This window comes from Pinus tabuliformis, chromosome 3_1 (genome assembly GCF_031772625.1).
Source record: "Pinus tabuliformis cultivar Carrire ecotype Pingquan chromosome 3_1, CPIR1, whole genome shotgun sequence".
Taxonomy (NCBI): Eukaryota; Viridiplantae; Streptophyta; class Pinopsida; order Pinales; family Pinaceae; genus Pinus; species Pinus tabuliformis.
The window spans coordinates 69,863,670-70,440,385 of NC_142301.1; positions in this window are offsets into that span (position 1 = coordinate 69,863,670).

The following is a 576,716-nucleotide window of genomic DNA, read 5'->3' on the forward strand; positions in this document are numbered from 1 at the left end:
GTAAATGGTTCCACGCTACAGTTCATTATTGACAGCGGGGGCCAAAAGAACAACATTTCAGTAGAGGTCGTGAAGCAGTTGGGCTGACTGAGCACAACACACCCACAACCATACATAATTGGGTGGCTTCATTAAGGACGAGATCTTTTCGTTAGCTAGCAGTGTCGCCTTCCATAGAGAATCAAGCCCTTCACGGATGAGGTATTATGTGACGTTTCTCCTCTTGATGTTTTTGATGTATTATTTGTCCAACCATACTTGTGGAAGAAACATGTTATGTATTAGTCAAGGCCTCGCGCTATTATTGTTACCTTCGAAAATAATTTGCACAAGATACCAAAGGTAGCACCTCCTACCACCATCTCTTTGGTTACTGTAAAATAATGCAGTAAGCTCATTTCCAAAAATAGGAAATTTGTTTCCCTGATGATACACCCTTAAGGAAAGAATAGAACGGTGGCCACAACATCCATACAAGGCCCCTCTACACAACAACAACATATGGACAATGTGGTGGAGGAGTACAATGACATCTTCACCTCCCCCGCAAGGGTGCCTCTGCACTATCAGGTCAAGCACAACATCGATCTGACCCTAAGTGCATCATTGCCCAATGGACCAATCTATCGGCACTCTATTTTCGAGAATGATGAAATCAAGAGGTATATTTAAGAGCTACAGTAGAAAGGTCACATCTGGCCAAGTTCATCAACCTGTGGGAGCCCAATCATGTTTGTACATAAGAAGGATGGGACTTGGAGGCTCTATATTGACTATCGGGCGTTGAACAAGATCACTATCTGGAATAGGTACTTAATCCCACAAATTGATGATCTTCTAGACCAACTCAAGGGGGGCGAATATTTCAACAAGATAGAATTGAAGTCTTGATATCACCAGGTACAAATCGAACCCTCTGATGTGTGGAAGACTACCTTCAAAAATACGAAGGACCTTTTCGAATGGTTGGTTATTCCTTTCAGGTTGACTAATTCTCCTGCAACCTTCATGAGGTTAATGGATGACATCTTGTGGCCATTTACCAACTCATTTTTAGTGTTATACTTGGATTAAATCTTTAACTTCAGTCAAAGTTGGGAAGATAACCTCCACCACATCCGACAGGTTCTCCAAACACTCCGGCAACCCAAGTTGTGTGCCAATTTGGAGAAATGCACTTTTTGCATGACCCAGGTTCAGTATCTGGGATATGTTATTGATGAAAAGGGGTGCATGTGGATCCATCCAAGATCCCAGTCATTTAAGATTGGCCAGTCCCCACTACTCTGATAGAGCTCTACATATTTCTGGGTCTTGCCAATTTCTATCGCAAGATCATGTTGGGGTTGTCTCACATCACTTGGCCCTTGATTCAAGTCACAAAGGAGGAGCAAAAGCAAAATTATTTTGGTTTGAATCTCAATAGAAGGCATTCTCAAAGTTGAAACATTGCCTTTTCTCTACACCAGTGCTTAGATTACGAGACTTGCAATAGCCATTTGAGATTGAGATAGATGCCTCTGACTATGCTATTTGGGTAGTCCTTACTCAACAGGGGCATCAGTGGCATATCACAGTGAGAAATTTTCAGAGACGGTCCAGAATTATCCCACTTATGAAAAAGAGATGTATTCCATTGTGCAAACCTACTGAAAATGGAAGCATTACGTTTTGGGTAAGGAAACAGTCATTGACACAGACCACTGACCCCTACAGTTCATACAAATGCAAGGGAAGTTAGAATGATCACCATCAAAAGTGGTCCACATACCTACAACAGTTCCATTTGAATATCAATTACAAGAAGGGAAACACCAATAATGTTGTAGACTGCCTTAGCTGACCACTGATCATGGCATTAACCACTGTGCTCAACTCTTGTGGACACGAGACTTCTGATTGGCCACTTCTCTACAAAAGTGAACCAGAATTCAGCCACACATACCAGACGCTCTTGGAGGGTTAGTAAGTTCCCTATTTTCACCTTGAGGATGCACTGTTATGCCACCTATGACACCTTAGTGTTCCTTCGAGTGAGCGTGCCAAGATGATTTTGGAAGCACGCTATATTCGGGTCGTTTGACATTACGTGGTCGAGAAAATAGTGGTAGTACTACAAAAGTATTTCTATTGGCCAAATCTTTGACAAGATGTTGGGAAGTACATTAGATCCTGCACTACCTGTGCCATTACCAAACCCACTATCTAGAAGCAAGGCATGCATACTATGCTGCCTAGCCCTATTCAACCTTAGGAATCCATCTCCATGGATTACATGTCAGGCCTTCCTTCTACTAAGCATGGAAATGACTGTGTTTTTGTGGTTGTCAACATATTTTCAAAGATGGCCATTATGGTGGCCTACAAGAAGAATATCACAACAGAAGTCACTGCTAAACTCTTCTTTGAACGAGTGTAAATACACTATGGGATCCCACAATCTATCATCTATCATATATTCCTCGGATATACCTTTCTAACGAGGTATTATGTGCGTCAAATGGAGATTGTATGCCAAAGTTACGACCCTAGGAAGTTGATGTACCAATTTACCCAAATAGGGCCCATAGTTTTGGCACTTCATCTTCTAGGGTTAGGTTTTTGGATGTTTACGACTTTCAATTATTTCTCAATAATAAATAAGGCTCTGAACCTCATTATAACACATTTCAGAGGCATGTATCTTCCACATATCTTCTCAGAGATAAGCTACCATCGCCCAAGCTAGTCTTATTTCCATTTTGTTTGTAAGCATATTTCAATATTTGATATTAATTAAATGAAGTGATATTTATGTTGCATATTTGTATTTAACGTTATATCTGTAATTTTTTGCATTCTTGTTTAAATCCGAATCAGTGGTATCAGAGCAGTCTTCTCTTTCTCTATTTTTCTTTGCATGTCCCCAACGAGGTCAGGATATAAGGAGTTAGGGCTCGATCTGGTTGAACCTTTGCAAGATCAGCCTCGCAAACCCCGAAAGCCACCCATGGGGGAAGAAAATAAAGATGAGGGAGTAGGAGTACCTACCAAAATATTACTAGAGGAGGGCCTTGGGAAAAAAAGGAATACGATGATGGACAACTTTTCCCAGATCCTTCAACAGTTGCCCACAGGCGGCGCATCCACATCTAGCAGCCACTCCGGAGGTGCCACTCCTTTTAAGGTACAAGTAAACTTTGATATTCCCTTGTTTAAGGGCCAAATAGATGCAGACGTCGTAGATAAATGGTTAAGTCTTCTAGAAGGATATTTTCCTTTTCATGATTTTTCCAAAAGGGAAAAGATTACTTTTGCTCTTCTCAAAGTTACACCCACTTGGAATTCATTCCAGGACGTCATCGAGGAGCAATGATCTCCCTGTTAGGAGCTATGAAGATAAATACATAAAGTGGACTATGCTACGGCAGGGAAGGGACCAAGACGTGTCAGAGTTTACCAATGTTTTTCATGCCCTTCGCACGAAGTTGGCTATCAAAGATTTTAAGAAACATTTGGTACTCAAGTACCGCAGCTACCTACATAGGTACATCCAGGATGAGATGGAGTTCCTGTACATCTCCTCATTCAGCCCCCAAACCGTAGAATAAAGGAAAAATCCAAGGTGGGGCAGCCCAAGAAAACTCACCAAAGCCGCAAGAAAGGAACAACACTATGAATCCAAAGAAGGACAAGTGAAAGTGGTGTGAGTTCCATAATAGCTCCACTCACAACACAAGTGAGTGTCGGGCCAAGCAGTCACTAGTGGCCGACCTTAAGGCCTCTGAATCAGATGCATGTTCTGACTCTAGGTCAAAACCTGAGAAAGGGAATGACAAAGGGAAGAAAATTATTAATGCAGAGCCTAATGACATTGTTTCCACCATGAAGATTTAGAAGGAGGAACTTGAAGATCCAAAGGAGGAGGAGCGCCTCTTCCACTCCCAAACGTGGGTAAAGGGTTCCCTGCTACAGTTCATTGTTGACAGTGGGAACCAAAAGAACCTCATTTTAGCATAGGTTGTCAAGCAGTTGGGCTTACTTATGACAGCACACCCACAATCATACAACATTGGGTGGCTTCACCAAGGATGGGATGTTCACGACAGCCATCAGTGTCACCTTCCATATAGCATCAAGTCCTTCACATATGAGGTATTATGTGACATTGCTCCTATTGATGTTTATGATGTATTATTAGGCCAACCATACTTGTGGAAGCGACATGTTGTGTATGAGTCAAGGCCTCACGTTGTTATTGTTACCTTGGGAACAATTTGTATAGGATATTGGAGGTAGCATCGCCTACTGCCATCTCTTTGGTTACTACAAGATAATGCAGTAAGTTCATTTCCAAAACTAGGAAATTTATTTTCTTGAAGATACGCCCTTAGGGAAAGAAGAAGACAGTGGCCACGACCTCAATATAGGGCCCCTCCACATGACAACAACAGATGGACAAGGTCATGGAGGAGTACGAGGACATATTCACCTCCCTCGCAGGGGTGCCTCTACACTATTAGGTCAAGCACTCCATCGATCTAACCCTAGGTGCATCATTGCCCAATGGATCAATATATCGGTGTTCTATTTTGGATAACGAAGAAATCAAGGGGCAAATCAGGATCTACTACAGAAAGGTCACATCAGGTCAAGTTCATCACCCTTTGGGAGCTCGTTCATGTTGGTACAGAAGAATGATGGGACTTGGAGACTCTATATTGACTATTGGGTGCTGAACAAGATCACTGTCTAGAATAGGTACCCGATCCCAGAGATTAATGACCTTCTGGATCAACTCAAGGGGGCCAAATATTTCAGCAAGATCGACTTGAAGTTTGGATATCACCAGGTACTAATCGAACCCTTTGATGTGTGGAAGACTGCCTTCAAAGCCAAGGAGGGCCATTTAGAATGGTTAGTTATTCCTTTCAGGTTGACAAATTCTCCTACAACCTTCATGAGGCTTATGGATGACATCTTGTGGCCATTCACCAACTCATTTGTAGTGGTATACTTGGCTGACATACTGATCTTCAGCCAGAGTTGGGAAGAGAACCTCCACCAAATCTGACAAGTTCTCCAAACACTGCGAGAGCACAAGTTGTGTTAAAGTTATGAGAAATACACTTTTGGCATGAGGTGGGTTCAATATCTTGGATACATTATTAATGAACTGGGGGTCCATGTGGATCCAGCCAAGATCCAAGTCATTCAGGATTGGCCATCCCCAACCACTCTGATAGAACTCCGTAACTTTCTGGGTCTTGCCAATTTCTATTGCAGGTTTGTGTTGGTGTTCTCTCATATCACATGGCCCTTGAGTCAAGTCACCAAGGGAGGAGTGAAAGAAAAAAATATTTTGGTCTGAATCTCAACAGAAGGCACTCGTAGAGTTGAAAAATTGTCTCTAATCTACACTAGTGCTCACACTACCATACTTGCAACAACCATTTGAGATTGAGACAGATGCCATTGACTATGATATTGGGGTAGTCCTTACTCAACAAGGGAATCCAATGGCATATCATATTGAGACACTTTTAGACACAGTCTAGAAATATCCCACTTATGACAAATAGATGTATTATATTGTGCGAGTCTGCTAACAATGGAAGCACTACATTTTGGGGAATGAAACGGTCATCCACACAAACCACCGACCCCTGTAGTTCATACAAATGCATACCCCTAGTCGACCTTGGGAATCCATCTCCATGGATTACATGTCAGGCCTTCCTTCTACTAAGAATGGAAATGACTTTGTTTTTGTGGTCATTGACAGATTCTTGAAGATGGCCATTATGGCGGCTTGCAAGAAGAATATCACAGCAGAAGCCACTGCTAAACTCTTCTTTGAATGAGTGTGAATATAAATTGGGATCCCATGGTCTATCATCTCATATCGAGATAGCAGGTTCCTCAGTACATTTTGGTGCAGTCTCTAGTCGATGTTGGACACCAATCTCACTAAGTCCATAACATTCCATCCCACAAACTGATGGCCAGACAGAGGTCCTCAATAGGATGATCATACACATTCTGCACATATACAACTCAAAGTAGCCATGCACATGGGATGAGAACCTCCCCTATTCCCAACACAGATATAATCAAGCTCTCCACAACTCAACTGGCCACGGTCCTTTCTAGGTGGGCTTGAGATTCTAGCCACTATGTCCCATTAATGTGGCCATACCATTCGCAACTACTCAGGGAGATTCAGCTCATGTCTAGTCCGAAGACAACAAGTAAAATAGCTTCATTGATCACATTAAGAACATTTTCCAATAGGTCCATGAAATATGGAAAATATCCAATGCTAATTACAAGCAACGGCATGATCAGCATCAGGTGCAAAACAAGTTCCAGGTGGGTGACAAAGTCTGGCTACATTTACAAGAGTACCTAGCTGGGCCCCACTACAAGCTTCGCCCACTCCGATATGGGCCAACACAATCACCAAGGCAGTATGGGAAATTTCCTTCGAGCTATGTATTCCACCATTCCTTGTTCTACACCTAATGTTCAATATGGACCGCCTTCAGCCCTACTTCCCACCATTGTTGGACACATCTGTCATTGGAGAACAACTCACACCAACAGAATTAAACCTAGACTGCATGAAACAAGGCACAACTGATCAGATCATGGACACACAGATAAACAACACTCGACCGAAAAGGATCCAACTATATCGATTTGCCAAAGCAGGCCAACTCCTTCACCAGGGCAAGTGGCTCACCAGGGACCAAGTTCAACAGAAGTTTCCTCATCTCATGGAGAAACTCAACGCAATGCAGACCATTTCTTCCTAAGGGGGGAGGAATGATCAAGGTGGATATTGGTGGCCACCCTCCTATTCCACTTAGACCCCCACCACAGTCTCTTTCATTTTTTCAGTTTCCTTAATTGTAGCACAATTTACTATTTTTGGCAGTTTTTCGAGTCCTGAACTTTCAGAGCCGTTTTGAGGCCCTAAACGATGTTTATTGATAAAATAGGTGACAACTGTGGTCATTGCCTAGTTTTGACTAGTCGTAAGTTGTATTTCTCGGATAGATTTATTGGGCATGGAATCCCCCTACAATAGGTTTTGGGGCTCAAAGCCCAAGTTTTGGTCAAAGGTTTTGTGAGACACCGCGAATTGCGGACGGGGAGCATGAAGTAGAGGATAAAGTCATAGGGCTATCCACCCTAAAGTAATTTAATGTAATGTAAAGTCATGTCGGCCTACCCATGGTCTGCGGACCATGGGATTATATAAATAGAGTGAGGCTCTAAGTTGTAAAGATAGTTGATGATAGAGAAAGTAGGAAAGGAATGGTTCAAACTTAGAGTAGGATTCTAAGTGTGTTGGGTCATAGTAGTAGGAAGAGGCTCTGCATCTGAGTGTGTAGAGGCCTAGTAGAGTTTGCAGCTGAGTGCGCGGACCCCTGCAGCTAAGTGTGCAGGACGGTGTCGAGTTTGTAAGCAAGATTGAAGATTAATAAAAGAGAAGTTAATTCCTATTTCTGTGTATTTGATGTGCATTATCTTCTTTATGTTTGTATTAGGTTATGTATCACGTGCACTGATATGATTTCTGAATATGCTATAATAACCATAACTATTAAACACACAAGTTAAGTAATCGGTTAAGTAGCAAGAGACTTGGGTAGTATATGGATCGCGCCCCGGGTAGGGCTACACGGAAGCCACACCACAAGTTGCGAAGGGATCGCAAGTGCACGTAGCTACAGGTCCAACTGCAGACCTCTAGAAGCCCCTCAGACATCCCAAGGGTGCGAAAACCTAGTTCTAGCACCCCCTCCCCATACTACTTCGGGTGAGACCTCAGTTCATGCTCCACGAACTGTTGCCGAAAGGGCCAATAGTACCGGTATTTGCTTGACTAAATCACTTCTGAACCTGGGTCAGACCCATACAAGCCAACAAATGGTTCTGTTGCCGAGACCGGGATCTACATAAAGGATGTCTGATGTCGTGCCACTGGAATCCTACAAAGAAAGAAATTGAAGAATGGTTGGACAAGAAGATTCACGAGTTCACAACGCAGGAAAACAGAAATCTGCGAGTATCTAAGGAATAATGGTTGGATCACTACTTGTACATTGAAATCCATGAAATTTTCTTTGCATGTTTTCCGTCTAAGCTGTATGAATGGATCGTGAAGTTAGCAGACAGCCAAGGAAGTTATAGGCTCGACAAACCAATAGTGTGGACTCCACTGGATCGACTGAATGATAGGAGGGTTTATCACTGAGTTCGTGGTAGACATGACTGTTAGCTACAGTGAGGAAGAACGACATTTTCTCAAGTGACCGTGAGGTAAGTATATTAAAGCTTTGAACGCTTGGATTAAGATGGTATTTTGTGAAAAGAGGGTTATGCGAATAAATTAATGTTTGGGACTACGCGAAATGGAAAGATCTACAAAAGCGGAAGTAGTGAGGAGTTGGAAAACAATCCCTTAATTTCACCCTCGTGGGAAAGCAAGGAGGAGCTTGTGAAAGTCTCTCCGAGAAGCATGTTCAGTTTGATAAGACAAAGAATTCCATGTTTACCATCCCCACCCACACCACCACTCGTTTCACCCTCCTCACCTCCATCTCCAACCACTCCACCTTCGCCACCATTGCAGCTCAGTTTGGAAAGTGCGATCAAACTGCCAGTGTTTAGAGGAGTAGGAAATGAAGATCCGAACCAATTCTGGTTCGTGGTAAGAGTAGTATGGGAAGCACAAGGCATCATGGATGATAATATTAAAAATGCTATGCTGGTGAGCGCATTGTAGGATCACACATTAATGTGGTATATCAAGCATTCTAATGACCACCCGAATTCCAGAATTACAGAGATCCAAACCGCGTTGAACATGGAATTTAGCAGGCCAAAATCAGAGACAATCAATCATCGAGTTTAAGGAGATCACAATGCTCCCAGGCGAGACCCCCTGGGATCTAGACCAAAGGCTGAAGAGTATGATCCACTAAGCCAATATGACATTAACAGATGCACATCATCGTGCATGGTTTGTGGCCTCACTTATGCCACACTTAAGGACGGCACTGTCACAGCAAAAACTTTCCACCCAGGCCGAAGCGTTGGAGATGGAAATGAGTTGCATGAGACCCCTATACAAGACCCTAGGTTGGGAGTCCAACAAATCCATGCACAACTGTAGAATCTGTGTCTAGAGATGCAAAATTTGAAACAGGAGAGGACAACTCAGTTGCAGGTGCACGAGGAAGTATGGTGCATAAAATGCAAAGGTGAGGGGCATGACAAGGACCACTGTCTAGTGTTCGCAAACTACTTGGTAGGGCGAGGACCAATTCCATTAGGACTAGAGGCACAGGTGAGGCCAAACATGACGTCTACATTATGGTGCATGATCTGCAAGATAGGAGGAAAAAATACCATGGATAATTGTCATCTATTACAGAAGTATACGCAAACATCCCAACAATTGTTTTGTAATTTATGCAGGTCAGTAGGCCATGACGAACGCACCTGCCGAAGCTATGAACTAGTGATGGATCAGACTCCTGCCTATAGGGTATAGATCGGAACGTGAACCCTCAACCCAAATGCATGGATGGTGCATGCTGGGTTTCAGGGGCGCGATCGGGGTCGAGGTGGAATGAGACCAGGAAGGGGTCACAGACAGATAATTTGTTACAATTGCTGAGGGCTAGGGCATTATGCCCGCGATTGTATGAAACAACTAGGATATCGTGTTGGTACTGTAATTAGATTGATCATGAGGCCTAAGATTTCCCTTTGCTGATAACGAAGATGCACGAAAAGGGGGTACTCCAGCCCCCTCCGACCCAGAATTTACAAATGATGACGTCTGAACCGCGCAAAAAAGACTCAAATGTAAACATGATGCTCAGGAGTGATATGGCCATGGGAGGTGATAAAGGGAAGCAGCCAGAAGACAGTGCGTGGGTTCATAAGGCTCCTACAAAGGAACCTGATTTTGACTTAGAACACGTGAAGGAGACATTCATGGAAGCTAAGAAGAGCTTCATGGAGGCCTCCACTTCAGGTAGTAAAGATCAACTAGAACCAGGGATGGATCCTTCAATGCTCACTACCTTTTTGGAGACATGCATGAAACTGTTGCATGACAATAAGGCAATCAAAGGGCTACAAGAACTTATCACTAGGTGCGCGGGGTCAAGAGAACCGCGTGTGGTCCAAAAACTTGGAAAGCATGCATTGCGCACAGGAAGGGAGATGAGGTTGACTACACAAATAGGTGAGTACGAAATGGATCAGGTAATCCTGGATCTGGGTTTGAATGTGAATGTACTACCAAAGAAAACATGGGAATGCATGGGTAGACCCGTGTTACAATGGTCCCCTATTCAGTTATGAATGGCGAACCAACAGAAGATTTTGCCCATGGGAAGATTGCAAGGGGTGATAGTCGATATTGAAGGCACGAGCGCGCAGGCAGATTTTGAAGTGATAGAGATTGTCGATGACAACAATCCCTATCCCACGCTACTAGGAATAGACTGGGCTACCGATATGAACGAAGTCATAAATCTAAAGAAGTGCAAAATTATCTTTAAGAAAAACTCACTACGCGTAGTAGTACCGCTAGATTCAACGAAAGGAGCGCAATACACTGAACCAGTGTGCGATGATGATCTCGACTGTATCTACAAGATAACTTCATAAGGAGAGGATTAGGTGAATCTGAATGTAGATGGAAGGATTTCATGGGAGCACAAAAGATCTTGCACTTTAGATTCAGACGAAGAGATAAAGCAATGGCAGAATCAACTGCACGAAGTAACAACACTGAACTACAACATGATGATCAGGTCATTGCGTTACGTAACAATAGAGGCAAGGGAGTTGCCAACATATGATGGATTATCAACGGTGGATGAATTTCTAAGCAAATTCAAAAGGGTAGTACTAGAATGGCATCGGTTCGATGTGCTAAAGTGGGCACTGCACGCAACACCTGCACGATGGTGGGGTATGCATAAGGGAAATTTTGAGGACTGGCGCGGATGCAGAAGGATGATGCGACTACGTTTTGGGAAACCAAAAATATGAGTAGTAGACAAATATGACGGACGAGATGATCCATGCATGCACCTCGTGAAATGGACCAAGGTTTATAGGGAAGAGCCCCAACCTAAATGGGTACATTTTTTTGACCATACCCTGGACGTCATACCCATGAATTGGTATACGGAGACGGAGCTCCGCCATGGTACGAGCGAATGTGATGTCTTGCACGAGGGATTCTTGTTAACATTCACATTTGAAGATCGTTGGTCAGATACTATTGACAATTCCCTACAAGTAGTAAAAGCCGCTATCTTTAAAATAATATAGGAGCCAGGGACTACTTCAGCCAAAATGGGCGACACAGTTAAACAATGCACTGGAGTGTTATAACATGAATGTTGAGGAGGATGATGAGGACCCACGGAACATTAAAATTTTAGAAACAGAAGGCCCTCACAAGAATCATGGACCATCACTTGAAGACCCCGACATCACTCCGCTGCTAAAGATGAAGCAGGTCAACATTGGAACAGAGGAAGAACCAAAATACGCAACGCTTAGGCACTATTGGGACGATGCCATGGTCGATAAGGTTGCTGAGTTACTCCATGAATTCCAAGACTTGTTCTCGACCAAAATTACGGACTTAAAAGGGATCATTTGCGATTTAGGGATGATGAATATCACCCTGAAACCCGACGCGAAGCCAGTTAAGCAGTGCCCTTACTGCTTGAACCCAAAGTATAAAGAAAAGGTCTGCGACGAATTAGACAAAATGCTCACAGCCGGAATTATTGAACTAGTGGAAGAATCCGGCTGGGTGATTCCTATGGTAGTACAGGAGAAAAAACATAAGGGTGAAATAAGAATATGCGTAGACCTCAGGAAGCTGAACGATGCTTTTGTACACGATCCATTCCCAACACCATTCATAGATGAAGTACTAGAGAATGTTGGTGGTTAGGAATCATACTCATTCACAGACAAGTTCTCAGGGTACCATCAAATCAAGATCGCGCTAGAAGATAGGATCAAGACGACCTTCACAACAGAATGGGGATGATTTCAATACACTGTGATGCCATTTGAATTAAGGAACGCGCCAGCTATATTTTCACGGATCGTGGTAGCCGCGTTCAAAGAATACATCCACAAGTTTTTGAAGGTCTACCTGGATGATTGGACTATTTGTGGATTAGTTAAGCACCATGTAGCGAGCTTACGTTTGATCTTGGATACTTGCCACTGACACCAGATTGTATTGAACCTAAAGAAGTGTACATTCCTCATTCCCTTTGGAAACTTGCTGGGACATGTGGTTTGCAAACAAGGACTGATGGTGGACCCTACAAAGATTGTCGTTATCCTCAATTTGGAAGCACTGTGAAGTGTTAAACAACTGCATGCTACCTTGGGATACACTGGATACTATAGGAAGTTCATCATAAGTTATGCCCAAATAACTGTATCGATGTAAAAGCTATTAAAAAAGGATGTTACATATTTATGGAATGATGATTGCATGAAGAGTTTGGATGTCCTGAAGGGGAAACAGGCCTTCGCGCCAATCCTGTTCTTCCCAAAATGGGATGTGGAATTCCATGTACATGTTGATGCTGTACTCACACAAGAAGGTGTGGAGGGTGTAGATCACCCGATCGCATTTGCAAATCGAAGATTGTCCATTGCAAAAAAGAACTACTGTACCATCGAGTGAGAGGGGTTGGCAATGGTGTACGCACTCCAAAAATACTGACACTATTTACTGGGAGGACATTTCAAGATGTATACCGACCATTCCATGTTGAAATACCTGGTGAAAAAGCCTGTGTTGGGGTGCGCATATGTAGATGGCTTTTATTGTTTCAAGAATATGATTTTGAGGTTATAGTCAAGCCGGGATGCTTAAACGTAGGACCAAACCACTTGTCACTAATTGAGATGGGTGAGGAACCAAAAAATTTGGAGGAGGGACTACCTAATGCACAGCTCTTTGCAATGCATGTCGCGGATGGACACTTCAAAGATATAATCCATTTTCTAACAACAGGGACTGCATCGAAGGAGTACTCAATTCAACAGAAGAAGGAATTGGTGGTGCGCGTGGCAGATGTTTTTGTCATTGCAGGGCACCTCTTCTGCAAATAGCAGTACTCACAGGTACATCCAGGTGAGCGCTGCTATTCGCTGAAGCTAAGAAACATTTGTTACTCAAGTACCACGGTTTCCTACACAGGTACATCCAGGTGGATTTTGGAGGTCACCCGCCTATTCCACTTGGACCCCCACCACTATCTCTTTGATTTTTTTAGTTTCCTTAATTGTAGAACAATTTACTATTTTTGGCAGTTTTCGGGTCTTGAATTTCCAGAGTCGTTTTGAGGCCCTAAACAATGTTTATTGAGAAAATAGGTGCCAATTGTGGTCTTTGCCTAGCTTTGGTTAGTCGCAAGTTTTATTTCTTGAATAGATCTTTCTAATGAGGTATTGTGCATGTCAAATGAAGATCTTATTCCAAAGTTATGACTACGGGAGGTTGATGTACCAATTTAACCAAATGGGGCCCATAGTTTTGGTGCTTCATCTCCTAGGATTAGGTTTTTTTATTTTTATGGTTTTCTATTATTTCTCAATAATAAATAGGCCTCTGAGCCTCATTGTAACACAATTTAGAGGCATGTAGCTGCCAAATCTCTTCATAGAGATAAGTTACTGTTACACAAAAATATCGTCACCATGATTATTTGCAGTCAGTATGGGTCTATCATCACTTGTACTGTCCTCCTAAGCAAGTCTAGGACCTCAGCTCTTCAAATCAAGCTTTGGAAGTGGGAGAAAGACATTAAAAATCAATGTAACTCTGGTTCCGCACTTTCTCTCATGGTCACCTGCGGTCCTGCACCTTCTGTGTACAAAAGCTGTGTACCTACCCGCTCTGTTCCTAACGGTGCAGGTGCGGACCCCTGTGAAAGTCAAAAGGCGCAATTTTTATCTTAAAAAACACACTTTGGGTTAATTCTAGAGTTTTCTAGAAGGAATTTTGACGTGGATTGTTTGCTCTGAGGTGGTTCATGCATCCCAAAAGAGAAGGAGCTAATCCCTTGACTAAAGGAGCTATCCCTTTGAAGGAGGGCTTTATCCCTTTGAAGGAGGACCTAGTAACTTCCCTCCATTGCACTATAAATACAGGCATTGGGGTGAGGACTAGGGAGGTTAGAAGCTGAACATTTTGAGGGTAAATGCTGGTGAAATCAAGACTCTTTGGTTGAGCTTGAGAGGAAAGATCACATACCTCTTGGTTCCATTGGAGAGTGAGTGAAGCTTGTCAAAGTAGAGGAGACATCTTGTTGGACCCTGGGAGGAGCTTGTACAGCGTCAAGGCAAAGGTTGTAAAGTTCTTCTTCTTTTGAATTAATACAATCAAACTCATTTTTCTCAACAAGTATCTTATGTTATTTGTTTCATGGACTCCTTGACTTTCATGTTAAATATGTTTCATGCAATTGGTTTTTCAGGTGCTATTTAATGTGTTTGCCTTATTTGTGTTTGCAGATTCGCGAAGAGGAGCTCATTTGGATCGAAAGAGCGAGGGCATCCACAAGCTTGCGTTGGACCAAAGGTAGGCCCTAAAAACCTTTGTTTGCTATTGTTTATTGAAGCATATTTAGAGAAAGATAGTGTCTGGTTGGTTTTCATGTTTTTAGGTCTTCTTTAGATTCTAGGAAGGTCTATCTTGTCCACAAGATCAACTCATTCCTCGCGACAGAATGGCGACTCCACTGGGGACTTGATTGTTTTCTTTGTCTATACTTTGACCTGAGAAACTGTATTTTCTGTTTCTGTTTTTTACTTGATGATTGTGGGATTGGGTGAATTTAGTTAATTTTGAGTTAGTTTTCATTTTTCATAGTTTTGGGAGAGGTACACACCCTCTGAGTTAAGCACAGTGCGTACTTGTACACACTTTTGCTTTGTGCACAGAGCGTAGACGCACCTGTGTAAACAAGTTGCCTGCGTACCCTGTCAAAAATTTGAAGAATTTCAAATTTTCCTCTTTTTTATCAGTTTAGAATTTGTTTATAAGTTTTAGCCATTGCCCAGACCTGCTTGTTCCCTGTCAAAAACTTTCCTTGGTTTAATTTCATTAGCATTAGGGTTTTAGGTGGAATTCCTAGGAATTTTGCTTGTTGGGTTTGTTTTTCGTTTTGGTTGTGTAGTGGCTCTGAGCTTAGAAGCCCTAGGGACCTCATATTACCTTGGTGTCTACTGGTCTTCTTGTGAGTCTGACCATTTATGAAATCTCCCCTTGTTGAGGAATTCGCTTTGAGTTTTCTCATTTCAAAATTTTGAAAAGCTTGTAGTTGAAAGTTTTGAATTTTCATTTTTACAAAAAGAAAACGAAAGATTGGTTGTTTTTTGACTAATTGTGATTCTGCATAAATTAGTCCTTAGCTCACATTTAGCTAAGTAAAACATCCTCAAAAAGACTTTTAGTAGGCTTTGACTTCAAGTAGCTTTTTATAGTTTGTAGCTCTCAAAGTTAGTCATTTTCATTAGTTTTGAGTGTCTTTTTTACAAAATATAAAAAACAAAATCTCTTTTGGAAAAGTTTGTCTTTTGTAGTGATTGAGTGCTTTGAAAAGAAAAGGGAAATTTGTGTGAAATAGCTAGTTGTCTCGTTTTGAGTGCTTTGGAAAGGAAAAGCTCTTCTTTTAATTTGTTTAATTGAGAAAGATTTGTGTTTACAAAGTAGTTGCATTTCTCAAACTCTTTCTTAGTTTAGAAGTTCATCGAAGAGAAAAGATTGTTTAAATCATCCTAGGTGCATCTTTTTAGTGATTTCGAGTCGAGTCTTTACACCACGAGTTTCATCTCCGCCACCTCTTGACTTAAACAACAACCACTAAAATTAACGCTTAAAGTAAAATTCACCTAGTAACATTTTATTTCTAGGGCTCTGATACACCAACTTAGCTTACGCTAGTGTCTTGGAGTAGGAGAGTAATTAACTCTCCAAGACAGTAAAAACAAACAAGTAGCTGTATCTTGTGGTAGGAAGAAATCCAATTGTTGCATTTATGCTTTGGGAAAGCTCCTCTTAAAGGAGAAGCACGAGATCGTGTCTGAACCAGTGTGGGAATCAATCCTTCCTCATTGGGAACGACGCCAGATATTCACGTATTAAAAATGGTAAACCTCAAATTAACCATTGTCGAGGAGCCTGGGGTCACTTGTTGGTAAACCTTGGATTATGTCAAGGAGACTTCAAGGGGATTGAGCTTGCTACTCTGCCCTTGCGTGCGTATCGGATCGTAGACTGTTCCCCCAGGTGTATTTTTCTCAGTTGGTAACCTTAGTGGCCATATTCTTTAGGATTCTTCCTAAGGTGACAGTGGTGGGAAGATCCCACTGTACCTGGAGCAGACGTCGTCTAGACTCACTTGGATTTTTTGGGGGGTTCACTTCACTCAAGACGGTTAAGTGGAGGAACTTGGTCCAGTCTATTCATTAAGCAGGTTGCCGGGGTAACTGTTCCAACCGCCATTTCTGTACTGAATTCTGCGACGTTGGATTTCATCACCAACTAGTGTTTTCGGTCCGGAAAGTTACTGTTTGTGTGTGTTTTGATCTCTAGATTCTTTAGGCGTGTGATTCAAATTTGTTTGGTTCTTTAGAGGCTTTAGGTGTTTTTCATTGAGATTTTACTTTGTTTGCGTGTGAAGTAGTTAAAAATTTTTAACTGTGGCTGAATTACCAAGACACTCCCGTAGACTTCGGCGCCAGTCTCGTGAGTTTGTAACCGTGGCTGATTTACTGAGGAAGTCCCGTAGACTTCGGGGCCAACCTCCTGAAGAAGTCCCGAGCCATCTTGAAGGCTTGAAAGTCCTCGTAACTCCTAGTGGCAGTAAAGTTGGTTCACCTGAAGAAGGAGAGTCTTCATTGGTTGTACATCCTGATTACCAAACTCTAGAAACAGGTTATAATCCTGAATCTATTTCAGTTTCCAAACTTGCTGGTAGCTTTTCATCTACTAGTGATATAGGTGAAGAACCTGAGATATCTGAACCTGTTACTCCAACATCGGGGTTTGTCTCTCCAACTTCTAGTGGTCCTAATTCACCTAGGTTAGAAAGAGTAATCATCGAAAATCTTCCTTCTAGTTTGATAGCTATTGAAGAACTTGCTCCGGAAGAAGAAGTAGGCATCCCTATCCCTGAAAATCAACCTGTTATTGATCTAAGGGAGCGTGAATCAATTTTTTACAGTCCACCTAGAAGTACTACTTGGTATCTTTCTTTGACTAATTATTTGGAAAACTCAGTGTTAAGTTTTTCACCACCTCGTACTCCTTATCATCCTAGAGGTTTTTATACTCCCGTAAATATGTCAGGTCAGTCATCCATGTTTACTCAATCACCTGAATCTTTTTTATACGGCGGTCCTTCTATTCCCGCTAGGTATCAGTCACTTTCTGGTACTTTTTCAGGAGCATCTCCTCAACCCATTGAACAAGGGTTATTCACTGGAAGCAATGGTACAAAGCCGTTGAGTGTAGAAGACATTCTTATGATGTCAGGTTCTATTCCCAATTCTCAACCTCAAGGTGGCCATTTACCGCCTGGGGGGCAGCCTCATTTAATGCCTAGGGGACAACCTCAAGGTACACAATTTGCATCTGGGGGCAACCTCAAGGACAGTACGTACCTACGGTACAATACATTCCTCAAGGTCAACCCCAGACTCAATATGTACTCCAAGGTCAACCCCAGTATCACTTTATACCTCAAGGCCAACCCCAGTATCAGTACGTGCCTCAGGGATATATACCCCAAGGTCAGTACTTGAACCAAGGTTTCCAACCACCCCAAGGTCAATCTTATGTTCAAGGGACGGGAAATGTACCTTTCAACTATCAAACCTACCCTCAACCCGGTTATGGTCCTCAATATTCTCAACCTATTATGGGTCAATACCCCAGAACGAACATAGTGTGGGATCCATCACAAACTCAACAGGTGTTGCAGCCAGGTGTACAGTTGTCATCTCAAACTGGACGACCCTTAGTTTCTGGTTCACCCCAGCAACTAGTCCAGTCTAACATTGAAACTTCTGTACCTTCGGTAGTTTCACAGTCTGGGCCTACTGTGCCTCGTACTCCATCTCAAATGACTGCTGCAACTGCCGCAACATCTGTTCCATCTACCCCACCTACTTCTGGAGTATCGACAGCTTCGGTTTCTACTGTTTATGTATCTACTCCTCTGACATCTTTACCACCGTCTGGATCTACCATTCAAACTACAGTTCAGATGCCTGTAGGACAACCTGGTTTAAGTACGGTTGTCACCAGTCAACCTCAATTCACCTATCAACTGTACCAAGGAAAATACCAATTTGGTCCTGCTGTCCAGCAGCCAGTTTATCAGTATCAACCGTATCCTGGGTACACTTATCAACAAACTCAACAACCCCAGTACGGTCCGGTTAATCCTGGTTTTCCAGGAGGATACAATATCCCAAACGCGATTCCTATTCCTAGTTATCCTGGATATCCTCCTCCTGGGGCTGGTCTCATGACCCAGAGTTTTAGGGATCCTAATCGGCAGTTACCATTTATCGCAACTTTGGACTTACCAGACTTGTCGCGCCTAACGAACGATCCGATTAATTATCTTCCGTTTTGGCTGCCAATGCCGAATAAGTTGCCCAGTGACATTCCCAAGTTCGAAGGTAAATCTGGAGAGGACCCGTCGAACCATGTGATGACTTACCACCTCTGGTGTGCGTCTAACTCCATCACAGATGATTCGATCCGTCTTAGACTTTTCCAGCGCACTTTAATTGGTCTCGCGGCCAAGTGGTACATTGAGTTATCGCGAGGCACTTTTTATAATTTTAGTTAGTTAGCTACCTCGTTTTTAACTCATTTCCAGTTGACAGTTCGATATGACAATGGCACGGAATTGTTAACTTCGCTAAAACAATCGACATCCACGTATATTTCAGATCATATTCATGAGTGGAGATGTTGACGACGTTTAGTGAAGGTATTCATTCCGGATCAAATCTTGGCTGAGTGGTTTGTAAAATCTTTGTTGCCAAGGATCACTGAAGATGTTGCTAAAGCCGGAGTTGTTACTGAGGAGCAAGTGATTGCTCAAGCACAATACCTTGACTTGGTCTATACTCAGTTAGGTACGTTACACGAAAAGATCCCCGATCTTCCCAAGTCAAATCAAATCACTGCAGCTCCTTCGGGATCTCATGCCGCTGACGGTATGATTGGTACGGTTAACACTAAAAGTAAGAAGAAGTCTTCCAAGAATTCTTCTCCTATCATAACCTTGCCTAATTCCCCGACAGGATATTCTTCTGCAGAGGTTTCCGCCGATGTTCATGTTGTAGAATCATCTACAGCTAAATCAAAATCCGGTGGGAAGAAGAAAGGAAAGAAGAAGAATAAAACGAACAAAAGTTCAAAGGAGAAACCTGAAAAGGCGGAATCCAATGATGAAAAGCGCAAACCTCGTTATCCGTGTCTCATTTGTGATGAAGAAAATTTCACAAGAGACTGCCCTCATCGAGCAGAGGTTGCGAAAATCGTCAAAGGTTCCTAAACTCCTGCTGTTTTGAAAGATCCATTTCCAAATCAAGATAGCAAGATGATAGGTTCTTCCTCGAGTGCCAATGAAGAACCCATATTGATGATGTCCCATGTAAGGATTGCGACTAGATCGCAAGATTATGGCAGTAAAAGTCCTGTTGATGGCAAAGAAGCAGAATCTTCTCATTCTAATCCATCAACCTCAGCTCCCGGTTCCGATCCACTACAGATCGAGAAACCTAATCCAGACTTAGTAATCAAACCGCCCGCCAAGGGTGTACTTCGAAGGTCAGCTTTCAATCCACATGCGAGAGTGGCTCAGAATTATAACATTGTTGAGGATTTAGTTGTTTCACCCTCAGAAATGCCGGCTTTGGAAGTGCTGCAATCATGCCCAACACAACGCAAATTACTTTTGTCGGCTATAGGAGCTGTTGATGTTCAGGACCCGAACCTAATAATCTTTGATCTAGAAAATAGTACACCGCATTTGCCTCATCAAATGGCTTTCTAGATTCCACTGATAGCCAAAAACAGGCCTATTCATCAGACTGTAATTGATGAGGGAGCTTCAACGTGTATTATGTCGATACAGTGTTGGAGATCGCTTGGTTCTCCTTCACTAAATCAATCCCCGATGATTCTTAAGGCCTTTGATGGCTGTGGGTTTCATCCTTTTGGCATTCTACAGGATTTGCCTATAGGGGTTGAAGGAAAAACCGTTAGTCTAGATGTGGAGGTGGTTGATGCCCCTCTAGACTACAACCTTCTCTTGGGTCGAAGTTGGTCTTACGCTATGACAGTGGTTGTTTCATCGGTCTTTAGAGTCATAAAGTTTCCACATAATGGAAAGATCGTAACAATAGACCAGCTGGCTTACTTTTCATCCGACCCAGCCTCTTTGGAGAGTATTCAGCACGTCGGTAAAACGACTATCCCATATAAGGATGTTGGAGTAGGATTAGTTAAAGATGCTAGTTTACTGGGAACTTTTCCTTTTCCTCCAATCAACGCATCATCTTCATTTGCAACTATTCATATGATTACATCAGACACTATTTTTTATGACGATCCTTGGATCGTTCCTTCTGAATCTGAAATAGACTCATTTGGTAATTCCATGCCTTTGAGTCCATATGAAATTGCCTATGAAGCTGTGCAGTCTTTTGCCGACCCGTGTTCAACCGAAAAAGACTTAATGAATGTGGTCCATGAGGAATCACTTTTCACATCAACCTCGGATTTAACTACGTTTTCTGAACTTGTTCACTCTGATGAGAAAATTCGTGAAATCCTATGTGTAGATGATTTACCATGGGAAGATCTCCATCACAGATCTTCGTTTTTACCTGAGGATGATCGTTTTGAAAATAATTTCTCATCAATCTTTACGACCGAATATGTCAAGGAACCTCAGAATCCAATGAAACATCCCGATTCAGAGTTAAATTTGGGAAACATCTCTCGAACTATTCCCATTGACATTTCGGTTAAGCCTAGAATTGTTGAGAACATTCATATAGGTGCCTCGTGTACAGATGACGAAATTCAATTATATAAGGCCCTATTTCAAGAATTCCGCAACGTGTTTGCCTGGTCCTATAAGGAAATGCCAGGAATTGATCCCGCAATTGTTGTTCATGAGATCAAAACTTACCCGGACGCTAAACCCGTCTGGCAATGTTTGCGTCAGATTCACCCACGAAAAGCTGCTGCAATTAAAGCAGAAGTTGAAAAACTGTTGAAAGCAAGTTTCATTTATCCGATCCCGCTAACGGATTGGGTATCGAATATTGTTCCAGTTAACAAAAAACAGGGGACAATAAGAATATGCATCGATCATAGGGACATTAATTGAGCCTATCCAAAGGACAATTACCCAACTCCCTATATCGATCAAATCATTGATGATTGTGTCGACAGCGAAATATTTTCCTTTATGGACGGTTTTTCCGGATACAATCAAATCAACATTCTACCTGTCGATCAACCAAAAACGACTTTTATTTGTCCATGGGGAATATTTGCTTATTGCAAATTACCTTTTGGGCTTAAGAATGCCGGAGCAACTTTTCAGAGGGCGATGTCTTATGCGTTTCATGACATCAAGCACATTGTGCAACCCTATCTCGATGACTTGCCTGCTCATTCACTACATCGAGCTGATCACCTCGTCCACTTACGAGCAATCTTTATGAGGTGTAGGCATTATCGTATTCGGTTGAACCCACACAAATGTGTCTTCTGTATAGAAACGGGTCGATTGCTAGGATTTGTAGTTTCGAAAGCCAGCATTCACGTTGATCCCTCGAAGGTCGAAGCTATTATCAATTTGCCTCCTCCTTCGAGTCTTCGCCAACTCCAAAGTTTGCAGGGGAAAGCAAACTTTTTACGACGATTCATTCCTAACTACGCCGAGGTTACAAAGGGTTTTACACGGTTGTTGAAACAAAATACTCAATTTTCTTGGGATGAGATAGCTCAGAAGTCTTTTGATGCACTCAAACACGCGTTAACCCATGCACCGTTGTTGCATCCTCCCAACTACAACCAGGATTACTTTTTGTATCTCGCCGCCTCCCATTCCACCATTGGAATGGTCTTAGTTCAGGAAGATGAATTCGGAATGGAACATGTGATATATTACCTTAGTCGCACGTTAAATCCAACTGAGCTAAAATACTCACATGTGGAGAAATTGGCATTGGCAGCCGTTCAAGCTGTCCAACGTTTTCGTCACTACATTTTACTACGTAAAACTACGGTAATTTCGGATTGCAACCCTATGATCTACATTTTGACCAAACAATTGCTAGGGGGCAAGTACTCTAAATGGATCGTTATCCTGCAAGAGTTCGACTTGGAGTTTGAGAAATCTAAGTCTAAGAAATCTTTAGTTTTTGCAGAGTTAATGTGTGACTTCCCGTATGCTGACACAGAAACTGTGGCAGAGGAGCCCATTGCGGACGAATGTTTGTTTCTAATCAGCACTTTAGATCCATGGTATGGGGATATCATCGTCTATCTCTAGACCCAATCCTTTCGGCCAGAAATTTCAAGGTCGGAACGTCGGAAAATTCGCTTCCAGTCCCAACAATTCAAAATTATTGGAGATACTCTTTATCGCCGTGGGGTGGACTCTATTTTTCAACGTTGCTTAACTCATGAAGAGGCTGAGAGAGTTCTAAATGACTGTCACTCTGGAGCATGTGGTGGTCATATGTCTGGGTATGCCACAGCCCAAAAGATATTGCGCGCTGGCTATTTCTGGCTGTCCTTGTTTAAAGATTGTATTACGGCGGTCCGAAAATGCCACAACTGCCAGATTTTTTATCGTAAGATGCGCGCTCCACCTGCTCCTCTCCACCCTATAATTGCCGTTGGTCCTTTTGTCAAATGGGGTATCGATTTTATTACATGTAACCCTCACTCGGCCGGGGGGCATGCGTATATCATCCTTGCAGTAGATTATTTTACTAAATGGGCCGAGGCGATGCCTACATTCGAGGCAGACGGCAAGACAGCTGCAATTTTCATGTTGAATCATATAATTGCTAGGTTTGGTGTCCCACAAGCGATAATCATTGATCATGGGCATCATTTTCGAAACGTTATGATGACCGAACTTACAGGCCAGCTTGGTTTACGTCACGATAGTTCAACCCCTTATTATCCACAAGCAAATGGTCTGGTTGAATCCATCAACAAAGTTTTAGTTATCATGATCTGACGAATCGTTGGGATTCATCGGTCGAATTGGCACAACATGCTATTTTCAGCGCTTTGGGCGTACCGAACTTCAGTAAAAACATCAACAGGGTTCACTCCTTTCCAACTAGTCTATGGTTTGGAAGTTGTGTTACCCATTGAGTGCGAAATGGCCATTGAGTTACTTCCAACTACTTCCGAAGAGGAAAAGCGTTTGTTATACTTAGCTCAATTAGATGAGAATCAACGTGATGCTGCATTGGCGATCGAGACTCACGCAAAACGTATGAAAGCTCAGTATGATCGGAATGTGACCCCTCGAAAATTTTCGGAAGGAGACCTAATGTTATTGTATGATCAAGCTAATGATAAAATAGGCATTGGGAAATTCGTTCCTATGTGACATGGTCCCCATATTGTTAAGCGAAAGCTAGCAAAAGGGGCCTATGAGTTGGTAGACTTTGATGGGGACTCTTTGGGTAAACCCAGAAATGGCCTTTACTTGAAGAGGTACTATGCTTAAAAGAATGGGGTATGGAGATTTTTATTTAGGATAGTTTTCTTTCTAGCTGGTGTGTTTTAGTTTAAAAACAAAAGTGTGCTTAGCTTAAAGAGTGTTTTTCGTCATTTTTCCTGCTTATCTTGGTTTTACTCTTGATATTGCAGATGTCGATGCCTCTCCAAACATACATTGGATTTGCTGATGGTGCTTGTCGTAATACACAGAACATCTCTTCCGCATCTTGGGTTATCTATTCGCCCTCTGACGAGTTAGTTTCTATGCATGGGGTAAGTCTCGGTCAAACAACAAACAACATTGCAGAATATAATGCAGTGATTTAGCTATTATCTGAATCTATTTCATTTGGGATTCGGAGTTTGATAGTGAGGTTGGATTCTGAACTCGTTGTATTACAGCTTAATAGAGTGTATGCCATTAGAAATCCAGTGTTATTAAGATTATTTTTGAGAGTGCGTCTCTTGGAACGTGAGTTTGATTACATTGAATATCAGCATATTCCAAGGTCTTTAAATACATTAGCAGATGCAATTGCTTCTCGAATGTTAAATAGACATTTGCAATAATCATACATGTAAATTTAAAACCATTCCATGATATGATTTACAAGATAAGCCGGTAATAGTGATATATATATATATCTATATATATATATCTATATATATATATATATATATATATATATATATATATATATATATATATATAGGAGTGTGTCAAAAAATACATCGTCTTCGATCATAGGTTGAAAAACACCTTATGATCGGCAAAAATGATAAGTACAAAAAACAAAAATGTCACATGTGCCCACAAAAGGTGATCATCCTATCACTGGTGATGATCTCTATAAGAAACCACTGCCCGAGCCACCTTGCAAAGGAACCTCTTAAAAGGTCCCGGGACTCCAATCACATTGCGCTGAAGTCGACGAGGAATGTCGTCGATAGTGGTCTCAGGAATGTCTCCTGTCAAGCGCTCAAGATGACTCTCCAACTCGGCCAAAACCTCTGCTGATTCGTCCTGTGGGGCTGGCGCGGGTGCAACTGGTTGCCTCCTCTCGAAAGGCCGGAGAGCGGTTGGTCGCTATGGACCCACATCTGCATTTGAAATTTTTACTATCAGTTTTGAGACGATGAAAAATATAAAAAAAAAATTAAATAGGGAAAGTTGAAAAGGATTTTACCTGACTCGTCCCACTGCTCTCCTGGTGGAAGAGCCATGTCTGGGTCACCACGGAAATCTATCCCAGCATAAGGGAAATCCTGAATGCAAAAGACCTGGTTTTCCAACCATTGGAAATACTCAGGTTTGAACCGAGCAACCTCTGTCCTCTCGTCCGGGTGACGGGCCATGACTGCGACCCATCGCATCAGTTTGGGCTCTCGAGGAAGCCCAGCTCCAATAGTAAGATGCTGTGGGATCAGCATAGGAACCCTCTCCAGGCCAAAACTCACGACCAAAGCCCCATAACCAAAGGTCTTTAGTCGTCCGCTCTTGGCCCTGGTCAGTTGGCCTTTCACATTGGCCAGCACAGCATTGCACCAGTTGAAGATGGTGCCTTGAAAGCAATCAACTGCCATACGCATCTGGAATCCGGTGGCAACATGTAATGCAGTAGCTCTGCAAAGTCTGGTGACAGTAAACGCAATCACCATGAGCTCAGGACGGGATATGGTCTTTATGTTTATCCCTTTGTCTTTAGCCTGGCTGTTGCAGTACTCTAGCCGGAGGCTATCGACACACTGGCCACCTGGCCTAGTCCCGAATAGAGTCAAGTCCTCGCCTCGCTTAGGCAAACCAGTCAAGAAATAAATGTCCTCCGGCTCGATTTCAAGCCAGTGTCCGCCAATGAAAAAGCACTGGTCCTGTACGCTCCACCTGTCAACCAGCCACTGTAAGAAATCTACCTGAGCCCTCATGCCAGCAATGGTCTAGAATTTGTACAGTCCGCATGCCCTCAAAGCATCAAGTGAAGGCTGATGATTCCATGTGGCTGTATCCACGTCCTCATGCTCCCGTTCTCGCCAATCTAGCATGATATATTCTCTGCATCAAGTATAAATATTAATTAGATTGCTAGAAAACATTTTGATTGGTCCATTTTTGAGGAATTTTAGGTTCAAAACCCTTGCTGTGGGGTACGCAGCCTCCACGTTAGACACAGTGCGTGGGTCCACACTTTGTCTACACAGAAGGTGCGGACCCCAAGCTTTTTCCCAATGGAGAAAAAGTCGGGGTCCGCGGGTCCGCAATGGTAAACCTGTGGACCCCAGCGCGCGGGTTTTGCGCCTAAAAACTCTCCCAAAAAACAAAATGAGGGGCTAAATCAAAAAACTAAACGGTTGAAAATGAAGAGTAGGATGATGTGGATTACCTGGAGAAGACGGCGCTTGATTCCGACGGTTGGATTTTCCACAATCTTCACGGGAAGTTTTCTAAGCAAAAGCACTATTTTCTCACCCAAACTCGAACGGTAAAAATGAATTGACAAAGGCCCTTTTTATAAGTTTTTTGAGTAAATAAATCACAAATTTGTTTATGTTTCACTTTGAAAAGGTATTTTGCAACGCTTTTATCCATTTCAAACAGGTATGAGTAATGTTTGTGTCTTTGTGCAGAATACAGGATTATTCAGGCGAAATCTATCATTTTCAACGAAAAAACAAGTAGAGTCATCTTTAAGCCCTTTTCTGACTCCTAAAACATGAAAATATCACCGAGCGTTTCTTTTACACTCGTTAAAACAGAATTAAAAGACGGTCCACTTACAGCTCTTTTCCGACCGTAAAAACATGAAAAGATTGCCGGATTTTTGTCGTTTCAAATTCGATATTGGTTATAAAACGACATGTCGTTGATCGCTTTTTTACTTTTTTGGGTCAGTGACACTAATAACGAAAAGTACTCCTTGGTCGTAAAAGATCAAGCGGTTCTCTCAAGTATTATTTTATACTTTTTCGGGCTTGGGAGACACAAATTTACGAAAAAGGTCAACCCTGGAGTCTTCTTAAGTTTTTTCAGACTCTCTAAAATTGAAAAACGCCGAGTTTCTCCTATACTGGACTCATTAAAATTTCACAGTAAAGGACCTGTTCAATTACAAATAGGAACGAACCACTCCTTCTTAGGGTTCGAATTTAAACTAAGTTGGACTCATCCGAAGGATGAGCTTATAATCAAGCAAATTTTATCCTCCTCAAGCTTGTCACAAATAAAGAGGTACTTGCCAGAAATGGTGGGGGAAAAGAGAGGAAAATGAGTATGTTTTTCATACTTTGTAACCACTCTTGAAAACGACACTTTTATTCACCTGGGTTGGTAAATCCTTTGCCTAACAGTTGATCAAACCACATTGAAAGTCTTCAGCCGGTTTCTGGGTATTAACTTTGGGTCAATTGTCACCAAGCCATCTGTCGTGTCATTATGTGTTCAAGAGGTCACTGCCAATAAGCCATTCATCTGCAAAATATCTGTCATCCATCTTGACCATCCCTGAGTTAGTCCTTGCAACTAAATTTCTTCAACTTGATCTATGATTTCATGTTGTGGGCTTGCCTACGACGGATTGCTTTCTATCGACATCAGCTCATTATCTAGAAAGATGATCTAGAAATCGTCAGTACCTTGAAATCTGCATGCCTCAATGGCAGGTTTCCCGCCTTTGACGACAGTTTACATCATTGATTTTCGATCGAAGGATTCCGTGATATGTTCGACATCAACACATTTATTCACATCTCATGGATTGTACTGGGTACTTTGAGAGCCATTGACATCGCTGGTGGTTTCTCTCACACTTGTTAACAGTTTACATCATTGACTGGTAATCAAGTGGTTTCTACCATGTTCGACATCAACACATTTATTTGCATGGATAGAATCATACTATTTCAGGAAGTAGAAATGAAAACCCTGGATCTAGTTTCCACCATCCAGGCTGCGAGGAATTTTGTACTCATTATGTTGTGGACTATTCATAAAATATGGCTGCGTCCATACTGTGTTCACATGAGTCTATACTTATGATGTTTTACAAGATCATTCCTATATCAGAGCAATAGATAGGTTTCTAGTTAGTTTTGATCTAAGTATGGGAATGCCTACCTCAGCGATGATATGATCTCATATATATATCTTGCATTGAATGTTTTTACAGGTTCCGACCGGGCTCTCCACAAGATAATCCTCGAAATGATAAAGTACTTCACTCTTCCTATATGATAAATGAAATCCTCATCTACTACAGACTTTGCACTTTAGGGGGAAATCTCTTACACAAAAATATCATCACCATGATTATTTGCAGTCAGTATGGGTCTATCATCACTTGTACTGTCCTCCTAAGCAAGTCTAGGACCTCAGCTCTTCAAATCAAGCTTTGGAAGTGGGAGAAAGACATTAAAAATCAATGTAACTCTGGTTCCACACTTTCTCTCATGGTCACCTGTGGTCTCGCACCTTCTGTGTACAAAAGCTGCGTACCTACCCGCTCTGTTCCTAACGGTGCAGGTGCGGACCCCTGTGAAAGTCAAAAGGCGCAATTTTTATCTTAAAAAACTCACTTTGGGTTAATTCTAGAGTTTTCTAGAAGGAATTTTGACGTGGATTGTTCGCTCTGAGGTGGTTCATGCATCCCAAAAGAGAAGGAGCTAATCCCTTGACTAAAGGAGCTATCCCTCTGAAGGAGGGCTTTATCCCTTTGAAGGAGGACCTAGTAACTTCCCTCCATTGCACTATAAATACAGGCATTGGGGTGAGGACTAGGGAGGTTAGAAGTTGAACATTTTGAGGGTAAATGCTGGTGAAATCAAGACTCTTTGGTTGAGCTTGAGAGGAAAGATCACATACCTCTTGGTTCCATTGGAGAGTGAGTGAAGCTTGTCAAAGTAGAGGAGACATCTTGTTGGACCCTGGGAGGAGCTTGTACAGCGTCAAGGCAAAGGTTGTAAAGTTCTTCTTCTTTTGAATTAATACAATCAAACTCAATTTTCTCAACAAGTGTCTTATGTTATTTGTTTCATGGACTCCTTGACTTTCATGTTAAATATGTTTCATGCAATTGGTTTTTTAGGTGCTATTTAATGTGTTTGCCTTGTTTGTGTTTGTAGATTCGCGAAGAGGAGCTCATTTGGATCAAAAGAGCGAGGGAATCCACAAGCTTGCGTTGGACCAAAGGTAGGCCCTAAAAACCTTTGTTTGCTATTGTTTATTGAAGCATATTTAGAGAAAGATAGTGTCTGGTTGGTTTTCTTGTTGTTAGGTCTTCTTTAGATTCTAGGAAGGTCTATCTTGTCCACAAGATTGACTCATTCCGCGTGACAGTTACCATCACCCAAGCTAGTCTTATTTCCATTATGTTTGTAGGCATATTTCAGTATTTGATGTTAATGAAATGAAGTGTTATTTCTGCTACATCTCTATATTTATGGTTATATCTGTTGGCCCTCGATTTTGGTCTTATTTTTGCTAAAGGAAACTTACTTAATCCATCTATTTTCCATCCATTTTCCACTTTATCCATCCCATTTTGATGTATTTAACGTTTACTCAGGTATTTAATTTTAATTTTTCAAATTCTAAAGTTCTTATGAAAATTTGGTTTCAAGTGCAAGTATTGACAGATTTAGAAATTCCCATAATAGCTATATGGTTGACATGTTTTCAGGACACTTGGGCACGAATTCGATGCATGGATGGATAGCTTGGGAACTAGGACTAAGCCATCTCTACTTGGTTCGAATAGAACAAGCTTTATTAGGCCCATTTAGTGCTGGTCAACCATGATTAGTCACTTAGAAATTCCATAGAAATAGAGCAATTTTGAGATTCTATGGGATTGACCATATCTCTTGGGATGGGATTGATGAATTCAACTTATATAGATGAGTATGAGTAGATATGTTTGTTAAAATGATTATAGATCAGTTTGTTTCATAATAATTATATTTAAAGCCAAGAATTTGATGGCTTATGTATTGACTTTTGTATAATCTCATGCTGAGACATTTCGGATTGGAGAGCTAATTTGAAGAACTTGTTCTACTACTATTTTTCTGTTCAATAATGTGGATGTGTGACTGAGTTTAAGCTTCTGATATCAATCTTCAAGTGTGCAAAGCAAGGGTGGAGGGCCCCCATTCCAAGCTAAGTACACTTCTTTGTTTAAACTAGTTTAATTTTCCATAATCTGGTTATTGTAGAACTAGTTTACATGATTTGTTTCAGATTGGTTTATGGTTAATGTATGGTGATTGATTTCATTAGATCTTAGTTTATTCATCATTTTAGTAAGTTGGAAAAACAAAGTGTTCAAGTTGAGCACTCCTACTATTAATTTGGTGAATTGTAACTAGTTTTCTTTGATTACATGCAAGCAGTTTTCCTATGTATTTTTGGCATTATGGTGAATGAATTATGATGAAACATATCAAAGGTCTCTTAAGTTAGGAGCCTCCTTTCATTAATGATTTTTCCATCTTAAGCTATTAGTTTCTGATTTCTGTTCATCAAGTAATAATTGAGGAAGAATTGGACCTCTTAAGTTAAGAGCCATTTCAGCTTTCCCTCTTTACAAAGTGAATTGGAATTGTAACATGCATTTCTTTAGTTTTTGAAAAACTTATCTTTCAAGTTTGATTACATCTGATATTCATATATAGTGGACTTGCCTTTAAGTATTACCAACCCAGATTGATAAGGAATATTTGTGTTAATTTGTGTGAATAAATTAGCTCAACATTTTGGCGCCGTTGCTGGGGAGGCAAATATCGGCATAGTCAATAGGAAGATAAGCAAGGAAACTTTAACAATTTTTCATAAAACAAAAAAAATAAAAAAATTAGTTACATTCCTTTTAGTTATGTTTCTTTATGCCTAGATATAGAGATCCTCAAGGTAGATTTATTAAAAACCCCCCACAAATAGAGATAGGACCATCAAAAACACCAGTTACTGGTAATCCAAAAATTGAGGAATTGGAAGAAAAACAAAGAACTGGACAAAGGTTAACTTTAATTGGGAGGCAAACTTTGTTAGCTTGGGAAGAAAAATAAAATAGCTATCAACTTTAGGAAAGCAAAAGGAAACTACTAAAGAAAAACAACCTGTCTTTGAACAACCTGAATCTTCAATTAACATTAAAACAACTAAACCAATGGTAGAAGAGGGACATGGATCTGTTATTCTTACCCCTGAACAATGACTTGAATATGAGAGACAACAGAGAGAATGGAGAAGACAAAGAGAGGAAGAGGCAAAACGAGAAAATGATAGAAATGCAAAAGAGCATAGGAAAAGACAAGAAGATGGTGGTGATTAGGAAACTAAATTTGGATTCCAATAGTAGATACAAGTGCAATATTAGGAGAAGAAGTGAAAATGAAAATTATTCCACCTTCTGTATTGCCAAATTTTTATGGAATGTCAACAGAAGATCCTGATTCTTTCATGTTTTAATTTGATATCCTATGTAGGACATATGGATACACTGATGACATACACAAACTTCGTCTCTTTCCTGCTACATTAAAAGTAGCAACTTTAAATTGGTTCATGGGTTTAGGAGAGCAAAAAATAGCTTCTTGATATGATATGAGATCCATCTTCCTTAAAAAATATCAAACCTATTGTAGGCCTAGGGACTCAAAGGAAGATGTTTTCAGAATGACACAACAAGAAGAAAAAAGTTTAGTACAATACTTAGAAAGATTTGCATATAATCTACAAAAATCTAAACAACACTCTCTAAATCAGGACACCATTCGAACAATCTTTCTCAAGGGTGTAAGAGTTGAATATCTTGACATTCTAAATGTGATGGGTAAGGGATATATTTCAAACTTTCCATTTAAATAAATTGTTGAACTATGTCAGAAATATTCTAGAGGTAGATCAAAATCTGGAAAGAGAGATGGGAGTTCAAAAGCAACAAAATCAGCAGCAGGGGGAGTAACAAGAGCAGAAATAGGAAGCCTCTTAGAAAACTTCAAAACTGACCTCCTAAGTACATTGGGAACTCAGGTAGATGTTCTAAAAGCAAATAAGAAGAAAGAAGAACAAGAACAAGCTTTAGCAATCTTTTGTTCCAACTGTAGAAAGAAACATCCATTAAGAGAATGTCCTTTGGATTAGTATTCAAGTATGTGGTCTTTGTATAGAAAATCATTCAATATAAAACGATCTAAGGTTGAAGGAATTGCAAATGAATCCAATGGGGTGCAAGGAACAGAAGGTTTCTATTCTGTGGCACCACGAAGACCATGGCAACCAAGGTTGCCTCAACAAAATCTGCAACAATTCCCTCAACAAAACTAGCCATATCCACCTCAAAATCCTTGGAATACTCCAATGCCATGGCAAGTTTAGCCTCTACAACAATATCCAAACCAACCTGCATAAGGATGGAGAGGATATGGTTATGGAAACCAACCACCTCAACAGTACCAACAACAATACCAGCAACAATATCAACAACCATTTCCATATCAACAATATCCACAGTCCATGCCATTTCTGCAACAAAATTCTGCATATCCGCAGTCCATGCCATTTCCACAGCAGAATCCACCACCATTGTTAACACAACCACAACAGCTACAGCTACCTTCAAACCAACCCATACCAACTCAATTACCAGCCCAACCAGTGGAAAATCCGAACAATAAGATGGATAAATCTGCATACATTGTAGAGGAAGCTGCATATTTTCCAACATATTCTATTCTTCCTATAAATGATGTCCATTTAAGGTCTGGAAAGGTGCTTACAAAGGATTCTCCACCAGTCATAGAAGAACCAGTTGAGCAAGGAGAACCACCTGAAACATCACAATATGAAACCCAAATTCAGAAAGGAAAAACTATTATAACTCAAACACCACCCTATCCTGAGAGGTTAGTAGAGCAACAAAAATAAATGAACCTTCCTGAATTTGATATTTTAGATGAATTGAAAAATGCTTATGTAAAAATTCCTTTATTGAAGGCAATTAAAGAGATACCAATATATGCTAAAACAATAAAGGAATTATGCATTAAGAAAACTGGTAAAAAGAAGAAGTATCCTACTACAATCCAAGTCATTGGCAAATTAGCAAGCCTCATGTCAACACAAACAATTGTAGAGAAATATATTGATCCTGGTATCCCTATGGTTACTATTTCAATAAATAATTTCTCAGTTCGAAATACATTAACAGATTTGGGAGCAGCTATAAATGTAATAACTATGGAGACAATGAAAAATCTGCATTTAAACAACATTAGATCAACTTCTACAATTCTAGAATTAGCAGACAGATCTAAAGTTGTTCCAGAAGGAATCCTAGAAGATATCATAGTCTCTTTGGATTCAAGGGAATATCCTGTTGACTTCGTTATCTTGCAGCCAAAAACAAATTTGGGAGGACATCCTCTAATCTTAGGCAGACCATGGCTAGCCACAGCTGATGCCTTTATAAGATGCAGATATGGAAGCATGATTATTTCACATGGAGATGAACGGAAACACATTACACTTTATTCACCTACATAATCATCTTCTTTAGAATCAATACTTGAAACTCAAGAACAGCAGCAAACTAAATCAGTTTTAAGTATAAATCAAGTCTTTGACCTTAGAGAAGAAGAAGAGAATGAAGATTTAATGGATCTTTTCATCTCAGAACCAAAGATTTCAGAGCAGCTTAGAGAGGTTCAATATGAAGCTGCAAGTAATCTCTTTAACCAATGTTTTCAGGAAACCTATATCGTTGAATCCTTGCGAAATTATTTTACAAAGATCTTTCCTGTAAACACAATTTCCAATTCAACAACAAAAACAATTGAGATATATCCTGGAAAACATTTGAACATTGAAAACCATTTGCAAACATCACAAGAACAAGAGGTAATTGTATTATTACAAAAATATTCCAAAGCTTTTGCCTGGGATTATACTGACATGCAAGGAATCCATCCCAATACATGTATCCACCACATCTATACGAATGATCAGATCAAACTAGTAAGGCAACCTCAAAGACGAATGAATCCCATGATGAAAGAAATAGTGAAAGAAGAACTGCAAAAATTACTTAAAGTTGGGTTCATCTATCCTATTTCAGATAGTCAATGGGTTTCTCCATTGGTAATAGTACCAAAGAAAAACGGAAAGTGGAGGGTATGTGTAGACTATCAGGAATTAAACAAAGAAACATTGAAAGATCATTTTCCGCTACCATTCATTGACCAGGTTCTAGACTCATTAGCTGGGAAGAAATTTTTATCCTTCCTAGATGGGTTTAGTGGGTACAATTAGATTAGAATACCAACAGAAGACCAAGACAAAACAACATTCACTTGCCCATGGGGAACCTATGCATATAATGTCTTACCATTCAGGTTATGCAATGCACCTGCAACTTTCCAAAGAGCAGTGCTTGCAATATTTGTTGATCTAATCCACGAATGTGTAGAAGTTTATATGGATGACTTCACGATTTATGGAAACACATACGATGATTGCCTAAACAATCTTGAGAAAGTTTTGAAGCGATGCATAGAAACAGATTTGTCATTGAGTAATGAAAAATGCTATATGATGTTGACGGAAAGCATAGTTTTGGGACACCATATTTCTGCTTCAGGAATTAAGGTGGATCTAGCAAAAATACAAGTCCTCGTGAATTTAATGCCACCTACAACAAAAAAGAGGTAAGGAGTTTCCTGGGTTATGCAGGCTACTATAGACGATTCATTGAAAACTTTAGTAAAATAGCCCAACCTCTATTTGAATTATTAGCAAAAGATGTTGAATTTCAATGGACAAATCACTGTCAAAATGCATTTCAAATATTGAAAGAGAAACTATCAATTGCACCCATTTTCCGTGGACCAAACTGGTCTCTGCCATTTCATATTTCAACTGATGCATCTGCTACCGCGATAGGTGCATCACTTGGGCAGAAAGAGAATCTGTTCACTTATGCAATATACTTCATAAGCAAGAACTTAACACCTGCAGAGTTGAACTATACAGTCACAGAAAAAGAAATGTTATCTGTAGCACACACAGTAAATAAATTCAGGCACTACATAATAGGATACCAAGTATTTATTCATACAGATCATTCAACAACAAAATATTTGATGAATAAATCTATCACCAATGGAAGAATAACAAGATGGTTATTGTTAATGCAATAATTTAACATCACAATTCAAGACCGACCAGGCAAAAAAAATCAAGTGGTTGACTTTCTGTCGAGCATACATTCACCCAATGATCCAAATCCAGTGACGGACAATTTTCTAGATGAACATTTGTTTGCAATAGTAGTAAAAACACCATGGTTTGCAGACACAGCAAATTATTTATCTTCTAGGAAATTTCCAACACAATTCTCCAAGAAACAAAAATGAAAAATTATTAAAGAAAGTTCTAGATATAGTTGGGTAAATGGTGATTTGTTTTACACTGGTTCAGATTTAATAATCAAAAAATGTGTGAGAGAGGATGAGATATTAGAAATCCTGAAAGCATGTCATGATGAACCATGTGGTGGTCATTTTGCAGACAAACGAACAGCCTATAAGGTGCTGCAACTAGGCTACTACTAGCCAGCAATCTAAAAAGACTCCAAGGCATATGTCAAGCAATGTGACAACTGCCAAAGAACAGGGAGACCAATAGTATCAGATGAGATGCCACTCAAACCACAAGTTCTAATAGAACCATTTGAGCAACGGGCTCTATATTTTGTGGGACCAATAAATCCACCATCAAATGGCAAGAGGTATATCTTAGTATGCATAAATTATGTCACCAAATGGGTGGAGGCAAAGGCAGTCACCATAGAAACAAAAAATACAGTGGTTACCTTTCTCTTTGAAGAAATCTTTGTAAGATACGAAGTACCAAGATATATTGTAACAGATCAGGGAGCACAGTTTACTTCAAAGCTTGTACGAGATCTTACAGAGAAATATAAGATAAAACACATGAAGTCTACACCATATCATCCTCAAGCAAACAGACAGGTGGAATCAACAAATAAAGTCCTAGAGAAAATAATGACCAAAACAGTATAGATGAACAGAAAATATTAGTAAAAAAAACTAAGGGATGCACTATGGGCATACAAAATCACATGGAAAAACACAACTGGATTCATCCCATACCAGTTAGTATATGGGAAAGAGGTCTTACTGCCCATAGAATTTTAGATACACACATACAAACTGGCAGCCGAACTAGGACTAGAATTGTCTAAAGCACAACAGCAGCGGGTAATGGAATTAAATTAACTAGATGAGCATCATCAGCAGGCAATAGAACATACAACATTGGTACAGCAGCAACGAATGAAGTGGCATGACAGATTCATCAAGAACAAGACATTCAACAAAGGAGACTGGGCACTACTGTTCGACTCAAAATTCAAAGATTTCAAGGCCAAATTCACAACACACTGGCTAGGGCGATATGAGATAGAAGAAATCTTTGACAATGGAGCAGTTAAAATCAAGACAATTGACCAGGAATCCACACCATTTTTGGTAAATGGACATAGGCTCAAAGTTTACAACAGGCCTATTGACAAAGAAGAATTTATGAAGCAACTAATAGAAGGAATAGAACTGGAAATAATGGCACAACAGACCTAGCGATCTTCCAGTGCTATAGAAGAATAAAGAAGAGTACTACTAAAAAAAAATTCAATAAAAATAAATAAATAAATATATATATAGATAGATATAGATATAGATATAGATATAGATATAGATATATATATATATATATATATATATATATATATATATATATATATATATATATATATATATATATATATATATATATAAATAAATAAAATAATATTAAAAAAAAAGAAAAATAAATTAAAATAAATAAATTGTTTGCTAGTGAAAACCAGGATACTGGCACAAAGCAAACACAAATTCATAGAGGAAAACCAACATGTTTTGGACTGTATGAATTCACTTTCTTATTCTATTCTTAACACAACTTTGATTTTCAGGATATCCTCCACATAAAACTAACTTGAGGACAAGTCAAAACTCAAGCAGGGGGGGTATTGCACAAGAACTTTAGTTGTGCAACTGAATTAATGATGGACCTTGCATTGTTCACAGCTGGGACTTGAACAACCATAGCAGAGGGGCAGAAACATGTACATATTACATAAACATGTGCATGACAGTTGAGACCTAAACAACCATAGCAGAGGGACCTGAAATATTAGCAGAACCATGTACATATTGCTCACACATGTGCATGACAGTCGGGACCTAAGTCTTGAAATCATTGCAGAGGGACCTGAATAACAACTAGCAATTCAAGAACCAGCACCAATGAAGCATGAAGAACAAGAAGCAGAAATAAATTCTACCTTTCAATCTAACTATGACATTTGATCAAACGATTTCATCCAGCTTGAAGGCATCATTACCAAGGAAGTATAAGTATAGTCATTTTTCTCTTGTAAATTCAATTTTTTTTTAGAAATTTTTAGTCTTTGTTAAGTTGAGATTAGTACCTGAAGACATATATATTTTCTATTATCCCCACCCATTCTCCTAAGTATCATATCCTATAACCCTTGTACATCCTATATCATTCCATATTCATGACCTTAACCCCTAAGTATTTTTCCTTAGAAGCAAAAAGGGATCAAAAGAGAACAACATGTTGAAACCTGCACAAACAATTAAAATATTAGATATTGAAATAATTTTAATATGACCTAGGTGGTCATTTTAAAATTATAAGAAGTATTTCAACAAGGTAATACATGTGAATCTAGGTGTGCACATAACCTTAGATTATGATCAATATGGAAAATATTTCTAATACATGCGCAAAGACAATAAGGGAGGCAAAAGTTTCATAAAGAAATATATGCGCGCTAAACACATTTGCATATGCGCTATATTGCAACATATTGAAAGGCACACCATTTAAAACATATGAATTTGCATGATGAAACAAGGAGATATAAGGTAGGCGGGTTTGTGGTCATATACGTAGTATAATCACATCATATGAAAACATAACGTAATATAATCACATGGTATGGTGGTATAGTTGGTGGTAGGTGGGGGTTATGATTTAAACGCACATCCAATCAAGCACACAAATCCAAACCAAGTGCATGAATCAAATAGGCCTTCAAATGAGTAGGTGGGTTGAATGACGTGGAACGAAGGTACATGCAAACTGTCATATGTTTGCGTGCTTGGTGCGTTCAACGATTCCACAGAAGGCACATTGGCAAGCTGTAAGTTGCATGGGAGGACAACCATGACCCGCATCTGCTGTGCATTTCAACACCGCTTTGCTGTGTTGGGATTTCAAAACTGCCTGTCATTTAACTATTAACATGCCTGTTCTTGCCACCAGTCAGCACAAAACAAAGATACATGGATATGGAGCGCCATTAAACAGTCCACAAGTCTCGCCATTAGCCAGGTAAATGCCGAAAAACTCACCATGATTCAGAAATGATAAATGTGAGGGTTAGATAAACAACAGTGAGCTAATGAAGAAAACAACTATGCATTAAAGAATAGATCTGTTCATAGTGTAATTGCATAAGTCAAGGATTCAAGTGAAGCACGTAAAACATGCAAAACGACCAGTAGATTACACCTGTCCGAACAATGCGGCATTTCAACCACATTTTGCATGCCAAATGCGTCATTAAAATAGAGTTTTTGGGACCATATTGTGTGTTTTGTAAAGCAAAGACCATGTATTGTAGAGACAAAATTTTTTGGGCTGTATTACGCATTACGTAGAGCAGGGGATGAATTCTTTTAGCGTTGTTTCATAAAGTAGAGGTATTGCAAACAAGTTTTTTTAATACTGTTACACAAGGTTATATTGCGTGTTGTTGCACAACAGGGACTGTAATGTGTAACAGAGAATGTATATTGTGTAAATAAATTAATTTTGAGTGCTACTGCAGGGGATTGTATTGTGTGTTATTGTCAAACAGGGTTTGTATCCTGTGAAAACAAGAAAAATTCTCTTTTAAGTGTTGTTGTAAGAAACTGAATCGCTTGAATCTCTGTAGAAATGAGTTGTTGTTTAGAGCTGTTGCAATGAGGTTGAAAACCATTTTAGTTCTCCTTTCATATAGCACTGAGTATTAGGCTTGTATGACAAATTATAAAAAAATTGCCTCAATAATACATTAAGAAAAACAAAATTATATCATGATTATTTTGTTTTCTTATGTATTTCTTTTCCAAAATAGAGTCTAGTGTTTTTACAGAGATATATAAGGTTGGGTGTTTGACTGTTTGGATACAACAGGAGATTAAAAAAAACTGTGTCACTGCAGAAAGAAACAAACAGAGGCCAAGTAGATTGAATTAAGTTTGTTGCATAAAGCAGGTAAGCTTCTCTGATTTCAAAATTTCATTTTGAAAAGAACAGTAGTTGTAAATTGTCATTGTTAAGATGAAGATAATGATAGCAGAGGCATACATTCAATGGTTTTCAGACACCATAGAGACCATAGAGAAGCTTTACCAAGCGGGACTGATAGGATTCTTGCAGAGGTTTAATGGCCACAGTGAGGAGATAAATAGGGAGTTCATAAACAATTATAGCCAAGACCAAACAAGGGTAGGAGATGTTATCATTCCTATGACTCAGGAATTCCTTTCCCAAGCTCTAGATCTCCCTATGATAGGAGAAAAGTATCATAAAGGCTTTCATTTCAAGGAGAAAGCATGGACTTTCTTCCTTGAAAAGAACCGAAAAGGAACCTTTGACAGAACCAAAGGAATACCAAGGGAATGGTTCAATGAACCATGGGGTGAGTTGGTTCTAGTTATACAGAAGTTTCTTACATGTGATAGGGGATATAGTGTTGCCCATCTATATCATATCTGACTCTTACAGCACATTAAGGGGGAAGACAAGATTAATCTGCCATAGTTTTCTTTAGAAGCCTCATGAGGATGATAGAGACAGTGAAACATGAACATAAGCCCAAAGAAGCACAAATTTATCACCAGGGGTTGATAAAAATCTTGGTTGAGTATCAAGTAAGGTCACAAGGAATAGTTTGGAGGGAGTTCATGACTAAAAACCAGTTTAATGAACAAATCAATGGAGGACAGAACAAAGTAGAGCAGGAGACCAGGGGACTGATGAGCTCACTCTTTTATCCCAAGAATAGATCTAAAAAGCAAAGTAATATAGCCATGAAAGAAAATGAAGTGTCTATCATGTCTATTCCTAGGAGATTTAGGAATAAAAGTCCAACTGAATTAAATAGCAGAGAAAAAGAAGTTCACTTAGTAGACACATGTTCCACAGGAAAACAGGTAGAGGATGACATTGCACAAGAGGCATTAGAGAGAGATTCTTCTTATGATGATGCAGCAGTAGCATCATTAATCAAAGCTACACAAGAGTTTGAAAAAGAAATAAACTTGGGCAAAATCAGGGAATTAACAGACCAACTAGAAATCAGTAAAATCATGGAAAAACATTTGCAAGAAGAAAACCAGGCAAGCAAAAAGGATAATGCTAGATTGGTCAAAGAAAATGAAATATTAAATGAATAAATAGGGAGATTGAAACGAAAGAATGATCTACTTTCTAAACAAGAATTTAAATGGCTAAAAGAAAAGAACATGTGGCAGGCTAAGTATGAGAAGCAAAAAGTTAAGGCTGCTTTGTACAAGGAACGACATGAGTCAGGTTTGGATTGTTTGATAAGAGCAGCACAGTAGGAAGCATCTACAGGAACTGCATCTACTACAGGGAACAGAAGATCAAAGAGGAATAAGCAAGCATGAGGACATGTTTGACAATTAGCAAGGGGAAGATGTTGGCCCTCGATTTTGGTCTTATTTTTGCTAAAGGAAACTTACTTAATCCATCTATTTTCCATCCATTTTCCACTTTATCCATCCCATTTTGATGTATTTCATGCTTACTCAGGTATTTAATTTTAATCTTTCAAATTCTAAAGTTTTTATGAAAATTTGGTTTCAAGTGCAAATATTGACAGATTCAGAAATTCCCGTAATAGCTCTATGGTTGACATGCTTGTGGGACACTTGGGCACGAATTTGATGCATGGATGGATAGCTTGGGAACTAGGACTAAGCCATATCTACTTGGTTCGAAAAAAACAAGCTTTATTAGGCCCATTTAGTGTTGGTCAACCATGACTAGTCACTTAGAAATTCCATAGAAATAGAGCAGTTTTGAGATTCTATGGGATTGAGCATATCTCTTGGGATGGGATTGATGAATTTGACTTAGATAGATGAGTATGAGTAGATATTTTTGTTAGAATGATTATAGATCAGTTTGTTTCATAAGACTTCTATTTAAAGCCAAGACTTTGATGGCTTATGTATTGACTTTTGTATAATCTCATGCTGAGACATTTTGGATTGGAGAGCTAATTTGAAGAACTTGTTCTACTACTATTTTTCTGTTCAATAATGTAGATGTGTGACTGAGTTTAAGCTTCTGATATCAATCTTCAAGTGTGCAAAGCAAGGGTGGAGGGCCCCCATTCCAATCTAAGTACACTTCTTTGTTTAAACTAGTTTAATTTTCCATAATCTGGTTATTGTAGAACTAGTTTACATGCTTTGTTTCAGATTGGTTTATGGTTAATATATGGTGATTGATTTCATTAGATCTTAGTTTATTCATCATTTTAGTAAGTTGGAAAAAAAAAGTGTTCAAGTTGAGCACTCCTACTGTTAATTTGGTGAATTGTAACTAGTTTCCTTTGATTACATGCAAGCAATTTTCCTATGTATTTTTGGCATTATGGTGAATGAATTATGATGAAACATATCAAAGGTCTCTTAAGTTAGGAACCTCCTTTCATTAATGATTTTTCCATCTTAAGATATTAGTTTATGATTTTTTTTCATCAAATAATAATTGAGGAAGAATTGGACCTTTTAAGTTAAGAGCCATTTCAGCTTTCCCTCTTTACAAAGTGAATTGGAATTGTAACATGCATTTCTTTAGTTTTTGAAAAAATTATCTTTCAAGTTTGATTACATCTGATATTCATATATAGTGGACTTGCCTTTAAGTATTACCAGCCCGAATTGATAAGGAATATTTGTGTTAATTTGTGTGAATAAATTATCTCAACAAAAAAAAAATCCTTTTTAAACGCATTTAACAGTTAAAACAAAATTTAAATGTTGAAAGGGACCTCTAAAGAAAAATTGAAACCATATATTTGATGTTCACTATTTTAAATTAGACATCATATTCCATAGTAATCATATTCATAATAATTCCATAGAGTCACGGACCATAATCTCCAGGGATAGTGTTGATCCACAGGTTTCAGAATGAGTTGTAAGTAACAGGCAAGGTGTAGAATGGTGGCCATAGCCATGGTGTTGTGAATCATCAACCATAATAATCATCAATCATGGGAATCCCATATCAGATGCGGAGATGTGAGTCAATTAATGATGATTGAACAATTTAATGGGAGGTGTTGGCCCCCACCGAATTATCGACGTGGTATCATGCTATTAGGTATCAGGCCTAGAAGAACACCCGTAAAAACCACCCCTCAATAGGTCTGATGTTTCTTATCAAAATTGGGGTATCTAGCTGGTTTTCCACTGACTTTCCATAGATTTTGGTTTGTGCACCAAGAGTGTAAGTGGAGCCCAAATCCTAGGCCCCATTCATCCAAATCAATCAACACCTTTGTTTCAAGGAGAGGAACTTGGCTATGATGAGAATAAAATGTAAATGGATCTTCAATCACTTGGAGTCTTAGACATTCAATCCTGAAATCTACTTATTAATTTCTACATGGAAATTTTACATATATGTTTTTGTATATTTACTACTTGGACTAGACATAATGCAACAAAAGTAATGAAATTTACAACTTTAGCTATCATGCAACATACATATTCATGGAATATGGTACTTCTATTATTGGAATCCATGCAATGGGATTGGATACCTATTTCTAAAAGTGATCTTATCCAATGCCCGATAGTCAATACAAATCCTCTAGGTTTCATCCTTCTTTTGTACCAACATGATTGAGCTTCCACATGATGAGGAACTTGGCATGATGTGCCCTTTCTACAATAGCTTCTGAATCTGCCTATTGATTTCATCGTTTTATAGAACAAAGCATCAGTATACTAGTCCATTGGGTAGCAGCATGCCCGGGGTCAGATCAATGGAGTGGTTGACCTAACAGTGTAGAGGTACCCTTATGGGTGAGGTGAATATGTCCCTGTACTGCTCCACGACCTTGTCCATCTGCTGATGTCGTGCGAAGGAGCCCTGTCTAGAGGTTGTGGATTTGACCACAATATTCCTCTTCCTCTAAGGCCAAATCATAAGGAAGACAAATTTCCTGGTCTGCGAAATGATGTTACTACATTTTTTAGCATAGATAAAAGAAAAGGTGGTATGCGAAGCTACCTCTGGTATCCTATATAATGTCTGGACCAATGTAATAATAATAGAATGATGTATGGATTCATATACAACATTACACTTCCATAGGTATGTCTGACCTAATAATACATCACATACTTTCAGAGGGGAAACACCGCACAATACCTCATCTGCAAAGGGCTTGATGCTATAAGGCAGGCAGAATTGTTGCCTGACACAGATATCTCACCCTTGGTGGAGCCACCCTATGGTGTACGGTTGTGGGTGTAGTGTTGTTGGCAACTCCAATCTCTTAAAAACATTAGTTTAGAGCGGGTTCTTTTGGCTCCCACTGTCAATGGTGAACTGCACTGGTGAACCCTTTACCCACATCTGCGAGTGGAAGAGTCACTCCCCCTAATATGGATCCTCTGGTTCTACCTTTTGGAGCTTTGTGGTGGCTACCATCGCAGTGAGTTCTGTGTTAATGATTTTATTTCCATTTTCAGGTTCTGATTCGTAATCATAACTTCAATTTGTCCGAGGGGGTCATGTCCTAGTTCTTCCCTTTGCTCAATGGCTTGGGGGCACCTTTTTTCTACTTTGGGTTTGTAGATCCAAAGTATCACTTCTTCTCCTTGAATTTTTGCTCAATCTTGGCAACAAATCAGTATGGTAGATCAAGCAAGGAGATGTCTAGGAACTCCATTTCCTCCTGAATGTATTTCTGTAAACAACTACGGTACTTGAGCACTAGATTTTTCTCAGCATATTTGACACCCAACTTTGTACGTAGGGTATGGAAAATATTTGCCATCTCATGCACATCTTGATCCCTTTTTTGCTACAGTGTATTCCATTGTATGTACTTATCTTCATAGCTCCCGATAGGATAATACTATTCTTTCATGGAATCTTGGAAAGAATTGCAAGTGGAGGAATCTGAAAATAATGAGGGTTCCCTCTCATCCCTCTACTCACAGTAGGTTTCCCACTAGTCCTTGACATGGAGGGTGGCTTTGAGGAGTGAAAAATTAATCTTCTCCCTATTTGAAAATTCATGAATCGAAAAATATCCTTCCAACAGATTTAACCATATATCTATGACATTTGCATCTATCTGACCTTCAAATATGGGAATTCCAAATTTGACTTGTACCTTAAAGGGAGTGGCGCCTCCAAGGTGGTTGTTGGATGAAGATGTGCCGCCTATGGGTATTCGTCGAAGGATATAGGCAAAGTTTCCCATCATCATGCTCCTTTTTCGTTTGAGAGCCTCTTCGAGAAATATTTTGAAAGGATCTCCTGCTCCCTCATCTTTCTTTTCTTCCGCCATGGGAGGTTGTCAGAATCGTCGAGGCTAATCTTGTAAAGGTTCAACCAGTTCAATCCCTAAATCCTTATAACCCAACCTCGTTGGGGGCATGCATAGAAGAATAGAGAAAGAGAAGACTACTCTAATACCATTGATCCAAACTTATGCAAGAATGAAACAAAATACAGATACAAACATAAACACACAGATGTAATAGAAATAAATCTTAATTTCATTAAATATAAAATAACTGAAAGATGCTTACATATAGAATGGAAATAAACTATCTCAGGTGATGGTAGCTTATCTTGAGAAGATATGTGGCAGCTACATGCCTATGAATTGTGCTACAATGAGGCTCAAGGGGCTTTTTATTATTGAACAAAAAAGGGAAACCCTAAACAACCAAAACCATAACCCTAGGAGATGGAACTCCAAGAGTTTGTGGGTCCCGTTGGGGTTAGTTGTATAGCCAACTTCCCTGGGTCGTAACTGTAACAACCCTTGTGAAACTCCCATGGAATAAAAGTAAATTAGGAAAAATAATAACCACGGATGATGGGACACTTATTCCAAGTTGGATGTTGGGCAGAATCCTAGTGATGGGAATCACTTGTGATTGCTTATGGCTAAACAAATTGGCAAAGGCAATGGCTAAGGCTTTGGAAAGAAAAAATAGCAATTTTGACAAATTATTTATGAAAATAATGGAAATTAGGAGAAAATGGAGTTGAAATGATACAGGTTTCATGTGAGGATGAAAATGAAGGAAAATAATGGAAAATGAAGAAAAAAGAGGCATCATTCATAAAAAGGCTTTTGAGGATCAGTTGGTAACCTTTTTTTAGTTCAGTGTTGGAGCTATCTCATTATTCTCTCTCTCCCTCTCTCTCTCTCTCATACTCTTGGAGACCTAGAGTTTTCTTGGAGCACTCTTGGTGGAGGTGGCATACTTGGATTCTTGGAGCAAGAGGGCAAAGGAAGAGTAGGAAAATGCAAGAAGGCGTCAGGATCAACGACTACATTAGATTTTTTTTGCAGGTACCTAGTTACATGTATGTTTCCTTCACTAGTTTTGGCATGCATGACACATGCATGTGGGTTGTTGGTTGGTGATCTGTCATTGGCATGGAGGATGGTCACGATTGACAGTGGATTGCCTAGCCTTGCCATTTCCTGGATAGCCATGGTGATTATGGGTTTATTTCCTTGTTGTGTGTTTGGTTGGTTCTCAGGTTTCCTTAGCTTGGGTTAAGTTATTAGTCTCGTAGCCTTGGTTGGACAAATGCTATGGAGCCCTAGAACAACCTGGATTGAGTTACTAGTTCCATGGCCTGGGTTGGACAAACTCACTAGAGCCCTTAGTGGGTTGAGTTACTAGTCCCGTAGCCTTGGTTGGACAAACGCTCTTGAGCCTAGTAAAAGCTATGGGTTGAGTTAATAGTCCCATAGTTGGGTTAGACAAATGCTCTGAAGCCCTGGATGGTTGGGATAGAGATTGATCTGATGATGGTTTTGTGATGTCTGGCCGTGAGGTGGAATCATTGTTTGATGGGTTGAGGTGGATGGAATCTGGAAGCCCTGGATGGTTTTTGATTGATGTGTTCTATGATATCCCATATTCATGCTTGGAATATGTCACTGGGGTGAATGGCTGAAGAGAGATTTGGCTCAGCCATTCTACAATCGGGTGGAATGTGGAAGTCCCTGTTGGCATTATAATACAAGTGCTGTCCTTGATGGCGACTTACTCAGATGACAGATCATAGTGCAGAAGGTCAATAGCAAAGAATTAATGATCAAAGAGAGGTATATACAAGTTCACCTTGACAAAGAATCGTATACACACAGGTTAATAGACCAAAAGGAGCGTATAACGTACACATGCACTTTCACAGAAGGAAAGGTGCGTATATCTTGGAAAACTAAGTTTTGGTCCAAGGTATTTGGTCCATGGTATTTTGATCCATGGTATTGGTCCAAGGTATCTGGTTTGAGGTATTGACCCCAGGTATTTGGTCCAAGGTATTGGTCCTAAGTGGTTTTGGTCCATGGTATTGAGAAAGGCCTAAAACTATAAAAGGAGGAGAAGATCATTAGGCCAAGGTGTGCAAGTATTGAATATCTGATGAAGTGTGAGATCCAGTATGCAGGTTATGGGTTTGTGATGTTTTGCTAGATCTGAACTAAGGATGCACCTATGTGGATGATGATGGATGATGGATCAGGATCTTAAGGCTTGGAATGTATTATCGTTATGTGGTTTAATCATGGATAAGACTAGATCTAAATACTGATTCATGTTTTATTCCGCAAATGTTATGATCTGGGTATGACTGAGTTTTGAAATAGCTATGAAGTTGTTAAGTTAGTATTTGCAGATCTGTGTGCAGGTTCGCTTTGGTAAAAACGCGTATACATTATGAAATATGATATCTGAATTTGCAGATGGTTCTAGTGGTTGTTACAGAGTTCTGGGTCCCGCTAACTATGTCATTCAGTTGTGGGTGATTCAGAGATTGATGATTTAGTATTTAATGATTGGTTAATGCACTGGTTGTATTGCATTGGTGATTGATTTTGAGCTTCATTGTTGTTGATGGGTCCAACATGAAAATTGGATGAAACGTGGCCGTCAAATTATGGTGTTGTGTTCTAGGAGTATCCAGTCTGAAAATTTATAAAACGTGATACCTGGAGGAACAGAGAAGGTCATAGCCTTCTATAGGCCGGTGCCTACGTACTGGTAAACATATCAGCCAGTACAAGAGCCAGGGGTTGTAGCTCCCTTCCAGTAACAGCTGGAAAACGAGTGAAGGTTGTAGCCTTCAGTAGGCTGGTGCCTACGTACTAGTAAATGGATCGGCAAGTACAAGAGCTAGGGGGTTGTAGCTCCCTTCGAGTAGTAGCTGGAGAATGAGAGAAGGTTGTAGCCTTTTGCAGGTGGGTGCTTACGTACTGGTATGAGTCTGTGCCTGTACAATATTGTATATAGGTTTTATTATATTAAAGGAAGATAGCAGTAGGTGTTTTTTGTCTCACATTCGGTTTCCACCTTATATCTTGGTGTTCATGTGTGTGATGATCTATTCTATTTTTACTACACTTGGTTACTGTTTATATGGTTAATGAAGTTCTGATGCACTAATTAAAGATGAACATATGATGAATTAACTGAATCATAAGTTTGCTGGATATACGCTAGTTGCATTACACACAGTTGCGTGTACACGCGAGTTCCCTTAATTGAAGTAGCATATATGAATCTGATTATGGAAATGAAAAAGTTATTGACTTGATAATACTGATTCACCCCCCCCACCTCTCAGTATTATTTCCAACAATTGGTATCAGAGCAGGTCCTTTGGTAGAAGCTTGATCACTTGAAGGAGATCCATAGAAACAATGGGAAAAAAGCTAAAGAAGAAAGCACCTCAGAAGAAGAACACAGCTCAAAGGAATGGTGATGGAAGGAGAGAGAGTTGGTCGTTAGATGGAAGCAAGGATTCAGATTCCAAATCACCTCATGATGAACAAGCAAGTGAAGCATCAAATAAAATCATAGATCAAAATGATCTATTTAACAAAAGGGAGTGTGCCCTCAAAGAAGAAGTTACCAGATTAAAATCTTAGCTGGAGTGTGCCTTCAAAGTACGTCAAATGCTGCAGGATGAAGTGATATCATTAAAAAAAAGCAGAATGAAGAACTACCTCAAGCAGATAAAGAACAAGAAAATGAGATTCTCAAATTAAGGAAACAAGTGGAAGAAGGAAGAAAGGCTGAAGAAATATTGAAGAAGCAATATCTGGAAAAGGAAGAACAACATCAGGTTGAGGTAAATATCTTAAAAAGTAAATTAGGAAAAAAAGATAAATTGTTACGATTTCAAGGCAATACTAATATTTTGGATGATATTCTTAGTAGTCAAAGGTCTCCTTCTATCAAAACTGGTCTTGGTTTTTATGAATCTGTTGAAGGTGAATCTAGCTCACAGGGTGAGGCAAGGAACTCTAATGCAAAACCTAAAATGATCAACAAGGAGATAAGAGGTCAACCCCGTCAACAACCAAGGAAAGAAACCCTTCAAAGAAAATCTTTTACTCCAAACTATAGAAGTAATAGACGATTATTTCCTCCGATGAATAATGTTGAATGTTTCATATGTCATAATTTTGGATATGTTGCAGCCGGATGCAGAAGTAGAATGGTTCAAGACCGTCACACAAAAAGATCATCATGTTCCAGGTACTTTAAGGGATATTGTTTTTCTTGCAATATGTTTGGTCACAAAGCCATTGACTGCTATAGAGGAATATGAAACATATGATATGTTATGCATGTAACAAGCTTGGACATATAGCAAAGGAATGTAGGAGAAGATTTTGGGCACCATACCAAAAGGAGGAAACATCATCACAGTCGAAGATATGGAAGAAGAAGGTAGTACAGCCAGAAAGATGTGGCATAGCAGAGTATACAGACATGACAGAATCAGAGGGAGCTGAAAGTGTGAAACTTCAATGTTCTAAATCACATATGAAAGTTTCATGAAGACAAGTCATGTGCATACGCGAGTTCAAAGCTACACAGTCGCGTATATGTTGGTGGGAGAGACTCAAGAAAAAGGGTCTAATATGGTTCAGTCAATTATTTGCTCTATTTGATGATGGTTACAATCTGTTGATGATGTGTTGGTACTCATAAGATGTTATTTAGAAGTTCTTATGATCCTCACAAGTTAATTTGATGTATATTTGATTGATGATGATGCCTTGATACTTCTTGCTGATATATGCATGATCAGATCTGACAGTGAACAAATGGAACAGGTTCAGGGGGAGCATATGCTTCGAATAATGCACTATTGAAATTATGGTTAGAAGTCTTGGGTGATGATGCTTATGATACATCTTGCTATCTCAGATAATACTTGGGTTCACATTGTTGGTATTCAGATCAGATTCATGGATGATCACTTAACTGGCATATTATTGTTGGTTGGCCAAGAGAATGGTATTGCAGATTGCAGGTCTGGATGCTATTGATCATATATGGTGTATGATAGTTGTTGATGACTATCATGGTCTTGTTTAGGTCTTTGGTCTAAATGTCATGTATATATGATGTAATTTGTACCTCCACTATGCATGGGAAGTATGATGTAATAATTTCTATTTCAGTCATGTATAAACATTTGGGATATCCCCAGTTGGATGGGTGGATGAGTCAAAAATGGTGTATCCCCACTTGGTTGGGAGATTGATGTATGTATGAGTAATTGGTGATAGGAAGGTCATACTCACTTAGTTGAGTTGTAGAGTCATGTTATTCTTATAGAAAATATTTTTGCAGACTCTACATGTGCTCAGGGGGAGCATGGACAGATTGGTACATCTTAGCATGTACAAAGGGGGAGCTCAATCAGAGACTTCAGCATGTACTCAGGGGGAGTATGGACAACATAATGTATATCAAGGGAAAGAATATCTTGGTCCACCCTTTGCCCTTGATGTTAAAGGGGGAGAGTGACTTGGTGTTGTTGTTTCCATCAAGTCCAAAGGGGGAGATTGTTGGTATTATGATACAGGTGTTGTCCTTGATGGCAACTTACTCAATTGACAGATCATAGTGCAGAAGGTCAATAGCAAAGAATTAATGATCAGAGAGAGGTATACGTAGGTTCGCCTTGACAAAGAAGTGTATACACGCGGGTTAATAGACCAAAAGGAGCGTATAATGTACACACACACCTTCACAGAAGGAAAGGCACGTATATCTTGGAAAACTAAGTTTTGGTCCAAGGTATTGGTCCTAAGTGGTTTTGGTCCATGGTATTGAGAAAGGTCTAAAACTATAAAAGGAGGAGAAGATCATTAGGCCAAGGTGTGCAAGTATTGAATATCTGATGAAGTGTGAAGATCTAGTATGCAGGTTATGGGTTTATGATGTTTTGATAGATCTGAACTAAGGATGCACCTATGTGGATGATGATGGATGATGGATCGGGATCTTAAGGCTTGGAATGTATTATCATTATGTGGTTTGATCATGGATAAGACTAGATCTGAATACTGACGCATGTTTTATTCTGCAAATGGTATGATCTGGGTATGACTGAGTTCTAAAATAGCTATGAAGTTGTTAAGTTAGTATTTTCAGATCTGTACGCAGGTTTGATTTGGTAAAAGCACATATACACGTTGGTTCAGTTCATCAGAGTAGCATATACATTATGAAATATGATATCTGAATTTGCAGATGGTTCTAGTGGTTGTTGCAGAGTTTTGAGTTTTGCTGACTGTGTGATTCAGTTGTGGGTGATTCAGAGATTGATGATTGAGTATTTAATGATTGGTTAATGCAATGGTTGTATTGCAGTGGTGATTGATTTTGAGCTTCAATGTTGTTGATGGGTCCAGTATGAAAATTGGGTGAAACGTGGCCTTCATATTATGGTGTTGTGTTCTAGGAGTGTCTAGTCTAAAAATGTATGAAACGTGGTCCCTGGAGGAAAAGAGAAGGCCATAGCCTTCTGTTGGTCGGTGCCTACGTACTATTAAACATATAAGCCAGTACAAGAGCCAGTGGGTTGTAGCTCCCTTTCAATAGTAGCTGGAAAACGAGTGAAGGTTGTAGCTTTCAGTAGGTCGGTTCCTACATACTAGAAAACGGATCGGCTAGTACAACAGCTAGGGGGTTGTAGCTCCATTCCAGTAGTATCTGGAGACAAGAGAAGGTTGTAACCTTCTGCAGGTGGGTGCTTGCGTACTAGTATGAGTCTGTGCCAATACAAGATTGTAAACAGGTTTTCCTTATATTAAAGGAAGACAGCAACAGGTGGTTTTTGTCCCGCATTGGGTTTCCACCTTATATCTTGGTGTTCATGTGTGTGATGATCTGTTTTGTTTTTACTGCACTTGGTTACTGTTTATATGGTTAATGAATTTCTGATGCACTAATTAAATATCAACATATGATGAATTAACTGAATCATAAGTTTGTTGGATATACATTAGTTGCATTACACACAGTTGCGTGTACACGCGAGTTCCCTTAACTGAAGTAGCGTATATGAATCTGATTATGGAAATGAAAAAGTTATTGATTTTCTAATATTGATTCACCCCTCCCCCCCCCCCCCAAGTATTATTTCCAACAATCCCATCCCAAGTTTGGATTTTGCATCATTAATGAAAGGTTATTTCTCCTTGTATTTCTATGAGAATTTTGATAGATTGTATGTTGTCTATATGGCAATACTTTCATGAGTATTTTTGTCCCTATTATGTTGGTTATGTATGTGTTTTATGATAGCATCCATGTATGTATTTCCTCATGTTTTTACTTGTAATTGAATAATCAATGTATCTATGACCTAATGGATGGAATGGAAATTAATGTGTTGAGGAATCAATGGTTCTTAGTGATTCTCAGCTAAGTATGAAACGCCTCTGCTCAAAACTATTAATTACAACTATAGATTACACATTTGCAATATGTTTGATGAAATTCTGTCATGGCTAGTAGGGGTCCAGTGAAGGCCTTGAACAAGTATTTGTTTTAGTATTGTCATCTCCATGTTATTTTACCGATCTGGAGAGATGGTTCATTTATGGGTAGTGACTTGGGCTTTGGGCCTAAAAAAGTAGCTCAAATCCTAGAGTCATTGGCAGAGCACTAATAGTTTTGGTCTCTGGTCGCTAGAAGGCAATCTTGTGAGAGCGAATTTGGGTTTCCAGTCGCACCCATGCCTATATCATGGGAGTGGCTGAGCCTTAAATTGTCCAAAAGCTCAGTGGGACCCCAAGGCAAGTTGTCTAAAGTATAAGATTAGTTCCTGAGGGTCATGTAGTTGATAACTAATGTATATATGGTGTGTTTCTATCGTTTCCACTTCCTTAATGTGTCTTAGGAGGTCAAATCATATGATAGTGGCCTCTCATCACATGTTTACCCCGACTGGCCGGTTGTTTTGGTAGATGTGGGAGGAGGGTGTTATAGAGTGGTATTAGAGCATGGTTCACCCCTCGGACTAGATGGGATATGTGTTGGCCACACATGCATGTCAATTGCATGTGTGTCTCTCACCCTTGCATTCCATGAGCTTGTTGCATTTGCATGATGTTGTTCATGGTTGTAGTGATGTTGTCATGTGAAATTTGATGTGTTATTGTGGAATGCATCAATGAGAGAGTATGACTAGTTACATGTTGATTTATGTCACTTACATGTATCATTGTAGTATACTTGGTTACATTCTTGCATGTTTGGTTACATTCTTGTATACTTGGTTGCATGAATTAGGGGAATTTTGAGGTATAAAATGGGCCCCCTAAGGAAATTATAAAATAATAGTGGAAATAGTAAAATAAGATTAGATTACATCAAATTTTAGAAGGAAAAAGAAAAAACTACTTTTCAACTCGTATTTTGAACTTATCTCTATGGGTTTACTCAAATTTTGAACGAGAACACTCGTTGGATGCATAATTTGATTCTTCGTCCAAGGAGTACCCATGTGGCATACTTTCGATGGACCCTTCTACACAAAAAATGAGAAATACATGAAATACGTTATTGCAATAAGTTTTTTTCATGTATTTATCATTTTTCATGTAGAAGGGTCCATTGAAAGTATGCAACATGGGTAATTCTTGAATGAGGAATCAAATTTTTCATCCAATGAGTACTCACACTTGAAATTTGAGTAAAACCTTAGGGAGATAAGTTTAAAATACAATTTGAAAAAGTATTTTTATTATTTTAGTATTTTTTAATATTTTTACTTTTTTACCCCAAAAATGGTGAATCATCCCCCATGGTTGGCATTGTCATATTGAATCCTATTAGTTATTATAAAGTTTATTTTGGTTGTACATTTTTCTTAGGAGGCCCATTTTAGACCTCAAAAGTTCTCTAATGTATCATTCTTACAGGTTTGATTTCAAGTATTGTTCATTCATGCTTCGTCACATGTGTTTATGCATACGTGTGGATGATTATGCATCACTTATGTTGTTCATGTTGCATGTGGTCAAGTGTATAGTGACGTAATGATGGTGGTTGTCATGCATGAGGTCATGGTGTGTGTTTTTGTTGAGTTCATGCATTGATGACTAGACCCTAGATGGAATGAAGGTTGCATGGTCATATGCTTATGTTTTATGCTTCTATATGCTATCATGATTATGTTATACATGTATCACATTGATTTGTTGATCTTGAAGACAATGTATCCTCCTCGAGCTATACCAAAGTACGTTGGTTTATTGTGATTTAGTTTAGATGACATGATACACCTTGTAGTAAGAAATATCAAATGGCTAGCAAGATGGTTGACTATAAAGACTCTCCCTATGAATCCAAAGAGCAGTATGGTGTTGGGAACTCTTCCGACTTGGTAGTGACACTGAGAAGCTTAAAGGAAGAGATAAGGAGTTGTAAGGTAGATAATGACATAATCATCTAGGCACAGGAAAAGTTAGGAGAGGTAAATGCAGTCATACTTCAGAGCTTTTCAGATTTGCAGCAACAAGGACCGCTTCAGATCAGCCATGAGAAGGAGGATAGAACTAATGGGGCATATGGTAGTATATTGCATGGTAATCACAGATCAGATAGAGATGAAACCATCATAGATGGTAGATTGTTGGACACTCCAGATAGGAGAAGGGATAGACACAAACATAACTCTAGTTCTGATTCAATAAGCACTATGATCGTCATCGGTATCATCCTTACAGGAGGAGTGATAAGGGGTATTTTCCAAATTCGTTTAAGAAAGAAAAGCCACCTAGTTTTGATGGAGAGGTAAAGAAATTGCAAGATGCAGAGGCATGGTTGCTAGGCATGAAGAAGTTCTTTAGATTGCATGACTATTCAAAGAACATGAAACCTAGAGTGGCTACATTCAGTCTCAAAGGAAAAGCAAACATTTGGTGGGAAGACGTGAAGAATGTCAGAGGCATAAATAAGGGAGACTTGACTTGGAGTGAGTTTGAGCGTTTATTCAAGAATAATTATTTGTCAGAAAGATATTTTGATGAAAGGATGAAAGAATTCTATGAGCTAAAGATGGGATCCATGACAGGTGATGAGTACACTGGCAGATTCTTGGAGTTGTTGAGGTATGTGCCTTACCTCAAGGAGGAGAAGGCTAAGATTCAGATATTCGTTAGTGGGTTACCAGTTGCATTCAAAGATATGATTGAGTTCGATGAGCCTAGATCATTGGAGGAGGCCATCCAAAAAATGAAGCATTGCTATGAAAAATCGAAGCGTCAAACTGAGATGAAGTCAAATTGGAGAGGTAATGCAAAGAACAAAGAAAAATCAGCAACCAGGGCAAAAATTCATGTGGGTCATCTTATTCATGGCTAATAATATTTTTATTAGATTCCTCTCGTCTAGAGGTGTAGGATTGATATAAATATCATCCAATTCCGATAAGTATTCATGGAGATATGAATTTATTTTGATTATGGAATTATTATCAAGCCGACCTACAACTCATGTAGGCTGAGAAGCCCAACAGTCGCATCTATTCACCCACCAACGTTGTGTATAAATATAATAGGACTTTTCCTCATTTGGACTCACTCATCTCATCACATCTCTCTCTCTCTCTACTGCGCAGATATGAGTCTCTTCTCTACTGTGCTGAAATGGGTCTCTCTCTCTCACACATGTGAAGTCGGAAGCTATTGAATTTGAAGCTGCAACTGCAGAAGTAAAGATTGACTTGCGTGGCCTAGAAGATCTCCTTTTTGGAACTGCACTGTAGGTTCATCTGAACCTCCTTTGAAAGCCGCAACTTTTGGTGGTGGAATGAAGTCAATCCGACGAACGGTTTGCAAGATATCGACTGCCCTAGTTTGAAGCTGGAAACTGCTGAAACTGAAGCTGCAACTGCAGAAGTAAAGATTGACTTGCGTGGCCTAGAATATCTCCTCATCTGAACTGCATTGTAGGTTCATCTGAACCTCCTCTAGAAGCCGAAACTTTTGGTGGTGGAATGAAGTCAATCCGACTGTCGTTTGTGAGATATGGTCTGCCCTAGTTTGATAATGAAGCCGCTAATGCTGATGCTGTTGATCTAGGGTTTGCTACTGCTAATATGAATCAGATTTATTGTACTATTTCTCTCTGCTGAATTATTGAAGATAAAGGAAGATTTTATCAAAGGGTTTCCCCACACATTGTGGGGTTTGTCCCTGGCTAGCCGCCACATCTTGTGTCTCTTGTCTTGGCTTGTTTTCTGTCGATCGTTTAATGTTCTATCTGCACTTTACTTTATGTATATGTGATTTCTAATCGGTGGAATATAATAAGAAAAAAGAAGTAAACTGTTATAAGCATAGAGCATACCATAACTTAACATGGTATCAGAACTGAGGTGAAGACAAAGCCCGAGCAAGAGCAAGAGCAATCATTGAAGAGAAGATTGGCAAGGCTATCCTAAAAGAACTATGGGGTCCTCAACACTCTTTCCTGCCGAAGACAAGCTCCGTGAGAAAGCTGACTATCACGGATGGAAGATGTCTATCGATCTAACCCTTGAAGATCAAGGAGTGCTGGACCATGTAACAGGTAATATTGTTGAGCCTTCATCAAATGCATATGTTGCTGCCTGGAACAAATGGAAAAATGGAGAAGTCAAAACAAAGAAGATCATCCGGGACTCTATCGACAAGCGCTTGGTGGCCTATATCTCTGATCTAGACACCTCCAAGGAAATCTACGACAGACTGGTGAGTTTATTTAAAGTTAATGATGCAAATCAAGTTTTGTTTCTTAGAAATAAGTTGAGGGAAATCAAGAAGGGTAAAGATGAAAGTATGCAAGTATACTTCTTAAGAATCACCGAGATCAAGAACGATCTCCTATCTATTGGGGAAACCATTACTGACAGAGAAATGGCACTCACAACTCTCGGAGGATTACCATCTGAATGGTATGTGTTCAGGACTACTCTTCTGAACAATAATGTAATTCCTAGTTTCGAGGAATTAATGGCTAGATGCATTCAAGAACAAACAAGGGTAGAAGAGCAGGAAATGCCCTTGCCTAAAGGTCCTCCTGCTGCTTTTTATTCTCATACTAAGAAAAGAAATAATTCTGGGTCTAAATCGAAAAGAAAGGCTGGATTTAAGGGTGGAATAAAAGGACGATGTTTCATTTGCAATAAAGCAAGTCACTATGCAAGGGAATGCCCTGATAGAAAGGACTCTCACCGTGACGATGATCAAAATCCCTCTCATGGTAATCGAAGGAATGGAAAATTCAACAACAAAGGAAAAAGGAATGTGGGAAATCAAGGAAGAGGGCAACCATTCAAGAAGGCTAGAAATTCCAGGTATGAATATAACACTGTTGACGATAAGCAGGCTGAATATTATCTACCAGCTGCCCTATCTACCTCCACTCCTTCGGACTCAATGGGAATTTGGCTCATTGATAGTGGTGCCTCAAGACACTTCACTGGTTACAAAGAAGTACTCTATAATCTGGTAGAGAAAGAAACTAACCTGGAAATTGTCCTTGGAGATGACATGAAATACCCAGTGAAAGGTGTAGGAAATGTTTCTCTTAAACTGAATCAAGGTAATACGATTCACTTACAAGATGTATTATATGTACCTGATCTCAAAAAGAACCTGGTATCCATCTCGGCAATGGAAGACAAAGGCTACAAGGTAACCTTCAACAATGGCAAGGTACGTATATGGAAAAATAATGTTAAATATGCCTTTACTCTTGGGTTTCATGTTGATTCATTATATCAGGTCGATGGAAGTCCGCTAGGTGTCATATCTGATGACACATCTCTTCAGTCCAAACATTGGCATCGGAGGTTTGCCCACCTTCATTACAAAGCTCTACCCGATGTAAGGCAGATGGTAACAGGGATGCCTAGATTCCAAGTAGAGAAAGAAGGTGTATGTCCGGGATGTGCCGAAGGAAAGCTCAAAAGTGGACCATTCCCCTCAAGCCAAAGAAAGACCTCCGATATATTACAATTGGTTTACTCATGCATACCTGAGGTTGGCATTAAGAGGGAGACTTCTACACCACATACTCCTAAGCAGAATGGTGTGGTGGGAAGGAAGAACCACACGATGATGGAAGCTGTCCGGGCCATGCTACATGATCAAAGACTTCTGAAGTTTCTATGGGCTGAAGCTGCAAACACTGCTGTATATGTACAAAATCGATGCCCTCATCAAGCATTGGGTTCCAAGACTCCTGAAGAAAAATTCACCTGTAAGAAACCTGATGTTTCTCATTTTAAAATTTTTGGAAGCCCTGTATACTTTCATGTGCCGAAAGAGAAAAGAAATAAATTGGGAGCATCTAGAAAGAAGGGAATTTTCGTGGGCTATGGTGAAAATACTAAAGGCTATAGAATCTATGTAGCCGGTCAAAGGGAAGTCATAATTAGTCATGATGTCACCTTTGACGAAGATATGGTTCCCAGCAAGGTGAACAATCTTCTGACTTTGAGGAGCTCTCAAGAAGCCGACACCAGGGAATCAAAAGAAAAAGATGATGAATCAATGCTTGATGTAGAAGAACCCATGGATCCGATTAATCCTCCTCCACATGAGCCTTCCTCTTCTAGGAAGAGGCCTTCATGGCTTAGGGGGATACTTGATGATGCTGAAGGACATGCTGCACCCCGAGGAACCTTCCATCAAAGTAAGAAACTTAACAGGTATCAGGGATACCTGACCATCATGAGCACGATCATACAAAATGAACCTTCATCATTCTCAGATGTCATCAAGCATTAACTATGGAAGGATGCTATGACCATAGAATATGAGTCTATTATGGAGAATGATGTCTGGAAAGTAGTTCCCAGACCCTGGACAAGACAATTGTTACTTCAAAATGGCTTTACAAGATAAAGCATGCAGCAAATGGAAGTATGGAAAAGTATAAGGTTCATTTTGTTGCTCATGGTTTATCCCAGAAGGGAGGTATAGACTATGATATTTGAACCTGTTGCCAGATATACGACCATCCGCTTGATCATAGCCCTTGTGGCTTCACAAGGATGGAACCTACATCAGATGGATGTTAAGACCACGTTCTTGCATGGTTCTAACAAAGAAGAGGTCTATGTGGAGCAACCTGAAGGATTTGAGATTTATGATTGAAAATCTCATGTATGCAGGTTGAAGAAGGCTCTCTATGGGCTGAAGCAAGCACCCCGAGCATGGTATGAGAGGATCGATAGCTACGTGATGAAGTTGGGATTCACTAGGAGTGAAGTTGATCCTAACCTTTATGTTAAGGTTGAAGATGACAAGCCTCTCATACTGGTGTTGTATGTGGATGACCTCTTTCTAATAGGTGCAAACCCTCTCATTCACAAATGTAAGAGGGAGATGGCTTCTGAATTTGAAATGAAGGACCAAGGACTTAAAGTGTGGCAGAAGCCAAGGGAAATTTTCCTATCTCAAGGAAAATATGTGGTAAAGATATTGGAAAGATCCGGTATGATGGACTTCAATCTTGTGACTACCTCGAGGATCTTAACTTTTAGAAGTTATATGGTAGTGATGTCGGACCAGATTTGGGAAATGCCTCTGAGTTTCATAAACTCATTCACATTGATGTTCTTGGTGAACCTTCATCCGAACATATGTTTTGCAGTTAGCATTGTGAGCTCATATTTGGTTGAGCCTCACTGGATTGATTCCATGAATCTTCTGAGATATCTTTGTGGTACAATGGGTTAAGATACACTGCCGGAGATATAAGACTACTTGGATATACTGATGTTGATTGGGCAGGTAGTGTGGTGGACTGTAAGAGCACTTCCGGGTGCTGTTTCACCTTGGGATCTGCTTCGATATCCTGGATGAGCAGGAAGCAGAAGTCGGTGGCTTTGAGCACCGCCGAAGCAGAATATATTGCTGCTAGCATGACCTCGTGTGAGGCAGTCTGGTTGTGAAAGCTCTTCAGTGAGTTGTTTGGATTTACATTGGATACCACTGTGATTCTCTGTAACAACCAGAGGTGGGATTCGATTATTAAGGAATCCCGTATTCGTCGATTGCTCCAGCAGATAGACATCATCTGGGATATGGTAAGTCGGTGAGCAAGGAAGCTCCATCACATTAAGATGATGTACAGGTTGATACACCTTGTCAAAGCCCTGAGGAAAGATCTAATCTGTGATTTTCCCAAACGACTTGGAGTCGGCAAGAAACCCTTGTACAAGGGTCTTGCATGTTGCATACATTGAGCTCTGCGAGCTTTGAGGGCTCGCGGTTCCTACTGGAGCAACATATGACCACAGGGTGACTCACCCTCCCCTGGTGGTGCACATTGGAACAAGATGATTCGCTCTCTTGTGGGACAAGATGATTCGCTCTCTTGTGGAACAGGATGATTCGCTTTCCTGTGTAGCAGGATGATTAGTTCTCCTGTGAGGCCTGGATTGATGTGTTCTCCATGGCAGCCTAGATTGAAGTGTTCTCCACGGAAATTGTAGCAGGATTGATGTGTTCTCCTGTGAGGCCTGGATTGATGTGTTCTCCTGTCGAGGCATCCTACCCATGTAGTCTGGGACTCATGGGAAGTACCTCTCATCTAATCAATGAGCAGGGAAATGAAGTTAGGGACCATAGTAGTACCAATGGACGCATCATTGTAACTACCGTACTCCCTACGTTAGGATGACTTCCATTGATCTGGGATCAATGATATTGGTCTGGGACTAGTGGTAGGAGTTGTACCATACTATGACACTAACTTCGGGTCGGTTGAGACTGGTCTGGGATCAGTGGTACATACTCTGAGACTGACTTTGAGTCAGTGGAGGATGATATTGGTCTGGGACCATTGGAGTTGTACTCACTATGACGCTGAATTTGGGTTGGTTGAGACTGGTCTGGGACTAGTGGTACATACTCTGAGACTGACTTTGAGTCAGTATGATACATCCTCGATCATTTCTTCTTCGTCATAATTCAGACAAAAGCAGAGTAGAACAGAACAATGCAAGAGCATAGCAGAACAGAACAAAATAGTACAGATCAACACAGGGCAGAACAAGACAAAGCAGAATAGGCAAAATAGAGCAAAGCAGGGCAAGGGTCAGGCTGTACAAGGCAGTGCATTTGATGGATGAATAGTAACGACCGATAGACAGATTGTAGATGAAGTTCTCCATGGTTGAGAGGGAGTGTTAAAATTGGAAACCAGGGAAAAAATTCATGTGGGTCATCTTATTCATGGCTAATAATATTTTTATTAGATTCCTCTCGTCGAGAGGTGTAGGATTAATATAAAGATCATCCAATTCCGATAAGTATTCATGGATATATGAATTTATTTTGATTATGGAATTATTATCAAGCCGACCTACAACTCATGTAGGCTGAGAAGCCCACCAACCAACGTTGTGTATAAATACAAGAGGACTTTTCCTCATTTGGACTCACTCATCTCATCGCATCTCTCTCTTTACTACGCAGATATGAGTCTCTTCTCTACTGTGTTGAAATGGGTCTCTCTCTCTCACACATGTGAAGCCGGAAGCTGTTGAATTTGAAGCTGCAACTGCAGAAGTAAAGATTGACTTGCGTGGCTTAGAAGATCTCCTTTTTGGAACTTTGTTGTAGGTTCATCTGAACCTCCTTTTAAAGCCGCAAATTTTGGTGGTGGAATGAAGTCAATCCGACGAACGGTTTGCAAGATATCGACTGCCCTAGTTTGAAGCCGGAAACTGCTGAAACTGAAGCTGCAACTGCAGAAGTAAAGATTGACTTGCGTGGCCTAGAAGATCTCCTCATCTGAACTGTGCTGTAGGTTCATCTGAACCTCCTCTGGAAGCCGAAACTTTTGTTGGTGGAATGAAGTCAATCCGACTGTCGGTTTGTGAGATATGGTCTGCCCTAGTTTGATAATGAAGCCGCTAATGCTGATGCTGCTGATCTAGGGTTTGCTACTACTGATATGAATCAGATTTATTGTACTATTTCTCTCTGCTGAATTATTGAAGATAAAAGAAGATTTGATCAAAGGGTTTCCCCACACATTGTGGGGTTTGTCCCTGGCTAGCCGCCACATCTTGTGTCTCTTGTCTTGGCTTGTTTTCTGTCAATCGTTTAATGTTCTATCTGCACTTTACTTTATGTATATGTGATTTCTAATCAGTGGAATATAATAAGAAAAAAGAGGTAAATTGTTATAAGCATAGAACATACCATAACTTAACACAGTTGAATTCAAAGATATGATTGAGTTTGATGAGCCTAGATCATTGGAGGAGGCCATTCAAAAAATGAAGCATTGCTATGAAAAATCGAAGCGTCAAACTGAGACGAAGTCAGATTGGAGAGGTAATGCAAAGAACAAAGAAAAATCAGATAAGAAGTGAGTAAGACCATAGGATTTGGGTAACAAGGAGAATGTTGCACCAATTAAGAGGTTCAATGCATCAGATATAGGATGGGGATATAGATCTAAGGAGCAAAATAAGGAGCCTGTGAAATGTTGGACTTGTGGAGGAGATCATCGTAGGTGGGATTGTCCATAGTAAAAAAGTGGTAGGCCTAAGGTATACAGTGCATAGGAGGCACAGATTTTTGGAGACATTGGTCAGAGTATTCCACGTATATATGCAACCTTGGATAACAACTAGGTAGAGAATCAGGAATCTATCATTGAGATGGGCGGTAATATTTGTGAACAAGTTATTTCTTTTTTGATTGACCCTAGATATAATTATAGCTATGTTAGTCCTAACTTGGTGGATAAGTGTGGTTTGAGTAAGGAATTGCATGTAGATTCTTGGTTAATGCAGTTGGCTATAGGTACCAAGAAATGAGTTCATCATTGGGTAAGAGCTTGTGAATTTGACTTGAATGGTAAGCCTACTGCAACATATTTGAATGTATTACCGTTGGGGTCATACAGTATGTTGATGGGCATGGATTGGTTGCATCTTAACAGAAACAAGGTAGACTGTTATGATAAAGCCATTGAGTGTGTTGATGACAATGGAGAACTAAGAGTCTTAAAGGGAAATAAGAAAGCCACATCAGTTACGATGGTGAAAGCTATGCAAGCAAAGCACAGTGGCACGAAATTTTGTATGTTATTTGCAGTACACATTTCTAGTGATAAGGGTAAGGAGGTCGAGGATGCAGATGTGTTGAGAAGATATCCATTTCTAAAATAGTTCACGAATGTGTTTCCTGAGTACATTATAGAGTTTCCACCTCACATGGAGGTATACGTTTTTATTGAGTTAGTGCTAGGGGTAGCTCCAACATCAAAAGCACCTTACAAGATGAACACACTTGAGTTGGTTGAGTTAAAGTTGCAGTTAAAGGAAACGATGGACAATGGATACATTAAGCCAAGTGTATCACCATGGGGCACACTGGTATTGTTTGTGAAGAAGAAAGATGGTACTCTTATATTATGCATTGACTACAAGCAGTTGAAGAAAGTGACCATCAAGAACATGTACCCTTTGTCGAGGATTGATGACTTGTTCGATTAGCTGAAGGAAGCAATAGTGTTCTTGAAGATTGATCTGAGATCTGGATACCATCAAGTATGCATCAAAGAGGAGGACATTTATAAGACTGCGTTCTAGACTAGGTATGGGCATTATGAGTTCATTGTTGTTCCATTTGGCTTAACTAATGCTCCAGCTACATTTATGTGTTTGATGAATAGTGTGTTGCGTCAATATTTGGATAAGTTTGTTATTGTGTTCATTGATGATATACTGGTATATTCTAAAAATGAGGAAGATCATGTCAAACATTTAGTAGCAGTGTTGAGGTTGTTGAGAGAACATCAGTTATATTCTAAGCTCAACAAGTGTAGTTTTTTTTAGATAGAGGTACATTACTTCGAGCATGTTGTCTCCAAGGAGGGAATTGTAGTATATCCAGAGAAGATAAAGGCCATCATGGAGTGGGTAGCTCCTAAGAGTGTGGATGAGGTGAGATCTTTCATGGGTTTGGCAGGCTACTATAGGAGGTTCATTAGGAACTTCTCATAGATTTCTTATCCTATCACATCATTCCAAAGGAAATGTAACAAATTCGAATGGACTAAGGATGTGAGGCTAGCTTTGAACAGCTTAAGCAACTTTTGACGCATGCACCGGTACTACAGATTACAGATCCAGACAAAGAGTTTGTGGTATGCACAGATGATTACAAGAGAGGGCTTGGTGGAGTCCTTATTTAGGATGGACATGTGGCATGTTTTGAGTCTCCAAAACTAAAGGAGGATGAGAAGAACTACCCAGCACATGATTTTGAGTTAATAGAGATTATTGTCACTCACTGCTTTACAAGTTATCAGTTGCCCAGAATGCATAAGAGAAGTGAAGTTTGAAGCCATTTCCTAAGCCACAGAAGCTCTTAGAGTTTAATCATTCCCTCTCCATTTCATAATGCTCGTGATAAGATTTCCAACGGTATATGGAAGTCCATAAATGGACTTCTAGATCAGAAGTTAGAGCAAATTGAAGATGGGGATTCTGTTGCTTTGAAATGAGATAGAAGATCATATTGGAGGGCTCTGAGCAAAACAAATTAGTGGTGGGCAAATCCTGCAGTCCCTCAATATCGGGCATCCTGCTATCCTGCATCATCGTAATCCTGGATATCAGCCATATTGCAGTACCGCATATCGTCCATATCGCAATCCTGCATATCGACCATATCGCATCCCACAATCTCACAGTCCCATGATCCTGTGATCCTACAATATCGTAGTCGTGCAGTCTTGCAATCCTGCAGTCCCGCAACCTCACAGTCTTGTGGTCCCGTAGCTTATCTTGTGATATCGCAGTCCTGCATCTCGTAGTCCCGTGATATCGGAAAATTAGTGATCGACAGGCCCAATGGAAAATTCTTAAGGAATTGTGGAGGGAAACACGTCGATAGCGTAAAATCGCCGAAAATTGGGCTTCAATGTTAAAGCATCGGGAGGGTGGAAAAAAAATTAACAAAGGAAATCAATTGAAAAACGAAGGGTGTATGGGCCCTTTTCTCTCTCTCCTCCAGGGGGCCATTTGGCATAATCCTATTGGTCCTAAGAATCCAGGGGGAAGCTAACAACAATGTGATGTGGCAGTACGAAGGACATGTGGCACACAGATTTGGCTTTTGCAGGGGTCCTATAGGGCCATTTCCAAGTGACACGTGTGACCACTCAGGAAGTGCCACGTGGCACTAATGATGTCATCAATCCCGCTTATCACCGATCAGAAAAAGTAAAGGGTCGCAACTCCAGTTACAAGGCTTGCGATTGTGATATGCGGGAGCTACTCGAATGCGATATTTTATAAGATATGGTTAAATAGGTTGTCGGGTTCATCCCCTATTTTCAAAGGCCACATATTCAAAAACCCCCAATCTCATAGATCATCTATCACAAGGGTCAAAGGGAGATCTCAAAGGCAAAGCATAGAGAATCATCTGTATACGGGATTCGAAGTAACAAGGGAAAGAGACCCTAGAGTGGAGCCTAAAGGCTGTAGTGCCTTAAGACTAAGCCTATGGTCATAACCCCTGTTCACATGAGAAAAAACATAGAGAGGGGAAAAACCAAAGGGGGCTAAGGGGCATCATAGCTCATGGTTTCATAATGTTTCAAAGGTAAAATCCTTGATTATAGCAAGGCCTCGAGAGCACGATATATGGGATTGAAGGCATACAGGTTTGTAGCTAGGACTTTAAATAGAAGTATGGGGCAGTGGCAGGGTGATATGGGTCAGTCATCCACAACAAGAAACCCAGGACAAAAATACCCTCATAAATGAATTTGATTGTTTGGTTGTACATTTTCTGAGAGTAAATGAAAGCATGGGGGGACTAAGGAAGACTTAATGGCTTTGCGTGGTGCTCCACTCCCATACATAGCAAAGGACTGTTGAGATATGCTCCATTTCTACTCTGTGACAGACACTCACAGTCGACCCACTCCCTCCTCTAGAGAATGAGCTATTCATTCAGGAATTTAAGGTGGAAGTGACAGGAACAGGCCGAGCGGCAGGAGAAGCACATCACAATTGAGACATGGCTTGACTAGAGGCCATTCACAGGAACATCAGAGAGGACACTTCCTCCATTAATTTTCCATTTCCCTCTTTCTTTTCATTATTTTGTAATTTCGGCTTATTTCCAAGAAGGGATAAAATCTCGATTTTAATAATTTTGGGCAACAAATCCTTACACGATGAGACAGCTGGGCTAGCAGACAACTAGAACTCTGGTGAATATATTTTGTAACTATAGCCCAAGCTCCCCCTATTCTTATAAATAGGGGGAAGAAACATTGATAAGAGGTTCTGTAATTTCTCACCTGCAGGGTCTAAATTCTAAGATGCCACTTTGTTTCTATTTTCTTATTCATGGAGGACTTGATTGATGTTGTGTTGAATGTATGGACTGGTTATTTGGACCCTCTAAGTATGAATGAAACTATCCTGGTGATTCCAAGCATGATCAATGTGCAGTATGTTTCTTCTTGTAAATCTCATTTCATTTGTGTTTTCCATTCTCTGAAATAGTATAATGAAGTTGTTGGTTTCTCTCTAATTCATGGATTTATCTTGGTTGTTAAATAGAGAATAGTACCTATGCATAATCCAAATTCACTTGTGTTATTCACTAGCATACAGTTTTGTAGAAATTACAGATTTACCGGTGTATTTTATTAACCTGCATTACTTGTGTTAGCTCAGACTTACTTATATTGTTGGCAGATAATGATACACATATTATATTTAGCCTGAAACCTTCTTTTGCGCTCCACTGTTTCTATCACTCCACCTCATTCCTCTTCCATATTTCTTCTAGAACATTGTTGCTGAGGATTTTGTTTACTGCATCCATAAGCATATATTTCCCTCCTTCCTCTCTTCCTCTCCACCATTACTACAACCTCAGTATTAAGTTGTCTCATTGTTGTGTTTCGGCCACTAGAAGAAGACATTTCTCTTTGAGATTGCCTCGATATACCCCCAACATTTGGATCCATCTATTGGCTTCAGTCCACCTTAATGAAGTCCTATTGAACCAATCCCCTTTTATTATCTTTTTATTACATAACACTTAGAGTGCAAAAGAAACCCCACTCATAATCTTCCATGCACTCATCTACTTAAGATGTCCTACGCACTGGTCTACAATCAACCCAGAGGTTGTCTCTACGAGGCTCTCTAGGCCCCCCTGAAGCACTCATGCTGCAAGTGGTGATAGAAAAAGCCACAACATCTTTCAAGCGTCATTATCGGGGAACGAATTAGAATATTTTTATCTAGGTACGAAAAAAATTACATTTCATTGGTTAGGTGAGCAAGGGAAGTGAGGGTTGAAGATCTCTCACCTTGGTGACTACACTATCTCAATTTTATAGTAAGCATCCTGGTGACTCCACTTTCCATATCTCTATTTGATCATCCTGACTTTCAAGTAGCTTCATACTCACTCTGATGCTATAGAAGCCGAAAAATTTCCCTACCTTTGAACCTACAATCACTCATATAGGGATGTTTTCAAGATGCCTATTCCTGCATTCCTAACAAACAAATTTTCCGCACTCGATTTTTCTTCTATCGTTGGTTATCCAAATCATGTCCCTTCATTTCATGAATGGTATACCTATTTTCCTAGATTGATTGGGAGCATAGATAGAAGGTGTGACCAACACCTCAAAGAATTTCATGAATGCATGGAACAACAAGGTATTTTGCTTGAAGATGTACAAATAAAGTTGTTCATGTACTCTTTAGAGGAGGATGCTAGAGTCTGGTACAAAACAATACCCCATGGCAGCATATCTTCCTTAAGAAGTTTTCATACAACATTCATTCACTGTTACAAAAGACTATATCCACCGAATGCTCTATTTGAATATTGTTACGCATATTTTAATGATGAAGACATTCCCGAGGTTGAAGACCCTACTAAAGATGTTTGTGGAGCTCCACTCCAAGAAAACATTCACTCGTATCAAGAAGCATCACCCAATGAGCAAGAAAGAGAGGAAGGAAACATCATCGAGCTACAAATAAGCCCTTAGAGGTCTGATTTGGCTAAATTGATGTTTGTCCTTATGATGTATATGACTCTGATGGATGGTCAAATGATGCAGAGCCACCACAATCCCAATCATGGGAAGTTGCACAAGAAGAGGAGGCCCACCAGGAGGTTAGCAAAGAGGCTCTAGTTTACAATGCACACCCTTCACCTGGAGAACGAGGTCAAGAAAATTCTCCCATTTATGATTCATATTATTTAGAGGAGGATGAGATAGCCATGGATGTTCAAAAGGAGTTGTTCACTAGCAAGTAGGGAGCCTACTCCCAACAACAAATTTTTCAAGAAGAGACCAAAGTTGAAGGACCAAGAAGTGTTTGTGATTATTTATCACAGAAATATTCCTAATGGGAATTCTCAAGGGTGGGCTCCAGTCTATGACTCTTACAGTTCAGAAGCTGAAGATTCCATTGCAGATTCCCAAGAGGGTTGGCCCTTTGAAGAATGGGTAGTAAAATATCAGCAGCAAGTTTTTCTTGGAAAATCTAAAGTTGAGGAGATAAATAGTATTTTTGGTTGCCCTGACCAAGAATACATTGGTAAGAAAACTATTTATAAAAAAGAGGCAGCTAAAAACTTTCCTTGTCATCTCCATGACCCTTCAGTTGATTACATGAGAATGTTCTTTGGTCAGCATTAGAGGTTGTTTCTGGAGTATGCATCAAATATTCTTATTTGCAGATTTTTCATGGTGCATGCTTGTTAAATTTCAGCAGCATGAAAGCATTAGGTCCAACACCCAAATGCTAGCCTAGCTCCATTGGAGGGTTGAAATCATTAGGTGAATTGAGCCATGTGCATACGTAGGAATGTATATAAATAAGCTCACTAGAAAATCATTTAATTTCTAGTTGTTAGAATTTTTATTTCTGCATTTCAGTTGGACGAGGAAGTGACTCCATGCCTAATGGTGAAGGATACTAGTCTGCAGGTTCTCAGCACCCTGTCAGTAAAGCACTATCCTCGGTTGGAGCCAATGTTGTCACTCACTGCTTTACACGTTATTAGTTTCCGAGAATGCATAAGAGAAGTGAATTTTGAAGCCATTTCCTAAGCCACATAATCTCTCAAAGTTTAATCAGTCCCTCTCCATTGCATAGTGCTCATGATAATCTTTCCAACAATATATGGAAGTCCAAAAATGGACATTTGGATCAGAAGTTAGAGCAAATTGAAGATGGAGATTCAATTGCTTTGAAATGAAGAGAATAGCATATTGGAGGGCCCTAGGCACAGCAAATCAACGGTGGATAGATCCTGTAGTCCCGTGATATCAGGCATCCCGATGTTCTACATCATTGTAATCCTGCATATTGTGTTGAAAATAGCAACAAGAAATGCTAAAAATAGAAGTGATAAAAATAGCACCGCTATAAATAGCATTTCGAGATACATTCCAATTTCAATAAGTCCCTGAACTAAAATTGAGAATTAAAATGCAAATTCGATCTTAGCAGCTGTTTGAAAAATAATTAATTATTTCATCTTGAGTTAATTAGTTGGAGAAAATCAAACATGAATTCTATGTGAAGACATGCAATAGTTATCCCTTTGATTGAGGAAGTTATCCCTTAATTAAGGAGATAAGGATGAGTTGTATTTGAGTTGTAATTAGTTAGCTTAGTTAACTAAGTTAAGTCCAGTTAAATTAGTTCCAAACAGTTGTAGGAACTGATTGTGAGTTCAATTATTTAATGCATGCATGCATGTAACTACTGCACTTCAGATAACTGAATATTCTCTCATAAATAACTCATACATGTCAGTTCAGTCAGAGACCCAGTTGAGATCAGATGATGGTATAATGTACTATCAGTTGCAGGAATATTCCATTGAGGATATCTCTTGCATGCAGAAGGAATTCATTCCTTAGAGATTGTGCAGTTACTTCTGATTTTTGATGAGTGTGTGATGTGGGAATTCACACAGGTGATAGCATTAGACCCTAGGAGAAACTGCGCAAGGAAATAGGAGGCTTGGAGGACTAAAGGAAGGCATATGTGTTACCTATTCTATCTATGAGCAGTATTGAGGGATTGTACTAAGAGCCGGATAGATTGTGAGCTAAAGCTTTGTGTAATCCAGACATATTTCCACTTGTATGATAATACAGAGATCGGGGTTTTTAGTTGAGGCTTTCCCCAAAGTATTCTTCTTTGTTCATGTGTGATTGCTTTCTCATTCTTTGTTATATTTGTTCTATTTGATCTTGCTCAAAATCAATTAAGCTTCCACAAGTTTTTTTGTAGAAGTAGATCAAGTATTTTTCCTTAGTATATTGCATTATCAGGTGATCTGCAGTGGGAAATTCTACATATCGGCCATATCGCAATCTAGCATATTGGCCATATCGCAATCCATCATATTGGCCATATCGCAATCCCGCATATCTTCCATATCGCAATCTTGCATATCGACCATATCGTAATCCCGCATATCAGCCATATCGCATCCCACAATCCGCAGTCTTGCAATCTCGCAGTCTCATGATCTCGCAACCCCGTGATCCCATGATATCGCAGTCCCGCAATCTCGCAGTCCCACAGCTTATCCCATGATATCATAGTCCCACATCCCGTAGTCCCCCGATATGAGAAAATCGACGATCAGTAGGCCCAATGGAAGATTCTTAAGGAATTGCACGGGGAAACAACCCGATAGCGCAAAATCGCCGAAAATTGGGCTTCAATGTTAAAGTGTTAGGAGAGCCGAAAAATAATTAACAAAGGAAATCAGTTGAAAAACCAGGGGTAGATGGGCCCTTTTCTCTCTCTCCTCCAGGGGGCCACATGGTAGAATCCTATTGGTCCTAAGAATCCATGGGGAATCTGACGACAGCGTGACACGGAAATATGGAGGACAATTGGCATGCAGATTCGACTTTTTCAGGGGTCATATGGGGCCATTTCTAGGTGACATGTGTCACCACTCAAGAAGTGCCATGTGGCACTGATGACATCATCAATCCCACTTATCTATGATTGGCGAAGGTAAAAGGTCGCAACTCTAGTTACAAGGCTTGCGATTGCGATATGTGAGAGCTCCCCAGATGCGATATTTTATAAGATAGGCTTTAAGAGGTTGTCGGGTCCATCCCTTATTTTTAAAGGCCACATATTCAAATGCCCCCAATCCCGTAGATTGACTATCATAAAGGTCAAAGGGAGATATCAAAGGCAAAGCATAGAAAATCATCAGTATGCGGGATTCAGAGTAACAAAGGAAAGAGACCTTGGAGGGGAGCCCAAAGGCTCTAGCGCCTTAGGACTAAGCACCTGGTCATAGCCCCCATTCACATGAGCAGAAACACAGAGAGGGGAAAAACGAAAGGGGGTAGAGGGGCATCATAGCTTGCGGTTTCATAATGTTTCAAAGGCAAAAGCCCTGATTACAGCAAGGCCCCGAGAGAAATATACAGGGCATTGAAGGCATATGGGATGGCAGTTGGGACTTTAAACAGAAGTATGGGACAATGGCAGGGTGATATGGGTTAGTCCTATAGCAGCCCCCACAACAAGAAACCCAGGACAAAAATACCCTCAGAAATGAATTCGACTATTTGGTTGTACGTTTTCTGAGAGTAAATGAAAGCATGGGGGGACTCAAGAAGACTTAATGGCTCGGTATGGTTCTCAACTCCTATACATAACAAAGGAATACCGAGAGGTGATCCATTTCTACTCTGTGACAAAGACTCACAGTCGACCCACTCCCTACTCCAAAGAATGATTTATTGAGGCAGTTAAGGTAGAAGTGGCAGGAACCGACCGAGCAGCAGGAGAAGCACACCACAACTGAGACATGGCTTGACTAGAGGCCATTCACAGGAATAGTAGAGGGAGCACTTCCTCCATTATCTTTCCATTTCCCTCTTTCTTTTCATTATTTTGTAATTTTGTCTTATTTCCAAGAAGGGATTTAATCCCGATTGTAATGATTTTGGGCAACAGATCCTTACATGCTGAGACAGCTAGTCTAGTAGATAGTTGGAACTCTGGTGAAGATATTTTGTAACTGTAATCAGATTTCCCTCTCTTCTTATAAATAGGGGGAAGAAAAACTGATAAGAGGTTCCAAAATTTCTCACCTACAGGGTCTGAATTCTGAGATGCCACTTTGGTTCCATTTACTTATTCGTGGGGGACTTGACTGATGTTGTATTGAATGTATGGACTGGTTATTTGGACCCTCTAGGAATGAATGAAATTATCCTGGTGATTCCAAGCATAATAAATGTACAGTGTTTTTCTTCTTGGTAAATCTCATTTAATTTGTGTTTTCCCTTCTCTAAAATAGTATGATGAAGATGTTGATTTTTCTCTTATTCATGGATTTATCTTCATTGTTAAATAGAGAACAGTAGTGCATAATCCATATTCACTTGTGTTATTCAGTAGCATAGAGTACCTGTAGAAATTACATATTTATTGGTGTATTTGATTATCTTGCAGTACCTCTGTTAGCTCATATTTACTTATGTTGTTGGCAGATAATGATACCCATATTATATTTGGCCTGAAACCTTCGTTTGCGCTCCACTATTTCTATCACTCCACCTCCTTCCTCTTCCATATTTCTACTGATGATTTTGTTTTCTACAACCCTAAGCATCTATTTCCTTCCTTCCTATCTTCCTCTCCACCATTACTACAACCTCAATATTAAGTTGTCTCAATGTTGTGTGTCAACCACTAGAAGAAGACATTTCTCTTTGAGATTGCCCTGATATACCCCCCGCATTCGGATTCGTCTATTGGCTTGAGTCCACCTTAATGAAGACCTATTGAACCAAGCCCCTTTTATTAGCTTTTTATTACATGAAAATTGGAGTGCAATAGAAACCCCACTCATAATCTTCCATGCACTCCTCTACTCAAGATTTCTAGCCACTGCTCTACAATCAACCCAAAGGTTGTCTCTAGGACGCTTTCTAGGCCCTCCTAAAGCACTCGTGTTGCAGGTGGTGCTAGAAAAAGCCACAACAGAGATCATACATACATTGAATATGTGGAGACATTATCTTCTAGGAAGGATATTTTTACTTATGAGTGATCGCATTGGGTTGAGGTATTTGTTTGACCAACTGAATTTGAATGCAAGGTAGGTGTTAGGCCCTTATACTACTAGTGTAACCCCTTATTGTTATTAGTAAAACCCACTTATTTTATTGATGTACCCATGTAGTGCCCATATTGTTACTAATGTACCCCATAGAAGCCCACTATTGTTATTATTGTGCCCTTACATTATTATTGTTATGTCGGCTCTCATTATGTTATGACCCCTTAGACTCCTATATATAGAAAGGAGGTCCTTTCATTTGTATCATCCAAGAATTGTTCATTTATGTAATGTAAAGGAGGTTGTCCCCTCGAAGAGGCTGAATTCTAAGGCGTTGATCTATCTTTTCTATCTTTTCTTGAGCTGGTTTCATAACATTTGGTATCAGAGCTTTGGATTCTAGGGTTTCGCTGCTCCAAACAGGTCATCGTGGCATTTTCGCTATAACTTTTTGTCTGTGACGTTTCAGAAGTCAAAAAAAAAACCCATTTGAGACGAAATCACGCTGAACCTTGGGTCTGAATTTCAGAGCTTTTTGCACGATATTTGCGGAGATATGATCTGAGGAATTTGGTATTTTTGCAGACTCTTGAATTACATTCAAAACAGGTGACCTAGGGAAAATCGTCATAACTTTCTCTCTGGGGATCGGATTGAAATTTAGTAAAAAGGTATAGAAAGAGGATGGACTATAGTTTCTTGTATCATTTTTCAGATCCAAAGGTCGAAACAGTGACTCGTGGCACATCGTACAAGTTCGCTCTACTGAACTAGTCTATAATCAAGTCACTGTGGGAGATTTCGCATAACTCTTCCTTGGAGAATCCAAATTGGGTCAGACTTGTGGCATTGGAAAGGGAACACAGAGGGCTACTGCAAGCCGCAATTTCAGAACTTAAAGATCTGAAAGTCTAGATTTATAGTCATTTCAAGATCGAGCTCCTAAAATCAAGAAAAAGCGAGATGAGGAAGTTTGATGGCAAGGATCCGATAAATTGGATACTACAGATGGAGAAATATTTCGATCTAGATGACGTGCAACTATTACAAAAGGTATGTATTGCATCTTCATATTTAGAACTGGATCAATTTTTATGGTATGAAGGGCTTTTTTCTCGTAAAAAACTTGTTACGTGGTCAATTTTCACGGAGGAAATGATAGCACATTATGAGGATACAAAGAGCAACACCTTCTTTAGAGCAACACCACAACAATGGGAAAGAGTAAAAGGGCTTTGTAACATAGTGGAAAGAAAAATTATGGAAACCAGGAAGCATACCCCTCACAACTATAAAGATGGAAGTGTTGTTTCTCCTTGCCTTTCACAACCTACAAGGGTTACACCACAACAATTGGAAGAAAAAAGAGAAAAAGGGCTTTGTTACAATTGTGATAGCAAATGCATTAAAGGTCATAAGTGTGCTGAGAAGAAATTATTTTACATAGAATATGAAGAGGAGGAAGAAAAGGATCAAGAAACATCAAAAGAAAAAGATATGTGCCAGGACCCCACCCCAGAGAAAGAAGAAATGAATCAGAACATATCTTGTAAACTATTGGCAAGAATGACCACTCCTCAAACTCTCAAGATCGAAGGACATATCAAGAAGAAAAAGGTGCAAGAAGTGAAAGATCACATCAAGAAAGAAGAAATGAATCCAGCCATATCTTGTAATTCACTGGTTGGAATTACCACTCCTCAAACTATCAAGATAGAAGGACATATCAAGAAGAAAAATGTTCAAGAAGTGAAAGATCACATCAAGCGTCAAGAAATGAATCCGACCATATCTTGTAAAGGATTGGAAGAAATTACCACTCCTCAAACTCTAAAGATAGAAGGACATATCAAGAAGAAAAAGGTTCAAGCAGTGAAAGATCACATTGAGCATCAACAACAAGTTCTCCAACTTTTAAAGGATAATGCCACTTCGGTGCAAAATCAAATGAAACAACAGGTAGATCAACATCATAGTGAAAAATGTTTTGATGTAGGCGATCGGGTATTTTTACTGCTACATCTAAAGCAAGCTATTTATGAGAAGGAAATGTTGGCAATACTACATGCACTTAAAAAATGGCGACCTTACCGAATGGGAAGACTCTTCAAGGATGAGGATGTGGAAGCATTGTTTTGTGCTATTTCTATTATCCAACCAGATTGGATAAATGAAGCAAGGGATCAATGGAAGAAGGACAAAGAAGTATGGCCACTTATTCAAAAGTTGCAAAAGATCCCAAATCAAACAATATTGCCAGATATTGAAAAGGAAGGAAAACCATATTGGAACCTGGAGCAGTCACAGAAACAAGAACCCGACAGCTACGAAATCGATCAATTTCAGAGTATCTCATCAAGTGGAAGAACTTACCCGCTGAATATTCCACATGGGAGGACAAGAATTTTATACAGAAGCATCAAGAACTACTCAAGTGTTGAGGACAACACTTTTTGAAGGAGAGGGGCATGTTAGGCCCTTATTCTACTAGTGTAACCCCTTATTGTTATTAGTAAAACCCACTTATTCTATTGATGTACCCATGTAGTGCCCATATTGTTACTAATGTACCCCATAGAAGCCCACTATTGTTATTATTGTGCCCTTACATTATTATTGTTATGTCAGCTCTGATTATGTTATGACCCCTTAGACTCCTATATATAGAAAGGAGGTCCTTTCATTTGTATCATCCAAGAATTGTTCATTTATGTAATGTAAAGGAGGTTTCCCCCTTGAAGAGGCTGAATTCTAAGGCGTTGATCTATCTTTTCTATCTTTTCTTGAGCTGGTTTCATAACAGTAGGCTAGATGGTTGGCCACAATCAGCAAGTTTGACTTTGAGATCAGGTACATCAAAGGTAAAGAGAACATGGTGGCAGATGCTCTTAGCAAATGGGTACAAGTAAATGACATGGCATCTATGAGATCCTATGGGACAGACTTATAGGATAGGATCTTACAGGTAGGTCAGTAGGATGTCAGGTATATGGAGATTGTGCACAGGTTACAACAGGATGTTGGTATAGGTACAGGTACAAGCATAGGTATAGGTACAGGTGCACAGGGTATGGATTATTGTCTTACATTATATGGATTGGTCAGGTTTCAAGACAGGATATATGTATCAGATAATAGTGAGCTCAAGAAGGTAATCTTGAGGGAGCTTCATGTGAAACCTTATTCAGGTCACCCAGGTTATCCAAAGACACTGAGAACAGTGAAGAGATATTATTATTGGACAAATTTGAATATGGATGTACCAAATTTTGTGGCGAGGTGTTTCAACTATTATGTTAGTGTCAATCTTTGAATCCTTCCTCCAGTGATCAAACATGCTCTTACAAAGTGATTTTAAGGTGTCAAGGTCAAATTTTGTCATTTCAGTGAGTCTTCAAGTAAAATTTGGTCACTAGGTATTAGGTCTAGGGTTTGTTTTCACTCCTTTCAAACTTGTCCAAATGTCGGTCCATGTCACCATTCAGCTGATTGTACCATCATTCAGGGTGTTTTCATCATCATGTTAGGTTCCAATGGGTCATTTTACACCTTGTTCATGCTTCAGTTGTGCCTAGGTAAGGTTCATTTCCCTCTCCTAGGGTTTTGAAGGTAATTTATCTTGGATAGTCAAATCATCAGAAAAACTTGTATCATGATGTTCATACACCTTCCTATATCCTAAATGTACCTTATTAAACACTTCCCATCACTGATATCCCTCAAATTCCTCATTTTCGCACAAACCCTAGTTTCTTGCTACAATTTGACAATTTTCTAGGCTAGGCCTGTGTTTTGCCCTTTTGGACCCCTTTCCCTCACTAAATATTTGAAATTCCACTTTCCCCTACTTCCTAAAATCCCTACCTACTTCCAAAAATTTTCTCAAGAATTTAGAAGTCCCTTATCCCCTTCATTTCACTTCATTTCGACAAATCCCCTGTTCCACACATCGGGATAGGTTTTACTCCAATGATGTTTCTGAGAAAGAAAAGATGAATTTGGGAAAACTGAGAGAGGTTTTTCGCCACAATATGCCACCGAAGAAAACATTCCTTCACGTTTTACACAGGTGTCATGGTTTTAGAGAAATGTCAAAAATACAGTTTCCTTAGGAGAATTGATGCACCTCTGAAGTGACCTTGGGAAAATCACGATTTTTCCTATCTTGGTTGGCCTTCTTGATGAGTCAAATGATAACTAGACACAAATATATTTCCAATGAGCTATCATGAGCTCAATTTGGGGTTGATGAAGACCTTTAAAAGTTGACTGCAACAACACTCTTCCTTTAGGTAGCCTCATTTTTCACGTTTTGACCAGTCTTGGGAGATTTGATTTTTGATAGGGAAAATGAACTCCAAATTGAAAAATTCAAGTTTTTCTGGAAATTAGACTCAATAATATTTCCAATGAGCTATCCTGTGCCCAATTTGGACACCAAGAAGGCCTCCAAAACTAGTCTACAAAAAGGTGCGGCGCACCTAGGTAGTGGCGTGGCACACCTGCCTACTTAGCCCAAATTCACTCCAACAACTTGCCCAAGCTCCAAATTTGTGAAATATTCATTCAAAAAGTAATTGAAGCATCCCAAAGTCCCTTTGTAAGATATTTTCATCCTCTTTGATGGTGTTTCAATAGGTGAAATACAAATCCTATTTTGTTGCACAGTTGCACTAAAAACTGCATAGGGTTTGCAAAGTTGCAATTTTTGCTGTTGTCCCCTGCACCTTTTCACATCCCCTTCACTACATTTCACTCATCTCATTTCCCATTCCCTATTTCGTTCACATTCATCTATTCCACTATCCCCAAAACTAAAAACCCTAATACCTAATCCCACTACTCCCAAACCCTGATTGGCATCTCTAAACCCTAATACCTAATTCCTACTATCCCCAAACCCTACAAGCCCTACTCACATCACCAAACCCTACACACTCTCCCTAAAAATGCTACAAGCCCTACTCACATCACCAAACCCTAGACACTCTCCCTAAAACCCTACACACTTATCCTACTCACTCCCTAAACCCTACTCACATCCCTAAACCCTGTTCACACATATATTTCCACACTCCCTTACCCATACACTCTGACCATTCCATTCCTCCATCTTATTCTATACTATTATCCACAAACCATTCATATATAATCACATTTTTTGTTATAGACATTTTTGGGCACTGCAACCCCAAGCATAAATGTCCATAAACTAAGGGCTCCTAAGTCCCTAAAGGTGTTGTTCCAACCCCTAGAAGAACAAGGTCAACTAATTACAGCATCTCCCAGAAGTTCTCCATGAAAAACTACTCAGAACTGGTCAAAACTGGACCATTTCACCTGCTCCATTGGCAAAGTGCGTTGCATCCCACCTAGATACACACAGTAGGTGCATTGCATGTCAAAAAGCCCTTCTATGGGGTGTGATGGGTGAGAAGGAACAAATGGCAGGCTCAATCCGCAAGGTGGAGAAGTATGGAATCTTCCAGAAACTTCTCCTGTGACACTTGCCTCTCTGAATTCGACCAGGGATGAGTAAGAGATCATCAATCTCCAAGTGGAATCAAGAAATATCAGAGGGAAGACACTAATCAAATCTCAAGCTGACTCACCTCCCTTGCAGACATCTATATATGGATCCCTCATCCTAGAGATCCAGAGGCTGGAATTTTGTATCTTGTAACGAAGTGTTGTTGGTTTCTTGGTGCAATATCATAGTGTTGGGTGATCTAAGCTTTTCATGAGGTGAAGAAGGGCTTACTTGCTGAGAGGATGATGCTGGGTCAGAACAATCGGTTGTAATTCTCTTGGCTCTTTCTTGATTATCAATAAAGCTATTCAATTTTTCCTCCATACACTTGTGTGATTGATGTTTTATGCATTTGTATGGTTAATATACATCTGATCCTATATTGCTTATGATAATATATCTATGTTCTCGTATAGTGTTATGCTGCTTTGATTCTACAGGTACTCTGTGAAGCTGGGTACACAAGAAAGCAAGTGGCAAAGGACTATCAAAAGAGAGAGGAATTGAGCAAGGAACCAAGCGCAAGACAGAGGTTGGTCTCCTTTATTCTTCTCTCATCTATCTCTCATAAAGGAAAACGAAAGTAGTTTTTAGTGTGTTTGTTTCTAAGGTAGCTACCAGCCTTAGTGGGATTAGCAGCTCTGCATAGACACTATTCCTGGTAACAAAATGGCGACTCCGCTGGGGAGCGAGTAGATTGTTTGTTCATCTACATTTGTTTACTTTATAAACTTACAGACCGAGCCTAAAGTCAAGCCAGCTAGCCTTCAAACTGCATTTGCTATGCAAGTGCAAAGTAGATCAACGTTGCTTCAGTCAATCTCCGGGTTTTGTTTATGAATTAAACAATTGATTTACAAGCTTTATAATTGCCCTCGTGGTGGCTCTAGTAACCTCCTTAGATCTACCCCTGTGATTGATTTACTGATTACCACTTGCTTGGCCTAAATCCCTGAAATGAACTGCAAACTGTGACCCGGAATCCAATCAAAGTCTCGTCCCTGGTCCAACACACTGTCTGTTCTGTGAACTTCAAATGCAGCACACTTCCCGAGTGTAGTAGGTGCGTTGCATTTCAGTTTCACTGTGTTACAGGTGCGCTGATCAAACAAGGCCTTGTTCCTAAATTTTGGTTTCTGTATTCACTCTTTTCAGCTCTATTCAGGAGTTTTGCTTCCTGTAGTCAGTACACCTCTGTTTGAAACCCCTTTCCTTTCTGTTATTCCGCCTCCATTGTGCAAAGAACTGTAAATTTTTTTATGTATTTTTGAGTCATTTTCAGTTCTCCTTTACAAAGAAGTAGCATAATTGTACTGTCGTTTCTTGATTTGAAAGTGTCGCAAGCGTCGTTTTCAGCCATAGAAGAGAATCTGATTGTTCTTGATAGTCAATTACACTTTTACTCTTGTATTTGATCTGAATTAGTAGTTTTTCTAGTGTCAAAATCAAGTTTTCAATTCCAAATCGCAAAGTGTTGTCATTGTCCTCATTTTGTTTTGAAAAGAAACTTGTTAGTAATTTTCGCTTTGGAAAATAATTCAGATTTGCGCTTAGATTTCTTTTTATCATTCACAAATTAAGAAGGTTGAAAACAAATACATGCATGTGCATTTGAATTTAGACTGTTTGTTGTTTTGATTTAGGACAGTGCACATAGTGTGTGCTCTATGCTCTTTGTTGAAAGAACGCCATCTCTCTTTCCTTAGTAGCTAGGATTTTCATTGCAGAAAGAAGATTAAACGATTGTTTATCATCTTAGATTGCATTTTAGGAATTGTACATATACATCACGCGGTGAACCTGAAAGGAAAATTTCTTAAGCAAGATCAACTATAAAATAAATTTAATGAATCTAAAAACGCTTTGGAACCTAACACACAACATCTAGAAGTCTAGGCTAGAGACGTATTCCGGCGTCGTAAAGCTTGGTAACTATTGTTTTCACTGTTGGTTGGGTGATTCCTCCACTTTGAGATGATAAGTGCCAGTACGGACTTGTGCTCCCACGTACCATCGAGTATATTTTGGGAGACCACAATAGGCTTTATCCTTTATCCATAGGAAGTCGTGTCTGCCGCCCTATCGATCGCAATGCACTGAACACAGCATTCGGGAAGATTGACTGCCATACCGTAAAAAGTATTCTGCAGTTTTGAGATTGGTTTGGTAATACCTCTGTCTAGATTTCCAGAGCAGTCCCTTTCGTTCCTTTTTAGACTCCTTAATGGAAAAGGTCCATCTGAGCACTTGTCACTTCAGGCTCATTAAAAATCGAAGGCGACTAGAGTCATCTTTTGTTTTTTCTCGACTCTTAAAAATTGAAAAAACAAGCTGTGTCAAAGCGTCTAAAATTCATCTAATTTGGAAACATACTTCCCCTTTGATTTTTAGTTGATCGAGTAATCCGCAACTGTGGAAGAAAGTCAATTGAAACCCCGTCATTCGCGGAGGCTTACGAGTCAAACGTCTTTGTCTCTAGAGTCGAAACTATTACGGACAAAGTGAACTCGTTTAACGAGTTCCAAATCCCCTGGTAAAGTTAGAACAAGTGCTCCAACACCATCGGAGACTCCGGTTACTCCAAACATTTCTGGTATCCCTGCCTTTACAGAAGAAGTTCAGCAGCCACCGAAGGACACTAACACTGATCCTAGTGTGAGGGTAAACACTTGTATTACTGAACTAGTTCCATCTACAGCTGATTCGGAGGGTGTTATTCCCGAAGCATCTGTCGTTGCGGATTCTATACCTTCTTCGGCACCTGAAATATTTTACGGACCAGACGGTCTACCTCTTCCACCTGGTTTGATTGTTATAGAAGAGATTATGGAGGATCCTCCATCTAGTACTCCATCGCAATTTGGAGTCGGGATCACTCTGTATCCTTCTTCATCAGAAATTAGTCTACCGCCATCGGAAGCTCCTGTAGAATCACTAGGCAATCTTTTGGATAGACTAGAAATGTTTGAACAACTGTCAACATCTAGGACTATGTCGTCCGACACAGCGACGGCAGAACTTCCTGCTGTCACTCCAACAATGTTCACCGATATACCATCTGTCCCAACTAGCTCTCAATCGCTACAAGGGGCCCACTCAGGGGCTATTTCGACAGTATGGTCCGTTCCTGTTTGTTCATCCGGAATAGTATCCAGAAACTCTTATGTTGAGTCTCAGCAAATTGATCCTTCAGGGTGTCAATTTGGGTAGTCCGGTCCTCAAGGGAAAACAATTCCTTTAAGTACCGGATTACCGCCGTATGGGGGGCAATATACCCTTTCATTGTCTCCTCCGGGAGGAAAACCATACGGGAGTTCACAACAAAATTCAGGTTATGCTAGAATTACATCTAGCGGTTGGGTGTCGATACTGCCTCAACAACCAAGAGTTGTATATTTGATGCAACAATGCTTACCTATGTCAAATATACTGACTACGCCAGCTATTGTGACGGTGTCTCAAGTACAAGCGCTGCCTGTTGTATGCCAACCTCAGGTTTCTCAGGTCGTAATGCAACAGCCTCTTGTCCCTACAGCTCAACCACAATTGCCAACTAGTGGAATGACACCGGCCCAAACGAGTACAATTACCCCTCATCTTGGTCAAACAGTCAGTATTGGACAATAACACATGGCTTCACAACCATGGGTGGTGCAATACCAACAACCGCAATTCCAACAAGTATACCAAGGATCTGAACAACAAATCTTTGCAAATAGTAGGCAACTGTATATTCAAAATGGTCAAAATCAACCATTCTACAATGGTTATGCCCATCAACCTTACCAAAGTTACCAGCATCAAATACAATATGCTGGTATGCAGAGACCAACTGCTCAGGCGATTCCATCTTATCCTGGGTATGCTTCGCCTAACCTGAATCAACAGTTACCCTTCGTGGCGACATTAAAGCTACTGGATCTAAATCGGTTAACAAATGATCCAATTGCTTACGCCCCTTGGTGGCTAGCGATTCTGCATAAACTTCCATCAGATATTCCTAAATTTAATGGAAATCTGGGTGAAGATTCGTCGAATCATGTGATGACCTTTCATCTGTGGTGTTCATCAAATGCCCTAAACGATGATTCGATTAGGCTTCGCCTTTTTCAGAGGATGTTAACAGGTCCAGCAACAAAATGGTATATCGAATTACCCAGAGCTTCGTTTGACAACTTCAGTACCCTAGCCACAACCTTTTTAACCCATTTTCAGTTACCAATAAGGTACGAAATGGGAACGGAACTTCTTACCAATTTCAAACAAACAACGGCCACTCACATATCTAATCATATTCATGAGTGGCGACGTCGTCGTAGAATGGTAAAAACATATGTTCCTGATCAGCTTTTAGTTGAATGGTTTATTAAGTATTTATTACCTTCCATTATAGAAGATGTGGAAAAAGGAGGAGTCGTCACTGAAGAGCAATTTTTTGCTCATGCGCAATATTTAGATTTGATTTATACTCAGTCCGGCACGCTCTACGATAAAATCCCTGACACTCCCAGACCGGAATTTTCCATCCCCCCTCCTCCTAAATAGAACAATGACTCTCATGCCGGCGATGGCGTGATTGGCACGACAGACACGAAATCGACAAAGGCTAAATCTAAAAAGGCCCGTAAGATTTCCAGTCAAAATGAAAAAGAAGAAATTCTTGCCTCGGAAGTAAATGTCGTCTCAACAGATAAAGGCAAAGAAACCAAGCAACCGGGAGGCAAGAAGAAAAACAAAGGGAAGAAGAAGAAACAAGAGGTATCATCACCTGAAAAATCTTCTGCAAACCATCCTAGAGATAGGAAACCAAAAAATCCATGCGTAATATGTGATGAGGATCATTGGACAAGAGATTGTCCACATGAGGTTGAGCTTAAAAGATTCATCAAGAATTCAAAAACCTCGGCAGTATTTACTGATCCATTTCCTAATCCAGGGACAAATCTCGTTGCTGGTGAAAATGCTTCCCCGTCCCAAGTACTGATGTTGGCGGTTTTGAAACAGCAAAATGATGCTTTGATATCGACAAGGAACAAAGATTACGGGAATCCACAGCTGTCGAACAACAAGGATAAAGATCAACCTAGTAGTTCGACAACAACTTCGATAGAAGTTGCGCCGCCCATCATTCCAGAACTGACAATAAAACCGCCAAAGGGAGTAGTACACAAGTTGACATTTAATCCTCATGCTAGAGCAGCACAACATTATAATATAGTGGAAGATCTGGCCCAATCGCCATCCACTATGTCGACACTTGAGGTATTGCAAAATTTCCCATCCCAAAAGTAGGCTTTATTATCAGCTATCGGTGGGATAGACCCAAAGGATTCTAATCGTGTGTCCTTTAATCATAAAGGATACGATCCTCAGTTACCAGCTCAACTAGCTTTCCTCATTCAAGTGAAAGCCCTCAACAAAACTGTTCATCGAACAATTATTGATGAGGGAGCATCTACATGTATTATGTCGATGAGTTGCTGGAAAACTTTAGGATCTCCAACCTTGTCGCGATCTTCGACAACATTAAAAGCATTTGATGGACGAACGTATACCCTATATGGTATTCTAAGTAACTTTCAAGTTGAGCTAGGAGGGAAAACAGTAGAAATAGATGTCGAAGTAATCGATGGAAACCTCGATTATAACATCCTACTGGGAAGACCATGGATATATGCTATGGATGTTGTTGTGTTGACCTATTTTAGGAAGATTGCATTTCCCTTTCAAGGAGGGATTACAATCGTCGATCAACAAACTTTCCTCCGCAATGGTTCCCAAGTTACAAGAAGCATTCCGATGATCCATGGAAGCCACCATTCGCTTCAAATTATCGGAGTAGGCCTACTAAAAGACCCTATATTAATGGGTACTTTTTCCCTCCCACCTCCAATCAACCTGGCGGAAGTGGCAGCGATAGAAACCTACAATATGATATCTTCTATTAACAAGATCTCAGAAAATGATATTAACATGGATCATCTATTGGTGTTGCCTCCAAGCCAAATGGACATATTGTAGCAATCAATGTTTCTAGCATGGGAGGCAAATCCAAATCAACGCTCATCAAGCTTTTGGATAGATAGGTCTAAGGAATATGGTACCCCTTCAGATCCTTGGTCGCAAGTGCATTACACCGACGAAGGAATTGTTGAATCAATGGTAATTGAAGGGGCACCATGGGAAGATTACCACCATCGTTCCCATCTTCTGACTTGTAAAGAAGATACTCCTGATGACCTTCATCATCCGTCAGTTTTTGATTTCCTATCAGATACTGTAAACACGGTGGATTCCGAGTGAAACTTGTCCAACATTGAAGAGACTATCGCCATAAATATCTTGACCAAAACAGATGTTGTAGTGAATATTTATGTTGGCAAATGTTGTTCTCCTTCAGAACTGGAAATATATAACGCTCTTTCTCACGAATTCAGAGATGTCTTTGCTTGGTCATATGATGAAATGCCAGACATTGACTCGAGTATAGTTGAACATGAAATAAATATGTATCCAGATGTCAAACCAATACGACAACGGCTATGACAGGTGCACCCCAAGAAAGCCGCTGCCATCAAGGCAGAAGTTGAAAAGCTTCTCCATGCTGGTTTCATTTACCTGGTTCCTCTAACCGATTGGGTATCGAACATTGTTCCTATTATGAAAAAACAAGGAACGATTAGAGTGTGCGTCGATTATAGGGATGTAAATCAAGCTTGTCCAAAAGACAACTACCCTACACCCTTTATTGACCAGATAATTGATGAATGCGCTGGATGTGAAATCTTTTCATTCATGGATGGATTCTCCGGGTATAATCAAATAAATATCCGCCCACAAGACCAGTCAAAGACTGCATTTATTTGTCCATGGGGCACATTCGCATATCGCAAATTACCCTTTCGTTTAAAGAACGCAGGGGCAACATTTCAGAGGGCAATGAATTATGCCTTCCATGACATCAAAAGCATTGTTCAACCATATCTCGATGACCTTTCAGCTCATTCGCGAAAGCGGATTGATCATCCGCAACATTTGAGAGCGATATTTCTACGTTGCCAACACTACAAGATACGACTCAATCCACACAAATGTGTGTTCTATGTTAGTTCTGGTCGTTTACTTGGCTTTTTAGTCTCAAAGGACAGGATTTTTCTCGACCCATGTAAGGTTCAGGCAATCATTAATTTGCCTCCACCTTCAAATTTGCTTCAGATTCAGAAACTCCAAGGGAAAGCAAACTTTATGAGGAGGTTCATTCCAAATTACGCAGAACTTGCTAAAGGTTATACACATCTGTTGAAAAAAGAAGTACCCTTTAACTGGGATCAGGTCGCACAAGCTTCCTTTGATGCTTTAAAAGAATCCTTGATGAAAGCATCATTAATGTACGCTCCTGATTATCAAAAAGACTTTAACCTGTATCTGGCTACAACAGATACAACCATCGCAATGGTTTTAGTTCAAGAAGACAATGGAATTGAACATCCTATATATTATTTGAGTAGGAAGTTAAGAGATATAGAAAGAAAATATTCTTATGTTGAAAAGCTAGCGCTCGCAGCTGTTCAAGCGATACAGAGATTTCGACAGTATGTCCTCTTTAGAAAAACTACAATTCTGTCATATAGAAACCCCATGACTTATATATTGTCGCGACAGTTGCTGGGGGGAAAATATTCAAAATGAATAGCAATTCTACAAGAGTTTGACATGGAATTTGTAAAATCCAAGTCAAAGAAAGCCTTGGTTTCGTAGAACTATTATGCGATCTCCCATCGTCGTCCAACGATGAAACATCCGAAGAAACAATCGTGGATGTATCTTTGTTTCTGATATCTTCAAGCAATCCGTGGTATGGGGATATAATCATCTATCTCCAAACCCAAAAATATAGGCCTAACACCTCCCGCTCCGAACAAAAATGTATTCGATACCAATCAAAAGACTACATGATTGTCGGTGACACGCTTTACCGTCGTGGTGTCGATACAGTTCTAAGGAGGTGCCTCACCCATGAGGAAGCTGAAAAAATCCTGAATGATTGCCATTCAGGCGCGTGTGGGGGGCATCAATCTGGTTACGCTATGGCACAAAATGTTTTACGAGCAGGATACTTCTGGCCAACAATGTTCAAAGCATAACCGCAGTCAGAAGTTGCCATGCCTGTCAAATTTTTGATAGAAAAACCAGAAGACCACCCGCACCTCTGCAGCCAATAGTTGTTGTTGGGCCATTCGCCAAATGGGGCATCGATTTCATGACATGTAACCCCACATCGACCGAGGGACATGGGTATATCATAGTCGCAGTGGACTATTTTACCAAGTGGGCCGAGGTGATGCCTACATTAGATAACACTGGTGAAACAGCTGCCCTTTTCTTTTTCAATCATGTAGTCACCAGATTCGGCATTCCACAGGCTATAGTCATAGATCATGGATCACATTTTCGCAATCACATGATGGCCGAATTAGTTGCCAAATTAGGGTTGTCTCATGACAGCTCTACTCCATACTACCCGCAGGCCAACGGACAAGTTGAAGCAATCAAAAAAGTCCTGAAGCACATGCTACAAAGGATGATTGGAGTCCACAAAAGGAGTTGGCACCTGATCCTATACTCAGCCTTGTGGGCATACCGAACATCGGTAAGGAATGAAACCGGGTTTACACCCTTCCAACTGGTGTATGGCCTAGAAGCAATCTTACCAGTTCAGTGTGAAATCTCGTCCCTCAAACTCGCAATCAACCTTCTCCCCGGAACTTCAGAAGAGGAGGCTCGTTTCTTGGAACTAATCCAATTGGATGAAACCCGTTGTGATGCCACTTTGGCTAACGAAGCCCATAAGAAGCGAGTCAAGGCATAGTTCAACAAGAATGTCAAACCCCGTGTCTTCTCAGAAGGTGACCTGGTCTTACTTTACGACCAAGAATCCGATAAATTGGGAGCACGTAAATTCAAGTCTTTATGGATGGGCCCCTATATTGTTAAACGTGTATTAGCAAAAGGATCCTACGAGTTAATGGACTACGACAGAATTCCACTGGCGCAACCCCGTAACGGGTTGTACCTTAAGCATTACTATGCATAATCAGTATGGTAACCTATATGCTTTTGTTACATTTTTGTTTTCGCTAAGGGTAGTCATTTTGGTCAAGTAAATCCACTTTTTACATTTGTCGCAGATGTTTGTTAGATGATCCACAATTTTATCATAGGTTATAAAATTAGAATAAAATAATTATTAATTTAAGATATTAAATTAATAATTATTATTCTAGAATGTTTAATTATTTAATGGAGACTTTTAGAATTAGCATATTGTTGTAACTAGATATGACTCTCCAAATGTGTCGTATCTTAGGCTCTATTTTAGGAGATTAGTTAGCTAGTTGGTTTGAATAGCATTTATTGTAAATGGATACTTGTTATTTAATAAGTGATCCATAATTAGAGGTAGTTAGGACATGGATCTTATAAATAGCTCATTGCAAGAGTGTTTGGTTGTTCGGGTGTAAAATCTTGCAAAATCAATTATGTAATTGTTTTTTTCTGATTAATAAAATTACGTGTCTGAGGACACTTCTGCCATTATTGTGGTATCAGAGCTCCAGTAATGCTGCAGTGGATTTGAGGAGATTCCAGCTCTACAAGTTCTTGGAAAACTCCATTGAATTGATCAACAAATGCTTGGTATGGAAATTATCCAGTTTTTTGTTTAAAAGAAAAGAAGAAAAATCTATTATTGATTTTAGATTTTTTAAATCTGAAAATATTTGTTATTATTATCAAATATTTGCCTCTGTTTTATTATTGAACTGGCGACCTCCCTTGCACTAATCTGATCTGTGGAAGGTTTCAGTAAGAAACGAGTTTGGTAAAAGACGCAGTAACTGGTCATTGATATATTTGCTGCGCTAATCTCTAATTGTTGAAATGAGGTCTCAATTGTTGAATAATGCGTAGGAAATGCTCAGATTTGTGAACCTTTGGTTTGTTAATTTTGCATATCACTGAATGTTTGATAAGATTGTGTATACATTGGAAAGGCTGGATGATACAGTCATCAATAAACAGATGGATCGATGACATAACAAATGTTTAAAAAGCCAGATGTTAAATCCAGTCAAGCAGAGACCGATTGGAAGTCACCACAGAAACTCTTCGGACTTCTGCTCCTTGATGCTGTATGTTATGGACGCACTGTGTCATAAAAGCTTCATAAATTTTGAATTTTGAGTATCCTGTAAATTCTAGAAATGCTATCTTGTGTTTACAACAGACGGACATGTTTTATCGACTGTGGGCACAAGCTTGTAAAATTTAGAGCCTTCTCAAAGATGATTATGAACAAGTGCTGGTTATATCGGAGTTTTGCCTTGTAAGCCGCGACCGTGTTTATACACTATTTAATCTCATTGATTGGAAGAAAAAAAAAATGAAAAGCCACACGGGAAGAGCATGTGATGTTTAACGTGTTCCCTGAAGGGGGGACTTTTTTAACCCATCTATTGCTAGATGCGTTGCACTGAGCCGGGTTCTCCTTTGCCACTTTATATTGAATGTGTTGAATTTCGTTTGTCCATGAGAAAGCCAGCAAACCCAACGTCAAGCCAGCGTGAACCAACTTGCCAGCAACAAGCCAGCGTGAGCCAGCCTGCCAGCAACAAGCCAACATGCCAGCAATTAGAAATATTTTTTAATTTTGTAAATATTTGGAGAAATAAGGATTTGTAAAGTTTTGGAGTAATAAGGAGATTTTACTTGTAATTTTTTAAAGAGGATAACTGTAACTCAAAGTAATTTTACTTTGAGGGGGGTAACTTTTTTTTACCAGATTGTGCAAAAGCACCATTGTAAAAGTCAAATTTTGAAAGTTGCCTTGTAAAAATTTGAGAAATTGACTAGAGCCAAGTGCAAAGCTCAGTCAATTTTCTCCTATTTTGACGACTATTCGAGGGTCAAGGCCAAGCCCCAATAGATCGTGTTTTTTGCGTGGTGTTTTGTGTTGACTATCTTGTCCTTTTTGTTCTGATTCTTGGTGCGACGCTTCAACGCTACAATGTCTAAGTTGATTAATTTGTTTTATGATTCCGACAAACTAGAAGGCACCAAATATTATAAAACGTGGCATCGTCTTATTGAAAGCACGCTCATTTACAATGAATTATGGCAGGGCATATGTGATGGAGATGTTAAGCCGAATAAACCCACAGATGCAGATGCACTGGCAAAATGGGAAATAAAGAATGCTAAAGCCTTAGCTCTTATTAAATCGTCCATGAATGATGAAATGTATGTCCATATAGAAAATGCCACAGATGCATGGACTGCCTTGAAAACTTTTAAAGACCTCTTTGATACTCAGCCTGAATCAAAGAAGGTTGATCTACAGTTAAAATTGTTGCAACAAAAATTAACTGAAGATGGTGATATTCTTGAATATCTCTCCAGACTTAAGATTATTAGGCAGGAAATTATTAATGCTGGTTTTCCCGCAATTGATGATAGCTTTATGGTCACAATTGTAATTGCTGGGCTTCCTTCTTCCTATACGCATTTTTTAGAGACTTTACAAGTAACTGGGAAATTAGAAAAACTAAAGTTTGATGAACTTTGTGAAATGTTAAGTCAACATGATAAAAGTTTTGGGAAGAAGAAGAAAGTTGGTGAAGATTTTTTTCTCACAGAAGCCAGCACCAGTAAGTCATCAGCAGATAGTTCTCGAGGAAGAGGCAGATGGAATCAGAATCAAATAGCACATAATCGAGGTCGAAGCCAAAGCAGAGGTAACAATTTTAACAGAGGAGGAAGAAATAATTTTCAAGGTAGAGGAAACAACCAAGGAAGAGGCAATTTTCAAGGACAACGATATAATACTCAAGGTAGAGGACAATCTCAAAATAGAGGTCAAAGCAGAGGCAGAGGACAATCTTCAGGAAGAGGAAGAGACTTAAGTCAAATTGCATGTCGAAGATGTAACAAAGTTGGCCATTATGTTGAATATTGTCGAACATCACTTAATAAAATTCCCAAGTTTCAGCAGCATTCAGCACAATTTGCAAATGATCAAGATGAAGATAACTCAGAATATGTTTTTACTTCCTCACCAGCATCACAACTTTCATCCCATCTTAGAAGTGACTATGAAGATGCCTGGATCTTGGATTCCGGGGCAACTCAGCACATGACTTGTCGACGTGATTTTTTCTGGAATTTTCAAGAATGCCAACTTAATTCAATTTTTCTTGCTGATGATACAAAACATACTCCTTATGGAAAAGGAGTAGTAAAAGTTTTTCTCCCTGACATTGGAGAAAAAATGATTTCCAATGTATGGTATGTACCCAGTTTCAAGAAAAATTTGCTCTCTTTAGTCACGATTCGACAAGCAGGACATCAGGTGATTATGGAAGATGGTTTAGTGAAGATTAATTCAGTGAAACAGAACATGAAAACAATCATGACAGGTTATGAAGATGGAAAACTGTTACGGATGAAAGGGACAGTTATTCCAAGGCATTCTGATTTTGCAGGGGTAGTGACTACAGGTATTTCACCTATGAGACTATGGCATGTAAGATATGGACATTTGAATTTTGACAGTCTTTCTCAATTGCAGAAACAAGGAATGGTTAAAGAACTTCCCACATTCAAAAGGGAAAATGCAAAATGTGAAGCTTGCATTTATGGGAAACAAAATCGAGAAAGTTTTCCAACAAGTTCATGGCATGCAAACAGGCGGCTACAACTAGTTCACAGTGATGTTTGTGGTCCACTACAAACTTCATTTGGTGGTTGCAAATATTTCTTACTATTCATTGATGATTTCAGCAAAATGACTTGGGTTTACTTCTTGAAGAACAAGTCAGAAGCATTTGATAAGTTTAAACTTTTTCGCCAACTTGTTGAAAATGAAGTCAAAGAAAAGATAGGTACTCTCAGGACGGATAATGGGGGAGAATTCACTTCAAATGAATTCAAAACTTATTGCAGTGAAAATGGCATAAGACGACATCTCACTAATGTTTACACTCCACAGCAAAATGGAGTAGTCGAAAGAATGAATCGCACTTTGTTAGGAATGGCGAGATCCATGTTAACATTTAAGAGGTTAAGTCCAACATATTGGGCGGAAGCAATACATACAGCTGTCTACTTAAGAAACAGATCTCCAACTGCTTCTTTAGACAGAATCACACCTTATGAAGCTTGGTTTGGTTTCAAACCTCGAGTTAAACATCTTAGAGTTTTTGGGTCAGTGTGTTATGCCTTAGTTCCGAAAGAAAAACGAACTAAGCTTGACTCAAGAAGTTTAAAATGCACAATGATTGGCTATTCTGATGAGAAGAAAGGGTATCATCTTTTGACCAATGGAAAATTCATTGTGAGTAGGGATGTCATTTTTGATGAAACAGAGAGTAAGAGTGCTGAAGAAATTGAAAATCTTCTTCACAAATTAGAAACTAAGGGAAGTAAAATAAATGGAAAAATGCAAAGTCAACCAACTCCACCAAATTGGTATGAACTTGATTTTCCTTCCTCTGAAGATGAGTCATCCAGTCCATCTACATCAACAATATCATCTGGGTCTTCTAGCAGTTCATCCGCATCTCCAAGCAGCAATGGTTCTTCTGACGGTGATTCTCCACATTCTTCACCTGAACGACGAACATCAATTTATATTAATCCTCTTTACAATGATGGGGACTTTACAAAAGCGCAAACAAGTGAGCACCAACTTCCGAAATGGGTAGTTCAACTTTTGAAAGATGTCAAGCCTGATGAACAGAATAAAATTGGCACCAGAAGGGCACATAGAAGTGAAGGCAATTTTGCCTTGATAGCAAATGATTTTACTGAACCTTCCACATACAAAGAGGCAGTAAAACATAAAGAATGGCAACAGGCTATGGTTGAAGAATATCAAGCAGTAATTGATAACAACACTTGGAAACTTGTTGATTGTCCAGCAAATGTTAAACCCATAGGGTGCAAATGGGTTTACAGAATTAAGTATAATCAGAAGGGTGAACTTGAAAAGTATAAAGCACGACTTGTCGCAAAGGTTTTTGCGCAGCAGGAAGGCATTGATTATGAAGAAACTTTTTCTCCTACAGCTAAATGGAACACCATTCGATTGACACTTGCATTGGCTGCTCAAAAAGGATGGAAAGTTCATCAAATGGATGTGAAAAGTGCTTTTCTCAACGGGGATTTACAGGAGGAAGTGTATATGACCCAACCACCAGGTTTTGAAGTTGACGGACAAGAACATAAAGTCTGCAAATTGATCAAGGCTTTATATGGGTTAAAACAAGCTCCCCGAGCTTGGTATGCAAAGATGGATGAATACCTTAAGAAAGTTGGTTTTCAACGAAGTGAATCTGATGATACTTTGTATGTGCGACAACAGGGAAAATATCTGGTAATTCTTGTTATGTATGTAGATGATTTGATCATCACTGGCAATCATGATGATCATATTGCTCAGGTAAAAAAGGAGTTACATGCAGGTTTTAAGATGACAGATTTGGGATTACTTCACTACTATCTTGGAGTTGAAGTCTTCCAACGTCCACATCATATTTTCATTTCTCAGAGTAAGTATGCCGCAGAGGTTCTTTAGCGATTTGGCATGCAAGATTGCAAGCCCGTTCTCACCCCCATGGAGCAAAACTTGAAACTTTCAAAATTTGAAGGGGGGGAAAGGTGGACAGTACAACTTACAGATAGTTGATTGGCAGCTTGATTTATTTGACAAATACTCGTCCTGATCTATCTTATGCAGTCAGTATTCTTTCACGTTTTATGCAGGAACCACGAGACAGCCACTGGAATGCAGCCAAAAGAGTTCTTCGATATATCCAAGGAACAAAAGATTTTGGTCTTCTTTACACAAAGACTAAAAATTTTGTACTTGGTGGATATTTTGATCGAGCATCAACATCAGGTTATTTAATGAATATGGGGTCAGCAACAGTATCTTGGAGTTGTAAAAAACAAGCTACAATGGCCACTTCTTCAGCAGAAGCAGAGTACATTTCAGCATGGGAAGCAGCATGTGAAATTGTTTGGTTGCGCCGAATTTTGCAGGACTTGGGCATTTCTCAGGGAGAAGCTACATCATTGTTCATTGATAGCCAGTCAGCCATCAAACTTGCCAAGAACCCAGTTTTTCATTCAAAGACAAAGCATGTGGACACCAAGTATCATCATATCAGGTCTCTCATTGCCAAAGATGTCCTCAAACCAGTTTATTGTCCTTCCGAAGATCAGATCTCCGACATTTTCATGAAATCGTTTGGCAGAATAAAATTTACTAAGTTCAGGGATGAACTTGGTATCTATTGTAATGTATCTTTGGATCATAGGGGGGAATGTTAGATGATCCAAAAATACAATTTTATCATAGATTATAAAATTAGAATAAAATAATTATTAATTTAAGATATTAAATTAATAATTATTATTCTAGAATGTTTAATTATTTAATGGAGACTTTTAGAATTAGCATATTGTTGTAACTAGATATGACTCTCCAAATGTGTCGTATCTTAGGCTCTATTGTAGGAGATTAGTTAGCTAGTTGGTTTGAATAGCATTTATTTTAAATGGATACTTGTTATTTAATAAGTGATCCATAATTAGAGGTAGTTAGGACATGGAGCTTATAAATAGCTCATTGAAAGAGTGTTTGGTTGTTCAGGTGTAAACTCTTGCAAAATCAATTATGTAATTGTTTTTTCTGATTAATAAAATTACGTGTCTGAGGAAACTTCTGCCATTAATGTCGAACCTATTGGAATCTTTTGTTGGATATGCCGACGGAGCAAGTCGTAGTTCGCGGAACCTATCTTTTGTGGCCTGGGCCATTTTTTATCCAAGCGGCGAGTTAGTAAGTTTCAAAGGGGTATGTATTGGTCGATCAACAAATAACATCGCTGAATATAGCACGTTGATAGAACTTCTCTCTGATGCCATCACACATGGCATACGCCGACTTGTCGTCAGGCTAGACTCACAGCTCGTCATACTACAACTCACTGGTATCTACTCTGTCCGAAATCCAGCTATCTATCGCATGTTCCTAAGGGTCAAGATTTTGGAAAGGCAATTTGATTTTATTCAATATCAGCTTAAACACATTAACTGACTCATTGGAAAATTATGTGTTAGATAGACATTTGCAACATTTATAAAAAGAAGCATTTCATCAATATTTGCATTCGAATTATGTAACTTAACCAAAATAAAACTCCAAAAATAAAAAATATATATATAACTGTTTATGGTTTACACATAATGTTCTGTAACCAAGAAAAAATTGGTCAAATGACTCAAAACTCAAAACGCTAGGGGGCACCCTAGTCTAATGATGCTCATGATAACAAGTCACCGCCTGTGCAATCATGCGTAAAAGCCTAGTCCATCGACTTTGCACGCCAGTGGTATGTCGCTGCAACCTCAGAGGCAGCTCGTCAGTCCTCACATCTGGAATACCGAGAGTGAGGCCCTCGACCTAATCCTATAATGCTGAAAGAGTCTCGGCCACATCAAGGTCGCCCTTCCCACAGCCTCTCCTGCTGGAGCGGCGGCTGGCACTCTCAGGCGTACTACTGGCCGGACGGGACCAATATCTACATGAGCACATGAGTTCTGATTAGTCTTGATAGAATAAAGCACAAGGACATTATAAAGAGAAATGATAAATAGAAAAATGGTCAAAGAATTTACCAATGGCACCCCACTGCTCGCCAGCCGGCAGTACCAAATCCGGGTCACCCCAGAAGTCCATACCAGCATATGGATACTCAGAAAAAACCATCTCTTGACGATCGAACCACCCGAAGAAGGTATCAGAAAAGGAAATCTGAGACTGACCAACATGTCTAGACATATGGTCGACCCATCTCTGCATCCATGGTTCAGTCGGTGTAGGTAAACCAAGTGAAATATATTGCGGCTGCATCAGCGAGATCTTTTCCAAGGCGAAGGCAGTCAAAATAGAACCATATCCATAGTTATTCAATCTTCCGTTTTTCACCTTGGTCAATTGTTCTTTCATCACAAAGAGTACTGCATTGCACCAGTTTAACACCTTCAATTCGAGACATTCTAAGGCATAATGCATATAAGACCGGTTGGCCACATGAAGAGCCGCACCACCAGCCATCCTACCAAAGGTGAACAAAATGGTCCTCAAAGACCTGTCAGTGACATCTCAGATGATGATCTTGCCATCTTTACTCGGTTGAGATCCCTCTTTGCAATACCTATGAATGTAATCTCTCACAGATTCGCCTCCACAAGCTGAACCTGATAAAGAGATAGGGACACCCCGCCTCGATAAGCCGGTCAAAAAATAGATGTCCACGACAGTCAAGGGGATGGATTTTCCCCTAATCTAGAACACCTGGCTGGTAGGGATCCAAAAATCAAGCAAATACTGTAGCAAGTTGATTTGCTGCCTTGTGCTAGAGATGCGAAAAAACTTCAGTAGGCCACAGTTCCGGAGTGCATTTACTGTAACCGAATCATGTAAAGCAAGCATGTCCTCTTCTTCATGCTAACGTTCTCGCCATGTAATAGGAATTTTTCTCCAATAAATCTCTAAAAACAAACAAGAGAAGAGTTAGATCCTGATTTGGTGAGAAACAAGAAAAAAATTTCCATTGAAAACTGTGCACAAATTTCCGTCCTTGCACCCATCGCAGCCCCAGCAGTGTTCTGGGTGTGTTGCATGCCAATTGTCTAGTGAGTAGGCCAACATGCAACGCACCTTTCGATATAGAAAGAGTGCGATGGAGCCAGAGTGAGTTTTTCAAACCCCAGGGGCTCAGAAAAAACAAAAATCATGCTCAGAATGCAAAATGGAAAGGATGAAATGAAAGAGCTCAGGTTTATCTCCTACCTGGTCCAGACAGTGCCAAAAATCGTCCACATAATCTCTCGGAATCAGCTGGTGAAAATCAAGGGGGAAAGCACCTCCAAATCTCCAACAAGCCAAAGTTCAAATGAAATGGTAAAATGAGGGGTAAAAGCACTTTTAAATTAATTTTTACGTAATTCAAGTAAAATATTAGTGTCTTAACTCATTTTCCAAACATGTATTGTTCATTTCTAACTAGTTTGATGAAGCAATTGAGCATGCAGCGCTGTTAACACCCAGGTTGTTCCCTTTGACTCCCAAGGGAATACGGCCGGGGTAACCACTAACCAGTCTTTGGATTACAGCTTCTAGCCAAACTGTAATCAGAGAGGGCTCTCTCTTTAAGGTTTGTCTCTGTTTTGTGAAGATTTTATGCTAGTTATGAGTTCAGGGTTTGGTTTATGTTTTGGTTGAGGGATATCTTTCTGTACCTAAGGTGGAAATCTTCAGATAGTTCTAATCCATTGGGCTATGGAGTCTGTGGCTACAGGTTGTTTGAAATATTGAGTTGAGTTGCTGAAACTACAGGGCCTTTTAAATACTTCATGAAACAAAATTTAAAGTGTGATTATGAGCTGTGATCAACCAGTGAAAAGCAATTAAGAATTCTCCACTAAGCTGGGGTGTAAGAATGAGATATATTGCGCAGGAGCATACTTGAATTCCTGAAACAACAATCACTGTGAAATATATAGTTTGGAGGTGCAACATTTAAGAATTACACCTTATGACTATAACTGAAAAAAAACATTTGTAATAGCATAGATTGAGTTCAGGGTAATCTGTGATTAAATCCTAGAACTATTCTTTTTCCTTGCCATTAACTGTGAAACACAGAACATGAATGAGCTATGAAAAGATGACAAAAACACATAACGAAGAGTTTTAAGAAAACTTATTGAACCATGAAATACGCAGGAATCCTGTAACATTCAGCAAAAACACCACAATGCCTCAGGTAACGCAGAGCTTTGGAAATTCCATCAGTTTTGTATTAATTCTCTGAAAATTTACAGCATGATAACTCTAGAAAAGAAATCAACAACCACCCCTGCAAGCTTATGCGAGGGGGGAATATATACAAGCGATGATACAAAATATCTGAAGCGTTGAGTCATCTGAGAAATAAATATGTTCACCAACTTGTACAGAACAACAGATAAGAAGTTATTTCAGCTTTGAATACAACATAAATGCTCTTTAATGCTGTCAGAAAACTTTTTGACCTTTGGAGGCCATTGAGTCGGTTGAACGCTCTGTTATAAATGATGAATGACGTGTCTTTGTAGCTCTGTCCTCCTGTAGCTTTTCGGCCCTGTCACCTGTGACTGTCACTGCTGCTTTGGTGGCCGAATAGTTTTGCTGAGTTGGCTCAGCCCATTCTTCTCCATGCATGCTGATTTTATCAAAATTTTCCTGTGCATGATAACTTATATTTTTTGATGAAAAACTTAGTGAATGGCTTCTTGTCTATAATATCATCTGTATCGCCTTAGTCCACCATTCCTGTGTGGGCAATTGATGTCTCAGAATTGCCTCTAAAGTCTCATCTGCCTCTATGTATTTGTAGAAGTTTGGAGGCACTTCAAACAGATGTTTAATTTCATTCATTATAAAGAATAAGTTCTCTACCCTGTTGTAGAGACTTTGTCCTGTTGCTGGTCCTGTTTCTTCTGAGGTACTGGGCCTTTCAGTGATCTGATTAGTAGCGAATGTATTGACCCTCTTGGCATAATGCTCATGTGAAAGTAGTCTGCCTGCGCTGTTCAGTAAGCTAGGAAGACCTTTGCCCTGTAGTGCTGTGAACTTGTCCATGAACTTATTTACCTCTGTCTGCATGTCCTGGCTTCTTCTTTCCAGCGTTTGTACCAGGATTCTCAGTGTAAGGACCCTCTTTATCAGCTGGATGGTCTCAGTTCTGCTTGTGATTCCCATTGTCGCCAGCTGAGCACTTGTTCTGTTATTGAGCACATTAATCATTCTGTTGGCAACCTTAGGCATATTGCCTAGAGATGCCCTTGCTCTCTGGATTTCCTTCTGTGCTTTCCCTATGAGCTCTATTTGCTCATGAATGGTCTCAATGTATTGCCATTGATCAGTTATGGATTGGCCAATGCTGGCCCATAGGACTGTCTTAAGCTCAGCTGTCACTTTTTCAAGTGTGAGCTCCTTCTCTAGCTCCTTTATCTTATCCTTAAGGGCCTTTATTTCCCTGCCCTTTTCTGCTACATTCTGCTTGGATTTACCATATCTTTCATTGAGCTTGGCTAGACTCTCCCTGGCCTCATTTAGCTCTGCCATTTGGGCTTCCAGGGCTTGGATTTCATTCTTGAGCTTCTGCATATCCAGGCTTGGAGCCTGCTCTGTTGTTGGTGCAGTTGCTGATGTAGATGGTGCTGTCTGTTCAGTAGGAGGAGCTGTAGTCTGAGGAGGTTCCTCCAGGTTAATTATTTCTGGAGGAGGCTGAGATGTTTGTCCTCCTTCTTTTTGTTGTAATCCTGCCTGTAGTGCAGCCTGTGCAGTCTCTGATTCTCCCAATTTTTCTTGTGTTTGGATCAGCTGTTTGTATAGGGACACCAGCATAGCTGATGCATCTTGGTCATGTCTCAGCTGGGCAACTTCTCCAGTTTGTGGGTGAATGGTTGCTGGGACTTTCACCATTTTTCTTAATGCTGCCAAATCTGCATCTCTCAATTTCAACAATGCCTGCACAACCTTGATGTCCTTGGGATCATGCCCAAGTTCTATGATTATCTCCTCCAAGGCTTTGATTCTGTTGTCCTTTGCTTGAGAGGATGCTCTCTCCAACTCAAGTTGGGCAGCTGTATTATTTAGGCTATTTTCTAGCCTGTAGTTCTCCAAGGTCTTATCTGCCAAGGAGGCATACACCATCTCACCCGTTTGCTTATGCAATTCGATTTTGTCCATTGGGTGGATGTCCTTGGCAAGGACCTCAAGGTTGGTCCTTATGTAATCTGCAGCTGACTGCGGCTGCAATACGGCTGGCATGAAGTGGCTCATGATCATCTTGCCCTCTTGGACATCAAATGCGGACATTAGTCTTTGCTGGTTAGTGGGAGCCATTTTCAACAAATGATTATATAGCTGTACTCTTATGGGCTCATTCCTCTTCTTTATGTCAATGAACTGCTGCTTGATGCCCACCTCAGCTCCTCTTTGCTGGCTTGAGGAGCTGACTTCTCCTCCCACTATCCTCTCTTGTTCCTGCTGGAAGGAACTTGCAGATGCCTCCATGCTAGGTGGGCCCATGCCCAAAGATTGCCCTATAGGCATTTCTTCCTCTGAGAGGGGATTCATTCTATGTCTTTTCTCCCCATGAGTTGTTGATGTTGTGAGGGGAGTCTCTCTGTCCCTCTTTCTGCTTATGTCTTCTTTTTGTGGGGTTTGGAGGACTGAGGCCTCCACTGTTGTCTCCTACCTAGGAGGCAGGGTGTCCTGAGCTTGCTGCCCGGTGGATTCTGGGGCCTGTGATGTTTGCTCTTGCCGCACTGGCTGTTCTTTTTCTTGCTGCCCCTCTTGTTGCTGCTGTACCTGTTCATGCTGCACCTCTTCATGAGGTGGCTGCTCTGGCTCCATTTCTTTCTCTTTGCCTTTGCTAGAGGTTTGATCAGTAGTTCTGGCTGCTTGCTGATGCGCTGTGGAGGATGAGGCAGCTGCTCCCACTAGAGTGCTTGGAAGAGCAAATACCTGTGAACAAAGCTCCAAGTCAGCCATCTTTTGGAGATTTTTAACTGCTCTTTGATTTAATTCTTCTTGTGTAGCAGCCTCCTCTAAGGTTCCTCTCCTCCACTTAATTTGATTTGCATACTTTTCTATGTGAGACAACCTTACATGGTCATAACCGAACAGCCTATATTTGACCCTTCTTAAAGTTATGAAGTGATTGGGGTCATAAGGTTTCCAAAGGAAACTGGTCTGTAGGACAAGGGATTCTAGCATTCTGTCTGCTTCTTGCCAACCTTCCTCCCTTTTGTTGTAAATGAAGTGGCCTAATTGGTTTCTTACCTTGAGCTGTGCCTTCTTGCCTTTCCCTGAAAAATGTAGTATATCAGCATTCCCAAACTGCCTGAAGTATTCAAGGGCAAATAATCTCATGGGCACATATCTGGGCAATCTGTATGGGGGAAACTCACACCCATATATTCTAATGACTGTGTGGTGTTGGTAATAGTACCAATCCCCAATGCTGTATGCCTTGGACAGCTGAAGAATCCTCTGCATCTCATCAGTTAGTCTAGGAGGAGGTGAGCTCATGAGCAGAGACATGGCTGGGTGGATGAAGAGGTCTATAAACTCACAATAAGTATATGGAGAGCAAGATCTGTAGTGGAAGGAAGAGGACCAATAAACCACTGACCTTAGATTTCCTTGTGCATCCACTCTCTTCATAGCAAAGTGAAACTTCTCATGTTGATAATGCAAAATTAAGTGATAGATGTAAGAGGTGTATCTGAACACCCTTTCTCTTGCCAAGTTCATTAGTTGCTCATGTATTTTGTCAGATATGTAGGTGGCGTAGTCATAGCAGATTGGAGACTTGCTAGGGGCAAACATGAGCATCATCACCAGCACAGTTTCGTCAACAAACTCAATAGAATTATAGCCCAGAATGGGACTGATCATATCTACAAGGTCCCTGCCCAATTGGTTGAGATAAACATGAGAAATGGGAGGGTACTTCACAGTGTCAGAGTCAATGTACAATTGATTTAGTTTGGTGACCTGGGCATCTGTCAATTTGGCTCCTTGCTTTATCAGATCAGCCAGTGATAAAGGGACTAATTTCTTCTTAGTTTTGAAGTGCAGCATCTCTCTGATGGCTTCAGGGGTGACATAGAAAACAATTGAGCCTGAAGGGTCAATCATAGCCCTCGGAGTGGCATCATAGCATTCAGCACATAGGTGGATTAGGTCAGGAAACTGGTTGACCCGAGGGAGCTTGAAGAGAGGGAGGAAAGAATCCCAAATGCCCAATACATCTATTCCAGTCTCATGTTTAATCTTCAATTCGTTTAACAGGTGGATGTGGTACTTGTTGTGCATTAGCATTTCTTCTGATATCTGATAATCCAGGTCTGCTAATGGTTGCCATTCCAATTCTCTCTGAGGGGCATTTAATGGAGCAATGTTCAAGGCTACAGGAGCTACTGGTGCATCCATGGTTACTTTAGGCTTCTGTTTATATGCACTGGTGTTACTATGCAGAGCAACACAGAGGAGTATTTCTTGGAAAGAGAGGTGATTTACTGAGGAACAGAGGAAAAAATGGCAATGGCAGCAATTGAAATGCTGCACAGAGGACTATTGAACCAATATCAGGACTGATTCAAGTGTCTCCACGGTGAATTTTTATAGTTTCAGGGTCTAAATCCACGAATGCGTGGACAGACTGCAGGTTTGGTGAAAATTTGGATAAACACGGCTTAGCAGTTGAATTTCGACCTTACAGTTGTAAATGGAGACTAGGCAGAGAGGATTTGCCGGTAAATTGTGTGTTTTTTCAGTGTTTTAAGTTATCCTTGGAGAATTATGGACAAACTTAGGCGCAGGGAGGATAATTCAGATAAATACCTGGTACACTGCGGCAATGGTGGCAAATGCAGGTGGGTTTGGCGTGCCAACGGTCTCCAGGTCGAATTCAGCAGGTTGGTGAGAGCTTGGACGTAAAATGCATGCAGAAGAAACAACAATCGTTTTTGCAAAAAGTGCAAAAAACACGGTTTTTTTGGCCAAAATATGGATTTTTGGAACATTGGCGCTTTTTTTGGATGACGTCAGCATGACATCATCAGGTGGGGTCAAGGTCGGATGACATCAGCATGACGTCATCAGGTGACGTGGCGGCTTAAGAGTGGTCCACGGGGATGATGAGGTGGCGGACAGGTGAAGCAAATGGTGAACGGGGGCGCTGACGCGGCGATGACGTAGCAGTGACGCTGGCCTAGCGGGTTAACGGAAACCGGAAGCGGTAAGCGGTTTGATATCGCACCGCCCTCTATACGGAAGCTGAATTGTCAGAGGGGGCTCCGATACGATGTGGGGGTGACGCGTGGCAGAGGCCTGACGTCACCCTCTGACAAATATCGGAAGCTAACCTACGGACGTCGGGGCCGCTCCGATATTCATGTGGGCCGTCCGATGAAAAAGGCTAGATCCCACGGTTGACGGATCGTTGAGATGCCAGGACAATACGACAGCGGGCGGAGAATATTTTAATATTTTCTTTGAAAGGTGTGCCCGGCGGGGACTTAGGACTTCGGCAAATTCATATGGTTTTCAATGTATTTTTCATAAAAATGCGCATAGCGCCCGAACTTTGGGTAAAATGAAAAAGTGGGTTTTTTCATATGTTTTTTCAAATGAAGCGGGTTAGGGGTGCAAATGGGGGTTTTTCACAAGGTTCTTTTACAAATGAAAGGTTTCATGGTTTAGAAAACTTCTGAAGGGGAAAGAGGGGTAAGGCTTTGGGTTTTTAAACTGACTGGATGTCAATTTAATCCTAGATAGTGAACATATGGCTATAATGCCAAGGGGAAGGGATATTTATAGAATGCTTGGGGTTTATACACCATAGTGTTTATAATAATAGGGAAAGGGTAACATAGGGGATTTAGATAATAAGAATTAGGGGTTAATATGAATGTAAGAGGTGAATGAAGAGTGAGATCACTAAGTTTATATAGAAACAACTTAGCTAAGGGAGTAGATCAAAATGAAAAGAATTTTAGACAAGAAATGTGGCTTTTTAAAGGAATAAGAACCAACATAAAACTTGGATTCTCTTTCATGAACACAACGGATGAAGGGATGTTAGTAATGAAAGTGAAAGGGGAGAAAAGGGAGTTAGTCATGCCCCTTTGCTTTGCTGCAACATGGTGGAGAAGAGGAGCTTCTCTATCCACTGATGTTCCTTTCTGCTAGACCAGCAGAACTCATTTGAGAGTAACAACATTTCTGCAACCCCATCTGCCTACCCATCTACTTGCCTAGCATTTTTTGTTTCTTCAAGGAGGGTGCACTTAGACTTGTAGACCCTTATGTGCCTTTTTCTTTTCTTTTGGATTTTTCTTTTGACTTTCTATCTAAAGCTACCCTTATTGCTTCCAAGGTCCCAGATTAAGCAGTTGGAAACCTTACTTTCTCTACCTAGCTACTGGTCTGCCAAGATTACACAGTTTGGACAGACTTCTTTCTCTATTCTACAACAACAAAAAATTGAAACATGGCATGATCCAGATTAGGTTGTTGGACCACCCATCAAAACTTAATCAACATGAAGCTATATACACACATTGTCTCCTTTTGGAAATATGGGATCTTTGTATCACCAAAGCAGAGCATATTTGGAACTTTCTTTGCCAATCATGAAATATGAAACCTATTGGTATAGGTAGCTAACAAGCGCAACCTTTGAAGGAACAAAGTCATTAATAATAAAGTCAAGAAATGACCATTATATCGAGCAGTTTTAACGTGGAATTCAAGATCATTAAAAAATAAACATAAGCAATGAGCAAGTGTTTCCCCCAGTGTTTAAGCTCATTAAAAATGAACCAATTTCTGGTAAATAACCATCGTGAATGTATTACTTCAGCCTTTGAAGCCTTGGTCGTGTTCTCATCATCACCTCCACTCTGTATTGGCCGATCATTCACCTCCACTTGATTGTTTACCCCTTTTGAGGAACATCTGCGAAGAGTGACCTTGTTAGCCATCCTTGTGACACTGCCGTGATTGGAAAATTCCAAACCTTACCTGGAATCAGCTGCTACCCGAATCTATCACTCGTTCCTCAAAAATCGAGTCTCCTTTAAGCTCTTTTCAACTGACTCGTAAAATATGAAAAGATTGCTGAGCTATTGGCCTCTCCAGCTCGTTAAAGTGACCGGAAGTGCTATCCCTCCTTTAGATTTTAATCTTTTTGGACCTGAGGGATTATTACACAAAAAGATCGAGCGCTTGTTTTGTTCGGCTCATTAAAAGTACCGAAAATTCATCCCTTCTGTATTATTTTATACTTTTTCGGACTTAAGGGATTAGATGATGAAAAAGGATTTTTGGAGTTTCCTTTACATTCCTTTTCAGACTCTCTAAAATTGAAAAGGACCGAGTTATCTTTGTCGTTAAACTCGTTAAAACCTAATAGCGACAAACTTGTCCATAACAGACAAGAACGAGTTTCACTTTCGCTAGGCTCGTTAAAACATAGTGTTTTTGGGAAAAGTATCTATTTAGAATGCCCCTATCCCACTCTAAGGTGTGACAGTGCCTTAGCAACAAACAAGGAAAACTACTTTCGTATTCTTCTTTATGAAATGTAAATGAAGAGGAAGGATAAACTAACCTGTGTCTTGCACTAGTTTGTTGATCCAATCGCTCTCCTCTTCGACAGCTTCCAGCTACCTGCTCCCTTATTGGCCCAGCTTCACCAAGCTCCTGCAAGATCACAGAAGAGAGAAACTACACAAAGACATAGATTTACATTCATAAATAGCTTAGGATCAGATTTAAGCTAAACATGAAAATATAACAAAACATCATTGATACACAAGCATGTAGGAGAAACTCAAATAGTTTTATTGATATAATAAGAAGATCCAAGAGGAGATACAACCAAGTGAGTCCCGATCCAGCATCTACCTCCCAGCAAAGGAATCCCTTCCTCACCTCCAACAAAGCATAAATCACCCAATGCACTAATCTCAATCTCAAAACCAACAGCAATTCTCTGCAAAGTACAAAATTCCAGCCTCTGGATCTCTGGGATGAGGGATCCATATATAGATGTAAGCAGAGAGGATGAGTCAGCTTATGTTTTGACTTGTGGCTTCTCTCTGTCAGTTCTTGCTTCCACTTGGAGACTGAGAGCCTCTTACTCATCACTGGTCGAATTCAGTGAGGCAAGTGTCATTGGAGAAGATTCTGGAAGCTTCCATTGTCTCTCCAACTCGTTGAATGACTCTGCCACTTGTAATTTCCCGCTCAACGCACCTGGGTAGTGCATTCAAGTGCGTTGCAACGCACCTAGCCAGTGTATTTGGGTGCTTTGCAACGCAGCCAGCTAGTGGAGCATCTGAATTGATCCTGATTTGACTAGTTCTGAGTAGTTTTTGGTGGAGAACTTCTGGGAGAAGCTGTCATTGGTTGACCTTGTTCCTCTAGGGGTAGGAAAAACACTTTTAGGGACTTTGGATCCCTTGTATTATGGACATTTCATGCTTAGAGCTGTAAGGCACAAAAATGTCTATAACAGCTGCCCCCTAAAGTATGAGGCCGTTTATCGGGTGAAATGCTTTATTAGGAGGATCCGAAGTTCTTTCAATGCTGGGAGGAGACCTGTAATAAGATACAATACAATACATTATTTTCATACTGTTTTCATGATCTAGCTGAGGCAGGCATTCCCATGCTCAGCTTTATAAATTCATTTTTATGTACACAGGACAGACAATCGTCTGATGGTAGACTGATGATTTTGATGAAGTCATCATCCTTTTGGTAGGATGATTATCTGTGTTGCAATGCTGTACATGTCAATGTCTTTATTTTTCCTGAATATATATCGCAGCCCGGATGGATGAAACTAGATCCGGGGTCTTCAATCTCATCCGATCTTCACTCGAAGTACAAGTCGATCCATGTGAAAAATGTTTTGAAGTCGAACATGGAAAGACATCGCTTGATTACCAGTAAATGATGTAAACTGTTAACAAGCGCGAGAGGAATCACCGATAAGGATGATGACCCTCAAGGTACTGCAGTACAATTCACGTGGTGTGAATAAAGGACTTGGCATCGAACACCACGCAAAATCTTTCGGTCGAAGGTCATTGATGTATACCTGTCGCCGGAAGTGAAAAACTTACCATTGAGGCATGCAAGCTTCAAAGTACTTAATGGGGTGTCCCTAGATCAACTTCTTGGATAATGAGCTGATGTCGACAAGAAGCGATCCGTCAAAGGAGGGCCTTGATGAATCCCACATCAATGACACGGAACGGAGCAAATGATTTTGATGGAGGTGAAAACAATCTGATGATATATGGTTCAGGGTGGCGGTCATGAAAGAATGAAGTATAATGTATGGCAGTGGATGGGACACAGGTGACTTCTCTGGATGACTTCTCTTGAACATGCCGGCAACACTTATGTGATGGATCGGTAGCATTTACCCCAAATGTGGATGGTATGGCGAGACCATGGTGATGTGACCGGTGAATGAAACAACCCAACCCGACTCAGGCACGGAGTGGAAGTGTCATGTTCAAGAGCGACTTGCTACCAATAAAGATTCTTTGAGTTTCTTCCCAATTTTTCCCCAGTCATTGCTGACCTGTACCTCTTTATTTTTGTCAAGCTTGAGGAGGATAACATATGCTTGTTCTATAATTTGCCCTTCGGGCAAACCCATCGCTATGTTTTAACGAGCCTAGCGATAGTGAAACTCGTTCTCGTCTAAAGACAAGTTTGTCGCTATTAATCTTTTTAACGAGTTTAATGACAAAGATAACTCGGTCCTTTTCATTTTTAAAGAGTCTGAAAAGGTACGTAAAGGTAACTCCAAAATTCCTTTTTCATCATCTAATCCCTTAAGTCCGAAAAAGTATAAAACAATACAGAAGGGATGAATTTTCGATAGTTTTAACGAGCCGAAAAAAACAAGCACTCGATCTTTTTGTGCAATAATCCCTCAGGTCCAAAAATATTAAAATCTAGAGGAGGGATAGCACTTCCGGTCGCTTTAACGAGCTGGAAGGCCAAAACTCGGCAATCTTTTCATGTTTTACGAGTCAGATGAAAAGAGCTTAAAGAAGACTCGTCTTTTGAGGAACGAGTGATAAAAATGGGTAGCAGCTGATTCCAGGTAAGGGTTGGAATTTTCCAAGCACAACAGTGTCACAAGGATGGCTAGTGAAATCACTCTTCGCAGCTGTTCCTCAAAATGGGTAAACAATCAAATGGAGGTGAATGATCGGCCAATGGAAAAGTGGAGGTGACGGTGCAAACACGACCAAGGCTTTAATGGCTGATAATGTTACATTCACGGTGGTTATTTACCGGAGGATAGTTCATTTTTTAATGAGCTTAAACGCGGATTGAAACACTTGCTCAGTCTTATGTTTATTTTTTAACGAGCATGAACTATGCGCTAAAACTGCTCGATTAATCCAGTCATATGATAAGAATGTCTCATATAAAACGACAACATTTAGATTTTTGCCCTACATCCTTTTTTTTATGCAAGTTAGGTAACGACTAATCCTACGAGTTTAAAGGGTTAGCCTACGGGTTTAAAAGGAGGACCTAAAAATTTAAAAAAATAAATAGCCGCCCCTTGCTTGCACTCCAAAAGGTTTGCATGCCCCCAGGTATAAAATACGATTTCAAGGTTACCCCTCAATTCGCAGACAAAAAGTTTGTTCTATCGAGAAAGGCCTACCTCTTTCAGGTTACCAAAGATTGTTTCATTTGCGTCACAAATGAAACACTTCTTCGGCGATGTCTACCGAGATAAACAAAGGTGAGTGACAACGAGTGCCACACACATAACTTTGACAAGAGAATCTTATTCTAGAATAACCCATATCTCAATCACGGACGGGGTACAGACTAGTCATTCTCCCGCGAAAACCTACCCTATACCTAAAGTTTTCCTGCCGAAGCAGACCATGACGCATGCCCCCTGGGTTCTAGTCATATCCCTCCGAATTACTCGCGCTCATCGAGAGGACGGACCATAGGTTGAGACATTTCTTGCGTGAAGAGACCATTTAGGGATGGTATATGACTATTTGCGATGCATGATCTGGGAAATGAAAGCTGGTCCACGAGCTTGACCACTCTTCCTTCGTGCGGAAAACACATTACTCTAAAGAGTGAGGAGACGATGGCTCCCATGCAATAAATATAGTCTCGTCCAAGGAGTAGGTTATAATCCAAGGGTCCTTGAACGACCATTACGTTCATTTGAACTGTCTTCCCTTTCAATGTTATGGGCACATTGGGGAGGATCCCTAAAGGTCGACTGGTTCCTTTATCAAAGCCTGTCAGATTTCTCATCTCAGGCAAAAGTGATGGCGAATCAAGTGCTTTCCAAGCAGTAGAGGAAAGGATACTCATAGAAGCCCCTTCATCTATGATGGTACCAGCCATGACCATTCTATATATTTGGACGATAATTCTGAATGGTATGCTTGCTGGTAAACGGGGTCTGCCTAGTTGATTCCAGTCGAAGGAGACAACTAGGTTGCTTGGAGGTGGGACCAAGTAGACAGCCGGGTACGGCTTTGACGAACTTCCTTCCCGCGATAAAGGAATGGGTAGGTTTCTCCCGTGTTCGTCGGAGTCTGTGTTGATGAAGAGAATTTGGACGGTGTCATCCTTGTTCTCTCCAGTGACTGTGTCATTCGAAGATAAAACCTCTGAAGGCAAGACCGGGTCAACTGCCGCCTCGACCTTTTAACTTTCGTCGGGTATGGATTCAGCTGGTTCATCTTCAATGACAGGCGCTTTAGCTGACCACTTGAGCGGGCCAGCTGGATTCTCAACTAACGAAGGACTTGGCAAGAGTTTTTTATATCCAGGAGGGAGTCGTAACGGTGAAACCGGACGATCATCCAAAACTCTTTTAGCTTCGTCCAAGAAGGGACAACGGTGGATGGTGTGATCGCCTTCGCACAGTTTACAGGGAGATCTAGCTCTCCCTTTTTGTCCTGGGACTTCACTTCCGCTAGTTGACGGTGTGCTTTCAACATGGCAATCAGAGGTTGATGACACCGGATTGTGCAAACGGGGAGACCAGTCCCTTAGTATCCGAGGGATGCAGGGACAATCTCTGTGAAAGTGGTCTCCCTTGCAAATGACACATGGCGATTTAGGCCTGGTCAGTGCAGTGTGTGGATTTTCGTTAGACGACACTCATTTGCCCCCATTCGCTTTTGGCTCCTTCTTCTTCTTCTCTTTCTTCTTCTTTTCCTTCTTCTCCTTAGGAACTTGACTTTTGGCTTTTCCAGCCCCATTAAGCGAAGAGGAAGGAGGAGAGGAAGAATTAGAGGAAGTAGAAGGTTGGTGGGTAACTATGGACTGGTCTAACTGCTGATTCGATTGTTCAGGAATATTGGTGTTCTGAACGACATTGGTTGAGAAGAGCCAGACTGGCAAGCCAATTGTCAGTCCTGGAAGCGACAATGTGGCCATATGGGGTGCACCAACATCTCCCCAAGAGGAGAAGGGACTAGGATTTCCACCAAGGGGAATTCCTTGGTTGGTAGACTCCATTTTCTCAACCTAAGATCAACGTAGGAAAAGGGTGCGAATATTCCGTTTAAAATAAATTTTACGACGCTTGGACACAACTTGTTTTTTCAATTTTAAAGAGTCGAGAAAAAACAAAAGATGACTCTAGTCTCCTTCGATTTTTAATGAGCCTGAAGTGACAAGTGCTCAGATGGACCTTTTCCGTTAAGGAGTCTAAAAAGGAACGAAAGGGACTGCTCTGGAGATCTAGGTAGAGGGTGTGCCAAACCAATCACAAAACTGCAGAATATGTTTTACGGTACGGCAGTCAATCTTCCCGAATGCTGTGTTCGGTGCATTGCGATCAGTAGGGCGGCCGACACGGTTTCCTATGGATAAAAGGTTTTAAGCCTATAGGGGTCTCCCAATATATACTCGACGGTACGTGGGAGCACAGTCCGTACTTGCACTTATCGTCTCACAGTGGAGGAATCACCCAACCATCAGTGAAGACAACAGTTACCAGGCTTTACGACGCCGGAACACGTCTCTAGCCTAGACCTCTATGTTGTGCGCTAAGTTCCAAAGCGTTGTTAGATTCATTCAATTTATTTTAAGTTGATCTTTCTTAGAAGTTTGCCTTTTTGGATCACCACGAGATGTAGATGTAATTCCTAAATGCAATCTAAAGATGATAAGCAAGCTTTTATCTCTTTTCAACAATGAAAATCCTAGCTACAAGGGGAAAAGAAAGACACAATCTTTTCTCAAAGAGAAAAGAGCACACTGTAAATGCACTTTTCCTAAATCAAACCATACAAACTATCAATATGCAAATGCACATATGCATGTATTTGTTTTCACTTTCTTAATATTGATTCCTAAAAAGAAAGTTGATGTACAAATTTGAATTTGCTTTCAAGTGAACAACACAAACAAGCTTCTTTTCCGAAATCAAAAGGGTAGAGAAGATTACGACACTTTATGATTCTAAAATAAACACTCGTTTCGACACTAGAAAGAGACAAATTCAAACCAAAGCAAAAGTAAAAGTATAATCAACTGTCAACAGTAAAGAAACTTTCTCCTAAGATCAAAAACGACACTTACGACAGATCTAAATCTAAGGACGACAGTATGACTATTTTACTTTTCAATGGAAAACTGTAAATGATGTAACAAATACACAAAGAACACCTACAGTATTTTTGTACAAAGGAGGCGGAATTAAGGCAAAGAAAAGGGGTTTTCAGAAAGGTACACACACTGATAACAGGCTGCAAAAATCAGAGATAAAACTGAACAAAATGAAGCAAAGAACCTCAGCTGCACAGGGCAAGGGCTGATCAGCGCACCTGTTGCACAGAGAAACTGAATTGCAGCGTAGGTAGCCCTCTCGGGACCTGCATTGAAATGCATAACCTCTTCACAGAGCCTGTGCTGGGGCAGAAACGAGACTTCTATCCAGGTTCTGGGTCACGGTTTGCAGTTTAATCTATGGATTTTGGCCGAGTAAAATCAATCAGTAAGGTACAATTAGAGGGATGATTTAAAGGAGGACTAAGAGCTATCACAAAGGGCAATTAGAGCATTTGTGGATCAGCTGTTCAAATCATAAACAAATCTAGTGGGTGGATTGAAGTAGCAGCTACTTTGCATTTGATAATGGCAAATGCAGTTCGATTGCTACTTCTGTGTTTATGAAGCAAACAACAAGAGAAACACAAACAAACTAACTTGACACGATCCCCAGTGGAGTCGCCATTTTTTTGTTGGGAAAAGTATCTATTCAGGACGCCCCTATCCCACTCTACGGTGTGACAGTGCCTTAGCAACAAACAAGGAAAACTACTTTCGTATTCTTCTTTATGAAATGTAAACGAAGAGCAAGGATAAACTAACCTGTGTCTTGCACTAGTTTGTTGATCCAATCGCTCTCCTATTCGACAGATTCCAGCTACCTGCTCCCTTACTGGCCCAGCTTCACCAAGTTCCTGCAAGATCACAGAAGAGAGAAACTACACAAAGACATAGATTTACATTCATAAATAGCTTAGGATCAGATTTAAGCTAAACATGCAAATATAACAAAACATCATTGTTACACAAGCATGTAGGAGAAACTCAAATAGTTTTATTGATATAATAAGAAGATCCAGGAGGAGATACAACCAAGTGAGTCCCGATCCAGCATCTACCTCCCAGCAAAGGAATCCCTTCCTCACCTCCAACAAAGCATAAATCACCCAATGCACTAATCTCAATCTCAAAACCAACAACAATTCTCTGCAAAGTACAAAATTCCAGCCTCTGGATCTCTGGGATGAGGGATCCATATATAGATGTAAGCAAAGAGGATGAGTCAACTTATGTTTTGACTTGTGGCTTCTCTCTATCAGTTCTTGCTTCCACTTGGAGACTGAGAGCCTCTTACTCATCACTGGTTGAATTCAGTGAGGCAAGTGTCATTGGAGAAGATTCTGGAAGCTTCCATTGTCTCTCCACCTCGTTGAATGACTCTTCCACTTGTCATTTCCCGCTCAACGCACCTGGGTAGTGGATTCAAGTGCGTTGCAACGCACCTAGCCAGTGTATTTGGGTGCTTTGCAACGCAGCCAACTAGTGGAGCATCTGAAGTGATCCTGATTTGACTAGTTCTAAGTAGTTTTTGGAGGAGAACTTCTGGGAGAAGCTGTCATTGGTTGACCTTGTTCCTCTAGGGGTAGGAATAACACTTTTAGGGACTTTGGATCCCTTGGATTATGGACATTTCATGCTTAGAGCTGTAAGGCACAAAAATGTCTATAACACATAGCGATGGGTTTGCCCGAAGGGAAAATTATAGAAAAAGCATATGTTATCCTCCTCAAGCTTGACAAAAATAAAGAGGTACTGGTCAACAATGACTGGGGAAAAATTGGGAAGAAAACTTGAAGAAACTTTGTTGGTAGCAAGTCGCTCTTGAACATGACACTTTCACTCCGCATCCAAGTCGGGTTGGGTTGTTCCATTCACTTGTCACATCACCATGGTTCCATCACACCATCCACATTTGGGGTTAATGCTACCAATCCATCATGTCAGTGTCACCGATATGTTCAAGAGAAGTCGTTCAGAGAATTTACCTATGTCTCACCCACTATAATACATTTTCGCTCCATTCTTTCATGACCGCCACCCTGAACCGTATATCACCAGATTGTTTTCACCTCCATTAAAATCATTTGCTCCATTTCGTGTCATTGATGTGGGATTCACTAAGGTCCTCCTATGACAGATTGCTTCTTGTTGACATCAGCTCATTATCCTAGAAGTCGATCTAGGAACAACCCTTTCAGTAATTTGAAGCTTGCATGCCTCAATGGCAATTTTCTCACTTCCGGCGACAGGTTTACATCAATGGCCTTCGACCGAAAGATTTTTCGTGGTTTTCGACACCAAGTCCCTTATTCACACCATGTGAATTGTACTGCAGTACCTTGAGGATCATTATCATTATCGTTGATTCCTCTCGCGCCTGTTAACAACTTACATCATTGGCTAGTAATTAGGCGATGTCTTTCCATGTTCGACTCCAGAACATCCCTCACATGGATCCACTTGTACTTTGAGTGAAGATCGAACGAGATTGAAGACCCCCAATCTAGTTTCATCCATCCGGGTTGTGATATATATTCAGAAAAATAAAGACATCAAATGTACATCATTGCTGCACAGATAATCATCCAATCTAAAGGATGATGGCTCTACCAGAATCATCAGTCTACACTCAGACGATTGTATGTCCTATGTACATGAAAATGAATTTATAAAGTTGAGCATGGGAATGCCCGCCTCAGCTAGATCATAAAAATAAAATGAAGATAATGTATTGTATTGTACCTTATTATAGGTCGCCTCCCAGCTCGAAAAAACTTTGGATCCTCATGATAAAGCATTTCACCCGACATCAAAAGATTAACGACCTCATGCTTTAGGGGACAACTGTTATAGAAATTTTTGGGCACTGCAACCCCAAGGAGAAGGAAATGTTGCAACACATGGCTTTTCATTATTTGGCAAGAAACAAAAGTTGCAAAGCAAGAATGAGGACTTTAAAGGCCAAGTTGAGTAAAACTTTAAGGAGGAAGAAAGAGCAAGAAAAGCTCAAGATCTTGGCTGAGGCTTCCTTAGCCCAACATAGCACTTTATGTAGGACACTCAGCCCAAATTTCAAGAAATTTTGGATACTTTTTGTCAATTTTGAATTTTTCGAGCAAAACACAAGTTTTTCTGCTTGGTGTGCCACGCCACCTGATGCACACTTTTGCTAGGGACCTCCTTTGGAATAAAACTCAGCATTTTTGGATTCCTTAGGCAAAAATATGAATTCCCACAAATGGCCAAGAAATTTTGTCAAGTTTTGAGCTTCCAAAAGGGTCAAAAACACCTCAAAAATGCCCTTTCTGCCCCTTTTTGGCCACGCAGGAAGCAGTGTTGGGAGAACTCATTTTTGGAAGGGAAAATAGACACCAAATTCCGAAATTCCACATGTTTTAGAAAATAGACAGACATACCTTTCCAGCAAGCCCACTTGGAGCAAATTTAGTGGACGGGAAGGCCTCCAAAATCAGCTACAAAAAGGCATGACGCACAGGGACAGAGGCACGACACACAAGATGGAAAATTGCCTTTTTTGCCAAAAAACTCTATTTTTTCGCCTAGTTTTTTCTCAGTTTGTCTTTTCTCTCTCATTGCCAAATGCATGATGTAATTTGATGTAAATTGATGGAATTTGATGTAGATATGTTAAAATTTCACTCATGGAGGTAGATACAACATGAAAAGGTAGTTTGAAACTGAATGAATCAGTTTCCTAGGTTTTAGAGGCAAGCTGTTCCACTACCTACTTTTCATTTCTTAGTTTAGATCTTGTTGAAATAGCTCCTAAACTCATGAATTCAACCCCTAAATCCTAGCATGATTTGTTTGTTGCCTATATCTAGTATTTTTTCACTCATTGGTAAAATTTGGACTCTTGTGAATGCTTTGAGCATTATTGTACATTCATCTCTTCAGTTTAGCAAAGGAATAGACCAAGGTTTGCAGTATTTTGTGGGATTCTTGTGGAAACTTGATTTGGTATTGTTTTTCCTTCTGTAATGCAAGTGTACATGTGTTTATGTATGCCATCATCTCTTTCTATTCAGCTTAACTAAATGAATCAAGGATAAAGGTAGAATTCATTGATGTTGCAGTGCTCTACCTAGGGTTTGTTTATTTATTTATGTTTTCAACTGTTTAAAGAGGATCCCTGAGACTTTCATGCCCTATCCAACTCCTCACCAATCTTAAGACTCCCCATCTCACTTATTTCAAAGTACTAAATCGTTTGCCTACCTCGCCCCACAGAAACCTTTGCAAGACTGTGTCCATTCCCCGGACCCAAATCTGCCTTTCACATTTGAGCCAGCAAACCAAAATTAAATTAAATCAAACTCCTATGAGTATATACCTAGCCTAAAATCAATCTTTATAACAGTCATATCAAACCTTATTGACCATATTCTTCTGGGATTTACAAGGAGAGAGCCCTCTCCCGACCTAGTAGGGCTAGCTACCAGGTTAAGCGTGGTTTGATGTTACCCTAGATCCTGCCTTTCTCAGCCTGAGGTAGATTTAGGCCCTAACATATTAGAGAGTGAAAGAAAAATTTAAGCATCCAGGTGGACTACTATGGCTGATCATGATTCCAGAGTGAAAATGGAAGGTCATTTCCATGGAGCTCATCACAGAGTTATCAAAGATAGTGAAACAACATGATTACATTATGGTCATTATGTTGGGTCCCTATAATACTAGTGATTACCCCATTACTATTATAGTTATACCCCTTATTTATATTGTTGTGCCCCTATTACCCCCATATTCTTATTTCTGTGCCCCATAGAATCCCTCTATTGTTATTTTTGTGGCTTTATATTATTATTGTTAGGTCGGCTGGATTATATTGTGACTCCTTAGACTCCTATATATAGAAAGGAGGTTTTGTCATTTGAATCATCAAAGAATTGTTCATTTATGTAATGTAAAGGAGGTTGCCCCCTCGAAGAGGCTGAATTCTAAGGCGTTGATCTATCTTTTCTATCTTTTCTTGAGCTGGTTTCATAACATTTGGTATCAGAGCTTTGGATTCTAGGGTTTCGCTGCTCCAAAAAGGTCATCGTGGTATTTTCGCTATAACTTTTTTTCTGTGACATTTCAGAAGTCGCAAAAAAAACCCATTTGAGAAGAAATCATGCTGAACCTTGGGTCTGAATTTCAGAGCTTTTTACACGATATTTTCGGAGATATGATCTGAGGAAGTTGGTCTTTTTGCAGACTCTTGAATTACATTCAAAACAGGTGACCTGGGGAAAATTGTCATAACTTTCTCTTTGGGAATCAGATTGAAATTTCGTAAGAAGGTACAAAAATAGGATGGACTTTAGTTTCTTGTATATCTTTTTCAGAACCAAATATCGAAAATTGTACACGTGGCACTTCATACAACTTCGCTCTTCTGGAAAGGTCTATAATCAGGTCATCTTGGGAGATTATGCATAACTCTTTCTTGGAGAATCCAATTTGGATCAGACTGGTGGCATTGGAAAGAGGACACAGAGAGCTACTACAAGTCACAAATTCAGAACTAGATGATTGGAAAGTACAGAGATACATCAGAGGCAATATCGAGCTCCTACAAAGTGAAAAAAGGTGTGTAGATTTTTTTAAATTTTTGCTTAAGCTTGGTTTGAAAATTTATTTTGAAGGAATTCAAAGGGCATAGTAGAGCATTATTATCGGTAACTGATGCCCCGAGGAAAGAAAATGCAAACACCTAGTAAGGAACCTGAAAGCTCTAGCATGACTCATGAAGAAGAGGAAGAAATGCTACATGATATATCAAAATTACAAGAACAAGTGCAACAAATGTCACGCTCACAAAAGTTAACAAATGCTAAGATAAATGGCGTGGAAGCTAAAATAAATGGTGTGGAAGCTAAGATGAATGGCATGGAAGCTAAGATGGACAATTTGAAGATAGATTTGAACACAAATTTGAAGATAGGCATGGCAGATTTGAAGACAAATTTGACAAATTTTCTACAAGAAATACTTACTAATGGTGAAAAGGTAGTAAAGGAAACTCATGATGAGAACAAAAGAAATGTTAATCATGATTCCATAGACGCTAATGTTGGATCGAAGAATCACCATATTCCAAAAATCGATATGAGGAAGTTTGATGGCAAGGATCCCGCCACATGGATATTACAGATGGAGCAATTCTTCGATCTCAATAATGTGCAAAACACACAAAAGGTACGTATGGCAACTGTATATTTGGAACCAAATCAGTTTGTATGGTATCAATGGCTTTGTTCTCGTAAACAATTTATCACTTGGGCAATTTTTACGGAAGAATTGATAGCACATTATGAGGATACAAAAAGCAACACTTTTTTTAGCCAATTGATAAGTCTCAAACAAAAGGGTTCAATAATGGAGCACATTGAGGAGTTCCAAAAATTGAACATAAGGGTAAAAGATATTCCAGAGGAGCATAGGATTGATGTGTTCATAGGGTCTTTAAAGGATAATATCCAACATGATGTTCGCCTTTGGGAACCTGATTCATTAGAGAAGGCATTCAGGTTAGCAAGAAAAATGGAAAGCAAAATTATGGCAACTAGGAAGCATACCACTCACAACTATAAAGATGGAAGTGTTGTTGCCCCTAGTCTTCCACAACCTACAAGGTTGACACCACAACAATTGGAAGAAAAAAGAGCAAAAGGGCTTTGTTACAATTGTGATAGCAAATACACAAAAGTCATAAGTGTGCTGAGAAGAAATTATTCTACATAGATTGTGAAGAGGAAGAAGAAAAGGAGCAAGAAAGGTCAAAAGAAGAGGATATATTCCAGGAACAAAGCCTAGATGAAGAACAAATAAATCCGACCATATCTTGTAATGCATTGGCGGGAATTACCACTCCTCAAACCATCAAGATAGAAGGACAAATCAAGAAGAAAAAGGTAATAGTGTTGATTGATTCAGGAAGCACCCACAATTTTATTCATTGTAGGGTAGCAAAAGAATTGAATTGCTTCCTATATCCAGCACCAGAGTGTCAAGTGATGATTGCAAATGGAGGAACAATAAATTTCTCTGGAAAGTGCCATAATATCAAGCTATCCATGGGAGAATATGTATTGACTAGCCCAATGCTTTCCATTCCAATGGGAGGTGCTGATGTTGTACTAGGAGTCCAATGGCTACAATCCTTGGGTACAATAGCTTTTAATTTTCAAGAACTTTTCATCAAATTTTCTACGGAAGGAAAGGAAGTTGAATTAAGGGGTATTGCAGGGAAACCAGGAAAGATAATCAGCTCTAATGGCATGACAAAGCTTCTAAAAAAGGAGCAAAGAGGTGTAATTGCACAATTATGTTCGCTAGATGTTTCCACATTGGAATCATCTATTTCTCCAGATCTCCAAAAAGTCTTGGACAATCATTCCAAGGTATTTGAGACTCCCAAAGGTCTCCCACCTATGCGTGATCATGATCATGCTATTCATCTGATTCCAGGAAGTGTTCCTCCAAACATCAGGCCGTACAGATATCCCTATGTCCAAAAAAGTGAAATTGAACGTATGGTTGCAGAAATGCTAGAGGCTGGTATAATTCAACCGAGTCAAAGTTCTTTCTCAGCTCCAGTAGTATTGGTGCACAAGAAGGATGGATCATGGCGCATGTGTCCGGATTATAGGGAGCTCAACAAGCTCACTATTAAAGATAAGTTCCCCATTCCTGTCATTGATGAATTACTGGATGAATTGCATGGATCAATTTACTTCACCAAGTTGGATCTTCGTTCAGGATATCATCAAATCAGAATGAAGATTGAAGACATTCCGAAAACGGCATTTAGAACTCATGAGGGTCATTATGAATTTTTGGTCATGCCTTTTGGCCTTACCAATGCACCTTCAACATTTCAAGGTTTGATGAATTCAATTTTCAAACCATTCCTTAGAAAATTTGTGTTAGTATTTTTTGATGATATACTAATCTACAGCAAGTCTTGGAAGGATCATGTTGAACATGTTGACAGGGTGCTACAACTATTGGAGGAGAAACAATTATATGCAAAAAGATCCAAATGTTTCTTTGGAGTCCAGGAGGTGGAATATTTGGGTCATATTGTATCTCATGAAGGAGTTAAGGTAGACCCTAGCAAAATTAAAGCCATTAAGGAATGGAAAATCCCCACATCCATAAAGCATCTGCGAGGATTTCTTGGGTTGACAGGGTATTATCGCAAGTTTGTTAAGAATTATGGGAGAATAGCAGCACCTCTAACAACATTATTGAAGAAAGATTCATTTTCATGGACTCCGGAAGCAACAAAGGCCTTTGAACATCTTAAAGAGGCAATGTGCCAAGCACCGGTCTTAGCTACACCGGACTTCACAAAAACCTTTATTGTGGAATGTGATGCTTCAGGAAATGGAATTGGTGCTTTCTAATGCAAGATGAAAGACCCATTGCTTTTGAAAGTCGTCCAATCAAGGGAAAGTTTTTAAGCAAAGCTATTTATGAGAAGGAAATGTTGGCAATACTCCATGCACTTAAGAAATGGCGACCCTACCTAATGGGAAGACACTTCAAGGTAAAAACGGATCATGATAGCCTTAAATACTTTTTAGAACAAAGATTATCCTCTGAAGAGCAACAAAAGTGGGTCACAAAGATGTTGGGTTATGACTTTGAAATCATCTACAAAAAAGGGAAGCAAAATGTGGTGGCAGATGCACTCTCAAGAAAGGATGAGGATGTGGAAGCATTGTTGTGTGCCATTTCTATTATCCAACCAGATTGGATAAACGAAGCAAGGGAGGAATGGAAGAATGACGAAGAAGTGTGGGCACTTATTCGAAAGCTACAACAAGATTCCAGTACTTCTGATACATTTAGCTGGAAAAATGATTCGTTATGGTACAAAGATCGGTTATACCTCTGTAAGAATTCCCAGCTAAAACAAAAGATTCTTATGGAATTGCACACTTCTCCCTTAGGAGGGCACTCAGGATTTTTAAAAACTTACCACAGGGTTAAGAAGGAATTTTTTTGGGATGGCCTTAAATCAGATATTCAAAAGTTTGTGGCAGAATGTTTGGTTTGCCAACAAAATAAAGTTGAAACAATTAAGACACCGGTCTATTACAACCTTTATCCATTCCAAGCCAACGTTGGGAGGAGGTTTCAATGGATTTTATCACAGGTTTACCCAAGTCTGAGGGAAAGAGTGTCATCATGGTGGTAGTTGACAGACTTACCAAGTATGCACACTTTTGTGCATTATCACATCCATTTAAAGCCAGTACAGTTTCTACTGCATTTATGGAAACAGTTCAAAAGCTACATGGAAACCCAAAGATTATTGTAAGTGACAGAGATCCCATTTTCACTGGAAATTTTTGGACAGAATTATTTTCTTGTCTTGGTACTCAGTTAGCTCATAGCTCATCTTATCATCCTCAATCTGATGGGCAAACTGAGATAGTAAACAAATGTTTGGAAGGATATCTTCGTTGCTTTGTATCTGATAAACAGACACAATGGGTCAAATGGTTGCCTCTGGCTGAATGGTGGTATAACACTTCCTTCCATACAGCAACAAAAATGACCCCATTTATGGCACTTTATGGGTATCAACCACCATCCATCACATCATATTTAAGAGAAAATTCTAAGGTTCAGGCAGTGGAACATCACATCGAACATCAACAACAAGTCCTCCAACTCTTAAAGGATAACCTCGTGTTGGCACAAAATAGAATGAAACAACAGGCAGATCAACATCGCAGTGAAAGAAGTTTTGATGTAGGTGATTGGGTATTCCTACGGCTACAACCATATAAGAAAATGTCCCTAAAGCAAGCTAAGAAGGATAATAAATTATCACCAAAGTATTATGGTCCGTACAAGGTGTTGCAAAAGATTGGTACTATGGCATACAAATTGGAGCTTCCTGCAGCTTCTCGATTGCACCCAGTTTTCCATGTTTCATGTTTAAAGAAGGTTATAGGTGACAAGCTCCCAATTCAAACAATATTGCCAGAACTTGACGAGGAAGGAAAAATTATATTGGAACCGGAAGCAGTCACAGAAACAAGAACTCGACAGCTACGAAATCGATCAATTTCAGAGTATCTTATCAAGTGGAAGAACTTATCCGCTGAAGATTCCACATGGGAGGATGAGAATTTTATGCAGAAGTATCCAGAACTACTCAAGCGTTGAGGACAACACTTTTTTGAAGGAGAGGGGCATGTTGGGTCCCTATAATACTAGTGATTACCCCATTACTATTGTAGTTATACCCCTTATTTATATTGTTGTGCCCCTATTACCCCCATATTGTTATTTCTGTGCCCCATAGAATCCCTCTATTGTTATTTTTGTGGCTTTATATTATTATTGTTAGGTCGGCTGGATTATATTGTGACTCCTTAGACTCCTATATATAGAAAGGAGGTTTTTTCATTTGAATCATCAAAGAATTGTTCATTTATGTAATGTAAAGGAGGTTGCCCCCTCGAAGAGGCTGAATTCTAAGGCGTTGATCTATCTTTTCTTGAGCTGGTTTCATAACAAATTATGGACAGATTAACAAAGGTTTCACATTTCATTCCAGTGAAGTCTACATTCTTAGCTAGTGATGTGGCATAGGTATTCATCAAAGATGTAGTTAGACTGCATGGTGTTCTAAAGAAGATTATGTTAGACAAGGATGTGAAGTTCACTTCTAAGTTCTGGAAGGAGTTATTTGCCAGTTTGGGCACATAGTTGGCCTTCAGCACAACTTATCATCCACAGACAGATGGACAGACAAAGAGGGTCAATAGGATATTGGAGGACATGTTGAGGAGATGTGTGATGCATCAACAATGGAAGTGGGAAGAGTATCTCCCTTTGGTAGAGTTCACATACAACAATGATTATCAAGAGTCATTGAGGATGAGACCTTTTGAGGCATTATATGGGCAAAGTTGTAACACTCCTATCAATTGGAGCAATTTGGTTAACAGGGTATTGATTGGACCAGATATATTGGCAGATATGGAACAGGAAATACATGTGATCAAGAAGAATCTAAAGGCAGCACAGGATAGGTAGAAAATCTATGCATATTAGAACAAGTTGTTCAAGAAGTTATAAGTTGGGGAACATGTGTACTTGCAAATCAAACCGAAGAAGATATCCTTGCGAATTAGATCATGTGTTCTGGACCCTTCAGTATCATTGAGAGGATTGGGCCAGTAGCCTATCAACTTACATTGCCTCCGACAATGAAAGTCCATGATGTTTTCCATGTATCTTTGCTTAAGAAGTATGCTAAGTATGTTGATCATGTGATTGACTGGTCTGTATTTCAGGTGGAACGGAATGGAGAATTCTAGTCGGAGCCTCAGTATATATTGCAGAAAAAATTGCTCATGCTCTAGAACTGATCAATCGAGCAAGTTAAGGTGTAGTGGAAGCACTTTGGACCCGATGAAGCTACATGGAAGATGTTGGATCAGACGTGGGCTATGTATCCTTCCCTGTTTCTCGATTGAGGCAAAGAAGCTTTGATATGGTGGTTTGGTATATGCTTTATGGTGGTCGGTATATGCTTTATGGTGGTTTGATATGTGCTTTATGGTGGTCTAGTATATGCTTTATGGTGGTTTGATATGTGCTTTATGGTGGTCTGGTATATGCTTTATGGTAGTTGATATATGCCTTATGATGGTTTGGTATATGTTATATAATGTTTTGATATATTCTTAGATATGGTGTTTAGTATATGTTTCGATATATGCTTTGGTATATGACTTGGTATATGTTTTGGTATATGTTGGCTTATGGGGGCCTGACCCAAGTTCAGAGTTAGTTGATATATGCCTTATGATGGTTTGGTATATGTTATATAATGTTTTGATATATGCTTAGATATGGTGTTTAGTATATGTTTCGATATATGCTTTGGTATATGACTTGGTATATGTTTTGGTATATGTTGGCTTATGGGGGCCTGACCCAAGTTCAGAGTTAGTTAGCTAAACAAATCCCTACACTACTAGCCCTTTCGACATCAGCCCATGGAGCATGGACTAAAGTCTCACCTGAAGCAGTATGGGGGGATGCTGGAACCAAGTTTCCACACCCTTGAGATGGTTGTGATGTTGGTTTATTCCAACTATGTTTGCCTTCGTGCAGGTTGCTTCGCACTTTGTTACACCCTTTAGTACCCTCGCGAAGTGTGACAATTGGCCTTCGTGTAGCCCTAACCAGGGGCTGAAGTCCTTTTGCGTTGCTAGGGCAGCGAACTACGCTATTTCCAAACTAGACTAAGTATCTTACTTATCCTATTGACAGATCTTAATTATCTTCACATAAATAGATATTCTTACTTGTGTTCACTTAATCAACACAATTATACACATTCGCGCATCATATAAGTATTAGAAGTGAAATTCATACCCAATATAACAAATACATAAACAGGAAATAAATATGTGGAATTAATAGAAACTTCTCTTTATTAATACTCCCAGATGATTACAAACTCGACTCTCCCTATGCACTCAACTACAGGGGTCCGCGCACTCATCTGCAGACTTCTAGGCATCTACACACTCAGCTACAGAGCCTCCACCTACGCTATGACCCAAAACTTAGACTTACACTTCAGATTTATATTTCATACATCTTCATTAGTCGATCTATGAATTATCCTTAACTGTTTTTTATCTACTTAGAGCTTCGCTCTATTTATACAATCACATGGTCCGCAGTCCATGGATCTTCTACAATCGACATTACATTATCAAAATAAGGGTGGACAACCCTATGACTCTTTAATAACTACACGCTCCGCGCCCATAAAATGTGGAGTCTTTACATTGGAATTACAAAATTGGACCAAAATCTGGGCTCTAAGCCCCAAAATTGCTGTTGGGGGATCCCGTGCTTAACAAGCCCCCAACACAAACATTGTGACTCACCCTTGAGTCACTCTATAGGTGCGGAGATCTTGGCGCACAAACCTCCCAGCTTTCTTTGGATCGCTACAAGTTCGACAATGCACTGAGCAGTTGCCTGCTGGACTTCCTCCACACGTTGTTCAGTGACCATTGTCATTGAATTGTTGCCCTAATTCCTTTCCTGAATTTCTTGCAGTTGCGCGAGCTTTGCTTCAATGGAGGCTATAATTTTATAATCCTCATCGATCCATGGATGAAGGTGCACTTTCAAGACTACCTCCTTATGCCGAGTGGCATCCACCTACTCCTTGAGTGCCTTTTCCTGCTGCATCCTTGCAAGCCTCTGCGTAAGGGCAACTGTCTGCATGGTCCCTTTGACCTCATCGTATTTTTATTGCAGCTCATGTACCTTTTTCTCTAGGCGCTCTATGTTTAGGTCCTCCTGTATGGTGGTGAGCACCTCGAATGATTGTTCAAATAGCTTCATGTAGTCTATCACTGCACTATCCACTACCACCATTGCTTCTATGACTACAGTGGTACATTGTTCTCTGACCTCTGACGGAGTTGAAGGTTGAGCCTTCAACTATAGTTCTGATATCTGAAGGTTCAACGCCAGCTGAACCCTAGCCATTTATGCTCTTGCATCGCGCACCCCTGTAGCTAAATTACGAACGTGCACCTCCACTGGTTCCTCTGCTTGAATGGCCAACTCTAGGACCATTTGGTAGGCTTCCTCCACAACCTACATGATTTTTTTGTTCTACTCCATAGCTTCATTGTGTGTAGGCTCAATTGCTCAATGTTGATGTGCTGCTTGCTCATTACCTGTAGAGCGTGACTCTCCCTTGTTCAAAATTCTGTGGTGACTCCATCCTACAAAAGATAGAGCGTCTCCTAAGGGAGCACAACCATGTTTAATCTGACCCCTTTTAAACTACTGACCATAGGCCTGTTGGCCTCATTCTCTCTAATGAGTGCTTGAAATAGTGGCACTATTATGTTGGTCACCTAGGCTCACAACATTTCTTCGGCAACTGAAGTGCCGACTACGAGGCTGGTGGACACTTTTCCAGCCTGCGAAGTGCACATCTGTAACTCTTGTATTTGTGTCCGAAGAGCCCCCAATACCAACTAGTGTTGTTCCTCAAATTGTTGGAGGGCCTCCGCGGTGACATTCCTCACTATTTCACCAATATCATGTAAGTCCCCTTCAGTGAGGGTGATAGGGTCGAAGGATTTCTTCAAACCCTTTGTCTTCTTTCGTGGCCCTACCTACTCTCATGGTCGCAAATGTTTTAGCTGGGTGGACATCGTCTGTAGGTCTACGCCACCTTGTTCTGTGTCCATCTCTGGTTTGAGCAAAGATGACTTCTATCCTTTGCACTCTTCTTCTATTCTTTTATACTGCTCCTTGGCCAACTGCTTCTTCTTTCCTGCACTTTTTTGCTAGCTATTACATCTAAATTTTTGTCTCTTCCTTCTTTTACTATGCGGCAGACTTCTCTCTTCCACCGCAGGGTCATTTGGAGCGTGCCACTCCGGCAGCCAGGACTCAAGGACTATGAATATCACATCATCAATCACCAAATATAGTAAATCACGCCACATCTTTGTAGGGTCCTTCCACACCCTGATGAAGACATGGTGGAAGTCTACTTTGACATTTTGTAGCACTTCCTCAATACCGTCAAACCCATCCTCAAAACTAAATGTCATCATGAACCCTTCACATAGGATGTCCCATTCACTTGTCCCATGGTGAAGCTCTGTTTCTACATACCAATTCATTGGAATAACATCCAAGGTATGACAGAATAGGTGAACCCACTCAGGTTGTGGCTTTTCTCTAGAAGCCTGTGTCCACTTGGCCAAATGTGCATGTGGATCATCCTATCCATTGTACTTATCTGTCAGTCACACCTTAGGCTTCTCAAATTGTACTCACATCATTCTCCTACATTTGCACCAATCATCAAAACTTCCTTTATGTGTACCCCACCATCTCACAGGCATAGTGCGCAGTACCCAATCCAAGGCCTGGAAGAATTGATTTTCTGGCACCTCCCTTTCAAATGCATCCAAGAAGGTATCTACCTCATTTATACCATCATATGTACGCAGATCTCTCACTTCTGTCGACACGTAGTGCAGCGACCTGGTCATCATATTGCAATTCAGCGTAGTTACCTCATGTAATCGATTCTTCCAACGTTCTATCCCTTCATCAGAGTCTGAAGTGTAGGAGCTCTCGCGCTCCCATGTGATCCATCCATTTGTGGTGGGATTCACCCAATCTTGGTCTCGCATTGTTATCTTATAGATACAGTCCAGATCATCATCACTTTCATACTCGCAGATTGGCTTCATATAACGCAATCCTTCAGCAGGGTCCAGGTGTATTATTATGCATAGTGATTTCTTTTAAAGATCATTTTTTACTTCTTCATATTAATTACCCCGTTCATTTAAGTGGCCCAGTCAATTCCCAAGAGCGCAGGGTAGGGATTGTTGTCATCAACAATCTCCATCACTTCAAAATTTTCCAATGCACTCGCTCTCTCAATATCCATAGTTCTTCCCTGCAATCATCCCATGGATATTATTTTCTACTGATTCACCATTCTTAGCTGAATTAGAGACCACTGTAGCGCAGTTTGCCCCATTCGTTCCCATGTCTGTTTCGGCAGAAAATTCACATCTGATCCCAAATCCAAGATGACTTGATCCATTTCGTATTCTCTGATCTGCCCTGTGAGTCTCATTTCTCGTCTCATTCTAGTCTTATGTTTTCCGATCTTGTGGACTACGTGCATTTCACCTGGCATGATCCCAGCACATCTGTTGATGAGCTCCTACAGCCCTTTCACAGCCTTGCTATTGCACAGTAACTTCACACAGGTTTCCAGGAAAGTTGTGAGCATGGATGAGTCCATTTCTGGCTCCGGTTTATCTTTGCTTCCTAAAGTGGAGGCCTCAGCGAAGCTCTTCTTAGCTTCCATGAATATTTCCCAAGTGCGCTCCAAATCAAACTAGGCCTCTTTCTTTGGGGCTTTGGCGAACCCATGTACTATCTTCTGACTATTTTCCTTTGTCATCTCCTATTGCAATTCCACTTCGAAGCACAATGTTTACGCTCAGATATTCCTCGCGCAGCTTAGACCTCATCATCTGTAGGTTCTAAGTCAGGGGAGGTGGTAGCATCCCTTTGTCGCGTATCCTAGTTATCAGCGTAGGACAATCTTTTGTCTCATGATCAAACAGTGTGCAATACTTGCACAATGGGCACATTGGATTAGTACAATCGCAGGCATAGTGTCCTAGTATTTCGCAATTATAGCAAATCAACTATTCACACCTCTACTAGGTCCTCCAAAATTGTAGAAAAGCAACTGTCCACGACCTCTTTCAGGTCCTCCTCCGCCTCAGCCTTGTCTGCGCCACTGAAATCATGTCTTCATCATTTCGACATTTTGGTTAAGGGGCCACGTTTTGGCCTATACCCTATAGGTCGGAGTTCTAGCCATCATTAATTCATAACTTCTGCAAGTACGCTTGCCATGTACCACCAACCTACAAACTTTGTACAACAACTGTTGCAAATTTTGCGTATAATTTTGTAACAAGTGGCAATTATCCATGGCATGTTTTCCTGCTATTTGATAGATAGTGCACCACAAAGCAGGTGTCGCGCTAGGTCCTGCTTGAGCTTCTGGCCTTAAAGGCATCATTCCTCCTCCTGCGTGGTAATTTTTAAAGACCAGGCAGTGGTCTTTGTCATGATCCCGACTCTTTCATTTCACACACCATACTTCTTCGCGCACTTCTGGTCGAACAATCATATCCTATTTCAAACTTTGCATCTCAAGGCACATATTCTTCAGCTACGTGTGGATCTGCTAAACTCCTAAGTTAGCATCTTGCATCGGGGTCTCATGTAGTCTCATGGAAATATCCAGAGCCTATGCCTGAGTCATTATCTTCTGTTTCGATAGCACACTCCTTAAATGTTGTAGTAGCGAAGCTACAAACCACTCGCAATGTTGTCCATTTGTCAGATTCATATTGGCTTCATGGATCATACATTTTAGCCTTTGATCTAGTTCACAAGGAGTCTCGCTTGGTAGCATCATGATCTCTTTAAATCCCACAATCAACTGCACTTCAAACTTAGGCCTGCGAAATTCTCTATTTAGTGTTGTTTGGATATCCGCGACTCTCGCATTCAGGTTATCGTTGGAGTACTTAATATACCAGGTCTGCGCGTGATCCTATAAGGCACTAACTAGTATCAATTTCTTTATATGGTCATCCATAACACCTTAGGCTTCCCATACAACCCTTACAACAAACTAGAATTGGTCCAGATCCTCATTTCCTAAACCTTTGAACACAAGAAACTTCACTGTGTTTTCCATGTTGAATTGTGGTGGTGGTGGAGTTGGTGCGGGTGAAGATGGGGGTGATGGCAGTGAAGCCAGTGGTAGTGTGGGCAGGGGTGGTATTCACAGAATTCTTTGTCTTATCAAATGAATAGCACTTTGTGGAGAGACCTTCATGAGCTCTTCCTCATCCCTCACGGAGGAAAAATCAAGGGGCTATTTTCTAGCCACTCTCTTTTTATAATCACGGGTTTCTGTTCTCCTATGCCACGAAATCATGAATTCTTCTGTCCAAACAGCCTTCGATTTCTTTCTTAGTTGGATTCCAATGATACGACATCACACATCTCTTATGCAGATTCTGGTCCTAGCAACGGAACCATTTGTTGGCTTATGGGGGCCTAACCCAAGTTCAGAGTTAGTTAGCCAAACAAATCCCTACACTATTCGCCCTTTCGGCATCAACCCACATAGAGCAGACTGATGTCTCACCTGAAGCAGTATGGGGGGATGCTGGAACCAAGTTTCTGCACCCTTGAGATGGTTGTGATGTCAGTTTATTCCAACTATTCCTACCTTCACGCAGGTTGCTTTGTGCTCTGTTACACCCTTCAGTACCCTCATGAAGTGTGACAATCAGCCTTTGCACAGCCCTAACCAATGGCTAAAGTCCTTTTGTGCTGCTAGGGTAGTGAACTGTGCTATTTCCCAAACTATACTAAGTATCTTACTTATCTTATTGACATATCTTAATTATCTTCGTGTAAACAGATATTCTTACTTATGTTCACTTAATCAACACAATTATACACATTCGCACATCATATAAGTATTAGAAGTGAAATTCATACCCAATATAATAGATGCATAAACAGGAAACAAAGACGCAGAATTAATGGAAACTTCTCTTTATTAATACTTCCAGATGATCACAGACTCGACTCGGCCTACGCACTCAGCTGCAGGGGTCCACACACTCAACTGCAGACTTCTAGGCCTCTACGTACTCAGCTACAAAGCCTCCACCTATGCTACGACCCTAAACTTAGACTTACACTTCAGAGTTATCTCGCATACATATTCATTATTCGATCTATGAATTATCCTTAACTAATTATTATCTACTTAGAGCTTCGCTCTATTTATACAATCCCATGGTCCACGGACCATGGGTAGATCTTCTACAGCCGACATTACAATATCAAAATAAGGTCAGACAACCCTATGACTCTTTAACAACTACGCGCTCCGCACCCACAAAATGCAGAGTCTTTACATTGGAATTACAAAATTGGACCAAAATCTGGGCTCTAAGCCCAAAACTGCCCTTGGGGGATCCCACGCCAGACAGTATATCTTTTGATGATGTTGTTATATGTACACATGTATATGGATGTAAATACTACCATGAGCTATGTTATAAATCTCCACTATGCAGTATGGGTGTCATGTTATTATGATTATGTTGTCATGTTACTATGCCATGATGTGGTTATGTTATCATGATGTTATGATGTCATGTGGATTAGCACTCAATAGGATGATCATTGTAAATATTGTAATGAGAAGTGTTGTAAAGCTCCATTATGCGTATGTTGTTATGATTTCATGTTAGTTGCTTCTCAGCAAGTTTATCATTATAAATATTGCATCGATCTAAGTTATAAAGCTCCACTCGCAGTATATTTTTCTTACAACAATTTTGTGGTTATGTGTGTCGTTAAACACCGAGGATGGTGTTCCCTCCAAGGGGGAGGGTTCTGTAACAGCCCTGGTGAAAATTCCATGTAATACAAGTAAATAAAGAAAAAATAATAACCACGGATGTTTGGACACTTATTCCGGGTTGGATGTTGGGTAGAATCCTAGTGATGGGGATCACTTGTGATTTTTTATGGCTAAGGAAATTGGCAAAGGAAATGGTTAAAGCTTTGGAAAGGAAAAATGGAAATTTTGGCACATTATTTATGAAAATAATGGAAATTAGGAGAAAAGAGAGGTGAATTGTCATAGGTTTCATGTGAGGAGGAAAATGAAGGAAAATAATGGAAAATGAAGAAAATAGAGGCCTCATTCATAAAAAGGCTTCTAAAGATCAGTTGGTAACCTTTTTTCAATTCAGTTTTGGAGCTCTCTCATTATTCTTTCTCTCTCTCTCATACTCTTGGACACTTAGAGTTTTCTTGGAGCACTCTTGGTGGGGGTGGCATGCTTGGATTCTTGGAGTAAGAAGGTAGAGGAAGAGTAGGAAAGCAGAAAAATACATCAGGATCAACAGCTACATCATATTTTTTGCAGGTAATGAGTTTCATGTGTGTTTCATTCATTAGTTTTGGCATGCATGGCACATGCATGTGGGTTATTGGTTATGATCTATCGTTGGCATTGAGGATGGCAGGATTGATAGTGGATTGCCTAGCCTTTCCATTTCCTAGATATCCATGGTTATTGTGGGTCTATTTCCTTGTTGTGTTTTTGGTTGGTTCTTAGGTTTCCTTAGCTTGGGTTGAGTTATTAGTCCTGTTGCCTTGATTGGAAAAACACTCTAGAGCCCTGAAACAACTTGGGTTAAGTTACTAGTCTCATAGCCTGGGTTGGACAAATGCTATGGAGTCCTTGGTGGGTTGAGTTACTAGTCTCATAGCCTTGGTTGGACAAATGCTCTTGATCTTGGTAAAAGTTGTGGGTTGACTTACTAGTCCCGTAGCTGAGTCGGACAAACTCTCTAGAGCCTTGGATGGCTAGGATAGAGGCTGATCTGATGATGGTTTTGTGATGTCTGACCACGAGGTGGAATCATTGTTTGATGGGTTGAGGTGGATGACCACTGGAAGCCCTGGATGGTTTTTTATTTATGTGTTCTAGGAGATCCCACATTCATGCTTGGTATATGGCACAGGGGTGAATGGCTAAAGAGATATTTGGCTCAGTCATTCTACGGTCGAGTGGAACATGGAAGTCCCATCCTAGGTTTGGATTTTGCATCATTAATTAAAGGTTATTTCTCCTTGTATTTATATTATCTTTTTGATGGATTCTATGTGGTCTATATGGTTGTACTTTCATGAGTATTTATGTCCCTATTAAGCTGGTTATGTATGTGTTTTATGACAGTAGCCATGTATGGCTTTCCTCATGCTTTTACTTGTAATTGGATGATCTATGTATCTATGACCTAATGGATGCAAGGAATTTGATGTGTTGAGGCATAAATGGTTCTTAGAGATTCTCAGCTAAGTATGAGACCCCTATGCTCAAAACTGTTAATTACACATGTAGATTACACATTTGCAATATGTTTGACGAAATACCCATCATGCCTAGTAGGTATCTAATCATGTCTTGAAAAAGTCTTTGCTTTAGTAATGTCATTTCCATGCTATTTTACTCATTTGAAGAGATGGTTCATTTTTGGGTAGTGACCTGGGCTCTAGGCTTGAAAAGGTGGCTCAAATCCCAGATTCGATTGCATAGCACTGACACTTTTTGTCTCTTGTCACTGGTAGGAAAGCCTATGAGAGCAAATTTGGGTTGTTGGTCACACTCATGCCTATAGCATAGGAGCGACTAAGCCTTAAATTTTCCAAAAGCTTAGTGGGACCCCAAGGCAGGTTGTCTAAAGTATTGGATTGGTTCCTGAGGGTCCTGTAGCTGATAATTAATGTTTGTATGGTATGTTTATGTCAATTCCACTTCCTTAATTTGGCTTAGGAGGTCGAATCATATCATAGTGGCCTCCCATCAGATGTTTACCCTCATTGGTCAGTTGCTTGGGTAGATGTGGGAGGAATGTATTATTGTACCTTTTTCATATGATCTTCATTTGGTGTGTACGATATCTTGTTATAAATATATCTTCATGTATGGGCCAACTATAGATGTCAAAAAAACATCGTTTAGGGGGTCAAAATAGCTTCGAAAATTCAGGACCCGAAAAACTGGTAAAAATAGTAAATTGTGCTATAATCAAGGAAACTGATGAAACCAACTGGATGTCCACGTGTAATAGGAGGGTGTCCACCAATATCCACCTAGATCAACACATTATCAAACAATTCCTTGAGTATTTTCTAAAGCCACACTGCTTCATTACTCACCAACCAAGCTACAATAAACTTTGCATATGCTTCCTTCTCATTCAAGAAATCGTAATAAAGCCCAAACTAAAGTGATATCCTCATCAACTATTTATGACTTCAACACTCTAAATCTGTAGTTGTTCTTATCAAATAATTCATGACCAACTATACCCTGTTGATACTCCAACACATGTTGAGCAACATATATTGGCTCAACCATAAATTGTTCTACTCCATTCACTAAAACATAGATGCTTTTAGGTCACCTAAACTATGTGTTCCCTCTTAGACTAAGACATATCCTTCTATATTTATTCAAACTGCTCCCTCTACCACTCTTTCCTTTCAATATATCATTTGTAAATGACAATCCATCATCTTGAACTCAGAGGTTAGCTCCCTCTGAATTTAAAATAGGGTTGCTAAGAAATTCTTGACTTATCTTTCAATGAGCTCTTCTACTCACAAGCTTGAGGTATCTCTTATGTAAACTTCTTCGTCCTCAATTATTAAGGAACACAATTTCTACATCAACCTGGTGCAATCTTTAAAACACTAATAATAGAAGTGTACCTCACAACTGGGACAAATGTCTTGTCATGATACTCTCCCTCCTATTGGGAGAACCTTCAATTATTATATATTTTAGACACCATGATCAAATCATACTTCAATCTTGTTGATCTAATTTCTCCCTCTAAGTTCACTTTTCATATTGCACAATATCCCTCAACACAAGTCATGATTCTAGGAAATTCCTCTTTCTTTTCTTCATTCTTGCACTTTTTCCATCTATTTTTCAAAGCCTTAGAATCCTTTATTATGTACCTGCAATCCTCACTAGGAGGCCATGGAATAATAATTACAACCAAGCAAATAACTCAAATACAAGTCGCTAACTAATAGTAAAATAATAACAATGGTAATAATCAAACAAGAGAGATATAAAACACTTTATTTTGAGGATTATAGTGGTATGTCATATCCCACTAGATCTCAGTTTCCTTTCATACATTTCCACCTTATCATCCACATCATTATCTCACATCATCCTTGGTAGGGTTACGATTTCTTCTTTCAGTGGAAACGTCCAATCCTAAGGTTTTTTCCACAAATCATAGGAATTTCTTATTCAAACCCTTGCTAGGGTTTACAAACCATAGACATTCCAATATCCAAAAACCATATAATATTTCATGGCCAAGACTTTCAGTCTTCCAAACCCTATATTTTCTTGCTAACCCAACGGTGTTTAACAAAAAAAATGTTCAAATGCCATAGAGTTTCAATCTCTCAGAAAAATAATTAAGGATATCAGATTGTGCCAAGACCAGAGATCTTCCAATGAGATATCTTTATTAAGGGAGACATATGATAGCCCCATTACATATTGCTGCAATATTTCTAGCAACACATTGATTTCGATTCTTTAATCCATAAGATCATATCAAGTTATTGAAATTACTTATTCTTATTAAGATGTCTTAGGTCTTTAATCTTAAAGAGGAGCTCAACCATTATTTGACAATAGAAATAGGTGTACCCCTTTTATCATGTCTCCGAAATAAGTATCTTGGAATAAAGAATTTCCTTCAACTTTATCGGCCAAACAATTTCCTTAGATTCCTTTGTTTTAGAAAGGAACTTTAACAACTACATACTTGTACCAAAGAGACATATTTTACATAGGTCCATACAAGACTCTAACTTAACTCATCTTTAGAATGCCAAGCATTCTTGGCACAAATTAAATTCATTCACTCTTCTTGTTCTTCCTTTTAAGCTTATCAATCTTGACCCATAATGAGAAAGTCATTTTTTTCTTTCACACAATGTCTTCAATGAATATTTTTATAAATATTCACAAGGATCTAAGATTTGACTATATTGTTTTGCCTTGAGATGCACTCACAAAATATAACACATACTTGTCATAAACTTGCTTATACTTGAGGTTGAGGGAAATACACTAAAACAACAAAACTTCTGAGATAATGCATACCTTGCAAAGAAATCAAATTTCATTGGCTTTGACTTTGACTCAACCAATTACCTTTCGATATTCCCTGGTTGTATATATTTTCCTATGAATACTTTTTCTATCCTTGTAAATAACTTCAACTTCTAAAAGGAATTCTTCCTTGGAAAATAACATTAGCAACTTCTATTTATACTTGATTGATCTCACTAGTGATGAGATATTCAAAATTGATATTTGATCTCAAGACATAACAATGCGGAGGCTTCATATAAAAAAAAAAAATGATATCAAAACAAGAATGTCTCTAGGTGACTTCAGCTAGGGTTTCCTTCTGTAAAGTCTTGGTCACCTTCTTAACATATTCAAGATCCTTCAGCCTCAGTCAAAAACACTTTTTATGTTCAAGACATCTCCTTATGAACAATATGACTTTTGAAATTTTGATCAATTCACAACAATATACTAAAAAGAGATGTATTGGTTGTGGATTTTCTAAGAAGTCATTTAGCCTTATGTTATAAGTGACTAAGGTATCACTAACTGAGGTTTTTCAGTCATCAAACTGAGGTTCGATCTAAGGAATTTTGACCTGTGTTATATTTCTGATATTTTTTTGTCCTAGTCATAGAACCTTCAACTTTCCTCACAAGTTTATGTCCTCAAAATAAGCTTTAATGATTAAAACAATGAACTAGGTGTAAAACATGAATTGTAGACCTCTTGAGGTAATAATTGGCCTTGTAGAGATAAAGTAAGGACTTTTGCCTTTCTTATCCTTTGAGATAATTTAGACCTTATCGACTTTGAGATCTTTGGCTTGAGCTTTTAGCACTTTGACCTTCTTAGACTTCTCCTGAGTTTGTTCTTAAACAAGTGCAATGGGTTCAAACTGAGGCTTAGATAAAGACGGACGAGGTTAGAAACTATTCAACAAAAAATTTGGCCCTCTCACAAATGCAAGAAATAATCATGAAACTTTGATCTTTGACCCTTCTACAAAGATTAGGTCTTCTTGTGGTACATATTAAGGCTTCTTTTTCATTACATCAGGGCTACTCTTCACCCATATCTTAGATACCATGTTGATCTTTTAGAGCTTCTTCTATATGGATAATTGCTTTCAATGATTTAGTTTTTCACATTCTTAGTCATAAATCCATCATTAAGTAATTGGACAAAAAACTTCAACAGTGTTACATTTATTATAGTAGTATCATCAATAGACAATGAAATAAAGAACGCAATAATTTACCCTAGTAAAACCCACATGGTAGAAAAACCTAACGACCTTCTTCTTAGAGAAATATTCAATTCAACAAGAGCTACATCAAAGTAAATCTCATGGTCAAACTAACCAACAAGATGCCACCTCACGATAACCACAAGATGCCAAGTCAAAAATACCACAATGATGTCTTCAACATGCTCCTCAATAGCATAGACTAGATATGTAATAGAGGCCAAAATTCAACCTACTCCTCTCCACAAAAAACTCAAACTATTCTACAGAATTCCCAAACTTTGACCTCAGGAATTTTTGGACATGTAGAAAGAGTCTCTTCACAGATGCAAGGGGAATATTCTTCTAGATATCTTGGTTGGATTATTCTCCTTGTTCTTGACCTTCCTTCTTGTTGTGACTCCTTCCCTTGCTCATATCAGAATATACTTTATGAGATGCAATGTGAATCTTCCTTGGAAGGAGATCAAGTGATCTCTATATATAAACATTGGAGGGGTTGAATAGGCTCCTTTAGGGTCAAGGCGGACATCATCATTGGGAGGACAACTTGGGCATCTTGTTGTGTCCAAACTTATATCTAAAATTTCATTTTTCCCACTTTTGATAAGATCATGAACAACATGTCTTATAATATTTTCTTTTGAATATAAAATCAATAAATTTTCTTTTCTTGAAAGCATGAAGAACATGTTTCAAAAAATTATATTTTATCATAGCTATGATTTATTTTTTATCATTACAAGTACAACTTGTACATTATGAAGAACGGCCATAGCTACAAAAATTCAACAATACCTCCAATCAATTTCTTTAGATATGCCTTAGAACAAAGCTCGAATTGTGATTTTAGTAGCTCATATATCCCTCAAAAACTCTGCCTCATAAAATATTGTTTATCTACCTCAAAAGGTAACTTGAATCTACTTCAAGACTTTTATAAGGATGCTAATCAGGGTCTGCTCTAAACTTCTACAATAATGACTTCAGTATCTGCTCCAAATGTCTACAAGAAAAACTTCAAGATCTACTCCAAAATTCTACAAGAATAAATTCAAGCTCTATTCCAAACTTATATAAGAATGATGCCAAAAATAACTTCAAATATTGTGCTAAAATCTTTTTTAAATGTGCTAAAAATCCTTCCATATATATCCTCCCCAATTTGGCCTCTCTTCACTTCTAGTTCATGAAATATGAACCCCAAAAACACTTATTTTCTTTGCTTCTTTCAATAGATCTGAATTTTAATTGAGAAAATTGCTAAAATGCCTCCTCCTCATGCCTATATATAGTGCATTTGGGGTCTAGACTGGGCCGACTTGTCCACTCGCTGGTTCGACTTTCCATTGGCTTGACTAGCATGTGCAATTGGAAGAATGTATAATGAATATTCAAAAAATCATATCTCCTCAATCGTAATGTGTTAAAGGGAGTTTCATATACTGTTGGAAAGGTATCATAATAAGATTTCCAACCATGCATGTTATACTTACAATTAATCTAGCCCAATGGAGTTAAAATTCATTCAAAGATAGGGTATCCAAATGGAGCATCAGAAAACCAAAAAATCATTTCTCTTCAACCGTGAGGAGTTACAGGGAGTGTCATATACCATTGGAAAGTTGTTAATGAGGGCTATGTGATGATATTTTCCTTCCATAAATTTTATTTGGCCTTGATCACCTTTCCTTGATTTTATTTTGACTTTCATTTTTTCTTTTGAGGGCTTAAACCCTTTTTCTCTTTTGGGCCTTGTTGTAGCGACTACAACCACCCTCCAAAATTTTGCCTACTCTTCGTTTTGGAGCCTCCATACAAAAACCCCAGTAGGTTATCTTACACTTCCAAGGTACTTGTTCTTTCATTGAGTTTATGATTTCACTTTACAGCTTGTGTTTCTTACTTGCTTTGTTTTCTAACCACAAGATGACCTCTTGACTTGGTTGCAGTCTAGTTCTAGCACTACCTTGGTAATCTATGTAGTCCTAGAGGGAAACTAGCCTTGCTCTCAGGAAATGCACAGTTCAATCTCGTAGTGAACTTCAACTCCAGAATTGTGTAGAGGTAGTTGGCAGTCTTTCTCCAGCTGGGAAACTGCACAGAGCATGAGAGGTGGCCAGATCCACTCAACCTAGGAATTACGCAGAAGAAATCCCTCTACAGCTGCCTGATGCTTGTGTCAGTGAGTTTCCCAGTTCTCCCCAGAACTATGCAATTTCTCCATGCATGCATGGAATCCTTTCTTGAAAAAGAAAAAAATAATAAAGCAAAAAAGAATCCCAAAAAATAGGGATCTATTTTTATCAATTGGAGTTACACTTGAATTATTTTTGGAAATTGTCGCCATGTGTCACCTTTTCCTAGATTTTTGACCTTCACGTAATAAACCCTAAATTGATCAAATATATTTAATGGACACTTCAGAGTTAATTTTCACATTTGATCTTAGATCTTTGGCATTCCCAAGGATATCTGGGAACCTTCAGCACAGTCGTTGCAACTTTTCCAGGTAAGTCTTTCTTTTCTAGCCTTTTGCTACTTTTTTTGTCACTTTTGTTTCCTTGGCTTGTGAGAGTGTTTTTTCTCTCGTTTTATTGAATTATTTTTGGAATTTTGATTTGTTTTAGTTTGTAGAAGTGTTATTTTAATTTTTTCATTGCCTTTCCTAAGTGTCGCATGCATAACCCAGTTTTTGCACTAGCAGTTGTCGTTGTAGAGACACTCTCCATGAGCTTCATTGTTATTTTGTTTGACCGATTCCTACATTTGTTTTGATTGCATGCATCATCATTCACTTAGATCTACACCAACCGTCTCTCACACATTCAGATCTGCTCATTTTCATGTTGCCCTTGGGAAAAATTGGGATTCCTTGGCCTAGATCTAGCTCTTCTCGGCAGGCACAGCACATTTCTAGATGTCAAGGCTCTGCCTTGGCTCTATAAATTATGCGGAGGCTGCTAATCACTGGCTCCAACTACACACTACACAGTTCCATGAGCCAATCCAAGAGTCTTGCCCACTGGGATTGTGCAATGCGCAGTCCCAACCAGCATCAAAGCCAGACTGAACTGTGCATTTTGCAGTTCCAATCATCAGTAAGCCACACTAGACTACGCATTACATTGTTCCAGTCATCATCACCTCCCACTGGCAGCTAGGACTGTGCAATGCGTAGATCCAAAAAACACTCCCTCACCTCTAAAACCTAGAATTGTGCAACTTTTCCCAGCAGTTGCCCAGATTTTGGCTTGGTCTATCTTTAACTGCTTTCAATTTCTATCTAACATTTGCATGTCATGAGTGTCCTCTCTATCTCCATTTATAGTAGTTGTTGAGAAGCTTTCAACAATACAAGTAACATGGTTTCCAAGAGAGTTGGATCAAAGGATATTGTCAAGAGCAGTACTGGAGATGTATTTAAACGGGTGCCAATGAACTTGCTAGTCTATTTAGACACATAGTTGTTCATCGAGAAGGACATGAAGATAACATGGCAAGAAATTAATCATATCTTCGTAGGCAACTTCAAGGAATATCTAGAAGATTGACACTAGGTCTATGTCAACATCCACAAGTCAAGCTTGTATAAGGTTGCATGCAGGTATCCCACCTTCCCATGTGCGGACATCATTCACTGGATTGTCTCACATACTAATCCTGAGACGATGACATTAAGCGGTGCCAGTGGAACACATATTGCTACCTTCAGGAGGGAAAACTATCATCAGATGTATCACTTACCACAACAGGTGAACCGCATGGATGCACTTTTCTATACCCCCAACAACAATGTGAACACTAGAGACATCATGAAGCATTGGGTAAAAGAGTCGTCGAAGTTCAAATCAATGCCCAATCAGGCCTACAATATTAAGTTACTCAAAAATTCATATGAACTCTTGATCATATTTGCATGTTGCTTGAATGGCCAAGACAACACGAAGATGTCTCCTCAAAATTGGGTGGTTGTGTTGAACTAGTTAGCAAATGAAGGAAGGCCATTCAACTAGTCAAATATGTTGGCTCTTTGTTAGGTCCCTATACTACTAGTGTAACCCCTTAGTGTTATTAATACAACCCCCTTATTATATTGTTGTGCCCATGTAGTCCCCATATTGTTATTATCAGCCCCATAGAAGCCCACTATTATTATTATTGTGCCCTTACATTATTATTGTTATGTCAGCTCTGATTATATTATGACCCCTTAGACTCCTATATATAGAAAGGAGGACTTGTCATTTGTGGCATCCAATAATTGTTCATTTGTGTAATGTAAAGGAGGTTTCCCCCTTGAAGAGGCTTATTTTGAAGGTGTTCATATACACTTTCTTCTATTTTGTGAGCTAGTTTCATAACATTTGGTATCAGAGCTTTGGATTCTAGGGTTTCACTACTACAAATAGATCATCGTGGAATTTTCACTATAACTTGTTTTCTATGGTGTTTCTGAAGATAAAAACAAACCCATTTGAGCTGAAATATTTCTAAACTTTGGGTCCGAATTTCAGAGATTGTATCACTATATTTTCGAATATATGATTTGAGGAAGTTAGGGTTTTTGTAAACTCCCGAATTACATTCCAAACAGGTGACCTGGCGAAAATCGTCATAACTTTTGTTCTAAGCATCAGATTGAAATTTCATAAGAAGTTTCAGAAAGAGGATAGCTTGTAGTTTTTGATATATCAATTTTAGTTACTAAGGTCGAAATAGTGACACATGTCACTTCATACAAGTTCGCTCTACTGAACTAGTCTATAATCATGTCACCGTGGGATATTTTGCATAGCTATTCCTTGGAGAATCCAATATTGATAAGACTTGCGGGGTTAGAAAGAGGACTCAAAGGGATACTACAGGACACAATTTCAGATATTCAAGATCCACAGTTACAGAGATACAATAGATTAAATATCGAGCTCATACAAAGTGAAAAAAAGGTGTGTAGTTTCTTTTTAAATTTTGCATAAGACTGGTTTGAAAAATTAGTTTGAAGGAATTCAAAGGGAATAGTGAAGAATTATTAGCATTAATTTATTCCCCGAAGAAAGAAAATGGAAACACCTAGTAAGCAACCTGAAAGCTCTAGCATGACTCATGAGGAAGAGGAAGAAATGTAACATGATATGTAAAAATTACAAGACCAAGTATAACAAATTTCACTCTCACAAAAGGTAACTAAAGCCAAGATGAATGGCATGAAAGCTAATATAAATGGTGTGCAAGTTAATGTGGATGGTGTGGAAGCTAAGATGGATGGCATGGAAGCTAAGATGAATGGCATGGATGCTAAGATGGAAGAATTGAAGATAAATTTGAATAAGTTGCTACAAGAAATGATTACTAATGGTGAAAGGGTAGTAAAGGAAACTCATGATAAGAACAAAAGAAATGTTAATCATGACTTCATAGACTCTAATGTTGGATTGAAGACCCACCATGTTCCAAAAACAGATATGAGGAAGTTTGATGGAAAGGATCCCGGAACATGGATACTATAGATGGAGCAATTTTTGATCTCCATAATGTGCAAAACACACAAAAGGTACATATTGCAACTTTATATTTGGAACCAAATCAGTTTGTATGGTATCGATGGCTTTTTTCTCATAAAAAAATTGCCACTTGGGAAATTTTTACAGAAGAAATGATAGCACATTATGAGTATACAAAACGCAACACCTTTTTTAGCCAATTGATAAATCTCAAATGAAAGGGTTCAATGATGGAGCACATTGAGGACTTCCAAAAATTGAACATAAGGGTAAAAGATATTCCAAAGGAGCATAGGATTGATGTGTTCATAGAGACTTTAAAGGATAATATCCAACGTGAGGTTCGCCTTTGGGAACCTGATTCATTGGAGAAGGCATTCAGGTTAGCAAGAAAAATGGAAAGCAAAATTATGGCAACCAGGAAGCCTACCACTCACAACTATAAAGATGGAAGTGTTGTTGCCCCTAGCCTTCCACAACCTACAAGGTTGACACCACAACAATTGAAATAAAAAAGATAAAAATGGCTTTGTTACAGTTGTGATAGCAAATGCACTAAAGCTCATAAGTGTGCTGAGAAGAAATTATTCTACATAGATTGTTGTTGCCTTGTATGGGCCTAACCCAGGTTCAGAGGTGATTTAGCCAAGAAAATTCTGGTACTACTAGCCCTTTTGGCAACAGTCCACGGAGCATAGACTGAGATCTCACCCGAAGTAGTATGGGAGGGTGGTAGAACTAGGTATCCACACCTTGGGGATGTCTGATGGGTTTCTGGGGGTCCGCGGTATGACCCATCGCTATGCGCACTTGCTATTTCTTCGCATCATGTGGTGTTGCTTCTGCATAGCCCTATTCGGGGCACAACCCGTAGAATACCCAAGTTCCTTGCTATTTAGTCTGTTATTATCTTATTAATTAACTTGTTTATGCAAGACTAAGGTTTATTACAGGATATCCATCAATCATATCAATGCGCACGATACATAAACCAATATAAACAGAAAGAATGCAATGTATAGCAAATACACAGAAATAAGAATCAACTTCTCTTTATTAATCTCCAATCCCGATTATAGACTTGACACCGCCCTGCATACTCAACTGTAGGGGTCCGCACACTTTTTAACGGACTCTACTAGGCCTATGCGCACTCAATTTCAGAGCCTCTTCCTACTACTATGACCCAATACACTTAGAATCCTACTCTAAGCTTGAACCATTCCTTCACTATTCCTTTCACTATTCACTATATTTACAACTTCAAGCCTCACTCTATTTATAAAATCCCATGGTCCGCGGACCATGGGTAGGCCGACATGACTTTACATTACATTACATTACTTTAGGGTGAACAGCCCTGTGACTTAACCTCTCCTTCGCACTCCACGCCCGCAATTCGCAGAGTCTTACAAAATCTTTGACCAAAAATTGGGCTTTGAGCCCCAAAACATGATATGGGGGGATTCCATGCCCAACAAGCCCCCAACACAATCATTGTGACTCATCCCGAGTCACTCTGTTGGTGCGGTGATCTTGGCACGGAGCCCCTCCAACTGTTCCCATACTGCTCGGAGGTCCGTGGCGCACTATTCTATGGTTTGCTGGACCTGTTGCATGTGTTCCTCTAATGCTTCTTTGTGAGGATCCGCTACCTGCCTTAGTGCATATATCTCATGCATCTGTGTGAGCTTTCCCTCAATCTCGGCCATAATGGTGAAGGCTTCATCAATCCAAGGCTAGACGTGCACTTTGAGAAGTGCCTCTTTCTATCTTGTAGCATTCACCTATTCCTTCAGTGCCCTTGCTTGCTGCATCTTTTCCAACTGTTGGGTGAGGATGACTGTCTATGCAATTCCCTTACATTGTCATACTGCTCCTATAGTTCATGCGCCTCTATTTCTAGGCATTGTATGTTTGGGTCCTCCTGCAAGGATGTGAGGACATCCAAAGCTTGATCCAACATACCGGTACAGTCCTACATTGCCTATCCAATTTCTTCCAGTCCTGTTTGAATCACGCTAATGCACTGTTCTTTGACTTCCAGAGGAGTGGAAGGTTGTGCCTTCATCCACAGCTCAGAAATATAGAGGTTCAGCTCCAGCTACACTCATGTTGTTTCCTTGCGCGCTTCAGACTCCACTTTCCAATTAGTGGATCCGCATCTCTATTGGTAGGTCTACAACGATGGATAATTTTGAAACGTGTCAGCACACTTCATCCACTGTTTGCACAATCTGATAATTCTGTGACACTAGCTCATCACATTACAGGTTGAGCTGTTTGATGTTGATCTTCTACTCACTCAATACCTAGATCGTGCGGCCTTCTCAGGTGCGTAGCTCTTCTGTTATGCCATCTTACAGCTAGTATAGTGTGTCTCGTAGGAGGGAAACTAAATTTAGGCCAAGTCCCTTGATCCTACCCACTGCGGCTCTGTCATCCTCATTCTCCCCTGTTAGTGCTCCTTCCGGTAGCACTATGATGTTAGCCATCTTTGCATGTAGAAGCTACTCTACTACTGATGTACCTACTACGTCGTAGGTGACTACTACTCCTTCCTGTGGGGGCCGCACCTGAAGTTCCTACAACTGCACCCTTAGGGCCCTCAATGCAATCTGTTGCTCCATCATGGCTTCCTGGAGCGCTTCCCTGGTGACCTCATGAACCATGTCACCGATGTTGTAGAGGTCGCCTTCTATCAGTGTAATCAGTTTACTGTCTAGTTTGGATGCCTTGACCATTTTCCATGGAACTGATCTCTCCATGATGTGCTATTGTTTCAGTTGGGTGAATGTTGTGCTCAATTATGCGCCTTCTGCTATGTTCTCTGCTCCCTATCTTGTAGACAAGTTTTGGCCCCCTTCCTCCTGCATTGTGTGGCCCCTATTGCCTACCCTGATATTGCTTTTTCGGTAGCCTTTGCTTGGTATATGACTACTTTCGCTACTTCGTGAGCAACCATTACCTTCGTGGTTGCTTGTTCGTTGCACCTCTACTGGGACAACTTTGTGACATGCAACTTGGTTGCATCCTTCTGCTTTTACGCTGTTGTTCTATCCTTCTTCGCCAGATCCAGGGTGCAACACTCAAGAGGCCATGATTCTAGCACTGAGAAGATCACATCATTAATGGAAATGAAGGGAATCTTGGTCCAGTTCTACATTGGATCTTTACATGCCTTGATATGCACATTCTGCATATCCACCTTGAAGTCTGCAAAGCTCCGCAGACTGTTGTACACTGTGGGGGACAGGCACGGCCTCTTGTTGATCCACATCCGGATGCTCACCTCCATGAGCACCTATAATATCTTTGTTCCGCGAATCTATGTGGCATCCTTAGTAGCCTAGAGTGACACGTACTTTGTGGCCTCTAGAAAGTCTTGTTCAATATTAAGGAACTGACTGTCCTCAGGCAGTTACCTTGTTACGAGTAAAATCGACAAGAGCAACCACGCGTAGTGGAAGGTCTTGTCCTACTCCTGGGATTCCTTGTAGCTAGTTAGGAAATCCTCGTAGAGGAACTTGGCCCAGTTGAATTGGACCCCCTCCACGCATTGTTTTACCAGTGCAACAACCAGTGCTGGTACCTCATCTCGGCGGCATTTTCACATTACCTTCTCAGCTAGGAGTTGGGTGGCTATGCGCACCCCTTTATCTTGAATGCCACTGATTGCGTAACCCCTGTTTTTCTTTTCTGGTTTGTATTTCTTCTCCATGGCTTCTATGAGCACCAAATCTCTGCTTTTTCCAGCTATGTCCGTGGGGTCCTTTCCCTTACAGGGGAGCCGGGAAATCCTGTGGATAAGATCCACTGTGATGGGAATAGGCTCCTCCAGCCATAAGCACCCATCGTGCACTAGGCACAGCAACTGCTTGATGATGAAAATTTTGATAGGCGCGTGGTGAAAGTGTCGAATCCATAGTTGAAGTAGTCTGGCCCTCTCCACACCGCGTAGCCATTTTTGCGGCTCTAGTGTCGTAACTGACCCCTCTATGCTCTGTTTCATGAGGTTCTCAGTCTCTAAATGTGGGAACTTATTGTTGGCTATGAGGTCAATATTCAAACTTCATTATGGGCACGCAGCCCAGGGCCAAACCCTCAAACACAATACCATCGAGGAGGAGCAGGATTTGGAGTGCACTCTTAGCAGCATCCAAATCCTTGGGTATCTTAACTTTCCCTTTCCGCGGAGGAACATACTCAGGAAATTTTGCTACAACACACACCGATTGGATGTCCTCTTCCATGTCTTCTGCTCCTTCTTTCTCATCTATGAGAGCCTGCAGGTCCTCCTCCTCATCATCTATCTCAATGGTGACAGCCTTGCCCTTTTCTTCCATGGATAGTTTAACGAACTGCAGATTCCACAAGGACATGCGGACTGGTCCCGCCGCCTGCTTATCTCTCTTGGGCCTCAGTGTCCGAGGTGATTTCGGGATTTACAACGTGACCCTAGTGTCCCTAGGAACATCATCCACTGTGGGGTTTTGCGCGGTCTCGTCAGCTGTTTCTTCTAAATAGCCCAAACCTCTCTTGGTAGCCGTCATCCTATTTGAGTTGTCTGTGGTCGTTCATGAACTTCGGGGTTCAAATATCGGTTGGTGCTTAACACTCTATGATCTACGTAATTTATCAAATCTCAAATGACCAAGTGTTGTCTTGTGGTTAGCCCTTGGAGTTTTATAGTGCCTTTTGAATTCAAATCCAATCGTTGCCCCCAATTCTGAGCCGTCAATGCTTTCTTGGTGGCAGATTGCCATAAATATAGCTCTTAATTCATGTCTTAAATGCCTGTTTCCCACTCCCTTTTTCCTTAAATTAGACATCTCATCATGAACAATGACACCAATAGTTACTTCCCAGCCTACCTGTGCAGCAGCGCAGCCCCACGAGCACGGGCGCAAAGCTTGTGTCTTGCGGATTCTGCACACACGTCCCTCATCGTGCAGCCCCCAAACGAACTCTTTTAGAGTCACGCGCTCTCTTTCAACTATCTATACCACTAATATTGTGCTCCCTATGGCTAGTCAGGTGGTCACACCACCTATGCAAGACTTCAACTCGCTTTCTAGCATAGTCCCAAAAACTCCTCAATTATCTGCGTGACCGCCAGCGCCACATGTTCCACTATATGTAGTGCACTCCCCTAGTTACTGTGTTTGGTGAGGTACAGTCGTAGTCATGGCAGCAGAGTCATGAATTCTCAGTGACACTCTTCTAATGCAGTGGTACGATCATCTATATCTTGCCTTGTCCTCCTTGGTTTGAGACAGTCCTGCATGATCTCGTTTTCCAGCCTCTTGATCTCATCATCCATCAAAAGGCTTTTCTTCCTCAATCATACCCAATCCTTTTCAAGTTCGCGAAGTTTAAGGTTCCCTTGCCGGATGGCTTCCTGAATCCTTATATGCTTGTCCTCATGTAGATGTGTGATTTATTTCTCCTTTCAATCGCGCACTTCCACCACTACAGGGTCTAGTATGTGCAGATTTATTTTTGTATTTTCTTCAGTAATTATGGTCTCCACCCTGTTCTACACCTGTGGAATCATCTCCACGTTCAGGGTTTTTAACATGACCCGGTAGGCCCATCGAACTACTGGCACGCACAAGTCCCAATCAGTTTGTTTCTCCTGGTCAACCTTGTTCAGTACCCTGCACACCTTATCAAATGCTTCAACATGGATACTTGGTAGCATGCGTCGCCTTTCTTGCTGCTGTGATTTGTTCCAATTCTCTATCATGGGGCTAGTGTGCACTTGTGCGAGTTTTATAGCATATGTATGTACCCATCGAGAAATATGGGCATGCAAGTTGTTCTACCCTTGTTGAATAACTTGCATTCGAAGCTGGGGTTTCCCAAAATGTAGGCGCATCATCCTTCTCCATCTGCACCAGTCCTCAAAATTTCCTTGATGCGTACCCCACCATCGTGCAGGTGTTGTGAGCAGTGCCCACTTCAGCACATCAAACAGCTATTGTTCTGGTATTGCGCTTTCAAATTTGCTCAGAAATTCATCCACCACTGACAATCCATCATATGTTGGTAGCTCCCTTGCCTCTGTTGTCATGCAGCATGGTGATATAACCATCATGTTGCAATTAAGCATTGTTACTTCGTGCATCCAATTCTACCATCACTCTATCTCTTCATTTGAATTCAAAGTGCAGGAGCTTTCGCACTCCCATGAGATCCTTCCATCTACAGTCAGATTCACCCAATCTTCTTCTCACTCAGTTATCTTGTAAATACAATTGAGTTCTTCATCACTATCATCATCGTGTACTGGTTCAGTGTATCATTCTCCTTCAGCTAGATCTAATGGTACTACCACACGTAGTGACTTTTTCTCAAAGTTCATTTTGCGCTTCTTCAGATTTATGACTCCATTCATCTTGGTGGCCCAGTCTATTCCTAGTAGCACAGGATAGGGATTTCTTTCATCGAAAATCTCTATCACTTCAAAATCCTCCTGCACACTCGCACCTTCAATATCAACTGTTACCCCTTGTAATCTTCCCATGGGAAATCTTCTGTTGGTTCACCATTCATCACTCAATAGGGGACCATTGTAGCACAGGTCTGCCCATGCATTCCCATGTTTTCTTTGGTAGTACATTCATGTCTGAACCCAGATCTAGGATTACCTGATCCATTTCATACTCACCAATCTGCGTAGTCAACCTCATTTCCCTTCTAGTGTGCAATGCATGCTTCCCAAGTTTCGGACCATGCACGGTTCTCCTGACCCCACACACCTAGTGATAAGTTCCTATAGTCCTTTGAGTTCCTTGTTGTCGTGCAGTAGTTTCATTCATGTCTCCAGAAAGGTAGTGAGCATTGAGGGATCCATCCCTGGTTCTAGTTGATCCTTACCACCTGAAGTGGAGGCCTCCATGAAGCTCTTCTTAGCTTCCATGAATGTCTCCTTCACGTGTTTCATCAATTTCGGTTTCCTTTGTAGGAGCCTTGTGAACCCACCCACTTTCTTTTGGCTGCTTCCCTTTATCATCTCCCGTGGTCATATCTCTCTTAAGAATCATGTTTACATTTGGGTCTTCTTCGCACGGCTCAAACCTCATCATTTGTAAATTCTGGGTCGGAGGGGGCTAGAGTACCCCATTTTTGCACATCCTCTCTATCAGCGAAGGGCAGTCTTCTACCTCGTGATCAAACTAAGTATAGTACCAACATTATATTCTTGTCATTTTTGTACAATTGTGGGCATAGTGCCCTGGCCCTACGTAATTGTAACAAATTATTTGTTTGTGACCCCTTCCTGGTCCCATTCAGCCTCAACCCCTACAGTGCCCCTAAAACCCAACTTTCACCATCCCTGCATTTGGGTCGAGGGCTCGCGTTTCGGTCTACACCTTGTAGGTAGGAGTTCTTTCCATCATTAGTTCATAGCTTCGGCAGGTGCATTTATCATGGCCTACCAACCTGGAGAAATTACAAAATAATTGTTGGGACGTCTACGTATACTTCTGCAACAGTTGACAACTATCTGTGGTGTGTTTTCCTCCTATCTGGCAGATTGTGCACCATAATGTAGATGCCATGCTCGGCCCTGCCTATGCCTCAAGTCTTAGTGGCATCAGCCCTCCTCCTGCCAAGTAGTTTGTGAACACTAGATAGTGGTCCTTGTCATGCCCTTGGCCTTTGCATTTTATGCACCATACTTCCTTGTGCACCTCCGACAGAGGTGTCCTGTCTTGTTTTAGACTTTTCATTTTTGGCCACAGATTCTACAATTGCGCATGGTTTTGTTGGACTCCCAACCCAGGGTCTTGTATAGGGGTCTCATGCAATCTCATTTCCATCTCCAATGCTTTGGCCTGGGTGGAAAGTTTTTTCTGTGACAACACCATCCTTAAGTGTGGCATTAGTGAGGCCACAAACCATGCGCGTTGTTGTGCATTGGGTAACATCATATTGGCTTTGTGGATCATGCTCTTCGGCCTTTGGTCCAAACCATAGGGGGCCCAGGAGCATCGCGATCTTCTTAAACCCGATGATTGATTGTGTTTCTGACTTTGGCCCACTAAATTCCCTATTCAGCATGACCTAGATCTCTATAATTCTTGCGTTTGGGTGGTCATTAGAATGCTTGATATACCACGTTAATGCATGATCCTACAGTGCACTCACCAGCGTATCCTTTTTAATTTTATCATCCACGATGCCTTGCACTTCTCATACTACTCTTATCACAAACCAAAATTGGTCCGGATCTTCATTTCCTACTCCTATGAACACCAGTAGTTTGATCGCACTCACCATCCTAAACTGTGGTGGTGGCGGAGGTGGAGTGGGTGGAGATGGAGGTGAGGGGGATGAAATGGGTGGCAATGTGGGTGGAGGTGGTAAACGCAGAATTCTCTGTCTTATCAAACTTACCGCACTTCTCAGAGAAGCTTTCATGAGCTCCTCCTTGCTTTCTCGTGAGGGTGAAAGTAAGGGACTATTTTCCAACTCTTCATTACTTTTGCTTTTGTAGATCTTCCCGCTTCGCATAGTACCAAACATTAATTTATTTGAATAACCCATTTTTCACACAATAGCATCTTAATCCAAGTGTTCAAGGATTTAATATACTTGCCTCGCAATCCCTTGAGAAAACATCACTCTGCCTCACTCTAGTTGACGGTCGTTTCTACCGTGAACTCAGTGATAAATCTTCCTATTATTCGGTCAAGCCAATGGTCCACAACTTGCACTATCTTATCTTCTTATGCTTCTGGTCTACACACTAATTCCGGAGTCCACGCTAATGGTTTGTTGAGCCTACAACTCCCCTAGTTGTCTGTTAACTTCGTGATCCACTCATACAGTTTAGATGGAAAGGATGCAAAGAAAATTTCATGGATTTCTATATACAAGTATCTCTCCAACCACTGTTCCTTAGATACTCATGGATTTTTGTTCTCCTACGCCGCAAACTCGTGAATCTTCTTGTCCAACTACTCATCAATTTCTTTTTTTGTTGGATTCCAGTGGCATGACATTAGACATCCTTAATGCAGATCCTAGTCCCGGCAATGGAACCATTTGTTGGCTTGTATGGGCCTGACCCAGGTTCAGAGGTGATTTAGCCAAGAAAATCCTAGTACTACTGGCCCTTTTGGCAACAATCCGCGAAGCGCGGACTGAGGTCTCACCCAAAGTAGTATGGGAGGGTGCTAGAACTAGGTTTTCGCACCCTAGGGATGTCTAATGGTTTTCTAGGGGTCCGCGATCTGACCCATCGCTACGTGCACTTGCTATTCATTCGTAGCCTATGGTGCTTGTTGTGGAGGTAAATCCTCTCAGCAGACAGAGACGATCCCTACTAGCCCAAACCGGGTCTAGCAACAATCACATAATGCTATCACACAAGTTCCTAATTGCAAATAAGAAGTATATGGTGAGAACCTACTTGGATTCCAACGCTAGTGTTCGTCGAAGAGATATCGCCTTTGTTCCTTTGCTTTGGCCGGTCACGATCCACACGATCTCCGTGATTAGATACCTGCACATGCAAAGAACAACACGAAAACAAGCATAAAATCTAGTAGATGCAATTATATATTAGTCAGAAAAGATATAACTCAACATCAAACATAGGACAATGAGAGTGGAACCATAATGATAGTCATCTATTATTAATGAGTAACAAAGAAGAATACAACCATTGTTCTGACGTCAAATCCTCCTTTGGCTGGGTAGTCAGCTACACAAGTCTTGCAAAGCTTGTTGGGATGAGGAACAAGCCTCTCTCTCTTTGGGTGACAAGAATCTCCTTACTTAGATTTGGCCTTATGGGTGAAAAGAAGGCTCTTGCAGCTTCAAACTATTGGCTCTTGACTATTGTGACTGTAATTATTGTAACTCTAACTAGCTTGCTCAAGGCATAAAGGCAAGCTTTTATAGATAGAGAGGAAAGAGATAGGATCAACCACATTATTCATGGGATTGGCTTTATCACTTGGAAACTTCCATGAAAGGTGGCAAACCACTTTCCCTTCTATGGAGATTCGAAGCCAAACCATCCTAGCTCAACATAGATTCAGTTGGTGAATGGGTTGAAGAGAACCTTCGGGAGTTTGGTGGTTGAAAACTTTACTCAATTCGGTTGGCGCGAGTGCGACTCTGAGACAGAGCGCCAATGGCGCGCCCTTTTTAGAGGACTTCCCTCATTGGCGCGGGCAGTGAATTGTGGACCTGCGCTAATGCAAAAAGAGTTGTTTTCATGGATATTTTGGAGGAGATGTCTTCAAGGCAAATGAAGCTCATACTCAGAGGAATATAATGCAAGTGGTTTCAGGTCATGTCACTTCTCACAGGTCCTGAAATGAGTCCTCCAATGTACAGGCGAGGGGTAACAGGGACGGTGACAAACGGTGACAAATTGCTGTGTAAAAAATGCCCCCTAAAGCATGAGGCTCGAGAGAGAGAGGGGTGAAATGCTTTACAAGAACATGCGTGACTGAAAACACGGCTGCCGGAGAACCTGCGTAAAGAAGTACAACTAATATCTCAAGTACATGATATATGTGTGGTATGGGGGCAGTCATCCATAATAGAGTACATAAGAATCTAGATCCGAGGCATGGACGCAGCCATCCAGAGAGGATCGAAAAATAGACTCAGGCATGGTCGCAGCCATCTAGTGAATGAGTCATATAATAATCATAATAAGCCACAAATCGCAGCCTGGATTCTCATAGACAAAATCCAGGGTCTTGCGCTCCATCTCGACCCGAACATAGTACAAGTTCAAGCATGCGAATGCATGAGTTGAAGTCGAACATGCATGAACATCGTCTGATTACCAGTCAATGATGAAAACTATTAACAGACGTGAGAGGTACCACCAATAATGACAATGGTCCTCAAGGTATTATAGGTACAATCTACGGCGTGTGAATCAATGAGCTGGCGTCGAACACCCGCAGAATCATTCGATCGGAGGCCAATGATGAAAACCTCTCGTCGAACACGAAGAACCTGCCATTGAGGCATGTAGGCTCCAAGGCACCGAAGGGAGTCTCTAGACCAGCTTCCTGGATAATGAGCTGAAGTCGACAAGAAGTGATCTTGATCAAAGGTGGGCCATGGTGTTTCCCACATCAGTGACACGAGACAGAGGAAGAATGTTGTGGTGATGCAAAATTATGTGAGGTATCAGAGGAGGTTGTATTGCTGCAGAGGTCAACTTCTCTTGAACATATTGGCGGCACGACAGTGGATGTCGCATTATTTGACATCAAATGAGCAGAGGTCATGGTGACAAGGTAGTGAGCAGATGAGAGGTCAAGTAGGATAACCCAAACCCATGGAGGCAAGTGTAAAACAAGATGAGATGTCCCCACCCGACACGAATGTAGACTAGTATGTTCAAGAGCGACATACTGCCGACACGATGACAATTAGGGATCCATTTTCCCCACCATTTCTGGCGAGTACCCCAGTTATTTTTAACAAGCTTGACGGGGATAGCATATGCTTGTGAGCGTCATTATGACGGAATCTGATGTCATTAAGTTTTAACGAGTCTGAAAAAGGAAGAACTCGGCGTCTTTTCATGTTTAGAGAGTTTGAAAAGACAGCAAAAAAGAAAACTCCAGGGGGGTCCTTTTTCGTAAAGTTGTGTCTCTCGAGCCCAAAAAAGTATAAAACAATGCTCGAAAGAACCGCCCGACCATTACGATCGAGGAGTACTTTTCATATGTAGTGATATCGATCTGAAAAGGTAAAAAGGCGATCAACATCACGTCGTTTTGTAACCATTAACGAACCTGAAACGACAAGGGTCCGATGATCTTTTTGTTTTTACACGGTCGGAAAAGGGTTTAAAGACAACCGCCTCTTATTTACTTTTAACGAGTCAAGAGGGGTAACTCGGCCATCTTTTCATTTTTAGCGAGTCAGAAAAGAGCTGAAGGATGACTCCATAGTGACTTTTTCGTGTATTTACCGAGTCCGAAAAAGTATAAAATACAACTCGTTTCACCATCGAAGTTGCAAAAAGGACCTGTCATAGCACCAAAAGCAAGCGTAAAAGCCATTTTCGACCAAAAGTATGTTAAAATATTCAAAAAAGAACTCTTTAACCCTAATGACAAGTCAAAAAGTCTATAAATATGGTGAAAATGTAAAAAATAAAATTACTTTTACTTTTTACCTCTTGCATAGTGGTAGTGGTCCATTTGGGGTGTAAACTTCGAGCAGCGATTACCGCCAATCCGGGCAACCATTTGAGATTCCGCCGGTTCCAAGTAAGAGGCGCTTCCTTTAGCTCCATTTCCATACTTGTTTTATGCATTTTGTTCCTTAATTGAGCCTCTGCAAGGGGGATTTTAAAATTTAGGGTTGCGCCCCATTGGCGCGGGTATCCGGCACGGGTCTGCGCCAATGGGGTGATTTACCCAAAGGTGCCGCGCCATTGGCGCGACTGTTTTAGAAACAGTCGCGCCAACCGCGCGACCTAATTTTTACTTAAATTTTCCAATCATTTCTGAAATTTGTCCAGTGTGTAAGCTTACCAGGGTTTCATTAATGATTTATCTATCCTTGTGGGTGCAGGAAACAAGCAAAAATGGTGGTGGAATGGAAAGAACGGGAGCATGATGTTGTAGATTCCTTGGCCATAGCGGATGAGGGATGTATGAATGCTCTGAGAGACTGTGGTCTCAAGAAATTCTTCCTCACCTCTTATCTGCGAGCTCAACCGGAGCTATTACAGTTCATAGTGGATGCTTGGGATGTCGATGACCAAGTATTTCGATTACGGGATCAGACCTTAGAGCTGGATGTATCGGATGTGTACTTCATTACTGGGCTGTCGCGGAGAGGGGCGAGCCCCATTTTGACCGGAAGCAGGCCTTCCGGAGAGAAGATAAGTGAGGTGAAGGCTCATGTGTGCCCAGAGGCACAATTTGGGAAAAACAGTGCTAAGGTGGATATCACCACCATCCATGATTTGGTTCTTAAAGTGGTACTGTTCACCATCACACGTGCAGCTGGGGTACAGGCGCCCCATGAGGCAAGAAAGAATCATCTATTACTGGCGACAGAATGTCTCAGCCCCACCATTTTTGACTAGGCTACAGCGATGACTACAAATATCAAAAGGCAGCTTACAAAATGTAAGCGCGAGGGAGTGAAACAGTTCGGGTATGGCTCGATTGTGGTGTCGCTCTTCTTGGAACGATTACCCTTATTCCAGTACCATGGAGCTGTGGTAGCGGATCCATTACCACGAGAGCCTAGATGGCGCGCTGGGCAGCATTGATGCCCAGAGGAGGAGGGGGCCAACAGATGTCATGGAGGCCCGAGTTCTTCATATGGCTTCGCCGCCAGCTGATCGTGGTAGAGGACTAGCCATACGCGGGAACCAACTTCATGGGGGACCCAGACCTCCCACTACCAGAGGGAGAGGAATGGGAAGAGGAGTTAGGTATGATCTTCTCTTTTTGGTGTTTTATGTATTTTCATTTTTTTTGTTAATACATGCATGTTCTGATGACAATTGTATGTATATGCAGATGTGGACCCAGAGCGACCAGCCGGCTTGTCTCCTATAGCGTGGAGGGACCAACCTGCAGCTGACCCTCAGGCAAGGGGAGCCGTGGGGGAAGAGCTGGTGCAAAATCTCAAGGGACTTACCCAAGGGATTCCAGGCTATGCTAGATTGGCGGACGTGCCGTTTGCATATCAGAGGCACACAGTGGGGGTGCCGACCCGCATCCATCGTCTGTTGAGACACTTGGTGTGCGTGGTGGCGTGCTATCATGAGCACCACCACGAGTAGACTCCTAGGTTTCTTTCATGCATATTTTTGAGGGACATGTTGTCCGAGGATGTATCAGGATGAACATGTATTATTTTTGGGTTTTGTAACGCATGCAGTGCAAACATTATGACACACATATATATATATACATATGCCTATGGTTTATTATTGTGCTTTTATGTGCTTGCTTGTATGATGTTTTGATTATAAATTACGCAAATGTCTATCTAATACATGATTGGCCAATGCATCAGATAATGTGTTTAATCGTCGTGGAATATGCTGATATGTGATAAAGTCAAAATTCCTTTCTAACAATTTAACACGTAAGTACAACCTTAAAATGTGACGGTCTCTGACGGAATATCACCCATTGAGCTGATGGACGACAAGCTGAGAGTCTAGGTTAACAAGCAATGTACGAATACCGAGATTAATTGCCTCGGCTAATAATTCAATAACAGCGCTATATTCAGCAACATTGTTTGTAGTACAGCCTAAACAGACACCTTGAAGGTCTATCAACTCACCGTGAGGATCGTAGATCACCCACGCCGTAGAGGACAAATTACGAGTACTGCGGCAGGCACCATCGGCAAAACCAATGTAAGGTGCACCCGACATCTGCACAAGAAGCAAAAAGACACAATAAGGGGAAATCATGCTTTCACACCAAACCGAAAACATGAAAACTCACACACACACACACATGCATGTACAAATCGAACCGCATGAATTATGCATAGTACTTTTTCAAGTACAACCCATTGCGGGGCTTATCAAGAGGATTACCTTCGTAGTCCACAAACTCGTAGGCCCCTTTTTGCAACACTCTCTTTACAATGTAAGGGCCTAGCCACATGGGCTCGAGTTTTCCTGCCCCCAGCTTGTCATTTGCTTGTTCGTATAGCAGGACGAGGTCTCCCTCAACAAAGGAATGAGGATGAATGGTATGGTCAAAATGAGTTTTGAATCTCTTCTTTTGAGCTTCGATAGCTAGAGAGGCTAAACGACGAGTCTCGTCTAACCGTTCTAGATAAAGAAGCCGTTCCTCTACTGGAGTGGTGTTGGGAAGTAACTCGACAACTATTTTCAACGAAGGAATTTCACATTCTATAGGAAGGGTAGCCTCCAGTCCATAAACTAGTTGAAATGGAGTGAAACCGGTGGCGTCCTTCACAGAGGTTCGGTAGGCCCACAAGGCAGGAAACAACATCAGATGCCAATTAGACTTATGCATGTCGACAGTACGTTGAAGCATCGTAACCAAAATATTGTTAACAGCTTCAACCTGGCCGTTAGATTGAGGATAGTATGGGGTTGAACTATCGTGCCGTAAGCCTAGTTGGGTTGTCAGCTCGGTCATCATGTGATTACGGAAATGCTTTCCGTGATCTGTGACGATGGCCTGTGGAACTCCGAACCGTGTAATAACATGATTGAACAGAAACTGCACCGCTGTATGACCGTCTTCATTCAATGTGGGCATCGCCTTGGCCCATTTTGTAAAGTAATCGACGGCAACGATAATAAACCCATGCCCCCCGGCCGAGCGAGGCTTACAGGTTGTATAATCAATGCCCCATTTTGCAAAAGGGCCTACGGTCACTACAGGGTGCAACGGGGCCGGTGGCGCACGCATCTTCCACTGGTATATCTGGCATGCATGACACGAGCAGACAACAAGAATGCAATCCTTAAAAATGGAGGGCCAGAAATAACCAGCGCGAAGGATTTTTTGAGCTGTGGCATATCCGGACATGTGGCCACCACAGGCGCCAGAGTGGCAGTCATTCAGGACTCTCTCAGCTTCCTCGAGGGTAAGACATCGGCGGAGAATGGAGTCAACGCCGAGGTGGTACAGGGTGTCCCCTATGATACGATAGGGTTGAGATTGATGGCGGATCCGCCGCCGAGCATCTTTGGATACAGCGGGGTGGAAAGAGGACATTTGTAAATAAATAATAATATCCCCGTACGAAGGATCAAGGATGCTGATCAGAAAAAGAGTTTTGTCCGGGATATGATCCCCTGAAAGAGAAGGTGCAGAAGGAGATGGTAGAGAACAGAGCAATTCAGCAAAGACCAGAGACTTCTTAGACTTGGCAGCAGTAAATTCCAAGTCAAACTCTTGGAGGATTACGATCAATTTTGAGTATTTTCCCGCTAGTAACTGACGCGACAAAATGTACGTCATCGGGTTGCAATCAGAAATCATGGTCGTGGTGCGCAACAGGATATAATGCCGGAAACGTTGGACGGTGCATACAGTGGCCAATGCCAATTTCTCAACGTGGGCGTAGTGAGTTTCCGTATCCAGGAGGTTGCGGCTGAGGTAATAGATAACGTGCTCATTGCCATCATCATCATCCTGCACTAGAACCATGCCGATAGTGGTATCAGCGGCGGCCAGATACAGAGTATAATCACAGTGGTAGTTCAGAGGTCGCAATAATGGAGCAGAGACAAGGAGACCCTTGAGTCGCTCGAAAGATTCCTGAGCGATAGCATCCCAATGGAAGGGTGTGTCTCGCTTCAACAACCGTGTGAAACCCTTAGCCACCTCGGCATAATTCGGAATGAATCGTCTAAGGAAATTTGCTTTGCCCTACAAGCTCTGCAACTGCTGCAAAGAAGCAGGGGGAGGAAGATTCAGAATGGCCTCGACTTTGAGGGGATCCAGATGGATGCCTTCTCGGGAGACGATAAACCCGAGTAGTCGGCCTGATTCAATGCAGAAGACACATTTATGAGGATTGAGCCTAATACGGTAGTGTCGACAGTGGAGAAAAATTTCGCGAAGATGGGAAGGATGGTCCTGACGCTTGACTGAATGAGCTGGAAGATCATCCAGGTATGGCTGTACAATGTGACGAATGTCATGAAAGGCATAGGAAATCACACGTTGGAAGGTAGTGCCGGCATTATTTAAACCGAAAGGGAGCTTCTTATAGGCAAAAGTGCTCCAAGGACATATAAAAGCCGTCTTATGTTGATCAGCGGGCGCGATGTTGATCTGGTTATATCCAGAAAAACCGTCAATAAATGAGTAAATTTCGCTTCCTGCACACTCATCAATAAGCTGATCGATGAAGGGTGTAGGGAAGTTATCCTTAGGACAGGCGCGATTGATATCACGGTAATCAACACAGACTCGAATAGTGCCCTACTTTTTGTTCACAGGGACGATATTAGAAACCCAATCCTTCAGTGGAATGGGGTAAATGAAACCAGCCTTGAGAAGCTTTTCGACTTCTGCTTTGATGGCCGCGGGCTTTCGGGGGTGCACAGGGCGTAGGCGCTGATGAACAGGCTTGGCACCTAGATACGTAGGTATCTCGTGCACCACTATACTAGGGTCGATGCCGGGCATCTCTTCGTAGGACCAAGCAAAAACATCACGAAATTCGCGAAATAGGTCAGTGTAGAGTTGAACTTCCTCTGGAGTGCAAGTGACTCCTATGTAAATGTGCTCGACAATCCCTGATTTCACAGAGATGTCGATGGGTTGGGTTTGCGTGATGTTTCCCATATTGCCCTCAGAAGATACTTGATAGATTTGAATAGGTGTTTGAAGGGGTGAGGATGGGATACACGAAGCAAACCGCTCGAGACATGCGATCATTTCCTGATGGGCAGGGAGAAACAAGGAGCGGTGGTGATGATCTGACCAAGGGGGCTCTTCAAGAGACATGGTCTCTATGATGGCTTCATCGGAAGGAAATATTTCCTTTAATGGATCCGAAGTAGCATCATCTCCAAGCCAAGGGAAATGAACATATGAATCGGGAACACCGCTTGGAAGAGCAGGTTCGGGAGGGGGAGCTGATACAGCAACGATTTCAACGTAATTGAGCTCGGCAGGACTCAACGGCATCATATCGCCCCAGGAATCTACCTGATTAGCGAGAGGAAGGACCCACGGATCAGAACGCACGGAAATCATGTTAATAGGGGCAAGATTCAGAGGTGGATGGGGAAAAACACCCATTAGAGCGGGATCTTTAAAGAGTTCGGCTCCCACACTCTCGAATGATTTAGAGGTATGCTCCACGAATGGCACATTTCCTTCGGAAGAAGAGGCGAAGAAGGAGAGTTGGTCCACCATGACAATCTTCCCTTGATGAGGGAAATGAATGACACAGAAAAGGGAGGAAGCCACGGCTTGCATGGCGTATGTCCAGCTACGTCCGAGGAGGAGGTTGTAGGTAAGATTAGCATCGACAACTTCGACCTCCACTTCTACTGTCTTCCCTTCCAAGGAGATGGGCAAGCATTGGAGGATACCGTAAGGACGGGACTCTCTTCCATCAAAGGCTTCTAACGTCGTAGGAGACTGGCTCAATGTTGGAGAACCAATAGCTTTCCAGCAAGCAACAGACATTATGCAAGTTGAGGCACCTTCATCAATGACTGTACGATGAATCGTTTTACCATTGATGATGACCTGTATAAGGAAAGTGATTTGTGAGGGGCAGCTCTAGAGGAATTCTAGAGCGGACATAGCAGACGGAGCCTGAGCTAAGTCCTCAACGATGCTGTAGTGCTGGGCAGTACGAGCATTAGGGTTGTAAGAAGACTTCTGGAGTACACCTTTTGGAGGGGGTCGAATAGTCGTCTCAATGCTAGGTCTTTCGATGTGGAGAGGACCAGAACTGGATGGAGGAGCGCTGGAGGGGACCTTCGGCTCTTTCCCAGCATGAGATGGATATTCTTTCGCTCGAGTAGTGACATGAATGGGAATCGTCCCAGCCATGAAGACTTGAGAGCCGAATGAAGAAGAGGGTTGCGATGGATCAGCCACCATTTGAGTTTGCTGCGAAGGGAAAGGTTCTTTAAGCACAGCAGGAGTCCCAGGAGCACCTTTCAATAATCGACTAACTTCGGACCACCTGGGGCAGTCTTTAGTGTAGTGATCCTCATCACAGATAAGACAAGGATACTTAGGTTTTCGTTTGGCTCCTTCCTCGGGTGGATTTTTAGGGGAGTCCTGTTTGGGCTGTTCGGTCTTATTCTTAGCTTTCCCTTTCTTTTTCCCTTTTGAGGATTTATCCGCCGCGGTGGACTGGACGGCGTTAACCTCAGAGGTAATTCCAGAATTAGATTGACCCTGAGAAGTGTTTCCATTAGAAGCGTTATGTTTTTGCTTCCCAGGGTTCGCGGTTGATTTCTTTGATGACGTGTTTATAGAGCCAATAACTCCGTCAACAGATGGTTTTGGCGGAGCTTTGGATGTTCCGGGTCTCGGGGCGTCTGGAAAATAATCATATAAAGTACCTGACTGAGAGTATACTAAGTCGAGGTACTGAGCACGCGCGATAGCTTGCTCTTCAGTTACACAAGCTCCCATGGCGATGTCTTGCGTGATCGCAGGGACAAAGGAAGTCGTGAACCAATCGGTCAGGAGCTGATCAGGAATCCAAAATTTGATCAAGCGACGACGCCGTCTCCATTCATGTATATGATCGGATATATGCGTGGCCGTGTCCTATTTGAGAGACGTAAGGAGATGTGTCCCTGTCTCATACCGAATGGGTAACTGAAAATGAGTTAGGAATGCCATAGCCAACGAGTTGAAATCTTGAAATGTTCCGCGATTCAACTCAATATACCACTTAGCGGCTGAGCCGGTGAGAGTCCTTTGGAAGAGGCGGAGCCGGATGGAGTCATCAAGCCACGAGTTGGATGAGCACCAAAGGTGATAGGTCATGACATGGGCTTGAGGATCTTCACCAGCTTTGCCATCGAATTTTGGGCAATCACCGGGTATTTTAGTTGGAACTGGTGGCCAATATGGATTATGAAGAATGGGATCATTTGTTAACTTGGACACATATGGAAGTTCCAACGTCACTAAGAAAGGCAACTGAGGATTAAAGGACATTTGTGGCTGTGGAAGAGCAGTAGTACCAGGGTTCCAACCAGGTGGTGGTTGCCCCCATGGACTTTGTCCGGATGGGCCTGGCCCGTAAGGGTTCTGCCCATAGGGATTTTGCCCATAGGGGTTCTGTCCATATGGATTTTGTCCATAAGGATTTTTTCCATAAGCAGACAATTGACCCTGGGTCTACCCCCCAGCACCCCATGGATTAGCAACTTGACCTGAAGGTGCAACGTACTGTTGCTGATAGTTTTGATAAGGAGTGACCTGCATTTGTTGATAATTTTGATAAGGGGTAAATTGAGCTTGCCCCTGGGGTTGCTGGTAGCCATACATTTGCTGAGCTCCATACTGAGCCTGATAAGAAGGCTGCGCTTGGTAGGAAAGTTGGGGTCGTGGCCCACCTTGCATTTGATAACCAAGTTGAGTCTGGGGCCCAGAAGGATGTCCTTGAACAGGTTGAGCTTGGACCATCTGGCTGGAAGGTTGGCCTGGTTGGGTTTGGGACGGACCTGTTTGCCCAGAAGGATGCGTTTGCTGGGTAGCGGGTTGTCCTTGAGCAACCGAGGGTTGTCCTTGTGGAACAGATGGTTGAGCGGGCTGGACGGCCGGTTGATCCTGAGGTTGGCCAGCCTGTCCAGAAGGATGACTAAGATGGGCAGTGGGTTGGCCTTGCTGTGAAGAAAGCTGACCCACCTGCCCAGAAGGATGACTAGGCTGAGCAGTGGGTTGGCCTTGTTGTAGGTAAGGCTGCCCCCCTTGCCCAGAAGGATACCCCTGTTGGACTACTGGTTGACCTTGTGGAATGTAAGTTTGTCCGGTTTGTCCAGAGGGATAACCCTGCTGGATACTAAGTTGACCTTGTTGGATATAAGGTTGTCCTGTATAACCAGAAGGTTGATTCAGATAAGTAAAAGATGGACCACCAGCAGCTGAAGGTTGTCCCTGATAGGGTTGTCCTTGTGGGCCCCCAGATTGTCCTAGGTAAGACTGGCCATAATATTGCTGCCCCTGGGGGTTTTGCACATAAGATGGCTGGCCTTGGTTAGGTGGCCCCTGAAGCTGTGCAGGCATTGCTTGGCCCCCATGGAAAGAGGTGGTACTAGGGTTCCAAGCAACGGATAATGGTACCGAAACCTCAACAACAGGTTGAGTAGGAAAGGGTTGAGAGAGTTGAAGGTATTTACCAGTAGAATCATAATAAAAGAATGGACCTTGCGCATTCGGATCCTGAACAGCTTGTCCAGAGGCATCATATGGTCCCCCTCCTGGAACGGGACTAGAAGAGGGTGGAGCACTTTGTGCAGGGTGGACAACTCTAGGCGAGAGTGTCGGCTGGCCATTACTCACTTGACCGTGAGGGGGACCAGCACCAGTGTTCAAGGCTGAAGACGCTGTTATGGCACTAACAACTGGAGTTGAATGCGCTACACAAACAGTTGGATTCGTCAGAACTGAAGTGACAGGTGTAGTGTGGACTTGTGAAACAAAAGATCTCGTGGTGGGAGTGACATGGGGGTCCCACATAGTCGAAGCAGGGATCTTGGCACTTACTCTATCCCTCAACAACTGATAGCGTGGGGGGAGTGGAGAAGTAGTTGGGATGGGAGTGTCGATATTTGACAACACAGGTGTCTCACTCACTCTAGGAGATGTCTCATCCATGTGAGAGGTAGACATTGGAGACGAAACACCAGGGGGGGTAAAAGGAATATCGTCCTCGTCAGGCTCCCAGATGGGGTTCCAATTAATTTCGTAACCTTCGTCATCCGGAGCGCGAGAGTTGATCAGTTGGATACTCGGGATAACAGGAAGAGTATCACTCACAACTGGTACCTCAGGAGCAGCGGAAGACGGAGAGCCTTTATCACTTGGAACAGGAGTCGACGGTCAAGCCAGGATAGCGAACTTCAAACAAACCTAAGGGAATCTAACGATAAAGGACCCTACTCAAAATAACGCACACAAGATCTAACCAGGTAATGTTTATCGTGGCCAAATGAATTTTAAGACGCAAGGACACAACTTGACCTTTTCATTTTTTAAGAGTCGAGAAAAGGGCAAAAAGGTGACTCTAGTTGCCTTCGAATGTTTTGTGAGCCCGAAGTGACAAACTGCTCAAGTGAGCCTTTTCTTTTAAGGAGTCTGAAAATGATCAAAAGTGACTACTCTGGAGAACTAGGCAAAAGGGTTTACCAAACAAATCCGTAAAACTGCATATACACCTTGGCAGTCATATGAAAACCAAGGACTTCCCGTACGGCAGTCAATCTTCCTGAATGCTGTGTTCGGTGCGTTACGGCTTGTAAGGCGGCAGACACGGCTTCCTGTGGATAAAGGATGATAACCTAGTGGGGTCTCCCCTATATACGTGACGGTACGTGGGAGCTCAAGTTCGTGCTAGACCACTATCAAGTCACAAAAGGAGGAATCACCCAACTGTAGTGTGAAACAACAGTGACTAGGTTTAACGACGCCGGAGCACGTCTCTAGCCTAGACCTCTAATTAGTGAGCGTTATGTTCCAATGTGTTTTTAAGTTCATTCAGTTCATTTTATGGTTGATCTTTAGTTAAGTTTCAGTTTCCAGGTCCTACCGTATGTAATCTCTCACAATTTCCCTAAATGCAAACTATATGCCAAAGAATATCATTTCGTTCGATGAATGCTAACTACGAGAGAGTTAAGGATTTTTCAAACAAAATGACCACAAACAAGCAAGAATCACTCTAATGCAGCTAATGACAAATAAACGAAACTTTTCTTTTGTTTTAAATCACTTAATCAATGAAAAGCTTCTAAGTTCAATTAACTAATACAACGCAAAAGAGATTATTCGTTTTCTTTTCAATGGAAAAGTGCACTAAACAAATTTTGAGAGACAGTAACACCGAGCAAAAGATCAATTTCACTCAATGAGAACACAATCGAATCCCCAAAACACCAAAAGAGTCCTTCAAACCAAGAAGAAAACAGAAAGACCTCTACGAGCCATGTGATCTAAGCCCAAACGAAGTCAAGCGAAAACCAAGCGAAAAAGAAACAAATCACTTGAAAAAAGCTTTGACAACTACCGAGCAAATGCAAAAGGTAATCACAAAGTCGACTGGATGATCAAAGAACCCAAGACTCCTACGAAAGGCTCGATGCACCAAGCCACTAGATGCCCTAGGGCTAAAAGGTGTAATCGATAGAAAGAGGCAAACACCCGAAGGATGAAGGTCTAAAACTAGTCAAACCAGGATCAAACACACTCTAGTAATTGAAAAAGACACAGCAAGATACAAATCCAAGCTCAGAGGGCTTAAGGACAAGCGAACTGAAAAGTTGACAGGCCTGGCGCGACTGTCAGGCCGCAACTCGCGCTTTTATAGGATTGGCGCAGGTTGTCTTTGAGCAACTTGCGCCAATAGCGCGACTGTAAGGCTAAAAAGCGCGTTAATCAAGTTTGCTAAGTCAAAAAAAAAAGCAAGCGACCCAGGGCTTGAAGACAGTATCTAAGCAAACCAGGAAGCAAGAAACAGTAAGAAATTCGACCTAGAAAGCTATCCAAGCAATCAAAGTAAGAAAAACCAAAGAGACAAGACAAACTCCAAGTTGTTCAGTCCGTAAACCAAACCGAAGATTGACTAAAGTGGCGTTAATCTACTTCGCTAATGCAAAGCAATAGCGTTTTGAAGGCTACCTGGCCGTACTTCAGGCTCCGTCTAAAGTTTACAAATCAAACAACAAGATCTCCCCAGCAGAGTCACCAAATTGTTGTGGAGGTAAATCCTCTCTGCGGACAGAGACGATCCCTACTAGCCCAAACCGGGTCTAGCAAAAATCACACAATGCTATCACACAAGTGCCTAATTGCAAATAAGAAGTAGATGGTGAGAACCTACTTGGATTCCAACGCTAGTGTTCGTCGAAGAGATATCGCCTTCGTTCCTTTGCTTTGGCCGGTCACGATCCACACGATCTCCGTGATTAGATACCTGCACATGCAAAGAACAACACGAAAACAAGCATAAAATCTAGTAGATGCAATTATATATCAGTCAGAAAAGATATAACTCAACATCAAACATAGGACAATGAGAGTGGAACCAAAATGATAGTCATCTATTATTAATGAGTAACAAAGAAGAATACAACCATTTTTCTGACGTCAAATCCTCCTTTGGCTGGGTAGTCAGCTACACAAGTCTTGCAAATCTTGTTGGGATGAGGAACAAGCCTCTCTCTCTTTGGGTGACAAGAATCTCCTTACTTAGATTTGGCCTTATGGGTGCAAAGAAGGCTCTTGCAGCTTCAAACTATTGGCTCTTGACTATTGTGACTGTAACTATTGTAACTCTAACTAGCTTGCTCAAGGCATAAAGGCAAGCTTTTATAGATAGAGAGGAAAGAGATAGGATCAACCACATTATTCATTGGATTGGCTTTATCACTTGGAAACTTCCATGAAAGGTGGCAAACCACTTTCCCTTATATGGAGATTCGAAGCCAAACCATCCTAGCTCAACATAGATTCAGTTGGTGAATGGGTTGAAGAGAACCTTCAGGAGTTTGGTGGTTGAAAACTTTACTCAATTCGGTTGGCGCGAGTGCGACTCTGAGACAGAGTGCCAATGGCGTGCCCTTTTTAGAGGATTTCCCTCATTGGCGCGGGCAGTGAATTGTGGATCTGCGCTAATGCAAAAAGAGTTGTTTTCATGGAGATTTTGCAGGAGATGTCTTCAGGGAAAATGAAGCTCATACTCAGAGGAATATAATGCAAGTGGTTTCAGGTCATGTCACTTCTCACAAGTCCTGGAATGAGTCCTCCAGTGTACAGGCGAGGAGTAATAGGGACGGTGACAAACGGTGACAAATTGTTGTGTAACAGTGCTGCTTCCGTGCAACCCTATTTATGGCACAACCTGTAGAATACCCATGTTCCTTGCTATTTATTCTGTTATTATCTGATTACTTAACTTGTTTATTCAAGACTAAGGTTTATTAAAACATATCCATCAATCATATCAGTCTACACGATACATAAACCAATATAAATAGAAAGAGTGCAATGTACAACAAATACATAGAAATAAGAATCAACTTCTCTTTATTAATCTTCAATCCCGATTATAGACTCGACACCACCCTACACACTCAGTCGCAGGGGTCCGCGCACTCAACTGCGGACTCTACTAGGCCTCTGTGCACTCAACTGTAGAGCCTCTTCCTACTACTACGACCCAATACACTTAGAATCCTACTCTAAGCTCGAATCATTCCTTCACTATTCCTTTCACTATTCACTATCTTTACAACTTAGAGCCTCACTCTATTTATACAATCCCATGGTCCGCAGACCATGGGTAGGTTGACATGACTTTACATTACATTACATTACTTTAGGGTGGACAACCCTATGACTTAACCTCCCCTTCGCGCTCTGCACCTGCAATTCACGGAGTCTTACAAAATATTTGACCAAAACTTGGGATTTGAGCCCCAAAACATGCTGTGGGGGGATTCCATGCCCAAAAATTGCGAAGAGGAGGAAGAAAAGGAATAAGAAATGTCAAAAGAAGAGCATATACTCCAGGAAAAAACCCTAGATAAAGAAATGAATATGACCATAGAAGGACATATCAAGAAGAAAAAGGTGATAGTGTTGATTGATTCAGGAAGTACCCATAATTTTATTCATTGTAAGATAGCCAAGGAATTGAATTGCTTCCTATATCCAACACCAGAGTGTCAAGTGATGGTTGTAAGTGGAGGAACCATAAATTGCTCTGAAAAGTTCCATAATATCAAGCTATCCATGGGAGAATATGTATTGAATAGCCAAAGCTTTCCATTCCAATGGGTGGTATTGATGTTGTACTAGGAGTCCAATTGCTACAATCCTTGGGTCCAATCAATTTTAATTTTCAATAACTTTTCATGAAATTTTGTGTGGAAGGAAATGAAGTTGAATTAATGGGCATTGTAGGGAAACCAAGAAAGATAATCAACTCTAACTATATGAAAAAGATTCTAAAGAAGGAACAATGAGGTGTAATTACACAAATATGTTCTCCAGAGGTTCCCACATTGAAATCATCTATTTATCCATATCTCCAAAAAGTATTGGACAATCATTCCAAAGTATTTGAGACTCCCAAATGCCTCCCACCTATTCATGATCATGATCATTCTATTCATTTGATTCCAGGAAGTGTTCCTCCAAACATCAGGTTGTACAGATATCCCTATGCCCAAAAGAGTGAAATTAAACGTATGGTTGTAGAAATGCTAGAGGTTGGTATAATTCAACCTAGTCAAATTTCTTTCTCTGCTCCAACAGTATTGGTGCACAAGAAGGATGGATCATGGCCATGTTTCTAGATTATAGGGAGATCAACAAGCTCACTATTAAAGATAAATTTCCCATTCCTGTCATTGATGAATTATCGGATGAATTGCATGGATCAATTTACTTCACCAAGTTGGATATTCATTTAGGATATCATCAAATCATAATGAAGACTGAGGACATTCTGAAAACAACATTTATAACTCATGAGGGTCATTATGAATTTTTGGTCATGCCTTTTGGCCTTACCAATGCACCTTCTACATTTCAAGGTGTTGTTCCTTAAGAAAAAAATTTCCTGGCTATAGAGAAATTGTGCTTAGGACATTAATAAATATTATTTACTGTCACTTCTTTGTCACTTTACTGTTTTTGTGTCCTCAAATGAAGGACTTGGAGAACTTGGTCTTTAACCCTTAATACATGTATGACCAAAACATCTCATAATTCCATTTGTTGCTAGATATATATGATGAATGAACAATTCTTGAAGGAGAAGTTAAACATAATATGCTCATCTTTCACATAAACTACTATCTGTAACTTAGAAGAATTATGAAACTGAGAACTGAATCATAGACAATATGTGGTTTAACACAGAAACTACTATCTGTGACTCTTGGATAAGTTAAAGATAATATGTTGGTCTTTCACAGAAACTATTATCTATAACTTAGAAAGGAAGGTAAAAACTTCAACTATATGAGCGCTCTTTTAAGGAATTTTAACTTTATCTACATAAGCAAATAAAGACCTGCAACTTCATTACCATACTTTAAAGAAGAAAACATAATATGACACATAATAGAGAGGGTTACAAAATTATACCCAACAATTCATGGAAACTTCTGATTCTTTCATTAATCAACAATTATATTAGGAATACAGTGGCCTAGTCTCCGGGTTCTCCAAAATTCCAACCCTTTCTTTGTAAATTTTCATCTTTTTATACATTGTGGAACAGTTGTTGATTTCTGAAACTGCCCAAATTATTTAACTGCTTCTCTAACTATATAAAGTAAAAACTATTATAGAATTTTACAGAGGGTAAAAGACACCTCAAAGAACATGAAATAACAAGAACATAACTGAATTCAAAAGAGGACGATAACTGTTGGCTTGCTCTATTAATCCGCTGCCGAGTTCCTCTGTATATGCCCTAATGATGTTTAATTCACTTTAGCCGTAATGAAATGTGTTGACTTGTGTAATCCTAGGCTTACATATGTATTGGATGTTTTGATTGGCCGAAATACAAAGAAAACATACCCGATTGTCTTCCTCTTTAGCTTCGGCTCTAAACCTGATTTTCCACTTTACGCAGCAAAATTAACGCGAACCTTTGATTAATACAAAACTCAAAAGAGTTAATCTTGCTTTATAAATCTATGAAATCCGCCCATTCAATGCTCCATTGACTTCCATCATAAATCAAAATCGACCCTTTCGTATGATATATCACCACAAAACTTAACTTTATGCACCCTTAAGCCGCATAGCTATGGTAATATTGGACTTATGCATAAATCCTTCATATTTTCACTTTTTCTATTATATACCTTTATAATAGAAATATGCCATAAAACATGCTTTTTCCGCTTCTAACATGAGCTTCGCACAAATATCTAGGCATACCTTTTCTGCCGATATAGAACTTGCATGATAGATCCCCACTGTAGATCTGTGCTTAGTGGATCAAACGATCTACAAATATTTCAGGTGGGACATAAGCTCGAAGAATACTTGCCTGAAATGGGCGGTCTTCTCTCTCCACCCAACTTCTACGTGTTAAACGATAAGTGGGATCAGGTGAGCTCCACTAAAAACCATGTACCATTTTTTCTCCCTGAATCCCATTTGTAACTTTAAATCCGCCTTTTCGTACACCTTGCAAACCCGCCGAAATTATAAAACACAATATATAGTTTTCGGGTCTGGATCATCGTTGCAAATCACAATCGACATACCATATACATATATATAAAGCATTATGCGATGATCGCAGACCCTCCAGGACTTTACAACATCGGGTCCGCCATCGCAAGTCGAAATCGGCGAACCCAACATCCATAGCTCTGTGGTGCGGCGGACCCGATAGGACTTTAAACCACGATGTATATACCTTTCAGGTTTGGCCCTTTAACACTTTAACACTTGTTTCTTTTGTGATTCTGCTATGAAATAAATAAATACTTCATGTCTTTTAGACTTTGCGGGGAGTAAAAAATATAAATAAGTTTCATTGAGGTGAACCCCCGATAGTGATATATCTAATAAATAAAGCTAAAAACACAACATAGGCTAGAACACAAGGTTTGATGAATTCCATTTTCAAACCCGTCCTTAGAAAATTTGTGTTAGTATTTTTTGATGATATACTAATCTACAACAAATCTTGGAAGGATCATGTTCAACATGTTGATAGGGTGCTCAAACTATTGGAGGAGAAAAAATTATATGCAAAAAGCTCCAAATGTTTCTTTGGAGTACAAGAGGTGGAATATCTGGGTCATATTGTAGCTCATGAAGGTGTTAAGGTAGACCCTAGCAAAATTAAAGCCATTAAGGAATGGAAAATCCCCACATCCATAAAGCATCCGCGAGGATTTCTTGGGTTGATAGGGCATTATCATAAATTTGTTAAGAATTATGGGAGAATAACAACACTTCTAACAACAATATTGAAGAAAGATGCATTTTCATGGACTCCAGAAGAAACAAAGGCCTTTGAACATATTAAAGAGGAAATGTGCCAAGCACCAGTCTTAGCTACGCTAGACTTCACAAAAACCTTTATTGTGGAATGTGATGTGTCAGGAAATGGAATTGGTGTTGTTTTAATGCAAGATGAAAGACCCATTTCTTTCGAAAGTCATCCAATCAAAGAAAAGTATTTACACAAAGCTATTTATGAGAAGGAAATGTTGGCAATACTACATGCACTTAAGAAATTGTGACCCTACCTAATGGGAAGACACTTCAAGGTAAAAACTGATCATGATAGTCTTAAATAATTTTTAGAACAAAGATTATCCTCTAAAGAGCAACAAAAATGGGTCACAAAGATGTTGGGTTTTGACTTGAAATCATCTACAAAAAAGTGAAGAAAAATGTTGTGGAAGATGCACTCTCAAGAAAGGATGAGGATGTGGAAGCATTGATGTGTGCCATTTCTATTATCCAACCAGATTGGATAAACGAAGCAAGGGATGAATGGAAGAAGGACAAAGAAGTGTGGCCACTCATTCAAAAGTTGCAAAAGATCCCAGTTCAAACAATATTTCCAAAACTTGACAAGGAAGGAAAAATCATATTGAAACCTAGAGCAGTCACAAAAACAAGAACCCAACAACTACGAAATCGATCAATTTCAAAGTATCTCATCATGTGGAAGGTCTTACCCACTGAATATTCCACATAGGAGGACAAGAATTTTATACAGAAGCATCTAGAACTACTCAAGCATTGACGACAACACATTTTGAAGGAGAGGGGCATGTTAGGTCCCTATACTACTAGTGTAACCCCTTATTGTTATTAGTACAACCCCATTATTATATTGTTGTGCCCATGTAGTACCCATATTGTTATTATTGTGCCCCATTGAAACCCATTATTGTTATTATTGTGCCCTTACATTATTATTATTATGTCAGCTCTGATTATATTATGACCCCTTAGACTCCTATATATATAAAGGAGGTCTTGTCATTTGTGGCATCCAAGAATTATTCATTTGTGTAATGTAAAGGAGGTTGCCCCCTCAAAGAGGCTTATTTTGAAGGCGTTCATCTATACTTTCTTCTATTTTGTGAGCTAGTTTCATAACACTCTTTAGCTGAAAGTGCATGTGACTAATGCCCAGAATCTGCCCAAGGATGAGCAAGCAAGATTCTATTTCGCATACCTACTTGATGAAATTTATGCCCAACATAAATTTCCTAGCATGGGTTGGACATGGACACCATCAAATAATGTTGTGAACATTTATTGCAAGTTTCTTTCTGAGTGCAGCTACTGAGGAGTCATTGCGAGGCCATTTGACCATTTCACCATCTCGGTTTACAAGTTTATCTTTGAGCACGATCCACCTTGCATGTCCCAAGAAGCGATGTAGGCATTACGTAACATTGCAGAGTGGTATGCCTCACCTAGAGGCACCTTCAATGGGATTTTTGGTGGAGAGAAGTCTTTGCATGTGCTAGCAAGATTTTCCACAGATAAGTTGGTCATGAAATAGGTTGCATATCACATTTCCACGAGGTTATTAGTAGGACTGCACAGGAGGAAGAAGGCACCATGGCTTACTCTTCCTTTGTGGATTGGATTGTATGCAATAAGGATATTGAAGGATGTGGATGTTGAGGCCAAGGACATAGAAAAATTTCAGTTCGTCACTAAGAAATGCAATCTATATGACCACCAACACATATGCAAGAACCATTGTGTGAAGGTGTAATATTCATGGATACACAGGACATTTCATTGGGCAGAGGAAGATCCTTGGAGGTATTGTTACAACTACTCTAGGCTCAATGAACCAGTCAGCATGGCTATAGAATGAAAAGATGCTCTGTAGGAAGCAACACCATAGGAAGTAGCAACAACAACAGCAGTGAGAAACAAACTAACGCAAGACAAAGGCAAGAGGAATATTTTCGAGAACCCAGAGGTTGAACAAAGCTACAAGTTTAGAGAAGATCCTCTTGTTGAGAAAGTAGCTTTGGAAGTGGAGGCAAACAGGCAATAGTGCATAAAGAGAGTAGAACAGAGGAAGAGAGAGAAGCAAAGGTTGGAAGATGCAGAGAGGAAGTTGTAGGAAACAGAGAAGAAACTAAAAGAAGAGCGGGAGCTAAGAAGGAGAGAGAGGGAAGATAAGTGGAAACAGGAATAGGAAGAAAGACAAGGCATAATGAAGGAGAAAATTGTGCCTATACAGGTAGAGGAGTCAGAGCAACTAGCAGATGAAGAAAAGGGTGAGCAGGTGTAGGTTCAGGAACTTGCTCAATAGATTGAGAAAATGGTTGAAGCAACAGACATGGATTTGGAACAGGAGCCACAAGAACAAGATACCAACCTCATGTCGAGAACATCTGAGGTCGCCCCTCAATCTCCACCACCTCCATAATTAGAACTAGTCTTGAACGAGCAAGGAGAGGTTGTTATGCTTGATGATGATCCAATGACAGATGTGTACAATGTGTCATTTGATGAGTCACAGCAAAGGACTGTACAGGTGCAAAGAAAGAATCTCCCAAATGATCACATGTCACCTAAACATATATAGGAAAGGGTGATTGTGTCAAATGTTAGAGTACATCCAACTACCATGGTTGATGCCTCTAAGGCTTATGCAGAAGCCACGAGCTCAACTGTCAACTTCTTGTTAGTAGAGAATGATCAGATGGAAAAGGACTTGTAAGAGGTCGGGTAGAGGACAGAATAGTACGTAGGATCTGCTATGGCAAAGATGAGAAAAGAAATACTTGCTAAAGTATCAACTCTTGAGACTGTTAACCTTGTTGGAATTTGGCCCAAAATAGTGAAAAAAGCAAAATCATCCCAGATCTAACGAGCTAAATCGCAATCAGCCAAGCTGAAGGGACAGTTAATCGATGAGTCACATCGGCAGTCGCGATGTTGGAGAGCATGATCTATAAAGCCCTGGTGTTGAGCGATCAGTGATTGAGATCATATCGCATCACTACATCGCAGTGGAACATTACAAAGGGCCAGGGGGCCCACATCACATCGCAGGTTCGCAATTAGCAGGAACATATGCCGTGTTATATGAAGATCGTTGGCTGGAGCAATATGTGATTGCGATCAGATCAAATCGGAGTATTGTGAAGGAGCAGGGCCTCTATACAGGTGGTAACACCGATTGCGATAAGTCACAGACCTGAAAGGGTTTGGGAATGAAATCCATAAGATTTGAAGTCCGGAGGGAGGCCAATTTTCATGTATTTCTCGTGTTTTTAAGTATTTCAAAATACAAGGGGAACAAAGGGACTAGGCTGGCTGCAATAGACGACAGTGACCTGGGGGCAGAACCAATGAGAGAATAGGCCATGTTTAAGGAATTTTGAGGTCCGAAAAGAACAGAGAAGGGCGGGACTTACACAGTTGCAGCGTTTTATGTATGAAATAGAAAACATTCATGGTTATCATTCGAAAGGGACTGTTGTAGCGATTTCATAGGCCCGATAGCCACTCCATTTTGCAAGATCAGGTGGCCAACCATCCTTAGAAGCATTGTGCAAAAATATTTACATGCCAGAAGAGGGATTTGGCCGAGATACAGCGGCCAACGAACAGATCCCAAAAAAGGAAAGAGAGGGGCCACAGCATGCTGCAACTCGAATCAAACGAGATCATGGAGCATCGATGGTCCTGCCAGTGTAGAAGCTGTCATAACAAACATGATGGGGCATCTCTGGCATGAGAGAGCTCCTAGACATCACAGCAGGCTGCCCAAAATATCTGAATATGGTTATTCCTCTATTAGAAGAGGAAAACCACCGATCCATGCCTTCCCATTGAGGGAATCAAACGGTTAAGGGATAGATCAGACAAGATTAAGACTTTGAGCCTTCTAGAGAGCTCAGGAGCATTATAAAGGGCCTATAAAAGGAAGAAAACTAGATGTAACAATGGTTCAACTTTTGGAGATCATTCCTCCTCTATTCCTTCAAGCTTCTCATATGCATTCTTTAGTAATACAAGCTTCTTTTGTTGTTACCTGTTCAATGTCCATTTCTCTTCTATTATATGCTTGCACTTGAACAATTTGTTTAGGCTTTCTTTGTGTTTAAGACCAAATAACTATCATCTTATCTCTACTTTGATATATTAGATTTGCAAGCTTCTTTGCTGCATGTAGCTAGCCATTTATATGTGTTATTATATATGCATCTGCCAACTATAGTCGGTAAGTTAATTTGCTGCCTGTAGCTAGCCATTCATATATGTTCATGTATGTAATCTGCTGGTATTGTCAGTATTCTCCGTCTATCCATTAAATCTACAAACTATTGAGCATTTGTGGTCTAAAGCCTTGTGTTATTAAGGGTGTTGATGCATGTCTTGAGTGAGAATAGATCTGAAATGGTTATCTAACTTGATCCAAACCATCATTTATTCCAATATTTCAGAGAACAATATTGAAGATGACATGTTGACAGGAATCTTCAATCTACAACCTAGGAGAGTTTCCTGGATAGATAACATAATTGGCGCCATTGCCGGGGAGAGGAAAATGAATCTCAGATTCCCTGGGAAATGACACAGACCCAGCTTTGATGATAGACAAAGTTTGGGCACATTTTTGGTTGTAATCATCTATTTGGCGACTCTACTTGAGGCCAAACCTCTTAGTGACTCCACTTCATAGTTCTGGCTCAGTTTGTGAGGCACACTCGGAGAAATCCTCAGAAATCATAAGCTGATCCAATACCTGACCCTAGAAAGACATTCAAAGAAAGAAAGACATTTCAGAAAGGAGCATCAGGTTCAGGTAAACCTAAACAATGTTCTATATCTCTTCAAGGAAATCCTACAATAGAACAAATACATGTTGAGAGTACAGATTCTAATACTAGCAGTGAAGAAAAACTCTCAGAAATTCATAAAGCTCCTTATTCTTTAGTTTTTCCTTTTGTTGTCAGCCCAAGGGGAACCTCACTTCCTTTCCATCATACTCCTTTGGTCTCATCAGTCACTCCTCAGCCTTCTGTCATTCAGACTTCTAGTACTCTTTTAGTCACCATAGCTATGGTAGGTCCACAAGCACCCACCAAAATGGAAAGAATCATAGCTGCTAGGTATGCACCTCTAATACTATGCACTCCTGTGAATGCTATGCCCACTGAAGGATATTAGAAGTATATGCCTAAGTTCACTGGGACTGAAGGTGTTACTGCTGAAGAAAATCTTGAGTCATTTTATAGCTATTCTGATAATCTGGACATCAGTGAAGATGATGTGTGGATGAGAGTCTTTGTCCAAAGCCTATATGGGGAGGCTAGAAAATGGTTCAGAGAACAAGCCCCAAGATATATAGCAGATATTGAAGCATCAGATGATGCATTCCTAAAACATTGGGGGGATAAGAAGGATCTCCTATACTACCACACTAAGTTTGGAAACTTGAAGAGGGAAAATGGGGAGCTGTTGTCTGATTTAAATAAGAGACTTAACCGCATTTACAACAAGATACCGGTGAAGGTAAAACCTACCACTACCTCTGCTAAATTCACCTATGCTAATTCTTTTGATTTTGACTTCTACCTACTATTGAGAGAGAGGTAATGTGCTACTTTGGTTGACATGCAGGATGCAGCCTTGGAAGTAGAATCAAACATCATGGCTATAGAAAAACTCAAGGGAAATGTTGATAGAAGAAGGTAGAGGAGCGAGTCTTCATCATCCTCTGATCCTAAGATAGATAAAATGACCAAAGTGATCGAGTCATTAGCCTCTGAAATTTCCAAATTAAAGGTTGAACAGCACCCTGGGAAAGGGAGAGTTCCCAAAACCTTTGCTCCTAGAAATCCAAATCCATATAGAAGAGCTAATGAACAGTTGCAGACATTGCAAAGAAGAAAAAATGCAAATGAAGACCAAAGGGTGAAGGCTCCTTTTCAGAATGCAGTCATGGAAGAATAGTAGTTCGAAGAAGATGATGAGATTCATTGTCGAGAAGACAAAGGCAATGCTTCCTTTTTTACCTCAGCTACATATGAAAAGTCATTATGCAATGACCAGATCAACAAGGAATGGAATGATGAAGCTATCCTACAAACTGAAGATCAACGCAGAAATAATCTACGATCAAATATAAATAATTCCAAGGAGACTCCTATTCAAAGAATTGTTGCCCCTACATTACAGCAATAACATAAGCAGAAACAGCCGGCAGTTGATCCCATCACCCTCAAAGCTCCAGCTCATGAAGTAAGAGGCCTTGACAAGTCTCCTTCCCCTTTCAATTTTCAATCAAAAATTCAAAAGCTAAGAATACCTATGCCTCTAATTGAATTAGTGAAAAATGAGTCCTTCAAAAGATCCATCCTCGAGGCTCTCGAGCCTAAAGCCATCCAAGCCTCCAATGATTGTGTAAATCTACAAGATGACAAGGCAGCTATTATCCTCAGCTCAGTGATTGAAAACTGTGAAGACAGCTCCCCATCATTCTATGTCTCTCTAACTATTCATGATAAAATCCTTCACAACTTCCTTTTGGACACTGGAGCTAGCCATAACCTAATGCCCAAGGTTATTATGGATGAGCTGGGTCTAGACATTACCAAGCCTTATCATGACCTGTTCTCTTTTGACTCTAGAAAAGTGAAATGTCTAGGATTAATCAAGGACCTGGCCATCACTTTGTCTCAGCTACCCATGAAAATCATGATGATGGATATTGTGGTAGCAGATGTACCACCCAAGTTTGGCATGTTACTTTCAGGAGGATGGATCAAGAGACTAGGTGGATCATTACAAAATGATATGTCCTATGCTACTGTCCCAGTTTTTAGAGGTGAAAGCAAGAGATTATACAGAGAGGCACAATTGGTTTATATCATCAGTGATGAGAAGAACCCTAAGAATCATCCCATCTATGTTGTGGACACTGATTTTGGAGTATGTATTCTTCACATCGAAGAATCTCAGTTGGCCTCCACACAGCTCAAGAAACCAGTTTGCCAGATCGCAGAGGATGGAAACCCACAGATTTGGGATATGTTCTTTGATGGGGCTTGCTCTAAAGAAGCTGCAGGGGCAGGTGTGGTCCTTATGTCCCCAACACAGGAATACATTCATTTGTCTTTCAAATTAACCTTTCAGGTCACAAACAACATAGCAAAGTATGAAGCTTTGATTCTGGGCTTAAGCGCCGCTAAAGAAATGGGTATCAAAGGCCTGCAAGTGTTTGGAGATGTAGACCTCATCATTCAGTAGGTAAATAAAATGTTCCAAGGAAAGCATCCAAGGCTGAAGGCATACTGAAATGAGGTATGGAGGCTTGAAGATTCTTTCAAAGATTTCATAATTTCTTATATTCCAAGAATGAAGAACCAACTTGCCAACTCCCTTGTTGTCTCTGCTAGCATGTTTGTTCCTGCTAGACAATGTCAAATATTGGATATTTTTTGAAGACGACGAGGAAATCAACAGGTTTATACAAGTCGTTGAGGAATTTGCTGAAACGCACATAAACCAAGAAAATGAAAATATGGAAGAATTTGGAAAGTACAAGATAAAAGTGAAATTGGCCGAGAAAGCATCGTCCAACTGCCCAATAATCACATACCAAATGGATTGGTGCCTCTAGAGAAGCTTTTCGATCATAATGACGTGCCCTATAAGCCGACCAAAATAGAGAAGGAGTCTGCTGTTTTACAACATAATATAGGGAGCCCAACCCATCCAAAATTCATCAATCTGTCTACTCATTTGTCTTCTACCAATAATTCCGAGTATTGCACTCTCATGAAGCAATTCACTGATATTTTTGCCTAGGAATACAACAATCTTAAAACCTATGACCCAGAAATTATTCAGCATAGGATCCTACTAGAAAAGAACACGACCCCTTTTAAGCAGAAATTAAGACCTGTCAACCCTCTCTTACTGCCTTTGATCGAGAAAGAAATCAAGAAGCTGTTGGATGCCAAAATCATAATTCCCCTAAGGTATTAGAAATGGATATCCAACCTTGTGGTGGTAAGGAAAAAAAATGGAGAAATCAGGCTTTGTGTCGATTTCAGAAATCTGAAAAAGTGCTCTAAAAAATACAACTACCCCCTGCCCAAGATGGAACACTTGCTGCAAAGAGTTTCAGGGGCTAGGGTCATGTCCTTCTTAGATGGATTTTCAAGTTACAATCAGATTGCTATACACCCTGAAGATTAGGAAAAGTCCGCCTTCACTACTCCTTGGGGCACTTTCATGTACTCCAAGATGCCTTTCGAACTAATGAATGTTGGCGCTACCTTTCAGAGGGCCATGGACATAGCCTTCGTGGGAGAGAAGGACAAATTTGTCCTTCTTTATCTGGATGACATAATAGTCTTCTCCAGCAGCCATAAAGACCATTTACAACATTTGAAGAAGGTCTTCCAAAAGTGCAGACAGTTCGAAATCTCAGTAAACCCAAAGAAGTCATAGTTTTCTCTAGAAGAAGGAAAAATTCTGGGACATATTGTTTCTACTGAAGGTGTGAAGATTGATCCAACAAGGGTTCAAGACATTCAGGCACTGTCCATCCCAAGGTTGAAAAGGGGCATCCAATCCTTCCTAGGTAAGATCAACTTTGTAAGGAGGTTCATTCCAAACTTTGCAGAGTTAGTAAAGCACATCACTTCCGTGTTGAAGAAAGGATCGGAGATAAAATGGACTGTTGCTTCAAGAAGCTCTTTTGAAGCCATCAAGCAAGCTATCATGGAAGCTCCCACTCTAATCAGCCTAGATTACACTAAGGAGTTTTGTATCTTCTCTTTTGCCTCTTATGATACGCTGGCAGCAGTTTTGTTGTAGAAAAATGATGAAGGCATAGAACACCCCGTCGCCTTTTTCAGCAAAACTCTAAGGGATGTTGAATTAAGGTATGACATTGTTGAGAAGCAAGCTTATGCTCTCATAAAATATTTGAAAGCATTCAGGATTTATATTCTGCATTCCAAAGTAATTACATATGTGCCCTCAACGCCAGTGAAAGATGTCTTAACTCAGCCAAATATTGATGGAAATAGGGCAAAATGGATTTAAAAATTCATAGAGTTTAACATATAGGTGAAGCCCACTAAGCTTGTCAAAGGCCAGGGCTTGGCTAAACTTATGGCTGAAGAAAATTGTAGCTTGTTAGATATAAATTCCATGGGTCTAAATTCATATTATGAGCAGGGAGAGGGAGAAACAGAAGAGCAAAAGTAGGATCAGTCTTTGGCTGAAAATCTAGTCACATGCAAATGGTATTATAGCACAGTTCGTTTTTTGCAAAAACTAGAAGTCCCTCTAGGACTTAGCTCAAGTCAAGCTCATGCCATTAAACTCAGATCAGCCAAGTTCTATATTAATAAAAATCTACTTTATTGGAAAGACCCATTAGGAATCATCTTGAGGTGTCTAGATAAAGAAAAATCTCTGGAGGTCATACACCAGTTTCATTCTAGAATCTGTGGAGGGCATCATTATTGGAAAACCACAGTTCACAAAATCTTGAGGGCTAGATATTATTGGCCTACTTTGTTCTCTGATGTGTTTTCTTTTGTAAAAGCTTGTGACAAATGTTAGAGATTTGCAGGAAGATAGCAACTAAAATCTCTGCCCTTAAAGCCAATACATGTCAATGGGGCTTGGACTTTATAGGTGAGATCAACCCACATTCCAGTGTCCAACACAAATGGTTCTTAGTAGCCACTGATTATTTCACCAAGTGGATTGAGGCTTTACCCACTAAGAATGCCAATCATCAAGTTGTCATAAAGTTGTTGAATGAGAATATTTTCCCTAGATTTGGTTGCCCAACCAAACTAGTCACTGATAATGCAGCAGTTGTTAAGGCAAAAGAATTGATGGACATGACTGAATCCATGGGCATTCAAGTGGTGCATTCTACCTCGTATTACCCTCAAGGAAATGGCCTTGCAGAATCATCGAACAAGAGTTTGGTAAGGATAATAAAAAAACTATTAGAAGACAACAAAAAGAGCTAGGATTCCAAGTTGAAGTTTGCACTATGGGCTGATAGAGTTTCCATCAAAAAGTCCATAGGGAACTCTCCATTTAAACTAGTTTATGGCATTGACGTTGTTTTCCCTATCCAACTGATCCTCCCTATGGCTAAGTTCTTGCAAGAAGAATAAGATGAAGAAAATGACATGGTAATAAGAATGAATAACCTAGTTGAATTACAACAGATCATAGAGCAGATGGTTGAGAAGTCACATGTCCATCAAAAGAAAATAAAAAAAACCTTTGACATGAAGGCAAAAGTGGACAAGTTCCAAGTTGGTGATTGGGTGCTCAAATGGGATGCATTGAAGGAAAAGAAAGGTAATCATGGTAATTTTGACTCCTTATGGACAGGTCCTTTTGTCATCGCTCAAGTTCAGCACAACAATACATTCATCCTACACAATCTAGCAGGAGGAGACACTTTTGGTAGCCCGGTAAATGGGTGGTTCCTGAAACTCTATTTCAATTAAGGCCTTAAAACCTTATTATTGTACATATGTTTTTCTTTGATTTTTTATGTTTATGCTAAAAAGACTCCATGCCCAATGGAACACTAGGGGAAAGATTTAATTTTATTTTACAGGAAAGGCATTTCTCTTTGATTCTTGAAACCTCACAGGGAGGATTTCATCCCCAGAAAGAGCCAGTGTTAGCCTTGTTGGCATTTGGCCCAAAAAATGGATCCAAAACACTCTTGAAGTCTTCAAGAGTTGATTAAGATCCTCCCAAGATCGAAACAATCATATGCCAAAAGCCCTCACAAGGGCTGAAAGACGCTATCAGGAGGCTAAAATACTCCAAAATAGTGAAAAAGCAGAATCATCCCAGATCTAACTGGCTAAATCACAATCGGCCAAGCTGAAGGGACAATTAATTGGCAAGTCACATCGGTAGTCGTGGTGGTGGAGAGCATGATCTATAAATCCCCGGCGTTGAGCGATCAGCGATTGTGATCGGATCGCATCGCTACATTGTAGTGAAACATTACCAAGGGTTAGGGGGACCACATCGCATCGCAGGTTTGCAATCAGCAAGAACATACGTCATGTTATAAATAGACCGTTGGCTAGAGCGATATGCGATTGCGATCAGATCACATCGGAGTATTGCGAAGGAGCAGGGCCTCTATACAGGTGGTAACACCGATTGCGATAAGTCCCAGACCCGAAAGGGTTTGGGAAAGAAATCCATAAGATTTTAAGTCCAGAGGGAGGCCAATTTTCATGTATTTCTCATGTTTTTAAGTATTTCAAAATACAAGGGGAACAAAGGGACCAAGCTGGCTGCAATAGATAGCAGTGACCCAGGGGACGGAACCAATGAGAGAATAGGCCATGTTTAAGGAATTTTGAGGTCCGAAAATAACAGAGAAAGGCAAGACTTACACAGTTGCAGAGTTTTATGTATGAAATAGAAAACATTCATGGTTATCATTCGAAAGGGACTGTTGCAGGGATTTCATAGGCCCGATAGCCACTCCATTTTCCAAGATCAGGTGGCCAACCATCCTTAGAAGCATTGTGTAGAAATGTTTGCATGCCAGAAGAGGGATTCGACCGGGATACAGCAGTTGATGAACAAATCCCAGAAAAGGAAAGAGAGGGGCCACAACACGCTACAACCTGAATAAAACGATATCATGGAGCATCGACGATCCTGCCACCGTAGTAGCCATCATAACAAACATGATGGGGCATCTCTGGCATGAGAGAGCTCCCAGGCATCACAGCAGGCTGCCCAAAATATCTTAATATGTTTATTCCTCTATCAGAAGAGGAAAACCACCGAGCCATGCCTGCCCATTAAGGGAATCAAGCAGTTAAGGGACAGATCAGACAAGATTAAGACTTCGAGCCTTCTAGAGAGATCAGGAGCATTATAAAGGGCCTATAAAAGGCAAAAAACTAGATGTAACAATAGTTCAACTTTTGGAGATCATTCCTCCTCTGTTCCTTCAAGCTTCTCATCTACATTCTTTAGTAATACAAGCTTCTTTTGTTGTTACATGTTCAATTTCCATTTCTCTTCTGTTCTATGCTTGCACTTGAACAATTTGTTCAGGTTTTCTTTGTCTTTAAGGCCAGATAATTGTCATCTTATCTCTGCTTTGATATATTAGATTTGCAAGCTTCTCTGCTGCTTGTAGCTAGCCATTTATATGTGTTATTATATATGCATCCACCAAGTATAGTCGGTAAGTTCATTTGCTACCTGTAGCTAGCCATTCATATATGTTCATGTATGCAATCTATTGGTATTGTCAATATTCTCCATCTATCCATTAAATCTACAAACTATTGAACATTTGTGGTCTAAATCCTTGTGTTATTAAGGGTGTTCATGCATGTCTTGAGTGAGAATAGAGCTGAAATGGTTATCTAACTTGATCCAAACCATCATTTATTCCAATAGTTCAGAGAACAATATTGAATATTACATGTTACCAGGCATCTCCGATCTACAACCTAGGAGAGTTTCCTGGAGAGATAACAAAGACCACCATGCAAAAACTGTATGACAGATATGTCACCATGCACAAGGAAGTTATCCATTTCTATGTTTTTCAATAGAAGCGCATGAAGGTTGTCCAAACTCTCAAAGACATACACGTTGCTATTGCACATGTATAGGAAAGTACAATGAGCTACAAGGGAGCCCCACTTTAATTGCAAAAGATAATGAAGCCACAGGCAGAGCTAGACAAAGCACAGATTTAGATGTTGATCTAGAATTATGAGCAGCTCCCTCTACTCATCACTAGCATTGAGGCTTCCTATGCATGGTTTTTCAAGAGTTTGGATGTCATAGTGAGGACACACAGGATCCCTTCAATCAGATCCCTCACTCAATCCATTAAGAAGAACCAAGTCCTGCTAGAGGTCGACAGGTACATGGAGCAGTTGATGCAAGAGGCCACCAATGATGACTTGCAGCTGAGCATAGAAAACATGTAGAAGTACATCGGTGGTCCAGCCACACTCAGGAAAATGTTGCACATGCTTCAAGATGAGTTGGACAAAGGTTCCAGAACCATATACCCAGAAGCCATGGAGGAAAGAGTCTATTTCCAGAAATACATCACCAAATAGTATGGGGACACCATAGTGCAGTACCAAGCTTGGTATTATTTCATCACCAAAGACCATCAAGAGGATGTTTCCAAGTTGGTCTTTCCCCAAGCTTCTGAGTGATGGTATTTTTCTTGTTAGGATGACTCAAGCCTATTTTGTCCCACATGGGTATATGTCAAAATTGTATTATTATTTGTAAATATATTGTAAGTGAAATTCCAAGTGTCATTAGTGGAATGTGAACAATCACTATGTAATCTAAATAAATATTTGTAAAGGAGTTTAAGAGTCATGAGGGTAGTCAAATAGTCAAAGGGGAATGTCAAGGGTCACACCACCCTTGTTATAGATAGAAGAACCTCATAACTCATAATAAAGGCTTTTGGGGAGCCAAGCGTTTGTTTAAGCATTGCTTAGAGAAGGCTTTGAGAGTATTGTGACGAGCCTTGGCTTCTCCATAACGTAGAGCAAGTACACTTCTTTGGAGGAGCATGTGGTGTTGACTGTAATGTTCCACTATTGGGGCTAGTGGATGTCAATGGTGTATGTATGGATGGAACTTTCACTTAATAATATAATTGAGCCAGCAAGTTTTCATGCATATTTTTTTATTGTAGTTGGACTATTCTTGTTCCTTTAGCAATGTATGTTGTTTAATTTACGCATTTGTGTATGGAATTGTATGTATCTTGTTGAAGGCATGTTTTTGGATTAACTCATCACTTTGGTTTGTGGACTATTCCGCTTCCAAATTGTGATGTCATTCTGCTCGTGTGTTCCTTTCAGGCTGCGTACTGTTGTTATAGCTCCAAATCTCACTCTTATGGTTTGTGATGCTGCACTTATGGCCTAGGGCAACCCCTCCTTCCAGACCTGGTCCAAAAATTTAAAAAACAGTGTTTTATTCCCTATACGCGACTTTGCCCTGTGTTAAACGCGTGTACACGCGGGTTTGTCATACCCAACCCGCGTGTATCTATTAAAACACTTAAAAAAATATAATTTCCTCTTTTTCGGGCGGTGATCGCGGGTTTACCTGCTGGATCACCTGTTAGTGCCCGTGGCCCAACTATTCCCAACCAACTCCTAACTAAAAACTACTTTGGAGAGGGTATAAAAAGACATCAAAGGGAAGGCCAAGGGGGGAGAGAAAGAAGAGCAAGATTATTATGCTGAGATTTTTCCCTTAGACCAGGTCTGAAGTCCTTGGTGCATTCTGCACTTCCCCCATTTTGCATAGGAAACCCTTGTTTCCATGTGTATTGGTGATCATTCATCCTTGACATCATCATTGAGTAAGACTTGGAGGGAGCTCTTGTTGGAGGCTGGAGGCTGGAACGAATCCGGGAGGAAGCTTGCTTGGAGCCTGCTGAAGGTGTTCAGGTGATATCTTTCCGATATATGTACTTTATTTTCCTTTATATATAAAGAAACACGTCTTTGTTCCCGAATAATCTTTCTTTATGCTTATGAGATTCTTGTGTTGAATTCTTATGAAAGTGGTTACTTAAAGATTTTTTATAACTAACTTTATAGCATAAAGATGATTTATACATAAACTTCTATACATGTACTGTTGTGTTCTTTGATTTGTTTGTCTTGCAGGTCAAAGAAAGAAGAAGGGAACTCCAAGAAGGGTTTGCACCCTAACGGTCTTCTCGAACGTAGGACCTTAGGTATGTACCCTAAACATTAGAATTTGCTTAAAAGTAAAAAAGATGGCTGTGTGTGTGTTTCTTTGAATAAGCAATTTTCAGTCTGGTAGAGTCTTAGCCCAAAGGACCCTAGGGGTACTTTCCCTTCAACCAGAATTGGCGACTCCACTGGGGACAACACTCTTGTTGTTCCTAGTTTGGGTAGTCCTCAAGCCAATCAAGGCTCAGTCCCTCTGTTTGTTGGTTCTGACTGTCTGGTATTTTCTTTAACTCCAAGCTTTTCCAGTTTTTCAGTTTTTTTTTTTTATTTTTCTTGAAACACTTCATATACGCACTTTTTCTGGATTACAGAAGCGTATATACGCAAGTTGCACTAAGTAAACCCGCGTATACACATGTTTCCTTAGTTACAGTCGCGTATACACGCATTCTGCAAATAATTGCAGGCGCGTATATCACATAATTTTCAAGATTTATAATTTTTCTTTTGCTGAATGTCTGTCTGGTGGTTTGGGTCAGTTTAAAACAGTCAATTTCCAGTGACAGCTCTCTGTTTAACAGGGGGCATCTTGTTTCGAACTCTCTCTAGTTATAAGGAGTGCTAGTCTTGTTTTTCGTTGATTGCAAGCGTCATTGATTTTTGACACACAAGATTTCTGTTTAAGAATCTTGATCGCTCTGTTTCGGCAGAGTGGGAAGATTGTCTTAAAATCTTTGTGTCCATTTTGTTTTCATGACATTTGTGTTTGCTTAACGAAATCATTTTTATGACCATTTACTCCTTTGTTTCGGGAAATTTGTTTGTTACCAGTTTCTTGAAACTTGTCTTTTGATATTTTGGACTTTCATTGCTGCTTTTGATTGTCAAAAGCGTTTTCGAACACATTTTATTTTTGTTGAGTTTTCATCATTTGAAAGGTGTCAATTCACGAAAGTGTTTGGTGGCTTGTTTATCAATCATTAGTGTCAGTATTTTTGAGAGTTTTCCTTTGTAAAAGACTTTTTGGTTTGATTGAAAGAAAATCTTTTGAAAGTTTTTGAGTTTCGCTTTCTTAAACTTGCTTCTCATTTGATTTCCTTTTTTGCGAAGTGAAAGTGCTTTGTTTTTTATCTTAAACTTGTTTTTATTGTTTGGACGAAATGATTAGTAACAAATCATCTTCTATCTAAGCATTTCAGTGGCAAGACAAAATTTGGTAAAGCAGCAACTTTCCTTCTTTGTTTTTAGAGTAGTCTTTGAATCGTGCATCCACATTTAGTTCTTGCATTAGGGTAAGATTTGCATCTCTTTTTAGGCATATTTAGTTTTGTTAGTTTTTGTGAGTGTGGAGTCTGAAAAGAAAAAGGAAAAAATTTTGTTTATATTACAAGTGCCTTCTGAACCTCATAGAAATTGCTATTCATCGAAAACAAAAGTGCATATGCATGTAGCTAGGTTTTATTAATTTCTTTTGCGTCCATAAAACACCACAAGTTTCACCTCCATTACCTTTGACTTAAAGAACAGCCTAATAAAATCAAGCGCTTAATTAAAATCCACTAGAACTTTTTGTTTTAGTCATTACACCAACAAGTTCAGGATTTTAGGGCCTTGGATTAGGCGAGTGGAGAGTTAACTCTCCAAGGCCACACAAAACGTCAAACATAAGAGTCTGATTAAAGAGAGTAAATCCAATAGCGTTAGGAAGACCAGGAAAGCTCCGGATCTGGGAGTTAAGCACGAGGGTCTGTGAAGACAGGAAAGAGAGATACCCCCTCTCCTACTTGTCCGAACTTACCTCACGACTGTTCCGCCTGGCTTCTGCGACGAGTTGGTACCCATAGTTGCCTCTCCTAGGGATCTGCATAGGTGGCTGCGGAGGGGAATCCCGTGGCACCTGAGGTCGACGTTGTATCACTCTCGACAGTACTTCCGGAGGGCACCCTTGCGAAGCTTGGGGGCTTTCACCGGCGCAGACTGTTGTTAGGAGGTCAGCGTAACTTCCTCTGATACCTTCGCTGATAGGACTGGGCCCTCATCATCCCAGACTATCCTCGGAAGGCCCTTTGATTCACTTTCTCGTATTTTGGTGTCCGGTCTCAATCACCCGGAGCGGAAATACTTGAAAGTTGTTTGACTGGCTGTATCTTTAGGAACTTTATACTGTGTGCTCTGTGCTCCTAGTCGGCTTAGCTTTTAATTTTTTGAGTCTTTAGTTAGATCTTAACAGAAAATTCAAAGTGGCTGACCGGTCTCCAAGACGGTCTCGAAGACTTCGTGGTCTCTCGCCACCTAGTTTAGAGCCTTCTCCTAGAAGGCGCAGAGGGAATACTACCGGTGGGGTCCGTCCTACGCCGGTTGACGCATCGGGGATTGATCCTCCTCTCGGGGATATTAGCGGCCAAGCAAGGCCTGGTACTTTTGAACAAGAGAGGGACGCTCCAGTCTTTTCTCAAGTTCGCTTTCAAGCGGAGGATAACGTAGAGATAGAAGAACTTTCAGAATCATTAGTGATTCCAAATTCTCCACTACCATCTAGTTACCCAGACGTATTGCAATACGTTGGGCCTCCATTATTTAGACCAGCGAGTCCAGGTTACGCTACGCGCTTACCATTTATGATCTCTACTGGAAGCATGGCTTCCACGAGTGCTGCGACTATGCAAACCCCAACATCGGTGCAAGGGGGAGGAACCATTTCCATCCCCTCCGCTTCCTTGTTCGGATCGTTTGCTAGCACATCTTTGGTTGGGTCTACCTCCATTCCGTCCACGAGTGGAAATGCCCAAACCAATGCTTTTAGTACTGGTTCCTTCCTTTTTGGCACCCAATCACAGGGTATTCCGTCAGTTCCGTTCAGTGCCGCTACGTCCATGATGGGCGGATCGGCTTCATTTCAGGGTTTTCCTTTTGGAAGTGGTCATATCCCACATTCCAACCCAACGGTAGGATCCATGCCTTTTTCTTCAATAGGACAAAGCAGCAATCCTTTCCAAGGTTGGAATAACCCTGGGGTTAGTAACGCAGGAACTGCGAATCCATTCATTGGCCAACAAGGAAGTAGGCCGTATTCCACGGTTAGCATGTTTCAAAGTATTCCTCCCCTCGCTTCGGCTTGGAACCCATATCAGGGGTTATCGACTCCTTACAATTCTTTAGGAGGAAACTTTGCAAGCTATGGAGCTTATACGGCAGGAGTTGGTCAAACTCCGAATTTTGCTGGACCACAAGGCTTGCCTTTTGGTTCAGCTGGTTCTACTGGTCACTTGGGGCAGCCTGGTGCCTCTCAAATCCCAGGACAATCTTTTCAGAACTTGGGGAGTTCTGCCCAGTCTGGGTGGAATCCCCTAGGTCCTCCTAGGCTTCCATTTCTGGCAACGTTAAACTTGCCAGATCTCACTAAGCTAACGAACGACCCTATCAGATACAATCCGGCCTGGCCTCCGGTCCCAACCAAACTCCCTTCGGACATCCCAAAATTCGAAGGGAAGAGTGGTGAAGATCCGGGCGATCATGTAACCACATTCCATTTGTGGTGCTCATCTAACTCCCTCATCGAAGATTCGGTTAGGTTGAGACTCTTTCAACGCACCTTGACTGGTAATGCGGCTAAATGGTACATAGAGTTGCCAGGGGGCAGCTTTACATCGTTCGCTGACTTAGCCAATATCTTCTTGAATCACTTCCAGTTGCCTGTCCGCTATGATGCCGGAACTGAACTTCTGGCTACCTTTCGTCAGGATAAGGCAACCCACATTTCTGATCACATACAGGAATGGAGACGGAGAAAAAGGCTCATTAAAGCCGAAATCCCTCCAGAGTACCGTCTAGAGTGGTTTTTGAAGTCTTTGCAACCTGAGATCTCCAAGGATGTCTCCATGTCTGGGGTCTATTCTGAGGAGCAAGCCATTTTCAGGGCCCAGCAGTTAGAACTGATTTACTCTCAGTCTGGGATCCTCCAAAAGTACTTGCCAGATGCTCCTGGATCTAAGGTTGATTTAGCTAAGCCAAAGCCAGGTCCGCACGCGGATGGTATCGTAGGGTCAGTAGACTCGACTACAGTGAACTTGTTGAATCAATTGCAGCAGTTGTCATTACAAACTACTTCTAACAACCAAGTCACAATGTCTAATCCTCAAGCTTCCCAAAATTCTTCCATTAATGCCGTCCAATCCGATAACCCCAAAGGAAATCAAAATTCCGATGGAAAAAAGAAAGGACGTGGTAAGAAGAAGAACCAGGATGGGAAGCCCGATGCAAATAAATCCGGCAACAACGCTGGTGGTGGTGGAAATGAGTCGAGAAAGAAAGTTAAGTTTCCTTGCAAGTTATGCAAAGGAGACCATCTAACTCATCTCTGCCCTAGAATTGAAGACGCTCAGCGCTTGTTAGGACAGCAAGGGACTTCTAGTTCGCAAGCTGTGTTAACTAACCCGTTTCCCCAAGGGCAGCAACTTCTTGCTGGCGCAAGTTCGAACCCTGGTACCTCTGCAGGGGGCAACCAGGAAGGGGACAAGTCATCAAATGTTTTCATGATGGGTGCTCACGCTAATGTGGCCACACGGTCACGCGATTATGGTGAAGGTGAAAATTCTAAGGGTAAATCAGTTCCCGAAACTAACAACCCACTTCATATTGAGCGACCTTCTGTTGAGACTATACCTCGGGTGCCGAAAGGTTCAGCTAAATGCGCGACTATCAACCCTAATATTAGGGCAGCCCAGAATTACTCCATTGTCGAGGATCTGGCTCAGAGTCCATGTGCTATGTCCGCGTTAGAGGTTCTCCAGACATGTCCTACTCAACGAAGTGCCTTGCTATTGGCAATGGGGGCAGTAGATCCAAGTAATTCCTTAGCTCTCTCTTTTGATATGAGTAATGTCAAAAAGAGACTTCCTCATCACATGGCTTTCCAGATAAAGTCTACCTACCAGAAAACGAATATTTTCCGGACGGTTGTAGATGAGGGAGCTTCCACGTGTGTCATGTCTATGTCATGCTGGAAGGCCATTGGATCACCGACGGTTGTTCCTTCACCCACCCTATTGACAGCATTTGATGGTCACTCTCATAGACCGTACGGGATTATCCCGGCTTTTCCTATATGTGTTGGAGGAAAGGTCGTTAATATTGAAGTAGAAGTCATAGACGCTAACCTAGATTATAATCTCCTATTAGGAAGGAACTGGGTATACGAGATGGAAGCCGTTGTTTCGACTCTATTTCGTGTCATTTGCTTTCCTTATGAGGGGAAAATCGTTAAGGTTGACCAATTGGACTATTGTCCAGCTGATCCTCAAGCAAACTCTGACTCTACCATTCCTTTAGTGGGTAACCCCCGTCCGCCTATCGAGAGTCTAGGAGTCGGGATCAGGGTTGGAATTTGACGGCCATTTTGCCCGTCAGAGGCCATTTTGCCCGTAAAAAACGTTGAAATTTTTTAAATGACCGTCGAGCATGACGTGTTTGGACGGGTGCAGAACGTATTTTTGACGGCCAAGTTATTTTTGAAAACGTTATTAATATTTTATATCGGCCAAGTTATTTTTGAAAACGTTATTAATATTTTATATAACAACTGACACCTTTCCACTTCAACCTGGAACAGACCCTCTAATAAGTCCATCATGATCTTATCAACCAATAAACTTTAATTTCGAATCTTGGCCTGGAGATTTCAAAATCTGAAAATATCTACTGCAAAACATTGGAATTCGAACCAAGTGCTACTACGACCGTTAATTTTGAAATACAAAAAGCTTTCCTTATCAGATGTGACTTGCATTGTAATTTTATCTTCTAAAGTATAGGAGCTCCTAGTTATTCAGTCTTGCCGTTATGCAACAATAATATTTGTAGAGTTGTATAATGCAGACAGCCAGAGGACTCTTAGTATGGAAGACAACTCTGTGAGTTTCGGCATAAGACCATGGCAACTTCCCGATCCTCGAATGGATTATAAGTCTCGACCCTGAAAAAAACATTTATATAGGACTGTTTCTATACTTTGAGCAGAGTTGCGTTTTATCTTCAGAGGATGTGATAATCTAACATTTGAATTTGAAGCCGAGCTTTTATGATAAATAAACTCTTCCAACGGTTTGAAGAGTAGACACCATTGTGACAAATTTCCATTTAAATCCATTAGTTTGCATTTTATGTAATTTAAACAACGCTTTTTTTAATGTATTTTGACTAATATTTATTAAAATAATTATTTTTTTTATTAATTTAAAATTGGAAAAAGTGTTATTTTTTATATTAATTTTATAAAAAGTTTAGTTTTGGTTTTAGTTTATTAATAGATATAGTTATTATTATTTTGTTTGGAAAATTTAAATTTAGAAAAGTGTTTATTATATATATATTATTAATTATTTTAGTTTTTTTTATTGGAATCAAGTATGGCATGTTTTAAAGAAATTGTAGTTTTGTATGGTTTAAATCATTATTTTGTTAATGTATAAACTAATTTGGTATGTTTAAAAATTTCTTCAACTTTAAATAATTAAAACTTAATAAATACAACTTTTTTAAAAAGTTTAGTGTTTTCTTTATGATGTTTTAGTTATTTACATTGGGGACAATTATCACTAGACGCTATCCATAATCCAGGGTGACTTATCATGGTTATTCAAGAAAAACTAAGCCTGAGTTTGGATTTCACTCTTACCAAATATGTCTTGGGCTATTAACCTATTTCCTTACATTCCATGAAATCAAACTCTTAGCCAAACAAAAGAAAGTTTAAGACATACTCTAGAACTAAAAAGAAAATTGTCAACAATTCCAATTTATAAACACAAGTATTTTATAAAATTTGTAAGAAATGTGTATATATTTAACTATTATTGTCGTTTATGTTTTACTCTATCTATCACCAACCAGGTGTGTTACTTAAACACATACTTGTAATAGTTTATGTGGCTTAAGCATTCAATAAACTGAAATCTAATTTGTTAATTGTATAATTTGGCCATCAAAATGAAATGAATCTAAAACATTACTAGAAACTATTTATTAACTTATTAAAATTAATAAATGTAGAAATGGTGTTGAAGAACTCAATTGTAAACATGAAAATAATGTAGATATAGATACTTACAACTTGCACAAAAACACCTATAGCCTAAGGAAAAACAACCATGGAAAATGGATATGAGACCATTCAACAAAGGTTATTACCTAGTTTCCTTAAATATATGTCTACAAAACTAAGTGATCAATAAGCATCTATTCTATAGAGACTTTATATCAAATAATGTCATTCATATATATATATATATATGCCCACAAAAAAACAAATTTGGCTTGGTTTAAAATGTCTTGTTCATGATGAGATCTCATCAGATGCTTAATCTAGTATGATTGAATTCTCATAGGTGTCACTTAGAAGGGACAAGGGGCATAAAACATATCTATTTCATACTCCTTAAAAGGAATGTCATTCAATAACTCACAATTCGTTCATTTGATCAGGGTAAGTTGGATTAGAATCCAAGTCCAATTAGTTGCCTTGAAATCCAATGAATATGCATCTATCTCTTATGCAAACAACATTAAAATTCCCACTTGAATGAAACAAACAATCAATCCATGAGTGTGCTAGTGCATATCGAACCTACTTAGCTAAAAGAAAAAAACCTCTTCCTTGTCATAATAAATTTGGACCATATTTCTTGTTGCCACTTGCTCTCCCTGAATGTAAATTCCCACTTGAATGAAACAAACAATCAATCCATGAGTGTGCTAGTGCATATCGAACCTACTTAGCTGAAAGAAAAAAACATCTTCATTGTCATAATAAATTTGGACCATATTTCTTGTTGCCACTTGCTCTCCCTGAGTGTATTGGCCACCCACCTTTATTGGATTATTTGGGCCAGAGGCTTGTCACAAGGGTCACTGACTCACCACTCACTTATGAAAGTTATCCTATGTCAGAATGTCATCTGTGGAATAGATGAAGTGTCACTTTGACTACAATCTACACCATATATTGAGTGTCTCAACATATCACTTAAAAGTCGTGAAAGATATGGCTCATGAAGAATAACACCTACCGCCACTTATGAAATATTAAAACACTTTAATACACTGTACTTTATTCACTACAAACTCTCTATGGTGGACCCCCACATTGATTCCACGTGATTATGATCGTGGAGAGGATGCAGAGGATAGTCCATCTTATAGTTTTACTTTGTTGGTCATCTTATACATCCCATAAGATCTCCTTAGTAATATTTCATATATACAAATGCTATGGCATGTATGAGTAAGGAACATTTGATTTCATAATTATGGAGATTTTATTGTCAGTGTTCCATACAATTTCCCAACAAAATTGAGAATTCAATAAGTCGTTTTTGTGTTATGGTCATTTTGTTTTTTTTTCTTATGATAGATATGTGTTTTTAATGAAACCTTTATTAGTGAAGGGTTAATTTATTATCAAAACATCACCCTTGAAGGGAAAAATTTTAAACATAACGTCTTTTGAAGGGCAACATAAAGACCTAAAACGTCAAAAAAAAATTGTATGATGGGTAAAGAGGAATCCAAATTCCAGCCCTGGTCGGGATGTATTCTTCATTGATGGGTACGTTTAACCTTCCCCCTCCTACAGCTGGTATAGATACAATTTCATCCTCCAGGGATCCTTTACAGAGAGAGTTTGTCCAAACTCTTTATTCTTCGAATCCTGGAACCTTAGCTTCATCTGTGACCACATCAGGTGACGACAAGGTGGGTGAAATAGAATCTCTTATGTCTGCAGTAGAACCTAGATGTGAATCTATCGATAACTCTGTAGATAACCATTCTACTATTTCCTCTGGGAAAGAAATAGATGGTGATGTGGCTCATTTTCGGACCCCTGATTCCACCTCTGCATCGGATTGCTCGGATATTGTTTTTCCATCGGATGAAGCGATATTCGAAGCAATGACGGCCGTAGATCGACCTTTGGAAGATTTCCATCGTCGGTTATACTTTCATTCCCCTATGCATGAAGTAGAATCTCGGTCCTCCAGTTCGACTAGTGATGTTTGTACGGTCCCTTTGGCTCCGACACATTTATTTGCCGAAGAGAGTATATTGATTGGTTCGATCGTCGTACCTATAAACATCCCTAGGAGTCAGTTGGCGGAGCCCCCTGACGGGCTCTACCTCAGGAAGTGCTTTGCTTAGCTTTGGCCAGGAAATGGCTTCTTTGTATTTTATGTATATATTTATACATATATTGTCGAGCGTTTTCTGATATCAGCACTTTTTGGTCTGCTTTGGCAGGTGTTGATGGATGATTTGGTTTATTTTGGATTCGCCGATGGTGCTAGTCGGCACACTCGGAATCTTGCTTCCGCAGCTTGGGTACTTTATTACCCAACTGGTCAGTTGATGACATCAAGAGGCGTGTGTATCGGTCCTGCTTCAAACAATATGGCCGAGTATACAGCTGTTATCAATTTATTATCCGAGGCAATCTCTTATGGGATCGACTCGTTGGTAGTGTATCTTGATTCTCAATTGATAGTGTCTCAGTTAAATAACATTTATCGGGTTAGAGATCCATCATTATATCCCCAATATTTAAGGGTGAGGTTGTTGCAAAGATCATTTATTTACATTAATTATTTGCACATTCCAAGATCTCAAAATTGGTTAGCTGATTCTATCGCTAATCAAGCATTAGACTGGCATATCAATCATTCATCATCATAAAATCATGCATCAAAAAGTCAAACTGTATATATATATATCGCAAAGCGTCTCGAGTGTACATATGTGTGTCCAAAATATACAAAATTGGGACTCAAATGCCCATAATCATGTCAGGCATATCTAATGCCTCGGCTCTGGATGAGCATCTAAATAACTAACTATAGCAGTGGCCACGCGCCGAAAGACGCGAACCCAGTCACGTGGCATCCCAACCACATGACGCTGCATATCTGGAGGAAGGTCCTCTATCTCGGCCATCGGTACTTGGTAGCTCAATCTCGCCAAGTGTCGCTGGACGTTGTTGAGCGTCCTTTCCGCATTCGCAGCCTCCTCTTCGGCTCCTCGGCCACGCCGTCCATGCCGTGGGAATCCATCTGGTCGCACGGGCCCAATGTCTGGAACATGATCATCATATCAGTCATTTGAATCTCATCAAAAAAAAAAAAATATTTTCAAAGTTCATCATTATGCTTGAAAAATCCTAAAAATCATAAAATCATAAAAATCAAAAAAATCTTACCGATCTCGCCCCATGCTGCGTCTGGTGGTAACACTAGGTCAGGATCTCCTCGGAAATCCAGTCCAGCATAGGGGTAGTCGTCTATGGCGATGATCTGTTGCTCCCACCAAGCAAAAAAGTCGTCGTCGAATGCATTCCTGGGCACTTCCCCACCCCCCAGACGTTTCATCAAGTCAGCCCACCGGCCCATGCGTGGATCACGTGGACTACTGATGGGAACTGCTACCCTGGGGCGGAGTGCGGGAACCTTCTCGAAGAAAAAAGTACATAAAATGGTTCCGTACCCAAAGTTCTTGGTCTGTCCCTTCCTGATAGAAGCAAGTTGCTCCTTCATGTTGGCAAGTAGAGGAGTACACCAGTCAAACACCGTGGTAAGACAGTCCACTGCTACGCTCATGTTTACCCGTGATGCCTGATGTAGCGAAGATGACCCGTTCACTCGAGCTATGGTGAACAGGATTATCCGCAGTGACAAACTCGCCACGTGTGGGATCGAGATCTGACTCCCGACCTTCCGATGACCTGGGCAGTAAAGTTGTACATAGTCGTCCACACTGAGACTATTCCGGGTCCTGCCCCGGGAGTGTACTACCTCTCCCCTTCGGGAAAGGCCCGTGATGAAATATATATCTTCCACTTCTATCCTGAGTGGCATCTGATCAATCATAAAAGCTTCTTCCTCGACATCCCAATAATCAATAAGTCTCTCGAGCAGATGCACATTTGCTTTCATATTCGGCAACTTGAAGAATTTTAACAATCCGCATCCCCGTAAGGCATCTAATGCCTCATCATTGTCCATAACTTCATTATCTACAGCTGAGTGCTCTCTTTCACGCCATGTGAGAGTCATCCTGGAAGAAAAAATCATTTTCATCCATTAGTTTTTTGTATAAAAAAATTTCGCTGCGCACACGCGGTTTACCCTTTACACAGTCGCGTGTAGGGCCGTCGTATACGCGATTTATATACATCCAACCCGCGTGTACGCCGCAGAGCAATTTTTTGCAAAAATCTAACGGTGAAACATTAATTAAACTTCCTAAAAACTATCACAATTGATTGCAAGACAAGTTTAGTGCTTACCTAGAAGTTTTCGGCAAGTTTGAACGGTTGAATAAGTCACGGGGAAAGTTTGCTCCTTTTGCTCCACAATTTGCTCTCCAAGTCAAACGGTGAAAATGGTAAGTCCAAAATTTCTTTTTATAAGTTTTGAAAATGCAAAATTTTTTCAAAATTTTATTTTGTTTGGTTTCATGTTACTTTTAACTTGGGAGCTTGGAATGTCGAGATTGAGTTGTTTTTCAGGACATTTTGGACATTTTTCGACGGTTCGAGACGGTTCCATGACTGCTGACCCGTCATGGCAGGTATCGTGTTCTCACTGGCATATAGGTTAGGGACACCATTTTTCCGTTGCATTATGCATACTAGCCTCCATTTGACCGATACATCTGCCGTAGGGTCGACCCCATCATGTTATGGTTCGCAAGCCATTTTCACTCGCCGATTCTTTAAATCATGACACGATGGTAGAGCCATCCTTTTACATGGGCATCCTAGTTAGCACCTCACTGACATTTGTTGCCCATGCTGCTTCGTTTTGAGTAGGCTCGGGAGTCCTCTGTAGTCCCGCCATGACTTATGCGTTGAAGACTCATTCTTCTTTGCTTCTTCGCTTCGTTCTGGCCTTATACCCTAGAGGCTCCTATGTGTGTTGAGTTGTACTTCTGCATTGCATGTTGACCATTTGCACCTTTTGGCCTATAGCCGGCTTCACTTGGACTCGTGTTTAAGCCCACTTTTGACCATGACGTCTGCAAAAATCAACCTTGCATACCCTTGACCTCTGCAGCTTGACATACCCAGATCCGTGGAAGGGACATACCTCTGAGTGTCACTGACCAGTTTTTCACCTCCCTGCATTGAGCATAGGAACGTTCCTTTCCCAGGAACTAGATCATCTGTTTCACCGACACTCGTTCTTTCCACTGTACCATAGCATTCTTTTATTCTTTTTCCGGCTTATCAGAAAAAGACAAAAAAATTAAATATTCCAAAAAGAGCGGGAACAGGGACATTATTTCCATTTATTGTTGGCAGCTAGAGTCAGTCGTGTCGCCCTTGAACAAAGCACTCAAAACAAAGTCTCCTCCACATGGGTGGGATTTAGTTTGACTTAGGTAAGCCATAACCTTGTTATCGAGTCAGTTCTCCCCCGATTGGTTATCTCTTCCAATCATATGGAGGGTTCGTTCGTGCCTCCTGCATGACGAACTTATACAGATTCATTATATGCTGCCACATAGTCACATTGAGTCGTGCTTTTGTTCAAGGGAAGTTAGCCTGAGTCGGCCTTTCTGCGGTGTCTCTTGACTCATTTTTCAGTCGGCCATCCCTGGTTGTCAGTGTCATGTCTATCATCACATCAGTTATATTGGTCCTTCACTCGTGCCGGTTTGAGAAGGTCCCCATTGACTTCTTGCTGGCGGGTCTTGTCCTTATCGACGACGACACATTGCTCTGAGGGCAGACCTAGAGACCGCACCCTGGCCCTATTTTCATTATTGATAGGTCACCTTGTGCTCAGCATCGATCAGTATCATGGGTCTTTGACTGAGTGGTTTCCCTTGTGTTCGACATCAGCATACATTATCACACATTGGGATTCGTGCAGTACCTTGGTTTCCATTTGACCCTATTGGTGGATACCTCGCCTCTGTGTCAGCTTTCATTATTGGTTGGTTCAGAGGGTTTCTGCCGTGCGCTAGCCACATCTTGTGTACGCCAGAAACGTACTTCGGTTGGGTTACTACATCTTTTTCATCCGATTCCTTCCACATTATTGGCCTACGGGTTACACTCGCACTAGATTGATGGAGGATGCCTTAATGCCTTCCTTCTAGCGGATCTTTCCCTATCGACTCCGACTCATTGCTCTGGGGCAAAGATCTAGAGTCCATTTGGCAGTACCTTGGGGTTTGCAGTCATTAGTGGCAGATTCCTCGCTATCGACAGTGGGAAACCATCATTGTCTCCTGATTGATAGATTCTTACAGGTGTTCGACTTCAGCTCATCTATTCACACTTGTTAGATTGTACTGGGTACCTTGACGCTCATTATCATTATCGGTGAGTAGTCTCGCGTTTGTTAACGGTATACATCAATGACCGGTAATCAAACGATTTCTCACATGGTCGACTTCAGATCATTTATTCCCATGGTGTAGAAATGTACCACGGCGGTCGGTGAAGACCTCAGGTTGTATCAGCATTCATTGGTTCACTTGACAGTTGCTCCTGTTGCTGCTAGTTGATACCACTCCACCTTATATGTTGCAGTCAGTCATGGCGACATTCTATATGCTGGCACCTGAGTTTGCAGTGTAGTACCATCCTATTCCATCATGTTCAGTTGGTACCTTATGGGATCAGTCTTTGATTTCAGTGATCCGTTGCATCTTTCAGCATCATTGACAGTTTTATATGTGATATTCAGACATGTACTTACTCATTATGATCAGATGATCCATTATGTATTTTACAGTCATTTATACTTGTATACTTAGTGGATCCGCTTGTACTTGATATGTGGACATGCTTTACTTTTCTTGAGCATGGGTATGCCCGCCTCAGACAGTGTTTCTTTCTGATCTCCTTTCGGTGGCTTGGCAGGCTGAATTCTGGTGAAGTCCTCCTCGGTTTTTCGGCAGAGTTCCTTTCCTTGTACTTACTTAATATATTTCGGCCATCATGTTCCCCTTCTGACCTCATACATTAGGGGGCATCTGTTATAGCTCCAAATCTCACTCTTATGGTTTGTGATGCTGCACTTATGGCCTAGGGCAACCCCTCCTTCCAGACCTAGTCCAAAAATTTAAAAAACAATGTTTTATTCCCTATACGCGACTTTGCCCTGTGTTAAACGCGTGTACACGCGGGTCTGTCATACCCAACCCGCGTGTATCTATTAAAACACTTAAAAAAATATAATTTCCTCTTTTTCGGGTAGTGATCGCGGGTTTACCTGCTGGATCACCTGTTAGTGCCCGTGGCCCAACTGTTCCCAACCAACTCCTAACTAAAAACTACTTTGGAGAGGGTATAAAAAGACATCAAAGGGAAGGCCAAGGGGGGAGAGAAAGAAGAGCAAGATTATTATGCTGAGATTTTTCCCTTAGACCAGGTCTGAAGTCCTTGGTGCATTCTGCACTTCCCCCATTTTGCATAGGAAACCCTTGTTTCCATGTGTATTGGTGATCATTCATCCTTGACATCATCATTGAGTAAGACTTGGAGGGAGCTCTTGTTGGAGGCTGGAGGCTGGAACGAATCCGGGAGGAAGCTTGCTTGGAGCCTGCTGAAGGTGTTCAGGTGATATCTTTCCGATATATGTACTTTATTTGCCTTTATATATAAAGAAACACGTCTTTGTTCCCGAATAATCTTTCTTTATGCTTATGAGATTCTTGTGTTGAATTCTTATGAAAGTGGTTACTTAAAGATTTTTTATAACTAACTTTATAGCATAAAGATGATTTATACATAAACTTCTATACATGTACTGTTGTGTTCTTTGATTTGTTTGTCTTGCAGGTCAAAGAAAGAAGAAGGGAACTCCAAGAAGGGTTTGCACCCTAACGGTCTTCTCGAACGTAGGACCTTAGGTATGTACCCTAAACATTAGAATTTGCTTAAAAGTAAAAAAGATGGCTGTGTGTGTGTTTCTTTGAATAAGCAATTTTCAGTCTGGTAGAGTCTTAGCCCAAAGGACCCTAGGGGTACTTTCCCTTCAACCAACTGTTACAGGATTTTAAGGGACACACTAATCCAGGTGGATATTGGTGGCCACCTACAAATTCCACTTGCACCCCCACCATTGCTTCTTTCAATTTTTCAATTTCCTTAATTGTAGCACAATTTACTATTTTTTGCAGTTTTTTGGGTCCTAAACTTCCAGAGCTGTTTTGAGGCCCTAAACTGTTGGAAATACTGAGAGGGGGGGTGAATCAGTATTTGTTTTCAATTGTTTTTTTTACCAGTTAAAACATTTATGTTCAGAACACGAGATGAACAACAAGAATAAATGTTTTTATTAATGTAATATTTGGAATAAAATAGATACAATAGATATATATATATATATATATGATTCCAACCTGTTGCCAAGCACCAACTTGGACTTTTGTGAGGCTCCAACCTCTAGAGCACCAACTTTGTTTTGTTAAGGCACCAACCTTGGACTTGGGAGCACCAACTCCCAAGACACCAATCCTTCCAGTTCTGAGGCACCAACCTCAAGGGCTCCAACCCTTTGCCGCAAACTGTCTGGATCTATTTTGTCAAGGCACCAACCTTGGATATAGGAGCACCAACTCCAAGGACACCAATCCTTCAAACTTCTAAGGCACCAACCCCAAGGGATCCAACCCTCTTGTCAAGGCATGTTTGATAGTAATGTTCTGCTCTCAGAACTCTTCTTTATCGAGTTCTGTCTGTTTATAGCTTCATTATAGTCTCCATGCTATAGCATCAATGTGTTGGGTGTGGAGCCTTATTATCTTCTATATTCAAAGTTATTGTCGCATTGGACACCAGTTCAAAATGGGGTGGCAACGCCGCCCATAAAATATTCGCTACAGGGGGGTCCGGGGGGGAGGCTGCAACCTTTTGGGAGCCCCCCCTGGTGGGGGGTTTTGAGGGTAGCGCCCCCGAAGCTAAGAATAGATGTAAAATTGCCTTGTAAAATTTTGTAATTTCGTAGTTAATCTGGGTTGTTCATTAGGCAGAGATCTGACAGTAGAAGTTCTGTTTAATTTAGGGTTTTTTCCCTTAGAAGGCAACCCCTCGCTATATATGATGGAATTGTCTTGCCTCTATGCATATCTATATTCTGAGTGAGGAAGAGAGAGGAGATTGAGAGCAAAGAGGGAGTTACAATGGATCTGTTTTAGGTTGTATCTCTTCAGTTTGCTGGATAATATAAAAAGAAGGACTGGTTGTTTCTCCGTAGACGTAGCCCAAACTGGGTGAACCATGTATATCTGTGTCTCTCTTGTTTTATGCATTTTCTATGTTTATATTTCTGCAATATTTTATGTGTTCCATTGCTTTGTAATATATAATTTTCTAACAACTAGTATCAGAGCCGGAGGTCTATTTGGCTGATAAACTCGCAGGAGAGAAGGGTTCCTGGTTCGAGTGGGACCAATGGCGAAAGATGGTAGGTTTAGGGTCGAAAGGTTAAACGACCAAAACTAGCAGTTGTGGAAGATGCAAATGGAAGATTATCTGTATCAGAGAGATATGTACCTACCATTGAGTGGAAAGACAAAGAAGCCGACGAGTATGACAGACATAGAATGGAATATTCTCGACAGAAAGGCACTTGGAACAATACGGTTGTGCCTAGCGGCATCGGTAGCGTTTAATATTTCAAAGGAAACGACAACAGAGGGTTTAATGTCGACATTAGCAAAACTATATGAAAAACCGTGGACCTCAAATAAGGTGTTTCTTATGAAGCGTTTATTTATTATGAAGATGTTAGAAGGTGGATCTGTTGCAGACCATTTAAATGATTTTAATACAGTTACAAGTCAGTTGAGTTCTGTAAGGGTAACTTTTGATGATGAAGTTAGGGCTCTGTTATTTCTGTGCTCATTTCCAGAAAGTTAGAATGGTTTAGTTATGGCCATTAGTAATTCTGTCTCTGGATCTAGTACTTTAAAGTTTGATGATGTTATCGGTGCAATCCTTAGCAAGGAAATGCGACGGAAAAGTTTCGGTGAGACATCAGGTAATTCTTTGACTGCAAAGACTAGGGGAAGAAAAATAGAAAGAGGAAAGAGCCCAGGATATCGCAGTAAGTCAAGAAAAGGCATATGCAAGTCCAAATCAGGGATAGTGTGTTGTAAATGCGGGAAGAAAGGACACCTGAAGAAAGACTGCAAGTCTCGGAAGGGAAAAGAAGGAGACGTGCAACAAGAAACTAATCATGAAGCGAATGTAACAGGTGATGTGTTGCAAGATGCTTTGATTCTTTCATTAGAAAATATTATTGATGCCTGGATGGTAGATTTAGGGGCCTCATTCCATGCCACACCTGATAGGAAACATTTTTATGGTTATGTTCAAGGAGATTTTGGACAGGTTTGATTGGGTGATGATAAACCCTGTAAAATCATTGGAATGGATACAGTTTTGATTAAATAGAAAAATGGAAATCAGTGGCTATCGAAGGAGGTAAGGCATGTACTAGATCTGGAGAAAAATTTAATTTCAACAGGGCAGTTGGGAGGTGAAGGTTGCGTAACTACTTTCATAGATAACCTGGAAGGTCACTAAAGGATCCCTAGTAATAGAAAAAGGAGGAAAGGTTGGTACATTGTATTTATGCAATTGTATTTCTAATTCTGTTAGTGCTTTAACCTCTACAAGAGAAGATACGACATTATGGCATCATAGGCTCGGGCACATGAGTGAGAAGGGAATGCAGATTCTTCACTCAAGAAATTTGTTGCCAGGTTTGAAGCATGTTGATTTAAAATTCTGTGAGAATTGTGTTTATGGAAAACAGAAGAGAGTCAGATTCCTTAGAGTTGGGAAAGAAAAGAAGAGTGAAAAATTAGAGCTTGTGCCTATAGATGTATGGGGACTTGCTCAGGTATCATCTCTTGGTGGCTCTCATTATTATGTTACTTTTATTGATGATGCAACCACAAAAAACTAGATTTATTATATTCGAAATAAATCTGATGTATTTGATACTTTCAAGAAATGGAAAGCTTTGGTTGAAAATGAGACAAGAAAAAGGTTGAAGTGTCTCAGATCAGACAATGGAGGTGAATATTGCAGAAAATAGTTTGATAGATAATGTTCAGAGAATGGAATTCGTAGAGATAAAATAGTTCTAGGAACACCACAAGAAAATGGCATGTCAGAATGGATGAACAGGGCAATCATGGAGCGTGCAAGGTGCATGAGATTGCATGAAGGATTTCCTTTACAACTTTGGGTAGATGTTGTAGATATTGTTGTTTATCTAATAAAAAAAGGGCCTTCAAGTTCCTTGGATGGTGGTATTCCAGAGGAGGCATGGACAGGTAAAAAGGTAAACTACTCTTTTTTAAAGACTTTTGGTTGTGAAGCCTTTATCCACATTAACAAAGAAAATAGAACAAAGCTTGAGGCAAAATCAAAGAAATGTACCTTTATTGGGTATGGTGTTAATGATTTTGGTTATCACTTTTATGATTATGAAAAACATAAAATCATTAGGAGAAGAGATGTCATATTCAATGAAAAGGTTTTGTATAAGGATCAGCTGCAGGAAAAATAAAACAGAGAATACACAGTGCTTGATGAGATCACAAAAAAAGTGATGGTGCTTGAAAATCATAATGATCAACAGCCAGAACAACAACCACAATAGCAACAAGCACTTCAAACACCTGAAAGTGGTGTTAGAAGATCTATCAGAATGAATAGACCCCCTGAACGATACTCTCCTTCATTATATTATGTATTTTTTACTGATTCTAGTGAATCAGAATGTTATGAAGAAGCAGTGCAGGTAGAAACCAAGAAAAGTGGGAGCAAGCCATGAAAGAAGAGATGTACTCCTTAGCACATAACCAGACTTGGGACTTAGTCAAGTTGCCTACAGGTAAAACAACATTGCAAAATAAATGAGTTTACAAGTTGAAGGAAGAGGATGGAGGTAGAAAAAGTATAAAGCTAGACTTGTGGTGAAAGGGTTTGCCCAGAAAAAGGGTATAGACTTTGATGAGATATTTTCTCCTGTTGTGAAAATGACTTCAATCAGAACTATTCTAAGTCTAGTAGCAGCGGAAGATTTTCATCTTGATCAGTTAGATGTAAAGACAACCTTTCTGCATGGGGATTTGGAGGAAGAGATATATATGTAGCAGCCACAAGGATATGAGGTAAAAGGGAAGGATAAACTAGTGTGCAGGTTGAAGAAGAGCTTGTATGGCTTAAAACAAGCTTCAAGGCAGTGGTCTCTAAAATTTGACAAGTTTATGTCTGAACAAGGTTATACTAGGTGTCACTCTAATCATTGTGTTTATCTCAAAAGGAAAAATGATGGCAGCTATATTATATTGTTATTGTATGTAGATTGCATGCTTGTTGTAGGTTCAAACATGCAGGAAATAAATGTGCTCAAAAGTAAATTGGCAAACTCATTTGCAACGAAGGATTTGGATGCTGCAAAACAAATCCTTGGTATGAGAATAACTAGAGACAAGAAGAATTGTAAATTAACATTGTCTCAAAGTGATTACATAGAAAAGGTGTTGAAAATGTTTAATATGCATAATGAAAAACCAATTAGTATACCTTTGGCTAGCCATTTCAAATTAAGAAAGGAGATGTGCCCAAAGACCCAAGAAGACATGGATTATATGTCTAAAGTTCCATATGCATCAGCAGTTGGAAGCTTAATGTATGCAATGGTCTGCACAAGGCCTGATATTGCACATGCAGTGGGAGTTGTAAGTAGGTACATGAACAATCCAGGAAAAGAACATTGGATGGCGGTGAAGTGGATTCTTAGGTATTTGAGAGGTACCAAAAATCAAGCATTATGCTTTGGTGGTTCAAACATTTCTCTACAGGGATATGTTGATGTAGATATGGCAGGTGACAGAGATAACAAGAGGAACACTACAGGATATGTATTTACTGTAGGTGGAACAGCTGTCAGTTGGGTTTCAAAACTGCAAAGTGTTTTTGCACTCTCAACAACAGAAGCAAAGTATGTTGCTGCTATAGAGGCTAGTAAAGAAATAATTTGGTTACAAAGGTTTCTGGATGAATTTGGTAAGAAGCAGGAGTTGGGTAGGTTATACAATGATAGCCAGAGTGCCATACAACTTGCAAAGAACTCTGCATTTCATTCCAAGACTAAGCATATACAGCCCAAGTACCATTTCATACGGTCAACATTGGAAGATGGACAGTTGAAGCTGGAAAAGATACACACTAGCTAGAATCCTGCAGATATGTTAACAAAAGTTATAACTAGGGAGAAACTCAGAATCTGCTTAGTTTCAATTGGTCTTCAAGTATGATGAAGAAGATGAGAAATAGCCAGGTCCAAAGTGGAGTCATTATCTAGCAAATGAAGCAACGGTGGAGTTGCTATAATCAGTCTCCAAGTGGGAGATTGTTGGGTGTGGAGCCTGATTATCTTTTGTATTCAAAGGTATTGCCGAATTGGACCCCAGTTCGAAATGGGGCACCAACGCTGCCCATAAAATATTCGCTACAAGGGGGGTCCGGGGGGGTGGCTGCGACCTTTTGGGAGGCCCCCCTAGCGGGGGGTTTCGGGGGCAGTAACCCCGAAGCTAAGAATAGATGTAAAATTGCCTTGTAAAATGTTGTAATTTCATAGTCAATCTGGGCCGTTCATTAGGCACAGATCTAACAATAGAAGTTATGTTTAATCTAGGGTTTTTTTCCCTAGACAACAACTCCTCGCTATATATGAGGGAATTGTATTGCCTCTATGTATATCTGTATTCTGAGTGAGGAAGAGAGAGGAGATTGAGAGCAAAGAGGGAGTTACAACAGATCTACTATAGGTTGTATCTCTTTAGTTTGCTAGATAATATAAAAATAAGGACTAGATGTTTCTCCGTGGACGTAGCCCAAACTGGGTGAACCACATATATCCATGTCTCTCTTGTTTTATGCATTTTCTGTGTTTATATTTCTGCAATATTTTATGTGTTCCATTGCTCTGTAATATATAATTTTCTAACACAATGGAAATCAATCTCCATATGAAGAATTCTATACAACTCTTCATACTGTCCACACAGAGTCTGCAATAGCCATCATGATCTCTGATAATGTCTCCACATAGCTTTAGTGAGTCTACTATTAGCTACACTAAGCTCTGATTAATTCATCACTGGTGTGAGCCTTTCACAGGTTAGCCCGATCAACAGAGTTGCTCGTCCATCGACTTCCTCCTGTCCTGCTTAACCTTCAGCTTCCTCTTGTCCTGCTGGACCTTTAGCTTCCTCCTGTCCTATTGGACCTACTGCTGCCTCTATTTCTTCCAGCTTTTCCAACTTCTAAACTTTTCTTGTTCTCTGTTTTATATGCCTGACCTTTTGCTTCCTCCTTGCTCTCTTGAACTTCGGCTTCCTCAACGCTCGCTCGACCTTTAGGCTTACCTCATTTAGTTGCTTTAGCTTCCTCTACACTCACTTGATTCTTTGGCTTCCCGGTCCATGGCTTCCTCTGTCTATTCAAGTGTTCCAATACTCACAGGACACGTAAATGCGAAAGAGAGGCCGTATTATAATAATATTTCATATTAAAGAAATAAATATATTAGAGAGGCCCTCATTTTTTGTCAATATTCATACAATGGACCCAAACCTATCAAAAGCATTTATTTGACTTTAAGCCTTGGGCAACACATTTATCAAAAACATAGGAATACATGGAAATACACCCTCTTAACACAAAAGGTCAGACTTAAAATGCATTACGCCTGCATCTATAACTTCATCAGGTCCGCTCCTCCACAACTTTATCGCAAACGGCAGATTTGCACATAACATAGCCAATTCCCTAATACCCAGATGTGATATTATTATAAACTATTTTTAATAACTCCATCGGGTCCATATATATATATATCACAATTGGTGCTTTCAATGTGGCAAGGCTTTAAGACTTTAAACCTAGGACCATACAACATGTCTTCCGACACAGAGGACGCGATATTAAAATAGGGTGCATTAAAATGGAGCAGTAGGTCTGTGGTATTATCGCAATCAAAGTTTTAACATGACAAGGCCTTAAACATTGCAATACATAACTCTCGATACAGCGGACACGATATACCATTAGGGCGCGATATAATAGGACCATCGGGTCTGCAATTGTATATCATAATTGGTTGTCTCAATGTGCCATCCCATTAAGACTTATAATATGATAATTCCAATGAGGTGGATGCGATATGATATTAAATGGTTGTTAATACATTCGTCAGGTCCACAGCGTATCGCATTCGACAGTTTTCCCTTGTTACCTCTCTTCAAGACTTGCGATTGCTACAGATGTGATATTACAATAGAGCATATTTTTATGGATCCGTAATACATATCACAGTCGAGGGATTCAATGTGAAACATAATAAAGTGATAAAGCCACCGATATTGATTTTTCACGGTATTCCTTAGCGATCCTCCACCATTGATCTGCTCATGATCCAACGATCAACACTTAACCTGATCAACCGAGAACCGTCCGTTGATTCTTTGCCATCGATCAACCTGCGCTGGATCCAACGGCCTGCATCAATTTCGAGTGAGCAATTTGCAAGGGAAATAACCACCCGAAAAAGTGGTTTTCTCTCTGATCTATATATATATATATATATATATATATATATATATATATATATATATATATATATATATATATATATATATATATAGATATATATATATATATATATATAGATATATCTATATATATATATATATATATATATATATGTATATATATATATAGATGTACTTTAACCCGATATATACTCCTCCATTCTTTTCTGGTCTGATATGACTTTGCGATGGCTTCCGATGCACTGCTCCAATAGCTCTTCTCTAATATTCCTCTGATATCGCATGATATGGCTCCTCTGTTAACTACTCTTCCACTGGCTTCTCCTCTAATGTGTGTTCCTCTTTGTTCCTTCTAATGAACAATATGGCTCCTCTGTTAACTACTCTCCCGCTTATGCACCTCCGATATGTGTTTCTCTTTGTTTCTCATGGCTTCCAATGACCTCTTCCTCTTTGTGGGGCTTCCTGGGCATATAATACATGTGATACTCCTGATATGGTTGTTTATGATCCTCCGCTATGTCTTCCTCTTTGTTTCTTAGTTCTTACCTTTTTTCGTTGTGTGTTCCTCCTTGCTTCTTTTGTTGAACTTCTTCCTCTGGATTTTCTTTGACTACTCCTGTTCTGAGCTTCCAATGAGCTCTTCCGATGGTTTCCCTTATGGCTCTGCTCCTTGGCTTCTTACTCCTATTTCTTCATGGATCTGCTCTGCTTCTCCTAGAATATTGCCATATTGACATCAATGACAATCCAGGTCAACAATCTCCCCCTTTGTTATTGATGGCAATATTCTTCTTCTCTCCCTCTTTGACATTAATGGCAAAGGAGTGCTTAGGGACTCCCCCTATCAAACTACTTCTATTCTTTATGAATAGTAGATCTTCATGAGTATGTTACTCCCCATGTAATAGTGCTCTTCTTTTTTTCTCAAGATAGAGGGATTGATGCTTTATCATCAATTAGCACATTATCCCCTCTCCATGTCTCAGAACTACTTTATCATGGCTTCAACAATGCTTAAGGATTCTCCATTTCAATACTTTCAAATAGATTGCAAATAGACACACACCAAATGATCAAGTCCAAGTTTTTATGCTTCAATCCATATTCTGTTGTCTCCACAGTCAGAATTAAGAGGCCTTCATAGTCTGAATCAAGAGAAAATTCCACTGAAATTGTCTCTCTTTCTATCTCTCTTTAGATCAGAGTTCCTTTGTATTTCTATGCTTCTCCTTAAGTTACTGATCTATATTCAACTACACAACATTCTCCTTTCTATAGTCTTTTGATGAGCCATCTTTTCTTTGTGTTCTTGAAAAAAAATATCTCCACAAGTTATCTCCACAAGTAGATTTTGATATCTAATCTGTGACTGTCTTTTAAATTCTTTTCATTGATTGGAATCTTTTTTCAATGCTTCAGTTTTGTTAGATGCTACCAACTTCTCTTATTTCATGCTTCATTCCCAGATGTATCTGTTTGTTTGGAGGTTGCCTCTATTTGTGTCCATAATCTACCTGTTCTCACATCAAATCCCTGAGTCGAAACATTAACATCTGTAATATTAGAACCATAGTTTTTTTCCCTATTTCTCTAGTATTAGATGACCTTCTCTGTTGCTCCAATTACTATTTAGTGATCAAGTGGAAAACATCTTCAACAACAGTTCAAAGAATAGTTAAGAGATCAATTCTTCAATGGCGTGCTCCTGAGAGATGATCTTTATCAAAGAATGATTGTTAATATAGCTCAATAAGGATTTCATAAGGACCCTTTCATGAATAGCTTCTTCATTAATGATCAAGAATCACGGGCTCCCCCTAACTGTATGCATCATCTCTTTTGGCAGAGTCTTCCCATCAAATGCTTAGATTGTCAAAAATCAGGGCAATAACATGTGTTGTTAGATGGAGATTTCAAGGGGCTTTCGGATTGTATTTTCTTCCTTCTCCATACTTGTGTAACTTTCTTCTTTTGCATGGTTCTAGCTTGTGTAAGATCCCAAGTTAATTTATAATCATGTGCCATATGACCAATGTTATGACACTTGAAGCATTCTACATTGTTAATGAATAAGAATTTGTGATTTCTTCCTGCAAAATTGTTCCTTGGAGATTGTTGGGGACCATAATATATATCTTTATGATATGGTTAGGGACCATAACATCTATCTTTATGATATGCTTTACAATCTTTTGCCATGTGACCAAAGTTTTTACAAGAATTTCAATAACCAAGAAATAAACTTTGGTACCTGGGGGATGGAGATTTCCTTGATGTACTTCTGAAGTCTTTCTATCTTGAGATCCTTTGATGATAACCATTTCTTCTAACATCCTTGACATTATCTACATTTCTTCTTAGAGCGGGATTTCTTCCATTGTTGCCTTGTTTTTTCTCCTTGCCTTTGTTGTAACTGGGAGCATCACCATTTCTCTCTGGCTTCTTCACATCCCTTTTGTTTGAAGCATTATCATTCTTGTCTAAGGATTCACCTACATACTCGAGACCTAATTTATCAAATGGACATCTTTGATGGCTGAGCATGTCATCCAAGGCTTGAGAGCTCTTCATGGTTTTGTTCATCCCTTGAACCTTTTTCCTAAGGAAGATAATCTCTTCTTCTAATATTTCACACTCATATTTCTTCTTAGCAAGTTGTTTCTCAGTTTCTTCCTTGATATGAGTAGCTTCATTTGCTTCTATTTTAAGGGAGATGATATCTGACTTCATTTTGAAGATTTCTTCATTTTCCTTTGCTAGACTTCTCTCCATTTCTTCCTTGATCCTTGTCGCTTTACATGTTTCGACCTTCAGAAGTTTGATGTTAGATTTTAATTTGAAGATTTCTTCATCCTTTGCTTTTAGTTGAAATATCATGGTGTTTCTCTCATTTTTTGCTTCATCGACTTGTTCTTCTATGATTTCTAATGCTTCCATTGTCTTCTCAACTCCTCGTGCTAACTTTCTTGCTTCTTGTAGTTGACTTGACAAGGTATATTCCTGTTTCTTTGCTTTATCCAATTGATTTGTCATGGATATGACTTCTTCATGATGCTTTCTTTTGTTTTGATGAAATTCCTTCTTAAGCTTGGCAAGCTCTTCATCCCCTTCCTATATTTGAAGCTAGAAAAGGTTAACTTTCTCCCTTGTTTGGTCTTGGTCACTAAGTAGTACTTTCTTCTTAAGTTCCTTGTTTTCCTTTTTCAAATTGAGAATCTCTTCCATGTCAACTGTAAGTTGAGCGAGGAGATTTTTGGGTCCCTATAATACTAGTGATTACCCCATTACTATTGTAGTTTCATCCCTTATTAATATTGTTGTGCCCATATTATTCCCATATTGTTATTATTGTGCCCCATAGAATCCCTCTATTGTTATTTTTGTGGCTTTATATTATTATTGTTAGGTTGGTTGGGTTATATTGTGACTCCTTAGACTCCTATATATAGAAAGGAGGTTTTGTCATTTGAATCATCCAAGAATTGTTCATTTATGTAATGTAAAGGAGGTTGCCCCCTCGAAGAGGCTGAATTCTAAGGCGTTGATCTATCTTTTCTATCTTTTCTTGAGCTGGTTTCATAACAGAGATCTTCTACAAAATATTTTTCCTTCTCTTCATCTTCTAGGTCTTCTTTAGCCTTGATGTCATCATTCTCATTTTCAACTTCTATGATGGGTTCTAGATTTTCTTCTTGATTTCCATCATCTTCTTGACTAATGGTCATGGTCAATGCTCCTTTTGAGTGAAGGTCATGAAGTTTGTCCCATATACCCTTTGTTGAGGAACATTTTCCTAAATTTTTCTTTATAGAATCGGGTATCCCATTCAAGATTGCCTTTATTGCTTTTGCATTGTACTCCATGGATTCTCCATCCATCATGCTATCAACAATCACTAATTTCCAGATTTCAATGCCTTGAGTCTTTAAGAAATTCCTCATTATTGCTTCCCATATATTAAAGTTTCCATTGAAACATGGAGCCTTCTCAAATTGATTGTCTTCTATTTCAGTGGTAGAGGGAGACACATCTTTAGGAGGATTGGAGACTTTCTTCCTTGACTTCGCCATTTGTGTTCTAAAGATCAACCTTAAAGTTGTTTAGGCTTTGAGTGAAGGTACTGGCTCTGATACCAATTTTTGGAAATACTAAGAGGGGGGGTGAATCAGTATTTCTTTTCAATTGTTATTTTTACTAGTTAAAACATTTATATTCAGAACACAAGATGAAAAACAAGAATAAATGCTTTTATTAATATAATCTTTGAAATAAAATATATACAATATATATATGATTCCAATTTGTTGCCAAGCACCAACTTGGACTTTTGTGAGGCTCCAACCTCCAAAGCACCAACTCTGCTTTGTCAAGGCACCAACCTTGGACTTAGGAGCATCAACTCCCAGGACACCAATCCTTCCAGTTCTGAGGCACCAACCTCAAGGGCTCCAACCCTTTGCTACAAACTATTTGGATCTGTTTTGTCAAGGCACCAAACTTGGATATAGGAGCACCAACTCCAAGGACACCAATCCTTCAAACTTCTGAGGCACCAACCCCAAGGGCTCCAACCCTCTTGTCAAGGCATGTTTAATAGTAATGTTCTACTCTTAGAACTCTTCTTTATTGAGTTCTATCTATTTACAACTTCACTGTAGTCTCCATGCTACAGCATCAATGGAAATCATTCTTCATATGAAGAAGTCTATACAACTCTTCATACTGTCCACACAGAGTCTGCAATAGCCATCATGATCTCTGATAATATCTCCACACAGCTTTAGTGAGTCTACTATTAGTTGCACTAAGCTCAGACTAATTCATCGCTAGACTGAGCCTTTCATAGGTTAGCATGATCAAAAAAGTTTCTTTTCCGTCAGCTTCCTACTATCCTCCTTTAATTTCAGCTTCGTCTTGTCCTGCTGGACCTTTAGGTTCCTCCTGTCCTATTGGACCTACCGTTGCCTCTGTTTCTTCTAGGTTTTCCAACCTCTAAACTTTCCTTGTTCTCTGTTTTATATGCCTGATACGCCTGACCTTTGGCTTCCTCCTTGCTCACTTGAGCTTCATCTTCCTCAACACTCACTCGACCTTTAGGCTTCCCTCCTTCGATCGCTTTAGCTTCCTCTGTGCTCGCTCATCCATCTATGCTCACTTGATTCTTCGGCTTCCCAGTTCATGGCTTCCTCTGTCTATTCGAGTGTTCCAATACTCATAGGACACTTAAATGTGGAAGAGAGGTCACATTATAATAATATTGCATATGAAAGAAATAAATATATCACAAATGCCCCCCTTTTTTTTAAATATTCATACAATGGACCTAAACCTATCAGAAGAATTTATTTGACTTTAAGCCCCAGGCAACACATTTATCGAAACCACAAGAATACACGGAAATACACCATCCGAACACATAAAACCAGACTTCAAATGCATTACGCCCACATCTATAACTTCATCGGGTCTGATCCTCCACAACTTTATCGCAATCAGCAGATTTACGCATAACATAGCCAATTCCCTGATACCCAGACACGATATTATTATAAACTGTTTTTAATAACTCCATCGGATCCATATATATATCGCAATCAGCGCTTTCAATGTGGCAAGGTTTTAAGCCTTTAAACCCGAGAACATACAACATGTCTTCCGACGCGGCAGACGCGATATTACAATAGGGCACATTACAGTGGAGCAGTGGATCTACGGTATTATCGCAATCAGAGTTTTAACATGACAAGGCCTTAAACACTGTGATACATAACTCTCGATACGATGGACACGATATACCATTAGGGCGCAATGTAATAGGACCATCAGGTCTGCAACTATATATCGCAATCGATTGTTTCAATGTGGCATCCCATTAAGACTTATGATATGATGATTCCAATGAGGCGGATGCGATATGATATTAAACAGTTGTTAATACATCCATCGAGTCCATAGCTTATCACATTCGGCAGTTTTCCCTTGTTACTCTCTTCAAGACTTGCGATTGATGCAGATGCGATATTACATTAGAGCATATTGTTATGGATCCGTAATACATATAGCAGTCGAGGGATTCAATGTGAAACATAATAAAGTGATAAAGCCACCGATATTGATTTTTCATGGTATTCCTTAGCGATCCTCCACCATTGATCTGCTCACGATCTGACGGTCAACACTTAACCCGATCAACCCAGAACCGTCCATTGATCCTTCGCCATCGATCAACCCGCACTGGATCCAATGCCCTGCATAAATTTTGAGTGAGCAATTTGCAAGGGAAATAACCACCCGAAAAAATTGGTTTTCTCTCTCCACACGAGTGCTACATGTTGCCCATTAAATCGAATCGGATGCTTTCCTCTAAATACCACTACCACTATTACAAATCTTCCTTTTCTGGTATGATATATATATATATATATATATATATATATATATATATATATATATATATACTTTAACCCGATATATACTCCTCCATTCTTTTATGGTCTGATATGACTCCACGATGGCTTCCGATGCACTACTCCAATAGCTCTTCTCTGATATTCCTCCGATATCGCATGATATGGCTCCTCTGTTAACTTCTCTTCCGCTAGCTTCTCCTCTGATGCGTGTTCAACTTTGTTCCTTCTAATGAACAATATGGCTTAACTTATCTTTCGCTTATGCACCTCTGATATGTGTTTCTCTTTGTTTCTCATGGCTTCCAATGACCTCTTCCTCTTTGTGGGGCTTCTTGGGCATATAATACATGTGATACTCTCGATATGGTTGTTTATGCTCCTCCACTACATGTTCCTCTTTTTTTCTTAGTTCTTACCTTTTTCAACTGTGTGTTCCTCTTTGCTTCTTTCGTAGAACTTCTTCCTATGTCTTTTCTTTGACTGCTCTTGTTTTGAGCTTCCAATGAGCTCTTCCAATGGTTTCCCTGATGGATTTGCTCCTTGGCTTCTTACTCTTGTTTCTTCATGGATCTACTTTTCTTCTCCTAGAATATTGCCATATTGACATCAATGAAAATCCAGGTCAACATAAACGACGTTTTTTTGGAAATCTACCCCCAGCGAGTTTCTGTCTAAAAGTGTCTTTTCTGTCATAGTCCTCGGAGAGATCTTTCCAACAGGCTATCATGCACGTCAAACAGAGATAATATAACCAAGTCGCGACCCTGGGAAGTTGGTTGTCCAACTCACCCCAACGAGGCCCATAAAATCTTGGTGTTACATCTCCTCGAGTTAGGTTTTTGGTTCTTTAGGGTTTGCTCATATTTTTCAATAATAAAAAGGCCCTTGAGCCTCATTGTAAGGCAGTTCAGCGGCATGTAGGTGCCACATATCTTCTCATAGATAAGCTACCATCGCCCTAGCTGGTTTATTTACATTCATGTTTAAATATGGATTAGTGGTATCATAGCGGTCAACTTTTTTTCTCTGTTTTTCTTTGCATGTCCCCAATGAGGTCAGGATATAAGGAGTTAGGGCTTGAACTGGTCAAACCTTTGCAAGACTAGCCTTGCAAATCCCAATAGTCTCCCATGGTGGATGAAAACAAAGACGAGGGGGCAGGAGATCCTATCAAAATATTGCTCGAAGAAGCCCTCGAGCGACAAAGGAACGTGATGATGGACAACATTGCATAGATCCTTCAGCAGCTACCCAGGGGCAACACATCGGCTTCCAACAGCTACTCTGGAAATGCCACACCATTTAAGGTACAAGTTAATTTCGAAATCCCCATATTCGAGGGTCACATAGACGCAGACATTGTCGATAAATGGTTAAATCTGATATAGGGTTATTTTTCTATTCATGATTTTTCCAGTCAGGAAAAGATTATTTTCGCTTTTCTCAAAGCAGACCCCCTTGTCAAGGATTGGTGGGAAACCTACTACGAGTAGAAAGATGAAAGTACAGGCTCACTATTTTCAGCCGCACCCACTTGGAATTCATTCTGGGATGCCATCAAGGAGCAATACTACCCTGTCAGAAGCTATGAGGATCAATACATAAAGTGGACCATGCTGCGGTAGGGAAGGGACCAAGACATGCCGGAGTTTACCAATATTTTCCATACCCTTCGCACAAATTTGGGTATCAAGGATACGGAGACACATCTGGTACTCAAATACCACGGCTGCCTGCACAAGTACATCCAGGAAGAAATAGAATTCCTAAACATCTCCTCGCTCGACACGGCATACCGATATGTCGTCAAGGTCGAGAAAAAGTTTAAACAAAAGAAGCGAGACTTTGTATCTGTGAATCCGAAGTAAGGGAAAGGTGCCCCCAAACTGCAGAACAAAGGACAAAGCCAAGGCGGGGCAGCCCAAGACAACCCACCAAAGCTGCAAGCAAAGAACAGTGCTGCGAAGCCGAAAAAGGACACGAGAAAGTGGTGTGAGTTCCATAAGAGCTCCACTCACAACACAAGTGAGTGTTGGGCCAAGCAATCATTGGTGGCCGAGATAAAGGTTTCAGAATCAAATGCATGTTATGACTCTGAGTCAGAACCTGACAAGGGGAATGACAAAGGGAAGAAAATTATCGATGCAAATCCCAACGCCATTGTTTCCACCACGAAGATCTAGAAGGAGTAACCTGAAGATCCAGGGGAGGAGGAGCGTCTCTTCCACTCCCAGATGTGGGTAAAGGGCTCCCCACTATAGTTTATTTGTCAACAGCAAGAGCCAAAAGAACCTCATTTCGGTAGAGGTTGTGAAGTGACTGGGCTTACTGACCACAGCACATCCACAACCGTACACCATCGAGTGGCTTCACCAAGGATGGGATCTTCACATGAGCCAACAGTGTTGCCTTCCATACAACATCAAGCCCTTCACAGATGAGGTATTGTGTGAAATTTCTCCCCCTGAAGTTTTTGATGTATTATTAGGACAACCATAATTGTGGAAGCGACATGTTGTGTATGAATCGAGGCCTTGTGATGTTATTGTTACTTTGGGAAATAAGTTGTACAAGATACCAGAGGTAGCACCACCTACTGCCATCTCTTTGGTTACTACAAAACAATGAAGTAAGCTCATTTCCAAAACCAGGAAATTTGTTTTCCTGATGATATGCCCTCAAGGAAAGAAGAAGATGGTGGCCATGACCTCTAAACAGGTCCCCTTCACACGACAACTACAAATGGACAAGGTCGTGGAGGAGTATGTGGACATCTTCACCTCCCTCGCAAGGGTTCCTCTGCACTGTCAGGTTAAGCACTCCACCGATCTGACCCCAGGTGTGCCACTACCCAATGGACCAATCTATCGGTGCTCTGTTCTAGAGAACAATGAAATCAAGAGGTAGATTCAGGAGCTAGTGCAAAAATGTCACATCCGTCCGAGTTCATCGCCCTATGGGAGCCCGATCATGTTGGTACAGAAGAAGGGTGGGACTTGGAGACTCTGTATTGACTATCGGGCACTGAACAAGATCATTTTCCGTAATAGGTACCCGATCCCATAGATTGATGACATCCTAGACCAACGAAAGGGAGAAAAAAATTAAGTCAGGATATCACCAGATACCAATCGAACCCTCCGATGTGTGCAAGACTGCCTTCAAAGCCAAGGAGGGCCTTTTCGAATGGTTGGTTATGCCTTTCGGATTGACAAATGCTCTTGCAACCTTCATGAGGCTAATGGATGACATATTGCGGCCATTCACCAACTCATTTATAGTGGTATACTTTGATGACATCCTGATCTTTAGCCAGAGTTGGGAAGAGCACCTCCACCACATCTGACAGGTTCTCCAAACACTGTGGCAACACAAGTTATGTGCCAATTTGGAGAAATGAACTTTTGGCATGACCCAGGTTTAGTATCTGGGATACATTATCCAAGATCTATATCATTCGAGATTGGCCATCTCTAACTACTCTAATAGAGCTTCGCAGCTTTCCAGGTCTTGCCAACTTCTACCGTAGGTTCGTGTTGGGATTTTCTCATATCACTTGGCCCTTGAATCAAGTCACCAAGGGAGGAGCGAGAGCAAAATTCTTTTGGTCTGAATCTCAACAGAAGGCATCCAGAGAGTTGAAAGATCGCCTCTGCTCAGCACCAGTGCTCACATTACCAGACTTGCAACAACCATTTGAGGTCGAGATAGATGCCTCTAACTATGCTATTGGGGCAGTCCTTACTCAACATGGGCATCTAGTGGCATATCACAGTGAGACACTTTCAGACATAGTCCAGAAGTATCCCACTTATGACAAAGAGATGTATTCCATTATGTAGGCCTGCCGACAATGGAAGCATTATATTTTGGGGAAGGAAATAGTCATCCACACAGAGCACTAACCCCTGCAGTTCATACAAACCCAAGGGAAATTATAGAATAATCACCATTAGAAGTGGTCCACATACCTACAACAGTTGTTGGGTAGCGAATCCCCCCTTAAGCAGATTTTTAGGGCTTAGAGCCCGAGTTTGGTCAATGTAATGTAAAGATCCCGCAAAATGCGGGCACGAAGCGCAAGAGTCTAGGGTTGTCCGCCCTAAAATATTGTAATTTAATATAGAGTGTGTCGGCCTAGCCATGGTCCACGGACCATGGGAATGTATAAATTGAGCGAGGCCCTAAGGGTAGAAGTCAACTTTTGTTAGTCATGATCTTAAGTGATATGGATTGTTGAATGCAATATTCACTCTGAGTCTGTAAGTCTGAGTTTGGGGTTGTAGGAGTAAAAAGAGGCTCTACATTTGTGTGTGCAGGGGCCTGGTAGAGTCTGTAGCTATGTGCGTGGACACCTACAGCTGAGTGCATAGGGTGGAATTGGATTGTACTGGAACCAGAGGTTAATAAAAGATAAGTTGATTTTGGAATATTGTGCATCTGATCTATGTGTTTATGTTTCAACTATATCCTTGCATTTTTTTACAGTTTATGTTTTCCCGTATTGGTTATGAATGTTAAATGAGTAAATAAGAACACTGGGCCCACAAAATTAAGTTAGATCTATAATAATAACACTGTACGGGTAAAGGATCTAGGCAGCGCCTCTTTGCGCTTTGTGTAGAGCTACACAAAGGTCAGACAGCTATGCGGAGCAGTACAAGCACAGAAGATTGGTTCGTGACCTTTCCAAACCTCATCAATACATCCTTAGGGTGCGAAAACCTGATTCCAATACCCTCCCATACTACCTTGGGTGAGACCTCAGTCCGTGCTCCGCAAACTATTGCCGAAAGGGCCGGTAGTTTCGGGATTTGTTTGTCTAAAACACTTCTGAACCTGGGTCAGGCCCCAACAAGCCAACAAATGGTTCTATTGCCGGGACCAGGATCTACCTAAGGGATGTCTGATGTCGGAACAATGGAATCCTATCAAGAAGGAAATTGAAGATTAGTTGGATCAGAAGCTTCACGAGTTCGTGACACAAGAAAATAAAACTCCACAGATATCCGAGAATAGGTGGCTGGATCGCTACGTATATACAGAAATCCATGAGATCTTCTTCACATCCTTCTCTTCAAAGTTGTATGATTGGATCGCGAGGTTAGCTGACAGCCAAGGAAGGTATAAGCTCAATAAACCAATAGTGTGGACTCCGGAGTTGGTGCGCAGGCTAGAGGCATCAGAAGATAAGATCACGCAGGCCGTAGACCATTGGCTTGACTGGATAATAGGAGGGTTTATCACTGAATTTGCAATAGACATGACTATAAGCTACAGTGAAGTAGAGAGACATTTTCTCAAGGGACCACGAGGTAAGTACATCAAATATTTGAATACCTAGATTAAGATGATGTTATGTGAAAAATGGGTAATGCGAATATATTAATGAGTGGAACAACACGGAGTGGAAAGGTCTACAAAGGTATTGAAGGGTTAGGAAACAGTACTTTAATTTCACCTCTGTGAGCGAGCGAGGGAGAGCGCGCTCGGGTCTCTCTGAGGAGTGTAGTCAATTTGATAAGGCAATGCATTCCGTAGTTACCATCCCCACTTACACCACCACTCATGTCACCTCCTTCTCCTCCATCTTTGCCCACACCACCTCCACCAAACTAGCAGTTCAGTATGGCGAGCGCGATCAAGCTACCCGTATTCAGAGGAGTAGGAAATGAGGACTCGGATCAGTTCTAGTTCGTGGTAAGAGCAGTGTGGGAAGCACAAGGGGTTATGGATGATAACATTAAGAAGGCTACATTGGTAAGTGCGCTATAAGATCGCACTTTGACATGGTATATCAAGCACTCAAATGATCACCCAAATGCAGGAATAGCGGAGATCCAGATTGTGTTGAACAGAGAATTTAGCCGGCCGAAATCAGAGACGCAGTCAATCATCGGATTTAAGGAGATCGCGATGCTTCCAAGCGAAACCCCCTGGGATCTAGATTAGAGACTGAAGAGTACAATATACGAGGCTAATATGATGCTAACGAATGCACAGCACTACGCGTGGTTTGTGGCGTCTTTGACACCGCACCCGAGGACAGCGTTGTCACAGTAGAAGCTTTCGACCCAAGCAGAAGCATTGGAAATGGCGATGAGGTTGGATGAAAAATTGATATAGGATCGGAGATTGGGTGCCTAATAGATCCACACACAACTGTAGAACCTATGCTTGGAGATGTAGAGTTTGAAGCAGGATAGGGCACCACAGCCAGAGGCGCGTGAAGAAGTGTGGTGTATAAAATGCAAAGGCCAGGGCTACGATAAGGATCACTGTCTAGTATTCATGAACCACTTGGCAAGAGGGGGACCAATGCCATTGAGACCAGACACATAGGCAGGGCCTAGTGCGGCACTGCACTCTGGTGCGCGATCTGTCAGGTGGGAGGAAAGCACACAACGGACAACTGCCATCTGTTGCAGAAGTATATCCAGACTCCGCAGTAGCTGTTTTGTAATTTATGTATATTAGTGGGCCACGATGAGCATACTTATCAAAGCTACGAGTTAATGATGGAGCGGACCCCAGCCTATAGAATACAGACAAAAATGCGAGGCCTTGACCCAGCCGTAGGGATGGCGCGTGGTGGATTTCAAGGGCGAGGTCGAGGACGAGGAGGAATCGGGCTAGGAAGGGGTCGAGGACAATTAATTTGTTACAATTGCGGAGGACCGAGACACTACGCTCGCCATTGTATCAACCCAATGAGAATATCTTGTTCGTACTATTCTTAGTTTGATCATGAAGTAGTAGATTGTCCTACGTTGATCACGCAAATGCGCGAGAAAAGGGTACTTTAGCCTACTTTTATGTAGAATATCTAAATGATGAGGTCTGAACCATGTGAATAAGACCCCAACATGAACATGGTGCTCAGAAGCGACGTGACCATAGGGGAAGATAAGGGGAAGCAGCCCAAGGAAGATATGTGGGTTTGCAAGGCTCCTACAAAGGAACCTGATTTTGACTTGGAACGCGCAAAGGAGACGTTTATGGAAGATAAGAAGAGCTTCACGGAGGCCTCTACTTCAGGTATTAAGGATCAAGTAGGGCTAGGAATGGATCCTTCTATGCTTACTAACTTTTTAGAGACATGCATGAAGCTGATGTGTGATAATAAGGCAGTGAAAGGACTACAAGAATTGATAACTAGGTGCACAGGATCAGGTGAACCGCACGTAGTCCAAAAACTAGGAAAGCATATACTACGCATCGGGAGGGAGATGAGATTAACGGCACAGATTGGTGAATATGAGATGGATCAGGTAATTTTGGACCTAGGTTCGGATGCGAATGTGTTACCAAAGCAGACATGGGAATGCATGGGCATGCCCGCATTATAATGGTCCCCTATTTAATTATGGATGGAAAACCAACAAAAGATCTTGCCCATGGGAAGGTTGCAAGGGGTAACAGTGGACATCAAAGGTGCGAGCACACAGACAGACTTCGAAGTAATAGAAATTGTTGATGACAGCAACCCTTACCCCACATTGCTAGGAATAGACTGGACCACCGATATGAATGGAGTCATCAACCTGAAGAAGCAGAAGATGATATTCAAGAAAAAGTCCCTGCGCATAGTAGTTTCACTAGATCCGGTCGAAGGTGCACACTACACTGAACCTGTGCGTGACGATGACAGTGACGATGAGTTGGATTGCATTTACTAGATAACAGCGCAAGACCAAGATTGGGTGAACCCAACTGAAGGTGGGAGAATCTCATGGGAACGTGACAGTCCCTGTACTTAGGATTCAGCTGAAGGAATAGAACCTTGGCAGAATCAATTGCATGAAGTGATGATGTTGAATTGTAACATGATGATTAGATCACTATAGTGCGTGACGACCGAAGCAAGGGAACTACCAACATATGATGGGATAACAGGAGTGGATGAATTCTTAGCAAAATTTGAAAGTGCAGTACTAGAATAGCAGCGGTATGATGCGCTGGAATGGGCGTTGCGTGCGACACCCGCACGATGGTGGAGTACACATCAGAAGACTATGGGGAATTGGTGCAACTATAGAAGATGGATACATGTACAGTTTGGAAGTTCCCAGCGTCAAATGTGAGCCAGGTAGCCAGGACGAAGAAGTTTGCGCTGCCACCTGTGTCTATGGGTGCAGACGCATGTTGTGCAACCACTTCCCAGACTAAGGATCAGAAATCAGAACCTGACGCGCCAGTGAAGGCGATGCACTCCACAAACAGTCTGTGATGGAGCATTAAAACGGATTTGCAGAGTCACGAACAGAGTTCACGTGACGAAATGAACCAACTGGGACCTGCGCGTACCAGCGGTTCGATGGGCTTATAGGACCATAACCAAAAACCGGAGCATGGAAATGACCCCAACATTGACAAGAAGAGATGCAACCAAGAGGATGGAGAAGAATCCTCAAACCACAGCTCCTGCAGTTGGTACAGGACACAAGGACCTGGGTAAAGGGATTAGGTAGTTGTAGGAAGCCATTCGGAAAGGGAGCTTGAAACTTCTCGAACTCGATGAAGAGTGGGCACAGCTGAGAGAGAAAAGCGTGACATTGGATGAAGAAATCAGCAAACTAGAAACCGAAGTCATGCAAGCGGGCTGCGAAAAGCTAAGCATGCTAAGACCAAGTCTATCCAACCCTACTACTGCATTAGAAAGAGTTGCAACCCTGCTATCATGGCTGTGACTACAGCTTACTAAATAGGGGAGCGTACCATACCAAGATCAACACGACGCACTACCGAACGCAAGGGTATTTGAAGGGTGCCCGCAACCTGAGCTAGCAGGGAAATTGAAGCCTCGCACCGAGGGTGTGACCCCCTGACTATCAGTAGGAAGCATAGTCTCAGCGCTCCAAGTAGTTGAAAGTAGGCGCAGGACTATAAATGAGTCTATAGGAGAGCTGCACGGGAAGGAGGTTCTGCGTAGGGCCAGTATGTCACAGGGACCGCGGTCACGCAGAAGGGACTATGTTGCTGTGTAGGTAGGCTGGGAGGTGACCGTTGATATCACTGTTCATGACAAGAGGTCTAATTTAAGGTAGAAAGGAGTGGGCAATGAGCCATTAAGACAGGAATTAAGAGCTAGATTTGGGATGATTTGTCCGAGACGGTATTAATGGCTCAGAAGTGGAGGGAATGGGCGAATTCAAATTCAAACGTTACTATAAAATCTCTTCGGGTGGCCTCAAGGCAACATTTGGTTGTTTGAGAGTTGAGCCAATACAGAGCATTGAGCACCAAGCTACCTTGCCACCCGTGAGTATGCGACCGAATGCACCCAGTGTGGAAACAATGTCGGTTGCAAGGACCAGAGTGTGATTTGTAGAAGTAACCCCAGAACCCCGTGTGACAGAGGAAAAGCCTGGAGAGGTAAAAATTTCACCAGAGGTTCCCAAGTCCCCACGGACACCGTGACCACAGAAAAACAAGCAACCCATAGTGTCAGTCCGGGTGTCACCACAGAACCCACAGTTTAGTCAATTGTTAATGACCGAGAAGGGTAAAGTTGTTGTCATTGAAACAGAGGAGGAGGAAGAAGATTTGCAAGCCTTGATCACCCAAATTGAAGCACAGGACGATGAGGCAGAGAATTTTCCCACATATTGTCGACGATAAAGTTACCCCCCTACATCCCCCCATGGAAAGGGAAATCCAAGATACCGAAGGACCTGGAGGCCACGAAGAGTGCACTCCAGACCCCGCTTCTTCCAGACAAAATAAGGTTTGACGATCCACCGCTGGGATGGGTACCTAATATAAAGTTCGAATATTGGGACCTTGCAGACAACAAGAAGTTCCCACAGCTAGCCACGAAGCAATTATTGCAGCAGAAATGGTTATGCGGTGTGGAGAAGGCCAGGTTACTACATCTGCGGTGCATACCCCACTACCATTGCATGTCTGTCACGATATTTTTCATTCGGTAGCTATTGTGTCTAGTACATGATGGGTATCTCTAGCTGGAGGAGTCAATTCCCTTCACAGCCAACTTAATTCACTGGATTTTTCGGCTACCCATCAAAGGAAACAATCCTGCAGCCATAACAGGAAAGAGCAGTGACTTGAGCCTCACAGAAGTGATGAAGGCCAAATATAAGTTGGTGAAGAGAAAGTGCAAGTATGTAATAGCAAGCATCAAGGACAAAGGGGTGCACATTGCCACCCAACTACTAGCTGGAAAGCTCATGAGGAAATGTTGCGCAGATGAGGTGCCAACATCTGTGATTGCGTTGGCGGAGCAGTGGGTAGAGGGGGTCCAGTTCAACTGGGTGCAATTTCTCTACGATGGATTTTTGATAAACTGTCAGGAGGCCCAGGAGCAGGGTAAGACCTTCCACTATGCATGGTTGTTGTTATCCATCCTGTTGATTGCAGGGGAGCTGCCGAAGGACAGCCAGTTTCCTACCATTTAGAAGAACCTACCTGAAGCCACAAGGTACACCTCGCTCTGGGCAACGAAAGACACGACAAGGGTTCACGAGATCAAAGTGTTTTGGATCTTCATGTATGCAAGAATCCGAAATTGGATCAACCACAGGCCGCAATTGTCCCTGATGGTATACAACAATTTGAAAAGCGCGATAGAATTTAAGGCAGATATGCATATATTAATCTATATATCCAGATGTGAAAGGATCTAGCCCGAACATGGGTGAAGCTTCCATTCATTGCAACGGATGATGCAATCATCGAGGTAATGATGGCATGATATCTAAAGTGGCACACTTAGAACTTGGCAGAACTAGAAAAGATCACAGCATAGCAGGGGAAGAGGGACACCAGGTTGTGCATCATGAGGCTAGCGGAAAGAAAACGCCAGGAACAGGAAGCGGCCACGCAGCGGAAGGCAGATGAGGCAGAAGCGACAACATAGATGGTAGAAACCATAATTGCACCCACCGAAGAGACCGAGAAAGGTCAGGATATGTCCATAGAGAAGGACATACAGGGGGAGGATAAGGAAGAGAAATGTACAACAATATCGACCCAACTCAAGAGGTCACACATCTAGGAGAAGCCAACAGCCCGAAAGAAGATGAAGACAATGAAGACCTCTAAGGGAGCCCTTCTTAACAGTGGCGAACCAGTTCGCGATGTCACTAAGGATACTCTGGAAGAGTTGATGACGGAGTAGCCCACTATGTTGGGGGTGCTCAGAGCACAGTTGCAAGCATTACAGGTGTGACACCCAAAAGTGATGACACCGCACTTTGTGGAAGGTGTAGCCGAAGCTAAGTTGATGTTACGCGCCCACACAATGTACACACTGGTGTTACCAGAAGGCACCATCTGAGCAGAAGCCGAAGGTGATATGAGGGGTTGGGGATTGAATTTGGCCGCCCTTCCCAGAGAAACCCTATATCAGCTACAGGATGGGGTAACCACTAAGCTTCGTGCGAGGGAGGGTCACGATCTCCAAGTATTGAGCAAGCAGATCGTAAATTTAGACCAACTCAGCGTACAGCATGACCACATGGTTGCCCAAAACCAAGGATTAGAACAGGCAATGGAGGAGGCCTGTAGCAGCATTCCAGAGTTGGCCATGCTGGCGGCACTCCCCACCATGGAAAAAATTCATCAACTGGCAGCAAGAGTCTGTAGGACTCAGGAGGAGGCCGCGAAGGTTCAGTTGGAGCTGAACTTGCAGATTGCATATTTGTGACTAAAGACACAGCCCTCTACACCCCCAGAAGTCTAAGAGTAGTTTCACCGCGCCATTCAATCGGGGTTGAAATAAATAGAGAATGTTGTGCAGGATTGCATAGGATTTTTGGACCAGTCCCTCTTCACGCTCACTTCACTATAGGAGAACCCAATGCTACAACAGTTAGAGATAAAAGCGAGGGAATTGCAGCAAGCATGTGACAATGTCCGTGGGACCGCGCAGACGGTCGCCCTTACTCAGTGATTGGCCAAGATGAGGGAGGCCTAGGATCTAAAGGAACAGGTGGATGTCGCACGCCAGAAGGAAGCAGGGCTTAAAGCACGCATCTAGCCTTGGCTCGAGGAAGCGTTCATGGTCACCGCCACGATCAAGGGGAAGCTGGCCCAAATGCAGGACACATATGTGCAAAGGAAAGAGGGTGCCTCTGACAATGATGCATCAGAGTATCGTGCACAATTGATACAACAGACGGCGAAGGAATGTGTGCCAGACGTCCGTGAAGTGCAGAAGCTACTGGATGGACTCCAAGAAAAGATCACCACACTAGCCAATTGACTCAGGACAAGTCACGTTGATTATGTTGGGGGCCTGTTGGCCAGCGGATCCCCCCATAAGCGGATTTTTGGGGCTTAGAGCCTGAGTTTGGTCAATGTAATGTAAAGATCCCACAAAATGTGGGCACCAAGCACAAGAGTCTAGGGTTGTCCGCCCTAAAATATTGTAATTTAATATAGAGTGTGTCAGCCTACCCATGGTCCGCTGACCATGGGAATGTATAAATAGAGCGAGGCCTAAGGGTAGAAGTTATCTTTTGTTAGTCTTGATCTCAAGTGATATGGATTGTTGAATGCGATATTCTCTCTGAGTCTATAAGTCTGAGTCTAGGGTTGTAGGAGTAATAAGAGGCTTTATAGTTGTGTGGGCAGAGGCTTGGTAGTGTCCGCAACTATGTGCGCAGACCCCTATAGCTGAGTGCGTAGGGTGGAATTGGATTGTACTGGAACAAAAGGTTAATAAAAGATAAGTCGATTTTGGAATATTGTGCATCTAATCTATGTGTTTATGTTTCGGCTATATCCTTTCAATTATTTACAGTTTATGTTTACGCGCATTGGTTATGCATGTTAAATGAGTAAATAAGAATATTGGGCCCACAAAATTAAGTCAGATGTATAATAATAACACCGTACGGGTAAAGGATCTAGGCAGCGCCTCTTTACGCTTTCTACAGAGCTACACGAAGGTCAAATATCTACGCAGAGTAGCGCAAGCACGTAGGATTGGTTCGCGACCTTTCCAGACCTCATCAAGACATCCCTAGGGTGTAGAAACCTAGTTCCAACACCCTCCCATACTACCTCGGGTGAGACCTCAGTTCACACTTCGTATACTGTTGCCGAAAGGGCCAGTAGTTTCGGGATTTATTTGGCTAAAACACTTCTGAACCTGGGTCAGGCCCCAACAAGCCAACAACAGTTCCATTTGAATATAAAGTATAAGAATGGCAGCACCAATATTGTTGTAGATTACTTTAGTTGACCACCGATCATGGCGTTAACGACCATTCTCAACTCTTGTGGGCACGGGACTTCTAATTAGCCACTTCTCTACAAAATCGACCCAAAATTCGGCCACACATACCAGACACTCTTGGAGGGTCAGCATGTTCTAGATTTTCACCTCCAGGATGCCCTGTTATGCCACCTGGATCACCTTTGTGTTCCTTCAAGTGAGCGTGCCAAGATGATTTGGGAAGCACACTACGGTTGGGCTACTAGGAATTTCGGGGTCGAGAAAACGGTGGCAGTACTGCAAAAGTATTTCTATTGGTTGAATTTGTGACAGGATGTCGGGAAGTACATTAGATCATGCACTACCTATGCCATTGCCAAACCGACCATCAAGAAGCGAGACCTCTATACCCTGCTGCCTACCCTTAGTTGACCTTTCGGAATCCATATCCATGGATTACATGTTAGGCCTTCCTTCCACTAAGCATGGAAATCACTACGTTTTTGTGGTCGTCGACAGGTTCTCGAATATGACCATTATGGCGACCTGAAAGAAGAATATCACAGTAGAAGCCACTGCTAAACTCTTCTTTTAACGAGTGTGGGTACACTCTGAGATCCCACAGTCTATCATCTCAAATCGGGACAGAAGGTTCCTCAATACATTTTTGTCCAGTCTCTGGTAAATGCTGGACACCAAACTCACTAGGTCCACAACCTTCCATCCTCAAACTGATGGCCAGACAGAGGTTGTTAGCGGGATGATCATACACATTCTGTGCATGTACAACTCAAAGTATCCACTCACATGGGACGAAATCCTCCCCTATGTTCAGCATAGATACAACCAGGCTCTCCACAGCTCGATTGGCCACAACCCTTTCTAGGTGGGCTTGGGATTCCAGCCACTATGTCCCATTGATGTGGCCATTCCATTTGCAACTAGTCACGCAGATTCACCTCATGTCCAGTCCGAAACAGATAAGACAAACAGCTTCATCGATCATAATGACGTGCCCTACAAGCCGGCCAAAATAGAGAAGGAGTCTGCTGTTTTACAACATAATATAGGGAGCCCAACCCATCCAAAATTCATCAATCTGTCTACTCATTTGTCTTCTACCAATAATTCCGAGTATTGCACTCTCATGAAGCAATTCACTGATATTTTTGCCTAGGAATACAACAATCGTAAAACCTATGACCCAGAAATTATTCAGCATAGGATCCTACTAGAAAAGAACACGACCCCTTTTAAGCAGAAATTAAGACCTTTCAACCCTCTCCTACTGCCTTTGATCGAGAAAGAAATCAAGAAGCTGTTGGATGCCAAAATCATAATTCCCCTAAGGTATTAGAAATGGATATCCAACCTTGTGGTGGTAAGGAAAAAAAATGGAGAAATCAGGCTTTGTGTCGATTTCAGAAATCTGAAAAAGTGCTCTAAAAAATACAACTACCCCCTGCCCAGGATGGAACACTTGCTGCAAAGAGTTTCAGGGGCTAGGGTCATGTCCTTCTTAGATGGATTTTCAAGTTACAATCAGATTGCTATACACCCTGAAGATCAGGAAAAGTCCGCCTTCACTACTCCTTGGGGCACTTTCATGTACTCCAAGATGCCTTTCGAACTAATGAATGTTGGCGCTACCTTTCAGAGGGCCATGGACATAGCCTTCGTGGGAGAGAAGGACAAATTTGTCTTTCTTTATCTGGATGACATAATAGTCTTCTCCAGCAGCCATAAAGACCATTTACAACATTTGAAGAAGGTCTTCCAAAAGTGCAGACAGTTCGAAATCTCAGTAAACCCAAAGAAGTCATAGTTTTCTCTAGAAGAAGGAAAAATTCTGGGACATATTGTTTCTACTGAAGGTGTGAAGATTGATCCAACAAGGGTTCAAGACATTCAGGCACTGTCCATCCCAAGGTTGAAAAGGGGCATCCAATCCTTCCTAGGTAAGATCAACTTTGTAAGGAGGTTCATTCCAAACTTTGCAGAGTTAGTAAAGCACATCACTTCCGTGTTGAAGAAAGGATCGGAGATAAAATGGCCTGTTGCTTCAAGAAGCTCTTTTGAAGCCATCAAGCAAGCTATCATGGAAGCTCCCACTCTAATCAGCCTAGATTACACTAAGGAGTTTTGTATCTTCTCTTTTGCCTCTTATGATACGCTGGCAGCAGTTTTGTTGTAGAAAAATGATGAAGGCATAGAACACCCCGTGGCCTTTTTCAGCAAAACTCTAAGGGATGTTGAATTAAGGTATGACCTTGTTGAGAAGCAAGCTTATGCTCTCATAAAATATTTGAAAGCATTCAGGATTTATATTCTGCATTCCAAAGTAATTACATATGTGCCCTCAACGTCAGTGAAAGATGTCTTAACTCAGCCAAATATTGATGGAAAGAGAGCAAAATGGATTTAAAAATTCATAGAGTTTAACATATAGGTGAAGCCCACTAAGCTTGTCAAAGGCCAGGGCTTGGCTAAACTTATGGCTGAAGAAAATTGTAGCTTGTTAGATATAAATTCCATGGGTCTAAATTCATATTATGAGCAGGGAGAGGGAGAAACAGAAGAGCAAAAGTAGGATCAGTCTTTGGCTGAAAATCTAGTCACATGCAAATGGTATTATAGCACAGTTCGTTTTTTGCAAAAACTAGAAGTCCCTCTAGGACTTAGCTCAAGTCAAGCTCATGCCATTAAACTCAGATCAGCCAAGTTCTATATTAATAAAAATCTACTTTATTGGAAAGACCCATTAGGAATCATCTTGAGGTGTCTAGATAAAGAAAAATCTCTGGAGGTCATACACCAGTTTCATTCTAGAATCTGTGGAGGGCATCATTATTGGAAAACCACAGTTCACAAAATCTTGAGGGCTAGATACTATTGGCCTACTTTGTTCTCTGATGTGTTTTCTTTTGTAAAAGCTTGTGACAAATGTTAGAGATTTGCAGGAAGATAGCAGCTAAAATCTCTGCCCTTAAAGCCAATACATGTCAATGGGGCTTGGACTTTATAGGTGAGATCAACCCACATTCCAGTGTCCAACACAAATGGTTCTTAGTAGCCACTGATTATTTCACCAAGTGGATTGAGGCTTTACCCACTAAGAATGCCAATCATCAAGTTGTCATAAAGTTGTTGAATGAGAATATTTTCCCTAGATTTGGTTGCCCAACCAAACTAGTCACTGATAATGCAGCAGTTGTTAAGGCAAAAGAATTGATGGACATGACTGAATCCATGGGCATTCAAGTGGTGCATTCTACCTCGTATTACCCTCAAGGAAATGGCCTTGCAGAATCATCGAACAAGAGTTTGGTAAGGATAATAAAAAAACTATTAGAAGACAACAAAAAGAGCTAGGATTCCAAGTTGAAGTTTGCACTATGGGCTGATAGAGTTTCCATCAAAAAGTCCATAGGGAACTCTCCATTTAAACTAGTTTATGGCATTGACGTTGTTTTCCCTATCCAACTGATCCTCCCTATGGCTAAGTTCTTGCAAGAAGAATAAGATGAAGAAAATGACATGGTAATAAGAATGAATAACCTAGTTGAATTACAACAGATCATAGAGCAGATGGTTGAGAAGTCACATGTCCATCAGAAGAAAATCAAAAAAACCTTTGACAAGAAGGAAAAAGTGGACAAGTTCCAAGTTGGTGATTGGGTGCTCAAATGGGATGCATTGAAGGAAAAGAAAGGTAATCATGGTAATTTTGACTCCTTATGGACAGGTCCTTTTGTCATCGCTCAAGTTCAGCACAACAATACATTCATCCTACACAATCTAGCAGGAGGAGACACTTTTGGTAGCCCGGTAAATGGGTGGTTCCTGAAACTCTATTTCAATTAAGGCCTTAAAACCTTATTATTGTACATATGTTTTTCTTTGATTTTTATGTTTATGCTAAAAAGACTCCATGCCCAATGGAACACTAGGGGAAAGATTTAATTTTATTTTACAGGAAAGGCATTGCTCTTTGATTCTTGAAACCTCACAGGGAGGATTTCATCCCCAGAAAGAGCCAGTGTTAGCCTTGTTGGCATTTGGCCCAAAAAATGGATCCAAAACACTCTTGAAGTCTTCAAGAGTTGATTAAGATCCTCCCAAGATCGAAACAATCATATGCCAAAAGCCCTCACAAGGGCGGAAAGACGCTATCAGGAGGCTAAAATATTCCAAAATAGTGAAAAAGCAGAATCATCCCAGATCTAACTGGCTAAATCACAATCGGCCAAGCTGAAGGGACAATTAATTGGCAAGTCACATCGGTAGTCGTGGTGGTGGAGAGCATGATCTATAAATCCCCGGCATTGAGCGATCAGCGATTGTGATCAGATCGCATCGCTACATTGTAGTGAAACATTACCAAGGGTTAGGGGGACCACATTGCATCGCAGGTTTGCAATCAGCAAGAACATACGTCATGTTATAAGTAGACCGTTGGCTAGAGCGATATGCGATTGCGATCAGATCACATCGGAGTATTGCGAAGGAGCAGGGCCTCTATACAGGTGGTAACACTGATTGCGATGAGTCCCAGACCCGAAAGGGTTTGGGAATGAAATCCATAAGATTTTAAGTCCAGAGGGAGGCCAATTTTCATGTATTTCTCATGTTTTTAAGTATTTCAAAATACAAGGGGAACAAAGGGACCAAGCTGGCTGCAATAGATAGCAGTGACCCAGGGGACGGAACCAATGAGAGAATAGGCCATGTTTAAGGAATTTTGAGGTCCGAAAATAACAGAGAAAGGCAAGACTTACACAGTTGCAGAGTTTTATGTATGAAATAGAAAACATTCATGGTTATCATTCGAAAGGGACTGTTGCAGGGATTTCATAGGCCCGATAGCCACTCCATTTTCCAAGATCAGGTGGCCAACCATCCTTAGAAGCATTGTGTAGAAATGTTTGCATGCCAGAAGAGGGATTCGACCGGGATACAGCAGTTGATGAACAAATCCCAGAAAAGGAAAGAGAGGGGCCACAACACGCTACAACCTGAATCAAACGATATCATGGAGCATCGACGATCCTGCCACCTTAGTAGCCATCATAACAAACATGATGGGGCATCTCTGGCATGAGAGAGCTCCCAGGCATCACAGCAGGCTGCCCAAAATATCTTAATATGTTTATTCCTCTATCAGAAGAGGAAAACCACCGAGCCATGCCTACCCATTAAGGGAATCAAGCAGTTAAGGGACAGATCAGACAAGATTAAGACTTCGAGCCTTCTAGAGAGATCAGGAGCATTATAAAGGGCCTATAAAAGGCAAAAAACTAGATGTAACAATAGTTCAACTTTTGGAGATCATTCCTCCTCTGTTCCTTCAAGCTTCTCATCTACATTCTTTAGTAATACAAGCTTATTTTGTTGTTACATGTTCAATTTCCATTTCTCTTCTGTTCTATGCTTGCACTTGAACAATTTGTTCAGGTTTTCTTTGTCTTTAAGGCCAGATAATTGTCATCTTATCTCTGCTTTGATATATTAGATTTGCAAGCTTCTCTGCTGCTTGTAGCTAGCCATTTATATGTGTTATTATATATGCATCCACCAAGTATAGTCGGTAAGTTCATTTGCTACCTGTAGCTAGCCATTCATATATGTTCATGTATGCAATCTATTGGTATTGTCAATATTCTCCATCTATCCATTAAATCTACAAACTATTGAACATTTTTGGTCTAAATCCTTGTGTTATTAAGGGTGTTCATGCATGTCTTGAGTGAGAATAGAGCTGAAATGGTTATCTAACTTGATCCAAACCATCATTTATTCCAATAGTTCAGAGAACAATATTGAATATTACATGTTACCAGGCATCTCCGATCTACAACCTAGGAGAGTTTCCTGGAGAGATAACAAAGACCACCATGCAGAAACTGTATGACAGATATGTCACCATGCACAAGGAAGTTATCCATTTGTATGTTTTTCAATAGAAGCGCATGAAGATTGTCCAAACTCTCAAAGACATACACGTTGCTATTGCACATGTATAGGAAAGTACAATGAGCTACAAGGGAGCCCCACTTTAATTGCAAAAGATAATGAAGCCAGAGGCAGAGCTAGACAAAGCACAGATTTAGATGTTTATCGAGAATTATGAGCAGCTCCCTCTACTCATCACTAGCATTAAGGCTTCCTATGCATGTTTTTTCAAGAGTTTGGATGTCATAGTGAGGACACACGGGATCCCTTCAATCAGATCCCTCACTCAATCCATTAAGAAGAACCAAGTCCTGCTAGAGGTCGACGATACATGAAGCAGTTGATGCAAGAGGCCACCAATGATGACTTGCAGCTGAGCATAGAAAACATGTAGAAGTACATCGGTGATCCAGCCACACTCAGGAAAATGTTGCACATGCTTCAAGATGAGTTGGACAAAGGTTCCAGAACCATATACCCAGAAGCCATGGAGGAAAGAGTCTATTTCCATAAATACATCACCAAATAGTATGGGGACACCATAGTGCAGTACCAAGCTTGGTATTATTTCATCACCAAAGACCACCAAGAGGATGTTTCCAAGTTGGTCTTTCCCCAAGCTTCTGAATGATGGTATTTTTCTTGGTAGGATGACTCAAGCCTATTTTGTCCCACATGGGTATATGTCAAAATTGTATTATTATTTGTAAATATATTGTAAGTGAAATTCCAAGTGTCATTAGTGGAATGTGAACAATCACTATGTAATCTAAATAAATATTTGTAAAGGAGTTTAAGAGTCATGAGGGTAGTCAAATAGTCAAAGGGGAATGTCAAGGGTCACACCACCCTTGTTATAGATAGAAGAACCTCATAACTCATAATAAAGGCTTTTGGGGAGCCAAGCGTTTGTTTAAGCATTGCTTAGAGAAGGCTTTGAGAGTATTGTGACGAGCCCTGGCTTCTCCATAACGTAGAGCAAGTACACTTCTTTGGAGGAGCATGTGGTGTTGACTGTAATGTTCCACTATTGGGGCTAGTGGATGTCAATGGTGTATGTATGGATGGAACTTTCACTTAATAATATAATTGAGCCAGCAAGTTTTCATGCATATTTTGTTATTGTAGTTGGACTATTCTTGTTCCTTTAGCAATGTATGTTGTTTAATTTACGCATTTGTGTATGGAATTGTATGTATCTTGTTGAAGGCATGTTTTTGGATTAACTCATCACTTTGGTTTGTGGACTATTCCGCTTCCAAATTGTGATGTCATTCTGCTCGTGTGTTCCTTTCAGGCTGCGTACTGTTACAGGATTTTAAGGGACACACTGATCCAGGTGGATATTGGTGGCCACCTACAAATTCCACTTGCACCCCCACCATTGCTTCTTTCAGTTTTTCAATTTCCTTAATTGTAGCACAATTTACTATTTTTCGCAGTTTTTTGGGTCCTAAACTTCCGGAGCTGTTTTGAGGCCCTAAACTGTTGGAAATACTGAGAGGGGGGGTGAATCAGTATTTGTTTTCAATTGTTATTTTTACCAGTTAAAACATTTATGTTCAGAACACGAGATGAACAACAAGAATAAATGTTTTTATTAATGTAATATTTGGAATAAAATAGATACAATAGATATATATATATATATATATATATATATATATATATATATATATATATATATATATATATATATATATATATATATATATATATATATATATATATATATATATATATATATATATATATATATATATATATATATATATATATATATATGATTCCAACCTGTTGCCAAGCACCAACTTGGACTTTTGTGAGGCTCCAACCTCTAGAGCACCAACTTTGTTTTGTTAAGGCACCAACCTTGGACTTGGGAGCACCAACTCCCAAGACACCAATCCTTCCAGTTCTGAGGCACCAACCTCAAGGGCTCCAACCCTTTGCCGCAAAATGTCTGGATCTATTTTGTCAAGGCACCAACCTTGGATATAGGAGCACCAACTCCAAGGACACCAATCCTTCAAACTTCTGAGGCACCAACCCCAAGGGATCCAACCCTCTTGTCAAGGCATGTTTGATAGTAATGTTCTGCTCTCAGAACTCTTCTTTATCGAGTTCTGTCTGTTTACAGCTTCATTATAGTCTTCATGCTATAGCATCAATGTGTTGGGTGTGGAGCCTTATTATCTTCTATATTCAAATTTATTGCCGCATTGGACACCAGTTCAAAATGGGGTGGCAACGCCGCCCGTAAAATATTCGCTACAGGGGGGTCCGGGGGGGAGGCTGCAACCTTTTGGGAGCCCCCCCTGGTGGGGGGTTTTGAGGGTAGCGCCCCCGAAGCTAAGAATAGATGTAAAATTGCCTTGTAAAATTTTGTAATTTCGTAGTTAATCTGGGTTGTTCATTAGGCAGAGATCTGACAGTAGAAGTTCTGTTTAATTTAGGGTTTTTCCCCCTAGAAGGCAACCCCTCGCTATATATGATGGAATTGTCTTGCCTCTATGCATATCTATATTCTGAGTGAGGAAGAGAGAGGAGATTGAGAGCAAAGAGGGAGTTACAATGGATCTGTTTTAGGTTGTATCTCTTCAGTTTGCTGGATAATATAAAAAGAAGGACTGGTTGTTTCTCCGTAGACGTAGCCCAAACTGGGTGAACCATGTATATCTGTGTCTCTCTTGTTTTATGCATTTTCTATGTTTATATTTCTGCAATATTTTATGTGTTCCATTGCTTTGTAATATATACTTTTCTAACAACTAGTATCAGAGCCGGAGGTCTATTTGGCTTATAAACTCGCAGGAGAGAAGGGTTCCTGGTTCGAGTGGGACCAATGGCGAAAGATGGTAGGTTTAGGGTCGAAAGGTTAAACGACCAAAACTAGCAGTTGTGGAAGATGCAAATGGAAGATTATCTGTATCAGAGAGATATGTACCTACCATTGAGTGGAAAGACAAAGAAGCCGACGAGTATGACAGACATAGAATGGAATATTTTCGACAGAAAGGCACTTGGAACAATACGGTTGTGCCTAGCGGCATCGGTAGCGTTTAATATTTCAAAGGAAACGACAACCGAGGGTTTAATGTCGACATTAGCGAAACTATATGAAAAACCGTGGACCTCAAATAAGGTGTTTCTTATGAAGCGTTTATTTATTATGAAGATGTTAGAAGGTGGATCTGTTGCAGACCATTTAAATGATTTTAATACAGTTACAAGTCAGTTGAGTTCTGTAAGGGTAACTTTTGATGATGAAGTTAGGGCTCTGTTATTTCTGTGCTCATTTCCAGAAAGTTAGAATGGTTTAGTTATGGCCATTAGTAATTCTGTCTCTGGATCTAGTACTTTAAAGTTTGATGATGTTATCGGTGCAATCCTTAGCGAGGAAATGCGACGGAAAAGTTTCGGTGAGACATTAGGTAATTCTTTGACTGCAAAGACTAGGGGAAGAAAAATAGAAAGAGGAAAGAGCCCAGGATATCGCAGTAAGTCAAGAAAAGGCATATGCAAGTCCAAATCAGGGATAGTGTGTTGTAAATGCGGGAAGAAAGGACACCTGAAGAAAGACTGCAAGTCTCGGAAGGGAAAAGAAGGAGATGTGCAATAAGAAACTAATCATGAAGCGAATGTAACAGGTGATGTGTTGCAAGATGCTTTGATTCTTTCATTAGAAAATATTATTGATGCCTGGATGGTAGATTTAGGGGCCTCATTCCATGCCACACCTGATAGGAAACATTTTTATGGTTATGTTCAAGGAGATTTTGGACAGGTTTGATTGGGTGATGATAAACCCTGTAAAATCATTGGAATGGGTACAATTTTGATTAAATAGAAAAATGGAAATCAGTGGCTATTGAAGGAGGTAAGGCATGTACTAGATCTGGAGAAAAATTTAATTTCAACAGGGCAGTTGGGAGGTGAAGGTTGCGTAACTACTTTCATAGATAACCTGGAAGGTCACTAAAGGATCCCTAGTAATAGAAAAAGGAGGAAAGGTTGGTACATTGTATTTATGCAATGGTATTTCTAATTCTGTTAGTGCTTTAACCTCTACAAGAGAAGATACGACATTGTGGCATCATAGCCTCGGGCACATGAGTGAGAAGGGAATGCAGATTCTTCACTCAAGAAATTTGTTGCCAGGTTTGAAGCATGTTGATTTAAAATTCTGTGAGAATTGTGTTTATGGAAAACAGAAGAGAGTCAGATTCCTTAGAGTTGGGAAAGAAAAGAAGAGTGAAAAATTAGAGCTTGTGCCTATAGATGTATGGGGACTTGCTCAGGTATCATCTCTTGGTGGCTCTCATTATTATGTTACTTTTATTGATGATGCAACCACAAAAAACTGGATTTATTATATTCTAAATAAATATGATGTATTTGATACTTTCAAGAAATGGAAAGCTTTGGTTGAAAATGAGACAAGAAAAAGGTTGAAGTGTCTCAGATCAGACAATGGAGGTGAATATTGCAGCAAATAGTTTGATAGATAATGTTCAGAGAATGGAATTCGTAGAGATAAAATAGTTCTAGGAACACCACAAGAAAATGGCATGTCAGAAAGGATGAACAGGGCAATCATGGAGCGTGCAAGGTGCATGAGATTGCATGCAGGATTTCCTTTACAATTTTGGGTAGATGTTGTAGATACTGTTGTTTATCTAATAAAAAAAGGGCCTTCAAGTTCCTTGGATGGTGGTATTCCAGAGGAGGCATGGACAGGTAAAAAGGTAAACTACTCTTTTTTAAAGACTTTTGGTTGTGAAGCCTTTGTCCACATTAACAAAGAAAATAGAACAAAGCTTGAGGAAAAATCAAAGAAATGTACCTTTATTGGGTATGGTGTTAATGATTTTGGTTATCACTTTTATGATTATGAAAAACATAAAATCATTAGGAGAAGAGATGTCATATTCAATGAAAAGGTTTTGTATAAGGATCAGCTGCAGGAAAAATAAAACAGAGAATACACAGTGCTTGATGAGATCACAAAAAAAGTGATGGTGCTTGAAAATCATAATGATCAACAGCCAGAACAACAACCACAATAGCAACAAGCACTTCAAACACCTGAAAGTGGTGTTAGAAGATCTATCAGAATGAATAGACCCCCTGAACGATACTCTCCTTCATTATATTATGTATTTTTTACTGATTCTAGTGAATCAGAATGTTATGAAGAAGCAGTGCAGGTAGAAACCAAGAAAAGTGGGAGCAAGCCATGAAAGAAGAGATGTACTCCTTAGCACATAACCAGACTTGGGACTTAGTCAAGTTGCCTACAGGTAAAACAACATTGCAAAATAAATGAGTTTACAAGTTGAAGGAAGAAGATGGAGGTAGAAAAAGTATAAAGCTAGACTTGTGGTGAAAGGGTTTGCCCAGAAAAAGGGTATAGACTTTGATGAGATATTTTCTCCTGTTGTGAAAATGACTTCAATCAGAACTATTCTAAGTCTAGTAGCAGCGGAAGATTTGCATCTTGATCAGTTAGATGTAAAGACAACCTTTCTGCATGGGGATTTGGAGGAAGAGATATATATGTAGCAGCCACAAGGATATGAGGTAAAAGGGAAGGATAAACTAGTGTGCAGGTTGAAGAAGAGCTTGTATGGCTTAAAACAAGCTTCAAGGCAGTGGTCTCTAAAATTTGACAGGTTTATGTCTGAACAAGGTTATACTAGGTGTCACTCTAATCATTGTGTTTATCTCAAAAGGCAAAATGATGGCAGCTATATTATATTGTTATTGTATGTAGATTGCATGCTTGTTGTAGGTTCAAACATGCAGGAAATAAATGTGCTCAAAAGTAAATTGGCAAACTCATTTGCAACGAAGGATTTGGATGCTGCAAAACAAATCCTTGGTATGAGAATAACTAGAGACAGGAAGAATTGTAAATTAACATTGTCTCAAAGTGATTACATAGAAAAGGTGTTGAAAATGTTTAATATGCATAATGAAAAACCAGTTAGTATACCTTTGGCTAGCCATTTCAAATTAAGAAAGGAGATGTGCCCAAAGACCCAAGAAGACATGGATTATATGTCTAAAGTTCCATATGCATCAGCAGTTGGAAGCTTAATGTATGCAATGGTCTGCACAAGGCTTGATATTGCACATGCAGTGGGAGTTGTAAGTAGGTACATGAACAATCCAGGAAAAGAACATTGGATGGCGGTGAAGTGGATTCTTAGGTATTTGAGAGGTACCAAAAATCAAGCATTATGCTTTGGTGGTTCAAACATTTCTCTACAGGGATATGTTGATGTAGATATGGCAGGTGACAGAGATAACAAGAGGAACACTATAGGATATGTATTTACTGTAGGTGGAACAGCTGTCAGTTGGGTTTCAAAACTGCAAAGTGTTTTTGCACTCTCAACAACAGAAGCAAAGTATGTTGCTGCTATAGAGGCTAGTAAAGAAATAATTTGGTTACAAAGGTTTCTGGATGAATTTGGTAAGAAGCAGGAGTTGGGTAGGTTATACAATGATAGCCAGAGTGCCATACAACTTGCAAAGAACTCTGCATTTCATTCCAAGACTAAGCATATACAACTCAAGTACCATTTCATACGGTCAACATTGGAAGATGGACAGTTGAAGCTGGAAAAGATACACACTAGCTAGAATCCTGCAGATATGTTAACAAAAGTTATAACTAGGGAGAAACTAAGAATCTGCTTAGTTTCAATTGGTCTTCAAGTATGATGAAGAAGATGAGAAATAGCCAGGTCCAAAGTGGAGTCATTATCTAGCAAATGAAGCAACGGTGGAGTTGCTATAATCAGTCTCCAAGTGGGAGATTGTTGGGTGTGGAGCCTGATTATCTTTTGTATTCAAAGGTATTGCCGAATTGGACCCCAGTTCGAAATGGGGCACCAACGCTGCCCATAAAATATTCGCTACAAGGGGGGTCCGGGGGGGTGGCTACGACCTTTTGGGAGCCCCCCCTAGCGGGGGGTTTCGGGGGCAGCACCCCCGAAGCTAAGAATAGATGTAAAATTGCCTTGTAAAATGTTGTAATTTCATAGTCAATCTGGGCCGTTCATTAGGCACAGATCTAACAATAGAAGTTATGTTTAATTTAGGGTTTTTTTCCCTAGACAACAACTCCTCGCTATATATGAGGGAATTGTATTGCCTCTATGTATATCTGTATTCTGAGTGAGGAAGAGAGAGGAGATTGAGAGCAAAGAGGGAGTTACAGCGGATCTACTATAGGTTGTATCTCTTTAGTTTGCTAGATAATATAAAAATAAGGACTAGATGTTTCTCCGTGGACGTAGCCCAAACTGGGTGAACCACATATATCCATGTCTCTCTTGTTTTATGCATTTTCTGTGTTTATATTTCTGCAATATTTTATGTGTTCCATTGCTCTGTAATATATAATTTTCTAACACAATGGAAATCAATCTCCATATGAAGAATTTTATACAACTCTTCATACTGTCCACACAGAGTCTGCAATAGCCATCATGATCTCTGATAATGTCTCCACATAGCTTTAGTGAGTCTACTATTAGCTACACTAAGCTCTGATTAATTCATCACTGGTGTGAGCCTTTCACAGGTTAGCCCGATCAACAGAGTTGCTCGTCCATCGACTTCCTCCTGTCCTGCTTAACCTTCAGCTTCCTCCTGTCCTATTGGACCTACTGCTGCCTCTATTTCTTCCAGTTTTTCCAACTTCTAAACTTTCCTTGTTCTCTGTTTTATATGCCTGACCTTTTGCTTCCTCCTTGCTCTCTTGAACTTCGGCTTCCTCAACGCTCGCTCGACCTTTAGCCTTACCTCATTTAGTTGCTTTAGCTTCCTCTACACTCACTTGATTCTTTGGCTTCCCGGTCCATGGCTTCCTCTGTCTATTCAAGTGTTCCAATACTCACAGGACACGTAAATGCGAAAGAGAGGCCGTATTATAATAATATTTCATATTAAAGAAATAAATAGATTAGAGAGGCCCTCATTTTTTGTCAATATTCATACAATGGACCCAAACCTATCAAAAGTATTTATTTGACTTTAAGCCTTGGGCAACACATTTATCAAAAACATAGGAATACATGGAAATACACCCTCTTAACACAAAAGGTCGGACTTAAAATGCATTACGCCTGCATCTATAACTTCATCAGGTCCGCTCCTCCACAACTTTATCGCAAACAGCAGATTTGCACATAACATAGCCAATTCCCTAATACCCAGATGTGATATTATTATAAACTATTTTTAATAACTCCATCGGGTCCATATCTATATATATAGATATAGATATATATATATATATAGATATATATATATATATATATATATATCACAATTGGTGCTTTCAATGTGGCAAGGCTTTAAGACTTTAAACCTAGGACCATACAACATGTCTTCCGACACGGAGGACGCGATATTAAAATAGGGTGCATTAAAATGGAGCAGTAGGTTTGCGGTATTATCGCAATCAAAGTTTCAACATGACAAGGCCTTAAACATTGCAATACATAACTCTCGATACAGCGGACACGATATACCATTAGGGCGTGATATAATAGGACCATCGGGTCTGCAATTGTATATCATAATTGGTTGTCTCAATGTGCCATCCCATTAAGACTTATAATATGATAATTCGAATGAGGTGGATGTGATATGATATTAAATGGTTGTTAATACATTCGTCAGGTCCACAGCGTATCGCATTCGGCAGTTTTCCCATGTTACCTCTCTTCAAGAATTGCGATTGCTACAGATGTGATATTACAATAGAGCATATTTTTATGGATCCGTAATACATATCACAGTCGAGGGATTCAATGTGAAACATAATAAAGTGATAAAGCCACCGATATTGATTTTTCACGGTATTCCTTAGCGATCCTCCACCATTGATCTGCTCATGATCCAACGATCAACACTTAACCTGATCAACCTAGAACCGTCCGTTGATTCTTTGCCATCGATCAACCTGCGCTGGATCCAACGGCCTGCATGAATTTCGGGTGAGCAATTTGCAAGGGAAATAACCACCCGAAAAAGTGGTTTTCTCTCTGATCTAGATATATATATATATATATATAGATATATATATATATATATATATATATATATATATATATATATATATATATATATATATATATATATATATATATATATATATATATATATATATATATATATATATATATATATATATATATGTATATATATATATAGATGTACTTTAACCCGATATATACTCCTCCATTCTTTTCTGGTCTGATATGACTCTGCGATGGCTTCCGATGCACTGCTCCAATAGCTCTTCTCTAATATTCCTCTGATATCGCATGATATGGCTCCTCTGTTAACTACTCTTCCACTGGCTTCTCCTCTAATGTGTGTTCCTCTTTGTTCCTTCTAATGAACAATATGGCTCCTCTGTTAACTACTCTCTCGCTTATGCACCTCCGATATGTGTTTCTCTTTGTTTCTCATGGCTTCCAATGACCTCTTCCTCTTTGTGGGGCTTCCTGGGCATATAATACATGTGATACTCCTGATATGGTTGTTTATGATCCTCCGCTATGTCTTCCTCTTTGTTTCTTAGTTCTTACCTTTTTTCGTTGTGTGTTCCTCCTTGCTTCTTTTGTTGAACTTCTTCCTCTGGATTTTCTTTGACTACTCCTGTTCTGAGCTTCCAATGAGCTCTTCCGATGGTTTCCCTTATGGCTCTGCTCCTTGGCTTCTTACTCCTATTTCTTCATGGATCTGCTCTGCTTCTCCTAGAATATTGCCATATTGACATCAATGACAATCCAGGTCAACAATCTCCCCCTTTGTTATTGATGGCAATATTCTTCTTCTCTCCCTCTTTGACATTAATGGCAAAGGAGTGCTTAGGGACTCCCCCTATCAAACTACTTCTGTTCTTTATGAATAGTAGATCTTCATGAGTATGTTACTCCCCATGTAATAGTGCTCTTCTTTTTTTCTCAAGATAGAGGGATTGATGCTTTATCATCAATTAGCACATTATCCCCTCTCCATGTCTCAGAACTACTTTATCATGGCTTCAACAATGCTTAAGGATTCTCCACTTCAATGCTTTCAAATAGATTGCAAATAGACACACACCAAATGATCAAGTCCAAGTTTTTATGCTTCAATCCATATTCTGTTGTCTCCACAGTCAGAATTAAGAGGCCTTCATAGTCTGAATCAAGAGAAAATTCCACTGAAATTGTCTCTCTTTCTATCTCTCTTTAGATCAGAGTTCCTTTGTATTTCTATGCTTCTCCTTAAGTTACTGAGCTATATTCAACTACACAACATTCTCCTTTCTATAGTCTTTTGATGAGCCATCTTTTCTTTGTGTTCTTGAAAAAAAAGATCTCCACAAGTTATCTCCACAAGTAGATTTTGATATCTAATCTGTGACTGTCTTTTAAATTCTTTTCATTGATTGGAATCTTTTTTCAATGCTTCAGTTTTGTTAGATGCTACCAACTTCTCTTGTTTCATGCTTCATTCCCAGATGTATCTGTTTGTTTGGAGGTTGCCTCTATTTGTGTCCATAATCTACCTGTTCTCACATCAAATCCCTGAGTCGAAACATTAACATCTGTAATATTAGAACCATAGTTTTTTCCCTATTTCTCTAGTATTAGATGACCTTCTCTGTTGCTCCAATTACTATTTAGTGATCAAGTGGAAAACATCTTCAACAACAGTTCAAAGAATAGTTAAGAGATCAATTCTTCAATGGCGTGCTCTTGAGAGATGATCTTTATCAAAGAATGATTGTTAATATAGCTCAATAAGGATTTCATAAGGACCCTTTCATGAATAGCTTCTTCATTAATGATCAAGAATCACGGGCTCCCCCTAACTGTATGCATCATCTCTTTTGGCAGAGTCTTCCCATCAAATGCTTAGATTGTCAAAAATCAGGGCAATAACATGTGTTGTTAGATGGAGATTTCAAGGGGCTTTCGGATTGTATTTGCTTCCTTCTCCATACTTGTGTAACTTTCTTCTTTTGCATGGTTCTAGCTTGTGTAAGAGCCCAAGTTAATTTATAATCATGTGCCATATGACCGATGTTATGACACTTGAAGCATTCTACATTGTTAATGAATAAGAATTCGTGATTTCTTCCTGCAAAATTATTCCTTGGAGATTGTTGGGGACCATAATATATATCTTTATGATATGGTTAGGGACCATAACATCTATCTTTATGATGTGCTTTACAATCTTTTGCCATGTGACCAAAGTTTTTACAAGAATTTCAATAACCAAGAAATAAACTTTGGTACCTGGGGGATGGAGATTTCCTTGATGTACTTCTGAAGTCTTTCTATCTTGAGATCCTTTGATGATAACCATTTCTTCTAACATCCTTGACATTATCTACATTTCTTCTTAGAGCGGGATTTCTTCCATTGTTGCCTTGATTTTTCTCCTTGCCTTTGTTGTAACTGGGAGCATCACCATTTCTCTTTGGCTTCTTCACATCCCTTTTGTTTGAAGCATTATCATTCTTGTCTAAGGATTCAACTACATACCCGAGACCTAATTTATCAAATGGACATCTTTGATGGTTGAGCATGTCATCCAAGGCTTGAGAGCTCTTCATGGTTTTGTTCATCCCTTGAACCTTTTTCCTAAGGAAGATAATCTCTTCTTCTAATATTTCACACTCATATTTCTTCTTAGCAAGTTGTTTCTCAGTTTCTTCCTTGATATGAGTAGCTTCATTTGCTTCTATTTTAAGGGAGATGATATCTGACTTCATTTTGAAGATTTCTTCATTTTCCTTTGCTAGACTTCTCTCCATTTCTTCCTTGATCCTTGTCGCTTTACATGTTTCGACCTTCAGAAGTTTGATGTTAGATTTTAATTTGAAGATTTCTTCATCCTTTGCTTTTAGTTGAAATATCATGGTGTTTCTCTCATTTTTTGCTTCATCGACCTGTTCTTCTATGATTTCTAATGCTTCCATTGTCTTCTCAACTCCTTTTGCTAACTTTCTTGCTTCTTGTAGTTGACTTGACAAGGTATATTCCTGTTTCTTTGCTTTATCCAATTGATTTGTCATGGATATGACTTCTTCATGATGCTTTCTTTTGTTTTGATGAAATTCCTTCTTAAGCTTGGCAAGCTCTTCATCCCCTTCCTATATTTGAAGCTAGACAAGGTTAACTTTCTCCCTTGTTTGGTCTTGGTCACTAAGTAGTACTTTCTTCTTAAGTTCCTTGTTTTCCTTTTTCAAATTGAGAATCTCTTCCATGTCAACTGTAAGTTGAGCGAGGAGATTGTTGGGTCCCTATAATACTAGTGATTACCCCATTACTATTGTAGTTTCATCCCTTATTAATATTGTTGTGCCCATATTATTCCCATATTGTTATTATTGTGCCCCATAGAATCCCTCTATTGTTATTTTTGTGGCTTTATATTATTATTGTTAGGTTGGTTGGGTTATATTGTGACTCCTTAGACTCCTATATATAGAAAGGAGGTTTTGTCATTTGAATCATCCAAGAATTGTTCATTTATGTAATGTAAAGGAGGTTGCCCCCTCGAAGAGGCTGAATTCTAAGGCGTTGATCTATCTTTTCTATCTTTTCTTGAGCTGGTTTCATAACAGAGATCTTCTACAAAATATTTTTCCTTCTCTTCATCTTCTAGGTCTTCTTTAGCCTTGATGTCATCATTCTCATTTTCAACTTCTATGATGGGTTCTAGATTTTCTTCTTGATTTCCATCATCTTCTTGACTAATGGTCATGGTCAATGCTCCTTTTGAGTGAAGGTCATGAAGTTTGTCCCATATACCCTTTGTTGAGGAACATTTTCCTAAATTGTTCTTTATAGAATCGGGTATCCCATTCAAGATTGCCTTTATTGCTTTTGCATTGTACTCCATGGATTCTCCATCCATCATGCTATCAACAATCACTAATTTCCAGATTTCAATGCCTTGAGTCTTTAAGAAATTCCTCATTCTTGCTTCCCATATATTAAAGTTTCCATTGAAACATGGAGCCTTCTCAAATTGATTGTCTTCTATTTCAGTGGTAGAGGGAGACACATCTTTAGGAGGATTGGAGACTTTCTTCCTTGACTTCGCCATTTGTGTTCTAAAGATCAACCTTCAAGTTGTTTAGGCTTTGAGTGAAGGTACTGGCTCTGATACCAATTGTTGGAAATACTAAGAGGGGGGGTGAATCAGTATTTCTTTTCAATTGTTATTTTTACTAGTTAAAACATTTATATTCAGAACACAAGATGAAAAACAAGAATAAATGCTTTTATTAATATAATCTTTGCAATAAAATATATACAATATATATATGATTCCAATTTGTTGCCAAGCACCAACTTGGACTTTTGTGAGGCTCCAACCTCCAAAGCACCAACTCTGCTTTGTCAAGGCACCAACCTTGGACTTAGGAGCACCAACTCCCAGGACACCAATCCTTCCAGTTCTGAGGCACCAACCTCAAGGGCTCCAACCCTTTGCTACAAACTATTTGGATCTGTTTTGTCAAGGCACCAACCTTGGATATAGGAGCACCAACTCCAAGGACACCAATCCTTCAAACTTCTGAGGCACCAACCCCAAGGGCTCCAACCCTCTTGTCAAGGCATGTTTAATAGTAATGTTCTACTCTTAGAACTCTTCTTTACTGAGTTCTATCTATTTACAACTTCACTGTAGTCTCCATGCTACAGCATCAATGGAAATCATTCTTCATATGAAGAAGTCTATACAACTCTTCATACTGTCCACACAGAGTCTGCAATAGCCATCATGATCTCTGATAATATCTCCACACAGCTTTAGTGAGTCTACTATTAGTTGCACTAAGCTCAGACTAATTCATCGCTAGACTGAGCCTTTCATAGGTTAGCATGATCAACAAAGTTTCTTTTCCGTCGGCTTCCTACTATCCTCCTTTAATTTCAGCTTCGTCTTGTCCTGCTGGACCTTTAGGTTCCTCCTGTCCTATTGGACCTACCGTTGCCTCTGTTTCTTCTAGGTTTTCCAACCTCTAAACTTTCCTTGTTCTCTGTTTTATATGCCTGATATGCCTGACCTTTGGCTTCCTCCTTGCTCACTTGAGCTTCAGCTTCCTCAACACTCACTCGACCTTTAGGCTTCCCTCCTTCGATCGCTTTAGCTTCCTCTGTGCTCGCTCATCCATCTATGCTCACTTGATTCTTCGGCTTCCCAGTTCATGGCTTCCTCTGTCTATTCGAGTGTTCCAATACTCATAGGACACTTAAATGTGGAAGAGAGGTCACATTATAATAATATTGCATATGAAAGAAATAAATATATCACAAATTCCCCCCTTTTTTTTTAAATATTCATACAATGGACCTAAACCTATCAGAAGCATTTATTTGACTTTAAGCCCCAGGCAACACATTTATCGAAACCACAAGAATACACGGAAATACACCATCCGAACACATAAAACCAGACTTCAAATGCATTACGCCCACATCTATAACTTCATCGGGTCTGATCCTCCACAACTTTATCGCAATCAGCAGATTTGCACATAACATAGCCAATTCCCTGATACCCAGACACGATATTATTATAAACTGTTTTTAATAACTCCATCGGATCCATATATATATCGCAATCAGCGCTTTCAATGTGGCAAGGTTTTAAGCCTTTAAACCCGAGACCATACAACATGTCTTCCGACGCGGCAGACGCGATATTACAATAGGGCACATTACAGTGGAGCAGTGGATCTGCGGTATTATCGCAATCAGAGTTTTAACATGACAAGGCCTTAAACACTGTGATATAACTCTCGATACGGTGGACACGATATACCATTAGGGCGCAATGTAATAGGACCATCAGGTCTGCAACTATATATCGCAATCGATTGTTTCAATGTGGCATCCCATTAAGACTTATGATATGATGATTCCGATGAGGCGGATGCGATATGATATTAAACAGTTGTTAATACATCCATCGAGTCCATAGCTTATCACATTCGGCAGTTTTCCCTTGTTACTCTCTTCAAGACTTGCGATTGATGCAGATGCGATATTACATTAGAGCATATTGTTATGGATCCGTAATACATATAGCAGTCGAGGGATTCAATGTGAAACATAATAAAGTGATAAAGCCACCGATATTGATTTTTCATGGTATTCCTTAGCGATCCTCCACCATTGATCTGCTCACGATCTGACGGTCAACACTTAACCCGATCAACCCAGAACCGTCCATTGATCCTTCGCCATCGATCAACCCGCACTGGATCCAATGCCCTGCATAAATTTTGAGTGAGCAATTTGCAAGGGAAATAACCACCCGAAAAAATTGGTTTTCTCTCTCCACACGAGTGCTACATGTCGCCCATTAAATCGAATCGGATGCTTTCCTCTAAATACCACTACCACTATTACAAATCTTCCTTTTCTGGTATGATATATATATATACTTTAACCCGATATATACTCCTCCATTCTTTTATGGTCTGATATGACTCCACGATGGCTTCCGATGCACTACTCCAATAGCTCTTCTCTGATATTCCTCCGATATCGCATGATATGGCTCCTCTGTTAACTTCTCTTCCGCTAGCTTCTCCTCTGATGCGTGTTCATCTTTGTTCCTTCTAATGAACAATATGGCTCCTCTGTTAACTTATCTTTCGCTTATGCACCTCTGATATGTGTTTCTCTTTGTTTCTCATGGCTTCCAATGACCTCTTCCTCTTTGTGGGGCTTCTTGGGCATATAATACATGTGATACTCTCGATATGGTTGTTTATGCTCCTCCACTACATGTTCCTCTTTTTTTCTTAGTTCTTACCTTTTTCAACTGTGTGTTCCTCTTTGCTTCTTTCGTAGAACTTCTTCCTATGTCTTTTCTTTGACTGCTCTTGTTTTGAGCTTCCAATGAGCTCTTCCAATGGTTTCCCTGATGGCTTTGCTCCTTGGCTTCTTACTCTTGTTTCTTCATGGATCTACTTTTCTTCTCCTAGAATATTGCCATATTGACATCAATGAAAATCCAGGTCAACATAAACGACGTTTTTTTGGAAATCTACCCCCAGCGAGTTTCTGTCTAAAAGTGTCTTTTCTGTCATAGTCCTCGGAGAGATCTTTCCAACAGGCTATCATGCACGTCAAACAGAGATAATATAACCAAGTCGCGACCCTGGGAAGTTGGTTGTCCAACTCACCCCAACGAGGCCCATAAAATCTTGGTTTTACATCTCCTCGGGTTAGGTTTTTGGTTCTTTAGGGTTTGCTCATATTTTTCAATAATAAAAAGGCCCTTGAGCCTCATTGTAAGGCAGTTCAGCGGCATGTAGGTGCCACATATCTTCTCATAGATAAGCTACCATCGCCCTAGCTGGTTTATTTACATTCATGTTTAAATATGGATTAGTGGTATCATAGCGGTCAACTTTTTTTCTCTGTTTTTCTTTGCATGTCCCCAATGAGGTCAGGATATAAGGAGTTAGGGCTTGAACTGGTCAAACCTTTGCAAGACTAGCCTTGCAAATCCCAATAGTCTCCCATGGTGGATGAAAACAAAGACGAGGGGGCAGGAGATCCTATCAAAATATTGCTCGAAGAAGCCCTCGAGCGACAAAGGAACGTGATGATGGACAACATTGCATAGATCCTTCAGCAGCTACCCAGGGGCAACACATCGGCTTCCAACAGCTACTCTGGAAATGCCACACCATTTAAGGTACAAGTTAATTTCGAAATCCCCATATTCGAGGGTCACATAGACGCAGACATTGTCGATAAATGGTTAAATCTGATATAGGGTTATTTTTCTATTCATGATTTTTCCAGTCAGGAAAAGATTATTTTCGCTTTTCTCAAAGCAGACCCCCTTGTCAAGGATTGGTGGGAAACCTACTGCGAGTAGAAAGATGAAAGTACAGGCTCACTATTTTCAGCCGCACCCACTTGGAATTCATTCTGGGATGCCATCAAGGAGCAATACTACCCTGTCAGAAGCTATGAGGATCAATACATAAAGTGGACCATGCTGCGGTAGGGAAGGGACCAAGACATGCCGGAGTTTACCAATATTTTCCATACCCTTCGCACAAATTTGGGTATCAAGGATACGGAGCAGCATCTGGTACTCAAATACCACGGCTGCCTGCACAAGTACATCCAGGAAGAAATAGAATTCCTAAACATCTCCTCGCTCGACACGGCATACCGATATGTCGTCAAGGTCGAGAAAAAGTTTAAACAAAAGAAGCGAGACTTTGGATCTGTGAATCCGAAGTAAGGGAAAGGTGCCCCCAAACTGCAGAACAAAGGACAAAGCCAAGGCGGGGCAGCCCAAGACAACCCACCAAAGCTGCAAGCAAAGAACAGTGCTGCGAAGCCGAAAAAGGACACGAGAAAGTGGTGTGAGTTCCATAAGAGCTCCACTCACAACACAAGTGAGTGTCGGGCCAAGCAATCATTGGTGGCCGAGATAAAGGTTTCAGAATCAAATGCATGTTATGACTCTGAGTCAGAACCTGACAAGGGGAATGACAAAGGGAAGAAAATTATCGATGCAAATCCCAACGCCATTGTTTCCACCACGAAGATCTAGAAGGAGTAACCTGAAGATCCAGGGGAGGAGGAGCGTCTCTTCCACTCCCAGATGTGGGTAAAGGGCTCCCCACTATAGTTTATTTGTCAACAGCAAGAGCCAAAAGAACCTCATTTCGGTAGAGGTCGTGAAGTGACTGGGCTTACTGACCACAGCACATCCACAACCGTACACCATCGGGTGGCTTCACCAAGGATGGGATCTTCACATGAGCCAACAGTGTTGCCTTCCATACAACATCAAGCCCTTCACAGATGAGGTATTGTGTGAAATTTCTCCCCTTGAAGTTTTTGATGTATTATTAGGACAACCATAATTGTGGAAGCGACATGTTGTGTATGAATCGAGGCCTTGTGATGTTATTGTTACTTTGGGAAATAAGTTGTACAAGATACCAGAGGTAGCACCACCTACTGCCATCTCTTTGGTTACTACAAAACAATGAAGTAAGCTCATTTCCAAAACCAGGAAATTTGTTTTCCTGATGATATGCCCTCAAGGAAAGAAGAAGATGGTGGCCATGACCTCTAAACAGGTCCCCTTCACACGACAACTACAAATGGACAAGGTCGTGGAGGAGTATGTGGACATCTTCACCTCCCTCGCAAGGGTTCCTCTGCACTGTCAGGTTAAGCACTCCACCGATCTGACCCCAGGTGTGCCACTACCCAATGGACCAATCTATCGGTGCTCTGTTTTAGAGAACAATGAAATCAAGAGGTAGATTCAGGAGCTAGTGCAAAAATGTCACATCCGTCCGAGTTCATCGCCCTATGGGAGCCCGATCATGTTGGTACAGAAGAAGGGTGGGACTTGGAGACTCTGTATTGACTATCGGGCACTGAACAAGATCATTTTCCGTAATAGGTACCCGATCCCATAGATTGATGACATCCTAGACCAACGAAAGGGAGAAAAAAATTTCAACAAGATCATTTTGAAGTCAGGATATCACCAGATACCAATCGAACCCTCCGATGTGTGCAAGACTGCCTTCAAAGCCAAGGAGGGCCTTTTCGAATGGTTGGTTATGCCTTTCGGATTGACAAATGCTCCTGCAACCTTCATGAGGCTAATGGATGACATATTGCAGCCATTCACCAACTCATTTATAGTGGTATACTTTGATGACATCCTGATCTTCAGCCAGAGTTGGGAAGAGCACCTCCACCACATCTGACAGGTTCTCCAAACACTGTGGCAACACAAGTTATGTGCCAATTTGGAGAAATGCACTTTTGGCATGACCCAGGTTTAGTATCTGGGATACATTATCCAAGATCTAGATCATTCGAGATTGGCCATCTCTAACCACTCTAATAGAGCTTCGCAGCTTTCCAGGTCTTGCCAACTTCTACCGTAGGTTCGTGTTGGGATTTTCTCATATCACTTGGCCCTTGAATCAAGTCACCAAGGGAGGAGCGAGAGCAAAATTCTTTTGGTCTGAATCTCAACAGAAGGCATCCAGAGAGTTGAAAGATCGCCTCTGCTCAGCACCAGTGCTCACATTACCAGACTTGCAACAACCATTTGAGGTCGAGATAGATGCCTCTAACTATGCTATTGGGGCAATCCTTACTCAACATGGGCATCTAGTGGCATATCACAGTGAGACACTTTCAGACATAGTCCAAAAGTATCCCACTTATGACAAAGAGATGTATTCCATTATGTAGGCCTGCCGACAATGGAAGCATTATATTTTGGGGAAGGAAATAGTCATCCACACAGAGCACTGACCCCTGCAGTTCATACAAACCCAAGGGAAATTATAGAATAATCACCATTAGAAGTGGTCCACATACCTACAACAGTTGTTGGGTAGCGAATCCCCCCTTAAGCAGATTTTTGGGGCTTAGAGCCCGAGTTTGGTCAATGTAATGTAAAGATCCCGCAAAATGCGGGCGCGAAGCGCAAGAGTCTAGGGTTGTCCGCCCTAAAATATTGTAATTTAATATAGAGTGTGTCGGCCTAGCCATGGTCCACGGACCATGGGAATGTATAAATTGAGCGAGGCCCTAAGGGTAGAAGTCAGCTTTTGTTAGTCATGATCTTAAGTGATATGGATTGTTGAATGCAATATTCACTCTGAGTCTGTAAGTCTGAGTTTGGGGTTGTAGGAGTAAAAAGAGGCTCTACATTTGTGTGTGCAGAGGCCTGGTAGAGTCTGTAGCTGTGTGCGTGGACACCTACAGCTGAGTGCATAGGGTGGAATTGGATTGTACTGGAACCAGAGGTTAATAAAAGATAAGTTGATTTTGGAATATTGTGCATCTGATCTATGTGTTTATGTTTCAACTATATCCTTGCATTTTTTTACAGTTTATGTTTTCCCGTATTGGTTATGAATGTTAAATGAGTAAATAAGAACACTGGGCCCACAAAATTAAGTTAGATCTATAATAATAACACTGTACGGGTAAAGGATCTAGGCAGCGCCTCTTTGCGCTTTGTGTAGAGCTACACAAAGGTCAGACAGCTATGCGGAGCAGTACAAGCACAGAAGATTGGTTCGTGACCTTTCCAAACCTCATCAATACATCCTTAGGGTGCGAAAACCTGATTCCAATACCCTCCCATACTACCTTGGGTGAGACCTCAGTCCGTGCTCCACAAACTGTTGCCGAAAGGGCTAAGGTTTCGGGATTTGTTTGTCTAAAACACTTCTGAACCTGGGTCAGGCCCCAACAAGCCAACAAATGGTTCTATTGCCGGGACCAGGATCTACCTAAGGGATGTCTGATGTCGGAACAATGGAATCCTATCAAGAAGGAAATTGAAGATTAGTTGGATCAGAAGCTTCACGAGTTCGTGACACAAGAAAATAAAACTCCACAGATATCCGAGAATAGGTGGCTGGATCGCTACGTATATAGAGAAATCCATGAGATCTTCTTCACATCCTTCTCTTCAAAGTTGTATGATTGGATCGCGAGGTTAGCTGACAGCCAAGGAAGGTATAAGCTCAATAAACCAATAGTGTGGACTCCGGAGTTGGTGCGCAGGCTAGAGGCATCAGAGGATAAGATCACGCAGGCCGTAGACCATTGGCTTGACTGGATAATAAGAGGGTTTATCACTGAATTTGCAATAGACATGACTATAAGCTACAGTGAAGTAGAGAGACGTTTTCTCAAGGGACCACGAGGTAAGTACATCAAATATTTGAATACCTAGATTAAGATGATGTTATGTGAAAAATGGGTAATGCGAATATATTAATGAGTGGAACAACACGGAGTGGAAAGGTCTACAAAGGTATTGAAGGGTTAGGAAACAGTACTTTAATTTCACCTCTGTGAGCGAGCGAGGAAGAGCGCGCTCGGGTCTCTCTGAGGAGTGTAGTCAATTTGATAAGGCAATGCATTCCGTAGTTACCATCCCCACTTACACCACCACTCATGTCACCTCCTTCTCCTCCATCTTTGCCCACACCACCTCCACCAAACTAGCAGTTCAGTATGGCGAGCGCGATCAAGCTACCCGTATTCAGAGGAGTAGGAAATGAGGACTCGGATCAGTTCGAGTTCATGGTAAGAGCAGTGTGGGAAGCACAAGGGGTTATGTACGATAACATTAAGAAGGCTACATTGGTAAGTGTGCTATAAGATCGCACTTTGACATGGTATATCAAGCACTCAAATGATCACCCAATTGCAGGAATAGCGGAGATCCAGATTGTGTTGAACAGAGAATTTAGCCGGCCGAAATCAGAGACGCAGTCAATCATCGGATTTAAGGAGATCGCGATGCTTCCAAGCGAGACCCCCTGGGATCTAGATTAGAGACTGAAGAGTACAATATACGAGGCTAATATGAGGCTAACGGATGCACATCACTACGCGTGGTTTGTGGCGTCTTTGACACCGCACCCGAGGACAGCGTTGTCACAGTAGAAGCTTTCGACCCAAGCAAAAGCATTGGAAATGACGATGAGGTTGCATGAAAAATTGATATAGGATCGGAGATTGGGTGCCCAATAGATCCACACACAACTGTAGAACCTATGCTTGGAGATGTAGAGTTTGAAGCAGGATAGGGCACCACAGCCAGAGGCGCATGAAGAAGTGTGGTGTATAAAATGCAAAGGCCAGGGCTACGATAAGGATCACTGTCCAGTATTCATGAACCACTTGGCAAGAGGGGGACCAATGCCATTGAGACCAGACACATAGGCAGGGCCTAGTGCGGCATTGCACTCTGGTGCGCGATCTGTCAGGTGGGAGGAAAGCACACAACGGACAACTGCCATCTGTTGCAGAAGTATATCCAGACTCCGCAGTAGCTGTTTTGTAATTTATGTATATTAGTGGGCCACGATGAGCATACTTATCGAAGCTACGAGTTAATGATGGAGCGGACCCCAGCCTATAGAATACAGACAAAAATGCGAGGCCTTGACCCAGCCGTAGGGATGGCGCGTGGTGGATTTCAAGGGCGAGGTCGAGGGCGAGGAGGAATCGGGCTAGGAAGGGGTCGAGGACAATTAATTTGTTACAATTGCGGAGGACCGAGACACTACGCTCGCCATTGTACCAACCCAATGAGAATATCTTGTTCATACTATTCTTAGTTTGATCATGAAGTAGTAGATTGTCCTACGTTGATCACGCAAATGCGCGAGAAAAGGGTACTTTAGCCTACTTTTATGTAGAATATCTAAATGATGAGGTCTGAACCATGTGAATAAGACCCCAACATGAACATGGTGCTCAGAAGCGACGTGACCATAGGGGAAGATAAGGGGAAGCAGCCCAAGGAAGATATGTGGGTTTGCAAGGCTCCTACAAAGGAACCTGATTTTGACTTGGAACGCGCAAAGGAGACGTTTATGGAAGATAAGAAGAGCTTCACGGAGGCCTCTACTTCAGGTATTAAGGATCAAGTAGGGCTAGGAATGGATCCTTCTATGCTTACTAACTTTTTAGAGACATGCATGAAGCTGATGTGTGATAATAAGGCAGTGAAAGGACTACAAGAATTGATAACTAGGTGCACAGGATCAGGTGAACCGCACGTAGTCCAAAAACTAGGAAAGCATATACTACGCATCGGGAGGGAGATGAGATTAACGGCACAGATTGGCGAATATGAGATGGATCAGGTAATTTTGGACCTAGGTTCGGATGCGAATGTGTTACCAAAGCAGACATGGGAATGCATGGGCATGCCCGCATTATAATGGTCCCCTATTTAATTATGGATGGAAAACCAACAAAAGATCTTGCCCATGGGAAGGTTGCAAGGGGTAACAGTGGACATCAAAGGTGCGAGCACACAGACAGACTTCGAAGTAATAGAAATTGTTGATGACAGCAACCCTTACCCCACATTGCTAGGAATAGACTGGACCACCGATATGAATGGAGTCATCAACCTGAAGAAGCAGAAGATGATATTCAAGAAAAAGTCCCTGCGCATAGTAGTTTCACTAGATCCGGTTGAAGGTGCGCACTACACTGAACCTGTGCGTGACGATGACAGTGACGATGAGTTGGATTGCATTTACTAGATAACAGCGCAAGACCAGGATTGGGTGAACCCAACTGAAGATGGGAGAATCTCATGGGAACGTGACAGTCCCTGTACTTAGGATTCAGCTGAAGGAATAGAACCTTGGCAGAATCAATTGCATGAAGTGATGATGTTGAATTGTAACATGATGATTAGATCACTATAGTGCATGACGACCGAAGCAAGGGAACTGCCAACATATGATGGGATAACAGGAGTGGATGAATTCTTAGCAAAATTTGAAAGTGCAGTACTAGAATAGCAGCGGTATGATGCGCTGGAATGGGCGTTGCGTGCGACACCCGCACGATGGTGGAGTACACATCAGAAGACTATGGGGAATTGGTGCAACTATAGAAGATGGATACATGTACAGTTTGGAAGTTCCTAGCGTCAAATGTGAGCCAGGCAGCCAGGACGAAGAAGTTTGCGCTGCCACCTGTGTCTATGGGTGCAGACGCATGTTGTGCAACCACTTCCCAGACTAAGGATCAGAAATCAGAACCTGACGCGCCAGTGAAGGCGATGCACTCCACAAACAGTCTGCGATGGAGCATTAAAACGGCTTTGCAGAGTCACGAACAGAGTTCACGTGACGAAATGAACCAACTGGGACCTGCGCGTACCAGCGGTTCGATGGGCTTATAGGACCATAACCAAAAACCGGAGCATGGAAATGACCCCAACATTGACAAGAAGAGATGCAACCAAGAGGATGGAGAAGAATCCTCAAACCACAGCTCCTGCAGTTGGTACGGGACACAAGGACCTGGGTAAAGGGATTAGGTAGTTGCAGGAAGCCATTCGGAAAGGGAGCTTGAAACTTCTCGAACTCGATGAAGAGTGGGCACAGCTGAGAGAGAAAAGCGTGACATTGGATGAAGAAATCAGCAAACTAGAAACCGAAGTCATGCAAGCGGGCTGCGAAAAGCTAAGCATGCTAAGACCAAGTCTATCCAGCCCTACTACTGCATTAGAAAGAGTTGCAACCCTGCTATCATGGCTGTGACTACAGCTTACTAAATAGGGGAGCGTACCATACCAAGATCAACACGACGCACTACCGAACGCAAGGGTATTTGAAGGGTGCCCGCAACCCGAGCTAGTAGGGAAATTGAAGCCTCGCACCGAGGGTGTGACCCCCTGACTATCAGTAGGAAGCATAGTCTCAGCGCTCCAAGTAGTTGAAAGTAGGCGCAGGACTATAAATGAGTCTATAGGAGAGCTGCACGGGAAGGAGGTTCTGCGTAGGGCCAGTATGTCACAGGGGCCGCGGTCACACAGAAGGGACTACGTTGCTGTGTAGGTAGGCTGGGAGGTGACCGTTGATATCACTGTTCATGACAAGAGGTCTAATTTAAGGTAGAAAGGAGTGGGCAATGAGCCATTAAGACAGGAATTAAGAGCTAGATTTGGGATGATTTGTCCGAGACGGTATTAATGGCTCAGAAGTGGAGGGAATGGGCGAATTCAAATTCAAACGTTACTATAAAATCTCTTCGGGTGGCCTCAAGGCAACATTTGGTTGTTTGAGAGTTGAGCCAATACAGAGCATTGAGCACCAAGCTACCTTGCCACCCGTGAGTATGCGACCGAATGCACCCAGTGTGGAAACAATGTCGGTTGCAAGGACCAGAGTGTGATTTGTAGAAGTAACCCCAGAACCCCGTGTGACAGAGGAAAAGTCTGGAGAGGTAAAAATTTCACCAGAGGTTCCCAAGTCCCCACGGACACCGTGACCACAGAAAAACAAGCAACCCATAGTGTCAGTCTGGGTGTCACCACAGAACCCACAGTTTAGTCAATTGTTAATGACCGAGAAGGGTAAAGTTGTTGTCATTGAAACAGAGGAGGAGGAAGAAGATTTGCAAGCCTTGATCACCCAAATTGAAGCACAGGATGATGAGGCAGAGAATTTTCCCACATATTGTCGACGATAAAGTTACCCCCCTACATCCCCCCATGGAAAGGGAAATCCAAGATACCGAAGGACCTGGAGGCCACGAAGAGTGCACTCCAGACCCCGCTTCTTCCAGACAAAATAAGGTTTGACGATCCATCGCTGGGATGGGTACCTAATATAAAGTTCGAATATTGGGACCTTGCAGACAACAAGAAGTTCCCACAGCTAGCCACGAAGCAATTATTGCAGCAGAAATGGTTATGCGGTGTGGAGAAGGCCAGGTTACTACATCTGCGGTGCATACCCCACTACCATTGCATGTCTGTCACGATATTTTTCATTCGGTAGCTATTGTGTCTAGTACATGATGGGTATCTCTAGCTGGAGGAGTCAATTCCCTTCACAGCCAACTTAATTCACTGGATTTTTCGGCTGCCCATCAAAGGAAACAATCCTGCAGCCATAACAGGAAAGAGCAGTGACTTGAGCCTCACAGAAGTGATGAAGGCCAAATATAAGTTGGTGAAGAGCAAGTGCAAGTATGTAATAGCAAGCATCAAGGACAAAGGGGTGCACATTGCCACCCAACTACTAGCTGGAAAGCTCATGAGGAAATGTTGCGCAGATGAGGTGCCAACATCTGTGATTGCGTTGGCGGAGCAGTGGGCAGAGGGGGTCCAGTTCAACTGGGTGCAGTTTCTCTACGATGGATTTTTGATAAACTGTCAGGAGGCCCAGGAGCAGGGTAAGACCTTCCACTATGCATGGTTGTTGTTATCCATCCTGTTGATTGCAGGGGAGTTGCCGAAGGACAGCCAGTTTCCTACCATTTAGAAGAACCTACCTGAAGCCACAAGGTACACCTCGCTCTGGGCAACGAAAGACACGACAAGGGTTCACGAGATCAAAGTGTTTTGGATCTTCATGGATGCAAGAATCCGAAATTGGATCAACCACAGGCCGCAATTGTCCCTGATGGTATACAACAATTTGAAAAGCGCGACAGAATTTAAGGCAGATATGCATATATTAATCTATATATCCAGATGCGAAAGGATCCAGCCCAAACGTGGGTGAAGCTTCCATTCATTGCAACGGACGATGCAATCATCGAGGTAATGATGGCATGATCTCTAAAGTGGCACGCTCAGAACTTGGCAGAACTAGAAAAGATCATAGCATAGCAGGGGAAGAGGGACACCAGGTTGTGCATCATGAGGCTAGCGGAAAGAAAACGCCAGGAACAGGAAGTGGCCACGCAGCGGAAGGCAGATGAGGTAGAAGCGACAACATAGATGGTAGAAACCATAATTGCACCCACCGAAGAGACCGAGAAAGGTCAGGATATGTCCATAGAGAAGGACATACAGGGGGAGGATAAGGAAGAGAAATGTACAACAATATCGACCCAACTCAAGAGGTCACGCATCTAGGAGAAGCCAACAGCCCGAAAGAAGATGAAGACAACGAAGACCTCTAAGGGAGCCCTTCTTAACAGTGGCGAACCAGTTCGCGATGTCACTAAGGATGCTCTGGAAGAGTTGATGACGGAGTAGCCCACTATGTTGGGGGTGCTCAGAGCACAGTTGCAAGCATTACAGGTGTGACACCCAAAAGTGATGACACCGCACTTTGTGGAAGGTGTAGCTAAAGCTAAGTTGATGTTACGCGCCCACACAATGTACACACTGGTGTTACCAGAAGGCACCATCTGAGCAGAAGCCGAAGGTGATATGAGGGGTTGGGGATTGAATTTGGCCGCCCTTCCCAGAGAAACCCTATATCAGCTACAGGATGGGGTAACCACTAAGCTTCGTGCGAGGGAGGGTCACGATCTCCAAGTATTGAGCAAGCAGAAGGTAAATTTAGACCAACTCAGCATACAGCATGACCACATGGTTGCCCAAAACCAAGGATTAGAACAGGCAATGGAGGAGGCCTGTAGCAGCATTCCAGAGTTGGCCATGCTGGCGGCACTCCCCACCATGGAAAAAATTCATCAACTGGCAGCAAGAGTCTGTAGGACTCAGGAGGAGGCCGCGAAGGTTCAGTTGGAGCTGAACTTGCAGATTGCATATTTGTGACTAAAGACACAGCCCTCTACACCCCCAGAAGTCTAAGAGTAGTTTCACCGCGCCATTCAATCGGGGTTGAAATAAATAGAGAATGTTGTGCAGGATTGCATAGGATTTTTGGACCAGTCCCTCTTCACGCTCACTTCACTATAGGAGAACCCAATGCTACAATAGTTAGAGATAAAAGCGAGGGAATTGCAGCAAGCATGTGACAATGTCCGTGGGACCGCGCAGACGGTCGCCCTTACTCAGTGATTGGCCAAGATGAGGGAGGCCTAGGATCTAAAGGAACAGGTGGATGTCGCACGCCAGAAGGAAGCAGGGCTTAAAGCACGCATCCAGCCTTGGCTCGAGGAAGCGTTCATGGTCACCGCCACGATCAAGGGGAAGCTGGCCCAAATGTAGGACACATATGTGCAAAGGAAAGAGTGTGGCTCTGACAATGATGCATCAGAGTATCGTGCACAATTGATACAGCAGACGACGAAGGAATGTGTGCCAGACGTCCGTGAAGTGCAGAAGCTACTGGATGGACTCCAAGAAAAGATCACCACACTAGCCAATTGACTCAGGACAAGTCACGTTGATTATGTTGGGGGCCTGTTGGCCAGCGGATCCCCCCATAAGTGGATTTTTGGGGCTTAGAGCCTGAGTTTGGTCAATGTAATGTAAAGATCCCACAAAATGTGGGCACCAAGCACAAGAGTCTAGGGTTGTCCGCCCTAAAATATTGTAATTTAATATAGAGTGTGTCGGCCTACCCATGGTCCGCTGACCATGGGAATGTATAAATAGAGCGAGGCCTAAGGGTAGAAGTTATCTTTTGTTAGTCTTGATCTCAAGTGATATGGATTGTTGAATGCGATATTCTCTCTGAGTCTATAAGTCTGAGTCTAGGGTTGTAGGAGTAATAAGAGGCTTTATAGTTGTGTGGGCAGAGGCTTGGTAGTGTCCGCAACTATGTGCGCAGACCCCTGTAGCTGAGTGCGCAGGGTGGAATTGGATTGTACTGGAACAAAAGGTTAATAAAAGATAAGTTGATTTTGGAATATTGTGCATCTAATCTATGTGTTTATGTTTCGGCTATATCCTTTCAATTATTTACAGTTTATGTTTACGCGCATTGGTTATGCATGTTAAATGAGTAAATAAGAATATTGGGCCCACAAAATTAAGTCAGATGTATAATAATAACACCGTACGGGTAAAGGATCTAGGCAGCGCCTCTTTACGCTTTCTACAGAGCTACACGAAGGTCAAATATCTACGCAGAGTAGCGCAAGCACGTAGGATTGGTTCGCGACCTTTCCAGACCTCATCAAGACATCCCTAGGGTGTAGAAACCTAGTTCCAACACCCTCCCATACTACCTCGGGTGAGACCTCAGTTCGCACTCCGTATACTGTTGCCGAAAGGGCCAGTAGTTTCGGGATTTATTTGGCTAAAACACTTCTGAACCTGGGTCAGGCCCCAACAAGCCAACAACAGTTCCATTTGAATATAAAGTATAAGAATGGCAGCACCAATATTGTTGTAGATTACTTTAGTTGACCACCGATCATGGCGTTAACGACCATTCTCAACTCTTGTGGGCACGGGACTTCTAATTAGCCACTTCTCTACAAAATCGACCCATAATTCGGCCACACATACCAGACACTCTTGGAGGGTCAGCATGTTCTAGATTTTCACCTCTAGGATGCCCTGTTATGCCACCTGGATCACCTTTGTGTTCCTTCAAGTGAGCGTGCCAAGATGATTTGGGAAGCACACTACGGTTGGGCTACTAGGAATTTCGGGGTCGAGAAAACGGTGGCAGTACTGCAAAAGTATTTCTATTGGTTGAATTTGTGACAGGATGTCGGGAAGTACATTAGATCATGCACTGCCTATGCCATTGCCAAACCGACCATCAAGAAGCAAGACCTCTATACCCTGCTGCCTACCCTTAGTTGACCTTGGGAATCCATATCCATGGATTACATGTTAGGCCTTCCTTCCACTAAGCATGGAAATCACTACGTTTTTGTGGTCGTCGACAGGTTCTCGAATATGGCCATTATGGCGACCTGAAAGAAGAATATCACAGTAGAAGCCACTGCTAAACTCTTCTTTTAACGAGTGTGGGTACACTCTGAGATCCCACAGTCTATCATCTCAAATCGGGACAGAAGGTTCCTCAATACATTTTTGTCCAGTCTCTGGTCAATGCTGGACACCAAACTCACTAAGTCCACAACCTTCCATCCTCAAACTGATGGCCAGACAGAGGTTGTTAGCAGGATGATCATACACATTCTGTGCATGTACAACTCAAAGTATCCACTCACATGGGACGAAATCCTCCCCTATGTTCAGCATAGATACAACCAGGCTCCCCACAGCTCGATTGGCCACAACCCTTTCTAGGTGGGCTTGGGATTCCAGCCACTATGTCCCATTGATGTGGCCATTCCATTTGCAACTAGTCACGCAGATTCACCTCATGTCTAGTCCGAAACAGATAAGACAAATAGCTTCATTGATCACATCCAACAAATTCACTAGCAGGTCTATGACATTTTGGAGAAATCAAATGCCAAGTATGCCAAGTACAAGTAGCAATATTATCAACATCAGGTGCCACATAAGTTTCAGGTGGGCGACAAAGTCTGGTTGCATTTGCAAAAGGAACACCTTAGCGAAGCCTATCAGAAACTTAGACCACTCTGATATGGTCCTTACATGATTACCAAGGTTGTGGGAGGCAATGCATTTGAGCTCAGCATTCCCCCATTCCTTGGCTTGCACCTAGTGTTCAATGTGGACTGCCTTAAACCATACTTTCCACCATTACTAGAAACATCCGACATTGTAGAACAACTCACACCCACAGAGTTAAAACAGATTGCATGGAACAAGCTACAACTAATCGAATCATGGACACATAGATCAAGCACACTTGCCAGCAGAATATCCAACTGTATCGAGTTGTCAAGGCAGGCTAACTCCTTCACCAGGGACCAAGTTCAGCAAAAGTTCCCTCATCTCATGGAGGAACTCAACGCAATGGGGACCATTGCTTCCTGAGGGGGGAGGAATGATCCAAGTGGATATTGGTAGTCACCTTCCAATTCCACTTGGACCCCCACCATTGCTTCTTTGAGTTTTTCAGTTTCCTTAATTGTAGCACAGTTTACTATTTTTAGCAGTTTTTTGGGTCTTAAACTTCCAGAGCCGTTTTGAGGCCCTAAACGACATTTTCTTGGAAATCTACCACCAATTATTTTCTACCCAAAATCATCTTTTCTATCATAGTCCTCGAAGAGATCTTTCTAACGAGCCATCATGCATTTCAAATGGAGATAATATGACCAAGTCAAGGCCCCCGGAAGTTGGCTATCCAACTCACCCCAACGGGGCCCATAAACTCTTGGTGTTACATCTCCTCGAGTTAGGGTTTTGGTTGTTTAAGGTTTTCTCTTATTTTTCAATAATAAAAAGGCCCTTGAGCCTCATTGTAATTCATTTTAGAGGCATGTAGATGCCACATCTCTTCTCATAGATAAGCTACCATCATCCTAGCTGGTTTATTTCCATTCCAGTTTAAATCCGGATCACACACTTCCTTTCCCCTTTGTGTGTTAGAGCCCCCATGCATCTCACTTGACTCACTGTAAGGTCACACACTTTCTTCTAACCAAAGCTATCATATTGAACTCTACGTGTTACTGCGTTCAAGGCAGTAGATTACCACCCATTATTGGGACTCCTACTCCAAACAGTTTGAGTTCTAGTTGGGACTTCTTACCAGGGAGATCCCCTTGACATGTTGTTGGGTCCAGCACTATTGGCTTATTGTGGCCTGACCCAAGTTCAGAGTTAATTAGTCAACCAAATCCCTACACTACTAGCCCTTTCAGCATCAGCCCGTGGAGCACGGAACGAAGTCTCACCCGAAGCAGTATGGGGGGATGTTGGAACCAAGTTTCCACACCCTTGAGATGTCTAAGGTGTCGATTTAGTCCAACAGTGCCTACCTTCGCGTAGGTCACTTCGCACATTGTCCTGACCTGTGAGACCTTTGCGATCTGTTAGGATCGCCTTTCACACATCCCTAACCAAGGGTTGAGATGCTTTCGTTCTGCTAGGGCAGAGATTTGTGCTATTTCCCCAAGTTACACCACGTATCTTACTTATCTTCTTACAATTTTCAGTTAACTTCACGTAAACAGATACTTTATCTCATATTCACTTAATCAACACAATCAGATATGTTCATCCACCGTATAAATAATAGAAATGAAATTTATACCCAATATATTCAATGCAAAATACATGAAATAATTACACAAAATTGATGCAAAAACTTCTCTTTATTAATGCTTCTGTGGTTACAGACTCGACTCACCCTACGCACTTAGCTGCAAGGGTCTACGCACTCATTTGTAGACTACTAGGCCTCTGTGTACTCAGCTACAGAGCCTTCTCCTACTCTACGACCCGAAGACTCGAATTACACTTCAGATAAGACTCAATTCTTCATCCATTTTTTTCACTTCTTTGTTGAAAAGTGTGCAACAAGAAATTCTTGTTGAGAGTGCAACAAGATGATGGAGCTTAGTGAAAAGAGTCTCCTTCACTAAGTGGGCCCGCAGGCTATTTTTGGCGCAAGTCTATTTTTAGACTATGTCTATTTTTAGACATATGGATCATGTCTATGGATTGCAGGTTGCTGTTTATGGATGATTGGTCAAGTTGGGAAAAAATAGATGGACTTCTATTTTTGATCAAAGTGTGAATGATCACAGTGTGAGTGATCAAAGTCTATTTTTAGACTGGCTGTCAAAAATAGAAAAGTCAAATATTATTGTCTCATAATAATATTTGGACTATAAACTTGATCGTATTCTCTTGGAGCACTTCAGGATGAGCTACGGATGTGGTACATGCAGATCCCAGAGGCAAATACGTGGTTACCTATGGGATAACTAATATTTGCATGCAGAACTTCAGTTAGAACTCAAGTGAGTTGAGTTTAGTGGACTGGAGGTGCAGTTGATGGAGTTGTGTTCAGTTTAGCTTTGTTAAACTGGTTGTATTTAGTCTAACTGATCAATAGACTAGAGATGAGTTGGGTGAATTAGTTATTAATTAATTCACAAGTTATTAACTCATAATACAACTATAGAATACATCAGTTAACTCAGTTGCATGTCAGTGCATGTTCAGTTCAGCAGGGACAAGTGTTAGAGAATCAGATTGCTATCAGTTGTGACTATAGTTGTGCACCAGATCTTGCACAATCAAGGGATTGAGTGTTCCAATGTGTTTGCTCACGTATTTTCCCAGTATTGTAGCCTTTGCTCACGTCAAACAAAGTTTGAGTGATTATTTTGAGGTGAAATATGATTTTGGGAAGCCATTCTCATCAGTTCTTGAGCAGGTATTGAGCAGTGGAGGCAGGCAAGCAGTGGAATAGATTTGGAGATCAAATCTTAGCTGTATTGTGTGTAACAGGTAGATCTGGTACTGGATTGCTTGTGATAAGAATTGTACTTTGTAATGTTACATGATTCAATCAATATAATATACATATAGTTGGGGTTTTTAGCGAGATGCTTTCCCCGGGAAAATACTGTGTTTATATGTTTGATTGATGCTTCTATGTGCACCTGTGAATGTTTCTGCTTCTGTATATTGATGATCAACGTAGAGGAGCTTATGTATTGTGTATGTATTCTGCAATAGTACATGATCAGGATAATCTTAGTTGAATATGTGTTAAATTATTCAAAATTTCTACATGGTATCAGAGCTGCTTGATTTGTAGAAGAGATTTTTACAGGATATCAAGTGTGTATTGATCATCAGATCTATTATTTAGAAAGTGTTTACATTTTATTTCTTCAGGCAGAGTCTGTGATCGGGCAAATAGCCTCTGGATTCATCCTTCTTTTGGAAGGTGAGATATCCGGTGAATGCCCATACAGTCGATCTATGTACAAGAAATACTTTGTTCTCACGAATTCTAGATCGGAACTGGTTGAGTTTTTGAGCTGGTGGAATTCGAATTTAATTCCAAAGCAAGAGATAAAACTCAGAAACATTAAATGTGAGAATGGAGACAGTATGCCCCAGTATCTCACAAAGTTCACCTGATGCCGGGATGAGCTTGGAAGTGTGGGGGTGACTGTCGGATGAGGATGGTGAGTCTAGCACTCCTTGACCTTCCTAAGAGTTGGCATAGCTACCAAGACTCAGTGAATGGAAGGGAGAAACTACCAAATTGGGAATGACCATGGTCGGATTTGATGTAGGAGGAGATCAGACGGAGCACCAGAGCCAGTTCTTCATCCATGCAGGATGAGGAGAACTGTGCCTTAGTGAGTAAGGCGAAGAAGGGGAAGGGGAAGGTTTCTCTTTTCGAATCCAGTTCTTCCAATGATGGGAAGAAGGTTGACAAGGCGAAGGTGAGATGCTTTCGTTGTCATGAGTTGGGTCATTATGCTACTAATTGCCCAAAGAAGAAGTCCAAGAAGGGATCCGGGGAAGGATCTGAAGGTGAGGCAGCCTCACTTGCTTCACAGTTTGAGTTGGACTTCACACTCTTCACATGCATGGTTTCATCCATGGTGGGAAGTGGTTGGTTTCTTGACAGTGGAGCTTCTTTCCACATGACCGGTGACAAAATTTTGTTCAGTACTTTGGAGGAGAAAGATCTCCAGATACTCATAGGGATGGGTAATGATGAGAAGTATAGTGTCTCAGGTGTAGGCACGGTTATTTTTCAGAGGGAGCATGGAGCTCGCCTTACCTTGACTGATGTCAAGTATGTACCAGGACTGAAGAGAAACTTGGTGTCGGTCGCGATGCTGGAAGACAGAGGCTATGATGTGGTCTTCAGTAAGGGAAAGGTTTTCCTTAGACACATCATCACTAGACAGGTGAAGCAGATTGGTTCACGGGTCAAGAACCTGTATGCTCTTGAGGTTCAAGATGCATGCAAAGCCTTGAGCAGCGAGGCAACTGATGTTGACTTGGTGGTTGAGAGGGAGCGTATATTACCTCTCAACATGCAGAGCCAGAAGAAGTCTCAGATGATTGTGGAGGAGCCACGATTGGTGCAACAGCTTCAGGAGGTTGTGGAGGAGCCACAACAGGGGAAGCTGAGAGGAGATCAAGTAGAGACATCTACTCATCCAGAGACCTCCAGTAGGGGGAAACTTCGAGCCAGATGGGCTGAAGGATCGCATGCAGGCATACCTCCAGGTAGGAGGTGGGGTGATGTGGATTGATTGTCCCAAGGAGGAGGGGCAGGATCCTTGAGGTACCCAACCTCTTGGATGAGACCTTGCTACGGGAGCCCCGATGTGTAGTAGCAGGAACTGACTGATTGGGTAGAGACAGATGCGGATGGAGCGGCAGAGAGAGCGACAGTGCAGGGAATCCCAGGACAGCGCATAGCTAGCAGGCTGTAGCAATGCGAGAGGCACAAGTGTTTTGCACAGTGCTAGGTGGCACAGAGAGGTGTGCAATGGTGCGAGATGCATGGAGATGTTGCAGTAGCACAGATGTCAGAGAGGGAGCACTTGTCAGCAGCAGGTAGAGCTTCATCATTAGAGGGTGTTTCTATCCCAACAGGGAGGTCAGTTGGGAGGTGCAGTGCGGATGCAATGCTAGGAGATAGAACCAGTAGCAGCACGGATGTAGTCAGAGATCAAAGTGACATAGGCTAGAGCAGTCAGATACTAAAGAGCACAGAGATGCAGAGTTTCAATCGACAGAGGCAATAGCAGTCAGAGGCTTTGATGACAGAGCAAGTGGACCGGCCAGATGTGTTGCATGGAGAACATTCCAGAGTTACAGGATCGGGTTTGAGAGGAAGCCTTTCTTGTTGAGAGGGATTGTTGAAAATTGTGCAACAAGAAATGCTTGTTGAGAGTGCAACAAGATGATGGAGCTTAGTGAAAAGAGTCGCCTTCACTAAGTGGGCCCGCAGGCTATTTTTGGCGCAAGTCTATTTTTAGACTATGTCTATTTTTAGAAATATGGATCATGTATATGGATTGCAGGTTGCTGTTTATGGATGATTGGTCAAGTATTGAAAAATAGATGGACTTCTATTTTTTATCAAAGTGTGAATGATCACAGTGTGAGTGATCAAAGTCTATTTTTAGACTGGCTGTCAAAAATAGAAAAGTCAAATATTATTGTCTCATAATAATATTTGGACTATAAACTTGATCTTATTCTCTTGGAGCACTTCAAGATGAGCTACGGATGTGGTACATGCAGATCCCAAAGGGAAATACGTGGTTACCTATGGGATGACTAATATTTGCATGTAGGACTTCAGTTAGAACTCAAGTGAGTTGAGTTTAGTGGACTGGAGGTGCAGTTGATGGAGTTGTGTTCAGTTTAGCTTTGTTAAGCTGGTTGTATTTAGTCTAACTGATCAATAGACTAGAGATGAGTTGGGTGAATTAGTTATTAATTAATTCACAAGTTATTAACTCATAATACAACTATATAATACATCAGTTAACTCAGTTGCATGTCAGTGCATGTTCAGTTTAGCAGGGACAGGTGTTAGAGAATCAGATTGCTATCAGTTGTGACTATAGTTGTGCACCAGATCTTGCACAATCAAGGGATTGAGTGTGCCAATGAGTTTTCTCACGTATTTTCCCAGTATTGTAGCCTTTGCTCGCGTCCAAAAAAGTGTGAGTGATTATTGTAAGGTGAAATACGAGTTTGGGAAGCCATTCTCATCAGTTCTTGAGCAGGTATTGAGCAGTGGAGGCAGGCAAGCAGTGGAATAGATTTGGAGATCAGATCTTAGCTGTATTGTGTGTAACAGGTGGAGCCGGTACTGGATTGCTTGTGATAAGCATTGTACTTTGTAATTTTACATGATTCAATCAATATAATATACAGATAATTGGGGTTTTTAGCGAGATGCTTTCCCCGGGAAAATACTGCGTTGATATGTTTGATTGATGCTTCTATGTGCGCGTGTGAATGTTTCTGCTTCTGTATATTGATGATCAACGTAGAGGAGCTTATGTATTGTGTATGTATTCCACAATAGTACATGATCAGGATAATCTCTGTTGAATATGTGTTAAATTATTCAAAATTTCTACATTCTTCCCTTCTTTTACAACTTAGAGCCTCACTCTATTTATACAATCCCATGGTCTGCGGACCATGGGTAGAACTCTAAAGCTGACATTAGATTACAAAATTGAGGGCAGAAAAGCTTATGACTAATTTACAACTTCGCGCTCGGCGCTCACAAAATGTGGAGTCTTTACATCGGATTTACAATTTTTAGCCAAAATCTGGGTTTTAAGCCCCAAAACATTCCTTGGGGGATCCCTCGCCCAACAGGCCCCAAACACAAGCATCGTGACTCACCCTCGAGTCACGTTGTTGGTGCAGAGATCTTTGCGCGGAGACCTCCCAACTCTACCTAGACTGCTGCAAGATCAGCAGCACACTAAGCGGCTGCCTGTTGCACTTCCTAGACGCGTTGTTCAGAGACCATGGTAGCTAATTAGCTGCCCTGCATCTGTTCCTATGTTCCTTGCATCTGTGCGAGCTTTCTTTAATCGAGGCGGTAATGATGAATGCCTCATCAATCCATGGTTGTACACATGCCTTTAAGACAACTTCCTTATTTCACGCAGTATCTACCTGCTCCTTGAGCACTTTTTCCTGCTGCATCCGCACAAGCCTCTATGTAAGGGCCACCATCTATTCGATCCCTTTTATTTCATTGTACTGTTGTTACAGCTTGCTGATGAGCCCCAATTTTTGGTACAATTTGGGCTCATTTGGCCTACTTACCTTGCTCAACCATTCATCTTTTATCACTTATGCATTCATTTCTTAGTATATTCGTGTTATTTGTAGGAAGAAGGGCAGGCATTATATCTATGTGGCTAATACATGATGATTTCAGGTTTTTGGCATTAAAGAGAGCAAAAGACCACGCAAATGGAGACAAGGAGACAACAAAGGTGACATTGCGGGTTCATAGGGAGGTTGTCCACAGTCTTGATGACCTTCCTCGTGATTTTCACCTTAACTCCGAGCTCCAACAGCTCTCCCCACCGAGCTTAAAGGCAGCCAACACGTTCTACAGGATCAACAATTTACAGCAGTTTGAATTTCAGTTGGACAGCCAAGCTCCACGAATGGAGGAAGCCAGCTTGATCTTCATTGTGTATAAATATGAAGGCCGTAGCCTTTGTTAGGGGCTTTTTGAACTTTTGAACTGATATTGTAATTTCTGAGCACAGCTCGGTGTTTGTTTTTGTAAGCCAGTTTTGGCATGACATTAGACTCTTGATTATGAATAAAGGCAAGAATATTTGGATCTAATTCTGAACTTTTAAGGGAGCTATAGCTCTCAGGTTAGGGCCCAACCTGAGAGCAATAGACCTCCTCTTCTTGTAGTGTTATTTGCTTTTCTTTCCAGCACTTTGTTTCTTTGTTTTGATATGCATTTCAAGAACACAGCCTGTTGATTTGATTTCTTTAATGAGATTGAGTAGGATTAGCTTATGGTTAAATCACTTTCAGTTGCTTAGATTAGAATAGGATGATTGTAATTCACTGGAGCTCCAAGAAAAGGTTGTTAGTACTTCACTGCCATCTCTGTTTAGAGATTGGGGTGCAGTCTATACCAACCACCCAAAAAAAAACGCAGTCTTTTTCTACTTTTATGCAAGCTGCAACACAGTCGTTTTAATCGTGGATCCTTCCATGCATTTTTCTCTAGAGCCATACTTCTTCATTCTACCTCCATGCACGACTTTTCTTCACGATTTACATTGCTGTTCATTGGTTAAATAGCACAGGTAGCACAGGTCAACGAATTCTCGTTTTTGGTGCAAGACATAAGCAATTTGTTTTATTTACACTGCTCAGTATCATTCCATTTCCTTCTTCTTCTTCTTAACCACGCCTAAAGCCACCTCCTCGACCTCTGTTCAGCTCGTTTACCTTCCAACTCCTCCATTGCCCACGTAGCTCCATCTTTTTGACCTTTCGTTGCTGCCATCCTTCTATCCACCAACCAACTTCGTGCACTCTCTCTCCATCTTATTTCTCTGCCCCTGAGCCATCACAAGCTCCATCTCCACCTTACCTATCCACCCATACCGCTCCATCACCTCACCATCACCCAAAACTCCAACCATAGCACATCCTGTAGAAGGTAGCAGACTTCCTGTAGAATTCCTTAGTTTCCTGTAGGATCCCCTGCAGACATCCTGTAGAAGCCTGCAAACTTGGTTGCCGAGCACCTGAACGTTGTAGACTTCTGTGGACTGATGTTAGGGACCCTCTGGGACCTCTCCTAGCCCTCCTGACCTTTCCCAAGCTTTCTCTCCCTTCGCACCACCTCTGCACAGCCAAACCCTAATAAGAAACAAAACCATAATCACTCCAACCACTTAAGCAAAAATACAAAAACAATGTTCTTTTTAATGGAAGTAGTTTGAGTTCATGCATTTCACATCACTAGAAGTAATGGCATCATTTTTAGACATTTGCACTCTCACTATTGCATCATAGAGGTTAAACTAGTCAGATTAGGGTTTACTAGGGTTTCATGTTTTGGTTGGCTTTCAGTTCATTTTTGCAAAGTAGATCAATTTCCTTTGAGATAGCCTTCGTCCATCATTTAGAAAGCTTCTTCTGAGAACATATAGAAGTTGGCTTGAGCCCTAGCGGACTTGTGCCAGCTGACCAAGTGACAGCTGCGACAAGAGCTAGTACTTGTGCATACAGCACCATCGCTTCCAAGTTTGTACGAACTACCGGGTTGATAAAATTAGAGATAGGAAGCTCCAGGAGTTGTAGCATTATTGCTACAATACTGGAGCCCACCATCTTTTTGGCGCCGTTGCCGGGGAAGCGTCAGAGTATTAGTAATTGTTGCTTTTCTTCTATTTTCTTACTCTTGCCTTCTGCTACGTAGTTTATTTCATTTCCATTCTGCAAAAGTAGCATAGACATTTCCTGCTTTCATAGATTAGCATTTTCTGCTTTCATAGACTAGCATTTCATTTCTGCAAGCGTAGACTAGTGTTTCATTTCTGCAAGCGTAGACTAGTGTTTCAATTCTGCAAGCGTAGACTAGCATTTCCATTCCTGCAATTTCATTTGAGCAAAGTAGATTAGTTCTTTCCTGCTTTCAGTTTAATTCTGCATCTTTTTTAGTTAGTTGTAGATCAATCTGTTTCAGTTTTGCAGGTACCACAGAGAAAAAAACAAAAGCAATCAAAAAAGAAAGTCTTTTCCATTTCATGCCTCGTAGAAACCGGGATAAATCAGGCAAATTTCTACCCAACACCCCCACCACATCACTGAGTCACCCTTCTCTCTTCTTTGGTGACAATGATCCAGAAGAACCTATAGGTGCACATCCCCAGATATACGAAGATCCTATAGTAGAAGAAGAGTTAGATACCACTCCATCTGAAGCTATGGCTGACAATAGAAGAGAATATGAGAGAATAGAAGGTGCCTTCCCCATCCGAGAGACCAATGGAGAGATGAAAATGAAGAACAATAGCCCCTCCGCCTTACCTCACTTCCATGGGCTGACTAGTGAAGATCCTGATACCTTCCTGTTTGAGTTTGTTGTCCTTTGTAGAACCTATGACTATACTGAAGATGAGCAAAAGCTGAAACTCTTCCTTTCAACTCTTAAGGATGCAGCATTACGCTGGTTCATGGGCTTACCTGGGAATAGTATCACCACTTGGGCTCAGATGCAACAAGCTTTCAATACCAAGTACAGGGATTACTGTAGGTCCAAGGAAACCAAGGGAGAAATCTTTCGGATGACCATGGGAAATGATGAGTCCTTAGAGGATTATGAGGAGAGGTTCCAAATTAGCTATAAGCGGGCTAGGTGCACACTTGACCCTGAATCCCTCAAGTTGGTCCTGCTCCGAGGAGTCCCTGAAGACCTCTTAGATACCCTTCACATGTTAGCTGGGGGGGACATTTACCAACTGCCTTATGAGGACATCAAGACTGTGTTTAGAAACCACTCCAGGGCAGCTCGGAAACAAGGTAGAGGAAACCTCCTCTCAACTAGTGTCCCTTTCTCCAAACATGAGCTTGCAAATCAATTAGAAGATCTCAAGAGTGAGGTGAGACAGACCATTACCATGCAGCTGGACACATTCGGGATCCAGCAGAAGAAAGAAGAAGCTGAGAGAGCCTTGGCTGTCTTCTGCCCTAGGTTCACAAGGAGACACCCTAAGAACGAATGCCCATTGCATTCGGTTGAAGTATGTTTCATTTGTGAGGAGGACCATCCCACGAATCAGTGTCCAACCTTACCTGGGTTTAAAGCCATGTACCAAGGGACAGAAGCTCCCACTGAACCTCTCTATTACCTCAACCAAAGGAGGCCACAAGGATCTAGACCTTATCAGCAGGGAATGAAAGGGGCACCTCAAGCTTATTACAGCCCCAACCAATCGACTCCTATGCCTTCCTGGGGTCCCCCTGCTCATCCTTCCTGGTCCATGCCTCCTCCATGGTCTTATCCACCTCAGTACCCTACTCAACCTACTTCTCATTCATATCATTCACATGCCCAGCCACAGCCTCAGTGGAATGCACCTCAGTCGGGGTGGAGGCCCTAGTACAATACTCCTCCCGCCATTTTGCCTCCACCACCAGTTCAACCTCAGCCATTACCTCCTGCTCCTCCAAGGCAACCTCAAATGCCTGCTCAACCGAACCCAAACCCCAACAATAGACAGGCCCAACAGGTATACACTGGGGAAACCTCATGCCCTACCTATGCTGTGGAGATCCAAGAGATCAATCTTCGATCTGGAAAGACTCTACCAGATCGCCAGCCTCCTCCCCCAGAGGATGAGGAAGATAAATAGGAAAGTGAACCAAAGGCTATTCCACCCTTTCCTGAGAGACTAACAGCCACCACACAACCCAACCTAGAGGAGGATGAGCTTCTGGGTGAGCTCAAGCAGTTGTGTGTAAAAATACCACTTCTCCAAGCCATCAAGGATGTGCCAATATACAACAAACTGGTTAAGGAAAAGTGTTTCAAACACCTAGGCAGGCGGAAGAAAGATGCTTCAACCATCAATGTCATAGGACAACTGTCTGACCTTATGTTAGGACAAGTCATCTGCCCAAAGTACCTAGATCCTGGAAGTCCTGTAGTAGATGTCCACATCAATGGTACCATCATACCTCACACCTTGATTGATCTGGGGGCTACCATTAATGTGATGACCAGGGATACCATGCTCAAACTCAATCTTCAGGGTTCCTTGAGGAAGACCTCGACAGTACTGCAATTAGCAGATCGCTCCACCGTGACTCCCGAAGGGATTGTGGAGGATGTCTTGGTCTCTATCGACTCTTGGGAATATCCTGCAGATTTCTTGGTTCTGCAACCCAAGGCAAAGCTGACTGGATATCCTCTCATTTTGGGAAGGCCTTGGTTAGCCACTGCAGATGCTTACATAAGTTGCCGTGCAGGAAATATGATCATCAAAAATGGTCCTATGTCCAAACAACTAGTCCTATACCCTCCTGCCCAACCCTCCTTAGAGCATGACTTACCACTCTGGTTAGAGGAAGGAGAGGAAGACGAGGTGTACTCAGCACCTCTGTGCACCCTAGATACCACTAGAAGAGACCCCCAACCGAGGATGACTTGATCGAGACCTTGATCCAGAATCCACCTTCCAGTGCACTATCCTTAGAGAAATTGGTGGAGGATGCCCGAGCTAGCACCTTAGTGGATCTTTGTACAACCAACCCTGTCACTCCCAGAGTCAAGAATGTGGAGTTCGACCCTGAGAGAATGTTAAAGATCAGCTCCTCCCTATCTCCTTCCCAGGAAAAGGAGCTGTGTAGCCTGTTGGCCAGTCACCTAGATGCTTTTGCTTGGAGCTATAAGGAGATGAAAGGAGTCCATCCTTCGGTCTGTACCCATCACATATACATCAAAGAGGATTGTAAGCCGGTTAGGAAACCCCAGAGGAGAATGAATCCAGCCCTTAAGGACATTGTCAAGGAAGAATTGCAAAAACTGTTGGATGCCGGATTCATCTACCCCATCTCAGATAGTGAATGGGTGTCCCCTCTGGTGTTGGTTCCCAAGAAAAATGGGAAATGGAGAATCTGTGTGGACTACCGAGAACTGAACAAAGCTACCAAGAAAGACCATTTCCCTCTACCTTTCATAGATCAAGTGTTGGATGGACTGGCAGGAAAGAAGTTCTTCTCTTTCCTGGATGGGTTTAGCGGGTACAACCAAATCCAAATCAGCCTGGAAGACCAAGATAAGACCACCTTCACTTGTCCTTGGGGCACCTTTGCCTACCAAGTCCTTCCCTTTGGGCTATGCAATGCTCCTGCTACCTTCCAGAGAGCTGTCTTAAGCATCTTCTCGGAGCTGGTCCATGATGTAGTGGAAATCTATATGGATGACTTTACTCCTTATGGGGCCAACTTCCAGGAAGCATTGTCCAATCTGGGAAAAGTCCTAACCAAATGCATTGAGATGAACTTGTCCCTTAGTCCTGAAAAATGTGAATTCCTAATGACTGAAGGGACCGTGCTAGGCCATACCATTTCTTTCCAAGGGTTACAGGTGGATCCTAACAAAATTGCTCTCATCAAGAAGGTTCCACCTCCTCAAAAGGTAAGGAATGTTCGGAGTTTCTTGGGATTAGCAGGGTATTACCGGAGATTTATTAAAGACTTCAGCAAGCTAGCCTTGCCATTGTTTGGCCTGTTGGCAAAAGATGTGGAGTTTAAATGGACTGACGATTGTCAGAGGGCTTTAAATGAATTGAAGGACAAGTTGATGTCAGCCCCAATCCTGAGAGGTCCAAACTGGGCCCTACCTTTCCATATCCACACTGATGCCTCGAACAAAGCCATAGGTGCAGCTTTAGGACAAGTTGAGCAAAAACTTCCATATGCCATTTACTTTGTTAGCAAAGACTTGTCCAAAGCTGAGCTGAATTACACTGTAACCGAGAAAGAATTCTTGGATGTGGTCCATGCACTGAACAAGTTCCAACATTATATCACTGGCTATCAAACCTTTGTACATATAGACCATGCTGCAATTAGATATTTAATGAATAAACCAGATGTGAATGCTCGTATTATTAGATGGTTACTTTTATTGCAGCAGTTTGATTTGACCATTGTTGACAAACCAGGAAGAGAAAATGTTGTTGCTCACTTTTTATCTAGATTGGATTTGTCTGCAGATGAGGATGGAACAGTGGATGACCAGATGCCCGATGAACATCTGTTTGCTATTTCAGTACTCTCTCCATGGTTTGCTGATATAGCAAACTACCTTGTTTCAGCACAGTTCCCTCCGCACCTATCTTCAAAAGAGAAGAGCAGAATCATTAGAAAAAGTGCCTCATTTACTTGGATCGAGGGCAATCTGTTCAAGCTTAGCCCCGATCAGATCTTAAGGCGTTGTGTAAGGGAGGAGGAAGTCTTTGATATCCTCCTCACCTGTCATGATGGGCCTTGTGGAGGACATTTTGCAGCAAAGAGAACTGCCTTCAAAATCCTGCAGGTAGGCTACTATTGGCCCACACTTCATCAAGATGTCAGAAGATATGTCAGCCAGTGTGACCAATGCCAAAGAATTGGGAAACCGACCCAAAGGGATGAGATGCCTCTCCAACCTCAGGTGACTCTTGAGCCATTTGAGAAGTGGGGTATGGACTTTGTGGGCCCAATCAACCCTCCTTCGAGGCAAAGGTCTTACATCATTGTGTGCACTGACTACCTGACAAAGTGGGTAGAGACCAAAGCAATCAAAGCAGCAACAGAAGAAAAGGTGGTCGAGTTCCTAAGAGAAAACATCTTCTATAAGTTTGGCTATCCAAGAGAGCTGGTCACCGATCAAGGGAGCCAGTTCACCTCCAACCTGGTTGAAGATCTACTAGCTCATCACAAGGTCAAGCATAGGACTTCCACCCCCTATCACCCTCAAGCAAATGGGCAGGTGGAAGTCACCAATAGAGCATTAGAAGGGATCTTGACTAAGGTGGTGAGCAGCAGCAGAAAGGACTGGGCAGATCGCCTGGTTGAAGCCACATGGGCTTACAACACCACTTGGAAGACCACCACCGGCTTCACACCTTATGAGCTGGTCTATGGGAAGAAAGCTTTGCTGTCCATTGAGTTTGAATACAACACTTTGAGGATGGCAGCTCAGCTAGATCTAGATCTCAGCCATGCACAACAAGAAAGGTTATTGCAGCTGAATGGCCTGGATGAGCACCGAATGTAGGCCCTCCTTCACTCAGAAGTGGTTCAACTTCAGAGAAAGGTGTGGCATGACCAACATCTCCATGACAAGAAATTTCAGCCGGGAGATTGGACCTTGTTGTATGACTCCCGATACAAAGATTTCAAGGGGAAGCTGAGAACCAGATGGCTAGGGCCATATTCAATGGAAAAATGTCATGACAATGGATCTGTTCTTATTCGGACCATTGATGAGGAAGCCATCCCCATGCTTGTCAATGGGCATCGATTGAAGATCTACAGGAAGCCTCTCTCAAGACAAGAGTTCATCAAAACTATGGAGAAGGCAGTGTTGGTCATAGAGAAGGGTTCTGCCCCTGCTTTGGGCATACCCTGAAGAATCTAAAAAATAAATAAATAAATAAATAATAAAGATCCTTGGGTGAAAACCTTTCTGAGGCGCCCAAGGCAAGTGGTAGGGGTGAAAACCTCATTGAGGCGCCCCTATTGTCTTTCAAAAAAAAAAAAAAAAAAGAGATTGGAAAAAGATCCTTGAGTGAAAACCTCATTGAGGCGCTTAAGGCAGATGACAAGGGTGAAAACCTCAATGAGGCGCCCCTGTTATCTTTCAAAAAAAAAAGAGAAAAAAGAAAAAAGAGAAAAAAAAACAAACAAAAGAAGAAAACCAAGGTCAGCAGATTCATTATGTAGAATTGCATGCAGGTGTTATATGGAGGAGAGGAAGCCTCTCAACTCAGAGCTCAGGATCCTTATCATGCTGTCAGGAGACCTCACCAGCACCTCCTCCAAGAATACTCATTTTCTCCAAGGTATGTGCAATTTTATTTCATCTTGAGTCTTTTACAGGAAGACGCATATTTTCTACAGGAAGACGCAGATTTTCTACAGGAAGATGCAGATTTTCTACAGGAAGATGAGACTCTCTACAGGAAACTCCACATTTCTACAGGAAGCTCTGTATTTCTACAGGAAACTTCCTGTAGAAGCTCAGAATGGGCCAGAATTCATTTCATGAGAAGATCTAACGGCTAAGGATCGGTTTGGACGCATGCAAGCCACTGTTGTCACCCTTGCACATTGTTGTTATCTTGTTCCGCCATCCTTGTCGACATGCAACAAAGCTACCTGCACCAACAAATCAGGTCGATGAGTTCTCAAGAAAAGGAAAATTTTAAATGAAAAAACGCTGGAGATCTCACACCATGTGCATCCCAGTCATCCAGAAGCTCCGGGAGCGTGATCGTGAGGCCAGATCCTTCGTCGTGCAGCATGCACCCAAGAAGGAAGAATTGTTACAAGACATCCCGCGGGAATCCTGTAACAGTTAATCCTGCTAGAGTGGATACCATTCACAGCGCAGGCCATATGCAATGAAACGTGGGCGCATGCAACCAAAGCATCCAATCCATCGTCGGCAGCCTGTGAACATGGACCTCCGGGCCTGTGTAAGTTCGCCAACAGCAGGTAAATCCACTCATCAGCATCCAAAGAACCGAAACATCGTGTGCAGCCCCGCAGGTAAGTGTCTTGACCCTTCCTTCCATCAGATTGCATGAATGTTACTTTGATTGATTGCAAAGTGTAAAGGTGAATGGGTTGAGAGGCCGTATGGCCATTTGGCCAGCCACGTCGGCCAGTTAATGGTCTAGTTGGATGTGTGGGTGGCGGCCATGACAAAAAGAATGGGCAGCACGCACGTGAGAGCAATCTCGTCGAAAAAAACGAGTTTAACAGAAGAGGCGGCGGAAGATCTGCGGGAATTGATGCGGCAGCAAGTGAACGTGCAGTTGAATGATGGGATGACGTCACCCAACGGTCCGGCGGGGACAGCTCACCCCCGCGCCACGGATTCTGCCGAATTCAAAATCTAATCGGCTAGATTGCACTCATGCATTTATCAACCACCGTTTTGAACTCGAGCGGCTATCCTGATCTTTCTGCAGTTCGATACGCCGAGCCTTTGGCTATCAGAACGATTGTGAAGCACACCCAAGGCACAGACCGACTGCAGTCTTTCCCGAAAATCGCGCGCTACATTCTACAGGAACGCTGTCATTCTACAGGAACGTTGTCATCCTACAGGAACACAGTTTCTACAGGAAAGCGGGTGCCTCACGTAAAAAGGTGGAAAATTAAAAAGGTAACCCTGAACTCTTCATGCAACTGGTTATTAAAGGTGGCAGAATTGTCGTCCACAGTCTGGTCATAGAAAAATGGTGAAATTGTTGTCTGCTGTGCCTATATTGTCATTCTACAGGATGTCAGGGTAATTAAACCGTGTTAAGTTCCTTAGGGATAAGTTTTGTGGATTATGTGCATGACATTCTACACTCTGTCTCAGTAAACCAAATTTCTTCCACAATCACCACCTCTGGTCAAGGAAGCTGTTTTATCATGCCGGGTGGGTTTATTAGACGAGAACCCACTGATTCAACCAAGTTAAGGGAAAACCAGGAGGTGGTGGAACTCTTCACACGGGTTCAATGGATATCTTTTTGTGACAAATTGCAGGGTTACGACGATGAAGTGGCAGAAGAATTTTTGCAGGCTCTGAGGCCGAAATCCAAGACACTGGCCACAGTGAACTTCAGGGGTCTAAGCCTCAAGCTCACCCCACAATATATCAGTCGAATTACTGAACTTCCAATGGGTTTGCCATGGGATAAGGAAGAAAGGAAGTTGAGCCAGCAAGCCAAGAAAGAATTCTTTCCACCTGAGGAGGAATTCTCGGAGGACAAAAATGGGGTGCGTAGAACCAGTTTGCTGCCACCATGGAATGAAGTTAGCCTGCAAATCATGAAGTATATAACCTGTGAAGGCCGTTTTAGCATCGTGTACGCGTATCACTTTCGGTTTCTCACTGAATTGAGGCACCGGGTTGATCTTCCTGTAGAACAGAAACTGAGCATTCCTTATTTCCTGCTACAGTCCCTAATTGAGTGTGCCACAAAGTTAAAAGAAGGCATACTAGATCAGGTAGCCCACCATGGGTTGATCAAACTTCTTATGGAGGATGCGCTTCATTCCTATAAGGTTCCCCTCTCATGGGAATCATTCAGGAATTTGACAAGAGATGGAGACATAAGGATGTTGATTGAAGAAACGGGTTCCTCCAGCAGTGAGGAAAAAGAAGCAGTGGCCGAGGGAAAGAAAGAAACAGGCCAGAAGACCCCGACCACAGTGCAGAAGAAAGAACAAAAGAAGAAGCATGAGAAAAAGGATGACAAAGAAAAAGGTGACACACCCATCTTGTCAGCAAGAGAAAAGAGGTTGAAGAGCAGAACGGACAAAGCTGAGGTGGTCCACATCAGCCCAAGTACCTCATCAGCACCTGCAACCAAACCAAAAAGCAAAACCCATGCAGCAAAGCAAGCAAAGGTGGTGACACCCGTGTCTACAGGAAAGCAGAAACAGGCTTCTACAGGAAGCCCGAAAACAGAGAAAGGGTCTTCTACAGGAAGCCCGAAAATCATTGAAAAAGGGGCTTCTACAGGAAGCCCGAAAATTACCAAAACAGGGGCTTCTACAGGAAGCCCGAAAGTGGCTAAAACAGGGTCTTCTACAGGAAGCCCAAAATTGGTAAAGAAAGGGTCTTCTACAGAAGGCCCGGAAGTGGGTAAAGCAGGGTCTTCTACAGGAAGCCCGAAAGCAGAACAGAAGGGGCCCTCTACAGGGAGCCCTGAGAAAGAAAAACGCAAGAAAGAGAAGGCTGCCATTCTCGAAAAGGAGGCAGCAGCTGCGGTGGCCGCCCTCAGTACACCTCCAAGGCCAAAGGAGAAGAAAGAGAGGGAGATCCCTCTACCCTTTGAAGCTAGGAGAAGTAAGAGAATAAAAACGGGCAAGCCGCAACCTCCACCCAGCAGCCAAACCATTTTAGGGGGTGTCCCTACTTCACCCAGTGAAAGATCCCCCTCTAAAACATCGGCCACCCCCGAGAGGGGAAGTCCAAAAATAACTTCCTGGACACGAAGGATAGGCCAATCGGCTTCTGAAGCCCGGCTCAAGGAAACAGGAAAGAGGGAGGAAGCGCCACCCTCGTCACCGCCAGGGGCAGAAGAGGCAGGGCCACCAAGAACAGGAAAGGAAGAGCATGCTCCGGGCCCTAGTTCTCGGCCAAGGACAAGGAGCTGGAGCAAGGTTGCTCAGGGATGAGCAAATATTTTAGCTGGGGGGTGATGATGAGCCCCAATTTTTGGTACAATTTGGGCTCATTTGGCCTACTTACCTTGCTCAACCATTCATCTTTTATCACTTATGCATTCATTTCTTAGTATATTCGTGTTATTTGTAGGAAGAAGGGCAAGCATTATATCTATGTGGCTAATACATGATGATTTCAGGTTTTTGGCATTAAAGAGAGCAAAAGACCACGCAAATGGAGACAAGGAGACAACAAAGGTGACATTGCGGGTTCATAGGGAGGTTTTCCACAGTCTTGATGACCTTCCTCGTGATTTTCACCTTAACTCTGAGCTCCAACAGCTCTCCCCACCGAGCTTAAAGGCAGCCAACACGTTCTACAGGATCAGCAGTTTACAGCAGTTTGACTTTCAGTTGGACAGCCAAGCTCCACGAATGGAGGAAGTCAGCTTGATCTTCATTGTGTATAAATATGAAGGCCGTAGCCTTTGTTAGGGGCTTTTTGAACTTTTGAACTGATATTGTAATTTCTGAGCACAGCTCGGTGTTTGTTTTTGTAAGCCAATTTTGGCATGACATTAGACTCTTGATTATGAATAAAGGCAAGCAGATTTGGATCTAATTCTGAACTTTTAAGGGAGCTATAGCTCTCAGGTTAGGGCCCAACCTGAGAGCAATAGACCTCCTCTTCTTGTAGTGTTATTTGCTTTTCTTTCTAGCACTTTGTTTCTTTGTTTTGATATGCATTTCAAGAACACAGTCTGCTGATTTGATTTCTTTAATGAGATTGAGTAGGATTAGCTTATGGTTAAATCACTTTCAGTTGCTTAGATTAGAATAGGAGGATTGTAATTCACTGGAGCTCCAAGAAAAGGTTGTTAGTACTTCACTGCCATCTCTGTTTAGAGATTGGGGTGCAGTCTATACCAACCACCAAAAAAAAAACGCAGTCTTTTTCTACTTTTATGCAAGCTGCAACACAGTCGTTTTAATCGTGGATCCTTCCATGCATTTTGCTCTAGAGCCATACTTCTTCATTCTACCTCCATGCACGACTTTTCTTCACGATTTACATTGTTGTTCATTGGTTAAATAGCACAGGTAGCACAGGTCAACGAATTCTCGTTTTTGGTGCAAGACATAAGCAATTTGTTTTATTTACACTTCTCAGTATCATTCCATTTCCTTCTTCTTCTTCTTAACCACGCCTAAAGCCACCTCCTCGACCTCTGTTCAGCTCGTTTACCTTCCAACTCCTCCATTGCCCACGTAGCTCCATCTTTTTGACCTTTCGTTGCTGCCATCCTTCTATCCACCAACCAACTTCGTGCACTCTCTCTCCATCTTATTTCTCTGCCCCTGAGCCATCACAAGCTCCATCTCCACCTTACCTATCCACCCATACCGCTCCATCACCTCACCATCACCCAAAACTCCAACCATAGCACATCCTGTAGAAGGTAGCAGACTTCCTGTAGAATTCCTTAGTTTCCTGTAGGATCCCCTGCAGACATCCTGTAGAAGCCTGCAAACTTGGTTGCCGAGCACCTGAACGTTGTAGACTTCTATGGACTGATGCTAGGGACCCCCTAGGACCTCTCCTAGCCCTCCTGACCTTTCCCAAGCTTTCTCTCCCTTCGCACCACCTCTGCACAGCCAAACCCTAATAAGAAACAAAACCATAATCACTCCAACCACTTAAGCAAAAATACAAAACCAATGTTCTTTTTAATGGAAGTAGTTTGAGTTCATGCATTTCACATCACTAGAAGTAATGGCATCATTTTTAGACATTTGCACTCTCACTATTGCATCATAGAGGTTAAACTAGTCAGATTAGGGTTTACTAGGGTTTCATGTTTTGGTTGGCTTTCAGTTCATTTTTGCAAAGTAGATCAATTTCCTTTGAGATAGCCTTCGTCCATCATTTAGAAAGCTTCTTCTGAGAACATATAGAAGTTGGCTTGAGCCCTAGCGGACTTGTGCCAGCTGACCAAGTGACAGCTGCGACAAGAGCTAGTACTTGTGCATACAACACCGTCGCTTCCAAGTTTTTACGAACTACCGGGTTGATAAAATTAGAGATAGGAAGCTCCAGGAGTTGTAGCATTATTGCTACAATACTGGAGCCCACCACTTCCGCGCCTCTATTTCCAAATGTTGTATATTTGAGCCCTCCTGCAAAGTAGTGAGAACCTTGAATGACTCCTTACACAGTTTTGTACAGTCCCTCATTACACTGTTGATCTCCGCTATTCCTGTTGTAATGGTGTTGGCACGTTGTTCCTTCACCTCAGGTAAAGTTGAAGGTTGCGCCTTCAATTTCAATTCAGCTATCTAAAGGTTCAGCTCCAACTAAACCTTAGCCATTTCTTCTTTCACCTCGAGCACCCTTGCTGCTGGTCTCCGGATGCACACCTCCATTGGTTCCTCTGCTAGGATGGCCAACTCAGGGACCATCTGGAAAGCTTCTTCAACCACCTGCACTAGTTGTATGTTCTGTGTCATGACCTCATCACGTTGCAGGCTCAATTTTTTAATATTAATCCATTTCTCTCTCATCACCAAGAGCGATCGACCCTCCCTGGCCCACAACTCTGCAGTCACTCCATCCTGCAGAACATAGAGCGTCTCCCGAGGGAGCGCAACCATGTTTATCCCAACTCCCTTCAGCACGCTAACCATAGGCATGTCGGCCTCATTTTCTGTAAATAGTGCACCCTCTGGCAACACTATAAAGTTGTTCATGCGGGCGCGCAGCATTTCCTCAGCCGTGGTTGTGCCTACTACGAGGTTGGTAGACAGAGTACCAGCCTGAGGAGTGTGCACTTGCAAGTCCTGTATCTGTGCCCGGAGGGCCCCTAACACCATCTAGTTTTCCTCCACGAACTACTAGAGGGCCTCTGTGGTGACATCCCGCACTGTCTCTCCTATGTCATGGAGATCCCCCTCAGTGAGGGTGATCGGGTCAAAAGAAGTCTTGGAGACTTTCAACTTCTTCTACGGTCCCACCTGCTCTGTGAGGCACTGCCACTTCAGCTGTGTGGACGTTGTCTATGGGTCTGCACCACCTTCCTCTATTTCTATCTCATGTTTAGGTGAAGGCAACTTTTGGGCCTCGCGCTCCTTCTTTGCTGCCTTTTTTTGTTCTTTTTCTACCTTCACAGCGTCCCGTGCCTCCTGGGCCTTTGCTGTTGCTGCTTCATTCCTTCTCTTCTCTATCAACTACACCATTCATAGTTTTTCTTCCTCCTTCCTCTGCGCAATGGACTTCTCTGATTCCATTGTGGAACTGGCTAGAGTGCGCCACTCCAGCGACCACGACTTAAGCATGATGAATATGACATCATCCATGGCTAGGTAAGGGAGCTCGCTCCATTTCTTCGAGGGGTCCTTGCCCACCCTGATATACACATGATGAAAGTCTGCCTTGAACTCTGCAAAGCTCTGCAGACTATTGTAAACAGTGGGTGATAACTGTGGCTTGCGATTAATCCCCATTCTGATGTTCATCTCCATGAACACCCAGCATATCTTGTTGTCTATGATCCTCTGCACATCTCTAGTTACCCACAGTGAAGCATACTTCGCTGCCTCCGGCAGATTTAGCGTAATTGTGGGGAACTGGCTATCCTCAGGCAATTCCCAAGCCACCAACACTATGGATAGTAGAAGCCATGCTTAGTGGAAAGTGTTCCCTTGTTCCTGTGCCTCGCGACAATTTTCCAAGAATTCTCGGCATAAGTAATCCACCCAGTTAAACTAGACCTCATCTGCGCACTACGCGGCAAGTGCAACCACCGGCGCGGACACCTCATCCGTGCGGCACTTCCACATAACCTTCTCGCCAGTATCTGTGTCACGACTCTGACCACAGTGTTATTGATACTGGAGATCATGTACCCTCTCTTTTTCTTCTCCAACTTGAACTTTTTCTTCATGGCCTCTGTGATGGCCAAATCATCACTTTTACCCTCGGATATGTTCACTGGATCCTCACCTTTGCAAGGGAGCCGGGTAATTCTGTGAATTAAGTGGTTCATGATGGGGATGGGCTCCTCCAGCCACAAACACCCATCATGCACCAAGCAAAGAAGCTGCTCGATGACAAAGATAGTCATTGGGGTACGATGGTAATGCAACACCCAGAGCAGTTTTAACAACCCTTCTTTCTCTACTCTTCGCAACCACTTGTGCGGCTCCAACTCTATGACTCCCGCTGCTATATTTTTATTCGACCGCATTAGCTACGAGGTTGCCAAATGTGGGAATTTCTCATGGTCCGCGAGATCCCAGTATTCAAATTTTAGAACCAGCACTCGTCCCAAGTGCACTCCGTCAAAAATGATGTCATCGGGGAGTAGCAGAGTCTGCAGAGAGCTCTTTCTCTCATCTAGGTCCTTGGGCACCCTTGCTTTCCTTTTCCGCAGAGGAACATATGCAGGCAGCCTACTCAGAGGGTCCGCATCCTGGGTTTCTTCCTCCATTTCTTCATCTTCCTCCTCTTCTACTAGGATTTCCTCAAGGTCTTCCTCCTCCTCATCGACTTCCAAATTGATCACCTTCCCCTTTTCTTCCATGGTCAGTTTAGTTCTCAACAGGTTTCTAGGGGACATGCGCACTGGAACCATAGGTTGCTTGTCTTTCTCGGGTCTCGGTGTGCGCAGTTATTTAGGGATTTCCGATACTATATCAGCACTTTCTGGGGCTTCTCCTATCATCATGGCCTATGCGGCCTCTTCATCAGTAATCTCTCCAATATCCATGGCTTCCTTTGGCATGGCCATATTGTTGTTCCACAAATCTTTCAACGGTTCACATAAGTGCTCAAATAATGCCTTCGACTTCAAAAGATTGAATAGATCAGGGTTCCTAAATCTCTGGGTGCACAATAGCTCAATTCTCAAATGGCCAAGTCTTGTTTGTTGGGAAGGCCTTTGCAATTTACAGTGCCTTTTGAATTTGAATTCGACCGTTCCCCCCAAATCTGATCCATTAATGCTCCCTTGGCGGCAGATTTTCCCAAATCTAGTCCATAAAGTTTGCCTTAAATGCCTGCCACCCGTTCCATTCTCAAACTAAGCATCCCATCATGAATAGTGACTATAACGGTCACTTTCCAACCAACCGTGTGGCAGCACAGCTACCCTTGCACTGTCGTGGACCCTGTGACACCTCATTACTGCGCGCAGTCCTGACATCGCACAACTCTCGAGAAGAGTAGTTTATAGTCCCACGCCTCCTTTTAGCTACCTGGAGTGCTAAGACTATGCTTCCCATAGCGAGTCAAATGGTCAGGCCACCTATATACAACTTGAACCGACTACCATTTACTTTTTCTAGGAAGAGTTTGCCATTTAACTTCACCAACTGCACTGCGCCTTCGTCTGTGATCTCCTTAATAACATATGGTCCCATCTAATCCATTTGGAGCTAGCCTAAGAATTTATCAAACTTACTATCGTATAATAATACCAAATCATTCACCTTAAAGGTGCATAACTTGATATGTCGATTGTGCCAAGCCTTTTCGCGCTGCTTTTGTACCTATTAATGGAATCCAGCCAAAAATCGTTCTTCTTGAAGCTCCTCCAACTATGCAAACCTCTCCTCCAGGGCCCCATGGTCTGTCATATCTATGAGCACTACTATGCGCATACTAGGCATGATATACTCCATTGGCATTACGGCTTCCACACCATAGACTAGCCTAAAAGGCGTCTGTCCCGTTAGTTTCTTGCATGTTGTCCTATAAGCCCATAATATCGTGATTACGCGCAGCTCCAAATCACTTCGTTGCGCATTGCATACTTTTGTCAACATGGTCTCCAATACTTCGTTAAACGCCTCTACGGTCCCATTACCTGTGGGTGATATGGTGTGATTTTCTGATGATACACTTGAAACTCTTCTGTCAGCACGTTGAACGTTTCATTCAGGAAATGTGTACCATGATCGCTCATCAAGATCTTCGGACAACCGAATCACGTCAGTAAGTGTTCAAATAGAAACTTTGCAGTCTTCGTGGCCATGTAATCTTTTACTGGATGTGCTTCTGCCCAACACATCAGGTATTCAATGTTGGACACCTAATCCTCAATGGGTTAGTGTGGAAGCCGAATAGACAAAAGGAAGTCCAAGAGACCTTGGGATGTGAAACCCAACAGTCAAACCTTGTGCTATAAATGTATATGACTTGTTAATAAAATTGTATTCTCATGTTTTACCTTTCAGATTATGTTGTTGCCATGTGTGTGTCTAACATGGTATTAGAGCTACAGACGAATTCCTGCCTTGCATAATTACTGCGAGCCTAATTTTACATATCTGTTGGTCTGCCATTTTCCAGCCCGTCAGAACTGTCCTTCTGTATTTCTGCCCCACTGAACAGTCTTCAACATTTCTTTGTATTCTGAAATGTTCACATCTTAATTTAGCATTTTTCTATCCACCAACTCTACTAATTCTCTGCGTTAAGCGCTCTCCTCGAATCTATTTGATTTATGACTGTGAGCTCGTGCCTCCATGTAGGATAGAACTGGTGCATCGTTGGATGATGGTTGCATTGAATGTGAGCATTACATACACCTAGACGTGTCTGTCTCAAGATTCCCTAACAGGTTATGTATTTTCGGCCTGTTCAACTTTCTTGAAGCTGAGGCATTTATGTGTCTTGTTTGTCTATTCCTCTATCACTTATGACAACCTATTCATTTATCCCTCTATTTATGAGTTAACCAAAAACGCTTGATGTGGTCGATTACACCATGGAAAATCTACCGCTTCAACTTGTCCTGCCACCTATTATTTTCCATCCCTATTAACACTGCATGCAATTCTTTGCCGATTTTTATGCTGCAACTACATATAGTTCTTGAAAGAAATTCTGAAATGGCTCATATCATTTATGAGCGTTGTTAGTATATGCTATTTTCTATGAGCATTTTCTATATCAGTGTTCTGTGCTGAGACTGTCAAATATTTGCCAATGCGTTTTACTAGTTGAACGACTGGGCAGCATTGAATGTCATGGTGCTCTTTCTGAATGTTCACAGAGGGAAGTTAGGGACCATTGAATTCTGTCACTGATCGAAGACGGTTCAACTTCTGAGTTGTTACATTCAATGAAATTGCATTGATTGGGTGCATTTGGATGACTCCCATGGGCAACATTAAATGTTTAGGAACAAGGGATTTGTGTGATTCATTCAATGTGCAAGGGCATCAGCTAGCTGCCGAGGCCTGTGACTCCCATGTTCATCCTATGCATAACTTTGTATGTTACCTTTTTGAAAATAAATGCATTCGGCGCTTCTCTCCATTCACATTCACATTTTCAAAGCCTCATTTCTTTACTGATCATTCTCCAATGTTCTGAAATTTCCATAGAGAGATATTATAAACTTTCATGATTTGATATGAATTTCCAAATATGATAGGGGGAGTTTATGATAACTTTTTGGGGCATTCTGCAAGAGTTTTATTTGAGAATCCCCAAAGCTACAGGTCCTAGGAATTTTGATGTAGCATAAGCTGCGTATTGAGTTTATTCTTTTCTCTAATGAGATATGGAACATTGAGCCCCTTCAATTTGGAAATTTTTCAGTATTTTCACTAAAGGTTGTATTTTGGATGCAAGCTATTGGGTTTTCCATCTATTGAATGGTATTTCGTTGCATATGGTATATGTTGTGGTGATCCTGACGTGAATATTTCTAGCTTCCTTGTGCTCTTGTAAATCCCTTTTGCCAATTGTGGAAGCTCTAGAATCTGTCGTTTCTCTCAAATTCTCTACGTGTTGCATGAGTTTTGTAATGCTGGGTGAAATGTTGAATCGAGTTGAGTGAGAAAACCATGTGTTGAACAATCCTCGAAGAATGTGAACAATGTTGCGTATAGATGGTTATGGCCTACGAATGGTGTGAACGTTGGCTTTGACTGTATTCAATCATGCGTTGCAAGAAACTTTTGAATGGTATTTTGTTTGGTGGATTGATAAACTGTGGTGCAGCGTAACTATGGTGGAGTGTAATCATGGTGCCTCCACAGAGCATATCCATGATACCAAGTCTCGTGGTGTTGCATGGTCATGTTGACCGGAATGCTTGAATTTAAATGCTCATCATCCACCGAAGCATTGGAGTTTGTATGTCGAAGGCACTGTAGCCTCGAAGCCTTGTAACATAGAATCGAGATATTGTGATACAACGATGACATCAGCATTGATATCTACCAAGGAAGTAATCATACGAGTCAATTTTCTAATAAAAAGATTGCACGGGCTCCTGCATTTCTTGAAAGCAATTATTGAAGATTTGTATGAAGTCCGCCGGAGAGGAAGATCCATGGAAGCTGTCAAATCGCTTCATGAATCCATATAGCCTTTCATAGTTGGCGACTGTGTCTATCTTTGACCCCAACAGATGTGAAGGCCAAAGGAAAAAATTTATGTGTTGTTTTGATAACTTTTGTTTTGATAGATATATGCGCTATTTTCATAACTGTTGTTTTGACATATATATGTTGTTCAGTTTTTGCACACCACAACAAGAAATTTGCAGTTTATGAGATTATGTGTTATGCTCTTAACCTGCAAAGCGATACCCAAACATAGAATTTGCGAAGAAAAGATACCGAGAACACAAAATATGCGAAGAAAATATACCCAGAGCACAGAATAGCAATGATTTTATTATCCAGAGAGAAATGTTCACAGGCCTCTTCGAGGGGGCAACCTCCAATAGAGCAGAGCTCGATTACAAAACAAGACACAATGCTCCTTGCAGGGAGTCTCTATCCTTTATATATGACTCATACATGCAATACCACGAGCCACTATCGTGGGTTTTATTAATACCATCTATCTAATACTACCGCCCATTTACCATCTAACTAATACTACCGCCCATTTGCAACTAACTGTGGTCCCGTCATTAATTGCGGGTTAACCACTTACAATTATTAATATGGGCTTTATTGACTCTTGACTATGACGTGATCCCCTGACATAAATAAGGGGGTTAGGGTGGGACCCTAACATGCCCTCCCCCTTAAGACTAGCCTTGTCCTCAAGGCTGAAGCTGCGGAAATTGCTGAAGAATAGCGGCTGGTTCCCAAGTTGCATCTTCCGGCGAGGTGTCTTTCCATTTGACTAGGACCTCCTTAATCACGCGGCCACGCAGGTGCTTGTCTCGTGTGTCTAGAACCTGTTCAGGTTGAAGCCAGATTGATCCTTCTTCATCCAATTCAGGTAGACTGGTTTGAACTCGGCAATTGTTCCCAATCACTTTCTTGAGGCACGATACATGGAAAACTGGGTGGATTTTTGCTGTAGGTGGCAAAGCCAGCTTGTAAGCCACTTCTCCAATGCGCTGAAGTACTTGATATGGTCCGTAGAATTTTGGAGAGAGATTTTGACAGCCCTTGTCTTTGAGTGATGTTTGCTTATATGGTTGCAACTTCAAAAAGACCTGATCCCCTTCTTGAAATTGGCGCTCTGAGCGATGTTGGTCAGCCTGTTGCTTCATACGGTTCTGAGCTTGATGAAGATTCTCGCGCAAGTGGGCCAGCATGGTTGCACGGTGTTGTAAGAGTTGATCCACTGCTTGTACTTTGGAGCACCCCGTGAGATAAGAAGTAGGGGATGGCGGAAGTTGTCCATAGACTGCTTCATAGGGAGTCATTTTGGTAGTGGCATGATAGTTGGTGTTATACCACCATTCCGCCAGAGGTAACCACTGTGCCCAAAGGTGTTGTTTTTCTGAAGTGAAACACCTAAGGTAGGTTTCTAGACATTTGTTGACTGCTTCGGTTTGACCATCTGTTTGCGGATGATATGAAGTACTGAGTTTGAGTTGAGTGCCTTGTATTCTGAAGAGCTCCTGCCAAAAATTACTGGTGAAGATTAGGTCGTGGTCGGACACAATCGAAGTGGGAATGCCATGCAATTTGAAGATTTGATCCATGAAAGTTTGAGCAACCAAAGTAGGTGTGAATGGTTGGGGTAGAGCGCAGAAATGAGCATACTTCGATAGTCGGTCCACAACCACCATGATGACTGATTTGTTCCCAGACTTTGGAAGACCTGTAATGAAATCCATGGAGACCTCCATCCAAATTGACGCCGGAATGGGCAATGGTTGTAATGTGCCTGGTGTGTTGACGGTTTCCCCCTTGTGGCATTGACAGACGTCACATTCTGCTACAAAAGTAAGGATGTCTTGTTTCATGCCGGTCCAAAAAAATGATCTTCTGGTGCGAGCGTATGTCTTCTGAAAGCCCGAATGTCCTGCAATGGGAGAGGAGTGCAATTCTGCCAAAATGCGACTTTTGACGGTGGAAGTTGGTGATATGACGACTCTGTCCTTGTAGCGAAGAATATCATTCTGCCATGAGTAGCCCTTGCTGGAATTAGGATCTGCCTGTAATTGAGAAATGATTTGGGAGAGCTAAGGATGTGAAAACCATTCCCTGCGAGCCTCTTCAATCCAGTCTGGAATGGGGAGGGATATTGCGAGCAAAGTACTTTCCTCCTCAAATTGTCGTGACAATGCATCTGCTACCCTATTGTCTTTCCCTTTCTTGTAAATGATCTCATAATCATAACCCAGCATTTTGGCTAACCATTTATTTTGTTGGGGGGAAGATAGGCGTTGCTCCAAAAATATTTAAGACTGTGATGATCTGTGCGGATTTGGAAACGTCGCCCCAACAAGTAAGGTCGCCAGGTCTCAACTGCATGTAAGATGGCCATCATTTCCTTCTCATAGGTAGATTGGCCCAAGTTCTTCCCACTTAGTTGTTGGCTGGTGAAGGCCAATGGTCGTCCTTCCTGCATTAAGACTGCTCCAATACCTGTTCCCGAAGCATCAGATTCAATGACAAATGTTTTGGTGAAGTCCGGTAGTGCTAAGACCGGAGTGGAACACATGGCGGTTTTGAGAGCGGTAAATGCCTGTTGTGCTTCTTCGTTCCAGAAGAAGGAATTTTTCTTGAGAAGTTGCATCAGGGGCTTCGCTATGCGGCCATAGTTGCGGACAAATTTACGATAATAGCCTGTGAGACCCAAAAATCCTCTCAAGCTTTTCAAGGTCTTAGGTTGAGGCCATTCTTGCATTGCCTGGATCTTTTTGGGATCAACCTTGACACCTTCACGGCCCACAATGTGGCCTAAATACTCAACTTCTTCCATGCCAAACGCACACTTAGACATTTTGACAAATAGTTTATGCTTGCTGAGCAGTTGCAAGAGGATATCTACATGCTTAAGATGTGCCGCCCAAGTGCCACTATAGATGAGGATGTCATCGAAGAAGACCAGGACAAATTTTCTGAGATATGGTCTGAGGAGGTGATTCATAAGGCTCTGAAAAGTAGAGGGGGCATTACAGAGACCAAATGGCATGACCAAGAACTCATAATGGCCTTCATGAGTTCTGAAAGCTGTCTTGGGAATGTCAACTTCCTTCATGCGAATTTGGTGGTAGCCTGAGCGAAGATCCAATTTAGTGAAGAATTGAGCCCCATTGAGTTCGTCCAGCAAATCGTCAACCACTGGGATGGGAAATTTATCTTTGACTGTTAACTTATTGAGGGCCCTGAAGTCTGGACACATCTGCCACTCCCCATCTTTCTTGAGGACCATGACGACTGGAGATGAGTAAGGACTAATACTAGGACGAATGACACCTGCTTCCAACAATTCCTTGATGATTTTTTCTATTTCATTCTTTTGGGTGAACGGATGTCTGTATGGCCGCACATTTGGGGGTTGGGCCCCTGGGACCAATGTGATGCTATGATCATGTTCCCCTCGCGAGGGTGGAAGTTCATGAGGTTTGTCAAAGACCGTCCGATGTTTATTCAAAATCTATTGCATCTCAGGATGAATTGGCGAAGACATGGTATCTACTACCTGTATGGCATTAAATTGAGCTACTACTCCATGATGGCCCTTTTTTAACAATTTTTCCATACGATGCGAGCTTATGATAGAAGGGGCTCCCGCTTGTAGCCCACGGAGGGTATGTGTGTAGTCGTTCTGCTTAAAACTCATATATAACTCCTGGAAATCCATTGTGATTGGCCCAAGAGTGCGGAGCCATTCCACCCCTAGGACAATGTCGCAACCCCCCATGTGTATTGCAAACATGTGGGTTTTCAATTGATAATCCCCCATTTGAATTTTGACATTTTCACAGCGACCTTCACATTTCATTGTGCCTCCATCTGCAATCTGGACTTGGAAGTTAGAAACTGCTCGGACATAACAATGTGCTGCTTCAGCGATCTTTTGGTGGATGAAATTATGGGTACTTCCACTATCAATCAAAACTATTACTGGCCGATGTTTAAGAAAACCCCTTCTAGCCAGACGTGAGGAGAGTGGCTAGACTCCCCCTCATGGTATTCATGACCCTTATACGCCTCCTCGTGGGCTGGCTCCTTGCCCTTGTCCTGTATTAGGCACTCTAATCCTTTAAGATGATTTTCGATCCTTTCCACCACAGAGTGGAGGGAGTGCACCTCTTCTTCTATTTTTTCTATCCTTTCATTGGCCATTGCTTGAGTCCTTTCATTGGCCATTGCTTGAGCGCGAGTTTCTACCATACACCCGTCTAACTAAAATTTGGGACCGCCGAAATTTTTTTTTGCCAAGAATTGAATGGTACCACCTTGCTCAGCTCGTCGTCCTGATTCTGATGGGCTAGGTCACCAATAAGCGCCCTGGAAGATCTCAGACTTTTTTTTTTTTTTTTTTTTTTAAAAACTCCTAACGGAGTTTTACTCCTTTCTGATCAATACTGCAGTCGCCAAATCCTCAAAATGTCAATGCCACCAAAAGTCCTGCGAAAATTATATCCAGGTACAGGAACCCTTTCCAACTACTCTGATCTGGCGAATCTGGGAGATCTGAATGGTGGAACAACTGCTGCTGCTGATCTGGAATATCAGATCTGAGAGATCTGAATGGTGGAACAACTGCTGCTGCTGATCTGGAATATCAGATCTGGTGGATCTGAGAGATCTGAATGGTGGAACAACTGCTGCTGCTGATCTGGAATAGATGATGTGTGATCCCTCGAGAGAAAGGGAACTATGGTCTTGGGGAGTGTCAGGTGCTACAGATCGCAATATACATAAGGGTCTGACAGTAATACTCGGCCCGATGTTTCAGGGCTCTAACTAAGGAGGATCGACCGTACCCTTAGCCGTACAACCCGACTACCCTATCGTACGGGCGAGTAATCTCTCCGAGTGCTGTTCTTGGTGTACTGTAGCAACAAGACGGCCGAAGGTTTATCTATGGCGAGGTTTCAAGGGAGCTAGGGGGCTTCCTATATACCCAGAGGGTACGTGGAAGACAGTCTGTGCGCGGTTCTGTCTAATGCGCTACTACTCGAAGGGGTACCCACAGGGGTTACAAGGGAGTCCAACAGACGTGACCACCTCTTGTATTTCCTGCGTGCATGCCTCCCCAAATCCGCAGGTTTATGCGCTTAACGACAGATCCCGTGGTTTAAAGACGCCGGAACACGTCTCTAGCCTAAAAAAAATTTTGCTAAAATTTGGAGATCCCACCGAGCCCTAGAAAGTGCTCTGATACCACTTGTTATGCTCTTAACCTGCAAAGCGATACCCAAACATAGAATTTGCGAAGAAAAGATACCGAGAACACAAAATATGCGAAGAAAATATACCCAGAGCACAGAATAGCAATGATTTTATTATCCAGAGAGAAATGTTCACAGGCCTCTTCGAGGGGGCAACCTCCAATAGAGCAGAGCTCGATTACAAAACAAGACACAATGCTCCTCGCAGGGAGTCTCTATCCTTTATATATGACTCATACATGCAATACCACGAGCCACTATCGTGGGTTTTATTAATACCATCTATCTAATACTACCGCCCATTTACCATCTAACTAATACTACCGCCCATTTGCAACTAACTGTGGTCCCGTCATTAATTGCGGGTTAACCACTTACAATTATTAATATGGGCTTTATTGACTCTTGACTATGACGTGATCCCCTGACATAAATAAGGGGGTTAGGGTGGGACCCTAACATATATATGCGCTATTTTCATAATTGTTGTTTTGACATATATATGTTGTTCAGTTTTTGCACACCACAACAAGAAATTTGCAGTTTATGAGATTATGTACAGCTCTTTCTCTAGCGATCTGTAATCCCAAAATTGTAGTTGTTCCACATGCTATCATCAATGGTTATAAGACTGTATTAGTAGTCACTATTGAACTTGACTATTCTTTTCCATTGGTCGAGAAAGTGAAGGAGAATTTGAAGGATCCAAGCAAGTTTGCAGTTGTTGTTGCCCCTGTTGGCAAGGTAAATCCCTTCTGCGGACAGAGGCGATCCCCACTAGCCCAAAATGGGTCTAGCAACAATCAAACAATGCTAACACGCAAGTTCCTAATTACAAATTAAAGGTAGATGATGAGAGCCTACTTGGATTCCAATGCTAGTGTTGTAGAAGAGTCGACACTCCCGTTCCTTTGCTCCAGCCAGTCACGATCCTCATGATCTTCGTGAATGGACACCTGCACATGCAAAGAACGACAAAAATACAAGAATAAAATCCAATAGATGCAATTATATATCGGTCAGAAAAGATATAACTCAAACATCATTACAATGAACAACAAGAGTGGAACCATAATGATAGTCATCTATTATTGATAAACAACAAAGAAGAATACAACCATAGTTCTGACGTCGAATCCTCCTTTGGCTGGGTGATCAGCTACATATGCCTTGCGAAGCTTGTCGGGATTAGGAACAAGCCTCTCTCTCTTTGATTATGAATGCAAAGAAGACTCTTACAGCAATCTCTTAGACTTCTGAAAGTATAATTCTCCCTATGCTCGAACTAGCTTGTCAAAGGCAACGGAAAAAGCTTTTATAGATGGAGGAGAAGGAGATAAGATCAATCACACCATCTATGGGATTGGGTTTATCCTCAAAAAGCTATTATGGATAGAGGAAAGGGAGATAAGATTAATCACGACATCCATGGGATTGGCATTATCCTTAAAAATCTTCATGAGTCGAAAGGAAAGAACCTTCACGCGTGCGTTTGTTAAAAAGCTTTCCAAAACTCGGTTGGCGCGAGTATATCTCTGAGACAGAGTGCCAACTGGTGCGTCCTCTTTGGAGGATTTCCCCTATTGGCGCAAGTAGTACACTATGGATCCGCGCTAATGGAAAAAGGGAACTTTTAAGGATATTCTGCAGGAGATGTCTTCAGGGCATATGAAGTCCATACTTAGAGGAATATAATGCAAATGTTTTCAAGTTATGTCACTTCTCACAAGTCCCGGAATGAGTCCTCCAAAGTGCGGGAGAGGGGTGACAGGGACGGTGGCAAATGGTGACAAATTACTGTGTAACAGATGCCCCCTAAAGCATGAGGCCCAAGAGAGAGAGGGGTGAAATGCTTTACAAGAACACATGCAACTGAAAATACTACCGCCGGAGAATCTGCATAGAGAGGTACAACTAATATCTCAAGTACATGATATATGTGGTATGGGCACAGCCATCCATAACAGAGTACATAATAATCTAGATCCAAGGTATGGGCGCAGCCATCCGGTGAGGATCGATGAATAGACTCAGGCATGGTCGCAGCCATCCAGTGAATGAGTCATGTAATAATCACAATAATCCACAAAAGCATAGCCTGGATTCCAACAGACAAAATCCAGGGTCTTGTGCTCCATCTCGACCCGAACAAAAGTACAAGTTCAAGCATGCAAATACATGAGTTGAAGTCGAACATGCATGAACATCGTCTAATTACCAGTCAATAATGAAAACTATTAACAGACGTGAGAGGTACCACCAATAATGACAATGGCCCTCAAGGTACTATAGGTACAATCTACGGCGTGTGAATCAGTGAGCTGGCGTCAAACACCTGTAGAATCATTCGATCGGAGGCCAATGATGAAAACCTCACGTCGAACACGAAGAACCTGCCATTGAGGCATGCAGGCTCCAAGGCACCGGAAGGGAGTCTCTAGATCAGCTTCCTGGATAATGAGCTAAAGTCGACAGGAAGTGACCTTGATCGAAGGCGGGCCATAGTGTTTCCCACATCATCAACACGAGACAAAGGAAGAATGTTGTAGTGAATCAGAATTATGTGAGCTATCAGAGGGAGGTTGTTATTCTGTAGAGGTCAACTTCTCTTGAACATATTGGCGGCACGACAGTAGACTTGGCAGTATTTGATAGCAATGGATCAAAGGTCATGGTGACGAGGCAATGAGCAGATGAGAGGTCAAACAGGATCACCCAAACCCACGGAGGCAAGTGAAAAACGAGATGAGATGTTCCCACCCAGACACGAATGCAAATAAAGTGCCATGTTCAAAAGCGACATACTGCCGACATGACAATAATTATGGTTCCATTTTCCCCACCATTTCTGGAGAGTACCCCAGTTATTTTTATTAACAAGCTTGACGGGGATAGCATATGCTTGTGAAGCGTCATTTTGATGAAACCCGATGTCATCAGGTCTTAACGAGCCTGACAAAGGAAGAACTTGGCGTCTTTTCATGTTTAGAGAGTTTGAAAAGACAGCAGAAAAGAAAACTCCAAGGGTGTCCTTTTTCGTAAAGTTGTGTCTCTCGAGCCCGAAAAAGTATAAAACAATGCTCGAAAGAACCGCCCGACCATTACGATCGAGGAGTACTTTTCATGTTTAGTGACTTCGACCTGAAAAAGTAGAAAAGCGACCGAAATCACATCGTTTCATAACCATTAACGAGCCTGAAACGACAAGGACCCGACAATCTTTTCGTTTTTACACGGTCGGAAAAGAGTTTAAAGACGACCACCCCTTATTTACATTTAGCGAGTCAAGAGGAATAACTCGGTAATATTTTCGTCTTTAAACAGTCGGAAAAGAGCTGAAAGCAGACCTCCATTTTTATTCTCTTTAACGAGTCAAAAAGGGAAAAATACTCGGCAATCTTTTCATTTTTTACGAGTCAGAAAAGAGCTTAAAAGGAGACTCGTCCTGGAGGAACAAGTGGTATAAAGGGTAGCAACTGGTTCCGGAAATGGTGGAATTGCTCAAAACATATAATGGTCAAGAGGCTGGCTAATAAAACCACTCATCGTTGCAGTTCCTCAGGAAAGGATAAACAACCAAGTGAAAGCATATGATCAGCTAAAGAGATGGTGTTGATGGAATGAAACAACCAAGGTTCATCTAGCAAAATGTAGCGGATAGGCGGTAATCACAAGATGTAAATTAGGTATGGGTTCATTTTTACACAAGCTTGAACCATGGAGAACTTTGCTTGGATTCGGTTTCATGTTTACACAAGCTTGAAACGAAAAACTATGCTTGTTATGAGTTTGCATGCCCCCAGCATAATGACGCAAAATGAGGTACATGCCCCCCAAGCTTCATTGCATTCAACAAAGTGGATGGAATGAAGGTTCATTCTCGAGATCTATGAAAGACTCGACTTGTATTTTACGAGATCTTGATCAAAGACTCGATTTGGAAAGGAGGAGATGTTTCATTTTTTAATGAGGTTGACCTAGGAAAAGAACTATCCTCATAACCCTTATTTCATTTTTTAATGAGCTTGACACAAGATTAGGAACTATGCTCGGCCCGACCTAGTTTCATTTTTTAAGGAGCTTGACATAGGAAAACGAACTATGCTCCGCCTAGACCTAGTTTCATTTTTTAAGGAGCTTGACGTAGGAAAACGAACTACGCTCCACCCGAACTTCATTAGAATGAACAGGAAGTCGGGGCTTCCAAGAGTGCCACTCCGGGTGGAAGGGTAACATCTCGGAAGTCAGGACCCAATGCCCCAGGACACTATGCACGATGGCGGCATCACTGGATACAGGCACGGGATAAGTGGCCATGTAGTTGATCTGTGGAGGGGAAGATGCAACTGGTGGATGAAAACCAGGAGGGGATGACGACTGCGCAGGAGGGACCCGGGGACGAATGAACGATAATTGATCTATAGTCATGATTCTTCCATCGTGTGGAAAGCAAACCACATGGAAAAGTGAAGAGACCAGGGCCCCCATGGCATATACATAGTCACGACCAAGGAGAAGACTGAAATCTAAAGCACCTTGGGTAACCGATACGTCTATATAGACGGTTTTGCCTCCCAAAGTAATAGGGAACTTTGGAAGGATCCCTAATGGTTGACTAGTTCCTCCGTCAAAAGCCGTCAGATTCGGTGCGACTGGCACAAGCTGTGGGGAACCCAAAGATTGCCAAGTAGTGGCAGGCATAAGACTAACAGATGCACCCTCATCCAAAACAGTGCCAGGTATCGCCTTATTATAGGCGTGTACCATGACCCAGAAAGGCACATGGGATGGAAGGCGGGAGGTAGTCAAACGACTCCAGTCGAAGGAAACGACTGAACTACTTGGTGGGGGAATCGTATGATTGCCCCCCTGCTCTAAAGGGACCGAAGCAGGACTCTCGGGAGCAGCTGGGATAGGAGAATCATTTCTGGACGCAGGAGAATCTGAGGAGACGAGAAGAACATGGGAATGATGCTCTTCCGAAACAGAGTGGTCGACGGGTGGTGAACTCGAGTTGACACTCTTTCCGATCAATGGTTGGTCTGGAACAAGCTTGGCACAGCTAGGTTCGGGAAGAGGAGGCGGGACAAGAGAGGAATCTTGGTCGATCTCTTTGTCAGCAGGGGCACGATCTGTGGCTGCAGAGAGATGTTGATAGCCAATGGGTAGTTGGGGTGAAGGAGCTGTGAGACTTTCCAAGACAACGAAGGCTTTACCCATGAGTGGACAAAGGTGAAGGGGATGATTGCCTTCACAGAGTCTACAGGGGATTCGAATCTTCCCTTTTCCCTTACCATTTCCAGCTGATAGGGTAGCATCGCCGTGAGCTCCAGAGGATGATGAGGGGCGGGCCGGATCACAAGACCATACTTCTAAGACTCTGGGAATGCCATGAAAATCGCAAAGAAGATGGTCCTCCTTGCATAATCTACAAGGAAATTTGACCTTCCGCAGAGGAGAAAAAGGTGGCCCGGTTGGAGGTGTACTCGAGGGAGTAGCTGCACTTTTAGCCTCTCCCTTACGAGACTTCTTCTTCGTCATCTTCTTCTTCTTCTTCTTCTTAGCCACCTGGTTACTCAAATCGAGACTTTCACCAGGCAAAGTAGAAGATGAGGACATAGAAGCAGGCGAAGAAGGGGATAGGTCCACCTTAGAATCAACATGATGTTGTTCAGGTGGAGGGACTGATTGACTAGAAGTTGAAACGGTAGGGACCAAAGAGGCTGAGAACAACCAAACAAGAAACCCAACAGTTAACCCTGGGAGGGACAACGTTTCCATGTAAGGAGCACCAAGATTCCCAAACGAAGCGAAATGACCAGGGTTCCCATCAGAGGGGATCCCTGGGTTGGTGAACCCCGGAAAAGTTTCCATCGAAAAAGAAACCTACTCAAGCTAACACAAACAAGATCTAATCGGGTAAATGTGAATCATGGCCAAATAAATTTTAAGACAAAGGAACCGAACTTGACCTTTTCACTTTTTAAGAGTCGAGAAAAGGACAAAAAGATGACTCTAGTCTCCTTCGAATGTTTAATGAGCCCGAAGTGACAAAATGCTCAGCCGAGCCTTTTCTTTTAGGGAGTCTGAAAAGGATCAAAAGTGACTACTCTGGAGAACTAGGCAAAGGGTTTACCAGACAATCCGTAAAACGACATATACACCTTGGAAATCATATGAAAACCAAGGACTTTCCGTACGGCAGTCAATCTTCCCGAATGTTTTGTTCGATGCATTATGGCTTGTAAGGTGGCAGACATGGCTTCCTATGGCTAAAGGATTATAACCTATTGGGGTCTCCCCATATACTCGATGGTACGTGGGAGCACAAATCCGTGTTAGACCACTATTGAGTCACAAAAGGAGGAATCACCCAACCTTAATGTGAAATAACAGTGACTAGGTTTAACGACGCCGGAACATGTCTCTAGCCTAGACCTCTAGATGTATGTGTTAAGTTCCAATGCATTTTTAGATTCATTCAGTTCATTTTACGGTTTATCTTTGATTAGGTTTCAGTTTCCAGGTCCTACCGTATGTAATCTCTCACAATTTCCTAAATGCAAGCTATATTCCAAAATATATCATTTCATTCGATGAACGCTAGCTACGAGAGAGTTGAGATATTTCAATCAAACAAAATGATCATAAAACAATCAAAAATGACTCTAATGCAGCTAATGGAAATAAACGAAACTTCTCTTTAAAGTCACTAATTGCTAATAACAATGAAAAGCTCTAATTTCCATTAACTACTGCAACGCAAAAGAGATTGTTCATTTTCTTTTCGATGGCAAAATGCACTAAACAAATTTTGAGAGATAATAACAAAGAGTAAAAGAAACAAATTTCACTCAATGAAAACACAATCAAGTCCCTGAAACACCAAGACAATCTTTCAAACCAAGAAAAATCACAAAGACCTCAATGAGTTATGTGATCTAAGCCCAAAATGAAGCCAAGCGGAATCCAAGTGAAAAAGAAGTGAATCACTCGAATAACGCAATAAAAATCTTAACAATCACTGAACAAGTGCAAGAGAGTAACCAAAAAGTTGTCTAGACCAACAGAAAATCAAAACTCCTAAGGAAGGCTCGATTGCACAAAGCCACTAGATGCCCTAGGGCTAAAATGTGAAATCGGTAGAAAAAAGCAAACACCCAAAGGGTAAAGGCCAAAAACCAATCAAACAAGACTCTAACACATTCAAGTGATTGAAAGATAGTATCCAGACACAAAAACCAAGCTTGGAAGGCTCAAAACAAGCAAACTCTAAAAGTTTCCCTGCAAAAGTAGCGCCAATTGAGGATTGGTGCGGGATGTACATTGACAAGTGGTGCCAATTGGCACGACTATCATGCAAAAAAGAGCGCCAATCAAGTTTTCTATGCTAAAATAAAAAACAAGCAATCCAAGACTAGGCCAGCAGTACCCAGACAGACCAAGAAGCAAGAGACAACAGAGGATCCAACCCAGAAAGCTATCTAAGCAATCAAAACAAGAGAAACCAAAGAGACAAGACAAACTCCAAGTTGTTTAGTTCGTAAACCAAACCGGAGATTGACTGAAGTGGCGTTGATCTACTTTGCTATTGCAAAGCAATAGCGTTTCGAAGGCTATCTGGCCGTACTTCAGGCTCCATCTAAAGTTTACAAATCAAACAACAAGCTAACTCCCCAGTGGAGTCGCCAAATTGTTGGCGAGGTAAATCCCCTCTGCGGACAGAGGCGATCCCCACTAGCCCAAAATGGGTCTAGCAACAATCAAACAATGCTAACACGCAGGTTCCTAATTACAAATTAAAGGTAGATGATGAGAGCCTACTTGGATTCCAACGCTAGTGTTGTAGAAGAGTCGACACTCCCATTCCTTTGCTCCAACCGATCACGATCCTCACGATCTTCGTGAATGGACACCTGCACATGCAAATAACGACACAAATACAAGCATAAAATCCAATAGATGCAATTATATATCGGTCAGAAAAGATATAACTCAAACATCATTACAATGAACAACAAGAGTGGAACCATAATGATAGTCATCTATTATTGATAAACAACAAAGAAGAATACAACCATAGTTCTGACGTCAAATCCTCCTTTGGCTGGGTGATCAGCTACATATGCCTTGCAAAGCTTTTCGGGATTGGGAACAAGCCTCTCTCTCTTTGATTATGAATGCAAAGAAGACTCTTACAGCAATCTCTTAGACTTCTGAGAGTATAATCCTCCCTATGCTCGAACTAGCTTGTCAAAGGCAACGGAACAAGCTTTTATAGATGGAGGAGAAGGAGATAAGATCAATCACACCATCTATGGGATTGGGTTTATCCTCAAAAAGCTATTATGGATAGAGGAAAGGGAGATAAGATTAATCACGACATCCATGGGATTGGCATTATCCTTAAAAAGCTTCATGATTCGAAAGGAAAGAACCTTCGCACGTGCATTTGTTAAAAAGCTTTCCCAAACTCGGTTGGCGCGAGTATATCTTTGAGACAGAGCACCAACTGGTGCGTCCTCTTTGGAGGATTTCCCCTATTGGCGCAAGTAGTACACTGTGGATCCGCGCTAATGGAAAAACAGAACTTTTTAAGGATATTCTACAGGAGATGTCTTCAAGGCATATGAAGTCCATACTTAGAGGAATATAATGCAAGTGTTTTCAAGTTATGTCACTTCTCACAGGTCCCGGAATGAGTCCTCCAAAGTGCGGGAGAGGGGTGACAGGGACGGTGGCAAATGGTGACAAATTATTGTGTAACAGCCCCAGTGTGGCATTGTATTTAAAACTCATTATACTTTTGTCTACATATATATGCATTGATTCCTTGATTCGACTGCTGCATAATAGTTTGGTGGGTTGTATAAAGGCAATGATTGTTTTAACAAATAAAAGTAATCTTTTGTGGAGAAAAGTTTAGTCAGTTGTATTGTCAAAACATAGTGTTGGTCATGAGTAAACTCTTCTTTTTATGTAATGGATTGTAATTGGTGCTTGCTAGTTGCACATTGATCATTTGTTGCACATTTATAAAGGATATTGCTATGTATTGTGAGTGGGTATTACTTTTCTGCATTGAGTAGTAGTTGTGATCAGTTTTTAAGGTGTAACTTTGACATTGAAGAAAAAAATGGCTAGAATCAATGAAGTATTAGAGTTCCTCAAAACTCTGATATTGTCTACTACTCATGATACATTAAAAGTCAGCAAAGTTTCTCTCATAGAAATTCAGGTCTGTCTACAAAATGCACAAGAGAAAATTGATTTTTTTCAGCTCGAATCTCAGCTACAACAAGAAGAATTAAAACAGAGGAGTCATTCTGAACCTGTTTCTGTTCAGAAAAATGAAACGGACTCCCATAAATAGCAAGACAATATTGTTGAAGTTCATTCAGATCCAGTGCCCAATAAAGCAGCAATTGTACATGCAGATGCAGAAACTCAGTCTGCACTTCCCAAGCCCATCATCAAACCTTGGGAACAACTTGTTCACAACAAGCACAAAACTGGTCTTGGATATGACAAGGACTTTTCCTTTCATATTCTAGACTACTCAAAGCCAATTCAATTTCAAACTACTGGATTTCTTGAGGATGATTCATCTTCACCTATTCTCCATGACAGTTCACCTACAGTTGTCTTACATTCTGGTTCTCTTCCACAGCCACAACAACAACAATAGATTGTGAAATGCCAACACTGTGACCGAGTTGGCCATTTGAAAGATCACTGTTTTGATCTTCATTCATGTAAGCACTGTCATAAAACCACCCATTCTTCACACAGATGCTTCAGAAACAAACATCCTGCAAAAACAAAGATTCATCTTGGATGGATCGCTTCTTGGCAATGGGCATCAACAACCAAGAAGATATTCCAATCACATGTCAGAACTTGTTCCAGAGTATTGAACAGTCTTGCAGTTGAGTTTCCTCCATCATCTCACCTTGTATCTGACAGGGGGGAAATGATGGTCATCTACAAGCTTCAAAGTCACATCAAGCGAGCCTGAGCCACAACCTGCCACACCAGTTTCAGAGTTGTAGCCAGAGACAAAGATGCCCCTAAGCATGCCTTCAGTTGGTAATCTGGGACACTTCCTCTAGCAAAAGACTTCAGCTTCTTGCCAGTTTAGGAAGAATTCTAGGAACAAAATTGAGAACACTTCCTCTAGTAGAAGATTTCATCTTCTTGCCAGTTTTGGAAGAGTTCCAGGAATTTCATTAAGCATTCTAGAGTTGTTAGTCATCCTTAAACCATCACAGGTTGAGACTTCCCTTTTTAGGTTGAAGTTCTCCCTTTTATGCGAGGTGATACCTCCCTTTCATGGTTGAAGGTTTCCCTCTTCAAAACAATATGAGCACTTCCTCTAGTAGAATACTTCAGCTTCTTGCCAGTTTTGGAAGAGTTCCAGGAACTGCACTAAGCATTCTAGTGTTGGTGGTCATCCTTAAACCATCGCCCTTTATACCAACATTTCAGAGAGCACATTCAACCTAGTGCTGCCATGTATTTTTGCACATTTTTTATTACATCTCTCTTCTTGGACTCATACATAACCCTTCGGATTAAGGGGGGGGAATGTTGGAAACCTAATCCTCAATGGGTTAGTGTGGAAGCTGAATAAAAAAAAGCCCAAGAGACCTTGGGATGTGAAACCCAACGGTCAAACCATGTACTATAAATGTATATGATTTGTTAATAAAATTGTATTCTCGTGTTTTATCTTTCAAATTATGTTGCTGCCATGTGTGTGTCTAACAATTTTGTCGCAATAATAATATATCTCACGCTTTTCTTTCCTTGCGGTTTGATAAGTCCTACAAAGATGATCGCCCACTTTTCAAAGGGCTACAATGTCATTTGAAGATTCAAAGGAATCTTGTCCCTCCACGACGGCTTACCCATTCTTTGACATACATCACATGCCTTGCAATGTGCTTTTGAATCCTGATGAAGAGTCGGCCACCACAACCCTGCGCGAAGAATCTTCTGCACAGTTGCTCTCCCTACATAATGACCTCCCGTGGGGGCCCCATGAGCATCCGCAAGGATGCTACTTCATTCAAACTCTGGTACATACTTTCACAGTATCTCATCATTCTCCATCTTGTATAGATGTCTCGCAATGACAGAAAAATTTGTCGCGCGCACCACTAGTTCTTTCTTCTGCTGAACAGAGTAACCTTCCAGCACAATTCCAGTTGTTAGAAAGTGAATTATAACTTCAAAATTTCCATCCGCTACACACACAGTGAAAAATTTTGCATCAAGTAGTCCTTCATCCAAGCTAGTAGGTTCCTCCCCTATCTCAATGCGCGATAGGTTATCAGGTCCCGTGTTTAGTCATACAGGCGTCACAACAAATTCAAAATCATAATCTTGGAACAATAAAATCCACCTACATATGCGCTTCCCCAACATAGGCTTATTGGCCAAATATTTCTACGCGAAATGATCTGTATACATCTTGAACTGTCCCCCTAGAAAGTAGTGCTGATAATTCTGGAGTTCATACACCATAGCCAGTCCCTCGCATTCAGTGGTGGAATAGTTCTTTTCTGCTTTAGATAATATGCAACTTGTGAACATGATAAGGTGATCCAAGCCTTCTCTACCATCTTGTGTGAGTACTGCCCCCAGCGCTATACACAGTGCATCAACATGAACATGAAATTCTTTCTTACAATTCAGGAAGACAAGAATCAGCGTAGTAACCATCTTCTCCTTCAATATATCTAGGCTTTTCTTACAGTCATCATCCCAACAGAACGTGTCATCCTTCATCAATAGTCTCTCCATTGGCACAGTGATCTGGGCGTAACTCTTGATCAACTTTTTTTAGTACTCTGTATGTCCCAAGGTAGCGCGCAGCTATTTCACATTGTGTGGTGCTTCCAAATTCAGAATCACCGTAATTTTCACGGGGTCTACCATCAACGCTTGTTTACAAACCACATGCCCCAACAGATTCCCAAAAGGAACGAGGAACATACACTTCTTGAGGTTGAGAGTGCTTTGGTATCTTTGTCATGTATCCAGCATCAAGCACAAGTTCGCTATATGGCACTTAACTAGCCCAAATACAGTCTAGTCATCAAAATAGACCTCCAAGAACTTATGAATATATTCCTTGAATGTCGGAACAACCACGTGCGAAAAGATAGCTGGCGTGTGCTTCAATCCAAATGGCATGACAGTGTATTAAAAGCAACCCCACTCTATCACGAAGTTCGTCTTACTTCTATCCTCCGGTGCGATTCTAATCTGGTGGTACCCTTAGAACCCATCAGTGAAAGAATATGCTTCCTGACCGCCTACATTGTCCAATACCTCATCTATGAACGGAGTTGGGAATGGATCATGTACACACGCGTCATTCAACTTTCTCAGATCCATGCATATTCTTATTTTGTCCTTCTGCTTCTTCTCTTGTACCACCATTGGGCTTACCCATTCAGATTCCTCCACGGGCTCAATGATGCTTGCTGCGAGCATCTTGTCTAATTCTCTGTGAACCTTTTCCTTGTATTTCAGATTTATGCGATACGGTCTCTACTTGACTGGCTTCGCATCAGGTTTTAACGTGATCCTCATTACCCCTAAGTCTCTGATTATTCCCTTTAAGTCCGTAAACTTGGTCGGGAATAAGTCTTGATATTCATGGAGTAGTTCAGCGACCTTGTCCACTGTCGCATCATCCCAGTAGTCCCCAATCTTCACAAATTTAGGTTCCGCCTACATACCAATATTCACCTGCTTATTCTTCACTGGGGCAGTTATGTCAAGATTCTCAATTTGTGGTCATTGAACCTCGCATTGGCCTTCTGTTTCAGGAATATTAATTTTCCACGAATCTTCATCCTCTTCCTCAGCAATTACATTATAACACTCCAACGCGCAGCTTAACTGAGCAGCCCATTCAGACTGAATCAACTCTACCAGCTTTTGTGGCATCCTAAAGATGGTCGCTTTTACTTCTTGTAGCACTTCATCAATACTATCCCAACCATCCACAAAATTGAAGGTCATTACGAACCCTTAGCGCAGAACATCCTATTCACCTATGATCTGAAAATGGGGCTCTTAGGCTTCTTGTCTAACTTACAAGAACCTCTCCCGCTTCCAAAGCTTTAAATATTCCCAAGTCTTATTGATTAACCAATGCGGAATTGAGAATATGCTTGGAAAGATAGGTGTATCCTTATATTTATTACTTGAACTGATATCACAGCAACTAAAGCAGTAGATATAATGCAGCAATAAAACAACACACATAAGATAGAAGTTTAATTAGGAGTTTACCCAAAACTCTTAGGCTACGTCTCCATTAGCTATAGTCAACTCAACTAGGCTCTCTGGGATTATGGAAAAGTCCTTTTACAAGCTCTTGGCTCAACTCCACTGTTTTACACAGAAACAATGGTTTTAGACACCATTTTATCCTTGGCTCTTGAAGCTCTCGGCTCTTCTGGCTCTTGGCTTTGGCTCTAGCTCTCGACTTTGGCTCTTGGCTCTTGACTCTGGCTCTTCGCTTTAGCTCTTGGCTCTGGCTCTCTTTGCCTCTGCTTCCTGCTTTGGCTCAGCTTTTTGCACTCCTGTCTCAACACTGCCTTCTCTGTCTCCGTCATTTTGTGGCTTTTAAGCCAATCAGTGATGTCTATTTGTTTTCCTCTTCTGGGCTCTTTGGCTCCCGACCTCCGTCTGCTCAAATCCCCCTCTAAGCATTATCAATCATTGCTAAATTCCTTCAGGGATGGTGGCCACCTGTTCTGTAACGGAAGGACCATCGATGCCTTTGAAATCCTCAGAATAGTCATTCTCTAGTTACACAGAGAAATACACTAAAACACGGGAAAATCCGCCAATCTGTCATTTATCAGACCTGAAATATCATTAAATCTGCCCTATATTCCATCGGGTCTACCTTTAAATCATTATCGCAAGTTGCATAGGCGCGGGTTCCTTTGTATTTGGGTTTATTACGAAAAATCCCAAATACAAAGAAAATCCCGACAATTTTCCCCATATCAAACTTCAAATGTTATAGTATCCACTCTAATATCACATCAGGTTCACCTTTGGCCGCTATCGCGCTCTCCACCATCTATCTACAAGATCTCTGATCCAACGATCATCATGCATTTTCGGGCGGCTTAGGAGTACAGAGGTTACTCACTCGAAAAGGCGGTTTCCCTATTCCTCTGCCAACCCACGCATCATTCATTGTGTGGGATCAAACGGAGCCAGCCCAAAACCATTTACCGCTTGAGGCTTGCCTAAAACCCACCTTTATGAAACTCAATTTCTATGCAATCGGGCTTAGAATTCCCCTTCGGGTCCATTTTAGTGCCTTCAGGCATTTTCCTTTGTATTTCAGGTTTTACACCGAAAAACATTAATACACAAAAAATCTGAATTTCTGAATTTCACAATTTATGAACTTCGCTTATGAAATCCATCGAGTCTGACAATTGTCGATTTAATCCTGGCCATCCATTCCTCTCGCAATCCGACGACTGAGATTTCCCATCACGTTCGCTATCACATATCATGTCACATACGGCCCAGGGGTTCTATGCATTCCGGTGCTGATTCATTGATCTGATGAACAACGATCGGCGTAACGCATGATCGTAATCGCCAACATAGAAAATTTTAGGGGCGAATGTTCGCCTTTTGGCGAAATTAAGGGGTTTTAAATTTTTAGTGGGCAAATATTTTGTATCATAGTACATTTTTACAAATCACCTCAAATAGCCCACCTTATTTTAAGGGAGAGGGTAAAAAAGGTAAATTTAGCCCTTGAAATTAGGAGTTACAACCTTCCATTCGCCCATTTTCAAGAATAGATTTTATTTAAGTGAATCCATTCGCCCATTTTCAAGAATAGGTTTTATTTAAGTGAATCCTATGGGCCAAATACCATATTTATAAAAGAGGTATGGTAAATTAATAAAAATATAAATAAATGAGAGGTATGGTAAATAAATAAAACATTTTTTATATTTACTCCATAAGTCACCTTATATACATGCAAGGATGTAAACAAATAAAAATATAAGTAAAGTGGAGGTATGGTAAATAAATAAAACGTCTTTTTATACTTACCCAAAAGGTATGGTAAATAAATATAAATATAAATAAACTAGACGTATGGTAAATAAATAAAACCTCTTTTTATATTTAGTCCATAACCCTCATTCTATTTATGAAGGCTCAAGAAAGAGGTTTTATTTAAGTGAATCCTATGGCCAAATACCATATTTGTAAAAGAGGTATGGTAAATTAATAAAAATATAAATAAACGAGAGGTATGGTAAACAAATAAAACATTTTTTTATATTTACTCCATAAGTCACTTTATATTTACGAACACTCAAAAAATGCCTTATATTTAGGTGAAACCTATGGACAAAATACTATGGGACAAATACCATGGACTAGATTGTTATTAATACCATGCAAAAAAACATTATTAACCCTAATATTAGTATTAGTAAAAATAAAAATGGCACATTGTATTGACCCATGGTATTCACCAAAATGGCACCTGGTATTGGACCATGGTATTCACCAAAATGGCACATGGTATTGACCCATGGTATTCACCTGGAATGTAGCCTATTTAAATGGGGGAATTAAACCAGCATAGATCCATCTTTACTCTGGATCTACTAACGCCCGAGAGGTATCAAATATCGTGATATGCAAACTAGCATAGAGTGAAAAAATATTTTATCCCTCTCGGGGGTGGATCAAGAGTAAAAATGGATGTTGTAATTTAATGTATGTTGAACATTTTAGCTTGGTTAAAATAAAAAATAAAATAAAAATCAACTATTAATTTTATTAATTTTTATAAATTACTAATAGTAACTTTTAAGCTCCAGGTTTATAATAACCCATGGTAATACCAAAATCTTACAAGATTTTATAATTGAGTAAAATATTCGCCATGCATGGTGAGAGATTCGCCAAAAAATTATATATACATATTATATTATTGATAAAATCGCCTTCCATTTTTCCTATATACCATGGAGATTCACCCATTTATTATATATATAAATTTAGGGGGGGGTTCTTAAAATTTTCCCTAATCGCCAAATCTAGGGTACCGATATCGCATATGTGTTTGCCTCCGATCTGATACATTGGATTGGTGGATCGGGGTTTCTTCTGCCTCCGCTTAAGTCTGGTCTTTTTCCTTTTTCCGTTGTGATTTCCCTTTATAAGGGTTTTTTGCCAATTTTAGGGGACTTTTCCACTTTTTCCAAAGAAATAGGGCATCTTCTTTCTGCGATAACTTCTGCATCCTAAGTCCATTTTAGCCCATTCAAGTTGCAGTAGATTTAGAAGGAAAATATCTCTGCAATGGGGCTATTTCCAAGAACTTCCTTGGACTTTCATTTTCCTCTGTGGGGAACACTTAGACTTAGGAGTCTATCCAAAATCCATTTTGGATCACTCCTTCCCACTAAAGAACTTTTGGTCTCCAAAAGACTAACATACTGACCTGAACAACAAATGGCCTCCACACACTTGCCTTGCATAGTGCCTCTGAACCAAAGTCTCTGACCACTTTCCTTTCTAGATGTGCTGGTTCTCCTAGGAAGAATTGTCTTCCTTCTTGCCTTCATGTAGAACTTCTGCTGAAATGGTCATAGAACGTAGTTTTAATTTTTCTGCCTTGATCATTGATCCAAGGTGGCTCAAACAAATGTGAAGTACATCTGCTCCACAAAACTTTCATTTGTACCTATTTGACAAGCTGTCAACAACAACTGTTAGCAACAATAGAAATACAGACAACAACTGGATGGCTTTAACTCCTGCTTCAACAAAAGAAACAAATTTCACATCTTGTGAACACCTCCATTTCTTACATATGCATACAAATGATGGACTAGATAACAAGCCCACAAAACATGCCTTTAAACAACTGACCCTTCAAGTCAAGCATGTAGAAAAAGACCATTAAGACTCTTTTTCAAAAGATGAAACACTTCATCATTATCTCCAGCTTGGAGACCAAGTTAACTTCTCCCAAGTCAACATGGTATCACATGCATGTCAAAGCAATCAACCCTACAAGTTAATTACATACATGTTCTCAGTGGATGTTAACCACCATCATCATCATCACATACATGTTCAAAAACAAATAAATCATCAACATCCTTGTGTTCATGTATCTCATGCTCATGCATGCATTTCATACTTCAACTTTCACTTAAGCACACTGTACTTTCGAAGCTGAAATGAAATATGATGTAGATGCTTCAATAGACATGCAATCTTAATCGAATAAGAACTCTAACCGTTTCTTACCAATCCCTTTCAAAGGTACTACCTTTGTCTGCACATCAGCATCATCATGTGAATCATCCTGAGACACATCATTCATGGAATCTTCACTTCCATTTCTGCCATCTTCTCTTTCCACTTTCTTCAAATTTTGTGGAAGAAATGTTGGATTCAAAGTCCAACATTTTGCAGCAAGATGCCCTTGCTTATGACAATAAGTGCATTGCATGTGCATCCTCTTGACAGCATGATTTTCCTTATCCAATGGACCTTTGGCTTCTTGCTTTCTTTCATTCAAAAGTTTCCTATATGTCGCCATTCTCTTCCAAAATCTAGAAACAATATGGTTATCCAAACCACAAAAGGAAAATGCAATACTTCTCCCATATCTATGTGGAAATTTATCATGCTTTGTACAATCAAAAGGAAAATGATTAGAACCAGATTTATACCTTCCTCTTTCACCTTTATTGCTTTCATGAGGAGGTGAATTGAATGAAGAAGCGGCTCCCTTTAGAACACCATCAATCTCTTCAAGGTTGTAAAAGTCTCCCCAACTCTTTGGTTCAAGTGTGTGCCTCTGAACACCTGCATCTTGCAAATGATGTTTCAAGCTATTGCATTCCTCCTTAATACAATCTTCACACTCTGCAATGCAACTCCTTCTTGGAGTTGTTTCAATGGCCTTCATGGCAGCTTTGGAACTCTTTCCATAAGACTGTCCATAGCCAAGACCCAAATACTTAGGCCTTTCCTCAACCATTATTGGCTCAACAATACCTTGTGCATGCTTTCCCAAGACCTTCCCTTCATAGCCCATCTTGGACATTAGCTTGGAACCTATGCCTTTGGTATGTTTTTCAAAAGAACCAATATAAGCATTCTTAGAAGAGTTTGAAGGCAAACTGGAATGGTTTACCTCTTCTTCAAGCTGATACTTGACTAAGGCTTCTTGGGTAACAAAGAGCTATGTCTCCAACTCATGCATCCTTTTCAAGTTCATATTTGCAATATGAAGTTGCCTCTCCATTTCTTCAATTTGTCGGAAAGAAACTGCTTCTCTTCCTTCATGGAATTCAACTGCTCTCTAAGTATGTTGCTCTTCCTTCCATCCATATACATTTCTCTCACCTTGTCCATCATGATGAACAAGTCTTGCTTCATGTCTCCATTAAAGAGTCTTGTGATGGAGAAGGAATTTGAGGATACACTTGTAGAAGTTGTCATTATGCTAACAAAAAAAAGAACTTCAAACAAGATTAATAACGAGCTTATTTAAGCAACCTTTTGCAACAAACCCTTGTGCTTCAAGGATTGGTGTGAGGTCCTTTAGTATAGAAGAATGTCTTCAGCCCTTGTCCCTTCTTGTCCTTCCTGGACCGAGCTATCAATAACTTTCCCTTCACCCCTGCAAACTCAAACAATAATCAGTCTGCAAACAAGCATACATCAATCAGACAATCAATCCTTGACTACCAAAACACCTTTCAGACAAGAAATCTTTACTCTGTCAATCAAGCATTTTGATATAACCTTGTTTGAAGTTGAGGTTAACCAATCTCAAGCTCTGATACCACTTGATTTGAAAATGGGGCTCTTAGGCTTCTTGTCTAACTTACAAGAACCTCTCCCACTTCCAAAGCTTTAAATATTCCCAAGTCTTATTGATTAACCAATTTGGAATTGAGAATATGCTTGAAGAGATAGGTGTATGCTTGTATTTATTGTTGACTATTTATGTGTTTTAAAGTCTATTTTCTTGAACTGATATCACAGCAACTAAAGCAACAGATATAATGCAGTAATAAAACAACACACATAAGACAGCAATTTAATTAGGAGTTCACCCAAAACTCTTGGGCTATGTCTCCATGAGCTCTAGTCAACTCAACTAGGCTCTCTAGGATTATGGCAAAGTCCTTTTACAAGATCTTGGCTCAACTCCACTATTTTACACAGAAACAATGGGTTTAGACACCATGTTATCCCTAGCTCTTGAAGCTCTCGGCTCTTGTTACACAAAATATTGTCACCATGACCATGGAAAATTTTAGGGGCTAATTTTCCATACTGTCCTCCTTTGCAAGTCTTGGACCTCAGCTCTTCATGCCAAGCTTTAAAAATGAGAGAAAGTCTTTGAAAATCTATAAAACTCTGGTTCTGCACTTTCTCTTACCTTTACCTGCAGTCCCGCACCCCTTGGTCATGTTACCTGCGGACCTGCCCGCTCTGTCTCTAAAGGATTTTTTAGAAAGATATATATTACAGAGCAATGGAACACATAAAATATTGCAGAAATATAAACACATAAAACACACAAAACAAGAGAGACACAGATATACGTGGTTCACCCAGTTTGGGCTACATCCACCTTGAACAGCTAGTCCTTCCTTTCTATTATCCAACAAAATGAAGAGACACAACCTACAGCAGATCCGCTGTAATATCCTCTGTTTTCTCTCGCAGTCTGACCTCTCTGTTTCTCGCTCAGAAAATACACATCTATTACACAACCTCAAATACAATGCCCTCATACAAAGAGAGGGGTTTCCTTCTAGGGAAAAAAACCCTAAACTAAACATAAGTTCTACCGTCAGATCATCCACCTAATGAACGACCCAGATTGACTAGAAATTACAATACTTTTACAAGGCAATTTTACAGTTGTTTTTAGCTTCGGGGCACTGCCCCTGAAACCCCCTGCCAGGGGGGGGCTCCCAAAGGTCGCAGTCGCCCCCCCCTAGACCCCCCCTGCAGCGAATATTTTACGGGTGGCGTTGCCGCCCACATTTCGAACTAGGGTCCAATGTGGCAATACCTTTGAATATAGAAGATAATTAGGCTCCACACCCAATAGGATTGGGTGCGGACCCCTGTGAAAGTCAAAAAGGTGCAAGTTTATTCTTAAAAACTCACTTTGGGTTAATTCTGGACGCTTCTAGAAGGAATCTTGACGTGGTTGGCTCGCTCCTAGGTGGTTCATGCATCCCATAACTAAAGGAGCTAACCCCTTGATGAGAGGAGCTTATCCCTTTGAAGGAGGACTTATCCCTCTGAAGGTGGACCTGGTAACTTCCCTCATATGCTCTATAAATTGAGGCATTGGGCTGGTTGCTAGAGAGGTTAAAAAGCTGAACATTTTTTAGGGTAAATGCTAGTGGAATTAAGAATTCCTACTTGAGCTTGAGAGGAGAGATTACATACCTTTTGGCTTCTTTGGGAAGAGAGTGAAACTTGTCAAAGTAGAGGAGATTCTTGCTGGGCCCTGGGAGGAGCTTGTACAACATCAAGGCACCAAGGTTGTAAAGTTCTTCTTTGATTAAAGTTAATACAATCAGATTCATTTTTCTCAATAAATTGTCTTCTATGGTTTATTTCATGAATTCCTTGATCATCATGATAAATATGGTTTATTATATTGGCTTTTCAAGTGTTATTTGATATGTGTTCTTGTTTGTGTTTGCAGATTCTTTAAAAGGGAGCTCATTTGGACAAATAGAGTATGGCTTCCACAAACTAGCACTGGACCTGAGGTAGGCCTAAAACACATGTTTTTACAAATTGCATATTTAGAGAAAGATAGAATTTGTTTGGTTTTCTTGTCGCTAGATATCATTAGATACTAGGGAGATCGGTCTTTTCCGCAAGAACGATTTATCCGCCCAAAAAAATGGCGACTCCACTAGGCACTTGAATTTTTGGTTTTTTCCTTTGCTTTTACTTTGACATGAGAAATTGTTTCTCTGTTTCTGGTTTTTGCTCGATGTGTGTGGGATTGGGTAGGTTTTTAGATTTTGAATTGTTTTTGTTTTTTCACGTTTTTGAGAGTGGACTGCACCTGCTGTTTGTAACACAGTTCGGACATTCCCACACTGTTTGTTTACTACACAGTGCGGTACCGCACCTGGTTATACCGGGGGACTGCGGACCCTGTCAAATTTTTGAAAAACTAAAATCTTTTCATCTAGTTAAGCCTAGGATTTGTTTATATGTTTTAGCCTCTGCCCAGATCTGCACGTGTCTTGTTAGAAACTTTTCGTAGGTTAATTCCATTGGCATTTAGGTTTTAGGTGAATTTCTAGAAGTTTTGTGTGCCTGGCTTGATTTTCGTTTGGTCTTTGTAGTAACTCAGAGCTTAGAAGCCTTAGAAACCTCAGATCACCCTAGTTTTTGCTAGTCTTCTTATGAGTTTGACCGATTTGTAAAATCTACCTTTGTTGAGGCATACATCTCGTTTTTCTCTTTGCAAAACGTCGAAAAGAACTTGTTTTGAAAGTTTTGGATTTCATTTTTAAAAAAGAAAACAAAGGCTAATTGTTTTTTGATTAATTTGTTATTCTGGACAAATTAGTCCTTAGTTTGCTCATAACTAAGTAAAACATCCTTGAAAAGAAATTTTGTAAGCTTTTACTTCATTTAGATTTTTAGAAATTATAGATCTCAAGATTAGATTTTTTAATAGTTTTGAGTGTTTTATAAAAATAAAAAAAAAAAAAGTCTCTTTTGAAAGGGTTTGTTTTTGTAGTATTTGAGTGTTTGAAAAGAAAGGGAAATTTTCGTGAGCATAATTAGTAGTCTCGTTTTTGAGTTTATTGGAAAAGACAAAAAGTTCTTCTTTTTATTTGTTTGTTAAGGAAAGATATGTTTTTTCAAGCAATTGCATTCTCAACTCTTCTTTAGCTAGAAATTCATTGAAGAAAAAGGATTGTTTATCATCTTAGGTGCATTTTTAGTGTTTTGGAGTCGAGTCTTCACACCATAAAGTTTCATCTCTGCACCTTTTGACTTAAGAAAAAACCAATAAAAATAATGCTTAAAGTAAAATCTATGTAGTAATCTTTTTATTTCTAGGGCCTTTATCACCAACATAGCTTAGGCTAGTATCTAGGAGTAGGGAGTAATTAACTCTCCAAGATAGTAAAACAAACAAGTAGCTGTATCTCACGGTAGGAGATAAATTCCAATTGTTACATATATGCTCTGGGAAGCTCCTCTTAAAGGAGTCAAGCAAGAAATCATATCTGAACTAGTGGGGTAATCAATCCTTCCTCATTGGGAACGATAGCAAATATACACGTATTAAAAATGGTAAACCTCGGATTAACCATTGTTTAGGAGCCTGGGGTCACTTGTTGGTAAACCTTGGATTATGTCAAGGAGCCTTCAAGGGGATTGAGCTTTGCTACTCTACCCTTGCGTGTGTATCGGATCACAGACTGTTCCCCCAGATATATTTGTTTCCGTTGGTAACCATAGTGACCATAATCTATAGGATTCTTTCCTAAGGTGACGGTGGAGGGAAGATCCCACTGTACCTGGAGCAGACGTCGGCTAGACTCACTTGGATTTTCTGGTGGGTTCTCTTCACTCGAGATGGTTTAGTGGAGAAACTTGTGCCAGTCTATTCATTAAGCAGGTTGTCGGGGTAACTGTTCCAACTGCCATTTCTGTATTGAATTCTGCGACGTTGGATTTCATCACCAACTAGTGTTTTCGGTACAGAAAGTTATTTTTTGTGTGTGGTTTGACCTCCTATATTCTTTAGGTGTGTGCATCAAATTGTTTGGTTCTTTAGAGACTTTAGGTGGTTTTCATTGAGATTTTTCTTTGTTTGCGTGTGAAGTAATTAAAATTTTTAATCGTGGTTGAATTACCAAGGCAGTCCCGTAGACTTTGGGGCCAACCTCTTGAGTTTTCACCAAGCCAGCCTGAAGGGCTACGAGCCCTTGTAACTCCTAGTGACAGTAGAGTTGGGTCACCCGAAGAAGGAGAATCTTCTTTAGTTGTGCATCCTGATTATCAAGTTCAAGCACCAGAGTATATTATTGAACCCGTTTCATTTTCCGAAGTTACTAGTAGTTTTTCTTCTACTAGTGAATTAGCCGAGGAACCTGAAATTTTTGAACTTGAAACTGAACCTGCTGCTACTCCATCATCAAGATTTGCCTCTCCAACTTCCAGTGGTCCCGGTTCACCCAGAGTAGAAAGAGTCATTACCAAAATCTTCCTTCTGGACTAATTGCTATTGAAGAACTTGTCACTCTGGAAGAAGGTATGTCTATCCCTAAAAATCAACCAGCTATAGAACTTAGAGAGCATGAATCGATCTTTTACAGTCAACCTAGGAGGGACGCTTGGTATCTTTCATTGACCAATTTTCTAGAAAACCCGGGACTAAGTTTTTCACCACCTCGCATTCTGTTTCATCCAACACCTAGAGGTTATTATCCTCCTTTGAATATGTCAAGACAGTCATCCATGTTTTCTCAATCTCCAGAAACATTTTTGTATGGCAGTCCTTCTGTTCCCTCTGGGTATCAGTCACTTACTGGTACTTTTTCAGGAGCATCTCCTCAACCTGTTGAACAAGGGTTATTAACTGGTAATAACAGAACTAAGCCATTGAGTGTAGAAGATATTCTTATGATGTCAGGTACCATTCCAAATCCGCAACCTCAAGGTGGCCAGCTACCGCTTGGGGGGCAACCTCAAGGTCCTCAATTATCGCCTGGGGGGTAACCTCAAGGTACCCAGTTACTGCCTGGGGGGAAACCTCAAGGACAATACATACCTTCGGAGAGTACATTCCTCAAGGTCAACCCCAGACTCAGTACGTACCTCAAGGTCAACCCCAATATCAATATATGCCTCAAGGTCAACCCCAGTATCAGTACGTGCCTCAAGGTTATCAACCTCAAGGTTAGTACCCAACCCAAGGTTTCCAACCACCTTCAGGTCAATCATTTGTCCAAGGAACTGGAAATGTACCTTTGAATTATCAACCTTACCCTCAACCCGGTTATGGTCCTCAATATGCTCAACCTTCTATGGATCCATACCCCGAAATGAACTTAGTGTGGGATCCATCTCAATCTCAATAGATCTTGCAACCGAATGTGCAGTTTTCATCTCAATCTGGACAACCCTTGGTTTCTGGTTCAACCCAGCAACCTGTCCAGCCTACTATTCAAACTTCTGTGCCTTCTATAGTTTCTCAGCCTGGGCCTAGTTCGCCTCGAACTCCACCTCAAACGACTGCTGCAACTGCTGCAACATCTGTTCGATCATCCCCACCTACTTCTGGAGTATCGACAGCTCCGGTTTCTATTGTTCCTGCGTCAATTCCTCAAGCATCTTTACCTTAGTCTGGACCCACAATTCAGACTTCATTTCAAATGCATGTAGGACAACTTGGTCCAAGTACGGTTGTCACAAGTCAACCTCAATTTACTTATCAACCGTACCAGGGACAGTACCAATTCGGTCCTGCTGTGCAGAACCCAGTCTATCAGTATCAACCGTACCCTAGATATACTTATCAGCAACCTCAACAACCCCAGTATGGTCTGGTTAATCCTGTTTTTCCGAGAGGATATAATATCCCAAATGCAATTCCAATTCCTAATTATCCTGGATATCCTCCTCCTGGGGCTGGTCTCATGACCCAGGGTTTTCGAAACACTAATCATCAGTTACCATTCATTGCAACTTTGGACTTGCCTGACTTGTCGCGCCTTACGAACGATCCGATTAATTATCTATTGTTTTGGCTGCCAATGCCGAATAAGTTTCCCAATGATATTCCTAAGTTTGAAGGTAAATCAGGAGAGGATCCATCAAACCATGTGATGACTCATCACCTATGGTGTGCATCTAACTCCATTTCAAATGATTCGATTCGTTTACGTCTTTTTCAACGCACTCTAATTGGTCTTGCGACCAAGTGGTACATTGAGTTACCACAAGCCTCTTTTTATAACTTTAGTCAGTTAGCTACTTCATTCTTAACTCATTTTCAGTTGCCAATCAGATATGACAATGGAACGGAACTATTAACTTCATTAAAATAGTCAACGTCCACTTACATTTCAGATCACATTATGAATGGAGACGTCGACAGCGTTTAGTGAAAGTTTTTATTCTGGATCAGATCTTAGCAGAATGGTTTGTTAAATCATTATTACCAAAAATTTCTGAGGATGTAGCTAAGGCAGGAGTCGTTACTGAAGATCAAGTAATTGCTCAAGCTCAGTACCTTGACCTCATTTATACACAGTTGGGTACCTTACACGAGAAAATCCCTGACGTTCCAAACAAAATCAAATAACTGCAGCTCCTTCAGGGTCTCATGCCGCTGATGGTATGATTGGTTCAGTTAACACCAAAAGTAAGAAGAAATCTTCCAAGAATTCTTCTCCTATCATAACTTTACCAGATTCCCCGACAGGAGACTCTTCTGCGGAAATTTCTGCCGATATTCATGTCATAGAGTCATCTACGGCCAAATCAAAATCCGGCAGTAAGAAAAAGGGGAAGAAGAAAAATAAATCAGATAAAAATTCGAAAGAGAAACCAAAAAAAACAGAATCTACTGATGAGAAACGTAAACCTCATTATCCTTGTCTCATTTGTGACGAAGAGCATTTTACAAGAGACTGCCCTCATCGCGCTGAGGTTGCGAAAATTGTCAAAGGTTCTCAAACACCTGCTGTTTTGAAGGATCATTTTCCTAGTCAAGACAGTAAGATGATAGGTTCTTCCTCAAATGCCTCAGAAGAACCCATAATGATGATGTCCCATGTTAGGATTGCGACACGATCGCAAGATTATGGAAGTAAAAGTCTTGTTGGTGGTAAGGAAGCAAAATCTTCTAATTCGAACCCATCAACTTCAACTCCCGGTTCTGATCCACTACAGATCGAGAAACCTAACCCAAATTTAGTAATCAAACCGCTCGCCAAGGGTATATTCGAAATTCAACTTTCAATCCACATGCGAGAGCTGCTCAGAACTATAACATTGTTGAAGATTTAGCTATTTCACCTTCAGCAATGTCGACTTTGGAGGTGCTGCAATCATGTCCAGCACAGCGTAAATTGCTATTGTCGGCTATAGGAGCTGTTGATATTCAGGACTCGAACCTTATAATCTTCGATTTAGAAAATAGTACACCTCACTTACCTCATCAAATGGCTTTCTAGATTCCAGTGTTAGTCAAAAACAGACCTTGCTATAGGACTGTAATTGATGAGGGAGCTTCAACATGTATTATTTCGATCCAGTGTTTGAGATCGCTTGGTTCTCCTACACTTAATCAATCCCCGATGATTCTAAAGGCTTTTGATGGATGTGGGTTCCATCATTTTGGCATTCTACAGGATTTACCTATAGGGGTTGAAGGCAAAACTGTTAATCTAGATGTGGAGGTGGTTGATGCCCCTCTGGATTACAACCTTCTCTTAGGTCGTAGTTGGTCTTATGCTATGACTTCTGTTGTCTCATCGGTCTTTCAGCTTATAAATTTTCCTCATAATGGAAAGATCGTAACTATAGACCAACTAACTTACTTTTCATCTGACCCAGCCTCTTCTGAAAGTATCTAGCATGTTGGTAAAACAACTATCGCTTATAAGGATGTTGGAGTAGGACTAGTTAAAGATTCTGGTTTCTTAGGAACTTTTTCCTTTCCTCCTCCCAATGTATCGCCTTCTACTGCAGCCATTCATATGATTTCATCAAACACTATTTTTTATGATGATCCTTGGATCGTACCTTCCGAATCTGAGATGGATTCATTTGGTGATGTTATGCCTTTGAGTCCATATGAAATTGCGTATCAGGCCATATAGTTGTTTTCCGACACTTCTTCAACCCAAATTGACTTAATGAATGTGGTCCATGGAGAATCACTTTCAACATCAGACTCAGATTCAACAACGTTTTCCGAACTTGTTCACACTTACGAGCAAATTCGTGAAATCTTGTGTGTTGATGATTTACCATGGGAAGATCTTCATCATAGATCTTCGTTTTTACCTGATATTGATCACTTTGAAAATGATTTTTCATCTATTTTTACAACTGATTATGTCAAGGAACCTCGGAATCCATTGAAAAATCTTGATTCTGAGTTAAATTTGGGAAATATTTCTCGAACTATTCCTATTGACATTTCGGTTAAGCCTGTAATTGTTGAAAACATTCATATAGGTGCCTCTTGTGCAGAAGATGAAATTCAAACATATAAGGCCCTATTTCAAGAATTCCGCGACATGTTTTCCTAGTCATATGAGGAAATGCCAAGAATTGATCCAGCAATTGTTGTTCATGAAATCAAAACTTACCCGGATGCTAAACCCGTTCGGCAACGTTTGCATCAGATCCACCCACGAAAAGCTGCTGCTATTAAAGCAGAATTTGAAAAATTACTTAAAGCAGGTTTCATTTATCCAATTCCTTTAACGGATTGGGTATCGAATATTGTTCCTGTTAACAAAAAGCAGGGGACAATAAGAATATGTATCGATTATAGGGATATTAATCGAGCCTGTCCAAAAGACAATTACCCAACTCCCTATATCGATCAAATAATTGATGATTGTGCTGGCAGTGAAATATTCTCCTTCATGGATGGTTTTTCTGGTTATAATCAAATAAATATTCTACTTGCTGATCAACCAAAAATGGATTTAATTTGTCCATGGGGGACATTTGCTTATTGCAAATTACCTTTTGGGCTCAAGAACACCAGAGCAACTTTTCAAAGAGCCATGTCTTACGTGTTTCATGACATCAAGCACATTGTGCAACCCTATCTCGATGATTTACCTGCTCATTCATTACATAGAGCCGATCATCTCATCCATTTACGAGCAATCTTTATGAGATGTAGGAATTATCGAATTAGGTTGAATCCACACAAGTGTGTTTTTTGTATAGAAACGGGTCGGTTACTGGGATTTGTTGTTTCGAAAGCTAGCATTCATGTCGATCCCTCGAAGTTTGAAGCTATTGTCAAATTGCCTCCTCCTTTGACTCTTCGCCAACTCCAAAGTTTGCAAGGGAAAGCAAACTTCTTACGTCGATTCATTCCTAACTACGCCGAGATAACAAAGGGTTTTACCAGGTTGTTGGAACATAATACTCCATTCTTTTGGGATGAGATAGCTGACAAATCTTTTGATGCACTAAAACACGCGTTGACCCATGCACCGTTATTGCATCCTCCCAAATACAACCAGGACTACTTCTTATATCTCACCACCTCTCATTCCACCATCGGGATGGTGTTAGTTTAGGAAGATGAATTCGGTAGTGAACATGTGATTTACTACCTTAGTCGAACCTTAAATCTGACTAATCTAAAATATTCACATGTGGAGAAATTGGCCTTGGCATCCGTTCAAGCTGTCCAACGATTTCGTCATTACATTTTACTACGCAAAACTACTGTAATTTCCAACTGCAACCCTATGATCTATATTTTGACTAAAAAGTTGCTAGGGGGAAAGTATTCCAAATGGATTGTTATCCTGTAGGAATTTGACTTGGAGTTTGAAAAATCTAAGTCAAAGAAATCTTTAGTTTTTGTGGAGTTAATGTGTGACTTCCCGCGTGCTGATACTGAAACTGTGGCGGAAGAGCCCATTGCGAACGAATCCTTGTTTCTAATCAGCACTCTCGATCCATGGTATGGAGATATCATCGTTTATCTCCAAACCCAACCCTTTCGACCTAAAATTTCAAGATCTCAACGTCGGAAAATACGATTCCAATCCCAACAATATAAAATCATTGGAGATACACTTTATCGTTGTGGGGTGGACTCTGTTTTCTGACGTTGTTTAATTCATGAGGAAGCTAAAAGGGTTCTAAATGACTATCACTCTAGAGCGTGTGGTGGTCATATGTCTGGGTTTGCCATAGCCCAAAATATATTGCGCGTTGGCTATTTCTGACCGTCTTTGTTTAAAGATTGTATTAACGCGGTCCGAAAATGCCACAACTGCCAAATTTTTGATTGAAAGATGTGCGCTCCACCTGCTCCTCTCCACCCTATAATTTCCATCGATCCTTTTGCGAAATGGGGTATCGATTTTATTACATGTAACCCTCACTCGGCTTGGGGGCATGCATATATCATCCTTGCGGTAAATTATTTTACCAAGTGGGCCGAGGCGATGCCTACATTTTCGACAGACAGAAAAACTGCTGCGATTTTTGTTTTCAATCATATAATTGCTAGGTTCAATGTTTCATAAGTGATTATCACTGATCATGGGTGTCATTTTTGAAACATTATGATGACTAAACTAACAGATCAACTTGGCCTGCGTCATGATAGTTCTACTCCATATTACCCACAGGCTAATGGTCTGGTTGAAGCCATCAACAAAGTTCTAGTCATTATGATCCAACGAATCATTAGGATTCATAAGTCGAATTGGCATAACATGTTATTTTCAGCGCTTTGGGCGTATTGAACCTCAGTAAAAACATCAACCGGTTTCACTCCTTTCCAACTAGTTTATGGTTTGGAAGCCGTGTTACCCATTGAATGCGAAATCCCATCATTGAAAATGGCCATAGAATTACTTCCAGCCACTTTCAAAGAGGAGAAAAGTTTTTTGTACTTGGCTCAGCTAGATGAGAATCGACGTGATGCTGCACTAGCAATCGAAGCTCATGCCAAATGTATTAAAGCTCAGTATGATCGAAATGTTACACCTCGTAATTTTTCGGAAGGAGACCTATTCTTACTGTACGATCAAGTAAATGATAAGTTAGGCACTGGAAAATTCGTACCCATGTGGCATGGTCCTTATGTTGTTAAGCGAAAGCTGGCAAAAGGGGCCTATGAATTGGTAGACTTTGACAGATTCTCTTTAGGTAAACCCAGAAATGGTCTTTACCTGAAGAAATATTATGCTTAAATCTGGGTGTGGAGATTTTAGTTAGGTTAGTTTTCTTTCTGCTGGTGTGTTTTAGATTAGAAAAGTGTGCTTAGTTTAGAGAGTGTTTTGTCATTATTCCTACTTATCTTGATATTGCAGATGTCAACGTCTCTCCAAACATACATTGGTTTTGCTGATGGTGCTTGTCGTAATACACGGAAAATTTCTTCCGCAGCTTGGGTTATCTATTCGCCCTCTGATGATTTGGTATCTATGCATGGGGTAAGCCTCCGTCAAACAACGAACAACATTGCAGAGTATAGTGCAGTGATTGAGTTATTATCTGAATCCATATCATTTGAGATTCGGAGTTTGATTGTGAGGTTAGATTCTGAACTCGTTGTGTTACAGCGTAATAGAGTTTATGCCATTAGAAATCCAGTGTTATTGAGATTATTTTTGAGAGTTCGTCTCTTGGAATGTGAATTTGACTATATTGAATATCAGCATATTCCAAGATATTTAAATACATTAGCATATGCAATTTCTTCTCGAATGTTAAGTAGACATTTGCAATAATCAAACAAGTAAATTTAAAAACATTACATAACATGTTTTACAAGATAGCTGGTAATAGTGATATAGCATAGAATAGAAGTGTGTCATATATACATCGTCTTCAATCATAAGTTGAAAAACACCTTATGATCGGCAAAATGATAGTACAAAAAGCAAAAATGTCATATGATTCTACAACAGGCGATCATCCTATCACTAATGATGATCACGATAAGAAACCACTGTACGGGCCACCCTACAAAGGAACCTCCTAAAAGGTCCTGGGACCCCAATCACATAGCGTTGTAGCCTAAGAGGAATATCATCTATGCTAGTCTCTGGAATGTCTACTGTCAAACGCTCTAGATGGTTTTCCAATTCGGCCAGAGTCTCTGTAGATTTGTCCCGTGGGGCTGGTGCTGCTGCAACTGGCTATTTCCTCTCATAGGGCCGGAGAGTGGGTGGTCACCGTGGACCTACATCTACATTTGAAACTTTTTACTATCAATTTTGGGACATTTAAAAAAAAAAAATTAGAAAAATGTTGAAAATGATTTTACCTGAGTCATCCCATTGCTCTCCTAATGGAAGAGCCATGTCTGGGTCACCACGATAATCCATCCCAGCATAAGGAAAATCCTGAATAGCGAAAACTTGGTTCTCCAACCAACGAAAATACTCATGAGGAAATCAAACAACCTCTGAACCCTCCTCAGGATGACGGGCCATAATTGAAACCCAACGCATCAGCTTGGGCTCTCGGGGAAGTCCAGCTTCAATGGAAAGATGTTGTGGGACCAACATTGGGACCCTCTCTAGACCAAAGCTCATAACTAAGAAACCATATCCAAAGTTCTTTAGTTGTCTGTTCTTGGCTCTAGTCAGTTGGCCTTTTACATTAGCCAACACAGCTTCACACCGGTTGAAGACGGTGCCTCGAAAGCAGTCTACTGCCATCCGCATTTGGGATCCAGTGGCCATATGTAGTGTTGCACTTCCGCAAAGCCTGGTGACAGTAAATGCAATCACTTTGAGTTCAGGATGGGAAATGGTTTTGATATCAATCCCTTTTTCCTTGGTTTGTTCGTTACAAAACTCTAGCCGGAGGCTATCGACAGACTGGCCACCTGGCCTAGTCCCGAATAGAGTCAATTGTTCACCTCTCTTAGGCAAACTAGTCAAAAAGTAAATGTCTTTTGGCTCCATTTCGAGCTGGTGGCCACCAATAATGAAACACTGGTCCTGCACATTCCACCTGTCTACCAGCCACTGCAGAAAGTCTACTTGGGCCCTCATGCTAGGTATGGCCCAGAATTTATATAGCCCACATGCCCTCAATGCATCTATTGAAGGTTGATGATTTAGTGCGACAGCATCCACATCCTCATGCTCCCATTCCCGCCAGCTAAGCATAATGTATACCCTACATTCAAAGGAAAGACGGTTTAGAACATCTTAAATCAAAGTTTTTGGGCAAATATTGGAAAATTTGGAATTTTAGAACATATGCCGCAGGGACCACACCCTCTAAGTTAGAGATAGTTCATAGGTCTGCACTCTACCTAAACAGCGGGTGCAGGCCCATGACTTTTTTTTGCATGCGAAAAAGTCGGGGTCCGCAAGTTTCGCATGTTGCGCTTGCGGACCCCGTGAGCGGACCTTTAAACAAATTTCTTCCTAAAAAATCAAAATAAAACCCTAAAAACAAAATTTCAAATGGTTGAAATGCAAGAGTAAGGTGATGTGGATTACCTAGAGGTGACGGTGTTTGATTCGAACAGACAGATTTTCCACAATATTCACGGGAAGTTTCTTACCCAAAAGCTCTCTTTCTCACTCTGAAGTAAAACTGTAAAAATTAATTTACAAAAACCCTTTTTATAAGCTTTTCTGAATAAATGAATTTTTAATTTGTTTATTTTTCACTTTAAAGAGGTAATTTTTGGAGCATTTTTATTCATTTTAAATAGGTATGAGTCATGTTTGAGTTTTTGTGCAGGATAACGGATTTTTCAGACAAAATTGGTCATTTTCGACAAAAAACATTAGAGTCATCTTTAAAGATCTTTTCTAACTCCTAAAATATGAAAAGATTTCCGAGTTTTTCTTTTTAAGCTCGTTAAAACAGAATTAAAAAGACTGTCCACTTACAGCTCTTTTCTGACCGTAAAAACATGAAAAGATTGCCGAATTTTTGTCGTTTCAAATTCGATATTGGTTATAAAATGACGTGTCCTTGATCGCTTTTTTACTTGTTCAGATTAGAGACACTAATTATGAAAAGTACTCCTTGATCGTAATGGTCAAGCGATTCTCTCAAGTATTATTTTATACTTTTTCAGGCTTGGGAGACACAAATTTACGAAAAAGGACAACCATGGAGTTTTATTAAGTTTTTTCAGACTCCCTAAAATTGAAAAACGCCGAGTTTCTCCTATACTAGACTCGTTAAAATCTGGCAGTAAAGGACCTGTTCAATTACAAACAGAAACGGACCACTCCTTCTTAGGGTTCGAATTTAAACTAAGTTGGACTCATCCGAAGGATGAGCTTATAATCAAGCAAATGTTATCCTCCTCAAGCTTGTCAAAAATAAAGAGGTACTTGCCAGAAATGGTGGGGGAAAAGAGATAAAAATGAACCTATTTGTCATACTTTGTGTCTCAGAAAAACATTTAACCACTCTTGAACATGACACTTTTTGTTCACCTGGGTTCGGAAATCCTTTGCCTAACAATTAATCAAACCATATTGAAAGTCTTCAGCCAGTTTCTAGGTATTAGCTTTGGGTCAATTGTCACCAAACCATATGCAGTGTCATTATATGTTCAAGAGGTCAGTGCAAATAAACCATTCATCTGCAAAATATCTGTCATCAATCTTGACCATCCCTGAGTCAGTCCTTGCAAACTATATTTCTTCAAACTTGATATATGATTTCGAGTTGTGGGCTTGCCTATGACGGATCGCTTTCTATCGACTTTAGCTCATTATCTAGAAAGATGATCTAGAAATCGTCAGTACCTTGGGATCTACATGCCTCAGTGGCAGGTTTCTCACCTTCGATGATAGGTTGCATCATTGACCTTCGATCAAAGGATTCCATGACATGTTCGACATCAACACATATATTCACATTTCATGGATTGTACTGAGTACTTTGAGAGCCATTGGCATTACTAGTGGTTTCTCTCACACTTGTTAACAATTTACATCATGGACTGGTAATCAAGTGGTTTCTACCATGTTCGACTTCGACACATTCATTCACATGGATAGAATTGTACTATTTCGGGAAATAGAAATCAAGACCCTGGATCTAGTTTCCACCATCCAGGCTGTGAGGAATTTTGTATTCATTATACAGTGGACTATTCATAAATAGATGGTTGCACCCATACTGTGTCTACATGTGTCTATACTTGTGATGTATTACAATATCATTCCTACATCAGAGCAATTTAGTTAGTTTTCTAGTCAGTTTTGATCTAAGTATGGGAATGCCTACCTCAGCGATGATATGATCTCATATATATATTTTGCATTGAATGTTTTTACAGGTTCTAACCAGGCTCTCCACAAGATGATCCTCGAAATGATAAAGTACTTCACTCTTCTTAGATGATAAATGAAATCCTCATCTACTACAAACTTCACACTTTAGGGGGCAATCTGTTACACAAAATATTGTCACCATGACTTTCTGCAGTCAGTGTGAGTCTATCACCACTCATACTGTCCTCCTTTGCAAGTCTCAAACCTCAGCTCTTCATGTCAAGCTTTAAAAATGAGAGAAATTCTTTGAAAATCTATAAAAATCTGGTTCCGCACTTTCTCTTACCTTTACCTGTAGTCCCGCACCCCTTGGTCATGATACCTGTGGACCTACCTACTCTGTCTCTAAAGGATTAGGTGCGGACCCCTGTGAAAGTCAAAAAGGTGCAAATTTATTCTTAAAAACTCACTTTGGGTTAATTCTAGATGCTTCTAGAAGGAATATTGACGTGGTTGGTTCGCTCCTAGGTGGTTCATGCATCCCATAACTAAAGGAGCTAACCCCTTGATGAGAGGAGCTTATCCCTTTGAAGGTGGACCTGGTAACTTCCCTCCTCTGCTCTATAAATTGAGGCATTGGGCTGGTTGCTAGAGAGGTTAAAAAGTTGAACATTTTTTAGGGTAAATGCTAGTGGAATTGAGACTTCCTACTTGAGCTTGAGAGGAGAGATTACATACCTTTTGGCTTCTTTGGGAAGAGAGTGAAACTTGTCAGAGTAGAGGAGATTCTTGCTGGACCCTGGGAGGAGTTTGTACAACATCAAGGCACCAAGGTTGTAAAGTTCTTCTTTGATTAAAGTTAATACAATCAGATTCATTTTTATCAATAAATTGTCTTCTATGGTTTATTTCATGAATTCCTTGATCATCATGATAAATATGGTTTATTATATTGGCTTTTCAGGTGTTATTTGATATGTGTGCTTGTTTGTGTTTGAAGATTCTTTAAAAGGGAGCTCATTTGGACAAACGGAGCATGGCTTCCACAAACTAGCACTGGACTTGTGGTAGGCCTAAAACACTTGTTGGCCTTTATTTATAAATTGCATATTTAGAGAAAGATAGAATTTGTTTGGTTTGCTTGTCACTAGATATCATTAGATACTAGGGAGATCAGTCTTGTCCACAAGAACGATTTATCCGCCCGACAGCTCTTCTAGCTCTCGGCTCTCACTCTAGCTCTTGGCTCTGTCTCTTGGCTCTCGGATCTGGCTCTTGGCTCTAGCTCTTGGCTCTGGCTCTCTTTGCCTCTACTTCCTACTTTGGCTCAGCTTTTTGTGCTCCTATCTCAGCACTGTTTTCTCTATCTCTGTCATTCTGTGGCTTTTAAGCCAATCAGTGATGTTTATTTGTTTTCCTCTTATGGGCTCTCTGGCTCCTAGCTTCCATCCACTCAAATCCCCCTGTAAGCATTAGCAATCATTGCTAAACACCTTCAGGGATGGTGGCCACCTGTTCTGTAACGGAAGGACCATCAGCGCCTTTGAAATCCTTAGAATAGTCATTCTCTGGTTACACAGAGAAATACACTAAAACACAGGAAAATCGCCAATCTGTCGTTTATTGAACCTAAAATATCATTAAATCCAACCTATATTCAATCGGGTCCACCTTTAAATTGCTATCGCAAGTCCCATAGGTGTAGGTTCCTTTGTATTTGGGTTTATTACAAAAAATCCCAAATACAAAGAAAATCCCAACAATTTTCCCCATGTCAAACTTCAAATGTTATAGTATCCACCCTAATATCGCATCGGGTTCACCTTTGGCTACTATCGCGCTCTCCACCATCGATCTACGGGATCTCTGATCCAACAGTCATCATGCATTTTCGAGCGGCTTAGGAGTATGGAGGTTACCCGCTTGAAAAGGCGGTTTCCTTATTCCTCCGCCAAGCCACGCATCGTTCATTGTGTGGGATCGAGCGGAGCCAACCCAAAACCATTTACCACTTGAGGCCCGCCCGAAACCCGCCTTTACGGAACTCAATTTCTATGCAATCAAGCTTAGAATTCCCCTTCGAGTCTGTTTTATCGCCTTTGGGCGTTTTCCTTTGTATTTCATGTTTTACACCAAAAAACATTAATACACAGAAAATCTGAATTTCTGGATTTCAAAATTTATGAATTTCACTTATGAAATCCATCGGGTCTGGCAATCATTGATCGCCAATTTAATCTTGGCCGTTCATTCCTCTCATGATCCAACGGCTGAGATTTCCCATCGCGATCACTATTGCATATCGCATCGCATACGGCCTAGGGGTTCTGTGCATCACCAATGTTGATTCGTCGATCTGACCATCGTCGATCGGCATATCACATGATCACAATCGCCAGATCCAGGGTCCCAATATCACATATGTGTCTACCTCCGATCTAATACATTAGATCGGCAGATCGAGGTTTCCTCTACCTCCACTTAAGTCCGGTCTTTTGCCTTTTTCCAATGTGATTTCTCTTTATAAGGGTTTTTTGCCAATTTTAGGGGATTTTGCCTCTTTTTCCAAAGAAACAGGGCATCTTCTTTCTGTGATAACTTTTGCATCCTAAGTCCATTTTAGCCCATTCAAGTTACAGTAGATTCAGAAGGAAAATATCTCTGCAATGGGACTATTTTCAGAAACTTCCTTGGGCTTTCATTTTCCTCTGTGGGGAACACTTAGACTTAGGAGTCTATCCAAAATCCATTTTGGATCAACTTGTCCCATGGTGGAGCTATGTTTCTATATACCAGTTCATTGGTATAACATCGAGGGTGTGACAGAATAGGTGCACCCACTTAGGTTGTGTCTTTTCCCCATAGGCTTGTGTCCACTTGGCCAAATGCATGCGCTGATCATCCTGCCCTTTGTATTTATCTGCTAATCGCACTCTAGGCTTCCCAAAAAGTGTGTGCATCATCCTCCTACATTCATGCCAGTCATCAAAGCTCCCTTTGTGCGTACCCCACCACCTCATGGGCATAGCGTGCGGTACCCAGTGCAAGACCTGGAAGCATTGCTTTTCCAGCACCTCCATTTCAAATTTGTCCAAGAAGGCATATACCTCACTTAACCCATCATAAGTAGGCAAATCTCTCATTTCTGTCAATACATAGCGCAATGATTTTTTCATCATGTTACAATTAAGCATGGTTACCTCATGAAACTGGCTCTGCCATCGCTCTATCTCCTCATAAAAATCCGAAGTACAGGATCTCTTGCACTCCCATGAAATTCTTCCATCCGTGGTGGGATTTACCTAGTCTTGCTCTCGCATGGTTATCTTGTAGATGCAATCCAAATCATCGTCACTTTCATAGTCGTGCACCGGCTCTGTATAGTGCAATCCTTCAGTAGGGTCTAGGGGTATAACTACGTGTAGAGACTTCTTCTCAAAAATAATCTTGTGCTTCTTCAAATTAATCACCCCGTTCATGTCAGTGGCCCAATCAATTCCTAACAGCGTGGGGTAGGGATTTCTATCATCAACAATCTCTATCACTTCAATATCCACAGTGACTACCTACAATCGTCCCATGGGTATTATCTTCTGTTGGTTCACCATTCACAACTGAATAAGATACCACTGTAGTGTAGGTCTCCCCATGCACTCCCATGTTTGCTTCAGCAGAACATTCGCGTCCAATCCTAAATCCAGAATTACTTGGTATATCTCATATTCTCCAATCTATGTGTTTAACCTCATTTCTCTTCTCATCCTTGTCTTATGCTTTCCAATCTTCTAGACTACAGGTGGTTCTCCTAGAGCGGTCCCAGTGCATCTGTTAAGGAGTTCCTATAATCCTTTTACAGCTTTACTATCGTGCAGTAACTTAATGCATGTTTCTAGGAACGTCATGAGCATAGATGGGTCCATCTCCAACTCCGATTTATCAACCTGAAGTGGAGGCATCAGCGAAGCTCTTCTTAGCTTCCATGAAGGTTTCTTGAGTGCGCTCCAAATCAAACATCACTTCTTTCGTGAGAGCTTTACGAACCCAAGTATGATCTTCGGGTTGTTTTCCTTTGTCATCTCCCGTCACAATTCCACTTCGGAGCATAATGTTCACATTTGGTTCTTCCTCGCGTGGCTCAGACCTCATCATTTATAGGTTCTGAGTCAGGGGAGGTGGTAGTGCTCCCTTGTCGCGTATCCTAGCTATCAGCATAGGACAATATTCCATCTCATGATCAAACAAAGTACATTACAAACATGATGGATGCGTTGGATTCATACAATCGTGGACATAATGTCCTGTCCCTCCACAATTGTAGCATATCAGCTGTCTGCGACCTCTTCCATGTCCTCCTCTACCTCAGCCTTGTCTACACCCCTGAAATCTGGTTCACGCCACTCCTGCGTTCTGGTCTAGGGGCCACATTTCAGCCTGAACTCTATAGGTGGGAGTTCTATCCATCATTAGCTCATAGCTTCTACAAGTGTGCTCATCATGTCCCACCGGCCTACAAAAATTACAGAACAACTATTGCGAATTCTGCGTGTACTTCTATAACAAATGGTAGTTGTCTGTAGCATGCTTTCCACCTATTTGACAAATCGCGCACCACAAAGCAGTCGTCGCGCTAGGTCCTACTTGTGCTTCTGGTCTTAACGGCATTGGTCCTCCCCCCACGAGGTAATTTGAGAAGACCAAGCAGTGGTCCTTGTCATGATCGTGACCCTTGCATTTTATGCACCACACTTCTTCGCGCACTTTTGGTCGAGTTGTCTTGTCCTGTTTTAGACTTTGCATCTATTGGTACCAATTTATGACTGATTATTTTATGTAAAAACCCTCTTTTATTCATCATTTTCCTTTATTTAACCTTTAAATTTCCTCCATATTCCTTAGAAATTGATTGATATAACATTATTTCCATTATTTTTATCTTGGAATAAATCTTAGGAATTTTTGTGTTAAAATTGAAAATTTCTAGAAAATTACAAGTTGTTGTAACTTCCTGTAATGGCTCCATGGTTTGACATGTTGCATGAAAGTTCAGAAAATTCGAAGACCTGGGGATTGATCCTTCATTTACAAGGATGGTGGAATATCTATCCACTCTCAGATTTGAATATTGTAGGTGGCCATTCAATGTTGGTCAAACCCAGCTATTTTAGCATAAATTCCAGATTTTGTGAACAGATTTTGCTATTTTTGAGATTTTGCTCAAATTGAGGATCTAAACTAATTCGATCTCCTTTGATGTAATTGTTAGGATTTCATGAGGATTATGAGGAGTACGAATAGCTTCCTCTTGTTGTGAAGATTTATGATAAATAACTCAAAAGGAGAATTATGTAGTTTAGTAGTTGTTGATACATGAAAAACTTGGGAATGCAGTTTATGTATTTTTTATTTCTAGACTTGAATACAGAGATACAGTGTTGGAGTCCATATTTGTGTTTTAGATCCAGTAGTTGTCTTTATTTTAATTAGTCTAAGGTGTGATTGCAAAGTGTGGAGGGCCCCCACTACAGAGTTAGTACACTTTTCCTTGAATTTTCTTTTACAATTGCATAGATAGATCTGATACTTAGTGATCTGAAAATGGGACACTAAAGGCTTCTTATCAAGCTTACAAGAACCTATCCCACTCCCAAAGCTTATATATTCCCAAGACCCAAATGATTAACCAATTGCAGAATTAATAATGTGCCTGAAAATAAGGTGTATGATGGTGTTTAATTTTTATTTTTTATGTGCTTTAAAATTTTGTTGTTTATGTTGATATAACATACATATAATAGTAAAATATTACAGAAAATAACAAACACATAAGATAACAAGTTTAATATGGAGTTCACCCAAAACTCTTGGGCTACATCTCCTTGAGCTCTAGTCAACTCAACTAGGCTCTCTGGGATTATGGCAGTAGTTCTTTTACAAGCCCCACGCTCAACTCCACTAGTTTACACATAACACAATGGGCTTAGAAGACCATCTTATCTTGGCTTTGAAGCTCTCATCTTTCTGGCTCTGGCTCTTGGGTCTGGCTCTGACTCTTGGCTCTCAGCTCTGGCTCTGGCTCTTCAGCTCTGGCTTCTTTGAGCTCTCTCTCGGCCTCTACGTGCATCAATGGTTCGCTCGACCTCCAAGTGACCTTTAGCAACCTTCCAACGACCTTTAGCAGCTTTTTCTACCTGTCAATCATGCTCTCTGGCTTTTCTCTCTCGTAGCTAACAGCTCTCCTTCAGCGACCTCCATCTCTTTGTGCATTAGCAACAACAATCTTCAGGGACCTCCAATTCTTTGCACGTTAGCTATAGAAATCTTCAGCGACCTCCAGCTCTCTACACGTTAGCAACAAAAATCTTCAGTGACCTCTAGCTCCCCATCAATTGGACTTTCTGGCTCCTTTGAGGCATTTTTTCCGGCTTTGTGGCTTCCCCAGCCGTTTCTCTGCATGTAATCATCCCTCTGCGGCTTCTTTGCTCTCTATCTCTTCGACTAGCCATCTGGCTTTGTGGCTCTCTGGCTCTGCACATTCCCAAATGCATCATTTCTGCAAAATGCTTGCTTGTAGCATGGCATAATGATCAAGAGCTGTTACAAAGGGATCAGGGCCTTTTTCCAGGCAAAAACCTGAAAATGGACAAAATTTCAATACACAGAGATTTTCTAAAAAGACACTATCAGGCGTGAATTCCCTGACTTCAAATTCCCTGAAATCGCCCCTATAAACCCTATCAGGTCCGCCATTAGTCGCATATCACATCGCATAGGCAGATTGGCCAAAACCCCTAATACATGGGAATACATTGAAAAATATAAATTCCTAGACTTCAAAAATTATAGAATCAGATCTATAATCTCGTCGGGTCCAACATTTTATCGCTTATCACTATCGCAATTGCATTGGCCCTATTATCGGCGATCGTTGATCATCGATTGTTGATTGAATCTGGACCATTGATCTGGTCCCTGATCGGACGTTCCATATCGCATCATCCCTTTGTATCGAGGGTCACCGATCTCCCGACCGCCAATTAAATCCTAACCGTTGCTCTCTGTTCCCTATCTGACGGTTGTCATGTGATCTCACATCAGCCCATTGCTTTATGGCATATCGCATTTGTAACATCACGGGGGTTCTTTCCATTGACTATGTACTGTGCCAACCCGATCCGCCAATCCGATAATCGTTAATCGCAATGTTGCATAATCGCAATCGCCTAGTCCTCCCGCCAGGCCTTTATCCCTTCATCACTTTGATCCAATACATCTCACGGATTTGAGAAGGTTTTAGCTATGGAACATAATATTTTGGGTCTGCCCTTTGAACCTTTCACACATGATTTTGCATATAAGGCCTTTTATGCCATTTTTAGAATAAATGCCTCCTTTTCCAAAGGAAAAAGGCAATCTTCTTTCTACGATAACTTCATCATCCGAAGTCCGTTTTATCCCATTCAAGTTGCAGAAGATTCAAAATGAAAAGATATACGCAATGGGACTATTTCCAGGAGCATCCTTGGACTTTCATTTTTCTCTGTGAGGAACACTTTAGACTTAGAAGTCTATCCAAGATCCATTTTGGATCACAACTTCCGAGAGTAAATGAGAGTAACAACACCCTCTTCTTTCAACCTCCATACACTTACCTCTGCATAGTGCCTCTAAACCAAAGTCTTTGACCACTTTCCTTCCTAGATGTGCTATTCCTCTTGGGAAGAACTATTTTCCTCCTTGACTTCATGTAGAACTCTTGCTGAGAAGGTTACAGAAGGTAGTTTGAACTTCTCTTCCTTGATCATTGATCCAAGGTGGCTCAAACAAATGTGAAGTACATCTGCTCCACAAAATTTTCATCTGTACCTATTTGAAAAGTTGTCAACAACAACTGTTAACAACAACAGAAATATAGACAACAAATGGATGGCTTAAACTCCTGCTTCAACAAAAGAAACAGATTTCACATCTTGTGAACACCTCCATATCTTACATCTACATACAAATTATGGACTAGATATCAAGCCCACAAAACATGCCTTTAAAACAAATGACCCTTTAGGTCAAGCATGTAGAAAAAGACCTTTAGGATTCTTTTCCAAAATATGAAACACTTCATCATTATCGCCATCTTGGATACCACACCAACTTTTCCCAAGTCAGTATTGCATCACATACATGTCAAAGCAATCAACCCTGCAAGTTAATTAGACATACATGTTCAAATACAAGGAAATCATCAACCTCCCTGTGTTCATGCACATCATGCCTATGCATGCATTTCATCCTTCAACTTTTGCTTAAGCACACTATACTTTAGAAGCTAAAATGAACATAATGTTGCATCAACATAGTGAGTCTCCTACTCAACTTTTTCCATTCACCTTCTTGGTAAAATCCTGCAACTTACATTCCATTAACAAAAAAATGCAAATTGATGCATCAATATACATGCAATATTAATTGGATAAGAACTCTAACCATTTCTTACCAATCCATTTCAAAGGTCTTTCCTTTGTCTGCACATCAGCATCAATATGTGAATCATCCTTAGACACATCATTCATGGAAAATTCCTTTCCGTTTCTACCATCTTCTCTTTCCACCTTCTTCAGCTTTTGTGGAAGCATTGTTGGATTCAGAGTCCAACATTTTGCAGCAACATGTCCTTGCTTATGGCAGTAAGTGCAACACATGTGCATCTTCTTGACAGCATGATTTTCCTTGTCCAATGGACCTTTTGCTTCTTCCTTCCTTTCCTTCAAAAGTTTCCTGCACGTGGCTATCCTCTTCCAACATCTAGAAACATGATGTTTATCCAAACCACAAAAGGAACATGCAATTCTTTTCCCATATCTATGTGGAAACTTATCATGCTTTGCAAAATCAAAAGGAATATGGTAAGAACTAGATTTTTACCTTTCTCTTTCACCTTTATTGGCTCCATGAGGAGGTGAATCAAATGAAGTGGCTCCCTTTGGAACACCATTAATCTCTTCAAGGCTGTTAGAGTTTCCACAACTCTTTGGTTCAAGTGTGTGCTTCTGAACACCTGCATCCTACAAATGATGTTTCAAGTTATTGCATTCCTCCTGTATACAATCTTCACACTCTTGAGGTAGAATACCTAAAATGAAACTCCTTCTTGGAACTGTTTCAATGGCCTTCATGGTAGCTTTGGAACTTTCTCCATAACGTTGTCCATAGCTAAGACCCAAATACTTAGGCCTCTCCTCAACCATTATTGGCTCAACAATACCTTGTGCATGTTTACCCAAGCCTTTTCTTTCATAGTCCATCTTGGACATTAGCTTGGAACCTATGCCTCTAGTATGTTTTTCAAAAGAACCAATATAAGAATTCTTAGAAGAATTTGAAGACAAAATGGAATGGTTTACCTCTTCTTCATGCTAATACTTGACCAAAGCTTCTTTGGCAACAAAGAGTTGTGACTCCAACTCATGCATACTTTTTTGGTTCATATTTGCAATATGAAGTTGCCTCTCCATTTCCTGTAATTTATCAGAAAGCAACTGCTTCTCTTCCTCCACGGAATTCAACTGCTCTCTAATTATGTTTCTCTTCCTTCCATCCTCATACATTTCTCTCACCATGTCCATCATGATGAACAAGTCTTGCTTCATGTCTCCATCAAAGAGTCTTGTGATGAAGGAGGAATTTGAGGGTACACTTGTAGAAGCTTTCATTATGCCAATGAACAAAAGAACTTCAAACAAGATTAATAAAGAGCTTATCTAATCAACCTTTTGCAACAAACCTCTTGTGCTTCAAGGATTGCTTTGAGGTCGTTTGGGATAGAAGAATGCCTTCATCCATTATTCCTTCTTGTCCTTCCTAGACTGAGCTATCAATAGCTTTCCCTTCACCTCTGCAAACTCAAACAATAGTCAGTCTACACACAAGCATACAATCAATCAGAAAATCAATCCTTGACTACCCCAAACACCTTTCAGGGAAGAAATCTTTGCTATGTCAATCAAGCATTCTGAGCTTATACCACTTGGTATGGTATAACCAGCTTTTGAAGGTGGGGTTAACCAATCTTAGGCTCTGATACCACCTGATCTGAAAATGGGGCACTAAAGGCTTCTTGTCAAGCTTACAAGAACCTCTCCCACTTCCAAAGCTTATATGTTCCCAAGACCCAAATGATTAACCAATTGTGGAATTAATAATGTGCTTGAAAATAAGGTGTATGCTGGTGTTTATTTTTTACTGTTTATGTGCTTTAAAATTCTGTTGTTTATGCTAATATAACATGCATATAACAGTAAAATATTACAGCAAATAAAGAACACATAAGACAACAAGTTTAATATGGAGTTCACCCAAAACTCTTGGGCTACCTCTCCTTGAGCTCTATTCAACTCAACTAGGCTCTCTGGGATTATGGAAGTAGTTCTTTTACAAGCCCCACGCTCAAATACACTGGTTTACACAGAACACAATGGGCTTAGAACACCATCTTATCCCTGGCTATGAAGCTCTCGGCTTTTTGGGTTTGGCTCTGCCTCTGGCTTTGGCTCTCGGCTCTGGCTCTGACTCTTGGCTCTCGACTCTGGCTCTAGATCTTTGGCTCTATCTTCTTTAAGCTCTCTCTCAACCTCTGCATGCATCAATGGTTCGCTCGACCTCCAAGCGACCTTTAGCAACCTTCCAGTGACCTTTAGCAGCTTTGCTGCCTGTCAATCGTGCTCTCTGGATTTTCACTCTCGTAGCTAACAACTCTCCTTCAATGACCTCCATCTCTCTGTGTGTTAGCTACAACAATCTTCATGGACCTCCAGCTCTTTGTGCGTTAGCTACAGCAATCTTCGGTGACCTCCAGTTCTCTGTGCATTAGCTATACAATCTTCAGCGACCTCCAACTCCCCATAAATTGGGCTTTCTGGCTCCTTTGAGGCATTTTTCTCAGCTCTGTGGCTTCCCCAGCCATTTCTCTGTGTGTAATCATCCCTCTGCTACTTCTCTGCTCTCTATCTCTTCAACTGGCCATCTGGATTTGTGGCTATGTGGCTCTACACATTCCCAAACACATCATTGTCTGCAAAATGCCCGCTTGCAGTGTGGCACAATGATCAAGAGCTATTACAAAGGGATCAGGGCCTTTTTCCAGGCAAAAACCTGAAAATGGACAAAATTTCAATACATAGAGATTTTCTGAAAATACACTATCGGGTATGAATTCCCAGACTTAAAATTCCATGAAATTGCCCCTATAAACCCTATTGGGTCTGCCATTGTCATACATCACATCGCATAGGCGGATTGGCCAAAACCCCGAATACACGGGAATACATTGAAAAAACTGAATTCTTGGACTTCAAAAATTATAGAATAGGGTCTATAATCCCATCGGGTCCAGCCTTTTATCACTTATTTCTATCGCAATTGCATTGGCCCTATTATCAGGGATCGTCGATCGCTGAGCCCTGATTGAATTTGGACCGTTGATCTGATCCCTGATCGGATGGTCCATATCACATCGTATGTTGCTATCGCATCGGCCCTTTGTATCAGGGGTCACCAATCTCCCAACCACCAATTAAATCCTGACCGCTGATCTCTGTTCTCGATCTGACAACTGTCGTGTGATCGCACATCTGCCCATCACTTTATCGTATATCACATTTGTAACGGCCCAGGGGTTCTTTCCATTGACTATGGACTTTTCTGACCCAATCCGCCTATCCGATCATCGGCAATCGCAATGTCGCATAATTGCAATTGCCTAGTCCTCCCACCAGGCCTTTATCCCTTCATCGCTCCGATCCGATACATCTCACGGATCCGATAAGGGTTTAGGCTGTGGAACATAATATTTTAGGTCTACCCTTTTAACCTTTCACACGTGATTTTGCAGATAATGCCTTTTGTGCCATTTTTAGAAAAAATACCTCCTTTTCCCAAGGAAAAAGGCAATCTTCTTTCTGCGATAACTTCATCATCGGAAGTCCATTTTAGCCCATTCAAGTTGCAAAGATTCGGAATGAAAAGATATATGCAATGGGACTATTTCCAAGAGCATCCTTGGACTTTCATTTTCCTCTGTGAGGAACACTTTAGACTTAGAAGTCTATCTAAGATCCATTTTGGATCACTTAGAATTGTCATTCAATTCATATGTTGCAAGTTTACAATACTGGAAATTCTTAATTGAAGAGATCCACATCTATTGTGAAAGAGTTTTGTAAGAAAACCTCAATTGATATTCATCTCAAAATTGACAATTGTGCTTGTTATTTCATGGTTTTTTATCTCATAGCTTGATCTATAGTTTTTTGTTCATTGGTTATGATTTTTAGTTGTAGAGATCAATTGGTAGTTTGATGACTGAACCTTGTAAGAGGTTCCACTATTGTTGATCTCCAAAGCTACATATTTCATTTACTGTTTTGTGTGATAAGTAATTAGGACTCTGTTTTCCATATAGAGAATTAGATTTGTTTCATTTAAGTAAATTCTTAAGTGTTAAAAAAGACAAAGAGAAACCTCTTATAAAAGAGCATTGTTGATTTTTCCACAGTAAGCTATCATTTAGAAACCAAATCCTTCTAGATCTATATATATTAGATAGCGCCTCTAAGTGTACCTACTCGAGTTTACAGAGAAATTGAAGCCTGATTTACATCAGTAAGTAAGGCCCAAAATTTTTGCGTCATTGCCAAGGAGGTGCAACTAGGAAGATTTAAAAAAAAATCTAAAAAATCTTAAATAAACAAAACAACAAAAACACGGATTTATTTTTAATACTTTAAGCCATGATTCTTTATGTCTAGACCTAGGGATGAAAAAGGAAGACTCACAAAATTCCCCCACCCAACAACTAACCCTCCATTGGGAGAAGAAACTTTAGAGAGGATTGAGTACACAACACCAATTGGAAAAGTTACTATGGGAGAACTTGAGGAAAAACAAAGATTAGGCCAGAGACTTACTCTCGTTGAAAGATAAATCCTACTAGCTTATGAGGCAAAGAAAAGACATGTACCTGAGAATTCTACAGTAGGGAAACTAAATGACAGTAGTACAAGAATCCAACAACCTATCCTTGAACATATTGTTCCTCAAGAATCAAAACATGAAGAAGAGATAGAAACCTTAGACAAGTCACATATCACAATGGTTGAAGAAGGAGGATCAACTAGAGGACATACTGCAAAACAACTCAGAGAATATGAGAGACAAATAGAAGAGAGGAAAGACAAAGAGAGCTTGAAGAAAAAAAAATGAAATGATACTCTGTTTGGAGGAAATCAAAGTCCACCAGAAGAAGAGGAATCAACATTTAAATTTCCAATTCAAGATAGAGGAGAGTACATGGATGAGGAAATTAAATGAAAAATATCCCACCTTCTGTATTACCAAACTTTTATGGCATGGCATCTGAAGACCCTGATTCATTTTTGTTTGAATTTAATATAATATGTCGAACCTATGGATATATAGATGATGCATAGACTTCAACTTTTTCCTGCCACATTAAAAGCATCAACACTTAGGTGGTTCATGAGATTAGGTGAACACACAGTCACTGATTGGGATAACATGAGAAAAATATTTTTGAAAAAGTATCAACCTTACTGTCAATAAAAATACTCTAAATATGACATATTTAGAATGAATCAACAAGAAGATGAGACCTTAGAAGAATACTTGGAAAGAATTTTATACAATCTGCAAAAATCAAACAATAGAGACATGTCTATTGATCTTTCGAACAATATTTCTTAAGGGCATCTGGGAGGAATATCTAGATGACCTCAATTTAATGGGGAAAGGGGAAATTTCTAATTTACCTTTTGATGAGATTGCTAACTTGTGTTAGAAGTACTCTAGAAGTAGAGCAAGAAATGGAACAAGAACTACGACATCTAGAATCACTAAATCTGCCACAGGAAATATTACCAGAGCTGAACTAGGCAATCTATTTGAAGATTTTAAAACAGACCTCTTAAGCACTTTGGGAAATCAAATAGACACTCTGAAAGAAAAGAAAAGACAAGATTAACAAGAACAATTGTTGTCTATATTTTGTCCTAAATGCCGAAAAAAAACATGCTTTGAAAGAATGTCCTTTAGATAATGTTCAAGTCTGTGGGTTTTGTATAGAAAATCATGACACTAATGACTGCTCTAAGATGAAATTTTTGGAGAGTTATAATTTGGAAGCTAATGCAGAGATTGAGAACTTATATTTTTTGGGAGATCGGGGACCATGGCAGCCAAGACCTCCAGGTATGTTTCAAAATCCAAATCTAGCAAATTATCAAATGCCTGTTCAGAATTCTTGGAATGTTCCTATGCCATGGAAAAATTGGTTTAATCAGCAGCAGCAATATGATCCACAATAGGGATGGAGAGGATATTCACATCCTCAGTAATTTCCTCAACAACCACCTTAGCAATATCAGCAAACATTTCCTCACCCATATCCTCAACAATATCAGCAACAATACTCTCAGCCATATCCACCACAGTACACACGGCAATAACCACAGCAAACAATTCCTTATCAATAGCAAAATCCTCAGCAAACCTTACCTACTCCTCCACCAATGAATCAACCACAGCTACAATTACCATCTAATCAGCCTCCTAAACCTAGCTACCTGCTCAACCTGTAGCTAATCCAAATAATCAACTAGATAGACCAGTGTACAATGTGGATGAAGGACCATCATACCCAATTCTACCTCTGCAAAACATAGAACTTAGATCCGGTCGAACTCTTCACACAGAACCTTCACCTCCACCTGTTTCAACAAAAGAGAGTTTGAATAAAATTGATGAAGATGAATTTCCAACACACAATAAACAAGATGATTTAGAACAAGGCAAACATATTAAGACAGTGTAGTCACCTCCTTTTCCTGAGCGGTTACTTCAACCAAAATTACCCACACCTTTGCCACAATTCAATGTTCTGGATGAGTCGGAAATGTGTATGTACAAATGCCATTGCTCCAAGCAATTAATGATATTCCAATTTATACCAAAGCCATCAAAGAAATTTGTCTTAAAAATCCTGCAAAGAAAAGATTTAATCCACGGACCAATCGCATTATTAGCAATTTAGCTGGCCTTATGTCAAATGTCATTTCTATAGAGAAATATGTTGACCCTGGTATACCTAGAGTTACAGCAATAATCAAAAAAATCTCCATTCCAAATACTCTCATTGATTTGGGAGCTACAATAAATGTCATGACATTGGATACAATGAAAACCTTACAGCTGACAAATTTACAATCAACACCAATTGTTTTGGAATTAGCAGTTCGCTCTAAAGTCATTCCTAAAGGGATATTGGAAGATATAATTGTTTCATTGGACTCTTGGGAGTATCCATTTGATTTCCTAGTTCTCCAGCCAAAGTCAAATTTAGGAGGACACTCTCTCATACTTGGCAGACCATAGTTGGAAAGTATTGATGCACTTATTGGGTGTAGATTGGGTAATATGATCATTTCCAGAGGAATAGAGAGAAAAAAAAACTTACCTTATACCCATCAGCCCAAGCTCCAGCAATAACACATAACCTATGGCTTGATGATAAATATAATGATAGGGAAGAAACACAATTTGTTTTAAGCATCAATCAAATTTATGATTTCAGGGAAGACAATAATGAAGATTTAGTAGAAATGTTTATCTCTCAACCTAATGTTTCAGGGGAATTGAGAAATGAACAATACACAGTTGTGGATCAAATATTAGCACAGAGCTTTTAGGAAACTTGTACCATATATTCTCTAAAAACATTATTTGAAGATATATTTCCAATCAACTCTATTACAAACACACAAAGAAAGACTGTAGAAATCAGTCCAGGAAAAATATTGAACATCGGAGCATTTTTAGATTCATCTCAGGAATAGAAATTGTTTGATTTGCTGACCAAATACCAAAAGGCATTTTCTTGGGACTACACTAACATGCAGGGAATTCACCCGGAAACTTGCACTCACCATATTTATACAGACCCTAGTATTCGACCAGTGAGGCAGCCACAGAGAAGGATGAACCCCATGCTTAAAGAGATTGTAAGAGATGAATTGCAGAAGCTACTGAAAGTAAATTTCATTTACCCATCTCTGACAACCAGTGGGTATCTCCACTAGTGATAGTCCTAAGAAAAATGGTAAGTGGCGAGTTTGTGTTGACTACAAAGAACTAAATAAAGCCACCCTTGAAGACTATTTTCCATTGCCATTTATTGACCAAGTTTTTGATACATTAGCTAGAAAAATATCATTTTCCTTCCTAGATGGTTTTAGCGGTTACAATTAGATCAGTGTAGCCTTAGAAGACCAAGACAAAACAACATTTACCTATCCCTGGGGCACATATGCTTACAAAGTTTTACCATTTGGCTTGTGCAATGCTCTAGCAACATTTCAGAGAGCAGTATTAGCAATATTTGCTGATCTAGTTCATGAATGTGTTGAAGTATATATGGATGATTTTTCAGTAGTTGGTGATTCCTTTGACCATTCTTTGCAAAATCTTGAGAAAGTTTTAAAATGATGTATAAAAACCAACTTGTCTTTAAGCAATGAAAAATGTTATATGATGTTGAATGAGGGAATAGTCTTAGGACATCATGTTTCTTCCGAGGGAATCAAGGTAGATCAAATCATAATTCAAATTATTGTCAAATTTCCAATTCCAACAAATCAAAAAGATGTAAGAAGCTTTCTTGGTTATGCAAGCTATTATAGGATATTTATTGAAAACTTTAGTAAGATAATTTTTCCTTTGTTTAAGCTTCTTGAAAAAGATGTATCTTTCAATTGGAATGATGCTTGTCAAAATTCTTTTGAGAAACTTAAAGAGAAATTGTCCACAGCTCTAGTTTTGAGGGGACCCAATTGGACTTCACCTTTTCACATCTCCACTAATGCATCCGATGCAGCAGTAGGGGCTTCATTAGGGCAGAAAGAAGATGCTTTAACTTATGCCATTTACTTCATCAATAAAAATTTGACTCCTAATGAACTCAACTACATAATGACTAAGAAGGAAATGCTTGCAATCATACATGCTGTGAACAAATTTCGTCACTACATAACTGGTTATGAAGTCTTTGTTCACACTGACCACTCTGCCATTAGATACTTAATGAACAAACCTATAACTAATGGCAGGATCACAAGATGGTTACTATTACTGCAAGAATTTAATCTTACAGTGTTGGACAGACCAGGGGAAGAGAACTAGGTAGCAGATTACCTTTCTAGACTCAAAAATCCAGGTGAAGCTGTTCCAGTTGAAGATTCATTTCCCGATGAACATTTATTTGCAATTTCAATATTAACACCATGGTATGTTGATTTAGCTAATTACTTGTCCACAGGGAAGATACCTCCATCATTCAGCTCAAAGGAGAAGAAAAGATTGATCAAGCAAAGTGCAAGATATTCATGGGTTAATGGAGAATTGTTTTATACTGGTTATGATTTAATTATTAGAAGATGTATCAGAGAGGATGAAATTATTGACATACTAAAATCTTGTCATGATGAACCTTGTGGTGGCCATTTTGTAGCCAAGAGGACAGCACACAAAATCCTTAGCCTTGGCTACTATTGGCCATCAATTTTCAAAGATTCAAAGAAGTATGTGAGAAGTTGTGACAACTGCCAACGCATGGGCAGACCAACTACCTCAGATGAGATGCCACTACAGCCACAGGTACATCTAGAGCCATTTGAAAAATGGGCTTTGGACTTTGTTGGACCCATTAATCCACCTTCCAAGGTTAAAAAGTACATCTTAGTATGTACAGATTGTTGGCATTATGATACAAGTGTTGTCCTTGATGGCAACTCACACAGATGACAGATCATAGTGCAGCAGTCCAGTAGCAAAGAATTGATGATCAGACTACAAAGAATGAAGGAATAAAAGTATACATGCAGGTTCACTATATACCAAGTCGTGTACACACGCAGGTTCACTATATACCAAGTTGCGTATATACACAGGTTGGTTATATACCAAGTAGTGTATACACACAAGTTATACATGTAGGTTCACTATATACAAAGGCACGTATACACGCGAGATTGTTGATCAAAATTCGTGTATGCGTATGCACGCACTTTCATGCACATGTGGGAAAGCTTATTTTTGGGTCTGTGGTATTTAGACCTATGGTTTTGGACCTTGGTATTGCGTCTGAAGTGTTGAACCCAGGTATTGGTCCCTAGTATTGGTTCTAAATGGTTTTGGACCATGGTAATGAGTAAGGCCTAAGACTATAAAAGGAGAAGAAGATCATTAGGCAAAGGAATTCAGAAAATCTTGAATATCTGATGAAGTATGAGATCTAGTATGCAGGTTATGGGATGATGCTTTGCTCGATCTGAGTTAAGGAGGAATCTCGGCGATTGATGGAGAACAAGGTCTAAGGATAGATTGGGATCTAATGGCGTGGAATGAATCATCTCTATACGGTTTGATCATGTTTATTCTAGATCTGTATACTGACGCATGTAATGTTCTGATCTAGGTATAACTTAAGTTTGAAATAGCTGCAACTCATGAATACATCTGTAAATAGACTGGAAAATTGGATGAAACATGGCCTTCAGATTATGATGATGTGTTCCATGAGTTCCCAGTCTGAATATTTATGAAACATGGTACCTGGAGGAAAAAAGAGAAGGTTGTAGCCTTCTGTAGGTCAGTACCTACGTACTAGTACATCAGCTAGTACAAGAGCTAAGGGGATGGTAGCTCCCTTCTAGTAGTAGATGGAAAATGAGTGAAGGTTGGAGTATTCAGTAGGCCGGCACCTACGTACTAGTAAAAGGATCAACTAGTACAATAGCTAAGGGGGTTGCAGCTCCCTTCCAAGAGAAGCTGGAGAATGAGAGAAGGTTGTAGCCTTCTACAGGTAGAAGCCTATGTACTAGTATAAGATTGCATCAGTACGGAAATATTGTAAAAAGAAGTTTCTTATTAAAATAAGATAGAGATGACTTGTAGTAAGTGGTTTTCACCCATATTGGGTTTCCACCTTACATCATGGTGTTCATGTGTGCTTCTTGTGTGTAATGATCTATTATGTTTTACTGCACCTTTTTACTGTTCATATGGTTAATAAAAGTTCTGATGCACTAACTAAAGATCAACATTTAATGGATTAACTGAATCATCAGTTTACTGGATATATGCTAGTTGCATTAGACACAGTTGCGTGTACACGCAAGTTCCCTTCACTAAAGTAGTGTATATGAATCTGAGTATGAAAATGAAAAAGTGATTGATTTGATAATACTAATTCACCCCCTCCCCCCCTCAGTATTATTTCCAAGAATTGGTATCAAAGCAGGTCCTTTGGTAGAAGCTTGATCGCTTGAAGGAGATCCGTAGAACAATGGGAAAGAATCTTAAGAAGAAAGCGCCTAAGAAGAAGAATACATCTCAGAAGAGCTATGACAGTGGGAGAACCGATTGGGGAATACATGGAAGAAGCACTTCAGATTCAGAATCACTTCAGAATGAAGATGAACAAGCAAAAGAACTATCAGGTATGAATTTGTTATCCCCTGGTGATACATTTATCCATCCATTTGAAGATGATGAAAGTGATAGCGAAACAACTAAATTTGCTCTTATGGGTGAGCAAGAACGATATCAAATAGAGGCAGAATTTAAAAGGGTTGCAAACAAAATTAGAGATCAACAAGATCTATTGAACAAAAGGGAATTTGCCTTCAAAGAAGAAGCTACCAAGCTAAAAGCTCAACTAGAGGAAGGAAACAAAGTAAGGAAGTTATTCAAAGACAAGAAAGATCAATGTCAAAAGTTGCAGGATGAAGTGACATCATTAAGAAATGAAGTCAATGAAAGGAGCACAACAATCAAGAAACTCAGAGAAAGATCCAGTTACTATGAAAGTCTTGAAGCTACGATCCTCTCGCTAAAAGAAGATCTTGAAGAATCAAATAAGCAGAATAAAGAACTACTCCAAGCTCTTGAAAAACAAGAAAACGAAGTTCTTGAATTAAGACACCAGTTGGAAGAAGGAAGAAAATCTGAAGAAAACATGAAGAAGCGATTCATGAAAAGGAAGAGCAACTTCAAGTTGAGGTAAATATTCTAAAAGATAACTTAGAAGAAAAAGATAAGCTCTTATGATTTCAAGGTAGTACTAAGATCTTGGATGATATTCTTAGTAGTCAAAGGTCTCCTACTATCAAAACTGGTCTTGATTTTCATGAATCTGTTGAAGGTGAATCTAGTTCACAAAATAAGACAAGGAACTCTAATGCACAATTTGAAATACTGAACAAGGAGATGAGAGGTCAATCCCATCAACAACCAAGGAAATAAATTCTTCAAAGGAAATATTGTATTCATCCGATGAATAATTTTGAATGTTATGTATGTCATTATCTTGGACATGTTGCAGCCAGATGTAGAAGTATAATGGTTCAAGACCATCACACAAAAAGATCATCACGTTCCAGGTACTTTAAGGGATATTGTTTTTCTTGCAATATGTTAGGTCACAAAGCTATTGATTGCTATAGAAGGAATATGAAACATGTAAGATGTTATGCATGTAACAAGTTGGGACATATAGCAAAGGAATGCAGGAACAAAGTACGAGCACCATACCAAAAGGAGAAAACATCATCACACTTGAAGATATGGAAGAAGAAGGAAGTAAAGTCAGAAAGATGTGGCATAGCACAATATACAGACATAACAGACTCAGAGGGAGCTGAAAGTGTAAAACTTCAGTGTCCTAAATCTCATACGCAAGTTTCATAAAGGGAAGTCGCGTATATACGCGAGTTAGTTACTGCAAAGTCGCATATATGTTAGTTTGAGGAAAACCATTAGGGACAGGCTCATAAAAAGGGTCTGATATGATTCAATCCATTATTTGCTCTGTTTGATAATGGTTACAATCTGTTGATGATGTGTGGAAATGTCTTGACACTTGTAATATGTTTTAAAGTGTTTTGATCCTAAATTAATGATGATGATGCCTTGATACTTCTTGTTGATATATGCATGATCAAATCTGACAGTGAACAGATGGCATAGGTTCAAGGGGAGCATATGCTTTTAATAATTCATTGTTGGCATTATGGTTAATAGTCCTTGGTAATGATGCTTATATGGCTAAATGATATATCTTGTTATGATATGGTTATGAGTTATCCATGAAAAAATCTCATATGATTCTTGGGGTTACATAGTTGATGTTCAGATCAGATTTGTGGTTGATTCTCTGATGATGCATATATGGTGCTTACATGGTGATATTCATAAGGATAAGGAGAAGTACAAAGCTTGAATACACATCTTCATTACTTGATGATGAGTCACTCATATGTTGTTGTCGTCATATGCATAAAGATCATATAATATAGTTATGATGCAGGATTCCTATAGTTCTTGGTGCTCATGTGGATGAGGATTGTTGTTGTTGATGATATCAAGAAGTCTTGACAAATGATCTTGAGCTCAAGATACATAGTGTTGGATACGTGAATGATTACTCAAAGTTGCATTGTTGGAGACATGATAATAGGTTGATACTTACATATGTTGATTGATGCGGATGTTCCAAAAGTGATGATACTTGGATCATGCAGATCTTGATGAGACGGCTATGGTGTTCTTCACATATGATATAATGTGAATGATTTTGTATGTCATATGCAGAATTCATTCATGGAAGGCTATGATAATATTCAAGAGGATGAATTGATATCTATATGCAGACATATATTGTCACAAGTTGGTGCTATCTACACTAATGGACATATATAGGTTGCTGGTCTGGATGCTGTTGACAGATGCTTATGGAGCAGATCATACACTATGTATGATAGTTGTTGATGACTATCATGGTCTTATTTAGATATTTGGTCTCTATTATAAATATATCAATGTAAAGGTCATATCAAGACTCAGGAGGTAATAGTTTGTCTCTATCTATTGTAGTCATTTGATGAATCCCTTTTGGTCACATGATGTAATTTGTACCCCCACTATGCATGGGAAGGATGATGTAATATTTCAGTCATGTATAAACAATTAGTATCTGGTATATCCCCACTTGGTTGGGATATGGATGTATTTATGAGTCTTTGGTGATAGGAAGGTCATTTACGATGTATAGAGTCATGTGCTTCTTGTAGAACATATTTTTGCAAACCTTGCTTACAGTCAGGGGGAGCATGAATAGCACACTTCAACATAATAGAGATTTCAACATGTACTCAAAAGGAGCATAGACAGATTGGTACACCTTGGCATATACAAAGGGGGAGCTCAATCAGTGATTTCAGAAGGTACTCAGGGGGAGTATGGACAGCAGAATGTATATCAAGGAAGAGAATATCTTGGTCCGCCCTTTGCCCTTGATGTCAAAGGGGGAGAGTGACTTGGTATGGTTGTTGCCATCAAGTCCAAAGGGGGAGATTGTTGGAATTATGATGCATATGTTGTACTTGATGGCAACCCACTTGTAGCAGAACATCTCACTTATACATAACTAGATGAATCTATAGAAGAGAGATCAGATGTGACAGAACACATGGGATGCAGGGCAGCTCAAAGGAATCAATTCAGATGTAATGTACAATGACAACTCATTAAGTTGACAGTTCTTAGTATGGCAAGTTAGCTTTGCCATCAAGTCCAAAGGGGGAGATTGTTGGCATTATGATACAAGTGTTGTCCTTGATGGCAACTCACACAGATGACAGATCATAGTGCAGCATGTCAGTAGCAAAGAATTGATGATCAGACTACAAATAATGAAGAAAGAAAAGTATATACGCAGGTTCACTATATACCAAGTCGTGTACACACACAGGTTCACTATATACCAAGTCGCGTATATACGTAGGTTCGCTATATACCAAGTAGTGTATACACGCAGGTTATACACGTAGGTTCACTATATACAAAGGCGCGTATACACGCGGGATTGCTGATCAAAAGTCGCGTATGCGTATGCACGCACTTTCATGCACATGTGGGAAAGCTTATTTTTGGGTCCGTGGTATTTAGACCTATGGTTTTGGACCTTGGTATTGCGTCCAAAGTGTTGAACCCAATTATTGGTCCCTAGTATTGGTTCTAAATGGTTTTGGACCATGGTATTGAGTAAGGCCTAAGACTATAAAAGGAGAAAAAGATCATTAGGCAAAGGCATTCAAAAAATCTTGAATATCTGATGAAGTATGAGATCTAGTATGCAGGTTATGGGTTCATGATGCTTTGCTCGATCTAAGCTAAGGAGGAATCTCAGCAGTTGATGGAGAACAAGATCTAAGGATAGATCGGGATCTAATGGCGTGGAATGAATCATCTCTATATGGTTTGATCATGTTTATTCTAGATCTGTATACTGATGCATGTAATGTTCTAATCTGGGTATAACTTAAGTTTGAAATAGCTGCAACTCATGAATGAATATTTACATATGTATATGTTGGTTGACTTTGACAAAAGGGCATACATACACAGGTTATATACATCTAAGTAGCGTATACCATATACACTATGATATTTGAAGTTACAAGTCGTTCTAGTGGTTGATGCAAAGTCTGAGTTCTGGTGACTGTTTACTGGTGTCAGTATTCTGCATATTCAGATTGGTTGATTATGTTTAGCTTCAGTGTGGATGGATGACATCTATAATGGATCAGGATCATAATGACTTATCTTTATGTGATCTGATGGACTAAATCTGGTTGCTAACATACATATTATCCTTGTATATGTAATGATCTGGTTATGTCTGAAGTCAGGAAGTGCAGCGAAGACATAAGTAAGTAATTAATGACATATACGCTGGTTCGCTTTGGTGAAGTTGCGTATACATGCTGGTTCGGCTCTTCCAAGTAGCGTATCCACTCTGATGCATGATTTTTGATGATACAGTTAGATCTGAACATTGTTGCAATTTGTTGACTGGGTTTCAGTGATTCAGAGAATGATGATGCTAGTGTTGATTGATTGTGTGCTTCAATGATATTGATGGGTCCAGTATGAAAATTGGTTGAAACGTGGCCTTCAGATTATGATGATGTGTTCCATGAGTTTCCAGTCTGAATATTTATGAAACGCAGTACCCGGAGGAAAAAAGAGAAGGTTGTAGCCTTCTGTAGGTCAGCACCTACGTACTAGTACATCAACTAGTACAAGAGCTAAGGGGGTGGTAGCTCCCTTCCAGTAGAAGCTGGAAAATGAGTGAAGGTTGGAGTATTCAGTAGGCCAGCACCTACATACTAGTAAAAGGATCAGCGAGTACAAGAGCTAAGGGGGTTGCAGCTCCCTTCCAGGAGAAGCTAGAGAACGAGAGAAGGTTGTAGCCTTCTGCAGGTAGAAGCTTGTGTACTGGTATAAGACTGCACCAATAAAGAAATATTGTAAAAAGAAGTTTCTTATTAAAAGAAGATAGAGACGACTTGCAACAGGTGGTTTTAACCCACATTGGGTTTCCACCTTACATCATGGTGTTCATGTGTGATTCTTGTGTGTGATGATCTGTTCTATTTTACTGCACCTGTTTACTATTCATATGGTTAATAAAAGTTCTGATGCACTAACTAAAGATCAACATTTAATGGATTAACTGAATCATAATTTTACTAGATATATGCTAGTTGCATGTACACGCAGGTTCCCTTCACTAAAGTAGCGTATATGAATCTGAGTATGAAAATGAAAAAGTGATTGATTTGATAATACTGATTCAACCCCACCCCCCCCCCCCCTCTTAGTATTATTTCCAACACAGATTATGTGACTAAATGGGCAGAAGCAAAGGCACTTGTAAGGGAAACTGAGCAAATAGTAGTAAATTTCCTTCTAAAGAAATATTTGTTAGATATGGAGTGCCCAAAGAGATAGTAACAGACCAAGGGACTCATTTCACTTCTAGATTGGTTCAAGACATCACTGACAAGTACAAAATCAAACACAGAAGGAGTACACCCTACCATCCACAAGCCAATGGCCAAGTGGAATCTACAAACAAGACACTGGAAGGGATCATGACTAAAACAGTCGAAACAAACCAAAAAAATTTGGTAGATAAGCTCAATGAGGCACTCTGGGCTTATAGAATCACATGGAAAAACACAACAGGGTTTACACCTTATCAGTTGGTGTATGTCAAAGAATTCATGCTGCCAATAGAATTTCAAATACATACTTACAAATTCGCTGCAGATTTAGGCATTGATCTCTCTGAAGAACATCAAGAAAGAATTATACAATTGAATCGGTTGGATGAGATAAGACAACAAGCAGTAGAAAGGACAACATTGATCTAGCAACAAAGACAACAATGGCATGATAAATTAATCAAGAAGAAGGAGTTTAAAATTGGTGACTGGGCTCTACTATTTGACTCCAAATTTAAATATTATAAATCCAAATTTACAACACATTAGATGGGCCCTTATGAAATTCTTGAAGTTTTCCAAAATGGATCAGTCAAACTCAGAACCATTGACCAAGAAGACCGAACATCTATAGTAAATGGACACAAGCTGAAGATCTACCATAAACATGTCAGCAAAGAAGATTTCATGAAAATAGTGACACAACAAAAGGAGGTTCAAATAATATAGTAGTCTGTTGTGATATCTATGCCTTAGTTATTTTTCTACTTTAAAGTTTAAAACAAAGTAATAAAAAATTAAAAAAACAATAACAGTTTAGATGTGAAAACCAGACTCTGACACACTCTAAACTCAAATTCTTATAGGAAAACCAAGGAATTGGCCAGTAAGAATTCATTATATTTCGTTTATATTTCAAAATGAAATCCTTTGACTATTTGAATTTCAAATTGATGAATTGAGGACAAGTCATATGATCAGCAGGGGAGGAGAAAAGTTTGAAATTTTTCATACTTTTTCATCTCGTTATTTTCAGAATTTCAATACAGCAAAGGAAGGAATTTGTTTTACTTTCATTTTTCCGTGGACTTTTCACTAGAGGATTGGTGTTCATTATTTCTCAAGAAGGATTTGTTCAATCTAAATTTAGAACACATCAGCAAAGGGACCTGTTGCTTGATAATTTTTCATAAGGGACCTGTTAAGAAGAAGAAGATTGCATCATCAGATTATGTCATCCCTGTACACATCAAATAAGTCAAGCAGGGTTAAATTTCAACAAGGAAACATCTGAAGGTTGTAAGAAATTTTCATTTTAATGCTTGAATTTCTTTTATTAATTTCAATTTTTAAATAGTGGTTAACGATATTTATTGATTTCAGTTTCTTAATCATTCAGCCTATCCTATATCATATTCACTTAGCCTATCCTTCACTCAATCGAATAACCTGATCCTTAAACCTATACTCATTATTCTATCCCTGTAGGATTTATTCCTACTCTTAAAAACTATCCATCCTAACCTATATATCCTATTTCTTTATCATGTACATAACACTTCGATCCATAAGCCTATACTCCAATACATCAGTCAAATGTGCCAACAGATCCACTAAAACAAACCTAGTCAGATCTAGTCAAACACAGTCACAGATCAAACATTTCTAAGGTACGAGGTACAGGTTCAATGATTTAAATAGCCATGCAAAATTTTTCATGGCTCTTAAGCGAAAATTTTAACAAAGTGCATATGTTATGATGAAACATTTAGATGATGGTTGAAAAGGGTATTAAGGAAATATTATGACAAAATGTCATCATAACAGGGATCAACAGATAGTTTCAAGTAATTAAAGGAGAACATAATGATCCATAGTTACTCATGATCTCAACTAGGGTTCATACCATGCCATTATGTCGAAGCTCATCATTTACGAAAATTGAATGTGATTGTTCCTTATAACCACCAGGCTTATCATTACTGAGTATTGTGTTGTAGGAGAGGTTCATTACTATTGAACATTGTAGGAAAGGTTCATTAGTGTTGAACGTTGTGTCTAAAGGTGAAGAGCTCATTAGTGAGTGTTTGATAAAGCCCGAACGCGTAGAAAAGCATTTGCTTTGTTCCTAGAAACCCCAAACGCCTGAGAAACCCTCCTTGAGGTATGCGTGAATCGTAATAAGGAGAGCTACGAGTATGTTGACAATGGAAATGTCAACATACGAGTCTTAAGGGCAAAATTACACAGGACCAACCGAGAATTGAGAAGGAGATTCCAATTTGAGGACAACAGTCGTTTTCACTCCAGTAGAGATGAGAAATTCAAGGCATAAGAATAGCATTCAGGTCAGCATAGGACCAGGTAGATTTTTTCAAAAAACCTTGGTCAATTCTTCTTATAGAGCAGGGTAAAAAGTAAAATAATTCTCATGGAAAATAGAATAGAGCTGGAACAATTTTATATTTCTAAACTGCATAAAGACTGTGTAGACATCCTTACAGCAAAACAATGGTTAGTTTTTCTGGAAAAAATTAATGGACACAATGAGTTAACAACCAGGGAATTTGCTTCTTCTTTCACTGGAGAGAGAGCCACAGTAGGGGGCCTATCCTTTAGAGTTTCAGAGGATATAATTGCCCAAGCTATAGGCATAAGTCCAGAGGGAGAGAAATATTTCAAAAACAAGCAGTTTAAGGAGAAATCCTAGACACATTTTGTATCTAGATCAAGAGTATCAGTAGTTAATTGGAAGACAGGAGTTCCTAGGAGTTGAATTATTCATCCTTGGGATGAAATAGTCTATGTGATTCAAAAATGCATAACATGTGAGGGAATATATAGTATAGTATATCTTTATCATATTAAATTATTGATGCATCTGAGGGGAGATTGTGTTATAAGTTTACCATATTTTCTTCTACAGAGTTTAACTAAGATGTCCAAAACTATACAAAAACAGAGAAGTAGCATGGATAGGAGCTTATATCATTTTGGCTTGGTGAAAATTTTAATTGAGTTTGAATTGTAGAAGATAGGATTATCCTCGAAAAGATTTATGGTTTCTAATGAATTTACAGTAGATGAAGAGGAACGAGAAAGGCAGCAAAATCCAGAATTATTGGTTGATGTGGATGATGTAGAAGAGGAATTTTTCGAGCATGGACCTAATACCTTTGCTCCATCTAGTAGTAATGTAGAAACTAGAAAAATGGTAAGAGAAGAAATTGAGGAAGCTGGGAAGGATAAATTTTTTTACCACTTATAAAAGGACGTCCAGAAAGACTAAATTTGGTCAAAAAGGGAAAATAGCGGAAGAAGATGACATCTTACAGCAGATTTAGTATGATTATATACAGGAATTGGAAACAAAGGGCAAGGAGGAAGACCCACAGGAACAAAAATTTTCAGGCAAAATAAACAGAAATTGGAAAGGAAAATTGAAAAATTGCAACAACAACTTATGGAGTCTGAAATTCTAGAAAGAGTTGTGAAGAAAGAAAATGAAACCCTTAGAACACAAAGTAAAAAGTTTTGGGATGAAAATGAGAAGTTGAAGAAGAAGGTCAGGAAACTCCAAGCCTATAAGGTTCAGGTTGTTAAGAGGGCCTTGTTGGAGAGGTAAATCCCCTCTACAGGCAGAGGCGATCCCAGTAGCCCAAAATGGGTCTAGCAACAATCAAACAATACTATCATGCAGGTTCCTAATTGCAAATTAAAGGTGGATTACGAGAACCTACTTGGATTCCAATGCTAGTGTTGTAGGAGAGTTGACGCTCCCATTCCTTTGCTCCGGCCGGTCACGATCCTCACGGTCTCCGTGAATGGACACCTGCACATGCAAAGAACGATACGAATACAAGCATAAAACCCAATAGATGCAATTATATATCGGTCAGAAAAGATATAATTCAATCATCATTATAATGAACAGCAAGAATGGAACCATAATGATAGTCATCTATTATTGATAATCAACAAAGGAGTATACAACCGAAGTTCTGACATCAAATCCTCCTTTGGCTGGGTGATCAGCTACACATGTCTTGCAAAGCTTGTCGGGATCAGGAACAAGCCTCTCTCTCTCTTTGACTATGAATGCAAAGAAGACTCAACAACAATCTCTCAGACTTCTGACAGTATCATTCTCCCTATACTCAAAACTAGCTTGTCAAATGCACCAGAACAAGCTTTTATAGATGGAGGAGGAGGAAGAGATACAATGAATCCATACATTCATGGGATAAGCATTATCCTCAAAAGCTATTGTGGATGATGATTCTCGACCTCCACGAGATTGACATTATCCCTGAAAATCCACATGAGTCGAAAGGAAAAAACTCTCGGGCGTGCGTTTGTGAACAAACTTTTCCAAACTTGGTTGGCGCGGGTAAGACTATGAGACAGAGCGCCAATAAGCGTGCCCTCTTTGGAGAATTTCCTTCATTGGTGCGGGTGATACACTGTGGATCCGCGCTAATGGAAAAAGGGGACTTTTTAAGGATATTTTGCAGGAGATGTCTTCAAGGCATATGAAGTCCATACTTAGGGGAACATAATGCAAGTGTTTTCAAGTTATGTCACTGCTCACAAGTCCCGGAATGAGTCCTCCAAAGTGCGAGAAAGGGGTAACATGGACGGTGACCAATGGTGACAAATTACTGTGTAATAGATGCCCCCTAAAGCATGAGGTCCGAGAGAGAGAGAGGGGTGAAATGCTTTACAAGAACACATGCAGCTGCCGCTGCAGAATCTGCATAGAGAGATACAACTGATAGCTCAAGTACATAATATGTGTTGTATGGTCGCAGCCATCCATAACAGAGTACATAATAATCTAGATCCATGGTATGGGCGCAGCCATCCGGTTAGGATCGATGAATAGACTCAGGTATGGTCGCAGACATCCAGTGAATGAGTCATGTAACAAGAATCCACAAAATCACAGCCTAGATTCCAACAGACAAAATCCAGGGTCTTGCACTCCATCGCGACCTGAACAAAAGTACAAGTTCAAGCATGCGAATACATGAGCTGAAGTCGAACATGCATGAACATCGTTTGATTACCAGTCAATAATGAAAACTGTTAACAGAAGCGAGAGGTACCACCAATAATGACAATGGCCCTCAAGGTACTATAGGTACAATCTACGGCGTGTGAATTAGTGAGCTGGCGTCGAACACCCGTAGAATCATTCGATCGGAGGCCGATGATGAAAACCTCGCGTCGAACACGAAGAACCTGCCATTGAGGCATGTAGGCTCCAAGGCACCGGAAGGGAGTCTCTAGATCAGCTTCCTGGATAATGAGTTGAAGTCGACAGGAAGTGACCTTGATCGAAGGTGGGCCATAGTGTTTCCCACATCATCGACACGAGACAGAGAAAGAATATTGTGGTGGATCAAAATTGTGTGAGCTATCAGAAGGAGGTTGTTATTCTGCAGAGGTCAACTTCTCTTGAACATATCGGCGGCACGACAGTGGAATTGGCAGTATTTGACATCAATGGATCAGAGGTCATGGTGACGAGACAATGAGCAGATGAGAGGTCAAACAGGATTACCCAAATCCACGGAGGCAAGTGAAAAATGAGATGAGATATCCCCACCCAGACACGAAAGCAGACAAGTGCCATGTTCAAGAGCGACATACTGTCGACACGACAATAATTATGGTTCCATTTTCCCCCACCATTTCTGGCGAGTACCCCAATTATTTTTATTTACAAGCTTGATGGGGATATCATATGCTTGTAACGTCATCTTGACGGACTCCAATGTCAATAAGTTTTAACGAGTCTGACAAAGGAAAAACTCGGCGTCTTTTCATGTTTAGAGAGTTTGAAAAGACTGCAGAAAAGAAAACTCCAAAGGTGTCCATTTTCGTAAAGTTGTGTCTCTCGAGCCCGAAAAAGTATAAAACAATGCTCGAAAGAACCGCCCGACCATTACGATCAAGGAGTACTTTTCATAAGTAGTGATTTCGACCTGAAAAAAGTAAAAAAGTGATCGAAACCACGTCGTTTTGAAACCGTTAACGAACCTGAAATGACAAAGGTCTGATGATCTTTTCATTTTTACACAGTCAGAAAAGATTTTAAAGACGACTGCCTCTTATTTACATTTAACGAGTCAAGAGGGATAACTCAGCGATCTTTTCATGTTTAGCGAGTTAGAAAAGAGCTGAAAGATGACTCCATAGTGACTTTTTCGTGTATTTACCGAGTCCAAAAAAGTATAAAATACAACTCGTTTTACCATCGAAGTTGCGTAAAAGACCTGTCACTGCATAAGAAGCAATCGTAAAATCCATTTTCGACCACAAATATATTAAAATATTCAAAAAATAACTTTTTAAACCTAAAAATGAGTCAAAAAGTCTATAAATATGGTGAAAATGTAAAAAATATAATTACTTTTTACTTTTTACCTCTTGAATAGTAGTAGTGGTCTGTTTGGGGGGCAAACTTCATGCGGTGATTACAGCCAATCCGTGCAACCATTCGAGATTTTGTCGGTTCCAGGTAAGAGGCGCTTCCTTTGGCTTTATTTCCATTCCTTTTTTATGCATTTTGTCCCCTGATTGAGCCTCTGCAAGGAGGAATTTGAAATTGAGGGCCGTGCCCCATTGGCGTGGGTATCCGGCACGGGTCCGCGCCAATGGGGTGATTTACCCAAAGGTGTCGCGCCATTAGCGCGACTCTTTTAGAAACAGTCGCGCCAACCGCGCAACCTAATTTTTACCTTGAATTTCATCATTATTTTTGAAATTTGTCCGGTTTGTAAGCTTACCAGTGTTCCAATAATGACTTATTCATCCTTGTGGGTGTAGGAAACAAGCAAAAATGGTGGTGGAATGGAAAGAACGGGAACATGATGCTGTAGATGCCTTGGCCATCGAGGATGAGGGATGTATGAATGCTTTGAGGTACTGTGGTCTCAAGAAGTTCTTCCTCACATATTATCTGCGAGCTCAGCCTGAGTTATTGCAGTGCATAGTGGATGCTTGGGATGTTGATGACCAAGTATTTCGCTTACGGGACCAAACCTTAGAGTTGGACATGTCTGATGTGTATTTCATTACTGGGCTATCACGGAGAGGGGCGAGCCCTATTTTGACCGGAAGTAGACCTTCCGGAGAGAAGATAGGTGAAGTGAAGGCCCGAGTGTGTCCAGAGGCACAATTTGGGAGAAACAGTGCCAAGGTGGATATCGCCACCATCCAGGATTTGGTTCTTAAGGTGATATTGTTCACCATCACGCGTGCAGTTGGGGTACAGGTGCCCCATGAGGCGAGCAAGAACCATCTGTTACTAGCGACAGAATGCCTCAGCCCCACCATCTTTGACTGGGCTACAGCGGTGACTACCAACATCAAAAGGCAACTTACAAAGTGTAAGCGCGGAGAAGTGAAACAGTTCGGATATGGCTCAATTGTGGTGTCGTTCTTCTTAGAACGATTACCCCTCTTTCAGATTCAGGGAGCTGTAGTGGATGATCCATTGCCATGAGAGCCTAGGATGACTCGTTGGGCAACATTGATGCCCAGAGGAGGAGGGGGCTAGCAGATGTCTTGGCGGCCCGAGTTCTTTATATGGCTCCGTCATCAGCTGATCGTAGTGGAGGATTGGCCATACGTGGGGACTAATTTCATGGGGGATCCAGACCTCCCACTGCCAGAGGAAGACGAATGGGACGAGGAGCTGGGTATGATTTCTTCATTTTTTGATGTTTTATGTATTTTCATTTTTTTTGTTAATACATGCATGTTCTGATAACAGTCAATATGTATATGTAGATGTAGGTCCAGAGTGACCAGCCGACTTGTCTCCTATAGCGCGGAGGGGCCAACCCGCAGCCGACCCTCAGGCAAGGTGTGCCGTGGGGGAAGAGCTGGTGCAGAATCTCGAGGGACTCACCCAAGGGATTCCGAGTTACGCTAGACTGGCAGACGTGCCCTTTGCATACCAGAGGCACACAGTGGGAGTGTCGACTCGTATCCATCGTCTGTTGAGACGATTGGTGTGTGCGGTGATGTGCTATCATGAGCACCACCACGACTAGACTTCTAGGTTTCTTTCATGCATATTTTTGAGGGACATGTCGTCCCAGGATGTATCAGGATGAACATGTATTATTTTTTGGACTATGTAACGCACGCGATGCAAACATTATGACACACATATATATATATACATATGCCTATGGTTTATTATTGTGCTTTTATGTGCTTGCTTGTATAATGTTTTGATTATAAATTACGCAAATGTATATCTAATACATGATTAGCCAATGCATCAGATAATGTGTTTAATCGTCGTGGAATATGCTGATAGGTGATAAAATCAAAGTTCCTTTCTAACAATCTCACACATAAATACAACCTTAGAATGCGATGGTCTCTGATGGAATATCGCCCGTTGAGCTGGTGGACGACAAGTTGAGAGTCTAGGTTCACTACCAATGCACGAATGCCGAGATTAATTGCTTCGGCAAGTATCTCAATTACAGCACAATATTCGGCAACATTGTTAGTGGTACGACCCAAACACACACCTTGAAAATCTATCAACTCGCCATGAGGATCATAGATCACCCACTCCGCAGAGGACAAGTTGCGAGTGCTGCGGCAGGCACCATCAGCGAAACCAACATAAGGTGCATCAGACATCTACACAAGAAGCGAAAGACACAATAAGCGGCAGTCACGCCTTTAAAACTGACACACATACACACAACACACCTGCTAAAGTACATGTATGTACAAAATAAAGTGTGCAAGCATCATGCATAGTACGTTTTCAAGTACAGCCCGTTTCCGGGCTTCCAGAGAGGGTTCCCTTCATAATCAATTAGCTCATAGGCCCCTTTTTGCAAAACTTTCTTGACAATGTAAGGGCCTAGCCACATAGGCTCGAGTTTTCCTACTCCCAGCTTATCGTTTGCCTGATCATATAGCAGGACTAAATCTCCCTCAACAAAAGAACGTGGATGGACAGTCTGATCGAAGTGAGTCTTGACTCGCTTATTTTGTGTTTCGATGGCCAAAGAGGCTAGGCGACGGGTCTCATCTAGCCGTTCCAAGTAAAGAAGGCGTTCTTCTAACAGAGTAGTGTTGGGAAGTAGCTCGACAGCCAATTTTAATGAAGGGATTTCGCACTCGATTGGAAGGGTAGCCTCTAGTCCATAAACTAGTTGAAATGGAGTGAAACCGGTGGCATCCTTCACGGAGGTTCGGTAGGCCCACAAGGCAGGGAACAACATCAAATGCCAGTTAGACTTATGCATGCCAATGGTACGCTGAAGCATTGTAACCAAAATCTTATTGATAGCTTCAACTTGGCCGTTGGACTGAGGGTAGTATGGAGTCGAACTATCGTGTTGTAAGCCTAGCTGGGTTGTTAGTTCCGTCATCATATGATTACGGAAATGCTTCCCGTGATCAGTGACGATGGCTTGAGGGACGCCGAATCGCGAGATAACATGGTTGAATAAGAATTGCGCCACTGTGTGACCATCTTCAGTTAATGTAAGCATCGCCTCGGCCCATTTAGTAAAGTAATCGACGGCAACGATAATAAGCGATGGGTCTCATCTAGCCGTTCCAGGTAAAGAAGGCGTTCTTCTAACGGAGTAGTGTTGGGAAGTAGCTCGACAGCCAATTTTAATGAATGGATTTCACACTCGATTGGAAGGGTAGCTTCTAGTCCATAAACTAGTTGAAATGGAGTGAAACCGGTGGCATCCTTCACGGAGGTTCGGTAGGCCCACAAGGCAGGGAACAACATCAAATGCCAGTTAGACTTATGCATGCCAATGGTACGCTGAAGCATTGTAACCAAAATCTTATTGATAGCTTCAACTTGGCCGTTGGACTGAGGGTAGTATGGAGTCGAACTATCGTGTTGTAAGCCTAGCTGGGTTGTTAGTTCCGTCATCATATGATTACGGAAATGCTTCCCGTGATCAGTGACGATGGCTTGAGGGACGCCGAATCGCGAGATAACATGGTCAAATAAGAATTGTGCCGCTGTGTGACCGTCTTCAGTTAATGTAGGCATCACCTCGGCCCATTTAGTAAAGTAATCGACGTCAACGATAATAAACCCATGCCCCGTGGTCGAGCGAGGGTTACAGGTCGTATAATCAATGCCCCATTTTGCAAAAGGGTCGACGGTGACAACAGGGTGCAATGGAGTGGGAGGTGCTCGCATCTTCCGCTGGTATATCTGGCACTCATGACAAGAGCAGACGGCAAGAATGCAATCCTTAAAGATAGAGGGCCAAAAGTAGCCAGCACGGAGGATTTTTTGGGCAGTAGCATATCCGGACATGTGACCACCACAGGCACCAGAGTGGCAGTCATTCAAGACACGCTCAGCTTCCTCGAGAGTTAGACATCGGCGGAGAACAAAGTCGGCGCTGAGGCGATAAAGTGTGTCCCCAATGATACGATATGGTTGAGACTGATGACGAATCCTTCACTGAGTGTCTTTGGATACGCCGAGGCGAAAGGAGGACATTTGCAGATATATAATGATATCCCCGTACCAGGGATCAAGGGTGCTAATGAGAAATAAAGTCTCATCCGGAATATGATCCTCTGAGTGAGAGGGCGGGGAAGAAGATGGCAAAGAGCAAAGTAACTCAGCGAATACAAGGGATTTCTTGGACTTGGCAGTGGTAAATTCCAAGTCGAACTCTTGGAGGATGACAATACACTTTCAGTACTTGCCCCTTAGCAACTGGCGTGACAAAATATACGTCATGGGGTTGCAATCAGAAACCACGGTGGTAGTGCGCAGCAGAATATAGTGACAGAAGCGTTGGACAGCACAAACGATGGCCAAAGCCAACTTCTCGACATAAGCATATCGAGTTTCAATGTCTAAAAGATTACGGCTGAGATAATATACAACATGCTCAGTGTCATCATCGTCATTTTGAACGAGAACCATGCTGATAGTGGTGTCGGCGGCAGCCAAATACAGAGTGTAGTCGCGATGATAGTTCGGAGGATGGAGCAACGGAGCAAAAACAAGGAGACCCTTGAGACGCTCAAAAGATTCCTGAGCGATGGTATCCCAATGAAAAGGGACATCTCGCTTTAGCAACCGTGTGAAACCTTTAGCCACCTCGGCATAGTTTGGAACGAATCGTCTTAGAAAATTTGCTTTACCCTGCAAGCTTTGAAATTGCTGTAAAGAAGCAGGGGGAGGAAGATTTACTATAGCCTCGACTTTAAGGGGATCCAAACGGATGCCTTCTCGGGAGATGACAAACCCGAGAAGTCGGCCGGATTCAACGCAGAAGACACATTTGTGAGGATTGAATCTGATTCGATAGTGTCGACAGCGAAGAAAGATATCGCGAAGGTGAGTAGGATGGTCCTGACGTTTGGCTGAATGAGCTAGGAGATCATCCAGGTATGGCTGTACAATGTGTCGAATGTCATGAAAAGCATAGGACATTGCACGTTGGAAGGTAGCACCGGCACTTTTGAGACCGAAAGGGAGCTTCTTATAGGCAAAAGTGCCCCATGGATAGATAAAAGCGGTCTTGTGTTGATCAGCGAGAGCAATATTGATCTGGTTATATCCAGAAAAACTGTCCATAAAAGAGTACATTTCACGTCCGGCACACTCGTCAATAATTTGATCAATGAATGGTGTGGGGAAATTATCTTTAGGACAGGCCCGATTAATATCACGATAATCAACACAAACACAGATGGTACCCTGTTTTTTATTCACATGTACGATATTGGAGACCCAATCTGTGAGTGGGATGGGATAAATAAAACCACCTTTAAGAAGCTTCTCTACTTCCGCCTTAATAGCTGCAGCCTTGCGGGGGTGTACCGGGCGTAAACGTTGACGAACAGGCTTAGCACCCAGGTACATGATTATCTCATGCACCACTATGCTAGGATCAATGCCGGGCATTTCTTCGTAGGACCATGCAAAGACGTCACGAAATTCGCAAAAAATATTGGTATAGAGTCGAATCTCCTCCGGAGTACAAGTGACTCCAAGGTGAAGATGTTCAACAATCCCTGGTTTCACAGAGATGTCGATGGGCTGGGTTTGCGTAATGTTCGCCATATTTCCTTCAGAGGACACTTGATAAACTTGGATAGGTGTTTGAAGGGTTTGAAATGGGAGACAAGGAGCAAATCGCTCGAGACAAGTAAGCATATCCTGATGGGCAAGGAGAAACGAGGAACGATGGTGAGAATCATGCCAAGGAGGTTCCTCGGGAGACATAGTCTCAATAATGGCTTCATCGGAAGGGAATGTTTCTTTTAAAGGGTCCAAAGAAGTCTCATCTACAAGCCATGAGGATGGAGCGAACGAGTTGAGAACCTTGCTCGAAGGAGCAAGTTCAGAAGAGGGAGTCGATGCAGCAATGATTTCGACATAGTTGAGCTCGGCAGGACTCAACGGCATCTGGTCGCCCCAAGAATCTACTTGATCGGTGGGAGGGAGGATCCACGTATCAGAACAAGTAGTAATCATATTGACGGAAGCGACATTAAGAGGTGGGAGCAGGAAAACACCCATGAGGGCAGGATCTTTGAAAAGCCCGGCTCCCGGACTCTCAGATGATTTGGAGGTATGCTCCACAAAAGGGATGTTGCCTTCAGAAGAGGAAGCGAAGAATGACAGCTGGTCTATAGTAAAAATCTTCCCTTGATGAGGGAAACGGATGATACGAAACAAAGATGAAGCTACAGCTTGCATCGTGTATATCCAGCTACGTCCGAGAAGGAGGTTGTAGGTAAGACTAGCATCAACAACTTCAACTTCCATCTCGACCGTCTTCCCTTCCAAAGAGATGGGCAAACGTTGGAGTATACCATAAGGATGGGATGCTCTTCAATCAAAAGCTTCCAAGGTTGTTGGGGACTGGCTCAGCGTTGGAGATCCAATAGCTTTCCAACAGGCAACAGACATGATGCAAGTTGAAGCACCTTCATCAATGACTGTACGATAAATCATTTTGGAATTAATAATAACCTGTAGGAGGAATGTGATTTGGGGAGGCAGTCTCTGCGTATGGCGTTCCAAGTCAAAAGTAATCAAATCCGAGTCGGTCGGGTCTATGCCACCGATAGCGGATAGCAAGGACTTCCTCTGAGAAGGGAAGCTCTGGAGAACTTCTAAAGCGGACATAGCCGATGGAGTCTGAGCTAAGTCCTCAACGATATTGTAGTGCTGTGCAGCACGAGCATTTGGGTTGTAAGAAGATTTCCGCAGTACTCCTTTTGGATGGGGTTGAATAGGCGTCTCAGTACTAGGTCTCTCGATGCGGAGCGGGCCTGAACTAAATGGAGGAGCACTAGAGGGGACCTCAGGCTCTTTCCCGGCAGATGACGGATAATCTTTTGTTCGAGTACTGATGAGGACAGGTATCGTTCCAGCCATAAATACTTGAGAACCAAAGGAAGAGGGAGGTTGAGAGGGGTCAGCCACCATTTGAGTTTGTTGCAAGGGAAAGGGTTCTTTGAGCACCGCAGGAGTCCCGGGAGCGCCTTTCAACAAATGACTAACTTCGGACCGCCTAGGGCAGTCTTTGGTATAGTGATCTTCATCACAGATAAGACAAGGGTACTTGGGTTTGTGCTTGGCACCTTCCTCGAGCGGAGGTTTAGGGGAGTCCTGTTTAGGTTGATCTGGCTTATTCTTCCCTTTCCCTTTCTTCTTTCCTTTCGAGGCTTTGTCTGCCGTGGTGGACTGGACAGCATTGACCTCAGAAGTAATATTCGAAGTGGGTGTTACCTGAGAAGTGTGCTCATTCGAAGCATTTGATTTTTTCTTCCCAGGGTTCGCGGAATTTTTCTTCGAGGATGAGTTAACAGAACCAATAATACCGTCAACAGTTGGTGTTGGCGGGGCTTTGGATGTTCCTGGTCTCGAGGCATCAGGCAAATAATCATACAATGTACCAGACTAAGAATAAACCAAGTCAAGGTACTGAGCGCATGCGATAGCTTGCTCTTCAGTGACACACGCCCCCATGGCAATGTCCCGAGCTATTGGAGGAACGAACGAAGTCGTAAACCAATCGGTAAGAAGTTGGTCGGGAATCCAAAATTTAATCATACGTCTACGCCATCTCCATTCATGGATATGATTAGAGATATGCGTAGCCGTTGTCTGTCTTAAGGATGTCAGGAGGTGTGTACCCGTTTCATATCGAATGGGCAACTGAAAATGAGTGAGGAATGCCATAGCCAACGAGTTGAAATCCTGAAAGGATCCGCGAGTGAGCTCAATATACCACTTATCTGCAGAGTCAGTGAGAGTCATTTGAAAAAGGCGAAGCCGAATCAAATCATCAAGCCACGAATTGGATGAACACCACAAGTGATAGGTCATGACATGAGCTTGAGGATCTTCATTAGCTTTACCATCGAATTTTGGACAGTCACCGGGAATTTTTGTTGGAACCAGAGGCCAATACGAATTATGGAGAATAGGATCATTGGTCAGTTTGGACACATCCGGTAATTCTAAAGTCTCTAAGAAAGGTAACTGAGGATTGAAGGACATCCGGGGCTGCTGGTAGGATGGAGCACCAAGGTTCCAACCAACTGGCGGTTGCCCCCATGGGCTTGGTCCGGACGGATTTGGCCCTGTTGAGAAGGTAAATCCCCTCTACGGATAGAGGCGATCCCTACTAGCCCAACAGGGGTCTAGCAACAATCACACAATGCTGCCACGCATGTTCCTAGTTACAATTAGACAAGAAGTAAAGAGCACCTACTTGGATTCCTGCGCTGTCGTTTGTCGAGGAGATGTTTCCTTTGCTCCTTCGCTTCAGCTGGTCATAGTCCTCCGCGATCCCCGCGAACGGACACCTGCACACACGAAAGGAAGACGAACGCAAGCATAAAATCTAGTAAAAGTAACTATATGCCAGTCAGAAAAGACATAATTCACATTTATCCATTGCATATAACAAACGAGAATGGAACAATAATGGCAGTCATCTATTATTAATTTGAATAGAGAAGAGTACAACCAAATGTTCTGACGTCGATAAACTTCTCAGGAGGGATCAGTCAGCATGTGTCTCAAGCATTCACCTTTGAAGATGGTTCTCCCAAGACAAACTAGTCTCTCTCTCTCACACAAATGTCACAAACAAACTTCCCAAAGCAATCAATCACTTCCACTCCTAACACACCACACCTATAGCAGCAATCTGAGCACTACAAGCTCTTGTATAATCCAAGCTAAATCTAGCTATCCTCTAACTAGCTGCTCATGGTAATGGTGGAGGTTTATATAGGAGAAGGAGTCTCCTAAAAAGGTGGAAGGATGAGCTTATCTTCAAGGGGAGTAGTTGCAAAAGGTCGAACAGACATGCCATAGAAGGGAGTCGACATTCACAAAGCTAACAACCAAGCCTGGAGAGATCTGGAAGGCTGGTTGTTTGAACAAATTCGCCCAAACTGGATCAGCGCGGATTATATGGAGACTGCCGCGCTGTCAGCACATGACAACAACTGAACAAGCCATGTCAGCGCGGAAGGACACGTGAAAGCCGCGCTGTGCGTCATCGCGGAAAAGTGATGTTCTTCCGCGATGGCAGCGCACGAAATAGACTGTGGGGCGCTGGTCATCGCGGTTATTTTAGGAACAGACGCGCTGATGCACAAAACTTTGGAAAAATGGTTTTTAGCCAGTTCAGGGAGCAAACATTTAGTGATTGTGACTTCTTGGACACAGCAGGGTGACTGACAGGAAGGCAGTGATAAATTACTGTGTAACAGATGCCCCCTAAAGCATGAAGACCGAGAGAGTGGGAGGGGTGAAATGCTTTACAACACACGCCGAACTGGAACACCACCAGGAAGTATCGAAAAATCTCTGACAATCATGTACACGCAGTCTAGGTATGGGCGCAGCCATCCAAAAGACATGCAAGACTGGTCTATGGTATGGACGCAGCCACCCAGCTAAAGAGACCATAATAATGATAAGGTATGGTCGCAGCCATCCATGAAGACTCAGGTATGGGCGCAGCCATCCATCAATGAGTCATGTAATGATTATCCACAAAATCGCAACCTGGACCACAGTGAGCAAGGATCCAGGGTCTTGCGCTCCATCTCGACCCGAATAGAGTACAAGTTCAAACATGTGAATACAGGGGTTGGAGTCGAACATGTATGAACATCGTCTGATTACCGGCCAATGATGAGAACCGTTAACAGACGCGAGAGGTACCACCAATAATGACAATGGCCCTCAAGGTACTATAGGTACAATCCGTAGCGTGTGAATCAATGAGCTGGTGTCGAACACCCACGGAATCATTCGATCGCAGGTCAATGATGTAAACCTTGCGTCGAACACGAAGAACCTGCCATTGAGGCATGCAGGCTCCAAGGCACCTGGAAGGAGTCTCTAAGTCACTTTCTCGGATAATGAGTTGAAGTCGACGAGAAGTGGCTTTGATCGAAGGTGGGCCATGATGATTCCCACATCATCGACACGAGACAGAGGTATTAATAATTTGTGATGAGATAGCGAACGAGATTGCTTTGTGGCAGAGGACAACTTCTCTTGAACACATAACGGCACTGTAACGGATTTGGCAGCACTTGACATCAAATGAGCAGCGGGTAGGATGATGATGGCAATGAACAGATGAGAGGTCAAATAGGATGTCCCAAACCCATGGAGGCTAGTGAAAACGAGATGAGATGACCCCACCCAGACACGAAACAGCGGAGTGCCATGTTCAAGAGCGACGTACTGCCGAGACGACTGTAATCAAAGTTCCATTTTCCCCACCTTTGCAGGCAGGTACCCCGATTATTTTTGGATGACAAGCTTGACGGGGGTAACATATGCTTGGTGTGTGTCATGTTGACCATATCCGATGTCATTGAGTGTTTAACGAGCCTGACAAAGGAAAAACTCGGCTTCTTTTCTTGTTTCGAGAGTCTGAAAAGAATGCGGAAAAGGAGACTCCAGGGGGGTCCTTTTTCGTACAGTTGTGTCTCTCGAGCCCGAAAAAGTATAAAACAATGCTCGAAAGAACCGCCCGACCATTACGATCGAGGAGTACTTTTCGTGAATAGTAACTTTGACCCGAAAAAGTAAAAAAGCGGTCAGAAGTACGTCGTTTTGGAGCCAATAACGAGTGCGAAACGACAAACACCCGGCAATCTTTTTAGTTTAAACGGTCGAAAAAAGAGCTTTAAAAGTGACCGCCTCTCGTTCCGTTAACGAGTCGAGAGGGGGACTCGGCAATCTTTTCATCTTTAAACGGTCAGAAAAGAGCTGAAAGCAGACCTCCATTTTTATTCTCTTTAACGAGTCAAAAAGGGAAAAATACTCGACAATCTTTTCATATTTTATGAGTCAGAAAAGAGCTTAAAGGTGACTCATCCTAGAGGAACGAGTGGTATAAAGGGTAGTAATTGGTTCCGGCAATGGTGGAACTGCTCAAAACATGTAGTGGTCAAGAGGCTGGCTAATAAAACCACTCATCGCTGCGGTTCCTCAGGAAAGGATAAACAACCAAGTGAGAGCATATAATCGGCCAAAGAGATGGTGGCGATGGAATGAAACAACCAAGGCTCATCTAGCAGAATTCAGCGGATAAAAATGGCAATCACGAGATGTAAATCGGGTATGGGTTCATTTTTACACAAGCTTGAACCATGGAGAACTTTGCTTGGAAATCGGGTATGGGTTCATTTTTACACAAGCTTGAACCATGGAGAACTTTGCTTGGATTCGGTTTCATGTTTACACAAGCTTGAAACGAAAAACTATGCTTGTTATAAGTTCGCATGCCCCCAGCATAATGACGCAAATCGAGGTACATGCCCCCCAAGCTTCATTGCATTCGACAAAGTGGATGGAATGAAGGTTCACTTTCGAGATCTATGAAAGACTCGACTTGTATTTTACGAGATCTTAATCAAAATACTCGATTTGGAAAGGGGATTGTTTCATTTTTTAATGAGGTTGACACAGTAAAAGAACTATCCTCATAACCCGTGTTTCATTTTTTAACGAGCTTGACACAAGATCAGGAACTATGCTCCGACACCTAGTTTCATTTTTTTAAGGAGCTTGACACAGGAAAGCGAACTATGCTCCGACCAGACCCAGTTTCATTTTTTAAGGAGCTTGACACCGGAAAGGAACTATGCTCCGTCAGACCTAGTTTCATTTTTTAACGAGCTTGACACAAGATCAGGAACTATGCTCCGACACCTAGTTTCATTTTTTTAAGGAGCTTGACACAGGAAAACGAACTATGCTCCGACCAGACCCAGTTTCATTTTTTAAGGAGCTTGACACCGGAAAAGAACTATGCTCCATCCAGACCTCATCATAATGAACGGAAAGTGGAGGCCCCCAAGAAAGTGGCTCCGGAGGGAAGGCCGACATCTTGGAAATCAGGACCTAATGCCCCCAGGACACTATGCACGACGGCGACATTGCTGGATATAGGCACGGGGGAGGTGGCCACGTAGTTGATTTGCGGCGAGGCAGATGCAACTTGTGGATGAAAGCCAGGAGGGAAGGACGAGTGCGCCGGAGGGGCTTGTGGACGAACGAACGATAATTGATCGAACATCACGATTCTTCCATCGTGTGGAAAACAAACCACACGGAAAAGTGAAGAAACAAGGGCTCCCATGGCATACACATAATCACGACCAAGGAGAAGACTGAAGTCTAAAGAACCTTGGGTAACTGAGATGTCTATATAGACAGTCTTGCCCCCCAAAGTAATAGGAAACTTTGGAAGGATCCCTAGTGGCTGACTCGTTCCTCCGTCAAACGCGGTGAGATGCGGTGCGACAGGTACAAGCGATGGGGAACCCAAAGCTCGCCAAGTAGTAACGGGCATAAGACTAACCGATGCTCCTTCGTCTAACACAGTGCCAGGCAGCGCCTTATTGCAAGCATAGGCGGTGACCCAGAAAGGCACGTGGGATGGAAGGGGAGGGGTAGTCAAACGACTCCAATCAAAGGAAATGACCGAACTACTTGGTGGGGGAACCATATGGTTGCCCCCCTGCTCGGAAAGAACCGAATCTAAATTCTCCGGAGAGGTTTCAGGAGAACCTTTATCAAGCTCAGGAGAATCTGAGGAGACGAGAAGAACATGAGAATTTTGCTCTTCCGAAACAGAGTGCTTGAGAGGAGGTGAACTCGAATCAACACTCTTTCCGACCAACAGTGGGTCTGGAACAGACTGGGAACAGCCAGGTTCGGGAAGAGGGGCTTGGACAAAAGAGGAATCTGAAACAATCTCTTTGTCAACAAGGGCGCGATCTACAGCTGTAGAAAGACGCTGATAACCAGCGGGAAGTGGATTCGGAGGAGCAGCAAGACTTTCCAACACAGCAGAGGCTTTATCCATGAGTGGACAAAGGTGAAGGGGATGTTTGCCTTCACAAAGTCGACAGGGGATTCGAAACTTCCTTTCCTCCTTACCATTCCCAACTGATGAGGTAGCATCGCCATGATCATCAGTGGACGATGAGGGGTGGGCCGGATCGCGAGACCATACTTCTAGTACCCTGGGAATGCCAGGACAATCACGAAGTAGATGGTCCTCCTTGCATAATCGACAAGGAAACTTAACCTTCCGCGGAGGAGCAGAAGGTGACCCGACTTCAGGTGCACTGGAGTGGATAGCTGGATTTGAGAGGGGGACTGTGTGTGTAGGCTCTCCCTTAGGGGACTTCTTCTTCTTGGTCTTCCTCTTCTTCTTCTTAGCCACCTGGTTACTCACATCAAGAATTTCACCAGGCGAAGTACAAGAGGACGACGTAGAAGTAGGCGTCGAAGGGGAGAGATCCACCTTTGGATCAACATGACGTTGTTCAGGTGGAGGGACTGATGGACTAACAGCCGATACGGTAGAGACCAAAGAGGTGGAAAACAACCACACAGGCAACCCGACAGTCAACCCTGGTAGGGACAACGCCGCCATATACGGAGCACCAACATTCCCAAGAGGAGGGAATTGTCCTGGATTCCCATCAGAGGGGGAACCTGGGTTAGTGAATCCCGGAAAAGTTGCCATAGCAAACGAAAACGAAACCTACTCAAGCTAACGCTTCACAAGATCTAACTGGGTAATGTTATCGTGGCCAAATTAATTTTTAAGACGCAAGGACCAAACTTGACCTTTTCATATTTCAGGAGTCGAGAAAAGGACAAAGATGACTCCAGTCTCCTTCGAATGTTTAATGAGCACGAAGTGACAAGAGGCTCACAGGCACCTTTTCGTTTAGGGAGTCCGAAAAGGATCAAAAGTGACTGCTCTGGAATTCTAGGTAGAGGGTGTGCCAAACTCTTCGCAAAACCACAAAATACTTTTTAGGGTACGGGTGGTCAATCTTCGTGAATGCTGTGTTCACTGCATTGCGAATCGTAGGGCGGCCGACTCGGCTTCCTATGGATAAAGGATAAAAGCCTAGTGGGGTCTCCCTATATACGCGACGGTACGTGGGAGCGCAGTCCGTGTTAGACCACTATCGAGTCACAGAAGGAGGAATCACCCAACCGTAATGTGAAACAACAGTGACTATGTTTAAAGACGCCGGAACACGTCTCTAACCTAGACCTCTAGATATTTGCGCTTAGTTCCAATGCGTTTTTAGATTCATTTGGGTCATTTTACAGTTGATCTTGAGATTAAGTTTCGATTTCAGGCTCTATCGTATGTTCTCTCACAATTACCTAGATGCAAACTACATGTCAACGAGAATCATTTTGTTCGATGAATTCTAGCTATGGAAAGGTAAAGAGATTTCAATCAAACAAAACGAACACAATCAATCAAACAGCCTAATGCAACTAAAAGCGAGGAAAGGAAACTTTTTCTTTTGAAAATGCAAATCAATGAAACATTCTTTTCCTTTTCGATTTTTTAAAAGCAAAGCCACTAGTTTGATTTTCTTTCAGTGACACAAAGCATCTAAAATAATTTGGAGGAACCGGAACACCAAGTAAACTACTTAATGAAAGCACACAAAGTTCCCTAAACATTCAACCAAAGCTTCCAAATCAAAGGAAAACAAAGGTCTGCACGAGCTATGTAATCTAAGCTCGTCAAGACAAGCAAGGATTGTAACAAGGAGGAAGCGAATGTGAACTGATCGATCCAAACAATCGTAATCTATGCTTGGTAGTGAAGAAATCGAATCAACATAAAAAGGTGGTTCAATAATCGACACTAAAAATCAACCAGCAATAAGCAGTGGAAAAGCCTCAAGCAAATCAATAAGAGGGTTGTGGATGAACCTTGAATAGACAAGTAACCCAAGCAAATGGTTTCTCGATGAAACTTCTAAAGGGCTAGGTCACATGGTCACAAGACTCACTTGAATGAAATCAAAGAGAGAGCGTCCCTTAACCAAAAGCAATCAAAACAAGCTAATGAGGGACAAGAAACAACAGGGGATAAGAAAGATTGATGAATTCAGGAGATAAAGTTATAAAAACAACTTTTAGGAATCAGCGCAAGTTTTACACTGAGCACCCGAGATGATCAAGGGTCAGCGCAACTTTTACACAGGCCACCCGAGCTGTCAGCGCGACTTTTGCCCCAAAAACCGAGATGATCTCAGAAAATCAGAGTCAGCGCGGAATTAAGCTAGAAAAACACAGTCAGCGCGGAATTAAGCTAGAAAGTTGCGCTGACATCGCGGATATACACGTCTTTTCCGCGATGATCCGATTTTCAGCGCGACTGTTAAAATTAAATCCGCGATGGAGCTCAAAAATAGTGACAGGCAAATCAAAACTCCCAAATCAAAACAGCCAATCTTTCAATCAAACAGGGGCACTTCCAGATCAACCCAGAAAACGCAAAAGATTGATAATTAATCCCCAATTTCAAAAAGAGAGCAATCAAATTCAAACACAAAGATGGACTCAAGAGACAAAAAGGCTGATCCCCAGCGGAGTCGCCAAATTGTTGAGAAGGTAAATCCCCTCTACGGATAGAGGCGATCCCTACTAGCCCAACAGGGGTCTAGCAACAATCACACAATGCTGCCACGCATGTTCCTAGTTACAATTAGACAAGAAGTAAAGAGCACCTACTTGGATTCCTGCGCTGTCGTTTGTCGAGGAGATGTTTCCTTTGCTCCTTCGCTTCAGCTGGTCATAGTCCTCCGCGATCCCCGCGAACGGACACCTGCACACACGAAAGGAAGACGAACGCAAGCATAAAATCTAGTAAAAGTAACTATATGCCAGTCAGAAAAGACATAATTCACATTTATCCATTGCATATAACAAACGAGAATGGAACAATAATGGCAGTCATCTATTATTAATTTGAATAGAGAAGAGTACAACCAAATGTTCTGACGTCGATAAACTTCTCAGGAGGGATCAGTCAGCATGTGTCTCAAGCATTCACCTTTGAAGATGGTTCTCCCAAGACAAACTAGTCTCTCTCTCTCACACAAATGTCACAAACAAACTTCCCAAAGCAATCAATCACTTCCACTCCTAACACACCACACCTATAGCAGCAATCTGAGCACTACAAGCTCTTGTATAATCCAAGCTAAATCTAGCTATCCTCTAACTAGCTGCTCATGGTAATGGTGGAGGTTTATATAGGAGAAGGAGTCTCCTAAAAAGGTGGAAGGATGAGCTTATCTTCAAGGGGAGTAGTTGCAAAAGGTCGAACAGACATGCCATAGAAGGGAGTCGACATTCACAAAGCTAACAACCAAGCCTGGAGAGATCTGGAAGGCTGGTTGTTTGAACAAATTCGCCCAAACTGGATCAGCGCGGATTATATGGAGACTGCCGCGCTGTCAGCACATGACAACAACTGAACAAGCCATGTCAGCGCGGAAGGACACGTGAAAGCCGCGCTGTGCGTCATCGCGGAAAAGTGATGTTCTTCCGCGATGGCAGCGCACGAAATAGACTGTGGGGCGCTGGTCATCGCGGTTATTTTAGGAACAGACGCGCTGATGCACAAAACTTTGGAAAAATGGTTTTTAGCCAGTTCAGGGAGCAAACATTTAGTGATTGTGACTTCTTGGACACAGCAGGGTGACTGACAGGAAGGCAGTGATAAATTACTGTGTAACAGGCCCCATAGGGTTTTGTCCGTAGGGATTTTGGTTCTGCCCCCCAGCGTTCCATGGATTACCAAACTGTCTTGCAGGAGCACCATACGATTGCGGATAATTCTGATAAGGATTTGCCTGCAGTTGTTGATAATTTTGATATGGGGCAAACAAAGGTTGCCCTTGAGGTTGCTGGTAACCATACGGTGGCTGGACTCCAAACTGAGTTTGAGAAACAGGCTGAGTTTGATAGACTGGTTGGGATTGAATTCCAACTTGCATTTGAAGACCGGATGGGGCCTGGGGTCTAGCCTGGGGCAAAAAACCAGGTTGAGCAGCGCCAGAAGGATGTCCTGTAGGTTGGGCTATCTGGCTAGAAGGATGACCTTGTTGATATTGAGGTTGGCCCACCTACCCAGAAGGTTGTACTTTCTGGGGGTGGAGTTGTTGTTGCACAACTGAGGGTTGTCTTAACGGACCAGATGGTCGAGTGGGCTGGGCAGTTGGTTGGCCTGATTGGATTTGAGGCTGGCCGACTTGCCCAGAGAGTTGACTATACTCGACGATGGGCTGACCATATGGTTGACCAGCTTGTCCAGATGTTGGACCATACTGGGCATTAGGTTGGTTTGGGTGAACATACGATTGACCAATTTGTCCAGTAGGATAACCTTGCTGGATACCAGGTTGGCCTTGTTGAACAGAAGATTGACCTGAGTTACAAGAAGGTTGAGCATAAGAGGTGAAAGACGGACCACCAGAGGTGAAAGGTTGTCCCTGGAAGGGTTGTCCTTGTTGGTCTTGATGAGGTGGTCTTTGGGATTGCGCAGACGATACTTGGCCACCATGATAAGAGGTGGGGCCCCAATCAATTGACAGCGGAACTGAAATCTCAACAGTCAGTTGAGACGACAAAGGCCTACCAAGATGTGGCAAATACTGATCGTATGGCCCCTCTGCTGGGACGTTTGACGTAGGATCAAAGACTCCGAATATAGAGGCGGAAGGACGACTGAAAATAGGAGTCGAAGAAGCTACACATACCATTGGAATGGTTGGGATTGAGGTAACAGACGTACTGCGACTTTGTGGAGTAAAAGGCTTCGTGGTGGGAAACGCGAGTTGTGACCAAATAGAACTTGTGAAGGGAGTTCCAGAGGACATAACATCCTTTAATGCTTTATAGCCTGGAGGTAGTCTCCCAGTAGTAGGGGTGCTACTAACAAGTATAGGTTCCGTTGCGGTGGGAATTTCACCACTCGTCGCAACGGATTCTTCAGTCGAAGTAGGGGATACGTCCTCCATGTCGAAAGAAAATAGTGGGGCTGAAACACGAGGGGAAGTGTATTCCCAAAAAGGGATACCATCCTCAGAAGGTTCCCAAACGGGTTTCCAATGAAACTCGTAAGTCTCGTCGCCTGGAGCACGAGAATTAATCGGTTGTATACTCGAAATAACAGGAAGAGTTTCGCTCACAACCGGTATCTCGGCAAAGGAAGAAGACGAAATTGGTAATTCCGCCAGGATGAAAACTTCACAAAATCCTAGGGAATCTAACGAGACAGGACCCTACTCAAACTAACGCAAACAAGATCTAACCGGCTAAATGTGAATCGTGGCCGAATAAATTTTAAGACAAAGGAACTGAACTTGACCTTTTCATGTTTTAAGAGTCAAGAAAAGGACAAAAAGATGACTCTAGTCTCCTTCGAATATTTAGTGAGCCCGAAGTGACAAATGCTCAGGTGAACCTTTTCTTTTAGGGAGTCCGAAAAGGGTCAAAAGTGAACACTCTGGAGAACTAGGCAAAAGGTTTACCAAACAATCCGTAAAACTGCTTATACACCTTGGCAATCAGATGAAAACCAAGGACTTCCCGTACGGCAGTCAATCTTCCCGAATGCTGTGTTCAATGCATTACGGCTTGTAAGGTGGCAGACATGGCTTCCTGTGGATAAAGGACGATAACCTAGTGGGGTCTCCACATATACTCGACGGTACGTGGGAGCACAAATCCGTGCTAGACCACTATCGAGTCACAAAAGGAGGAATCACCCAACAATAATGTGAAACAACAGTGACTAGGTTTAACGACGCCGAAACACGTCTCTAGCCTAGACCTCTAGAATGTATGCATTAAGTTCCAATGCGTTTTTAGATTCATTCAGTTCATTTTACAGTTGATCTTTGATTAGGTTTCAATTTTCAGGTCCTACTGTATGTGATCTCTCACAATTTCCTAAATGCAAGCTATATGCCAAAATATATCATTCCATTCAATGAATGCTAACTACAGAAGAGTTGAGATCTTTCAAACAAACAAAATGATCATCAAACAATCAACAAAGATTCTAATGCAGCTAATGGCAATAAACGAAACTTTTTCTTTTCTTTTCTTTTTTAAAAGTGACTAATTGCTAATAACAGTGAAGAATGCTAACTTCCATTAACTAATGCAATGCAAAAAAATCGTTTGTTTTTTTTTAATGGCATAATGCACTTAAACAAATTTTGAGAGATGATAACAAAGAGTAAACAGACAAATTTCACTCAATGAAAAAAGAATCAAGTCTGAAACACCAAGACAATCTGTCAAGCCAAGAAGAATCACAAAGACCTCAATGAGCTATGTGATCTAAGCCCAAACGAAGCCAAGTGAAATCCAAACGAACAATAGGTAGATTGCTCAAAGCACACAATAAAAAGTTTTTACAACCACTAGACAAGTGCAAAAAACAACCAAGAAGTCGACTGGACAATCAAAGAACCAAAAACTCCCACGGAAGGCTCGATGTACAAAGCCACTAGATGCTCTAGGGCTGGGATATGAGATAGATGGGAAGAGGCAAACACCCGAAGGATGAAGGTCAAAAACCAGTCAAACAGAGCTCTGACACACTCCAGTAGCTGAAAAAGATGTGAAAAGACAGAAATCCGAGTTCAGAAGGCTTCCAAACAAGCAAACTGGAAAAGTTCACAGGCCTGGCGCGACTGTCAGTCTGTAACTCGCACTATTAAGGGATTAGCGCGAGTTGCTTTTGTGCAACCTGCGCCCACTGGCGCGACTGTCAGGTAAAAAATCGCGCTAATAAAGTTTTGCTGGCTTAAAAATAAATCAAGCAGTCTAGGGTCTGATCGACAGTATCCAGACAGACCAAGCAGCAAGAAACAACTTAAAAATCCAACCCAGAAAGCTTATCTAAGCAAGCAAACAAGAGAAAACCAAAGTGCAAGACAAACTCCAAGTTGTTCGGTTCGTAAACCAAACCGGAGATTGACTGAAGTGGCGTTGATCTACTTCGCTAATGCAGAGAAATAACGTTTCGAAGGCTACCTGGCCATACTTCAAGCTCCGTCCAAAGTTTACGAATCAAACAACAAATAGCTTCCCCAGTGGAGTCGCCAAATAGTTGGAAATGTAAATCCCCTCTATAGACAGAGGCGATCCCACTAGCCCAAAATGGGTCTAGCAACAATCAAACAATACTATCATGCAGGTTCCTAATTGCAAATTAAAGGTGGATTATGAGAACCTACTTGGATTCCAACGCTAGTGTTGTAGGAGAGTTGATGCTCCCGTTCCTTTGCTCCGGCCGGTCACGATCCTCACGATCTCCGTGAATGGACACTTGCACATGCAAAGAACGATACGAATACAAGCATAAAACCCAATAGATGCAATTATATATCGGTCAGAAAAGATATAATTCAATCATCATTATAATGAACAGCAAGAATGGAACCATAATGATAGTCATCTATTATTGATAATCAACAAAAGAGTATACAACCGAAGTTCTGACGTCAAATCTTCCTTTGGCTGGGTGATCAGCTACACATGTCTTGCAAAGCTTGTCGGGATCAGGAACAAGCCTCTCTCTCTCTTTGATTATGAATGCAAAGAAGACTCAACAACAATCTCTCAGACTTCTGACAGTATCATTCTCCCTATACTCAAAACTAGCTTGTCAAATGCACCAGAACAAGCTTTTATAGATGGAGGAGGAGGAAGAGATACAATGAATCCAGACATTCGTGGGATAAGCATTATCCTCGAAAAGCTATTGTGGATGATGATTCTCGACCTCCATGAGATTGACATTATCCCTGAAAAGCCACATGAGTCGAAAGGAAAAAACTCTCGGGCGTGCATTTGTGAACAAATTTTTCCAAACTTGGTTGGCGCGGATAAGACTCTGAGACAGAGCGCCAATAAGCGCGCCCTCTTTGGAGAATTTCCTTCATTGGCGCGGGTGATACACTGTGGATCCGCGCTAATGGAAAAAGGGGACTTTTTAAGTATATTTTGCAAGAGATATCTTCAAAGCATATGAAGTCCATACTTAGGGGAACATAATGCAAGTGTTTTCAATTTATGTCACTGCTCACAAGTCCCGGAATGAGTCCTCCAAAGTGCGAGAAAGGGGTAACAGGGACGGTGACCAATGGTGACAAATTACTGTGTAACAGGCCTATAAATTATACAAATAGAAGAAGACCATCAAAACTAAATACCCAATTTTGAAAACTGAATACAAGGCCCAGATGAACATCGATGCTTTATTCCAGGCAGCAAAGGCATAGGTAGAAGCAAAATCAGAGGGAAGAGTTTGACAAGTTAGAATTCATTTGCATGAGGACATGCAAAGTCTTATGTTTGGGGGAGATGTTGGTACCAATTTATGACTGATTATTTTATGTAAAAACCCTCTTTTATTCATCATTTTCCTTTATTTATCCTTTAAATTTCCTCCATATTCCTTAGAAACTTATTGATATAATGTTATTTCCATTATTTTTATCTTGGAATTAATCTTAGGAATTTTTGTGTTAAAATTGAAAATTTCCATAAAATTACAAGTTGTTGTAACTTCCTGTAATGGCTCCATGGTTTGACATGTTGCGGGATAGGTTAGCAAATTCAAATACCTGGGGATTGATCCTAAATGTACAAGGATGATGGAATATCTATCCACTCTCGTATTTGAAGATTATAGGTGGTCGGTCAATGCTGGTTAAGCCCAGCTATTTTAGCAGAAATTCCAAATTTTGTGAACAGATTTTGCTATTTTTGAGGTTTTTCTCAAATTGAGGATCTGAACTAATTTGACCTTCTTTGATGTAATTCTTATGATTTCATTAGGATTATGAGGAGTACGAATAGCTTCCTCTTGTTGTGAAGATATATGATAAATAAATCAAAAGGAGAATTATGTAGTTTAGTAGTTGTTGATACATGAAAAACTTGGGAACGTAGTTTATGTATTTTTTATTTCCATACTTGAATACAGAGATATAGTGATGGAGTCCATATTTATGTTTCATATCCAGTAGTTTTCTTCATTTTAATTAGTCTATGGTGTTCTTGCAAAGTATGGAGGGCCCCCACTACAGAGCTGGTACACTTTTCCTTGAATTTTCTTTTACAATTACGTAGATAGATATGATACTTAGAATTGTCATTCAATTCATATGCTGCAAGTTTACAATATTGGAAATTGTTAATTGAAGAGATCCACATTTGTTGTGAAAGAGTTTTGTAAGAAAACCTCAATTGATATTCATCTCGAAATTGACAATTGTGCTTGTTATTTCATGGTTTTTTATCTCATAACTTGATCTATAGTTTGTTGTCCATTGGTTATGATTTGTAGTTGCAGAGCTCAATTGGTAGTTTGATGACTAAACGTTGTAAGTGGTTCCACTATTGTTGATCTCCAAAGCTACATATTTCATTTACTGTTTTATGTGATAAGTAATTAGGACTATGTTTTCCATATAGACAATTAGATTTGTTTCATTTAAGTAAATGCTTAAGTGTTAAAAAAGACAAAGAGAAACCTCTTGTAAAAGAGCATTGTTGATTTTTCCACACTAAGATATCATTTAGAAACCAAATCCTTCTAGATTTATATATATTAGATAGCGCCTCTAAGTGTACCTACTCGGGTTGACAAAGAAATTGAAGCCTGATTTTCATCAATAAGTAAGGTCCAACAGCATCTCAAGGCATAAGTTTTTCAACTGTGCGTGGATATACTAAACTCCCAAGTTAGGATCCTACACTAAGGTCTCATGCAGCCTCATCATGATCTCTAAGGCCTCTGCTTGAGTCATTAACTTGTGATAGCGTGCTCCTCAAGTGTGGAATTAGTGACACTACAAACCATTCGTGGTGTTGTCCATCCATCAAATTCATATTAGCTTCGCGAATCGTACACTTCAACCTTTGATCCAACTCCCGAGGAGTCTCACCTAGTATCATTATGATCTCCTTGAATCGAATGATTTACTATGCTTCTAATTTAGGTAAGCTAAATTCCTTATTTAGCGCAATTTGGATATCCATGATTCCCACATTCAGATTATCATTTGAGTGCTTAATGTACCAGGTTAGCGCGCGATCCTGTAGAGTGCTAACCAGCATCGCTTTCTTTATATTGTCATCTATAACCCCCTGTGCTTCCCATACAGCTCTTACCATGAACCAAAATTGGTCTGGATCCTCATTTCCCAATCCCTTGAACACAGGCAACTTTATTGTGCTTTCCATATTGAAACGTGGTGGTGGCGTAGGTGGTATGGGTGAAGATGGAGGTGATGGTGGTGAAGCTAGTGGTGGTGTGGGTGGGAGTGTTATGCGCGGAATTATTTTCCTTACCAAATGGATCGCACTTCGCGGAGATACCTTCGTGAGCTCTTCCTCATCCCCTCGCAGAGGTGAAATCAAAGGGCTATTCTCTGGTCTCTTACTTCCTTTGTTCCTGTAGGTTTTTCCACTTCGCGTAGCTCTGAACATAAAGTTAATTGCATAACCCTCTTTTCACACAATAAAATTTTAATCCAAGTATTCAAAGACTTTACGTACTTACCTCGCAATCCTTTGAGAAAGTGTCACTCTGCCTCGCTATAGCTGACTGAAGTTTCTACCACGAACTCAGTAATGAATCCTCCTATAATCCGATCGAGCTAGTGATCAACAGCGTGCACAATCTTATCCTCTGATGCTTCCAATCTGTGCACCAACTCTGGACTCCACACAATAGGACCGTCGAGCTTCCACCTTCCTCGGCTATTTGCTAGCTTTGTGATCCACTCATACAGCTCAGTAGGGAAATATGCGAAGAAGATCTTGTGGATTTCTGTGTACAGGTAGCAGTCTAACCACTCTTCTTTTGTCAGTAGCGGATTCCTTTTCTCCTGCATCGCGAACTCATGAATTCTCCTGTCCAATCAACCTACAATTTCCTTCTTAGTTGGATTCTAATGATACGACATCAGACATCTCTATGCAGATTCCAGGTCCCAGCAATGGAACCATTTGTTGGCTTGTTGGGGCCTGACCCAAGTTTGGAGTTAATTAGCGAAACAAATCCCTACACTACTAGCCCCTTCGGCATGAGCCCGTGGAGCGCAAACTAAAGTCTCACCCGAAGAAGTATGGGGGGATGCTGGAACCAATTTTCCACACCCTTGAGATGTTTGAGGTGTCGATTTAGTCCAACAGTGCCTACCTTCATGCAGGTCACTTCGCACACCGTCTTGACCTACGAGACCTTCACGATTTGTTAGGATCGTCTTTCACATAGCCCTAACCAGGCGCTGAGATCCTTTCGTGCTACTAGGGCAGCGATCTGCGCTATTTCCCCAAGTTACACCGCGTATCTTACTTATCTTCTTACAATTGTTAGTGAACTTTGCGTAAACAGAGACTTTATCTCGCATTCATTTAATCAACACAATCAGATATGTTCATGCACCATATAAAAAACAGAAATGAAATTTATACCCAATATATTCAATGCAGAAAACAGGAAATAATTACACAGAATTGATACGAAAACTTCTCTTTATTAATGCTTCCATGGTTACAGACTCAACTCACCCTGCGCACTCAGTTGCAGTGTTTTGCGCACTTAGCTGCAAACTACTAGGCCTCTGCGCACTCATACGCAGAGCCTTCTCCTACTTTACGACCCAAAGACTCGTCTCACACTTTAGATAAGACTCAATTCTTCATCCTTTTTTTCATTTCTTCCCTTCTTTTACAACTTAGAGCCTCGCTCTATTTATACAATCCCATGGTCCGCAAACCATGGGTAGATCTCTAAAGCCGACATTAGATTACAAAATTGAGGGTGGAAAACCTTATGATTCATTTACAACTTCGTGCTCCACGCCCACAAAATGCGGAGTATTTACATCGGATTTACAATTTTTATCTAAAATCTAGGCTTTAAGCCCCAAAATTTTCCTTGGGGGATCCAACGCCCAACAAGCACCATCAAATTTCTTGCACTAGAAGGAGGGCCAAATGACAAGTTGAGCCCTCAAAGTTTGTTTTGACTCTCTGCATATCATTCATGACATACATCACAATCTCAACTCCGACATGTTTTTCTCATGCACATGATTTCGAAGTGTCGGAGGATGTCATCGATGACTTGTCATGAATCAAATATAACGGCGAAGGCAAAATAGCCATGTTAAGACATGGAGTTTCCTTCTTAGGCTTATGTGAGAGGAATGAAATCCCCTCGGATAACATTGTCTGTGGGTTATTCGCTCACACGTTCGGATGGCGCATTTAGCAATGGTGTCTCACATTTCCCGCGACCTTTATTTACTCTTTTAATCACATGATCAGAGAGTTATGTAATGCTTTCTATCATTATGACCGTAAATCACTTAATAAAAAAAAATTGGAATTACGAAAACACTTGATGAATCTGTTGCACAATTTTGGGAATGTTTCTGTAATCTTGCTTTTCAAATCCTGAAAGATGAAGTTGATCGGAAATTTCTCAAAGAAAGGTTTCATTATCTTCTTCATATATCTGAAAATCCACATGAGTTGGAATCATTCAAAACCCTGCCAGCATACCTTGGTGCTATAGCTTCCAAATCTAAGACAGGCAAGGTTGTTGTCACAAGTGACTTTTCGTCCTCTTCTCATCAAACAGCTTTAGCTCTGCAGGACGAGGTGGGAGAAGTTGTGAACCAATCTGTTAAATTGTCACCTCCTCCCACCCTACCTTCTCGATATATCTGCGCATATTTGGATTGAAACCCCGATGGTTGTCACGTGATCTCGTTTTCTCAACCTCCGTCTGTTGGCTCCTATGATCCTCCAAATTTTACTGTCTTGTGTTCATCCGTTCTAGACTCCACATTTGTTGTTCATGAGGATAAAGTTCTTGACAGAGTTGGTGTTGAGAATCCAACCTGCGATGTCATTTTTTATGAGTATGTGTGGGAATCTGAAGAATAAATTGCAGTGAAGGATGACCTCCTTCTGTCCACACCTTATCCGCTATATCCTGACATCTTCTGTGATTCTACTATTTCTGATTTTTCTTGTGAAAATCCATACTCGGATGTTTCTACTTCTGATCATTCACAGAATGCATAGGATGTTAGTATGTCATTTGATTGCGAAGAAGACGAATCTTTCTTTCTAAATCCACCCAATTTTTCATCTTTCATTTCTAGAAATTCAGAGGATGAAAAATTTTGTTTCTCATCAACCCCTCTATATGATTCTTCATATCATGATTATGTCGATGCACATATCAAATTTTCTGATCGTGGTTGTTGTGATATGTTTACTCGTTCATATGATCATGATTTTGATTGACTTATTGTTGATCTTTCTAAGCCACCGGTCTATGATGATCTATCTTCTGATGAAGTGGAGGCCTCAAGCTATTGACGCACTTCAGCCCAAGCTGATGGTTATGTCAGGTTCTCGTAGTCTTCAGGTTAGTTCCACTTTCGATCATAAATTCGTTGAATCGCCCTAAGATCCTCATCATTCTCTCGTGCACATTGAAAATCAATCTAATCTACAAATTTCACATCCTCCACCAGAATCACACGATCCTATCGCTCATCCATTAGAGGAGTCATACGTATCAAGTCATGTTGCGAAACAAAAGTTTTCTTTCTTATAGAGGAGTTAGACTCGCTTTACATGAGACAAGGTCCATACAAAGAGTTGGAGTTCTACCAGTGTGTCGCCAATGTTGTAGCGACTAAAACCACCCTCCAAAAATTTTCCTATGCTTCGTTTTGGAGCCTCCCTACTAAAATCCCAACAGCTTATATTACACAGACCAGGTACTTGTGCTTTCATTAAGTGTATTATTTCGTTTTACAGTTTGTGTTGCTTACTTTCGTTGTTGTCTAACCACAAGATGACCTCTTGACTTGGATGAAATCTGTTTCTAGCACTACCTTGGTGATCTATGCAATCCTAGAGGGAAATCAGCCTTGCTCTTAGGAAATGCACAGTTGAAGCCCGCAATGAGCTTCAACTCCAAAATTGTGCAAACCCAATTGGTAGTCTATCTTCGGCTAGGAAACTGCACAAAGCATGAGAGGCAACCATAGCCACTCAGCCTAGGAATTGTGCATAAGCATTCCCTCAATAGTTTCCTGATGTATGTGTTAGTGAGTTGCCTAATTCTCCCTGGAATTGTGCAATTTCTTCATGCATGCATAGCAGCCTTTCCAGGAGAAAGAAAAAAGTGAAAAAGCATCCCTAAAAAAATAGGGATCTATTTTTAGCAGTTGAAGTTACACTTGAGTTATTTTTTGAAACTACCACCATGTACTACATTTTCCTAGATTTTTGGCCTTCACATCTATTTTAGCGGCTACAACCAGCCTCCAAAATTTTTCCTTAGCCTATTTTGGAGCCTCCCTACCAACCTTACATAGCACTTGTCTTGCTTTGTCAAGTACTCAAGCTTCAGTGTTTTCCTCGCACAAAGGCAGCCTATTGATCACATTTAATCCATTCCCCTCACAGGTTGCTCACCCGGACGTGGTCCAGCTACAGGATGAGCAGCTTCCCCTTGAAAATTGTGTATTTCTAGAGGGCAACCAACCTTCCCTCCATGAATTGCACAATCCTCTCTAACAGCCTGCTGGGCTCCAAGATTGCAATCCTTCCAGCCAACCTTCCCAACAGGATTTGTGCAAATTTTCCCAGCAGCAGGTTATTCAGCCCAGGATTTTCGCAAATCTAGGCAGCAGTCAGCTGCTCTACCCAGAAATTGTGCAAATCTCCTTGGCGACTAGCCCAGCTCCCAGCCAAAAATGCGCATTTTTCTCCAGCAGTCAAGCAGTTTCTTGCATGTGCAGCTGAGTTGACCGGTTCCCTCTAGGACTGAGAAAAATAGACTTGCATGCATGGGCTACTTCTCCCAAGGCAGCGTGAAAATTCATACCTTGTTTCAGGGATCTATGTTTAGCATTTGGAGGTTACATGCCAGGAGAAATTCTGAAATCTCCCACCAAGTGTCACTTCCACTAGATTCGTGGCATGCGCATCACAACCTTGATGTTATCAAAATTCATCAACCGAACGATGCAGAGCTCATTCCTCACATCAACCTTGCAGCTCTGACATCCCACATCACATCTAGGAGCACTTGGCACATTCAGCTCAGTTTTTTTGGCATAAGCCTGCTTCCCATGCCTTGTGCTGCATTTCTGTCACTTTTTGTGTTTTCACTTTATTTCTTTGAACGCTTGTTGTCAACAACATATATACTAGCTTGTCCTAGATCTGTTTCAGTTTTCATTGCTATCTCACTGTTGTCACATGCATGAAACTTTTTTGCACGGATGTTTGCCCAACCAACGAATTGCCTCACCCACATGCATGTTGATTTGTTTTTTGAATCCTTCATTCATGTTTTTCATGCACTGTTAATCACTCCTGCTATCACTTAGTGTCACCATGCATTCACTCACTTACTTGCTTTTAGTTGCTCATCGGAAAGTCAAGCCAAACTTGGCCCAGGCTCTACCTTCACCAAGGCTACATTATGCAATCTGGGGAGGAAAGTTTCACCCTCCTCTCCAGATTTGTGCATTCCTACCCAGCACTAGCCTCCAGGACTATTTTTCACATTTATGGAGGATAGTGGCTTCTTGGCCCAAGAAATTGTGCAAATCTATCCCTAGGCTAGCAGTCCTTCCCAACTAGAATTGCGCATTGCAAAATCCCAGCAGTCAGCAGCCAAACTAGACTGTGAATTGTGGTTCCAGCAGTCATCCAGTCTCCCAGCAGCCCAGACTATGCCTTGAGCAGTCTTGGCAGTCGGTCTCCTGACCTCCTAGTAGAAACTACGCAACCTTCATGACCATTTACCCAGGTATGTTGCAAGTCATTTGGTTTTTGACTAACAGATTGCTTGCTATGAGTGTTGCCATGTCTCCAAGTATCGTAGGTGTTCATCTGCCTCTCAGCAGTATAGGTACAATAGTTTCCAGGAGAGTAGATCCGAAGACACCTTTCAGAGCACTCTTGGGGATGGAGTCGATCAAGTGTCTATGAGTTTTCCTACTCATGAAGACATCAAGTTGTTCGTAGACAAGGACATCATGCAGTAGCATCACAGCAAGCATCATCATGAATAATAGTTGAAGGCAACATACTGAAGTCAACAAACACAATGAATGTAAGAGGAAGGTTGTTGAGAACATAGAGGCAGAACAAGGTTGCAACCTCAAGCAAGTCCATTGATGATGAAAGCAATTTTCGAGACTCAGGCTATGGAGTGACGGCTTGACATGAAGATCGCACGAAGGCAGAAGATGTAACAAAGAATAAGTTGCATGTGCTGAAGTAGCAACTCAAGAAGAACATGAAGCTACGCAGACAAACGAATGAGTTGCAACAAGATTAGGAACAACAGTGGGTGCAACGTTCACTCACGGATGAAAATGCACCTGAACAAGTTAAAGATCCATCCTAATAGCTAACATGAAGTAGACATGGTGAGTAGTGTGGTTGATCGCATGTAAGGGATTCAGCAGCCTACATGTAATTTTGTGCATGCATGCAATCCAACCCATTCAACACACTCACCAAGGCAAAGACAAGAAGCAAGTCCAATTGGAGATGAACGGGTACATCGACAAGCTGATGTGCATGACCACCAGCACACACTTGAATATCAGCACAAACACTATGCATCATTGTCTTGCCAGTTCAGCCGCACCCAAGAAGACCATGCGCATGTTAGCATATGAGTTGGATGAAGGGGCTGAGCCAATGCACCGGTTGCAACAGAAGCAAGAGTTCGCTTCAGCAAGATGTCACCATGAGGTGCATGCACACCATCATGGACGACCAAGCTTGGCATCATCTCACCATCTTCACCATCATAAGCATGTCAAAGAGTTGGTCTCACCACAGCGGACCAAGTGTCAGTGATGTCTTACAAGGCTTGCTCAATCCATGTTGTCTCACATGAGCACATGTGCATTGTAATGTTGAGTCATGTCAAGTGTAAGTCAAGTGTCAACAGTTGGATGTAACAGTCATAGAGTAGGTGAAGATTCATGATGGTATTTGAACTATCACAAAGGGGAATGTCAAGAGTCACCCCACCCTTTGCTATAAATAGTCCCTCATAACTCATTTTATGGGCTTTTGGTCAACCAAGATTCTACTAAGACGATCAAGAAGAAGGCTTGGACAGTATTGTAACGCATCTTGGCTTCTTGATCCGGATTTAAACAGGAACGCAACCAATTACAGAGATAACTATATACACAAAGATGCAGTGGAAATAATACTTCATTTCATTAATGGAAAATACTGAAATATGCTTACAAACAGTAATGGAAATAAACCAACTAGGGCGATGGTAGCTTATCTCTGAGAAGAGATGTGGTGGCTACATGCCTCTGAACTGTGTTACAATGAGGCTCGAAGGCCTATTTATTGTTTAGAAACAATGGAAAACCTTTCACATCCCGAAACCTAGCCCTAGAAGATGAAACGCCAAATTGTGGGCCCCGTTTGGGTAAATTGGTACATCAATTTCCCGTGGTCATAACTTTGGCATACGATCTCCTTTTGACGCATACAATAGCTCGTTGGAAAGATCTATCCGAGCACTACCACTTTCGGAGGCAATATCGATCCATGGACCCATGTTTCCCCAGATTTCCCAAAAAAGGTCGTTTAGGGCCTCAAAACGGCTCCGGAAGTTCAGGACCTGAAAAACTGCTAAAAATAGTAAATTGTGCTACAATTAAGGAAACTGAAAATGTTCAGAGAAATAATGGTGGGGGTCCAGGTGGACTTGGCAGGTGGCCACCAAGATCCACCCGGTCATTCCTCCCCCCTTAGGAAGCAATGGTCCCCGTTGTGTTGAGTTCCTCCATGAGATGAGGAAACTTTTGTTGAACTTGGTCCCTGGTGAGCCACTTGCCCTGGTGAAGGAGTTGGCCTGCTTTGACAACTCGATACAGTTGGATATTCTGTTGGCGATTTTTCTTGATCTGTGTGTCCATGATCTGATCAGTTGCAGCATGTTCTATGCAATCTGGATTTAATTCTATGGGTGTGAGTTGTTCTGTAATGTCGGATGTGTCTAGCAATGGTGGAAAGTATGGCCGAAGGCAATCCACATTGAACACTGGGTGCAGGCCAAGGAATGGGGGAATATTGAGCTCGAATGCATTGTCTCCCACCACCTTAGTAATGGTGTAGGGACCATATCGGAGTGGTCTCAGTTTCTGATAAGCTCCAGTAAGGCGCTCCTTTTGCAAATGCAGCCAGACTTTGTCGCCCACATGAAACTTGTGTGGCACCCGATGTTGATCATGTCGCTGCTTGTACTTGGCATTTGATTTCTCCATAATGTCATGGACTTGCTAGCGAATATGTTGGATGTGCTCAATGAAGCTGGTTGCCTTGTCTGTTTCGGACTGGACATGAGTCGAATCTATGTGAGTAGCTGCAAGTGGCATGGCCACATCAATGGGGCATAGTGGCTGGAATCCCAAGCCCACCTGAAAAGGTCTATGGCCAGTTGAGCTGTGAAGAGCTCAGTTGTAGTTGTGTTGAACATAGGGGAGGCTCTCGTCCCATGTGCGTGGATGCTTTGAGTTATACATGTGGAGAATGTGCACAATCATCCTATTGACAACCTCTATCTGGCCATCAGTTTGAGGATGGAAGGTTGTCGACTTCGTGAGTTTGGTGTCCAACATTGACCAAAGACTGGACCAAAATGTGCTGAGGAACCGACTATCCCAATCTGAGGTGATAGACTGTGGGACCCCAAAGTGCACCCAAACTCGTTCAAAGAAGAGTTTAGCAGTGGCTTCTGCTGTGATATTCTTCTTGCAGGCCGCCATAATAGCCATCTTCAAGAACTTGTCAATGACCACAAAAACACAGCCATTTCCATGCTTAGTGGAAGGAAGGCCTGACATGTAATCCATGGAGATGGATTCCCAAGGTCGACTAGGGGTAGGCAGTGGGGCATAGAGGCCTTGCTTCTTGATGGTCGGTTTGGCAATGGCACAGGCAGTACACGATCTGATATACTTCCCAACATCCTGTCGAAGATTCGGCTAATAGAAATACTTTTGCAGTACTGCCACCGTTTTCTCGACCCTGAAATGCCCAGCAGCCCGACTGTAGTGTGCTTCCTAAATCATCTTGGCACGCTTGCTTGAAGGAACACAAAGGTGACCCAGGTGGCATAACAGGGCATCTTGGAGGTGAAAATCGGGAACATGCCAACCCTCCAAGAGTGTCTGGTATGTGTGGCCGAATTTTGGGTCGCTTTTATAGAGAAGTGGCCAATCAGAAGTCTCATGCCCACAAGAGTTGAGAATGGTGGTTAACGCCATGATCGGTGGTCGACTGAGGCAATCTGCAACATTATTGGTGCTACCCTTCTTATACTTGATATTCAAATGGAACTATTGTAGGTATGTAGACCACTTCTGATGGCGATCATTTTTGCAATTTCCCTTGGGTCTGTATGAACTGCAGGGGTTGGTGGTCTGTGTGGATGACTGTTTCCTTCCCCAAAAAGTAATGCTTCCATTGTCGGCAGGCCTGCTCAATGGAATATATCTCTTTATCATAAGTGGGATACTTCCGGACTGTGTCTGAAAGTGTTTCACTGTGATATGCCACTGGATGTCCGTGTTGAGTAAGGACTGCCCCAATAGCATAGTCAGAGGCATCTGTCTCAACCTCAAATGGTTGTTGTAAATCTGGTAACGCGAGAACCGGTGCCATGTAGAGGTGATCTTTCAACTCTATGAATGCCTTCTGTTGAGATTCAGACCAAAAGAATTTTTCTTTCGCTCCTCCCTTGGTGACTTGACTCAAGGGCCAAGTGATATGAGAAAACCCCAACACGAACCTGCAGTAGAAGTTGGCAAGACCTAGAAATCTGCGGAGCTATGTCAGAGTGGTTGGAGATGGCCAATCTCGAATGACTTGGATCTTGGTTGGATCCACATGCACCCCCTATTCATCAATAATGTATCCCAGATACTGAACCTGAGTCATGCCAAAAGTGCATTTCTCCAAATTGGCACATAGCTTGTGTTGTCACAGTGTTTGGAGAACCTGTCGGATATGGTGGAGGTGCTCTTCCCAACTCTGGCTGAAGATCAGAATGCCATCCAAGTATACCACAACAAATGAGTTGGTGAATGGCCGCAAGATGTCATCCATTAGCCTCATGAAGGTTGCAGGAGCATTCGTCAATCCGAAAGGCATCACCAACCATTCGAAAAGGCCCTCCTTGGCTTTGAAGGTAGTCTTCCACACATCAGAGTGTTCAATCGGTACCTGGTGATATCCTGACTTCATATCGATCTTTCTGAAATATTTCGCCCCCTTTAGTTGGTCCAGGAGGTCATCAATCCGCGGGATCGGGTACCTATTACGGACAATGATCTTGTTCAGCGCCTGATAGTCAATACAGAGTCTCCAAGTCCCATCCTTCTTCTGTACCAACACGATCGGGCTCCCACAAGGTGATGAACTCGGACGGATGTGACCTTTCTACAGGAGCTCCTGAATTTGCCTCTTGATTTCATCGTTCTCCAGAACGGAGTGCCGATAAATTGGTCCATTGGATAGCGGCGCACATGGGGTCAGATCGATGGAGTGCTTGACCTGACAGTGCAGAGGAACCCCTGCGGGGGAGGTGAAGATGTCCTCGTACTCCTCAATTATAGAGATAACTATATACACAAAGATGCAGCGGAAATAATACTTCATTTCATTAATGGAAAATAATGAAATATGCTTACAAACAGTAATGGAAATAAACTAGCTAGGACAATGGTAGCTTATCTCTTAGAAGAGATGTGGTGGCTACATGCCTCTAAACTATGTTACAATGAGGCTCGAAGGCCTATTTATTGTTGAGAAACAATGGAAAACCTTTCACATCCCGAAACCTAACCATAGAAGATGAAACGCCAAATTGTGGGCCCCGTTTGGGTAAATTGGTACATCAATTTCCCGGGGTCATAACTTTGGCATATGATCTCCGTTTGACGCGTACAATAGCTCGTTAGAATGATCTATCCGAGCAATACCACTTTGGGAGGAAATATCAGTCCATGGACCCATGTTGCCCCAGGTTTCCCAAAAACGGTCGTTTAGGGCCTCAAAACGGCTCAGGAAGTTCAGGATCCGAAAAACTGCTAAAAATAGTAAATTGTGCTACAATTAAGGAAACTAAAAATGCTGAGAGAAACAATGGTGGGGGTCTAGGTGGACTTGGAAGGTGGCCACCAAGATCCACCCGCATCACTTCTCCGCTACACGTAGCTAGTACATCTGTTTGGAGGAGCAGGCGGATGTGGCTGTAACGTTCCATTGTTGGGGCTAGTAGGTTTACATGGATGTATTGTATGATTGTGACTTACACTTTTTATATAATAAGAGCCATCACATTTTCACGCATATGTTGTTATTGTAGTTGGATTGCTCCTGTTGATTTAATGATATATGTTTTTTAACTTGCGTACTTGTGTATGAACTGATTCACATGAAATTATATGAATCTTGTTGTTAATGTGTTGCATATGTTGTTAATGATGTCATCATCTATGTCAAATACTCTTATGGACATCAGACAGACCTTTCACTTGAACCTTGCCATAATAGCCATCGCACTCATCTCAAACTAATCCGTGAGTGTTGTACGTGTTATCTTACCTCATATGATGTGACTGTCGCATCCGAGTGAATTGCTCCACTGGAAGTTGTGCATGTGCTTTGTGTTATGTGTTCCTAGCTAAGTTGGGACTGATCCCTTTCAACCTAGAACTCACCTTCACCTCCTTCCCCCTTCGAAGTGTTGAAACCTCTCATACACGTTCCTTGACTCAGTGCATCAGTCACACCCTTGTTGCTGACAGACTTATTCTACTTGCCTCTATGCAACATTGTGGTCAAGGTATTACCTTCAAACCCACTGTTACGACTCCTACACCAAACAGTCTAAGGTCTAATTAGGACTTCTTATCGGGGAGTTCCCCTTGAAATGTTGGTGGGTCTAGCATCATCAACATTTCTGGCACTAGAAGGAGGGCCTAATGACAAGTTGTGTCCTCTCGTCCAGTTTTGAACCTTTGCATTGTCTGGTTGTGTTATATTCTTTCCACGACTAGCCCATGTAGTTAACTAGGGGTTAGAAGGGGGGCGAAGCTCCCCCTTCGTTGCGCAGATTGCGTAGTAGAGGGATTCATAGGGGGTTTGAGGGGTGCAGGTAACCCCACTCTATGGGGTCCGAGGCAGCGCCCCAGAAAATTTTGGTTTTGGAACCTATGTTAGGTCGGGCGGACCCACATATGGTTTTGTGCATGATTTTTGCACATGTTTTTGGACGCAATGGTTTTCGGTCCATGGTATTGGATGCTTCAGCATGTATAAATATGTATTGTAACATTGAAAGGACAATAATGAAAAATCAAGCTGGTAGTCCCAGTTTTAGGATCCAGGGGAAAATCTCTGTGTATATGTGTTTTATGTATTATGCTCTCGCATTTTTTATTTTATGTGTTTTAGAATTCATAAGCAGGTAATTTCTATACAGGGTTAAAACCTACATTTGAGAGCAGTTTTGGCTTCAAGGTGACACCTTTGTTGCTAAGGGGTTTTGCTCGAGCCTGTGGTAGACCCTGTTCAGTGGGAGATCTGTGAGATCGATTCTAGTGGTGAAAGAAGATGGCGAGTAGTGGAAAGATACATATCAAGAAATTTAATGGTCAGAGTTTTGAGTTGTGGAAAAATTTAATGGTAAGAGTTTTGAGTTGTGGAAACTCAATATGGAGGATCTATTGGTGGATAAAGACCAATGGATCGTGGTAGATCCGGGTACTAAACCAACGGGAGTGTCCGATGAAAAATGGAAGAAGTTGGATTGGAAGGAAAAGAGCACAATACGATTATGTGTCTTAGATTTAGTGTTGTTGAATGTATTAGGGGAAGCTATGGCAAAGGATTTGTGGGATAAGTTAGGGACTTTGTACGAATCTAAGTCTCTGGTGAATAAACTATTCCTGTGGAAAAAGTTGTATAACTTGAGGATGAAAGATGGAGACTCGGTGACAGAGCATCTGAATGCATTTAATACTATGTTAAGTCAGTTAGCATCCATTGATATTAAAATTTTAGATGAAGATAAGTGCATCAATTTGTTGTGTTCTCTACCAGATTCGTGGGATAGTCTAGTTATTGCAATAGGTAGCAATAAAACTGCCTTGCAGTTTTATGAAATAGTCTCATCCTTGTTGACGGAGGAGATGAGACGGAAAAATATGGAGAGCCAAAATGGTGATGCCTTGTCTGTACGAGGACGGTCCCAGAACAGAAACAAAAATAAGTCATCGAGTGGGAGATATAAATCTTCAAGAAAACTTGTAAAGGTGGTGTGCTGGAAATGCGGAAAGGAAGGGCACTACAAAAGGGACTGTAAATCTAAAGCTCACGATAAAGGAAAGGGATCTGATGATGCTCCTTCTACAGAGGCAAAAACCACCTCAGATGAAGGTGAGGATGTGTACTTGGCTTCTTCAAGTACACATGTAGATCAAGAGGCATGGTTGATTGACTCAAGTGCATCCTTTCACTTCACTCCCCATAGAGAGTGGTTCTATGAGCATGAGAAATACGATGGTGGTGATATCTTCTTAGGGGATGATAGGAAGGCTATAATCATTGGTCGCGGAAAATTAAAGTTAAAGTTGCAAGGTGGAAGGGTTAGAACACTTTCGAGTGTTCTGCATATTCCTGCATTGGCTAGAAATCTGATTTTTGTAAGCAAGTTGGATGATGCAGGTGCAAAAACAGTGTTCAAGAAGGATACCTATAAGATGGTTCGGGGAGCACTGGTATTGATGTAGGATGTTTAGATTGGAACTCTGTACAAGCTGCAAGGTAGCACGGTTGTTGATGGGTGCAACAGTTCTATGGTTCCTGAAAGTGGAGTAGAAAATCTAGTGGTCTCTGGAGAGAAGACCATGCTATGGCATCGAAGGCTTAGACATATTGGAGAGAAGGGCCTTCGAATACTTCATGGTAAAGGTATGGTATAAGGTATCAGTAATAGCTCTCTGGATTTTGATTTCTGTGAAAATTGTGTCTATGGGAAGCAGAATCGGGTGAGTTTCCCCTCTAGTGGTAAGAGGGTGAAACATATATTAGAGCTTGTGCATAGTGACGTGTTTGGACCTATGAAGGTTCTATCACTGGGTAAGTCTATGTACTATGTATCATTTATAGATTACTTCTCAAGGAATACATGGATATATTTCCTTAAGAAGAAATCTGAAGTCTTTGACAGGTTTAAAGAATTTAAGGCTCTGGTGGAAAACCAGACTAAGAAGAAGATAAAGGTGTTGAGTATAGATAACGGTGGAGAGTTTTGCAGTAAGGAATTTAAAGAATTATGTAAGAAGTGTGGTCTAGCACGGCAGAAGACTACTCCATATACACCTCATCAAAATGGAGTTGTAGAAAGAATGAACAAGACATTGATGGAAAGGGCAAGAAGTATGCTCAGTGATGCCAGGCTAGGACAAGAATTCTGGGCAGAGGCGGTGGAGATAGCATGTTACCTAGCAAACAGATCACCTTCATCAGCTGCTATGTGGTAAAATGCACGGGATGAAAACTACCCTCGAAATTCTTCGCGGGACTTCTGACAGACCGTAAGGTTATCTGCAAAAGGTACCCGTTACACACATGTTCATCTATCTGACATATATTGACAGGATATGGAGAAAGGATCACCTTTGGTTATTTCTAGATTTTCTTGGGGATCTCCGTGCAGTAAGAAGAAATTCTCCTAACTGGCTCCAAGATGATTCCTGCACAAAAGAACGAAGCAGACCAATCACAGCATATACTTCTGACAATTAATGAAAGAATCTGTAACAAACATGTATAAATGTGTAACTTATCTACTCAACACAACAAGCATCAGAATGGACAAATAAATGCACAATATCACCGAAACTTCGAGTAGTGGAACACAACTGTAGTCCTATATTCATAACAGAAGAGTGATTACAGCAACCCTGTTGCATCAGGCTTCCTTATCCCTTCTTCCTCTCTCACTCTCTCCTTCTTTCAGCTAGCTCCTTCAAGAATATGACAATATCACAACATCACCATGTACTATCCTTCTAAATGCTCTAACCCTTGTGCAATGGCCCTATCGTTGCTTATATAGCAATCGATTTAGGGCTGCCCAACTCCACCTGTAGTTCATTTGGGTAAAAACCATGAACCTGCCTCTTTTACCAGCTTTTTCCCATTTGCCTCTATTTCTGGAATATAATTTCTCCAAATATCTTGATTTTTGGAGTTTCCCTGCTTTTCTTGCACAAATTTAGGGAAATGATATCTAGATATTTTATGGCAGATTCGTTGGCATAACCACTTGAGCATCACTAAAGTTCACTAATGCTCCCTCTGGTCTAACAACATGAGTTAGCAGGTTGACTAACGCTCCTTTATGCTTGTAAACAAGCTTTATAAAGTAGGTTATCAATGTACAGAGAGCGTTAGTGTGGATTTTGGGCCTGCAACTGTGGTCAATCTTTCAGTCATCTTGTCCTTCTCCTCTGAGTTGATTAGGAGGTCAATTTGTCCTATAACAGATGCCCCCTAAAGTATGAGATCAGAGGCAGAGACGATGGCTGAAATACTTTATGAAAATACTGTAGTTTCCTATCAAAATCTTTGTAGAGAGAGAGAGAAGTTTCGGGTGATAAGGAAAACCTGATACAATAAAAGTACATATATATGAACTGCTAAAATCATGTCCTAAGTTGAGCATTCCCGTGCTCAGTAGCTATGTCAGAGTAACTTTTGCCTCAGAGATATAACAATGCTAGCCGCCAATATGGCACAGGGCAGATCTAGTGTCATAATAGATTATCCTGAAATGGTTGTCTTCAAAGAACAATATTGCAGCTTGGGAGAGGAAACAAGGCTGAATGATGCAAGCCTCTACCCAAGGTCTTGATTCCTGCTTCACCAAACAGCATAGATTGGTACATGTGATAAAGTGAGTTGATGTCGAACATGCACGAAATCATTTGATTGCCAGCCAATAATGGAGACTGTTAATAGATACGAGGAAGGCCACTGATAATGGTGATGGTCTCCAAGATGCACAGTGCAAACTAGTGAGTGTGAAAGATTTTTTGTCGTTGAACACTCGTAGAATTGCTTAACCAGGATCCAATGATGAAAACCTGTGATCAAGCACAAGGTAACCTACCACTAATTTCTGCAAGCACCAAGGCACTGAATGTGTTTATGCGTTATCTTCCTAGATAGAGTGTTGAAGTCGATAGGAAGGAACTTGTCGAAATGTAGGAAATAACGTGTCCTACATCAGTCGACACGAAACCAGACAAGGATGATTTTGTTTTTTGAAGAAACTTATGAGCTTTTGGGTCTAAACAATGGAGGGCATGATGAAAGGATATGTAGGGTCAGTTGATCGAGGAAACAAGTAGGGACCCTTGAACAATAGAAGGCACGACAACGGTTTTAACCAGACAATACTAGACTCATGAACACTACAGAGTGTTTTAAGAATGGAGATGCAATGGCATCAGGGTATATAGGCTAAAAACTCATAGGTTGGTAGGGCTCATATTGAGAGGCTATCAAAATGACAGTTTATCTGAGGGAGTGCCATGTTCAAGGGAACTTTTGTTGCCAAACCACGCTTCAGAATATGGTTGTATTTCCACTTTCCCCAATCTGATTTTTAATGAGTCCAGATGGGTAAACTCATCAATCTTTTCATGTTTAGAGAGTCTGAAAGGATCGCAAAAAGAACAAGTCTTTGCCCTATCTTATTAGTTTAATGAGTCCAGACAGGCAAACTCGTTGATTTTTTCATCTTTTAAGAGTCTGAAAAGTATCGTAAAAAGAACAACTCTATATCTTGTCTGTGTATTTAAAGAGTCTAGACTAGAAAACTCGGTGATCTTTTCATCTTTAGAGAGTCTGAAAAGATCGTAAAGAGAGACTCCATGGTGGTCCCTTTGTCATAGTTGTTAAACGGGTGCGACAAAAGGTTAATAGTATACTCGTATCGGTTACTTTTTTGTATTTAATCTACTGGACCCGGATAAAGAGGAACCTTTTTCCAATAGATGTCGACCTCATTTTGTTACAAGTATGAGGCGATGGACTAAACTCGTGTTTTTTCGTGACACTTTAACGAGCTCAGTAACAAAAACTCGGGATTTTTCATTTTTTAACGAGCTTGAAAAAAGTACCTGAAAGAATGCTCGGGTCATCTTTTAGCATGTTTAACGAGCAGCAAGACACAGCTCAATATTTTTTCTGTTTAAAGAGCGAGAAAAAAGTGCCTAAAAGGGATGCTCCATTGGTATTTTTCAGTTTATGAGCTGGAACTAGATCAAAAAAGAGGTGCTCAAAGCATTGTTTTACATATATTTAATGAGTGCAAATGATGAAAAACTCGAGGATGTCTATATTGTTTAAAGAGCGATAAAATATCCCACAAAAGTTCTTTACGGATTGTGGTATATATGTTTAATGATCTCTACTACAAAAACTCAGAGGTGTTTATATTTTTTAAAGAGCGATAAAATGTCTCCAAAAGTGCTCTATTCATCGTTGCATAGATTTAACGAGCGCAAGGACAAAAGCTTGGGGATGTTTATATTTTTTAAAGAGCAATAAAATATCCCTAACAGTGCTCTACCATAGTTAGAAAGTGTTGAATGAGCTTAACGATGAAAACTCAGGGATGTTTTTATTTTTTAAAGAGAAATAAAATACCCCTAACAGTGCTCTACCATCTTCGTTTGTAGTTTAACGAGCCCAAAGAATAAGACTCGAGGTTTTTCAAATTAACGAGCAAGAAAAATACCATAAAAAGAACACTCAATCTTTCTCGATCTTATGCTTGACAATAGAAGGGTCTATGCCATGAATTTCCTCATAAGACTAAGGAAAAACATCGTGGAAGTCCCTAAACTAGTAGGTGAAGCTCACAATTTCCTCAAGATTGTGATTGGATCCACTCTGTGTGTTTTCCACAATGCCTGTCATGACAAAAATATCAGGGAGCAATGTTTGTGAAATATTTCCCCTGTTTCCTTCTGATTCAAAAAGTTGGATAGTCGTATACGGTGAGGAAACGATTTCATGTGCATCAGGTGACAGGATTTGAAGAGGCATCATGTCCGAATCACATATCGAAACATGATGGTGCGAATCCTCCCAAGGTTGCTCTTCTAATCTAGTGATCTCTCTAATAGCTTCATCCATCGATAGGACTTGATTGAGTGGATTGAAAGAAGGAGCAGTTATGGGAGGGGTAGTGGTACCGTTGGCCGAAACCAAAGTGACTGGAGATTCGGGTGCAATTTGAATGGCTTTGTAGGCCAATTCAGCTGGTGACAGTGGCATTTGTTCTTCGTAAGTGTCAATGTCTGAAGGAGCCGGTAGGATCCATGGATCGGTCTGTTCATGAGGAAAATATGAAAGCATGTTGACCGATTGTGAAACCTTCGGCAGCTAAAGAGGGAAACAACCCATGAGGGAAGAAGCCTTCAATAGACCGGTACCTAAACTGACGTAACTGTCAGTTCCACCTCCTACTAGGGGTACAGAGCCACTTGGTAATGGTGAATAATCAGGGGTGCAGAAAGATAATTGATCTATTGTAATAACCTTTCCATCCAATGGAAATTGGATGATGTGAAAGATAGTAGATACGACAGCCATCATGGCATATGTCCAACTGCAACCCAGCAACAGATTATAGTCGAGTTTGTTGTCTACGACTTCTACGTCCACCGTTACAATTTTTCCCAGCCAAAGTGATGGGAAAACTGGCTAAGTATCCTTTTGGGACAAATGTGTGGCTGTCGAAATCTTTAAGGGAGTTCGACAGCAGGGATAGGGTTAGGGAACCCAGGGCAAGCCAACATGAAGCCGACATGATGCAGGTTGAAGCACCTTCATCGATGACAGTTCAGTGTATAACTTTACCTTTCGAAGTGATATGTACCTGAAATGCAAGCACGTGGGAAAGGGGAGGTTTACACTTGTCCATGTCGAAAATGGAAAGCATGGAATCTGTAGGGTCAATACCCCTGATAGCCAAAAGCAAAGCTTTCCTTTGGCTGGGGCATGTTTGTAATACTTCGAGCACTGACTTTTCCGATGGCGCTTGCGCCAAATCCTCTATGATGTTGTATTGTTCGGCAGCACGTACAGATGTGTTGTGCGTTGTGCATCGAAGTGCCCCCTTGGGGGGTCGAATTACAAAGTCCTCAACTGGCCTTTCGATTCACAAATCATTGGGCGGCAATGTGTTTTGACCTACGGATGGTTCTGCTGTTGGAGTGACAGAAGCTCCATAAGATTTGGCTCTTATGGTGAGATCTACCGTTCCAAATGTGTAAACAGCAGAAGATCCTTCACCAGCTGAAAGATGTTGCGAACCGTCATTGCCCCCTAACGTTGGTTGTGGTTGGTTGGCAACGAGATTTTGCTGCTGCTTAGTGGGAAAAGGATTCCTAAGGACAGCGGGGGTATTACCAGTATCCCTTTTGGCAAGGTACTCTGTGCATTCCTAAAGCCGCAGACAATGCCAGGTTTCGTGGTCTTCAATACAAAGTTTGCAACGAAATCTGGTAGATGTATCCTTTTCATCAACAGTAGGCGGAGCGACCTTCTATTTCAGGTTGGGCTACTTAGATGACTGTTCCTTAGAAGGAGCAGTCTTTTTCTTATTCTTCTTTTTCTTGCCACTGAATTTCTGTGTAGAATGCACAGAGTTAATCGCAGTGGCAGGAAGAGCAGTCGCTTTGGTAGAGGGGTCCACTACCAACTTTGCAATGGACCCACTGAGTTGTTTACAGTGCCCATGGAGGTTGCGTTGCTGATCCCGTCAACATGCGCTCTAGGGCGCTGAGTGGTGGGGGCATTAGGGTTATCGGGAGCATAGGGGATAATGTCGGAGAGAGTGCCAGACTGTGAATAGATTAAATCCAAGTGTTGGGCACGATGTATGGATTGGTCCTCTGTGACTGCACCACCTAGAGCGACAGCTCTAGCGATTTGCAGGAGCAACGACTTACAGAACCAGTCTGTTAAGAGAAAGTCAAGGATGGGAGCTTTGACTAACCTCTTCCTACGTCTCCATTCATGGATATGATCGGAGATGTGGGTGGCGGTATCCTGATGAAACGAAGTAAGGAGCTTTGTCCCTGTCTCATAATGGATAGGTAACTAAAATTTCTTTAGGAACTCCATCGTTAAAGCGTCAAACGTATTCACTAATGCACGTGGTAACTCAATATACCACTTTGTAGCATTGCCAGTGAGGGTGCGAGGAAATAGATGCAACTGGACACTGTCATCCAGCATGGAGTTAGAAACACACCATAGATGGTAGGTGGTGACGTGAGTGACCAGATCCTCCCCTTGTTTTCCATCGAACTGAGGAATATCCACCGGTATTTTATGCGGGATCGGTGGCCATTGTAGGTTATGGTAGATGGGATCGTTAGTCAACTTGTATAAGTTGGGGATATCCAATGTTGCCAAAAAAGGAAAACGGTTGGGTGCCCCCGATTCGGACCATTGTGAAGACAGATGACCTAAGGAGCTCTGCGCTCCTCCCATCGTTTGGTTCCCCATGATGTACATGGGCTGCATGGTGTAGCAGTTGCTTTGCGGTACGGTGTTGTAAAGTGAATTACCATGAGGATTTTGATACTGGGGTATGAAGTTGCCCCCAGTATAAGTGATGCCCCCTTGACTCATCTGAGTTGAGTAGGGTTCCCCCATGGATTGGGTGGGGATCCCTTGTGGATTCCCAACTGACACTGAACTAACCATATGGCTTTGATTGACAGAGGGAAAACTCATGTCAATCAGTGACTATCCGTGCATGCCTGAGAACAACGAGGGGACTGTGAGATTCCCCGCCAGCATGTGCATATTGGGAACTACCCCAGATATCTGAATCTGGGGGTTAGAACCATACATTGGCGGCCGACCTTGGTTTTGGTAAACTGGAACCACGCCCATAGTGCCACATTGAGTGTTATATGGAGCACTATATGTGGCACTAGTCAAAGGTATGCTTTGGCGCACCATAGGAGTGGAACCTGGCATCTGTTGGGTTCCACTGATAGAGGGTGTTGTGTGAGTTGCAATACCTGGGACAAACGGGATTGCAGGGTTCTACATTGCCGGTGTTGTGATGACCGTTGACTGGGGAAGTGGTAGAGGACTCACAATGTCTTTATAATTCCACAACCCTTGAGGTGTCGACTGAATAGATGGGAGAGCTCCTCCCAGTGAAGAGTGAAGTATTGGTACGACATGAGCAATAACAGGATCTGACTGATTTGTAAGCAAAGTGTTAAAGTGAGGAAGAAATCCTTCCGTGAAGAAATCCTCCGACAAATCAGAATCATTGATCATCCAAAACGATCTCGTGTGAGACTTAGGAGACTGATTCCTCGAAGATGAGGAATCTAAGTCAATGGATCTCGATAGATCCTCCACAGTGAGTGGAGGAAGTCCTAACAACCGTCTGGATTGACGGTGAGGGCCAAATGTAGCCACAATGACTGGTAAATTTTATCAGATAAATTTTAAGGTGATATTCTTTAAGTCTCAAAAACGATAGCACTCAGGTACCTAAAAAGAAAAAATACACTAAAAATGACAATCAGCAAACAAAGTGAAATTACCTTGTCTAATAAACACTGATTACTGGAGATGAAACCCAGTCTCTCAATGAGTAACAGAGAAGGATGGCCAAATGTATGGTTACAGTTACTTTTGAGCTTCGCCCGAACCTCAGATTGAGGGGCCAAGTACTCTCATGAAGACGAGCACCCTCCCAAAAAATGAAGACAAAGTAGATCTGTCTGTTTGAGGTACCAGGACAGCCCATCCCAGTCACCTTAGGTAAGTACCTAGAAGTATTGGCCACTAGAGATACCTCAAATCATAGACATTACCAGGGGAGACATAGTCATAGACAACACGTTGTGTGGGCAGGATACCTGAGTCCCTGACTCAGTTCCGAAATCCCTGAAGGGACCCCCATTACACAAAATTCCCAAAGGAGTTGTAAAAGAAGGTGGGCTACCTTCGATTACAATCCAATGTTGTCTCGTATTTCACTCCAGTGTGAGTGGAGTGGTCCTGGTAATATGAGTGCAGAAGGAATTTTCACTCTTTAACGACACTAGTTTGATTTTCAACCTTGGGTATTTGACTCACTCTCTTATCCCAAGGTCCAAATCTATCTAACGTTGGTTTGCTCTAAAAAAGAGTATCTGATTGGTTTTAGTGTAAATTTTAGTGTACTTTCTTATTTGTCTTTGGATGGGGTGTTGACGTATGAATATGATGAGACTTTTGACTTGATAAACCATGCAAAACTATGCTTTGAAAAAGAAAATCAATTTCTTATGCAAACAAGTCTTATTCTACACATGTATTATTTCACATATTCATGTATTTGCCAGTGCATCTAAAGTCATTCAACACTTTGCATAACCAAAATTTCCTTTTCTCAATATTCCCTAACAACTATTGAACCAAAACAAAGCAGCCTACAACTATTTCGACAGAAGGAGATGTACAGTTTATTAGCTTTTATTTCAACAAAAATTTCTTTCTTATGAGAGAAAAACTAAACCATTTTCTTAAAAAAATATATTTTAAGACACCAAATTTGTTAGCATGATACTGCTGTAGATCTTAATTTAGCCCTTAAGACAAGTTCCCCCCCTTTTGGTCCACAAAACCTCTTGAAAAACATGGAAATGGGTCACTGACGGTCTGTCTATGTGTAAACAGAGCTTTAGTTTGGCCACTAACGCTATGTCTATGTGTAAACAGAGCTTTAGTTTGGCCACTAACACTCCCTATCCACAGTCAAAGAGCTTTATAAAGCTCTGTGTATACCAACAACCTGCATTAGTGAGGGAAAGAGCTCAAAAAGTGGGCTTTTCGGATCAGTTTCTGAAGAGAAAGCAACTTTTCAGGGTGCAACAAGTTAGATGGTGGATCAGAGAAGGATATGAAGAAGCGGGAAGCTCATATAAGAGAGAAGAGATTTGAGAGGAGTCCGAATAACCGAGAACTAAATGTATAGTCCCCAGCGAAGTCGCCAGTTTTGCTATGGGGTAAAATTCACGGGATGAAAACTACCCTCGAAAGTCTTCTCGGGACTTCCAAAAGACCATAAGGTTATCTGAAAAAGGTACCTATTACACACATGTTCATCTATCTGACATATATTGACAAGATATGGAGAAAGGATCACCTTTGGTTCTTTCTAGATTCACTTGGGGATCTCTGTGTGGTAAGAAGAACTCCCCCTGACCAGCTCCAAGATGATTCCTGCAAAAAAGAATGAAGCAAACCAATCACAGCATATACTTCTGACAATTAATGAAATAATTCGTAACAAACATGTTTAAATGTGTAACTTATCTACTCAACACAACAAGCGTCAGAATGGACAAATAAATGCACAATATCACCGACACTTTGAGTAGTGGAACACAACTGCAGTCCTATATTCAGAACAGAAGAGTGATTACAACAACCCTGTTGCATCAGCATTCCTTATCCCTTCTTCCTCTATCTCTCTCCTTCTTTCAGCTAGCTCCTTCAAGAATATGACAATATCACAACAGCACCATGTACTATCCTTCTAAATGCTCTGACCCTTGTGCAGTGGCCCTCTCGTTGCTTATATAGTAATTGATTTAGGGCTGCCCAACTCCACCTGTAGTTCATTTGGGTAAAAACCATGAACCTGCCTTTTTTACCAACCTTTTCCAATTTTCCTCTGTTTCCGGAATAGAATTTCTCCAAATATCTTGATTTTTGGAGTTTCCTGCTTTTCTTGCACAAATTTAGGGAAATGATATCTAGATATTTTATGGCAGATTCGTTGGCATAACCACTTGAGCATCACTAAAGTTCACTAACACTCCCTCTGGTCTAACAACATGAGTTAGCATGTTGACTAACGCTCCTTTATGCTTGTAAAGAAGCTTTATAAAGCAGGTTATCAATGTACAGAGAGCGTTAGTGTGGATTCTGGGCCTACAACTATGGTCAATCTTTCAGTCATCTTGTCCTTCTCCTCTGAGTTGATTAGGAGGTCAATTTGTCCTATAACATCAGCATTGGAGGATAAGACTCCATAAGAGGTATGGACTGCTAAGAAACCCTCTCTTTCACATCTGAGGGTATTTGGAAGTGATCAATATGTACATGTTCCAAAGGAGAAACGAACCAAGTTGGATAGTAAATCTGAAAAGTGCATCTATATTGGGTATAAGGATGGTTTAAAGGGTTATAAGCTTTGGAACCTAGTAACAAGGAAGGTTGTGTACAGCCGAGATGTGGTGTTCAGAGAGGTGAAAGATGTTATTAAACATGAAGTCCAACCAAAGGAACCTGAGAAGATAGAGTTTGAGCTAAAGGAGGAAGAATCAAACTCTACAACAGAGGAGGAATCAGAAGATGAAGAGACACAAACTCTGGGTATGAGAAGATCAATTCGAGAAAGAAGGCAGCCAGAAAGGTATAGTCCATCTGCTTTCTATTCAAATTTTTCTTTATCTATTACTGATGATGATCCTAGAACTATGAAGGAAGCAGTAGATTCAGAGGATGGAAAACTCTGGAAAGAGGTCATGGTTGATGAAATGGCATCTTTGCACAAAAATGAGGCTTGGGATTTGGTGGAGTTTCCGGCTGGAAGGAAATTCATTGGCAGCAAATGGGTGTTCAAGAAGAATACAAATGCAGAAGTAAATTTGCAGAAATACAAATCTTGGTTGGTAGAAAAAGGTTATTCCCAGGTGCCAGGAATTGATTTTGGTGATATTTTTTCTCCTGTTTCCAAGGTAACTTTTATTATATTACTTTTATTTGTTGTTGTTGCTTTTGATTTTGAGGTAGAACAGATGGATGTGAAGACAGCATTTATTCACGGGAATCTGGAAGAGGAGATCTACATGAAGCAACCTAAAGGCTATGTGGTGAAGGGTAAGAAAGAACTGGTATGCAAGTTAAAGAAGTCTTTGTATGGGTTAAAACAATCACCAAGGATGTGGTATTAGAAATTTGATACATTTATACAGGGACTTGGCTTCACCAGAAGCAAAGCAGATCACTGTGTGTATTTTAAATTAATTGGTGACCGTGTTATTTATTTGGTCTTGTATGTGGATGATATGTTGCTGGTTGGAAATGACAAAGAAATTATACAGGATTTGAAGACCCAATTGTCCTCCAAATTCGACATGAAATATCTTTGTGCTACAAACTATATTTTGGGCATGGAAATTAAAAGAGATCGAGCAAAGAGGAAGTTCTAGTTAAACCAGAGGAAGTATGTCGAGACAATATTGCAGAGATTTAATATGCAGGATAGTAAATCGGTGAAGGTTCCTATTCTTGTAGGTGTAAAGTTATCTGCTGAACAGTGTCCCAAAACACAAGAAGAGGAAGAGGACATGTCCTGTGTTCATTATGCAAGTGCAGTTAGTAGCTTGATGTATGCGATGGTCTGTACTAGACCAGACATTACACATGCAGTGGGAGTATTGAGCAGGTTTATGTCAAAACCAGGGAAGGAGCATTGGACAGCAGTGAAGTGGGTTTTTAGGTATTTGCATGGCACTAGCGATTATGGTTTGTGCTACCAAGGAAGACCAGGATTGGATAGAGTTTTGGATATTTGTGGCTTTGTTGATGCGGACTGGGCTGGAGATATGGATTAGAGAAGATCTACAAGTGGGTATGTGTTTAACCTATTTGGAGGTGCAGTCAATTGGATGAGTAAGAAACAATCTGTAGTGGCACTATCAACTACAGAGGCAGAAGACATGGCAGCCACTCATGCAAGCAAGGAAGCAGTTTGGTTGTGGAGATTGTGCTCATGTATGGGTTAGTACAGGGAGCTATAAGGATATACTGTGACAGAAAAAGTGAAATTTTCTTGGCAAAGAACCCTACTTACCATTCAAAGACAAAGCACATCGATGTTAAGTATCACTTTGTGAGGGATATTATAGAATACAAAAAGGTGTTGCTGGTAAAGGTGGACACTTTGAAGTATACTGCAGATGCATTGATAAAATCTGTGAGCTTTGAGAAGTTCTCAGGGTGTAGAGGAACAATGGGCATTTTAGGGTTGAATAAATGACTAAGCTCTCTTGTGGCCCCCTATGGAAAGAAAACAACAAGTGGGAGAATGTTGGGTTGTGTAATATTCTTTCCACGACTATCCCACATAGTTAACTGGGGGCTTAGAAGGGGGGCGAAGCCCCCGCTTCGTAACACCGATTGCATAGCAGGGGGTGTAACAGCAGGTTTGAGGGGTGCAAGTAACCCCACTCTATGGGGTCCAGGGTAGCACCCCAGAAAATTCTGGTTTTGGAACCTATGTTAGGTTGGGCGGACACACCTATGGTTTTGTGCATGATTTTCGCACATGTTTATGGACGCCATGGTTTTCAGTCCATGGTATTGGATGCTTCGGCATGTATTAATATGCATTGTAACATTGAAAGGACAATAATGAAAAATCAAGATGGTAGTCCCGGTTTTGGGATCCAGGGGAAAATCTCTATGTATATGTGTTTTATGTGTTATGCTCTCAAATTTTTTATTTTATGTGTTTTAGAATTCGTATGCAGGTAATTTCTATACGGGGTTAAAACCTACATGCATATCTTTCATGGAGTCTTGCACTCTTCTTCCCCCGAGGTGTTTTTCGAATCGTGAAGATGTCTCCACCTCGAGGAAGCTTTTCAATCTCTTGTCCACTCAGACATATGATGGTGAAGGCAAAGTAGCCTGGCCTAAACACTTATATAACTTTCTTTGCATGATTTCTGAGGAAGATGAGTTTTTTAATGAACAGGCTAGTTTGTTGCTTGCATACACACTTCGGTAATCTCCATTTTGCTGGGTGCTCAGCCTACTAGCTTAAACTTTGCACTCATTTGAGCACTTTTGTGATCTCATTGAAGACATGTTCTATCATTTTGATCCAGACTATCTTGACCAGAAACTGTTATAGCAACGGAGGGCTTCGCATGAATCTGTAATTGATTTTTGGCAGTGCTTCTGTGACTCACAGTTTCAAGCTCCGAAGAGCCAAATGAAATTTTCTTATCTTTGGGACTAGTTCAAGTATTGCCTTAAGAAATTTACCCATCCCAAGAGAAAGATTGATATCAAGCCTCACTCAACATTCTTCATTGATAGAACTGTGCAATCTCATGTGGGAGCAGGCCTCAACTGACTGTCCACCTCCCTCTTATTCAACAACTACACCACTGCCCAGTGATGTTGAGGATCATGCTCACACACTTGTTCATCCTTCACACTCTCCCAACATCACTCCACTCAATTTTCGCGTAGATTTTGTTGTGAGTCCTTTGAGTTATCATATGCATTCTTTTCTTCGACCTTCATCTTCGAACTCAGGTGTTCCTTTGGATGATGACGTCTTGTGTTCATCCATTCTGGACTCTTCACTTGTTGTGAACGGGGAACAACCCACTGATAGAGTTGGCGTTGCACAACAAACATGCATTGTCATTCATGAAGAGTATGAGTCGAAGCTTGAACATCAACACTCAGCGAAGGAGGACTCCCTTTTGTCTGAGTCCCTTCCATTCTTTCCTAACCTCTTTGGTGAACCTGCCATCCATGATTTTTCATGTTTATCTTCATCCACGGATGCACCCATTTTTTATCACTTGTAGGACTCATCAGATGTTAGTCCATCATTCGACAACTAAGAGGATAAGTTACTTGTTGAAAATCCACTTGATACTTCATCTATCTTTTCCAAAAACATAGAGGATGATTTGTTCGCTTTTCATCTACCCCTCTGTGTGATTCATCCAACCATGAGGACGTCGACCAACATCCTAAATTTTCTGATCTTGGTTGTCATGATCTCTTCACCTCATCATCCAATCATGATTTTGACTCACTTGTTGTTAATCCGTCTAAGCCATGGGTCTACGAAGATCCATCTGTCAATGAATTAAAAACCCCATAGACCTTCGAGGCACTTTAGCATGAGATGATGGTTATGTCAGACCCTCGCTATCTTGAGGTTGGTTTCACTTCGGATAAAAAAATTGTTCAAACACTCAAGACTCCTCATCACTCATCTGTATGCACTCAAGATCAATCCAACGCTTATATTTTACTTCCTCCACTCAAACTACACGATCCCATTGCTCGTGCATTGGAAGAATCTTACATTGAAAGCACTCGAGCATGATGCAAGTTATCTTTGTTTCTTTCATTTGCTTGCATGTCACAGTCAAGAGTGTGCTTATGCTTCAAATTTGCACGTAGTGTAAGACAGCACCATGATAAGTCTGTGGAATACCCATCATGCACATGCACTCACTTATGTCCCATGGGCACTTTAAATCATGAAGTGTGGTTGTCTTCATTGTTATATCTTTCTTGCTTGCTGGTTCGCACAACTGGGTTGCTCACAGACTAAGCCTTCACCAACATGGTCTACCAATGAGCCGATGGCTGCATTCGAAGTATCACTTCACATGATCAGGCCCATGTATTGTTAGTGTAGGAGTAGGAGTAGTGTTTGCTTTCAGTTGTTTGCTTGCATGCTTGTTTTACTATATGATTTGTTTGATTGTTTGTTTGCTTTCTTTTTAACTTACGTTCTTTGCTTTCACTTTCACTTCTGCTTTTTCTTTGCTTTGGTGTTTTTCAATTCACTTGTTCGTTCATAGGATAGTTTTGCATGAAACCCTGTATGACTCTTGAAATGAGTTGGGTAAAGTACAAGAGGGCTTGTAAAACTATTACTACTTGGCTATCTGTCATCTTGCCTCTATGTGATGAACTTGTTACTTTTATTCTGTGATACATCGAAGGAAAATACGTACTGTTCGAAGTGAACCTTGGTGAAAACACAATGCTTGCACACTAACTAGTGTCACCTTCTCTAGTTAGTTTTTTTTGTGTTAACCCTTGTCATCTCAGTCAAGTAGAGTAAGTTGAGGGTGGAAACCTTAACTGGCACGTCAGAGATACAATAAACTACTTCTCTGTTGGAACAACCTCCTTGCTCTCAATAATTCAGGACCCCTCTTGCGCCTATGAAATGAATAAGTGATATGCACAGTGAAAATGAAAATGAAAAAATGAAAAGTCAAAAATTCAAATGAAAGATGAATCAGGTGAAAGAAGAGAAAGGCTTCCTACACAGGGAGGTGATGCAAGTAATTCCACCATGGTACTAACCAGGCTTGCTAGCATCGGAGCCATGCTTGTGTTCCTATGTGACTCCACCGAGGTACTATCCAGGCCTGCTGGTAGTGGAGCAACACCAAAGATGAAACTAAGGCTCTGACAACTATATTGCTTGTGCACCTATATACCCGTCAACCCCAATCGAAACAACTATGTTGCCTTGGCTCAGAATGTGTGTCAATCGACCAAGGGCTTGGCAGATGCTACATCTTACAATCAAGTTAGTGTGAAACCAAGATGATCTGAGAACTGAACAATACTTCGGGAGGTGTTAGACTTGCTTCTCACGAACAAGGTCTATGCAGAGAGCTAGAGGTCTACCAGTGTGTCGCCAAGTGTTGTAGCGGCTACAACCACCCTCCAAAATTTTTCCTTAGCTTGTTTTGGAGCCTCCCTGCCAACCTTACATAGCACTTGTCTTGCTTCATCAAGTACTCAAGCTTCAGTGTTTTCCTCGCACAAAGGAAACTTGTCGATCGTAGTTGATCCATTCCCTTCATAGGCTGCTCACCTGGACTTGGTCCAACTATAGGCTGAGCAGCTTCCCCTTGAAAATTGCGCATTTCTAGAGGGAAACCATCCTTCCCTCTAGGAATTACGCAATCCTTTTTGACAGCCTGATGGGCTCCAGGATTACGCAATCCTGCCAGCCAACCTTCCCAGTAGGATTTGCGCAAATCTAGGTAGTAGTCAACTGCTCTACCCAGAAATTGCACAAATCTCTTGGGCAGCCACCTATGGTGACACAAACAATTCCTCTAGCCCAAGAACGGGTCCAGCCACAAACAAGACATTCTATGGAAGATTTTCTTAGGTTAGAACTAATTAAGAGGGCCTACCTCTTAGTACGTTATATGTTTGATGACTACTTTGATTCCTTGCTCCAGCTATCTTCCGTTTCTTCTTGTGAAAACCTGAAACAAGTAGACAACAATAGACAACAAACGTGATAATATACAAATTATATTCAACCTACTTAACAAGTCAACAAACATTAAGCCATAAACATGTGAAATGACATCTTATGTAGGAAATCAATCGATAGTTGCATCTTTATTAAATCAAGAAGAGATTACAACTGGCGTCTTGAAATTGTTGTTATCCTCTGACAAATCTGGGTTCCCACACACTTCTACTAGCATTCTGTGAATGGCCCCAAAAATGATAGTCTCAAGGCTCTTCCCTTTAGGCTTCACACCAAACCAACTCACAATTCTCCCTTAAACACAAACTAGAGAGCTACAAAGCATGGATAACTTGTTGGTTACTCCAAACAAAACTTAATTAGCACTAGCATACACAAGCAGTGATTTCAGAAGGTACTCAAGGGGAGTATGGACAGCAGAATGTATATCAAGGAAGAGAATATCTTGGTCCGCACTTTGCCCTTGATGTCAAAGGGGGAGAGTGACTTGGTATGGTTGTTGCCATCAAGTCCAAAGGGGGAGATTGTTGGCATTATGATGCATATGTTTTACTTGATGTCAACCCACTTGTAGCAGAACATCTCACTTATACATAACTAGATGAATCTATAGAAGAGAGATCAGATGTGACAGAACACATGGGATGCAGGGCAGCTCAAAGGAATCAATTCACATGTAATGTACAATGACAACTCATTAAGTTGGCAGTTCTTAGTATGGCAAGTTAGCTTTGCCATCAAGTCCAAAGGGGGAGATTGTTGGCATTATGATACAAGTGTTGTCCTTGATGGGAACTCACATAGATGACAGATCATAGTGCAGCGTGTCAGTAGCAAAGAATTGATGATCAGACTACAAATAATGAAGAAAGAAAAGTATATACGCAGGTTCACTATATACCAAGTTGTGTACACACACAGGTTCACTATATACCAAGTCGCATATATACGCAGGTTCGCTATATACCTAGTGTATACATGCAGGTTATACACGCAAGTTCACTATATACAAAGGCGCGTATACACGCGGGATTGCTGATCAAAAGTCATGTATGCGTATGCACGCACTTTCATGCACACGTGGGAAAGCTTATTTTTGGGTCCGTGGTATTTAGACCTATGGTTTTGGACCTTGGTATTGCGTCCGAAGTGTTGAACCCAGGTATTGGTCCCTAGTATTGGTTCTAAATGGTTTTGGACCATGGTATTGAGTAAGGCCTAAGACTATAAAAGGAGAAAAAGATCATTAGGCAAAGGCATTCAGAAAATCTTGAATATCTGATGAAGTATGAGATCTAATATGCAGGTTATGGATTCATGATGCTTTGCTCGATCTAAGCTAAGGAGGAATCTCAGCAGTTGATGGAGAACAAGATCTAAGGATAGATCGGGATCTAATGGCGTGGAATGAATCATCTCTATACGGTTTGATCATGTTTATTCTAGATCTATATACTGATGCATGTAATGTTCTGATCTGGGTATAACTTAAGTTTGAAATAGCTGCAACTCATGAATGAATATTTACATATGTATATACTGGTTGACTTTTACAAAAGTGCATACATACACAGGTTATATACATCTAAGTAGCATATACCATATACACTATGATATTTGAAGTTACAAGCGGTTCTAGTAGTTGATGCAAAGCCTGAGTTCTGGTGTCTGTTTACTGGTGTCAGTATTCTGCAGATTCAGATTGGTTGATTATGTTTAGCATCAGTGTGGATGGATGACATCTGTAATGGATCAGGATCATAATGACTTATCTTTATGTGATCTGATGGACTAAATCTCGTTGCTAACATACATATTATCCTTGTATATGTAATGATCTGGTTATGTCTAAAGTCAGGAAGTGCAGAGAAGACATAAGTAAGTAATTAATGACATATACGCTGGTTCGCTTTGGTGAAGTTGCGTATACATGCTGGTTCAGCTCTTCCAAGTAGCGTATGCACTCTGATGCATGATTTTTGATGATACAGTTAGATCTGAACATTGTTGCAATTTGTTGACTGGGTTTCAGTGATTCAGTATTGGGTGATTCAGAGAATGATGATGATAGTGTTGATTGATTGTGTGCTTCAATGATATTGATTGGTCCAATATGAAAATTGGATGAAACGTGGCCTTCAGATTATGATCATGTGTTCCATGAGTTTCCAGTCTGAATATTTATGAAACATGGTACCTGGAGGAAAAAAGAGAAGGTTGTAGCCTTCTGTAGGTCAGTACCTACGTACTAGTACATCAACTAGTACAAGAGCTAAGGGGGTGGTAGCTCCCTTCCAGTAGAAGCTGGAAAACGAGTGAAGGTTGGAGTATTCAGTAGGCCAGCACCTACATACTAGTAAAAGGATCAGCTAGTACAAGAGCTAAGGGGGTTGCAGCTCCCTTCCAGGAGAAGCTAGAGAACGAGAGAAGGTTGTAGCCTTCTGCAGGTAGAAGCTTGTGTACTGGTATAAGACTGCACCAGTACAGAAATATTGTAAAAAGAAGTTTCTTATTAAAAGAAGATAGAGACGACTTGCAACAGGTGGTTTTCACCCACATTGGGTTTCCACCTTACATCATGGTGTTCATGTGTGATTCTTGTGTGTGATGATCTGTTCTATTTTACTGCACCTGTTTACTGTTCATATGGTTAATAAAAGTTTTGATGCACTAACTAAAGATCAACTTTTAATGGATTAACTGAATCATAATTTTACTAGATATACACTAGTTGCATTAGACATAGTTGCATGTACACGTAAGTTCCCTTCACTAAAGTAGCGTATATGAATCTGAGTTTGAAAATGAAAAAGCGATTGATTTGATAATACTGATTCACCCCCCCCCCCCCCCCCCCCTCAGTATTATTTCCAACACAGATTATGTGACTAAATGGGCAGAAGTAAAGGCACTTGTAAGGGAAACTGAGCAAATAGTAGTAAATTTCCTTTCTGAAGAAATATTTGTTAGATATGGAGTGCCCAAAGAGATAGTAATAGACCAAGGGACTCATTTCACTTCTAGATTGGTTCAAGACATCACTGACAAGTACAAAATCAAACACAGAAGGAGTACACCCTACCATCCACAAGCCAATGGCCAAGTGGAATCTACAAACAAGACACTGGAAGGGATCATGACTAAAACAGTCGAAACAAACCAAAAAAATTTGGTAGATAAGCTCAATGAGGCACTCTGGGCTTATAGAATCACATGGAAAAGCACAACAGGGTTTACACCTTATCAGTTGGTGTATGTCAAAGAAGTCATGCTACCAATAGAATTTCAAATACATACTTACAAATTGGCTGCAGATTTAGGCATTGATCTCTCTGAAGAACATCAAGAAAGAATTATAGAATTGAATCGGTTGGATGAGATAAGACAACAAGCAGTAGAAAGGACAACACTGATCTAGCAACAAAGACAACAGTGGCATGATAAATTAATCAAGAAGAAGGAGTTTAAAATTGGTGACTGGGCTCTACTATTTGACTCCAAATTTAAATATTATAAATCCAAATTTACAACACATTGGATGGGCCCTTATGAAATTCTTGAAGTTTTCCAAAATGGATCAGTCAAAATCAGAACCATTGACCAAGAAGACCGAACATTTATAGTAAATGGACACAAGCTGAAGATCTACCATAAACATGTCGACAAAGAAGATTTCATGAAAATAGTGACACAACAAAATGAGGTTCAAATAGTACAACAGTCTGTTGTGATATCTATGCCTTAGTTATTTTTCTACTTTAAAGTTTAAAACAAAGTAATAAAAAATTAAAAAAAACAATAACAGTTTAGATGTGAAAACCAGACTCTGACACACTCTAAACTCGAATTCCTATAGGAAAACCAAGGAATTGGCCAGTAAGAATTCATTATATTTCGTTTATATTTCAAAATAAAATCCTTTGACTATTTGAATTTCAAATTGATGAATTGAGGACAAGTCATATGATCAGCAGGGGAGGAGAAAAGTTTGAACTTTTTCATACTTTTTCATCTCCTTATTTTCAGAATTTCATTACAGCAGAGGAAGGAATTTGTTTTACTTTCATTTTTCAGTGGACTTTTCAATAGAGGATTGGTGTTCATTATTTCTCAAGAAGGATTTGTTCAATCTAAATTTAGAACACATCAGCAAAGGGACCTGTTGCTTGATAATTTTTCAGAAGGGACCTGTTAAGAAGAATAAGATTGCATCATCAGATTATGTCATGCCTGTACACATCAAATAAGTCAAGCAGGGTTAAATTTCAACAAGGAAACATCTGAAGGCTGTAAGAAATTTTCATTTTAATACTTGAATTTCTTTTATTAATTTCAATTTTTAAATAGTGGTTAATGATATTTATTGATTTCAGTTTCTCAATCATTCAGCCTATCCTATATCATATTCACTTAGCCTATCCTTCACTCAGTTGAATAGCCTGATCCTTAAGCCTATACTCATTATTCTATCCCTGTAGGATTTATTCCTACTCTTAAAAACTATCCATCCTAACCTATATATCCTATTTCTTTATCCTGTACATAACACTTCGATCCATAAGCCTATACTCCAATACATCAGTCAAATGTGCCAACATATACACTAAAACAAACCTAGTCATATCTAGTCAAACACAGTCACAGATCAGACATTTCTAAGGTACGAGGTACAGGTTCAATGATTTAAATAGCCATGCAAAATTTTTCATGGCTCTTAACCGAAAATTTTAACAAAGTGCATATGTTATGATGAAACATTTAGATGATGATTGAAAAGGGTATTAAGGAAATATTATGACAAAATGTCATCATAACAGGGATCAATAGATAGTTTCAAGTAATTAAAGGAGAACATAATGATCTATAGTTACTCATGATCTCAACTAGGGTTCATACCATGCCATTATGTCGAAGCTCATCATTTACGAAAATTGAATGTGATTGTTCCTTATAACCACCAGGCTTATCATTACTAAGTATTGTGTTGTAGGAGAGGTTCATTACTATTGAACATTGTAGGAAAGGTTCATTAGTGTTGAACGTTGTGTCTAAAGGTGAAGAGCTCATTAGTGAGTGTTTGATAAAGCCCAAACGCGTAGAAAAGCATTTTCTTTGTTCCTAGAAACCCCAAACACCTGAGAAACCATCCTTGAGGTATGCGTGAACTGTAATAAGGAGAGCTACGAGTATATTGACAATGTAAATGTCAACATACGAGTCTTAAGGGCAAAATTACACAGGACAAACCGAGAATTGAGAAGGAGATTCCAATTTGAGGACAGCAGTCGTTTTCACTCTAGCAGAGATGAGAAATTCAAGGCATAAGAACAGCATTCAGGTCAGCATAGGACCAGGTAGATTTTTTCAAAAAACCTTGGTCAATTCTTCTTATAGAGCAGGGTAAAAAGTAAAATAATTCTCATGGAAAATAGAATAGAGCTGGAACAATTTGATATTTCTAAACTGCATAAAGACTGTGTAGACATCCTTAGAGCAAAACAATGGTTAGTTTTTCTGGAAAAATTTAATGGACACAATGAGTTAACAACCAGGGAATTTGCTTCTTCTTTCACTGGAGAGAGAGCCACAGTAGGGAACCTATCCTTTAGAGTTTTAGAGGATATAATTGCCCAAGCTATAGGCATAAGTCCAGAGGGAGAGAAATATTTCAAAACCAAGCAGTTTAAGGAGAAATCCTAGACACATTTTGTATCTAGATCAAGAGTATCAGTAGTTAATTGGAAGACAACAGTTCCTAGGAGTTGAATTATTCATCCTTGGGATGAAATAGTCTATGTGATTCAAAAATGCATAACATGTGAGGGAAGATATAGTATAGTATATCTTTATCATATTAAATTATTGATGCATCTGAGGGGAGATTGTGTTATAAGTTTACCATATTTTCTTTTGCGGAGTTTAACTAAGATGTCTAAAACTATACAAAAACAGAGAAGTAGCATGGATATGAGCTTATATCATTTTGGCTTGGTGAAAATTTTAATTGAGTTTGAATTGCAGAAGATAGGATTATCCTCGAAAAGATTTCTGGTTTCTAATGAATTTACAGTGGATGAAGAGGAACGAGAAAGGCAGCAAAATCCAGAATTATTGGTTGATGTGGATGATGTAGAAGAGGAATTTTTCGAGCATGGACCTAATACCTTTGCTCCATCTAGTAGTAATGTAAAAACTAGAAAAATGGTAAGAGAAGAAATTGAGGAAGCTGGGAAGCATAAATTTTTTTACCACTTATAAAAGGAGGTCCAGAAAGACTGAATTTGGTCAAAAAGGGAAAATAGCAGATGAAGATGACATCTTACAATAGATTTAGTATGATTATATACAGGAATTGGAAACAAAGGGCAAGGAGGAAGACCCACAGGAACAAAAATTTTCAGGCAAAAATAAACGGAAATTGGAAAGGAAAATTGAAAAATTGCAGCAACAACTTATGGAGTCTGAAATTCTAGAAAGAGTTGTGAAGAAAGAAAATGAAACCCTTAGAACACAAAGTAAAAAGTTTTGGGATGAAAATGAGAAGTTGAAGAAGAAGGTCAGGAAACTCCAAGCCTATAAGGTTCAGGTTGGTAAGAGGGCCTATAAATTATACAAACAGAAAAGACCATCAAAACTAAATACCCAATTTTGAAAACTGAATACAAGGCCCAGATGAACATCGATGCTTTACTCCGGGCAGCAAAGGCATAGGTAGAACCAGAATCAGAGGGAAGAGTTTGACAAGTTAGAATTCATTTGCATGAGGACATTCAAAAGTCTTATGTTTGGGGGAGATGTTGGTACCAATTTATGACTGATTATTTTATGTAAAAACCCTCTTTTATTCATCATTTTCCTTTATTTAGCCTTTAAATTTCCTCCATATTCCTTAGAAACTTATTGATATAATGTTATTTCCATTATTTTTATCTTGGAATTAATCTTAGGAATTTTTGTGTTAAAATTGAAAATTTCCATAAAATTACAAGTTGTTGTAACTTCCTGTAATGGCTCCATGGTTTGACATGTTGTGGGACAGGTTGGCAAATTCAAAGACCTAGGGATTGATCCTAAATGTACAAGGATGATGGAATATATATCCACTCTCGAATTTGAAGATTATAGGTGGCCGGTCAATGTTGGTTAAACCCAGCTATTTTAGCAGAAATTCCAGATTTTGTGAACAAATTTTGCTATTTTTTAGGTTTTGCTCAAATTGAGGATCTGAACTAATTTTACCTTCTTTGATGTAATTGTTACGATTTCATTAGGATTATGAGGAGTACGAATAGCTTCCTCTTGTTGTGAAGATATATGATAAATAAATCAAAAGGAGAATTATGTAGTTTAGTAGTTGTTGATACATGAAAAACTTGGGAACGTAGTTTATGTATTTCTTATTTCCATACTTGAATACAGAGATATAGTGATGGAGTCCATATTTATGTTTTAGATCCAGTAGTTTTCTTCATTTGAATTAGTCTATGGTGTGCTTGCAAAGTATGGAGGGCCCCCACTACAGAGCTGGTACACTTTTCCTTGAATTTTCTTTTACAATTACGTAGATAGATCTGATACTTAGAATTGTCATTCAATTCATATGCTGCAAGTTTACAATATTGGAAATTGTTAATTGAAGAGATCCACATTTGTTGTGAAAGAGTTTTGTAAGAAAACCTCAATTGATATTCATCTCGAAATTGACAATTGTGCTTGTTATTTCATGGTTTTTTATCTCATAACTTGATCTATAGTTTGTTGTCCATTGGTTATGATTTGTAGTTGCAGAGCTCAATTGGTAGTTTGATGACTAAACCTTGTAAGTGGTTCCACTAGTGTTGATCTCCAAAGCTACATATTTCATTTACGGTTTTATGTGATAAGTAATTAGGACTCTGTTTTCCATATAGACAATTAGATTTGTTTCATTTAAGTAAATGCTTAAGTGTTAAAAAAGACAAAGAGAAACCTCTTGTAAAAGAGCATTGTTGATTTTTCCACACTAAGCTATCATTTAGAAACCAAATCCTTCTAGATCTATATATATTAGATAGTTCCTCTAAGTGTACCTACTCGGGTTGACAGAGAATTTGAAGCCTGATTTTCATCAGTAAGGTCCAACAGCATCTCAAGGCATAAGTTTTTCAACTGCGCGTGGATCTACTAAACTCCCAAGTTAGGATCCTGCACTAGGGTCTCATGTAGCATCATCATGATCTCTAAGTCCTCTGCTTGAGTCGTTAACTTGTGATAGCGTGCTCCTCAAGTGTGGCGTTAGTGACACTACAAACCATTCGTGGTGTTTTCCATCCATCAAATTCATATTAGCTTCGCAAATCGTACACTTCAACCTTTGATCCAACTCCCGAGGAGTCTCGCCTAGTAGCATTATGATCTCTTTGAATCGAATGATTTACTATGCTTCTAATTTAGGTAAGCTAAATTCCTTATTTAGCGCAATTTGGATATCCATGATTCCCACATTCAGATTATCATTTGAGTGCTTAATGTACCAGGTTAGCGCGCGATCCTGTAGAGCGCTAACTAGCATCGCTTTCTTTATATTGTCATCTATAACCCCCTGTGCTTCCCATACAGCTCTTACCATGAACCAAAATTGGTTTGGATCCTCATTTCCCAATCCCTTGAACACAAGTAACTTTATTGTGCTTGCCATATTGAAACGTGGTGGTGGCTTAGGTGGTACGGGTGAAGATGGACGTGATGGTGGTGAAGCTGGTGGTGGTGTGGGTGGGGGTGGTATGCACAGAATTACTTTCCTTACCAAATGGATCGCACTTCACGGAGAGACCTTCGTGAGCTCTTCCTCATCCCCTCGCAGAGGTGAAATCAAAGGGCTATTCTCTGGTCTCTTACTTCCTTTGTTCCTGTAGGTTTTTCCACTTCGCGTAGCTCTGAACATAAAGTTAATTGCATAACCTCTTTTCACACAATAAAATTTTAATCCAAGTATTCAAAGACTTTACATACTTACCTCGCAATCCTTTGAGAAAGTCCCACTCTGCCTCGCTATAGCTGACTAAAGTTTCTACCACGAACTCAGTAATGAATCCTCCTATAATCTGATCGAGCTAGTGACCAACAGCGTGCACAATCTTATCCTCTGATGCTTCCAATCTGTGCACCAACTCTGGAGTCCACACAATAGGACCGTGTAGCTTCCATCTTCCTCGGCTATTTGCTAGCTTTGTGATCCACTCGTACAACTCAATATGGAAATATGCAAAGAAGATCTTGTGGATTTCTGTGTACAGGTAGCAGTCTAACCACTCTTCTTTTGTCAGTAGCGGATTCTTTTTCTCCTGCATCGCGAACTCATGAATTCTCCTGTCCAACCAACCTACAATTTCCTTCTTAGTTGGATTCCAATGATACGACATGAGACATCTCTATGCAGATTCCAGGTCCCAACAATGGAACCATTTGTTGGCTTTTTGGGGCCTAACCCAGGTTCATAGTTAATTAGCGAAACAAATCCCTATACTACTAGCCCCTTCGGCATGAGCCCGTGGAGTGCAAACTGAAGTCTCACCCGAAGAAGTATGGGGGGATGCTGGAACCAAGTTTCCACACCCTTGAGATGTTTGAGGTGTCGATTTAGTCCAACAGTGCCTACCTTCATGTAGGTCACTTCGTGCATCGTATTGACCTACGAGACCTTCACGATTTGTTAGGATCGTCTTTCACATAGCCCTAACCAGGCGCTGAGATCCTTTCACACTACTAGGGCAGCGATCTGCACTATTTCCCCAAGTTACACCGCGTATCTTACTTATCTTCTTACAATTGTTAGTGAACTTTGCATAAACAGAGACTTTATCTCGCATTCATTTAATCAACACAATCAGATATGTTCATGCACCATATAAAAAACAGAAATGAAATTTATACCCAATACATTCAATGCAGAAAACAGGAAATAATTACACAGAATTGATTTGAAAACTTCTCTTTATTAATGCTTCCATGGTTACAGACTCAACTCACCCTGCGCACTCAGTTGCAGGGTTTCGCGCACTTAGCTGCAAACTACTAGGCCTCTGCACACTTAGATGTAGAGCCTTCTCCTACTCTACGAACCAAAGACTCAACTCACACTTCAGATAAGACTCAATTCTTCATCCTTTTTTTCATTTCTTCCCTTCTTTTACAACTTAGAGCCTCGCTCTATTTATACAATCCCATGGTCCGCAAACCACGGGTAGATCTCTAAAGTTGACATTAGATTACAAAATTGAGGGTGGACAACCTTATGATTCATTTACAACTTCATGCTCCACACCCACAAAATGCGGAGTATTTACATCGGATTTACAATTTTTATCTAAAATCTAGGCTTTAAGCCCCAAACTTTTCCTTGGGGGATCCAACGCCCAACAAGCACCATCAAATTTCTTGCACTAGGAGGGCCAAATGACAAGTTGAGCCCTCAAAGTTAGTTTTGACTCTCTGCATATCATTCATGACATACATCACAATCTCAACTCCGACATGTTTTTGTCATGCACATGATTTCGAAGTGTCGGAGGAGGTTACATGCAAGGAGAAATTCCGAAACCTCCCACTAAGTGTCACTTCCACTAGATTCATGGCATGCGCATCACAACCTTGATGTTATCAAAATTCATCAATTGGACGCTGCAGAGCTCATTCCTCACATCAACCTTGCAGCTCTGACATCCCACATCACATCTAGGAGCACTTGGCACATTGAGCTTAGTTTTTTTGGCATAAGCCTGCTTCCCATGCCTTGTGCGGCATTTTTGTCACTTTTTGTGTTTTCACTTTATTTCTTTGAACGCTTTTTGTCAACAACATATATACTAGCTTGTCCTAGATTTGTTTCAGTTTTCGTTGCTATCTCACTGTTGTCACATGCATGAAACTTTTTTGCACGGATGTTTGCCCAACCAACGAACTGCCTCACCCACATGCATGTTGATTTGTTTTTTGAATAATTCATTCATGTTTTTCATGCACTGTTAATCACTCCTGCTATCACTTAGTGTCGCCATGCATTCACTGACTTACTTGCTTTTAGTTGCTCATCGGCGAGTCGAGCCAAACTTGGCTCAGGCTCTGCCTTCACCAAGGCTGCATTATGCAATCTGGGGAGGAAAGTTTCACCCTCCTCTCCAGATTTGTGCATTCCTACCCAGCACTGGCCTCCAGGACTATTTTTCACATTCATGGAGGATAGTGGCTTCTTGGCCTATTGTTGGGAAAAGTATCCAATACGGAATGACCCTATCCCGCTCTAAGGGTGATAGTACCTCAGCAACAATCAAAGCAAAGGTATTCGAGATTACTTCTTTATGAGATGTAAGAGAGGGGAGAAAGAGATCCACTAACCATTGTCTTCCGCTAATGATTGATCCAATCTTCTCTCTTTGCCGCTTGCTCCCAGCTCCTTGCTCTTTCACTAGCCCAGCTACACCAAGATCCTGCAAAATGACAAGAGAGGGAAACTACAAGAAGCATACATTCATAATTGATTCAAGGATTAGAATAAATCAAATATACAAGTATCAATACGCCATTGAGACACATGCATATAGAAGAACTTCAAATGCTTTATTAATGGAAGAAGTAAAGTTCAGGGAGTGATACAACCATAAAAGGCCCAATCCAGCATCACCTCCCAGCAGAAACAAATCTTCTCTTCACCTCCTTCAAGCAAATCACCCAATAGTTCTATACTCAAACCAATAGCACTTCCTTACATTCACAAGATTTCCAGCCTCATTAGACCTCATGAGAGAGCTCTATATATAGGAGTTTTGGAGAAAGGATGAGTCAGCTTGAGGCTGGCATGAAGCTGACTAGTGTCCTCTCCCACTTCAGTTATTCTTTAGTTCTTGAGTCCACTTGGAGGTTCTTGCTTCCACTTGGAGATCTAGACCCTCTTACTCATCACTAGGTGAATTCCTTGATCCAAGTGTTATTTTGGAAGCTTCCTGGGCATTGACACCTTGAGGAATGACTGTGCCACTTGGCCAAACTCGCCCAGCGCAGGTAGCCTTCTTTACAGTTGACATTCAGCGCAGGTACAGAGTGGAGCAGTTGACATTCAGCGCAGATGCTCAGTGGAGCAGTTGACATGATCCAGAATTAGCTTGTTTTTGAGTGTTTTCAGGTGGAGAACTGATATTTAGTGTTGTGGTTTGCTGACCTTGTTCCTCTAGGGGTAGGAACAACATGTTTAGGGACTTTGGATCCCTTAGATTATTGACATTTCATGCTTCATGCTACAAGGCACAAAAATGTCTATAACAGTTGCCCCCTAAAGTATGAGGTCGTTTATCGGGTGAAATGCTTTATCAGGAGGATCCGAAGTTCATTCAATCGCTGAGAGGTGACCTGTAATAAAATACAATACAATACATTATTTTTCATTCTGCTTTCATGATCTAGCTGAGGCGGGCATTCCCATGCTCATCTTTATAAATTCATTTTGGTACATAGAACAGACGATCGTCTGATGGTAGACTGATAATTCTCTGCTGAAATTATCATCCTTTGAGTAGGATGATCATCTGCTGCAATGATGTACATATCAAATGTCTTTATATTTCCTGAATATATATCGCAGCCCGGATGGATGAAACTAGATCCGGGGTCTTCAAACTCGTTCGATCTTCACTCTAAGTACAAGTCGATCCATGTGAGAATTGCGCTGAAGTCGAACATGGAAAGACATCGCTTGATTACCGGTAAATAATGTAAACCGTTAACAAGCGCGAGAGGAATCACCGATAATGATAATGACCCTCAAGGTACTGCAGTACAATTCACGTGGTGTGAATAAAGGAATTGGCGTCGAACACCACGCAAAATCTTCTGGTCGAAGGTCATTGATGTATACCTGTCACCGGAAGTGAGAAACTTGCCATTGAGGCATGCAAGCTTCAAAGTACTGAGGGGGGTGTTCCTAGATCAACTTCTTGGATAATGAGCTGAAGTCGACAAGAAGCGATCCGTCAAAGGAGGGCCTTAATGAATCCCACATCAGTGACACGGAACGGAGCTAATGATTTTAGTGGAGGTGAAAACAATCTGTGAAATATGATTCAGGGTGGCGATCATGGGTGGATGAAGGATAATGTATGGCAGTGGATGGGACACGGTTGACTCTTTCTGAACAACATCTCTTGAACATATAACGACACTGATACGATGGATCGGTAGCATTACCCCAAATGTGGATGGTTTGGCGAGGACCATGGTGATGAGACCGGTGAATGAAACAACCCAACCCGATGTGATACGGAGAAAAAGTGTCATGTTCAAGAGCGACTTGCTACCATTAAAGCTTTGAGGTTCTCCCAATTTTTCCCCAGTCATTTCTGACCAGTACCTCTTTATTTTTGTCAAGCTTGAGGAGGATAACATATGCTTGTTCTATAACATGCCCTTCGGGCAAGCCCATCGCTATGTTTTAACGAGCCTAGCGATAGGGAAACTCGTTCTCGTCTAAAGACAAGTTTGTCGCTATTTAATCATTTTAACGAGTCTAATGACAAGGAAAACTCGGTCCTTTTCATTTTTAGAGAGTCTGAAAAGGTACAGAAAGTTAACTCCAAAATTCCTTTTTCGTCATCTAATCCCTTAAGTCCGAAAAAGTATAAAACAATACAGAAGGGATGAGTTTTCGATGACTTTAACGAGCTGAATAAAACAAGCGCTCGACCTTTTTGTGTAATAATCCCTCAGGTCCAAAAAGATTAAAATCTAGAGGAGGGATAGCTCTTCCGGTCCTTTTAACGAGCTGGAAGGCCAAAACTCGGCAAACTTTTCATATTTCACGAGTCAGGAGAAAAGAGCTCAAAGAAGACTCGTCTTTTGAGGAACGAGTGATAAACAGGGATAGCAGCAGATTCCAGGTACAGGTTGGAATTTTCCAATCACGGCAGTGTCACAAGGATGGATAGGTGAAATCATTCTTCGTAGTTGTTCCTCAAAATGGGTAAACAATAATATGGAGGTGAATGATTGGCCAAATGGAATGGAGGTGGCAGGTGCAAACACGACCAAGGCTTTTTATGGCTAATAAATTTACGATCACAATGGTTATTTACCGGAATAGGTTCATTTTTTAATGAGCTTAAACTCCGGAGGAAACTCTTGCTCAATCTTATGTTTATTTTTTAACGAGCATGAACTATGTACTAAAACTGCTCGGATCTCGCTTTTCTATTTTTTAACGAGCATAAATTCCGCGGTAAAACTGCTCGATTATATGGTCAAATTTTGATTTTTTACCATTACTAGCTTTTCTCTTTTCAAGTATAGTACTGCATTTTCAATTGCTGCAACAAACTTTATTAGAAATGAATAATATTTGCATGAAAATGAGATTATAACCCTAATATTTCACTTTGAACTACGTAAAAAGCCATTAAAAGGTGTTTTTACCTCTCATTTACCATTTCATTTGCATTTGGTTTGTTGGAGCTCTGGAGGTGCCTCTTCCCCTTTGATTTTCACCAGCTGATTCCGGGAGATTCTGCGGACGATTTTCGGCGCCGTCTGGACCAGGTAGGAGCTAAACCCTAGCTCTTTCTTTTCATGGTTTCATTTTCCAGTTTTAGGCCTGTTTTTCAATGTTTCTGAGCCCCAGGGGTTTTGCAAAATCGCCCTAACTTCAGCGCAGGTTCCCCTTTCGAAACTTGCGCTGAATGTCAAGCTGCCTTAAGGTAGCCTGACCTTCAGCGCAGGAGGGACACTCTCTGTCTGCGCTGGGCTCAGAAAACTGAGTTTTCAGGTCATTTTTTTGATGATTTTTCGCCAGTTTTTCATCAAAATCAGGAACTTACTCCTTCTTTGTTTGCTTTGCAGGGAACTTTGAACGAAATGTCCCTTACATGGCAAGAACGAGAACATGAAGAGGAGGACATGATTGCCCTCCATGACCCGGTCACGGTGAACGCGCTGCGGAACTGTGGCCTGCTGAAGTTCTTCCGTATCTCTAGCATGAGAGCACAGATTTCTTTGCTGCAGTATATGCTTGATGCTTGGGATCCTGTTAACCAAGTATTCCAGATTAGGGGAAAATCTATCCCCTTGACCATAGAGGACATGTACTTCTTGACTGGGTTGTCAAGACGAGGTGCCCCCATTTCCTTGTCAGGTACGGCCCGGGGGACTGATTCCACCAGAGATTATGTCCGCCAGTATTGCAGGGAAGGTTCTCAGCCGAGCAGAGACGGCAAGATTGTTATCTGTGAGATTACTGATAGGTCTCTCAGGTCCATTCTGTATACCATTGGTAGGATGGCCGGTAGCGCAGCTCTACATGTTGCCAACAGATCTTATATGCAGCACGCCTTGGAGTGTCTCCAACCGAAAGTATTCAACTGGTGTGATGCAGTACTTGTTCAAATGAAAAGTCAATTGACCAAGGTAAAGGATGGGAAGCTGAAGAACTTTGGATTTGGTTCTATTCTGACTGCCTTCGCCTTGGAGAAAATCCCACTGATGCAGCCTCAGTACATCATACTCGACTTGCCTTCTCCGACCGAGCCACGCATGCAGAGGTGGGTTGATCACATTTCTAGGCATGCTGGTCAACCTCAGATTACTTTTACTGAGGCCTTCTTCAGGTGGTTCGAGCGCCAAGGGATGGCGTTTTCCGAGTATCCATATGTGGGTATGGATTTTCGAGGTGATCCGGATTTGGTGCTACCGGATGGCGAACAGTGGGGCGCCATTGGTAAACTCCTTGACCATATTACTGTTTACTGTTCTTATTTATAATGTTGTTGTGCTTTATTCTATCAAGACTTTTAATTGTACTCTTGGGTGCATGCAGATATTGGTCCTGTTCGTCCAGCAGTTCGTCCGAGACCGCCAGTTGCTGCCCCGGCAGTGGAGCCTGCTAGGAGAGCTGTTATTCGCGACCTTGACGATACTGAGACCCTTACAGCTGTGCAGGAGCAGGTTGAGAGCCTTACTCTCGGCATTCCCGATGTGAGGATTGATGAGTTACCTTTACAGCTGCAGCGACACACTACTGGTGTACCTAGACGATGGACTCGTCTCTTGCGCATGATTGCACAGGCCGTGACGTGCTATCATGAGCACCACTAGGCTAGGGTGCCCCCTAGCATCTTTTTGAGTTTTAGGTCATATGACCAATTTTGTCTTGGTTACAGAACATTATGTATGAACTATATAAACAGCTTATATATATTTTGATTTTCGAGTTTTATTCTGATTGAGTTATATGATCCATATGTACAATCTTTGATGATGTGTCCTTTTATAAATGTTGCAAATGTCTGTCTAACACATAGTTTGCTAATGAGTCGGTTAATGTGTTTAAGTTTCTAGAAATATGTTGATATTGAATTGAATCAAATCGTCTTTCCAAAATCTTAACCCTTAGGAACATGCGATAAATAGCTGGATTGCGAACGGAGTATATACCATTGAGTTGTAGTATTGCGAGCTGTGAGTCTAACCTGACAATTAGTCGGCGTATGCCACGTGTGATGGCATCAGAGAGTAGTTCTATCAACGCGCTATACTCAGCGATGTTATTCGTTGATTGCCCAATACACACACCTCTGAAACTTACTAACTCGCCGCTTGGATCAAAAATTGCCCAGGCTGCGGAGGATAGGTTCCGCAAACTACGACTCGCTCCGTCGGCATATCCAACACATGTCTCCAGAAGGTTCAACATCTACAACAAATGGAAAAGGTGGATCACTCGACCAGAACAAAAACTTTAGCGAAAACAAAATACAACAAAAGCATGCAGGTTACTATTTAAGCATAGTAACGCTTGAGGTACAACCCGTTGCGGGGCTGCGCCAGTGGAATTCCATCGTAATCCATTAACTCATAGGCTCCTTTTGCTAACACCTTTTTAACAATATAGGGGCCCATCCATAAGGACTTGAATTTACCTGCTCCCAATTTATCGAATTCTTGGTCATAAAGCAAGACCAAATCACCTTCTGAGAAGACACGGGGTTTGACATTTTTGTCAAACTGAGCCTTGACTCGTTTCTTATGAGCTTCATTAGCCAAAGCGGCATCACGACGGGTTTCATCCAATTGGATTAGTTCCAAGAAACGAGCCTCTTCTTCTGAAGTTCCGGGGAGAAGATCGATTGCGAGTTTAAGCGACGAAATTTCGCACTGGATTGGTAAGACTGCTTCCAGGCCATACACCAGTTGAAAAGGTGTGAACCCGGTTGCGTTCTTTACCGACGTTCGGTAAGCCCACAAGGCTGAGTACAGGATTAGGTGCCACCTTCTTTTATGAACCCCGATCATCCTTTGCAACATACGCTTCAGGACCTTGTTGATTGCCTCAACTTGTCTGTTGGCTTGCGGATAATATGGGGTAGAGTTGTCGTGAGATAGCCCTAGCTTGGCAGCTAATTCGACCATCATGTGATTGCGAAAATGTGACCCATGATCTGTAACTATAGCCTGTGGTACACCGAACCTGGCGACTACATGATTGAAAAAGAAAAGGGCAGTTGTTTCACCAGTGTTATCCAATGTAGGCATCGCCTCGGCCCATTTGGTAAAATAGTCAACAGCGACTATAATATACCCATGCCCCCCGGTCGAGGTGGGGTTACATTGCATGAAATCGATGCCCCACTTGGCGAAGGGCCCAACAGCAACTATCGGCTGTAAAGGTGCGGGTGGTCGTCTGGTTTTGCTATCAAAAATTTGACAAGCATGGCAACTTCTGACTGCGGTTATGCAATCTTTGAACATGGTTGGCCAGAAGTATCCTGCTCGTAAGATTTTTGTGCTGTTGCATATCCAGATTGATGCCCCCCACAGGCGCCTGAATGACACTCATTCAGGGCTTTTTCGGCCTCCTCATGGGTAAGGCACCTCCTCAGAACTGTATCGATACCACGACGGTAAAGTGTATCACCGACGATCATGTAGTCTTTTGCTTGGTATCGTATACGTTTTTGTTCGGAGCGAGAGGTGTTAGGCCTGAACTTTTGGGTTTGGAGATAAACTATGATATCTCCATACCACTCATCGCTTACAGATATCAGAAACAAACTTTCGTCCACGATTGACTCTTCCGATGTTTCATCGTTGGACGACGATGGGAGATCACACAATAATTCTGCGAAAACTAGAGCTTTCTTTGATTTGGATTTCACAAATTCCAGATCAAACTCTTGAAGGATCGCTATCCATTTTGAATATTTGCCCCCCAACAACTGTCGCGACAGTATATAAGTCATGGGGTTGCAATCTGACAAGATGGTAGTTTTCCGAAAGAGGACATAATGTCGAAACCTTTGAATCGCTTGAACAGCTGCAAGCGCTAGTTTTTCAACATAAGAATATTTACTTTCTGTATCGTTTAAGTTTTTACTTAAATAATAGATAGGATGTTCAATTCCATCTACTTCTTAAACTAAAACCATTGCAATGGTCGTATCCGCTGCAGCCAGATACAGGTTAAAATCTCTTTGATAGTCCGGGGCGTACATTAATGATGCTTTTACTAGACAATCTTTCAGAGCATCAAAGGAAGCTTGCGCACCTGGTCCCAGACAAAAGGTACATCCTTTTTCAAAAGACGAGTATAACCCTTAGCAAGTTCTGCGTAATTTGGAATGAATCTCCTCAGAAAGTTTTCTTTCCCTTGGAGTTTCTGAATCTGAAGCAAATTTGAAGGTGGAGGCAAATTAATGATTGCCTGAACCTTATAGGGGTCGAGACGAATCCCATCCTTAGAGACTACAAAGCCAAGTAAACGACCAGAACCGACGCAAAACACACATTTGTGTGGATTGAGTCTTATCTTGTAGTGTCGGCAACGTAGAAATATCGCTCTTAAATGCTGCGGATGATCAGTCCGCTTTCGCGAATGAGCCGGAAGATCGTCGAGATAAGGTTGAACAATGTTCTTGATGTCATGGAAGGCATAATTCATCGCCCTCTGAAACGTCGCCCCTGCGTTCTTTAAACCAAAGGGTAATTTTCGATAAGCGAATGTGCCCCACGAACAAATAAATGCAGTCTTTGACTGGTCTTGTGGGCGGATATTTATTTGATTATACCCGGAAAATCCATCCATAAATGAAAAGATTTCACATCCGGCGCATTCATCAATTATCTGGTCGATGAAGGGTGTAGGGTAGTTGTCCTTCAGACAAGCTTGGTTTACATCCCTATAATCGACACACACTCTAATCGTCCCTTGTTTCTTCATAACAGGGACAATATTCGATACCCAATCGGTTAGAGGAACCGGGTAGATGAATCCAGCATGGAGAAGTTTTTCAACTTCTGCCTTAATGGCAGCAGCTTTCTTGGGGTGTACCTGTCGAAGCCGTTGTCTTACTGGTTTGACATCAGGATACATTTTAATTTCATGTTCAACGATACTCGAGTCAATGCCTAGCATTTCATCATATGACCAAGCAAAGACATCTCTGAATTCGTGAAAAAGAGCGTTATATATTTCCAGTTCTAAAGGGGAACAACCTTTGCCGACATAAATATTCTCTACAACATCTGTTTTAGTTGAGATATTTATGGCTATAGTCTCTTCAATATTGGATAGGTTTCGCTCAGAATCCACCGTGTTTACAGTATTTGTTAGGAATTCAAAAACTGAAGGGTGATAAAGGTCACTTTGAGTATCTTCTTCATATTCCAGAAGAAGGGAACGATGGTGGTGATCCTTCCATGGTGCCTCCTCAATCATCATTGATTGTAAGATTCCTTCGTCAGTCCCATGTACTTTCGACCAAGGATCTAATGAGGTACCATATTCTCTAGACCTATCTACCCAAACGCTTGATGAGCGTTGATTTGGGTTCGCCTCCCATGCTTGAAACATTGATTGTTACAATATTTCTAAAGGGCTTGGGGGCAAAACCATTGAACGATCCATGTTGACCTTCGTGGAAGATATCATGTTGCAAGTTGCTACAAACCGTACATTTCCTATATAAATAGGAGGTGGTAGCGCGAAAGTTCCCATCAATGTGGGGTCTTTCAATAATCCTACTCCGATATCTTGAATCGAATGGTTGCTCTCATGGATCATGGGAATGCTTCCTGTAACTTGTGAACCATTAGGGAGGAAATTCTGTTGGTCGACGATCGTAATCCCTCCTTCAAACGGGAATGCGATCTTCCTAAAATAAGTCGACACAACAGCTGCCATGGCATAAATCCACGGTCTACCCAGTAGGATGTTATAGTCAAGATTTCCATCAATGACCTCAACATCAATTTCTACTGTTTTTCCTCCTAGTTCAACTTTCAAGTTATTAAGGATACCGTAAGGGGTATAAGTCCTTCCGTCGAAAGCTTTTAATGTCGTCGAAGATTGTGACAAGGTTGGAGATCCTAAAGTTTTCCAGCAGCTCATCGACATAATACATGTTGATGCTCCCTCATCAATAATCGTTCTGTGAACAGTTTTGTTAAGGGCTTTCACTTGAATAAGGAAAGCTAGTTGAGCTGGTAACTGAGGATCGTATCCCTTGTGATCAAAGGATACAAGATTGGAATCCTTAGGATCAACCCCACCAATTGCTGATAACAAGGCCTGCCTTTGGGTTGGACAATTTTGTAGTACTTCAAGAGTCGACATAGCGGATGGCGATTGTGCCAAATCTTCCACTATGTTATAATGCTGCGCCGCTCTGGCGCGAGGATTAAATGTCGACTTGTGAACTACACCCTTTGGCGGTTTTCTTGTTAATTCAGGGATGATGGGTGGTACAACTTCTGTCGAAGTCGTTGTCGAACTACTCGGTTGATCTTTACCTTTTTCGTTCGACAGCTGAGGATTCCCATAATCTTTGTTCCTTGTCGAAATCAAAGCATCATTCTGCTGTTTTGAAACCGACAACATAAGCACTTGCGACGGGGAAGCATTTCCACTATCAACCAGATTTTGACCTGGGTTGGGAAATGGATCAGTTAACACAGCTGAGGTTTGGGAACTTTTAAAGAACCTCTTTAACTCAGCTTTGAATGGGCAATTCTTTGTGTTATGATCCTTATCATCACATATTAAACATGGATAATTTTGTTTCCCTTTCCCAGGAGGGTTTGAAGAATTTTTTCCAGGGGATGACTCACCCTGTTTCTTCTTCTTCCCTTTGTTTTGCTTCTTCTTGCTTCCTGGTTGATTGGTTTCTTTGCCCTTATCTTCTGATACGGCATTTACTTCCGAAGCAAGAATTTCTTCTTTTGCATTTTGATCCGAATTCTTACGGGCTTTCTTTGACGAAGCCTTTATCGATTTCGCGTTTGCCGTGCCAATCACACCGTCACCGGCATGAGAGTCACTATTTGATTTAGGAGGGGGAGGAATTGAAAACTCTGGTCTAGGGGCGTCAGGTATTTTGTCATAGAGTGTGCCGGACTGAGTATAAACTAAGTCCAAATACTGTGCACGAGCAATCACTTGCTCCTCTGTTACGACTCCCCCCTTGGCCACATCTTCCGTAATAGCCGGAAGTAACGACTTTATAAACCATTCAGCTAATAGCTGATCGGGAACGTACGTTTTGACCATCCTACGACGACGACGCCACTCATGTATATGATCAGATATATGGGTGGGAGTTGTCTACTTGAAGTTGGTTAATATTTCTGTTCCCGTTTCATACCTTATCGGTAATTGAAAATGGGTTAAGAAAGTCGTGGCTAGGGAACTAAAATTGTCGAAAGAGGCTCTTGGCAATTCAATATACCATTTAGCCACTGGACCTATCAATGTCCTCTGAAAAAGGCGAAGCCTTATCGAATCGTCGTTTAGGGTGTTCAACGAACACCACAGATGAAAAGTCATCACGTGATTCGATGGGTCTTCACCTGGATTTCCATTGAATTTAGGAATGTCAGATGGAAGTTTATGAGGAATCGCTGGCCACCAAGGGGCATAAGCAATCGGATCGTTTGTTAACCGGTGTAAATCGGGTAACTCTAAAGTCGCCACGAATGGTAACTGTTGATTCAGGTTAGGCGAAGCATAACCAGGGTACGATGGAATCGCTTGAGCAGTGGGCCTTTGCATACCAGCATAATGTAATTGATGTTGGTATGACTGATACGGTTGGTGGACTTGACCACTGTAAAGTGGTTGGTTTTGACCGTTTTGGATATACGGTTGTCCACTATTCGCAAAGATCTGCTGCTCAGAACCTTGGTACACCTGCTGGAATTGTGGTTGTTGGTATTGCACAAGCCAGGGTTGTGAAGCCATGTTTTGTTGTGCCATGCTAACCATTGGACCGAGGTGTGGGGTAATTGTACCCGTTTGTACTTATGTCGCCCCACCAATTGGTGATTGTGGTTGTGGCCCATGATCAAGTGGCTATTGCATTACAACCTGAGAAATCTGAGGTTGGCATGCAACAGGTATCGCTTGAACTTGTGACACTGTTACAATAGCCGGTGCGGTTGGGATGTTCGTCATAGGTACACACTGTTGCATAGAATATACAACCCTTGGTTGTTGAGGTAGCATAGGTACCCAACTACTTGATGCAATTCCAGTATAACCTGGATACTGTTGCGAACTCACGTATGGGTACCCTCCCGGAGGGGGTAATGAAAAGGCATACTGCCCCCCATACGGTAGCAATCCGGAACTCATAGGGATTGTTAGTCCTTGAGGACTGGATGGCCCAAATTGACCTCCATGAGGATCAATCTGTCGAGTTTCAACATAAGAGTTGCCGGGTATTACTCCGGATGAACAAACTGGAACAGACCATACTGTCGAAATAGTCCCTTGGTGGACTCCTTCTAGCGGTTGTGAGCTAGTTGGGACAGCTGGTATGCCGGCAAACATTGTCGGAGTGACGGCAGGGGCTTCTGCTTTCGCTGTGTCATTTGACACAGTCCTAGATGATGACGGTTGTTCAGACATCTTAATTCTATCCAATAGATTGCCTAGCGATTCTACAGGAACTTCCACTTGTGGTGGATTAACCTCTGATGAAGGAAAGAGAGTGACCCCGACTCCAAAATGAGTTGGAGTACTTGCTTGCGGATCCTCTGCAATTTCCTCTATCGCAATCAAACCCGGTGGAAGAGGAAGACCGTCAGGTCCGTAAAATATTTATGGTGCCGAAGAAGTGGTTTCTTCGATAGCGACAGTTGTTTGAGGAACAAAACTCTCTGGACCGGTTACAGATGGAACTGATTCAGTTATACAAGTATTTTCCCCCAGACTAGGATCAGTATTATTGTCCTTCTGTGGCTGTTGAACTTCTTCTATAGAGGCAGGGTTTCCAGAAATGTTAGGAGTAACCGGAACCTCAGATGCAGTTGGAACACTTGTTCTAACTGTTATAGGAGATTTTGAACCGGTTAAACGAGTTCGCTTTGTCCGTACTGTTTTCGATTCCGGAGACAAAGACGGTTGACTCGTAAGCCTCCGCGAACGACGGGGTTTCAATTGACTTTCTTCCACGATTGCGGATTACTTGATCAACCAAAATATTAAAAGGGGAAATTTGTGTTTCCGAATTGAATGAATTTTATTAGACGCTTTTAGACACAACTTGCTTTTTCACTTTTTAAGAGTCGAGAAAAAGCTAAAGATGACTCTAGTCTCCTTCGATGTATTAACGAGCCCGAAGTGACAAATGCTCGGTTGGACTTTTTCAGTTATAGAGTTTGAAAAAGGCCAAAAGAAACTGCTCTGGAGATCTAGGCAGAGGGTGTGCCAAACCTTTCGCAAAACCACAGAATACGTTTTACGGTACGGGTGGTCGATCTTCGTGAATGCTGTGCACTGCATTGCGATCAGTAGGGCGGGCGACACGGCTTCCTATGGATAAAAGATATATGCCTATAGGGGTCTCCCAATATATACGCGACGGTACGTGGGAGCACAAGTCCGTATTAGTGCCACCGACTCTCAGGAGGAATCACCCACCTTCGTCGAGATCGACAGTCACTACGTTTAACGACGCCGGAACACGTCTCTAGCTTAGACCTCTATGTGTTTGCGTTATGTTTCAAAGCGTTGTTAGGTAAATTCAATTTATTTTAAGGTTGATCTTGTTTAGCAGTTTGCCTTTATGGATCACCACGAGATGTATAGTAACACTCCTAAATGCAGTCTAAGATGATAAGCAAGCTTTTCAATCTTTCAACTTTGAAAATCTTAACTACTGAGGGAAAAGAAAGACAACATCTTTTCACACAGATCATAGAGCACACACTAATGCACTTTTTCCTAAATCGACATGCAAACCGCCAAAATGTACATGCACAATGCAGGTATTTCTTTTCTCTTTCTTAATGTTGGTGTAATACAAAAAGAAAGCTGTTGTATAATTTCGAATTCGATTTCAAGTGAAAACAAACAAGCTTGTCCAAAATCAAAAGACACCTTAAGATTTACTTGTTTCGACACTAGAAATATATAAATTCAAACCATATGACGAAAGCAAAAGCTCAATCAGCTATGAACATCAAACAAACTAACTCTTAAGATCAAAACGACACTTATCACAGGTCTAGATCTAAGAGGCCACAGCAAGACTAGTTCACTTTTCGTTATGGGAAACTGCAAATGATATAAGAAATACACAAAGAACAAATACAGTTTCTTTATACAACCGAGGTGGAATAGTGGCAAGGAAAGTTGGTTTCAGATAGGTACATTGACTGGTAACAGGCTGCAAAAACAAGAGTGAAAACAGGGCAATAAACAGGAGGGAACCCCAGTAGCACTAGGCAAAACTGGTTCAGCGCAGGTAGTACACTGGCAGTTTGACCTTCAGCGCAGGTAGCCCCTTCGGGAACTACGCTGAAATGCAGACTGCCTTCACAGTGCCTGCACTGAAGATTCAAACTTTCGTTTTTCTCAGTTTCCGGGTCACAGATTGCTCAAAAATTCACAGTTTTTGGCCAAATCAGAAGCTATCAGTCAAGTACACACTAAGGGGTGAAAAGGAGGATGAAAAGCTATCACTAAGAGCTATTTAGAGTCCTTGTGAATCAGCTCTTCAAATCATAAACATGCCCAGAAACTGAGCTAGAGTAGCTGCCCTCTACTTTGCATTTGAAAGATCCAAATGCAGTTCGATTCAGTACTCCCTTTGTTTATGAAATGAATAGAAAAAAACACAAACAACCAACAAGATACGATCCCCAGTGGAGTCGCCAATTTGTTGTTGGGAAAAGTATCCAATACGGAATGACCCTATCCCACTCTAAGGGTGATAGTACCTCAGCAACAATCAAAGCAAAGCTATTCGAGATTACTTCTTTATGAGATGTAAGAGAGGGGAGAAAGAGATCCACTAACCGTTGTCTTCCGCTAATGATTGATCCAATCTTCTCTCTTTGCCGCTTGCTCCCAGCTCCTTGCTCTTTCACTGGCCCAGCTACACCAAGATCCTGCAAAATGACAAGAGAGGGAAACTACAAGAAGCATACATTCATAATTGATTCAAGGATTAGAATAAATCAAATATACAAGTATCAATATGCCATTGAGACACATGCATATAGAAGAACTTCAAATGCTTTATTAATGGAAGAAGTAAAGTTCAGGAAGTGATACAACCATAAAAGGCCCAATCCAGCATCACCTCCCAGCAGAAAGAAATCTCCTCTTCACCTCCTTCAAGCAAATCACCCAATAGTTATATACTCAAACCAACAGCACTTCCTTACATTCACAAGATTTCCAGCCTCATTAGACCTCATGAGAGAGCTCTATATATAGGAGTTTTGGAGAAAGGATGAGTCAGCTTGAGGCTGGCATGAAGCTGACTAGTGTCCTCTCCCACTTCAGTTATTCTTTAGTTCTTGAGTCCACTTGGAGGTTCTTGCTTCCACTTGGAGATCTAGACCCTCTTACTCATCACTAGGTGAATTCCTTGATCCAAGTGTTATTTTGGAAGCTTCCTGGGCATTGACACCTTGAGCAATGACTGTGCCACTTGGCCAAACTCGCCCAGCGCAGGTAGCCTTCTTTACAGTTGACATTCAACGCAGGTACAGAGTGGAGCAGTTGACATTCAGTGCAGATGCTCAGTGGAGCAGTTGACATGATCCAGAATTAGCTTGTTTTTTAGTGTTTTCAGGTGGAGAACTGATATTTAGTGCTGTGGTTTGATGACCTTGTTCCTCTAGGGGTAGGAACAACATGTTTAGGGACTTTGGATCCCTTAGATTATTGACATTTCATGCTTCATGCTGCAAGGCACAAAAATGTCTATAACATGGCCCAAGAAATTGTGCAAATCTATCCCTAGGCTAGCAGTCCTTCCCAACTGGAATTGCGCATTGCAAAATCCCAGTAGTTAGCAGCCAAACTAGACTGTGAATTGTGGTTCCAGCAGTCATCCAGTCTCCCAACAGCCCAGGCTATGCCTTGAGTAGTCTTGGCAGTTGGTCTCCTGGCCTCCTGGCAGAAATTGCGCAACCTTCATGATCATTTACCCAGGTATGTTGCAAGTCATTTGGTTTTTGACTAACAGATTGCTTGTTGTGAGTCTTGCCATGTCTCCAAGTATCGTAGGTGTTCATTTGCCTCTCAGCAGTATAGGTACAATGGTTTCTAGGAGAGTAGAGCCGAAGACACCTTTCAGAGCACTCTTGGGGATGCAGTCGATCAAGTGTCTATGAGTTTGCCAACTCATGAAGACATCAAGTTGTTCGTAGACAAGGACATCATGCAGTAGCATCACAGCAAGCATCATCATGAACAACAGTTGAAGCCAGCATACTGAAGTCAGCAAACACAATGAATGTAAGAGGAAGGTTGTTGAGAACACAGAGGCAAATCAAGGTTGCAACCTCAAGCAAGTCCATTGATGATGAAAGCAATTTTGGAGACTCAGGCTATGGAGTGACGGCTTGACATGAAGATCGCACGAAGGCAGAAGATGTAACAAAGAATGAGTTACATGTGCTGAAGTAGCAACTCAAGAAGAACATGAAGCTACGCAGAAAAACGAATGAGTTGCAATAATATCAGGAACAGCAGTGGGTGCAACGTGCACTCACGGATGAAAATGCACCTGAACAAGTTAAAGATCCATCCTAATAGCTAACATGAAGTAGACATGGTGAGCAGTGTGGTTGATCGCATGTAAGGGATTCAGCAGCCTACATGTCATTTTGTGCACGCATGCAATCCAACCCATTCAACACACTCACCAAGGCAAAGACAAGAAGCAAGTCCAATTGGAGATGAACGGGTACATCAGCAAGCTGATGTGCATGACCACCAGCACACACTTGAATATCAGCACAAACACTATGCATCATTGTCTTGTCGGTTCAGCCGCACCCAAGAAGACCATGAGCATGTTAGCATATGAGTTGGATGAAGGGGCTGAGCCAATGCACCGGTTGCAACAGAAGCAAGAGTTCGCTTCAACAAGATGTCACCATGAGGTGCATGCACACCATCATGGACGACCAAGCTTGGCATCATCTCACCATCTTCACCATCATAAGCATGTCAAAGAGTTGGTCTCACCACAGTGAACCAAGTGTCAGTGATGTCTTACAAGGCTTGCTCAATCCATGTTGTCTCACATGAGTACATGTGCATTGTAATGTTGAGTCATGTCAAGTGTAAGTCAAGTGTCAACAGTTGGATGTAACATTCATAGAGTAAGTGAAGATTCATGAGGGTAGTTGAACTATCACAAAGGGGAATGTCAAGAGTCACCACACCCTTTGCTATAAATAGTCCCTCATAACTCATTGTATGGGCTTTTGGTCAGCCAAGATTCTACTAAGACGATCTTGAAGAAGGCTTGGACAGTATTGTAATGCACCTTGGCTTCTTGATCCAGATTTAAACAGGAACGCAACCAATTATAGAGATAACTATATACACAAAGATGCAGTGGAAATAATACTTCATTTCATTAATGGAAAATACTTAAATATGCTTACAAACAGTAATGGAGATAAACCAGCTAGGGCGATGGTAGCTTATCTCTGAGAAGAGATGTGGTGGCTACATGCCTCTGAACTGTGTTACAATGAGGCTCGAAGGCCTATTTATTGTTGAGAAACAATGGAAAACCTTTCACATCCTGAAACCTAACCCTAGAAGATGAAATGCCAAATTGTGGGCCCCGTTTGGATAAATTGGTACATCAATTTCTTGGGGTCATAACTTTGGCATATGATCTCTGTTTGACACGTACAATAGCTCGTTAGAAAGATCTATCCGAGCACTACCACTTTGGGAGGCAATATCAATCCATGGACCCGTGTTGCCCTAGATTTCCTAAAATGGGTCGTTTAGGGCCTCAAAACGGCTCCGGAAGTTTAGGACCCGAAAAACTGCTAAAAATAGTAAATTGTGCTACAATTAAGGAAACTGAAAATGTTGAGAGAAAAAATGGTGGGGGTCTAGGTGGACTTGGCAAGTGGCCACCAAGATCCACCCGGATCATTCCTCCCCCCTTAGGAAGCAATGGTCCCCATTGCATTGAGTTCCTCCATGAGATGAGGAAACTTTTATTGAACTTGGTCCCTGGTGAGCCACTTGCCCTAGTGAAGGAGTTGGCCTGCTTTGACAACTCGATACAGTTGGATATTCTATTGGAAATTGTTCTTGATCTGTGTGTCCATGATCTGATCAGTTGCAGCTTGTTCTATGCAATCTGGATTTAATTCTATGGGTGCGAGTTGTTCTGCAATGTCGAATGTGTCTAGCAATGGTGGAAAGTATGGCCGAAGGCGATCCACATTGAACACTGGGTGCAGGCCAAGGAATTGGGGAATGTTGAGCTCGAACGCATTGTCTCCCACCACCTTAGTAATGGTGTAGGGACCATATTGGAGTGGTCTCAGTTTCCAATAGGCTCCAGTAAGGCGCTCCTTTTGCAAATGCAACCAGACTTTGTCGCCCACCTGAAACTTGTGTGGCACCCGATGTTGATCATGTCGCTGCTTGTACTTGGCATTTGATTTCTCCATAATGTCATGGACTTGCTAGCGAATATGTTGGATGTGCTCAATGAAGCTGGTTACCTTGTCTGTTTCGGACTGGACATGAGCCGAATCTATGTGAGTAGCTGCAAGTGGCATGGCCACATCAATGGGGCATAGTGGCTGGAATCCCAAGCCCACTTGAAAAGGGCTATGGCCGGTTGAGCTGTGAAGAGCTCGGTTGTAGTTTTGTTTAACATAGGGGAGGCTCTCATCCCATGTGCGTGGATGCTTTGAGTTATACATGCGGAGAATGTGCACAATCATCCTATTGACAACCTCTGTCTGGCCATCAGTTTGAGGATGGAAGGCTGTGGACTTCGTGAGTTTGGTGTCCAACATTGACCAGAGACTGGACCAAAATGTACTGAGGAACCGACTATCCAAATCTGAGGTGATAGACTGTGGGACCCAAAAGTGCACCCACACTCGTTCAATGAAGAGTTTAGCAGTGGCTTCTGCTGTGATATTCTTCTTGCAGGCCGCCATAATAGCCATCTTCAAGAACCTGTCGATGACCACAAAAACACAGTCATTTCCATGCTTAGTGGAAGGAAGGCCTGACATGTAATCCATGGAGATGGATTCCCAAGGTCGACTAGGGGTAGGTAGTGGGGCATAGAGGCCTTGCTTCTTGATGGTTGGTTTGGCAATGGCATAGGCAGTACATGATCTGATATACTTCCCAACATCCTATCGAAGATTCGGCCAATAGAAATACTTTTGCAGTACTGCCACTGTTTTCTCGACCCTAAAATGCCCAGCAGCCCGACTGTAGTGTGCTTCCCAAATCGTCTTGGCATGCTCGCTTGAAGGAACACAAAGGTGACCCAGGTGGCATTACAGGGCATCTTGGAGGTGAAAATCTGGAACATGCCGACCCTCCAAGAGTGTTTGGTATGTGTGGCCAAATTCTAGGTCGCTTTTGTAGAGAAGTGGCCAATCAGAAGTCTCATGCCCACAAGAGTTGAGCACGGTGGTTAACGCCATGATTGGTGATCGACTGAGGCAATCTGCAACATTATTGGTGCTATCCTTCTTATACTTGATATTCAAATGGAACTATTGTAGGTTTGTAGACCACTTCTGATGGTGATCATTTTGCAATTTCCCTTGGGTCTGTATGAACTACAGGGGTCGGTGGTCTGTGTGGATGACCGTTTCCTTCCCCAAAATGTAATGCTTCCATTGTCGGAAGGCCTGCATAATGGAATACATCTCTTTATCATAAGTGGGATACTTCCAGACTATGTCTGAAAGTGTTTGACTGTGATATGCCACTGGATGTCCGTGTTGAGTAAGGACTGCCCCAATGGCATAGTCAGAGGCATCTATCTCGACCTCAAATGGTTGTTGTAAATCTGGTAACGCGAGAACTGGTGCCGTGTAGAGGTGATCTTTCAACTCTATGAATGCCTTCTGTTGAGATTCAGACCAAAAGAATTTTGCTTTCGCTCCTCCCTTGGTGACTTGACTCAAGGGCCAAGTGATATGAGAAAACCCCAACACGAACCTGCGGTAGAAGTTGGCAAGACCTAGAAAGCTGCGGAGCTCTGTCAGAGTGGTTGGAGATGGCCAATCTCGAATGACTTGGATCTTGGCTGGATCCACTTGCACCTTCTGTTCATCAATAATGTATCCCAGATACTGAACCTGAGTCATGCCAAAAGTGCATTTATCCAAATTGGCACATAGCTTGTGTTGCCGCAGTGTTTGGAGAACCTGTCGGATATGGTGGAGGTGCTCTTCCCAACTCTGGCTGAAGATCAGAATGCCATCCAAGTATACCACAACAAATGAGTTGGTGAATAGCCGCAAGATGTCATCCATTAGCCTCATGAAGGTTGCAGGAGCATTCGTCAATCCGAAAGGCATCACCAACCATTCGAAAAGTCCCTCCTTGGCTTTGAAGGCAGTCTTCCACACATCAGAGGGTTTGATCGGTACCTGGTGATATCCTAACTTCATATCGATCTCGGGCCCCCTTTAGTTGGTCCAGGAGGTCATCAATCCGCGGGATCGGGTACCTATTACGGACAGTGATCTTGTTCAATGCCCGATAATCAATACAGAGTCTCCAAGTCCCATCCTTCTTCTGTACCAACACGATCGGGCTCCCACAAGGCGATGAACTCGGATGGATGTGACCTTTCTACAGGAGCTCCTGAATTTGCCTCTTGATTTCATTGTTCTCCAGAACAGAGTGCCGATAAATTGGTCCATTGGGTAGCGGCACACCTGGGGTCAGATCGATGGAGTGCTTGACCTGACAGTGCAGAGGAACCCCTGCGGGGGAGGTGAAGATGTCCTCATACTCCTCAATTACATAGATAACTATATACACAAAGATGCAGCGGAAATAATACTTCATTTCATTAATGGAAAATAATGAAATATGCTTACAAACAGTAATGGAAATAAACTAGCTACGACGATGGTAGCTTATCTCTGAGAAGAGATGTGGTGGCTACATGCCTCTGAAATATGTTACAATGAGGCTCAAAGACCTATTTATTGTTTAGAAACAATGGAAAACCTTTCACATCCCAAAACCTAACCCTAGAAGATGAAACGCCAAATTGTGGGCCCGTTTGGGTAAATTGGTACATCAATTTCCCGGGGTCATAACTTTGGCATACGATCTTTGTTTGACGCGTACAATAGCTCGTTAGAATGATTTATCTGAGCACTACCACTTTGGGAGGCAACATCAGTCCATGGACCCATGTTGCCCCAGGTTTCCCAAAAAAGGTCGTTTAGGTCCTCAAAACGGCTCCGGAAGTTCAGGACCCGAAAAACTACTAAAAATTGTAAATTGTGCTACAATTAAGGAAACTAAAAATGCTGAGAGAAACAATGGTGGGGGTCTAGGTGGACTTAGAAGGTGGCCACCAAGATCCACCCGGATCACTTCTCCACTACACGTAGCTAGTACATCTGTTTGGAGGAGCAGGCGGATGTGGCTGTAACGTTCCATTGTTGGGGCTAGTAGGTTTACATGGATGTATTGTATGATTGTGACTTACACTTTTTATATAATAAGAGCCATCACATTTGCATGCATATGTTGTTATTGTAGTTGGATTGCTCCTGTTGATTTAATGATATATTTTTTTTAACTTGTGTACTTGTGTATGAACTGATTCACATGAAATTATATGAATCTTGTTGTTAATGTGTTGCATATGTTGTTAATGATGTCATCATCTATGTCAAATACTCTTCCGGACATCAGAGAGACCTTTCACTTGAACCTTGCCATAACAACCATCGCACTCATCTCAAACTAATCCGTGAGTGTTGTACGTGTTATCTTACGTCATATGATGTGACTGCCGCATCCGAGTGAATTGCTCCACTGGAAGTTGTGCATGTGCTTTGTGTTATGTGTTCCTAGCTAAGTTGGGACTGATCCCTTTCAACCTAGAACTCACCTTCACCTCCTTCCCCCTTCGAAGTGTTGAAACCTCTCATACACCTTCCTTGACTCAATGCATCAGTCACACCCTTGCTGCTGACAGACTTATTCTACTTGCCTCTATGCAACATTGTGGTCAAGGTATTACCTTCCAACCCACTGTTATGACTCCTACACCAAACAGTCTAAGGTCTAATCAAGACTTCTTATCAGGGAGTTCCCCTTGAAATGTTGGCGGGTCTAGCATCGTCAACATTTCTGGCACTAGAAGGAGGGCATAATGACAAGTTGTGTCCTCTCATCCAGTTTTGAACCTTTGCATTGTCTGGTTGTGTTATATTCTTTCCACGACTAGTCCATGTAGTTAACTAGGGAGTTAGAAGGGGGGTGAACCTCCCCCTTCGTTGCGCAGATTACATAGTAGAGGGAGTCATAGGGGGTTTGAGGGGTGCAGGTAACCCCACTCTATGGGGTCTGAGGCAGCGCCCCAGAAAATTTTGGTTTTCGAACCTATGTTAGGTTGGGCAGACCCACATATAGTTTTGTGCATGATTTTCGCACATGTTTTTGGACACGATGGTTTTCGGTCCATGGTATTGGATGCTTCAGCATGTATAAATATGTATTGTAACATTGAAAGGACAATAATGAAAAATCAAGCTGGTAGTCCCAGTTTTAGGATCCAGGGGAAAATCTCTGTGTATATGTGTTTTATGTATTATGCTCTCACATTTTTTATTTTATGTGTTTTAGAATTCATAAGCAAGTAATTTCTATATAGGGTTAAAACCTACATTTGGTATCAGAGCAGTTTTGGCTTCAAGGCGACACCTTTGTTGCTAAGGGGTTTTGCTCGAGCTTGTGGTAGACCCTGTTCAGTGGGAGATCTGCGAGATCGATTCTAGTGGTGAAAGAAGATGGCGAGTAGTGGAAAGATAGATATCGAGAAATTTAATCGTTAGAGTTTTGAGTTGTGGAAAAATTTAATGGTAAGAGTTTTGAGTTGTGGAAACTCAATATGGAGGATCTATTGGTGGATAAAGACCAGTGGATCGTGGTACATCCGGGTACTAAACCAACGGGAGTGTCCGATGAAGAATGGAAGAAGTTGGATTGGAAGGCAAAGAGCACAATACGATTATGTGTCTTAGATTTAGTATTGTTGAATGTATTAGGGGAAGCTATGGCAAAGGATTTGTGGGATAAGTTAGGGACTTTGTACGAATCTAAGTCTCTGGTGAATAAACTATTCCTGTGGAAAAATCTGTATAACTTGAGGATGAAAGATGGAGACTCGGTGACAAAGCATCTGAATGCATTTAATACTATGTTAAGTCAGTTAGCATCCATTGATATTAAAATTTTAGATGAAGATAAGTGCATCAATTTGTTGTGTTCTTTACCAGATTCGTGGGATAGTCTAGTTATTGCAATAGGTAGCAATAAAATTGCCTTGCAGTTTGATGAAATAGTCTCATCCTTGTTGACGGAGGAGATGAGACGGAAAAATATGGAGAGCCAAAATGGTGATGCCGAGGACGGTCCCAAAACAGAAACAAAAATAAGTCATCGAGTGGGAGATATAAATCTCCAGGAAAACCTGTATAGGTGGTGTGCTGGAAATGCGGAAAGGAAGGGCACTACAAAAGGGACTGTAAATCTAAAGCTCACAATAAAGGAAAGGGATCTGATGATGCTCCTTCTACAGAGGCGAAAACCACCTCAGATGAAGGTGGGGATGTGTACTTGGCTTCTTCAAGTACACATGTAGATCATGAGGCATGGTTGATTGACTCAAGTGCATCCTTTCACTTAACTCCCCATAGAGAGTGGTTCTGTGAGCATGAGAAATACGATGGTGGTGATGTCTTCTTAGGGGATGATAGGAAGGCTATAATCATTGGTAGTGGAAAATTAAAGTTAAAGTTGCAAGGTGGAAGGGTTAGAACACTTTCGAGTGTTCTGCATATTCCTGCATTGGCCAGAAATCTGATTTTTGTAAGCAAGTTGGATGATGCAGGTGCAAAAACAGTGTTCAAGAAGGATACCTATAAGATGGTTCGGGGAGCACCAGTATTGATGTGGGATGTTTAGATTGGAACTCTGTACAAGCTGCAAGGTAGCACGGTTGTTGATGGGTGCAACAGTTCTATGGTTCCTGAAAGTGGAGTAGAAAATCTAGTGGTCTCTGGAGAGAAGACCATGCTATGGCATCAAAGGCTTAGACATATTGGAGAGAAGGGCCTTTGAATACTTCATGGTAAAGGTATGGTATAAGGTATCAATAATAGCTCTCTGGATTTTGATTTATGTGAAAATTGTGTCTATGGGAAGCAGAATCGGGTGATTTTCCCCTCTGGTGGTAAGAGGGTGAAACATATATTAGAGCTTGTGCATAGTGACATGTTTGGGCAAGCCAACATGAAGCCGACATGATGCAGGTTGAAGCACCTTCATCGATGACAGTTCAGTGTATAACTTTACCTTTCGAAGTGATGTGTACCTGAAATGCAAGCGCGTGGGAAAGGGGAGGTTTACACTTGTCCATGTCAAAAATGGCAAGCATGGAATCTGTAGGGTCAATACCCCTGATAGCCAAAAGCAAAGCTTTCCTTTGGCTGGGGCATGTTTGTAATACTTCGAGCGCTGAATTTTCTGATGGCGCTTGCGGCAAATCCTCTACGATGTTGTAGTGTTGGGCGGCACGTACAGATGTGTTGTGCGTTGTGCTTCTAAGTGCCCCCTTGGGGAGTCGAATTACAAAGTCCTCAACTGGCCTTTCGATTCACAAATCATTGGGCGGCAATGGGTTTTGACCTACGGATAGTTCTGCTGTTGGAGTGACAGAAGCTCCATAAGATTTGGCTCTTATGGTGAGATCTACCGTTCCAAATGTGTAAACAACAGAAGATCCTTCACCAGCTGAAAGATGTTGCAAACTGTCGTTTCCCCCTGACGTTGGTTGCGGTTGGTTGGCAACGAGATTTTGTTGCTACTTAGTGGGAAAAGGATTCCTAAGGATAGCGGGGGTCTTACCAGTATCCCTTTTGGCAAGGTACTTTGTGCATTCCTAAAGCCGCGGACAATGCCAGGTTTTGTGGTCTTCAGTGCAAAGTTTGCAACGAAATCTGGTAGATGTATCCTTTTCATCAACAGTAGGCGGAGCGACCTTCTATTTCAGGTCGAGCTACTTAGATGACTATTCCTTAGAAGGAGCAGTCTTATTCTTATTCTTCTTTTTCTTGCCACTGAATTTCTGTGTAGAATGCACAGAGTTAATCACAATGGCAGGAAGAGCAGTCGCTTTGGTAGAGGGGTCCACTACCAACTTGGCAATGGACCCACTGAGTTGTTTTACAGTGCCCATGGAGGTTGCGTCGCTGATCCCGTCAGCATGCGCTCTAGGGCGCTGAGTGGTGGGGGCATTGGGGTTATCGGGAGCATAGGGGATAATGTCGGAGAGAGGGCCAGACTGTGAATAGATTAAATCCAAGTGTTGGGCACAATGTATGGATTGGTCCTCTGTGACTGCACCACCTAGAGCGACAACTCTAGCGATTTGCGGGAGCAACGACTTACAGAACCAGTCTGTTAAGAGAAAGTCAAGGATGGGAGCTTTGACTAACCTCTGCCTATATCTCCATTCATGGATATGATCGGAGATGTGGGTGGCGGTATCCTGATGAAACGAAGTAAGGAGATTTGTCCCTGTCTCATAATGGATAGGTAACTAAAATTTCTTTAGGAACTCCATCACTAAAGCGTCAAACGTATTCACTAACGCACGTGGTAACTCAATATACCACTTTGTAGCATTGCCAGTGAGGGTGCAAGGAAGTAGATGCAACCGGACACTGTCATCCACCATGGAGTTAGAAACACACCATAGATGGTAGGTGGTGACGTGAGTGCCCAGATCCTCCCCTTGTTTTCCGTCGAACTTAGGAATATCCATCGGTATTTTATGCGGGATCGGTGGCCATTGTAGGTTATGGTAGATGGGATCGTTAGTCAACTTGTATAAGTTGGGGATATCCAATGTTGCCAAAAAAGGAAAATTGTTGGGTGCCCCCGACTCGGACCATTGTGAAGACAGATGACCTAAGGAGCTCTGCGCTCCTCCCATCGTTTGGTTCCCCATGGTGTACATGGGCTGCATGGTGTAGCAGTTGCTTTGCGATACGGTGTTGTAAAGTGAATTACCATGAGGATTTTGATACTGGGGTATGAAGTTTCCCCCAGTATAAGCGGTGCCCCCTTGACTCATCTGAGTTTGTAAGTAAGGTGCCCCCATGGATTGGATGGGGATCCCTTATGGATTCCCAACTGACACTGAACTAATCATATGGCTTTGATTGACAGAGGGAAAACTCATGTCAATCAGTGACTATCCATGCATGCCTGAGAACAGCAAGGGGACTGTGAGATTCCCCGCCTGCATGTGCATATTGGGAACCACCCCAGATATCTGAATCTGGGGGTTATAACCATACATTGGTGGCCGACCTTGGTTTTGGTAAACTGGAACCACGCCCATAGTGCCACATTGAGTGTTATATGGAGCACTATATGTGGCACTAGTCAAAGGTATGCTTTGGCGCACCATAGGAGTGGAACCTTGCATCTGTTGGGTTCCCCTGATAGAGGGTGTTGTGTGAGTTGCAGTACCTGGGACAAATAGGATTGCAGGGTTCTACATTGTCGGTGTTGTGATGACCGTTGACTGGGGAAGTGGTAGAGGATGCACAATGTCTTTATAATTCCACAACCCTTGAGGTGTCGACTGAATAGATGGGAGAGTTCCTCCTAGTGAAGAGTGAAGTATTGGTACGACAGGAGAAATAACAGGATCTGATTGATTTGTAAGCAGAGTGTTAAAGTGAGGAAGAAATCCTTCCGTGAAGAAATCCTCCGACAAATCAGAATCGTCGATCATCCAGAACGATCTCGTGTGATACTTAGGAGACTGATTCCTCGAAGATGAGGAATCTAAGTCAATGGATTTCGATAGATCCTCCACAGTGAGTGGAGGAAGTCCTAACAACCGTATGGATTGACGGTGAGGGCCAGATGTAGCCACAATGACTGGTAAATTTTATCAGATAAATTTTAAGGTGATATTCTTTAAGTCTCAAAAACGATAGCACTCAGGTACCTAAAAAGAAAAAATACACTAAAAATGACAATCAGCAAACAAAGTGAAATTACCTTGTCTAATAAACACTGATTACTGGAGATGAAACCCACTCTCTCAATGAGTAACAGAGAAGGATGGCCAAATGTATGGTTACAGTTACTTTTGAGGTTTTCCCGAACCTCAGATTGAGGGGCCAAGTACTCTCGTGAAGATGAGCACCCTCCCAAAAAATGAAGACAAAGTAGATCCGTCTGTTTGAGGTACCAGTACAGCCCATCCCAGTCACCTTAGGTAAGTACCTAGAAATGTTGGCCACTAGAGATACCTCAAATCATAGACATTACCAGGGGGGACATAGTCATAGACAGCACGTTGTGTGGGCAGGATACCTGAGTCCCTGACTCAGTTCCGAAATCCCTGAAGGGACCCCCATTACACAGAATGCCCAAAGGAGTTGTAAACGAAGGTTGACCTTCGGTTACAATCCGATGTTGTCTCATATTTCGCTCCAGTGAGAGTGGAGTGGTCCTGGTAATATGAGTGCAGAAGGAATTTTCACTCTTTAACGACACTAGTTTGATTTTCAACCTTGGGTAGTTGACTCACTCTCTTATCCCAAGGTCCAAATCTATCTAACATTGGTTTGCTCAAAAAAAGAGTATCTGATTGGTTTTAGTGTAAATTTTAGTGTACTTTCTTATTTGTCTTTGGAGGGGGTGTTGACGTATGAATATGATGAGACTTTTGACTTGATAAACCATGCAAAACTATGCTTTGAAAAAGAAAATCAATTTCTTATGCAAACAAGTCTTATTATACACATGTATCATTTCACATATTCATGTATTCGCCAGTGCATCTAAAGTCATTCAACACTTTGCATAACCGAAAGTTCCTTTTCTCAATATTCCCTAACAACTATTGAACCAAAACAAAGTAGCCTACAGCTATTTCGACAGAAGGAGATGTACAGTTTATTAGCTTTTATTTCAACAAAAATTCCTTTTTTATGAGAGAAAAACTAAACCATTTTCTTAAGAAAATAAATTTTAAGACACCAAATTTGTTAGCATGATACTGCTGTAGATCTTAATTTAGCCCTTAAGACAAGTTCCCCCCTTTTGGTCCACAAAACCTCTTGAAAAACATGGAAATGGGTCACTAACAGTCTGTCTATGTGTAAACAGAGCTTTAGTTTGGCCACTAACGCTCTGTCTATGTGTAAACAGAGCTTTAGTTTGGCCACTAACGCTCTGTCTATGTGTAAACAGAGCTTTAGTTTGGCCACTAACGCTCCCTATGCACAGTCAAAGAGCTTTATAAAGCTCTGTGTAGACCAACAACCTGCATTAGTGAGGGAAAGAGCTCAAAAAGTGGGTTTTTCGGATCGGTTTCTGAAGAGAAAGCAACTTTGCAGGGTGCAACAAGTTAGATGGTGGATCAGAGAAGGATATGAAGAAGTGGGAAGCTCATATAAGAGAGAAGAGATTTGAGAGGAGTCTGAATAACCGAAAACTAAATGTATAGTCCCCAGCGGAGTCACCGGTTCTGCTATGGGGTAAAATTCACGGGATGAAAACTACCCTCGAAAGTCTTCTCGGGACTTCCGATAGACCATAAGGTTATCTGAAAAAGGTACCTATTACACACATGTTCATCTATCTGACATATATTGAAAGGATATGGAGAAAGGATCACCTTTGGTTCTTTCTAGATTCTCTTGGGGATCTCCGTGTGGTAAGTGTTAACACCCAGGTTGTTCCCTTTGACTCCCAAGGGAATACGGCCGAGGTAACCACTAACCAATCTTTGGATTACAGCTTTTAGCCTAACTGTAATCAGAGAGGGCTCTCTCTTTATGGTTTGTCTCTGTTTTGAGAAGAATTTTAGGCTAGCTATGATGCTCAAGGTTTGTTTTGGACTTGGTTGGGTGATGGTTTCAATCAAGATATGTATGTGTTCACTAATATGTTCTAGGCCATTGGGCATGGAGTCAGTGGTCCTTTAGTAGTTTGGTGTGCTATGTTGATACAGTAGTGATGCTGCAGAGCTGGATAAGTGTCTGAGAAGCAATGCTTTGAAATTGTGATTAAGTGTGATGTGTCCAGTTCATGAAAGGCAGTTAAGAATCTTCCAATAAACTGACATGCAAAAGAAGTGAGAGTGTTATTTATAAGCAGTGAAGAATTTCTAGACAACATTCACGTTATAGAATTAATGAAAAACATGAGCTTTTAAGAATTCATGTCCATAGTTAATTCTGAAGAAAAACATTTACAGCAGTAAAAATTGAGCACAAGGTGTAACCAGACAATTCATGCACTATTCTTTTTCTTTACTGCTATTCAGTGAAACATGAGTATGATTTAATAAACATGAGAAAACAAAACAGAGATTAAGGAAAACTTATTATTTCATCAGACAGCACAAGAATTCTACAACAGCACGAAAGTCATCAGCCAGACATCAAAGTTCCAGGAAATCACTGAGCTGGTCCAGCCCTTTATATTAGATAATCTGAAAGTGTACAATAGATTTGCCTCAGAGTGAAAATCACCAACCCCTTATGCGTTGCTAAGGGGGGTATATATACAAATTTTACATCAGAAAATATCAAAGAAATGAGTTAATGGCTCATTAATGTTATGCCAACTCCTGGAGCTTTGTAGCTGAGAAATTTAATGCTGTAATAACTCTTCTGTGCTTTAGCTGTCCAAAATAGTCAGAAACTGTTGACTTGGTGGCTGCTAGAGTCGGTTGAGGGTACGCTGTCCAAAAATCCGCGTATCTTCTTATCCTTTGGGCTAGCTATCGTTCTCCATGTGCTGAGTCACCTTTCAGCTGCCTTTAATACTGACTTTATTCTACTGTTTGTCTTCTAGTGAGTTGGAGCTGGCAGTGACCGAGTGATTTAGGCTACCGTGGCAAAATTTGAAGCATTGCATGCCACCAATCCTCCTTTGGTAGCTGATGTCTTCGAATCTTTATCAAAGTTTCGTCGGCCTCTGTATATCTGTAAAAGTTTGGAGGAGTTTCAAAAAGTTGATTTACCTCATTTTCAATAAAAAACAGGCCTTCAAGTTTATCATATAGGCTTTGTCCTATTGGAGGCCCTGTTTCCCCAGATGTACTGCCAAATGCAGTGATTTGATTTTCAATATAAGTTGCCATTCTGTTGGTAAATTGATCTCGGGAGATCAATCTTCCTGCACCACTTAGTAGGCTGGGCAGTCCCTTTGCTTGCAGCACTGCCATCTTGACTCTATATTCCTCCACATCAGCTTGTATCTCGTAGCACTTCCTCTCCACAGTTTGTACATAATTTCTGAGAGTTAGCACCTTTTTGGCTGTGAGGACAGCCTCTGTTCTGTTGACAATGCCAATGGCTGCCAGCTCCTCCTTTTCTTACCTGTTCAAGAAATCTATCATTCTGTTTGCCTGTTCAGGTTTATCTCCCAGTAATGCTTTGGCCCTCTGAATTTCTGTTTGTGCTTGGCCAATTAAATCCATGTGCTCATGTATAGTTTTGATTGACCTCCATTGTTGAGTGATGGATTGGCCAATTTTGGCCCATAGAATTCTTTTTATCTCAGCCATAGCACTCTCCAGATTTAGCTCTTTCTCCAAGGCTTTTATCTTTTCTTTTAGAGCCTTTATTTCTCTGCCTTACTCTGCTACAATCACTTTTGATTTATCATACTTGGCATCCAGCTCTGCCAATTTTTCCTTGGCCTTTTTTATCTCATTTTCCTGGAGCTCCATTTCTTTGATGGCCTTAGTCAATTCTTCTACACTTGTGCTGGAATCTGGAGCTGTTGTTGTTGTTGCTGCTTTTGTTGTAGGGGCCACTGCTGCCTCTGTAGTTGTTGCAGTGGTTTTTTCTTCATAAGGGCCTTTACACCCTTTGGATCCTTAGGATCATGTCCCAGGTCGATAATAATGTCCTCAAGTGATTTTATTCTGTTATCTTTGGCTAGGGAGGACATTCTCTCAAAATCCAACTGCGTGTTGGTATTTTTTAGTGATTCTTTCAGCTCATGGGCCATAGTTGCCCTGTCTACCATGGTTGCATAGACCATTTCTCCTGCCTGATTATGGAGTTCAATTTGGTCCATGGGATGGATGTCCTTGGCTAGGACCTCCACCCTTGTCTTCACATAATCTGCCCCTGATTTTGGATTGGGCACTGTAGGTTTGAAATGGCTGAGGATCATTTTCTCCTCTTGAATGTCATATACAGACATTAACCTTTCTTTTTGGGCTGGTGTTGCATTAAGAAATTGTTTGTAGACTTCCACCCTCAGCAAGTCATTCTGTGCCTTAATTTGCTTGAAAGAAACCTTAGTGCTTTTGGGCTTCTTGCTCTGCTGAGAGGAGGAGGATACCTCCAAACCGAGTTGTAATCCTTGCTCCTGCTGAAAGGAGCTTGTACCTGTATGTTGTCTGCCCTCCCTGTCTTTCCTTGAACTGTCAAGGATTTCTTCAGTGATATCTTCTACCTCTGGGGAGTCAGCCCTTTGCCTTTTGGCCTGGGGTTGTTGGGAGGATCCACTAGCAAGAGTGGACTCTTCTCTATCTCTTTTTGTACCCCTCTCCTCCTGTGCTGGGGTCTGCATAATTGGAGTTGTTTGTGGCTCAGTTTGTGGAGGGGGAGTCTGCTCTTGTGGCTGCTCTTGCTGCTGCCCTGGTTGTTGTTCTGGTTGCTGCCCTTGTGGCTGTTCACTTGAAGGGGCAGGCTTTTCTTTCGCGGTTTCTTCTCCAACACCCATTATTCCTTTCCCTTTGTCTGTTCCTGGTGCTGCTGTAGACGGTGCCTGGGTGACTGGTGCAGTTCTTGAGGCCGAGGTCCCTTCTCCTGCTGAGTGCGGTCGTTTGAAGGGTACCTGCTGCACAGAATCTAGGTCAAGAGTCTTTTCTAGTTCTCTGACATTCTTTAACATTGTCTCTTCTTCAGTTAATTTTTCAACTAAAGTATCCTGCTGCCATTCTTGCTGGTTGGCATATTTTTCAATGTGGGGATATTTGCAATGCTTATAACCTAGTAGCCTGTACTTGACTCTTCTAGCAGTAATGAAGCCTTCAGGGTCATAAGGGACCCACCGGAAACTATGTGATAGTTTATACTTGTTTCTAAGGATTAGCTCAGCATCTTCCCATCCTTCTTTTTTATTCATGATGAAGGGGCCCACCTGGTGCTTGAACTTGAGATGGGCTTTCTTTTTGGAGCTGTGAAAGTGAGTGAGGTCAGATTGAATTAACTGTCTATAATACTCCAAGGCAAATATACTCATAGGCACATATTTTGGGAGCCTGTATGGACAGAGCTCACAGCCATAGACTCTGATGACTGTATGCTCCTCATATAGGTACCAATCACCTATTTTGTAATTCTTGGAGAGCTGCAGGACTTTCTGAATTTCAGTTGATATTCTGGGAGGAGGGGACCTCATCAATAGGCAAGAGACAAGGTATACAAATTGGTCAATAAACTCACAATAGGAATAGGGTGAATTTTGGACCTGGTGATAGACAGATGTCCAGAAGATGACAGATCTTCTTTCCCCTTTGTAATCCAGCTTTTTGATGTAGCATGGAAAAACCTCAGACTGATAGTACATAAAAAGGTGGTAGATATAGGATGAGTACTTGAAGACACCCTGTCTGTCTACTTTGCACAGCTAATCATGAATCTTGTTAGCTATGAACTTGGCAAAGTTATATTTGCGGGTAGGGGGTTGGCCTGGGCTGTAAGCAGCTAGCAATACTAGCATTGTTTCATCCACATGCTCACTGGTTCTGTACCCCAACACATAAGCAATCATGTCTAGCAGCATTCTGCCTACCTCAGTAAAATAGACATCCAAGTAGGGAGGAGGCCCTGCAGGCTGACATTCAGGTTTCATAAATGTCCTGGTGACCTTCTGAATATCCTCACTGGTCATCTTGGCACTAGTGTCCAGCAGATAATTCATGGAAAATGGGAACAGCAACTCTGTTTGATCAAAGTGGAGCATCTTATTGATAGTTTCAGGATTGATGTGAAAGAGGATGCTCCCAGATGGAGACTTAATAGCTCTTTGCTGCACATCATAGTTTTCAGCACAGAGGTGAATGATCTCAGGAAAGACATTGACTGAGGGGAGACAGTAGTATGGCAGATTTGACTCCCATATCCCATATGTATCATGACCATTCAGGTAGCCATCTCTCAATTGCCTGAAGACCTGCAAGAACTCCCTGTTACCCACAAAGTCTTCAATGAGGTAGTCCCTGTCAGCAAGAGGCAAGGACTCCAGGTCTTTGTTTGGTGCATTTAAAGGAGCAACACTGAGGGCTGATGGTGCAGGAGCAGCCATTGTGTAATCAGATTTTGGACAAGGTGAGTGCAATGATTTGCAAGGTTCTTCAGAGCTTGATTCACAGGTTCACTGTAGACAATGCTTGAAAGTTCTTCACAGTGGAGAAAGCAGGCTTGGCAGACTTGTCTCTGCTGTTTTTTAGTAAATTCACAGGGATTGTGAATTGATGGGGATGATTGCAGAGGGTGAGTTGGATTCAATTTGGTGATATGCAGCCTTGGGCCTCCACCAGGCAAAAGGGAACAATGTCGGGCAAGTTCGAGGCTGAAATTGTAACCTTCAACTGTGAATTATCGTTTTAGTATAGAATTCTCGGGGCAAAGGGTAATGCAGGTGGATTTAATGGCAAATTCAGTGACAGACAGTGTGGAATTTAGGATTTGAATGATTCTTATGGGAGAATTCACATAGAAATGGCATGCATAGGGGCGAAACAGGGAACTTTCGGTGAAATACCTGGAAAACAAGCACGGAACGCCTTCGGGCCGAATAGGGGGAGCTCACTGCAGCTGAATTTCCAAGTTATAGTGGCCGCAACTTCAAATTTGATGGCTGGAGGCAATTTTGCGGCAAGCAGGTCGACAATGGCTGCGTCGTTTTCGCGTGAAAATGACCAAAAACGGCTAGTTCAGGCATTTATAACGGCAAATTTGGACAAAAAGGGTCATTGGCACTTTTTCCGCCAATGATGTCAGCATGACATCATGGCGGGCCCGGTACGGAAGGTGACGTGGACACTGAGTTGGAGGCCAGCGTGGCTGGACGAGGTGGCAGGCGGATGCGGTGGCAGGGCTACATGGAGGGCCACGGGGCGCGGGGGCGGACGGAGTGACGCGACGTTATAGTGACGTGGGAACTGACGTGCGGGAGGGGTGGTATGGGGGAGGTGGTAAGCGGTCTCCCCGCACCGCTTTTGGTGATAGGCGGTATTGGGGAGGGGGGCTCCGAACAACCCCAGCACCTGCCACGCATCCAGGGTACGGCGCCCAATACCGCCCTTCCCCGGAAGTTAAAGGGAGGCAGGTCGGGGAGCGAGATTGACCGCCCACCGTTGGATCGGGGGTGGCAGAGATCAGACGGCTGGCGGGTACTGCCATCGGTTGTGCAGCTCTGGGTTGGGTCCCGCTTGGCCATTAAAATATTCAATTTAATAATTATGCGCGGGACCATAGGTTTAAGGGTTTTTGGGTTAATCTTTAGGAAAAAGAGGTTAAAAGTGGGTTTGAGCAGAGGGAAAGGGTTTTTTTGTGGAATTTTTGAACAGAGGGGAGGTGAGGGCTTAGGATGAGGTTATTACTCTAACCAGAGGTTAGAGTAATCCCATGACAGGGTTGACCATAGTCCCTGGTGGACTAATGTCTCCCTCTAACAAACTTATTTAGCTATAGTGCTAACAAGGGGGGATATTATAGATGTTTTTGGGTTTATACACCATGGTGTTATAATAGTAGGGGGAAAGGGAAACATAAGGGATTTAGATAATAAGAAGTTAGGGGTTAATATGAGGGGGGGGAAGGGATGAGAGGGTGAAACACTAAGTTTATATGAAAACAACTTAGTTTAGAGAGTAGATCAAAATAAAAAGATTTTTAGACAAGAAATGTGGCTCTTAAAGAACCAAGAACCCACATAAGACCTTGAATTCTTTCATGAAAGCAACTGGTGAAGGGATGTTAGTAATGAATGTGAAAGGGGAGAAAGGAAGTTAGACATGCTCCTTTACTTTGCTGCAACATGATGGAGAAGAGGACCTTCTCTATCCACTGATATTCCTTTGAAAATAGGTTACCAGACACTCAATTGAAAGGAATGACATTTCTGCAACCCCATCTGCTTACCCATCTACTTGCCTAGCATTTTTTTGTTTCTTCATGAAGGGTGCACTTAGACTTGCAGACCCTTATGTGCCTTTTCTTTTCTTTTGGCTTTTCTTTTGATTTTCTATCTAGAACTACCCTTATTGCTTCCAAGGTCCCAGATTAAGCAGTTGGGAGCCTTACTTCTCTACCTAGCTACTTGTCAGCCAAGGTTAAATAGTTTGGATAGACTTCTTTCTCTATTCTACAACAGAAAATTGAAACATGGCAGGATCCAGATTAGGCTGTTGGACCATCCATCAAAATTGAGTCAACATCAAGCTATGTACACATGTTTTCTCTTGGAAATATGGGATCTTTGCATCACCAAAGCAGAGCATATTTGGACCTTTCTTTGCCAATCATGAAATATGAAACCTATTGGTATAGGTAGCTAACAGTGGCTCCACATGGGGATGGTTTTTCTATTTGAAAGACCAAGAACAGCAGGTCAAAATGCCTTGGCCCTTGACATCTTTTACCAAACTTGGAATATTCCTCTTTGAAATACCAAAATTATGCTCTTCCCATCTTGGTAAATCCCTGAACTTGATTGCCTTTTGCTGATAACTTATAAAACTTGAGAAACTGCATTTTTACATGTTTAACAGAAAGTAATATATACACCTGGATATGTACAAGGGAAACTCAGGTTACACTTATGGATAGTAGTCAAAATAGTGCTTCAGCATCCTGCCATTCACAGGACCTTCATCCAGATCAGCTTCATCAAGACTTTTAAGGAAGTAAGTATTGTTTCCTTGTACTGCTTGAACAGCAAATGGTCCTCTCCAAAGGGAATCAAATTTTCCATGTTTTCCCTTATCTTCTCTCCTTGAATCCCACTTGAGGACTTTGTATCCAACATTAAAATCTTCTGCCTTGGTCCTTCTGTCAAAGGCTTTCTTTAACTTTTCTTGTAAAACTTGAACTCTGTTGTAAACTTGGTCTCTAGTTTGCTGCAAACATATTATTTGATTGATCCTTCTTTGCACATCATTTGGTTCTGCCTGGCTTTCTTGAAGAAGTTTCATGACATGGATCCCTAGTGATGAAGGAAATTTGGCTTCTAATCCATAAACTAACTCATATGGGCTGATCCCAATTGATCTTTTGGTTGTTAGTCTATCTGCCCATAGGGCGTTGACAAGCTTCTTATGCCAATTCTTCTTATTTTCTTCCAACACCTTCTTTATGATGTTCACAAGGCTTTTATTTGATGATTCAGCAAGGCCATTTCCTTGGGGATAGTATGCAATAGAATGGCCCAAGGTAATGTGAAATTTGTGGCAGAAATTCACCATCTTCTTAGATCTGAAAGCAGCAGCATTGTCTGTTACTATCTTATCAGGACAGCCAAATCTAGAAAGAATATTGGTCTCAAGGAACTGAATGATAGTGGAATCATTTGCTTTTCTGCATGGAACAGCTTCAATCCATTTAGTAAAGTAGTCTGTAGCTGTTAGAATCCATCTATGCTGGCCTGAAGATGAGGGATGAATTTCCCCAATGAAATCCAAGCCCCATTGCTGAAAAGGTCTCTCTGTTGCAATAGGCCTCAAAGGAAGTGGTAGTAACTTCCTCTTTCCCTCAAACACTTGACATTTATGACATGAGGTGGCGAATTTCTTGACATCAGAGAAAACAGTGGGCCAATAATAACCAGCCCTCAGTATCTTATCCACAGTGGACTTCCAATACAAGTGTCCACCACAGTCACCTGCATGAAATTCTTCCATGATTTTGTTAGTCTCTTTCTCAATTAAGCAGTTTAACAATATACCTTCATGGTTTTTCCAAAGCAAATTGCCATCCATGACACAAAATTTTGAAGCTTTCATTTTTAGGAACCTACACTTAGTTCTGGACAATCCTGGGGGAGCACACAGGTTTTGTAACACATAACATATATCAGAATACCAAGGAGATTGTTCAAAGGCTACGTTGATCTTTGGAGTCGCCAGCTCCGGTTCATTGTCCAGCTGGTTTATGTCTAAGGATTGGAAGTTTACTTCTGTCATTAATTTAGCCAAGCCTTGCCCTTTTATTAGTTTGGTAGGTTTTATTTCAATATCAAATTCTAAGATGTTGGCTATCCATTTTCCTCTCCTGCCCTCTAAGTTTTCTTGAGTAAGTATGTCTTTTACAATGGGACTTGGCACATAAGCTATAACATGGGAATAAAGGATATAAATCCTGAAGTCTTTAATGGCTTTGACCAAAGCATAAGCTTGTTTCTCCATGATTTGATATTTCAGAGGTGCATCTCTAAGAGCTCTACTAAAGAAGGCAATGGGTTTCTCATTTCCTTGGTCATCTTTCTGTAATAAAACAGCAGCAATAGTATGCTGGGAGGCAAAAGAGAAAATGATAAATTCTCTATCAAATTGAGGATTTGTTAAGACTGGGGTTTGGGTGAGGGCCAATTTTATACCTTCAAAGGCTTGATTTGCTTCTACGGTCCATTTTACTTTTGAATCCTTTTTTAGCATGTTGTTCAATAATCTGATCAGTTCTGCTAAGTTTGGGATAAACCTTCTTAAGAAATTGATCTTCCCCAAGAAGGCTTGCAATTCTTTGATGTTTCTTGGGTGGGGCATTTGTAAGATAGCTTGTATCCTGTCTGGGTCAATTCTTATGCCATCCTTTGAAATAATATGTCCTAACAGCTTACCTTCTTCCAAACCAAACAGAGACTTCTTTGGATTCAAGGAAATTCCATATTTCCTACATGTCAAGAAGATTTGTCTCAAATGCTTCAAATGTTCTTGGTCTGATTTTGAGAAAGGTGTGAGGTCATCCAAATAAATGACAAGGAATTCATGAATCTCTTTGGCAAAAGCAATATCCATTGCTCTCTGAAATGTTGCCCCTGCATTTTTCAACCCAAAAGGCATTTTTACATATTTGAAAGTTCCCCATGGGGTTGTGAATGCAGTTTTGTCTTGATCATCAGGGTGTACTAGGATCTGATTAAAGCCTGAGAATCCATCAAGCAATGAAATCCTTGAGGCCCCTACCACTCTTTGGAGAATGTGATCCATCTTAGGTAAGGGATAGTTGTCTTTGAGGGACACTTGGTTTAGATTTCTAAGATCAACACAAAGTCTTATTTCACCAGTTTTCTTTCTTGTGGGCACCAAATTTGAGATCCAATCAGAAAACCTGATTGGTGCTATGATACCAGCTTTAAACATTTTTTGTACTTCTTTCTCAATTGCAGGGAGAAGCATAGGGTTTATTCTTCTCAATTTTTGCTTAAATGGCTTTTGATTTGGCTTGAGAGGGATGGTATGTTGGATAACAGAGGTGTCATAGGATTTTAAGTCCTCATAACTACATGAAAAGACATCTTGGAATTCTTTGAAGAGGTCAATGTATTTGGGCTTCTGATCAGGAGGTAGGGAAGCAGACAATTTTATTATCTTGGGCTTTTCCATGGTTCCAATGTTGCATTCTTCAATGGCAGAGTTAAGGGGCTACATTTTTGGTTTTCTAGGGACATCATTTGAATCAAAAATATCCTCTAGTGGAGTTAGGCCTGTTGGAAGAAAATTGTCTTTCAATTGTATCACTTCAGCCTCAGCATCAGCCACTTCTTCACAACTGATTTGTTGAATTTCTTGTATGTTGTCTTTGTTGAAAATTGTTGGATGTAGGATTTGGTTAGCTGTTTTAGGTGATATTGGCTTATATTTCTGTTGATCAAGTATTTGTGATTGACTTGCTCCTTCAGTGTCAATATTTAGTCCTGCAAATTCTTGTTGCAAGGTCAAGAAATTATTTATTTGTGTATCATCTTCAAATACTTGCCAGTCCTTGACATTGTTTGGGACAGAAGGTCTGTGTTTTACCTCAGCTGTAAAGCAATGGTGGGGCTCAAAAGGTAGCTTGCAGGTACTTGCAAATGTGGCCAAACTGTGAGCATGAAGATTATGGTCTCTAGGGATTTTGGTGATTTGGAATTCAATGAAAGAGTTTAATATTTCAGCAGCAGCAGATCTATAAGATCTCAATCTTTTGTCATTAGTGACAAAATTTCCCTTTACTTGTTGGATAACTAGGTCTGAGTCTCCTAGAATTGAAACCTTTGTGGCTTGTAAGAATTTTACTAGTTTAAGGCCTAGTAAAAGAGCTTCATATTCTGCCATATTATTAGTGCATCTGAAATTTAGCCTATAGGCTCGACCTTCTGCATGATTGTTCTACTTGTTATGTATCCAAACTCCAGCTTCTGCCCCTAATTTGTTGACTGACCCATCAAATTCAAGGAACCATAGGACTTCTTGTTCTAGGGGAGACTTAATAACTTCTCTGTGATCTGGGCTTGTGAGTTGAAGTTCTAGTTCTTCATTTAGTTTGTCTTTTAGGACAGCCTCATCACCTGATTGGATCAGCTTTATTTCTAGAGCAGCAGTTTGTTCATTAACGTCCTGATCTTGTTTAAGTGTCTTGGTTTCTTCATCATTTGTAAGACCTGAATTATCATTGAAGAGAATATATGAATCTATATCAGAATGGACAGCATATATGGGAAAATTTTGAGGTTTTTCTTCACTGCTGACCATGTATTTCATAAGTGACTCTCTATATAATCTCTTGGGTTGACCAAAGACCGAGATGGTTGCATACGACATGTCTAGTTGTAGGGAACCTTGGAGTTTAGCCCCCCATGACCTTGATAACAGCATCCCATATTTAGGTGGGATATCAACAACCACAACATCCATGAGAATTGTTTTATTTGGGTACTGAACAAGGGACACACATAAGTCTTTTATCAAGCCTAAACACTTAACTTGGCTGGAGTCAATTGAGAATAGGTCCTTATATGGTCTTGTAATATCTAAATTCAATCTCTCCATGACTGATTTTGGCATCAGGTTGTGAGAGGCACCTGAGTCAAACATTGCATTGTGTAATATCTTATCATGAACATGTAAACTGACATAAAAAGGTAAGATCCCTGTGACTGTTGTTTTTCCATCAACCTCTGGATCGAATAGCAATTCTGGGGTGTCATCCAACACATTGACATTATCTTTATTACGAGTAATTTGAAGGGACTTCTTGATTTGCTGTCTATAAATGTCATGCTTGGCTAGTTCTGAAAGAGGAATAGCTACTTTTAATTTGTCAATTTCAGCTTCTAAGTCAAAGGGTCTTTCAGATGGTATCTTGCTGTTGTGGGTGACAGCCTTTTCCTTTTCAATGGAATCCTTGATGCCCTCCTCTTGTTTCTCTTTTTGATCTTGAGGCTTATCCCTCTTACTTGTATTTTGAGAAATGTGGCTTGGGTTGTGTTGGAAGGGTGTTGTATCTACTGGCTACTGTTTTGAGGGGGATGTTTGAGTTACTTCTTCAACTGTTACCTCATCTGTACTTGGACCAGTTTTGTCCCTTGGTTCTGTGACAATAGCTTCCTTAGGCTGCTGGTTATCCTTTATTTTTTCAGGCTGTGTTACATTTATAGTTCTGCTTCTTAGCTTGTATTGCTTATGAACTTCATAAACAGCTGTGTCATATCCTTGTTTAAAGTCAAATGATTCACCTGAGCTGGTCTGGAATTGCTGAATGTCATCATCCTTATGATCTTCTTGACTCATAAAAACTTGATGCTCATCATTCAGGCCCATTAGGTTAATGTGGGTGTCATCTGTTTGCTCATTTGAAGTGGATGCCTCAGTATAGTTTTCCTGGAAAGGAGGCCTTATGTCTGGATCAGAACCGATTTTGCCAGTGTTTGGGTTTTGATTTCTCCTAAAATTTGGATTCCTGATAGGGTTATTTTGTGGTGCTTCCCATGATGACTTTCTCTCCACTGATTCTACTCTATCACCCAATCTCTTCATACCAGTAAGTATTGCATCCAATTTTTGATCAAAGGCTGAGGGTTCTTCTTTAAAGGTGGTTCTCTTTTCCAATCTTGCCCTGTTTCTTTTGGCAATCAGGTTAGCCTCTACTGTGACAGCAACCTTTTGGGCATCTTCAAGGGTTTCAGGAGCTCTTTCCTTCAACTGATATGCCATATCAGGGTCAAAACCATCCGGAAATTTGTACAAAGCTAAATTAGGAGGAGGTCTTAAATTCTGTGGTATTGCGTTATATACGTTGTTGAATCTTGCACAATACTCCAAAACGGTCTCTTGAGGACCTCGTTTGATTGTGTCATATTCACCAAGTATGTGCAGGGTATCTTTCTTTTTCTCCCATCTGTTAGTAAAGGCTTGATAAAGCTCATCAGGGGTTGTAATGGTATTTGCAGCCAGTGATCTAAACCAAGTTCTTACATCCCCTGTCAGGCTCTGAACAAAGATTCTCATTCTCACACTGTCATCATCTATTTCATAATTCTCAAAATGGTCTTGCATCCTTCTGGCATGCTGAATTGCTGTGAAAGGGCCAGTGGAGTCAAAATATGAGATCTTGGACTGGTAGTCCTGAGGTAGGGCTGCAGCATTGGCAGGTAACTGCAGGGGTGCATATCTATTAGCCATACTTGCAGGATTTATAGGATTAACAGGGATAACTGGGATAGCATGAACAACTGGTACAACAGGGGATTGGGAACAGTAGAAACTAGAGTGTTGGTCAAGGGAATATGTGCAGTGGATGGAGGTGTAAACGGAGGACTTTGAGATGTGGATGGTGAACTGGGGGAATCAAGGGTAGATCGAAATAGAAACTTGATTGGAGTTGGAATAGGGTTTGGGTAAGCTGTCTCAGGACTTGAATCAGCTTGAGTTTCCTGTCCCTGCTGCTTCCTAATGACCTTAGGGATTGTATTAGGGTTTTCAAAAACAGTTGGAGGATTTGGGTCAGGATTTGACCTTGTATATCGTGGATTCTTCTTGCGAGCCAGCTTCTGAACTGTGTTTCAGTATGTTTTTTGGAATATTTTTGTGTCTACAAGGGCCAGACAAGATTTTGGAGTGACTGTGTATATCTTAAAGCTAGCATGAGAAATTATTTGCATGCAGCTTTAAGAAATATACAGAGATTAGAAAATCTTGAGGAAGTTCCCTAGTGGAGTCGCCAATTATGTTAACACCCAGGTTGTTCCCTTTGACTCCCAAGGGAATACGGCCGGGGTAACCACTAACCAATCTTTGGATTACAGCTTTTAGCCTAACTGTAATCAGAGAGGGCTCTCTCTTTATGGTTTGTCTCTGTTTTGAGAAGAATTTTAGGCTAGCTATGATGCTCAAGGTTTGTTTTGGACTTGGTTGGGTGATGGTTTCAATCAAGATATATATGTGTTCACTAATATGTTCTAGGCCATTGGGCATGGAGTCAGTGGTCCTTTAGTAGTTTGGTGTGCTGTGTTGATATAGTAGTGATGCTGCAGAGCTGGATAAGTGTCTGAGAAGCAATGCTTTGAAATTGTGATTAAGTGTGATGTGTCTAGTTCATGAAAGGCAGTTAAGAATCTTCCAATAAACTGACATGCAAAAGAAGTGAGAGTGTTATTTAGAAGCAGTGAAGAATTTCTAGACAACATTCACATTATAGAATTAATGAAAAACATGAGCTTTTAAGAATTCATGTCCATAGTTAATTCTGAAGAAAAACATTTACAGCAGTAAAAATTGAGCACAAGGTGTAACCAGACAATTCATGCACTATTCTTTTTCTTTACTGCTAGTCAGTGAAACATGAGTATGATTTAATAAACATGAGAAAACAAAACAGAGATTAAGGAAAACTTATTATTTCATCAGACAGCACAAGAATTCTGCAACAGCACGAAAGTCATCAGCCAGACATCAAAGTTCCAGGAAATCACTGAGCTGGTCCAGCCCTTTATATTAGATAATCTGAAAGTGTACAATAGATTTGCCTCAGAGTGAAAATCACCAACCCCTTATGCGTTGCTAAGGGGGGTATATATACAAAATTTACATCAGAAAATATCAAAGAAATGAGTTAATGGCTCATTAATGTTATGCCAACTCTTGGAGCTTTGTAGCTGAGAAATTTAATGCTGTAATAACTCTTCTGTGCTTTAGCTGTCCAAAATAGTCAGAAATTGTTGACTTGGTGGCTGCTGGAGTCGGTTGAGGGTACGCTGTCCAAAAATCCGCGTATCTTCTTATCCTTTGGGCTAGTTGTCGTTCTCCATGTGCTGAGTCACCTTTCAGCTGCCTTTAATACTGACTTTATTCTACTGTTTGTCTTCTAGTGAGTTGGAGCTGGCAGTGACCGAGCGATTTAGGCTACCGTGGCAAAATTTGAAGCATTGCCTGCCACCAATCCTCCTTTGGCAGCTGATGTCTTCGAATCTTTATCAAAGTTTCGTCGGCCTCTGTATATCTGTAAAAGTTTGGAGGAGTTTCAAAAAGGTGATTTACCTCATTTTCAATAAAAAACAGGCCTTCAAGTTTATCGTATAGGCTCTGTCCTGTTGGAGGCCCTGTTTCCCCAGATGTACTGCCAGATGCAGTGATTTGATTTTCAATATAAGTTGCCATTCTGTTGGTAAATTGATCTCGGGAGATCAGTCTTCCTGCACCGCTTAGTAGGCTGGGCAGTCCCTTTGCTTGCAGCACTGCCATCTTGACTCTATATTCCTCCACATCAACTTGTATCTCGTAGCACTTCCTCTCCACAGTTTGTACATAATTTCTGAGAGTTAGCACCTTTTTGGCTGTGAGGACAGCCTCTGTTCTATTGACAATGCCAATGGTTGCCAGCTCCTCCTTTTCTTGCCTGTTCAAGAAATCTATCATTCTGTTTGCCTGTCCAGGTTTGTCTCCCAGTAATGCTTTGGCCCTCTGAATTTCTGTTTGTGCTTGGCCAATTAAATCCATCTGCTCATGTATAGTTTTGATTGACCTCCATTGTTGAGTGATGGATTGGCCAATTTTGGCCCATAGAATTCTTTTTATCTCAGCCATAGCACTCTCCAGATTTAGCTCTTTCTCTAAGGCTTTTATCTTTTCTTTTAGAGCCTTTATTTCTCTGCCTTGCTCTGCTACGGTCACTTTTGATTTATCATACTTGGCATCCAGCTCTGCCAATTTTTCCTTGGCCTTTTTTATCTCATTTGCCTGGAGCTCCATTTCTTTGATGGCCTTAGTCAATTCTTCTACACTTGTGCTGGAATCTGGAGTTGTTGTTGTTGCTGCTGCTTCTGTTGTAGGGGCCACTGCTGCCTCTGTAGTTGTTGCAGTGGTTGAAGTAGTTGGAGGAGCTTGGGATGTAGATTCTCCCTGTTTATCTTGTAATGCTCCTTCAAGCTCTTTCTCCAAATCGAGGACCTTTTGGTTTAGCTGCATTATGAGGTCCAGTTGCTCATCAACCTGTTTTTCCTTTTGTAGCTCTGCTGTTTGAGGGTGCTCTGTGGGCTGTAGCTTTAACCTCTTCTTTAATGCATTGAGGTCATCTTCTTTTTTCTTCATGAGGGCCTTTACACCCTTTGGATCCTTAGGATCATGTCCCAGGTCGATAATAATGTCCTCAAGTGATTTTATTCTGTTATCTTTGGCTAGGGAGGACATTCTCTCAAAATCCAACTGAGTGTTGGTATTTTTTAGTGATTCTTTCAGCTCATGGGCCATAGTTGCCCTGTCTACCATGGTTGCATAGACCATTTCTCCTGCCTGCTTATGGAGTTCAATTTGGTCCATGGGATGGATATCCTTGGCTAGGACCTCCACCCTTGTCTTCACATAATCTGCCCCTGATTTTGGATTGGGCACTGTAGGTTTGAAATGGCTGAGGATCATTTTCTCCTCTTGAATGTCATATACAGACATTAGCCTTTCTTTTTGGGCTGGTGTTGCATTAAGAAATTGTTTGTAGACTTCCACCCTCAGCAAGTCATTTTGTGCCTTAATTTGCTTGAAAGAAGCCTTAGTGCTTTTGGGCTTCTTGCTCTGCTGAGAGGAGGAGGATACCTCCAAACCGAGTTGTAATCCTTGCTCCTGCTGAAAGGAGCTTGTACCTGTATGCTGGCTGCCCTCCCTGTCTTTCCTTGAACTGTCAAGGATTTCTTTAGTGATATCTTCTACCTCTGGGGAGTCAGCCCTTTGCCTTTTGGCCTGGGGTTGTTGGGAGGATCCACTAGCAGGAGTGGACTCTTCTCTATCTCTTTTTGTACCCCTCTCCTCCTGTGCTGGGGTTTGCATAATTGGAGTTGTTTGTGGCTCAGTTTGTGGAGGGGGAGTCTGCTCTTGTGGCTGCTCTTGCTGCTGCCCTGGTTGCTGTTCTGGTTGCTGCCCTTGTGGCTGCTCACTTGAAGGGGCAGGCTTTTATTTCGCGGTTTCTTCTCCAGCACCCATTATTCCTTTCCCTTTGTCTGTTCCTGGTGCTGCTGTAGACGATGCCTGGGTGACTGGTGCAGTTCTTGAGGCCGAGGTCCCTTCTCCTGCTGAGTGCGGTCGTTTGAAGGGTACCTGCTGCACAGAATCTAGGTCAAGAGTCTTTTCCAGTTCTCTGACGTTCTTTAGCATTGTCTCTTCTTCAGTTAATTTTTCAACTAAAGTATCCTGCTGCCATTCTTGTTGGTTGGCATATTTTTCAATGTGGGGATATTTGCAATGCTTATAACCTAGTAGCCTGTACTTGACTCTTCTAGCAGTAATGAAGCCTTCAGGGTCATAAGGGACCCACCGGAAACTATGTGATAGTTTATACTTGTTTCTGAGGATTAGGTCAGCATCTTCCCATCCTTCTTTTTTATTCATGATGAAGGGGCCCACCTGGTGCTTGAACTTGAGATGGGCTTTCTTTTTGGAGCTGTGAAAGTGAGTGAGGTCAGATTGAATTAACTGTCTATAATACTCCAAGGCAAATATCTTCATAGGCACATATTTTGGGAGCCTGTATGGACAGAGCTCACAGCCATAGACTCTAATGACTGTATGCTCCTCATATAGGTACCAATCACCTATTTTGTAATTCTTGGAGAGCTGCAGGACTTTCTGAATTTCAGTTGATATTCTGGGAGGAGGGGACCTCATCAATAGGCAAGAGACAGGGTATACAAATTGGTCAATAAACTCACAATAGGAATAGGGTGAATTTTGGACCTAGTGATAGACAGATGTCCAGAAGATGACAGATCTTCTTTCCCCTTTGTAATCCAGCTTTTTGATGTAGCATGGAAAAACCTCAGACTGATAGTACATAAAAAGGTGGTAGATATAGGATGAGTACTTGAAGACACCCTGTCTGTCTACTTTGCACAGCTGATCATGAATCTTGTTAGCTATGAACTTGGCAAAGTTATATTTGCGGGCAGGGGGTTGGCCTGGGCTGTAAGCAGCTAGCAATACCAGCATTGTTTCATCCACATGCTCACTGGTTCTGTAACCCAACACATAAGCAATCATGTCTAGCAGCATTCTGCCTACCTCAGTAAAATAGACATCCAAGTAGGGAGGAGGCCCTGCAGGCTGACATTCAGGTTTCATAAATGTCCTGGTGACCTTCTGAATATCCTCACTGGTCATCTTGGCACCAGTGTCCAGCAGATAATTCATGGAAAATGGGAACAGCAGCTCTGTTTGATCAAAGTGGAGCATCTTATTGATAGTTTCAGGATTGATGTGAAAGAGGATGCTCCCAGATGGAGACTTAATAGCTCTTTGTTTCACATCATAGTTTTCAGTACAGACGCGAATGATCTCAGGAAAGACATTGACTGAGGGGAGACAGTAGTATGGCAGATTTGACTCCCATATCCCATATGTATCATGACCATTCAGGTAGCCATCTCTCAATTGCCTGAAGGCCTGCAAGAAGTCCCTGTTACCCACAAAGTCTTCAATGAGGTAGTCCCTATCAGTAAGAGGCAAGGACTCCAGGTCTTTGTTTGGTGCATTTAAAGGAGCAACACTGAGGGCTGATGGTGCAGGAGCAGCCATTGTGTAATCAGATTTTGGACAAGGTGAGTGCAATGATTTGCAAGGTTCTTCAGAGCTTGATTGGCAGGTTCACTGTAGACAATGCTTGAAAGTTCTTCACAGTGGAGAAAGCAGGTTTGGCAGACTTGTCTCTGCTGTTTTTTAGTAAATTCACAGGGATTGTGAATTGATGGGGATGATTGCAGAGGGTGAGCTGGATTCAATTTGGTGATATGCAGCCTTGGGCCTCCACCAGGCAAAAGGGAACAATGCCGGGCAAGTTCGAGGCCGAAATTGTAACCTTCAACTGTGAATTATCGTTTTAGTACAGAATTCTCGGGGCAAAGGGTAATGCAGGTGGATTTAATGGCAAATTCAGTGACAGACAGTGTGGAATTTAGGATTTGAATGATTCTTATGGGAGAATTCACATAGAAATGGCATGCATAGGGGCGAAACAGGGAACTTTCGGTGAAATACCTGGAAAACAAGCACGGAACGCCTTCGGGCCGAATAGGGGGAGCTCACTGCAGCTGAATTTCCAAGTTATAGCGGCCGCAACTTCGAATTTGATGGCTGGAGGCAATTTCGCGGCAAGCAGGTCGACAATGGCTGCGTCGTTTTCGCGTGAAAATGACCAAAAACGGCTAGTTCGGGCGTTTATAACGGCAAATTTGGACAAAAAGGGTCATTGGCGCTTTTTCTGCCAATGACGTCAGCATGACGTCATGGCGGGCCCGGTACGGAAGGTGACGTGGACGCTAAGCTGGAGGCCAGCGTGGCTGGACGAGGTGGCAGGCGGATGCGGTGGCAGGGCTACGTGGAGGGCCACGGGGCGCGGGGGCGGACGGAGTGACACGACGTTATAGTGACGTGGGCGCTGACGTGCGGGAGGGGTGGTATGGGGGAGGCGGTAAGCGGTCTCCCCGCACCGCTTTTGGTGATAGGCGGTATCGGGGAGGGGGGCTCCGAACAACCCCAGCGCCTGCCACGCGTCCAGGGTACGGCGCCCAATACCGCCCTTCCCCGGACGTTAAAGGGAGGCAGGTCGGGGAGCGAGATTGACCGCCCACCGTTGGATCGGGGGCGGCAGAGATCGGACGGCTGGCGGGTACTGCCGTCGGTTGCGCAGCTCTGGGTTGGGTCCCGCCCGGCCATTAAAATATTCAATTTAATAATTATGCGCGGGACCATAGGTTTAAGGGTTTTTGAGGGTTTTTGGGTTAATCTTTAGGAAAAAGAGGTTAAAAGTGGGTTTGAGCAGAGGGAAAGGGTTTTTTTGTGGAATTTTTGAACAGAGGGGAGGTGAGGGCTTAGGATGAGGTTATTACTCTAACCAGAGGTTAGAGTAATCCCATGACAGGGTTGACCATAGTCCCTGGTGGACTAATGTCTCCCTCTAACAAACTTATTTAGCTATAGTGCGGGGGGATATTATACATGTTTTGGGGTTTATACACCATGGTGTTATAATAGTAGGGGGAAAGGGAGACATAAGGGATTTAGATAATAAGAAGTTAGGGGTTAATATGAGGGGGGGGGGGGGAAGGGATGAGAGGGTGAAACACTAAGTTTATATGAAAACAACTTAGTTTAGAGAGTAGATCAAAATAAAAAGATTTTTAGACAAGAAATGTGGCTCTTAAAGAACCAAGAACCCACATAAGACCTTGAATTCTTTCAAGAAAGCAACTGGTGAAGGGATGTTAGTAATGAATGTGAAAGGGGAGAAAGGAAGTTAGACATGCTCCTTTACTTTGCTGCAACATGATAGAGAAGAGGACCTTCTCTATCCACTGATATTCCTTTGAAAACAGGTTACCAGACACTCAATTGAAAGGAATGACATTTCTGCAACCCCATCTGCTTACCCATCTACTTGCCTAGCATTTTTTTGTTTCTTCATGAAGGGTGCACTTAGACTTGCAGACCCTTATGTGCCTTTTCTTTTCTTTTGGCTTTTCTTTTGATTTTCTATCTAGAACTACCCTTATTGCTTCCAAGGTCCCAGATTAAGCAGTTGGGAGCCTTACTTCTCTACCTAGCTACTTGTCAGCCAAGGTTAAACAGTTTGGACAGACTTCTTTCTCTATTCTACAACAGAAAATTGAAACATGGCAGGATCCAGATTAGGCTGTTGGACCATCCATCAAAATTGAGTCAACATCAAGCTATGTACACATGTTTTCTCTTGGAAATATGGGATCTTTGCATCACCAAAGCAGAGCATATTTGGACCTTTCTTTGCCAATCATGAAATATGAAACCTATTGGTATAGGTAGCTAACAGTAAGAAGAACTCCTCCTGACAAGCTCCAAGACGATGCCTGCACAAAAGAATGAAGTAAACCAATCACAGCATATACTTCTGACAATTAATGAAAGAATTCATAACAAACATGTATAAATGTGTAACTTATCTACTCAACACAACAAGCATCAGAATGGACAAATAAATGCACAATATCACCAACACTTCGAGTAGTGGAACACAACCGCAGTCCTATATTCAGAATAGAAGAGTGATTACAACAACCCTGTTGCATCAACCTTCCTTATCCCTTCTTCCTCTCTCTCTCTCCTTCTTTCAGCTAGCTCCTTCAAGAATATGACAATATCACAACAGCACCATGTACTATCCTTCTAAATGCTCTGACCCTTGTGCAGTGGCCCTCTCATTGCTTATATAGTAATTGATTTAGGGCTTCCCAACTCCACTTGTAGTTCATTTGTGTAAAAACCATGAACCTGCCTCTTTTACCAACCTTTTCCCATTTGCCTCTATTTCCGGAATAGAATTTCTCCAAATATCTTGATTTTTGGAGTTTCCTGCTTTTCTTGCAAAAATTTAGGGAAATGATATCTAGATATTTTATGGTAGATTCGTTGGCATAACCACTTGAGCATCACTAAAGTTCACTAACACTCCCTCTGGTCTAACAACATGAGTTAGCAGGTTGACTAACGCTCCTTTATGCTTGTAAACAAGCTTTATAAAGCAGGTTATCAATGTACAGAGAGCATTAGTGTGGATTCTGGGCCTACAACTATGGTCAATCTTTCAGTAATCTTGTCCTTCTCCTCTGAGTTGATTAGGAGGTCAATTTGTCCTATAACATAAGCATTGGAGGATAAGACTCCATAAGAGGTATGGACTGCTAAGAAACCCTCTCTTTCACATCTAAGGGTATTTGGATGTGATGCATATGTACATGTTCCAAAGGAGAAATGAACCAAGTTGGATAGTAAATCTGAAAAGTGCATCTATATTGGGTATAAGGATGGTTTAAAGGGTTATAAGCTTTGGAACCTAGTAACAAGGAAGGTTGTGTACAGCCGAGATGTGGTGTTCAGAGAGGTGAAAGATGTTATTAAACATGAATTCCAACCAAAGGAACCTCAGAAGATAGAGTTTGAGCTAAAGGAGGAAGAATTAGACTCTACAACAGAGGAGGAATCAGAAGATGAAGAGACACAAACTTCGGGTATGAGAAGATCAATTCGAGAAAGAAGGCAACCAGAAAGGTATAGTCCATCTGCTTTCTGTTCAAATTTTTCTTTATCTATTACTGATGATGATCCTAGAACTATGAAGGAAGCAGTAGATTCAGAGGATGGAAAACTCTGGAAAGAGGTCATGATTGATGAAATGGCATCTTTGCACAAAAAAGAGGCTTGGGATTTGGTGGAGTTTCTGGCTGGAAGGAAACCCATCGGCAGCAAATGGGTGTTCAAGAAGAATACAAATGCAGAAGTAAATGTGTAGAAATACAAATCTTGGTTGGTAGCAAAAGGTTATTCCCAGGTGTCAGGAATTGATTTTGGTGATATTTTTTTTATTTGTTGTTGTTACTTTTGATTTTAAGGTAGAACAGATGGATGTGAAGAAAGCATTTATTCACAGGGATCTGGAAGAGGAGATCTACATGAAGCAACCTGAAGGCTATGTGGTGAAGGGTAAGAAAGAACTGGTATGCAAGTTAAAGAAGTCTCTGTATGGGTTAAAACAATCACCAAGGATGTGGTATCAGAAATTTGATACATTTATATAGGGACTTGGCTTCATCAGATGCAAAGCAGATCACTGTGTGTACTTTAAATTAATTGGTGACCGTGTTATTTATTTTGTCTTGTATGTGGATGATATTTTGCTGGTTGGAAATGACAAAGAAATTATCTAGGATTTGAAGACCCAATTGTCCTCCAAATTCAACATGAAATATCTTGGTGCTACAAACTATATTTTGGGCATGGAAATTAAAAGAGATCGAGCAAAGAGGAAGTTCTAGTTAAACCAGAGGAAGTATGTCGAGACAATATTGCAGATATTTAATATGCAGGATAGTAAACCGGTGAAGGTTCCTATTCTTGTAGGTGTAAAGTTATCTGTTGAACAGTGTCCCAAAACACAAGAAGAGGAAGAGGACATGTCCCGTGTTCATTATGCAAGTGCAGTCAGTAGATTGATGTATGTGATGGTCTATACTAGACCAGACATTACACATGTAGTGGGAGTATTGAGCAGGTTTATGTCAAAACCAGGGAAGGAGCATTGGACAGCAGTGAAGCAGGTTTTTAGATATTTGCATGGCACTAGCGATTATGGTTTGTGCTACCAAGGAAGACCAGAATTGGATAGAGTTTTGGATATTTGTGGCTTTGTTGATGTGGACTGGGCTGGAGATCTGGATTAGAGAAGATCTACAAGTGGGTATGTGTTTAACCTATTTGGAGGTGAAGTCAATTGGATGAGTAAGAAACAATCTATAGTGGCACTATCAACTACAGAGGCAGAAGACATGGCAGCCACTCAAGCAAGAAAGGAAGCAGTTTGGTTGTGGAGATTGTGCTCATGTATGGGTTAGTACAGGGAGCTATAAGGATAGACTGTGATAGCGAAAGTGCAATTTTCTTGGCAAAGAACCCTACTTATCATTCAAAGACAAAGCACATCGATGTTAAGTATCACTCTGTGAGGGATATTATAGAAGACAAAAAGGTGTTGCTGGTAAAGGTGGACACTTTGAAGTATACTGCAGATGCATTGATAAAATCTGTGAGCTCTGAGAAGTTCTCTTGGTGTAGAGAAACAATGGGCATTTTAGGGCTGAATAAATGACTAAGCTCTCTTGTGGCCCCCTATGGAAAGAAAACAACAAGTGGTAGAATGTTGGGTTGTGTAATATTCTTTCCACGACTAGCCCACATAGTTAACTGGGGGCTTAGAAGGGGGGCGAAGCCCCCCCTTCGTTACACCGATTGCGTAGCGGGGCAAGTAACAGCAATTTTGAGGGGTGCAAGTAACCCCACTCTATGTTGTCCAGGGTAGCACCCCGGAAAATTTTGGTTTTGGAACCTATGTTAGGTTGGGCGGACCCACCTATAGTTTTGTGCACGATTTTCGCACATGTTTTTGGACGCGATGGTTTTCAGTCCATGGTATTGGATGCTTCGGCATGTATAAATATGCATTGTAACATTGAAAGGACAATAATGAAAAATCAAGCTGGTAGTCCCGGTTTTGGGATCTAGGGGAAAATCTCTATGTATATGTGTTTTATGTGTTATGCTCTCAAATTTTTTATTTTATGTGTTTTAGAATTTGTATGCAGGTAATTTCTATATGGGGTTAAAACCTACATGCATATCTTTCATGGAGTCTTGCACTCTTCTTCCCCCGAGGTGTTTTTTGAATCGTGAAGATGTCTCCACCTCAAGGAAGCTTTTCAATCTCTTGTCCACTCACACATATGATGGTGAAGGCAAAGTAGCCTGGCCTAAGCACTTATATAACTTTCTTTGCATGATTTCTGAGGAAGATGAGTTTTTTAATGAACATGCTGCTTTGTTTCTTGCATACACACTTCGGTAATCTCCATTTCCTTGGGTGCTCAGCCTACTAGCTTAAACTTTGCACTCGTTTGAGCACTTCTGTGATCTCATTGAAGACATGTTCTATCATTTTGATCCAGAATATCTTGACCAGAAACTGTTATAGCAACGGAGGGCTTCGCATGAATCTGTTATTGATTTTTGGCAGCGCTTCTGTGACTCGTAGTTTCAAGCTCCGAAGAGCCAAATGAAATTTTCTTATCTTTGGGACTAGTTCAAGTATTGCCTTAAGAAATTTACCCGTCCCAAGAGAAAGATTGATATCAAGCCTCACTCAACATTCTTCATTGATAGAACTGTGCAATCTCATGTGGGAGCAGGCCTCAACTGACTGTCCACCTCCCTCTTATTCAATAGCTACACCACTGTCCAGTGATGTTGAGGATCATGCTCACACACCTGTTCATCCTTCACACTCTCCCAACATCGCTCCACTCAATTTTCGCGTAGATTTTGGTGTGAGTCCTTTGAGTTCTCATATGCATTCTTTTCTTCGACCTTCATCTTCGAACTCAGGTGTTCCTCTAGATGATGATGTCTTGTGTTCATCCATTCCGGACTCTTCACTTGTTGTGAACGAGGAACAACCCACTGATAGAGTTGGCGTTGCACAACAAACATGCATTGTCATTCATGAAGAGTATGAGTCGGATCTTGAACATCAACACTCAGCGAAGGAGGACTCCCTTTTGTCTGAGTCCCGTCCATTCTTTCCTAACCTCTTTGGTGAACCTGCCATCCATGATTTTTCATGTTTATCTTCATCCACGGATGCACCCATTTTTGATCACTTGTAGGACTCACCGGATGTTAGTCCATCATTCAGAAACTAAGAGGATAATTTACTTGTTGAAAATCCACTTGATCCTCCATCTATCTTTTCCAAAAACATAGAGGATGAGTTGTTCACTTTTCATCTACCCCTCTGTGTGATTCATCCAACCATGAGGACGCCGACCAACATCCTAAATTTTCTGATCTTGGTTGTCATGATCTCTTCACCTCATCATCCAATCATGATTTTGACTCACTTGTTGTTAATCCGTCTAAGCCATGGGTCTACGAAGATCCATCTGTCAATGAAGTAAAAACCCCATAGACCTTCGAGGCACTTTAGCATGAGATGATGGTTATGTCAGACCCTTGCTATCTTGAGGTTGGTTTCACTTCCGATAAAAAAATTGTTCAAACACTCAAGACTCCTCATCACTCATCTGTATGCACTCAAGATCAATCCAACGCTTAGATTTTACTTCCTCCACTCAAACTACACGATCCCATTGCTCATGCATTCGAAGAATCTTACATTGAAAGCACTCGAGCGTGATGCAAGTTATCTTTGTTTCTTTCATTTGCTTGCATGTCGCAGTCAAGAGTGTGCTTATGCTTCAAAGTTTCACGTAGTGTAAGACAGCACCATGATAAGTCTGCGGACTGCCTGTCATGCACATGCACTCACTTATGTCCCATGGGCACTTTGAATCATGAAGTGTGGTTGTCTTCATTGTTATATCTTTCTTGCTTGCTGGTTCGCACAACTGGGTTGCTCACAGACCAAGCCTTCACCAACATGGTCTACCAATGAGCCGATGGTTGCATTAGAAGTATCACTTCACATGATCAGGCCCATGTATTGTTAGTGTAGGAGTAGGAGTAGTGTTTGCTTTCAGTTGTTTGCTTGCATGCTTGTTTTACTATATGATTTGTTTGATTGTTTGTTTGCTTTCTTTTTTACTTACGTTCTTTGCTTTCACTTTCACTTCTGCTTTTTCTTTGCTTTGGTGTTTTTCAATTCACTTGTTCGTTCATAGGATAGTTTTGCATGAAACCATGTATGACTCTTGAAATGAGCTGTGTAAAGTACAAGAGGGCTTGTAAAACTATTACTACTTGGCTATCTGTCATCTTGCCTCTATGTGATGAACTTGTTACTTTTATTCCGTGATACATCGAAGGAAAATACGTATTGTTCGAAGTGAACCTTGGTGAAAACACAATGCTTGCACACTAACTAGTGTCACCTTCTCTAGTTAGTTGTTTTTGTGTTAACCCTTGTCATCTCAGTCAAGTAGAGTAAGGTGAGGGTGGAAACCTTAACAGGCACGTCAGAGATACAATAAACTACTTCTCTATTGGAACACCCTCCTTGCTCTCAATAATTCAGGATCCCTCTTGCGCTTATGAAATGAATAAGTGATATGCACAGTGAAAATGAAAATGAAAAAATGAAAAGTCAAAAATTCAAATGAAAGATGAATAATGCGAAAGAAGAGAAAGGATTCCTACACAGGGAGGTGATGCAAGTAATTCCACCATGGTACTAACCAGGCTTGCTAGCACCGGAGCCATGCTTGTGTTCCTATGTGACTCCACCAAGGTACTATCCAGGCCTGCTGGTAGTGGAGCAACACCAGAGATCAAACTAAGGCTCTGACAACTATATTGCTTGTGCACCTATATACCCGTCAACCCCAATCGAAACAACTATGTTGCCTTGGCTTGGAATGTGTGTCAATCGACCAAGGGCTTGGCAGATGCTACATCTTACAATCAGGTTAGTGTGAAACCAAGATGATCTGAGAACTGAACAATTCTTTAGGAGGTGTTAGACTTGCTTCTCACGAACAAGGTCTATGCAGAGAGCTAGAGGTCTACCAGTGTGTCGCCAAGTCTTGTAGCGGCTACAACCACCCTCAAAAATTTTTCCTTAGCCTGTTTTGGAGCCTCCCTGCCAACCTTACATAGCACTTGTCTTGCTTCGTCAAGTACTCAAGCTTCAGTGTTTTCCTCGCACAAAGGAAACCTGTCGATCGTATTTGATCTATTCCCCTCATAGGCTGCTCACCTGGACTTGGTCCAACTATAGGCTGAGCAGCTTCCCATTGAAAATTGCGCATTTCTAGAGGGAAACCATCCTTCCCTCTAGGAATTGCGCAATCCTTTTTGACAGCCTGATGGGCTCCAGGATTGCGCAATCCTGCCAGCCAACCTTCCCAGCAGGATTTGCACAAATCTAGGTAGTATTCAGCTGCTCTACCCAGAAATTGGCAAATCTCTTGGTCAGCCAGCTATGGTGACACAAACAATTCCTCTATCCTGAGAGCGGGTCCAGCCACAAACAAGACATTCTATGGAAGATTTTCTTAGGTTAGAACTAATTAAGAGGGCCTACCTCTTAGTACGTTATCTGTTTGATGACTACTTTGATTCCTTGCTCCAGCTATCTTCCGTTTCTTCTTGTGAACACCTGAAACAAGTAGACAACGATAGACAACAAACGTGATAATATACAAATTGTATTCAACCTACTTAACAAGTCAACAAACATTAAGCCATAAACATGTGAAATGACATCTTATGTAGGAAATCAATCGATAGTTGCTTCTTTATTAAATCAAGAAGAGATTACAACTGGCGTCTTGACATTGTTGTTATCCTCTGACAAATCTGGGTTCCCACACACTTCTACTAGCATTCTGTGAATGACCCCAAAAATGATAGTCTCAAGGCTCTTCCCTTTAGGCTTCACACCAAACCAACTCACAATTCTCCCTTAAACACAAACTAGAGAGCTACAAAGCATGGATAACTTGTTGGTTACTCCAAACAAAACTTAATTAGCACTAGCTTGTGCTTGGTAAAAATGGAGGTTTATATAGCTTGAATGGATGGGATATGGTTCCTCTTCTCATGGGAGAAGGTCTTATCTCTTGAGGTACTTCCATCCTAATAGAGGAAAGGAGCCCAATCTAACCTCCTCAACTCAATCCAGCCTAACCATTTACCAGACTTCCCTTACAAAGCTTCTAGATCTAGAAGCTTCAGATCCATATTTAAAAAACTTTCCAAAAGAGAATCGGTGTGACTAGGAAAAGGCTCAATTGATACGATCGGTGATAGGGACAGTTGTGATCCCTGCATATCGACATAAGGAGTACACGGGTCATTAGCGTCAGTCTTTTAAACTGGGAAAAATAGAAGATGTTGGGAAAATGATGCAAAGGGGAATTGTTCTACTCATGAAGAGGGACACAATGGGAGATTCTTCATGATGGGAAAGCATGAAGGGTTCATTGTAGAGGTCCTCTAGAATCAAGGAATGAGGAGTACAAGGACAGTGACAAAATGTTGTGTAATAGATTCCCCTAGATAGTGAAGACCGAACTAGAGTGAGGGGTGAAATTCTTTATAACTCAGTGTGGGGAACCAGACTCTATCGTCAAAGAACCTACAAGCAAGTACAAATACATATACATTACTAAAAACTATGTCAAATAACACATGAATCATGGTATGGACAAAGTCATCCAGAGAATGAGCATGTAAATGGATCCAAGGTATGGATGTAGCCATCCAGTAGAAAGGATCATAATGAAACCAAAGTATGGTTGTAGCCATCCAATAATGAGAAGGATCACATATGACAACACATGGTATGGTCACAGCCATCCATCTGAAAGAGACATGTATATCAACATGATCATGTCACAGCCTTGCAACCTAGAATTTTGTAATCTAAGCCTAGGGTCTTGTGCTCCAACACTGTTGGGTTGTGTTATATTCTTTCCACGACTAGCCCACATAGTTAACTGGGGGGTTAAAGGGGGGGCAGAGCACCCCCTTCGTTGCGCCGATTTTGTAGCGAGGGGGGGTCACAGGGGGTTTGAGGTGTACCCATAACCCCACTTTATGGGGTCTAGGGCAGCACCCCAGAAAATTTTGGTTTTGGACACTATGTTAGGTTGGGCAAACCCACCTATGGTTTTGTGCATGATTTTTGCACATGTTTTTTGGACGTGATGGTTTTCGATCCATGGTATTGGACGCGATGGTTTTTGTTCCATGGTATTGCATGCTTCGGCATGTATAAATATGTATTATAACATTGAAAGGAACATAATGAAAAATCAAGTTGGTAGTCCCGATTTTGGGATCCAGGGGAAAATCTCTATGTATATGTGTTTTATGTGTTATGCTCTCACATTGTTTATTTTCTATGTTTTAGAATTCGTATGCAGGTAATTTCTGTATGGGGTTAAAACCCACATTTGGTATCAGAGCAGATTTGGCTTCAAGGGGACGCCTTTGTTGCTGAGGGGTTTCGCTCAGGCCTGTGGTAGACCCTATTCAGTGGGAGATCTGCGAGATTGATTCTGGTGGTGAAAGAAGATGGCGAGCAGTGGAAAGATAGAGGCCGAGAAATTTAATGGTCAGAGTTTTGAGATGTGGAAACTCAAGATGGAGGATCTGTTGGTGGATAAAGATCAGTGGATCGTGGTAGATCTGGGTACTAAACCAACGGGAGTGTCCGATGAAGAATGGAAGAAGTTGGATCGGAAGGTGTTGGGTCCCTATAATACTAGTGATTACCCCATTACTATTGTAGTTATACCCCTTATTTATATATTTGTGCCCCTATTACCCCCATGTTGTTATTTCTATGCCCCATAAAATCCCTCTATTGTTATTTTTGTGGCTTTATATTATTATTGTTAGGTCGGTTGGATTATATTGTGACTCCTTAGACTCCTATATATAGAAAGGAGGTTTTGTCATTTGTATCATCCAAGAATTGTTCATTTATGTAATGTAAAGGAGGTTTCCCCCTCGAAGAGACTGAATTCTAAGGCGTGGATCTCTCTTTTATATCTTTTTGTGAGCTGGTTTCATAACATTTGGTATCAGAGCTTTGGATTCTAGGGTTTCGCTGCTCCAAACAGGTCATCGTGGAATTTTCGCTATAACTTGTTTTTTGTGACGTTTCAGAAGTCGCAAAAAAAACCCCTTTGAGAAGAAATCGCGCTGAACCTTGGGTCCAAATTTCAGAGCTTTTCGCACGATATTTGCGGAGATATGATCTGAGGAAGTTGGTCTTTTTGCAGACTCCTGAATTACATTCAAAACAGGTGACCTGGGGAAAATAGTCATAACTTTCTCTCTGGGGATCGGATTGAAATTTCGTAAGAAGGTACAGAAATAGGACGGACTATAGTTTCTTGTATGCGTGTTTCAGATTCAAAGGTTGAAACAGTGACTCGTGGCACGTCGTACAAGTTCGCTCTACTGAACTAGTCTAAAAGCAAGTCACTGTGGGAGATTTCACATAACTCTTCCTTGGAGAATCCAATTTGGGTCAGACTTATGGCATTGGAAAGAGGACACATAAGGCTACTACAGGTCGCAATTTCAGAACTGGATGATCCTAAATTACAGAGATACATCAGATTCAATATCAGGATTCTATAAAGTGAAAAAAGGGTGTGTAGGTTTTTTTTTAATTTTTGTGTAAGCTTGGTTTAACGGAATTCAAAGGGCATAGTAAAGCGTTATTATCGGTAACTGATGCCCCGAGGAAAGAAAATGCAAACACCTAGTAAGGAACCAGAAATCTCTAGCATGACTCATGAAGCAGAGGAAGAAATGCTACATGATATATCAAAATTACAAGAACAAGTGCAACAAATGTCACGCTCACAAAAGCTAACAGAAGCTAAGATAAGTGGCGTGGAATCTAAGATAAATGGCGTGGAATCTAAGATAAATGGCGTGGAAGCTAAGATGGATGATTTGAAGATAGATTTGAAGACAGATTTGAAGAAAGACATGGCAAATTTGAAGACAGATTTGAAGACAGACATGGCAGATTTGAAGACAGATTTGAAAAATTTTCTACAAGAGATACTTACTAATGGTGAAAAGGTTGTAAAGGAAACTCATGATGTGAAAAAAAGTAATGTTAATCATGATTCCATAGATTCTAATGTTGGATCGAAGACCTGTTTAGTCAATTTAGTGTTCCTAAATTGATGTCATTAATTGTCAACCCGGGCTCGTAAGCTGATGAAGTGAAGGTGTACTATATGTACTTAAGCAACCTCTTAGGGCTTTTTGTTGTTTGGGGTGTTGTTTGTGGTTAATTTATCTTCCTAAGATGGAGTGATGTATTTATAAACAGATGAGTGATGGTGTGTGTAAGGTGAATTCTAGATGAGTGAAGGTGTGTGATTAGTGGTTTCTAACTACTTGCTGAAAAGGAAAAGCTTGAAGGAAATAAATAAATTAAAATGAACTGAAAGCAAAGAACCACTTTCTAATGGCATTAGACACCATTCATGCTGCTGCAAATAAAAGGTAAGAAAATCACTTAAAAGACCAATGATAATGTTTATCTCTTCCTAACTCTCTGCCTCTAACACATAGTACTGTGTAAGACACGATTAGGAAGTAGCTAAAGATAAGTCTAAGAAATGATAAAAAATGAGAAAAATCTACTTTAAAGACTAGTTATAATGTTTTGCTCTTTCTAACTCTCTGCCTCTAACACATAGTACTGTGTAAAGCACGATTAGAAAGTAGTTAAAGATTAGTCTAAAAAGTACCCAAAGCCAGCTGCAAGTTATTAGTATTCTGATCTCTAAAAGATAGACAATTTATAATAAAGAGACCATTCATATGTTAGCAGACAGATTTGAGAAAGAAAACTAAAAATCAGCTATGAAAATAAAGTAAAGGCAGCAACTTTGAATCTGTCAACTGAAACTACCACTAGATATAAAGCAAATACACAAACACACAAGCAATCTCGGGTTAAAAACCTGCAAAAGAACAATGTTGATCAGCTTAAAATAAAGGCTGGAAATGAAATAACATGAAAGTAAATTACGCTGTACATGTGTCAAGAAAAGGAAATGCTGAATGGAAATAAGGAAATGTTGAACATAAAATACTATACAAGGCTAACATGAACAGGGGCCCTCCATTCATATAACCCAAAGAAGACTCAAGGAATTGAAAACTTCAGAACAGCACTGCTTCTATTACTCCATGTGCAGAAAATTACAGTCAAGAGTGCTAGAACAGCACTATTAAAACAGAGTTTTGGAATGCACTAACATGATAACGAGTTTGAAAAACACAGCAACTAAAAAAGTAACATAAGCGTACGCAGACGCAAGTTTTTATAGGCATCTGAAAGATGGCCTAATGCGTACAGCTAAAACTGAAAAATAAACTAACTGTCATGCGTAATTAAGGTTCAATAACACATCATAAGCCTGCGTGGATGAGCTGGAGGTTCTGGTCGTTATGGGCATTGAATCCAGAGTTGGATTATGTCCCCCACAACCCGCGTAACACGGACAAGTCACCGTTTGAACTGACGTGACCCAACAGCTTACGCATCACCGTTAAGCTGCCTTTGTTGACCGTAACTTGACCCTCGTTGACCGGAGGTACAGATGACGTGGATGGCTGAACAAATAGCACAGGAACCTCGAGCACCTTGATTCCTAAGTGCCCATGTGGCTCATTTGGAAAAATGACACGTGGAACCTTGAGATTAACAAAAAGGCTGCGGGATCAGCAGATGGCTGCGGAATGCCTGTAAATATGTCAAAATCTAAACAAAACAGTCACACATTAGCAAAATTCCTTAATCATGCTTAAAGTCATATAATGTAATGATCTGGGTTGGTTTGCAAGGAAAATGAGGCAAAAGTGAGAGATGAATGAGGGAAAACTGTAGGTAATGGTGGATAATCAAGTGTAAAGTAGAGGCTCTACAAGACCCACCATATTCCAAAAATCGATATGAGGAAGTTTGATGACAAGGATCCCGCCACATGTATATTACAGATGGAGCAGTTATTCGATCTCAATAATGTGCAAAACACACAAAAGGTACGTATGGCAACTGTATATTTGGAACCAAATCAGTTTGTATGGTATCAATGGCTTTGCTCTCGTAAAAAATTTATCACTTGGGCAATTTTTACGGAAGAATTGATAGCACATTATGAAGATACAAAAAGCAACACTTTTTTTAGCCAATTGATAAGTCTCAAACAAAATGGTTCAGTAATGGAGCACATTGAGGAGTTCCAAAAATTGAACACAAGGGTAAAAGATATTCCAGAGGAGCATAGGATTGATGTGTTCATAGGGTCTTTAAAGGATAATATCCAACATGATGTTCACCTTTGGGAACCTGATTCATTAGAGAAGGCATTCAGGTTAGCAAGAAAAATGGAAAGCAAAATTATGGCAACCAGGAAGCATACCACTCACAACTATAAAGACGGAAGTGTTGTTGCCCCTAGTCTTCCACAACCTATAAGGTTGACACCACAACAATTGGAAGAAAAAAGAGCAAAAGGGCTTTGTTACAGTTGTGATAGCAAATACACTAAAGGTCATAAGTGTGCTGAGAAGAAATTATTCTACATAGATTGTGAAGAGGAAGAAGAAAAGGAGCAAGAAAGGTCAAAAGAAGAAGATATACTCCAGGAACAAAGCCTAGATGAAGAACAAATAAATCCGACCATATCTTGTAATGCATTGGCGGGAATTACCACTCCTCAAACCATCAAGATAGAAGGACAAATCAAGAAGAAAAAGGTAATAGTGTTGATTGATTCAGGAAGCACCCACAATTTTATTCATTGTAGGGTAGCAAAAGAATTGAATTGCTTCCTATATCCAGCACCAGAGTGTCAAGTGATGATTGCAAATGGAGGAACAATAAATTGCTCTGGAAAGTGCCATAATATCAAGCTATCCATGGGAGAATATGTATTGACTAGCCCAATGCTTTCCATTCCAATGGGAGGTGCTGATGTTGTACTAGGAGTCCAATGGCTACAATCCTTGGGTACAATAGCTTTTAATTTTCAAGAACTTTTCATCAAATTTTCTACGGAAGGAAAGGAAGTTGAATTAAGGGGTATTGCAGGGAAACCAGGAAAGATAATCAGCTCTAATGGTATGACAAAGCTTCTAAAAAAGGAGCAAAGAGGTGTAATTGCACAATTATGTTCGCTAGATGTTTCCACATCGGAATCATCTATTTCTCCAGATCTCCAAAAAGTCCTGGACAATCATTCCAAGGTATTTGAGACTCCCAAAGGTCTCCCACCTATGCGTGATCATGATCATGCTATTCATCTGATTCCAGGAAGTGTTCCTCCAAACATCAGGCCGTACAGATATCCCTATGTCCAAAAAAGTGAAATTGAACGTATGGTTGCAGAAATGCTAGAGGCTGGTATAATTCAACCAAGTCAAAGTTCTTTCTCTGCTCCAGTAGTATTGGTGCACAAGAAGGATGGATCATGGCGCATGTGTCCGGATTATAGGGAGCTCAACAAGCTCACTATTAAAGATAAGTTCCCCATTCCTGTCATTGATGAATTACTGGATGAATTGCATGGATCAATTTACTTCACCAAGTTGGATCTTCGTTCGGGATATCATCAAATCAGAATGAAGATTGAAGACATTCCGAAAACGGCATTTAGAACTCATGAGGGTCATTATGAATTTTTGGTCATGCCTTTTGGCCTTACCAATGCACCTTCAACATTTCAAGGTTTGATGAATTCAATTTTCAAACCATTCCTTAGAAAATTTGTGTTAGTATTTTTTGATGATATACTAATCTACAGCAAGTCTTGGAAGGATCATGTTGAACATGTTGACAGGGTGCTACAACTATTGGAGGAGAAACAATTATATGCAAAAAGATCCAAATGTTTCTTTGGAGTCCAAGAGGTGGAATATTTGGGTCATATTGTATCTCATGAAGGAGTTAAGGTAGACCCTAGCAAAATTAAAGCCATTAAGGAATGGAAAATTCCCACATCCATAAAGCATCTGCGAGGATTTCTTGGGTTGACAGGGTATTATCGCAAGTTTGTTAAGAATTATGGGAGAATAGCAGCACCTCTAACAACATTATTGAAGAAAGATGCATTTTCATGGACTCCGGAAGCAACAAAGGCCTTTGAACATCTTAAAGAGGCAATGTGCCAAGCACCGGTCTTAGCTACACCGGACTTCACAAAAACCTTTATTGTGGAATGTGATGCTTCAGGAAATGGAATTGGTGTTGTTCTAATGCAAGATGAAAGACCCATTGCTTTTGAAAGTCGTCCAATCAAGGGAAAGTTTTTAAGCAAAGCTATTTATGAGAAGGAAATGTTGGCAATACTCCATGCACTTAAGAAATGGCGACCCTACCTAATGGGAAGACACTTCAAGGTAAAAACGGATCATGATAGCCTTAAATACTTTTTAGAACAAAGATTATCCTCTGAAGAGCAACAAAAGTGGGTCACAAAGATGTTGGGTTATGACTTTGAAATCATCTACAAAAAAGGGAAGCAAAATGTGGTGGCAGATGCACTCTCAAGAAAGGATGAGGATGTGGAAGCATTGTTGTGTGCCATTTCTATTATCCAACCAGATTGGATAAACGAAGCAAGGGAGGAATGGAAGAATGATGAAGAAGTGTGGGCACTTATTCGAAAGCTACAACAAGATTCCAGTACGTCTGATACATTTAGCTGGAAAAATGATTCGTTATGGTACAAAGATCGCTTATACCTCTGTAAGAATTCCCAGCTAAAACAAAAGATTCTTATGGAATTGCACACTTCTCCCTTAGGAGGGCACTCAGGATTTTTAAAAACTTACCACAGGGTTAAGAAGGAATTTTTTTGGGATGGCCTTAAATCAGATATTCAAAAGTTTGTGGCGGAATGTTTGGTTTGCCAACAAAATAAAGTTGAAACAATTAAGACACCAGGTCTATTACAACCTTTATCCATTCCAAGCCAACGTTGGGAGGAGGTTTCAATGGATTTTATCACAGGTTTACCCAAGTCTGAGGGAAAGAGTGTCATCATGGTGGTAGTTGACAGACTTACCAAGTATGCACACTTTTGTGCATTATCACATCCATTTAAAGCCAGTACAGTTTCTACTGCATTTATGGAAACAATTCAAAAGCTACATGGAAACCCAAAGATTATTGTAAGTGACAGAGATCCCATTTTCACTGGAAATTTTTGGACAGAATTATTTTCTTGTCTTGGTACTCAGTTAGCTCATAGCTCATCTTATCATCCTCAATCTGATGGGCAACTGAGATAGTAAACAAATGTTTGGAAGGATATCTTCGTTGCTTTGTATCTGATAAACAGACACAATGGGTCAAATGGTTGCCTCTGGCTGAATGGTGGTATAACACTTCCTTCCATACAGCAACAAAAATGACCCCATTTATGGCACTTTATGGGTATCAACCACCATCCATCACATCATATTTAAGAGAAAATTCTAAGGTTCAGGCAGTGGAACATCACATCGAACATCAACAACAAGTCCTCCAACTCTTAAAGGATAACCTCGTGTTGGCACAAAATAGAATGAAACAACAGGCAGATCAACATCGCAGTGAAAGAAGTTTTGATGTAGGTGATTGGGTATTCCTACGGCTACAACCATATAAGCAAATGTCCCTAAAGCAAGCTAAGAAGGATAATAAATTATCACCAAAGTATTATGGTCCGTACAAGGTGTTGCAAAAGATTGGTACTATGGCATACAAATTGGAGCTTCCTGCAGCTTCTCGATTGCACCCAGTTTTCCATGTTTCATGTTTAAAGAAGGTTATAGGTGACAAGCTCCCAGTTCAAACAATATTGCCAGAACTTGACGAGGAAGGAAAAATTATATTGGAACCGGAAGCAGTCACAAAAACAAGAACTCGACAGCTACGAAATCGATCAATTTCAGAGTATCTTATCAAGTGGAAGAACTTATCCGCTGAAGATTCCACATGGGAGGATGAGAATTTTATGCAGAAGTATCCAAAACTACTCAAGCGTTGAGGACAACACTTTTTTGAAGGAGAGGGGCATGTTGGGTCCCTATAATACTAGTGATTACCCCATTACTATTGTAGTTATACCCCTTATTTATATATTTGTGCCCCTATTACCCCCATGTTGTTATTTCTGTGCCCCATAGAATCCCTCTATTGTTATTTTTGTGGCTTTATATTATTATTGTTAGGTCGGCTGGATTAGATTGTGACTCCTTAGACTCCTATATATAGAAAGGAGGTTTTGTCATTTGTATCATCCAAGAATTGTTCATTTATGTAATGTAAAGGAGGTTGCCCCCTCGAAGAGGCTGAATTCTAAGGCGTGGATCTCCTTTTCTATCTTTTTGTGAGCTGGTTTCATAACAGAAGGCAAAGAGCACAATACAATTGTGTGTCTAAGATTCAGTATTGCTAAATGTATCAGGAGAAGCTATTGCGAAAGCTTTGTGGGACAAGTTAGGGACTTTGTACCAATCTAAGTCTCTAGTGAATAAACTGTTCCTATAGAAAAAGCTGTATAACCTGAGGATGAAAGATGGAGACTCAGTGACAGAGCATCTAAACGCATTTAATATTGTGGTAAGTTAGTTAGCGTCTGTTGATATTAAAATTTTAGATGAAGATAAGTGCATCAATTTGTTGTGTTCTCTACCAGATTCGTGGGATAGTTTGGTTATTGCAATAGATAGCAATGCAACTGCCTTGCAGTTTGATGAAATAGTCTCAGCCTTGCTGATAGAGGAGATGAAACAGAAAAATATGGAGAGCCAAAATGGTGATGCCTTGTCTGTACGAGGACGGTCCTAGAACAGAAACAAAAATAAGTCATCGAGTGGGAGATCTAAATCTAGAGGGAGATCTAAATCTCTAGGAAAACATGTAAAGGTGGTGTGCTGGAAATGCAGAAAGAAAGGCCACTTTAAAAGGGACTATAAATCTAAAGATCCTGACAAAGGAAAGGGATCTGATGAGGCTCCTTCTACAGAGGCAAAAACCACCTCAGATGAAGGTGGGGATTTGTACTTGGCTTCTTCAAGTACACATGTAGATCATGAGGTATGGTTGATTGACTCAGGTGCATCCTTTCACTTCATTCCCCATAGAGAGTGGTTCTACGAGTATGAGAAATATGATGGTGGTGATGTCTTCTTGGGGGATGACAGGAAGGCTAGAATCATTGGTCGCGGAAAAGTAAAGTTGAAGTTGAAAGGTGGAAGGGTTAGAATGCTTCCAGGTGTTCTACATATTCCTGCATTAGCCAGAAATCTAATTTTTGTAAGCAAGCTGGATGATGCATGTGTAAAAACAGTGTTCGAGAAGGATACCTACAAAATGGTTCGGGGAGCACTGGTATTGATCTGGGGAGTTCAGATTGCAACTCTGTACAAGCTGCAAGGTAGCACTGTTATTGATGGGTGAAATAGTTCTATGGTTCTTGAAAGTGGAGTAGAAAATCTAGTGGTCTCTGGAGAGAAGACCATGTTGTGGCATCAAAGGCTTGGACATATTCAAGAGAAGGGCCTTCAAATACTTCATGGTAAAGGTATGGTAGAAGGTATGAGTAATAGCTCTTTGGATTTTGATTTCTATGAAAATTGTGTATATGGGAAGCAGAATTGGGTGAGTTTCCCCTCTGGTGGTAAGAGGGAAAAACAGATATTAGAGCTTGTGCATAGTGATGTGTTTGGACCTGTGAAGGTTCCATCACTAGGTAAGTCTGTGTACTATGTATCATTTATAGATGACTTCTCAAGGAATACATGGATATATTTCCTTAAGAAAAAATTTGAATTATTTGACAAGCTTAAAGAATTTAAGGCTCTGGTGGAAAACCAGACAGAGAAGAAGATAAAGGTGTTGAGGACAGATAATGGTGGAGAGTTTCGCAGCAAGGAATTTGAAGAATTTTGTAAGAAGTGTGGTGTATCATGGCAGAAGACTACTCCATATACACCTCAGCAAAATGGAGTTGCAGAAAGAATGAACAAGACGTTGATGGAAAGGGCAAGAAGCATGCTCAATGGTGTTGGGTTAGGACAGGAATTCTGGGCAGAGGTGGTGGATACTACATGTTACCTGGTCAACAGGTCACCTTCATCAGCATTGGAGGATAAGACTCCATAAAAGTTATGGGCTGGTAAGAAACCCTCTCTTTCACATCTAAGGGTATTTGGATGTGATGCATATGTACATGCTCCAAAGGAGAAAAGAACCAAGTTGGATAGTAAATCTGAAAAGTGCATCGTTATTGGGTATAAAGATGGTTTAAAGGGTTATAAGCTTTGGAACCCAGTAATAAGGAATTTTGTGTACAGTCGAGATGTGGTGTTCAAAGAGGTGAAAGATGTTATTAAACATGAAGTCCAACCAAAGGAAACTGAGAAGATAGAGTTTGAGCTAAAGGAGGAAGAATCAAACTCTACAGCAAAGGAGGAATCAGAAAATGAAGAGCCACAAACTCTGGCTATGAGAAGATCAGTTCGAGAAAGAAGGCAACCAGAAAGGTATAGTCCATCTTCTTTCTGTTCAAATTTTGCTTTGTCTATTACTGATGATGATCCCAAAACTGTGAAGGAACCAGTGGATTCAGAGGATGGAAAACTCTGGAAAGAGGCCATGGTTGATGAAATGGCATCTTTTCACAAAAATGAGGCTTGGGATCTGGTGGAGTTTTCGGCTGGAAGGAAACCCATTGGCAGCAAATGGGTGTTCAAAAATAAGACAAATGCATAAGGAAAAGTGGAGAAATACAAAGCTCGGTTGGTAGCAAAAGGTTATTCCCAGGTGTCGGGAATTGATTTTGGTGATATTTTTTCTCCTGTTGCCAAGGTAACTTCTATTAGATTACTTTTATCTGTTGCTACTGCTTTTGATTTTGAGATAGAACAGATGGATGTGAAGACAACATTTCTTCATGGAGATCTGGAAGAGGAGATCTACATGAAGCAACTTGAAGGCTTTGCGGTGAAGGGTAAGAAAGAACTGGTATGCAAGTTAAAGAAGTATCTGTATGGGTTAAAACAATCACCAAGGATGTGGTATCAAAAATTTGATACATTTATACAGGGACTAGTTAAAGAAGTCTCTGTATGGGTTAAAACAGTCACCAAGGATGTGGTATCAGAAATTTGATACATTTATACATGGACTTGGCTTCACCAGAAGCAAAGAAGATCACTGTGTGTATTTTAAATTAATTGGTGACCGTGTTATTTATCTAGTCTTGTATGTGGATGATATGTTGCTGGTTGGAAATGACAAAGAAATTATCCAGGATTTGAAGACCCAATTGTCCTCCAAATTCAACATGAAAGATCTTGTTGCTGCAAACTATATTTTGGGCATGGAAATTAAAAGTGATTGTACAAAGAAAAAGCTCTGGTTAAACCAGAGGAAGTATATCGAGACAATACTGCAGAGATTTAGTATGTAGGATAGTAAACCAGTGAAGGTTCCTATTCCTGTAGGTGTGAGGTTATCTGCTGAATAGTGTCCCACGACACAAGAAGAGGAGGAGGACATGTCCCGTGTTCCATATGCAAGTGCAGTCAGTGACCTGATGTATGCAATGGTCTGTACTAGACTAGACATTGCAGATGCAGTGGGAGTATTGAGCGGGTTTATGTCAAAACCAGGGAAGGAGCACTGGACAGTAGTGAAACGGGTTTTTAGGTGTTTTCGTGGAAATAGTGATTATGGTTTGTGCTACCAAGGAAGACCAGGATTGGGCAGAGTGTTGGATATTCATGGCTTTGTTGATGCAGACTGGGTTGGAGATCTGGATTAGAGAAGATCTACAAGTGGGTATGTGTTTAACCTATTTGGAGATGCAGTTAGTGGGATGAGTAAGAAACAATCTGTAGTGGCACTATCAACTACAGAGGCAGAATACATGGCAGCCACTCATGCAAGCAAGGAAGCAGTTTGGTTGCAAAGATTGTGTTCAAGTATGGGGTTAGTACAGGAAGCTATAAGGATATACTGTGATAGCCAAAGTGCAATTTTCTTGACAAAGAACCTTGCATGTCATTCAAAGACAAAGCACATTGATGTTTAGTATCACTTTGTGAGGGATATGATAGAATACAAAAAGGTGTTGCTGGTAAAGGTGGACACTTTGAAGAATACTGTAGATGCATTGACAAAATCTGTGAGCTCTGAGAAGTTCTCTTGGTGTAGAGAAATAATGGGTGTTTCAGGGCTGGAAAATGACTAAGCTCTCTTGTGGCCCCCTATGGAAAGAAAACAACAAGTGAGATAATGTTGGGTTGTGTTATATTCTTTCCATGACTAGCCCACGTAGTTAACCAGGGGGTTAGAGGGGGGGTAGAGCACCCCCTTCATTGCACCGATTATGTAGCGAGGGTGGGTCATAGGGGGTTTGAGGTGTACCCATAACCCCACTTTATGGGGTCTGGGGTAGCGCCCCGGAAAATTTTGGTTTTGGACACTATGTTAGGTTGGGCGGACCCACCTATGGTTTTTTGCATGATTTTCGCACATGTGTTTTGGACAAGATGGTTTTCGGTCCATGGTATTGGATTCTTTGGCATGTATAAATATGTATTATAACATTGAAATGAACATAATGAAAAATCAAGCTGGTAGTCCTGGTTTTGGGATCCAGGGGAAAATCTCTGTGTATATGTGTTTTATGTGTTATGCTCTTGCATTGTTTATTTTCTGTGTTTTAGAATTCGTATGCAGGTAATTTCTGTATGGGGTTAAAACCTACAAAGGCGACCCGATCAAAGTACAGATTCTAACATGCAAATAGATGTGTTGACGTCGAACATGCTAGAAAATCGCTTGATTACCAATCAATGATGTAAATTGTTAACAAGCGTGAGAGAAACCACCAATAATGACAATAGTTATCAAGGTACTAGCAGCACAATTCACGGAATGTGAATAGAGGAACTAAATTCGAACACCCGTGAAATCACCCAATCGAAAGCCAGTAATGTGAACTTATCATCGAGTGCGAAGAAATTGTCGTTAGGGCATGCAAGCTCTAGGGTAATGGAAGGGAGTCTCTCCGCCAACTTCCTGGATAATGAGTTGAAGTCGACAGGAAGTGATCATGTCAAAGGAGGGCCATCATGTATCCCACATCATTGACACAAGACAAAGGGATGCAAATGATTTTGGATGATACAGAGAATCAGAGGTAAGGGTAGCTATAGAAGTACAACTCTTGAACATATCGACTACACGACGCAGATTTCGGTAGCCTTTGGATCCATAGGATCGGTGGTCATGATGATGTGGTAGAGATCAAATGGATGGAAAAAATGAATGGCCCAACCTAGGAAGGTCAATGGTGAAGTGAGGATATCCCAACCTGACACAAAACAGAAAGTGTCATGTTCAAGAGTGAGCTGTCGACACGACTGATCAAATTTCCAAATTTTCCCACCCCATCTCTAGCAGGTACCCCAATTATTTTTTAATCACAAGCTTGAAGGGGATAGCATATGCTTGCACTGTAAGTCCATCCTTCACATGAATCGGAGCTAGTATGTTTAACGAGCCCTAGGAATAAGAAGCTCATGTTCGTCATGGTGATGAATCCAATGTTGTTGTATGTTTTAACGAGTTCGAAAAAGGTGTAACTCGGTATCTTTTTCATGTTTAGAGAGTTTGAAAAAGATACGGAAAAGAAAACTCCACATGGTCCCTTTTCGTACATTTGTGTCTCTCTAGCCCGAAAAGGTAGAAAATGATACTTGAGAAAACCATTTGACCATTTCAGTCAAGGAGTACCTTTTTTGTAAGTAGTTTATTCCAGCCCGAAAAATGGGTAAACGTATACTGGGTAGACGATGTTTCGCAGCCTTTAACGAGTTCAAAACGACGAGAGCTCAACAATATTTTCGTGTTTAAAGGGTCAGAAAAGAGCTTGAAAGCGGACCCACCATTTTATTCTCTTTTACAAGTCAAAGGGGAAAAATACTCGGCAATATTTTCATTTGAGTTTTACAAGTCGAGAAAAGAGTTGAAACGTGACTCAGCACCATTGTCGAACATGCATCACCTATCATTGCACAAAAGGTAAAATGCATTATCCAATTATTGAGGCAAAATAGGTCAAAAATACTTAAGTACCCTAATATTTCATGAAAAACTGAATAAAAGGAGGGAAAAGTAATTATTTTTTACCATTTACCATTTTACCTTTGTGTGAAAAACTTTTAACTCACTTGTGCCCTAATTTTTCTAGAGCAGATTGGGGGAGATCCGGGAGGTCATTCGCCAAGCCATTAGTTGTAGGTAAGAGCTGAGACCTTAAGCTCCATTTCCATACTATTTGTTCCTGTTTTTATCCATTTTTTGGATTTTTCAGGGAGTTTTTGGCAAAAAAAATTGCCCTCGGTCAGCGCGATTTCCAGGCACGAAATCGCACCGACCAAGGGTTGCTAAAACTACCAATTGCACTGTCGATGCAAGTATTTTTAAAACAGGTGTGCCAGTGCCGTGAACAAATAAAAAATCAATTTTTCTCTTAAATCCACAGTTTGAATCCAAATTTCAGTTTCGAAAAATGATTATTGACTTGAATACATGGTTTTTACAGGGAAGAATCATCGAAAATGGTAGATTGGAAAGAATGTGAGCACGAAGATGTGGACACCTGAGCAATGGTTGATCCAAATTGCTTGGATGCCTAGAGGAACTGTGGGCTCCTCAATTTCTTTCTCACACTAGGGATGCGGGTTCAACCTAAGCTACTTCGATACCTGATTAGTCTTTGGGACATAAATCAAGAAATTTGTATCATTAGTGACCAGGAGCTGGATTTAGAGACTTCAGATATTTATTTCATCACAAGACTTTCCCAGAGAGGGTAACCACTCAACCTATATGGTTCAAGGCTGATTGGGGCAAGCATATCCATGCTACTTACTGAACATTCCCTAGAATCTCTCAAATCAAAAAGCAACAAGATTGAGATTGTGACTATGTGTGATCTTACACTAAGAGTGCTACTGTTGACCATCAACGGAGTGGTTGGGTCCCAAGCAGAGCATGAAAAAAACAAGTTGAATTTTTTGTATGCTATCAACTGTATAGCAACGACTATCTTCGATTGGGAAAAAGCCATGAATATTAACATGAAACGCCAGCTGTCAAAGGCTAAGGTGGGGAATCTGAAGCAATTTTGCTTCGGATTTGTGCTAGTGACCTTCTTCATGGAGGAAGTTCTGTTGTTCCAATACCAGCTGACTGAGGCGGATTTGTCAATGCCACGAGACCCACGAATGGTCCGTTGGAGTCAGTTTATTCCTAGAATCACCGGGGGTTAGCATATGTCCTACAAGACCACCTTTTTCTCATGGCTACTGTTAGGGTCCTATAATAATAGGATTCATAATTTTGAATTGGCTATGGTTAGCCTTGTAATATTATACATAGTTTTTATTTCTGCAAAATGTTTTCCATATTAAAAAAATAAATAAAAAATGTAAAGATGGTATGTCCTAAAAGAATAATCAAAGGAAAAAAACAAAAAACAAAATAGATCATGAAAGTGTGCAAATTCAAGTGCCACTACTTGTTACTTTACTATGCAAAATAATGGTTGTGTGTAGCTTGTGTTAGGGTCCCACCCTAACCCCCTTATTTATGCCATGGGATCACGTCATAGTCAAGAGTCAATAAAGCCCATATTAATAATTGTAAGTGGTTAACCCGCAATTAGTGACGGGACCACAGTTAGTTGCAAATGGGCGGAAGTATTAGTTAGATGGTAAATAGGCGGTAGTATTAGATAGGTGGTATTAATAAAATCCACGATATTGGCTCGTGGTATTGCATGTATGAGTCATATATAAAGGATAGAGACTCCCTGCGAGGAGTATTGTGTCTTGTTTGGTAATCGAGCTCTGCTCTATTGGAGGTTGCCCCCTCGAAGAGGCCTGTGAACATTTCTCTCTGGATAATAAAACCTTTGCTATTCTGTGCTCTGGGTATATTTTCTTCGCATATTTTGTGTCTCGGTATCTTTTCTTCGCTATTTCTATGTCTGGGTCTCGCTTTGCAGGATAAGAAGCATAACAAGTGGTATCAGAGCACTTTCCAGGGCTCGGTGGGATCGCCAAATTTTAGCAAATTTTTTTAGGCTAGAGACGTGTTCCGGCGTCTTTAAACCACGGGATCTGTCGTTAAGCGCATAAACCTGCGGATTTGGGGAGGCATACACGCAGGAAATACAAGAGGTGGTCACGTCTGTTGGACTCCCTTGTAACCCCTGTGGGTACCCCTTCGAGTAGTAGCGCATTAGACAGAACCGCGCACGGACTGTCTTCCACGTACCCTCTGGGTATATAGGAAGCCCCCTAGCTCCCTTGAAACCTCGCCTTAGATAATCCTTCGGCCGTCTTGTTGCTACAGTACACCGAGAACAGCACTCGGAGAGATTACTCGCCCGTACGATAGGGTAGTCGGGTTGTACGGCTAAGGGTACGGTCGATCCTCCTTAGTTAGAGCCCTGAAACATTGGGCCGAGTACTACTGTCAGACCCTTATGTATATTGCGATCTGTAGCACCTGACACTCCCCAAGACCATAGTTCCATTTTCTATTGGGGATCACACATTATCTATTCCAGTCAGGAGCGGCAGTTGTTCAACCATTCAGATCTCTTAGATCGCATATTTCAGATCAGCAGCAGCAGTGTTCCACCATTCAGATATCTCAGATCAGCAGCAGCAGTGTTCCACCATTCAGATATCTCAGATCCACCAGATCGGAGTAGTTGCGAAGGGTTCCTGTACCTGCATATGATTTTCGCAGGACTTTTGGTGGCATTGACATTTTGAGGATTTGGTGACTGCAGTATTGATCAGAAAGGAGTAAAACTCCGTTAGGAGTTTTCCAAAAAAAAAAAAAAAAAAAAAAAAAAAAAAAAAAAAAAAAAAAAAAAAAAAAAAAAAAAAAAAAAAAAAAAAAAAAAAAAAAAAAAAAAGAGTCTGAGATCTTCCAGGGCGCTTATTGGTAACCTAGCCCATCAGAATCGGGACGACGAGCTGAGCAAGGTGGTACCATTCAATTTTAAGTGAAATTTTTCGGCGGTCCCAAATTTTCATCAGACGGGTGTATGGTAGAAACTCGTGCTCAAGCAATGGCCAATGAAAAGATAGACCAACTAGAAGCAAAGCTGGACCACCTACACTCTACAGTGGCAACCCTCGAAAAGCATCTTAGAGGATTCGAAGGCATGATGAACGATCTGAAGGACAAGGAGCCAGCACACGATGAGGCATATAAGGGTCATGAATACCATGAGGGGAGTCTAGCCACTCTCCTCACCTCTGGCACACCCATCCACCACCCAATCAGAGACCTCCCAAGTTGGATATGCCTAAATTTGACGGATCTCACACGTCTGCATGGCTAGCACAAATGGAGCAGTATTTTTTTTTGAATCATATCATAGAGGAGGGGACTAAACTTATGGTGGGCACCATGTACTTGGACAGTGAACGTTGGCAATGGAAGGAATGGTATGAGCGTTGCAATGGACAATTTAAGAATTGGGGCCAATTTACCAAAGCTCTTCGAAATCGCTTTGAACAGGAAGACTCTTTTTTGGGTCGTCTCACTAAGCTCCGACAAACAGGTTCAGTGGATGAATATATTACAGCTTTTGAAGCATTAGCTTTCCGCACTAAGGGTCTCACAGATGAATTCTACATGGAATGCTTTGTCAGTGGTCTTAAAGAAGCCATCAAAGCTCAGGTTTTACTCCACCACCCCCCCACATGGAACGAGGCTTGCCAGGTAGCCCGTAAAGTGGAACGATCCTTAGCTGCTCAATCCAGCCGCCCCAACTTTCCCGCTAAAGGGCGTTCCCTACAAGCCCCCAATATGACCCAAACACTCAAGATTCAAAAGGTGACACCTGCAGAAATGGCCGAAAGAAGGAAGCAGGGACTATGTTACTACTGTGATGAAAAATATTCCCCGGGTCATAAATGCAAAGAGCACAAGTTTTTTCAAATAGATGCCACTGACTCCAGCCAAACAGAGGAAGATCCAACACTTGGGGAACCAGAGGAGACCGACGAAGATAACCAACAGGAGATGGTATCTGATGAACCCATGATTTCGCTACATGCACTGGCAGGAATTTCTTCACCTCAAACTCTCAAAATCAGGGGTTATCTTAAACATCGGCCACTAATAGTTTTGATTGATAGTGGAAGCACCCATAATTTCATCCACCAAAAGATCGCTGAAGCAGCACATTGTTATGTCCGAGCAGTTTCTAACTTTCAAGTCCAGATTGCAGATGGAGGCACAATGAAATGTGCAGGTCGCTGTGACAATGTCAAAATTCAAATGGGGGATTATCACTTGAAAACCCACTTGTTTGCAATACACATGGGGGGTTGCGACATTGTCCTAGGTGCGGAATGGCTCCGCACTCTTGGGCCAATCACAATGGATTTCAAGGAGTTATATATGAGTTTTAAGCAGAACGACTACACACATACTCTCCGTGGGCTACAAGCGGGAGACCCTTCGATCATAAGCTCACATCGTATGGAAAAATTGTTAAAAAAGGGCCATCATGGAGTAGTAGCTCAATTTAATGCCATCCAGATGGTAGATACCATGTCTTCACCAATTCATCCAGAGATGCAACAGATTTTGAATAAACATCGGACGATCTTCGACAAACCTCATGAACTTCCACCATCGCGAGGGGAACATGACCATAGCATCACATTGGTCCCAGGGGCCCAACCCCCAAATGTGCGGCCGTACAGACATCCGTTCACCCAAAAGAATGAAATCGAAAAAATCATCAAGGAATTGCTGGAAGCAGGTGTCATTCGTCCTAGTATTAGTCCTTACTCATCTCCAGTCGTCATGGTCCTCAAGAAAGATGGGGAGTGGCGAATGTGTCCCGACTTCAGGGCCCTCAATAAGTTAACAGTCAAGGATAAATTCCCCATTCCAGTAGTGGACGATTTGCTGGACGAACTCAATGGGGCCCAGTTCTTCACCAAATTAGATCTTCGCTCAGGCTACCACCAAATTCGCATGAAGGAAGTTGACATCCCCAAGACAGCTTTCAGAACTCATGAAGGCCATTATGAGTTCTTGGTCATGCCATTTGGTCTCTGTAATGCCCCCTCTACTTTTCAGAGCCTTATGAATCACCTCCTCAAACCATATCTCAGAAAATTTGTCCTGGTCTTCTTCGATGACATCCTCATCTATAGTGGCAATTGGGCGGCACATCTTAAGCATGTAGATATCCTCTTGCAACTGCTCAGCAAGCATAAACTATTTGTCAAAATGTCTAAGTGTGCGTTTGGCAGGGAAGACGTGGAGTATTTAGGCCACATTGTGGGTCGGGAAGGTGTCAAGGTTGATCCCAAAAAGATCCAGGCAATGCAAGAATGGCCTCAACCTAAGACCTTGAAAAGCTTGAGAGGATTTTTGGGCCTTACAGGCTACTATCGTAAATTTGTCCGCAACTATGGCCGCATAGCGAAGCCCCTGACACAACTTCTCAAGAAAAATTCCTTCTTCTGGAACGAAGCAGCACAACAGGCATTTACTGCTCTCAAAACCGCCATGTGTTCCACTCCGGTCTTAGCACTACCGGACTTCACAAAAACATTTGTCATTGAATCTGATGCTTCGGGAACAGGTATTGGAGCAGTCTTAATGCAGGAAGGGCGACCATTGGCCTTCACTAGCCAACAACTAAGTGGGAAGAACTTGGGCCTATCCACCTATGAGAAGGAAATGATGGCCATCTTACATGCAGTTGAGACCTGGCGACCTTACTTGTTGGGGCGACGCTTCCAAATCTGCACAGATCATCACAGTCTTAAATATTTTTTGGAGCAACGCCTCTCTTCCCCCCAACAAAATAGATGGTTAGCCAAAATGCTGGGTTATGATTATGAGATCATTTACAAGAAAGGGAAAGACAACAGGGTAGCAGATGCCTTGTCACGCCAATTTGAGGAGGAAAGTACTCTGCTTGCAATATCCCTCCCCATTCCAGACTGGATTGAAGAGGTTCGCAGGGAATGGTTTTCACATCCTGAGCTCTCTCAACTTATCTCTCAATTACAGGCAGATCCTAATTCCAGCAAGGGCTACTCATGGCAGAATGATATTCTTCGCTACAAGGACAGAGTGGTCATCTCACCAACATCCACCCTCAAAACTCGCATTCTGGCAGAATTGCACTCCTCTCCCATTGCAGGACATTCGGGCTTTCAGAAGACATACGCTCGCACCAGAAGATCATTTTTCTGGACTGGCATGAAACAGGACATCCTTACTTTTGTAGCAGAATGTGACGTCTGTCAACGCCACAAGGGGGAAACAGTCAACACACCAGGTACATTACAACCATTGCCCATTCCGGCGTCAATTTGGATGGAGGTCTCCATGGATTTCATTACAGGTCTTCCGAAATCTGGGAACAAATCCGTCATCATGGTGGTGGTGGACCGACTATCAAAGTATGCTCATTTCTGCGCTCTACCACAACCATTCACACCTACCTTGGTTGCTCAAACTTTCATGGATCAAATCTTCAAATTGCATGGCATGCCCACTTCGATTGTGTCCGACCGCGACCCAATCTTCACCAGTAATTTTTGGCAGGAACTCTTCAGAATACAAGGCACTCAACTCAAACTCAGTACTTCATATCATCCGCAAACAGATGGTCAAACCGAAGCCGTCAACAAATGCCTAGAAACTTACCTTAGGTGTTTCACTTCAGAAAAACAACACCTTTGGGCACAGTGGTTACCTCTAGCGGAATGGTGGTATAACACCAACTATCATGCCACCACCAAAATGACTCCCTATGAAGCAGTCTATGGACAACTTCCGCCGTCCCCTACTTCTTATCTCACGGGGTGCTCCAAAGTACAAGCAGTGGATCAACTCTTACAACACCGTGCAACCATGATGGCCCACTTGCGCGAGAATCTTCATCAAGCTCAGAACCGTATGAAGCAACAGGCTGACCAACATCGCTCAGAGCGCCAATTTCAAGAAGGGGATCAGGTCTTTTTGAAGCTGCAACCATATAAGCAAACATCACTCAAAGACAAGGGCTGTCAAAAGCTCTCTCCAAAATTCTACGGACCATATCAAGTACTGCAGCGCATTGGAGAAGTGGCTTACAAGCTGGCTTTACCACCGACAGCAAAAATCCACCCAGTTTTCCATGTATCGTGCCTCAAGAAAGTGATTGGGACCAATTGCCGAGTTCAAACCAGTCTACCTGAATTGGATGAAGAAGGATCAATTTGGCTTCAACCTGAACAAGTTCTAGACACACGAGACAAGCACCTGCGTGGCCGCGTGATTAAGGAGGTCCTAGTCAAATGGAAAGACACCTCGCCAGAAGATGCAACTTGGGAACCAGCCGCTATTCTTCAGCAGTTTCCACAGCTTCAGCCTTGAGGACAAGGCTAGTCTTAAGGGGGAGGGCATGTTAGGGTCCCACCCTAACCCCCTTATTTATGCCATGGGATCACGTCATAGTCAAGAGTCAATAAAGCCCATATTAATAATTGTAAGTGGTTAACCCGCAATTAGTGACGGGACCACAGTTAGTTGCAAATGGGCGGAAGTATTAGTTAGATGGTAAATAGGCGGTAGTATTAGATAGGTGGTATTAATAAAATCCACGATATTGGCTCGTGGTATTGCATGTATGAGTCATATATAAAGGATAGAGACTCCCTGCGAGGAGTATTGTGTCTTGTTTGGTAATCGAGCTCTGCTCTATTGGAGGTTGCCCCCTCGAAGAGGCCTGTGAACATTTCTCTCTGGATAATAAAACCTTTGCTATTCTGTGCTCTGGGTATATTTTCTTCGCATATTTTGTGTCTCGGTATCTTTTCTTCGCTATTTCTATGTCTGGGTCTCGCTTTGCAGGATAAGAAGCATAACAGCTTGTCATAAATGCCACAGCCCATGATAGTCAAATAGTTTAATCTTGACTAATTCATGCTTCAAATTCCATGTTTATAGATAGAGAATAAAGATCTAGCCAAATTGTTTAATCTTGGCAAATCAGTAGTTAGGTAGAGAATAAAAATGTGCTCATCAACTTAATCTGAGCCATTGGGAGTTATAAGGTTAGAATTAGAAAGTTTGCTTGTCAAAAGAAAAGGAAATAAATGGTCTGCTAGCTTAAATGCACCCAAGAAAGTGGAGAAAAAATGTTAGCATAAATAGAGGGTAGGTAGAAGAAAGGGTGCAGATGTACAAGGGTGATAAATCAAAAGCACATATATCATGCTTAACCCTATGTTTCAATGTGCAGGAGCATTTATGAGAGTGAAAATATGTTCACAAGCTTGTTTGATTAACTTCCCCTCATTTCATTTTACCCCCACATACATACTTACTAATTTCCCATTATCTCATCATTTTTCATTAAATACCCTTTTTCCCTTCATTTTGACCCTTATCCCTTGGTTTCTCACACTTCCTTAGTAAATTACCTTCCAAAAGTCACCCCATACCCAAAACCCCTTTTCCCTAGTGTTAAACCCATTCCCTATTGCAAAAATCACCTTCCCCCTTATTAATTTCCTTATTTTCCTTCAAAACCCATAAAACCCCCTTATCCTAAGTTTTTATCCCCCCTACATTATATAAATTAAGTCCTCGATTGATATTTCCCCGACATAAACCTTTTAACCCACCAACCCTTGGTGCAGTTAAACTAACCCTGCCATATTAACCCTTGGTCGCACTCCATTAGGCCCGCTGATTATATTTTAAATCTAATTATAATTAATTGTAATTAACCCCCTGAGCCCCACAAATCCTGACTTTGTTTCCCTTCGTGTATATTGACCATGCAACAGTCGTCCGATCTTCCACCCCCAGATCTGACGACGCATATCCATATCGCGCTCGTTCACTATCCGACCGTTACCAACCCGATAGCACGCGAGATTCATGATTTTGCCCGAGCATTGTTCTGCTATATGGCAGCCCCAGGCGAGATCACATGCTCTTAAGGAAATATTGCTTGCTCTCCAAAGAGGTGCGATGGCCCAAGAAACCACCTCCACACCCAAACCAAAACCATCCACTGTTCATTTGTAAAATTCCGTGCCAAATTGTAACCGTTTCCAGTTAAAAGGCTGGAGAAGCCCTTTTCAACTCTTTTTGCTTGTTTGCACTGTGAATATTGCTCAAGCTTTTCTACGACACCCTGAGCCTCTGCAACAAAAATTGACCGCCATCTACCACCGGAAGAAGCTCCGGACACCCAATTCAACCATCTAGTTCACAGCTAAAGCAGTTGTACCCTTTGTACTCACCATTGAACCAGTTTGTAGCCCATACCACCAAATTCTAGGTATTTTTGGGAAAACCAAAATGGCCCTCTAAATTTGAAAACGTACAGTCAATTTTACAAATTAATTAATTGAAATTAATTAATAAACTTTCCTAATTGAAGAGTAATTTTCCTATATACCCAAAACCCCTCTTTTTAGAACTGCAATTACCCTCTCACTTTACCAAAGTTTCCCAAACCTCACTTCTACAGCCAATATAGGCCTAATCCCAACCCATAAACTCACTTATGGCTTCCTAGACCTCTCTGGATGTGAGACCTGTGTCAACCCCCCACCTAGACATCAACCATTGGCACTAGCAGACAAGGATTTCCAGATAAAAGATACTGCTACCCTAGCCTACCTTCTAGAGCTCCACTGCTGGAGTAAGGACAGATTCCTGAACCATACTGATGACACCTATCTATGGGAATCCAATTTACCAAAATACCTATTCCCAGAATTTCACCCATTCCCTAATATCATACATTTTTGTCATGCATGTTATATCCCTAGTGAAAGGGCTATTGTTGCCCCTAACCAGCAGCTCTTATTCACCATCACTCCAAAATCTATCAACCAAATGATGCAAGTCCAACCTAGCCTTAATGAAACCCCATTATCTATTGGAGACCTATTGGACTTATATATCACACTAGACCTGGTTAAGATAAGACAAATCTTCCAAGCCTTCATCATTGAAGACTACCATACTCCCACAGATACTCCACCTTATGCTACCACCATTTTTCAGAGATAGGTAGATATATAATCACCATGCTCTCTTGCATCTTAGGATATACCTCATATGAGCATGTGGATGAGGTTATCATGGCCTTCCTATCCATATTCACCCCAAGCAAGCCTCCTACTATCATGTATAACTATGCTCAATTCATTGCAGATAGGATGCATGAACAATTCACAAGACTTCCCACTGAAAGCATTTTCAAGTACTCTTCAATGTTATTTCACATGCTTTTGTATTACTAAGTAGATAAGTTCCCTGTAAGCATCCAAAAGTTGGATACCAAGGGAAAAGAGAGATTAGAGGTCTAATGGACACCCATGAGCCAGAAATATTCCACAACATTTACCTACAAAGACTTCATAGATTCATTTGTCTACCCAGTCATGAACATGCTGACTAGTAAAATCAACCTAGAATTAGCCAAGAAGTCAAGGGGGTGCTACAATTAGCTAAGAACAGCAAGGTGGGAGACTGGTACCTGTAACAGAACCACACTGAAATCAAGGTTTATGGCTGCCAACTAGCCCCTTATAAGCTACCCAAATACCTCCATATGAGGATATTTTCACTTGAGTATTTTAGGAAAATCATCAATTCTGATGAGGTAAACTTCCTAGTAGCTAGGAAGAAGACCCAATTTAAAATAAAGAACCAATTGGACCCCTTTATATGTAGTAACAGAGAATTTGGACCTGAGGTTGACAATATATTACAATAGATGAAATTCAGAAATAGCTTCATGTGGTAGTATGACCCCCATGGGGTCATAAACAAATTGAGAATCAAGGTCAAATTGGGACCTTTCATCCACCACCCAAGACCTGATATTGAACAGTTTACCAACCAATCTGAATGGTTGGAAAATACATTGATTGACATGGATAGCATAGTTGTGGATGTTGAGAACACATATTGATGTGGAAAAGCAAATTGACCAAATTTCTTTCCTATAGGTTCCAAAATTGGAAGAACCAATGAGTAATCCTCATGTTTTACAGACCCCAGCCAATGAGGACAAGAATCCAAAAAGAAAAAAGGAGGAGGGTTCCAGTTCTGCCATGGAGACTAAAAATGAATACTTTGAACTCAGGAAAAGGCCCAAGTTGAATCTTATCTCTGAACAGGAAGAAAACATTGAATCAGTGAAAATAATTGACACTGAAACAATGGGGCAAAGAAGCAAAGACACAGCTGCTTTAGGTGAAACACAGTAGTTGTCAACCTCCAACACTCAAAAGATTGAGAGACAATTGAGTGTGGAGGTTTCCTCCTTTACTAGACCAGCTGACATAGACACAGACATCAAAGACAGGTACAAGGAAATAAATATGAGGAATGAGAAGTTGAAGGCTGAGACATACGCCCAACACTTCAAGCATACACCAGCCAACCAGAGCAGGTTGATGTCATCTTTTGACGTCAAAGCAGGCAAGATGCAGGTCTCATTTATGCAACCCACTGTTCAGCAATCAAAGACCTCAGGGGATTATAGGAACATTGATTTACTCCACAAGCAAGTTGGAGAGATGATTTACTCCACCCTTACAAGAATGGCCATGGCTGCACATAAGCTGCAGGGTTCAGTGGATAACATCATAACCCAATATAAATTGGAGAATACCTCCTCACAGGCCAAAGACAACATGATCAAGTCATTGGATGACTTTTTCATTGAGCTAGGCCATGATCCAAGTGACATTAAGGCAACTGAAAAATTGATCAAAAAGAAGAATGAGGATATAGCATCTCTCAAGAAACAGCGAAAGTTGCCTCATTTAGAACACCCATAAACTAAATAGGTCCTAGAGAGCCAAACCAATGATGAAGAGATGATGGAGCTAGTACTTCAATTAAATGATCAACTAAAGGAGATGGAAAAAGTGTTGGATAGCTTGATTCAGCGAAAACAAGCTAGTCTTGAGGATGCCCCTGCCACTGTTATTCCAATAGTAACCACTACAATACTTTCCACTTTGGCAGCATCCTTAGCTCCCACAACTCCAATGGCCACAGCACTGCCAACATCTACACCATCTACAACAGCAATAGGGTCAACGGCAACAGGGTCTACAGGTGATGAAGCAAACAGGTTGGTCAAAGCAATGGAAGAAATGTCCATTTAGACCACTGAGATGAACAAGCTTAAGGAAAAAGTGACCAGCCTGGAAACCGATTACAAAATTTCCCAAATCATGCACAAAGAAGAATAACAGATGTCTACAAGGATGAATGAATGAATAAAAATCCTGGAGAAGGAACTGACACTAAATGAACCCCTAGGTCAGGCTTAGGAACAATTGTGAGCCAATATCATTGATGTTGTCAATGATATTTGGCCATACATCCAAGTTATTTTTTAATAGATTCTTTAATAAAGCAAACTACAGAAGCCATACAAAGAGTCAAAGAAAAAATTGGAGACATGCCAAAAGAAGCTACAAGGATCATTCGCTTCCTCAACTCCAAGAACAAGTATGAGCTACATGAATTAGAGATACCTGATAGAACAGGTACAATTTTGGAAGTTAAAAGGGTCCTCACCAAGAGGAATTTGATGTTAAACCTAGAGGACAAGTGCCAAACCATGCAGCTGGCCATTGACAGATTCATGGTCAAATTTGAAATTTTGAGGCAAAAAGGTTTACCAAATCCCTTGGTAATAAATGATAAGATGATGACACAGGAGGACTATAACAGAAAAATTTGAGAAGTGATTCATCCATGAAGGGCATACCTACTGGCAAAGTATTATATCAAACTTTTGAGAATTTGTTTTACCTCCAGCATGAGGTAAAACACCTTTTTGTTAATAAGCCTACTTTTTCCAAGTACACAGAGGCAGATGAGATTTTCAGGAAAATGATCAATATCAAATTACCAGATGCTGAAACATGGGAAAAACTAATTATTTACCATATAATACATAGTAAAAATGTAAAAATGTACAGTAAAAGTAAAAGGGCACAGTAAAATGATATTGACAGGTTAGCTAGGTCAAAGAGTATCAGGTGAAAGTGTATCAGTTGAAAGATCAGAGTGAATAGAGCATCCAACGTGAAGAGAAAACAACAAAGCATAGATTAAAGTGCAAAATATCAAATATTAAAGCCAGCACAACCTAATAAGCAGGAACAGCAAGCATCAGTGCAATAGCTATCTCTATCTTCTTGCATGAAGATTTTTCTTTCTCCTAGATTAGTTCCCAAGACAGTTTGGTATACTTTGTAAATTATTTTTGTATAAATACTTCATAATTCGAAGTATTGGGTGTGGATTTATATACATTTGTAAATTCATCTTGATCATAAACCTAAGGGTTATTGTACCAAATTTCAAGTTAGCAAACTAGAGCAAGTAATAAAGAGATTGCATTACAGGATTCATGTGTAGAGCTATTACAGTGAAGTATTTTCTTTGTCAATTTATTGTTCTCTTATGTTTTTCACAAACTTAAATGTTATCTAAATTTGAATGAATTAACTGGAAATTTATCTCAGAATTTGTTTAAGTACACTCTGTTTTCCATAGTTAATCATTTACATGTTTTCTTCTAATATCCGGATCTGAGAATCCTTAATTTCTCTCCCATCCTGGTTGACCTCTTTCACTTTCTTCATAATCCGGCCTAAGGAACCCTTAATTTCTCTTTGGATCCAATTGAAAACCACTTCACCATCCAGCCTTGAGATCTGAAGTAACTCTGCTATCTTGACCTGTAGACACTGTTTTTAGAACTTGATCCAGTCCTGTTTGTCTGACATTTGACCCCATAGCCCAATGGTAAAAACATCCCTCTTTTCATCTACGTGATCCCACCACCAAATCCAAATCAAAAACCAAGTACAATCATAACTAGCCTAAAATTAATTATCTTAAACAAGGTTAAATCATAAAGAGAGTGGCCTCTCTGAGAATTAGGAAGGCTAGATCCTAATCTCCAAAGTTGGTTTGTGGTTACCTCTATCATTTCTTTTTCTAACAACTTTGAAGAAATTTTGGAGTGATAACATCATTGGCGACCATACTGGGGACTTCGATCCTCAGTCAAATAAAACTTTAAGGAAACCTTAAATTTCATCTTGAGCGCCTTAAAGTCATCTTTATAAGTTGTTCATAAAAAGTTTCATAAAAACAATTAAAAAATTAAAATTTTGGCTCCCAAGAAGACTCACTATACCAGGGAAAATCCAGATCCAAACCATGCTACAATAGTTGATGATCCAGACAGGATTGTAAGAAAACCAAAAAAGGTATAAACTCGAGCAAGTAGTAGCTAGTTAGTTAAAGCAAATTCACTCCCCCAGGAATTATCAACTTTAGAGGAAATTCCATTTGATTTGTCATTTGATCTCTCATTGTTTAGAACTAAATCAAAGAATGCAATTCATGAAACTATGTTAGACCCTAATTTTATTCAACTCAATGAATCGAAAAAGGTGCCTATACATCGAGATTTAGATAAATTTGTGTTGGATACTTTTGACAGGTTAGAAGCTTTAACCTCCACATTAATAATCCATATAGATGATGCTTACCTTCAACAATCAATTGAACTAGTTGCCCTTACTGTTGCCTCCTCTAAAATTTGTGCACAATCTTCAAATATTGTAAATACACCTTCATTTACTACCACCCCACCAATTTTATCCACCACAGTCCATTCCCCTAAACCAGTCATTCATCAGTGTCCTATCCAACCAAACTCCTCATCCTCATCTAGTTCATCTCCATCTATTTCAAGCCCTTCCTCAAGTACCAGCACTTTACCCCCTAGTCAAGCTAGAATCCAAGCCATGGCAGATTGATATGCACCTTTGGTTTTACCAGCACAACTCCATGCCATGCCCCAATATTACCAAAGAAAAATATTTTTTTTAATGCTACTGGTCAGTGTACTACCCAACAGCATGTGAACAAAATGACTGACTATTTTGAATTGCATGAGACATATGAATCTGATGTCCAAAGGAGGTTGTTTGCCCAAACATTAACTAGGGATGTTAAGAAATGGTTCAAATATTTGCTAGCTAATCATATTGCAGATTTAGTTGATTTTCATAGATTATTCATTGATAGATGGGAGAGAAAGAAAAATCCTCTGCAAATACTTTATGAATATGATAACATTAGAAGAGCTCCTAATGAGTCAGTTCGGGATTATTGTACTAGGTTCAATAACTTCTATAATGAAATCCCTGATAATATTAGCCTCCACCTAACCTAGCATTAATCAAATTCCTTGATGGTTTTGACACTGACATGTCATACCAATTGAGGGAAAGAAACCATGAAACATTGGAACAAATGCAAAGTAATGTTTTTAGTGTAGAGGCCAACCTATTAGCCAAGAAAACTAGAATGAGAAATGAAAAGAGAGTTGTCATTAAAGAGGAAACTACCACTTCTGATGGTAAAATAGATAGTTTAGCAAAGAGTGTAGAGAGAATAACGGATAGATTAGAAAACATGGAAAGAAAAAATCAGTGGGAGAATCAATAGCCACCCCCAATATGAAGCCCCAACTTCAAGAAGAATCCTAACACTGGAAATAATGCTATACTAGATCAACAAATTAGGCCACCCTTCTAGGAAAACTATGCTAAGGGTTCACAAAGCCATGAAGGAGAAGATGACACCTAGATAAACTTATTAGGAATCAAAAATGAAGATATTTTTTTCTTACTCAGGAAGAACATGAATTGTACATGCTGCAACAATTGCAATTAGAATCTGGGGAATCCTTCGACTTTAAACAAGGCTATGAATCTGCCATATATGAGGTTCACAAATAGTATAGCTTAAGAAGTAAAAATAACAATGAAACTCCCGCTAAGAGATCAATTTAGACCCAAACTAAAAAGATAATAGAAGCTCCTGTAACCAAAATCCTGCAAATCCTCCCTAGGGGAACTCAGGAGACTTCTAGCCCAAAAATTGTAGATATAACTTCATCTAAAACTCAAACTGAAACAGTTACTCAAAACATTCCAAATAAGAAAATTCAAAACAAAACTGTTGAAACACAGACTGAAGTGCCTAACACTGAAAAAGAAGATAAAAACACACAGACCACATTCGCTAAGGAAGATCTCATCCAATCAAGCAAAACTCAATTTCCTTTCAACATTAAAACTGAGATAGCAAAATTGAAAATATCAGTCCCTTTGACTGAGCTAGTGAAAAGTGAGTCATATAGATCACAAATCATAGAAACTTTAAACATAGGTGATGGAGAAGATGTTGTCAATTTGAATGATGATCAACCTGAGTTATTGTTTGGCCCGGAGGTAAATGGTACTTGTTGTACCTTAAGAAAACAATTTCTTAGCTGTATAGAAATTGTGCTTAAGACATTAATGATTATAATGATTGTCACTTGTTTGTCACTTAATTACATATTGTGTTCTCAAATGAAGGACCTGGTAAATATGGTTCTTGACCCTCAATACTTAGGTGACAAGAAAACATCAGAATTCCATTTGATTGTTGAATACAAATAATGAATGAAGAAATATTGAATAATTCATAGACAATATGCTATTTGACATAGGATCTACTATCTGTGACACTGGGAAAAGTTATAGATAATATGTTGTTTTACATAGAAACTATTATCTATAACTTAGAAGAATTACAGAGATGGGAACTTCAAGTATAGGAGCGCTCTTTAAGGAATTTAACTTTATTTACATAGGAAAATAAAGACCTGAAGCTTCAATTACTATGCTCAAAGCAAGAAAACAAAAGATGACACATAACAAAGAAAACACAAAATCATACCCAACAACATATGGAAAACTTTTGATTCTTCATTAGTCAATAGTTGTATCAGGAATTCGGTAGCTTAGTCTCCAGGTTCTCCAAAATTCCAACCCCTTCTCTGTGAATTTTTCTCTTTTTATACATTATAAGACAGTTGGTGATCACCAAAACTATCAAACTACTAAACCATTTTCCTAACTGTCTAGAGTAAAAATTATTACAAAACATTACACGAAGGGTAAAAGACACCTCATTCTAGAGAACATAGAATAACAGGAAGTAACGAAAGTTAGAAAATGATGATGACAGTTAGCTTTTCGGCTCTACTGCTTGGTTGTTGATGAAGTCTCTATAGATGCTTTAATAATGATTAAACTATTTTAATCATAGTAAAATATATTTGACTCACACCCCGTGCGTGGACCTGAGTTTACGTATGTATCAGGCGCGTTTTGATTAGCCAAAACACAAGAAAACTCGACCAATCACTTTTCTTTGAAGTTTTAGTCATCCACCGCTAATTCTGATTATCTTTCTTAAACAGCGGAATCAACTAATTTACGCGGAACATTAGTTTGCCACAGAACTGAAAAGAATTAACATTTTGATTTACAAACCCGTCAAGTCCGCCTTAGTTGTGCGCGAATTGTCCGATCATTCATTCAATCAATGGTCAGATCCTTCGGAACTCATGAGAATTTAAACCTATTTGAATTAAACCTTATCAAGAATACCTTTTCAATGCTCCATTGACTCCCATACAGACCCGATGAGAAATATAAACTGCCAATCAATAATCTATCGAGTCTGACTTTAGTGATAAAACTCGATTATTTCTTCACCTGATATCCCTTGGATCCCGTCTCTTTGGATGGACGACTGAGATTGGCCCCAACTTCAACAACTTTAAACTGTGTTTGATATGTCATCACGTTTAATTGGTTTTGCACATGACTATCATCAGATCTGTGGTCTGTTGATCGGATGGCCCAGATCTTCTCGCAGGTACACTGTCACATTGGATCTCCGAAACAAACCCATTCAAGTTAACTTGTGCGATTACTGTTGGATCTGTGGCTTGTTGATCAACAACCCAGATCTTCTCACGAGTTTACATTCAAAATCCATCCCGTCAATCAAATAAAATACTTTTTTCCTTTACACTTTGCAGGGGTAGAGAATTACAAGGGAACTTCATTGAGGTTGAACCCCCGCAGTGATTTTAGGCCACACATTGTGGTCAATCATGCTGACATCACAGTTAACTGTGGGGGTTGAGCCTTTAATTAACCTTCATGCTTATTTTTTCCCTGTAGCACACCTCATTGTACTCATCAAGCTATCACTTGATCGCGCCTCTTGAACCTGCACAACCTTTAGCCAATGGTTTGATTTTCATTTCTTTTTATTTTTCTTTCATTTTGTGATAAAACTGAAAATAAGGCTTAAATCACAATAGAAGCTACAACATCTGGCTCCACCTGGGGATAGTTCTTTTGCCACAGAAGCACTAAGAACCGCAGATCAGTGCCTTCACCTCGGGCATGGAGTCATATATTTCTTAACCAATTCAAAATCTATGGCATTTGTACACTGAATTCACTCTGATATCTACAATGATAGGAAGCTTGTGCTTTGATAGAAAAGTGCTGAGAATCATAGATCAGTAGCCTTAGTTGGGCATGGAGTCCGAAATTCTGAAAACCCTGAAATTTGAAAAACTGAAACCTGACATTCTTGAAGTCTGAAACCTCTGCAAACCGGTTTCCAACTGGGACAGTCACCCTTATTTATCCGCTAAAATTAAACTAAAGAACTGCAACTAGAAACCAAATACTCAACACCTGAGCTTATTTATGTACAGGTTCCTACCTATGTGCATGACTGATCTCCATCAGGTGAAGTCAATCTTCCAATGGTACCAGGTTAGCATTTGAGTGCCTGATCTAGAACCATTTTGCCAATGAATTTTGAAAATACAATTCATCCTGAACGGAAAATAAACTATGCTTAAGGGCAGCTCACAACAAAAATTAGGAATACATCCACAAAATGGTAAGTGTAGAATGTTAATAAGTTTCTCCATGTAATCTGCCATGGGATCTTCAAAAGTATAAGAAAAAATATGGTCCTGATCAGCTCCAAAAAAGAAAGTCTCTATGCATGAAGGTTCTTGCTCTAATAAACATTATATTTGGATAATATGCTCAATAGAACAATCAGCAACATCTTTAAGAAAACGATCTATGTCACTTTTATGTCTCCACTTTTCACCTCTAAGCTTTGATTGAAAATAATTTGTAATTATGACCCCAAGAAGAAAAGGAAAATTTTTCACACCACTATATGACATATGGCCAACTTCAAATAGATTTTTTACCTCTGATCCATGGGCATCATTGTGTTCTTCAATGAAATGATATAAAATCTTTTTATTAGCTTTCTTTTTACATAAGATAGCCTCTTTTGCTATGATAAATGGCTCAATATAGTGTTGTCCATAATTTCCCACTTGCTGGTTTTCTTCTCTATGTTCAACACCCAACTAATGAACTTGAAGACCTTCTTCCTGTTCCTCATTTATTTCTCCCTCTTCTTGACTGCTGGGAAAAAATTCTTGATGCATGTTTGAACTTTTCTCCATTTGAGTTCTCTCTTGATTTGCTTGGAACAAGGTCAACCAATTCTCTTTTTGTGAAGATATTAAAACAAAAGTTTTTTTTTAACTTTTCCACATCATTTTGAGAAAATGATAGTTCTTTACTTTCGAAGACTTGCTCATAATTAATTTGGCTATAACCTCTCTGAATGCTTGATATATTATCAAACTGATCATTAGTTTCTTCAACACATCATAAGCTTTTAAAGTTTCTTTAGAATCATAATATTCACAAAAACCTTCAAAAAGAAACTTGTGTGCATAAGAAGTTCTACAAAAATAATTAAATACTGAATGGAAATCTTTCAAAGATGAAATTCTTGAACGAGGCAGATACCTATACCAAACCATAGCTTTTTGGTCCAAAGAAAACATAAACAACTTCATCTTCACATCTTCATGAATGATACTCTGCTGCTCTATGCATTCATGAAACTCCTGGAGATGCTGAACCGAATCTTCGTATTCATTTCCACTCAATCTTGGAAGATACTCATTCCACTCATGAAATGTAGGCATATGATGAGGATATCCAGTGATCCCAGTAAAATCTAGTGGGCCAAATTTATTGACTAAGAATGCAGGGATAGCCATTAAATTCCATAAAAGAAAACTTCAAAGTGAAGATCACAGGTGTGAATGTACAACCAACTGCTGAAAATTGTCACCCTCAAGAATCAACTTCTAACTTAATAAACCTAGGGAAAAGTGTTCTTATTCAATTATTTTGCAGGCTATGGTTCTTGTTCTTGTGGAGTCACCTTTTTATTGCTTTTATTCAAAATAGCCAAATATTTCCTCCTCACTGAACAACCAGAGGAAAATATTGAAAACCCAGGGAAAAGTGTTATTGTCTTCTCTCCCCGGCAATGGCACCAATTAATGTTGTACCTTAAGAAACCAATTTCCTGGCTGTATAAATTGTGCTTAAGACATTAATGATTATAATGATTGTCACTTTTTTTTCACTTAATTATATATTGTGTTCTCAAATAAATGACCTGGTAAATCTAGTTCTTGACCCTCAATACTAGGTGACAAGAAAACATCAAAATGCCATTTGATTGTTGAATACAAATCATGAACAAAGAAAGATTGTTATAAAGATAGTAGTTTATGTGTAACTTAGAAGAATTGCAAAGATGGGAACTTCAAGTATAGGAGCACTCTTTAAGGAATTTAACTTTATTTACATAGGAAAATAAAGACTTGCAACTTCAATTACTATATCAAAGGAAGAAAACACAAAATCATACCCTACAATGTATGGAAAACTTTTGATTCTTCATTAATCAACAGTTGTATCAGGAATTCAGTAGCTTAGTCTCCAGGTTCTCCAAAATTCCAACCCCTTCTCTGTGAATTTTTATCTTTTTATACATTATAAGACAGTTGGTGATCACCAAAACTGTCAAACTACTTAACTATTTTCCTAACTGTCTAGAGTAAAAATTATTACAAAACATTACACAGAGGGTAAAAGACACCTCATTCTAGAGAACATAGAATAACAGGAAGTAATGGAAGTTAGAAAATGATGATGACAGTTAGCTTTTCGGCTTTGCTGCTTGGCTGCTAATGAAGTCTCTATAGATGCTTTAATAATGATTAAACTATTTTACTCATAATAAACTGTATTTGACTCAAACCCAGTGCGTGGACCTGAGCGTACATATGTATCAGGCGCGTTTTGATTGGAAAAAACATAAGAAAACCCGACCAATCACCTTTCTTTGAAGTTTTAGTCATCCACCTCTAATTCTAATTATCTTGCTTAAACAGCATAATCGGATAATTTACGCGGAACATTAGTTTGCCACGGAACTAAAAATAATTAACATTTTGATTCATAAACCCATCAGTTCCACCTTAGCTGTACGTGAATCGTCTGATCATTCATTCAATCAACGGTCAGATCCTTTGGAACTCACGAGACTTTAAACCCATTTGAATTAAACCTTATTGAGTCTACCTTTTCAATGCTCTTTGACTCCCATACGGACCCGATGAGAAATATAAACCACCAATTAATAATCTATCGAGTCCGACTTTAGCGCTAAAACCCAATTATTTCTTCACCTGATATCCGTCAGATCCCATCTCTTTGGATGGACGGCTAAGATTGGCCTGGACTTCAACAACTTTAAACTGCGTTTGATATTCCATCGCGTCCAGTTAGTTGCCCACCCTATTGTTGTTGGACCTATGGCCTGTTGATCAAACGGCCCAGATCTTCTCTCAGGTACACCGTCACATCGGATCTCCAAAACAAACCCATTCAAGTTAACTTGTGCGATTACCGTCGGATCTGTGGCTTGTTGATCAATGGCCCAGATCTTCTCGCAAGTTATATTCAAAAGCCATCCTGTCAATCAAATAAAATACTTTGTTTCCTTTACACTTTGCAGGGGTAGAGAATTATAAGGGAACTTCATTGAGGTTGAACCCCCGCAGTGATTTTAAGCCACACATTGTGTTCGACCATGCTGACGTCACGGTCAACTACGGGGGCAACCTTTGTGCTTATTGTTTCCCCATAGCACACCTCATTGTATTCATCAAGCTATCACTTGATCACACCTATTGAACTTGCACTCTTTAGCCAATGGTTTGATTTTCATTTCTTTTGATTTTTCTTTCATTTTGTGATAAAACTGAAAATAAGGCTTAAATCACAATAGAAGCTACAACAATACTCATTAGCAAGGAGGAATCCCTCCTTTCTACATTAGCCTAAACATTCATGACAATATATTACATAATGCTACACTAGACTCAGGGGCATCCCATAACTTGATGCCAAAGGCAATCATGGAGAGACTAAACTTAGATATCACCATACCATATAAGGACCTATTTTCTTTTGACTCTAGCCAAGTTAAATGCCTCGACCTGATCAAGGATTTGTGTGTTATTCTAGTCCAGTGCCCAGAAAAGAGTATTGTGATGGACATAGTAGTTGCAGACATCCCACCCAAATATGGAATGTTCTTATCTCCCTCATGGGGAGAAAAATTGCAGGGATCCTTACAATTAGATATGTCATATGCCACAATCTCCGTTTTTGGTCAACAAAGAAAACTTTATAGAAAGACCTTGATGAAATACATGGTGAGCAGTGTAGAAAAACCATAAAATTTCCCTATATACTCCATGCACTCTGATATGTACTCTTTCATTTTGTACAATTCAGACCATGAAAAAAAGGAAATCACAACTATAGAACAGAAATATAAAAACGCTGATAGTGAAAACATTTTTCATGAATTACGATGGCATTTGGACTTTGATGGATCTGTGAATAGACTTGGAGCAGGTGTAAGAGTGTGGATTCATAACATGGAGAATACTCATTCTGAAGGTCATGCATTTAGGTTAAATTTTAAATGAACAAATAACATGGCATAATATAAAGCTCTAATCTTAGGATTACAAATAGTTAGAAAACTTGGAGCCAAGAGATTTTCTATAATGGGAGACTCATAATTGATTATTAAACAGATTAATGGTGAATACTCTGTAAACAATCCCAAACTTAACCAATATAGAGAGATTGTCCTAGATTTGATCAAAGACCTTCTGGAAACAAACTTTACTGCCATTCCTAGAAAACAGAATATGCAAGCCCACAACCTGGCCACTTTTTCTAGTACCTGCAAACTGCCTTTTCAGCCCAACCATCAGTATACTGCAGAAGTGAGACATAGGCCTGTCATACCTGACAATTTGAAATATTGGCAGATCTTCTCACAAGATTCTCAAATTTATGATTTCATGAATGCTGAAGGTAAGTTTCATAATTGTAATATAGATACAAACTATACTATAGAAAATAACATAGATATTGACATAGATGTAAATATTTTGGATATAGGTAAACCTACTAATTTCACAAAACTAGAAGAAGATAACTTAGAAAATGTAGAGATAGAAGAAATAATGAATGATTATCCTGAAATTCTTAACATTAAAAATAATTTTTTGCCTAAGGGATTAGTCCCCATAGAATATTTGTTTGATTCCAACTATGTAGCTAGGAACCGAAAATGGAGCCTTTAAGAGTAGATATAGAATAATGTAACATAGGAACTGAAGAAAAACCTAAACTCATTAAATTATCAAAAGCCTTGACTCCAGATGAAAAGGTTAAATACGTAAATCTGTTTAAAGAGTTTCAAGATGTATTTGCATGGAGTTATGAAGACCTAAAATCTTATGACACTAGCATAATTCAACACAAGATACATATCAAAGAAGATCATAAACCTTTTAAACAAAGACTTAGGAGAATTAATCCAGTTCTTATGCCATCTATTGAGAAGGAAGTAAAAGTAATGTATGATGCCCAAATTGTAGCTCCCAATAGATATTCAGATTGGGTTTCAAACTTAGTCACTACTAGGAAGAAAACTGAAGAAATCAAACTTTGTGTTGATTTTAGAAATTTAAACAAGGTCTCATTAAAAGACAACTATCCTTTACCAAAAATGGACCATATCCTTTAGAGGGTAGTAGGCTCATCTAGAATTTCATTGCTTGATGGATTTTCTGGATATAACCAAATCTTAGTTCAACCAGAGGACCAAGCCAAAACTGCGTTTACTACTCCTTGGGGTACCTTCATGTATTTGAAGATGCATTTTGGATTAATGAATGCAAGAGAAACATTTCAAAGAGCTATGGATATAGCTTTTGCCAAGGAGATCCATGACTTCCTAGTGGTTTACCAAGATGACATCACAGTCTTTTCTAAATCTAATAATGAACATCTAGATCACCTAAGAAGATTTTTCATTAAATGCAGAAAATTTGGGATTTCCCTAAATCCCAAAAAGACACTCTTTGGTCTAGAAGAAGGTAAACTCTTGGGACATATAATATCCAAATATGGAACTAGAATAGATCCTACTAGAATAGAGGAAATCTAGACCATCAACCATCCTAAAAACATCAAAGAATTACAGTCGTTTCTAGGCAAGATAAATTTTCTTAGGAGATTCATTTCAAATTTAGAAAAATTAATTAGAGCTCTAAATAACATTTTAAGAAACTTTTCAGCACTTAAATGGACAGTGGAATCTAAACAATCTTTTGAGGCTATCAAACAAGCCCTTACCAAAACCCCAGTCCTTATAAGTCCTGATTTTCAAAAAGATTTTATAATTTTCTCTTTTGCTTCAAAACATACTATTGCAACAGTCTTGTTGCAAAAGAATGATCAAGGATATGAATAGACCATTGCATTTTTTAGTAAACCTTTAAGAGATACAACCCTAAAATACAACATAATGGAAAAATAGGCATTAGCTTTAGTAAAAGCTATTAAATATTTTAGAGTATACATCTTGTATTCACAAATGATTACTTATGTTCCAAACTCAGTAGTGAAGGAAATTTTGACACAAAATGGGCCTGAAGGGAAAAGAGGCAAATGAATTGCCACTATTTTGGAATATGACATAGAAATAAAGCCTACTAAACTTATCAAAGGCCAAGGTTTAGCCAAACTCATGGCTGAATTGAACCGTCAGGCCCTAGATATAAATTTCATTGGTGCCCTTGATTATCAAGAAGAGATGGCGACTCCACAGATTAGTGAACCTTTTACAGATTCACCTTGGTATGCAGATATCATATATTTCTTACTAAACTTACAAGCTCCTCCTGGTTTATCTAGAACTAAAGCTAGATTTTTGAAAATGAAATCAATGAGATATTGTATCATAGATAATGCTTTATTTTGGAAAGACAATGGTGGTATTCTATTAAACTATTTACTGAAAGATGAAGCTGATAAAATTATGCAAGAATTTCATGCAGGAGATTGTGGAGAACACTTGTATTGGAAGACTACTGCTGACAAAATTATGATGGCTTGTTTTTACTGGTCCACTCTTTTTGCAGATGTGACTTCCAGACATAAGTGCTAGATATTTGAGAAAAAAGAAAGATATTACCTTTACCTCTCAAACCCATCTCCACAGAAATGCCATTTCAATAATGGGGGCTAGATTTCATTAGAGAGATTCACCCAACCTCCTCAACCCAGCATAAATGGATTTTGACAGCCACTGATTATTTTACCAAATGGATAGAAGCCATCCTTTCTAGACAAGCTACAGACTCTGTCATTATCTCCTTCCTTGAAAATAATATTCTATCAAGATTTGGATGCCCCCAAAAGCTCATTACTGATAATGCAGCTACTTTTAAGTCCAAGAAAATGGTAGACTTTTGTAACAAATACCACATCACCCTTGGCCACTCCACTGCCTATTACCCTCAAGGTAATGGACTTGCAAAATCCTCTAACAAAAGCCTTGTCAATATCATTAAGAAATTACTAGAAGACATCAAAAATACATGGAACAAAACGTTGGTCAATGCCTTATGGGCAGATAGACAACTACCAAAACATCCATTGGTACATCTCCCTATCATTTAGTATATGGGATGGATGTTTTTTTTACATCCTCTTTGGGAGTTCCAGTGATGAAGATCATCCAGGAGTTGCAAGTAGAACCAAATGATATCCAAAGGAGGATAAATCAAACAATACACTTGAAGCAGACCATAGAAGAAGTCTATGTCAAATCACAAGTAATCTAGGATAAAATCAAAAAGATTTTTCATAAAAAGACTAAATTTGATGATTTTTACATGGGTGATAAAGTACTTAGATGGGATTCTAGAAGAGAAGACAAGGGAAAACATGGTAAATTTGACTTTCTGTGGCAAGGCCCTTATGTAATTTATGGTTACAGAGGTAACAATGTTTTTTTATTGAGAGAGATAAATGGATCAGATCTACCTAGAGGACCTATCAATGGTAGAATGATGAAGCATTACTTTTCCATAGATTAACAAAATTTCACTTTACTTTACTCATTGTATATAACAATGCAGAGTTTATATTGGATTGGATGGTAATATTTTGAAGTTAAAGCCTGGAGAGAAGGCCCTGAGCTTTGAAGGGTTCACCATCATAAGTATGAATAAAGAAGAATCACGGAAGAACAATTTACAAGGTAACTTCAGCCACATTTTCAAAGGCTATTGATCTTGAAGTTCTTGACATTTCACCAGGAAATGCCATCCCCATGTGGAGACATTGTTAGGGTCCTATAATAATAGGATTCATAATTTTGAATTGGCTATGATAGTCTCGTAATATTGTACATACTTTTGCTTTTTGCAAAAAAATTTCCATATTAAAAGAATAAATAAAAAATTTAAAGAGGGTATGTCCTAAAAGAATAATCAAAGGACAAAAACAAAAAATAAAACAGATCATGAAAGTGTGCAAATTCAAGTGCCATTATTTGTTACTTTTCGATGCAAAATAATGGTTGTGTGCAGCTTGTCATAAACGTCATAGCCCATGATAGTCAAATAGTTTAATCTTGACTAATTCATGCTTTAAATTTCATCTTTATAGATAGAGAATAAAGATCTAGACAAACTATTTAATCTTGGAAAATCAGTAGTTAGGTAGATAATAAAAATTGTTAGGATATTCCGACACATAGGATATAGTTAAGTTCAACTTGGTCTAGTATAGAGTTAGGTTAGAGTTAGGTAAAGTGTGTTTCTTTACCGTTGTACATTTTGTAACTTACAATCCGACGGTCACGATATGTAGTGATCCGACGGTTCACTCTCACCTCGGTATTACCAACACTTGATCCGTGGCTTGACACCCGATTGGTCCATGAGTTCTATTTAAAGCGCATGGAGGGTCATTGTTCGGGTAATCCGTGCATGAGAGAAGCTTATGTAAATTTTCATTCTTTGATTAATAAATTGCCTGTAGTACCCACGTTGGGACAGGCCGTGGACTGTTTCCCTCCTTGCACTCTGAGGGTTTTAACCACGTCAAAAATACTGGTGTATTGATTTGAGATCTGGTTGTGAGCGGTGTCCTTTTGGTATTCTTTCTGTGGAACTTACCCTGTAAATTCCTACATGGTATCAGAGCTATTTGAGGGCCGCGTCCGTTGGTGATCCAAATCTGAAGTCGGTAGAACTGCATGAGGCTGTCGTTTCCTAGATCTGCTGTTTCTGACTGCTTTCGGGCCGAGAGGACTGCTCTGTTGCGTTCGGAGCATTTGTTCCAGTGAGGAACCCCTTTCGTTTCACGCGAAAAGGTTTCCGGTAGCCCTAGCTGTGTCATTTTTCAGATCGGGAGGTATACAGTGTTTCTTTTGCAGTTTACTGTTATTTTCTCTCTGCTTATTTCGGTCTCAGTTTATTTAGCCTTTTTTTTTAACCGGATCTATACCTTTCATTTCTGCGTATGCTCTTTGCCCTGCGACTCTGTGCGATCTGGGCAAATCAGAAACAGAAAGGAAGGATTTTTCTCATGCGTATGCTCTTTTCTCTGCACCTTAGTGTGATCTCGGAAAATCAGAAACATTGAGAAAAATATTTAGTTTTTCGGCTAAAGCTAACTTTGAGATTTTTTTTAAAAAATTTCTAGTTTTTTGGCTAAAGCTAACTTCGAGCCACAAGGTTCGTTTTTCTTTGCATATTCGTGTTGGGTTTTGTGTTTTGTGTTTTGTAGGGAAAAAGAGCTTTCTCAAGGCAAGCACGCAAACCAAGGCCCCCCCCCCCCCTCTCTCTCTCTCTCTCTCTCTCTCTCTCTCTCAAATTTTTTGTATAGATCAATTGGTTCAAAGCTATTTTAAGAGAGTAGAGGTCTTGGGTTCAAGTCTCCATTTTGTGGGGGCGGATTTTTTCATTCCCGCACATTCGCGCACTTTGCCAGCATCGTCAACAATTTTTTTTTCAAAAAGCCATAACTTCTTCATCCGGAAGCCTTTTTCAGAGCCGTTTTTTTTAAAACCGCCTATTTTTTCGAGATCTATCCGTTGGAACACTTACTTTCAGCATCTTCAGCTTCAGTTTTTTTTAAAATGGAAAGTCCATGCCAAGTCATTCTTGACAGCACTAACTACTTCCAATGGGTAGAATACATGGAAGATTTACTTAGAAGTAAAGGTCTCTTCAGAATAGCCACAAACCAAGAGAAGAAACCAAAAGATGAAGACAAGGCGGCAAAATGGGAAAATAGACAAGATCAAGCACGTGGTTTGATAGGGATGTCTATTTCTCCTGATCTTAGATTCCACATTGCAGGACTTGAGACTCCTCATGAAGCATTAGAAAAACTTGCTAAAATCTTTGGGATTAAAAATGAAATTAGAGCCCATCAACTTGAAAATGAGCTGCTTACTTTGGATCCTAATAATTTTTCTTGCATTGAAGATTTCTTGTCCAAATTCAAGACCCTTAGATATCTCTTGGAAGGTGTTAAAGTTAAGAAAGAAGATGGTAACCTTATTTATTCCATCCTTACTAAGTTGGGACCAGCCTACTCTGTATTTGTTTCCACTTTCCATTCTACAAGGGAAGCTTTCATTTGTCAAGGACAAGACTACAAGGCCCCTTCCTTTGACTCCTTTTGTGATTCCTTAATAAGAGAACAAGAAAAACTCTTACACCTTGGTCTTCTTAATCTTGGAAACTCTTCCACGAAAGCGTTAGCCGCCCAGCAGCAACCAAATTCAAAGAATCCTAAGAAGTCATATCCTCAAAAGAATGGTCTTAAACCATCTCAGCCTCAAAATGAAAGATCATTTCAGCAAAATGATAAGACCAATAAAAACAAATGGAAGAAGACTGATAGACATTGTAACTTTTGTAATCGAGATGGCCACTTAGAATCTAAATGCTTTAAGAAGATGGAAGCCTTGGAAGCCGCAATGAAGAAACATAACATCCATGTGGAGCCTACTTCAACTTCAACTTCCGGAATGGCACTTTCTGCATCTCATTGTCAATCATCTCAGTCTGGTTATGCATTAAATGTATCTTCTTCTTCTTCTCATTCTCATGAGTGGCTCATTGATTCTGGAGCCTCTTGTCACATGGCCAAAAACCAAGCCATGTTTTCTTCTTTAAATGATTGTAACACCAAAAATATATATATTGGTGATGATAGATCTCTTAATGTTGTAGGGACTGGAACTGTTCATCTAGACAATGGTCAGTTTAATGATGTATTATGTGTTCCAACCTTATCCTGCAACCTTCTATCTGTCTATCACATAACTCACTCAGGTGAAGGTAAAATTGTTGAATTTTCACCTCATGATGTTGTAATCAAGGATCTAAAAGATCCTAAACAGATTCTAGCTACTGTTCTTGCTGATGATTCCAAAAGGTTGTATAAGTTTCACAAATTTGGGTCATCCAATCTTCCCTCAGTATTTGTTGCTCATAATGATGAAGTGAGCAAACTTTGGCATGAGCGATTTGGTCACTTAAACTATCGCTCCCTTCAGCATCTATGTAAAGAAAATATGGTGACAGGTCTTCCTATGGTATCTTGCAGAGATGGTGTTTGTTCCGGATGTGTAGCTCATCGGCTTAATCTGAGCCATTGGGAGTTATAAGGTTAGAATTAGATAGTTTGCTTGTCAAAAAGAAAAGGAAATAAAGTGTCTACTAGCTTAAATGCACCCAAGAAAGTGAAGAAAAAATGTTAGGATAAATAGAGGGTAGGTAGAAGAAAGGGTGCAAATGTACAAGGGTGATAAATCAAAATCACATATATCATGCTTAATCTTATGTTTCAATGTGAAAGAGCATTTATGAGAGTGAAAAAATGTTCACACGCTTGTTTGTTTAACTTCCCCTCATTTCATTTTACCCCCATATACATACTAATTTCCCATTATCTCATAATTTTTCATTAAATACCATTTTTCCCTTCATTTTGATCCTTATCCCTTGGTTTCACACATTTCCCTAGTAAATTACCTTCCAAAACTCACCCCCCACCCAAAAATCCCTTTTCCCTAGTGTGAAACCCATTCCCTATTGCAAAAATCACCTTCCCCCTTATTAATTTCCTTATTTTCCCTTCAAAACCCCTTATTCTAAGTTTTTATCCCTCCTACATTATTTAAATTAATTCCCCGATTCATATTTCCCTGACATAAACCTTTTATCCCACCAACCCTTGGTGCATTTAAACTAAACCGACCACATTAACCGTTGGTCCCACTCCATTAGGCCCGCTGATTATATTTTAAATCTAATTACAATTAATTGTAATTAACCCCCCGAGCCCCACAAATCCTGACTCTATTTCCCTCTGTGCATATTGACCACATGACAACCATTCAATCTTCCACTCCCAGATCTGACAACGTCCGCCCATATCGCGCTCGTTCACTATCCGATTGTTACCAACCCGAGAGCACACAAGATTTGCGGTTTTTCCTGGGCACTATCCTGCTACATGGCAGCCCCGGGCAAGATCGCGTGCTCTTAAGGAAATAATGCCCGCTCTCCAAAAGCGGGGTGATGGCCCAAGAAACCGCCTCCCCGCCCAAACCAAAACCATCCACTGTTCATTTGTAAAATTTCGAGCCAAATTGTAATCGTTGCCAGTTAAAAGGTCAGAGAAACCCATTTCAACTCTTTTCACTCATTTGCACTATGAATACTACTCAAGCTTTTTTGCGACACCATAAGCCTCTGCAACCAAAATTGACCACCATCTATCACCTGAAGAAGCTTCAGATGCCAAATTGAACCATCCAGTTCATAGCTAAAGCAGTCGTACCCTTTGCACTCACCATTAAACCAGTTTGTAGCCAATACCACCAAATTCCAGGTATCTTCGGGAAAACCATAATGACCCTCTAAATTTGAAAACGTACAGTCAAGTTTAGAGATTAATTAATTGAAATTAATTAATACATTTGCCTAACTGAAGAGTAATTTTCCTGTATACCCAAAACCCCTCTTTTGCAAACTGCAATTACCCTCTCACTGTACCAGAGTTTCCCAAACCTCACTTCTACAGCCAATACAGGCCTAATCCCAATCCATAAACTTAGTCATCGCTTCCTAGACCTCTCTGGATGTGAGACCTGTGTCAACCCCCCACCTTGACATCAACCATTTGGCACTAGCAGACAGGGATTTCCAAATAAAAGATACTGCTACCCCAACCTACCTTCTGAAGCTCCACTGCTGGAGTAAGGACAGATTCCTGAACCATATCGATGAAATCCATCTATGGGAATCCAATTTACCAAAATACCTATTCCCAAGAGATCGCCCATTCCCTGATATCATACATTTTTTTCATGCATGCTATATCCCTAGACAAACAGCTATTGTTTCCCCTAACAAGCAGCTCTTATTCACCATCACTCCAGAGTCTATCAACCAAATGATGCAAGTCCAACCTAGCCCTAAGGTAACCCCATTATCTATTGGAGACCTATTGGACTTATATATCACACTAGACCTGGTTAAGATAAGACAAATCTTCCAGATCTCCATCATTGAAGACCGCCATACTCCCATAGATACTCCACCTTAAGTTGTCACCATTTTTTCAGAGACACGCAGATATATAATCATCATGCTCTCCTACATCTTAGGATATACCTCAGATGAGCATGTGGATGAGGTTATCCTAGCCTTCCTATCCATATTCACCCCAGGCAAGCCTCTTGATATCGAATATAACTATGCTCAGTTCATTGTAGACAGGATGCATGAACAATTCATGAGACTACCCACTAAAATAGTTTTCAAGTACTCTTCAGTGTTATTTCACATGTTTTTGTATTACCAAGCAGATAAGTTCCCTATAAGAATCCAGAAGTTGGATACCAAGGGAAAAGAGATATCAGAGGTCCACTGGACACCCTTGATCCAAAAATACTCCACAACATTTACCTACAAAGACTTCATAGATTCATTTTCCTACCCAGTCATGAACATGCTGACCAGTGACACTCAACCTAGAATCAACCAAGAAATCAAGAGGGTGCTACAATTGGCTAAGAACAGCAAGGTGGGAGACTGGTACATGTACCAAAACCACACTGAAATCAGGTTTTATGGCTACAACTATCCCCTTATAAGCTACCCAAATACCTCCCTATGAGGATATTTGCACTTGAGTATTTTAGGCAAATCATCAATTCAGATGAGGTCAACTTCCTAGCAGCTAGGAAGAAGACCCAATTTAAAATAAAAACCAACTGGGCCCCTTTATATGAAATAACAGAGAAGCTGGACTTGAGGCTGAAAAGGTATTGCAACAAATGAAATTCAAAAACAACTTCATGTGGCAGTATGACCCCCATGGGGTCATAAACAAATTGAGAATCAAGGTCAAATTGGGACCTTTCATCCACCACCCAAAACCTGATATTGAATAGTTTACCAACCAATATGAATGGTTCGAAAATACATTGATTGAAATGGATAGCACAGTTGTGGATGTTGAGAACACACTCATTGAAGTGGAAAAGAAAATTGACCAGATTTCTTTCCTGTAGGTTCCAGAACTGGGGGAACCAACGAGCAATCCTCTTGTTTTACAGACCCCAGCCAATGAGGACAGGAATCCAAAAATAAACGAGGAGGAGGGTTCCAGTTCTACCATGGAGACTACAGATGAATACTTTGAACTCAGGAAAAGGCCCAAGTTGAATCATGTGTCTGAACAGGAAGAGAACATTGAATCAATGGAAATAACTGACACTGAAACAATGGGGCAAAGAAGCAAAGACACAGCTGCTTTAGGTGAAACACAGTAGCCATCAACCTCCAACACTCAAATGATTGAGAGACAATTGAGTGTTGAGGTTTCCTCCTTTACTAGACCAGCTAACAGAGAAAGAGACATCAAAGACAGGTACAAGGAAATAAAGATGAGGAATGAGAAGTTGAAGGCTGAGACATACACCCAATACTTCAAGCATACACCAGCCAACCAGAGCAGGTTGATGTCAGCTTTTGACATCAAAGTAGGAAAGATGCAGGTCTCATTTATGTAGCCCACTATTCAGCAACCAAATACCTCAGCGGATTATAGGAAGATTGATTTTGAGGTATTGGCCAGGGATTACCATCCCATTGACCAGATGGTGTTCCACAAGCAATTTGGAGAGATGATTTACTCCACCCTTATAGGAAAGGCCATGGTTTCACACAGGCTACAAGGTTCACTGGATAACATCACAGCCAAATATAAATTGGAGAAGGCCTCCTCACAGGCCAAAGACAACAGGATCAAGTCATTGGAGGACTTGGTCATTGATTTTGGCCATGATCCAAGTGACATTAAGGTAACTAAAAAATTGATCAAAAAGAAGAATGAGGATATATCATCTCTCAAGAAATAGCTAAAGCTGCATCATTTAGAACACCCACAAACTAAAGGGGTCCTGGAGAGCCAAACCAATCATGAAGAGATGATGGACCTAGTACTTCAATTGAATGATCAACTAAAGGAGATGGAAAGAGAGTTGGATAGCTTGATTCAGCAAAAACAAGCTAGTCTTGAGGATGCCCTGCCACTGTTATTCCAACAGTAACCACTGTATTACCTTCCACTTTGGCAACATCCTTAATTCCCACGGCTCCAATGGCCACAGCACTACCAACATCTACACCATCTACAATAGCAGCAAGGTCTACAGGTGATGAAGAAAACAGGTTGGTCAAAGAAATGGAAGAAATGTCCATTCAGACCACTGATATGAACATGCTTAAGGAAAAAGTGACTAACCTGGAAACTGATTACATGATTGCCCAAATCATGCACAAAGAAGAACAGTAGAAGTCTACAAGGATGAATGAACAAATAAAAAGCCTAGAGAAGGAACTGACATTGAGTGAACCCCTAGGTCAAGCTAAGGAACAATTGTAGGCCAATATCATTGACGTTGTATATTTGGACATCCATCCAAATTATTTTTTAACAGATTGACTTAATAAAGTAGGCTACAGAATCCATACAAAGAGTCAAAGAAGAACTTGAAGACATGTCAGAGGAAGCTACAAGGATTATTCACTTCCTCAACTCCAAGAACAAGTATGAGCTACAGGAATTAGAGATACCTAACAGAAAAAGTACAATTTTGGAAGTTAAAAGGGTCCTCACCAAGAGGAATTTGATGTTAAACCTGGAAGGCAAGTGCCAAACCATGCAGCTAGCCATTTACAAATTCATGGTCAAATTTGAAATTTTGAGGCAAAAAGGTTTACAAAATCCCGTGGTAATAAATGATAAGTTGATGACACAGGAGGACTATAAAAGAAAAAACCGAGAAGTGGTCAGAGATCAGGTGAATACTTCATCCATGAAGGGCATACATGCTGGCAAAGTATTATATCAAACTTTTGAGAATTTGTTTTACCTCCAGCATGAGGTAAAACACCTTTTTGTTAATAAGCCTACTTTTTCCAAGTACACAGAGGCAGATGAGATTTTTAGGAAAATGATCAATATCCAGTTGCCATATGCCGAAACATGGGAGAAACTAAATGATTTACTATAGAATACATAGTAAAAACTTTAAAAGACAGTAAAAGTAAAATGACACAATAAAAGGATATTGACAAGCCAGGTCAAAGAGTATCAGGTGAAGTGTATCAATTGAAAGATCAGAGTGAATAGAGTGTCCAGTGTGAATACCAAACATCAAATCACAGATTAAAGTGCAAAATATCAAAATATTAAAGTTGGCACAACCTAATAAGCAGGGACAGCAAGCATCAATTCAATAGTTGTCTCTATCTTCTTGCATGAAGATTTTTATTTCTCCTAGATTAGTTCCCAAGACATTTGGGATATTTTGTAAATTATTTTTGTATAAATACTTCATAATTCGAAGTATTGGGTGTGGATTGCTATATATTTGTAAAGTTATCTTGATCATAAACCTGAGGGTTATGGTACCAATTTTCAAGTCAGCAGACTAGAGCAAGTAATAATGCAATTGCATTACATGATTCATGTGTAGAGCTATTATAGTGAAGTATTTTCTTTGTCAATTTGTTATTCTCTTATGTTTTTCACAAACTTAAATGTTATCTAAAGTTGAATGAATTAACTGGAAATTTATCTCAAAATTTGTTTGAGTACACTCTGTTTTCCACAGTTAATCATTTACATGTTTTCTTCTGATATCCGGATCTGAGAATCCTTAATTTCTATCCCATCCCAGTTGACCTCTTTCACTTTCTTCATAATCCGCCCTAAGGAACCATTAATTTGTCTTTGGATCCAATTGCATCCATCCTTGAGATCTGAATTAACTCTACTATCTTGCCCTGTAGACATTGTTTTTAGAACTTGATCCAATCTTGTTTTTCTAACATTTAACCCCATAGCCTAATGGTAAAAACATCCCTCTTTTCATCTAAGTAAGTGATCCCACCACCAAATCCAAATCAAAACCCAAGTACAATCATAACTAGCCTAAAATCAATTAACTTAAACAAGGTTAAATCATAAAGAGAGAGCCCTCTCTGAGAATTAGGAAGGCTAGATCTGAATCTCCAAAGTTGGTTTGTGGTTACCACTATCATTTATTTTTCTAATAACTTTGAAGAAATTTTGGAGTGATAACAGCTATGACGACAGATGATCGTAGTGGAGGATTGGCCTTACAGCAGTATTAACTTCCGCGGTGTCTAGATATGCTGCTTCCAGATGGGGAGGATTTCGACGATGAACGTGAAAAATCAATTTCTAATTTTTTGACTTTTAATTTTCATATATATATATATATATATATATATATATATATATATATCTGTTTATAACATTTTTTTTTATCAATGCAGATGTTGGACCAGAGTGTCCTGCCGGGATGTCCGCAATAGCCAGGCACATCACTCACCAATTTGATGTCTCCCCTTATCAGGAAGGAGGCGAGAATGAGGAGGATATTGTGAGGAACCTCGAGGGGTTGAATCATGGGATCCTAGAGTATGCCTGGGTGGGTTACATCTCATGCCAGTACCAGAGGCATACAGTGGGGGAATCTAATCGGATCTGCCGATTTCTCACTTGTGTAGCACGAGCAGTTATATGTTACCATGATCACCATGTTGATTAGTTCCTAGGTTTAGCATTTACATTTTTAAGGCCTGCGTACCATGGATATATGAGGCCTGTGAGCTGCAAATGTTATTTGAACATACATATTTTTTTTGGGGTTTTGATGTATCAAACATTATCGCCATATATATGTGTGTGTGTGTGTGTGTGTGTGTGTGTGTGTGTGTTGTATTTTCTTGCTTACTATGGTACAAATGATTTGTTTTAGTTTTTCACACATTTCATAAATGTCTATCCAACACATAATTAGCTAATGCATATGTCAATGTATTCATGTGTCTGGGAATATGATGATATAAAAGTTCTCTCTAGTAGACGAATACGTAGATACATTCTCAATATCTGAGGGTTTCTGACAAAATAGTTCCCGTTGAGTTGAAGGACAACAAGTTGTGAATCCAGGTTGACAACCAATTCCCAAATGTCAAGAGCAATGGCTTTTGACAACAATTCAATAACTGCGTTGTATTCAGAAATGTTATTAGTTGTACAACCTAAACAAATACCTTGAAGATCAATCAACTCATCATGAGGGTCATAAATGGCCCATGTTCTGGAGGATAGATTCTAGGTATTATGGCAAGCACCATCAGTGAAACCGATGTGAGGAGTCACAGACATCTACAAAGCAGGGAAAAAACATAGTAAATGGGAGAGTTGTTTAAAAACTAACACACCAAACCATACTGCACAAAAATGAATGACACACTAATGTACACAAGTAACCATGCAAGATGACCTAAGCATAGTACCTTTTGAGATAAATCCAATTTCGAGGCTTGTCTAAAGGATTACCTTCATAATCAATTAGCTCATAGGCCCCTTTTTGCAACACATGTTTAACAATGTAGGGCCCATGCCACATGGATTCGAACTTGCTTGCCCCCAGCTTATCATTCGCTTGATCATATAGTAAAACTAAGTCACCCTCAAAAAGCGCGCGAGGGGAAACCGACTGATCAAATTGGAACTTGACTCTCTTCTTTTGTGCTTCAATGACCAAGGCAACAAGGTGTCGAGTCTCATTCAGTCATTATAAATACAAGAGGCGCTCTTCTTGAGGTGATTGTTCGAGGAGAAGTTCGATAGCTAGCTTGAGTGAAGAAATTTTGTACTCAATTGGTAATGTTGTTTCCAGACCATAGACTAGCTGGAATGGTGTCAAACCAATTGCGTCCTTGGTCGAGTTTCGATAAGCCCACAGAGCTTAAAAGAGCATGAGATTCCAATTTGACTTATGCATCCCAATAGTACATTGAAGCATTGTAACCAAAACTTTGTTCATAGCTTCAACTTGAGCATTGGCCTGAGGGTAATACGGGGTTGAGCCATCATGGTGTAAACCCAACTTAGAGGTCAGTTTAGCCATCATGTCATCTCAGAAATGGGAGCCATGGTCGGTGACAATGGCTTGAGGTACACCAAATGTGGAATAACGTGATTGAATAGAAATTGAGTTGTCATTTTACCATCTGCAGAGTATGTAGGCATCGCTTCAGCCCGTTTGGTGAAATAATCCAATGAAAGGATAATATAACCATGCCCCTAGGCCGAATGAGGGTTACATGTCATATAGTCAATGCCCCATTTGGAAAAAGGACCAACGGTAATGACGGGGTGTAGGTGAGCAGGCGAGGCTCGTATCTTCCACTGGTAAATTTGGCATTCATGACACTTGCGAATGGAAAGGCTGCAATCCTTAAAGATGGATGGCCATAAATAACTAGCACAAAGGATTTTTTGAGCAGTAGAATATCCAGACAAATGACTGCCACATGCCCCAAAATGGCAATCATTGACAACTCTCTCGGCCTCCTCGAGAGTAAGACATCGACGAAGAACTAAATCAACATTGACATGGTATAAAGTATCTCCAATAATATGGTAGGGTTGAGATTGATGCCAAATGCATCGGCGATCATCCTTAGTCAATGCGGACTGGAACATGGAAGTCTAGAGATACACAATGATATCACTGTACCACGGTCAAATGTGTTAATCAAGAAAAGAGACTCATTCGGGAGCTGCTCATCTGCACTAACAGGGAGAGATGTAGAAGGAAGGGAGCAAATCAACTCAACAAAAACCAATGATTTCTTAGATTTGGCAGTAGTAAACACCAAATTGAATTCTTGAAGGATGACAATCCATTTAGAATACTTGCCCCCCAGCAAATGACGAGTCAGAATGTAGGTCATGGGGTTGCATTCATAATTCACAGTGGTAGTGCATAAGAGAATGTAGTGCTGAAAGCGTTAAATATCTTGTACAGTAGCCAAAGCCAACTTCTCAACATGAGCATAACATGTTTCGGTGTCAAGGAGATTGTGACTGAGGTAGTAAATAACATGTTCATTTCCTTCGTCATTGTCTTGTACCAACACCATAGCAATGGTACTAGAGGTTGCAGCTAGATAAAGGAAGTAATCGCGATGACAATCTAGGGGATGCAGCAAAGGAGAATTTATGAGGACAACCTTAAGGTCATCAAAATACTTTTGGGCAATCTCATCCCAAAAAAAGGGCGTTCCTTGCTTGAGAAATCGGGTAAACCCTGAAGCTAGCTCAGCATAATTGGGTACAAAACAATGGAGGAAAGTTGCTTTTCCCTACAGGCTATAAAGTTGGTGCAACGAAGATGGAGGAGGTAAATTAACAATGGCCTCAACTTTAAGTGGATCAAGCAAATGCCTTCCTTAGTGACAATAAAGCCGAGGAGTCATCCAGATTCGACGCAAAAAAAAAAAACATTTATGTGGATTCACCCAAATGTTGTAGTGTCTACAGCGAAGAAAAATTTGCCGAAGATGATCACGGTAATCATGGCACTTATGAGAATGAGTGGGAAGGTCATCCAAGTAAGCCTTAATGATGTCTCAAATGTTGTAAAACACATAGGACATCGCCCTCTAAAATGTAGCCCCAACATTTTTTAGGCCAAAAGGGAGGATTTTGTTCGCAAAAGTACCCCATGGACATATAAAAGCCATCTTTTCTTGATCTGCCAGTGCAATGTTAATCTGGTTGTAACTAGAAAAACCGTCCATAAAGGAAAAAATTTCACTCCCACCACATTCATCAATGATCTAATCAATGAAGGGAGTGGGATAGTTATCCTTTAGATAGGAGCGATTGAGATCATGGTAATCGACGCAAATGCGGATCGTGCCTTGTTTCTTCACCACTGGTACAATAGTTGACACCCAATCTCTGAGAGGGATTGGATAAATTAATCCAGCTTTGAGAATTTTTTCAACTTCACCCTTGATAGTTGTCGCTTTCCTAGGGTGCTCTAGATGGAGCCGTTGGCGAACGGGTTTTGCGTGAGGATAAGTCAGTATTTCATGCACAACGATGCGAGGATCAATGCCAAGCATTTCCTCATATGACCACACAAACACATCACAGAATTCTTGGAATAGATGAGTATAGAGCTTGATCTCATCTGGAGAACAAGTTACCCTGATATGGACATTTTCAATGACACCAGGCTTGACAGAAATATCAATTGGCATCGTTTAGGTAATTTTACCCAAATTTCCTTCCGGCCATATTTCATTAGTCATGATCAGCGCCTGAAGCGGTAGAGAAGGGAACTCAGAAGAGAACTCTTCGAGACAAGTAGACATGACCGCCTGGCTAGGCAGGAATGAGGAACGATGATGAGTATCATTCCAAGGTGGTTCCTCCAGAGACATTACTTCCATGATACTCTCGTCAACAAGAAAAATCTTGGCTAAGGGATCAGGAGATTCCGAAGCACCAAGCCATGGGGTTTGAGAATACATATCGAGAGATGTCCTCGAAATAGGAAAATCATAGGATACGGAACTTGAGGCTGAAACAATTTCCACATAATTGATTTCGGCGGGACTAAGTGGCATCACCTCGCCCCATGTATCAACAAGATTTGGTGAAGGTATGACCCAAATATCACATTTTACCGAAATCATGTTGACAGAGGCAACATGAGGAGGTGGAATCGAAAAAATTCCCATCAAAGCAGGATCTTTAAAAAGTCCTACCCCCACACTCTCATAAGGAGCATCAGTGTGCTTAACATATGGAACTTTTCCATGTGAGGAGGAAGAGGCAAAGAAGGATAGTTGGTCAAATGTGATGATCTTCCCTTGATTGGGAAAATGAATCACACAGAACAAGGAGGAGGCTACAGCATGCATGGCATGGGTCCAGCTCCGTCCGAGTAGAAGATTATAATTGAGATTAGCATCAACAATCTCCACCTCGACATGCATTGTCTTGCCCTCCAAAGTAATGGAAAAGTTGGGTAAGACACCGAACGGTCACGAATCGGGCCCGTCGAAAGCTTCCAACGTGTTAGGGGACTGGTTCAAAGTAGGAGAACCAATTTCCTTCTAGCAAGCGACTGACATGATGCAGGTAGAAGCACCTTTATCGATGATGTTCCTATGAACGTGGTTCTCTAGATCAAAACATATCAAATTAGAATCAGTAGGATCAATGCCTCCAATAGCTAACAGTAATGATTTCCACTGAGATGGACAGCTTTGGAGTACCTCGAGAGCAGACATAATTGATGGCACCTGAGCCAAATCCTCAACAATATTATAGTGATGAGCGGCTCGAGCATTGGGACTGTATGAGGACTTCCTTAGCACACCTCGAGAAGGTGGTCGAATGGCGGAATTAGCGTTAGGGCACTCGATATGAAGAGGACCAGAACTAGACGGGCCAAAATAAGAAGGGGTAGCTTCTTTCTCTTTCCCTGTTGTCAGGGTAGGTGTTTGATAATATTTTGATCTAGTAGCCACATTAATAGGTGTACTCATCATGAACACTTGTGATCCTGAGGAAGCAAACGATTGAGACTAGTCTACCATTTGAGTCTGTTGAGATGGAAACATCTCTTTCAGGATAGCTGGGGTCCCTTTGAGTAAACGACTAACTTTAGACCCTCTAGGATAATCCTTAGTATAGTGATCCTCCTCACAAATGAGGCACAAATACATAGGTTTCCATTGTGAACAATCACCAGCAGGCGACTTAGGAGGGCCCTATTTTGGGGCATCAGCTTTACCATTGCCTTTTCCTTTCTTCTTACCTTTCGAGGATTTTTCTATTGTGGTAGACTGAACATCGTGGACCTCTGAGGTTTTACAAGGGCCAGGTGAATTCTGGGAGGTACTATCGAAAGCAGTGTTTGAGACCGACTTCTATTTGGAAGAAGAGTTCAAAGGGGTCTGGGACACTCAACCAATTACTCCATCAACAAGAGGTGTAGCCTGTGACTTCAATGTCATTGGATCAGATGATGGCCTCGAAGCTCTAGTAACAACTCATACAAAGTGATATACTGAGAATAAACGAGATCTAAATATTGGGCACGAGCAATGGCCTGTTCTTCGACAATGCATCCACCCATATCTATATCGCGAGGAATTAGAGTGACGAATGAATTGGTAAACCATTCAGTTAGCAACTGATCAGTAATCTCGAATTTGACCAGGTGACGTCTACATCTCCATTCATGGATGTGATCGGAGATGTGTTTCACAGTATCTTTCTTGAGCGATGTAAGAAAATAGGTGCCAATTTTGATAGTGAACCAGAAACTGGAAATGCGTGAGGAAATCCATGGATAAAGAGTTGAAGTCATGATAAGTACTTTGAGGGAGCTCGATGTACCACTTGGCTGCAGCACCTGTAAGGGTTCGTTGGAAAAGATGAAGATGAATAAAATCATCAATGTAGGAATTCAAAGAGCACCAGAGGTGATATGGCATCACATGGGCTTGAGGATCTTCTTTTGCTTTCCCATTGAACTTTGGACAATTGCTCGGGATCTTGGACGGGACCAGAGGCCAGTATGGCAAATGAAGAATTGGATCATTCGTGAGTCGAGACACATTTGGCAACTCTAATTTAGACAAGAACAACAATTGAGTATTGAAAGGCATTGAAGGACGATAAGAGGATCCAACAGTAGGAGCCCATCCCTGCTGGTAAGGATTTTATCCCCCTAGTGGAGGGTTTTGTCCATATGGCATTTGATTTTCCCCCATTGTAGGTTACCTTGACTGTAGGGAGGATTTTGACCTTTAAATCCTTGAAACTATCCGGCCATAGGTTGCTGATAAGAAACATACGAGTTAAAAGGCTATAGAGCCTGTTGGCCTTTGACATATGGATATTGCACCTATTGTCCCTGGACGTACAGGTTTTGAACCTGTTGTTCCTGAACAAGAGGATTTTGGTCCTGCTACCCTTAGACATAAGGATTTTGCACTTGTTGCCCTTGGACTTAGGGATTTTGGACTTGTTGCCCTTGGACAAAAGGATTTTGAACATATTTCCCTTGGACATTAGGATTTGGGCCTACTGTTGTAGGACTTGACCCTGACCTTGTCCTTGCAAGGGTTGACACTGTTGATATGCATATAAGGGTTGTTATTGCCCGAGTTGGTTCTGCTGCTACAAGGGTTGACCTTGTGGCTACAAAGGTTGTCCCTACGACTGCAGAGGTTTGCCTTGTGAAGACATAGGTTGCGAAGTCTGTTGAGCATACTGCATCTGCAGTTGCATGGTTTGTTGCAACTGTTGCGAGGGTTGCCCCTGTGGTTGTTGTAGGTTTTCCTTCTTCCTGCAAGGGTACTTGAATAGTTCCCAGATTAAGACCTTGAAAATTTCTGAATTGTATCTGGCCATAGCCACCAGGAAAAGTGGACGGACTAAGCTGAACATATTGTCCAGGCTGAAGGACATAAGGTGGATTGACCATTAGGGGGAAAATCTTGATACACTCTGATGGGAATGCTCCCCATGTAGGGGAAACCTTCAGGAGGAAATTGATGCTCTTCATCTTCGATAGTGTGTGGAGTAGAAACTTCTGATCGATCCGAAGAGGTAACTGGAGCTTCGCCTTTAAGTTCCATAGGTGGAAACAAGTAACGATGAACGACTGAAGATGTACGAGGGGATAATTCCAAATGAACACCTCTCTGATCATACAGACTATACAGACGGCTTCGATGATATCACAAAAGGGTTAAACAAAGGATTCAGAGGATATATAACCAGTCCAAGCTGACCTTCAGTAGTCGGCGAACTCTCAGGAGTCTAGACGGGATTGTACAGAGATTCCAGGCCAATATCAGAAGGTAACCCAGTATCTGAAGTAGGTGGAGGACGAGATGAAAAAGGTTGAATGCTCAGAATGACTCTGAGTTAAACACCTTGGTCCTTGAGTGGCTCTGGTAATTCAGGAAAAGTCTCCTCAGACAATGTTTCAGATGGAGGAGAGGAAGAGGAACTAGGTGAACTAGATGGTTCAGCCATGATGACCTCGTCTCAATTAACAGGAAAAGAGAGATAAATTTCAAGGATTTAAAATGTACTTTAAGGAATACTCACGATTTGGTCTAGAAAATACTAATAGGATGTTATAAGATCATGGGAAACAATTTTTTAAGACACATAAATAAGCTGGTTCTCTTTCAAGTTTTACGAGTCAAGAAAGAAACAAAGATGACTCTATCACTTTTGATTGGAAATGAGCTCAAAAGGACAAGCACTCGAATGATATTTTAAGATTAATGAGTCAAAAGGATCAAACGACTACTCCGAATGATCTAGGTAAAAAGGATTACCAAGCAACCGTGAACTGCAGAATACCTCCCGGTAAACCGAGAAGTACAGGCAGGCAATCTCCCCAAATGTTGTGTTCAGTGTATCACGTTTGCAAGGCAATAGAATCGGCTTCCTATGGATAAAGGATTGCAATCCAGAGGGGTCTCCCTTTATATACTCGACGGTACGGGGAGCACAAGTTTGTACTAGTGTTGTCTAGTGCCGAAGCTAATGACAATTGCTAGGCTTAAAGACGTCGAAACACATCTCTAACCTAGACCTTCTAGATGTGATCATTAGGTTTCAAATGCGCCTTAGGTTAATTGAGTTCATTTTAAATTTCATCTTGAATTATGTCTCAGTTTTCAGGGCTTAGTGATGTGACTTGAAAAGTCCTAAATGTAGCTAAATGAGACAAGAATCTTTCAATTCGATGAATTGTCTACACTAGAGAGGGTAGAAAACATAATCAAATGCAAACAACCAAGCAACCGAAAGCAAAATTATTTTTCACTACTTCACTTTTTGAAAAATAAATTAATGGAAAAACTTATTCCAATTCCTATTTTCCTATTAAGTGCACTTCAAACAGTCTTTTCAAAAGTAAAGAGAATTCTTTTTCTTTTCAAATTCAAATGCAACTCTTAGTCTTTGATGGTACTAACTAACGTAACATATCAATGCAGCAACCAAAGTTATGTACTTTTCATGAAATGACAAAATGAATTTCTCATAAAACACTTCAATGAAAAAGTTTTCGAGACAATCGATTCTCAAGCAAATGAAAAAAAAAAAAAGAGAATCTCTTTCAAACTAATGACGTAATGACTCTACCAAAAAAAAGACAAGCAATGTGATCTATACCGGAAAAGAGACTTTTAAACAAGCAAACAAAACTTTTCAAACTTGTGTAATGGAGACCAATGCAATAAAAAGGACTGCAAACTAAATGCAAGGAGTAAATTTACCAACAACTTGACTCACTGAGTTCACAATCAGCTGAATGGATGACAACCTAGATGCCCTAAGGCCACAAACCATCTAAGGACTCAAGAAATCAAGTAGAAATAAGGCAAGTCAACAAGAAAATAAACCAAGTCAAATATAGTTTTCCAGTCAGGGAGAACACAGTCAAAACGAGCTACAAGGGAGAAATCAAAAGAGTAAGGCACATTGGCCAAGATCTGGGGTGAACCCTAATCTTCACCTACAAGCATCAGCATGGCTTCCTAACTAACAATGAGCACCAAAAGGGGGTCGGCGCGACTTTTTCTGAGCATATCATGTTGGTTTGCACCACTGTCGGAGAAATAAGCACGTTGAGCGAGGATGCAAAGAAAAAAATAAAAAAATTCAAAGGCTTAGACCATACTTGCTACTGTGAATTTCAGACCCAAAGCAGTAAACAAAGAAAAGAAGACAGAACTAAAGGGAAATTGTGATACTAGAAAAGTTCACACAAAACCATGGAATTAAAACAAGAAAAAAGAAGGATTGGTTCCCCAGCGGAGTCACCAATTTGTGGTGAAGTAAAATTCTAAGTGTGGACACAAACAATTCCTCTAGACCGAGAGCGGGTCTAGCCACAAACAAGACATTTTATGGAAGATCTCCTTAGGTTAGAACCAATTAAGAGATCCGAACTCTTAGTATGATATCCATTTGATGACAACCTTGCTTCCTTGCTCCAGTTATCTTACGTTTCTTCTTGCGAACACCTGAAACAAGTAGACAACAACAGACAACAACCGTGATAATATAAAAATTGTACTCAACCTACTTAATAAGTCAATAAACATTAAGCCATAAACATGTGAAATGACATATTATGTAGGAAATTAATCGATAGTTGCATATTTATGTTGTTTTTCTCCTCTGATAAATCTGGGTTCCCACACACTTCTGCGAGCATTCCATGGATGGCCCCAATAATGATAGTCTCAAGGCTCTTCCCTTTAGGCTTCACACCAAACCAACTCACAATTATCCCTTAAACACAAACTAGAGAGCTACAAAGTATGGATAACTTGTTGGTTACTCCAAACAAAACTTAATTAGCACCAGCACACACACCAACACTAGCTTGTGCTTGGGAAAATTGGAGGTTTATATAGCTTGAATGGATGGGAGATGGTTCCTCTTCTCATGGGACAGGATCTTATCTCTTGAGGTAGTTCCATCCTAATAGGGGAAAGGAGCCCAATCTGACCTCCTCAGCTCCATCCGGCCTAACCATTTACCATACTTTTGTTGCGAAGCTTCTAGAGTTGGAAGCTTCGGCTCCATATTTAAAAACTTTGCAAAAGAGGATCGGTGTGACTAGGAAAAGGTTCAGTTGATCCGATCAGCGCTAGGGACAGTTGTAATCCCTGCATATTGGCATGAGGAGGACACGGGTCATTAGCGTTGGTCTTGTAAACTGGGAAAAACAGAAGATGTTGGGAAAATGATGCAAAGGGGAATTGTTATGCTCATGAAGAGGGACACAATGGGATTTTCTTCATGATGGGAAAGCATGAAGGGTTCATTGTAGAGGTCCTCCAGGATCAAGGAACGGGGAGTACAGGGACAGTGACAAAATGTTGTGTAACACCGGCCCAGATCCTAGCCAGAAATGTGCATTTTTCTCCAGCAGTCGAGCAGTCTCTTGCATGTGCAGCTAAGTTGACTGGTTCCCTTCGGAACTGAGAAAAACAGACTTGCATGCATGGGTTGCTTCTCCCAAGGCAACATGCAAAGGAATCCCTTGTTTCAGGGATCTATGTTTAACAATTGGAGGTTACATGCAAGGAAAAATTCTGAAACCTCCCACCAAGTGTCGCTTCCCCTAGATTCGAGGCATGCGCATCACAACCTCGATGTTATCAAAACTCATCAGCCAGACTCTACAGAGCTAATTCCTCACATCAACCTTGTAGCTATGACATCCCACATCACATCTAGGAGCGGTCAGCACATTCAACTTAGTTGTTTTACGGTAAGCCTACTTCCCATGCCTTGTGCTGCATTTCTGTCACTTTTTGTGTTTTCGCTATTGGGATTATTGTTTGCTTGATTTCTTTGAACTCTTTCTTTCATTTACATATATACTAGCTTATCTTAGCTCCGTTTCAGTTTTCGTTGCTATCTCATTATTGTCACATACATGTAACTGTTTTGCATGAACATTCACCCAACCGGCGAACTGCCTCATCCACGTGCATGTTGATCTATTTGTTGAATCTTTCATTCATGTTTTGCATGCATAGTTAATCACTCCTATTATCACTTATTTTAGCCATGCATTCACTCACTTACTTGCTTTCAATTTCCCATCGGCGAGTCGGGCCAACCTTGGCCCAGGCTCTGCCTTCACCAAGGCTACATTGCACAATCTAGGGAGGGAAGTTTCACCCTCCTCTCCATATTTATACATTCCTGCCCAACACTGGCCTCCGGGACTATTTTGCGCATTTCTGGAGGACAGTGGCTACTTGGCCCAAGAAATTGTGCAAATCTGTCCCTATGCCAGCAGTCCTTCCCAGCTGGAATTGTGCATTGCGCAATCCCAGCAGTCAGCAGCCAGACTGGACTGTGCATTGTGCAGTTCCAATAGTCATCCAATCTCCCAGCAACCCAGATTGTGCCTTGAGCAGTCTTGGCAGTTGGTTTCCCGACCTCCCGGCAGAAATTGCACAACCTTCATGATCATTTACCCAAGTATGTTGCAAGTTAGTTCTCATGTTCATTTTGGTTTTCGACTGACATATTTCTTGCTATGAGTGTTTCCATCTCTCCAGGTATCGCAATTTTTTATCTGCCTCTTAGTCGTACATGTACAATGGTTTCCAAGAGAGCAGAGTCGAAGACACCGTTCAAAGCACACTTAGGGATGCAGTCGATTGAGTGTATATGAGCTTGCCTACTCACGAAGACATCAAGTTGTTCATATACAAGGACATTAATCACCAGCATCACGGCAAGCAACATCATGAACAACAACAGAATGAAGCATACCAAATGCAGCGAATTTAGCGAACACAGTAAATGCAAGAGGAAGGTTGTTGACAACACAAAGGCAGATCAAGGTTGCAAGCTCAAGCAAGTCCATTGATGATGAAAGAAATTTTGGAGACTCTGGCTATGAAGTGATGGTGTGACATGAAGAACGCGCAAAGGCAAAAGGTGTAAAAAAGAAGGAGTTGCATGTGCTGAAGTAGCAACTCAGGAAGAACATGAAGCTGCGTAGACAGACGAATGAGTTGCAACAAGATCAGGAACAATGATGGGCGCAACGTGCACTCATGGATAAAACTGCACCCAAATAAGTTAAAGATCCATCCCAACAACTAACACAAAGCAAACATGGTGAGCAGTGTGGTTGATCGCATGCATGGGATTCAACAGCATGCATGTCATTGTGCGCATGCATGCAATCCAACCCATTCGACACACTCACCAAGGTGAAGACAAGAAGGAAGTCCAACTAGAGTTAAACGGATACTTCGGCAGGTTGATGTGCATGACCACAAGCACACACTTGAAGATCGGCATGGACACTATGCATTAGTGTGTTGCCGGTTCAGCCGCACCTAAGAAGACCATGGACATGTTAGCAGACATGTTAGATGAAGGGGCTAAACCAATGCACCTGTTGCAATGTAAGCAAGAGTTTGCTTCAGCAAGATGTCACCATGAGGTGCATGCACACCATCACGGATGACCAAGCTTGGCATCAGCTCACCAGCTTCACCATCACAATCATGTCAAAGAGTTCGTCTCAGCACAGTGGACCAAGTGTCAGTGATGTCTTGCAAGGCTTGCTCAAGCCACATTGTCTCACATGAGTACATGTGCATTATATTGTTGAGTCATGTCAAGTTTAATTCAAGTGTCAACAATTGGATGTAACATTCATAGAGTATGTGAAGAGTCATGAGGGTAGTTGAACTATCACAAAGGGGAATGTCAAGGGTCACCCCACCCTTTGCTATAAATAGTCCCTCATAACTCATTGTATGGGCTTTTGGTTAGCCAAGCTTCTACTAAGACTATCTTGAAGAAGGTTTGGATAGTATTGTAACATGCCTTGGCTTCTCCACTGCACGAAGCTAGTACATCTCTTTGGAGGAGCAGGCAGATGTGGTTGCAACGTTCCACTGTTGGGGCTAGCAGGTTTACATGGATGTATTGTATGATTGTGATTTTCACTTTTTATATAATAAGAGCCAGCACATTTTCGTGCATATGTTGTTATTGTAGTTAGACTGCTCCCATTGATTTAATGATATATGTTGTTTAACTTACGTACTTGTGTATGAACTGATTCACATGCAATTATATGAATCTTGTTGTTAATGTGTTGCATATGTTGTTAATGTTATCATCATCTGTATCGACTTCTCTGTCAGACATCGGACAGACCTTTCACTTGAACCTTGCCATAACAACCATCGCACTCATCTTGGACTGATACGTGAGTGTTGTACGTGTTATCTTACCTTGTATGATATGACTCTCGCATCCAAGTGGACTGCTCCACCGGAAGCTGTGCATGTCCTTTGTGTTGTGTGTTCCTAGCAGAGTTGGGATTGATCCCTTTTAACCTAGAACTCACCTTCACCTCCTTCCCCCTTAGAAGTGTTGGAACCTCTCATACACCTTCCTTGATTCACTGCATCAGTCACACCCTTGCTACTGACAGAGCTATTCTACTTGCCTCTGTGTGACATCGCGATCAAGGCATTACCTTACGACCCACTGTTGAGACTCCTACACCAAATAGTCTGAGGTCTAATTGGGACTTCTTACCGAGGAGATCCCCTTGACATGTTGGCAGGTCTAGCACTATCAAAATTTCTGGCACTAGAAGGATGGCCTGATGACAAGCTATGTCCTCTCATCCAGTTTTGAATCTTTGCATATCTTCATGGTGTCTTGCACTCTTCTTCCCCTGAGGTGTTGTTTGAATCATGAAGACGTCTCCATCTTGGGGAAGCTTTTCGATCTCTTTTCCACTCACACGTATGACGATGAAGGCGAAGTGGCCTAGGCTGAGCACTTATATAACTTTCTTTTCATGATTTAGGAGGAAGATGAGTTTTCTGACAAACAGGTCGTTTTGTTGCTTGCATACACACTTCACTAATCTCCATTTCGTTGGGTGCTCAGCCTACCGACTGACATTGTGCACTCATTTGAGCACATATGTGATCTCATTGAAGACATGTTCTATCATTTTGATCTAGACTATCTTGACCGGAAACTGTTACAGTGATGGAGGGCTCCACATGAATCTGTTATTGATTTTTGGCAGTGCTTCTGTGACTCGTAGTTTCAAGCTCCGAAGAGCCAGATGAAATTTTCTTATCTTTGGGACCGGTTCGAGTATTGCCTTAAGAAATCTGCCCATCCCAAGAGGAAGCTTGATATCAAGCCTCACTTAACATTCTTCATTGATGGAACTGTGCAATCTCATGTGGGAGTGGGAACTGTCTCAACTGATTTTCCGCATCCCTCTTATTCAGCAGCTCCACCATTGCCCAGTGATGTTTAGGATCATGCTCACACACTTGTTCATCATTCACACTCTCCCAACATCACTCCACTCGAATTTTGCGCAGATTTGGTTGTGATTCCCTCGAGTTCTCATATGCATTCTTGTCTTCAACCTCCGTCTTTGCACTCAGGTGTTCCTATGGATGATGTAGTCTTGTGTTCATCCATTCCAAACTCTTCACTTGTTGTGAATGAGTAACAACCCACTAACAAAGTCAGCGTTGCACAACCAACATGTGTTATCATTCATGAATAGTATAAGTGGGAGCTTGAATGTCAACACTCGGCGAAGGATGACTCGCTTCTGTCTGAGTCCCCTCCATTCTTTCCTAACCTCTTTGGTGAACCTACCATCCATGATTTTGCATGTGTATCTTCATCCACGGATGCACCCATTGTTGATCACTTGCAGGTCTCACCGAATGTTAGTCAATTATTTTTGGGTTCACCCTTGTCAGCGCAGTCAAGTAGAGTAAGGTGAGGAGGGAAACCTTAACAAGAACGTCAGAGATATAATAAATTACCTCTCTGTTGGAACAACCTCCTTGCTCTCAATAAGTTGGTATCCCTCTTCCGCCCCTGAAATAAATAAGTGATATGCACAGTGAAAATGAAAATTCAAAAATTCAAATGAAAAATGAATAAGGCGAAAGAAGAGAAAGGATTCATGCGCAGAGAGGTGATACATGTAACTCCGCCAGGGTACTAACCAGGCTCGCTTGCAGCATATCCATGCTTGTGTTCCTTGTGACTCCACCGGGGTAATGTCCAGGCCTGCTGGCAGTGGAGCAGCACTAGAGATGAAACTAAGACCCTGACGACTATACTGCTTATGCACCTATATACCCCTCAACCCCAATCGAAACAACTGTGTTTCCTTGGCTTGGAATGTGTGTCAATCAACTAAAGGCTTGGAAGATGCTACATCTTACAATCAATTTAGTGTGAAACCAAGATGAGCTGAGAACTAAACAATACTTCTAGAGGTGTTAGACTTGCTTCACACGAATAAGGTCTATGCATAGAGCTAGAGTTCTACCAGTGTGTCACCAAGTGTTGTAGCAGCTACAACCACCCTCCAAAATTTTTCCTTAGCCTATTTTGGAGCCGTCCTACCAACCTTACACAGCACTTGTCCTTCTTCGTAAATTACTCAAGCTTCAGTTTTTTCCTCGCACAAAGGTAGCTTGTCAATCACAGTTGATCCATTCCCCTCACAATTTTCTCACCCAGACTTGGTCCAGCTATAGGTTGAGCAACTTCCCCTTGAAAATTGCGCATTTCTAGAGGGAAATAGGCCTTCCCTCCAGGAATTGCGCAATCCTACCAGCCAACCTTCCTAGCAAGATTTTAGCAGATTTTCCCAACAGCAGGATGTTCAACCCAGGATTTGCAGAAATTTGGGCAGCAGTGAGTTTCTTTGCCCAGAAATTGCGCAAATCTCCTAGGTATCCAGCCCAGCTCCTAGCCAGAAATGCGCATTTTTCTCCAGCAATCGAGCAGTCTCTTGCATGTGCAGTTGAGTTGATTGGTTCCCTCCAGGACTGAGCTAAACAAACTTGCACGCATGGGCTTCTTTTCCCAAGGTAGCATGCAAATGCATCCCTTGTTTCAGGGATCTATGTTTAGCAGTGGGAGGTTACATGCAAGGAGAAATTTTGAAACCTCCCACCAAGTGTTGCTTCCCCTAGATTCGTGGCATGCACATCATAACCTCAATGTTATCGAAACTCATCAACCAGACGATGCAGAGCTCATTCCTCACATCAACCTTGCAACTTTAACATCCCACATCAAATCTAGGAGCAATCGGCACATTCAGCTCAGTTGTTTTGCAGTAAGCCTGCTTCCCATGCCTTGTGCTGCATTTCTGTCGCTTTTTGTGTTTTCTCTTGTGGGAGTAATTTTTTCTTGATTTCTTTGAAAACTTGTTGACATTTACATATATAATAGCTTTTCCTAGCTCTGTTTTAGTTTTCGTTGCCATCTCACTGTTGTCGCATGCATGAAACTGTTTTGCACGGACGTTCGCCAAACCGGCTAACTGCCTCACCCACAAGCATGTTGATTTGTTTGCTAAATCTTTCATTCATGTTTTGCATGCACCGTTAATCACTCCTGCCATCACTTAATGTCACCATGCATTCACTAACTTTCTTTCAGTGGCTTGTCGGCGAGTGAGGCCAACCTTGGCATGGGCTCTTCCTTCACCAAGGTCGCATTGTGCAATCTAGGTGTAGGAATTTACAAGATAAGTTCCTCAGACAGAACACCAAAGGACACCGCTCACAAACAGATCACAAATCAATACACTAGTATTTTTGACATGGTTAAAACCCTCAAAGAGGGAAACAGTCCACGGCTTGAGCCAATATAGCCACTTCAGGCAATTTATTAATAAAAGAATGAAAATTTACATAAGCTTCTCTCATGAATAGAGATCATGGACCAATCGGGTGTTAAGCCATGGATCAAGTGTCGGTAATACCGAGGAGAAAATGAACCATCGGATCACTTCATGTCTAGAACATATCGTGACCGTCGAATTGTAAGTTACAAAAGTACATAGTAAAGAAACACAATTTACCTAACTCTACACTATACCAAGTTATACTTAACTATTTCCTATGTGTCGGAATATCCTAACATCCCCCCTTAAGAACAACTTGGGATAGGATTGAAGGATGTACAAATATGACACAATAGGAGAAGGAAGGAGGCACTAGATCCTATCCCCGCTTAGTGACAACTTCCTGAACTCCAACCATAAATCGAAGTTTAGTAAACTTTTCCTCTGTGAGAGCCTTTGTAAAGATGTTTGCAACTTGATCATCTGTTGAACAATATTGCACTTCAAGAACATGGTCACGAATGAGCTTTCTGATGAAATGCATGTGCAGTTCAATGTGTTTGCTACGTTGATGTTGGACTGGCTCTTTGCATAGTTGAATGGCACTTTGATTATCACACCAAAGTGTAGTCGAATGCTGTTGTTGAAAGCCAAACTCTGCAGGATTTGACGAAGCCACGGAGCCTCCTTACTAGCTTCTACGGCACCACAATATTCTGCTTCTACTGAATAAAGAGAAATGGCACTTTGTTTCTTGAAAGCCCATGTAATAGGTCCTGAACCAAGAGTGAAAACATAACCTGCAGTAGACTTCCGATCATTAGTGTCACCAGCCCAATTGGAATTAGTGAAACCAACCAATAGAGGAGATGCTTCTGCACTGTAATGAATCCCAAACTGAACTGTACCTCAAACATAATGAAGTATTCTTTTAGCTACTTTCCAATGACTTTCATGGGGGTTTTTCATAAACCAAGAAATAATGATAACAATAAAGAAAAGGTGAGGATGAGTATGGATCAGATACAAAAATTTTCCTACAAGTTGACGGTATAAGGTAGCATCAACTTCAGGGGAAGTACAAGTGACTGAAATTTTGGCTCCAGACTAAAAGGGAGAAGGGGCTAGCTTACAGTCTTCCATGTGAAAATAGCGTAGAGGATCACAGGCATACTTGGACTGGGAAAGGGAAATACCTTCCTTGGATTGCAATACTTGAAGACCAAAAAAATAATGCAAGTGTCCTAAGTCTGTCATTTCAAACTTCTTTTTAAGGCTGGACTTCACATGGTTTATAAGTTTGGGATCACTACCAGTAAGGATAAGATCATCAACACAAAGAACAAGAATGATAAGAGACTTGCCAACTTTCTTGGTGTACACAGTATTGTCAGAATGGCACCTAGAAAAGCCAATTTCTAAAGGAAAGCTATCCATTTTGGCATACCAAGCTCAAGGGGCCTTCTTGAGACCATAAAGGGATTTCTTAAGCTGACATACAAGGTTAGAGTCTGTTTGTATAAAGCCAGTAGGTTGTTCCATATAGATTTCTTCATGCAAGAAGGTAGATTTAACATCCATCTGATGGACTTCCCATTTGAAAGAGGCAACAAGGGAAATAACAAGGCAAATAGAGTTCATTTTGGAAATAGGGGAGAAGGTTTCAGTATAGTCAATGCCTTCAACTTGTGAAAAAACCTTAGCAACAAGACAAGCTTTATGTTTATCAACTTTTCCATCTCGGCCATACTTGGTTCTGTAAACCCATTTGCATATAACAAGTTTTCATCCCTTTGGAAGACGAACAAGATCCCATGTATCATTTGCCAATAATGAACGATATTCTTCATTCATAGTTGCGTCCCAATCTGGATGGCCTGAAGCTTCTGTAAAGTTGTCAAGATCATAATTCGCTAAAGCTTGAGCCAGTAAAGAGGAGGCTCTATCGAACTAAGAACGTGTGCTACATTGATCTGTAGGATCACCAGCAAGAGCACCTGCTACATCTCGAGTAGCACCAACCCATTTTGGAAGTTGAGGAGATGAAAGAGGATCCTGAGAATGTGGGGGAGGATTTTCATCCTCGCTATCATCATCTGAAGAAGAAATATTTTCAGAAGTAGAAGGGATAGAGAGAGGTGGCACATTCGTCGCACTAGGCTCGTAGGCCGATATATTTTCAGCAAACTTTACATCTCTTCTAACAATAACATTTTTGGACTTAAGTGGAATAAGTCTATATCCTTTGACATCTTTATAATATCCAACAAAAATACATTTTTCACTCTTAGGTTCTAAAGCTTTATGTTTCTCATCTGGAATATGGACCCATTCTTCAATTCCAAAAACACGAAAGTGACTTACATCTGGTTTAATTGAGCTCCATTCTTCTTCTGGAGTGATGTTCTTTAAAACCTTAATAGGAGTGCGATTTACTATGTAATTTTCATAGTTAATTGCTTCTGCCCAAAAACTAAGACTAAGTCCTTTAGATTGAAGCATACAATTAGCCATTTCCTTTGAGGTGCGATTCTTCCTTTCAGCTACACCATTTTGTTGTGGAGTATATGGAACAGTATGTTTCATTTGAATTCCATTCTCAGTGCAAAAGTTGATGAATTTGTTGTTAACATATTCTCCGCCATTATCAGATCTTAGCTTAAGAATTTGATGTCCAGATTGTTTTTCAACAAAGGCCTTAAAGGCCAAGAACATGTTAAATACTTCACTCTTGTGTTTTAAGAAGTATACCCAAGTGCGTTTGGAGAAATCATCAATGAAAGTTAAGAAATACTTGTATCTAGAGAATGAAACAACTAGAAGTGGACCACATAAATCACTATGCATAAGTTGTAAAGGGGATGAGAAGTGCCAAGAGGCACATTTTTCAAAACTATCCCGATGATGTTTTCCGAGTACACATCCGGAACAAACACCATCCCTACAAGATACAATTGGAAGACCTGTCACCATATTTTCTTTACATAGATTCTAAAGGGAGCGATAGTTTAAGTGACCAAATCGCTCATGCCAAAGTTTGCTCACTTCATCGTTATGAGCAACAAATGCCGAGGGAATATTTGATGACCCAAAGTTGTTAAACTTATACAACCTTGTAGAATCATCAGCAATGCCAGTAGCTAAAATCTGTCTAGGATCTCTTAGGTCCTTAATTACAACATTGTGAGGTGAAAATTCAACAATATTTCCTTCACCTGAATGAGTTATCTGATATACAGATAGAAGGTTGTAGGATAAGGTTGGAACACAAATACATCATTAAATTGACCATTGTCTATATGAACAGTTCCAATCCCTACAACACTAAGATATCTATCCTCACAAACATATATATTTTTGGTGTTACAATCATTTAAAGAATAAGACATGGCTTTGTTTTTGGCCATGTGATAAGAAGCTCCAGAATCAATGAGCCACTCATGAGAATGAGGAGAAGAAGATACATTTAGTGCATAGCCAGACCAAGATGCTTGACAACCACATGTAGAAAGTGTTATTCCTGAAGATGAAGTTGAAGTTGAAGAGTGCTCCAAATGGATGTTATTCCTCTTCATTGTTGCTTCCAAGACTTCCATCTTCTTAAAGCATTTGCATTCTAAGTGGCCATCTCAATTACAAAAGTTGCAATGTCTATCATTCTTCTTCCCTTTGTTTTTATTTGCCTTATCATTTTGTTGAAATGAGTTTTCATTTTGAGACTGAAATTGCTTAAGACCCTTGTTTGGTTTAGGACCATTCTTTTTAGGATACGGCTTCTTAGGATTCTTTGAATTTGGTTGTTGCTAAGCGGCTAAGGCTTTCTTAGAATATTTTCCAAGATTAAGAAGACCAAGATGTAAGATTTTTTCTTGTTCTCTTATTAAAGAATCACAAAATGCATCAAAGGAAGGGGACTTGTAGTCTTGTCCTTGAGAAATGAAGGCTTCTCTTGTAGAATGGAAGGTGGAAACAAACACAGAGTAAGCTAGTCCCAACTTAGTAAGAATGGAATAGATAAGGTTACCATCTTCTTTCTTAACCTTAACAGCTTCCAAGAGAATTCTAAGGGTCTTGAACTTGGACAAAAAATCTTCAATGGGAGAAAAATTATTGGGGTCCAATGTAAACAACTCATTTTCGAGTTAATGGGCTCTAAGTTCATTTTTAATTCCAAAAACTTTAGTGATCTATTTCATTGCTTCATTAGGAGTATCAAGTTCTGCGATATCTAAGGTCTTAAGAAATAGACATCCCTATCAACCCACGTGCTTGATCTTGCCTATTTGCCCATTTGGCTGCCTTATCTTCATCTTTCAGTTTGGTTTCTTGGCCTGAGGCTATTCTGTAAAGACCTTTACTTCTAAGTAAATCCACAATGTAGCATCACCATTGGAAGTAGTTGGTGCTGTCAAAGATAACTTGGCATGGATTTTCAATTTTAACAAAAACTAAAGCTATATATGCTGAAAATAAGTCTTCTAATGGAAATATCTCGAAAAATTAGGCTGATTAAAAAAAAAAAAAAAAAAACTCTGAAAACAGCGTTCGGATGAAGAAGTTATGGCTTCTTGAAGAAAAGTTGTTGAAGATGCCGACAAAGTGCAGGAATGTGTGGAAATGAATGATAATGTTATATTTAAAAAAAAAAAAAATCTGCCACCTTTCCAAACTTAATTTAATTAGCTCAACAAAAAGAAAGACTTGAACTCAAGACCTCTACTCTCATAAAGTAGCTTTGGACCAAGTGAGCTAGATTAAAAGGTTAGTCTCTGACATGCAAAAAACACAAAAACCAACACGGACATACAAAAAAAAAAACAAACCTTATGACTTGGAGTTAGCTTTAGCTAGAAACTAAATATTTTCCTCAATGTTTCTGATTTTCCGAGATCACACTAAGGCGCAACAGAAAAGAGCATACGCATGAGAAAAATCCTTCCTTCCTTGTTTCTGATTTGCCCAGATCGCACAAATTCGTGGGGCAAAGAGCATATGTAGAAATGAAAGGTATAGATCCGGTAATAAAAAAACAAAGAGCTAAATAAACCAAAATAAACAGAGAGAAAATAACTAAAAACTACAAATAAACATTGTATACCTCCAGATCTTAAAAATGACGTAGCTAGGGCTACCGGAAACCTTTTCGTGTCAAACGAAAGGGGTTACTCACTGAAACAGATGCTCCTAACACAATAGAGTAGTCCTCTCAACCCAAAAGCAATCAGCAAAAGTAGATCTATGAAACGACAGTCGAACGCAGTTCTACTAGCTTCAGATTTGGATCACCAACGAATGCAGCCCTCAAATAGCTCTGATACCATGTAAGAATTTACAGGGTAAGTTCCTCAGACAGAACAGCAAAGGACACCACTCACAAACAAATCATAGATCAATACACTAGTATTGTTGACGTGGTTATAACCCTCAAAGAGGGAAACAGTCCATGACCTAAGACAATGCGGCCACTTCAGGCAATTTATTAATAAATTAATGAAAATTTACATAAGCTTATCTCATGAACGGTTAACCTACAAATGACCCTCTATGCTCTTTAAATAGAGATCATGGACCAATCGATTTTTAAGCCACAGATCAAGTGTCGCTAATACCAAGGAGAGAATGAACTGTTGAATCACTTCATGTCTAGAACATATTGTGACCGTTGGATTGTAAGTTACAAAAGTACATAGTAAAGAAACACACTTTACCTAACTCTACACTATACCAAGTTATACTTAGCTATTTCCTATGTGTCAGAATATCCTAACACTAGGGAGGGAAGGTTCACCCTCCTCTCTAGATTTGCACATTCCTGCCTAGCACTAGCCTCCAGGATTGTTTTTCACATTTCTGGAGGACAATAGCTTCTTGGCCCAAGAAATTACGCAAATTTGTCCCTAGGCCAGCAATCCTTCCCAGTTGGAATTGTGCATTGCGCAATCCCAACAGTCAGCAGTGAGACTGGACTATGCATTGCACAGTTCCAGCAGTCATCCAATCTCCCAACAGCGCAGACTGTGCCTTGAGCAGTCTTGGCAGTCGGTCTCCCCAACTCCCGGCATAAATTGCGCAACCTTCATGATCATTTACCCAAGTATGTTGCAAGTCAGTTCTCATGTTCATTTTGGTTTTCGACTCACAGATTTCTTGCTATGAGTGTTTCCATGTCTCCAGGTATCGTAGGTGTTCATCTGCCTCTTAGCAGTATAAGTATAATGGTTTCCAGGAGAGCAGAGCCAAAGACACCGTTCACAGCATGCTTGGGGTTGCAGCTAATCAAGTGTCTATGAGCTTGCCTACTCATGAAGACATAAAGTTGTTCGTAGACAAGGACATCAAGCAGTAGCATCACAGCAAGCAACATCATGAACAGCAGCTGAAGGCAGCACACCTAATGTAATGAATGCAGTGAATGCAAGAGGAAGGTTGTTGACAACACAAAGGTGGAACAAGGTTGCAAGCTCAAGCAAGCCCATTGATGATGAAAGCAACTTTCAAGACTCCGGCTATGGAGTAAAGGCACAACATGAAGATCGTCCAAAGGAAGAAGATGTAACAAAGAGAGTTTCATGTGCTGAAGTAGTAACTCAAGAAGAACATGAAGCTGTGTAGACAGATGAATGAGTTACAGCAGGATCAAGAACAGAAGTGGGCGCAACATGCACTCACACATGAACTTGTGCCTGGACAAGTTAAAGATCCATCGCAACGGCTAACACGGAGTAGACATGGTGAGCAGTGTGGTTGATCGCATGCAATGGATTCAGCAGCATGCATGTCATTATGCGCACGCATGCAATCCAACCCATTCAACACACTTGCCAAGGCGAAGACAAGAAGTAAGTCCAACTGGAGCCGAACACGTACTTCGGCAATTTTATGTGCATGACCGCCAACACACACTTGAAGATCAGCATTGACACTATGCATCAGTGTTCCACTGGTTCCGCTGCACCTAAGAAGACCATGTGCATGTTATCAGATGAGTTGGATGAAGGGGTCAAACCAATGCACCAGTTGCAATGGAAGCAAGAGTTCACTTCAACAAGATGTCACCATGAGGTGCATGCACACCAACACAGAAAACCAAGCTTGGCATCAGCTCACCAACTTCACCATCACAAGAATTTCAAAGAGTTGGTCTCACCACAGCAGACCAAGTGTCAACGATGTCTTGCAAGGCTTGCTCAAGACATGTTGTCTCACATGAGTACATGTGCATTGTAATGTTGAGTCATGTCAAGTGTAAGTCAAGTGTCAACAGTTGGATGTAACAGTCATAGAGTAGGTGAAGAGTCATGAGCGTAGTTGAACTATCACAAAGGGGAATGTCAAGGGTCACCCCACCCTTTGCTATAAATAGTCCCTCATAACTCATTGTATGGGATTTTGGTCAGCCAAGCTTCTACTAAGACTATCTTGAAGAAGGCTTGGATAGTATTGTAATGCGTCTTGGCTTCTCCACTACAGGGAGCTAGTACATCTCTTTGGAGGAGCAGGTGGGTGTGGTTGTAATGTTCCACTGTTGGGGCTAGCAGGTTTACATGGATGTATTGTATGATTGTGCCTTTCACATGAACCTTGCCATAACAACCGTCGCACTCGTCTCGAACTGATCCGTGAGTTTTATACGTGTTATCTTACATTGTATGATGTGACTGTCGCATCTGAGTGGACTGCTCCGCTGAAGTTGTGCATGTCCTTTGTGTTGTGTGTTCCTAGTAGAGTTGGGATTGATCCCTTTCAACCTGGAACTCACCTTCACCTCCTTCCCCCTTCGAAGTGTTGGAACCTCTCATACACCTTCCTTGACTCACTGCATCTATCACACCCTTGTTGCTTATAGAGTTATTCTACTTGCCTCTCTGCGATATCGCGGTCAAGGAATTACCTTATGACCCACTGCTAGGAATCCTACACCAAATGGTCCGAGGTCTAATTGGGACTTGTTACCAGGGAGATCCCCTTGACATGTTGGCAGGTTCAGTGCCTCCAATAACGTCATAAACCTTAAATCGATCAAATCTATTTAAAGGACACCTCCAGAGCTAATTTTCAAATGCAATCTTGGAGCTCTAACATTCCTGAGGAGTTCTAGGAACCTTCAGCACAGTCGGCAAAGTTTTTCTGGGTAAGGCTTGTTTTTCTAGTTTTTTGCGACTTTTTCTGTCGCTTTTGTTTCCTTGTCTTGTGAGAGTGTTGTTTTACCCGCTTTTTTGAACGACCTCTGGCGTTTTGATTTGTTTTAGCTTTTAGAAGTGTTGTTTTAAGTTTTTCATTTCCTTTCCTAAGTGTCGCATGCATAACCCATTTTTTTCACTAAAAGTCGTCGTTGTGGCGACTCTCTCCATGAGCTTCATTTTTCTTTTGTTTGACTGATTCCTGCATTTGTTCTGATTGCATGTGTTGTACCTTAAGAAACCAATTTCCTGGCTGTGTATAAATTGTGCTTAAGACATTAATGTTTATAATTATTTTCACTTGTTTGTAACTTAATTGTATGTTGTATTCTCAAATGAAGGACCTGAAAGACTTGGTTTTAAACCCTCAATACTTAGGTGACATGAAAATCTCATAATGCCATTTGATTGCTGAATATAAATGATGAATGAAGAAAGCTTGAAGAATTCATAGACAATATGATGTTTTACACATAATCTACTATCTGTGACACTTGGAGAAGTTCAGGATAATATGTTGTCTTACACAGAAACTACTATCTGTAACTGAGAATAATTGCAGAGGTGGGAACTTCAAGTATAGGAGCGCTATTTTAAGGGATTTTAACTTCATTTACATAATAAAATAAAGACCTGTAGCTTCATTACTATACTTAAAGGAGGAAAACATTTGATGACACATAACAGAGAAGTCACAAAATCATACCCAACAATGTGTGGAAAACTCTTGATTCTTTCATTAATCAACAGTTGTATCAGGAATACAGTGGCCTAGTCTCCAGGTTCTCCAAAGTTCGAACCCTTTCTCTATAAATTTTCCTCTTTTCATACATAATGAGATAGTTGGTAATCACAAAACCTATCAAACTACTTAACTATTATGCTAACTGTCTAAAGTAAAAATTATTACAGAATATTACATAGAGGGTGAAATACACCTCATTCTCAAGAAAATAAAATAACGGGAACTAACGAAAATTATAAGGTGATGGTTGTTTGTTGTTCGAATCTATAGCTTGAGCCTGTGGTTCTGCTGATGTATCTTTGTGTTGCTCTATCATCCATTAATGGAGTAGTGGATGAAGTGGCGAGGTATGGTGAGAGATGTGGGCAATTAACAGATGAAAGCAGTGGAAGATGTGGAATGAGCGACGTGGGGCGGAAATCTTTGGGAGCTCACCGCGGGGGTAAAGAATGTACAGGAGCTTCAACGAGGTTGAGCCCCCGCAGTAATTTCATGCCACACATTGCGGTCAACCATGCTAAAGTCACAGTCAACTGCGGGGGTTGAGCTTTAATTAATCTTCATGCTCATTGCTTCTCTGCAGCACACCTCAGCATACTTATCAAGCTATTGCTTGATCACGCCTCTTGAACCTGCATGACCTTTAGAATATGGCAAACCTTTGGTTACCACGGAACTCAAAGAATTAAAACTATGGTTCATAAACGTGTCGCATCCATTTTTTCAATGCCCCTTTGACTCCCATGCAGACCCGATAGGAAATAAAACTATGAGTTAATGATTTATCAGGTCCGATTTTAAAGATAAAACCCGATTACTTTTCAACCTGATATCCGTTGAATCCCATCTCTTTCGATGGACGGCTGCGATTGGCCCGGACTTCAGGGAATTAAATTGTATTTCATACACCATCACATTCGATTTCCGAAATAAACTTCATTCTAGTTACCTGCACGATTGTTCTTAGATTTGTGGCCTGTTGATCGAATGGCCCAGATCTTCTCACGAGTTTATCACTTTCAAAAGCCATTAATAATATAAAGTCAACCATTCTTTCAAATCTTCGCATTTCTTTTTATTTCTGTCATAACATAATATTTGGTTTTTCTTTCATATTTTTTATTTTTCTTTCATTTTTTGGTAAAACTGAAAATAAAACTTAAATAACAATGGATGCTACAACATTTGGCTCCACTTGGGGATAGTGCTTGTGCCACAGACGCACTAAGAACCATATATTAGTGCCTTAAACTCGGGCATGGAGTCATATATTGCTTAACCAATTCAAATTCTATGGCATTTGTACACTAAATTCACTCTGGTATCTGCAATGATAGGATGCTTGTGCTTCAGAACTGGAAATACTGCTTGAGGTACTGCCAATTGATAGGCAGCTATAGAGTTTCACCATCAAGATTCTTTGAACTGAACACTTGAGCATTGTCTGTTATGATTTTGACAGGGCATCCAAGTCTGATGAACATGATTTTCTCATATTTCTTGAGATACTCACAGGACCAAGCCAAAACATCAGTGTATTGCCTAAAAAGCTTAATATATCTCTCCTTATAATTAAGTAAAAATTTCTTGAACAGTTTGACCAGCTTGGGCTCCTTTTGGGTTCCAATATTGTGATCTTGAATCTGTTCATCCTGTGAAAGGAAGCCATCACCTTTTCCTTCTTTAGAATAGGCTCCATCAAGGAAGCACTTCCACACCCCTTCTGTTTGCATTTCTATGTTTACACAGGCTGAAGTAAGCTGCCTCTAGTTATCTTCAGCCAATTTTGCATTGTCATGCAGCATGAAAATTCATCTTTTTCCTGGCTATATACAGGTGAATTACTTGCTTCGTTATTTGTGATTGTTCTAATAAATCTTGTTTCCCTGTATAGCCTCCTTTCTTCCCCACCAAAAATTGGAATGATAGCATAAGAAAAATCTAGTTTCAAAACACCACCCAATTTAGCCCCCCATGACCTAGATAGTAACATTCCAAACCTAGCAGGGATATCTGCTACCACTACATCCATTACCAAACTTTTGGCTGGAATCTGGGCTAGTGACACCACCATATCTTTAATTCCCCCTAGACACTTGACTTTATGTGAATCAAAAGAATACAAATCTTTGTAAGGTTTAGTAACTTGTAGGTTTAGTTGTTTCATCATTGATCATGGAATAAGGTTATGTGAGGCTCCTGAATCAAGCATACAATTGTGTAAGAGTAAATCATGAACCAATAAACAAATGTAGAAAGGAGGTGTTGAAGGATCTACCTCCTCCACATGTGAACCAAAAACCACTACTGGTTTATCTTCTTGCAAATTCACAATGTCATTTATATTCGCATTCTGAGATAGATTGATAAACTATGTAATTTCTCTTTGATAAGTTGGTGTTTTAACCATATCTGTGAGGGGTACCTGAATTATGGTATTTTCTAACTCTTTGGTGAAACTAAACACATGGCTCTATTTAGTATTCCTTTCATTCTCATCTTCACTTTTCTTCATGACTAAAATCTCTTGTGGAATGGAAACAAGTTTCTCTAAAGGAATTTTTCACTTTTGTCTTGAGAGGACTCACCTTGAAGAATTTGAGTCTTGCTACTTGTATTCTGCTACTGCTTTCCTTTATTCAATTATTTTGCAAGTTGTGGTTCTTGTTCTTGTGGATTCGCCTTTTGTAAGGGCGCTAGAACTTGTTGATCACGTTCAACTTCTAGATCTTTTCCTTGATCTCAAGTCGTATTTCTTTTTAGTTTTGCCTGCATAAAATCAGAAAACCGCTTCCAACATTCATCAATTTCATTATCATCATAGATGACATCTGGTTCACTATATTCTCCTCCCTTAACACCTAGTTCATCTTCATCTACTGCATACAATGTGAAAATATGATCATCGTGATCCTTGGAATGCTCTGGTACTCCATCAGGATCTGCCTCTATATACAATGGTGCTTGAATCTAATCTTGATCTTTTCTCTCCCTCTGTAAAATTTGCAAAGGTTGTCTTCTATATTGAGGATTAAAATTTCTATTTTATTGTACTTGTCTCTGAGAATTCTTACTCTCTAATTCCAATTTAATCAATTTATTAAAATTTCTAATTACATTATTCCCTCTAATGTTTGATCTTGAGAGGATACTAATTTAGCCTTTCCCTTATCTTGGATAGGTTGTGCATCTGGTGTTTTACCTGCAGCCATCAAACTTGCTTCTATCTCTAATGCATATGTTTGGATCTGATCAAGGGTTTGGGATCTCCTCTCCTTCAATGTAAATCCAAAATTTGACTCAAAATCCCCTGCAAAAGTTATTTTTGCACCAGCAAGAGGGGGCTTAATCTCCATTGGAAGACTATTGTACAACTTATTAAACCTTATGATGAATTCAGCAACACCTTCATCAGATTTCTTCTTGATAGCATTAAACTCTTTGAGTGAATACCCATGGTCTCTTTTTTCTCCCCATCTCTGGGTGAACAAGTGCTCCATCTCTTCCCCTGTTGTAATAGAGTAATTAGGAAGCCCTTTAAACCAATTTATTGCTTCTCCATCCAAGGATTGGACAAAAAGTCTTGTAACAACATCCAGGTGTTCAACATTTAGGTTTTCTGTGAAATTACAAAATACTGATATATGATTCTCTGTTGTTTGTTCATCCTCCCCTGCGAAACGAGGAAGAATCTTCAAGTATTCTTGTGGCATTTGATTCAACTATTGTGGCAATTGAATAGGTGCATACATATTCATCAAAAATGCAGGTGCTACCATATTTGCTCCTGAATTTAATGAACCTTGATTACAAGCAAATGTGGAACCTGACTAAGGAGTAAATGGAGTGTGCAAAGGTGGTAATGTAGTTATAGGTTCAGGCTAAATATATATAGCAGACACTAAAAAAGAAACAAACTCTAAAGACTATTCCTGACAATTGGGTTCTTGGAATGAATTGGATGTAGAAGGTGACTCTTGGTCAATAAAAGATTAATGTGAAAGATGTGATGAACTTTTGCCTGGTGCAGATAGTGTAGGACTTGGTGTAAGTGGAGTTTTAGGCCTTCCAACACTCTTGGAAACTATCCTCTCAAGATCTGAAATGGCTTGAACTTTCTACTGTGAGGTATCTGACACTGTATGGGGTCTCTTTGGAGCCAGGGTTATTGCTTTTGTTCAAAACAGCTTCCTCCTCACTGAACAACCATAGGAAAGTATTGAAAGCCCAAGGAAAAGTGTTCTTGTCTTCTTTCCCTGGCAACAGTGCCAATTAATGTTGTACCTTAAGAAACCAATTTCCTGGCCGTGTAGAAATTGTGCTTAAGACATTAATGTTTATAATTATTGTCACTTTTTTTTCACTTAAGTGTATGTTGTATTCACAAATGATGGACCAAAAGATTTGATTTTAAACCCTTAATACTTAGTTGACATGAAAATCTCTGAATGCCATTTGATTGCTGAATATAAATGATTAATGAATAAAGCTTGAAGAAGTCATAGACAATATTTTGTTTTACAAAGAATCTACTATTTGTGACACTTGGAGAAGTTAAGGATAATATGTTGTCTTAAACAGAAACTACTATTTATAACTTAGAAGAATTGCAAAGGTGGGAACTTCAAGTATAGGAGCGCTCTTTTAAGGAATTTTAACTTCATTTACATAAGAAAATAAAGACCTGTAGCTTCATTAGCATACTTAAAGGAGGAAAACATTTGATGACACATAACAGAGAAGTCACAAAATCATACCCAACAATGTGTGGAAAACCCCTGATTCTTTCATTAAGCAACAGTTGTATCAAGAATACAGTGGCCTAGTCTCCATGTTCTCCAAAGTTCGAACCCTTTCTCTGTAAATTTTCCTCTTTTTATACATTATGAGACAGTTGGTAATCACCAAAACTGTCAAACTACTTAACTATTCTCCTAACTGTCTAAAGTAAAAATTATTACAGAATATTACATAGAGGGTAAAAGACACCTCATTCTCAAGAAAATAAAATAACAGGAAGTAATGGAAATTAGAAGGTGATGGTTGTTCATTGTTCGAATCTGTAGCTTGAGCCTATGGTTCTATTGATGTATCTTTGTGTTGCTCTATCATCCATTAATGGAGTAGTGGATGAAGTGGTGGGGTATGGTGAGTGACGTGGGCAATTAACAGATGAAAGCGTTGGAAGATGTGGAATGAGCAACGTGGGGTGAAAAGCTTTGGGAGCTCATCGCGGGGGTAAAGAATGTATGGGAGCTTCAACGAGGTTGAACCCCTGCAGTAATTTTAGGCCACACATTGCGGTCAACCATGCTAATGTCACGGTCAACTGCGAAGGTTGAGCTTTAATTAATCTTCGTACTCATTGCTTCTCTATAGCACACCTCAACGTACGTATCAAGCTATCACTTGATCGCGCCTCTTGAACCTGCATGACCTTTAGAATATGGAAAACCTTCAGTTACCACGGAATTCAAAGAATTAAAACTCTGGTTCATAAACCCGTCACGTCCATTTTTTCAACACCCCTTTGACTCCCATACGAACCCGATAGGAAATAAAACTGTGATTTAATGATTTATCGGGTCCGATTTTAAAGATAAAACCCGATATCTGTCGGATCCCGTCTCTTTCAATGGACGGCTGCGATTGGCCTGGACTTCAACGAATTAAATTGTACTTCATACACCATCGCATTCAATTTCTGAAATAAACTCCGTTCTAGTTACTCACGTGATTGTCGTCGGATCTATGGCCTGTTGGTTGGATGGCCCAGATCTTCTCGCGGGTTTATCACTTTCAAAAGCCATTAATAATATAAAATCAACCATTTCTTTCAAATCTTCGCATTTCTTTTTATTTCCGTTATAACATAATATTTGGTTTTTCTTTCATATTTTTTATTTTTCTTTCATTTTTGTGATAAAACTGAAAATATAACTTAAATAACAATGGATGCAACAACAGCATGCATCATCATTCACTTATCTCTGCACCAAACATCACTCACACATTCAGATCTACTTTCTTTCATGTTTCCCTTGGCCAGATATGGGCTTCCTTGGCCCGGATCTAGCTCTTCTCGGCATGCACTATGCATTTTTGGATCTCAGGGCTCTACCTTGGCTCTAGAAATTGTGCAAAGGCTACCAGTGACTGGCTCCAACTGCTCACTATGCAGTTCCAGGAGTCTTGCCCACTGAGATTGCACAATGTGTAGTCCCAGCTAGCATCAAAGCCAAACTAAACTGCGCATTGCGCAGTTCCAATCATTAGTAAGCCACAATGGATTGTGCATTGTGCAGTTCCAGTCACCATCACCTCCCACTTGCAACTGGGTATACACATTGCGCAGTTCCAGTCATCATCACCTCCCACTTGCAGCTGGGACTGCACATTGTGCAATTCCAGTCATCAGTAAGACACACTGGATTGTGCATTGCACAGTTCCAGTCATCATCACCTCCCACTTGCAGTTGGGACTTGTTAAGTTATGGTATTTTCTATGCTTATAACAGTTTAATTCTTTTTCTTATTATATTCCACCGATTAGCAATCACATGTACATAAAGTAAAGTGCAGATAGAACATCAAATGATCGACAGAAAACACGCCAAGACAAGAGACACAAGATGTGGTGGCTAGCCAGGGACAAACCCCACAATGTGTGGGGAAACCCTTTGATCAAATCTTCTTTTATCTTCAATAATTCAGCAGAGAGAAATAGTACAATAAATATGATTCATATCAGCAGTAGCAAACCCTAGATCAGCAGCATCAGCATTAGCGGCTTCATTATCAAACTAGGGCAGACGATATCTCACAAACCGACCGTTGGATTGACTTCATTCCACCACCAAAAGTTTTGGCTTCTAGAGGAGGCTCATATGAACCTACAGCTCAGTTCAGATGAGGAGATCTTCTAGGCCATGCAAGTCAATCTTTACTTCTGTAGTTGCAGCTTTAGTTTCAGCAGTTTCCGGCTTCAAACTAGGGCAGTCGATATCTTGCAAACCGTTCGTCGGATTGAGTTCATTCCACCACCAAAAGTTGCGGCTTTCAAAGGAGGTTCAGATGAACCTACAACGTAGTTCCAAATAGGAGATATTCTAGGCCACGCAAGTCAATCTTTACTTCTGCAGTTGCAGCTTCAAATTCAACAGCTTCCGGCTTCACATGTGTGAGAGAGAGAGACCCATTTCAGTGCAGTAGAGAAGAGACTCATATCTGCGCAGTAGAGAGAGAGAGATGTGATGAGATGAGTGAGTCCAAATGAGGAAAATTCCTCTTATATTTATACACGACGTTGGTGGGTGAATAGATGCGACTGTTGGGCTTCTGAGCCTACATGAGTTGTAGGTTGGCTTGATAATAATTCCATAATCAAAATAAATTCATATCTCCATGAATACTTATCGGAATTGGATGATCTTTATATCAATCCTACACCTCTCGACGAGAGGAATCTAATAAAAATATTATTAGCCATGAATAAGATGACCCACATGAAGTTTTGCCCTGGTTGCAAATTTTAACACTCCCTCTCAACCATGGAGAACTTCATATGCAATCTGTCTATCGGTCGTTACTATTCATCCATCAAATGCACTGCCCTGTACAGCCTGACCCTTGCCCTGCTCTGCTCTATTCTTCCTGTTATGCTTTGTCTTGTTATGCCTGCACTGATCTGTACTGTTTTTCTCTTTTCTGCTCTGCTCTTGCATTGTTCTGTTCTGCTCTGCTTTTGTCCGAATTATGAAGAAGAAGAAATGATCGAGGATGTATCATACTGACTCAAATTCAGTCTCAGAGTATGTACCATTGGTCCCAGACCAGTCTCAACCAACCCAAAGTCAGCGTCATAGTGAATACAACTCCAATGGTCCCAGACCAATATCATCCTCCACTGACTCAAAGTCAGTCTCAGAGTATGTACCACTGATCCTAGACCAGTCTCAACCGACTCGAAGTCAGCGTCATAGTATGGTACAACTCCTACCACTAGTCCCAGACCAGTATCATTGATACCAGATCAATGGAGGTCATCCTAGCGTAGGGAGTACGGTAGTTACAACGATGCGTCTATCGGTACTACTATGGTCCCTAACTTCATTTCCCTGTTCATTGATCAGATGAGAGGTACTTCCCATGAGTCCCAGACTGCATGGGTAGGATGCCTCGACAGGAGAACTAATCAATCCTGTCCTCACAGGAGAACACATCAATCCTGCTACAATTTCCATGGAGAACACATCAATCCAGGCCTCACAGGAGAACTAATCATCCTGCTACACAGGAGAGTGAATCATCCTGTTCCACAAGAGAGCGAATCATATTGTCCCACAAGAGAGCGAATCATCTTGTTCCAGTGTGCACCACCAGGGGAGGGTGAGTCACCCTGTGGTCATATTTTGCTCCAGTAGGAACTGCAAGCCCTCAGAGTTCCCAGAGCTCAATGTATGCAACATTCAGGACCCTTGTACAAAGGTTTCTTGCCGACTCCAAGTCGTTTGGGAAAATCATAGATTAGATCTTTCCTCGGGGCTTTGACAAGGTGTATCAACCTGTACATCATCTTAATGTGATGGAGCTTCCTTGCTCATCGACTTACCATATCCTAGATGATGTCTATCTGCTGGAGCAATTGACGAATACGAGATTCCTCAATAATCGAATCCCACCTCTGGTTGTTACAGAGAATCACAGTGGTATCCAATGTAAATCCAAACAGCTCACTGAAGAGCTTTCGCAACCAGACTGCCTCACACGAGGTTATGCTAGCAACAATATATCTTGCTTCGGCGGTGCTCAAAGCCACCGACTTCTGCTTCCTGCTCATCCAGGATATCGAAGCAGATCCCAAGGTGAAACAGTACCCGGAAGTGCTCTTACGATCCACCACACTGCCTGCCCAATCAACATCAGTATATCCAAGTAGTCTCACATCTCCGGTAGTGTATCTTAATCCATGAGAGATTGTGTCCTGAAGACATCTCAGAAGATTCCTGACATCAATCCAGTGAGGCTCAACCAAATATGAGCTCACAATTCTAACTGCAAAACATATGTTCGGACGGAGGTTCACCAAGAACATCAACGCGAATGAGTTATTGAAACTCAGAGGCATTTCCCAAATCTAGTCCGACATCACTACCATATAACTTCTAAAAGTTAAGATCCTCGAGGTAGTCACAGGCTTGCAGTCCATCATACCGAATCTTTCCAATATATTCATCACGTATTTTCCTTGAGATAGGAAAATTTCCCTTGTCTTCTGCCATACTTCAAGTCCTTGGTCCTTTATTTCAAATTCAGAAGCTAGCTCCCTCTTACATTTGTGAATGAGAGGGTCTGTACCTGTTAGAAAGAGGTCATCCACATACAACACCAGTATGAGAGGCTTGTCATCTTCAACCTTAAAGTAAAGGTTAGGATCGGCTTCACTCCTAGTGAATCCCAGCTTCATCAAGTAGCTATCGATCCTCTCATACCATGCTCGGGGTGCTTGCTTTAGCCCATAGAGAGCTTTCTTCAACCTGCATACATGAGATTTTCGATCATAAATCTCAAATCCTTCGGGTTGCTCCACATAGACCTCTTCTTTGATCGAGCCATGCAAGAACGCAATCTTGACATCCATCTGATGTAGGTTCCATCCTTGTGAAGCGGCAAGGGTTATGATCGAGCGGATGGTCGTATATCTGGCAACAGGTGCAAATATCTCATCATAGTCTATACCTTCCTTTTGGGAGAAACCTCGAGCAACAAAACGAGCCTTATACTTTTCCGTGCTTCCATCTGCTGCATGCTTTATCTTGTAAAGCCATTTGGAAGTAACAACAGTCTTGTCCTGGGGTCTGGGAACTACTTCCCAAACATCATTCTTTATGATAGACTCATATTCTTCGGTCATAGCATCCTTCCATACTTGATGCTTGACGGCATCTGAGAATGACAAAGGCTCATTTTGTATGATCGTGCTCATGATGGTCAGGTATCCTTGATACCTATTAAGTTTCTTACTTTGACGGAAGGTTCCTCAGGGTGCAGCATGTCCTTCAACATCATCAAGTATCCCCCTAAGCCATGAAGGCCTCTTCCTAGAAGAGGAAGGCTCATGTGGATGAGAATCGATCAGATCCATGGGTTCTACATCATGCATTGATTCATCATCCTTTTCTTTCGGCTCGTTGGTGTCGGCTTCTTGAGAGTTCCTCAAAGTCGGAAGATTATTCACCTTGCGGTGAACTTTTCTTCAGGAGTCTTGGAACCCAATGCTTGATGAGGGCATCGATTTTGTACATATACGGCAGTGATTGAAGTTTCATCCCATAGAAACTTCAGAAGTCTTTGATCATGTAGCATGGCCCAGACAGCTTCCACAATCGTATGGTTCTTCCTTCCCACCACGCCATTCTGCTCAGGAGTATGTGGTGTAGTAGTCTCCCTCTTAATGCCAACCTCAGGTATGCCTGAGTGAACCAATTGTAATATATCAGAGGTCTTGCTTTGGCTTGAGGGGAATGGTCCCCTTTTGAGCTTTCCTTTGGCACATCTTGGACATACACCTTCTTTCTCTACTCAGAATTCGGGCATCCCTGTCACCATTTGTCTTACACCGAGTATAGCTTTATAATGAAGGGGGGAAAACCTCTAATGCCAAAGTTCAGACTGAAGAGATGTGTCATAAGACATGACACCTAGCAGACTTCCATCGACCTGATATAATGAAACAACACTAAACCCAAGAGTAAAGGCATCTTTAACATTATTTTTCCATATACATACCTTGCCATCGCTGAAGGTTACCTTGTAGCCTTTGTCTTCCATTGCCGAGATGGACACTAGGTTCTTTTTGAGGTCAGGTGTATTTAATACATCCTGGAATTTCTAGCCTTCTTGAATGGTTGTCCTCTTCCTCGATCCCCAGCTCTCCTCTTACCTTTGCTGTTGAATTTGTCATTCCTTTGATTTTCCATCAAAGGGATTTTGATCATTGTCCGGGTGTGAGTCCTTTCTATCAGGGCACTCCCTTGCATAGTGACCTGTTTTATTGCAAATGAAACATCGTCCTTTTCTTCCACCCTTAAATCCAGCCTTTCTTTTCGATTTAGACCCAGAATTATTTCTTTTCTTAGCATGAGAAGAAAAAGCAGCAGGAGGACCTTTAGGCAAGGGCATTTCCTGCTCTTCTACCCTTGTTTGTTCTTGAATGCATCTAGCCATTAATTCCTCGAAACTAGGAATTACATTATTGTTCAGAAGAGTAGTCCTGAACACATACCATTCAGATGGTAATCCTCCGAGAGTTTTGAGTGCCATTTCTCTGTCAGTAATGGTTTCCCCAATAGATAGGAGATCGTTCTTGATCTCGGTGATTCTTAAGAAGTATGCTTGCATACTTTCATCTTTACCCTTCTTGATTTCCCTCAACTTATTTCTAAGAAACAAAACTTGATTTGCATCATTAACTTTAAATAAACTCACCAGTCTGTCGTAGATTTCCTTGGAGGTGTCTAGATCAGAGATGTAGGCCATCAAGCGCTTGTCGATAGAGTCCCGAATGATCTTCTTTGTTTTGACTTCTTCATTTTTCCATTTGTTCCAGGCAGCAGCAGATGCATTTGATGAAGGCTCAACAATATTGCCTCTTACATGGTCCAGCACTCCTTGATCTTCAAGGGTTAGATCGATAGACATCTTCCATCCGTGATAGTCAGCTTTCTCACGGAGCTTGTCTTCGGCAGGAAAGAGTGTTGAGGACCCCATAGTTCTTTTAGGATAGCCTTGCCAATCTTCTCTTCAATGATTGCTCTTACTCTTGCTCGGGCTTTGTCTTCACCTCAGCTCCGATACCATGTTAAGTTATGGCATGTTCTATGCTTATAACAGTTTACTTCTTTTTCTTATTATATTCCACCAATTAGAAATCACATGTACATAAAGTAAAGTGCAGATAGAACATTAAACGATCGACAGAAAACAAGCCAAGACAAGGGACACAAGATGTGGTGGCTAGCCAGGGACAAACCCCACAATGTGTGGGGAAACCCTTTGATCAAATCTTCTTTTATCTTCAATAATTCAGCAGAGAGAAATAGTACAATAAATCTGATTCATATCAGCAGTAGCAAACCCTAGATCAGCAGCATCAGCATTAGCGGCTTCATTATCAAACTAGGGCAGACGATATCTCACAAACCGACCGTCGAATTGACTTCATTCCACCACCAAAAGTTTCAGCTTCCAGAGGAGGTTCAGATGAACCTACATCGCAGTTCAAATGAGGAGATCTTCTAGGCCACGCAATTCAATCTTTACTTCTGCAGTTGCAGCTTCAGTTTCAGCAGTTTCCGGCTTCAAACTAGGGCAGTCGATATCTTGCAAACCGTTCGTTGGATTGACTTCATTCCACCACCAAAAGGTGCGGCTTTCAAAGGAGGTTCAGATGAACCTACAGCACAGTTCCAAAGAGGAAATCTTCTAGGCCACGCAAGTCAATCTTTACTTCTGCAGTTGCAGCTTCAAATTCAACAGCTTCCGGCTTCACATGTGTGAGAGAGAGAGACCCATTTCAGCGCAGTAGAGAAGAGACTCATATCTGCGCAGTAGAGAGAGAGAGAGATGTGATGAGATGAGTGAGTCCAAATGAGGAAAAGTCCTCTTATATTTATACACAACGTTGGTGGGTGAATAGATGCGACTGTTGGGCTTCTGAGCCTACATGAGTTGTAGGTCAGCTTGATAATAATTCCATAATCAAAATAAATTCATATCTCCATGAATACTTATCGGAATTGGATGATCTTTATATCAATCCTACACCTCTCGACGAGAGGAATCTAATAAAAATATTATTAGCCATGAATAAGATGACCCACATGAAGTTTTTCCCTGGTTTCCAATTTTAACAGGACTGTAGGTTTTAATCTCGTACAGAAATTACCTGCATACGAATTCTAAAACACAGAAAATAAACAATGCGAGAGCATAACACATAAAACACATATACATAGAGATTTTCCCCTAGATCCCAAAACCGGGACTACCAGCTTGATTTTTCATTATGTTCCTTTCAATGTTACAATACATATTTATACATGTCGAAGCATCCAATACCATGGAGTGAAAAACCATCGCATCCAAAACCATGGACTGAAAACCATCGCATCCAAAAAATGTGCGAAAATCATGCACAAAACCATAGGAGGGTCCGCCCAACCTAACATAAGGTCCAAAACCAAAAAAAAATCGAGGCGCTGCCCCAGACCCCATAAAGTGGGGTTATGGGTACCCCTCAAACCCCCTACGACCGCGCCCCCCCCCCCCCCTCTAACCCCCGGTTAACTATGTGGGCTAGTCGTGGAAAGAATATAACACAACCCAACATTCTCCCACTTGTTGTTTTCTTTCCACAGGGGACCACAAGAGAGCTTAGTCATTTATCCAACCCTGGAATGCCCATTGTTTCTCTACACCAAGAGAACTTCTCAGAGCTCACAGATTTTGTCAATGCATCTGCAGTATTCTTCAAAGTGTCCACCTTTACCAGCAACACCTTTTTGTCATCTATCATATCCCTCACAAAGTGATACTGAACATCAATGTGCTTTGTCTTTGAATGATATGCAGGTTCTTTGCCAAGAAAATTGCACTTTGGCTGTCACAGTCTATCCTTATAGCTTCTTGTACTAACCCCATACTTGAACACAATCTCTGCAACCAAACTGCTTCCTTGCTTGCATGAGTGGCTACCATGTATTCTACCTCTGTAGTTGATAGTGCCACTATAGAGTGTTTCTTACTCATCCAAATGACTACACCTCCAAATAGGTTAAGCACATACCCACTTGTAGATCTTCTCTGATCCAAATCTCCAGCCCAGTCTGCATCAACAAAGCCACAGATATACAAAACTCTGTCCAATCCTGGTCTTCCTTGGTAGCACAAACCATAATCGCTAGTGCCACGCAAATACATGGAAACCCGCTTCATTGTTGTCCAATGCTCCTTCCCTAGTTTTGACATAAAACTTCTCAATACTCCCACTTCATGCGCAATGCCTGGTCTAGTACAGACCATTGCATACATCAGGCTACCGACTGCACTTGCATATGGAACACGGGACATATCCTCTTCCTCTTCTTGTGTCTTGGGACACTGTTCAACAGATAACTTTACACCTACAGGAATAGAAACCTTCACTGGTTTACTATCCTGCATATTAAACCTCTGCAGTATTGTCTCGACATACTTCCTCTGGTTTAACCAGAGCTTCCTCTTTGCCCGATCTCTTTTAATTTCCATGCCCAAAATATAGTTTGTAGCACCAAGATCTTTCATGTCGAATTTGGAGGACAATTAGGTCTTCAAATCTTGGATAATTTCTTTGTCATTTCCAACCAGCAACATATCATCCACATACAAGACCAGATAAATAACACGGTCACCAATTAATTTAAAATACACACAATGATCTACTTTGCTTCTGGTGAAGCCAAGTCCCCGTATAAATGTATTAAATTTCTGATACCACATCCTTGGTGACTATTTTAACCCATACAGAAACTTATTTAACTTGCATACCAATTCTTTCTTACCCTTCACCGCAAAGCCTTTAGGTTGCTTCATGTAGATCTCTTCCTCTAGATCCTTGTGAAGAAATGTTCTCTTCACATCCATCTATTCTACCTCAAAATCAAAAGCAGCAGCAACATATAAAAGTACTATAATAGAAGTTACCTTCGCAACAGGAGAAAAAATATCACCAAAATCAATTCTTGGCACCTGGGAATAACCTTTTGCTACCAATCGAGCTTTGTATTTCTCCATCTTTCCTTCTGCATTTGTCTTCTTCTTGAACACCCATTTTCTGCCAATGGGTTTCCTTCCAGTCGGCAACTCCACCAGATCCCAAACCTGATTTTTGTGCAAAGATGCCATTTCATCAACCATGGCATCTTTCCAGAGTTTTCCATCCTCTGAATCCATTGCTTCCTTTGCAGTTCTGGGATCATCATCAATAACAGACAAAGAAAAATTTGAGCAGAAAGCAGATGGACTATACCTTTATGGTTGCCTTCTTTCTCGAACTGATCTTCTCACACCCGGAGTTTGTGGCTCTTCATCTTTTGATTCCTCCTATGATGTAGAGTCTGATTCTTCCTCTTTTAGCTCAAAATCTATCTTCTCAAGTTCCTTTGGTTGGACTTCATGTTTAATAACATATTTCACCTCTCTGAACACCACATCTCGGCTGTACACAACCTTCCTTGTTACTGGGTTCCAAAGCTTATAACCCTTTAAACCATCCTTATACCCAATAAAGATGCAATTTTCAAATTTACTATCCAACTTGGTTCGTTTCTCCTTTGGAACATGTACATATGCATCACATCCAAATACCCTCAGATGTGAAAGAGAGGGTTTCTTACCAGTCCATACCTCTTGTGGAGTCTTATCCTCCAAAGCTAATGAGGGTGATCTATTGACCAGGTAACATGCTGTCTCCACTGCCTCTGCCTAGAATTCTTTTCCTAACCCAAGACCACTGAGCATGCTTCTGTTAGTGTCGGTCTTGAGCCCTCCATCGGTGATCAAAAGCTCTTTGCATTTTTGCATAAGTAGGTGTCTCATCAGTGTCAGTCTTGCATCCCATTAGGCATGCCATAACACTGATGGAGGAGCTGGTCTTTTGTTCCCTTCTTGGTTTTGCTGGAGCAGGTCATGTCATTTAATGAGCTTGTGTTATACTTGTTTATTTTGGTCTTGAGATCCCAAGTCTTAGGTCTAGGGTTTTAAGTCAAAAATCATTGCAAGATCATGAGTCAGAGGTCCATGGGTCCCCAGCAAGCCGGAAGGAGGTATGTAAATATGTTCCATTGATATTTTTCATCAGTTGCAGCTCATTTATACCTTGGTTTTAAAAACTCTTTTTTTAAACCCAAGGTCATGTGAAATTTGCAAAAATAAAGAAAATTTTCAAAATTCTCCAAAATGCCGGCAATAACCCTGGTCTCCTCACTAGCATCCCTCAGATGGCTAACCTGCAAAAAGAACGGAGTTAAAACATTCAAAAGGCCAAAATCAGGACAAAATGAACTCAAAAACAGTGTTAAAATGAATGCCAAAGCAAAAACATTACAAAGTGGGTTTGGTAAGTTAATTTTTTCAAATTTGGGCATATAAAGGCCAAATTTCCCTCTAAGGAGCCTCATTATGCATTTGAGAGCAAGCAAACACACTTGAGAGGTCGAAGAAGGCGATTTGCAGCAAAATTGGGTATTTGCCTGGTGCGCGACCACTCAGGCAGGGTGCGCGACCACTTGGGTGGGGCGCGACCACTCAGCGCAATTTTTGTTGTGTAAATTTACAAGGGCGCGACCACTCAGGCCGATTTGCCCAGGAACCTCCAAAATCGACCCAAACTCTCTCTCATTCACTCAATCGGTCGAGGTAGGGTCTCTTTATACATTTGAAAGCTAGAGATATGAATTCATGGGCTTGATATGCATGTTATCACAGAAAAAATGCATGGAGAAAGGATAGGAATGATTGTTTGTGTTGTAGGCATTATGCTAGGGTTATGTTTGTTTTTCAAGGTTTATAATTCCTTTTTCCCTCCTTGGTTTCCCATTTTGGTTCACAAATGTCAGTGTGTCTCTCTCTTTTATCTCATTTGCAAACTATACTAAAAATCCCATCCCAAAGTTCCTAAAACCCTAACCCCTCCTCAAAACCCTAATGCCTATCTATCCTTCCCAAACCCTAATGCCTATCTATCCTTCCCAAACCCTAATGCCTATATACCCTACTCAAACCCTAAAGCATTATCACACAGCAGTTAATAAAACAAAAGATATATAAAAACACAGCAAAGATAAAAAGAAATGTTATGAAAAAGAAAAGAGTATATATATATGGCAAATGCATGTGCATGTTCACCACAAAAACAAAGTCAAGTATTACCATGCCATAGCCTAGCCACTACAAGAGCAAAAAGACATATTGTTGTGTAAAAATCAGAGGCAAGGATGCTGTGTAAACATTCATGCCAAAATCAACAATATACAGCTGTACATGATGCTCAAAATGGACAGTTTGCTGTGATAGGGTTTGCACAGGAACAATTGTTGCATCTCCCCAATTTTAAACTCTGCTTTCCCTACTTTTCCCTTCATTAAAATCCCAGTTCAATTGCTCTATTCCTTCCCTAAAAATCCCAGTGCAATTGAAATCCCTCTTCCCTTTTGTCAACATGTAACTAAAGCCCCTTTTTCCCATGACAAATGCAAACTAATGCTTTGTTTCCCCTTAGCATCAAAAGCACATAAACTTGAAAAAACAGAGTATGCTTATAAAGTACAGTCAAAGACAAATTAAAGGAGCAGCCTGTTGATGCTAATGATTGATGCTACCCCATACCCCTATGATCATGCTGTCCTATACCCCATGTTAAAAAAAAAAATATTGTCCTTTCCCTTGGTGATCATTACACATATTTTCCCTAATAAAGTATTTATTTGCAAATGATTTCCAAATGATAAGAGATGAGGAACATGTTTGATATTTTGTGAATCAGTCCTTTAAATTCCCTGTTTTTATATATTTCCCTTTCCTTATTAAAAGTCCCCCCCTAACATTTCCTTCATGATTTTTTCCCCTTGAAAACAGCATACTTCTCAGCATTTTGCAGGCAGGGCAGCAATCAGTTGTGTTCTTTTTCTCCACCTTGCTCAATAACATCATGTCAACCACTGAAACTAATGAGCAAGGTGATGACCGGTCTTCTTCTTCGGAGTCTGAGGTATAGAGGCCTCGGAAGGGTGGCAAAGGTGGTCATCATAAGAGAGAAGAGCCCACTTCTCTAGCAGAGTTACAGGCTTGCCCTTTGGCAGTGACTTTTTTCCGGTACATGTCATGTCTTGAGTTTTGTGAGAGGCTGGCCCAGATTCAGCACCACAGGGAGTTGGCCCGATTATTTGTTTTGCACCTTCATGACGGGCAGGTCACTCTTGCAGGGGTGAATTTTGTGTTCTCTCCTGAGATGATTTCAGAGGCTACCGGGATACCCAATGTGGGTGAGGTGTGGCCAAAGCGCAAGATGCTGGACTATGTATATTTCGAGCCATATGTCAGGCCAGCATTCATGAGTCATTTGTCGGGGATCTTTCCTTTCAGGTTCCTCCGGGCGGAGTATGCTTCTATTATGCGGCTTATCATGCACTACTTCACATGCGAGGGGAGATTTTCTCGGGTCTTCTCTTATCACATTCGCTTGCTGATGCACTTCACCCGGGTGAGGATGATGAACATCCCGGTTTTCTTTTTCCATGATATTCAGAGGATGGTGTCAGTGTTCCAGAGGCGGTCTCCAGCTCAGCAGTATCGGAGTTTGTGCCATCACGGTCTTATCCAGCTTATTGTTGCCCATCAGTTGACTCAGCAGGGCATTGCATGGGCAGACTTCATTTCTCGGGATTTCTTCACAGAGCCACAGCCCGAGCCACAGCCAGAGGTCATTTTGAGGAGGGAGTTCCTTCACATCAGCCTGAGATCACTGTTCCGAGACACATGGCTTCCTCACCTCGCCTCACTTATCAGAAAGGCCCGAGGGCCTTGTTTGCAGCAACTCGGCGAGTACTTTCTCCACAGCAGCTGGAAGGGGTCTCGCCATCATCATCAGCTACAGGTCAGCGAGTGTTATCTCCACATCAGGTGGAAGGGGCCTCGCATTCTTCATCAGCGGTACGAGAGGGCAAACAGCCCGTGACAGAGGAGGAGAGAGCCATTGACATGCCGGTTGACAGCATTGATCTTGATGCTCGCTCCCCTACATCAGATTTGCACGAGATCATCCGACAGAGAGAGGCGGAAAATCGCTTGCTGCAAGAGAAGCTTGATATGGCCAAGTGGACAATAAATTACTTGGAGCAGCGCAACAAGCAACTAGAAGAGGAAAAAGAGTTGGATGAACTATGGAGAATTCGTAGCAACCGAGACTTGAACCGTAGGAGGCCGGGTGACTTGTGGCCTAGGGACCGGGAATCAAGGCTCATCAGTTCAAATGTACACTTGCAGCAGCTGTTGGAGAAAGCCAACCGAGACAAAAGGTTGCTCAGACACATGAAGGATCATTATTGGGCAAGAATGCATGTTTGCAAAGCAAGGATGAAGATCCTTCAACGGCGGTTGAACGAGGCTCTTTCGAGGAAGAAGAAGACCAACCCGCTCCGTATCTTGGCTGAGGCATCACTCACTCACCATGATACTCATTAGTATCCTCCCAGCAGCAAACACAAGAAATTTTGAGGATTTTGAGGCATTTTTGGCATTTTTTTTGGCATTTTACAGGTTTTGGTCATTTGAGTGGTCTCACCCCCCGCGCGACCACTCATGGGGACAGCTCAGATTGAGGAAAACTCTACATATTTGGATTTTTCATGACAAAATACACTTGGATATGGATGGGTTTCAAATTTTATGGAGATTTGGGCCTCCAAAAGCTCAAAATACATGCAAAT